At 49.8% G+C, this 576,716-nt stretch overlaps 3 protein-coding genes across 14 annotated transcripts; 2 read left to right on the top strand and 1 right to left on the bottom strand.

Annotated features, from left to right (window-relative positions):
• The first annotated feature begins 188,778 nt into the window (after window positions 1-188,778).
• Window positions 188,779-436,363, top strand: PLEKHA7 (pleckstrin homology domain containing A7). 10 transcript variants are annotated; one of them, XM_073550756.1, is made up of 29 exons: window positions 188,779-188,929; window positions 189,002-189,078; window positions 204,513-204,570; window positions 319,636-319,719; window positions 325,943-326,054; window positions 328,099-328,203; window positions 328,762-328,834; window positions 328,915-329,015; window positions 337,578-337,741; window positions 342,390-343,016; window positions 349,673-350,150; window positions 351,889-351,975; window positions 360,673-360,726; window positions 360,897-360,977; window positions 363,889-363,957; window positions 368,738-368,818; window positions 369,917-370,066; window positions 370,141-370,242; window positions 370,384-370,492; window positions 370,821-371,062; window positions 371,149-371,355; window positions 371,431-371,545; window positions 412,562-412,659; window positions 412,742-412,942; window positions 426,774-426,935; window positions 429,587-429,720; window positions 429,807-429,949; window positions 435,095-435,198; window positions 435,673-436,363. In XM_073550756.1, the coding sequence occupies exons 1-28, from the start codon at window positions 188,844-188,846 to the stop codon at window positions 435,175-435,177; spliced, it is 4,083 nt and encodes a 1,360-aa protein (XP_073406857.1). In that variant the 5' UTR covers window positions 188,779-188,843; the 3' UTR covers window positions 435,178-435,198; window positions 435,673-436,363. The 10 variants fall into 10 exon arrangements, with proteins under 10 accessions (XP_073406857.1, XP_073406860.1, XP_073406858.1 ...); XM_073550759.1 differs by lacking the exon at window positions 360,897-360,977; XM_073550757.1 differs by lacking the exon at window positions 435,095-435,198 and having other exon boundaries at window positions 435,977-436,363.
• Window positions 436,364-466,091: 29,728 nt separating this feature from the next.
• Window positions 466,092-488,317, top strand: LOC141053716 (pleckstrin homology domain-containing family A member 7-like). Of its 3 annotated transcripts, XM_073550753.1 has the most exons (7): window positions 466,092-466,268; window positions 466,351-466,551; window positions 480,011-480,172; window positions 482,646-482,779; window positions 482,866-483,008; window positions 487,049-487,152; window positions 487,627-488,317. In XM_073550753.1, the coding sequence occupies exons 1-6, from the start codon at window positions 466,107-466,109 to the stop codon at window positions 487,129-487,131; spliced, it is 885 nt and encodes a 294-aa protein (XP_073406854.1). In that variant the 5' UTR covers window positions 466,092-466,106; the 3' UTR covers window positions 487,132-487,152; window positions 487,627-488,317. The 3 variants fall into 3 exon arrangements, with proteins under 3 accessions (XP_073406854.1, XP_073406855.1, XP_073406856.1); XM_073550754.1 differs by lacking the exon at window positions 487,049-487,152 and having other exon boundaries at window positions 487,931-488,317; XM_073550755.1 differs by lacking the exon at window positions 487,049-487,152.
• A 51,719-nt stretch (window positions 488,318-540,036) lies between these two features.
• On the bottom strand, window positions 540,037-569,999 carry CUNH11orf58 (chromosome unknown C11orf58 homolog). Its single transcript, XM_073550752.1, has 5 exons — window positions 569,825-569,999; window positions 569,654-569,743; window positions 552,084-552,144; window positions 550,733-550,842; window positions 540,037-540,499 (listed from the first exon to the last, which is right to left on the bottom strand). The coding sequence occupies exons 1-5, from the start codon at window positions 569,897-569,899 to the stop codon at window positions 540,308-540,310; spliced, it is 528 nt and encodes a 175-aa protein (XP_073406853.1). The 5' UTR covers window positions 569,900-569,999; the 3' UTR covers window positions 540,037-540,307.
• Between the last annotated feature and the right edge of the window lie 6,717 nt (window positions 570,000-576,716).

The raw sequence follows: 576,716 nt of genomic DNA, 5'->3' as shown, positions 1-576,716 counted from the left end.
CACTTGGGGGTTCAAAGTGCTCACCATGCATCTAGATAAGTTCCTTTGGGGGTGTAGTCTCCAAAATGGGGTCAGTTGTGGGGGGTTTCAACAGGTTAGGCACATCAGAGGCTCTCCAAATGCGATATGACACCCGCAGATCATTCCATCAAAGTCTGCATTCCAAAACGTCACTACATCCCTTCTGTCACGCTCACCTCCCCGGCTCCGGCGCGTCCTGCGGCTTCTGTAGCCGCCGCTCGGACCGCTGCCGCTATAGCGCGTCCTGACCTTGCTCCTGCCACCGCCGCGCCGCCCGCCTCTGCTGCGTCCCCTGTGACGCCGTCGGTCTCCGCTCTCCCCCGTGGCTCCGCGCTGACCAAGCACTTCCGGTCACCTCGTACCACCTCCTCTGCTCCTCCCCAGGTATGCAGGCGCATGCCCCCCCCAGTCCAGGCGTCCTATCCCTCGGATCCTAGGCTCCGCCTCTCCCTAACCCGGCTCTCCGCCTCTCCCTAACCCGGAAGTCCACCTGCGTGCCCTATATCAGGCAGCCTCTCCCTAGGTTCCCTGCCTGATTATCAATTGTGCTTCGCGCTCTGATATCGGGTCCACGCTTCCTAGCGCTCTGTCTGTCTCTGTGCCTTGCACTCCTCCTGACTTCCCGCTAGTCTGCCTATTAGTTACCCTCTCGTGTTCCTTTCCAGGTCTGCTCCGTTCCTGTCCTGCTACCTGTTCCAGCATCCCTCCTGGTGGTCACCTCCATCCTCGCGGCAACAGCAGTCTCCCCTGTGGTCGTCTTCATTCCCCATCGGTTCTCCAGTCCTTCCCCTGCCTACGTCATCCTCCGGTTGTCCCCGGGCATCAGCTTCCGCGGCGATAGTCTCCCTTGGGTCTGCCCCTAACACTCCCTGTATAGGGGGTGGTCCACCTGGTCAGCTCGCCTAGGGGAGGTTTGTCATCGCGGTCCTGAGGGTTCAGCTTCCGGAGGTTTGCAGCCTCACAGCATAACAGTATAATCAGGCCATGGACCCCGCTGGTACCCCGACCCCGACTCAAAAGGAACTCCTGTTCCTACGAGAAAACCAGGCGAGGATAATGACCTTCCTCAAGTCCATGGAGTCCCGTCTGTCATCCATACAGACCTCTGATCCCACTAGCGCCCCTCAGATGGCGGGTCTTCAGCAGGAGCTCGCACAGCAGCGTGACACTCAGGCCCACATTTTAAACTACATGGCCTCAGTGGATAACCATCTTCTGGCTCTCCAGTCCGCAGCCTCCGCGCCACCCCAGGCAGCAGTTTCCCACCCACCACCCCGTCTAGCAAAGCCCCCACGCTATAATGGCGATCCCAAATTATGCAGAGGGTTCCTAAATCAATGTCAGCTACACTTTGAGCTGTCCCCTCTGCAGTATCCCACTGACCGGGCCAAGGTTGCTTTTGTCGTGTCCCACTTGGAGGGGGAGGACCTGGCTTGGGTAAACCCGCTCTGGGAACGAGATGATCCCATTGTCTCCCAGCTGTCTATTTTTCTGGACACCTTTCGGAAGGTGTTCGATGAACCAGGTCGTTTAGTCTCCACTACCGACGCGCTGTTTAATCTCCACCAGGGGGCACTCTCGGTAGGTCAGTACGCCATTCGGTTCCGTACCCTATCCTCTGAGTTGGGGTGGAACAATGAGGCCTTGGTGGGAGCCTTTTGGCGGGGACTCTCTGCCCGAATTAAAGACGAGTTAGCAGGACGTGATACTCCAGCCTCCCTGGAGGACTTGATCTCCCTGGCCACCCGCATCGACCTACGATTCCAGGAGCGATCCCGTGAGGCCGCTAGAGAGAGAAGACCTTGCGTCCTTCCGGTCGCTCGCAGCCCTCCCCGCTCCCGTCCTGCGTCGTCTTCTGCGGTTTCTGCACCGGAGCCCATGCAAGTCGATCGTTTAAAACCTTTAAAAGCTTAGGGCTGAGCAGGAGATAAGGAGAGGCTGGAGGCTCAGGCATTTGCACCTTTAGCAAAAACCCTGGGTTGAGGGTCAGACAGGGTTTTCCCTAGTTTGAGGGACTCCGCAGGGGCCCGGGTTTTGTCAGCCTCCTTTGACCTAAGCCTCGCATAACATTATAATCGGCCCAACATTTTTCCATGGATTCCATGACTTCCATAAACCGCCAGTTGGCGGCGCTGTCCGTACAGGTCACCGAGTTAAAGGGGGCAGTTCAGCAGCAGGGCCTGGTTGTAGCTAATGTGCAAGCGGCTTCTGCAGGTGCAGGTGCAGAGCCTAAGATTCCGCTGCCTGAACGATTTTCTGGGGAACGCAGCAAATTTGTCATCTTTCGGGAGGCCTGCAAGTTATACTTCCGCATGCGCCCGGTCTCCTCAGGAAATGAGCCTCAGCGGGTGGGTCTGGTGTTATCTTTACTGAGTGGGGACCCCCAAGCATGGGCGTTTTCCTTACCAGCCGACTCTGCTACGTTTCATTCGGTTGAGAATGTTTTTTCAGCACTCGGGCTCATTTATGATGACCCCGACAGATTGGCTTTGGCGGAATCTAAAATCCGCGCCCTCCGTCAGGGGGAACGTATGGCGGAAGACTATTGTTCAGAATTTCGCCGTTGGGCAGTAGACACACAGTGGAACGACCCAGCGCTGCGGAGTCAGTTTATTCATGGGGTCTCAGGAAGAGTTAAACAGGCCCTCCTGATGTATGAGACTCCGGCATCGTTAGAATCTGCCATGAGTTTGGTTATTCGTATTGATCGCCGTTTGCGTCAAGGGGCGCAGGAGACGCTGCCCCTGGGGGAAAGCAGGGGTGCCAGTGTGGTTGCTGCAGGTGACCCCACGGAACCTATGCAAATCGCGGGGGTATCACATGTGCAGCGTTCCTGGGTGTTCCTGGGTTCAGGAAGCAAGGAGCATGTTTTTACTGTGGTAAAAGAGATCATTATGTAAATGCTTGTCCTGTGCTACCAAAGAAAGTCGCACCGGCGGAAAACTGGTAAGCTCAGAGGGTATGGAGGAGGCCCAACTGAGCGTATGCATATCCTCCATGATGGTATCTCAATGTATGCTCCCTGCCAGGGTTATTATTGCGGGCAGAGAGCTACCAATATCAGTGTTTGTGGATAGCGGTTCAGCCACCAATCTCATGGATGAGGAGTTTGCACGCATGGCAGGTTTCAAGATCGAAAAACTCCCTCATCCTATTCGCGTGGTTACCATTAATGCCGCTCCCCTCCCACAGGGGGAGATTACTGAGTTTGTAGCTGAGGTTAAACTCCACATTGGGGTCCTACATTCTGAGTGGGTTACATGTAAGGTACTCAATAATCTCCCAGCACAAATAGTCCTGGGTTTCCCATGGTTGTCTAAGCACAACCCGGTGATTGACTGGAGAACCCAGGACATAGTCCAGTGGAGCAGTTTCTGCCAGGAGAATTGCTTGGCCACATGTGTGTCCGCCGTGAAGCCCAGCCTTCCGGAGGCATTGCTGGATTTTGCGGACGTATTCTCTGAGAGGGGTTGCTCAGAACTACCTCCACATCGAGCCTATGACTGTCAGATTAGGTTAAAACCCGGGGCTAAATTGCCAAAGGCGAGGATGTTTAGTATTTCAGGTCCGGAGAGACAAGCTCTTAAGGATTACATTGCGGAGAGTTTAAGTAAAGGGCACATCCGGCCTTCATCCTCACCTGTAGCAGCGGGGTTTTCCTTCATTAAGAAAAAAGATGGGGGGTTACGCCCGTGTCTGGATTTCCGGGAGTTAAACCAGATTACGGTCCGTGATCCCTACCCGATGCCTCAGATCCCTGATTTGTTCAACCAGGTGGCGGGTGCGAAGTGGTTTTCCAAACTTAACCTCAGGGGGGCATATAACCTCATAAGGGTCCGTCGGGGGGATGAGTGGAAGACGGCATTTAATACCCCTGAGGGTCATTTTGAAAGCCTAGTTATGCCATTTGGGTTGACAACCGCGCCGGCTGTGTTCCAACATTTCATAAATGATGTATTTGCTCATGTGCTGGGGAAATTTGTGATTGTGTACCTGGATGATATCCTCATTTATTCGAGCGACCAGGACACTCATTTAGAGCATGTCAGGCAGGTGTTACAGCTGCTCCGTGAGAATAAGCTCTATGCTAAGCTCGAAAAATGCATGTTTTTTGTTCAAGAGTTGCCTTTTTTGGGATATATTGTGTCCGCCGCAGGGTTTAAAATGGATGCTGCGAAGGTGCAAGCGGTGCTGCGATGGGAACGGCCTGGTAATCTAAAAGCGCTCCAGCGGTTCCTTGGGTTTGCTAACTATTATAGGAAGTTTATTAAGAATTTCTCTACTATAGCCAAACCGCTCACGGACATGACGAAAAAAGGTACCAATCTCGCTATCTGGTCTGAGGATGCGGTGCGTGCATTTGAGCTTCTGAAGAACCGTTTTGCTTCAGCCCCCATTCTGGTGCAACCGGACGTATCTAAACCTTTTACGGTGGAGGTCGATGCGTCTGAGGTGGGAGTGGGGGCAGTACTGTCACAGGGCTCGTCCTTGAGCAATTTGCGTCCATGCGCCTACTTCTCCAAGAAACTGTCGCCGGCCGAACGGAATTACGACATCGGCAACAGGGAGTTGTTGGCTATCAAATTGGCTTTTGAGGAATGGCGACACTTCTTGGAGGGGGCGGCCCACCAGGTCACAGTCATCACCGACCATAATAACCTGCTCTATCTGGAGTCAGCCAAGCGTCTGTCTCCCAGGCAGGCTCGCTGGGCATTGTTTTTTACACGTTTTAACTTTCTGGTGACTTACCGTCCTGGGGCGAAAAACACCAAGGCGGATGCCTTGTCCAGGTGTTTTCCGGGGGGAGAACCTCGGGAAGATCCGGTACCCATCCTCCAGGAAGGTGTAGTGGTTTCGGCTCTCACGACTGAGGTAGAGGCGGAGATTGCCGAGGCCCAGGAGGAGGTACCACCAGGACTTCCCACTAATAAGTCGTTCGTACCCCTTCATCTTCGTCTTAAGGTGTTGGGGGAACACCACGACTCGGTCCTGGCCGGTCATCCAGGGGTTAGGGGCACCTTGGAACTGGTATCGCGCCGCTTCTGGTGGCCAAAAATCCGTCAGGACGTGGTTTCGTACGTGACAGCTTGCATCACGTGCGCCAGGGCCAAGTCGCCCAGAACCCGTCCTGCTGGCACTCTACAGCCGCTGGGGATACCTAGTAGGCCATGGACAGAAATCTCCATGGACTTTATCACAGATTTGCCTGCCTCGGCGGGGAACACGGTCATCCTGGTGGTGGTTGATCGATTTTCGAAGATGGCGCATTTTGTGTCGTTGCCTTCCTTGCCCAACGCGAAGACGTTGGCTCAGGTCTTTGTGCAGGAGGTGGTCAGACTGCACGGAGTTCCGTCGGACATAGTGTCTGATAGGGGTACCCAGTTTGTGGCGAAGTTTTGGAAAGCTTTTTGCTCACGATTGGGGATCAAGTTGTCTCATTCGTCGGCGTTTCATCCGCAGTCAAATGGTCAAACTGAGCGCATGAACCAAAATCTGGAGCAGTATTTGCGATGTTTTGTGTCTGACAACCAAGAGGAGTGGTCGACGTTCCTTCCCTTGGCCGAGTTCGCATTAAATAATCACCGCCAAGAATCATCGGGAGAGTCTCCGTTCTTTGGTGTTTATGGGCACCATCCTCAATTTTGTACCTTGCGTCAGGGGGTCTCTGGGGGCGTCCCAGAGGAGGACCGGTTAGGAGTTCAACTATCATCGGTCTGGAGGAGTGTGAAACAGCGATTGCTGAGCATGAGTGCAAGATACAAACGTGTGGCTGACTCTAGACGCGTGCCAGGTCCGGACCTGTGTGTGGGTGATTGGGTGTGGTTAGCTACTAAAAACATAAAACTCAAAATTCCATCATTGAAATTGGGTCCAAGATTTATTGGCCCTTTTAAGATTGCTGCCATCATTAACCCGGTCGCTTATCGGTTGGAGCTTCCTGCGGTATACAAGATACACAACGTGTTTCACAGGTCTTTATTGAAAAAGGTGGTAGGCTCTGTGGACACGACGCCGATGCCACCTCCAGTCATGGTGGATGGCGATTTAGAGTTTGAAGTCTCCAAGGTGGTGGACTCTCAAGTACTGCGCCGTACTCTTCAGTATTTGGTGCACTGGCGGGGGTATGGTCCGGAGGAGAGGTCTTGGGTACCAGCCTCGGACATACACGCGGATCGACTGGTCAGTTCCTTTCACCGCCGCCATCCGGACAAGCCGGGTCCTATGAGTCTTGAGGGCCCTGGGGTTCCTCGTAGAAGACGGGGTACTGTCATGTCGGACGCTGTTCACACCACAGCGTCCGGCATTCAGCGGTATTTCCATCTCGGTCCACTATAGCCTCAGTGGCGCCGGCTTGATTTTACACAGGTTATCTGGGGTTAATCTAGCTGGAAATCAGGTGGGATGTTTGGTCACGCCCACGGTCTTTAAATAGTCGTGCTGGCCTGTGGGCGTCGCCGATTATAGCTTGTGTTTTGTGCCAAGTGGTTCCGGTCTGGAGAGGAGGTGTTGGAGAGAGAAATTCATATCTGGTGTCGTATGATCCGTTGTTACCTTTTCGCCTTCCTATATTTGTGCTTTGTTTTGCCCTGTTCACATTATAGTATTGTCCTGTGTGTATGCGGCGCGGTGTGGTTTGAGTTCTCCCTGTCTGTCATTACTGTGTGGGCTTTGGTGGTTTTACAACTCACTGGGTGGAGGGTGGAGGGTTCAGCTTAGGGCTGTGCAGGAGATAAGGAGAGGCTGGAGGCTCAGGCATTTGCACCTTTAGCAAAAACCCTGGGTTGAGGGTCAGACAGGGTTTTCCCTAGTTTGAGGGACTCCGCAGGGGCCCGGGTTTGTCAGCCTCCTTTGACCTAAGCCCCGCATAACAGATTCCTCTCTACCTTTGATTCTCTCCGTCCTTCTGCACATAGGCTCCAAACGTTTCTCTGAGTGGGCTTACCTTGATCCAGGCGCAGCGGGCAACTTTATTCAGTTCGAGGCTGTTAAGAGACTTCGGATCCCTGTGCGATCCCTGGAGACTCCTCGGCAGATTGCTTTGGTCGACGGCCGACCCTTGCGGATGTCCGTTACTCAGGTCACCAAAGAAGTGGAACTTCAGATTGGAGCCTTACACCGGGAGAAGATTGTCTTTTATGTACTGCACGCGCTATCCCATACCATCCTCTTGGGCCTACCCTGGTTGAGAACTCACGAGCCTACCTTGAACTGGCGCTCCGGGGACATCCTGCGCTGGGGACAGTCTTGTCAAGATAGATGTCTGTCTGCCGTTCTACCGAAGAACTTCACGCCTCTTACTGTAGCCTCCTCTGATCTTCCATCAGCCTATTGGGCTTTTTCGGACATCTTCGATAAGGAGGCGGAGGTTCTGCCCCCCGCATCGACCCTACGATTGCCCAATCGATCTGGTCCCTGGGTCGACTCCACCTCGAGGTCGGATCTATCCTTTATCCCCTCCCGAGACACTGGCCATGACCGAATATATCCAGGAAAACTTGGCCAGAGGCTTTATTCGCAAGTCGTCGTCACCTGCAGGAGCAGGGTTCTTTTTCGTCAAGAAAAAGGATGGATCTCTTCGTCCCTGCATTGATTATCTGGGTCTCAATAATATCACCATCAAAAACAAATACCCGCTGCCTCTCATTCCGGAGCTATTTGACCGTCTACGGGGAGCACGAGTCTTCACGAAATTGGATCTCCGAGGGGCCTATAATCTAGTCCGCATTCGCTCCGGAGACGAGTGGAAGACCGCTTTCAATACCCGAGACGGCCACTACGAGTATTTGGTTATGCCTTTTGGCCTGTGCAATGCTCCTGCAGTGTTTCAGGAGTTCGTCAACGACGTGTTTCGAGACCTTCTCTACTCTTGTGTGGTGGTGTATTTGGACGATATCCTTGTATTTTCCCCGGACCTGGCTGTCCACCGAAAAGACGTCCGTCAAGTCTTACTACGATTAAGAGAGCATCGTCTCTACGCCAAACTCGAGAAATGCGCCTTTGAGCAATCTTCTCTGCCGTACCTGGGTTATATCATTTCGGTCTCAGGCCTACGTATGGACCCGGGAAAAGTGTCCGCCGTGCTCAAATGGCCGCGTCCCCAGGGAATCAAGGCGATCCAATGTTTCCTTGGCTTTGCCAATTATTATCGGCAGTTTATTCCACACTTTTCAACCTTGACCGCTCCAATCTCCGCCCTAACCCGAAAGGGAGCCAATCCTCACCTCTGGTCCTCGGAAGCTGAGGATGCTTTTCAGGCCTTGAGACAAGCCTTCGCTACGGCTCCCATCCTCCATCGTCCTGAGGTCAACAAACCTTTTATTCTCGAAGTAGACGCATCAGCAATCGGAGCAGGGGCGGTTCTTTCCCAGAGATCTCCCTCCGGTCGTCTGCTCACCTGCAGTTTTTTCTCGAAGATGTTCTCCACCGTGGAGAGAAACTACGCCATTGGTGACAGAGAGTTGCTTGCCATCAAATTGGCCCTGGAGGAGTGGCGGTACCTTTTGGAGGGAGCTGTGCATCCGTTCAAAATCTACACCGACCACAAGAGCCTGGCATACATCCAGTCAGCACAAAGACTTAATCCCCGACAAGCCAGGTGGTCACTATTCTTTGCCCGCTTCGACTTTGAATTGCATTTCCATCCTGGGGACAAGAATCTCAAAGCAGATGCCTTATCCAGGTCCTTTCTGGTCTCGGATCATGAAGAGGAATCATCGCACATCATGGATCCCAGTAAGGTCATCACGGTCGCACCCGTTAGCTTGACTTCATTACCGTCGGGTAAGACCTTCGTGCAGGAAAGCGAGAGGAAACGAGTACTACGTTGGGGCCATGCCTCCAAACTAGCCGGCCATGTAGGCCTCAAGAAAACACTCCTTCTCATTTCTCGTTTTTATTGGTGGCCATCTCTTCGTCAAGATGTCCGAAACTTTATCGCCTCGTGCCCATCGTGTGCCAAAAACAAAGTCCCACGGCACCAACCCTCCGGACTCTTACACCCGCTTCCGATTCCTTCGGCCCCCTGGCAGCACGTCGCAATGGACTTTATTACTTATCTGCCCCAATCTTCTGGCCACACCGTCATCTTGGTCGTGGTGGATCGGTTTTCTAAGATGGCCCATTTTATTGCTCTGCCCGGCTTACCCTCCGCCCCTGAATTGGCGAAGATTTTCATCACCCATGTGTTCCACAATCACGGCTTCCCCAAACATATAGTTTCCGACAGAGGGGTTCAGTTCACTTCACGGTTTTGGAGGGCCCTGTGCAGCATGATGGAGGTAACGTTGGACTTCTCCTCTTCCTACCATCCCCAGACCAACGGCCAGGCTGAACGCACGAATCAAATCCTTGTATCTTATCTCCGGCATTTTTCCAACGCCCACCAGAATGATTGGTCCAACCTACTCCCTTGGGCTGAATTCACCTACAACAACCATACCAGTGAATCCTCCTCCAAATCACCCTTCTTCATTGTCTATGGACAACATCCAGGTGTTCCTCTGCCGGTACCTCCTGTCTCGGGTGTGCCGGCGGCCGATCTTCTGACCGAGGAGTTCTCCAGGGTCTGGCAGGAGACCAAAACCGCGCTTGATCAGGCTCAGGGTAGGATCAAGAAACATGCGGATAAAAGACGCCTGGATTCTCCACTGTACCAACCCGGAGATAAAGTATGGCTGTCTTCAAAATTTGTCCGTCTAAAACAACCCTCGGACAAACTGGGTCCTCGGTATATAGGTCCGTTTGAAGTCTTGGCTCGTATCAATGATGTGGCCTACAAGTTAAAACTTCCCGCCTCGCTGAGAATTCCTAATTCGTTCCATGCTTCTCTCTTGAAGCCTGTTATTTTGAACCTTTTTCACCCTTCCACTGGCCGCTCACCCCTGCCTGTGTCCGCACAGGATGTCTTTGAAGTTAAAGACATTCTTGCGATGAAAAGATCCAGAGGTAGGACCCTCTTCTTAATTGACTGGAAGGGATTCGGCCCCGAGGAGAGATCTTGGGAGCCCCGCAAGAATATTCAGGCTCCTCGTATCCTAGCCCGATTCCTTTCTGGCCTTAAGAGGAGGGGGCGTAAGGAGGGGGGTACTGTCACTCTCACCTCCCCGGCTCCGGCGCGTCCTGCGGCTTCTGTAGCCGCCGCTCGGACCGCTGCCGCCACAGCGCGTCCTGACCTTGCTCCTGCCACCGCCGCGCCGCCCGCCTCTGCTGCGTCCCCTGTCGCCATGACGCCGGCGGTCTCCGCTCTCCCCCGTGGCTCCACGCTGACCAAGCACTTCCGGTCACCTCGTCCCGCCTCCTCTGCTCCTCCCCAGGTACGCAGGCTCACGCCCCCCCAGTCCAGGCGTCCTATCCCTCGGATCCTAGGCTCCGCCTCTCCCTAACCCGGCTCTCCGCCTCTCCCTAACCCGGAAGTCCACCTGCGTGCCCTATATCAGGCAGCCTCTCCCTAGGTTCCCTGCCTGATTATCAATTGTGCTTCGCGCTCTGATATCGGGTCCACGCTTCCTAGCGCTCTGTCTGTCTCTGTGCCTTGCACTCCTCCTGACTTCCCGCTAGTCTGCCTATTAGTTACCCTCTCGTGTTCCTTTCCAGGTCTGCTCCGTTCCTGTCCTGCTACCTGTTCCAGCATCTCTCCTGGTGGTCACCTCCATTCTCGCGGCAACAGCAGTCTCCCCTGTGGTCGTCTTCATTCCCCATCGGTTCTCCAGTCCTTCCCCTGCCTACGTCATCCTCCGGTTTTCCCCGGGTATCAGCTTCCGTGGCGATAGTCTCCCTTGGGTCTGCCCCTAACACTCCCTGTATAGGGGGTGGTCCACCTGGTCAGCTCGCCTAGGGGAGGTTCGTCGTCGCGGTCCTGAGTGTTCAGCTTCCGGAGGTTTGCAGCCTCACAGCATAACACCTTCCAAGACCCGACGGGTACCCATACAGTAGTTTTCTCCCACATATGGGGTATAAGCCTCTTCGGGACAAATTGCACAACAACTTTTGGAGTTCAATTTCTCCTGTTACCCTAGGGAAAATAAAAAATTGGGGACAATTTGAGCGCCAAAGACAAGCCCCACACAGTGCCAAAGACAGGCCCCACACAGTGCCGAAGACAGGCCCCACACAGTGCCGAAGACAGGCCCCACACAGCGCCAAAGACAAGCCCCACACAGTACCAAAGACAAGCCCCACTCAGCGCCAAAGACAAGCCCCACACAGTGCCAAAGACAAGCCCCACACAGTGCCAAAGACAAGCCCCACACAGTGCCAAAGACAAGCCCCACACAGTGCCAAAGACAAGCCCCACACAGTGCCAAAGACAAGCCCCACACAGTGCCAAAGACAAGCCCCACACAGGGCCAAAGACAAGCCCCCACACAGTGCCAAAGTCAAGCCCCCACAGAGCGCCAAAGACAAGCCCCACACAGTGCCAAAGGCAAGTCCTACACAGTGCCAAAGACAAGCCCCACACAGCGCCAAAGATAAGCCCCCACACAGTGCCAAAGACAAACCCCCACATGGGTCACCCTCCCAGGGCAGTGGGGTGCTCGGTGCCGGGCCGGTATCAGCGGGATGTGTCACAGCAGCGGTGACCCAGACCGTGGCCCTGGGCGCCCATGTGAAATGGCATGTTTGGTGTTGATAGTTTATAGATATACAGTAGTTCGTGACGCCACCTGTGGTGTTCGGCAAGGTAGGTGTTAAGTCGACGCTGCATGCAGATCCGCTGGGACTGATGGTATGGTGCAGCAGAGATGTAAAAGCTTCCCACAGGTGAAGCTATAGTCCCAGGGAAGTGTAGATGTAGCTGGCACGGGGATGTAGCAGTGCCGGAAGGGTAGGAAGCAGACAAGACACAGCGGGTGCAATTTCATTACCTATACTTGATAACTGCAGTCCAGGGTCCTGATTACAGATGGTAACGGAGCAGGCTGGCCTGGAAGCAACTCAGGTATCTCTCTCAGCAGACGGGCTGTGCAGTCTCCTTTCCTAGCGCCTTAAGTGTGAAGTACTCCAGTCCTAAGTTGCTCTGAAGTTCCTCCTGTCAGTTGTTCCCGAGAACCTTACTTGCATGGCAGACAGCTGTAGCCTATCTCAGGGACTCCTCACTCCTGAGTCCCGGCTCTCTATCCAAGCTGCTGTTGTGCCCTCAAGTCTTAGCTGAGAGTAGGGCATTTACAGCCTCCTACTCCCCTGGTATCTGTTGCAGGATATTAAGAATCTGTACAACCATGGAGACCAGGCTTCAGTTCTTGCGCTCTAGCCGTGAGGGAGCTCTCCTTTTCCAGCTCAACCTCCACGCTTCTCTCTACATGTCTGCACACTTCACCCTCCGCAGACTAACTGACCACTCCTCTCACTAGGCCCTCAGGGAGCACCCCTCCCCTCAAATCCGGTTCAGAGTTCCCCCTGCTGGCCTGGCGTGGAACTGTGTTGCATGTATAGGTAAACTGCTGGAGAGACCCTTCATTGCCTCCAAGCCTGGCATTACCCTCCCCTGGAGGAAGGCAAAGCCAGTGTGGCGACCGTGCTCCTGGGGGTGCCACATTTCCCCCCTAGTGCAAGTCAGCACTCCTGAACAAAATATGAAACACATGAATGCAATATAAACACACAACAATAATAATAGTACAAGATTTGAAAAAGGGAAAAAATGTACAAAAACCAGACGGTGTCAGGTCCAGTATGGATTACACGTGATTGCACAAAGGTGAGAAAGGGTACCGTATCCCCGGATAACATGTATGGATAGCATAGTTTACACATTAAAAATATATGTCTATAGATCAGGAGGCAGGCTCAGACGGTGTCAGGCCCAGTATGTATTACACGTGATTAGTGTTGAGCGATACCACCCGATACTGAAAAATATCGTATCGGAATGGATCGGCCGATCTAAAAAAAGTATCGGGTATCGCCGATTCCGATCCCGGAAGTCCCATTCAAGTCAATGGAACAGAAATATCAGAATTAAAAAAAACCCTTTCTTTCCCTGTTGGTTAATTCTACATGGAGAAAAACAACTAATAATAATGTAGAATGTATTGTGGGAGATGTAGGAGACATTAAAGCCATAGAGGTTTAGCCCAATCAAATGGAATCGCAGGATTTTTTTTTTTTTTTTAAAGACGTTCATAGTTACAAAGATATTGACTATGTTAAAGTCTTTAATTTTTTGTCAGATATGTATGTTTCACTACTTCCATGCTCTTCACCTTCTTTTTTACTTCTCCCACACTTTCTCCTTCATCATCTTCAGCAGCAGTATCTTCTTCTTCTTCTTTTATTCTTCTTCTTTTATTCTTCTTCTTTTATTCTTCTTCATATTCTACTTCTTCATCTTCTTCCTATTCTTCTTCATCATATTCTTATTTGTGTCAGGCATTCCTGTAGTTGTTATCTATAAAAGTTTGAAGATTACACCTTACGTTGAGCCTGTCACAAAAGATTTACAACAGGATTTGTCTGTGTTCAGTTTGGCCTGCAGCAGCAGGCCTTTTCCAGGGGCACCATGAGGAGGAACGGACTCACCCCCATACACTGCTTAGTCTTCTTCTGCTTATAAATTAGATAATATCATTTGCTCTGATTGCTAGTCTTATGCTTCATGTTCTTCTGCTTTTGGTTTTTATGCTTCTTGGTCTTCTGTCTCTTGTTGTTCTGCATCTTGGTGGTTGTCTTCCTGTTCTTTGTCCTCTTGGTCATCTTCTTCAGGGTCATCTTTTAGGTATTCTTCTGTGTGGTCTTCAGGGTCGTCGTCTTCAGGGTCTTTGTCAGGGAGATCCAGAGTGAGAATCAAAAACCATTTCCACAAGCTTGAACTTGGAAAAGTAGCAGAAGGTACAAGAAGGCTGAGGAACTGCCAAGAACCAGCTGACGGTGCTGGAACCCGGATGGTAGCAGAAGGTACCCAGGAAAAAAACAAAGTTGCAAGGCCGTGAGCCGGCCGCAGTTACCGAAACCCACAGTCCTACAGGGGGTGCTTGTCCTATTGGCATTACGGAACCAGCCTTTATTACCAGAACCCGCAGCCCACATAGGAAGCACCGAAACTGCAGGCACCATAGACTTGGCTAACCCGACTGCAACACAACAGGACAACGTATCGGTGGCAAAGTGACGTTGACACTACCCAGAAACAGCAGGCGTGCTGGAACCAGGCTGGGCAGGAGGGAGTGCCCGTGCCAAAGACACTTCCGAGAACCAGCTGATGGTGCTGGAACCCGGATGGGTAGCATTAGCTACAAGAGTCAATGGAACTACCGAGAACCAGCTGACGGTGCTGGAACCCGGAGTGGCAGCAGAAAGAACAACAGCCAATGGCACAACCGTGGACCAGCTGACGGTGCTGGAACACGGTTACTAAGCAGGAGGTACCTGTGCTCCAAAGCACTACCAAGGACCAGCAGACGTTGCTGGAACTCGGATACCGAGAAGGAGGCACCTAGGCCAAAGGCTCTGCCGAGAGCCAGTTGACGGTCCTGGAACCCGGATGGGTAGCAGAAGCTGCAAGAGCAAATGACACTAGCGAGGACCAGTTGACGGTGCTGGAACCCGGAGGGGCAGCAGAAGGTACCCAGGAAGAAAACAAAGTTGCAAGGCCGTGAGCCGGCTGCAGTTACTGAAACCCACAGTCCTACAAGGGGTGCTTGTCCTATTGGCACTACGGAACCAGCCTTTATTACCAGAACCCGCAGCCCACATAGGAAGCACCGAAACTGCAGGCACCATAGACTCGGCTAACCCGACCGCAACACGACAGGACAACGTATCGGTGGCAAAGTGACGTTGACACTACCCGGAAACAGCAGGCGTGCTGGAACCAGGCTGGGCAGGAGGGAGTGCCCGTGCCAAAGACACTGCCGAGAACCAGCTGACGGTGCTGGAACCCGGGGGGAAGCAAAAGGAACAAGAGCCAATGGCACAACCGTGGACCAGCTGACGTTGCTGGAACACGGTTACTAAGCAGGAGGTACCTGTGCTAAAAATCACTACCAAGGACCAGCAGACGTTGCTGGAACTCGGATACCATGAAGGAGGCACCTTGGCCAAAGGCTCTGCCGAGAAACAGCTGACGTTGGTGGAACCCGGCTGGGCAGGAGGGAGTACCCGTGGCAAACACACTTCTGAGCAGCAACATGCGATGTTGAAGCCCAGGGGTCAATCAGGCAGCAGGCTGAGGCCAACTTGGAGTGAGTTTTATATTGGTTGGACACAACTACTGATTATAACCGTGATCCACTTTGGCCTCTGGCTCTACTATCTCTAGTGTTTCCCCTGGCCTCCAACCACGGCAGTTGCTGCTCTGCAGAGTTGTCTGCACAATCCACACTTGTTCCTGAGTTACTGGGGCTCAGTCACGTCAGTTGATCCCCTGATGTGTGTCCGGCAAGGTGTCCTGCTCTGTCCACATTCCCACAACTATTAATGGGAATGGGGACAGAGCAGGAGACATTGCCAGACACACCACAGGGGATCAACTGACGTGACTGAGCCCCAGTAACACAGGAACAAGTGTTGATTGTGCAGACGGCACATCAGAGCAGCGACTGGCGGGGTTGGAGGCCAGGGGAAATACTAAAGACAGTACAGCCAGAGGCCTAAGTGGACCACGGTTAAAAGTCAGTAGTAGCGTGATGTTGGAGGCAGCAGGAGACTTTGCCTTCCGCACAGCAGGGGAACAGCTGGCGTTATTGAACCCCACAGACACAGGAGCGAGTGTTTCTATCTGTGCGGACGGCACTTCCAAGCTACAACTGGCTGTGTTGAAGCCCAGGATCAATGCTCCGAGCAGGCTGAGGCCTACTTGGAGCAAGTGGAAAAAAACAAGTAGTGTGATGTTGGAGGCAGCAGGAGACTTTGCCATCCGCACAGCAGGGGAACAGCTGGCATTACTGAACCCCACTAACACAGGAGCTAGTGTGTGTTTCTCTGTTAAGACGGCACTTCTGAACACCAACTGCCATTGTTGGAGCCCAGGATGAGGCATGGAGTTGGCTGAGGCCAACTTGCAGCACGTTTTATAGAGGTTGTAGACTACTACTGATTGTAACCGTGCTCCACTTAGGCCTCTGGCTCCACTGTCTCTAGTATTTCCCCTGGCCTCCAACCCCGCCAGTGACAGCTCTGAAGTGGCGTCAGCACAATCCACGCTTGTTCCTGTGTTACTTGGCCTCAGTCCCGTCAGTTGATCCCCCGATGTGTGTCCGGCAAGGTCTCCTGCTCTGCCCTCATTCACACTACTAGTAATGTGAATGTGGACAGAGCAGGAGACCTTGCCGGACACACATCAGGGGATCAACTGATGTGACTGAGGCCAAGTAACACAGGAACAAGTGTGGATTGTGCTGAAGCCACTTCAGAGCTGTCACTGGTGGGGTTGGAGGCCAGGGGAAATACTAGAGACAGTGGAGCCAGAGGCCTAAGTGGAGCAGGGTTAAAATCAGTGGTAGTTTGAATGTGGATGGAGCAGAAGACTTTGCCATCCACACAGCAGGGGAGCAGCTGGCATTACTGAACCCCACTAACACAGGAGCGAGTGTTTCTATCTGTGCGGATGGCACTTCCAGGCTACAACTGGCTGTGTTGTAGCCCAGGATCAATGCTCCGAGCAGGCTGAGGCCTACTTGGAGCGAGGAGAAAAAGCGTTGTAGTGTGAGTTTGGAGGCAGCAGAAGACTTTGCCGTCCACACAGCAGGGGAACAGCTGGCGTTACTGAACCCCACTAACACAGGAGCGAGTGTTTCTATCTGTGCGGACAGCACTTCCAGGCTACAACTGGCTGTGTTGTAGCCCAGGATGAAGCATGCAGCAGGCGGAGGACAACTTGCAGCTGGTTTTATAGAGGTTGTGGACTACTACTGATTGTCACCGTGCTCCACTATGGCCTCCGGCTCCACTGTCTCTAGTATTTCCCCAGGCCAACAACCCCGCCAGTTACAGCTGTGAAGTGGCGTCTGCACAATCCACACTTGTTCCTGTGTAACTGTGGCTCAGTCCCGTCTGTTGATCCCCTGATGTGTGTCTGGCAAGCTCTCCTGCTCAGTCCTCATTCACACTACTAGTAATGTGAATGTGGACAGAGCAGGAGACCTTGCCGGACACACACCAGGGGATCAACTGACGGGACTGAGCCAGAGTAACTCAGGAACAAGTGTGGATTGTGCAGACGCCACTTCACAGCTGTAACTGGCGTGGTTGTTGGCCAGGGGAAATACTAGAGACAGTGGAGCCAGAGGCCTAAGTTGACCAAAGTTACAAATCTGTAGTAGTTTGCATGTGGAGGCAGCAGGAGACTTTGCCATCCACACAGCAGGGGAACAGCTGACGTTACTGAACCCCACTAACACAGGAGCTAGTGTGTTTTTCTCTGCGGAGACGGCACTTCTGAACACCAACTGGCGTTGTTGGACCCAGGATGAGGCATGGAGCAGGCTGAGGCCTGATGGTGTTGGCATGTGGAGGCAGCAGGAGACATTGCCGTCTACACAGCAGGGGAACAGCTGGTATTACTGAACCCCACTGACACAGGAGCTAGAGTGTTTTTCTCTGCGGAGACGGCACTTCTGAACACCAACTAGCGTTGTTGGAGCCCAGGTTGAGGCACGGAGCAGGCTGAGGCCTGATGTTGTTGGCATGTGGATGGAGCTGGAGACTTTGCCGTCTACAGAGCAGGGGAACAGCTGGTGTTACTGAACCCCACTAACACAGGAGCTAGTGTGTTTTTCTCTGTGAAGACGGCACTTCTGAACACCAACTGGCGTTGTTGGAGCCCAGGATGAGGCATGGAGCAGGCTGAGGCCTGCTGTTTTTTGAATGTGGAGGCAGCAGGAGACATTGCCGTCCACACAGCAGGGGTACAGCTGACATTACTGAACCCCACTAACACAGGAGCTAGTGTGTTTTTCTCTGCGGAGATGGCACTTCTGAACACCAACTGGGGTTGTTGGAGCCCAGGATGAGGCATGGAGCAGGCTGAGGCCTGATGGTGTTGGCATGTGGAGGCAGCAGGAGACATTGCCGTCTACACAGCAGGGGAACAGCTGGCATTACTGAACCCCACTGACACAGGAGCTAGAGTGTTTTTCTCTGCGGAGACGGCACTTCTGAACACCAACTGGCATTGTTGGAGCCCAGGATGAGGCATGGAGCAGGCTGAGGCCTGATGGTGTTGGCATGTGGAGGCAGCAGGAGACATTGCCGTCTACACAGCAGGGGAACAGCTGGCATTACTGAACCCCACTGACACAGGAGCTAGAGTGTTTTTCTCTGCGGAGACGGCACTTCTGAACACCAACTGGCATTGTTGGAGCCCAGGATGAGGCATGGAGCAGGCTGAGGCCTGATGGTGTTGGCATGTGGAGGCAGCAGGAGACATTGCCGTCTACACAGCAGGGGAACAGCTGGCATTACTGAACCCCACTGACACAGGAGCTAGAGTGTTTTTCTCTGCGGAGACGGCACTTCTGAACACCAACTGGCGTTGTTGGAGCCCAGGATGAGGCATGGAGCAGGCTGAGGCCTGATGTTGTTGGCATGTGGATGGAGCAGGAGACATTGCCGTCTACACAGCAAGGGAACAGCTGGCATTACTGAACCCCACTAACACAGGAGCTAGAGTGTTTTTCTCTGTGAAGACGGCACTTCTGAACACCAACTGACGTTGTTGGAGCCCAGGATGAGGCATGGAGCTGGCTGAGGCCAACTTGCAGCACGTTTTATAGAGGTTGTAGACTACTACTGATTGTAACCGTGCTCCGCTATGGCCTCCGGCTCCACTGTCTCTAGTATTTCCCCTGGCCTCCAACCCCGCCAGTAACAGCTCTGAAGTGGCGTCAGCACAATCCACACTTGTTCCTGTGTTACTTGGGCTCAGTCCCGTCAGTTGATCCCCTGATGTGTGTCCAACAAGGTCTCCTGCTCTGTCCTCATTCACACTACTAGTAATGGGAATGTGGACAGAGCAGGAGACCTTGCCGGACACACATCAGGGGATCAACTGATGTGACTGAGGCCAAGTAACACTGGAACAAGTGTGGATTATGCAGACGCCACTTAAGAGCTGTCACTGGCGGGGTTGGAGGCCAGGAGAAATACTAGAGACAGTGGAGCCAGAGGCCTAAGTGGAGCAGGGTTAAAAATCAGTAGTAGTTTGAATGTGGATGGAGCAGGAGACTTTGCCGTCCACACAGCAGGGGAGCAGCTGGCGTTACTGAACCCCACTAACACCGGAGCTAGTGTTTTTCTCTGTGCAGACGACACATCTGAGCAACAACTGGCTGTGTTGAAGCCCAGGGATTATAGTTCAGGTGGTAGAAACATGAACACAACAGGAGACCCGGATACAGTTGCCAACCAATTATTTAGTCGGGAAGAAGACTGGCAAATTCTGGGGAGATTCAGGCCTTGCTCATTTTCAGAAAAGTAAGCCGGTCGACGTTATCGGAAGAAAGTCGCGTGAGACGGTCTGTTAGTACACCACCTGCGGCACTAAAGACGTGTTCCGATAATACACTGGAAGCAGGGCAATCCAGCACCTCCAATGCATACTGGCTAAGCTCTGGCCATGTATCCAGCTTAGAGACCCAAAACTTGAAGGAGGAAGAGCCATCTGGGAGTACACTCACAGGGCAAGACATGTAGTCTGTCACCATCTGACGGAAACGTTGCCTCCTGCTGACTGGAGCCGTCAGTGATGGTGTAGACAATTGTGGCGGACACACAAAACTTTGCCACATTTGGGCCATAGTGGTCTTGCCTTGTGCTGAGGCGCTGCCTCTGCTCCCTCTTTGTGCCGAGTTTCCTCCACTGGGTCGACGCACAGAGGTGCTTTGTAAAGCACTAGCACCACTGCTGCCGGGTGGAATGGAAAACATGATGGCCTGCACCAGTGTGTCTTGGTACTCCCACAGTTTACGCTCCCAGTTCAACGTTGGTATGAGGGTTTGCAAGTTGTCCCGGTAGCGAGGATCTAGGAGGGTGTACACCCAATAATCAGCCGTGTAGAGAATGTGGGCGATGCGGCGGTCATTTCTCAGGCACTGCAGCATGAAGTCAACCATGTGCTGCAGACTCCCAACTGCCCAAGAACCGCTGTCCCCTCCTTGAGGCGTGATCTCTGCCTGCTCTGCATCACCCCAGCCTCGCTGTACATACTGACTAGAGCATTGTGTACCTCCCTCCTCTGGACAGATGTCTTCCTCCTCCATTGACTTCTCCTCATCCTCCTCACAAAGTGTCCGCTGCCTATGTTAAACACAGAATATATGGCACATGAAAATATACAAGAATCAAAACTGTACCACTATATAGACGCTTTGCTGAATATTAGGATCATGTTGCTTTAAGATACTTCTGATTTTCTGCTGAATTGTTTCTGTGTATGACCCACCTAGGCTTCATGTAATACCGCAATACTGGGTGGACTAGGGTGGATCGGGCTAAAGAACAATACTTGTGTACACGGTGATTGTGTAGCATATGGGAACAGTAAACAGTAACTTGGAAACGTACATAGTGATATGTAGCGACATGGGAACAGTAAATAGTAACTTAGAAATGTACCCATGATGTAACACGATGAGATGGCACAATCTCTGTATAAAAGCTGCTCACTTTGGATTAAAGACAGAGAAGAATCATACTGACATGATACACCTTGTCTTGTGTATTCTTTTCTCCGTGCACGTATAATCTCTACCAAAGATCCAATTTGGCCACAGACAATTAAGACGGGCCACACCCTAGTGTGGCATAATCCATAGAAATCAACAGTTGGAGCCCAACGTGGGGCCGAAGCCAGTAGCCCTGCTACCAAGGAAATTGCAATATTCACCCTTCATTTCATAATTTGTAATTATTTTTATCAAGTAATAGATGATACATGACTTGTGTGCTGTCAATGAAGTTATAGTACTGAACACATCTATGGTGTCAAACCCACACACTATGTTTTGTTTTTATCAATTCTATTTATTTTTCTATGGTTCACGGTGATTGACCTGGCCAATGCTTTCTTCAGTTTATTTCTACATGCTGCAAGCCAGTACCTGTTTGTTTTTACATATTGTGCCAGCAATATATTTGGACTTTGATGCCTCAAGGGGCACAGTATAGCCTCTCTATGTTCACCCGAGCCCTGACCACGGTCCTGGAGCCCTGGAAGAGGATACATTTACAATACATATGGATGACCTCTGACCCTGACTGAAGACAGCCAAGACAATACTGCTCTTCCACACATGCAACCTTTTTATAACTATTTTAAGGTTAACCAAAGAAGGCATCAATGCGTTTTATATGCTAAATTGCAATCACATTTTCACAGCACTAGGACTGCCAGGCTATACCGAACTGTTTTGTCTGTTTGTCATGAAGAAGCCTGACCATGCAACTGGAGTCCTAACACAGCTTCACGGAGGAAGACAATGCCCTCCTGGCTTCTCCTCTCCAAGACTTGACCAAGTGACTCGTGAAGTCCAAACCTGCATGAGAACCGTATTTGCAACCCACCTGTGCTGGACAAAGCTTCTGATATTTTTATGGGTCACCAGTTGAAGATCCTGGCCCAAAGCACCTGTCTGCAATGCCCTACTCTGCTCCCGGACAACGTCACCATCTCCAGATGTGCTGTCCATAATCCAGCTACTCTTCTTCCTCTGCCAAAGGGGGGAGGAAGATGGAGGATGAAAACCACATCTCTGACACATTAGTGGAAGAGGTAGTCGACTCTGAAATGGCTGAACGCGATTGTCTTGCTGTCATGAGGCAAGAGAACACCTGGAAGATCCGGACCTGATGCTCTTTGTGGATAGACCAAGGTATGCAGACCAAGAAGGCCGTTTGCACACTGGTATAGCAGTAGCCACAGAAGTAACTTGCTGCCAGCAAAACCACTGCCTACATCCAAAGGCAGGACTGCGGGCCTTAACAGAAGCATACGAGAGGTCCACTCAACATGAAGCTATCAAGATCAATCTGGAGGGAAAGAGACTTCATCACGGCTAACAGAACGCCGGTCAGACACCACAAAGCCATACAAGAATTAATGGAGTCCTTGTTGTTGGCAGGAAGAGTTGCGGTGGTAAAAGTAAAAGCACACACACTGGAGACACTTCAAGGGGAGCAGTGGGCAACAGGCTAGCTGAAGTAACAGCAAAAGAAGCAGCAGTATGTTAGCGCCGCTCCCGCTGCCATACTCACCGCTCCTGCTTCTGCCCCGACTCTCTCCTCTGACGCGTCCTGCGCGCGCGCCTCCGCTCTCCTTGCTTTCCGGCGGCCGGCGTCCCGACGTTCTCCTCCACTTCCCTCGGCCGCGCGCACTGTGCCTCTGCGCACGCGCCGGAGGGATAAGCCGCACGCTCCTACCGGCAGCCACCTGTCTGCCGTGACCTGACCCGGACCTGCCCCCCGACCTATCAGAGGCCACCACCAGGTATTTCAGGCCGCCCTCCCTTAGTGGAGGCGCCTGACTATTGAGTTGCCTCTCGGTTGTCTAGGCCGCGCTCCCTGCTGCTTGTTCCTTGCTAGCTGAGCTCTAGTTTATTCCTTTTGTCTTGTGCCTCCTGTTAGTTACTGTGTCTTCTGCCTGTGTCCTCAGTGTTCCTCTGTTCCTCCGGTCCGTTCCTCCTGCCTAACCCCTGTGTCTCCTTCCTTTTCAGTTCGCCTCTTCCTGGACCCCCGCCTTCCTCCGTCCTTCTTCCTCTTCCGCAGCCTCTGGACCCTGGTCACCCTGGTTCCTCTCTGGACCTTCCTCTGTTCCTCATCACTTGTTCACCCTCCTGAGCCGACCCCTGGTCCTGGCTGCCGTGGCGCTAGAACTTCCCGAGTCAGTTCCCTAACGGTCCCTGTATAGGGGTCGGTCCACTTGGTGCGCTCGCTCGGGGAGAGCTCGGCGCCACGGTCCAGTGGGTCCACTCTCGTCACCTGTGTCCACAGCGTAACAGTATAGTCAGGCCATGGACCCCGCCGGGGCCGCTACCCAAAAGGAGTTGGTTTTCCTTAGGGAGAACCAGACCCGTATTATGTCTTTCATGAAGACCATGGATTCCCGCTTGTCGGCCTTGCAGGCCGCTGATCCTGGTAACGCCTCCCAACTGGCCAGTCTCCAGCAGGAGCTGGTTCAACAACGGGACACCCAATCCCATATTCTTTCGTATATGGCTTCGGTCGACGATCGGCTGCTTTCCCTTCAATCGGCCGCCGAACGCGATTCGTCCCGCAGTCCAGATCCCGGACCCTCTCCGCCTCCCAGGCTTGGTAGACCGCCTCGGTATGGCGGCGACCCCAAGTTGTGCAGAGGCTTCTTGAATCAGTGCAGGTTGCACTTCGAACTCCTGCCCCAACAATACCCCACCGATCGGGCCAAGGTTGCCTTCATTGTCTCCCATTTGGAGGGAGAGGCACTCTCCTGGGTAAATCCCCTGTGGGAGCGGGACGATCTCGTGGTCTCCAGTCTCCAGACCTTCACTGACACATTCCGTAGGGTCTTTGACGAGCCCGGACGGTTGGCTTCCGCCACGGAGTCTCTTTTTTGCCTCTCCCAGGGCGCTCTTACGGTCGGACAATACGCCATCCGGTTCCGTACCTTGGCCTCCGAGGTGGGGTGGAATAACGAGGCTTTGGTTGGGGCCTTCTGGCGTGGCCTCTCAGGCAAAATTAAAGATGAGCTGGCAGGGCGAGACACCCCAACCTCCTTGGAGGATTTAATTTCGTTGGCCACATGCATCGACCTTCGGTTCCAGGAACGCGCTAGAGAGACTGCTAGGGACAGGAGACCGCTGAGACCATCTGCTTCTTTTCACAGGCCGTCCAGTCCACATCCGCCTGGGGCATCCTCCAGTCCGGCATCTGAGCCAATGCAGGTGGATCGGGTCAAGTTGGCAGAACGGCGCCGTAAGGAGAGAATGATGGAGGGTCTGTGCCTGTATTGCGGCAGCGCGTCTCACTTCCTACGCTTCTGTCCTGAGAGACCGGGAAACTCCTCCACCTAGGGCAGGTAAGAGAGGCCGATCTAGGTGTGTCTCACTCCTCTCACCCCCTTACCCTTTCAGTTCAGTTGGTTTTGGGTCAGAGACGTGGTTCGGAGGTGGCCTATGTGGACTCGGGCGCGGCAGGGAACTTCATTAGGTTGAAGGAGGTAAAGAAGTATCAGATTCCTGTGATCTCCCTGAAGACTCCACGTGTCATCGCCTCAGTAGATGGTAGACCCCTACGTGAATCCGTGTTCCTGGTAACAGAGGAGGTGTGTCTGCAAATTGGGGCCTTGCACCAGGAGCGGATCGCTTTCTACGTCCTTCCCAACCTTTCCCATGCTGTGCTGCTAGGTCTTCCGTGGCTTAGGACTCATGAACCTGTCTTGGATTGGCGTTCCGGTGAGGTCCTCCGCTGGGGGCATCCCTGCCAAGAGAAGTGTCTGGGGCCTGTCCGCCCGGCTAACCCTCCACCAGCCTCCTCGGGTCCCGAGGCTCTACCAGCCGCATACTGGGCATTCTCTGACGTATTTGACAAGAAGGAGGCAGAGGTTCTTCCCCCGCATCGCCCGTATGACTGCCCTATTGATCTGCGACCCGGGACCACTCCGCCCCGAGGGCGAATTTATCCCTTGTCCCCTGCAGAGACTACGGCCATGTCCGAGTATATTCGTGAGAATTTAGCTCGAGGGTTCATACGGAAATCTTCTTCCCCGGCCGGAGCCGGGTTTTTCTTTGTAAAGAAGAAAGACGGTTCTCTCCGTCCTTGTATTGATTTCCGGGGCCTGAACGACATTACTGTGAAGAACAAATATCCGTTGCCTCTCATTCCTGAACTCTTTGACCGGTTACGGGGAGCCCGCATTTTCTCTAAGTTGGATCTACGCGGGGCTTACAACCTCATCCGCATTCGCCCTGGTGACGAATGGAAGACCGCCTTTAACACCCGGGACGGGCATTACGAATACCTGGTTATGCCCTTCGGTCTCTGCAACGCTCCCGCGGTCTTTCAGGAGTTTGTCAATGATATCTTCCGAGACTTGTTGTACTCCTGCGTGGTGGTGTATCTGGACGACATCCTTATTTTTTCCCCGGATCTGGCGTCCCATAGGAGGAGTGTTCGTCTGGTCTTACAACGTCTGCGGGAGAATCGCCTCTACGCGAAGCTTGAGAAGTGTCTCTTTGAGCAGTCTTCCTTGCCTTTCTTGGGCTACATCGTTTCAGATTCTGGGCTGGAGATGGATCCTGAGAAACTGTCGGCTATTCTTCGATGGCCTCGCCCTGTGGGGGTCAAGGTGATTCAAAGGTTCCTCGGCTTCGCCAACTATTACCGTCAATTTGTGCCACATTTTTCGTCCATCATCAAACCCATCTCCAGTCTCACTCGCAAGAGCGTCAACTCCTCGTCCTGGCCTCCGGAGGCTGAAGAGGCCTTTTCCTGCCTGAAGCAAGCCTTCGCGACCGCACCTGTTCTACACCGACCCGAGGCTAGTAAGCCATTCATCCTGGAGGTAGACGCCTCTTCCACCGGAGCAGGTGCAGTGCTCTCACAGAGGTCCCCGTCCGGCCGCCTGATTACCTGCGGGTTCTTTTCAAAGGCTTTCTCGCCGGCTGAGTGTAACTACGCCATCGGGGATCGCGAGCTGTTGGCCATAAAGTTGGCGCTCGAGGAGTGGCGTTACCTCCTTGAGGGCTCGGTCCATCCGTTTACCATCTTTACCGACCACAAGAACCTTGCATATCTCCAGTCAGCCCAGAGACTTAACCCTCGGCAGGCCAGATGGTCCCTCTTCTTTGGTCGGTTCGATTTTGAATTGCGTTTCCGTCCCGGGCCAAAGAACATCAAGGCGGACGCATTGTCCCGGTCTCTGCAACCCTCTGATCTGATGGAGGAACCAACTCACATTATCGATCCCGCTAAGATCATCACTGTGGCCCCGGTGAGACTGATTACTCCTCCCCCCGGCAAGACCTACGTCCCTGATGCTGAAAGAGAAAAGGTACTGCATTGGGGACATTCCCCTAAAGTTTCCGGACATGTCGGAGTCAAGAAGACATTTGAGCTCATCGCTCGTTTTTACTGGTGGCCCTCACTCCGCCAGGATGTGACAGACTTCACGGCCTCCTGTCCCTCTTGCGCCAAGGTCAAGATTCCTAGGCGACCACCCGCCGGCCTTCTGCTTCCTCTCCCGATTCCTTCGGTTCCATGGCAACATATTGGTTTGGATTTCATCACGGATCTGCCTAAGTCTTCCGGATCTACGACTATCCTGGTAGCTGTTGACCGCTTCTCCAAGATGGCCCATTTTGTTCCTCTACCTGCGCTGCCCTCCGCTCCAGAGTTGGCGAAGATTTTTATCCAGCACATCTTCCGCCTCCACGGCTTTCCACAGCATATTGTTTCCGATCGAAGGGTACAGTTCACCTCTCGGTTTTGGAGGGCCTTGTGTAAACTTCTAGAGATAAAACTGGACTTTTCATCTGCATACCATCCCCAGTCCAATGGTCAGGTTGAACGCGTTAATCAGGCACTAGCGTCTTACTTACGGCAGTTCTCTAACGCTCATCAGGATAACTGGGTCCATCTACTTCCCTGGGCAGAGTTCTCCTACAATAACCATCCCAGCGAGTCATCAGCCAAGTCTCCATTTTTCGTAGTCTTTGGCATGCACCCTGGTGTTCCTCTACCTTTTTCCGGTTCCTCCGGTGTGCCTGCAGCCGACTCCCTGACCCAAGAGTTCTCTAGGATCTGGTCCGAAACTAAGGAGGCCCTCCGGAGGTCTGGGGAACGCATGAAGAGGCACGCTGACAAAAGACGCTTGGATGCTCCAAACTACCTCCCAGGTCAACAAGTTTGGTTGTCGGCCAAGTACATTAGGCTAAAGCTCCCTTCCTACAAGTTGGGACCGCGCTACATTGGGCCTTTCAAGATTCTCAAACGTCTGAACAACGTATCTTACAAACTGGAGTTGCCTGCGTCGCTTCGGGTTCCCAACTCCTTCCACGTCTCTCTCCTTAAACCGGTTGTCCTGAATCGGTTTCACCCGGCCCCGAACCTTTCTCCTCTTCCTGTTACGTCTGATGACGTCTTCGAGGTAAAAGACATCCTGGCCTCGAAAAAAGTTAGAGGTAAAACCTTTTTTTGATCGACTGGAAGGGTTTTGGTCCCGAGGAGAGATCCTGGGAGCCGCAGGAGAATATCAATGCTCCACGCATTCTTAAGAGGTTTTTAGCCAGACGCAGTGGAGGGGAGCGTAAGAGAGGGGGTACTGTTAGCGCCGCTCCCGCTGCCATACTCACCGCTCCTGCTTCTGCCCCGACTCTCTCCTCTGACGCGTCCTGCGCGCGCGCCTCCGCTCTCCTTGCTTTCCGGCGGCCGGCGTCCCGACGTTCTCCTCCACTTCCCTCGGCCGCGCGCACTGTGCCTCTGCGCACGCGCCGGAGGGATAAGCCGCACGCTCCTACCGGCAGCCACCTGTCTGCCGTGACCTGACCCGGACCGGCCCCCCGACCTATCAGAGGCCACCACCAGGTATTTCAGGCCGCCCTCCCTTAGTGGAGGCGCCTGACTATTGAGTTGCCTCTCGGTTGTCTAGGCCGCGCTCCCTGCTGCTTGTTCCTTGCTAGCTGAGCTCTAGTTTATTCCTTTTGTCTTGTGCCTCCTGTTAGTTACTGTGTCTTCTGCCTGTGTCCTCAGTGTTCCTCTGTTCCTCCGGTCCGTTCCTCCTGCCTAACCCCTGTGTCTCCTTCCTTTTCAGTTCGCCTCTTCCTGGACCCCCGCCTTCCTCCGTCCTTCTTCCTCTTCCGCAGCCTCTGGACCCTGGTCACCCTGGTTCCTCTCTGGACCTTCCTCTGTTCCTCATCACTTGTTCACCCTCCTGAGCCGACCCCTGGTCCTGGCTGCCGTGGCGCTAGAACTTCCCGAGTCTGTTCCCTAACGGTCCCTGTATAGGGGTCGGTCCACTTGGTGCGCTCGCTCGGGGAGAGCTCGGCGCCACGGTCCAGTGGGTCCACTCTCGTCACCTGTGTCCACAGCGTAACACAGTAATACCGGTTGATACGGAAACAGAGGAAAAGGAATAACACTCCAGAAACAAGTATCCAAGGAAGAAAAGAAGAAATGGACCTAAGATGAAGTTATACAGGATGAAATACGCCTAAGGATGAACAAGGAAAATTTAAGGCCTCGAACAAAACTCTACATACTTGATGCTATACAGGAAACAGGGAAGTCATAGCATAAGAGTTTAGTCTTTCCCTTGGGTCACATACACGCACAAGTACACACATAATAGCAGGTCCAACAAAACTAAGCCCTATAAGATCCTACTTGTAAATATTCACAGTTTAGGATTATATTTTGTTCTTTATAATTGCCTATATGTAGACTAAGTTTAAAAACATGTGACTAAAATGCCTTTTCGAGTCTTTTCATCCATCCCAGATCCTGAGGACATAGGAGCCCACCAGATCCTGCCCGGTGACTGAGTCCTCATCACCAAGAGGTTCAACAGACGTACCCTTGAACCTAGAGATGACAGCCTGTTCCAAGTCCTGTCAACTATCGCAGCAGTCAATGGGTCCTCGCTTCCCACTGCAAGGAGATGCCGGATCCAGAGTCCAGTAGCGGCTGCCACTCTTCATCCATCTGGCACTTATCCTTTTCCTAGCTCAAGGGGTAGTCAGTCACCAAGGGGTAGTCACTCATGAGAAGGGCATACTGACTTTCTGGTGTAATGTCTCCACCCCAAGAGTAACATATCAATTTGACTACTGTCTCACAATAAGAATGTCCAGGCCCCATGGTACAGTTTCATATCGGGTAAAATACACAATTCATCTGTGTCACTACTGCTGAAATAGGGGAAGGTTCAAACTGGGAGGATTAGTCTCTTGTTGGGTGGCACACTGGTGAAAGTGACTGGAGACATCAACCAGCCCAGGCCCTACAGCAAAGGGACAAATGGGGAATAAGCCTATTAAGTCGCTTGACCCTGTCCAAAGCCCATTTTGAGGGTCAGAGTGGCCTTCCAGATTCAATACTCCCCGTCACTGCCGCTCACTGCCCCAAGGAGGGATGCATAGTTCTGTACCTTACTATTGACAACCCTTCAGAGAATGAGCAAGGGTTATATGTACTAGGCTCAAGTACTAAACATGGGAGGGAAAATGGTGACACAAAAGGTAAATTTTGGCTAAGAAGCATAGATACCAGTGGGGGCACACAGGGAGCACTTGACAAATTCAAAGTCAAGAACGAGACAATAGTTGTGTTTAAACCACCATCCCCGTAAATAAGAATGCAAAGCGGATAAACTATTTATACAATAATCAACAACGGTTTATAAAATACACTGGGGATGCCATAAAGGCAATTATTGACCCATTAAGTTTGCAAAAGTTATTTTATGTCCTTTGATCATATTTTCTTTAATTCTATGCTGCACAGCTCCATGCCTTAAGAAAATGATGACGATGACCATGGAAACCACAGTGATGACCATGCATGCCATTTTTGAAGATCCCCTGTATGAAAGATGTCCTAATGAAAACATGCAAGCACCACCTCCGGAATATGTCTGCCTGAAGCAAACCGAGGGAAAGTCCAGGATCTGACTTCCTCCTGTGCAAAGTCCGTTAGGAGGGGGTCCATCTACTAGAGATGGGTCGTCTCGTATATACGGTGAAGATTAGTTAGCTAGGTTCCAGCATTGTTGAGAAAGGAAGGCCGGGAGGACAGATCGATAGGTTCGACGAGATTAGGATTTTGATTTTGCATATCTCCAAAGGAGGGACTGTTAAGGGGAGAATATATGGCACATGAAAATATACAAGAATCAAAACTGTACCACTATATAGACGCTTTGCTGAATATTAGGATCATGTTGCTTTAAGATACTTCTGATTTTCTGCTGAATTGTTTCTGTGTATGACCCACCTAGGCTTCATGTAATACCGCAATACTGGGTGGACTAGGGTGGATCGGGCAAAAGAACAATACTTGTGTACACGGTGATTGTGTAGCATATGGGAACAGTAAACAGTAACTTGGAAACGTACATAGTGATATGTAGCGACATGGGAACAGTAAATAGTAACTTAGAAATGTACCCATGATGTAACGTGATGAGATGGCACAATCTCTGTATAAAAGCTGCTCACTTTGGATTAAAGACAGAGAAGAATCATACTGACATGATACACCTTGTCTTGTGTATTCTTTTCTCCGTGCACGTATAATCTCTACCAAAGATCCAATTTGGCCACAGACAATTAAGACGGGCCACACCATAGTGTGGCATAATCCATAGAAATCAACACCTAGGCCTTTGTGAGGAAGCACGTAGCGCAGACTGTCCAGAAGCAGATGGCATTTGGGACTCCTCATCCTCCACCTCTTCCAAAACCTCATCCCTTAGTGCTTGCAGTGTTTTTTGAAGCATGCAGATAAGGGGGACAGTCATGCTGACTAGTGCATCATCTGCACTCGCCATTCGCGTGGAATCATCGAAGGCACGCAAAACGAAGCAGATGTCCTTCATAGAGGCCCACTCAGTGGTGCTGCAGTGTGACCGGCGCACAGTGCGATTGTTTGCGTCTGATGCACCTGGTACTCCATGACTGCTGCCTGCTGCTCACACAACCGCTCCAACATATGTAACGTTGAATTCCACCTGGTGGATAGGTCACATATGATGCGATGTTCCGAAAGGTGTAATCGGCGCTGCAGAGCAGCAAGGCGCGATCTTGCCGTGCTGGAACGCCGCAAGTGAGCGCACTCTATGCGGACCTTGTGCAGCAGTGCATCAAGATCCGGATAGTCCCTCAGAAAGCTCTGCACGACCAAGTTGAGCACATGTGCCAGACATGGGATGTGCGTGAGGTTGCCAAGGCCAAGTGCTGCCACCAGATTTCGGCCATTGTCACACACTACCAAGCCCGGCTGGAGATTTGCTGGCAGAAACCACACGTCGCTCTCCTGCTTGATGGCATTCCAGAGCTCCTGCGCTGTGTGGCTTCGATTCCCCAATGAAATTAATTTCAGTACGGCCTGTTGACGTTTGGCCACGGCTGTGCTCATATCGGTCGTAACAGGCTCCTGCTACGCTGTTTCAGAGGAACTGGAGTAGGAGGAGGAGTCAATGTGTACAGACTGGATTCCTGCAATCCGTGGAGTTGGCAGAACACGTAGAGCGCCACTCTCCAGATCTGTACCTGGCTCCACAACATTGACCCAATGGGCAGTGAGGGAAAGGTATTGTCCCTGTCCATGGTTACTGGTCCACACATCGGTGGTCAGGTGGACCTTGCTACTGACGGCGTTTAGTAGCGCATGTTTTATGTTTGCCTCCACATGTTTCTGCAGGGCAGGGACGGCTCGCCTGCTGAAATAAAAGCGGCTGGGCACGGTGTATTGTGGGACTGCCAATGCCATGAAGTCCCGGAAGGTGTCAGTCTCCACCAGCCTGAATGACAGCATTTCAAGGGCCAGTAGTTTGGCAATGCCAGCATTCAGAGCCTGTGATCGGGGATAGTTTGCCGAGTATGGCCGCCTTTTCTCCCATGCCCATGCTACCGATGGCTGCCGAGTGGCCTGGGAGTGTGAGGATGACTTGGAACGTGGTGCTGTGGGTGGAATGTCACAGGGTCTCCGGACAACAGTGCCAGAGGTTCTTCCTTGGCGATCCTGTGAGGAAGCCGAACCAGCTGTGTGTGAGCTGGAGGAAGAGGCCCCAACACAAGCTGAAGAGGTGGTAGGTGGTGCTGTACGTTGGCCTACGTCTTCAGTGTGTCTGTGTAACTCCAGCTCGTGCTTGGTCCGCACATGTTTCCACATATTAGTGGTATTGAGGTTGCTGACATTTTTCCCTCTTTTGACTCTCTGATGACACAGCTTGCATTTGACAAAGCAAATGTCATCTGCAACTGTGTCAAAAAAGGACCACGCACTGCAAGTCTTGGGAACGCCCTTTTTGCCTTTTGAAAGTGGAATGCTCCTAACGGGTGCCGAAGTGGAGGCTACAGGCAACCAAGTTTGCCCCCTCCCTCTCCCTCCGGTTTTGGCCGTTCGGGGAATCTCTTCCTCAGAGCTGCTCCCACCACCTTCCTGTTCCTCACGCCATGATGGGTCAAGGACCTCATCATCTACACTCCCCTCTTCAAACACCTGCTTCTCCTGGGTTGTCTCGCCAGCACTGTATGCACCAGAAAGTGGTAACTGAGTATCGTCATCATCTGATGCGTACTGAGGTGTGCTGACCATAGGCTCTGGCCCACCCGCCTCTTCAGATTCAGAGGGACAAAGAAGTTGCGCATCACTGCATACTCCCTCTTCTTCACATTCTGGAATGCTGCTTGGCAGGCCCCCTCTTTCCAAACCAACAGATTCCGAGAACAGAAGTAGAGACTGTGATGGCTCCTGTCCAGGGGTCTCTGACTGCCTGGGCACTTTGGCAGGTGGTGAAGAGACAGATGGTTGCTCTTCAGTGCTCTGGCCCTGAGAGGATGTGGAAGTAATTGAAGTCGATGCGTTAGCTGCCATCCATCCGACAACGGCTTCAATTTGTTCCTCCCACAGCAGTGGGGTACGGTGAGGTCCTACAAAGCTGCGCAAAAAGGACTGTTGCCTGCTAAAACTGGGGGATGCTGACTCACTGGTGCCAACAGCAGGCACAGAATCCCCACGTCCTCTCCCTGCAGAATCCCCACGTCCTCTCCCTGCAGAATCCCCACGTCCTCTCCCTGCTGAAACTCCACGCCCACGGCCACGTGCCTTACTCCCTGCCTTCTTCATCTTGCTAGACTGAGAAAGATAGGCAGAAAAGTACAAAGGGGGGCCTTAGTGTGCTTATTCCTGAACAGCTGGTTACAGGTATAAGAAACACTAATTTTATGAAGTGTGTGTGTCGACTACACTTTAATAGGAGATAATGTGGCCTACACAACTTTCAAATGTAGTGTTTGGTGAACTTTGTTGTTTTTTTTTTGGGGGAAAAAAAAACTATAAGGATGTGACCAAAGATTTGAAAGTGAGAGTATCACCAACTTTCTGGAGCTATTACAATGCAGGCAGGTAACCTACAATGCAAAAGATGAGGCTCCAAAAAAATTGGGTAATACTAATCTGGCTGCAGCTGAAGGGCACAAGCCAGAAAAAAGGCTCCTCTATCTACTCCTATATAGTGTTTGCAACTAACCAATGTAGATGGATATGGATGGATGCACACTAATAGGAGAAGAAAAAATGAGCTGCAATTAAAGAAATATATGTGTGAGGCAGTGACGCACGCTGAGCAGCCTACAATCAGACGTAGCTGTTGGACACACTATTCAGCGTGAGCTGCACTCACACACAGTCAGAGACCTCTCAGACAGCCGTGAACAGTGCAGCTAAGTGGGCACTAGCACTGACAGGCTGCAGAAAGGCTCCGCTGTGTACTCCTAGAGTGTTTGCAACCACCGTATATGGATACGGATGGATGCACACTAATAGGAGAAAAAATCAGCTGCAATAAAAGAAAAATGTGTGAGGCAGTGACACGCTGAGCGGCCTACAACCAGACGTAGCTGCAGTACACACTACTCAGCGTGAGCTGCACTCACACACAGTCAGAGACCTCTCAGACAGCCGTGAACAGTGCAGCTAAGCGGGCACTAGCACAGACAGGCTGCAGAAAGGCTCCGCTGTCTACTACTAGTGTTTGCAACCAACGTATATGGATACGGATGGAAGCACACTAGATAGAATTTTTTTAAAATAAGCAGCTCAAAAAGAAAAATATGTATGAGGCAGCAGTGCGGCACGCTGGGCGGCCTACAACCAGACGTGGCTGAAGGACCCACTCCACAGCGTGAGCTGCACTCACACAGCCCTTGCAGACAGCTGTGAACACTGCTGCTAGGGAAAAGCAAGCTACAGTGGTGGTTTATGTAGCCTGGGTAAAGCACAATATTGTTTTGAGAATCGCTATTTCTAACTGTCCCTCACAGTCTTCAACAGCAGCCTGTCCCTAACTGAATTCACAGCAGAGTGACCAGAAATGGCGGCGGCAGTGGCTTTTATAGTGCATCATGACATCATTTCAGCAGCCAATCACAGCCATGCCAATAGTTAACATGCCTACATGCCTAACAGGATGTGCCCACACTTCTGAGGAATCCCATTGGCTGAATCAAAGCGAGCGGGCTGATAGCATTATGGGAACTTCCGATTCCGGTATCCGATATGAAAAAAGTATCGGAAGTCAGTATCGGAATTCCGATACAGCTAATATCAGCCGATACCCGATACTTGCGGTATCGGAAAGCTCAACACTACACGTGATTGCACAAAGGTGAGAATGGGTACCGTATCACCGGATAACATGTATGGATAGCATAGTTTACACATTAAAAATATAAGTCTATAGATCAGGAGGCAGGCTCAGATGGTGTCAGGCCCAGTATGGATTTGACAGCCCAGACTACACAGTGGAGGAGCAGGGAGAGGTAAAGATTGCAAATGCTGGGGCGCTGCCCAAGCAAGGGGGGCCCACTCGTTGGCGTCGGTACTGGCACTGGGCCCCTCATAGTATGGCGGTGTGTCTGACGGCGGGTGTGCACCCCCACCATCAGAGACACTTGATTGCACTATGAGGGACCCTGTGCCAGTGCCCGCGCCCAAGAGTCGGCCTACCCACCTGTCCAGGGCAATGGCACTCACACGGTTGCGTGCGCTAGGTGGTGACCCCGGCCATGTGGGGGGGGGAGGCAGCCCAGTTAGGGAGCTTTACAAAGTGGCATATGTTGATGTTGGACATTCAGCTGATGCAAAAGGCAAAATTGGTCAAGTCCCAGGAAGAGGAGGACCAAAGCAAGCCATTTTTCTGTCAACCTATGTGTCATCAGGGGAAGGTGGGACAAAATCCTTGGAAACCCATGCATGGTTCATTTTAATGAAGGTTAGATCATCCACATTTTGGGTCAACAGACGGGTCCTTTTTTCTGTCAGGATTGATTGAATACTCTTTCCGATAGCACACTTGCAGCTGGGCAAGCGAGCTCCTGTAACGCATATTGTGCCAATTCAGGCCAGGTGTCCAGTTTAGCGGCCAAATAGTCAAAGGGGAATGACCTGTGAGGGAGAACATCGACATGGGAGGAAAAGTAGTTTGTAACCATAGTTGACAAGTGCTGTCTCCTGTCACTTTCCATCGATGCAGTATTACCAGTCGTGTGACTTGAAAAATCAGTACACAACATGGTCATGAAACCCCTGTCTCCAATGCCACTTCTGATGTGTGCACCACGAACACCTCTTCCAAGCTGCCCCCAGCCCCTACGGCTCGTGTGAGAACCATCACTGCTGCTGTGTGCTGGGAATGCCTCAACCAACCGGTTTACCAGAGTAGTTTGTTTGTTAGCCAATATTAGGTCAAGGTTCTCCTGTGGCATGATGTTTTGGAATTTGCCTTTATAGCGTGGATCCAGGATGTTGGCCAACCAGTAGTCATCATCGTTCATCATTTTGGCAATGCGGGGGTCCCTTTTTAGGATCTGCAAGGCATAATCTGACATGTGGGTCAATGTTCACGGTGTCAATGATGCACTGCGAGTGCTGGTTGGAGGAGCACTTTCAGGCAAATCCACATCCCTCCAGTCACGCACAAACCCAGTACCAGACCTTGCAAAGCCAACATTTTCTCTTGCCCCACGAGAAGCATCCTCCTCGCCTAAATAATCATCCCCATCATCATCTTCCTCCTCTTCCTCTTCTTCTTCCACCTCGTCCACGACAGTTCCCTGACCAGACAATGGCTGACTGTCATCAAGACTTCCCTCCTCCTCTTCCTCCTCATCAACCTCGGCTGCGTCTGCTCCTTAATGTGCGTCAAAGTTTGCATGAGCAGACGCATAAGTGGGATTACGGCCTGCCTTTGTTCGCACAGCCGTTCAACCATGTGCAGGGTGGAGTTCCACCTTGTTGCAACGTCGATAATTAGGCGGTGCTTGGGAAGGTGGAGCAATCGCTGCAGCTTATGCATACGACTGGAGTGTACCGGCGACCGGCGAATGTGTGAGCACAGTCTTCGAACCTTCTGGAGCAGGCCTGTTAACTCTGGATAATTAGTGAGGAAGCACTGCACCACCAGGTTCAAGGTGTGAGCCAAGCAAGGTATGTGTCTGAGTTTTGAAAGGGCTATGGGTGACACATAATTCCGGCCGTTATCACTAACTACCTTGCCTGCCTCAAGATGTAGACTGCCCAGCTATGACTCAGTTTGTCGCTGAAAGTAGTCGGCCAGTACCTCCACGGTGTGTCTGTCGCCCAAACACATTGTTACAGAACCACTCAGCACCCAGAATATGTTGTGCAGTTATATGTATATATAATAGGTTCCTTGTGAGATGCATGTCCAGTGTAACGAGGTCTTCCAAGCTGGGGTACCTCTTTCAGTACCAGCCCGTGTTTTCGGAGGTCCGCTCTGCGTTGGCTGGAGTCTGAATGAATGACGCTGGCTGGAATTCCTCTGAGTGCATGGGCGCATATAAAAGATCACTGCTTCTCCATGTATTTCCAGTCTGACAACACTTTACTCACAGGACACAGAATATATCACACAGATACAGAGGGCCGGCCAATAGACAAGCGTCAGGCCAGACATGCATTACAAAAGCCGCAGGTGGCCGGAACCTGCGGATGTTTACTGTGGGAATTACAAAGGTGGGAGGAGGGCGGACACTGCTGATACATTAGGGACATGCATCTCACAAGTAACCTATTATATATACATATAACTGCACAACATTTTCTGGGTGCTGAGTGGTTCTGTAACACGGCTCCACTTTTCAGCGACGCGATCGGCATACACAGTCTGATCATCAACGGATCGGTTTGGGGATGACCGAAGTTTATTGGGTTGGTACAAGTTCCGTTTGTCGACTTAGTCAATCGGCGTTACCGCTTTGTTTGCCGGGTCTGTAGTGAATGGTGAAGTCCAGAGGTTGTAGGGCTAAACTCCACCGCAGCAATCTGGCGTTGTCTCCGGAGACCCTATTAAGCCAGACTAGGGGATTATGGTCCGTTAGAAGGGAAAACTGTCGTCCATACAAATATGGTTGCAACTTCTTGAGTGCCCATACTACCGCCAGGCACTCCTTCTCGATGGCCGCATAGCTTACTTCATGGGGCAGTAGTTTCCGACTCAGGTAAGCTACCGGGTGTTCTTGGCCGTCCGGCCCGACTTGACTCAGTACTGCCCCCAATCCAAACATAGAAGCGTTCGTATGAACAAGGAAACGTTTAGTTGGATCGGGTGCGGCCAATACAGGGGTATTGGTGAGGGCGTCCTTTAGTTGGCGGAAGGCTTCCTCACACTCTCAGGTCCAGGTTACCTGGCGGGGTTGGTTCAAATCAGTGAGGGGCTTGGCTATGCTGCTGTAATTGGGAATGAATTTCCTGTAATACCCCGCTGTCCCTAGAAACGCCATGACCTGGGTTTTAGTGCGTGGGATGGGCCATTTGGCTATGGCCTCAATCTTGGCTGGTTCTGGTCGCTGTTTCCCACCTCCCACCCAATGCCCTAAATACTGAACCTCTGCTTTGCCCACGTGACACTTGTTTGGGTTCAGGGTGATTCCGGCCTGGTGGATCCTGTCCAATACTGTCTCTAGGTGATTTAGATGCTCTTCCCATGTCGCACTGTAGATGGCGCTGTCGTCCAGATAGGCACAAGCATAGTCCTGGAGACCATCCAGAAGCCGGTCAGCCAGCCTTTGGAAGGTCGCCGGGGCATTCTTCATCCCGAATGGCATAACTCGAAACTGGAATAAGCCGAACGGGGTGACTAATGCCGACTTGGGAATAGCGTCAGGACTAAGGGGAATCTGCCAGTAGCCTTTGCATAGATCGATGGTTGTCAAATATTTTGCCCCCGCCAGCCGGTCTAACAACTCATCCACACGCGGCATGGTATATGCATTTGTCACTGTTTTCTCTTTGAGCTTACGATAGTCTACACAAAACCGTGTAGTCCCATCCTTCTTGGGCACTAACACTACGGGGGATGCCCAGGGACTATCTGACTCTTCAATGACCCCTAAACGCAACATCTCTTGTATCTCTTGTCGCATCCCCTCTCGTACAGACTCAGGGACGCGGAAGGGGTTTTGTCGCAGGGGGGTCTGATCCTGGGTCTCAACCTTGTTTTGTGCCAGGCGAGTGTACCCCGGTCTCTCTGAAAACATCCTCTGTCGCAGCCTCAACAACGCCTCCGCCTGCTGTCTCTCCCGTGGGCCTAGGTCTTCACCCAAGTGTACCTGGTCCTATGTTTTAGACTGAGTCCTTTCCCCTAAGACATCCGGCAAGGGAAGTCCGGCAAAATCCGCTGCTTCAGGTGCACAGATGGCCACTACCTCTTCATGGCGCTCCCGGTAGGGCTTCAGCATATTCACGTGGAACATGCGGATAACCCTGGGGTCGTCACAATCGGCGACATTATAGGTTGTGTCGGCTATTTTCCCCACTACCTGGTAGGGCCCCTGCCATGCAGCTTGAAACTTATTCTGCTTAATGGGCTCTAACACCAGGACCTTCTGTCCTATTTCCATGGTGCGCTCTCTGGCCCTCCGATCGTACCATACGCACTGGGGCCGCTGGGCCACCTGCATGTTCCCACGTACAGCCTGGGTCAGCTCCTGTAGGCGGTCCCGGAATTCCAGCACATAGGGTACAATAGGTACCCCTTCTATGAGGCACTCCCCTTCCCAGTGTTCCAGCACTAAGTCTAGGGGTCCCCTTACCCATCTCCCGTATACCAGCTCGAGCAGGGGGTTGGACCAGATGGCCCAGGAGGTCCCTTCCAACTCTACCATTCTGATTCTATGATTCTATGAACGGGGAGAACCCCGTGGATTCTTGGGGCACCTCCCGATAGGCAAACAGGAGGTGTGGCAAGAATTTCTCCCAGTCCCTGTAGGTCCTGGTAAAAGTCCCAATGAGCTGTTTTATTGTCCCGTTAAAGCGTTCACACAACCCATCGGTTTGCGGGTGGTATGGGGCGCTTCTAATGGACTTTACGCCGCACAGCTTCCACAGTTGGTTGGTCACCTCTGCTGTAAACTGGGTACCCTGGTCCGAGATAATCTCCCGGGTAAATCCAACCTGTGAGAAAACCTGGAGCAGGGCGGTCGCCACCGTCTCTGCCAGTATGTTAGGCAACGCAACCGCCTCTGGATACCGTGTGGCATAATCTACCACTGTCAATATATACTTTTTCCCGGACGGACTGGGTTTGGCTAACGGCCCTATCAAATTGACCGCTACTCGGGTAAATGGTTCCTCCACAATGGGGAGGGGGCGTAATTTGGCCTTGCATCGATCCCCCCTCTTGCCAATGCGCTGACAACTGTCACAGGTCTGGCAGTACTGACGAACATCATAGGTTACCCCCGGCCAAAAGAAGTTTTGTGTCAGATGATGCCTGAGGCTTCACAAGGGTCAAAGTTGCTCCGGAATCTCTTAGTCCCTGCATACGTTTCCCATTAACCCACACGACCTGTCGATGCTGTTGTCGATTATCTGCCCGGGCTGCCTGCAAGGGGTCTACTTCATGCAGCACTTCCTCCATCTCTTCCACCCCTTGGTTAGTCGTAGCCCCCAATGCCGGGTCAGCTTCGCCTTGGTAGCAGTGTACAGCACCCCGGCTGAAGGTAACTGTTCCCGCCTTTGGCCACTGGGTATGCTGTGTCCGGTTGGGGCATTGTCTTTGCAGGTGGCCCAGCTGACGGTAGGTGTGGCATCGCGCCCCAGGGGGACTGTGGTAGGCCGGGTTTCTAGCTGATCCCCCTACAATGTTCGGTGGTTTGGGGCCCTCCAGGTCCATGGGTGGGCCCCTAGTGACCACCTTTGATCCGAAGAACTGCGGCCTCCTGGCATCATGATGTTCATCGGCCAGACGAGTGGCTTCCTCAAGAGTCGTTGGCCGCCTGTCCCGAAGCCATTCCTGTGTCTCGGGGTTTAGTCCATTAAAGAATCGTTCTAACAGGAAGAGCTGGAGGACGTCCTCCTTAGTGGTTGCTTGGCTCCCTTGTACCCACTGTAGTAGTGACCGCCATAATTTACAGGCCCATTCAGCATGGGTATCGGTTACGCATTTTATAAGTCCGCGGAACTTTTGGCGATAGGCCTCTGGTGTCAGCGCATACCGGGCCAAGATCACTTCTTTGATCCGCTCATAGTCCATACAGTCCTCATCAGGTATCGTGTGATAGGCGTCCGCTGCGCGGCCTGTCAGCTTGCTGGCCAGAATCTGAACCCATTCCTCCGGCTTTACTTGTTGAAGGGCACACTGTCACTCATAGTCCTGCAGAAAGCCATCAATGTCTTCCTCTGCCTCCCCCAACTGTCGGAAGGCATTGTACTGGATCTTTTTGTGGCTTACTGTTGAAGGTACCTGGTCGAAGGCCCAAGCTCCCCCTGCTCGCTGACTCTCCTCTCTCAGCTCTGCCATCTCCATCTTGGCCAGCTCCACTTTGGTCCGCTCTGCCATTTCCATCTTGGCTAGCTCTATCCTGGTCCGCTCGGCCATCTTTTCCTTCAGATCAGTACGCACATCAGCCATCACCTCTCGTAAGATCTCTACTGCAGGGTTTGGGCCATAGAACGCCAGTCTGTTCTTTACCTCCCTCTGGAATTCGGTCTCCACGTTCACATTGGGGGGCGCTGCACTGTCGTGTTCCATGATGGCTGCTATCAAATCCGCTTTTGTTTTGTTGCTGGCGATCAACCCTCGGGCTTCCACCAGATCTTTTAATGTAGTCCTCTTTAACTTCAGGTAGTTATTTTCCATTCATTCCTTTCCTCCTGTAGAAGGGGTATCAAATCCCGCTGTCTGCCACCAGTGTAACGAGGTCTTCCAAGCTGGGGTACCTCTTTCAGTACCACCCCGTGTTTTCGGAGGTCCGCTCTGCGTTGGCTGGAGTCTGAATGAATGACGCTGGCTGGAATTCCTCTGAGTGCATGGGCGCATATAAAAGATCACTGCTTCTCCATGTATTTCCAGTCTGACAACACTTTACTCACAGGACACAGAATATATCACACATATACAGAGGGCCGGCCAATAGACAAGCGTCAGGCCAGACATGCATTACAAAAGCCGCAGGTGGCCGGAGCCTGCGGATGTTTAGTGTGGGAATTACAAAGGTGGGGGAGGGCGAACACTGCTGATACATTAGGGACATGCATCTCACAAGGAACCTATTATATATACATATAACTGCACAACATATTCTGGGTGCTGAGTGGTTCTGTAACACGCATCATCTGCAACACAGCCTGCTGACGCTTTCCACTAGCTGATCGATAGGGGGACACCTCATTTGCAACACTGTCAGCTGCGAATGCAGTGCTCATGCGACTGCGCTCTGTGGACCAGCTTTCACTTCTGGAGGAGGAGGAGGAGGGTCGAAAGCCTACAGCCAACTGTTTCCTATACCATGGGCTAGGCAGCACTGTGCCACCACCGCTGTCCCCTGTGGACCCTGCATCCACCCCATTAACCCAGTGCGCAGTAATGGACATGTAACGGCCCTGGCCATGCCTACTGGACCATGCATCAGTTGTGAGGTGCACCTTTCCACTCACTGACTGCTTGAGTGCATGGACAATGCGGTCTTTCACATGAAGGTGGAGGGCTGGGATGGCTTTGCGAGAAAAGAAGTGGCGACTGGGTAGTTCATAGCGTGGTACTGCGTAGGGCATTAGTTCGCGGAAAACTGCACTTTCAACCAACTGATAGGGCATCATCTCTAACGAGATTAGTTTGGCAATGTGGGCGTTCAAACCCAGTGTATGCGGATGAGAGGATGAGTACTTTTTTGTCCTACTCATAGTTTCTGGTAGGGTGAGCTGGACTTGAGAGCTGCATATGGTGGAACTAGCGGTGGACATGGCAGACTGAGAGAGGGTTGATGATGGTGATGGAGTTGATGTTCTTTCTGATGGCCTAGATTCAGTCTTTCGTTGCAATAACAGTGTGATTCCCTGACTGATTTGCCCTTGCGATGACAACTCAACATTTGCTGCTGTTGGTGTGCTAACCGGTGGACTTACAGTGGGGGAAACAATGTTGCGTTGCTGACTACCTTCTTTGGGAGCAGTAGCACATGTGGTACATGAGTTTTGGTAGTCCGTCCACGCTTGCAAGTGCATGGTGGTTAAATGTCTTAGCATGCAACTGGCATTCAAATTTCTCAGATTTTTCCCTCGGCTAAAGGTCTTCGCGCACTTCTTACAGATAACCTTTGCCTGATCATTAGGATTTTGTTCAAAAAAGTGCCACACTGCACTCTTCCTACTAGGGAAGACAGTTTGAGGCCTTGCACGCTGTGCTATTTTGACCGACTGGCCAAGCTGTCCTGCAATTTTTTGGGTTTTTGTAACCTGTTTTTGGACTGCTCCGGGCCTGCCAGATAACAACTGTTGCGATGACGATGCCCGCTGCGAATGCTCCTCCTCCTCTTCTGAGCTATTGGCAGCGGCACACTCTACCCCTAATGGATGTCAATCTGGGTCAACAACTGGGTCATCCATCACCTCCTCTTCAATGTCATGTGCACCTTCCTCTGTGTCACCGTGTATGGTGGTATAGTGTGCGGGAAGGGGCACCTGAGTTTCATCTGGATCAGATTCTGGCTCAGTACACAGCGAGGACAATGTAGTGCTCTGAGTGAACGAACCAGCAGAATCATCTATCAGTGGCTGTGCATCAGTGCACTCCATGTCAGATTCATCTTTGCCTGGGTAATTCACGATTTGACTTGATAACCCAGGCATGGTATGTGAAAACAGCTCCATGGAGTAATCTGTAGTGTGACCTGCCACATCCTTCAATTTTGGTAGGGGTGAAGGACACAAGGAAAGGTGTGGTTCATGACCATGAGCCTACAATGACGACTCAGTGCTTTTATTTTTTAAAACTTCAGAAGAGGAGGCGATAGAGCTGGAGGCTGAGTCAGCAATGTAAGTCAAAACTTGTTCTTGAAGCTCCGGCTTTAGAAGCGGTTTACCTACTCCCAGAAAAGGGAGCCTTCGAGGCCTTGTGGAGCCAGACAATGATGCAGGCTCAACACCTCCTGCATTAGGTGCTATTTTGCTTTTGCCACTACCAGCAGATCCACCACCAACACCAAGACCATCATTACCAGCTGCCAACCCCTGCCCAACTTCCACGGACTCTTCCACCACACTTCCTCATTTTTTGGAAAAATGTACCCAAATTTCCACCAACTCCCTGGTACTTTAAAACAAGGTACAAGGTGTATAGAGGACTGTGGAGAATTGGAACCTCTCTACACTTCAGGACACTGTTGGATTCAGTCAAGCCCTGTTTATTTAACACCGCAATGTGACTGGCATAAATTGCCTAGTGTATGACAAACTACAAGGTGTATATAGAATTGGGCAGAACTGGAATCTCCCTAGAGTGTAGGTCTGTAAGAACGGAACAACTCCTTGACTTATCCTGACACAGTCACACACTTAGCTTCAATTTGGCCGTGATATAAGCCGTTACACGGTACTGAGAGAGGAGCGTGCACGTACACCGCTGTCCAGTGTATGTAAAATTGTCAAGCTCCGTGTTTTTGTATACGGACTGACACACGCTGTCTCTCTATAGTTTTGAATGTAATCAAACAGCAAATATACTAAATTGTTTGAAAACCAGACAAAACTATAAGGTGGAGGTCTGTAAGAACGGAACAACTCCTCGACTTATCCTTACAGAGTCACACACAGATAGCTTCACTGTGGCTGTGATAACAGCCGTTACACGGTACTGTGTGAGGAGCGTACACCGCTGTACGGTGTGTGAAAAATGAATGCTCAGTAACTCACAAGGACAAAACAATAAAATCTGGGTTGCTTTGAAAAAAGCAGTTTGCTCAGCAGTGTGCACACAGCAATGCAGCTACCACGTAGCCTTAAAAGGCAGCCTAATAACCAACAGAGCTGATGCACCAAAATATAGCCTCCCCTTGCACTGCACAGTGACTGGTGTGTTGTACAGGCAAAACCGCTAGCAGCAGAATCAGTTTTTGGTATCTTCCTCCCTGCCTAGCGTTCTCCCTACAGAATCAGCAGCAGCAGCAGCTCTCCCTATTCTGAGATCGGCATGAGTAACATGGCGGTCGGCGTCCCCGCCCTTTTATACCCCCTGTGACTCCCCACAAAGCAAGCCAATCACTTGCATGCCCTTCTCCAAGATGGTGGTGACCGCTGCCTATGTCATCACGTTGCCCACAGTGTCCGTTCTTCCTGATTGGCTGCAAAAAGGGCGCTCAAGCATCTTTTGAAACGCGACTAAGGTTGGGTTTCGTTTCATGAAACCCGACTTTGGCGAAAGTGGGTGACTTTTCAATTTTTTTTCGGTCCGTTTCGCTCAACTCTGGTGCAGAGTGTACATTAATGAGAAAAAAATGAACTTTTTTAAATTTGCCAAATGGCTGCAAAGAAACAAAGAGTGAAAAATATAAAGTGGTCTGAATAATTTCCGTACCCACTGTGTAGTACACCTACAGAACCCAGCAATTACCGTAGCAAAACTTTAAAGCAATTTCCCTAAAAAACAAAAACTCCACAAAAACAGTGTTGGATACCTCCTCCCGCGCTTCTTCCACTTACACTGCCACATCCATCTACACCTCTTCACTTTGGCATCTGCCTCCTTGTTCAAGATAATTATTATATTTTTTTATTCTCTGCAATTTTAAGTGAAATTGCTATCCACATTTGTTTGCAGAGCAGCTGTCCTGCTCCTAACCCAATTTTACTTCCTTTTGCAACCCCCAACCACTTTCAACCATCATTTTACAGCAAGAAAGTTCAGGCCTACACTGGCTTATACTGCAAGTGAACTGGTCTTATTATGCTGGGAAGGGCCCAATATCTATGGTGCTTCACATCCTATTAATTTCAGCTCACAGTTGTCTGCTTTGCCTTTTCTAGTTATTGCAAATAAGATCGGACCCTAAATAATAAGAACAGCTCACCTTCCGCCACCAAGGATGGTTGAAATGAAGACTGTCACCAACACTGATTGCAACACCTGTGACTCTTTTATAGCAGAGCTAGCAATCACACCTGCATTATAATCATGTGCACTAAACAAAAGAAGCTAGAGTGCAATGACGCTCACCACCACCGGGGGGAAAACTTAAAACAAACAACACACCGTGCAATAATCCTAATGGCCACCGGGGGCAAAAACACCTTAAGCACAGCCTACGGAAAAAAAAAAAGGTTACCTGTGCTTTATATCAGTCATGATCCAGCATGGATCATGACACCATGCACACGAAAACCGCACTTGATATCTGCATGTAAACATACTGGTTGATGACCGGATCATGCAGCTTTATATGAAAACCCCTATTTATTATAATGGCTGGACCTGAAATAACAAGTGCTTCTCACCTATGTGCCCCTCCCAATTCCTTGTAGATTGTAAGCTTGCGAGCAGGGCCCTCACTTCTCCTGTATTGATAATTAATGACATGATAGAGTATATGATAATACAGACCAAGTGAGCATGCCACAAATCCAACACGCGTTTCGCTTCCGCTTTGACAGGACGTGTGGTGGAGGGGTATCGGCTGGCTAATAAAGTGCGAATACAGCTGCTGCAAATGGGTCATCAGGGAAAACGTCACCTTATTGAGCGCTGCCGCGTGCGCATGGGCATGACATCTGCTGCCGGCCGGCAGCAAGAAGCGCGTCAATGAAGTGTAACAATATCACGGCTCATGATGTGGGACCAGCTAGTCAGTCAGGACAGTGCACAACAATCATGGCGCCATCTGTAACATTGGAGAAAGAGTTGGTGAAGATACTTTGTGATAATATGGCTGCTGATGACTATGAACAAAGGGGAATAGTGATATTTAATGGGAAGGGGAATTGGGAGAAAGATATTGTGGAAAAAAGGAGAAATGTGACTGTAAGTGATAATGATAGTGAAAAAACCTAGTAACAAGGTAGAAAGGAGAAAAGTTTCTATGTGAATATGAACCGTATGTGCAAATGAATAAAAATGCAATTAAAGTGGAAAACAAAATAATGAAAAGAAAAAGTGTGTAAAGAATGTTGTAAAAAGTCAGTGACTGAATGTGAGAATGATTATTCTCCCAAATGGGAACACATTTCTGTTGTATAAAAGGACATAAATTATAATAAATGTGAGTATGTGAAAAAAAAGTGTTCTTTCCTGTTTGAGTTATTTATTTTCCTTCTTTCCTTTTCTTTCGTTTGTATATTCTTATTATATACATTGGGAACGTTTAGTGGATGAGCCCCAATTGTGACATCACTCATGTGTAGCCCCGCCCCATGATGTCACTCATGTGTAGCCCCGCCCACCATGATGTCACTATTGGGTTCCAGCTGTGATGTCACGGAATGCTTGGTTCTAACCAGCGATGTTGCAGTCAGACCCTTTGTCTGGAGAAGCTGATTGTGCCGCACACAGTAAGCGATATTCCTCCAGGCTCCAATGCTGCTTAGACTACTTCTAGCTCTCAGCGTGCTATTAGCACCCGCGGAAGGTGCTCCCATCTTTATCCACAACCCTCGATCACTAGAGCAGATCAGGAGTAACGAAGGTAAGTGCATTACCAGATATACTCTGACTACGGGGTTAACCCCTTCCCTTCTGCAGCCAATTTTCGTTTTTGGGCTTTTTTTTCTCCTCTCCTTCCAAGAGCCATAACTTTCTTCCCTCCATATGGCCGTATGAGGACTTGTTCATCTTTTTGCGGGACGAGTTGTAGTTGTGAATTACATTCTTCATTTTACCATGTAATGTGGAATTGGGGAAAGAGGCCGTTTGGCTTCCAGGGTCACATAGAGGAGACGCCGAGCATTAATCCTGTTCTCTCCGGGCTGGAGGCTCCGACTACTACATGGAGCAGAAGGCGCCCACAAGAGACCGGCGATCAGCAGCTCAGAAATCAGATCTGTCCCTCACATGGAACCTTTCACCTCCGGCCCCAGACACTATTAGGCTCCATGATTAGGGCCCGGTGTATGAGCGTCAGGCTCCGGGTCATTAGGGGTTCTGTCACTTCTCTTCTGTGACTGGAGAGTTAGATGACGTCACATCATACATGGAATGGAGGATTCTTCATGTGTTACTTGTAATTACAGGTGTCGTCTCCCATCATGTGTTTGTTCCCTATTCCAGAAATATAAAGGAACAGATCTCTGTATTGTCCATTATATATTGATATGACATAAAAATAATCCACCATTTTCCACACTAAATCCCCCTCTGTTAATAGTCATACTTGGCTCCTCAGGCCGCCCGGTCCAGGGATTTGGTTTCCACTTCTGAACACATTCCAGCTCTGGTCACCTGATCACTTATGTTCTTTCTCTTTTTAGAGAATGTCACCGTGCCTCCAGAACCATCTGAGGATGCCGTCTATAGGATGGTTATACCTGCCGCCATTCTCTTCGCCCTCGCAGTATTCATGCGTCCCATTGCTCTCATCTATGGGTAAGTATAGTAAGTCATGATTTATGGGCTACACAGGAGTCTGTAGAGGAAATGTCACATCTTCAGGTTACTCCAGTAATGGGAATACTTTAGTGTAGGCCTCTTGTGGCTCACACACGTCACCCTGGAGCTGTGCCCTGCGGGTAACTGATGGGCATATATTAGACTTTGTAGGGGTTCACGCTCTCAGAGAGGCATTAGGTACCATTCACATAGTCAATGCTGTTTGGGTCAAACCGGTGCAGTTTTATTGCTTTCACAAAATTCCAAGGGATTCCAAACCAAAAACATCCTCTTCTAGGCACAAAGGTGTCACAGCAAATAATTCATATAGCAGGGCCCATATGTCAGTGCGAGCTCACCTGAACAGATTACAGTCCTTTCTCCAGAAGCAAACTTCATACATAGAAGAGGCACGATCCCACCAGTCTTGGTATCCCCTTCAGTACGAGTTCCAGCAGCCTCCAGTGCCAAACAGAAGTGTTCAACTCCTGGGCCCGGTTCATACTATACAGGCTGCAGCTGACGAACGGTTCTCTGCCGCTCCTGCACACAGACTGCTCAGCTTTCCTAGCTGACCCATGCTGTCTCCATTCACAGAGAGATCCCGGCACATCTTCCTCTCAGCTATAGCTCAAATGTTGGCTGAACACTCACTAGCTCCAGTACACTCGACTCTGCTTCATCTAGCAGACACAAATAGTGAACAGAGGTCCTGGCTGGAGTAAAAAAAAAAGCTAAGTGGGTGCATGTAATCAAATCCTGCAAAGCTCGGACTTAACCCTGTCCTACCTGGCTCTGCTGCAACTTGTATATACTTTATTAAAATAACTTGTTGATTGTCCTAGACACCACAATGACTGACTGGTGATCTCTCTACAGATAGGACTAGATAACAGGTTTCATTCTTACATTCTGCAGAATACAGACATGTTTTACTTTGTGATTTACATTGTGATTTTTATTTTTTCATTTTTATAGTTGTCTGAAAAAGAAGAAACCGATGAAAGATGTTGAAAGTCAAAATTGTGCCAACGGCTTTATAGAGAACAACACCAATCTAAATGGTAACTACAGCCGGATGAATCTGCAAAACTGAATCAGAGGGATAGAGGGCCAAAAAATTACAACAACTTACACTAAAAAAGACCCTCCTACTATATATAACATTTATATTCAAAATTATCATAATAGGGGGGACTTATAGATATAATAGAGTCACAGGAGGGAAGTGGGCCTGGCCCTAAAGCAGCCTAAAAAAATGCCCCTACCTTTCTGCGGAGGTTCACACCCTAATATTGCGATATGGCGCCCCCGCTCCTTGTCGGCTCTCCCTCCCAGACCCTATTATGCTCCAGAAAAGTGTGATGAGGGGACAGTAATAATGAAAACAGCAACAATGTCATTTTCACGTCACAAAAAAAAGAGGCCATTAATAAGATGGTTTTTGAGAATCAGCACAAAAAATTTGCATTTGGTCACGGTTACAAAAGAGGAGCAAGTTATCTCCAATAGATAAAAATCCTAAAGGGTCATAATCCCAAAAGATGGTGTTAGAATCCTTCCTGTTATAGCGATATATAGAGGAATACGGCTGATATTACTAGATAGTTTACATCTTCATGTAATACCCCGAGGATTGGGGCTATAAAGGGGACAGCGCAATGCAGGATCTAAGCGCAATATTCAAAAGAGCACAAAGAAAAGGGCAAAGCTGCTGCGCTCCCCAGATTTAGGATGAAGGAACAGCGTGTTGGCCCTGGAGGAATCCCAACCAAAGTCCTGGTGACTCGGTCTGCTGCTCGGCTTCTGGCCCATGAGGTCATCCTCAATCACCCGCAGGTGAAAGTAGAAAAGATGCAGAAAACCAGTCTGGTGCCGGTGCTCCCAAAAATTATATCACGGGTTAAAATGGCTTATTAAAAAAGTTTTTGTTCTACTTATACCAAGTATAATTACCTGATGAAGGCTTTTGCTCTTTTCAAGCCGAAACGCATTGTTTTTATACTTGGTATATGTAGAATAAAAAAACTTTCAAAAAGCCATATGAGCACATGATATAACTTTCGGGAGCGCCGAATATCATTTGTCTACATATAAATAAGCATTATACCTGATGTTTTTTCAGAACATGATAGACTGTAGCTTCCAACGTGTTTCCCCCTCTATTTCAAAGGTTTCATCAGGGGTAAAGGTTTCACATTAGTTGACCAAAACGATCAGAACATAGCTTTCCTCCACTGGATTCCACTGGAAATCAGTGTCACTTAATAGTCCAATAGACAGGCCCCGTGCTGAAGGACAGGTTTTTATGACAATTTTAGGTAAAAGTTTTGTATATACTAGGAGGTTCTTTTTTAGTGTAAGTTGTAGCTTAGCAAATCTGACATTACAGAAGCTTCCAGCTGCACATGTATTGTCTAATCCCTTCTAGAGATATCAGTAGTTTAGTGTACAGGTGAAAAAATACTATTTGCAATCTACTCTGTTTTCCAGCGCCATTCTAGTCGTCTTCTGAACCATATGACCGCAATTCAGTTTTGTCGGCTCACAAAATGTCTTATGTGTGGTTGTGGTAGTGGTTTCCTATGAGAGTCAGTGTGAGGTTCCATATACTTATAATGAGAAAGCAACTTCCAGTCCACACATAAGAAAGACATTGTGATAGCCCTAGACATAGAGTAAAACATGATGGAAGCTTTTATTTTAGAAATGTTGATTTCTATGTTCTGTGTTACAGGAAAACGTGAGGACTACATCACAATTACCATTAGTGATTCGCCTCATGGACCAGGGAATGAACAGAGAGCCATCCTCACAGGCAACAAGATCTCAGTGCCTGGACCCCCTGATGTAATAATCGATATGAGTCCATATGAGGATGAGGTCACCTCCTCTGACAGTAAGTTCTCAGGGCATTCACGAGAAACATGATGGAAGCTTTTATTTTAGAAATGTTGATTTCTATGTTCTGTGTTACAGGAAATCGTGAGGACTACAAACCAATTACCATTAGTGATTTGCTTCATGGACCCGGGAATGAACAGAGAGACGTCCTCACAGGCAACAAGATCTCAGTGCCTGGACCCCCTGATGTAATAATCGATATGAGTCCATATGAGGATGAGGTCACCTCCTCTGACAGTAAGTTCTCAGGACATTCACGAGAAACATGATGGAAGCTTTTATTTTAGAAATGTTGATTTCTATGTTCTGTGTTACAGGAAAACGTGAGGACTACATACCAATTACCATTGATGATTTGCTTCAAGGACCCGGGAATGAACAGAGAGCCATCCTCACAGGCAACAAGATCTCAGTGCCTGGACCCCCTGATGTAATAATCGATATGAGCCCATATGAGGATGAGGTCACCTCCTCTGACAGTAAGTTCTCAGGACATTCACGAGAAACATGATGGAAGCTTTCATTTTAGAAATGTTGATTTCTATGTTCTGTGTTACAGGAAAACGTGAGGACTACAAACCAATTACCATTAGTGATTTGCTTCATGGACCCGGGAATGAACAGAGAGACGTCCTCACAGGCAACAAGATCTCAGTGCCTGGACCCCCTGATGTAATAATCGATAACAGCCCAGATGAGGATGAGGTCACCTCCTCTGACAGTAAGTTCTCCAAGCATTCGTGAAATAGATTTAATAGAAAAACTACTTAATATATAAATTATAAAATGGTCTCCTATAGGAACTTGTCAGTGAACGAGCCGTTAATATATTGATAGCTATAGAGACTCCGCCCTTCTATTGTCAAAATTCAATGTATCATTCTAGGGGTGATAATATCAGATATCTGTAGAAAACATATTTTGCAGAGCTGACCAGTGACCACATGGAGAGACTTGACAAATCTGGTGCTGTCCCAAGCTGCCATCTCCTTGACTGACAGGTCTCTCCCATATCTTTCATTAGAGTAGACCTGTCCAGCAAGTGCAGCAGCGCAGGGGGAAGCCGACTGCGAGCCGCGTTGGGCCAGTCAGGTCTCACTTTAGTCCCGGGTGGCTCTTTAAGCTTTGCTTTCTCTGAATTGCTGGAGCTTTTCTCTGGGGATCGGGTCCCTCTTTTCTCCGTCTAATATACTATTTAGAAGTTATAATAACCTGTAAGTGTTAATAATCTTAATCACATAGAATTTTGTATTTTATTAAATCTGATTTCAATATTTTGTGTTACAGGAGAATCTGACATTTTCTGTGCATCTGGAGACATTACAATGCTGCACAAGGCCAGTATAGTGGAGGTGAAAGAGTCCAAGATTAATCCGGACTTAGATGGCTACAGACAGACACCTCCGTCTATTCTAAGAGGAAGAAATCCCATGAAAAACAAAAGCAAAGGGAGAAATGTTTCCTTTCGAGAATCGGAGGATCGATATGTTTATATCTATGATTCTGAGTCCTCACAACCTGGACGACAAATGAGATATTTCCGAAACAAAGAAGGATTCTATAAAAAGAAGTAAGTGTTTTACTATCTCAGCTCAAAGTTTATCAGAAGATCATCTTAGATTTATGTCAAAAGGATTTAGGGTCCCGATTTATCAGCTCATTTACCCCAGTATTCTGACATTACAAAGCTTTGAAATGTCACAACATTTTGGTGAAACTACAGGCTGCGCTAAAATATTGTGGCTTTTGGCATTCTCACGCCATTTTCGCCCAGTTCTGATAAAGTGCCAGAGCTTGGGCAGGTTGGGTGGCGTGGCAGCCTCAGCTCGTCACATTCATGATGATCGGCGGCATTTGTTAAGCCACGAAACATGTTCCCACCATTGTGATGGGAAAAGGTTCATTGATTAAAAGACTGGGGTCTTGGGTGAGGAATTATTACAGCCACTAATAGGGGAGATTTCATGGTATTTACGGTGCAGTGTACGTGTTCTGCAAATACTGCCTCTTGTTAAATGGCTGACGTGCAATGCTTCATCGCTGTATTCCAGCAGGCCGCAGGATCTAACTATTGCTGCCCTGTCCCATTATTTGGATGATTACACTTGATACAGTAATGAGTTTGTAATTTCTTCAGTGCTTTGTCTACAGTACTTAATTCTATTTTTTTTATTTTGAAAAGGAATCCAGCAGGAGGGGACAACTCCACTACAACTCCTTTACATGGTGGCTACCATGTGAGGATCAGGCAACCAGTGATGAAGCAAAACAGACACAGATTCCAGGATTGGTCTCTGCATTCACCCATGGATATGACACTTACCAGCGTTTCTGCAGCCAGACATGTTCACGGACAAGAGACTTACCTGCTGCACAACGGGGTAGATTCCGGGATCGGTCTCTACTCTCACCCAGGGATGTGACATTTACTGGACTTTCCGCAGTCAGGTGTGTTCACGGACAAGTGAATTACCTGCTGCATAAAGAGGCAGAATCCAGGCTTGGACTGCTCTCACCTATGGATATGACATTTACTGGACTTTCCACAGTCAGACATGTTCACAGAAGAGTGACTTACTTGCTGCATGAAGAGGCAGATTCCAGGCTTGGACTGCTCTCACCTAGGGATATGACACTTACCGGACTTTCCACAGTCAGACGTGTTCACAGACAAGTGACTTACTTGCTGCATGAAGAGGCAGATTCCAGGCTTGGACTGCTCTCAACTATTGATATGACACCAGACTTTCCACAGTCAGACGTGTTCACAGACAAGTGACCTACTTGCTGCATGAAGAGGCAGATTCCAGGCTTGGACTGCTCTCACCTATGGATATAACACTTACCGGACTTTCCACAGTCAGACGTGTTCACAGACAAGTGACTTACTTGCTGCATGAAGAGGCAGATTCCAGGCTTGGACTGCTCTCAACTATTGATATGACACCAGACTTTCCACAGTCAGACGTGTTCACAGACAAGTGACCTACTTGCTGCATGAAGAGGCAGATTCCAGGCTTGGACTGCTCTCACCTATTGATATGACACCGGACTTTCCACAGTCAGACGTGTTCACAGACAAGTGACTTACTTGCTGCATGAAGAGGCAGATTCCAGGCTTGGACTGCTCTCACCTATGGATATAACACTTACCGGACTTTCCACAGTCAGACGTGTTCACAGACAAGTGACTTACTTGCTACATGAAGAGGCAGATTCCAGGCTTGGACTGCTCTCACCTATTGATATGACATTTACTGGACTTTCCACAGTCAGACATGTTCACAGAAGAGTGACTTACTTGCTGCATGAAGAGGCAGATTCCAGGCTTGGACTGCTCTCACCTAGGGATATGACACTTACCGGACTTTCCACAGTCAGACGTGTTCACAGACAAGTGACTTACTTGCTGCATGAAGAGGCAGATTCCAGGCTTGGACTGCTCTCAACTATTGATATGACACCAGACTTTCCACAGTCAGACGTGTTCACAGACAAGTGACCTACTTGCTGCATGAAGAGGCAGATTCCAGGCTTGGACTGCTCTCACCTATGGATATAACACTTACCGGACTTTCCACAGTCAGACGTGTTCACAGACAAGTGACTTACTTGCTGCATGAAGAGGCAGATTCCAGGCTTGGACTGCTCTCAACTATTGATATGACACCAGACTTTCCACAGTCAGACGTGTTCACAGACAAGTGACCTACTTGCTGCATGAAGAGGCAGATTCCAGGCTTGGACTGCTCTCACCTATTGATATGACACCGGACTTTCCACAGTCAGACGTGTTCACAGACAAGTGACTTACTTGCTGCATGAAGAGGCAGATTCCAGGCTTGGACTGCTCTCACCTATGGATATAACACTTACCGGACTTTCCACAGTCAGACGTGTTCACAGACAAGTGACTTACTTGCTACATGAAGAGGCAGATTCCAGGCTTGGACTGCTCTCACCTATTGATATGACACCGGACTTTCCACAGTCAGACGTGTTCACAGACAAGTGACCTACTTGCTGCATGAAGAGGCAGATTCCAGGCTTGGACTGCTCTCACCTACGGATATAACACTTACCAGACTTTCCACAGTCAGACGTGTTCACAGGCAAGTGACTTACTTGCTGCATGAAGAGGCAGATTCCAGGCTTGGACTGCTCTCACCTATGGATATGACACTTACCGGACTTTCCACAGTCAGACGTGTTCACAGGCAAGTTACTTACTTGCTGCATGAAGAGTCAGATTCCAGGCTTGGACTGCTCTCACCTATTGATATGACACTTACCGGACTTTCCACAGTCAGATGTGTTCACAGACAAGTGACCTACTTGCTGCATGAAGAGGCAGATTTCAGGCTTGGACTGCTCTCACCTATGGATATAACACTTACCGGACTTTCCACAGTCAGGTGTGTTCACAGACAAGTGGCTTACTTGCTACATGAAGAGGCAGATTCCAGGCTTGGACTGCTCTCACCTATTGATATGACACCGGACTTTCCACAGTCAGATGTGTTCACAGACAAGTGACCTACTTGCTGCATGAAGAGGCAGATTCCAGGCTTGGACTCCTCTCACCTATTGATATAACACTTACTGGATTTTCCACAGTCAGACATGTTCACAGACAAGTGACTTACTTGCTGCATGAAGAGGCAGATTCCAGGCTTGGACTGCTCTCACCTATGGATATGACACTTACCGGACTTTCCACAGTCAGACGTGTTCACAGACAAGTTACTTACTTGCTGCATGAAGAGGCAGATTCCAGGCTTGGACTGCTCTCACCTATTGATATGACACTTACCGGACTTTCCACAGTCAGGCATGCTCACAGAAGAGTGACTTACTTGCTGCATGAAGAGGCAGATTCCAGGCTTGGACTGCTCTCATCCGTCATACGACATTTACCAGACTCAGCAGCCAAGTGTACCCACGACACAGATGAGGTACCGACTGTAAGAAGAGGCAGATTCCGGAATCGGTCTCTGTTCTCACCTATCCACAGCCCAAGGGAAGGGCACTCCTTTAACCTTGGTTCCCTAGAGGTTTCCTCCACTGGGGGTTTTTCCTCTCTTGTTAAAGGACGACTCTTCAGGAGTCAAGGACCCATCATCATCAGGGCCAAATTTAAGACTTCTGTCCTGACTTCTAATGGAAACTTCCACATTATCCAACTTGAATAAAGTAATTAATGAAGTCAGCGTATATCATGTATATTTGAGCTTTCTTTTATGGATCATTACAATACAGCAGAATATACATAGCACTGGACTACTTTGTATGGTCATTACCATTACACATGGCTGCTGATCATCCCTTTTTATTGCACCCATGTAAACTAGGGTACAAGTAGTGTTGTGCTTAAAAACAATATATCCCTTTCTTGACATGCAATCTACATGTATGTCACATGTCTAATGCACTTCTATGGAGAGAGTTCTGGAGCATAGCCCAATTCATATACTTTGGAATATAAAAGTTTGGGCACTCCTGGTCAAAATTACTGTTATAGGGAACAGTTAAGTAAGTTGAAGAGGAAATGATCTCTAAAAGGCCTAAAGTTACACATGACATATTTTCTTTGCATGTTAGGCAAAAAAATATATATTTTCATCATTTACATTTTAAAAATTACAAAATTCTTCCTCAGAAAATTCTTCCAGCTTTGTGAGATTTCTGGATCGTCTTGCATGCACTGCTATTTTGAGGTCTTGCCACAGATTTTCAATAATGTTCAGATCAGAGTGCTGTGAGGGTCATTGTAAACCTTTCAGCTTCTGCCTTCTGAGATAGTCTGTTTTGGATTTTGACATGTGTTTAGGATCATTATCCATTTGTAGAAGCCATCCCCTTTTAGCTTCATCCTTTTTACAGATGGTGTAATGTTTCCATTAAGAATTTGTTGAAATTTCATTGAATCCATTCATCCCTTTACTTGTAAAATCTTTCCCATGCCATTGGCTGCAACACAACCCCACAGCTTGATTGATCCACTCACATGCTTAACCCCTTCACCCCCAAGGGTGGTTTGCACGTTCATGACTGGGTCAATTTTTACAATTCTGACCACTGTCCCTCTATGAGGTAATAACTCTGGAGCTTCCATGGATCCCGGTGACTCTGACACTGTTTTCCCGTGACATATTGTCCTTCATGTTAGTGGTAAAATTTCATTCATATAACTTGCGTTTATTTGTGAAAAAACCAGAAATGTGGCAAAAATTTTGAAAATGTTACCATTTTCCAAATTTGAATTTGTATGCCCTTAAATCACAGAGATACGGCACACAAAAAACCTAATAAATAAAATTTCCACATGTTTACTTTACATCAGCACAATTTGGGAACCAAAATATTTTTGTTAGGAAGTTAAAAGGGTGAAAAGTTGACCAGCGATTTCTCATTTTTACACCATTTTATTTTTAGGGACCACATCACATTTGAAGTCACTTTGAGGGGTCTATATGATAAGAAATACCCCAAAGTGACACCATTCTGAAAACTGCACCCCTCAAGGTGCTCAAAACCACATTAAAGAAATTTATTAACCCTTGAAGTGCTTCACAGGAATTTTTTGAATGTTTAAAAAAAAATTGAACATTTAACTTTTTTTTCACAAAAAAATTACATCAGGTCCAATTTTTTTTATTTTACCAAAGGTAACAGAGAAATTGAACTGGAAACGTTATTGTGCAATTTGTCCTGAGTACGATAATACCTGATATGTGGGGGGAAACCACTGTTTCGGGGCATGACAGCGCTCAGAGAAGGGAAGGACTTTTTCAATGCAAAATTGGCTGGAATTCAGATCGGACGCCATGTCACTATTGGAGCGCCCCTGGTGGGCATAAACAGTGGAAACCCCCACAAGTGACCCATTTTGGAAACTAGACCCCCAAGGAACTTATCTAGATGTGTGGTGAGAACGTTAAACCCCCAAGGGCTTCACAGAAGTTTATATCATACAGCCGTAAAATTAAAAAATCATATTTTTTCCACAAACATGATCTTTTCACTCCCAATTTTAATTTTACCAAGGGTAAGCAGCGCCATTTGACTTTTTTGGCTGGAATTGAGATTGGACGCCATGTCGCGTTTGGAAAGCTCCAGATAAGCCTATCCAGTGGAAACCCTACAGAAATGACACCATTTTGGAAACTAGACCCCCTGAGGAACTTATCTAGATGTGTTGTGAGCACTTTGAACCGACAAGTGCTTCACAGAATTTTATAACGCCCGGGCGTGAAAATAAAAAAATTTTTTTTCCACAAAAATGATATTTTAGTCCCCAATATTTTTATTTTACCAAGAGTAACAGGAGAAATTGGACCCCAAAAGTTGTTGTGCAATTTGTCCTGAGTAGGCTGATACCCCATATGTGGGGGTAAAACACTGTTTGGGCGCATGGCAGAGCTTGGAAGGGAAGGAGCACCATTGGACTTTTTCAACGCAGAATTGGCTGCAATTGAGATCAGACGCAATGTTGCATTTGGAGAGCACCTGATGTGCCCAAACAGTGGAAACCCCCAATTCTAACTCCAACCCTAACCCCAACACACCCCTAACCCTAATCTCAGCCCTAACCCTAACCCTAACCCTAACCCTAACCCTAATCTCAGCCCTAACATAACCCTAAACCTATCCCTAACTCCAAACCTAGCCCAGACCCTAACCCTAATGGGAAAATGGTAGTAAATACTTTTTTTTATTTTATTATTTTCCCTAACTAAGGGGGTGATAACGGGGGGTTTGAATTACTATTTATGGCGGTTTTTATGTTTGGCGGCTGTCACACGCTAAAAGACGCTTTTTATTGTAAAAATAGTTTTTGCATCACCACATTTTGAGGGCTATAATTTTTCCGTATTTTGACCCACAGAGTCATGTGAGGTCTTATTTTTTGCGGGACGGGTTGATGTTTTTATTGGTGCCATTTTCGGGCACATTACATTTTTTGATCGCTTTTTATTCTGATTTTTGGGACGCAGAATGAACAAAAACCAGCATTTCAAGAATTTCTTTTGGGGGGTGCGTTTACACCGTTCCGTGTGTGGTAAAATTGATAACGCGGTTTTATTCTTCGGGTCGGTTTTTTTATGTTTTGGTGCTTTTATGTAATAAAAAGTATTTTATATAAAAAATAATTATGTTTGCATCACTTTATTCTGCGAGCTATAACTTTTTTATTTTTTCGCTGATGATGCTGTATGGCGGCTAATTTTTTGCGGGACAAGATGACGTTTTCAGCGGTTCCATGATTATTTATATGCGTCTTTTTGATCGCGCGTTATTGCACTTTTTGTTCGGCGATATGATGATAACGCATTGTTTTTTGCTTTGCTATTTATTTTTGTTAAGGGGTTCACTAAAGGGGTTAACTAGTGGGACAGTTTTATAGGACAGGTTGTTTGAGATGTGACGGTACTAATTATGTGTACTTTTGTTTGTTTTTTTTATTTCCAAAAAATGAATTTATTAGGGAATTTTTTTTTTTTTTTATTTAGGGATTTTTTTTATAAATTATTTTTCCACTTTTTTTTTCACTTTATTGTTTTGTCCCAGGGGGGACATTACTGTGAAGTGTCAGATCGCTGATCTGACATTTAGAACAGCGCTGTGTCAGATCAGCGATCTGACAGCCGCTGCACAGGCTTCCTCACTGCCTGCTTTCAGCAGCCACTGAGGAAGCCGCCTCCCTGAAGGCCATATTTGTGCAAGTGTCTTCAGCAATCCTATGAGCAGTTCTCACTCAAATATTGCTTGGTCTTCCTGGCCTTATCTTTACCTCCACTGCTCATATTAACTTTCATTTCTTAATTACATTTCAAACTGAGGAAAGGGCGACTTGAAAACGCTTTGTTATCTTCTTGCAGCCTCCTGCTTTGTGGCCTCCACTATTTTCATTTTCAGAGTGCTAGGCAGCTGCTTAGAAGAACCCACGGCTGCTGTTTTTTTGGGACAACGTTAGAGGAGGCAGGGTTTTTATAAAGCTGTGAAATTTGCATCACCCGGCCTTTCCTAATGATGATAGTGAGCGAGCAGCACTCTTACAGGCTAATTAATGTCCGAAACCTTGGTCAAAGTTATCTGAGCACACAAAGCTCCAAGGGTGCCCAAACTTTTGCATTTAACCATTTTCCTTTTTGTCATTTTAAAATGTAAAAAAGTGACAACTTTTTTTTGCCTAAAATACAAAGGAAATGTCACCTTTAACGTTTGACCTATTAAAGACCATTTCATCTTATAATAAATAATCTTTTTTTTCTATAGCGGTAACATATACCGCAGCGCTTTACAGTTTGCACACATTATCATCGCTGTCCTCGATGGGAATCACAATCTAGGTTCCCTATCAGTATGTCTTATGCACATACTTCTTCCAATGAAGTGAGTGCAATGCTATTTGGTTTCCCCCGCCATCCTCAGTAATTGGATCAGCTCCACATCTTGCTCCCTATAACAACTGCTGGATCCATTCACTCTCAGTTTGGAATCACTGTATTGCAATGACCAATGCAATATACCAGTCTAATAGTCTGATGTTACCTGAGAAATTATTCCGACCTTTCACAGCAATTTCCCTCCATTTTTACATGGAAATTGAGGCTGTTTCGGCCATAATGTAATGTAGAGACTCCAGTATGTGAATAGAAGTGGATTCCTGGAACTTGTCACCTTGTAAGTCCATCGGGAAATATACAATTAGATGGGAGAAAGTTACTAGCCGCAGAAAATACAGTATAAGGCTCATACTCACTTGTGAGAGACTCGCACCATTCTCGTGAGTCTCTCGCATGAAAACCTGGCACTGCCGCCAGCACTGGAGCGTGCGGCGGCACAGAAATACACGTAGCCGCACGCTCCAGTCCGAGTGCCGGTGGCAGTGCCAGGTTTTCATGCGAGATACTCGCAGGAGGATCGTACGAGTCTCTCACAAGTGAGTATGAGCCCTAAAGATGACAGTAATAGATATAAACCTGGGGCTGTAGAGGACACAGGGCAGGATTCTTGCACGATCTTTTCGAAAGTTCAATATTATTTTGTTGATTTAGACTTATATTACTCTCCTCTTTCTTTCCTCTGCTGCCTTTATAGGGATTCATAAAAGTGTGTTGTAATGGACCTTGTTCACTTAGTATGTTACAAATGCTATGTGTGATTTATCATCTAGAGAGGTGTGTGTATGTGTATATACAGCGCATGAAATAAGTATTGAATACATCACCATTTTCTAAGTAAACATATTTCTAAACACAAATTTGTCGTTAACAACCCATTGAACCCACAAAGGCAAAGAAATCAAACCACAGATGTCCATAAATTATGTGTAAGAATGTAAACATGACACAGAAAAAAATATTGAACACAGGAAAAAAGAGAGGTGCTAAAAGCCATGGAAAGGCACGACACCAGCTAAAATCTATCGGTAATTAAAAAGCAATCCTGCTAGTGAAAAATAATATCAGCTGGTTCAACTGATTGCCTAAAAGAAGATGTCTCATTACCAAGGTGCCACACAAGAAATAGCTCATAATGGGTAAAACAAGTCAGCTGTCTCAAGACCTTCACAACCTTATTGTTGCAAAACCTACTGATGGCATTGGTGACGGAAGACTTCCTAAACTACTGAATGCTCCAGTGAACACTTTTGGGGTCATAATCTGTAAATGGAAAGTAGATAATTTCACTATAAACCAGGTATGATCAGGTGCTCCTTGCAGGATTTCAGAGTAGTGGAAAGAATTATCAGAAGAGTTGTTCAAGACCAGTGGAAAGCTACAAAATGGACTTGAATCAGCAGATACAATTATTTCAAATAAAATAATAAGTAATGCACTGAACCTCCATGGCCTCTATGCACGCTCACCACACAAGACTCCATTGCTGAATAAAAAGCATGTTCAAGCATGTTTAAAGTTTCCTCAACTACATTTAGACAAGCCTGTGAAATACTGAGACAATATAGTCTGGCTACATGAGACCAAAATTGAACTCTTTGGATGCCATAATACACGCCATGTTTGGAGGTCTAAAGGCACTACATATCACCCCAAAATCACCATACCCACAGTGAAGTCTGGAGTTGGGAACATCATAGTATGGGGCTGCTGGGCTTTATTACATTCCACTATAGGGTTAGTAATGGGGGTTTCACCAGTTCCAACAGTAAAGTTCACTTTATTTTTATAAAATGGCTTTTTTTATAAAACATGTCGGCTCATATACACCTATGTAAAAACGTTTGGTGAGTACACAGACACAGGTCATTAAAAAGCTATGCCTAAAATGGAGACACTATTCTTTCAAGACCCAATAGAGGAAGCACTGACATAAATTGAAAAACTATGGTCCCGATTCAATATTGCATTTGCAACTATTTTTTATCTTGCTTTTAGTGTTATGTGCCTTTTTAATTGTTAGAATATTCATCTTTCCATTTGCGTCTTTTCTGTAAAGAAGTTCTCCCATTGACGTTTTTATCCTCATAATATATTGCAGTCGTCATATTATACAGTACTGTGCACTTACAATTGCTCATTTTGACTTTCTACTCAGCTAACTCTCCTCTTTTTCCATTAAGTCTAAGGCATCACATGATTAAAAACTGACTAGCAGAATCCGTCTAAGCTCTTTGTGGAAATAAGAAGTCAGATTTTCCTGCATAACTCATGAGTCACTTGTAAAAGTCCCTGGCAGGTAGGAGGAGGCAGCACCAGGGTCAGGAGTTGAAGAGATGAATGATTTCTACAGGGAAAAGATGCTTCCTGTCTCCACATAGAGCAGAGAAAAGAGAAGAATTAGCTGGGTAGAAAGACAAAATGAGCAATTGTAAGTATACAGTGCTATATGATGATTGCCATATATTAAGAGAATAAAAACTTTGGTGGGAGTACCTCTTTAAGTATATTTTATATTTATGTGCTGCCTTCTTTTTTTAAGTTTGCCACTGTGGTCAGAACTTTGGGTTTCTAGATGATTTCGCCTGATTAATCATATCTAAAATTTGTTTCATATGCACTCCAATCACCCCAGCTCAACCCTCTCCCTCGCCCCAAAGTGAAAAGTGTTTTTTTTTTTTATAAAAAGTTGCAAAAAAGTTCCAGACAAAAATAAAGACCATTTTTTACTTTCATGAGCTACATGCACCATTGTGAATGTCATCAAATACTGCAAGACAAAAAAACAGAAACGCAAATTTAAAAAATGCAAATGATGAATTCAGGCCTTTGTGCATAAAGTGAAGAAGAAAAAACTGTGCCTGATAACAGCAAGCAATGTAGGACCCACCGATATGGACTGATGAAGAGCCATATAAGTAAAGGGAACACTACCTAATGTAAGCGGAGGGGTAAAACATGCACTGCTGTAATAAAAAATATATATTTTATAAAAAATATCAATATATTGCAAAAAGAATATACTAAAGACATACGTATGCTCGATGAGATATAGAATGCATTGTAAGCGAAATGAGCATGCAACATAAAGCAATGTAGAAATTAATAGCACTATATCAGCGAATTAACCCCTTTCTGACATCAGATGTACTATCCCGTCCACGGTTCCCAGGCCCGTATGACCGAAGACGGGATAGTACGTCTAAGCGATTAGCGGCGCTCTTGGGGGGGCACCGCTGATTATCACAGCTGACACCCGGCACTATGTGTCAGGGGCAGTCACGGACCGCCCCCGACACGTTAACACCTGGCACACTGCGATCAAACATGATTGCAGTGTACCAGGGGATTAGGGAAGCATCGGCAGGGGGGGTGCTCCCTACATGCTTCCCTGAGACCCCCGGAGCAGTACGATGTGCTGCGCTGCTCCGAAGTTCTCCTTCCCTGCAGGCCCCCGGATGCAAGATGGCCACGAGGGCCTTCGGGGGCCTGCAGAGAGGCAGCTTCTTCAGTGCCTGCAGAGTGCAGGGCTGAGAAAGCCTGCAGCAGCGCCTATCAGATCGCTGATCTGACACAGCGCTGTTCTAAATGTCAGATCAGCGATCTGACACTTCACAGTAATGTCCCCCCTGGGACAAAGTAATAAAGTAAAAAAAAAAAGTGTAAAAATAATTTATAAAAAATCCCTAAAAAAATTATATATTCCCTAATAAATTCATTTTGTTGGAAATAAATAAAAAACAATAAAAGTACACATATTTAGTATTGCCACATCTGTAACGACCCGCCCTATAAAACTGTCAAACTATTTAACCCCTTTAGTGAACCCCTTAAAAAATAAAAAACAAAGCAAAAAACAATGCTTTATCATCATACTGCCGAACAAAAAGTGCAATAACCCACGATGAAAAAGACGTATATAAATAACCATGGTACCGCTGAAAACGTCATCTTGTCCCACAAAAAACGAACCACCATACAGCATCATCAGCGAAAAAATAAAAAATTTATAGCTCGCAGAATAAAGCAATGCAAAAATAATTATTTTTTACATAAAATTGTTTTCATTGCATAAAAGCGCCAAAACAAAAAAACGACATAAATGAGGTATCGCTGTAATCGTACTGATCTGAAGAATAAAACCGCTTTATAAATTTTGCCACACGCGGAACAATGTTAACGCACCCCCCAAAAAAAATAAATTAATGAAATGCTGGTTTTTGTTCATTCTGCCTCCCAAAAATCGGAATAAAAAGCGATCAAAAAATGTCATGTGTCCGAATATGGTACCAATAAAAACGTCAACTCGTCTTGAAAAAATTAGACCTCAATTGACTCTGTGGGTCAAAATATGGAAAATTTATAGCTCTCAATAGTGGTGATACAAAAACTATTTTTACAATAAAAAGTGTCTTTTAGCGTGTGACAGCTGCCAAACATAAAAACACGCTATAAATAGTGAACCAAACCCTCCCTTTGTCACCCCCTTAGTTAGGGAAAAATAATAAAATTAAAAAAAAGATGTATTTATTTCCTTTTTCCCATTAGGGTTAGGTGTTGTGAACACTTTTGACCTGGCTTCTGAGTTTTGGCTCCCTCTGGTGGTTGCTGCTGGTAATGGAGCTGGTCTGGTTGACAAAAGTCAATCACCTGAAGAGGATGATTGATGGTCAGGTGTTACAGACTGGGAAGATTTAAGTGAGCAACCTTCCCTCAGTTGTTGCTGGTGATTTGGTTTTCTTCCTGTGCAGTTTGGAAGTCTGATTGCCCCGTGCTTGGTCCTGCATCGTTTAGATAAGTTATTTGTTTGCTGGAATCTTTTTGCATTTGATCCAGTTTTTGCCTTTCTCTGATTTCTGCTTTGCTGGTGTGAGTTCAGCCCTGTTCCCTGCTGGGACCTGTGTTGGACCCCGTTCCATATGCCACAGCTCATGTCAGTCTGTTCAGTATTGCTAATCCCCTGTTATATCAGTATCTTTTGTTTTGCTTCCAGTTCACACCAGAATTCTGATCTAGTGGGGGAGAGGTCGTGTGGCCTCAGTATTTTTTCATATCAGACGTGTTGGATTTTTCTTAGGGTTTTTTGCGTGATTGTAGACAGTATCTTTCCTGTCCTGTTCTATCTAGACAGTTTGGGCCCCATCATTTGCTTACTCTATTTTCTGCCTGTGTTTTATGCCTCATCTTGTCTCATCGACAAAATATATGTTTGGGGTTATCTATTCCTTTGGGGTTCTACTCCAGGGCAGTTTAGCTTTCCCCTTTCTTGCTTTAGGCTTAGTTAATTCTGTGGCTGTGCCGAGGCGTCTAGGGCATTGTAGGTACGTCCCATGGCTAATTCTAGTTGTGTTGTCAGTTTTAGGGGTATGCAATCCGCTAAGTTACCAACCTTTCTGGTTATCTGGTTGCCTAGCCTATTCCCCGGTTATCCTCCTCGGTTACCTAATCATAACAGTTAGGGCTAGGGCTAGGGTAAGAGTTAGGGCTAAGGTTAGGGCTAAGGTTAGGGCTATGGTTAGGGCTGAGATTAGGGTTAGGGGTGTGTTGGGGTTAGGGTTGGAGTTAGAATTGGGGGGTTTCCACTGTTTAGGCACATAAGGTGCTCTCCAAACGCAACATGGCGTCTGATCTCAATTTCATCCAATTCTGCATAGAAAAAGTCAAACGGTGCTCCTACCCTTCCAAGCTCTGCCATGTGCCCAAACAGTGGTTTACCCCCATATATGGGGCATCAGCCTACTCAGGACAAATTGCATAACAATGCTTGGGGTCAAATATCTCCTGTTACCCTTGGGAAAATAAAAAATTGGGGGCAAAAATATCATTTTCGTGGAAAAAAATATGATTTTTTTTATTTTTATGGTTCTACATTATAAACTTCTGTGAAGCACTTGGGAGTTCAAAGAGCTCACCATACATCTGGATAAGTTCTTTAGGGGTCTAGTTTCCCAAATGGGGTCACTTGTGGGGTGTTTCAACAGTTTAGGCACATCAGAGGCTCTCCAAACACGACATGACACCTGCAGACCATTCCATCAAAGTCTGCATTCCAAAACGTCACTACTTCCCTTCCAAGCCCCGACGTGTGCCCATACAGTAGTTTTCTCCAACAAATGGAGCATCAGCGTACTCAGGACAAATTTGACAACAACTTTTGGGGTCCAATTTCTCCTGTTCCAATTGGGAAAATAAAAAAAATGGGGACTAAAAGATCATGCTTGTGGAAAAAATATAATTTTTTTATTTTCACGCCTGGGCGTTATAAACTTCTATGAAGCACTTGGGGGTTCAAAGTGCTCACCATGCATCTAGATAAGTTCCTTTGGGGGTGTAGTCTCCAAAATGGGGTCAGTTGTGGGGGGTTTCAACAGGTTAGGCACATCAGAGGCTCTCCAAATGCGATATGACACCCGCAGATCATTCCATCAAAGTCTGCATTCCAAAACGTCACTACATCCCTTCTGTCACGCTCACCTCCCCGGCTCCGGCGCGTCCTGCGGCTTCTGTAGCCGCCGCTCGGACCGCTGCCGCTATAGCGCATCCTGACCTTGCTCCTGCCACCGCCGCGCCGCCCGCCTCTGCTGCGTCCCCTGTGACGCCGTCGGTCTCCGCTCTCCCCCGTGGCTCCGCGCTGACCAAGCACTTCCGGTCACCTCGTACCGCCTCCTCTGCTGCTCCCCAGGTATGCAGGCGCGCGCCCCCCAGTCCAGGTGTCCTATCCCTCGGATCCTAGGCTCCGCCTCTCCCTAACCCGGCTCTCCGCCTCTCCCTAACCCGGAAGTCCACCTGCGTGCCCTATATCAGGCAGCCTCTCCCTAGGTTCCCTGCCTGATTATCAATTGTGCTTCGCGCTCTGATATCGGGTCCACGCTTCCTAGCGCTCTGTCTGTCTCTGTGCCTTGCACTCCTCCTGACTTCCCGCTAGTCTGCCTATTAGTTACCCTCTCGTGTTCCTTTCCAGGTCTGCTCCGTTCCTGTCCTGCTACCTGTTCCAGCATCCCTCCTGGTGGTCACCTCCATCCTCGCGGCAACAGCAGTCTCCCCTGTGGTCGTCTTCATTCCCCATCGGTTCTCCAGTCCTTCCCCTGCCTACGTCATCCTCCGGTTGTCCCCGGGTATCAGCTTCCGCGGCGATAGTCTCCCTTGGGTCTGCCCCTAACACTCCCTGTATAGGGGGTGGTCCACCTGGTCAGCTCGCCTAGGGGAGGTTTGTCGTCGCGGTCCTGAGGGTTCAGCTTCCGGAGGTTTGCAGCCTCACAGCATAACAGTATAATCAGGCCATGGACCCCGCTGGTACCCCGACCCCGACTCAAAAGGAACTCCTGTTCCTACGAGAAAACCAGGCGAGGATAATGTCCTTCCTCAAGTCCATGGAGTCCCGTCTGTCATCCATACAGACCTCTGATCCCACTAGCGCCCCTCAGATGGCGGGTCTTCAGCAGGAGCTCGCACAGCAGCGTGACACTCAGGCCCACATTTTAAACTACATGGCCTCAGTGGATAACCGTCTTCTGGCTCTCCAGTCCGCAGCCTCCGCGCCACCCCAGGCAGCAGTTTCCCACCCACCACCCCGTCTAGCAAAGCCCCCACGCTATAATGGCGATCCCAAATTATGCAGAGGGTTCCTAAATCAATGTCAGCTACACTTTGAGCTGTCCCCTCTGCAGTATCCCACTGACCGGGCCAAGGTTGCTTTTGTCGTGTCCCACTTGGAGGGGGAGGACCTGGCTTGGGTAAACCCGCTCTGGGAACGAGATGATCCCATTGTCTCCCAGCTGTCTATTTTTCTGGACACCTTTCGGAAGGTGTTCGATGAACCAGGTCGTTTAGTCTCCACTATCGACGCGCTGTTTAATCTCCACCAGGGGGCACTCTCGGTAGGTCAGTACGCCATTCGGTTCCGTACCCTATCCTCTGAGTTGGGGTGGAACAATGAGGCCTTGGTGGGAGCCTTTTGGCGGGGACTCTCTGCCCGAATTAAAGACGAGTTAGCAGGACGTGATACTCCAGCCTCCCTGGAGGACTTGATCTCCCTGGCCACCCGCATCGACCTACGATTCCAGGAGCGATCCCGTGAGGCCGCTAGAGAGAGAAGACCTTGCGTCCTTCCGGTCGCTCGCAGCCCTCCCCGCTCCCGTCCTGCGTCGTCTTCTGCGGTTTCTGCACCGGAGCCCATGCAAGTCGATCATTTAAAACCTGTGGAGGAGCGTCGGAGAGAGAGGATCGAACAGAGGCCCTGCTTCAATTATGGGAGTGCTTCCCACTTCCTCCGTTCCTGTCCTATTCGCCCGGGAAACGCCTCCGCCTAGGACAGGTAAGAGAGGCCTCCCTAGGTGATCATGATTCCTCTCTACCTTTGATTCTCTCCGTCCTTCTGCACATAGGCTCCAAACATTTCTCTGAGTGGGCTTACCTTGATTCAGGCGCAGCGGGCAACTTTATTCAGTTCGAGGCTGTTAAGAGACTTCGGATCCCTGTGCGATCCCTGGAGACTCCTCGGCAGATTGCTTCGGTCGACGGCCGACCCTTGCGGATGTCCGTTACTCAGGTCACCAAAGAAGTGGAACTTCAGATTGGAGCCTTACACCGGGAGAAGATTGTCTTTTATGTACTGCCCGCGCTATCCCATACCATTCTCTTGGGCCTACCCTGGTTGAGAACTCACGAGCCTACCTTGAACTGGCGCTCCGGGGACATCCTGCGCTGGGGACAGTCTTGTCAAGATAGATGTCTGTCTGCCGTTCTACCGAAGAACTTCACGCCTCTTACTGTAGCCTCCTCTGATCTTCCATCAGCCTATTGGGCTTTTTCGGACGTCTTCGATAAGGAGGCGGAGGTTCTGCCCCCCGCATCGACCCTACGATTGCCCAATCGATCTGGTCCCTGGGTCGACTCCACCTCGAGGTCTGATCTATCCTTTATCCCCTTCCGAGACACTGGCCATGACCGAATATATCCAGGAAAACTTGTCCAGAGGCTTTATTCGCAAGTCGTCGTCACCTGCAGGAGCAGGGTTCTTTTTCGTCAAGAAAAAGGATGGATCTCTTCGTCCCTGCATTGATTATCTGGGTCTCAAAAATATCACCATCAAAAACAAATACCCGCTGCCTCTCATTCCGGAGCTATTTGACCGTCTACGGGGAGCACGAGTCTTCACGAAATTGGATCTCCGAGGGGCCTATAATCTAGTCCGCATTCGCTCCGGAGACGAGTGGAAGACCGCTTTCAATACCCGAGACGGCCACTACGAGTATTTGGTTATGCCTTTTGGCCTGTGCAATGCTCCTGCAGTGTTTCAGGAGTTCGTCAACGATGTGTTTCGAGACCTTCTCTACTCTTGTGTGGTGGTGTATTTGGACGATATCCTTGTATTTTCCCCGGACCTGGCTGTCCACCGAAAAGACGTCCGTCAAGTCTTACTACAATTAAGAGAGCATCGTCTCTACGCCAAACTCGAGAAATGCGCCTTTGAGCAATCTTCTCTGCCGTACCTGGGTTATATCATTTCGGACTCAGGCCTACGTATGGACCCGGGAAAAGTGTCCGCCGTGCTCAAATGGCCGCGTCCCCAGGGAATCAAGGCGATCCAACGTTTCCTTGGCTTTGCCAATTATTATCGGCAGTTTATTCCACACTTTTCTACCTTGACCGCTCCAATCTCCGCCCTAACCCGAAAGGGAGCCAATCCTCACCTCTGGTCCTCGGAAGCTGAGGATGCTTTTCAGGCCTTGAGACAAGCCTTCGCTACGGCTCCCATCCTCTATCGTCCTGAGGTCAACAAACCTTTTATTCTCGAAGTAGACGCATCAGCAATCGGAGCAGGGGCGGTTCTTTCCCAGAGATCTCCCTCCGGTCGTCTGCTCACCTGCAGTTTTTTCTCGAAGATGTTCTCCACCGCGGAGAGAAACTACGCCATTGGTGACAGAGAGTTGCTTGCCATCAAATTGGCCCTGGAGGAGTGGCGGTACCTTTTGGAGGGAGCTGTGCATCCGTTCAAAATCTACACCGACCACAAGAACCTGGCATACATCCAGTCAGCACAAAGACTTAATCCCCGGCAAGCCAGGTGGTCACTATTCTTTGCCCGCTTCGACTTTGAATTGCATTTCCATCCTGGGGACAAGAATCTCAAAGCAGATGCCTTATCCAGGTCCTTTCTGGTCTTGGATCATGAAGAGGAATCATCGCACATCATGGATCCCAGTAAGGTCATCACGGTCGCACCCGTTAGCTTGACTTCATTACCGTCGGGTAAGACCTTTGTGCAGGAAAGCGAGAGGAAACGAGTACTACGTTGGGGCCATGCCTCCAAACTAGCCGGCCATGTAGGCCTCAAGAAAACACTCCTTCTCATTTCTCGTTTTTATTGGTGGCCATCTCTTCATCAAGATGTCCGAAACTTTATCGCCTCGTGCCCATCGTGTGCCAAAAACAAAGTCCCACGGCACCAACCCTCCGGACTCTTACACCCGCTTCCGATTCCTTCGGCCCCCTGGCAGCACGTCGCAATGGACTTTATTAATTATCTGCCCCGGTCTTCTGGCCACACCGTCATCTTGGTCGTGGTGGATCGGTTTTCTAAGATGGCCCATTTTATTGCTCTGCCCGGCTTACCCTCCGCCCCTGAATTGGCGAAGATTTTCATCACCCATGTGTTCCACAATCACGGCTTCCCCAAACATATCGTTTCCGACAGAGGGGTTCAGTTCACTTCACGGTTTTGGAGGGCCCTGTGCAGCATGATGGAGGTAACGTTGGACTTCTCCTCTTCCTACCATCCCCAGACCAATGGCCAGGCTGAACGCACGAATCAAATCCTTGTATCTTATCTCCGGCATTTTTCCAACGCCCACCAGAATGATTGGTCCAACCTACTCCCTTGGGCTGAATTCACCTACAACAACCATACCAGTGAATCCTCCTCCAAATCACCCTTCTTCATTGTCTATGGACAACATCCAGGTGTTCCTCTGCCGGTACCTCCTGTCTCGGGTGTGCCGGCGGCCGATCTTCTGACCGAGGAGTTCTCCAGGGTCTGGCAGGAGACCAAAACCGCGCTTGATCAGGCTCAGGGTAGGATCAAGAAACATGCGGATAAAAGACGCCTGGATTCTCCACTGTACCAACCCGGAGATAAAGTATGGCTGTCTTCAAAATTTGTCCGTCTAAAACAACCCTCGGACAAACTGGGTCCTCGGTATATAGGTCCGTTTGAAGTCTTGGCTCGTATCAATGATGTGGCCTACAAGTTAAAACTTCCCGCCTCGCTGAGAATTCCTAATTCGTTCCATGCTTCTCTCTTGAAGCCTGTTATTTTGAACCTTTTTCACCCTTCCACTGGCCGCTCACCCCTGCCTGTGTCCGCACAGGATGTCTTTGAAGTTAAAGACATTCTTGCGATGAAAAGATCCAGAGGTAGGACCCTCTTCTTAATTGACTGGAAGGGATTCGGCCCCGAGGAGAGATCTTGGGAGTCCCGCGAGAATATTCAGGCTCCTCGTATCCTAGCCCGATTCCTTTCTGGCCTTAAGAGGAGGGGGCGTAAGGAGGGGGGTACTGTCACTCTCACCTCCCCGGCTCCGGCGCGTCCTGCGGCTTCTGTAGCCGCCGCTCGGACCGCTGCCGCCACAGCGCGTCCTGACCTTGCTCCTGCCACCGCCGCACCGCCCGGCTCTGCTGCGTCCCCTGTCGCCATGACGCCGGCGGTCTCCGCTCTCCCCCGTGGCTCCACGCTGACCAAGCACTTCCGGTCACCTCGTCCCGCCTCCTCTGCTCCTCCCCAGGTACGCTCACGCCCCCCCAGTCCAGGCGTCCTATCCCTCGGATCCTAGGCTCCGCCTCTCCCTAACCCGGCTCTCCGCCTCTCCCTAACCCGGAAGTCCACCTGCGTGCCCAATATCAGGCAGCCTCTCCCTAGGTTCCCTGCCTGATTATCAATTGTGCTTCGCGCTCTGATATCGGGTCCACGCTTCCTAGCGCTCTGTCTGTCTCTGTGCCTTGCACTCCTCCTGACTTCCAGCTAGTCTGCCTATTAGTTACCCTCTCGTGTTCCTTTCCAGGTCTGCTCCGTTCCTGTCCTGCTACCTGTTCCAGCATCTCTCCTGGTGGTCACCTCCATTCTCGCGGCAACAGCAGTCTCCCCTGTGGTCGTCTTCATTCCCCATCGGTTCTCCAGTCCTTCCCCTGCCTACGTCATCCTCCGGTTTTCCCCGGGTATCAGCTTCCGCGGCGATAGTCTCCCTTGGGTCTGCCCCTAACACTCCCTGTATAGGGGGTGGTCCACCTGGTCAGCTCGCCTAGGGGAGGTTCGTCGTCGCGGTCCTGAGTGTTCAGCTTCCGGAGGTTTGCAGCCTCACAGCATAACACCTTCCAAGACCCGACGGGTACCCATACAGTAGTTTTCTCCCACATATGGGGTATAAGCCTCTTCGGGACAAATTGCACAACAACTTTTGGAGTTCAATTTCTCCTGTTACCCTAGGGAAAATAAAAAATTGGGGACAATTTGAGCGCCAAAGACAAGCCCCACACAGTGCCAAAGACAGGCCCCACACAGTGCCAAAGACAGGCCCCACACAGTGCCGAAGACAGGCCCCACACAGCGCCAAAGACAAGCCCCACACAGTACCAAAGACAAGCCCCACTCAGCGCCAAAGACAAGCCCCACACAGCACCAAAGACAAGCCCCACACAGCGCCAAAGACAAGCCCCACACAGTGCCAAAGACAAGCCCCACACAGTGCCAAAGACAAACCCCACACAGGGCCAAAGACAAGCCCCCACACAGGGCCAAAGACAAGCCCCCACACAGTGCCAAAGTCAAGCCCCCACAGAGCGCCAAAGACAAGCCCCACACAGCGCCAAAGACAAGTCCTACACAGCGCCAAAGACAAGCCCCACACAGCGCCAAAGATAAGCCCCCACACAGTGCCAAAGACAAACCCCCACATGGGTCACCCTCCCAGGGCAGTGGGGTGCTCGGTGCCGGGCCGGTATCAGCGGGATGTGTCACAGCAGCGGTGACCCAGACCGTGGCCCTGGGCGCCCATGTGAAATGGCGTGTTTGGTGTTGATAGTTTATAGATATACAGTAGTTCGTGATGCCACCTGTGGTGTTCGGCAAGGTAGGTGTTAAGTCGACGCTGCATGCAGATCCGCTGGGACTGATGGTATGGTGCAGCAGAGATGTAAAAGCTTCCCACAGGTGAAGCTATAGTCCCAGGGAAGTGTAGATGTAGTTGGCACGGGGATGTAGCAGTGCCGGAAGGGTAGGAAGCAGACAAGACACAGCGGGTGCAATTTCATTACCTATACTTGATAACTGCAGTCCAGGGTCCTGATTACAGATGGTAACGGAGCAGGCTAGCCTGGAAGCAACTCAGGTATCTCTCTCAGCAGACGGGCTGTGCAGTCTCCTTTCCTAGTGCCTTAAGTGTGAAGTACTCCAGTCCTAAGTTGCTCTGAAGTTCCACCTGTCAGTTGTTCCCGAGAACCTTACTTGCATGGCAGACAGCTGTAGCCTATCTCAGGGACTCCTCACTCCTGAGTCCCGGCTCTCTATCCAAGCTGCTGTTGTGCCCTCAAGTCTTAGCTGGGAGTAGGGCATTTACAGCCTCCTACTCCCCTGGTATCTGTTGCAGGATATTAAGAATCCGTACAACCATGGAGACCAGGCTTCAGTTCTTGCGCTCTAGCCGTGAGGGAGCTCTCCTTTTCCAGCTCAACCTCCACGCTTCTCTCTACATGTCTGCACACTTCACCCTCCGCAGACTAACTGACCACTCCTCTCACTAGGCCCTCAGGGAGCACCCCTCCCCTCAAATCCGGTTCAGAGTTCCCCGTGCTGGCCTGGCGTGGAACTGTGTTGCATGTATAGGTAAACTGCTGGAGAGACCCTTCATTGCCTCCAAGCCTGGCATTACCCTCCCCTGGAGGAAGGCAAAGCCAGTGTGGCGACCGTGCTCCTGGGGGTGCCACATTTCCCACCTAGTGCAAGTCAGCACTCCTGAACAAAATATGAAACACATGAATGCAATATAAACACACAACAATAATAATAGTACAAGATTTGAAAAAGGGAAAAAATGTACAAAAACCAGACGGTGTCAGGTCCAGTATGGATTACACGTGATTGCACAAAGGTGAGAAAGGGTACCGTATCCCCGGATAACATGTATGGATAGCATAGTTTACACATTAAAAATATATGTCTATAGATCAGGAGGCAGGCTCAGACGGTGTCAGGCCCAGTATGTATTACACGTGATTAGTGTTGAGCGATACCACCCGATACTGAAAAATATCGTATCAGAATGGATCGGCCGATCTAAAAAAAGTATCGGGTATCGCCGATTCCGATCCCGGAAGTCCCATTCAAGTCAATGGAACAGAAATATCGGAATTAAAAAAAACCCTTTCTTTCCCTGTTGGTTAATTCTACATGGAGAAAAACAACTAATAATAATGTAGAATGTATTGTGGGAGATGTAGGAGACATTAAAGCCATAGAGGTTTAGCCCAATCAAATGGAATCGCAGGATTTTTTTTTTTTTTTAAAGACGTTCATAGTTACAAAGATATTGACTATGTTAAAGTCTTTAATTTTTTGTCAGATATGTATGTTTCACTACTTCCATGCTCTTCACCTTCTTTTTTACTTCTCCCACACTTTCTCCTTCATCATCTTCAGCAGCAGTATCTTCTTCTTCTTCTTTTATTCTTCTTCTTTTATTCTTCTTCATATTCTACTTCTTCATCTTCTTCCTATTCTTCTTCATTATATTCTTATTTGTGTCAGGCATTCCTGTAGTTGTTATCTATAAAAGTTTGAAGATTACACCTTACGTTGAGCCTGTCACAAAAGATTTACAACAGGATTTGTCCGTGTTCAGTTTGGCCTGCAGGAGCAGGCCTTTTCCAGGGGCACCATGAGGAGGAACGGACTCACCCCCATACACTGCTTAGTCTTTTATAAATTAGATAATATCATTTGCTCTGTTTGCTAGTCTTATGCTTCATGTTCTTCTGCTTTTGGTTTTTATGCTTCTTGGTCTTCTGTCTCTTGTTGTTCTGCATCTTGGTGGTTGTCTTCCTGTTCTTTGTCCTCTTGGTCATCTTCTTCAGGGTCATCTTTTAGGTATTCTTCTGTGTGGTCTTCAGGGTCGTCGTCTTCAGGGTCTTTGTCAGGGAGATCCAGAGTGAGAATCAAAAACCATTTCCACAAGCTTGAACTTGGAAAAGTAGCAGAAGGTACAAGAAGGCTGAGGAACTGCCAAGAACCAGCTGACGGTGCTGGAACCCGGATGGGTAGCAGAAGGTACCCAGGAAAAAAACAAAGTTGCAAGGCCGTGAGCCGGCCGCAGTTACCGAAACCCACAGTCCTACAGGGGGTGCTTGTCCTATTGGCATTACGGAACCAGCCTTTATTACCAGAACCCGCAGCCCACATAGGAAGCACCGAAACTGCAGGCACCATAGACTTGGCTAACCCGACTGCAACACAACAGGACAACGTATCGGTGGCAAAGTGACGTTGACACTACCCAGAAACAGCAGGCGTGCTGGAACCAGGCTGGGCAGGAGGGAGTGCCCGTGCCAAAGACACTTCCGAGATCCAGCTGACGGTGCTGGAACCCGGATGGGTAGCATTAGCTACAAGAGTCAATGGAACTACCGAGAACCAGCTGACGGTGCTGGAACCCGGAGTGGCAGCAGAAAGAACAACAGCCAATGGCACAACCGTGGACCAGCTGACGGTGCTGGAACACGGTTACTAAGCAGGAGGTACCTGTGCTCCAAAGCACTACCAAGGACCAGCAGACGTTGCTGGAACTCGGATACCGAGAAGGAGGCACCTAGGCCAAAGGCTCTGCCGAGAGCCAGTTGACGGTCCTGGAACCCGGATGGGTAGCAGAAGCTGCAAGAGCAAATGACACTAGCGAGGACCAGTTGACGGTGCTGGAACCCGGAGGGGCAGCAGAAGGTACCCAGGAAGAAAACAAAGTTGCAAGGCCGTGAGCCGGCTGCAGTTACTGAAACCCACAGTCCTACAAGGGGTGCTTGTCCTATTGGCACTACGGAACCAGCCTTTATTACCAGAACCCGCAGCCCACATAGGAAGCACCGAAACTGCAGGCACCATAGACTCGGCTAACCCGACCGCAACACGACAGGACAACGTATCGGTGCAAAGTGACGTTGACACTACCCGGAAACAGCAGGCGTGCTGGAACCAGGCTGGGCAGGAGGGAGTGCCCGTGCCAAAGACACTGCCGAGAACCAGCTGACGGTGCTGGAACCCGGGGGGGGAAGCAAAAGGAACAAGAGCCAATGGCACAACCGTGGACCAGCTGACGTTGCTGGAACACGGTTACTAAGCAGGAGGTACCTGTGCTAAAAAGCACTACCAAGGACCAGCAGACGTTGCTGGAACTCGGATACCATGAAGGAGGCACCTAGGCCAAAGGCTCTGCCGAGAAACAGCTGACGTTGGTGGAACCCGGCTGGGCAGGAGGGAGTACCCGTGGCAAACACACTTCTGAGCAGCAACATGCGATGTTGAAGCCCAGGGGTCAATCAGGCAGCAGGCTGAGGCCAACTTGGAGTGAGTTTTATATTGGTTGTACACAACTACTGATTATAACCGTGATCCACTTTGGCCTCTGGCTCTACTGTCTCTAGTGTTTCCCCTGGCCTCCAACCACGGCAGTTGCTGCTCTGCAGAGTTGTCTGCACAATCCACACTTGTTCCTGAGTTACTGGGGCTCAGTCACGTCAGTTGATCCCCTGATGTGTGTCCGGCAAGGTGTCCTGCTCTGTCCACATTCCCACAACTATTAATGGGAATGGGGACAGAGCAGGAGACATTGCCGGACACACCACAGGGGATCAACTGACGTGACTGAGCCCCAGTAACACAGGAACAAGTGTGGATTGTGCAGACGGCACATCAGAGCAGCGACTGGCGGGGTTGGAGGCCAGGGGAAATACTAAAGACAGTACAGCCAGAGGCCTAAGTGGACCACGGTTAAAAGTCAGTAGTAGCGTGATGTTGGAGGCAGCAGGAGACTTTGCCTTCCGCACAGCAGGGGAACAGCCGGCGTTACTGAACCCCACAGACACAGGAGCGAGTGTTTCTATCTGTGCGGACGGCACTTCCAAGCTACAACTGGCTGTGTTGAAGCCCAGGATCAATGCTCCGAGCAGGCTGAGGCCTACTTGGAGCAAGTGGAAAAAAACATGTAGTGTGATGTTGGAGGCAACAGGAGACTTTGCCATCCGCACAGCAGGGGAACAGCTGGCATTACTGAACCCCACTAACACAGGAGCTAGTGTGTGTTTCTCTGTTAAGACGGCACTTCTGAACACCAACTGCCATTGTTGGAGCCCAGGATGAGGCATGGAGTTGGCTGAGGCCAACTTGCAGCACGTTTTATAGAGGTTGTAGACTACTACTGATTGTAACCGTGCTCCACTTAGGCCTCTGGCTCCACTGTCTCTAGTATTTCCCCTGGCCTCCAACCCCGCCAGTGACAGCTCTGAAGTGGCGTCAGCACTATCCACGCTTGTTCCTGTGTTACTTGGCCTCAGTCCCGTCAGTTGATCCCCCGATGTGTGTCCGGCAAGGTCTCCTGCTCTGCCCTCATTCACACTACTAGTAATGTGAATGTGGACAGAGCAGGAGACCTTGCCGGACACACATCAGGGGATCAACTGATGTGACTGAGGCCAAGTAACACAGGAACAAGTGTGGATTGTGCTGAAGCCACTTCAGAGCTGTCACTGGCGGGGTTGGAGGCCAGGGGAAATACTAGAGACAGTGGAGCCAGAGGCCTAAGTGGAGCAGGGTTAAAATCAGTGGTAGTTTGAATGTGGATGGAGCAGAAGACTTTGCCATCCACACAGCAGGGGAGCAGCTGGCATTACTGAACCCCACTAACACAGGAGCGAGTGTTTCTATCTGTGCGGATGGCACTTCCAGGCTACAACTGGCTGTGTTGTAGCCCAGGATCAATGCTCCGAGCAGGCTGAGGCCTACTTGGAGCGAGGAGAAAAAGCGTTGTAGTGTGAGTTTGGAGGCAGCAGAAGACTTTGCCGTCCACACAGCAGGGGAACAGCTGGCGTTACTGAACCCCACTAACACAGGAGCGAGTGTTTCTATCTGTGCGGACGGCACTTCCAGGCTACAACTGGCTGTGTTGTAGCCCAGGATGAAGCATGCAGCAGGCGGAGGACAACTTGCAGCTGGTTTTATAGAGGTTGTGGACTACTACTGATTGTCACCGTGCTCCACTATGGCCTCCGGCTCCACTGTCTCTAGTATTTCCCCAGGCCAACAACCCCGCCAGTTACAGCTGTGAAGTGGCGTCTGCACAATCCACACTTGTTCCTGTGTAACTGTGGCTCAGTCCCGTCTGTTGATCCCCTGATGTGTGTCTGGCAAGCTCTCCTGCTCAGTCCTCATTCACACTACTAGTAATGTGAATGTGGACAGAGCAGGAGACCTTGCCGGACACACACCAGGGGATCAACTGACGGGACTGAGCCAGAGTAACTCAGGAACAAGTGTGGATTGTGCAGACACCACTTCACAGCTGTAACTGGCGTGGTTGTTGGCCAGGGGAAATACTAGAGACAGTGGAGCCAGAGGCCTAAGTTGACCAAAGTTACAAATCTGTAGTAGTTTGCATGTGGAGGCAGCAGGAGACTTTGCCGTCCACACAGCAGGGGAACAGCTGACGTTACTGAACCCCACTAACACAGGAGCTAGTGTGTTTTTCTCTGCGGAGACGGCACTTCTGAACACCAACTGGCATTGTTGGACCCAGGATGAGGCATGGAGCAGGCTGAGGCCTGATGGTGTTGGCATGTGGAGGCAGCAGGAGACATTGCCATCTACACAGCAGGGGTACAGCTGGTATTACTGAACCCCACTGACACAGGAGCTAGAGTGTTTTTCTCTGCGGAGACGGCACTTCTGAACACCAACTAGCGTTGTTGGAGCCCAGGTTGAGGCACGGAGCAGGCTGAGGCCTGATGTTGTTGGCATGTGGATGGAGCTGGAGACTTTGCCGTCTACAGAGCAGGGGAACAGCTGGTGTTACTGAACCCCACTAACACAGGAGCTAGTGTGTTTTTCTCTGTGAAGACGGCACTTCTGAACACCAACTGGCGTTGTTGGAGCCCAGGATGAGGCATGGAGCAGGCTGAGGCCTGCTGTTTTTTCAATGTGTAGGCAGCAGGAGACATTGCCGTCCACACAGCAGGGGTACAGCTGACATTACTGAACCCCACTAACACAGGAGCTAGTGTGTTTTTCTCTGCGGAGATGGCACTTCTGAACACCAACTGGCGTTGTTGGAGCCCAGGATAAGGCATGGAGCAGGCTGAGGCCTGATGGTGTTGGCATGTGTATGGAGCAGGAGACATTGCCATCTACACAGCAGGGGAACAGCTGGCATTACTGAACCCCACTGACACAGGAGCTAGAGTGTTTTTCTCTGCGGAGACGGCACTTCTGAACACCAACTAGCGTTGTTGGAGCCCAGGATGAGGCATGGAGCAGGCTGAGGCCTGATGGTGTTGGCATGTGTAGGCAGCAGGAGACATTGCCGTCCACACAGCAGGGGTACAGCTGACATTACTGAACCCCACTAACACAGGAGCTAGTGTGTTTTTCTCTGTGGAGACGGCACTTCTGAACACCAACTGGCGTTGTTGGAGCCCAGGATGAGGCATGGAGCAGGCTGAGGCCTGATGGTGTTGGCATGTGGAGGCAGCAGGAGACATTGCCGTCTACACAGCAGGGGAACAGCTGGCATTACTGAACCCCACTGACACAGGAGCTAGAGTGTTTTTCTCTGCGGAGACGGCACTTCTGAACACCAACTGGCATTGTTGGAGCCCAGGATGAGGCATGGAGCAGGCTGAGGCCTGATGGTGTTGGCATGTGGAGGCAGCAGGAGACATTGCCGTCTACACAGCAGGGGAACAGCTGGCATTACTGAACCCCACTGACACAGGAGCTAGAGTGTTTTTCTCTGCGGAGACGGCACTTCTGAACACCAACTGGCATTGTTGGAGCCCAGGATGAGGCATGGAGCAGGCTGAGGCCTGATCGTGTTGGCATGTGGAGGCAGCAGGAGACATTGCCGTCTACACAGCAGGGGAACAGCTGGCATTACTGAACCCCACTGACACAGGAGCTAGAGTGTTTTTCTCTGCGGAGACGGCACTTCTGAACACCAACTGGCGTTGTTGGAGCCCAGGATAAGGCATGGAGCAGGCTGAGGCCTGATGTTGTTGGCATGTGGATGGAGCAGGAGACATTGCCGTCTACACAGCAAGGGAACAGCTGGCATTACTGAACCCCACTAACACAGGAGCTAGTGTGTTTTTCTCTGTGAAGACGGCACTTCTGAACACCAACTGCCATTGTTGGAGCCCAGGATGAGGCATGGAGCTGGCTGAGGCCAACTTGCAGCATGTTTTATAGAGGTTGTAGACTACTACTGATTGTAACCGTGCTCCACTATGGCCTCCGGCTCCACTGTCTCTAGTATTTCCCCTGGCCTCCAACCCCGCCAGTGACAGCTCTGAAGTGGCGTCAGCACAATCCACACTTGTTCCTGTGTTACTTGGGCTCAGTCCCGTCAGTTGATCCCCTGATGTGTGTCCGGCAAGGTCTCCTGCTCTGTCCTCATTCACACTACTAGTAATGGGAATGTGGACAGAGCAGGAGACCTTGCCGGACACACATCAGGGGATCAACTGATGTGACTGAGGCCAAGTAACACTGGAACAAGTGTGGATTATGCAGACGCCACTTAAGAGCTGTCACTGGCGGGTTTGGAGGCCAGGAGACATACTAGAGACAGTGGAGCCAGAGGCCTAAGTGGAGCAGGGTTAAAAATCAGTAGTAGTTTGAATGTGGATGGAGCAGGAGACTTTGCCGTCCACACAGCAGGGGAGCAGCTGGCGTTACTGAACCCCACTAACACAGGAGCTAGTGTTTTTCTCTGTGCAGACGACACATCTGAGCAACAACTGGCTGTGTTGAAGCCCAGGGATTATAGTTCAGGTAGTAGAAACATGAACACAACAGGAGACCCGGATACAGTTGCCAACCAATTATTTAGTCGGGAAGAAGACTGGCAAATTCTGGGGAGATCCAGGCCTTGCTCATTTTCAGAAAAGTAAGCCGGTCGACGTTATCGGAAGAAAGTCGCGTGAGACGGTCTGTTAGTACACCACCTGCGGCACTAAAGACGTGTTCCGATAATACACTGGAAGCAGGGCAATCCAGCACCTCCAATGCATACTGGCTAAGCTCTGGCCATGTATCCAGCTTAGAGACCCAAAACTTGAAGGAGGAAGAGCCATCTGGGAGTACACTCACAGGGCAAGACATGTAGTCTGTCACCATCTGACGGAAACATTGCCTCCTGCTGACTGGAGCCGTCAGTGATGGTGTAGACAATTGTGGCGGACACACAAAACTTTGCCACATTTGGGCCATAGTGGTCTTGCCTTGTGCTGAGGCGCTGCCTCTGCTCCCTCTTTGTGCCGAGTTTCCTCCACTGGGTCGACGCACAGAGGTGCTTTGTAAAGCACTAGCACCACTGCTGCCGGGTGGAATGGAAAACATGATGGCCTGCACCAGTGTGTCTTGGTACTCCCGCAGTTTATGCTCCCGGTTCAACGTTGGTATGAGGGTTTGCAAGTTGTCCCGGTAGCGAGGATCTAGGAGGGTGTACACCCAATAATCAGCCGTGTAGAGAATGTGGGCGATGCGGCGGTCGTTTCTCAGGCACTGCAGCATGAAGTCAACCATGTGCTGCAGACTCCCAACTGCCAAAGAACCGCTGTCCCCTGCTTGAGGCGTGATCTCTGCCTGCTCTGCATCACCCCAGCCTCGCTGTACATACTGACTAGAGCTTTGTGTACCTCCCTCCTCTGGACAGATGTCTTCCTCCTCCATTGACTTCTCCTCATCCTCCTCACAAAGTGTCCCCTGCCTATGTTAAACACAGAATATATGGCACATGAAAATATACAAGAATCAAAACTGTACCACTATATAGACGCTTTGCTGAATATTAGGATCATGTTGCTTTAAGATACTTCTGATTTTCTGCTGAATTGTTTCTGTGTATGACCCACCTAGGCTTCATGTAATACCGCAATACTGGGTGGACTAGGGTGGATCGGGCTAAAGAACAATACTTGTGTACACGGTGATTGTGTAGCATATGGGAACAGTAAACAGTAACTTGGAAACGTACATAGTGATATGTAGCGACATGGGAACAGTAAATAGTAACTTAGAAATGTACCCATGATGTAACACGATGAGATGGCACAATCTCTGTATAAAAGCTGCTCACTTTGGATTAAAGACAGAGAAGAATCATACTGACATGATACACCTTGTCTTGTGTATTCTTTTCTCCGTGCACATATAATCTCTACCAAAGATCCAATTTGGCCACAGACAATTAAGACGGGCCACACCATAGTGTGGCAGAATCCATAGAAATCAACAGTTGGCGCCCAACGTGGGGCCGAAGCCAGTTGCCCTGCTACCAAGGAAATTGCAATATTCACCCTTCATTTCATAATTTGTAATTATTTTTATCAAGTAATAGATGATACATGACTTGTGTGCTGTCAATGAAGTTATAGTACTGAACACATCTATGGTGCCAAACCCACACACTATGTTTTGTTTTTATCAATTCTATTTATTTTTCTATGGTTCACGGTGATTGACCTGGCCAATGCTTTCTTCAGTTTATTTCTACATGCTGCAAGCCAGTACCTGTTTGTTTTTACATATTGTGCCAGCAATATATTTGGACTATGATGCCTCAAGGGGCACAGTATAGCCTCTCTATGTTCACCCGAGCCATGACCACGGTCCTGGAGCCCTGGAAGAGGATACATCCCACAGCCACTTCGTTTTACAATACATATGGATGACCTCTGACCCTGACTGAAGACAGCCAAGACAATACTGCTCTTCCACACATGCAACCTTTTTATAACTATTTTAAGGTTAACCAAAGAAGGCATCAATGCGTTTTATATGCTAAATTGCAATCACATTTTCACAGCACTAGGACTGCCAGGCTATACCGAACTGTTTTGTCTGTTTGTCATGAAGAAGCCTGACCATGCAACTGGAGTCCTAACACAGCTTCACGGATGAAGACAATGCCCTCCTGGCTTCTCCTCTCCAAGACTTGACCAAGTGACTCGTGAAGTCCAAACCTGCATGAGAACCGTATTTGCAACCCACCTGTGCTGGACAAAGCTTCTGATATTTTTATGGGTCACCAGTTGAAGATCCTGGCCCAAAGCACCTGTCTGCAATGCCCTACTCTGCTCCCGGACAACGTCACCATCTCCAGATGTGCTGTCCATAATCCAGCTACTCTTCTTCCTCTGCCAAAGGGGGGAGGAAGATGGAGGATGAAAACCACATCTCTGACACATTAGTGGAAGAGGTAGTCGACTCTGAAATGGCTGAACGCGATTGTCTTGCTGTCATGAGGCAAGAGAACACCTGGAAGATCCGGACCTGATGCTCTTTGTGGATAGACCAAGGTATGCAGACCAAGAAGGCTGTTTGCACACTGGTATAGCAGTAGCCACAGAAGTAACTTGCTGCCAGCAAAACCACTGCCTACATCCAAAGGCAGGACTGCGGGCCTCAACAGAAGCATACGAGAGGTCCACTCAACATGAAGCTATCAAGATCAATCTGGAGGGAAAGAGACTTCATCACGGCTAAGGCCTGTTTCACACTTGCTTTTTTTTGCAGCGCGTTTTTCCCGCAAAAAAACGCATTGAAAAACGCATACAAAAGCATACAACTGCTGCGTTTTTTTCAAGCATTTTTATGAGCATGCATGAAAAAAACGCAGCGTTTTTATGCGTTTGTATGCGTTTTTAGTGCGTTTTTACCGCGTTTGCGTTTTTTTCCAACATTAGGTGGCCCCTCACACTAACCCAAACCATGACTTTACTAACCCTAACCCTGACCCTAACCCTAACCCTAACCCTGACCCTAACCCTAACCCTAACCCTTAACCAAACCATACTTAACCCTAACCCTGACCCTAACCCTTAACCAAACCATACTTAACCCTAACCCAAACCCTAACTAACCTTAACCCTAACCCTAACCCTGACCCTAACCCTAACCCTAACCCTAACCCTATCCCTAACCCTGACCCTAACCCTTAACCAAACCATACTTAACCCTAACCCTGACCCTAACTCTGACCCTAACCCTTAACCAAACCATACTTAACCCTAACCCTGACCCTAACCCTTAACCAAACCATACTTAACCCTAACCCAAACCCTAACTAACCTTAACCCTAACCCTAACCCTGACCCTAACCCTAACCCTAACCCTGACCCTAACCCTTAACCAAACCATACTTAACCTTAACCCTAACCCTAACCCTGACCCTAACCCTAACCTTAACCCTAACCCTAACCCTAACCCTGACCCTAACCCTAACCCTAACCCTAACCCTGACCCTAACCCTTAACCAAACCATACTTAACCCTAACCCTGACCCTAACCCTGACCCTAACCCTAACCCTAACCCTGACCCTAACCCTTAACCAAACCATACTTAACCCTAACCCTGACCCTAACCCTAACCCTAACCCTGACCCTAACCCTTAACCAAACCATACTTAACCCTAACCCTGACCCTAACCCTAACCCTAACCCTAACCCTGACCCTAACCCTAACCCTAAACCCCCTTAACTAACCCTAACTTTACCCAAACCCCTAAATTCCATTGTCTAAACTAATGGTAAAAAAAAAACGCATGTGCAAAAAAACGCATACATAAGCATGCCAATGCGCACATATGCTCACCATAGACTTATAATGGGTGTCTTGCTGTAAAAAAACGCATTGCGCGCGCATGCGTTTTTTTGAGGCAAATCGGACGCACAAAAAATGCAACAAGTTGCATTTTGTGCGCCCGAGCGCATACCGCAAAAAAACGCATGCGCGGTAAAACGCGTACAAACGCATGTGTATGCGCACATAAGCGCATCCCATGCAAAGTATAGGAAAAAAAAACGCATGCGCTATTTAGCGCTAAATTACCGCGAAAAAAAACGCAAATGTGAAACCAGCCTAACAGAACGCCGGTCAGACACCACAAAGCCATACAAGAATTAATGGAGTCCTTGTTGTTGGCAGGAAGAGTTGCGGTGGTAAAAGTAAAAGCACACACACTGGAGACACTTCAAGGGAAGCAGTGGGCAACAGGCTAGCTGAAGTAACAGCAAAAGAAGCAGCAGTAATACCGGTTGATACGGAAACAGAGGAAAAGGAATAACACTCCAGAAACAAGTATCCAAGGAAGAAAAGAAGAAATGGACCTAAGATGAAGTTATACAGGATGAAATACGCCTAAGGATGAACAAGGAAAATTTAAGGCCTCGAACAAAACTCTACATACTTGATGCTATACAGGAAACAGGGAAGTTATAGCATAAGAGTTTAGTCTTTCCCTTGGGTCACATACACGCACAAGTACACACATAATAGCAGGTCCAACAAAACTAAGCCCTATAAGATCCTACTTGTAAATATTCACAGTTTAGGATTATATTTTGTTCTTTATAATTGCCTATATGTAGACTAAGTTTAAAAACATGTGACTAAAATGCCTTTTCGAGTCTTTTCATCCATCCCAGATCCTGAGGACATAGGAGCCCACCAGATCCTGCCCGGTGACTGAGTCCTCATCACCAAGAGGTTCAACAGACGTACCCTTGAACCTAGAGATGACAGCCTGTTCCAAGTCCTGTCAACTATCGCAGCAGTCAATGGGTCCTCGCTTCCCACTGCAAGGAGATGCCGGATCCAGAGTCCAGTAGCGGCTGCCACTCTTCACCCATCTGGCACTTATCCTTTTCCTAGCTCAAGGGGTAGTCAGTCACCAAGGGGTAGTCACTCATGAGAAGGGCATACTGACTTTCTGGTGTAATGTCTCCACCCCAAGAGTAACATATCAATTTGACTACTGTCTCACAATAAGAATGTCCAGGCCCCATGGTACAGTTTCATATCGGGTTAAATACACAATTCATCTGTGTCACTACTGCTGAAATAGGGGAAGGGTCAAACTGTGAGGACTGGTCACTTGTTGGGTGGCACACTGGTGAAAGTGACTGGAGACATCAACCAGCCCAGGCCCTACAGCAAAGGGACAAATGGGGAATAAGCCTATTAAGTCGCATGACCCTGTCCAAAGCCCATTTTAAGGGTCAGAGTGGCCTTCCAGATTCAATACTCCCCGTCACTGCCGCTCACTGCCCCAAGGAGGGATGCATAGTTCTGTACCTTACTATTGACAACCCTTCAGAGAATGAGCAAGGGTTATATCTACTAGGCTCAAGTACTAAACTTGGGAGGGAAAATGGTGACACAAAAGGTAAATTTTGGCTAAGAAGCATAGATACCAGTGGGGGCACACAGGGAGCACTTGACAAATTCAAAGTCAAGAACGAGACAATAGTTGTGTTTAAACCACCATCCCCGTAAATAAGAATGCAAAGCGGATAAACTATTTATACAATAATCAACAACGGTTTATAAAATACACTGGGGATGCCATAAAGGCAATTATTGACCCATTAAGTTTGCAAAAGTTATTTTATGTCCTTTGATCATATTTTCTTTAATTCTATGCTGCACAGCTCCATGCCTTAAGAAAATGATGACGATGACCATGGAAACCACAGTGATGACCATGCATGCCATTTTTGAAGATCCCCTGTATGAAAGATGTCCTAATGAAAACATGCAAGCACCACCTCCGGAATATGTCTGCCTGAAGCAAACCGAGGGAAAGTCCAGGATCTGACTTCCTCCTGTGCAAAGTCCGTTAGGAGGGGGTCCACCTACTAGAGATGGGTCGTCTCGTATATACGGTGAAGATTAGTTAGCTAGGTTCCAGCATTGTTGAGAAAGGAAGGCCGGGAGGACAGATCGATAGGTTCGACGAGATTAGGATTTTGATTTTGCATATCTCCAAAGGAGGGACTGTTAAGGGGAGAATATATGGCACATGAAAATATACAAGAATCAAAACTGTACCACTATATAGACGCTTTGCTGAATATTAGGATCATGTTGCTTTAAGATACTTCTGATTTTCTGCTGAATTGTTTCTGTGTATGACCCACCTAGGCTTCATGTAATACCGCAATACTGGGTGGACTAGGGTGGATCGGGCAAAAGAACAATACTTGTGTACACGGTGATTGTGTAGCATATGGGAACAGTAAACAGTAACTTGGAAACATACATAGTGATATGTAGCGACATGGGAACAGTAAATAGTAACTTAGAAATGTACCCATGATGTAACGTGATGAGATGGCACAATCTCTGTATAAAAGCTGCTCACTTTGGATTAAAGACAGAGAAGAATCATACTGACATGATACACCTTGTCTTGTGTATTCTTTTCTCCGTGCACGTATAATCTCTACCAAAGATCCAATTTGGCCACAGACAATTAAGACGGGCCACACCCTAGTGTGGCACAATCCATAGAAATCAACACCTAGGCCTTTGTGAGGAAGCACGTAGCGCAGACTGTCCAGAAGCAGATGGCATTTGGGACTCCTCATCCTGCACTTCTTCCAAAACCTCCTCCCTTAGTGCTTGCAGTGTTTTTTGAAGCATGCAGATAAGGGGGACAGTCATGCTGACTAGTGCATCATCTGCACTCGCCATCCGCGTGGAATCATCGAAGGCACGCAAAACGAAGCAGATGTCCTTCATAGAGGCCCACTCAGTGGTGCTGCAGTGTGACCGGCGCACAGTGCGATTGTTTGCGTCTGATGCAGATGGTACTCCATGACTGCTGCCTGCTGCTCACACAACCGCTCCAACATATGTAACGTTGAATTCCACCTGGTGGATAGGTCACATATAATGTGATGTTCCGGAAAGTGTAATCGGCGCTGCAGAGCAGCAAGGTGCGATCTTGCCGTGCTGGAACGCCGCAAGTGAGCGCACTCTATGCGGACCTTGTGCAGCAGTGCATCAAGATCCGGATAGTCCCTCAGAAAGCTCTGCACGACCAAGTTGAGCACATGTGCCAGACATGGGATGTGAGTGAGGTTGCCAAGGCCAAGAGCTGCTACCAGATTTCGGCCATTGTCACACACTACCAAGCCCGGCTGGAGATTCGCTGGCAGTAACCACACGTCGCTCTCCTGCTTGATGGCATTCCAGAGCTCCTGCGCTGTGTGGCTTCGATTCCCCAATGAAATTAATTTCAGTACGGCCTGTTGACGTTTGGCCACGGCTGTGCTCATATCGGTCGTAACAGGCTCCTGCTACGCTGTTTCAGAGGAACTGGAGTAGGAGGAGGAGTCAATGTGTACAGACTGGATTCCTGCAATCCGTGGAGTTGGCAGAACACGTAGAGCGCCACTCTCCAGATCTGTACCCAGCTCCACAACATTGACCCAATGGGCAGTGAGGGAAAGGTATTGTCCCTGTCCATGGTTACTGGTCCACACATCGGTGGTCAGGTGGACCTTGCTACTGACGGCGTTTAGTAGCGCATGTTTTATGTTTGCCTCCACATGTTTCTGCAGGGCAGGGACGGCTCGCCTGCTGAAATAAAAGCGGCTGGGCATGGTGTATTGTGGGACTGCCAATGCCATGAAGTCCCAGAAGGTGTCAGTCTCCACCAGCCTGAATGACAGCATTTCAAGGGCCAGTAGTTTGGCAATGCCAGCATTCAGAGCCTGTGCTCGGGGATAGTTTGCCGAGTATGGCCGCCTTTTCTCCCATGCCCGTGCTACCGATGGCTGCCGAGTGGCCTGGGAGTGTGAGGATGACTTGGAACGTGGTGCTGTGGGTGGAATGTCACAGGGTCTCCGGACAACAGTGCCAGAGGTTCTTCCTTGGCGATCCTGTGAGGAAGCCGAACCAGCTGTGTGTGAGCTGGAGGAAGAGGCCCCAACACAAGCTGAAGAGGTGGTAGGTGGTGCTGTACGTTGGCCTACGTCTTCAGTGTGTCTGTGTAACTCCAGCTCGTGCTTGGTCCGCACATGTTTCCACATATTAGTGGTATTGAGGTTGCTGACATTTTTCCCTCTTTTGACTCTCTGATGACACAGCTTGCATTTGACAAAGCAAATGTCATCTGCAACTGTGTCAAAAAAGGACCACGCACTGCAAGTCTTGGGAACGCCCTTTTTGCCTTTTGAAAGTGGAATGCTCCTAACGGGTGCCGAAGTGGAGGCTATAGGCAACCAAGTCTGCCCCCTCCCTCTCGCTCCGGTTTTGGCCGTTCGGGGAATCTCTTCCTCAGAGCTGCTCCCACCACCTTCCTGTTCCTCACGCCATGATGGGTCAAGGACCTCATCATCTACACTCCCCTCTTCAAACACCTGCTTCTCCTGGGTTGTCTCGCCAGCACTGTATGCACCAGAAAGTGGTAACTGAGTATCGTCATCATCTGATGCGTACTGAGGTGTGCTGACCATAGGCTCTGGCCCACCCGCCTCTTCAGATTCAGAGGGACAAAGAAGTTGTGCATCACTGCATACTCCCTCTTCTTCACATTCTGGAATGCTGCTTGGCTGGCCCCCTCTTTCCAAACCAACAGATTCCGAGAACAGAAGTAGAGACTGTGATGGCTCCTGTCCAGGGGTCTCTGACTGCCTGGGCACTTTGGCAGGTGGTGAAGAGACAGATGGTTGCTCTTCGGTGCTCTGGCCCTGAGAGGATGTGGAAGTAATTGAAGTCGATGCGTTAGCTGCCATCCATCCGACAACGGCTTCAATTTGTTCCTCCCACAGCAGTGGGGTACGGTGAGGTCCTACAAAGCTGCGCAAAAAGGACTGTTGCCTGCTAAAACTGGGGGATGCTGACTCACTGGTGCCAACAGCAGGCACAGAATCCCCACGTCCTCTCCCTGCAGAATCCCCACGTCCTCTCCCTGCAGAATCCCCACGTCCTCTCCCTGCTGAAACTCCACGCCCACGGCCACATGCCTTACTCCCTGCCTTCTTCATCTTGCTAGACTGAGAAAGATAGGCAGAAAAGTACAAAGGGGGGCCTTAGTGTGCTTATTCCTGAACAGCTGGTTACAGGTATAAGAAACACTAATTTTATGAAATGTGTGTGTCGACTACACTTTAATAGGAGATAATGTGGCCTACACAACTTTCAAATGTAGTGTTTGGTGAACTTTGTTGTTTTTTTTGGGGGGAAAAAAAAAACTATAAGGATGTGACCAAAGATTTGAAAGTGAGAGTATCACCAACTTTCTGGAGCTATTACAATGCAGGCAGGTAACCTACAATGCAAAAGATGAGGCTCCAAAAAAATTGGGTAATACTAATCTGGCTGCAGCTGAAGGGCACAAGCCAGAAAAAAGGCTCCTCTATCTACTCCTATATAGTGTTTGCAACCAACCAATGTAGATGGATATGGATGGATGCACACTAATAGGAGAAGAAAAAATGAGCTGCAATTAAAGAAATATATGTGTGACGCAGTGACGCACGCTGAGCAGCCTACAATCAGACGTAGCTGTTGGACACACTACTCAGCGTGAGCTGCACTCACACACAGTCAGAGACCTCTCAGACAGCCGTGAACAGTGCAGCTAAATGGGCACTAGCACTGACAGGCTGCAGAAAGGCTCCGCTGTGTACTCCTAGAGTGTCTGCAACCACCGTATATGGATACGGATGGATGCACACTAATAGGAGAAAAAATCAGCTGCAATAAAAGAAAAATGTGTGAGGCAGTGACACGCTGAGCGGCCTACAACCAGACGTAGCTGCAGTACACACTACTCAGCGTGAGCTGCACTCACACACAGTCAGAGACCTCTCAGACAGCCGTGAACAGTGCAGCTAAGCGGGCACTAGCACAGACAGGCTGCAGAAAGGCTCCGCTGTCTACTACAAGTGTTTGCAACCAACGTATATGGATACACTTGATTGCACTATGAGGGACCCTGTGCCAGTGCCCGCGCCCAAGAGTCGGCCTACCCACCTGTCCAGGGCAATGGCACTCACACGGTTGCGTGCGCTAGGTGGTGACCCCGGCCATGTGGGGGGGGGGAGGCAGCCCAGTTAGGGAGCTTTACAAAGTGGCATATGTTGATGTTGGACATTCAGCTGATGCAAAAGGCAAAATTGGTCAAGTCCCAGGAAGAGGAGGACCAAAGCAAGCCATTTTTCTGTCAACCTATGTGTCATCAGGGGAAGGTGGGACAAAATCCTTGGAAACCCATGCATGGTTCATTTTAATGAAGGTTAGATCATCCACATTTTGGGTCAACAGACGGGTCCTTTTTTCTGTCAGGATTGATCCAGCTGCACTGAATACTCTTTCCGATAGCACACTTGCAGCTGGGCAAGCGAGCTCCTGTAACGCATATTGTGCCAATTCAGGCCAGGTGTCCAGTTTAGCGGCCAAATAGTCAAAGGGGAATGACCTGTGAGGGAGAACATCGACATGGGAGGAAAAGTAGTTTGTAACCATAGTTGACAAGTGCTGTCTCCTGTCACTTTCCATCGATGCAGTATTACCAGTCGTGTGACTTGAAAAATCAGTACACAACATGGTCATGAAACCCCTGTCTCCAATGCCACTTCTGATGTGTGCACCACGGACACCTCTTCCAAGCTGCCCCCAGCCCCTACGGCTCGTGTGAGAACCATCACTGCTGCTGTGTGCTGGGAATGCCTCAACCAACCGGTTTACCAGAGTAGTTTGTTTGTTAGCCAATATTAGGTCAAGGTTCTCCTGTGGCATGATGTTTTGGAATTTGCCTTTATAGCGTGGATCCAGGATGTTGGCCAACCAGTAGTCATCATCGTTCATCATTTTGGCAATGCGGGGGTCCCTTTTTAGGATCTGCAAGGCATAATCTGACATGTGGGTCAATGTTCACGGTGTCAATGATGCACTGCGAGTGCTGGGTGGAGGAACACTTTCAGGCAAATCCACATCCCTCCAGTCACGCACAAACCCAGTACCAGACCTTGCAAAGCCAACATTTTCTCTTGCCCCACGAGAAGCATCCTCCTCGCCTAAATAATCATCCCCATCATCATCTTCCTCCTCTTCCTCTTCTTCTTCCACCTCGTCCATGACAGTTCCCTGACCAGACAATGGCTGACTGTCATCAAGGATTCCCTCCTCCTCTTCCTCCTCATCAACCTCGGCTGCGTCTGCTCCTTAATGTGCGTCAAAGTTTGCATGAGCAGACGCATAAGTGGGATGCTCATGCTTATGATGGCGTCGTCTGCGCTTACCAGCCGTGTGCATTCCTCAAAACACTGAAGGACTTTACAGAGGTCTTTCAGCTTTGACCACTGCAAACCTGTCAACTCCATGTCTGGCCTCAAAGTACCTGCCCGTGTATCCTCCCACAAATGCATTATGGCCTGCCTCTGCTCGCACAGCCGTTCAACCATGTGCAGGGTGGAGTTCCACCTTGTTGCAACGTCGATAATTAGGCGGTGCTTGGGAAGGTGGAGCAATCGCTGCAGCTTATGCATACGACTGGAGTGTACCGGCGACCGGAGAATGTGTGAGCACAGTCTTCGAACCTTCTGGAGCAGGGTTGTTAACTCCGGATAATTAGTGAGGAAGCACTGCACCACCAGGTTCAAGGTGTGAGCCAAGCAAGGTATGTGTCTGAGTTTTGAAAGGGCTATGGGTGACACATAATTCCGGCCGTTATCACTAACTACCTTGCCTGCCTCAAGATGTAGACTGCCCAGCTATGACTCAGTTTGTCGCTGAAAGTAGTCGGCCAGTACCTCCGCGGTGTGTCTGTCGCCCAAACACATTGTTACAGAACCACTCAGCACCCAGAATATGTTGTGCAGTTATATGTATATATAATAGGTTCCTTGTGAGATGCATGTCCAGTGTAACGGGGTCTTCCAAGCTGGGGTACCTCTTTCAGTACCAGCCCGTGTTTTCGGAGGTCCGCTCTGCGTTGGCTGGAGTCTGAATGAATGACGCTGGCTGGAATTCCTCTGAGTGCATGGGCGCATATAAAAGATCACTGCTTCTCCATGTATTTCCAGTCTGACAACACTTTACTCACAGGACACAGAATATATCACACAGATACAGAGGGCCGGCCAATAGACAAGCGTCAGGCCAGACATGCATTACAAAAGCCGCAGGTGGCCGGAGCCTGCGGATGTTTACTGTGGGAATTACAAAGGTGGGAGGAGGGCGGACACTGCTGATACATTAGGGACATGCATCTCACAAGTAACCTATTATATATACATATAACTGCACAACATTTTCTGGGTGCTGAGTGGTTCTGTAACACGGCTCCACTTTTCAGCGACGCGATCGGCATACACAGTCTGATCATCAACGGATCGGTTTGGGGATGACCGAAGTTTATTGGGTTGGTACAAGTTCCGTTTGTCGACTTAGTCAATCAGCGTTACTGCTTTGTTTGCCGGGTCTGTAGTGAATGGTGAAGTCCAGAGGTTGTAGGGCTAAACTCCACCGCAGCAATCTGGCGTTGTCTCCGGAGACCCTATTAAGCCAGACTAGGGGATTATGGTCCATTAGAAGGGAAAACTGTCGTCCATACAAATATGGTTGCAACTTCTTGAGTGCCCATACTACCGCCAGGCACTCCTTCTCGATGGCCGCATAGCTTACTTCATGGGGCAGTAGTTTCCGACTCAGGTAAGCTACCGGGTGTTCTTGGCCGTCTGGCCCGACTTGACTCAGTACTGCCCCCAATTCAAACATAGAAGCGTTCGTATGAACAAGGAAACGTTTAGTTGGATCGGGTGCGGCCAATACAGGGGTATTGGTGAGGGCGTCCTTTAGTTGGCGGAAGGCTTCCTCACACTCTGAGGTCCAGGTTACCTGGCGGGGTTGGTTCAAATCAGTGAGGGGCTTGGCTATGCTGCTGTAATTGGGAATGAATTTCCTGTAATACCCCGCTGTCCCTAGAAACGCCATGACCTGGGTTTTAGTGCGTGGGATGGGCCATTTGGCTATGGCCTCAATCTTGGCTGGTTCTGGTCGCTGTTTCCCACCTCCCACCCAATGCCCTAAATACTGAACCTCTGCTTTGCCCACGTGACACTTGTTTGGGTTCAGGGTGATTCCGGCCTGGTGGATCCTGTCCAATACTGTCTCTAGGTGATTTAGATGCTCTTCCCATGTCGCACTGTAGATGGCGATGTCGTCCAGGTAGGCACAAGCATAGTCCTGGAGACCATCCAGAAGCCCGTCAACCAGCCTTTGGAAGGTCGCCGGGGCATTCTTCATCCCGAATGGCATAACTCGAAACTGGAATAAGCCGAACGGGGTGACTAATGCCGACTTGGGAATAGCGTCAGGACTAAGGGGAATCTGCCAGTAGCCTTTGCATAGATCGATTGTTGTCAAATATTTTGCCCCCGCCAGCCGGTCTAACAACTCATCCACACGCGGCATGGTATATGCATTTGTCACTGTTTTCTCATTGAGCTTACGATAGTCTACACAAAACCGTGTAGTCCCATCCTTCTTGGGCACTAACACTACGGGGGATGCCCAGGGACTATCTGACTCTTCAATGACCCCTAAACGCAACATCTCTTGTATCTCTTGTCGCATCCCCTCTCGTACAGACTCAGGGACGCGGAAGGGGTTTTGTCGCAGGGGGGTCTGATCCTGGGTCTCAACCTTGTTTTGTGCCAGGCGAGTGTACCCCGGTCTCTCTGAAAACATCCTCTGTCGCAGCCTCAACAACGCCTCCGCCTGCTGTCTCTCCCGGGGGCCTAGGTCTTCACCCAAGTGTACCTGGTCCTATGTTTTAGACTGAGTCCTTTCCCCTAAGACATCCGGCAAGGGAAGTCCGGCTAAATCCGCTGCTTCAGGTGCACAGATGGCCACTACCTCTTCATGGCGCTCCCGGTAGGGCTTCAGCATATTCACGTGGATAACCCTGGGGTCGTCACAATCGGCGACATTATAGGTTGTGTCGGCTATTTTCCCCACTACCTGGTAGGGCCCCTGCCATGCAGCTTGAAACTTATTCTGCTTAATGGGCTCTAACACCAGGACCTTCTGTCCTATTTCCATGGTGCGCTCTCTGGCCCTCCGATCGTACCATACGCACTGGGGCCGCTGGGCCACCTGCATGTTCCCACGTACAGCCTGGGTCAGCTCCTGTAGGCGGTCCCGGAATTCCAGCACATAGGGTACAATAGGTACCCCTTCTATGAGGCACTCCCCTTCCCAGTGTTCCAGCACTAAGTCTAGGGGTCCCCTTACCCGTCTCCCGTATACCAGCTCGAGCAGGGGGTTGGACCAGATGGCCCAGGAGATCCCTTCCAACTCTACCATTCTGATTCTATGATTCTATGAACGGGGAGAACCCCGTGGATTCTTGGGGCACCTCCCGATAGGCAAACAGGAGGTGTGGCAAGAATTTGTCCCTGTAGGTCCTGGTAAAAGTCCCAATGAGCTGTTTTATTGTCCCGTTAAAGCGTTCACACAACCCATCGGTTTGCGGGTGGTATGGGGCGCTTCTAATGGACTTTACGCCGCACAGCTTCCACAGTTGGTTGGTCACCTCTGCTGTAAACTGGGTACCCTGGTCCGAGATAATCTCCCGGGTAAATCCAACCTGTGAGAAAACCTGGAGCAGGGCGGTCGCCACCGTCTCTGCCAGTATGTTAGGCAACGCAACCGCCTCTGGATACCGTGTGGCATAATCTACCACTGTCAATATATACTTTTTCCCGGACGGACTGGGTTTGGCTAACGGCCCTATCAAATTGACCGCTACTTGGGTAAATGGTTCCTCCACAATGGGGAGGGGGCGTAATTTGGCCTTGCATCGATCCCCCCTCTTGCCAATGCGCTGACAACTGTCACAGGTCTGGCAGTACTGACGAACATCATAGGTTACCCCCGGCCAAAAGAAGTTTTGTGTCAGATGATGCCTGAGGCTTCACAAGGGTCAAAGTTGCTCCGGAATCTCTTAGTCCCTGCATACGTTTCCCATTAACCCACACGACCTGTCGATGCTGTTGTCGATTTTCTGCCCGGGCTGCCTGCAAGGGGTCTACTTCATGCAGCACTTCCTCCATCTCTTCCACCCCTTGGTTAGTCGTAGCCCCCAATGCCGGGTCAGCTTCGCCTTGGTAGCAGTGTACAGCACCCCGGCTGAAGGTAACTGTTCCCGCCTTTGGCCACTGGGTATGCTGTGTCCGGTTGGGGCATTGTCTTTGCAGGTGGCCCAGCTGACGGTAGGTGTGGCATCGCGCCCCAGGGGGACTGTGGTAGGCCGGGTTTCTAGCTGATCCCCCTACAATGTTCGGTGGTTTGGGGCCCTCCAGGTCCATGGGTGGGCCCCTAGTGACCACCTTTGATCCGGAGAACTGCGGCCTCCTGGCATCATGATGTTCATCGGCCAGACGAGTGGCTTCCTCAAGAGTCGTTGGCCGCCTGTCCCGAAGCCATTCCTGTGTCTCGGGGTTTAGTCCATTAAAGAATCGTTCTAACAGGAAGAGCTGGAGGACGTCCTCCTTAGTGGTTGCTTGGCTCCCTTGTACCCACTGTAGCAGTGACCGCCATAATTTACAGGCCCATTCAGCATGGGTATCGGTTACGCATTTTATAAGTCCGCGGAACTTTTGGCGATAGGCCTCTGGTGTCAGCGCATACCGGGCCAAGATCACTTCTTTGATCCGCTCATAGTCCATACAGTCCTCATCAGGTATCGTGTGATAGGCGTCCGCTGCGCGGCCTGTCAGCTTGCTGGCCAGAATCTGAACCCATTCCTCCGGCTTTACTTGTTGAAGGGCACACTGCCACTCATAGTCCTGCAGAAAGCCATCAATGTCTTCCTCTGCCTCCCCCAACTGTCGGAAGGCATTGTACTGGATCTTTTTGTGGCTTACTGTTGAAGGTACCTGGTCGAAGGCCCAAGCTCCCCCTGCTCGCTGACTCTCCTCTCTCAGCTCTGCCATCTCCATCTTGGCCAGCTCCACTTTGGTCCGCTCTGCCATTTCCATCTTGGCTAGCTCTATCCTGGTCTGCTCGGCCATCTTTTCCTTCAGATCAGTACGCACATCAGCCATCACCTCTCGTAAGATCTCTACTGCAGGGTTTGGGCCATAGAACGCCAGTCTGTTCTTTACCTCCCTCTGGAATTCGGTCTCCACGTTCACATTGGGGGGCGCTGCACTGTCGTGTTCCATGATGGCTGCTATCAAATCCGCTTTTGTTTTGTTGCTGGCGATCAACCCTCGGGCTTCCACCAGATCTTTTAATGTAGTCCTCTTTAACTTCTGGTAGTTATTTTCCATTCATTCCTTTCCTCCTGTAGAAGGGGTATCAAATCCCGCTGTCTGCCACCAGTGTAACGAGGTCTTCCAAGCTGGGGTACCTCTTTCAGTACCACCCCGTGTTTTCGGAGGTCCGCTCTGCGTTGGCTGGAGTCTGAATGAATGACGCTGGCTGGAATTCCTCTGAGTGCATGGGCGCATATAAAAGATCACTGCTTCTCCATGTATTTCCAGTCTGACAACACTTTACTCACAGGACACAGAATATATCACACATATACAGAGGGCCGGCCAATAGACAAGCGTCAGGCCAGACATGCATTACAAAAGCCGCAGGTGGCCGGAGCCTGCGGATGTTTAGTGTGGGAATTACAAAGGTGGGGGAGGGCGAACACTGCTGATACATTAGGGACATGCATCTCACAAGGAACCTATTATATATACATATAACTGCACAACATATTCTGGGTGCTGAGTGGTTCTGTAACACGCATCATCTGCAACACAGCCTGCTGACGCTTTCCACTAGCTGATCGATAGGGGGACACCTCATTTGCAACACTGTCAGCTGCGAATGCAGTGCTCATGCGACTGCGCTCTGTGGACCAGCTTTCGCTTCTGGAGGAGGAGGAGGAGGGTCGAAAGCCTACAGCCAACTGTTTCCTATACCATGGGCTAGGCAGCACTGTGCCACCACCGCTGTCCCCTGTGGACCCTGCATCCACCCCATTAACCCAGTGCGCAGTAATGGACATGTAACGGCCCTGGCCATGCCTACTGGACCATGCATCAGTTGTGAGGTGCACCTTTCCACTCACTGACTGCTTGAGTGCATGGACAATGCGGTCTTTCACATGAAGGTGGAGGGCTGGGATGGCTTTGCGAGAAAAGAAGTGGCGACTGGGTAGTTCATAGCGTGGTACTGCGTAGGGCATTAGTTCGCGGAAAACTGCACTTTCAACCAACTGATAGGGCATCATCTCTAACGAGATTAGTTTGGCAATGTGGGCGTTCAAACCCAGTGTACGCGGATGAGAGGATGAGTACTTTTTTGTCCTACTCATAGTTTCTGGTAGGGTGAGCTGGACTTGAGAGCTGCATATGGTGGAACTAGCGGTGGACATGGCGGACTGAGAGAGGGTTGATGATGGTGATGGAGTTGATGTTCTTTCTGATGGCCTAGATTCAGTCTTTCGTTGCAATAACAGTGTGATTCCCTGACTGATTTGCCCTTGCGATGACAACTCAACATTTGCTGCTGTTGGTGTGCTAACCGGTGGACTTACAGTGGGGGAAACAATGTTGCGTTGCTGACTACGTTCTTTGGGAGCAGTAGCACATGTGGTACATGAGTTTTGGTAGTCCGTCCACGCTTGCAAGTGCATGGTGGTTAAATGTCTTAGCATGCAACTGGCATTCAAATTTCTCAGATTTTTCCCTCGGCTAAAGGTCTTCGCGCACTTCTTACAGATAACCTTTGCCTGATCATTAGGATTTTGTTCAAAAAAGTGCCACACTGCACTCTTCCTACTAGGGAAGACAGTTTGAGGCCTTGCACGCTGTGCTATTTTGACCGACTGGCCAAGCTGTCCTGCAATTTTTGGGTTTTTGTAACCTGTTTTTGGACTGCTCCGGGCCTGCCAGATAACAACTGTTGCGATGACGATGCCCGCTGCGAATGCTCCTCCTCCTCTTCTGAGCTATTGGCAGCGGCACACTCTACCCCTAATGGATGTCAATCTGGGTCAACAACTGGGTCATCCATCACCTCCTCTTCAATGTCATGTGCACCTTCCTCTGTGTCACCGTGTAAGGTGGTATAGTGTGCGGGAAGGGGCACCTGAGTTTCATCTGGATCAGATTCTGGCTCAGTACACAGCGAGGACAATGTAGTGCTCTGAGTGAACGAACCAGCAGAATCATCTATCAGTGGCTGTGCATCAGTGCACTCCATGTCAGATTCATCTTTGCCTGGGTAATTCACGATTTGACTTGATAACCCAGGCATGGTATGTGAAAACAGCTCCATGGAGTAATCTGTAGTGTGACCTGCCACATCCTTCGATTTTGGTAGGGGTGAAGGACACAAGGAAAGGTGTGGTTCATGACCATGAGCCTACAATGACGACTCAGTGCTTTTATTTTTTAAAACTTCAGAAGAGGAGGCGATAGAGCTGGAGGCTGAGTCAGCAATGTAAGCCAAAACTTGTTCTTGAAGCTCCGACTTTAGAAGCGGTTTACCTACTCCCAGAAAAGGGAGCCTTCGAGGCCTTGTGGAGCCAGACAATGATGCAGGATCAACACCTCCTGCATTAGGTGCTATTTTGCTTTTGCCACTACCAGCAGATCCACCACACACACCAAGACCATCATTACCAGCTGCCAACCCCTGCCCAACTTCCACGGACTCTTCCACCACACTTCCTCATTTTTTGGAAAAATGTACCCAAATTTCCACCAACTCTCTGGTACTTTAAAACAAGGTACAAGGTGTATAGAGGACTGTGGAGAATTGGAACCTCTCTACACTTCAGGACACTGTTGGATTCAGTCAAGCCCTGTTTATTTAACACCGCAATGTGACTGGCATAAATTACCTAGTGTATGACAAACTACAAGGTGTATATAGAATTGGGCAGAACTGGAATCTCCCTAGAGTGTAGGTCTGTAAGAACGGAACAACTCCTTGACTTATCCTTACACAGTCACACACTTAGCTTCAATTTGGCCGTGATATAAGCCGTTACACGGTACTGAGAGAGGAGCGTGCACGTACACCGCTGTCCAGTGTATGTAAAATTGTCAAGCTCCGTGTTTTTGTATACGGACTGACACACGCTGTCTCTCTATAGTTTTGAATGTAATCAAACAGCAAATATACTAAATTGTTTGAAAACCAGACAAAACTATAAGGTGGAGGTCTGTAAGAACGGAACAACTCCTCGACTTATCCTTACAGAGTCACACACAGATAGCTTCACTGTGGCTGTGATAACAGCTGTTACACGGTACTGTGTGAGGAGCATACACCGCTGTACGGTGTGTGAAAAATGAACGCTCAGTAACTCACAAGGACAAAACAATAAAATCTGGGTTGCTTTGAAAAAAGCAGTTTGCTCAGCAGTGTGCACACAGCAATGCAGCTACCACGTAGCCTTAAAAGGCAGCCTAATAACCAACAGAGCTGATGCACCAAAATATAGCCTCCCCTTGCACTGCACAGTGACTGGTGTGTTGTACAGGCAAAACCGCTAGCAGCAGAATCAGTTTTTGGTATCTTCCTCCCTGCCTAGCGTTCTCCCTACAGAATCACCAGCAGCAGCTCTCCCTATTCTGAGATCGGCATGAGTAACATGGCGGTCGGCGTCCCCGCCCTTTTATACCCCCTGTGACTCCCCACAAAGCAAGCCAATCACTTGCATGCCCTTCTCCAAGATGGTGGGGACCGCTGCCTATGTCATCACGTTTCCCACAGTGTCCGTTCTTCCTGATTGGCTGCAAAAAGGGCGCTCAAGCATCTTTTGAAACGCGACTAAGGTTGGGTTTCGTTTCATGAAACCCGACTTTGGCGAAAGTCAGCGACTTTTCAATTTTTTCGACCCGTTTCGCTCAACTCTGGTGCAGAGTGTACATTAATGAGAAAAAAATGAACTTTTTTAAATTTGCCAAATGGCTGCAAAGAAACAAAGAGTGAAAAATATAAAGTGGTCTGAATAATTTCCGTACCCACTGTATAGTACACCTACAGAACCCAGCAATTACCGTTACAAAACTTTAAAGCAAATTCCCTAAGAAATAAAAACTCCACAAAAACAGTGTTGGATACCTCCTCCCGCGCTTCTTCCACTTACACTGCCACATCCATCTACACCTCTTCACTTTGGCATCTGCCTCCTGGTTCAAGATAATTATTATATTTTTTTATTCTCTGTAATTTTAAGTGAAATTGCTATCCACATTTGTTTGCAGAGCAGCTGTCCTGCTCCTAACCCAATTTTACTTCCTTTTGCAACCCCCAACCACTTTCAACTATCGTTTTACAGCAAAAAAGTTCAGGCCTACACAGGCTTATACTGCAAGTGAGCTGGTCTTATTATGCTGGGAAGGGCCCAATATCTATGGTGCTTCACATCCTATTAATTTCAGCTCACATTTGTCTGCTTTTGCCTTTTCTAGTTATTGCAAATAAGATCGGACCCTAAATAATAAGAACAGCTCACCTTCCTCCACCAAGGATGGTTGAAATGAAGACTGTCACCAACACTGATTGCAACACCTGTGACTCTTTTATAGCAGAGCCAGCAATCACACCTGCATTATAATCATGTGCACTAAACAAAAGAAGCTAGAGTGCAATGACGCTCACCACCACCGGGGGGAAAACTTAAAACAAACAACACACCGTGCAATAATCCTAATGGCCACCGGGGGCAAAAACACCTTAAGCACAGCCTACGGAAAAAAAAAAAGGTTACCTGTGCTTTATATCAGTCATGATCCAGCATGGATCATGACACCATGCACACGAAAACCGCACTTGATATCTGCATGTAAACATACTGGTTGATGACCGGATCATGCAGCTTTATATGAAAACCCCTATTTATTATAATGGCTGGACCTGAAATAACAAGTGCTTCTCCCCTATGTGCCCCTCCCAATTCCTTGTAGATTGTAAGCTTGCGAGCAGGGCCCTCACTTCTCCTGTATTGATAATTAATGACATGATAGAGTATATGATAATACAGACCAAGTGAGCATGCCACAAATCCAACACGCGTTTCGCTTCCGCTGTGACAGGACGTGTGGTGGAGGGGTATCGGCTGGCTAATAAAGTGCGAATACAGCTGCTGCAAATGGGTCATCAGGGAAAACGTCACCTTATTGAGCGCTGCCGCGTGCGCATGGGCATGACATCTGCTGCCGGCCGGCAGCAAGAAGCGCATCAATGAAGTGCAACAATATCACGGCTCATGATGTGGGACCAGCTAGCCAGTCAGGACAGCGCACAACAATCATGGCGCCATCTGTAACATTGGAGAAAGAGTTGGTGAAGATATTTGTGATAATATGGCTGCTGATGACTATGAACAAAGGGGAATAGTGATATTTAATGGGAAGGGGAATTGGGAGAAAGATATTGTGGAAAAAAGGAGAATGTGACTGTAAGTGATAATGATAGTGAAAAAACCTAGTAACAAGGTAGAAAGGAGAAAAGTTTCTATGTGAATATGAACCGTATGTGCAAATGAATAAAAATGCAATTAAAGTGAAAAACAAAATAATCAAAAGAAAAAGTGTGTAAAGAATGTTGTAAAAAGTCAGTGACTGAATGTGAGAATGATTATTCTCCCAAATGGGAACACATTTCTGTTGTATAAAAGGACATAAAATATAATAAATGTGAGTATGTGAAAAAAAAGTGTTCTTTCCTTTTTGAGTTATTTATTTTCCTTCTTTCCTTTTCTTTCTTTTGTGTATTCTTATTATATACATTGGGAACGTTTAGTGGATGAGCCCAATTGTGACATCACTCATGTGTAGCCCCGCCCCATGATATCACTCATGTGTAGCCCCGCCCACCATGATGTCACTATTGGGTTCCAGCTGTGATGTCACGGAATGCTTGGTTCTAACCAGCGATGTTGCAGTCAGACCCTTTGTCTGGAGAAGCTGATTGTGCCGCACACAGTAAGCGATATTCCTCCAGGCTCCAATGCTGCTTAGACTACTTCTAGTTCTCAGCGTGCTATTAGCACCCGCGGAAGGTGCTCCCATCTTTATCCACAACCCTCGATCACTAGAGCAGATCAGGAGTAACGAAGGTAAGTGCATTACCAGATATACTCTGACTACGGGGTTAACCCCTTCCCTTCTGCAGCCAATTTTCGTTTTTGGGCTTTTTTTTCTCCTCTCCTTCCAAGAGCCATAACTTTCTTCCCTCCATATGGCCGTATGACGACTTGTTCATCTTTTTGCGGGACGAGTTGTAGTTGTGAATTACATTCTTCATTTTACCATGTAATGTGAAATTGGGGAAAGAGGCCGTTTGGCTTCCAGGGTCACATAGAGGAGACGCCGAGCATTAATCCTGTTCTCTCCGGGCTGGAGGCACCGACTACTACATGTAGCAGAAGGCGCCCACAAGAGACCGGCGATCAGCAGCTCAGAAATCAGATCTGTCCCTCACATGGAACCTTTCACCTCAGGCCCCAGACACTATTAGGCTCCATGATTAGGGCCCGGTGTATGAGCGTCCGGCTCCGGGTCATTAGGGGTTCTGTCACTTCTCTTCTGTGACTGGAGAGTTAGATGACGTCACATCATACATGGAATGGAGGATTCTTCATGTGTTACTTGTAATTACAGGTGTCGTCTCCCATCATGTGTTTGTTCCCTATTCCAGAAATATAAAGGAACAGATCTCTGTATTGTCCATTATATATTGATATGACATAAAAATAATCCATCATTTTCCACACTAAATCCCCCTCTGTTAATAGTCATACTTGGCTCCTCAGGCCGCCCGGTCCAGGGATTTGGTTCCACTTCTGAACACATTCCAGCTCTGGTTACCTGATCACTTATGTTCTTTCTCTTTTTAGAGAATGTCACCGTGCCTCCAGAACCATCTGAGGATGCCGTCTATAGGATGGTTATACCTGCCGCCATTCTCTTCGCCCTCGCAGTATTCATGCGTCCCATTGCTCTCATCTATGGGTAAGTATAGTAAGTCATGATTTATGGGCTACACAGGAGTCTGTAGAGGAAATGTCACATCTTCAGGTTACTCCAGTAATGGGAATACTTTAGTGTAGGCCTCTTGTGGCTCACACACGTCACCCTGGAGCTGCCCTGCGGTAACTGATGGGCATATATTAGACTTTGTAGGGGTTCACGCTCTCAGAGAGGCATTAGGTACCATTCACATAGTCAATGCTGTTTGGGTCAAACCGGTGCAGTTTTATTGCTTTCACAAAATTCCAAGGGATTCCAAACCAAAAACATCCTCTTCTAGGCACAAAGGTGTCACAGCAAATAATTCATGTAGCAGGGCCCATATGTCAGTGCGAGCTCACCTGAACAGATTACAGTCCTTTCTCCAGAAGCAAACTTCATACATAGAAGAGGCACGATCCCACCAGTCTTGGTATCCCCTTCAGTACGAGTTCCAGCAGCCTCCAGTGCCAGACAGAAGTGTTCAACTCCTGGGCCCGGTTCATACTATACAGGCTGCAGCTGACGAACGGTTCTCTGCCGCTCCTGCACACAGACTGCTCAGCTTTCCTAGCTGACCCATGCTGTCTCCATTCACAGAGAGATCCCGGCACATCTTCCTCTCAGCTATAGCTCAAATGTTGGCTGAACACTCACTAGCTCCAGTACACTCGACTCTGCTTCATCTAGCAGACACAAATAGTGAACAGAGGTCCTGGCTGTAGTAAAATAAAAAAGCTAAGTGGGTGCATCTAATCAAATCCTGCAAAGCTCGGACTTAACCCTGTGCTACCTGGCTCTGCTACAACTTGTATGTACTTTATTAAAATAACTTGTTGATTGTCCTAGACACCACAATGACTGACTGGTGATCTCTCTACAGATAGGACTAGATAACAGGTCTCATTCTTACATTCTGCAGAATACAGACATGTTTTACTTTGTGATTTACATTGTGATTTTTATTTTTTCATTTTTATAGTTGTCTGAAAAAGAAGAAACCGATGAAAGATGTTGAAAGTCAAAATTGTGCCAACGACTTTAGAGAGAACAACACCAATCTAAATGGTAACTACAGCCGGATGAATCTGCAAAACTGAATCAGAGGGAGAGAGGGCCAAAAAATTACAGCAACTTACACTAAAAAAGACCCTCCTACTATATATAACATTTATATTCAAAATTATCATAAAAGGGGGGACTTATAGATATAATAGAGTCAAAGGAGGGAAGAGGGCCTGGCCCTAAAGCAGCCTAAAAAAATGCCCCTACCTTTCTGCGGAGGTTCACCCCCTAATATTGCGATATGGCGCCCCCGCTCCTTGTCGGCTCTCCCTCCCAGACCCTATTATGCACCAGAAAAGTGTGATGAGGGGACAGTAATAATGAAAACAGTAACAATGTCATTTTCACATCACAAAAAAAGAGGCCATTAATAAGATGGTTTTTGAGAATCAGCACAAAAAATTTGCATTTGGTCGCGGTTACAAAAGAGGAGCAAGTTATCTCCAATAGATAAAAATCCTAAAGGGCCATAATCCCAAAAGATGGTGTTAGAATCCTTCCTGTTATAGCGATATATAGAGGAATACGGCTGATATTACTGGATAGTTACATTTTCATGTAATACCCTGAGGATTGGGACTATAAAGGGGACAGCGCAATGCAGGATCTAAGCGCAATATTCAAAAGAGCACAAAGAAAAGGGCAAAGCTGCTGCGCTCCCCAGATTTAGGAAGAAGGAACAGCGTATTGGCCCTGGAGGAATCCCAACCAAAGTCCTGGTGACTCGGTCTGCTGCTCGGCTTCTGGCCCATGAGGTGATCCTCAATCGTCCGCAGGTGAAAGTAACAAAGATGCAGAAAACCAGTCTGGTGCCGGTGCTCCCGAAAATTATATCACGGGTTAAAATGGCTTATTAAAAAAGTTTTTGTTCTACTTATACCAAGTATAATTTACCTGATGAAGGCTTTTGCTCTTTTCAAGCCGAAACGCATTGTTTTTATACTTGGTATAAGTAGAATAAAAAACTTTCAAAAACCCATTTTAGCAGATGATATAACTTTCGGGAGCGCCGGCACCAGACTGGCTTTCTGCATCTTTTTTAGATAGTTTAAATGTCAGTGGTAAATCTGGTACAAACATCAAATAGACCACCTCAATCAGGTCAGATGGTCCCGATACATCCGATATATTCAGCCAGCAAAATACACTGTAACCAAAGGAGATTCCAGGACACAAAACAGGCAGAACACAGGATTTAGTGGATGTCGTATACTCCCACCTCCAATCTAAATATTAAGCCGGGAGTCACATGCACCATCACTTAGGATGTAATAGAAGTAAATCCGCTCCTCAGACACCGAACCATTATTAGTAAGTCTCCGGTGTGGAGGTTTGTACTCACTCGGCTGCGGTGGAGGTCGGCATAGGAAGCGGTATGGCTGAAATGTCCGGGCAGGTTTATTTAAACTGCATAAACCGCTGAGGATAGCAAAGCAAAAGAACGGCCTCTTCTGGCATAAAGTGAGAGCATAAAGTAAAAAGTCCACACATCATGTAGCGGGTCCGCCCGCTCAGGAGAGTGTCCGGTTATTGAGGCTTTAGCACAGCCCAACAAACAGGAGAGCCACACATCTCCGGCTCCAGACACTGAATGAGACACTCGGCCTCCATTTTATCTGCAAAACCACACCCCGGGGATGAGGATATGTGAGCGGTCATTCCCACCCATCTCTCATGACTGCTCCTAAATCCCGGCCCTGTAATAGCCTAAGAACTCTGGCAGCACTATATGTGCTGGAGCATGCTTCCGAGATCACATCACTGCGACTACGAGCCGCAATCAGATATATCTCCCCTCAAGGACCCGTCCGGCGGCCATTTACCACCAGATGCAAACACAAAGAGAGACAAAGGGATAAGATTCCCTAAACCTCAGATTAATGATCACTGGTTTTATGCAGATGAGTAATCAAAAAACAGTGGTGCATATATAGCATAATATAATATCATCTGTCTACATAGAAATAAGCATTATACCTGATGTTTTTTCAGAACATGATAAACTGTAGCTTCCAACGTGTTTCCCCCTCTATTTCAAGGGTTTCATCAGGGGTAAAGGTTTCACATTAGTTGACCAAAACGATCAGAACATAGCTTTCCCTCCACTGGATTCCACCGGAAATCAGTGTCACTTAATAGTCCAGTAGACAGGCCCCGTGCTGAAGGACAGGTTTTTATGACAATTTTATGTAAAAGTTTTGTATATACTAGGAGGTTCTTTTTTAGTGTAAGTTGTAGCTTAGCAAATCTGACATTACAGAAGCTCTCCAGCTGCACATGTATTGTCTAATCCCTTCTAGAGATATCAGTAGTTTACTGTACAGGTGATAAAATACTATCTGCAATCTACTCTGTTTTCCAGCGCCATTCTAGTCGTCTTCTGAACCATATGACCGCAATTCAGTTTTGTCGGCTCACAAAATGTCTTATGTGTGGTTGTGGTAGTGGTTTCCTATGAGACTCAGTGTGAGGTTCCATATACTTATAATGAGAAAGCAACTTCCAGTCCACACATAAGAAATACATTGTGATAGCCCTAGACATAGAGTAAAACATGATGGAAGCTTTTATTTTAGAAATGTTGATTTCTATGTTCTGTGTTACAGGAAAACGTGAGGACTACATCACAATTACCATTGATGATTCGCCTCATGGACCTGGGAATGAAAAGGGAGACGTCCTCACAGGCAACAAGATCTCAGTGCCTGGACCACCTGATGTAATAATCGATATGAGCCCATATGAGGATGAGGTCACCTCCTCTGACAGTAAGTTCTCAGGGCATTCACGAGAAACATGATGGAAGCTTTTATTTTAGAAATGTTGATTTCTATGTTCTGAGTTACAGGAAAACGTGAGGACTATAAACCGATTACCATTAGTGATTTGCTTCATGGACCTGGGAATGAACAGAGAGACGTCCTCACAGGCAACAAGATCTCAGTGCCTGGACCCCCTGATGTAATAATCGATATGAGCCCATATGAGGATGAGGTCACCTCCTCTGACAGTAAGTTCTCAGGGCATTCACGAGAAACATGATGGAAGCTTTTATTTTAGAAATGTTGATTTCTATGTTCTGTGTTACAGGAAAACGTGAGGACTACAAACCAATTACCAATAGTGATTTGCTTCATGGACCCGGGAATGAACAGAGAGACGTCCTCACAGGCAACAAGATCTCAGTGCCTGGACCCCCTGATGTAATAATCGATATGAGCCCATATGAGGATGAGGTCACCTCCTCTGACAGTAAGTTCTCAGGGCATTCACGAGAAACATGATGGAAGCTTTTATTTTAGAAATGTTGATTTCTATGTTCTGTGTTACAGGAAAACGTGAGGACTACAAACCAATTACCAATAGTGATTTGCTTCATGGACCTGGGAATGAACAGAGAGACGTCCTCACAGGCAACAAGATCTCAGTGCCTGGACCCCCTGATGTAATAATCGATGAGTCCATATGAGGATGAGGTCACCTCCTCTGACAGTAAGTTCTCAGGGCATTCACGAGAAACATGATGGAAGCTTTTATTTTAGAAATGTTGATTTCTATGTTCTGTGTTACAGGAAAACGTGAGGACTACAAACCAATTACCAATAGTGATTTGCTTCATGGACCTGGGAATGAACAGAGAGACGTCCTCACAGGCAACAAGATCTCAGTGCCTGGACCCCCTGATGTAATAATCGATGAGTCCATATGAGGATGAGGTCACCTCCTCTGACAGTAAGTTCTCAGGGCATTCACGAGAAACATGATGGAAGCTTTTATTTTAGAAATGTTGATTTCTATGTTCTGTGTTACAGGAAAACGTGAGGACTACAAACCGATTACCATTAGTGATTTGCTTCATGGACCCGGGAATGAACAGAGAGACGTCCTCACAGGCAACAAGATCTCAGTGCCTGGACCCCCTGATGTAATAATCGATAACAGCCCAGATGAGGATGAGGTCACCTCCTCTGACAGTAAGTTGTCAGGGCATTCGTGAAATAGATTTAATAGAAAAACTACCTAATATATAAATTATAAAATGGTCTTCTATAGGAACTTGTCAGTCAACGAGCCGTTAATATATTGATAGCTATAGAGACTCAGCCCTTCTGTTGTCATAATTCAATGTATCATTCTAGGGGTGATAATATCAGATATCTGTAGAAAACATATTTTGCAGAGCTGACCAGTGACCACATGGAGAGACTTGACAAATCTGGTGCTGTCCCAAACTGGCATCTCCTTGACTGACAGGTCTCTCCCATATCTTCCATTAGAGTAGACCTGTCCAGCAAGTGCAGCAGCGCAGGGGGAAGCCGACTGGGAGCAGCGTTGGGCCAGTCAGGTCTCACTTTAGTCCCGGGTGGCTCTTTAAGCTTTGCTTTCTCTGAATTGCTGGAGCTTTTCTCTGGGGATTGGGTCCCTCTTTTCTCCGTCTAATATACTATTTAGAAGTTATAATAACCTGTAAGTGTTAATAATCTTAATCACATAGAATTTTGTATTTTATTAAATCTGATTTCAATATTTTGCGTTACAGGAGAATCTGACATTTTCTGCACATCTGGAGACATTACAATGCTGCACAAGGCCAGTATAGTAGAGGTGAAAGAGTCAGAGATTAATCCGGACTTAGATGACTACAGACAGACACCTCCGTCTATTCTAAAAGGAAGAAATCCCATGAAAAACAAAAGCAAAGGGAGAAATGTTTCCTTTCAAGAATCGGAGGATCGATATGTTTATATCTATGATTCTGAGTCCTCACAACCTGGACGACAAATGAGATATTTCCAAAACAAAGAAGGATTCTATAAAAAGAAGTAAGTGTTTTACTATCTCAGCTCAAAGTTTATCAGAAGATCATCTTAGATTTATGTCAAAAGGATTTAGGGTCCCGATTTATCAGCTCATTTACCCCAGTATTCTGACATTACAAAGCTTTGAAATGTCACAACATTTTGGTGAAACTACAGGCTGCGCTAAAATATTGTGGCTTTTGGCATTCTCACGCCATTTTCACCCAGTTCTGATAAAGTGCCAGAGCTTGGGCAGGTTGGGTGGCGTGGCAGCCTCAGCCCGTCACATTCATGATGATCGGCGGCATTTGTGAAGCCACGAAACATGTTCCCACCATTGTGATGGGAATAGGTTCATTGATTAAAAGACTGGGGTCTTGGGTGAGGAATTATTACAGCCACTAATAGGGGAGATTTCATGGTATTTAAGGTGCAGTGTACGTGTTCTGCAAATACTGTCTCTTGTTAAATGGCTGACGTGCAATGCTTCATCGCTGTATTCCAGCAGGCCACAGGATTTAACTATTGCTGCCCTGTCCCATTATTTGGATGATTACACTTGATACAGTAATGAGTTTGTAATTTCTTCAGTGCTTTGTCTACAGTACTTAATTCTATTTTTTTATTTTGAAAAGGAATCCAGCAGGAGGGGACAACTCCACTACAACTCCTTTACATGGTGGCTACCATGTGAGGATCAGGCAACCAGTGATGAAGCAAAACAGACACAGATTCCAGGATTGGTCTCTGCATTCACCCATGGATATGACACTTACCAGCGTTTCTGCAGCCAGACATGTTCACGGACAAGAGACTTACCTGCTGCACAACGGGGTAGATTCCGGGATCGGTCTCTACTCTCACCCATGGATGTGACATTTACTGGACTTTCCGCAGTCAGGTGTGTTCACGGACAAGTGAATTACCTGCTGCATAAAGAGGCAGATTCCAGGCTTGGACTGCTCTCACCTATGGATATAACACTTACCGGACATTCCACAGTCAGGCATGCTCACAGATAAGTGACTTACCTGCTACATGAAGAGGCAGATTCCAGGCTTGGACTGCTCTCACCTATGGATATAACACTTACCGGACTTTCCACAGTCAGGCATGCTCACAGATAAGTGACTTACCTGCTACATGAAGAGGCAGATTCCAGGCTTGGACTGCTCTCACCTATGGATATAACACTTACCGGACTTTCCACAGTCAGGCATGCTCACAGATAAGTGACTTACCTGCTACATGAAGAGGCAGATTCCAGGCTTGGACTGCTCTCACCTATGGATATGACATTTACTGGACTTTCCACAGTCAGGCATGCTCACAGATAAGTGACTTACCTGCTACATGAAGAGGCAGATTCCAGGCTTGGACTGCTCTCACCTATGGATATAACACTTACCGGACTTTCCACAGTCAGACATGTTCACAGACAAGTGACTTACTTGCTGCATGAAGAGGCAGATTCCAGGCTTGGACTGCTCTCACCTATTGATATGACACTTACCGGACTTTCCACAGTCAGACGTGTTCACAGAGAAGTGACTTACTTGCTGCATGAAGAGGCAGATTCCAGGCTTGGACTGCTCTCACCTATGGATATAACACTTACCGGACTTTCCACAGTCAGACGTGTTCACAGAGAAGTGACTTACTTGCTGCATGAAGAGGCAGATTCCAGGCTTGGACTGCTCTCACCTATGGATATAACACTTACCGGACTTTCCACAGTCAGACGTGTTCACAGACAAGTGACTTACTTGCTACATGAAGAGGCAGATTCCAGGCTTGGACTGCTCTCACCTATTGATATGACCCTTACCGGACTTTCCACAGTCAGGAATGCTCACAGATAAGTGACTTACCTGCTACATGAAGAGGCAGATTCCAGGTTTGGACTGCTCTCACCTATTGATATGACACTTACTGGACTTTCCACATTCAGGCATGCTCACAGAAGAGTGACTTACTTGCTGCATGAAGAGGCAGATTCCAGGCTTGGACTGTTCTCACCTATGGATATGACCCTTACCGGACTTTCCACAGTTAGACGTGTTCACAGGCAAGGGACTTACTTGCTGCATGAAGAGGCAGATTCCAGGCTTGGACTGCTCTCATCCAGTCATATGACATTTACCAGACTTTCAGCAGCCAAGTGTATCCATGACACAGGTGAGGTACTGGCTGTAAGAAGAGGCAGACTCCGGGCTCGGTCTCTGTTCTCACCTATCCACAGCCCAAGGGAAGGGCATTCCTTTAACCTTGGTTCCCTAGAGGTTTCCTCCACTGGGGGTTTTTCCTCTCTTGTTAAAGGACGACTCTTCAGGAGTCAAGGACCCATCATCATCAGGGCCAAATTTAAGACTACTGTCCTGACTTCTAATGGAAACTTCCACATTATCCAACTTGAATAAAGAAATTAATGAAGTCAGCGTATATCACGTATATTTGAGCTTTCTTTTATGGATCATTACAATACAGCAGAATATACATAGCACTGGACTACTTTGTATAGTCATTACCATTACACATGGCTGCTGATCATCCCTTTTTATTGCACCCATGTAAACTAGGGTACAAGTAGTGTTGTACTTAAAAACAATATATCCCTTTCTTGACATGCAATCTACATGTATGTCACATGTCTAATGCACTTCTATGGAGAGAGTTCTGGAACATAGCCCAATTCATATACTTTGGAATATAAAAGTTTGGGCACTCCTGGTCAAAATTACTGTTATAGGGAACAGTTAAGTAAGTTGAAGAGGAAATGATCTCTAAAAGGTCGAAAGTTACACATGACATATTTTCTTTGCATGTTAGGCAAAAAAAATATATATTTTCATCATTTACATTTTAAAAATTACATAATTCTTCCTTGGAAAATTCTTCCAGCTTTGTGGGATTTCTGGATTGTCTTGCATGCACTGCTATTTTGAGATCTTGCCGCAGATTTTCAATAATGTTCAGATCAGAGTGCTGTGAGGGTCATTGTAAAACTTTCAGCTTCTGCCTTTTGAGATCGTCTATTTTGGATTTTGACATGTGTTTAGGATCATTATCCATTTGTAGAAGCCATCCCCTTTGAACTTCATCCTTTTTACAGATGGTGTAATGTTTCCATTAAGAATTTGTTGAAATTTCATTGAATCCATTCATCCCTTTACTTGTAAAATCTTTCCCATGCCATTGGCTGCAGCACAACCCCACAGCTTGATTGATCCACTCACATGCTTAACCCCTTTACCCCCAAGGGTGGTTTGCACGTTAATGACCGGGCCAATTTTCACCATTCTGACCACTGTCCCTCTATGAGGTAATAACTCTGGAGCGCTTCCATGGATCCCGGTGACTCTGACACTGTTTTCTCGTGACATATTGTCCTTCATGTTAGTGGTAAAATTTCATTCATATAACTTGTGTTTATTTGTGAAAAAAATAGAACTTTGGCAAAAATTTTGAAAATGTTGCCATTTTCCAAATTTGAATTTTTATGCCCTTAAATCACAGAGATACGGCACACAAAAAACCTAATAAATAAAATTTCCCACATGTTTACTTTACATCACCACAATTTGGGAAACAAAATATTTTTTGTTAGGAAGTTATAAGGGTTAAAAGTTGACCAGCGATTTCTCATTTTTACACCATTTTATTTTTAGGGACCACATCACATTTGAAGTCACTTTGAGGGGTCTATATGATAAGAAATACCCAAAAGTGACACCATTCTAAAAACTGCACCCCTCAAGGTGCTCAAAACCAGATTCAAGATATTTATTAACCCTTGAAGTGCTTCACAGGAATTTTTTCAATGTTTAAAAAAAAATTGAACATTTAACTTTTTTTTCACAAAAAAATTACTTCAGGTCCAATTTTTTTTATTTTACCAAAGGTAACAGAGAAACTGAACTGGAAACGTTATTGTGCAATTTGTTCTGAGTACGATAATACCGGATATGTGGGGGAAACCACTGTTTCGGGGCATGACAGCGCTCAGAGAAGGGAAGGACTTTTTCAATTGAAAATTGGCTGGAATTCAGGTCAGACGCCATGTCACTATTGGAGAGCCCCTGGTGTGCATAAACAGTGGAAACCCCCAAAAGTGACCCATTTTGGAAACTAGACCCCCAAGGAACTTATCTAGATGTGTGGTGAGAACGTTAAACCCCCAAGGGCTTCACAGAAGTTTATATGATACAGCCGTAAAATTAAAAAATCATATTTTTTCCACAAACATGATCTTTTCACTCCCAATTTTAATTTTACCAAAGGTAAGCAGCGCCATTTGACTTTTTTGGCTGAAATTGAGATTGGACGCCATATTGCGTTTGGAAAGACCCCATGTGCCTAACCAGTGGAAACCCCACAGAAATGACCCCATTTTGGAAACTAGACCCCCCAAGGAACTTATCTAGATGTGTGGTGAGCACATTGAACCCCCAAGGGCTTCACAGACGTTTATGACGCCTTAGCGTGAAAATAAAAAAAATCATATTTTTTCCACAAACATGATCTTTTAGTCCCCAATTTTTTTATTTTCCCAAGGGTATCAGGAGAAATTGGACCCCATACATTGTTGTTCAGTTTGTCCTGAGCACGGATACCCAATATGTGGGAGAAATCTACTGTATGGGCACACATAGAGGCTTGGAAGGGAAGTAGTGATGTTTGGAATGCAGGCTTTGATTGAATGGTCTGCGGCTGTCATGTCGCGTTTGGAGAGCCCCTGATAAGCCTAAAGTGTTGAAACCGCCCACAAATGACTCCATTTTGGAAACTAGGAACTTATCTTGATTTTTTGTGAGCACTTTGAACCAACAAGTGCTTCACAGAAGTTTATAACGCCCGGGCGTAAAAATAAAAAAATCATTTTTTCCACAAAAATGATATTTTAGTCCCCAATATTTTTATTTTCCCAAGGGTAACAGGAGAAATTGGTTCCCAAAAGTTGTTGTGCAATTTGTCCTGAGTAGGCTGATACCCCACATGTGGGGGTAAACCACTGTTTGGGCGCATGGCAGAGCTTGGAATGGAAGGAGCACCATTTTACTTTTTCAACGCAGATTTGGCTGCAATTGAGGTCAGATGCCATGTTGCGTTTTGAGACCACCTGATGTGCCCAAACAGTGGAAACCCCCAATTCTAACTCCAACCCTAACCCCAACGCACCCCTAACCCTAATCTCAGCCCTAACCCTAATCTCAGCCCTAACCATAACCCTAACCCTATCCCTAACTCCAAACCTAGCCCAGACCCTAACCCTAATGGGAAAATGGAAATAAATACATTTTTTTAATTTTATTATTTTTCCCTAAGGGGGTGATAACGGGGGGTTTGATTTACTATTTATGGCGGTTTTTATGTTTGGCGGCTGTCACACGCTAAAAGACGCTTTTTATTGTAAAAATAGTTTTTGCATCACCACATTTTGAGAGCTATAATTTTTCCATATTTTGACCCACAGAGTCATTTGAGGTCTTATTCTTTGCGGGACGAGTTGACGTTTTTATTGGTGCCATTTTCGGGCACGTGACATTTTTTGATCGCTTTTTATTCCGATTTTTGGGACACAGGATGAACAAAAACCATCATTTCAAGAATTTCTTTTGGGGGGTGCGTTTACACCGTTCCCCGTGTGGTAAAATTGATAAAGCGGTTTTATTCTTCGGGTCGGTAAGGTTACAGCGATACCTCATTTATGTCTTTTTTTATGTTTTGGTGCTTTTATGTAATGAAAAGTATTTTATATAAAAAATAATTATTTTTGCATCACTTTATTCTGCGAGCTATAACTTTTTTATTTTTTCGCTGATGATGCTGTATAGCGGCTAATTTTTTGCGGGACAAGATGACGTTTTCAGCGGTTCCATGATTATTTATATGCGTCTTTTTGATTGCGCGTTATTGCACTTTTTGTTCGGCGATATGATGATAACGCATTTTTTTTGCTTTGTTATTTATTTTTATTTTTTAAGGGGTTCACTAAAGGGGTTAACTAGTGGGACAGTTTTATAGGATGGGTTGTTTCAGACGTGACGATACTAATTATGTGTACTTTTGTTTGTTTGTTTTTTATTTCCAAAAAATGAATTTATTAGGGAATATTTTTTTTTTTTAATTTATTTAGGGATTTTTTTATAAATTATTTTTACACTTTTTTTTTACTTTATTGCTTTGCCCCAGGGGGGACATTACTGTGAAGTGTCAGATCGCTGATCTGACATTCAGAACAGCGCTGAGTCAGATCAGCGATCTGACAGCCGCTGCACAGGCTTCCTTACTGCCTGCTTTCAGCAGCCACTGAGGAAGCCGCCTCCCTGAAGGCCATATTTGTGCAAATGTCTTCAACAATCCTATGAGCAGTTCTCACTCAAATATTGCTTGGTCTTCCTGGCCTTATCTTTACCTCCACTGCTCATATTAACTTTCATTTCTTAATTACATTTCAAACTGATCACCACAAGTGCGGTGGGATAGTCTTTTAAGTCCCCATGTATACACAACACCCCAATTTTCCGACCCGTATACTCACTGGTTTGTATCCAGCTGGCTCGTACCAGGGTTACAAGACTCCCTGAGTCCAATAGGGCCACAGCCGGGGTGCCCTCCACCTCAACCTGACACAAATGTTCAATATTGGGACCTTTCAGGGTGTCTATTGCACACATCGGTTCGGCATAGTGAGACTGGTGGTACCCAAAGTTGGTGTCCATGGGCTTAGCCAGGTGGGGGCAATCAGCTCTCATATGCCCTGGATCCTGGCACCGGAAGCAGATTATGGGGCTCCTTACTTCCCCAGATAAGTCCTAAGCGGCCTTCCTGGGCTCCGCTCGCCGAACCAAGGGTGGAGACTTAGGGAACCTTCCTGTTACATTCCGAGGAGTCCTCCCTGTAGCTCTTTGGTAGCCCCACACCTTTCTATGAGATCTATCATCTGCATGGCATTAGTAGGGGATGCCTGTCTGACCCATGTCTGGAGGGAGGGGGGCAAAGCCCTCCAAAACTTATCAGTCACTAAGCGGTCCAGCATGGCCGTGGGGGACAACACCTCAGGCTGCAGCCACTTTCATAACAAGTGCATCAGGTCGTAATACTGGGGTCGAGCCGGCTTGGAGGGGGTAAACTCCCACTCGTTTACCCGCTGGGCCGAACTAGCACATTTACTCCAAGACGTGCCAGTATCTCACCTTTGACGACCATGTAGTCCGAACTTTGCTCCGTGGGTAGGTCCTGATACACTTTCAAAGGTCCTAGTGCCAGAAATGGAACAATGATTTCTGCCCACTGGTCCCAGGGTAGCTTCTCTCTGTCAGTGACTCCTTCGAACATCTCCAGATATGCCTCCACATCGTCTGACTTCCATTTTTGGAACTGCTGTATGAACCGCTTTCCGGAGATCATGGATTCCCTGGTTCGTTCCTTTTGTCTGTGCTGTTGTGATATGCTGTATCAACAACTGATTGGTTTCCTGCTGTTGCATAGCCTGCTGCTGCATAGAATGCTGTCGCATGGCCTCTATGAGTGTTTTGACCGTGGCCTCCATTTCTGGAAAGTTCCCCGCCTGGGTCTGTGCCACTTGTATCACTCAGGACATAGGCTGGGGTACAGATCAAAAATAAGCAAAAACAGCCTGGCCTCACTGCGTTCTCCACCAATTGTAGCGATCTACTTTGGTAGGTAATGGCAGGGCTGCAGTAAGGAGGCAACACACAGGTTTAAAGTCTAATTTCAGAGGTTTAATGTCACTTTGCAAACAGCAGGTTAACAGAAAATAAGGAAAAACATAAATATACTCCAGCTTGGAGAACCACTGGTCCCAGACTCACCCCTTGCACGGGACGGGCTTAACTAAGCGGCTGCCAGGTCCTGCGGCATCCGCCAGGTGCCATTCCCAGGGTTGTTGAGAGTCTTGCTGCTATAGTCCTGAAGCACGGGGATCCTGTATACAAGTTCAGGCTAAGTCCAACCAAGTTCCTGTAACTTCCAGACACACACTCACCATGTGCCAAATGCCAACCTCCATTACATAGCCCATAACCCCTCCCACCGGTGAGGTAGACATCACATGGGCTGATCACGTGACCGTGACATCATCGCAGGTCCTTTCTTTAGGTAAAAACCCTGCCAAACATTAATCTGCTGGGAGAAATGTATCTCCCATCCAGTTAAACATCCTTTACTGTACCACACTCCGTATTTATTTCCGGAGTCACACACAGACGCTCACTCAATATGAATTTGACCATAATACAAACAGCAGATATACGGTACTGTATTAGGAGCGTACAGCTGTATACGGGAAAATTTAAATCTCCATATTTATTTCCGGAGTCACACACAGATGCTTTCTCAGTATGGATTTCACCGTAATACAAACAGCAGATATACGGTACTGTATCAGAAGCGTACAGCTGTATACGGCGCAATGAAAAATTAAAATCTCCATATATATATTTCCTGAGTCACACATAGACTCTCACTCAGTTTGTATTTGACCGTTTTACAAACAGCAGATATACGGTTCTGTATGAGGAGCGTACAGCTGTATACGGTGTAGGGGAAAATTTAAATCTCCGTATTTATTTCCGGAGTCACACACAGCATGTATTTGTCCGTGATACCAGCCGATACACGGTAGTGTGTGAGGAGCGTACAGCTCTATACGGTGTGGGAAAAATGAACGGTCGGTAACTGTGCAGAAAAAAGAATAAAAGTATAAGTGCTGTGTAAAAATCAGTCGGCACAGCAGAGTACACACAGCAATGCAGCTATCAGGCAGCCTCTTAACCAGCACTGCTGCACACAAGAAAATCCTCCCCTGTCACTGCACACTAACTGTACCGCACAATTGCTATCAGCACAAGCACATAAGAACTTCTTATATCTTTACAGCCCTATCTCTCTCCCTACTGATAAACAGCAACCTCTCCCTACTGATAAGATCGGCAAAAGTAAAATGGAGGTCGTCGGTCAGGGCTTTTATAGACACTATGACGCCCCCCAAAGCAAGTCAATCACTGTAATGCCCTTCTCTACGATGGTGGCGGACACTGCACATGTCATCTCGTTGCCCACAGTGTACGTCCTTGCTCATTGGCTGAAAAAAAGGCACCTGCAAGCATTCTGGGAAATCCAACTTTGGTGATTGTTTTGCCTACCGCATGGCCGACTTCACGCTATGGTAGGGTTTTGGTTGGCGAAACCCGACTTTGGCATAAGTCGGCGACTTATGAATCTGGCCGACCTGTTTTGCTCATCTCTACTTATGACCATGTGATATTTCAGTTTTTCTTTTTTAATAAATTTGCAGAAATTTCTACATTGCAGGTTTTTTCAGTGAAGTTGGGGTGCAGAGTGCACATTAATGAGAAAAAAATGAACTTTTTTGAATTTGCCAAATGGCTGCAAAGAAACAAAGAGTGAAAAATATAAAGTGGTCTGAATAATTTCCATACCCACTGTATAGTACACCTACAGAACCCAGCAATTACCGTAACAAAACTTTAAAGCAAATTCCCTAAAAAACAAAAACTCCACAAAAAGTGTTGGATACCTCCTCCCGCGCTTCTTCCACTTACACTGCCACATCCATCTACACCTCTTCACTTTGGCATCTGCCTCCTGGTTCAAGATAATTATTATATATTTTTATTCTCTGTAATTTTAAGTGAAATTGCTATCCACATTTGTTTGCATACCACATTTGTTCACCACCACCGGCGGGAAAACTTAGAACAAACGACACACCGTGCAATAATCCTAATGGTCATCGGGGGCAAAAACACCTTAAGCACAGCGTACGGGAAAAAAGGTTACCTGTGCTTTATATCAGTCATGATCCAGCATGGATCATGACACCATGCACACGAAAACCGCACTTGATATCTGCATTTAAACATACTGGTTGATGACCGGATCATGCAGCTTTATATGAAAACCCCTATTTATTATAATGGCTGGACCTGAAATAACAAGTGCTTCTCACCTATGTGCCCCTCCCAATTCCTTGTAGATTGTAAGCTTGCGAGCAGGGCCCTCACTTCTCCTGTATTGATAATTAATGACATGATAGAGTATATGATAATACAGACCAAGTGAGCATGCCACAAATCCAACACGCGTTTCGCTTCCGCTGTGACAGGACGTGTGGTGGAGGGGTATCGGCTGGCTAATAAAGTGCGAATACAGCTGCTGCAAATGGGTCATCAGGGAAAACGTCACCTTATTGAGCGCTGCCGCGTGCGCATGGGCATGACATCTGCTGCCGGCCGGCAGCAAGAAGCGCGTCAATGAAGTGCAACAATATCACGGCTCATGATGTGGGACCAGCTAGTCAGTCAGGACAGTGCACAACAATCATGGCGCCATCTGTAACATTGGAAAAAGAGTTGGTGAAGATACTTTGTGATAATATGGCTGCTGATGACTATGAACAAAGGGGCATAGTGATATTTAATGGGAAGGGGAATTGGGAGAAAGATATTGTGGAAAAAAGAAAAATGTGACTGTAAGTGATAATGATAGTGAAACAACCTAGTAACAAGGTAGAAAGGAGAAAAGTTTCTATGTGAATATGAACCGTAAGTGCAAATGAATAAAAATGCAATTAAAGTGGAAAACAAAATAATGAAAAGAAAAAGTGTGTAAAGAATGTTGTAAAAAGTCACTGACTGAATGTGAGAATGATTATTCTCCCAAATGGGAACACATTTCTGTTGTATAAAAGGACATAAAATATAATAAATGTGAGTATGTGAAAAAAAGTGTTCTTTCCTGTTTGAGTTATTTATTTTTCTTCTTTCCTTTTCTTTCTTTTGTATATTCTTATTATATACATTGGGAACATTTAGTGGATGAGCCCAATTGTGACATCACTCATGTGTAGCCCCGCCCCATGATGTCACTCCTGTGTAGCCCCGCCCACCATGATGTCACTATTGGGTTCCAGCTGTGATGTCACGGAATGCTTGGTTCTAACCAGCGATGTTGCAGTCAGACCCTTTGTCTGGAGAAGCTGATTGTGCCGCACACAGTAAGCGATATTCCTCCAGGCTCCAATGCTGCTTAGACTACTTCTAGCTCTCAGCGTGCTATTAGCACCCGCGGAAGGTGCTCCCATCTTTATCCGCAACCCTCGATCACTAGAGCAGATCAGGATTAACGAAGGTAAGTGCATTACCAGATAGACTCTGACTACGGGGTTAACCCCTTCCCTTCTGCAGCCAATTTTCGTTTTTGGGCTTTTTTTTCTCCTCTCCTTCCAAGAGCCATAACTTTCTTCCCTCCATATGGCCGTATGAGGACTTGTTCATCTTTTTCGGGACGAGTTGTAGTTGTGAATTACATTCTTCATTTTACCATGTAATGTGAAATTGGGGAAAGAGGCCGTTTGGCTTCCAGGGTCACATAGAGGAGACGCCGAGCATTAATCCTGTTCTCTCCGGGCTGGAGGCACCGACTACTACATGTAGCAGAAGGCGCCCACAAGAGACCGGCGATCAGCAGCTCAGAAATCAGATCTGTCCCTCACATGGAACATTTCACCTCCGGCCCCAGACACTATTAGGCTCCATGATTAGGGCCCGGTGTATGAGCGTCAGGCTCCGGGTCATTAGGGGTTCTGTCACTTCTCTTCTGTGACTGGAGAGTTAGATGACGTCACATCATACATGGAATGGAGGATTCTTCATGTGTTACTTGTAATTACAGGTGTCGTCTCCCATCATGTGTCTGTTCCCTATTCCAGAAATATAAAGGAGCAGATCTCTGTATTGTCCATTATATATTGATATGACATAAAAATAATCCACCATTTTCCACACTAAATTCCCCTCTGTTAATAGTCATACTTGGCTCCTCAGGCCGCCCGGTCCAGGGATTTGGTTTCCACTTCTGAACACATTCCAGCTCTGGTCACCTGATCACTTATGTTCTTTGTCTTTTTAGAGAATGTCACCGTGCCTCCAGAACCATCTGAGGATGCCGTCTATAGGATGGTTATACCTGCCGCCATTCTCTTCGCCCTCGCAGTATTCATGCGTCCCATTGCTATCATCTATGGGTAAGTATAGTAAGTCATGATTTATGGGCTACACAGGAGTCTGTAGAGGAAATGTCACATCTTCAGGTTACTCCAGTAATGGGAATACTTTAGTGTAGGCCTCTTGTGGCTCACACACGTCACCCTGGAGCTGTGCCCTGCGGGTAACTGATGGGCATAGATTAGACTTTATAGTGATTCACGCTCTCAGGCATTAGGTGCCATTCACATAGTCAATGCTGTTTGGGTCAAACCGGTGCAGTTTTATTGCTTTCATAAAATTCCAAGAGATTCCAAACCAAGAACATCCTCTTCTAGGCACAAAGGTGTCACAGCAAATAATTCATGTAGCAGGGCCCATATGTCAGTGCGAGCTCACCTGAACAGATTACAGTCCTTTCTCCAGAAGCAAACTTCATACATAGAAGAGGCACGATCCCCCCAGTCTTGGTATCCCCTTCACTACGAGTTCCAGCAGCCTCCAGTGCCAGACAGAAGTGTTCAACTCCTGGGCCCGGTTCATACTATACAGGCTGCAGCTGACGAACGGTTCTCTGCCGCTCCTGCACACAGACTGCTCAGCTTTCCTAGCTGACCCATGCTGTCTCCATTCACAGAGAGATCCCGGCACATCTTCCTCTCAGCTATAGCTCAAATGTTGGCTGAACACTCACTAGCTCCAGTACACTCGACTCTGCTTCATCTAGCAGACACAAATAGTGAACAGAGGTCCTGGCTGTAGTAAAAAAAAAAAGCTAAGTGGGTGCATGTAATCAAATCCTGCAAAGCTCGGACTTAACCCTGTCCTACCTGGCTCTACTACAACTTGTATATACTTTATTAAAATAACTTGTTGATTGTCCTAGACACCACAATGACTGACTGGTGATCTCTCTACAGATAGGACTAGATAACAGGTCTCATTCTTACATTCTGCAGAATACAGACATGTTTTACTTTGTGATTTACATTGTGATTTTTATTTTTTCATTTTTATAGTTGTCTGAAAAAGAAGAAACCGATGAAAAATGTTGAAAGTCAAACTTGTGCCAACGACTTTAGAGAGAACAACACCAATCTAAATGGTAACTACAGCCGGATGAATCTGCAAAACTGAATCAGAGGGAGAGAGGGCCAAAAAATTACAACAACTTACACTAAAAAAGACCCTCCTACTATATATAACATTTATATTCAAAATTATCATAAAAGGGGGGACTTATAGATATAATAGAGTCACAGGAGGGAAGTGGGCCTGGCCCTAAAGCAGCCTAAAAAAATGCCCCTACCTTGCTGCAGAGGTTCACCCCCTAATATTGTGATATGGCGCCCCCGCTCCTTGCCGGCTCTCCCTCCCAGACCCTATTATGCACCAGAAAAGTGTGATGAGGGGACAGTAATAATGAAAACAGCAACAATGTCATTTTCACATCACAAAAAAAGAGGCCATTAATAAGATGGTTTTTGAGAATCAGCACAAAAAATTTGCATTTGGTCGCGGTTACAAAAGAGGAGCAAGTTATCTCCAATAGATAAAAATCCTAAAGGGCCATAATCCCAAAAGATGGTGTTAGAATCCTTCCTGTTATAGCGATATATAGAGGAATACGGCTGATATTACTGGATAGTTACATTTTCATGTAATCCCCTGAGGATTGGGACTATAAAGGGGACAGCGCAATGCAGGATCTAAGCGCAATATTCAAAAGAGCACAAAGAAAAGGGCAAAGCTGCTGCGCTCCCCAGATTTAGGATGAAGGAACAGCGTGTTGGCCCTGGAGGAATCCCAACCAAAGTCTTGGTGACTCGGTCTGCTGCTCGGCTTCTGGCCCATGAGGTGATCCTCAATCGTCCGCAGGTGAAAGTAAAAAAGATGCAGAAAACCAGTCTGGTGCCGGTGCTCCCGAAAATTATATCACGGGTTAAAATGGCTTATTAAAAAGTTTCTGTTCTACTTATACCAAGTATAATTTACCTGATGAAGGCTTTTGCTCTTTTCAAGCCGAAACGCATTGTTTTTATACTTGGTATATGTAGAATAAAAAACTTTCAAAAAGCCATTTTAGCAGATGATATAACTTTCGGGAGCGCCGAATATCATTTGTCTACATATAAATAAGCATTATACCTGATGTTTTTTCAGAACATGATAAACTGTAGCTTCCAACGTGTTTCCCCCTCTATTTCAAAGGTTTCATCAGGGGTAAAGGTTTCACATTAGTTGACCAAAACGATCAGGACATAGCTTTCCTCCACTGGATTCCACTGGAAATCAGTGTCACTTAATAGTCCAGTAGACAGGCCCCGTGCTGAAGGACAGGTTTTTATGACAATTTTATGTAAAAGTTTTGCATATTCTAGGAGGTTCTTTTTTAGTTTAAGTTGTAGCTTAGCAAATCTGACATTACAGAAGCTCTCCAGCTGCACATGTATTGTCTAATCCCTTCTAGAGATATCAGTAGTTTAGTGTACAGGTGATAAAATACTATTTGCAATCTACTCTGTTTTCCAGCGCCATTCTAGTCGTCTTCTGAACCATATGACCGCAATTCAGTTTTGTCAGCTCACAAAATGTCTTATGTGTGGTTGTGGTAGTGGTTTCCTATGAGACTCAGTGTGAGGTTCCATATACTTATAATGAGAAAGCAGCTTCCAGTCCACACATAAGAAAGACATTGTGATAGCCCTAGACATAGAGTAAAACATGATGGAAGCTTTTATTTTAGAAATGTTGATTTCTATGTTCTGTGTTACAGGAAAACGTGAGGACTACATACCAATTACCATTGATGATTTGCTTCAAGGACCCGGGAATGAACAGGGAGACGTCCTCACAGGCAACAAGATCTTAGTTCCTGGACCCCCTGATGTAATAATCGATATGAGCCCATATGAGGATGAGGTCACCTCCTCTGACAGTAAGTTCTCAGGGCATTCACGAGAAACATGATGGAAGCTTTTATTTTAGAAATGTTGATTTCTATGTTCTGTGTTACAGGAAAACGTGAGGACTACAAACCAATTACCATTAGTGATTTGCTTCATGGACCCGGGAATGAACAGAGAGACGTCCTCACAGGCAACAAGATCTCAGTGCCTGGACCCGCTGATGTAATAATCGATATGAGCCCATATGAGGATGAGGTCACCTCCTCTGACAGTAAGTTCTCAGGACATTCACGAGAAATATGATGGAAGCTTTTATTTTAGAAATGTTGATTTCTATGTTCTGTGTTACAGGAAAACGTGAGGACTACAAACCGATTACCATTAGTGATTTGCTTCATGGACCCGTGAATGAACAGAGAGATGTCTTCACAGGCAACAAGATCTCAGTGCCTGGACCCCCTGATGTAATAATCGATATGAGTGCATATGAGGATGAGGTCACCTCCTCTGACAGTAAGTTCTCAGGGCATTCACGAGAAACATGATGGAAGCTTTTATTTTAGAAATGTTGATTTCTATGTTCTGTGTTACAGGAAAACGTGAGGACTACAAACCGATTACCATTAGTGATTTGCTTCATGGACCAGGGAATGAACAGAGAGACGTCCTCACAGGCAACAAGATCTCAGTGCCTGGACCCCCTGATGTAATAATCGATAACAGCCCAGATGAGGATGAGGTCACCTCCTCTGACAGTAAGTTCACCGAGCATTCGTGAAATAGATTTAATAGAAAAACTACCTAATATATAAATTATAAAATGGTCTTCTATAGGAACTTGTGAGTGAACGAGCCGTTAATTTATTGATAGCTATAGAGACTCAGCCCTTCTGTTGTCATAATTCAATGTATCATTCTAGGGGTGATAATATCAGATATCTGTAGAAAACATATTTTGCAGAGCTGACCAGTGACCACATGGAGAGACTTGACAAATCTGGTGCTGTCCCAAGCTGGCATCTCCTTGACTGACAGGTCTCTCCCATATCTTTCATTAGAGTAGACCTGTCCAGCAAGTGCAGCAGCGCAGGGGGAAGCCGACTGGGAGCAGCGTTGGGCCAGTCAGGTCTCACTTTAGTCCCGGGTGGCTCTTTAAGCTTTGCTTTCTCTGAATTGCTGGAGCTTTTCTCTGGGGATCGGGTCCCTCTTTTCTCCGTCTAATATACTATTTAGAAGTTATAATAACCTGTAAGTGTTAATAATCTTAATCACATAGAATTTTGTATTTTATTAAATCTCATTTCAATATTTTGTGTTACAGGAGAATCTGACATTTTCTGCACATCTGGAGACATTACAATGCTGCACAAGGAGGTGGAGGTGAAAGAGTCAGAGATTAATCCGGACTTAGATGGCTACAGACAGACACCTCCGTCTATTCTAAAAGGAAGAAATCCCATGAAAAACAAAAGCAAAGGGAGAAATGTTTCCTTTCACGAATCGGAGGATCGATATGTTTATATCTATGATTCTGAGTCCTCACAACCTGGACGACAAATGAGATATTTCCGAAACAAAGAAGGATTCTATAAAAAGAAGTAAGTGTTTTACTATCTCAGCTCAACGTTTATCAGAAGATCATCTTAGATTTATTTCAAAAGGATTTAGGGTCCCGATTTATCAGCTCATTTACCCCAGTATTCTGCATTACAAAGCTTTGAAATGTCACAACATTTTGGTGAAACTACAGGCTGCGCTAAAATATTGTGGCTTTTGGCATTCTCACGCCATTTTCACCCAGTTCTGATAAAGTGCCAGAGCTTGGGCAGGTTGGGTGGCGTGGCAGCCTCAGCTCGTCACATTCATGATGATCGGCGGCATTTGTGAAGCCACGAAACATGTTCCCACCATTGTGATGGGAAAAGGTTCATTGATTAAAAGACTGGGGTCTTGGGTGAGGAATTATTACAGCCACTAATAGGGGAGATTTCATGGTATTTAAGGTGCAGTGTACGTGTTCTGCAAATACTGCCTCTTGTTAAATGGCTGACGTGCAATGCTTCATCGCTGTATTCCAGCAGGCCACAGGATCTAACTATTGCTGCCCTGTCCCATTATTTGGATGATTACACTTGATACAGTAAAGAAATGAGTTTGTAATTTCTTCAGTGCTTTGTCTACAGTACTTAATTCTATTTTTTTTATTTTGAAAAGGAATCCAGCAGGAGGGGACAACTCCACTACAACTCCTTTACATGGTGGCTACCATGTGAGGATCAGGCAACCAGTGATGAAGCAAAACAGACACAGATTCCAGGATTGGTCTCTGCATTCACCCATGGATATGACACTTACCAGCGTTTCTGCAGCCAGACATGTTCACGGACAAGAGACTTACCTGCTGCACAACGGGGTAGATTCCGGGATCGGTCTCTACTCTCACCCATGGATGTGACATTTACTGGACTTTCCGCAGTCAGGTGTGTTCACGGACAAGTGACTTACCTGCTGCATAAAGAGGCAGATTCCAGGCTTGGACTGCTCTCACCTATGGATATGACACTTACCGGACTTTCCACAGTCAGACGTGTTCACAGACAAGTGACTTACCTGCTGCATAAAGAGGCAGATTCCAGGCTTGGACTGCTCTCAACTATCGATATGACACCGGACTTTCCACAGTCAGACGTGTTCACAGACAAGTGACTTACTTGCTGCATGAAGAGGCAGATTCCAGGCTTGGACTGCTCTCACCTATTGATATGACACCGGACTTTCCACAGTCAGACGTGTTCACAGACAAGTGACCTACTTGCTGCATGAAGAGGCAGATTCCAGGCTTGGACTGCTCTCACCTATGGATATAACACTTACCAGACTTTCCACAGTCAGACGTGTTCACAGACAAGTGACTTACTTGCTGCATGAAGAGGCAGATTCCAGGCTTGGACTGCTCTCACCTATGGATATGACACTTACCGGACTTTCCACAGTCAGACGTGTTCACAGGCAAGTTACTTACTTGCTGCATGAAGAGGCAGATTCCAGGCTTGGACTGCTCTCACCTATTGATATGACACTTACCGGACTTTCCACAGTCAGACGTGTTCACAGACAAGTGACTTACTTGCTACATGAAGAGGCAGATTCCAGGCTTGGACTGCTCTCACCTATTGATATGACACCGGACTTTCCACAGTCAGACGTGTTCACAGATAAGTGACCTACTTGCTGCATGTTGAGGCAGATTCCAGGCTTGGACTCCTCTCACCTATTGATATAACACTTACTGGACTTTCCACAGTCAGACATGTTCACAGACAAGTGACTTACTTGCTGCATGAAGAGGCAGATTCCAGGCTTGGACTGCTCTCACCTATGGATATGACACTTACCGGACTTTCCACAGTCAGACGTGTTCACAGACAAGTTACTTACTTGCTGCATGAAGAGGCAGATTCCAGGCTTGGACTGCTCTCACCTATTGATATGACACTTACCGGACTTTCCACAGTCAGGCATGCTCACAGAAGAGTGACTTACTTGCTGCATGAAGAGGCAGATTCCAGGCTTGGACTGCTCTCACCTATTGATATGACACTTACCGGACTTTCCACAGTCAGGCATGCTCACAGAAGAGTGACTTACTTGCTGCATGAAGAGGCAGATTCCAGGCTTGGACTGCTCTCACCTATGGATATGACCCTTACCGGACTTTACACAGTCAGACGCGTTCACGGACAAGTGACTTACTTGCTGCATGAAGAGGCAGATTCCAGGCTTGGACTGCTCTCACCTATGGATATGACCCTTACCGGACTTTACACAGTCAGACGTGTTCACGGACAAGTGACTTACTTGCTGCATGAAGAGGCAGATTCCAGGCTTGGACTGCTCTCATCCGTCATACGACATTTACCAGACTCAGCAGCCAAGTGTACCCACGACACAGGTGAGGTACCGACTGTAAGAAGAGGCAGATTCCGGGATCGGTCTCTGTTCTCACCTATCCACAGCCCAAGGGAAGGGCACTCCTTTAACCTTGGTTCCCTAGAGGTTTCCTCCACTGGGGGTTTTTCCTCTCTTGTTAAAGGACGACTCTTCAGGAGTCAAGGACCCATCATCATCAGGGCCAAATTTAAGACTACTGTCCAGACTTCTAATGGAAACTTCAACATTATCTAACTTGAATAAAGTAATTAATGAAGTCAGCGTATATCATGTATATTTCAGCTTTCTTTTATGGATCATTATAATACAGCAGAATATACATAGCACTGGACTACTTTGTATGGTCATTACCATTACACATGGCTGCTGATTATCCCTTTTTATTGCACCCATGTAAACTAGGGTACAAGTAGTGTTGTGCTTAAAAACAATATATCCCTTTCTTGACATGCAATCTACATGTATGTCACATGTCTAATGCACTTCTATGGAGAGAGTTCTGGAGCATAGCCCAATTCATATACTTTGGAATATAAAAGTTTGGGCACTCCTGGTCAAAATTACTGTTATAGGGAACAGGTAAGTAAGTTGAAGAGGAAATGATCTCTAAAAGGTCTAAAGTTACACATGACATATTTTCTTTGCATGTTAGGCAAAAAATATATATTTCCATCATTTACATTTTAAAAATTACAAAATTCTTCCTCAGAAAATTCTTCCAGCTTTGTGAGATTTCTGGATCGTCTTGCATGCACTGCTATTTTGAGGTCTTGCCACAGATTTTCAATAATGTTCAGATCAGAGCGCTGTGAGGGTCATTGTAAACCTTTCAGCTTCTGCCTTCTGAGATAGTCTGTTTTGGATTTTGACATGTGTTTAGGATCATTATCCATTTGTAGAAGCCATCCCCTTTGAACTTCATCCTTTTTACAGATGGTGTAATGTTTCCATTAAGAATTTGTTGAAATTTCATTGAATCCATTCATCCCTTTACTTGTAAAATCTTTCCCATGCCATTGGCTGCAGCACAACCCCACAGCTTGATTGATCCACTCACATGCTTAACCCCTTCACCCCCAAGGGAGGTTTGCACGTTCATGACTGGGTCAATTTTTACAATTCTGACCACTGTCCCTCTATGAGGTCATAACTCCGGAGCTTCCATGGATCCCGGTGACTCTGACGCTGTTTTCTCGTGACATATTGTCCTTCATGTTAGTGGTAAAATTTCATTCATATAACTTGCGTTTATTTGTGAAAAAACAGAAATGTGGCAAAAATTTTGAAAATGTTACCATTTTCCAAATTTGAATTTTTATGCCCTTAAATCACAGAGATACAGCACACAAAAAACCTAATAAATAAAATTTCCCACATGTTTACTTTACATCACCACAATTTGGGAACCAAAATATTTTTGTTAGGAAGTTATAAGGGTGAAAAGTTGACCAGCGATTTCTCATTTTTACACCATTTTATTTTTAGGGACCACATCACATTTGAAGTCACTTTGAGGGGTCTATATGATAAGAAATGCCCAAAAGTGACACCATTCTGAAAACTGCACCCCTCAAGGTGCTCAAAACCACATTAAAGAAATTTATTAACCCTTGAAGTGCTTCACAGGAATTTTTTGAATGTTTAAAGAAAAATTGAACATTTAACTTTTTTTTCACAAAAAAATTACATCAGGTCCAATTTTTTTTATTTTACCAAAGGTAACAGGAGAAATTGAACTGCAAACGTTATTGTGCAATTTGTCCTGAGTACGATAATACCTGATATGTGGGGGGAAACCACTGTTTCGGGGCATGACAGCGCTCAGAGAAGGGAAGGACTTTTTCAATGCAAAATTGGCTGGAATTCAGATCGGACGCCATGTCACTATTGGAGAGCCCCTGGTGTGCATAAACAGTGGAAACCCCCACAAGTGACCCCATTTTGGAAACTAGACCCCCAAGGAACTTATCTAGATGTGTGGTGAGAACTTTGAACCCCCAAGGGCTTCACAGAAGTTTATATGATACAGCCGTAAAATTAAAAAATCATATTTTTTCCACAAACATGATCTTTTCACTCCCAATTTTAATTTTACCAAAGGTAAGCAGCGCCATTTGACTTTTTTGGCTGGAATTGAGATTGGACGCCATGTCGCGTTTGGAAAGCTCCTGATAAGCCTAACCAGTGGAAACCACCACAGAAATGACACCATTTTGGAAACTAGACGCCCTGAGGAACTTATCTAGATGTGTTGTGAGCACTTTGAACCGACAAGTGCTTCACAGAATTTTATAACGCCCGGGCGTGAAAATAAAAAATTTTTTTTTCCACAAAAATGATATTTTAGTCCCCAATATTTTTATTTTACCAAGAGTAACAGGAGAAATTGGACCCCAAAAGTTGTTGTGCAATTTGTCCTGAGTAGGCTGATACCCCATATGTGGGGGTAAAACACTGTTTGGGCGCATGGCAGAGCTTGGAAGGGAAGGAGCACCATTTGACTTTTTCAACGCAGAATTGGCTGCAATTGAGATCAGACGCAATGTTGCATTTGGAGAGCCCCTGATGTGCCCAAACAGTGGAAACCCCCAATTCTAACTCCAACCCTAACCCCAACACACCCCTAACCCTAATCTCAGCCCTAACCCTAACCCTAACCCTAATCTCAGCCCTAACATAACCCTAACCCTATCCCTAACTCCAAACCTAGCCCAGACCCTAACCCTAATGGGAAAATGGTAGTAAATACTTTTTTTAATTTTATTATTTTCCCTAACTAAGGGGGTGATAACGGGGGGTTTGAATTACTATTTATGGCGGTTTTTATGTTTGGCGGCTGTCATACGCTAAAAGACACTTTTTATTGTAAAAATAGTTTTTGCATCACCACATTTTGAGGGCTATAATTTTTCCATATTTTGACCCACAGAGTCATGTGAGGTCTTATTTTTTGCGGGACGGGTTGATGTTTTTATTGGTGCCATTTTCGGGCACGTTACATTTTTTGATCGCTTTTTATTCTGATTTTTGGGACGCAGAATGAACAAAAACCAGCATTTCAAGAATTTCTTTTGGGGGGTGCGTTTACACCGTTCCATGTGTGGTAAAATTGATAAAGCGGTTTTATTCTTCGGGTCGGTTTTTTTATGTTTTGGTGCTTTTATGTAATGAAAAGTATTTTATATAAAAAATAATTATGTTTGCATCACTTTATTCTGCGAGCTATAACTTTTTTATTTTTTCGCTGATGATGCTGTATGGCGGCTAATTTTTTGCGGGACAAGATGACGTTTTCAGCGGTTCCATGATTATTTATATGCGTCTTTTTGATCGCGCGTTATTGCACTTTTTGTTCGGCGATATGATGATAACGCATTGTTTTTTGCTTTGCTATTTATTTTTATTTGTTAAGGGGTTCACTAAAGGGGTTAACTAGTGGGACAGTTTTATAGGACAGGTTGTTTGAGACGTGACGGTACTAATTATGTGTACTTTTGTTTGTTTTTTTTATTTCCAAAAAATGAATTTATTAGGGAATATTTTTTTTTTTTTTATTTAGGGATCTTTTTTATAAATTATTTTTCCACTTTTTTTTTCACTTTATTGTTTTGTCCCAGGGGGGACATTACTGTGAAGTGTCAGATCGCTGATCTGACATTTAGAACAGCGCTGAGTCAGATCAGCGATCTGACAGCCGCTGCACAGGCTTCCTCACTGCCTGCTTTCAGCAGCCACTGAGGAAGCCGCCTCCCTGAAGGCCATATTTGTGCAAGTGTCTTCAGCAATCCTATGAGCAGTTCTCACTCAAATATTGCTTGGTCTTCCTGGCCTTATCTTTACCTCCACTGCTCATATTAACTTTCATTTCTTAATTACATTTCAAACTGAGGAAAGGGCGACTTGAAAACGCTTTGTTATCTTCTTGCAGCCTCCTGCTTTGTGGCCTCCACTATTTTCATTTTCAGAGTGCTAGGCAGCTGCTTAGAAGAACCCACGGCTGCTGTTTTTTTGGGACAACGTTAGAGGAGGCAGGGTTTTTATAAAGCCGTGAAATCTGCATCACCCGGCCTTTCCTAATGATGATAGTGAGCAAGCAGCACTCTTACAGGCTAATTAATGTCCGAAACCTTGGTCAAAGTTATCTGAGCACACAAAGCTCCAAGGGTGCCCAAACTTTTGCATTTAACCATTTTCCTTTTTGTCATTTTAAAATGTAAAAAAATGACAACTTTTTTTGCCTAAAATACAAAGGAAATGTCACCTTTAACGTTTGACCTATTAAAGACCATTTCATCTTATAATAAATAATCTTTATTTTTCTATAGCGGTAACATATACCGCAGCGCTTTACAGTTTGCACACATCATCATCGCTGTCCTCGATGGGAATCACAATCTAGGTTCCCTATCAGTATGTCTTATGAACATACTTCTTCCAATGAAGTGAGTGCAATGCTATTTGGTTTCCCCCCGCCATCCTCAGTAATTGGATCAGCTGCACATCTTGCTCCCTATAACAACTGCTGGATCCATTCACTCTCAGTTTGGAATCACTGTATTGCAATGACCAATGCAATATACCAGTCTAATAGTCTGATGTTACCTGAGAAATTATTCCCACCTTTCACAGCAATTTCCCTCCATTTTTACATGGAAATTGAGGCTGTTTCGGCCATAATGTAATGTAGAGACTCCAGTATGTGAAGAGAAGTGGATTCCTGGAACTTGTCACCTTGTAAGTCCATCGGGAAATATACAATTAGATGGGGAGAAAGTTACTAGCCGCAGAAAATACAGTATAAGGCTCATACTCACTTGTGAGAGACTCGCACCATTCTCGTGAGTCTCTCGCATGAAAACCTGGCACTGCCGCCAGCACTGGAGCGTGCGGCGGCACAGAAATACACGTAGCCGCACGCTCCAGTCCGAGTGCCGGTGGCAGTGCCAGGTTTTCATGCGAGATACTCGCAGGAGAATCGTACGAGTCTCTCACAAGTGAGTATGAGCCCTAAAGATGACAGTAATAGATATAAACCTGGGGCTGTAGAGGACACAGGGCAGGATTCTTGCACGATCTTTTCGAAAGTTCAATATTATTTTGTTGATTTAGACTTATATTACTCTCCTCTTTCTTTCCTCTGCTGCATTTATAGGGATTCATAAAAGTGTGTTGTAATGGACCTTGTTCACTTAGTATGTTACAAATGCTATGTGTGATTTATCATCTAAAGAGGTGTGTGTATGTGTGTAGGGTTCGAGCTGGTTCTCAGGATGTAGTGACGAGACACGAGACAGGGTTTGAATTGTATAATCAACTTTTATAGTTTGTAGCCGCTGGGCTATGCTGAACCAGAAAACGGATAACAACAATGTGTCCTCGCAGGGACTCAAAACAATATACCAATAAAACAATGCTTTTTTATTAACTGGGAGCAACCCGGCTAGTCCGGGTGACAAAGGCCACGTATGACCAAACTAAGGGTCCTTATTTTCTATAGCGCACTTAACCTTCCAGGCGTCGCTTGGGTTCGCAGATGCGACCGCTCAGGGATCGCTCATGTGGCTGCCTCGTAATCCTCAATATCCCGGGAGGATTTGGGCTCGACCGACCCTGAAGAATTGGTGCAAGTGGGGCACGACAGGCCCTGAAGGAACTGTGCCGGTGGGGTGCAACAGGCCCTGAAGAAACTGTGCCGGTGTTGCGCAACAGGCCCTGAAGAAACTGTGCCGGTGGGGCGCAACAGGCCCTGAAGAAACTGTGCCGGTGGGGCGCAACAGGCCCTGAAGAAACTGTGACGGTGGGACGCAACAGGCCCTGAAGAAACTGTGACGGTGGGGCGCAACAGGCCCTGAAGAAACTGTGACGGTGGGGCGAAACAGGCCCTGAAGAAACTCTGACGGTGGGGCGCAACAGGCCCTGAAGAAACTGTGACGGTGGGGCGCAACAGGCCCTGAAGAAACTGTGACGGTGGGGCAAAACAGGCCCTGAAGAAACTCTGACGGTGGGGCGCAACAGGCCCTGAAGAAACTGTGATGGTGGATCTCACAAGTGTCCTTTCAGAGGCTCTCATCCCTCAGCAGAGTCATGACGCAGTCCAAAAACATAACTGTTACCAGACTCTGCTCAGTGCCCCTCAGTAACCGGTGAAAAAACTTGGCACTCAAATGGCAAAATGAATGAGATCCTTCGTTTTATTTGCATCCAAATTGTGTTAAACGTTTTCGATCCAACAATGGATCTTCATCAGAACTTCTCTAAAAAGGCATATTTACAAAAATAGAAAACAAATCGATGTTATTGGGTATCACATTTAGAGGAGATAACATACATTACAATGCATACTATGAGAAGCGAGATTAAGCTTCTCATCAAAAATTACATAAATCCCGTCAAACAAAGTCTTGAAGGTGATTTCCAGACGTGAAGTGATCCGTGAGGTAAGGTATACAGATCTGTAAGGAAAACTCCGCCAACATCACTAAAAGAGTCTGCAGAATCTATATCATAGGTGAGAACATGGTTAAGGATATGAGGTTCTGGTAACAGGTGCCAACCAAAAGGTGAAAGGTGACAGAAATACACGTGTTGTGTAAACTATATCTTTCCTAAAAAAGAGAGAGCAAAGAGAAAATCACATATAAAGTGAGATCTTTTGTAATATATAAAGAACAATGGTAGTGGCGCAAGTGAGTGAGCGCAGGAACATTACAAAGGCAAATATAAATTGTAAATTGTACCTGAATTAATTATAAGGAGAGCGCTGGTGTGACAAAACTTGTCACTTATTTCATTGTGGCGCTGCAGATGATAAAATGAGAAAGGTTTGCTATGATGTACACCGCTCTTGGAGCGATGAGGAAAATGTTGTTTTGTTGTTACCTGACTCCTCTGGCTACCAGAGTCCTGCGGTGTGACCGCTGAAGTAGAGAGACTCGTCAGTGGAACCGCGGTATGCCCGCTGAAGTGAAGGACGCCCTGGTACTGGGCTCCACTTCCGGGTTTATATGTCCCGGCGGGGAAACTCCCCTAAGCGTCATCATGTTACGTGCAGCTGGGGGAGGACAAACCTGTCCACGTCATCGCGCCTGCGCACTGTAAGCACAGCGGTTACATCAGTGAATGGAGCGCGCCTGCGCACTGTAAGCACAGCGGTTACATCAGTGAATGGAGCGCGCCTGCGCTCTTACCCCTGTTTGTGATCCTCCACATCATCGCGCCTGCGCACTGTAAGCACAGCGGTTACATCAGTGAATGGAGCGCGCCTGCGCTCTTACCCCTGTTTGTGATCCTCCACATCATCGCGCCTGCGCACTATATGCCCAGCGATTATATTTGGCAATGGAGGAGCGCGCCTGCGCTCTTGGTCCCTGCTTGTGGCTATCAGGGCAGGTAAATGAAAGTTACTAGTATAAATCACCGGATGTATTGTACATTGCGCTCACTTTATATAAAACAACATAAAAAAAGCTCATTTTAAAGACTCACTGTGGCTGAGCAGTGAAATAAAAATTGTCTTATTGAAAAAATAAAAAATAAAATAAAGTAAAAAATACTATTATTGTAAAACTAAATGGACATATAGTGTCTATGTTTAACCTATAATTAAAGGCCCTTCAAGGGTAAGTAGTGGTATATAATAGGAATAAACTATGTTATGATGAGTCACCGAAGGAGGAAAAAACAAAATACCAGCTAAGTCCAGAAAAACCAGAGAGGTTGGCAGCTATCGGATTGCAGACCCCTGGACCTATCCACAACAACTAGCAGTAGCCGTGGGGGGTTCCCACGGTGCCCTAGACCCCTCAATCACAGCCGGAGAACTAGATAGCTTAAAGACAGAAAGGGGAAAAACTAAACTGCCCCAGAGCAGACCCCAAAGCAATAGGCAGCCCCCAACATATAATGACAGTGAAGCAAGATGAAAACACTAACACAGATAGAAAGATAGGTTGAGCAAATGATGGGCCCAAGCTAACTACATAGGACAGGATAGGCAAGCTGCTGTCTGCCATCCGCAAAAACCCTATCAAAATGAGCCAACCGACTGATAGGAAAAACAGGCCCTGAAGTCGCTAGGCTTCAAAAGACTATATCAGCACTCAGGTATATTCTGAAGACAGAGCAAAAGATCAACAGATCAGAGACAAAAATGGAATTCAGCTCACCCCCGGCCGGGGATGGCAGAACTCCCAAAAAACAAGGCAAGACAAAAACAAAACTGAAGAGTACAAAGCAGAGCAGAAAAACTTAGCTTTGAGAAGCAGGAATCAGACTGGTCTCCGAGAATCCAGCAGGAAAATCACCAGCCAGGAAGAAGGGCGTCGGCAGCCTTATATCCAGTCCTCAATTCCAGCCACCCAGTCATCATCTAGCTGCCCAGGTGATAATCAGCCTCACTACCTTCCTTCACCAGAGGAGGGAGTTCATCAGACCTCAATGGTGAAGGGAAAGATGAACTCACAACAAAACTATATGAACTTTAGTTTTGTTCTATAACTATGTAGACGTGGCGGAGAGTAAGATACTATACCAGGTGAAACAGTAGTGCTCGGTGAGGAAGTGGAGAGTCAATTCTAACGATTCTATATGAGAGAAGAAAAAATAATGGTCAAAATAGGTACTTTAAAATATAAAGCATTCGAGATATATACAGTATTTAGTCCAGCCATACTCCATATCACAGAAAACTCTGTGTGTCGTAGTCTCTATTGAGCCCTTTGGGTTCCAAGGTTTGTAAAGTGAAAATCCAATAGGCTTCTCTTTTTTTGTGCCTCTTTGTTCTATCGTACCCTCTTCTCTCAGCTTCAATTTGCTCCAATACTTGAAACTTTAATTGGGAAATATTATGTCCCTTCTCGAGAAAGTGATATGGGAGTGGGAGATGGGATTTTTTACATCTTATATTCGACTTATGTTGTGAAATTCTGTCTTTCACCATCTGTGTAGTCTCCCCCACATAAGCCAGGCCACATGGACATTTAATCAGGTACACAACGTATGTTGATTCACACGTAAAAACCCTTTGATAGGAATAGCCCTTCCCGTCTGTGGGTGAAAGATATGATCACCTTTTTGTATGTTATTGCACTGTAGGCAGGATAGGCATGGGAATGTGCCACATTTTTGTGTCTGGAGAAAAGTTTGTCTTGGTATCGGAGCCAATATCCGCTTTAACAAACTTATCCTTTAAATTTCTTGGTCTCTGGTAACAAGGGAGAAATGGTTTCTGAAATTCCTCTATCTCTGGGTAACTTTTTGATAATAGTCCCCAGTGGTATATAGTTTATTCCTATTATATACCACTACTTACCCTTGAAGGGCCTTTAATTATAGGTTAAACATAGACACTATATGTCCATTTAGTTTTACAATAATAGTATTTTTTTACTTTATTTTATTTTTTATTTTTATTTATTCAATAAGACAATTTTTATTTCACTGCTCAGCCACAGTGAGTCTTTAAAATGAGCTTTTTTTATGTTGTTTTATATAAAGTGAGCGCAATGTACAATACATCCGGTGATTTATACTAGTAACTTTCATTTACCTGCCCTGATAGCCACAAGCAGGGACCAAGAGCGCAGGCGCGCTCCTCCATTGCCACATATAATCGCTGGGCATATAGTGCGCAGGCGCGATGATGTGGAGGATCACAAACAGGGGTAAGAGCGCAGGCGCGCTCCATTCACTGATGTAACCGCTGTGCTTACAGTGCGCAGGCGCGATGACGTGGACAGGTTTGTCCTCCCCCAGCTGCACGTAACATGATGACGCTTAGGGGAGTTTCCCCGCCGGGACATATAAACCCGGAAGTGGAGCCCAGTACCAGGGCGTCCTTCACTTCAGCGGGCATACCGCGGTTCCACTGACGTGTCTCTCTACTTCAGCGGTCACACCGCAGGACTCTGGTAGCCAGAGGAGTCAGGTAACAACAAAACAACATTTTCCTCATCGCTCCAAGAGCGGTGTACATCATAGCAGCATCGCTTGGAAAGTGATTGACAGGTTGGTCACACATCATACATAGTGTTTGACAAGTGTGACCCGGTTTTTACTATTGAGGTGGCCTATGCGGCCTCAATAGTAAAAGATAGAATGTTAAAAATGATAAAAAAATAAAAAAAATCGGGGTATATTAACCTTACGGCGTCCCGCGCTGCCATCCCGGGCCTCAGCGTTCCCAGTAATGCCTTGCGAGACCTGTGATGACGGAGTCTCGCGTTACTATAGCGATCTCACGAGACTACGTCATCACCGGACCGTGCCGCAAGGCATTACTGGGAACGCTGAGGCCGGGAAGGCAGCGCGGGACGTCGGAAGGTAAATATACCCCGATTTTTTATTTTTTATTCTTTTTTTACAGGGGTATGGTGCCCAGGGCCTGGAGGACAGTCTCCTCTCCTCCACACCGTGGGTACCAACCACACATGAGACGCTTAACTTCGCGCACAGTGGGCATAGCCACATGCGGGAAGTAAGCGATTCTCATGCATTCCTATGGGTGCGGAATCACGGCAATTCTTTGCGATTCCGCACAAAAGAATGAGCATGCTGCGATTTTGTACGCGATGCGATTCTGCAGCGGAAAAAAGTGCAGCATTAGCACAGCATGTGCGGAATGCCATAGGAATGCATGGGGGGCGTTCTGTACACGATTTTTAAACGTTTTCGCTGCGTTTTTGCGCCAAAAATCGAGGCAGAAACGCTTAAAAATCGCTACGTGGGCACACAGCCTAAAGAATTTGTTTGACGGGATTTATGTAATTTTTGATGAGTAGCTTAATCTCGCTTCTCGTAGTATGCATTGTAATGTATGTTATCTCCTCTAAATGTGATACCCAATAACATAGATTTGTTTTCTATTTTTGTAAATATGCCTTTTTAGAGAAGTTCTGATGAAGATCCATTGTTGGATCGAAAACGTTTAACACAATTTGGATGCAAATAAAACAAAGGATCTAATACATTTTGCCATTTGAGTGCCAAGTTTTTTCCTAGTATTACGTGGGCTGGAGACCCTACTTGTGCACCTAGTACCATTTATTTGAAGAGTGCCTTGTTGTTTCTATTTCGTGAATCTTCTACCTCAGTAACCGGGCGGGGGCCTCTACTACCACCTATAGCGAGGTGGCGCCCCCTGAGGTCAGTGATGACAGGGCTGCAGCTGTGGGAGAGGGCAGGGGGGCAGTGTCCTGGCCTCTATACCGGAATCATGTCCCGTCGCAGCGGTCGCTTGAGGTCCCAGACCTGTCACACCACTGAGGGAATCAGCGGGCGTGGCCTTATCTGAACGTATGCGGGGAGGGGCCACCGATGAAAGTCTCTCCTGTGTCACTTGTCGGTGAGTGCATAGTTTTACCTTCACAGTCCCCTGCCTGTCTCTCCTCAACACCCCATCAGTTGCCTCAGTCCTCTTTCTCACACGGCTTCCTGTCTCCTCTCAGGCTCCCTGCCAACTGCCACTTCAGCGTGCCCCTTCCTCCTTTTATGTTGGCCCCGCCCCCTGTTTCCCTGACAACGTCAGTCGAATCTCTCCTTTTACTTTCCTCCCAGTATCGTTCCCTCAGGAACCCTGATGGCGGTCCCCCGGGTACCTGTCCATTCACTGTCTCGGAGTCCTCCTCCCCACACTCCCCCACCCTGTAAGCTCGCCAGTCCTCGGGCGAGGGCCTTAGTCTATTGAAATCGGCCTGTAGGGGTTTCAATGTTTGTTGCCATATGAATTGATCTTGCTCATATCGTTCAGGGGGTTTGCTGGCTGTTGACCGCTCGGAGCGTCTAAGTTCAACTGGGGTAGAGTCGTCTGGGGTGGTGGACATCAGCGGGCTGGTTGGTGCGGGCGGGCTAATCGTGTCAGATAATTCATTACTGAGTGGAGGGCCTCCGTGTCTGGGGAGACAATCTTTGTCGTCGTCCGGGTCCCAACATGCGGAAGACGGTTCGGATGTCGACGGGATAGTCTCCGGTTGCTTCGGGTTGGAGGAAGTACATGGGCGTAACATATTACGATGCACAACACGAGTGGGCAGTGTTTCATCCTCCTCAGGTCGTATTTCATACAAAGGTCCCTCTGGATGGATACAGCATAAGACCTGAAAAGGACTTTCTTCCCAACGTGGCTCCAGTTTGCTCTGGGGGCGTTGATCTAGTACAAGCACCCGGTCCCCACTTTGGAGGTGAGGAGGTGGGGTTGCATTCTACCATGGGTGCTCCCAGTCTCGGAGCTTGGTGTGTACAATTCGGTGAAGAGTTTGCAGCCTGTGGCGATGATTTCGGACCCAGGACGACACTCCGGTCCAGGGCTGAGGCTCTTCGGGGTCCAACTCCACCTCCGTGATCCCTTTACCTTCTCGTCCAAACAACAGGGAATAGGGGGTATAGCCAGTCACTCAATGGACCCTATTGTTATAGACCCAAACTAATTCGGAAACATATTCGGGCCAACGGGCCTTCTTGTCACTCTCCAGAGTGCGCAACATCTGAATCAATGTCCGATTTAAATCGTTCACAAGCCCCATTCCCTTGCGGATGATACAGTGTGGTCCGGGATTTGTCAATTCCATAAAGGTGATGTAGTTCTTCCTTGACTTCTCCCAAAAAACATGCTCCCTGATCAGAATGTATTCGTTGAGGACAGCCGTATACTTGTAAAAAGTTTCTACAAATGGCGGAGGCAGCTGACTCTGCGGTCTGATCCCGAGTGGGGGTGACCACAGCGAATTTGGTGAAATGATCTACCATAACGAGACAGTGTTCGTATCCCTGGAATGCGGGACCAATGGTCAGATAATCCACCGTCAGGAGCTCAAGGGGTGCTGAAGTCACAATTGTCTTTGTGGCGGCTCACTGAGCAGGCGGTTTGGCCAATTCACATAAGCGGCAAGTCCTGCAATCTTCATCCACAACAGCCGGCAAGCGTGGGTGATAAACTTTCTGTTGCAACCATTGCAAAGTCTTTTTAACTCCAAAGTGGGCCCCTTTTTCGTGAGCCTCTCGAGCCAGTTCATGTAGTTGAGCTCTGGGCGTAACCACCTGCCAAACCGTCATTGAGGTTGTTTGGGATGTTATTTTACGGTACAATAGTCCCTTTCGGATAACCAACCGCTCCCATTGTCGCAGCATCAGCGACAGGTCTTGGGTCAAAGTTTGTCGTTGAGTATCAGTGGTTAATTGGCCAGCGGCGACCCACGTCCGAAGTCCAACTTCCTCGTCTTCTTGTTATTGTTGTATCCACTTATCCCGAGATTGTTCCAGTATGCCTCTGGGGGTCTCTGGGGAAGATACTTTTGGATCCATTTCTCCCGTCCTATATAACATTTTTCACACCAGCCAAATTCAGCCTGTGATACAGCGGTGTCATATACACTGGGCCTGACACAATACATCAGTGTCCAGAAGTGGTAGGAGAATTAAATTCTCCCCTGTCCTATATACACCATGTACCTTGTTTTACAGTTCCATATAGTTGGTGGAATTTTGGTGGAAGAGGCCGAGATAGTGGGCAGGGGTTGCCAGCTGGTATTGATGGTGTTGGTGGTGGATCTGCTGGTAGTGGCAAAAGCAAAATAACACCTAATGCAGGAGGTGTTGAGGCTGCGTCATCGTCTGGCTCCACAAGGCCTTGAAGGCTCCCTTTTCTGGGAGTAGGTAAACCGTTTTTAAAGCCGGAGCTTGAAGAACAAGTTTTGGCTTACATTGCTGACTCGGCCTCCAGCTCTATCGCCTCCTCTTCTGAAGTTTTAAAAAATAAAAGCACTGAGTTGTCATTGGAGGCTTATGGTCATGAACCACACCTTTCTTTGTGTCCTTCACCCCAACCAAAATTGAAGAATGCGGCAGACCACACTACAGATTACTCCATGGAGCTGTTTTCACATACCATGCCTGGGTTATCAAGTGAAATGGTGAATTACCCAGGCCAAGATGAATCTGACATGGAGTGCACTGATGCACAGCCACTGATAGATGATTCTGCTGGTACATTCACTCAGAGCACTACATTGTCCTCGCAGTGTACTGAGCCAGATTCTGACCCTGATGAAACTCAGGTGCCCCTTCCCGCATACTATACCACCGTACACGGTGACGCAGAGGAAGGTGCACATGACATTGAAGAGGAGGTGATGGATGACCCAGTTGTTGACCCAGATTGGCATCCATTGGGGGAAGAGGGTGCTGCTTCCAATAGCTCAGAAGAGGAGGAGGGGCATCCGCAGCAGGCATCGACATCGCAACAGCTGTTATCTGGCAGGCACGGAGCAGTCCAAAAATGGGTTACAAAAAACCAAAGAGTTGCTGGACTGCTTGGCCAGATGGTCAAAATAGCACAGCGTGCAAGGACGCAAAATGTCTTCCATAGTAGGAAGAGTGCAGTGTGGCACTTTTTTGAACAAAATCCTAATGATCAGGCAAAGTTTATCTGTAAGAAGTGCGCGAAGACCTTAAGCCGAGGGAAAAATCTGAAAAATTTGAATACCAGATGCATGCTTAGACATTTAACCACTATGCACTTGCAAACGTGGACGGAACACCAAACCTCAAGTACCACATGTACAAATGCTCCCAAAGAAGGTAGTCAGCAACGCTACATTGTTTCCCCCACTGTAAGCCCACCGTTTAGCACAGCAGCAAATATTGAGGTGTCGTTGCAAGGCCAAAGCTGTCAGGGAATCACAATGTTATATCAACGAAAGACTGATTCTAGGCCATCAGAAAGAACACCAACTCCATCACCATCATCAACCCTCTCTCTTTCCGCCCTGTCCACCGCTACTTCCACCATAGGCAGCTCTCAAGTCCAGCTCACCCTGCCAGAGACTATGAGTAGGACAAGAAAGTACTCAGTCTCTCATCCGCGTACACTGGGTTTGAACGCCCACATTGCCAAACTAATCTCGTTAGAGATGATGCCCTATCGGTTGGTGGAAAGCGTAGCTTTCCGCGAACTAATGGCCTACGCAGTACCACGCTATGAACTACCAAGTCGCCACTTCTTTTCTCGCAAAGCCATCCCAGCCCTCCACCATCATGTGAAGGACCTTATTGTCCATGCACTCAAGCAGTCAGTGAGTGGAAAGGTGCACCTCACAACTGATGCATGGTCCAGTAGGCATGGCCAGGGCCGTTACGTGTCCATCACTGCGCACTGGGTTAATGTGGTGGATGCAGGGTAGTGGCACAGTGCTGCCTAGCCCATGGTATAGGAAACAGTTGGCTGTAGGCGTTCGACCCTCCTCCTCCTCCTCCTCCAGAAGCGAAAGCTGGTCCACAGAGCGCAGTCACACGAGCACTGCATCCGCAGCTGACAGTGTTGCAAACGAGTTGTCCCCCTATCGATCAGCTACTGGAAAGCGTCAGCAGGCTGTGTTGAAAATGATGTGTTTGGGCGACAGACACACCGCGGAGGTACTGGCCGAATACTTTCAGCGACAAACTGAGTCATGGCTGGGCAGTCTACATCTTGAGGCAGGCAAGGTAGTTAGTGATAACGGCCGGAATTTTGTGGCAGCCATAGCCCTTTCAAAACTCAGCCACATACCTTGCTTGGCTCACACCTTGAACCTGGTGGTGCAGTGCTTCCTCAACAATTATCCGGAGTTAACAGGCCTGCTCCAGAAGGTGCGAAGACTGTGCGCGCACATCCGCCGGTCGCCTGTACACTCCAGTTATATGCAGAAGCTGCAGCGATTGCTCCACCTTCCCAAGCACCGCCTAATTATCGACGTTGCAACAAGGTGGAACTCCACCCTGCACATGGTGGAGCGGCTGTGCGAACAAAGACAGGCCGTAATGCATTTGTGGGAGGATACACAGGCAGGCACTTTGAGGGCAGACATGGAGTTGACAGGTGTGCAGTGGTCGAAGCTGAAAGACCTTTGTAAAGTTCTTCAGTGTTTTGAGGAATGCACACGGCTGGTAAGCGCAGACGACGCCATCCTAAGCATGAGCATCCCACTTATGCGTCTGCTCATGCAAACTTTGACGCACATTAAGTAGCAGACGCAGCCGAGGTTGATGACGAGGAAGAGGAGGAGGGAAGCCTTGATGACATTCAGCCATTGTCTGGTCAGGGAACTGTCGTGGACGAGGTGGAGGAAGAAGAGGAAGAGGAGGAGGATGATGATGGGGATGATTATTTAGGGGAGGAGGATGCTTCTCGTGGGGCAAGAGAAAATGTTGGCGTGGCAAGGTCTGGTACAGGGTTTGTGCGTGACTGGAGGGATGTGGATTTGCCAGAAAGTGCTCCTCCACCCAGCACTCGCAGTGCATCATTGACACCGGGAACATTGGCCCACATGTCAGATTATGCCTTGCAGATCCTAAAAAGGGACCCCCGCATTGCCAAAATGATGAACGATGATGACTATTGGTTGGCCAACATCCTGGATCCACGCTATAAAGGTAAATTCCAAAACATCATGCCACAGGAGAACCTTGACCTAATATTGGCTAACAAACAAGCTACTCTGGTAAACAGGTTGGCTGAGGCATTCCCAGCACACAGCAGCGGTGATGGTTCTCACACGAGCCGTAGGGGCCGGGGTTGGTGGTGCACACATCAGAAGTGGCGTTGGAGACAGGGGTTTCATGACAATGTTGTGGACTGATTTTTCAAGTCCCGCTCACACGACTGGTAATACTGCATCGATGGAAAGTGACAGGAGACAGCACTTGTCAACTATGGTTACAAACTACTTTTCCTCCCATATCGATGTTCTCCCACACAGGTCATTCCCATTTGACTATTGGGCCGCTAAACTGGACACCTGGCCAGAATTGGCACAATATGCCTTACAGGAGCTCGCATGCCCAGCTGCAAGTGTGCTATCGGAAAGAGTCTTCAGTGCTGCTGGATCAAACCCTGACAGAAAAAAGGACCCGTCTGTCGACCCAAAATGTGGATGATCTAACCTTCATTAAAATGAACCATGCATGGGTTTCCAAGGATTTTGTCCCACCTTACCCTGATGACACATAGGTTGCCAGAAAAATTGTTTTCTTTGGTCCGCCTGTTCCTGGGACTTGACCAATTTCGCCTTTAGCAGCATGTGAATGTCCCACATCAACATATGGCATTTTGTAAACCTCCCTAACTGGGCTGCCTCCCCCCCCCATGGCGGGGTCACCACCTAGCGCATGCAACCGTGCGAGTGCCGTTGCCCTGGACAGGTGGGTGGGCCGACTCGTGGGCGCGGGCACTGGCACAGGGTCCCTCATAGTGCAATCAAGTGTCTCTGACGGTGGGGGTGCACACCCGCCGTCAGACACACCGCCGTACTATGAGGGGCCCAGTACCAGTGCCGACGCCCATGAGTGGGCCCCCCTTGCTTGGGCAGGGCCACAGAATTTGCAATGTTTTCCTCTCCCTGCTCCTCCGCTGTGTAGTCTGGGCCGTCAAATCCATACTGTGCCTGACACTTCAAATTTGGTGAACTGATAGAAGATGATGGTTAAGACGTAGCTATGCCCTCTCCCGCTGGCCGGGATCCAGCTTCAGATGATCAATGGCTTCCATTTCTTATGGACGTCGACTCGCAATGAGATGCAGTGGTGGTTTATCATCAGCTTTCACAGTTTTCCTACCCACAGACGTGTAACATTCCAGCGCACATTTTTAAATGTGCCCTCCCTCTCATGCCAATCCACTAGAATCGCCTACAGCCTGTGGCTTCTATGTTTTGCATTCCAAAGTTACGTGACAGATCATGATAGGCAGCGAGCACCATGTTTACATCTCTTCCTGTGATCAAAATTGGATGGATATGAGTAACGGCGATGGGATCAACGGTACTGCGATACAGCAACACTTTCTTCACAAAGAAAGGTTTTTGCTGTGTCCACACACTAATTAATTGAGGGTCAGCATCGCCTCTGAGAATTGTGACGGAAGTTGTTCCTGTGAATAATAAATCGTAGATTTCTACAATCACTAGACTTTAGGTAAATAATTGTATGCATTTCATTTCCTATTGTAGAGAGTCTGGGCTGTCTTACTGAGACAGAAATATAAAAGAAGATTTAAAAATAACACCAAAAGTGTATCATGGTGTACGCTTGAAATACATTTCCTTTTTTCTAGTATTTAGATTGTTGTGTAATCCATGCAGAGAACACGGAGATTTTAAAAGTTTAAACTATGCTATATATACCTGCTATCCAGTGATAATGTACCCTATCTCAACTTTGTACAATCTGGTCACATCCATACGGGCCTGAGACAGTCTGAGCCTGCCTCCTGATTGATACACATAGGTTTTTAATGTGTAAACTATGCTTCATATATACGTGTTATCCGGTGTAACTGTACCCTTTATCAACTTTCTAGAATCTTGTAGAAGCCATACTGGGCCTGAGAAAGACTGCAGAGCTGTTAAGAAAGCAGTTGACAGTTGAGGGCATGCTGGGGGCAGAAGTCCCTGGTGAAAGGTGAGAGCATGCTGGGAGCAGAAGTCTCAGGTGACAGGTGAGGGCATGCTGGGAGCAGAAGTCTCAGGTGACAGGTGAGAGCATGCTGGGAGCAGTAGTCTCAGGTGACAGATGAGGTCATTCTGGGAGCAGTAGTCTCAGGTGACAGGTGAGAGCATGCTGGGTGCAGTAGTCTCAGGTGATAGGTGATGGCATGCTGGAAGCAGTAGTCTCAGGGGAAAGGTGAGGGCATGCTGGGAGAAATAGTCCCCAATGACAGGTGAGGGCATGCTGGGAGCAGAAATCCCCGGTGACAGGTGTGGGCATGCTGAAAGCAGTAGTCTCAGGTGACAGGTGACAGCATGCTGGGAGCAGTAGACTCAGGTGACAAGTGAGGGCATGCTGGAAGCAGTAGTCTCAGGGGAAAGGTGAGGGCATGCTGGGAGAAATAGTCCCAAAACAGGTGAGGGCATGCTGGGAGCAGAAATCCCCGGTGACAGGTGTGGGCTTGCTGAAAGCAGTAGTCTCAGGTGACAGGTGAGGGCATGCGGGAAGCAGTAGTCCCCGCTAACAGGTGAGGCAAAGCTGGGAGCAGTAGTCCCCGATGAGAGGTGAGGGCATGCTGGGAGCAGTAGACTCAGGTGACAGGGGAGGGCATTCTGGGAGTAGTAGTCCCCGGTGAAAGGTGAGGGCATGCTGGGAGCAGTAGTCCCCGGTGAAAGGTGAGGGCATGCTGGGAGCAGTAGTCCCCGGTGAAAGGTGAGGGCATGCTGGGAGCAGTAGTCTCAGGTGACAGGTGAGGGCATGCTGGGAGCAGTAGTCTCAGATGATAGGTGAGGGCATGCTGGGAGCAGTAGTCCTCGGTAACAGGTGAGGGCATGCTGGGAGCAGTAGTCTCAGGTGACAGGTGAGGGCATGCTGGGAGCAGTAGTCTCAGGAGAAAGGTGAGGGCATGCTGGGAGCAGTAGTCTCAGATGATAGGTGAGGGCATGCTGGGAGCAGTAGTCCTCGGTAACAGGTGAGGGCATGCTGGGAGCAGTAGTCTCAGGTGACAGGTGAGGGCATGCTGGGAGCAGTAGTCTCAGTTGACAGGTGAGGGCATGCTGGGAGCAGTAGTCTCAGGTGACAGGTGAGGGCATGCTGGGAGCAGTTGTCCCCGGTGACAGGTGAGGGCATGCTGGGAGCAGTAGTCTCAGTTGACAGGTGAGGGCATGCTGGGAGCAGTAGTCTCAGTTGACTGGTGAGGGCATGCTGGGAGCAGTAGTCTCAGTTGACTGGTGAGGGCATGCTGGGAGCAGTAGTCTCAGGTGACAGGTGAGGGCATGCTGGGAGCAGTAGTCCCCGGTGACAGGAGAGGGCATGCTGGGAGCAGTAGTCTCAGTTGACAGGTGAGGGCATGCTGGGAGCAGAAGTTTAAGTTGACAGGTGAGGGCATGCTGGGAGCAGTAGTCCCCGTTGACAGGTGAGGGCATGCTGGGAGCAGTAGTCTCAGGTGACAGGTGCAAACATTCTGGGAGCAGTAGTCCCCGGTGACAGGTGCAGGCATGCTGGGAGCAGTAGTCTCAGGTGACAGGTGAGGGCATGCTGGGAGCAGTAGTCCCCGGAGAGAGGCGAGGGCATGCTGGGAGCAGTAGTCCCAGATGACAGGTGAGGGCATGCTGGGAGCATTAGTCCCCGGTGACAGGTGAGGGCATGCTGGGAGCAGTAGTCTCAGGTGACTGGTGCGTACATGCTGGGAGCAGTAGTCTCAGGTCACAGGTGAGGGCATGCTGGGAGCAGTAGTCTCCGGTGACAGGTGAGGGCATGCTGGGAGCAGTAGCAGTAGTCCCCGGTGACAGGTGTGGGCATGCTGGGAGCAGTAGTCCCTGGTGACAGGTGTGGGCATGCTGGGAGCAGTAGTCTCATGTGACAGGTGCGGACATGCTGGGAGCAGAAGTCTCAGGTGACAGGTGCAGTCATGCTGGGAGCAGTAGTCCCCGGTGACAGGTGAGGGCATGCTGGGAGCAGTAGTCCCTGGTGACAGGTGTGGGCATGCTGGGAGCAGTAGTCCCTGGTGACAGGTGTGGGCATGCTGAGAGCAGTAGTCTCATGTGACAGGTGCGGACTTGCTGGGAGCAAAAGTCTCAGGTGACAGGTGAGGGCATGCTGGGAGCAGTAGTCTCCTGTGACAGGTGAGGGCATGCTGGGAGCAGTAGTCTCCGGTGACAGGTGAGGGCATGCTGGGAGCAGTAGTCTCCTGTGACAGGTGAGGGCATGCTGGGAGCAGTAGTCTCCTGTGACAGGTGAGGGTATGCTGAGAGCAGTAGTCTCAAGTGACAGGTGCAGGCATGCTGGGAGCAGTAGTCCCCAGTGACAGGTGAGGGCATGCTGGGAGCAGTAGTCTCAGGGGATAGGTGACGGCATGCTGGGAGCAGTAGTCCCCGGTGACAGGTGAGGCCATGCTGGGAGCAGTAGTCTCACGTGACAGGTGCGGACATGCTGGGATCAGTAGTCCCCGGTGACAGGTGAGGGCATGCTGGGAGCTGTAGTCTCAGGTTACTGGTGAGGACATGCTGGGAGCAGTAGTCCCCGGTGAGAGGTGATGGCATGCTGGGAGCATTAGTCCCCGGTGACACGTGTGGACATGCTGGGAGCAGTAGTCTCAGGTGACAGGTGAGAGCATGCTGGGAGCAGCAGTCTCAGGTGACAGGTGAGGGCATGCTGGGAGCAGTAGTCCCTGGTGACAGCTCAGGGCATGCTGGGAGCAGTAGTCTCAGGTGAGAGGCGAGGGTATGCTGGGAGCAGTAGTCCCCGGTGAGAGGCGAGGGTATGCTGAGAGCAGTAGTCCCCGGTGAGAGGCGAGGGTATGCTGGGAGCAGTAGTCCCCGGTGACAGGTGAGGGTATGCTGGGAGCAGTAGTCCCCGGTGACAGGTGAGGCATGCTGGGAGCAGTAGTCTCAGGTGACTGGTGCCAACATGCTGGGAGCAGTAGTCCCCAGTGACAGGTGCGGGCATGCTGGGAGCATTAGTCCTTGATGACAGGTGAGGGCATGCTGGGAGCAGTAGTCTCAGGTGACAGGTGAGGGCATGCTGGGAGCATTAGTCCCCGGTGACAGGTGAGGGCATGCTGGGAGCAGTAGTCTCAGGTGACAGGTGCAGGCCATGCTGGGAGCAGTAGTCTCAGGTGACAGGTGAGGGTATGCTGGGAGCAGTAGTCCCCGGTGACAGGTGAGGCATGCTGGGAGCAGTAGTCTCAGGTGACTGGTGCCAACATGCTGGGAGCAGTAGTCCCCAGTGACAGGTGCGGGCATGCTGGGAGCATTAGTCCTTGATGACAGGTGAGGCATGCTGGGAGCAGTAGTCTCAGGTGACAGGTGAGGGCATGCTGGGAGCAGTAGTCTCAGGTGACAGGTGAGGGCATGCTGGGAGCAGTAGTCCCCGGTGACAGGTGAGGCATGCTGGGAGCAGTAGTCTCAGGTGACAGGTGAGGGCATGCTGGGAGCAGTAGTCTCAGGTGACAGGTGAGGGCATGCTGGGAGCAGTAGTCTCAGGTGACAGGTGCAGGCCATGCTGGGAGCAGTAGTCTCAGGTCACAGGTGAGGGCATGCTGGGAGCATTAGTCCCCGGTGACAGGTGAGGGCATGCTGGGAGCAGTAGTCTCAGGTGACAGGTGCAGACAAGCTGTGAGCAGTAGTCTCAGGTGACAGGTGAGGGCATGCTGGGAGCAGTAGTCTCCGGTGACAGGTGAGGGCATGCTGGGAGCTGTAGTCCCCAGTGACAGGTGTGGACATGCTGGGAGCAGTGGTCTCAGGTGAGAGGTGAGGGCATGCTGGGAGCAGTAGTCCCCAGTGACAGGTGTGGACATGCTGGGAGCAGTGGTCTCAGGTGACAGGTGCAGGAATGCTGGGAGCAGTAGTCTCAGGTGACAGGTGCGGACATGCTGGGAGCAGTGGTCTCAGGTGAGAGGTGAGGGCATGCTGGGAGCAGTAGTCCCCAGTGAGAGGTGAGGGCATGCTGGGAGCAGTAGTCCCCGGTGACAGGTGTGGACATGCTGGCAGCAGTGGTCTCAGGTGAGAGGTGAGGGCATGCTGGGAGCAGTAGTCCCCAGTGACAGGTGTGGACATGCTGGGAACAGTGGTCTCAGGTGAGAGGTGAGGGCATGCTGGGAGCAGTAGTCCCCAGTGAGAGGTGAGGGCATGCTGGGAGCAGTAGTCCCCAGTGACAGGTGTAGACATGCTGGGAGCAGTGGTCTCAGGTGAGAGGTGAGGGCATGCTGGGAGCAGTAGTCCCCGGTGACAGGTGAGGGCATGCTGGGAGCAGTAATCCCTGGTGACAGGTGAGGGCATTCTGGGAGCAGAAGTTCCGAGTGATAGGTTAGGGCATGCTGGGAGCAGTAGTCCCCGGTGACAGGTGAGTGCATGCTGGGAGCAGTGGTCTCCTGTGACAGGTGAGGGCATGCTGGGTGCAGTAGTTTCCAGTGACAGGTGAGGGCATGCTGGGTGCAGTAGTTCCCGGTGACAGGTGTGGACACGCTGGGAGCAATAGTCTCAGGTGACAGGTGAGGGCATGCTGGGAGCAGTAGTCCCCGGTGACAGGTGAGGGCATGCTGGGAGCAGTAGTCCCTGGTGACAGGTGAGGGCATGCTGGGTGCAGTAGTCTCCGGTGACAGGTGAGGGCATGCTGGGTGCAGTAGTCTCCGGTGACAGGTGTGGACACGCTGGGAGCAGTAGTCTAAGGTGACAGGTGAGGGCATGCTGGGAGCAGTAGTCCCCGGTGAGAGGTGAGGGCATGCTGGGAGCAGTAGTCTCCGATGACAGGTGAGGGCATGCTGGGAGCATTAGTCCCCGGTGACAAGTGAGGGCATGCTGGGAGCAGTAGTCTCATGTGACAGGTGCGGACATGCTAGGAGCAGTAGTCTCGGGTGACAGGTGCAGGCATGCCGGGAGCAGTAGTCTCCTGTGACAGGTGAGGGCATGCTGAGAGCAGTAGTCTCAAGTGACAGGTGCAGGCATGCCGGGAGCAGTAGTCCTCGGTGACAGGTGCAGGCATGCCGGGAGCAGTAGTCTCCTGTGACAGGTGAGGGCATGCTGAGAGCAGTAGTCTCAAGTGACAGGTGCAGGCATGCTGTGAGCAGTAGTCCCCAGTGACAGGTGAGGGCATGCTGGGAGCAGTAGTTCCCAGTGACAGGTGAGGGCATGCTGGGAGCAGTAGTCCCCAGTGACAGGTGTGGACATGCTGGGAGCAGTGGTCTCAGGGGATAGGTGACGGCATGCTGGGAGCAGTAGTTCCCGGTGACAGGTGAGGCCATGCTGGGAGCAGTAGTCCCCGGTGACAGGTGAGGCCATGATGGGAGCAGTAGTCTCACGTGACAGGTGCGGACATGCTGGGAGCAGTAGTCCCCGGTGACAGGTGAGGGCATGCTGGGAACTGTAGTCTCAGGTTACTGGTGAGGACATGCTGGGAGCAGTAGTCCCCGTTGACAGGTGCGGACATGCTGGGAGCAGTAGTCCCCGGTGAGAGGTGATGGCATGCTGGGAGCATTAGTCCCCGGTGACACGTGTGGACATGCTGGGAGCAGCAGTCTCAGGTGACAGGTGAGGGCATGCTGGGAACAGTAGTCCCTGGTGACAGGTGAGGGCATGCTGGGAGCAGTAGTCCCCGGTGAGAGGCGAGGGCATGCTGGGAGCATTAGTCCCAGATGACAGGTGAGGGTCTGCTGGGAGCATTAGTCCCCGGTGACAGGTGAGGGCATGCTGGGAGCAGTAGTCTCAGGTGACAGGTGCAGGCATGCTGGGAGCATAGTCCCCGGTGACAGGTGAGGGCATGCTGGGAGCAGTAGTCTCAGGTGACTGGTGCGTTCTTGCTGGGAGCAGTAGTCCCCAGTGACAGGTGTGGACATGCTGGGAGCAGTGGTCTCAGGTGAGAGGTGAGGGCATGCTGGGAGCAGTAGTCCCCGGTGAGAGGTGAGGGCATGCTGGGAGCAGTAGTCCCCAGTGACAGGTGTGGACATGCTGGGAGCAGTGGTCTCAGGTGAGAGATGAGGGCATGCTGCGAGCAGTAGTCCCCAGTGACAGGTGTGGACATGCTGGGAGCAGTAGTCCCCAGTGATAGCTGAGGGCATTCTGGGAGCAGTAGTCCCCGGTGACAGGTGAGGGCATGCTGGGAGCAGTAGTCCCCGGTGACAGGTGAGGGCATGCTGGGAGCAGTAGTCCCCGGTGACAGGTGAGGGCATGATGAGAGCAGTAGTCTCCGGTGACAGGTGAGGGCATGCTGGGAGCTGTAGTCTCAGGTTACTGGTGAGGGTATGCTGGGAGCAGTAGTCCCCAGTGAGAGATGCAGACATTCTGGGAGCAGTAGTCTCAGGTGACAGGTGAGGCCATGCTGGGAGCTGTAGTCTCAGGTGACAGGTGAGGGCATGCTGGGAGCAGTAGTCCCCGGTGAAAGGTGAGGGCATGCTGGGAGCAGTAGTCCCCGGTGACAGGTGAGGGCATACTGGGAGCAGTAGTCTCCAGTAATAGGTGAGGGCATGCTGGGAGCAGTAGTCTCCGGTGATAGGTGACGGCATGCTGGGAGCAGTAGTCTCCGGTGATAGGTGAGAGCATGCTGGGAGCAGTAGTCTCAGGGGATAGGTGACGGCATGCTGGGAGCAGTAGTCTCAGGTGACAGGTGAGGGCATGCTGGGAGCAGTAGTCTCAGGTGACAGGTGCGGGCATGCTGGGAGCAGTAGTTACCGGTGACAGGTGAGGGCATGCTGGGAGCAGTAGTCTCAGGTGACAGGTGCGGACATGCTGGTAGCAGTAGTCTCAGGTGACAGGTGAGGGCATGCTGGGAGCAGTAGTCCCCGGTGTCAGGTGAGGGCATGCTGGGAGCAGTAGTCCCCGGTGACAGGTGAGGGCATGCTGGGAGCAGTAGTCTCAGGTGACAGGTGCAGGCATGCTGGGAGCAGTAGTCCCCGGTGTCAGGTGAGGGCATGCTGGGAGCAGTAGTCTCAGGTGACAGGTGCAGGCATGCTGGGAGCAGTAGTCCCCGGTGTCAGGTGAGGGCATGCTGGGAGCAGTAGTCCCCGGTGACAGGTGAGGGCATGCTGGGAGCAGTAGTCTCAGGTGACAGGTGCGGACATACTGGGAGCAGTAGTCACCGGTGACAGGTGAGGGCATGCTGGGAGCAGTAGTCTCAGGGGATAGGTGAGGGCATGCTGGGAGCAGTAGTCCCCAGTGACAGGTGAGGGAATGCTGGGAGCAGTTGTCTCAGGTGACAGGTGCGGACATGCTGGGAGCAGTAGTCTCAGGTGACAGGTGCGGACATGCTGGGAGCAGTAGTCCCCAGTGATAGGTGAGGGCATGCTGGGAGCAGTAGTCCCCGGTGATAGGTGAGGGCATCCTGGGAACAGTAGTCTCAGGTGACAGGTGAGGGCATGCTGGGAGCAGTAGTCTCAAGTGACAGGTGTGGACATTCTGGGAGCAGTAGTCCCCAGTGATAGTTGAGGGCATGCTGGGAGCTGTAGTCTCAGGTGACACGTGAGGGCATCCTGGGAGCAGTAGTCTCAGGTGACAGGTGAGGGCATGCTGGGAGCAGTAGTCTCAGGTGACAGATGCGGACATGCTGGGAGCAGTAGTCTCAGGTGACAGGTTAGGGCATGCTGGTAGCAGTAGTCCCAGTTGACAGGTGAGGGCATGCTGGGAGCAGTAGTCTCAGGTGACAGGTGAGGGCATGCTGGGAGCAGTAGTCTCAGGTGACAGATGCGGACATGCTGGGAGCAGTAGTCTCAGGTGACAGGTGAGGGCATGCTGGGAGCAGTAGTCTCAGGTGACAGGTGTGGACATTCTGGGAGCAGTAGTCTCAGGTGACAGGTGAGGGCATGCTGGGAGCAGTAGTCTCAGGTGACAGATGCGGACATGCCGGGAGCAGTAGTCTCAGGTGACAGGTGAGGGCATGCTGGGAGCAGTAGTCTCAAGTGACAGGTGTGGACATTCTGGGAGCAGTAGTCTCAGGTGACAGGTTAGGGCATGCTGGTAGCAGTAGTCCCAGTTGACAGGTGAGGGCACGCTGGGAGCTGTAGTCTCAGGTGATAGGTGCGGACATGCTGGGAGCAGTAGTCTCAGGTGAGAGGTGAGGGCATGCTGGGAGCTTTAGTCCCCGGTGATAGGTGAGGGCATGATGGGAGCTGTAGTCTCAGGTGAAAGGTGAGGGCATGCTGGGCGCAGTAGTCTCAGGTGACAGGTGAGGGCACGCTGGGAGCTGTAGTCTCGGGTGACAGGTGAGGGCATGCTGGGCGCAGTAGTCTCAGGTGACAGGTGAGGGCACGCTGGGAGCTGTAGTCTCAGGTGAGAGGTGAGGGCATGCTGGGAGCAGTAGTCCCCGGTGACAGGTGAGGGCATGCTGGGAGCAGAAGTCCTCGGTGAGAGGTGAGGGCATGCTGGGAGCAGTAGTCCCCAGTGACAGGTGAGGGCATGCTGGGAGCTGTAGTCTCAGGTGAGAGGTGAGGGAATGCTGGGAGCAGTAGTCCCCGGTGACAGGTGAGGGCATGCTGGGAGCAGAAGTCCCCAGTGATAGGTGAGGGCATGCTGGGAGCAGTAGTCTCAGGTGACAGGTGCAGGCATGTTGGTAGCAGTAATCTCAGGTGAGAGGTGCGGGCATGCTGGGAGCATTAATCCTCGGTGACAGGTGCAGGCATGCTGGGAGCAGTAGTCCCCGGTGACAGATGCGGACAAGCTGGGAGCAGTAGTCTCAGGTGACAGGTGCAGGCATGCTGGGAGCAGTAGTCCCCGGTGACAGGTAAGGGCATGCTGGGAGCAGTAGTCTCAGGTGACAGGTGAGGGCTTGCTGGGAGCAGTAGTCCCCGGTGACAGGTTAGGGCATGCTGAGAGCAGTAGTCTCAGGTGACAGGTGCAGGCATGTTGGTAGCAGTAATCTCAGGTGAGAGGTGCGGGCATGCTGGGAGCATTAATCCTCGGTGACAGGTGCAGGCATGCTGGGAGCAGTAGTCCCCGGTGACAGGTGCGGACAAGCTGGGAGCAGTAGTCTCAGGTGACAGGTGAAGGCATGCTGGGAGCAGTAGTCCCCGGTGACAGGTAAGGGCATGCTGGGAGCAGTAGTCTCAGGTGACAGGTGAGGGCATGCTGGGAGCAGTAGTCCCCGGTGACAGGTGCAGGTTTGCTGGGAGCAGTAGTCCCCGGTGACAGGTGAGGGCATGCTGGGAGCAGTAGTCCCCGGTGAAAGGTGAGGGCATGCTGGGAGCAGTAGTCCCCGGTGATAGGTGAGGGAACGCTGGGAGCAGTAGTCCCCGGTGACAGGTGAGGGCATGCTGGGAGCAGTAGTCCCCGGTGAAAGGTGAGGGCATGCTGGGAGCAGTAGTCCCCGGTGATAGGTGAGGGAACGCTGGGAGCAGTAGTCTCAGGTGACAGGTGCAGGCATGCTGGGAGCAGTAGTCCCCGATGACAGGTGAGGGCATGCTGGGAGCAGTAGTCTCAGGTGACAGGTGCAGGCATGCTGGGAGCAGTAGTCTCAGGTGACAGGTGAGGGCATGCTGGGAGCAGTAGTTCCCGGTGACAGGTGAGGGCATGCGTGGAGAAGTAGTCTCAGGTGACAGATGTGGACATGCGGGGAGCAGTAGTCTCAGGTGACAGGTGCAGGCATGCTGGGAGCAGTAGTCCCCGGTGACAGTTGAGGGCATGCTGGGAGCAGTAATCTCAGGTGACAGGTGAGGGCATGCTGGGAGCAGTAGTCCCCATTGACAGGTGAGGGCATGCTGGGAGTAGTAGTCTCAGGTGACAGGTGAGGGCATGCTGGGAGCAGTAGTCCCCGGTGACAGGTGCGGACATGCGGGGAGCAGTAGTCTAAGGTGACAGGTGCAGGCATGCTGGGAGCAGTAGTCCCCGGTGACAGTTGAGGGAATGCTGCGAGCAGTAATCTCAGGTGACAGGTGAGAGCATGCTGGGAGCAGTAGTCCCCATTGACAGGTGAGGGCATGCTGGGAGTAGTAGTCTCAGGTGACAGGTGAGGGCATGCTGGGAGCAGTAGTCCCCAGAGATAGGTGCGGACATGCTGGGAGTAGTAGTCCCCGGTGACAGGTGTGGACATGCTGGGAGCAGTAGTCTCAGGTGACAGGTGAGGTTATGCTGGGAGCAGGAGTCTCAGGTGACAGGTGCAGGCATGCTGGGAGCAGTAGTCTCAGGTGACAGGTGCAGGCATGCTGGGAGCAATAGTCCACGGTGACAGGTGCGGACAAGCTGGGAGCAGTAGTCTCAGGTGACAGGTGCAGGCATGCTGGGAGCAGTAGTCCCCGGTGACAGGTAAGGGCATGCTGGGAGCAGTAGTCTCAGGTGACAGGTGAGGGCATGCTGGGAGCAGTAGTCCCCGGTGACAGGTGCAGGTTTGCTGGGAGCAGTAGTCCCCGGTGACAGGTGAGGGCATGCTGGGAGCAGTAGTCCCCGGTGACAGGTGAGGGCATGCTGGGAGCAGTAGTCCCCGGTGATAGGTGAGGGAATGCTGGGAGCAGTAGTCTCAGGTGACAGATGCGGACATGCTGGGAGCAGTAGACTCAGGTGACAGGTGAGGGCATGCTGGGAGCAGTAGTCCCCGGTGACAGGTGAGGGCATGCTGGGAGAAGTAGTCTCAGGTGACAGGTGAGGGCATGCTGGGAGCAGTAGTCCCCGGTGACAGGTGCGGACATGCGGGGAGCAGTAGTCTCAGGTGACAGTTGAGGGCATGCTGGGAGCAGTAGTCCCCGGTGACAGTTGAGGGCATGCTGGGAGCAGTAATCTCAGGTGACAGGTGACGGCATGCTGGGAGCAGTAGTCCCCATTGACAGGTGAGGGCATGCTGGGAGTAGTAGTCTCAGGTGACAGGTGAGGGCATGCTGGGAGCAGTAGTCCCCGGTGACAGATGCGGACATGCGGGGAGCAGTAGTCTCAGGTGACAGTTGAGGGCATGCTGGGAGCAGTAGTCCCCGGTGACAGTTGAGGGCATGCTGGGAGCAGTAATCTCAGGTGACAGGTGACGGCATGCTGGGAGCAGTAGTCCCCATTGACAGGTGAGGGCATGCTGGGAGTAGTAGTCTCAGGTGACAGGTGAGGGCATGCTGGGAGCAGTAGTCCCCGGTGACAGGTGCGGACATGCGGGGAGCAGTAGTCTCAGGTGACAGTTGAGGGCATGCTGGGAGCAGTAATCTCAGGTGACAGGTGAGAGCATGCTGGGAGCAGTAGTCCCCATTGACAGGTGAGGGCATGCTGGGAGTAGTAGTCTCAGGTGACAGGTGAGGGCATGCTGGGAGCAGTAGTCCCCAGAGATAGGTGCGGACATGCTGGGAGTAGTAGTCCCCGGTGACAGGTGTGGACATGCTGGGAGGAGTAGTCTCAGGTGACAGGTGAGGTTATGCTGGGAGCAGGAGTCTCAGGTGACAGGTGCAGGCATGCTGGGAGCTGTAGTCTCAGGTGACTGGTGCGGTCATGCTGGGAGCAGAAGTCTCAGGTAACAGGTGCAGGCATGCTGGGAGCAGTAGTTCCCGGTGACAGGTGAGGCCATGCTGGGAGCAGTAGTCTCAGGTGACAGGTGCAGGCATGCTGGGAGAAGTAGTCCCCGGTGACATGTGAGGGCATGCTGGGAGCAGTAGTCCCCGGTGATAGGTGTGGGCATGCTGGGAGTAGTAGTCTCAGGTGACAGGTGAGGGCATGCTGGGAGCAGTAGTCCCCGGTGACAGGTGCGGACATGCTGGGAGCAGTAGTCTCAGGTGTCAGGTGAGGGCATGCTGGGAGCAGTAGTCCCCGGTGAGGGCATGATGGGAGCAGTAGTCTCAGGTGACAGGTGAGGGCATGCTGGGAGAAGTAGTCTCCGGTGACAGGTGAGGGCATGCTGGGAGCAGTAGTCCCCGGTGACAGGTGAGGGCATGCTGGGAGCAATAGTCTCCGGTGACAGGTGAGGTTATGCTGGGAGCAGTAGTCCCATGTGACAGGTGAGGTTATGCTGGGAGCAGGAGTCTCAGGTGACAGGTGCAGGCATGCTGGGAGCTGTAGTCTCAGGTGACAGGTGCAGGCATGCTGGGAGCAGTAGTTCCCGGTGACAGGTGAGGCCATGCTGGGAGCAGTAGTCTCAGGTGACAGGTGCAGGCATGCTGGGAGCAGTAGTCTCAGGTGACAGGTGCAGGCATGCTGGGAGAAGTAGTCCCCGGTGACATGTGAGGGCATGCTGTGAGCAGTAGTCCCCGGTGATAGGTGAGGGCATGCTGGGAGTAGTAGTCTCAGGTGACAGGTGAGGGCATGCTGGGAGCAGTAGTCCCCGGTGACAGGTGCGGACATGCTGGGAGCAGTAGTCTCAGGTGACTGGCACATGCATGCTGGGAGCAATAGTCTCAGGTGTCAGGTGAGGGCATGCTGGGAGCAGTAGTCCCCGGTGACAGGTGAGGGCATGCTGGGAGCAATAGTCTCCGGTGACAGGTGAGGGCATGCTGGGAGCAGTAGTCCCCGGTGACAGGTGAGGGCATGCTGAGAGCAGTAGTCTCAAGTGACAGGTGTGGACATGCTGGGAGCAGTAATCTCAGGTGACAGGTGAGGGCATGCTGAGAGCAGTAGTCCCCAGTGACAGGTGAGGGCATGCTGGGAGGAGTAGTCTCCGGTGATAGGTGCGGACATGCTGGGAGCAGTAATCTCAGGTGACAGGTGCGGACATACTGGGAGCAGTAATCTCAGGTGACAGGTGAGGGCATGCTGGGAACAGTAGTCCCCAGAGACAGGTGAGGGCATGCTGAGAGCAGTAGTCTCAAGTGACAGGTGTGGACATGCTGGGAGCAGTAATCTCAGGTGACAGGTGAGGGCATGCTGGAAGCAGTAGTCCCCGGTGAGAGGTGAGAGCATGCTGGGAGCAGTAGTCCCCGGTGATAGGTGAGAGCATGCTGGAAGCAGTAGTCCCCGGTGAGAGGTGAGAGCATGCTTGGAGCAGTAGTCCCCAGTGACAGGTGAGGGCATGCTGGAAGCAGTTGTCCCCGGTGATAGGTGAGAGCATGCTGGGAGCAGTAGTCCCCGGTGTCAGGTGAGGGCATGATGGGAGTAGTAGTCTCAGGTGACAGGTGCGGACATACTGGGAGCAGTAGTCTCAGGTGACAGGTGAGGGCATGCTGGGACTAGTAGTCTCAGGTGACAGGTGTAGACACGCTGGGACCAGTTGTCTCAGGTGACAGGTGAGGGCATGCTGGGAGGAGTAGTCCCCGGTGACAGGTGAGGGCATGCTGGGAGCAGTGGTCCCCGTCGACAGGTGAGGGCATGCTGGGAGCAGCTGTCTCACGTGACAGGTGAGGGCATGCTGGGAGCAGTAGTCTCAAGTGACAGGTGCGGACATACTGGGAGCAGTAGTCTCAGGTGACAGGTGAGGGCATGCTGGGAGTAGTAGTCTCAGGTGACAGGTGAGGGCATGCTGGGAGCAGTAGTCTCAAGTGACAGGTGTGGACATGCTGGGAGCTGTAGTTTCAGGTGACTGGTGCAGGCATGCTGGGAGCAGTAGTCCCCAGTGATAGGTGAGGGCATGCTGGGAGCAGTAGTCTGAGGTGACAGGTGCAGGCATGCTGGGAGCAGTAGTCCCCGGCGACTGGTGAGGGCATTCTGGGAACAGTAGTCTCCGGTGACAGGTAAGGGCATGCTGGGAACAGTAGTCTCCGGTGACAGGTGAGGGCATGCTGGGAACAGTAGTCTCCGGTGACAGGTGAGGGCATGCTGGGAACAGTAGTCTCCGGTGACAGGTGAGGGCATGCTGGGAGGAGTAGTCCCCGGTGACAGGTGAGGGCATGCTGGGAACAGTAGTCTCCGGTGACAGGTGAGGGCATGCTGGGAGCAGTAGTCCCCGGTGAGGGCATGATGGGAGCAGTAGTCACAGGTGACAGGTGAGGGCATGCTGGGAGAAGTAGTACCCGATGACAGGTGAGGACATGCTGGGAGCAGTAGTCCCCGGTGACAGGTGAGGGCATGCTGGGAGCAGTAGTCCCCGGTGACAGGTGAGGGCATGATGAGAGCTGTAGTCTCCGGTGACAGGTAAAGACATGCTGGGAGCAGTAGTCCCCGGTGATAGGTGAGGGCATGCTGGGAGCTGTAGTCTCAGGAGACTGGTGCGGACATGCTGGGAGCAGTAGTCCTCGGTGAGAGGTGAGGGCATGCTGGGAGCTGTAGTCCCCGGTGAGAGGTGAGGGTATGCTGAGAGCAGTAGTCCCCAGTGAAATGTGAGGGCATGCTGGGAGCAGTAGTCCCCGGTGACAGGTGAGGGAATCCTGGGAAAAGTAGTCCCCGGTGACAGGTGAGGGCATGCTGGGAGCAGCTGTCTCAGGTGAGAGGTGAGAGCATGCTGGGAGCAGTAGTCCCCAGTGACAGGTGAGGGCATGCTGGGAGCAGTAGTCCCCTGTGATAGGTGAGGGCATGCTGGAAGCAGTATTTCCCGGTGGTAGGTGAGGGCATGCTGGGAGCAGTAGTCCCCGGTGTCAGGTGAGGGCATGCTGGGAGCAGTAGTCTCAGGTGACAGGTGCGGACATACTGGGAGCAGTAGTCCCCAGTGACAGGTGAGGGCATGCTCGGAGAAGTAGTCTCAGGTGACAGGTGAGGCCATGCTGGGAGCAGCAGTCTCAGGTGACAGGTGCGGACATGCTGGGAGCAGTAGTCTCAGGTGACAGGTGTAGACACGCTGGGAGCAGTAGTCTCAGGTGACAGGTGAGGGCATGCTGGGAGCAGTAGTCTCAGGTGACAGGTGCAGGCATGCTGGGAGCAGTAGTCTCCGGTGACAGGTGAGGGCATGCTGAGAGCAGTAATCTCAGGTGACAGGTGAGGTTATGCTGGGAGCAGTAGTCTCCAGTGATAGGTGAGGGCATGCTGGGAGCAGTAGTCTAAGGTGACAGGTGTAGACACGCTGGGAGCAGTAGTCTCAGGTGACAGGTGAGGGCATGCTGGGAGCAGTAGTCTCAGGTGACAGGTGCAGGCATGCTGGGAGCAGTAGTCTCAGGTGACAGGTGAGGACATACTGGGAGCAGTAGTCCCCAGTGACAGGTGTGGACATGCTGGGAGCTGCAATCTCAGGTGACAGGTGAGGGCATGATGGGTGCAGTAGTCCCCAGAGACAGGTGAGGGCATGCTGGAAGCAGTAGTCACTGGTGACAGGTGTAGACACGCTGGAAGCAGTAGTCTCAGGTTACAGGTGAGGGCATGCTGGGAGCAGTAGTCTCAGGGGATAGGTGAGGGCATGCTGGGAGCAGTAGTCCCCGGTGACAGGTGAGGGAATGCTGTGAGCAGTAGTCCCCGGTGACAGGTGCGGACATGCTGTGAGCAGTAGTCCCCGGTGACAGGTGAGGACATGCTGGGAGCAGTTGTCTCAGATGACAGGTGCGGACATGCTGGGAGAAGTAGTCTCCGGTGACAGGTGAGGGCATGCTGGGAGAAGTAGTCCCCGGTGATAGGTGAGGGCATGATGAGAGCAGTAGTCTCCAGTGACAGGTGAGGGCATGCTGGGAACAGTAGTCCCCAGAGACAGGTGAGGGCATGCTGGGAGCAATAGTCCCCGGTGTCAGGTGAGGGCATGATTGGAGTAGTAGTCTCAGGTGAGAGGTGCGGACATGCTGGGAGCATTAATCCTCGGTGACAGGTGCAGGCATGCTGGGAGCAGTAGTCCCCGGTGACAGATGCGGACAAGCTGGGAGCAGTAGTCTCAGGTGACAGGTGCAGGCATGCTGGGAGCAGTAGTCCCCGGTGACAGGTAAGGGCATGCTGGGAGCAGTAGTCTCAGGTGACAGGTGAGGGCTTGCTGGGAGCAGTAGTCCCCGGTGACAGGTGAGGGCATGCTGAGAGCAGTAGTCTCAGGTGACAGGTGCAGGCATGCTGGGAGCATTAATCCTCGGTGACAGGTGCAGGCATGCTGGGAGCAGTAGTCCCCGGTGACAGGTGCGGACAAGCTGGGAGCAGTAGTCTCAGGTGACAGGTGAAGGCATGCTGGGAGCAGTAGTCCCCGGTGACAGGTAAGGGCATGCTGGGAGCAGTAGTCTCAGGTGACAGGTGAGGGCATGCTGGGAGCAGTAGTCCCCGGTGACAGGTGCAGGTTTGCTGGGAGCAGTAGTCCCCGGTGACAGGTGAGGGCATGCTGGGAGCAGTAGTCCCCGGTGAAAGGTGAGGGCATGCTGGGAGCAGTAGTCCCCGGTGATAGGTGAGGGAACGCTGGGAGCAGTAGTCCCCGGTGACAGGTGAGGGCATGCTGGGAGCAGTAGTCCCCGGTGAAAGGTGAGGGCATGCTGGGAGCAGTAGTCCCCGGTGATAGGTGAGGGAACGCTGGGAGCAGTAGTCTCAGGTGACAGGTGCAGGCATGCTGGGAGCAGTAGTCCCCGATGACAGGTGAGGGCATGCTGGGAGCAGTAGTCTCAGGTGACAGGTGCAGGCATGCTGGGAGCAGTAGTCTCAGGTGACAGGTGAGGGCATGCTGGGAGCAGTAGTTCCCGGTGACAGGTGAGGGCATGCGTGGAGAAGTAGTCTCAGGTGACAGATGTGGACATGCGGGGAGCAGTAGTCTCAGGTGACAGGTGCAGGCATGCTGGGAGCAGTAGTCCCCGGTGACAGTTGAGGGCATGCTGGGAGCAGTAATCTCAGGTGACAGTTGAGGGCATGCTGGGAGCAGTAGTCCCCATTGACAGGTGAGGGCATGCTGGGAGTAGTAGTCTCAGGTGACAGGTGCGGACATGCTGGGAGCAGTAGTCCCCGGTGACAGGTGCGGACATGCGGGGAGCAGTAGTCTAAGGTGACAGGTGCAGGCATGCTGGGAGCAGTAGTCCCCGGTGACAGTTGAGGGAATGCTGCGAGCAGTAATCTCAGGTGACAGGTGAGAGCATGCTGGGAGCAGTAGTCCCCATTGACAGGTGAGGGCATGCTGGGAGTAGTAGTCTCAGGTGACAGGTGAGGGCATGCTGGGAGCAGTAGTCCCCAGAGATAGGTGCGGACATGCTGGGAGTAGTAGTCCCCGGTGACAGGTGTGGACATGCTGGGAGCAGGAGTCTCAGGTGACAGGTGCAGGCATGCTGGGAGCAGTAGTCTCAGGTGACAGGTGTGGACATGCTGGGAGCAGGAGTCTCAGGTGACAGGTGCAGGCATGCTGGGAGCAATAGTCCACGGTGACAGGTGCGGACAAGCTGGGAGCAGTAGTCTCAGGTGACAGGTGCAGGCATGCTGGGAGCAGTAGTCCCCGGTGACAGGTAAGGGCATGCTGGGAGCAGTAGTCTCAGGTGACAGGTGAGGGCATGCTGGGAGCAGTAGTCCCCGGTGACAGGTGCAGGTTTGCTGGGAGCAGTAGACCCCGGTGACAGGTGAGGGCATGCTGGGAGCAGTAGTCCCCGGTGACAGGTGAGGGCATGCTGGGAGCAGTAGTCCCCGGTGATAGGTGAGGGAATGCTGGGAGCAGTAGTCTCAGGTGACAGATGCGGACATGCTGGGAGCAGTAGACTCAGGTGACAGGTGAGGACATGCTGGGAGCAGTAGTCCCCGGTGACAGGTGAGGGCATGCTGGGAGAAGTAGTCTCAGGTGACAGGTGAGGGCATGCTGGGAGCAGTAGTCCCCGGTGACAGGTGCGGACATGCGGGGAGCAGTAGTCTCAGGTGACAGTTGAGGGCATGCTGGGAGCAGTAGTCCCCGGTGACAGTTGAGGGCATGCTGGGAGCAGTAATCTCAGGTGACAGGTGACGGCATGCTGGGAGCAGTAGTCCCCATTGACAGGTGAGGGCATGCTGGGAGCAGTAGTCCCCGGTGACAGATGCGGACATGCGGGGAGCAGTAGTCTCAGGTGACAGTTGAGGGCATGCTGGGAGCAGTAGTCCCCGGTGACAGTTGAGGGCATGCTGGGAGCAGTAATCTCAGGTGACAGGTGACGGCATGCTGGGAGCAGTAGTCCCCATTGACAGGTGAGGGCATGCTGGGAGTAGTAGTCTCAGGTGACAGGTGAGGGCATGCTGGGAGCAGTAGTCCCCGGTGACAGGTGCGGACATGCGGGGAGCAGTAATCTCAGGTGACAGGTGAGAGCATGCTGGGAGCAGTAGTCCCCATTGACAGGTGAGGGCATGCTGGGAGTAGTAGTCTCAGGTGACAGTTGAGGGCATGCTGGGAGCAGTAATCTCAGGTGACAGGTGAGAGCATGCTGGGAGCAGTAGTCCCCATTGACAGGTGAGGGCATGCTGGGAGTAGTAGTCTCAGGTGACAGGTGAGGGCATGCTGGGAGCAGTAGTCCCCAGAGATAGGTGCGGACATGCTGGGAGTAGTAGTCCCCGGTGACAGGTGTGGACATGCTGGGAGCAGTAGTCTCAGGTGACAGGTGAGGTTATGCTGGGAGCAGGAGGCTCAGGTGACAGGTAAGGGCATGCTGGGAGGAGTAGTCTCAGGTGACAGGTGAGGTTATGCTGGGAGCAGGAGTCTCAGGTGACAGGTGCAGGCATGCTGGGAGCTGTAGTCTCAGGTGACTGGTGCGGTCATGCTGGGAGCAGAAGTCTCAGGTAACAGGTGCAGGCATGCTGGGAGCAGTAGTTCCCGGTGACAGGTGAGGGCATGCTGGGAGCAGTAGTCCCCGGTGACAGATGCGGACATGCGGGGAGCAGTAGTCTCAGGTGACAGTTGAGGGCATGCTGGGAGCAGTAGTCCCTGGTGACAGTTGAGGGCATGCTGGGAGCAGTAATCTCAGGTGACAGGTGACGGCATGCTGGGAGCAGTAGTCCCCATTGACAGGTGAGGGCATGCTGGGAGTAGTAGTCTCAGGTGACAGGTGAGGGCATGCTGGGAGCAGTAGTCCCCGGTGACAGGTGCGGACATGCGGGGAGCAGTAATCTCAGGTGACAGGTGAGAGCATGCTGGGAGCAGTAGTCCCCATTGACAGGTGAGGGCATGCTGGGAGTAGTAGTCTCAGGTGACAGTTGAGGGCATGCTGGGAGCAGTAATCTCAGTTGACAGGTGAGAGCATGCTGGGAGCAGTAGTCCCCATTGACAGGTGAGGGCATGCTGGGAGTAGTAGTCTCAGGTGACAGGTGAGGGCATGCTGGGAGCAGTAGTCCCCAGAGATAGGTGCGGACATGCTGGGAGTAGTAGTCCCCGGTGACAGGTGTGGACATGCTGGGAGCAGTAGTCTCAGGTGACAGGTGAGGTTATGCTGGGAGCAGGAGGCTCAGGTGACAGGTAAGGGCATGCTGGGAGGAGTAGTCTCAGGTGACAGGTGAGGTTATGCTGGGAGCAGGAGTCTCAGGTGACAGGTGCAGGCATGCTGGGAGCTGTAGTCTCAGGTGACTGGTGCGGTCATGCTGGGAGCAGTAGTCTCAGGTGACAGGTGCAGGCATTCTGGGAGCAGTAGTCTCAGGTGACAGGTGCAGGCATGCTGGGAGAAGTAGTCCCCGGTGACATGTGAGGGCATGCTGGGAGCAGTAGTCCCCGGTGATAGGTGAGGGCATGCTGGGAGCAGTAGTCCCCGGTGACAGGTGCGGACATGCTGGGAGCAGTAGTCTCAGGTGTCAGGTGAGGGCATGCTGGGAGCAGTAGTCCCCGGTGAGGGCATGATGGGAGCAGTAGTCTCAGGTGACAGGTGAGGGCATGCTGGGAGAAGTAGTCTCCGGTGACAGGTGAGGGCATGCTGGGAGCAGTAGACCCCGGTGACAGGTGCGGACATGCGGGGAGCAGTAATCTCAGGTGACAGGTGAGAGCATGCTGGGAGCAGTAGTCCCCATTGACAGGTGAGGGCATGCTGGGAGTAGTAGTCTCAGGTGACAGTTGAGGGCATGCTGGGAGCAGTAATCTCAGGTGACAGGTGAGAGCATGCTGGGAGCAGTAGTCCCCATTGACAGGTGAGGGCATGCTGGGAGTAGTAGTCTCAGGTGACAGGTGAGGGCATGCTGGGAGCAGTAGTCCCCAGAGATAGGTGCGGACATGCTGGGAGTAGTAGTCCCCGGTGACAGGTGTGGACATGCTGGGAGCAGTAGTCTCAGGTGACAGGTGAGGTTATGCTGGGAGCAGGAGGCTCAGGTGACAGGTAAGGGCATGCTGGGAGGAGTAGTCTCAGGTGTCAGGTGAGGGCATGCTGGGAGCAGTAGTCCCCGGTGAGGGCATGATGGGAGCAGTAGTCTCAGGTGACAGGTGAGGGCATGCTGGGAGAAGTAGTCTCCGGTGACAGGTGAGGGCATGCTGGGAGCAGTAGACCCCGGTGACAGGTGAGGGCATGCTGGGAGCAATAGTCTCCGGTGACAGGTGAGGGCATGCTGGGAGCAGTAGTCCCCGGTGACAGGTGAGGTTATGCTGGGAGCAGTAGTCCCATGTGACAGGTAAGGGCATGCTGGGAGGAGTAGTCTCAGGTGACAGGTGAGGTTATGCTGGGAGCAGGAGTCTCAGGTGACAGGTGCAGGCATGCTGGGAGCTGTAGTCTCAGGTGACTGGTGCGGTCATGCTGGGAGCAGTAGTCTCAGGTAACAGGTGCAGGCATGCTGGGAGCAGTAGTTCCCGGTGACAGGTGAGGCCATGCTGGGAGCAGTAGTCTCAGGTGACAGGTGCAGGCATGCTGGGAGCAGTAGTCTCAGGTGACAGGTGCAGGCATGCTGGGAGAAGTAGTCCCCGGTGACATGTGAGGGCATGCTGGGAGCAGTAGTCCCCGGTGATAGGTGAGGGCATGCTGGGAGTAGTAGTCTCAGGTGACAGGTGAGGGCATGCTGGGAGCAGTAGTCCCCGGTGACAGGTGCGGACATGCTGGGAGCAGTAGTCTCAGGTGACTGGCACATGCATGCTGGGAGCAATAGTCTCAGGTGTCAGGTGAGGGCATGCTGGGAGCAGTAGTCCCCGGTGACAGGTGAGGGCATGCTGGGAGCAATAGTCTCCGGTGACAGGTGAGGGCATGCTGGGAGCAGTAGTCCCCGGTGACAGGTGAGGGCATGCTGAGAGCAGTAGTCTCAAGTGACAGGTGAGGGCATGCTGGGAGGAGTAGTCTCCGGTGATAGGTGCGGACATGCTGGGAGCAGTAATCTCAGGTGACAGGTGAGGGCATGCTGGGAGCAGTAGTCTCAGGTGACAGGTGCAGGCATGCTGGGAACAGTAGTCTCCGGTGACAGGTGAGGGCATGCTGGGAGCAGTAGTCTCAGGTGACAGGTGCAGGCATGCTGAGAGCAGTAATCTCAGGTGACAGGTGAGGTTATGCTGGGAGCAGGAGGCTCAGGTGACAGGTAAGGGCATGCTGGGAGGAGTAGTCTCAGGTGACAGGTGAGGTTATGCTGGGAGCAGGAGTCTCAGGTGACAGGTGTGGACATGCTGGGAGCAGTAGTCTCAGGTGACAGGTGAGGTTATGCTGGGAGCAGGAGGCTCAGGTGACAGGTAAGGGCATGCTGGGAGGAGTAGTCTCAGGTGACAGGTGAGGTTATGCTGGGAGCAGGAGTCTCAGGTGACAGGTGCAGGCATGCTGGGAGCTGTAGTCTCAGGTGACTGGTGCGGTCATGCTGGGAGCAGAAGTCTCAGGTAACAGGTGCAGGCATGCTGGGAGCAGTAGTTCCCGGTGACAGGTGAGGGCATGCTGGGAGCAGTAGTCCCCGGTGACAGATGCGGACATGCGGGGAGCAGTAGTCTCAGGTGACAGTTGAGGGCATGCTGGGAGCAGTAGTCCCCGGTGACAGTTGAGGGCATGCTGGGAGCAGTAATCTCAGGTGACAGGTGACGGCATGCTGGGAGCAGTAGTCCCCATTGACAGGTGAGGGCATGCTGGGAGTAGTAGTCTCAGGTGACAGGTGAGGGCATGCTGGGAGCAGTAGTCCCCGGTGACAGGTGCGGACATGCGGGGAGCAGTAATCTCAGGTGACAGGTGAGAGCATGCTGGGAGCAGTAGTCCCCATTGACAGGTGAGGGCATGCTGGGAGTAGTAGTCTCAGGTGACAGTTGAGGGCATGCTGGGAGCAGTAATCTCAGTTGACAGGTGAGAGCATGCTGGGAGCAGTAGTCCCCATTGACAGGTGAGGGCATGCTGGGAGTAGTAGTCTCAGGTGACAGGTGAGGGCATGCTGGGAGCAGTAGTCCCCAGAGATAGGTGCGGACATGCTGGGAGTAGTAGTCCCCGGTGACAGGTGTGGACATGCTGGGAGCAGTAGTCTCAGGTGACAGGTGAGGTTATGCTGGGAGCAGGAGGCTCAGGTGACAGGTAAGGGCATGCTGGGAGGAGTAGTCTCAGGTGACAGGTGAGGTTATGCTGGGAGCAGGAGTCTCAGGTGACAGGTGCAGGCATGCTGGGAGCTGTAGTCTCAGGTGACTGGTGCGGTCATGCTGGGAGCAGTAGTCTCAGGTGACAGGTGCAGGCATTCTGGGAGCAGTAGTCTCAGGTGACAGGTGCAGGCATGCTGGGAGAAGTAGTCCCCGGTGACATGTGAGGGCATGCTGGGAGCAGTAGTCTCAGGTGACAGGTGAGGGCATGCTGGGAGCAGTAGTCCCCGGTGACAGGTGCGGACATGCTGGGAGCAGTAGTCTCAGGTGTCAGGTGAGGGCATGCTGGGAGCAGTAGTCCCCGGTGAGGGCATGATGGGAGCAGTAGTCTCAGGTGACAGGTGAGGGCATGCTGGGAGAAGTAGTCTCCGGTGACAGGTGAGGGCATGCTGGGAGCAGTAGACCCCGGTGACAGGTGAGGGCATGCTGGGAGCAATAGTCTCCGGTGACAGGTGAGGGCATGCTGGGAGCAGTAGTCCCCGGTGACAGGTGAGGTTATGCTGGGAGCAGTAGTCCCATGTGACAGGTAAGGGCATGCTGGGAGGAGTAGTCTCAGGTGACAGGTGAGGTTATGCTGGGAGCAGGAGTCTCAGGTGACAGGTGCAGGCATGCTGGGAGCTGTAGTCTCAGGTGACTGGTGCGGTCATGCTGGGAGCAGTAGTCTCAGGTAACAGGTGCAGGCATGCTGGGAGCAGTAGTTCCCGGTGACAGGTGAGGCCATGCTGGGAGCAGTAGTCTCAGGTGACAGGTGCAGGCATGCTGGGAGCAGTAGTCTCAGGTGACAGGTGCAGGCATGCTGGGAGAAGTAGTCCCCGGTGACATGTGAGGGCATGCTGGGAGCAGTAGTCCCCGGTGATAGGTGAGGGCATGCTGGGAGTAGTAGTCTCAGGTGACAGGTGAGGGCATGCTGGGAGCAGTAGTCCCCGGTGACAGGTGCGGACATGCTGGGAGCAGTAGTCTCAGGTGACTGGCACATGCATGCTGGGAGCAATAGTCTCAGGTGTCAGGTGAGGGCATGCTGGGAGCAGTAGTCCCCGGTGACAGGTGAGGGCATGCTGGGAGCAATAGTCTCCGGTGACAGGTGAGGGCATGCTGGGAGCAGTAGTCCCCGGTGACAGGTGAGGGCATGCTGAGAGCAGTAGTCTCAAGTGACAGGTGAGGGCATGCTGGGAGGAGTAGTCTCCGGTGATAGGTGCGGACATGCTGGGAGCAGTAATCTCAGGTGACAGGTGCGGACATACTGGGAGCAGTAATCTCAGGTGACAGGTGAGGGCATGCTGGGAACAGTAGTCCCCAGAGACAGGTGAGGGCATGCTGAGAGCAGTAGTCTCAAGTGACAGGTGTGGACATGCTGGGAGCAGTAATCTCAGGTGACAGGTGAGGGCATGCTGGAAGCAGTAGTCCCCGGTGAGGGGTGAGAGCATGCTTGGAGCAGTAGTCCCCAGTGACAGGTGAGGGCATGCTGGAAGCAGTAGTCCCCGGTGATAGGTGAGAGCATGCTGGGAGCAGTAGTCCCCGGTGTCAGGTGAGGGCATGATGGGAGTAGTAGTCTCAGGTGACAGGTGCGGACATACTGGGAGCAGTAGTCTCAGGTGACAGGTGAGGGCATGCTGGGAGGAGTAGTCCCCGGTGACAGGTGAGGGCATGCTGGGAGCAGTGGTCCCCGTCGACAGGTGAGGGCATGCTGGGAGCAGCTGTCTCACGTGACAGGTGAGGGCATGCTGGGAGCAGTAGTCTCCATTGACAGGTGCGGACATACTGGGAGCAGTAGTCTCAGGTGACAGGTGAGGGCATGCTGGGAGTAGTAGTCTCAGGTGACAGGTGAGGGCATGCTGGGAGCAGTAGTCTCAAGTGACAGGTGTGGACATGCTGGGAGCTGTAGTTTCAGGTGACAGGTGAGGGCATGCTGGGAGCAGTAGTCTCAAGTGACAGGTGTGGACATGCTGGGAGCTGTAGTTTCAGGTGACTGGTGCAGGCATGCTGGGAGCAGTAGTCCCCAGTGATAGGTGAGGGCATGCTGGGAGCAGTAGTCTGAGGTGACAGGTGCAGGCATGCTGGGAGCAGTAGTCCCCGGCGACTGGTGAGGGCATTCTGGGAACAGTAGTCTCCGGTGACAGGTAAGGGCATGCTGGGAACAGTAGTCTCCGGTGACAGGTGAGGGCATGCTGGGAACAGTAGTCTCCGGTGACAGGTGAGGGCATGCTGGGAACAGTAGTCTCCGGTGACAGGTGAGGGCATGCTGGGAGGAGTAGTCCCCGGTGACAGGTGAGGGCATGCTGGGAACAGTAGTCTCCGGTGACAGGTGAGGGCATGCTGGGAGCAGTAGTCCCCGGTGAGGGCATGATGGGAGCAGTAGTCACAGGTGACAGGTGAGGGCATGCTGGGAGAAGTAGTCCCCGGTGACAGGTGAGGACATGCTGGGAGCAGTAGTCCCCGGTGACAGGTGAGGGCATGCTGGGAGCAGTAGTCCCCGGTGACAGGTGAGGGCATGATGAGAGCTGTAGTCTCCGGTGACAGGTAAAGACATGCTGGGAGCAGTAGTCCCCGGTGATAGGTGAGGGCATGCTGGGAGCTGTAGTCTCAGGAGACTGGTGCGGACATGCTGGGAGCAGTAGTCCTCGGTGAGAGGTGAGGGCATGCTGGGAGCTGTAGTCCCCGGTGAGAGGTGAGGGTATGCTGAGAGCAGTAGTCCCCAGTGAAAGGTGAGGGCATGCTGGGAGCAGTAGTCCCCGGTGACAGGTGAGGGAATCCTGGGAAAAGTAGTCCCCGGTGACAGGTGAGGGCATGCTGGGAGCAGCTGTCTCAGGTGAGAGGTGAGAGCATGCTGGGAGCAGTAGTCCCCAGTGACAGGTGAGGGCATGCTGGGAGCAGTAGTCCCCTGTGATAGGTGAGGGCATCCTGGAAGCAGTATTTCCCGGTGGTAGGTGAGGGCATGCTGGGAGCAGTAGTCCCCGGTGACAGGTGAGGGCATGCTCGGAGAAGTAGTCTCAGGTGACAGGTGAGGCCATGCTGGGAGCAGTAGTCTCAGGTGACAGGTGTAGACACGCTGGGAGCAGTAGTCTCAGGTGACAGGTGAGGGCATGCTGGGAGCAGTAGTCTCAGGTGACAGGTGCAGGCATGCTGGGAGCAGTAGTCTCCGGTGACAGGTGAGGGCATGCTGGGAGCAGTAGTCTCAGGTGACAGGTGCAGGCATGCTGAGAGCAGTAATCTCAGGTGACAGGTGCGGACATACTGGGAGCAGTAGTCTCCAGTGATAGGTGAGGGCATGCTGGGAGCAGTAGTCTAAGGTGACAGGTGAGGACATGCTGGGAGCTGTAATCTCAGGTGACAGGTGAGGGCATGATGGGTGCAGTAGTCCCCAGAGACAGGTGTGGACATGCTGTGAGCAGTAGTCCCCGGTGACAGGTGCGGACATGCTGTGAGCAGTAGTCCCCGGTGACAGGTGAGGACATGCTGGGAGCAGTTGTCTCAGGTGACAGGTGCGGACATGCTGGGAGAAGTAGTCTCCGGTGACAGGTGAGGGCATGCTGGGAGAAGTAGTCCCCGGTGATAGGTGAGGGCATGATGAGAGCAGTAGTCTCCAGTGACAGGTGAGGGCATGCTGGGAACAGTAGTCCCCAGAGACAGGTGAGGGCATGCTGGGAGCAATAGTCCCCGGTGTCAGGTGAGGGCATGATTGGAGTAGTAGTCTCAGGTGACAGGTGCGGACATACTGGGAGCAGTAGTCTCAGGTGACAGGTGAGGGCATGCTGGGAGTAGTAGTCTCAGGTGACAGGTGAGGGCATGCTGGGAGGAGTAGTCCCCGGTGACAGGTGAGGGCATGCTGGGAGCAGTGGTCCCCGTCGACAGGTGAGGGCATGCTGGGAGCTGTAGTTTCAGGTGACTGGTGAGGGCCTGCTGGGAGCAGTAGTCCCCAGTGATAGGTGAGGGCATGCTGGGAGCAGTAGTCTGAGGTGACAGGTGCAGGCATGCTGGGAGCAGTAGTCTCCGGTGACAGGTGCGGGCTTGCTGGGAGCAGTAGTCCCCGGCGACAGGTGAGGGCATGCTGGGAGCAGTAGTCCCCGGTGATAGGTGAGGGCATGCTGGGAGTAGTAGTCTCAGGTGACAGGTGAGGGCATGCTGGGTGAAGTAGTCTCCGGTGACAGGTGAGGGCATGCTGGGAGCAGTAGTCCCCGGTGATAGGTGAGGGCATGCTGGGAGCAGTAGTCTCAGGTGACAGGTGAGGGCATGCTGGGTGAAGTAGTCTCCGGTGACAGGTGAGGGCATGCTGGGAGCAGTAGTCCCCAGTGACAGGTGTGGACATGCTGGGAGCAGTGGTCTCAGGGGATAGGTGACGGCATGCTGGGAGCAGTAGTTCCCGGTGACAGGTGAGGCCATGCTGGGAGCAGTAGTCCCCGGTGACAGGTGAGGCCATGATGGGAGCAGTAGTCTCACGTGACAGGTGCGGACATGCTGGGAGCAGTAGTCCCCGGTGACAGGTGCGGACATGCTGGGAGCATTAGTCCCCGGTGACACGTGTGGACATGCTGGGAGCAGCAGTCTCAGGTGACAGGTGAGGGCATGCTGGGAGCAGTAGTCCCTGGTGACAGGTGAGGGCATGCTGGGAGCAGTAGTCCCCGGTGAGAGGCGAGGGCATGCTGAGAGCATTAGTCCCAGATGACAGGTGAGGGTCTGCTGGGAGCAGTAGTCCCCGGTGACAGGTGAGGCATGCTGGGAGCAGTAGTCTCAGGTGACTGGTGAGGACATGCTGGGAGCAGTAGTCTCAGGTGACAGGTGCAGGCATGCTGGGAGCATTAGTCCCCGGTGACAGGTGAGGGCATGCTGGGAGCAGTAGTCTCAGGTGACTGGTGCGTACTTGCTGGGAGCAGTAGTCCCCAGTGACAGGTGTGGACATGCTGGGAGCAGTGGTCTCAGGTGAGAGGTGAGGGCATGCTGGGAGCAGTAGTCCCCGGTGACAGGTGTGGACATGCTGGGTGCAGTGGTCTCAGGTGAGAGGTGAGGGCATGCTGCGAGCAGTAGTCCCCAGTGACAGGTGTGGACATGCTGGGAGCAGTAGTCCCCAGTGATAGCTGAGGGCATTCTGGGAGCAGTAGTCCCCGGTGACAGCTGAGGGCATGCTGGGAGCAGTAGTCCCCGGTGACAGGTGAGGGCATACTGGGAGCAGTAGTCTCCAGTAATAGGTGAGGGCATGCTGGGAGCAGTAGTCTCCGGTGATAGGTGAGGGCATGCTGGGAGCAGTAGTCTCAGGGGATAGGTGACGGCATGCTGGGAACAGTAGTCTCAGGTGACAGGTGCGGACATGCTGGTAGCAGTAGTCTCAGGTGACAGGTGAGGGCATGCTGGGAGCAGTAGTCCCCGGTGACAGGTGAGGGCATGCTGGGAGCAGTAGTCTCCAGTAATAGGTGAGGGCATGCTGGGAGCAGTAGTCTCAGGTGACAGGTGCGGACATGCTGGTAGCAGTAGTCTCAGGTGAAAGGTGAGGGCATGCTGGGAGCAGTAGTCTCAGGTGACAGGTGCGGACATGCTGGTAGCAGTAGTCTCAGGTGAAAGGTGCGGACATGCTGGTAGCAGTAGTCTCAGGTGAAAGGTGAGGGCATGCTGGGAGCAGTAGTCCCCGGTGACAGGTGAGGGCATACTGGGAGCAGTAGTCTCAGGTGACAGGTGCGGACATGCTGGTAGCAGTAGTCTCAGGTGAAAGGTGAGGGCATGCTGGGAACAGTAGTCTCAGGTGACAGGTGCGGACATGCTGGTAGCAGTAGTCTCAGGTGAAAGGTGAGGGCATGCTGGGAGCAGTAGTCCCCGGTGACAGGTGAGGGCATACTGGGAGCAGTAGTCTCCAGTAATAGGTGGGGGCATGCTGGGAGCAGTAGTCTCAGGGGATAGGTGACGGCATGCTGGGAGCAGTAGTCTCAGGTGACAGGTGAGGGCATGCTGGGAGCAGTAGTCTCAGGTGACAGGTGAGGGCATGCTGGGAGCAGTAGTCTCAGGTGTCAGGTGCGGGCATGCTGGGAGCAGTAGTCTCAGGTGACAGGTGCGGACATGCTGGTAGCAGTAGTCTCAGGTGACAGGTGAGGGCATGCTGGGAGCAGTAGTCTCAGGTGACAGGTGCAGGCATGCTGGGAGCAGTAGTCCCCGGTGTCAGGTGAGGGCATGCTGGGAGCAGTAGTCTCAGGTGACAGGTGAGGGCATGCTGGGAGCAGTAGTCTCAGGTGACAGGTGAGGGCATGCTGGGAGCAGTAGTCTCAGGTGACAGGTGAGGGCATGCTGGGAGCAGTAGTCTCAGGTGACAGGTGAGGGCATGCTGGGAGCAGTAGTCTCAGGTGACAGGTGCAGGCATGCTGGGAGCAGTAGTCCCCGGTGTCAGGTGAGGGCATGCTGGGAGCAGTAGTCTCAGGTGACAGGTGAGGGCATGCTGGGAGCAGTAGTCTCAGGTGACAGGTGAGGGCATGCTGGGAGCAGTAGTCTCAGGTGACAGGTGAGGGCATGATGGGAGCAGTAGTCTCAGGTGACAGGTGAGGGCATGCTGGGAGCAGTAGTCCCCGGTGAGAGGTGAGGGCATGCTGGAAACAGTAGTCCCCAGAGACAGGTGAGGGCATGCTGGGAGCAGTAGTCTCAGGGGATAGGTGAGGGCATGTTGGGAGCAGTAGTCCCCGGTGACAGGTGCAGGCATGTTGAGAGCTGTAGTCCCCGGTGACAGGTGAGGGCATGCTGGGAGCAGTAGTCTCCGGTGATAAGTGAGGGCATGCTGGGAGCAGTAGTCCCCAGTGACAGGTGAGGGAATGCTGGGAGCATTTGTCTCAGGTGACAGGTGCGGACATGCTGGGAGCAGTAGTCTCAGGTGACAGGTGCGGACATGCTGGGAGCAGTAGTCCCCAGTGATAGGTGAGGGCATGCTGGGAGCAGTAGTCCCCGGTGATAGGTGAGGGCATCCTGGGAACAGTAGTCTCAGGTGACAGGTGAGGGCATGCTGGGAGCAGTAGTCTCAAGTGACAGGTGTGGACATTCTGGGAGCAGTAGTCTCAGGTGACACGTGAGGGCATCCTGGGAGCAGTAGTCTCAGGTGACACGTGAGGGCATGCTGGGAGCAGTAGCCTCAGGTGACAGGTGAAGGCATGCTGGGAGCAGTAGTCTCAGGTGACAGGTGAGGACATGCTGGGAGCAGTAGTCTCAGGTGACAGATGCGGACATTCTGGGAGCAATAGTCCCCAGTGATAGGTGAGGGCATGCTGGGAGCTGTAGTCTCAGGTGACACGTGAGGGCATCCTGGGAGCAGTAGTCTCAGGTGACAGGTGAGGGCATGCTGGGAGCAGTAGTCTCAGGTGACAGATGCGGACATGCTGGGAGCAGTAGTCTCAGGTGACAGGTGAGGGCATGCTGGGAGCAGTAGTCTCAAGTGACAGGTGTGGACATTCTGGGAGCAGTAGTCCCCAGTGATAGGTGAGGGCATGCTGGGAGCTGTAGTCTCAGGTGACACGTGAGGGCATGCTGGGAGCAGTAGTTTCAGGTGACAGGTGAGGGCATGCTGGGAGCAGTAGTCCCAGTTGACAGGTGAGGGCATACTGGGAGCAGTAGTCTCAAGTGACAGGTGTGGACATTCTGGGAGCAGTAGTCCCCAGTGATAGGTGAGGGCATGCTGGGAGCAGTAGTCTCAGGTGACAGGTGAGGGCATGCTGGGAGCAGTAGTCTCAGGTGACAGATGCGGACATGCTGGGAGCAGTAGTCTCAGGTGACAGGTGAGGGCATGCTGGGAGCAGTAGTCTCAAGTGACAGGTGTGGACATTCTGGGAGCAGTAGTCCCCAGTGATAGGTGAGGGCATGCTGGGAGCTGTAGTCTCAGGTGACACGTGAGGGCATGCTGGGAGCAGTAGTTTCAGGTGACAGGTGAGGGCATGCTGGGAGCAGTAGTCCCAGTTGACAGGTGAGGGCATACTGGGAGCAGTAGTCTCAAGTGACAGGTGTGGACATTCTGGGAGCAGTAGTCCCCAGTGATAGGTGAGGGCATGCTGGGAGCTGTAGTCTCAGGTGACAGGTGAGGGCATGCTGGGAGCAGTAGTTTCAGGTGACTGGTTAGGGCATGCTGGTAGCAGTAGTCCCAGTTGACAGGTGAGGGCATGCTGGGAGCAGTAGTCTCAGGTGATAGGTGAGGGCATGCTGGGAGCAGAAGTCCCCGGTGAGAGGTTAGGGCATGCTGGGAGCTGTAGTCTCAGGTGACAGGTGAGGGCATGCTGGGAGCAGTAGTCCCAGTTGACAGGTGAGGGCATGCTGGGAGCTGTAGTCTCAGGTGACAGGTGAGGGCATGCTGGGAGCAGAAGTCCCCGGTGAGAGGTGAGGGCATGCTGGGAGCTGTAGTCCCCGGTGACAGGTGAGGGCATGCTGGGAGCAGAAGTCCCCGGTGACAGGTGAGGGCACGCTGGGAGCAGTAGTCCCCGGTGACAGGTGAGGGCATGCTGGGAGCTGTAGTCCCCGGTGACAGGTGAGGGCACGCTGGGAGCAGTAGTCCCCGGTGACAGGTGAGGGCATGCTGGGAGCAGAAGTCCCCGGTGAGAGGTGAGGGAATGCTGGGAGCAGTAGTCCCCGGTGACAGGTGAGGGCATGCTGGGAGCTGTAGTCCCCGGTGACAGGTGAGGGCATGCTGGGAGCAGAAGTCCCCGGTGAGAGGTGAGGGCATGCTGGGAGCAGTAGTCCCCAGTGACAGGTGAGGGCATGCTGGGAGCTGTAGTCTCAGGTGAGAGGTGAGGGAATGCTGGGAGCAGTAGTCCCCGGTGATAGGTGAGGGCATGCTGGGAGCAGTAGTCTCAGGTGACAGGTGCGGGCATGCTGGGAGCTGTAGTCCCCGGTGACAGGTAAGGGCATGCTGGGAGCATTAATCCTCGGTGACAGGTGCGGACAAGCTGGGAGCAGTAGTCTCAGGTGACAGGTGCAGGCATGCTGGGAGCAGTAGTCCCCGGTGACAGGTAAGGGCATGCTGGGAGCAGTAGTCTCAGGTGACAGGTGAGGGCATGCTGGAAGCAGTAGTCCCCGGTGACAGGTGAGGGCATGCTGGGAGCAGTAGTCTCAGGTGACAGGTGCGGACATACTGGGAGCAGTAGTCCCCGGTGACAGGTGAAGGCATGCTGGGAGCAGTAGTCTCAGGTGACAGGTGAGGGCATGCTGGAAGCAGTAGTCCCCGGTGACAGGTGAGGGCATGCTGGGAGCAGTAGTCTCAGGTGACAGGTGCGGACATACTGGGAGCAGTAGTCCCCGGTGACAGGTGCAGGCATGCTCGGAGAAGTAGTCCCCGGTGACAGGTGCAGGCATGCTGGGAGCAGCAGTCTTAGGTGACAGGTGAGGACATACTGGGAGCAGTAGTCCCCAGTGACAGGTGTGGACATGCTGGGAGCAGTAATCTCAGGTGACAGGTGAGGGCATGATGAGTGCAGTAGTCCCCGGTGAGAGGTGAGGGCATGCTGGGAACAGTAGTCCCCAGAGACAGGTGATGGCATGCTGGAAGCAGTAGTCACTGGTGACAGGTGTAGACACGCTGGAAGCAGTAGTCTCAGGTTACAGGTGAGGGCATGCTGGGAGCAGTAGTCTCAGGGGATAGGTGAGGGCATGCTGGGAGCAGTAGTCCCCGGTGACAGGTGAGGGAATGCTGTGAGCAGTAGTCCCCGGTGACAGGTGCGGACATGCTGTGAGCAGTAGTCCCCGGTGACAGGTGAGGGCAAGCTGGGAGCAGTTGTCTCAGGTGACAGGTGCGGACATGCTGGGAGCAGTAGTCTCAGGTGACAGGTGAGGGCATGCTGGGAGCAGTAGTCCCCAGTGACAGGTGAGGGCATGCTAGGAGCAGTAGTCTCCGGTGACAGGTGAGGGCATGCTGGGAGAAGTAGTCCCCGGTGATAGGTGAGGGCATGATGAGAGCAGTAGTCTCCAGTGACAGGTGAGGGCATGCTGGAAGCAGTAGTCACTGGTGACAGGTGAGGGCATGCTGGGAGCAATAGTCCCCGGTGTCAGGTGAGGGCATGATTGGAGTAGTAGTCTCAGGTGACAGGTGCGGACATACTGGGAGCAGTAGTCTCAGGTGACAGGTGAGGGCATGCTGGGAGTAGTAGTCTCAAGTGACAGGTGTGGACATGCTGGGAGCTGTAGTTTCAGGTGACTGGTGAGGGCCTGCTGGGAGCAGTAGTCCCCAGTGATAGGTGAGGGCATGCTGGGAGCAGTAGTCCCCGGTGACAGGTGCAGGCATGCTGGGAGCAGTAGTCTGAGGTGACAGGTGCAGGCATGCTGGGAGCAGTAGTCTCCGGTGACAGGTGCGGGCTTGCTGGGAGCAGTAGTCCCCGGCGACAGGTGAGGGCATGCTGGGAGCAGTAGTCCCCGGTGATAGGTGAGGGCATTCTGGGAGCAGTAGTCCCCGGTGACAGGTGAGGGCATGCTGGGAGCAGTATTTCCCGGTGATAGGTGAGGGAATGCTGTGAGCAGTAGTCCCCGGTGACAGGTGCAGGCATGTTGAGAGCAGTAGTCTCAAGTGACAGGTGAGGGCATGCTGGGAGCAGTAGTCTCAGGAGACTGGTGCGGACATGCTGGGAGCAGTAGTCCCCGGTGAGAGGTGAGGGCATGCTGGGAGCTGTAGTCCCCGGTGAGAGGTGAGGGCATGCTGGGAGCAGTAGTCCCCAGTGACAGGTGAGGGCATGCTGGGAGGAGTAGTCTCCGGTGATAGGTGCGGACATGCTGGGAGCAGTAATCTCAGGTGACAGGTGCGGACATACTGGGAGCAGTAATCTCAGGTGACAGGTGAGGGCATGCTGGGAACAGTAGTCCCCAGAGACAGGTGAGGGCATGCTGAGAGCAGCAGTCTCAAGTGACAGGTGCATGCATGCTGGAAGCAGTATTTCCCGGTGATAGGTGAGGGCATGCTCAGAGCAGTGGTCTCAGGTGACAGGTGCGGACATGCTGGGAGCAGTAGTCTCAAGTGACAGGTGCAGGCATGCTGGGAGCAGTAGTCTCGGGTGACAGGTGCAGGCATGCTCGGAGCAGTAGTCTCAAGTGACAGGTGTGGACATGCTGGGAGCAGTAGTCCCCGGTGAGAGGTGAGGGCATGCTGGGAACAGTAGTCCCCGGTGACAGGTGCGGACATGCTGGGAGCAGTAGTCCCCGGTGACAGGTGCAGGCATGTTGAGAGCAGTAGTCTCAAGTGACAGGTGAGGGCATGCTGGGAGCTGTAGTCTCAGGAGACTGGTGCGGACATGCTGGGAGCAGTAGTCCCCGGTGAGAGGTGAGGGTATGCTGGGAGCAGTAGTCCCCGGTGAAAGGTGAGGGCATGCTGGGAGCAGTAGTCCCCGGTGACAGGTGAGGGCATGCTGGGAGCAGTATTCCCCGGTGATAGGTGAGGGCATGATGGGAGCAGTAGTCCCCGGTGTCAGGTGAGGGCATACTGGGAGCAGTAGTCCCCAGTGACAGGTGAGGCCAAGCTGGGAGCAGCAGTCTCAGGTGACAGGTGAGGGCATGCTGGGAGCAGTGGTCCCCGGTGACAGGTGAGGGCATGCTGGGAGCAGTAGTCCCTGGTGAGAGGTGAGGGAATGCTGTGAGCAGTAGTCCCCGGTGACAGGTGTGGACATGCTGGAAGCAGTAGTCTCAGGTGACAGGTGAGGGCACACTGGGAGCAGTAGTCACCGGTGACAGGTGAGGGCATGCTGGGAGCAGTAGTCCCCGGTGACAGGTGAGGGAATGCTGTGAGCAGTAGTCCCCGGTGACAGGTGAGGGCATGTTGAGAGCAGTAGTCTCAAGTGACAGGTGAGGGTATGCTGGGAGCAGTAGTCTCAGGAGACTGGTGCGGACATGCTGGGAGCAGTAGTCCCCGGTGACAGGTGAATACATGCTGGGAGCTGTAGTCCCCGGTGAGAGGTGAGGGTATGCTGGAAGCAGTAGTCCCCGGTGAAAGGTGAGGGCATGCTGGGAGCAGTAGTCCCCAGTGACAGGTGAGGGCATGCTGGGAGGAGTAGTCTCGGGTGACAGGTGCAGGCATGCTCGGAGCAGTAGTCTCAAGTGACAGGTGCAGGCATGCTGGGAGCAGTAGTCCCCAGTGACAGGTGTGGACATGCTGGGAGCAGTAGTCCCCGGTGAGAGGTGAGGGCATGCTGGGAACAGTAGTCTCAGGTGACAGGTGTGGACATGCTGGGAGCAGTAGTCTCAGGGGATAGGTGAGGGCATGGTGGGAGCAGTAGTCATCGGTGACAGGTGCGGACATGCTGGGAGCAGTAGTCCCCGGTGACAGGTGAGGGCATGCTGGGAGCAGTAGTCTCAGGTGACAGGTGAGGGCATGCTGGGAGCAGTAGACTCAGGTGACAGGTGAGGGCATGCTGGGAGCAGTAGTCTCAGGTGACAGGTGAAGGCATGCTGGGAGCAGTAGTCTCAGGTGACAGGTGAAGGCATGCTGGGAGCAGTAGTCTCAGTTGACAGGTGAGGGGATGCTGGGAGCAGTAGTCTCAGGTGACAGGTGAGGGCATGCTGGGAGCAGTAGTCCCCGGTGACAGGTGAGGGCATGCTGGGAGCAGTAGTCCCCGGTGACAGGTGAGGGCATGATGGGAGTAGTAGTCTCAGGTGACAGGTGAGGGCATGATGGGAGCAGTAGTCTCAGGTGACAGGTGAGGGCATGCTGGGAGCAGTAGTCCCCGGTGACAGGTGAGGGCATGCTGGGAGCAGTAGTCCCCGGTGACAGGTGAGGGCATTCTGGGAGCAGTAGTCCCCAGTGACAGGTGAGGGCATGCTGGGAGCAGTAGTCTCAGGTGACAGGTGAGGGTATGCTGGGAGCTGTAGTCTCAGGTGACAGGTGAGGGCATGCTGAGAGCAGTAGTCCCCGGTGACAGGTGAGGGCATGATGGGAGTAGTAGTTCCCGGTGACAGGTGAGGGCATGCTGGGAGCAGTAGTCCCCGGTGACAGGTGAGGGCATGATGGGAGTAGTAGTCTCAGGTGACAGGTGAGGGCATGATGGGAGCAGTAGTCTCAGGTGACAGGTGAGGGCATGCTGGGAGCAGTAGTCCCCGGTGACAGGTGAGGGCATGCTGGGAGCAGTAGTCCCCGGTGACAGGTGAGGGCATTCTGGGAGCAGTAGTCCCCAGTGACAGGTGAGGGCATGCTGGGAGCAGTAGTCTCAGGTGAAAGGTGAGGGCATGCTGGGAGCTGTAGTCTCAGGTGACAGGTGAGGGCATGCTGAGAGCAGTAGTCCCCGGTGACAGGTGAGGGCATGATGGGAGTAGTAGTTCCCGGTGACAGGTGAGGGCATGCTGGGAGCAGTAGTCCCCGGTGACAGGTGAGGGCATGCTGGGAGCAGTAATCTCAGGTGACAGGTGAGGGCATGCTGGGAGCAGTAGTCTCAGGTGAAAGGTGAGGGCATGCTGGGAGCAGTAGTCTCAGGTGACAGGTGAGGGCATGCTGGGAGCAGTAGTCTCAGGTGAAAGGTGAGGGCATGCTGAGAGCAGTAGTCCCCGGTGACAGGTGAGGGCATGATCGGAGTAGTAGTCTCAGTTGACAGGTGAGGGCATGCTGGGAGCAGTAGTCCCCGGTGACAGGTGAGGGCATGATGGGAGTAGTAGTCTCAGGTGACAGGTGAGGGCATGCTGGGAGCAGTAGTCCCCGGTGACAGGTGAGGGCATGCTGGGAGCAGTAGTCCCCGGTGACAGGTGAGGGCATGCTGGGAGCAGTAGTCCCCGGTGACAGGTGAGGGCATGCTGGGAGCAGTAGTCCCCGGTGACAGGTGAGGGCATGCTGGGAGCAGTAGTCTCCAGTGACAGGTGAGGGCATGCTGGGAGCAGTAGTCTCAGGTGACAGGTGAGGGCATGCTGGGAGCAGAAGTCTCACGTGACAGGTGAGGGCATGATGGGAGTAGTAGTTCCCGGTGACAGGTGAGGGCATGCTGGGAGCAGTAGTCTCAGGTGAAAGGTGAGGGCATGCTGGGAGCAGTAGTCTCAGGTGACAGGTGAGGGCATGCTGAGAGCAGTAGTCCCCGGTGACAGGTGAGGGCATGATGGGAGTAGTAGTTCCCGGTGACAGGTGAGGGCATGCTGGGAGCAGTTGTCTCAGGTGAAAGGTGAGGGCATGCTGAGAGCAGTAGTCCCCGGTGACAGGTGAGGGCATGATGGGAGTAGTAGTCTCAGGTGACAGGTGAGGGCATGCTGGGAGCAGTAGTCCCCGGTGACAGGTGAGGGCATGCTGGGAGCAGTAGTCCCCGGTGACAGGTGAGGGCATGCTGGGAGCAGTAGTCCCCGGTGACAGGTGAGGGCATGCTGGGAGCAGTAGTCCCCGGTGGCAGGTGAGGGCATGCTGGGAGCAGTAGTCCCCGGTGACAGGTGAGGGCATGCTGGGAGCAGTAGTCCCCGGTGACAGGTGAGGGCATGCTGGGAGCAGTAGTCCCCAGTGACAGGTGAGGGCATGCTGGGAGCAGTAGTCTCAGGTGACAGGTGAGGGCATGCTGGGAGCAGTAGTCTCAGGTGACAGGTGAGGGCATGATGGGAGTAGTAGTTCCCGGTGACAGGTGAGGGCATGCTGGGAGCAGTAGTCCCCGGTGACAGGTGAGGGCATGCTGGGAGCAGTAGTCCCCAGTGACAGGTGAGGGCATGCTGGGAGCAGTAGTCCCCAGTGACAGGTGAGGGCATGCTGGGAGCAGTAGTCTCCGGTGACAGGTGAGGGCATGCTGGGAGCAGTAGTCTCAGGTGACTGGTGAGGGCATGCTGGGAGCAGTAGTCTCAGGTGACAGGTGAGGGCATGATGGGAGTAGTAGTTCCCGGTGACAGGTGAGGGCATGCTGGGAGCAGTAGTCCCCGGTGACAGGTGAGGGCATGCTGGGAGCAGTAGTCCCCGGTGACAGGTGAGGGCATGCTGGGAGCAGTAGTCCCCGGTGACAGGTGAGGGCATGCTGGGAGCAGTAGTCCCCAGTGACAGGTGAGGGCATGCTGGGAGCAGTAGTCTCAGGTGACAGGTGAGGGCATGCTGGGAGCAGTAGTCTCAGGTGACAGGTGAGGGCATGATGGGAGTAGTAGTTCCCGGTGATAGGTGAGGGCATGCTGGGAGCAGTAGTCTCAGGTGACAGGTGAGGACATGCTGGGAGCAGTAGTCTCAGGTGACAGGTGCGGACATGCTGGGAGCAGTAGTCCCCGGTGACAGGTGAGGGCATGATGGGAGTAGTAGTTCCCGGTGACAGGTGAGGGCATGCTGGGAGCTGTAGTCCCCGGTGACAGGTGAGGGCATGCTGGGAGCAGTAGTCTCAGGTGACAGGTGAGGGCATGCTGGGAGCAGTAGTCTCAGGTGACAGGTGCGGACATGCTGGGAGCAGTAGTCCCCGGTGACAGGTGAGGGCATGATGGGAGTAGTAGTTCCCGGTGACAGGTGAGGGCATGCTGGGAGCAGTAGTCCCCGGTGACAGGTGAAGGCATGCTGGGAGCAGTAGTCTGAGGTGACAGGTGAGGGCATGCTGGGAGCAGTAGTCCCCGGTGACAGGTGTGGACATGCTGGGAGCAGTAGTCCCCGGTGACAGGTGTGGACATGCTGGGAGCAGTAGTCCCCGGTGACAGGTGTGGACATGCTGGGAGCAGTAATCTCAGGTGACAGGTGAGGGCATGCTGAGAGCAGTAGTCCCCAGTGACAGGTGTGGACATGCTGGAAGCAGTAATCTCAGGTGACAGGTGAGGGCATGCTGGGAGCAGTAGTCCCCGGTGACAGGTGTGGACATGCTGGAAGCAGTAATCTCAGGTGACAGGTGAGAGCATGCTGGGAGCAGTATTCCCCAGTGACAGGTGTGGACATGCTGGAAGCAGTAATCTCAGGTGACAGGTGAGGGCATGCTGAGAGCAGTAGTCCCCAGTGACAGGTGTGGACATGCTGGAAGCAGTAATCTCAGGTGACAGGTGAGGGCATGCTGGGAGCAGTAGTCCCCGGTGACAGGTGTGGACATGCTGGAAGCAGTAATCTCAGGTGACAGGTGAGGGCATGCTGAGAGCAGTAGTCCCCAGTGACAGGTGTGGACATGCTGGAAGCAGTAATCTCAGGTGACAGGTGAGGGCATGCTGGGAGCAGTAGTCCCCGGTGACAGGTGTGGACATGCTGGAAGCAGTAATCTCAGGTGACAGGTGAGAGCATGCTAGGAGCAGTAGTCCCCAGTGACAGGTGAGGGCATGCTGGGAGCAGTAATCTCAGGTGACAGGTGCGGACATACTGGGAGCAGTAGTCCCCGGTGAAAGGTGAGGGCATGCTGGGAGCAGTAGTCCCCGGTGACAGGTGAGGGAATCCTGGGAAAAGTAGTCCCCGGTGACAGGTGAGGGAATCCTGGGAAAAGTAGTCCCCGGTGACAGGTGAGGGAATCCTGGGAAAAGTAGTCTCAGGTGAGAGTGAGAGCATGCTGGGAGCAGTATTTCCCGGTGATAGGTGAGGGCATGCTGGGAGCAGCTGTCTCAGGTGAGAGGTGAGAGCATGTTAGGAGCAGTAGTCCCCAGTGACAGGTGAGGCCAAGCTGGGAGCAGCAGTCTCAGGTGACAGGTGAGGGCATGATGGGAGTAGTAGTTCCCGGTGACAGGTGAGGGCATGCTGGGAGCAGTAGTCCCCGGTGACAGGTGAGGGCATGCTGGGAGCAGTAGTCCCCGGTGACAGGTGAGGGCATGCTGGGAGCAGTAGTCCCCGGTGACAGGTGAGGGCATGCTGGGAGCAGTAGTCCCCGGTGACAGGTGAGGGCATGCTGGGAGCAGTAGTCTCAGGTGACAGGTGAGGGCATGCTGGGAGCAGTAGTCTCAGGTGACAGGTGAGGGCATGATGGGAGTAGTAGTTCCCGGTGATAGGTGAGGGCATGCTGGGAGCAGTAGTCTCAGGTGACAGGTGAGGACATGCTGGGAGCAGTAGTCTCAGGTGACAGGTGCGGACATGCTGGGAGCAGTAGTCCCCGGTGACAGGTGAGGGCATGATGGGAGTAGTAGTTCCCGGTGACAGGTGAGGGCATGCTGGGAGCTGTAGTCCCCGGTGACAGGTGAGGGCATGCTGGGAGCAGTAGTCTCAGGTGACAGGTGAGGGCATGCTGGGAGCAGTAGTCTCAGGTGACAGGTGCGGACATGCTGGGAGCAGTAGTCCCCGGTGACAGGTGAGGGCATGATGGGAGTAGTAGTTCCCGGTGACAGGTGAGGGCATGCTGGGAGCAGTAGTCCCCGGTGACAGGTGAAGGCATGCTGGGAGCAGTAGTCTGAGGTGACAGGTGAGGGCATGCTGGGAGCAGTAGTCCCCGGTGACAGGTGTGGACATGCTGGGAGCAGTAGTCCCCGGTGACAGGTGTGGACATGCTGGGAGCAGTAGTCCCCGGTGACAGGTGTGGACATGCTGGGAGCAGTAATCTCAGGTGACAGGTGAGGGCATGCTGAGAGCAGTAGTCCCCGGTGACAGGTGTGGACATGCTGGAAGCAGTAATCTCAGGTGACAGGTGAGAGCATGCTAGGAGCAGTAGTCCCCAGTGACAGGTAAGGGCATGCTGGGAGCAGTAATCTCAGGTGACAGGTGCGGACATACTGGGAGCAGTAGTCCCCGGTGAAAGGTGAGGGCATGCTGGGAGCAGTAGTCCCCGGTGACAGGTGAGGGAATCCTGGGAAAAGTAGTCCCCGGTGACAGGTGAGGGAATCCTGGGAAAAGTAGTCTCAGGTGAGAGTGAGAGCATGCTGGGAGCAGTATTTCCCGGTGATAGGTGAGGGCATGCTGGGAGCAGTAGTCCCCGGTGACAGGTGAGGGCATGCTGGGAGCAGTAGTCCCCGGTGACAGGTGAGGGCATGCTGGGAGCAGTAGTCCCCAGTGACAGGTGAGGCCAAGCTGGGAGCAGTAGTCCCCGGTGACAGGTGAGGGCATGCTGGGAGCAGTATTTCCCGGTGATAGGTGAGGCCAAGCTGGGAGCAGTAGTCCCCAGTGACAGGTGAGGCCAAGCTGGGAGCAGCAGTCTCAGGTGACAGGTGAGGGCATGCTGGGAGCAGTAGTCCCCTGTGACAGGTGAGGGCATGCTGGGAGCAGTAGTCTCAGGTGACAGGTGAGGGCATGCTGGGAGCAGTAGTCTCCGGTGACAGGTGAGGGCATGCTGGGAGCAGTAGTCCCCGGTGACAGGTGAGGGCATGCTGGGAGCTGTAGTCCCCGGTGACAGGTGAGGGCATGCTGGGAGCAGTAGTCCCCGGTGACAGGTGTGGACATGCTGGGAGCAGTAGTCCCCGGTGACAGGTGTGGACATGCTGGGAGCAGTAGTCTCAGGTGACAGGTGAAGGCATGCTGGGAGCAGTAGTCCCCGGTGACAGGTGTGGACATGCTGGGAGCAGTAGTCCCCGGTGACAGGTGTGGACATGCTGGAAGCAGTAATCTCAGGTGACAGGTGAGGGCATGCTGGGAGCAGTAGTCCCCGGTGACAGGTGTGGACATGCTGGGAGCAGTAGTCCCCGGTGACAGGTGTGGACATGCTGGGAGCAGTAGTCCCCGGTGACAGGTGTGGACATGCTGGGAGCAGTAGTCCCCGGTGACAGGTGTGGACATGCTGGGAGCAGTAGTCCCCGGTGACAGGTGTGGACATGCTGGGAGCAGTAGTCCCCAGTGACAGGTGAAGGCATGCTGGGAGCAGTAGTCTCAGGTGACAGGTGAAGGCATGCTGGGAGCAGTAGTCCCCGGTGACAGGTGTGGACATGCTGGGAGCAGTAGTCCCCGGTGACAGGTGAGGACATGCTGGGAGCAGTAGTCTCCGGTGACAGGTGAGGGCATGCTGGGAGCAGTAGTCCCCGGTGACAGGTGTGGACATGCTGGGAGCAGTAGTCCCCGGTGACAGGTGTGGACATGCTGGGAGCAGTAGTCCCCGGTGACAGGTGTGGACATGCTGGGAGCAGTAGTCCCCGGTGACAGGTGTGGACATGCTGGGAGCAGTAGTCCCCGGTGACAGGTGTGGACATGCTGGGAGCAGTAGTCCCCGGTGACAGGTGTGGACATGCTGGGAGCAGTAGTCCCCGGTGACAGGTGAGGGCATGCTGGGAGCAGTAGTCCCCGGTGACAGGTGAGGGCATGCTGGGAGCTGTAGTCCCCGGTGACAGGTGAGGGCATGCTGGGAGCAGTAGTCCCCGGTGACAGGTGAGGGCATGCTGGGAGCTGTAGTCCCCGGTGACAGGTGAGGGCATGCTGGGAGCAGTAGTCTCAGGTGACAGGTGAAGGCATGCTGGGAGCAGTAGTCCCCGGTGACAGGTGTGGACATGCTGGGAGCAGTAGTCCCCGGTGACAGGTGAGGGCATGCTGGGAGCTGTAGTCCCCGGTGACAGGTGAGGGCATGCTGGGAGCAGTAGTCTCAGGTGACAGGTGAAGGCATGCTGGGAGCAGTAGTCCCCGGTGACAGGTGTGGACATGCTGGGAGCAGTAGTCCCCGGTGACAGGTGAGGGCATGCTGGGAGCAGTAGTCCCCGGTGACAGGTGAGGGCATGCTGGGAGCAGTAGTCCCCAGTGACAGGTGTGGACATGCTGGGAGCAGTAGTCCTCGGTGACAGGTGAGGGCGGTCACGCGCAGCTCCAGCACTCTGTCGCCTCAGTGTCGGGGGCGCGCTCAGTCTCGGGTCACGCGCTGCTCCGGGTCCCGGGCGGGGGGTGAAGATGGCGGCCGATGTCGGCGGGCGGGAGACTTTGCCCGAGGACTGGTCTTACGGGGTGTGCGCGGACGGACGGGTGTTCTTCATCGAGTAAGGCGGGAGAGTGAGCGCTTAGTCGGGAGCGGAGCCCGGGGCAGAACTAACGTGTCCTCTCTCCCGCAGTGACCGGAGCCGGAGCACGAGCTGGCTGCACCCGCGCACCGGAGAGCCGGTCAACTCCGGCCACATGATCCGCTCAGGTACCGGCGCCGAGCAACGGAGACCCCGACCGTGGGGTGTTAGTGTCAGGACAGGACCCTCCACCTGTGGGGTGTTAGTGTCAGGACAGGACCCTCCACCTGTGGGGTGTTAGTGTCAGGACAGGACCCTCCACCTGTGGGGTGTTAGTGTCAGCACAGGACCCCCCACCTGTGGGGTGTTAGTGTCAGGACAGGACCCTCCACCTGTGGGGTATTAGTGTCAGGACAGGACCCTCCACCTGTGGGGTATTAGTGTCAGGACAGGACCCCCCACCTGTGGGGTATTAGTGTCAGGACAGGACCCCCCACCTGTGGGGTATTAGTGTCAGGACAGGACCCCCCACCTGTGGGGTATTAGTGTCAGGACAGGACCCCCCACCTGTGGGGTGTTAGTGTCAGGACAGGACCCCCCACCTGTGGGGTATTAGTGACAGGACAGGACCCTCCACCTGTGGGGTATTAGTGTCAGGACAGGACCCTCCACCTGTGGGGTGTTAGTGTCAGGACAGGACCCCCCACCTGTGGGGTATTAGTGTCAGGACAGGACCCTCCACCTGTGGGGTATTAGTGTCAGGACAGGACCCTCCACCTGTGGGGTATTAGTGACAGGACAGGACCCCCCACCTGTGGGGTATTAGTGTCAGGACAGGACCCCCCACCTGTGGGGTATTAGTGTCAGGACAGGACCCTCCACCTGTGGGGTATTAGTGTCAGGACAGGACCCCCCACCTGTGGGGTATTAGTGACAGGACAGGACCCTCCACCTGTGGGGTGTTAGTGTCAGGACAGGACCCTCCACCTGTGGGGTGTTAGTGTCAGGACAGGACCCTCCACCTGTGGGGTATTAGTGTCAGGACAGGACCCCCCACCTGTGGGGTATTAGTGTCAGGACAGGACCCTCCACCTGTGGGGTATTAGTGTCAGGACAGGACCCCCCACCTGTGGGGTATTAGTGACAGGACAGGACCCTCCACCTGTGGGGTGTTAGTGTCAGGACAGGACCCTCCACCTGTGGGGTGTTAGTGTCAGGACAGGACCCTCCACCTGTGGGGTATTAGTGTCAGGACAGGACCCTCCACCTGTGGGGTATTAGTGACAGGACAGGACCCTCCACCTGTGCGGTGTTAGTGTCAGGACAGGACCCTCCACCTGTGGGGTGTTAGTGTCAGGACAGGACCCTCCACCTGTGGGGTATTAGTGACAGGACAGGACCCTCCACCTGTGGGGTATTAGTGTCAGGACAGGACCCCCCACCTGTGGGGTATTAGTGACAGGACAGGACCCTCCACCTGTGGGGTGTTAGTGTCAGGACAGGACCCTCCACCTGTGGGGTGTTAGTGTCAGGACAGGACCCTCCACCTGTGGGGTATTAGTGTCAGGACAGGACCCTCCACCTGTGGGGTGTTAGTGTCAGGACAGGACCCCCCACCTGTGGGGTGTTAGTGTCAGGACAGGACCCCCCACCTGTGGGGTGTTAGTGTCAGGACAGGACCCTCCACCTGTGGGGTGTTAGTGTCAGGACAGGACCCTCCACCTGTGGGGTGTTAGTGTCAGGACAGGACCCTCCACCTGTGGGGTGTTAGTGTCAGGACAGGACCCTCCACCTGTGGGGTGTTAGTGTCAGGACAGGACCCTCCACCTGTGGGGTGTTAGTGTCAGGACAGGACCCTCCACCTGTGGGGTGTTAGTGTCAGGACAGGACCCCCCACCTGTGGGGTGTTAGTGTCAGGACAGGACCCTCCACCTGTGGGGTATTAGTGTCAGGACAGGACCCCCCACCTGTGGGGTATTAGTGTCAGGACAGGACTCCCCACCTGTGGGGTGTTAGTGTCAGGACAGGACCCTCCACCTGTGGGGTGTTAGTGTCAGGACAGGACCCTCCACCTGTGGGGTGTTAGTGTCAGGACAGGACCCTCCACCTGTGGGGTGTTAGTGTCAGGACAGGACCCTCCACCTGTGGGGTATTAGTGTCAGGACAGGACCCCCCACCTGTGGGGTGTTAGTGACAGGACAGGACCCTCCACCTGTGGGGTGTTAGTGACAGGACAGGACCCTCCACCTGTGGGGTATTAGTGTCAGGACAGGACTCCCCACCTGTGGGGTGTCAGGACAGGACTCCCCACCTGTGGGGTGTCAGGACAGGACCCTCCACCTGTGGGGTGTCAGTGTCAGGACCCTCCACCTGTGGGGTGTCAGTGTCAGGACCCTCCACCTGTGGGGTGTCAGTGTCAGGACCCTCCACCTGTGGGGTGTCAGTGTCAGGACCCCCCACCTGTGGGGTATTAGTGTCAGGACAGGACCCCCCACCTGTGGGGTATTAGTGTCAGGACAGGACCCTCCACCTGTGGGGTGTTAGTGTCAGGACAGGACCCCCCACCTGTGGGGTATTAGTGACAGGACAGGACCCTCCACCTGTGGGGTATTAGTGTCAGGACAGGACCCTCCACCTGTGGGGTGTTAGTGTCAGGACAGGACCCCCCACCTGTGGGGTATTAGTGTCAGGACAGGACCCTCCACCTGTGGGGTATTAGTGTCAGGACAGGACCCTCCACCTGTGGGGTATTAGTGACAGGACAGGACCCCCCACCTGTGGGGTATTAGTGACAGGACAGGACCCTCCACCTGTGGGGTATTAGTGTCAGGACAGGACCCTCCACCTGTGGGGTGTTAGTGTCAGGACAGGACCCTCCACCTGTGGGGTGTTAGTGTCAGGACAGGACCCCCCACCTGTGGGGTGTTAGTGACAGGACAGGACCCTCCACCTGTGGGGTGTTAGTGTCAGGACAGGACCCCCCACCTGTGGGGTGTTAGTGTCAGGACAGGACCCTCCACCTGTGGGGTGTTAGTGTCAGGACAGGACCCTCCACCTGTGGGGTGTTAGTGTCAGGACAGGACCCCCCACCTGTGGGGTGTTAGTGTCAGGACAGGACCCCCCACCTGTGGGGTGTTAGTGTCAGGACAGGACCCTCCACCTGTGGGGTGTTAGTGTCAGGACAGGACCCTCCACCTGTGGGGTGTTAGTGTCAGGACAGGACCCTCCACCTGTGGGGTGTTAGTGTCAGGACAGGACCCTCCACCTGTGGGGTGTTAGTGTCAGGACAGGACCCTCCACCTGTGGGGTGTTAGTGTCAGGACAGGACCCTCCACCTGTGGGGTGTTAGTGTCAGGACAGGACCCTCCACCTGTGGGGTGTTAGTGTCAGGACAGGACCCCCCACCTGTGGGGTGTTAGTGTCAGGACAGGACCCTCCACCTGTGGGGTGTTAGTGTCAGGACAGGACCCTCCACCTGTGGGGTGTTAGTGTCAGGACAGGACCCTCCACCTGTGGGGTGTTAGTGTCAGGACAGGACCCCCCACCTGTGGGGTGTTAGTGTCAGGACAGGACCCCCCACCTGTGGGGTGTTAGTGTCAGGACAGGACCCCCCACCTGTGGGGTGTTAGTGTCAGGACAGGACCCCCCACCTGTGGGGTGTTAGTGTCAGGACAGGACCCCCCACCTGTGGGGTGTTAGTGTCAGGACAGGACCCTTCATCTGTGGGGTATTAGTGTCAGGACAGGACTCCCCACCTGTGGGGTGTCAGGACAGGACTCCCCACCTGTGGGGTGTCAGGACAGGACTCCCCACCTGTGGGGTGTCAGGACAGGACTCCCCACCTGTGGGGTGTCAGTGTCAGGACCCTCCACCTGTGGGGTGTCAGTGTCAGGACCCTCCACCTGTGGGGTGTCAGTGTCAGGACCCTCCACCTGTGGGGTGTCAGTGTCAGGACCCTCCACCTGTGGGGTGTCAGTGTCAGGACCCTCCACCTGTGGGGTGTCAGTGTCAGGACCCTCCACCTGTGGGGTGTCAGTGTCAGGACCGGACCCCCCCCCCCCCAACCTGTGGGGTGTCAGTGTCAGGACCGGACCCCCACCTGTGAGGTATTAGTGTCAGGACCCCCCCACCCTGTGGGTTATTGGTGCCAGGACAGGACCCCCCTACCTGTGGGGTATTATATTGGGACAGGACCGGGGCTGTGGAGTCCCATTTCCTGTATTCGGTATAAAATGGAGCGACTCCTAACACCTATAATACATTGGGTTCAGTGCAGGATCTGCTGTAAATGTTTTCATAATGGTTTGGGATTGTTCTGCTATGTCTTATAGATGTCTGTTCTTTTACATTAGTGATCCTGAGTTACATCCTGTATTATACTCCAGAGCTGCACTCACTATTCTGCTGGTGCAGTCACTGTGTACATACATTACATTACTGATCCTGAGTTACATCCTGTATTATACTCCAGAGCTGCACTCACTAGTCTGCTGGTGCAGTCACTGTGTACATACATTACATTACTGATCCTGAGTTACATCCTGTATTATACTCCAGAGCTGCACTCACTAGTCTGCTGGTGCAGTCACTGTGTACATACATTACATTACTGATCCTGAGTTACGTCCTGTATTATACTCCAGAGCTGCACTCACTATTCTGCTGGTGCAGTCACTGTGTACATACATTACATTACTGATCCTGAGTTACATCCTGTATTATACTCCAGAGCTGCACTCACTATTCTGCTGGTGCAGTCACTGTGTACATACATTACATTACTGATCCTGAGTTACCTCCTGTATTATACTCCAGAGCTGCACTCACTAGTCTGCTGGTGCAGTCACTGTGTACATACATTACATTACTGATCCTGAGTTACATCCTGTATTATACTCCAGAGCTGCACTCACTATTCTGCTGGTGCAGTCACTGTGTACATACATTACATTACTGATCCTGAGTCACATCCTGTATTATACTCCAGAGCTGCACTCACTATTCTGCTGGTGCAGTCACTGTGTACATACATTACATTACTGATCCTGAGTTACATCCTGTATTATACTCCAGAGCTGCACTCACTATTCTGCTGGTGCAGTCACTGTGTACATACATTACTGATCCTGAGTTACATCCTGTATTATACCCCAGAGCTGCACTCACTATTCTGCTGGTGCAGTCACTGTGTACATACATTACTGATCCTGAGTTACATCCTGTATTATACCCCAGAGCTGCATTCACTATTCTGCTGGTGCAGTCACTGTTAGGCGTCGGGTTACTGCCACTGCATAGCGAGAATCCCTAGCCTTACTTCCAGCAGTCTCCCATTCTTCTTCGGCCACAGTGGAGCCTGCTCAGCAGATTCGTCGGTCCCGGCGCTCTGCCCAGACCAGCTCCGTGGGTTTGCTTGCTGCTGCCACCTCTGGCGCAGCTATGACAATACATGCTGCTCAGCAGCGAGATTCTCTAGGGACTAAGTCTCCATGTTGGGCCACTGAGCATGCCTGTGGAGTGATCTCCCATTGGAGATCGAAGGTCATGTGCTCAGGTCCTGTTCTGATTGGCCCATCCGAGAAGCCAGGAAGGTCCCAGACGCTCGCGGCTATAAAAGGTTTGCATTGCCGCTCGGCTGTGCGCTAAGACTGTATTTACAGACTATGTGGAGTGAGTGATGAATGCACGTATGAATGTCTCTGGTGAATGACATATTAAGAAACCCCAACCCTTGGTACGCATGTGTTGAGCAGCCTAGCCTGCTAGTGCCCAGGCGTAGGTAGGACAGAGGTTGTCAGGCATCAGTCCTCACCAGGGACGCGGCACGCCTCCGTGCACGTGCTCCACTTCATAGCCAGCGTCTATAGCGGCGTTCGCGGTAGCGACGCCGCGCGTTCAGTGGACCTAGAAGGACTCTAGCCCCGTGTCCTTGAGGTAGAGTTCTGTGGCCGTACACTGTGTGCTCTATTGGTCGGGCTCTGTGATCTAAACAGGCTCCGGCATTTACGTTCAGCGTTTGTGTGACTCTATGCATTAACCGAGTTCGCACCTGTTCACATTGGGTGACGTAACCCACGTGTGACTGTTTTTTCACCGCTCTACTCTTCCGCCATTACTTAGCAGCAGTGTACCACCTCTGCACGGTGGACCCCGGACTGCGAACGCACCTACTATTATTTTATAATTTGGTGTGTTCCGCCAGCCCTAACATTATCCTAGCGCCAGGGTCTGGCTAGTAATGGTGGACTAACAGCTACTGCTGCAGTACTTCCGGCAGCTGCAGGGCAGGTTGGCGGTTCTCGAGTGTCCAGCCTCAGCTGCGGATGTTACTGCGGTCGCTGTTCAGGCATCCACAGAGGCTGTCTCCCGTGTGACCACTGCCATCCCTGCCCTGACTTTGTCCCGCCTCCCACTGCCCGAGAAGTTCTCGGGTGATAGTGCCTCTTGTAGGGGTTTCGTGAGCCAGTGCTCGATACAGCTGGAGCTGCTGGCAGCACGATTCCCCTCCGAGCGGGCCGAAGTGGGATTTATTATTTCCCTCTTGTCTGGCAGGGCTTTGGAGTGGGCCACACCGCAGTGGGAGCGTGGTGATCATGTGGTGCAGAGTGCTTCTCGGTTCCTGGACACTCTGAAGCATGTCTTCCTGGGACCACGAGTCACCCATGACACCGCGCTCCGGCTGCTGGCATTGTCACAGGGTTCGTCCATGGTCAGCCACTTTGCCATCCAGTTCCGGACGCTGGCCTCGGAATTAGAGTGGCGAGGTAAGGTCCTCATTCCGGCATTCTGGAGAGGTTTGGCTGGCCATGTGAAGGACGCTCTGGCCACCTGGGAGATTCCTGCTACACTGGAGGAGCTTATCACCATCTCCACCCGTATAGACCTTCGCTTTGCCGAGCGAAGGTTGGAGCTGACCCAGTGTAGGCAGAGGTTTAGGCTGGCACCCAGTTTTGTTAAACCTCTGGAATCTCCCGATCGGGCGTCCCAGCGTCAGGGGGCTTCCCGCGAGGGATCCAGGCACCGGCCCGCTTGAGCCCCAGTGATCTGTCATGGTTGCCGGCAGTCCAGTCACTTTGCCAACCAGTGCCCACAGCGGCTGGGAAGACGCTCGCCCCTAGTGGCCGTAGGAGGCGGCTCACTAGAATCCACGGCGTTTTCCTCCAAGTTGTCCTTTAAGGGGACACTTGGGTTTGGTTCTTCCACTCTGGCGGTGGAGGTTTGCGTGGATTCCGGAACGGAGGGCAATTTTAAGTCATCTGCCTTCGCTCAACGGCACGCTATACCCCTGGTTATGATGTCTACACAAGTCACCGTCAGAGTAGTGAATGGCACGACTCTGCCCTCACAGATTACCCACCAAACCGCTCCACTGTTACTCTCGGTGTCTCCATCTCAGGAGACGATATCCCTCCTCGTCATGCCCGAGGGTATCGACCAGGTCCTTCTAGGGGTCCCCTGGTTGCGGTATCACTCTCCCCATATAGAGTGGTCCTCGGGGAGAATTCTTGGTTGGAGTAAGTCATATGAGGGTAAATGTCTGATGGAATGCATCCAGGTTGCCTCCACCGAGGTCCCCGCAGATCTTTCCTTGCTTCCCAAACACTATCGACAATATGCGGACGTGTTCTCCAAAAAGGTGGCGGAGACCCTTCCACCGCTTCGCCCCTATGACTGTCCTATTGACCTCTTGCCTGGTGCTGAGCCTTCTCGGGGTCGAGTCTATCCCCTCTCTCTCCCGGAGACAGAGGCCATGTCTCAATACATCAGGGAGAATCCGGCAAGAGGATTCATTAGGAAGTCAGTGGCACCAGCAGTCCAGAAGAAGAGTGGGGAACTACGTCCTTGCATCGATTACAGGGGTCTTAACGCCATCACTGTTAAGAATAAGTATCCTCTACCCCTGATATCGGAGCTGTTTGATAGGCTACGGGGAGCGAGAGTGTTTACCAAACTTGATCTGCGGGGGGCTTACAACCTGATTCGCATCCGTGATGGGGACGAATGCAAGATAGCATTTAACACCAGAGACGGGCACTATGAATATCTGGTGATGCCCTTCGGGCTCTGTAATGCCCCAGCCGTCTTCCAAGACTTTGTGAACGATATCTTCCGGGATAGACTACTACCGAGGTGGTAAGCATATCTGGATGATATTCTCATCTACTCCAGATATTGACTCCCACCGGAGAGATGTTTGCAAAGTTTTCGACCTCCTGCGGGCAAACTCCCTCTATGCCAAGTTTGAGAAGTGTGTGTTTGAGCAGGAGTCCTTGCCTTTCTTGGGCTATATCATCTAAGCCCAAGGTTTGGCCATGGATCCTGCCAAGCTATAGGCGGTGATGGATTGGCAGGAACCCCATTCTCTCAAAGCGGTGCAGCGCTTTATGGGGTTCATAAATTACTATCGCCAAGTCATTCCTCACTTCTAAACTTTGGTAGCGCCCTTGGTAGCCCTCACCAAGAAGGGTGAAAACCCCAAGTTGTGGTCAGAATCTGTCTCCAAGGCCTTCTCTATTAAATCCCATTTCGCTAGCGCTCCCATTCTACATCGCCCCGATGTTGATAAACCCTTCATTCTGGAGGTGGATGCCTCTTCCGTCGGAGCTGGAGCGGTCCTGTTCCAGAAGGATTCGCAAGGTCGGAAGCACCCATGCTTCTTCTCCAAGACCTTCACACCGGCGGAGAGGAATTATTCCATCGGGGACCGGGAGTTACTAGCAATGAAGTTGGCCTTTTCAGAGTGGAGACACCTGGAGGTTGCTCGCCACCCTTTCCAGGTGTTCACCGACCACAAGAATTTGGTCTATTTACAAACAGCCCAGCGGCTGAATTCTCGCCAGGCCAGATGGTCCTTGTTCTTCTCCCGTTTCCACTTCACCCTGCATTTTCTCTCCGGGGAGAAGAACGTCCGGGCCGATGCTCTCTCCCGCTCCGTGGTGTCATCGGAGGAGGATCCTCGGTTGATAGTCCCGTCTGAGGACCGTGGCTCCGGTCGCCCTCGAGTCTGTACCTCCGGGCAAGACTTTTGTCCCAGCCCATCTGCGACCGGAGGTCCTCTCTTGGGCTCATTCGTCCAGGCTGGGTGGACATTGTGGGACCAAACGGACCTCTGATCTTTTGGCGAGGATGTACTGGTAACCGCATATGGCCCGTGACGTCAGGGACTATATACGGGCATGCGTCTCTTGCGCCCAGAATCAGCCCCCTCGGCAGCGGCCCGCTGGGTTACTCTACCCTCTGCCGGTTGCTGACAGGCCCTGGGAAATGGTCGGTATGGACTTTGTGGTGGGTCTGCCCAAGTCCAGTGACAGCACAGTCATTTGGGTGGTCACCGATCATTTCTCCAAGATGGTGCATCTGGTACCACTCTCTCGGCTACATTCGGCATGGGGCCTGGCAGCGTTTTATTAAACATGTTTTCCGCCTGCACGGCTTACCAGATGATTGTCAGCGACCGGGGTCCTCAGTTTGCGTTTCTGTTCTGAAGAGAGCTCTGTTCTCTGCTCAGCATAGAGCTAAATCTCTCCTTGGCCTATCATCCTGAGACGAATGGGTTGGTGGAGAGAGCCAACCAGACCCTGGTGACATATCTGCGACATTTTCTTGGCCAGGCAGGATGATTAGGTACCCTTGCTGCCGTGGGTGGAGTTCGCCTTGAACAACGCTGTGGCCGACTCCACCGGTCAGACCCCATTCCTCTTAAATTACGGCCAGCATCCCCACGTTCCCATGCCCGTGTCGTCTACCGACTCTAGGGTGGCAGACTGGGTGGTGGAGGCACGTGACATTTGGGATCGCACGCAGGATGCTATCCTGGCCTCCAAGGACAGAATGAGGACCTCCGCTGATGCACACCGGCGCCCTGCTCCGACTTTTGCCCCTGGCGACTTGGTGTGGCTCTCCGCCCAAAACATCAGGCTGCGGGTAGAGTCCGCTAAGTTCGCACCGTGCTACATTGGCCCCTTCAAGGTCCTCGAGCAGATCAGCTCTGTGGTCTACCGTCTGGCCCTTCCACCACACTTGGATATCTCTGATACATTCCACATGTCCCTCCTTAAGCCTGTTCACTTGTCCCGGTTCTCCGAGTCATCTGCTGGGACATCAGACTTGACTTCGGACGAGTTTGAGGTCAATGCCATCATGGGATGCAAGGTGATGCGGGGCAAAAAGTTTTATTTGGTGGATTGGAAGGGTCATGGTCCAGAGGCTCGGACCTGGGAGCCAGTGGAGAACATCCACGCTCCACTCCTCATTGCGGCGTTTGAGCGTAGTGGGTTTGCTTGCTGCTGCCACCTCTGGCGCAGCTATGACAATACATGCTGCTCAGCAGCAAGATTCTCCAGGAACTAAGATAATCCTTTAATCGTCCCACCATGGGGAAATTCAGAAGTCCCTAACTAAGTCCCCATGTTGGGCCACTGAGCATGCCCATGGAGTGATCTCTCATTGGAGATCGAAGGTCACATGCTCAGGTCCTGCTCCTGTTCGGATTGACCCATCCGAGAAGCCAGGAAGGTCCCAGACGCTCGCGACTATAAAAGGTTTGCATGGCCCGCTTAGCCATGCGCTAGCATAAGACTGTATTTACAGGCTATGTAGAGTGAGTGATGTATGAATGTCTCTGGTGAATGACTCATTAAGAAACCCCAACCCTTGGTACGCATGTGTTGTGCAGCCTAGCCTGCTAGTGCCCAGGCTAAGGCGTAGGTAGGTCTGAGGTTGAGTCAGGCATCAGGCCTCACCAGGGACTCAGCAGGCCTCAGTGCATGTGGTCCACTTCATAGCCAGTGTCTATAGCGGCGCTCGCGGCAGCGACGCCGCGCGCTCAGTGGGCCTAGAGGGACTCTAACCCCGTGTCCTTGGGGTAGAGTTCTGTGGCCGTACACTGTGCTCTCTATTAGCTGGGCTCTGTGAGCTAAACAGTCTCCGGCATTTACGTTCAGCGGTTGTGCGACTCTGTGCATTAACCGAGTTCGCACCTGTTCACATTGGGTGACGTAACCCACGTGTGACTGTTTTTTCACCGCTCTATTCTTCCGCCATTACTTAGCAGCAGTCAACCACCTCTGCACGGTGGACCCTGGGCTGCGAACGCACCTACTATTTTATAATTTGGTGCGTTCCGCCAGCCCTAACAGTCACTGTGTACATACATTACATTACTGATCCTAAGTTACCTCCTGTATTATACCCCAGAGCTGCACTCACTATTCTGCTGGTGCAGTCACTGTGTACATACATTACATTACTGATCCTGAGTTACATCCTGTGTTATACTCCTGAGCTGCACTCACTATTCTGCTGGTGCAGTCACTGTGTACATACATTACTGATCCTGAGTTACATCCTGTATTATACCCCAGAGCTGCACTCACTATTATGCTGGTGCAGTCACTGTGTACATACATTACATTACTGATCCTGAGTTACATCCTGTATTATACCCCAGAGCTGCACACACTATTCTGCTGGTGCAGTCACTGTGTACATACATTACATTACTGATCCTGAGTTACATCCTGTTTTATACTCCAGAGCTGCACACACTATTCTGCTGGTGCAGTCACTGTGTACATACATTACATTACTGATCCTGAGTTACATCCTGTATTATACTCCAGAGCTGCACACACTATTCTGCTGGTGCAGTCACTGTGTACATACATTACATTACTGATCCTGAGTTACATCTTGTATTATACCCCAGAGCTGCACTCACTATTCTGCTGGTGCAGTCACTGTGTACATACATTACATTACTGATCCTGAGTTACATCCTGTATTATACTCCAGAGCTGCACACACTATTCTGCTGGTGCAGTCACTGTGTACATACATTACATTACTGATCCTGAGTTACATCCTGTATTATACTCCAGAACTGCACTCACTATTCTGCTGGTGCAGTCACTGTGTACATACATTACATTACTGATCCTGAGTTACATCCTGTATTATACCCCAGAGCTGCACTCACTATTATGCTGGTGCAGTCACTGTGTACATACATTACATTACTGATCCTGAGTTACATCCTGTATTATACCCCAGAGCTGCACTCACTATTCTGCTGGTGCAGTCACTGTGTACATACATTACATTACTGATCCTGAGTTACATCCTGTATTATACTCCAGAGCTGCACTCACTATTCTGCTGGTGCAGTCACTGTGTACATACATTACATTACTGATCCTGAGTTACATCCTGTATTATACCCCAGAGCTGCACTCACTATTCTGCTGGTGCAGTCACTGTGTACATATATTACATTACTGATCCTGAGTTACCTCCTGTATTATACCCCAGAGCTGCACTCACTATTCTGCTGGTGCAGTCACTGTGTACACACATTACATTACTGATCCTGAGTTACATCCTGTATTATACTCCAGAGCTGCACTCACTATTCTGCTGGTGCAGTCACTGTGTACACACATTACATTACTGATCCTGAGTTACATCCTGTATTATACTCCAGAGCTGCACTCACTATTCTGCTGGTGCAGTCACTGTGTACATACATTACATTACTGATCCTGAGTTACATCCTGTATTATACACCAGAGCTGCACTCACTATTCTGCTGGTGCAGTCACTGTGTACATACATTACATTACTGATCCTGAGTTACATCCTGTATTATACTCCAGAGCTGCACTCACTATTCTGCTGGTGCAGTCACTGTGTACATACATTACATTACTGATCCTGAGTTACATCCTGTATTATACACCAGAGCTGCACTCACTATTCTGCTGGTGCAGTCACTGTGTACATACATTACATTACTGATCCTGAGTTACATCCTGTATTATACTCCAGAGCTGCACTCACTATTCTGCTGGTGCAGTCACTGTGTACCATCATTACATTACTGATCCTGAGTTACCTCCTGCATTATACTCCATGTAACAACCCTGCTGGCATCACTGCATTGCCTCCCATCCCCCGCACATCAACTTACTCACTGCTCCGGGTCATGCTGTGAATTCTGTCTGTTGCCAGTCCTGTGCTCTGTGCCTCTGCTCTCCTGTATGTTTCCCGGCTATGTGTGTATAGGGGGGCGGCGCCAGAACTCTCTGGTTCTTATGCAGTCAGGGTGCATCTGTCTAATCTGTCCCTGACCAATCCCCTAGAGCAGGGGTGAGGAACCTCAGGCCCCAGGGCCATTTATGGCCCTCGATGACCTTTTATACGGCCCCCGGGCAGATTCTCAGGGACCACAGTGCTTTGGCAGGGAGTTATATTTTGTTTGCCACCAGCTCATAAATTTCTTCTTGCTCTGTGAGCAGACACATGCAGTGTTCACTACTGAACACTGAAGGGCATGCAATGAAAGATTACGTCCTGAAACCAGTGCCAGAGTCAGGATCTACTTTGTGGGCGGAGTTTGTACGGCCCCCGAAGGATGGTATAAATATCCAAATGGCCCTTGGCAGAAAAAAGATTCCCCACCCCTGACCTAGAGCCCTTGACTATTTAGCTCCGCCACACCCACTGAAACATGGCCTGTGCAATGTCTATACTCAGTTGGTATCTTGCTGCTGAGGAAGCCAGGCCCTGTTCTGTGTATCTCCTTCTCTGGAGGAATACTCTTAACCTTGCTTTGTACCTTGTCCGCCTGCCAGGGGGCAGAATATCCTGGCCCTTGAGTCTTGGTCCCAGTACCTTGTCTGTACTCTGTCCTACCTTAGTCTCCCTTTCTCCTTGTCTGTGGCTTCCTTCCCTGCTGTGTCTTTCCTCGTGTCCTCCCTGTCTGTGCATCTGCACCCTGGCCGCTCTGTCTGTGCATCTGCACCCTGGCCGCTCTGTCTGTGCATCTGCACCCTGGCCGCTCTGTCTGTGCATCTGCACCCTGGCCGCTCTGTCTGTGCATCTGCACCCTGGCCGCTCTGTCTGTGCATCTGCACCCTGGCCGCTCTGTCTGTGCATCTGCACCCTGGCCGCTCTGTCTGTGCATCTGCACCCTGGCCGCTCTGTCTGTGCATCGGCACCCTGGCCGCTCTGTCTGTGCATCGGCACCCTGGCCGCTCTGTCTGTGCATCGGCACCCTGGCCGCTCTGTCTGTGCATCGGCACCCTGGCCGCTCTGTCTGTGCATCGGCACCCTGGCCGCTCTGTCTGTGCATCGGCACCCTGGCCGCTCTGTCTGTGCATCGGCACCCTGGCCGCTCTGTCTGTGCATCGGCACCCTGGCCGCTCTGTCTGTGCATCGGCACCCTGGCCGCTCTGTCTGTGCATCGGCACCCTGGCCGCTCTGTCTGTGCATCGGCACCCTGGCCGCTCTGTCTGTGCATCGGCACCCTGGCCGCTCTGTCTGTGCATCGGCACCCTGGCCGCCCAGCCTACTCCACACTCCTCCACATTTCTGCAGCTCAGTTCCTAACCTGTTCCAACATATTCCACTCCTTCCTGCCTGTATCCATACCTGCACCTCCTGTGTGAACAGGTCCAAACCTGTTCCTTCATACACCACACCTGCTTGCCCTGTGTCTCCAAGCCGTGCCCGCTTGCCCCGTGTCTCCAAGCCGTGCCCGCTTGCCCTGTGTCTCCAAGCCACGTCTGCTTGCCCAGTTTCTCAGCCGTGCCTGTCGTGTCTACCTGCCTGCCTATAGCTTCTGTCAAAGTGACTTGTCCCCGAGTGGGACCAGCAGCCACAGCCAGACACCACCCTGGAGTGGCACCCGACAGCTATCTGCCGCACAAGCCTGACCTCACCATCAGAGGCTCCAGTGAAGACCGAGGTAGCTGTTGTAGTCACACCCCTTCCAGGGTAGTCTGGTTTGTGGCCCAGTGGGGCCACAAACCCCCGGCTCGCGCCATTCAGGCAAGGCGCGAGCGTGACACTCCAGAGCTGCACTCACTATTCTGCTGGTGCAGTCACTGTGTACCATCAATACATTACTGATCTTTAGTTACATCCTGTTTTATACTCCAGAGCTGCACTCACTATTCTGCTGGTGCAGACACTGTGTACATACATTACTGATCCTGAGTTACCTCCTGTATTATACTCCAGAGCTGCACTCACTATTCTGCTGGTGCAGTCACTGTGTACACACATTACATTACTGATCCTGAGTTACATCCTGTATTATACCCCAGAGCTGCACTCACTATTCTGCTGGTGCAGTCACTGTGTACATACATTACATTACTGATCCTGAGTTACATCCTGTATTATACCCCAGAGCTGCATTCACTATTCTGCTGGTGCAGTCACTGTGTACATACATTACATTACTGATTCTTAGTTACATCCTGTATTATACTCCAGAGCTGCACTCACTATTCTGCTGGTACAGTCACTGTGTACATACATTACATTACTGATCCTGAGTTACATTATACTCCAGAGCTGCACACATTATTCCGCAGTTGTTTTGTGATTGGTTAAGGAACTTGTGCACTATAGAGGGAATTGTGGAGCTCAGCTCTGGGTTACGTTGTTCTGTGGAGTAGTGTGTGCACATCCTGAGCAGCTGCCGTGTTGTGGTTGGTGACACTCCACCTATGCAGGGCAGAGGGTGCTGGTTGATGCTTTGGGGAGCTCCTGTATGGGGGGGTGTGTGGTCCCGGGGTCCCGCCTTCGTCCCCTCATGTCGTCTTTCTCTCTGCAGATCTGCCTCGCGGCTGGGAGGAAGGATTCACGATGGAGGGCGCCAGTTTCTTCATAGAGTGAGTAGATTGTGCCCCAGGATGAAGGTGGGGTCACCGGTGCTGTGACCTGGTGAACGCTGCCCTCTGGTGGCTGCCGTCATGTGATTGGATGTAGCTACCTCGTTGATCTAACGGCTGACTCCTGCTGGCGCGCAGAGCTCGCTGATTGGCCTGATGTCCGATATCCCGTCGTGGTATATGTTGGCAGGTTACAGTGGCGCTACAGCCTGGGGTGGAGCCATGGAGGACGCCGACCTCTTATCCCGCCATTGTTGTGCATTATAGCTGCATTTTATCACAACCAAGTTGTACAATAGTTATCACATCTCAATCGTCTGGCAAATCCCACCCTGCCCCTAACGAGGAGCCATCGTATCGCCAATATTTGACGGGGCCACAAGGGGATAGGGCCAGGCGAGAGGGCGTAGGTGAGCCGGGTTAGCATGGGGCGGAGTCGGCACCGGGGGTTTAGGTGGGGCTGCAAGCTATTTTAGTTAATGTTATCTTGAGTCGGATGGGACCGGGGGGAGGAGAGGTAGGCTGGACATAGGACTGGCGATGGGGGGTAGGTGAGACCTCAAGCTGGGCAGGGTCGTGCATGGTGAGCTAGGCGAGACCTCGAAGTGGGTGAAGGGGGGGTAGGTGAGACCTTGAGCTGTGTGGTGTTGGGCAAGGTGGGGTAGGTTAAACCTCTTAGTTGGTTCGGGATGGGCATGTTTCAGTAGGCGGGACCTCGAGTTGGGTGGAAAGGGGCGGGTTAGGCGGGACTCGAGTTGGGTGGAAAGGGCGGGTTAGGCGGGACCTCGAGTTGGGTGGAAAGGGCGGGTTAGGCGGGACCTCGAGTTGGGTGGAAAGGGCGGGTTAGGCGGGACCTCGAGTTGGGTGGAAAGGGCGGGTTAGGCGGGACCTCGAGTTGGGTGGAAAGGGGGGATCAGGCGGGACCTCGAGTTGGGTGGAAATGGGGGGTCAGGCGGGACCTCGAGTTGGGTGGAGAGGGGGGGGTTAGGCTGGACCCCAAGTTGGGTGGGAAGGGGGAGTTAGGCTGGACCTCGAGTTGGGTGGGAAGGGGGGGTTAGGCCGGACCTCGAGTTGGGTGGGAATGAGAAGGGGGGTTAGGCCGGACCTCGAGTTGGGTGGGAATGGGAGGGGGGAGTTAGGCCGGACCTTGCGTTGAGTGGGAAGGGGTGTTGGGCAGGACCTCGAGTTAGGTGGGAAGGGGGGTTAGGCGGGACCTCGAGTTGGGTGGGAAGGGGGAGTTAGGCTGGACCTCGAGTTGGGTGGGAAGGGGGGGTTTAGGCTGAGGACCTTGAGTTGGGTGGGAAGGGGAGTTAGGCGGGACCTTGAGTTGGGAGGGAAGGGGAGTTAGGTGGGACCTCGAGTTGGGTGGGAAAGGGGGGGTTAGGCGGGACCTCGAGTTGGGTGGGAAAGGGGGGGGTTAGGCGGGACCTCGAGTTGGGTGGGAAGGAGGGGGGGTTAGGCGGGACCTCGAGTTGGATGGGGAGTTAGGCCGGACCTCGGGCGAGGGTTGGGGTAGACTGTATCTTGAGTTTGGCGGGGCAGTGGATGTTTGGCGGGACCTCGGATCGGGCGGGGATAGTTGAGGGGTGTAGTCAGGACTCCCTAGCCATTGAGGGTGGCTCCATAACTCCAGGAGTGGGGGCTGCGACTTTCCTGGCTGCTCGGTCGCTGTGTAATATTTGGGCGCAGCCTGCAGTTTACAGCATGGAGGTTTATCATGGATGTCATGGTTACATGGTAATAGCGCACTTGTGGTCATCTGTAGGTGACGCTCTCCCTTGCTGCAGTGGACGGGGTGATTGTAGAGGAGTCAGGGCCTGGTGTGGGATTTTGGGTGGGGATGATGCCTGGTTCTGTCATGTGGGGAGGGTGCACGCTCCCCTGCTGTTCGGGGTGTGGTCGCTATGGTGACTGGTGGGGACTGTTATCAGTGAACGCACCCTGTGCACACAGGCAGAGGTGGAAGAGTTAATGATGTGTGACCTGGTAGGAATGCTACATTCTGTGCCCAGGGTCAGGAGGGGCCAGGCTCCTGGGGGCCACCATAGCAGGAGCTCCCCGCTCTCCTGGCTCCTGAGCTGAGGTTCTGTTTCCGTGGGTCGGAGAGGTTCCGGTCCGGCCCCTGTACTGGATATGGGGTGATGTCGGCGGTCAGCGCAGTTCTGCTGTGCTGATGGCAGCAAGTGCGCTACCATAGTGATCCCGCAGGGGCGGTAGGCAGCGCGCGGGCAGCGACTATAGCCGTGGTGCTGTGTGCATGCTCGGCGATACGCCGCACCCCGGATGTATGCACGATGGTCGCAGCCGATGGTCGTGGTTGAGGGGGCTGCCATTGTCTCTGGTAATCCTCTGCTCCCGTCTCACGGGGCGCGGCACGGCCGGGGGTGTTAGGTGGGGATCTATAATCCTCATTGTGAAGACTGTGATCTCCGCATGCGTCACTTAATCATCCGGACCGCGACGCTCTGCAGACCGACCCTGCAGTGAGTGTGTGCGACCATGTAATGCAGGAGAGTGACGGGGCCTGATACACTGTAACAGCCAAGCAGCGGTGCGGAGAAATGTGTGCTGCTCTGCTAACAGCCCAGATGTAGGGAGGCTGAAGGCTTTTGTCACTGCCTATTACATGGGACTGACAGCGGCCGGTCTCCCCCCAGTACATGCTCACGTTCCCAGTAATGCAGGGGGCAGTGGTCGGACCCCTCGGGGCGACTTCCCCTGCTGCCCCTCTCCGCACAGTGCCGGAGCGGTGTACACGAGATCACGTTCAAGTGACCTTAAGTTGCTAAGAGACGTGGAGGGTTCCCGAAATGAAGTCCTCGGCATCCATTATTCACGGCGGCAGGAGGCTCCATTACTGATCCCTGAGAGATCCTGCCCGCGACGCCCCTCGGAGTTCTGTCGGTGTATATAGTCTGCAGGTCCATTACTGACCGAGACACGAGTGGCGGATTATGGAGTGGCCGCCACGTGGAATATCGCGTTGTCTCCGCAGCGGTCGCTGTGCTTTTTGGCGCAGATATCTGTGCCCGTCACCCGTGTATCAATCTCACTTTCTGTCCGCTGCAATAATCACCATGAAGGTGTCGCTGTCACCAATTTATAGACCTGAAGTACAACTAGCCGGTGTCGCTCCCATAGTCCAATGTGGCAACTGGAAGCTGCGCCGCGCCGTTCTGCCTCATCTCTCATTCCTCTTGTTGTTGATGGTGACGGCCAAGAGCACTGCCAGCTTACATTAGTTTAGCATGGTGGGGTCACTGGGCTCGGGCTGAGCGTCCCGCGATGTGGGGTCACCGGGCTCGGGCTTAGCGTCCCTTGTTGTGGGGTCACTGGGCTCGAGCTGAGCGTCCCGCGATGTGGGGTCACCGGGCTCGGGCTTAGCGTCCCGTGTTGTGGGGTCACTGGGCTCGAGCTGAGCGTCCCGCGATGTGGGGTCACCGGGCTCGGGCTTAGCGTCCCGTGTTGTGGGGTCACTGGGCTCGGGCTGAGCGTCCCGCGTTGTGGGGTCACTGGGCTCGGGCTGAGTGTTGCGGGGTCACCGGGCTCGGGCTGAGCGTCCCGCGTTGTGGGGTCACCGGGCTCGGGCTGAGTGTTGCGGGGTCACCGGGCTCGGGCTGAGCGTCCCGCGTTGTGGGGTCACCGGGCTCAAGCTGTGCTTCATGCAGTTTTTCTGGGTGACCTGTTGAGCCTCAGGTTTGGGGAATGTTGCTCTGCTGCCCATGTGTCGGGGCCTCTGCAGTCTTTTCCTCCATTCCCGCCGCTCGGTGCACTCGGGGGTCTATTCATTGCAGTCATCCTTCTCTTCTGAGATGTCTTTTGGGGGCACCAGACGTTGGGGAGATTTATGGACGGTCGGTGAAATGTCTGTGTTGGTGGATTAGCAGCTGTGGGGGCCGTGTCTCCAGCACATTAATTCCTGAGAGCCATCTGCTGAGTGATGGCAGCACCCCGCCGCTGGGTGACTGCTCCCGGTCTGTGCTGCCGGGTAGGGGCATACTCTGGGCTCCACACTGACTTCACATTTCACTTGGGTTTTGTTTTTTTGTTGTGGATCTGAGAAATGATCTGAATGTGGGGTAAGACTAATGTGGGACCCTCCATACTAACCTCGTCAGCCTATTGTGCTGGTGCGAGGCCAGGCTGGCATTCCCCAAGCTCCCGCCCCACATACCAGGGTGATGACGGCAGGCACACAATGATGGCACTGTCTGCAGCCTCCGCATCTTCATTCTGTGCTCATCAGCATCGTCTCCACAGACCACCAGCGCCCACCATCTGTAGACCCCGGCAGTGTGTGAGCATTGTGGCCAGCGTGGGGCGCTCCTCAGCCTTTATTGTCCAGACATGAACCCCTGGCTGCTCAGGAGTTAATGGAGATCCTTACAGCCACCTCCACCCGCACAGTCTCCCCATAGTCTCCTTAGGGTTAAGGTACTGTCACACTTAGCGATGTACCAGCGATCCCGACCAGCGATATGACGCGGTCAGGAGGCGATCCTGACGTCCTCCCGCCCGCGTCCACGCTCGTCTCTCCACAGGAAGCGCCGCAGTAAGCTGACGACGAGAAGCGGTCCTGGACGTAATCGCGCGATCAGCGATAACCAGCGGGGGAGCGGTCGGAGGTAAGTATCAGACACAGCGATATCGCTAGCAATATCGCTTAGTGTGACAGGCCCTTTAGGGTTATCATTTTCTATGTTGTCACATTCATCGCCAATCCTTCCTGCCAAAGTGCACTTCCACTCACTAGAGATCAGAGGTGACATCACTGAGAATGCCTCCTATCCATCACCAGAGATCAGAGGTGACATCACTGAGAATGTCTCCTATCCATCACTGAGAATGTCTCCTATCCATCACTAGAGATCAGCGGTGACATCACTGAGAATACCTCCTATCCGTCACCAGAGATCAGCGGTGACATCACTGAGAATACCTCCTATCCGTCACCAGAGATCAGCGGTGACATCACTGAGAATGTCTCCTATCCATCACTAGAGATCAGCGGTGACATCACTGAGAATGCCTCCTATCCGTCACCAGAGATCAGCGGTGACATCACTGAGAATGTCTCCTATCCATCACTAGAGATCAGAGGTGACATCACTGAGAATGCCTCCTATCCATCACCAGAGATCAGCGGTGACATCACTGAGAATGTCTCCTATCCATCACTGAGAATGTCTCCTATCCATCACTAGAGATCAGCGGTGACATCACTGAGAATACCTCCTATCCGTCACCAGAGATCAGCGGTGACATCACTGAGAATACCTCCTATCCGTCACCAGAGATCAGCGGTGACATCACTGAGAATGTCTCCTATCCATCACTAGAGATCAGCGGTGACATCACTGAGAATGCCTCCTATCCGTCACCAGAGATCAGCGGTGACATCACTGAGAATGTCTCCTATCCATCACCAGAGATCAGCGGTGACATCACTGAGAATGCCTCCTATCCATCACCAGAGATCAGCGGTGACATCACTGAGAATGTCTCCTATCCATCACTAGAGATCAGCGGTGACATCACTGAGAATGCCTCCTATCCGTCACCAGAGATCAGCGGTGACATCGCTGAGAATATCTCCTATCCATCACTAGAGATCAGAGGTGACATCACTGAGAATGCCTCCTATCCATCACTAGAGATCAGAGGTGACATCACTGAGAATGTCTCCTATCCATCACTAGAGATCAGAGGTGACATCACTGAGAATGTCTCCTGTCCATCACTAGAGATCAGTGGTGACATCACTGAGAATGCCTCCTATCACCAGAGATCAGCGGTGACATCACTGAGAATATCTCCTATCCATCACTAGAGATCAGAGGTGACATCACTGAGAATGTCTCCTATCACCAGAGATCAGCGGTGACATCACTGAGAATATCTCCTATCCATCACTAGAGATCAGAGGTGACATCACTGAGAATGTCTCCTATCACCAGAGATCAGCGGTGACATCACTGAGAATATCTCCTATCCATCACTGGAGATCAGCGGTGACATCACTGAGAATGTCTCCTATCACCAGAGATCAGCGGTGACATCACTGAGAATATCTCCTATCCATCACCAGAGATCAGAGGTGACATCACTGAGAATGCCTCCTATCCATCACCAGAGATCAGAGGTGACATCACTGAGAATGTCTCCTATCCATCACTAGAGATCAGCGGTGACATCACTGAGAATACCTCCTATCCATCACTGGAGATCAGAGGTGACATCACTGAGAATGTCTCCTATCCATCACTAGAGATCAGAGGTGACATCACTGAGAATGCCTCCTATCCATCACCAGAGATCAGAGGTGACATCACTGAGAATGCCTCCTATCCATCACTAGAGATCAGCGGTGACATCACTGAGAATACCTCCTATCCATCACTGGAGATCAGAGGTGACATCACTGAGAATGTCTCCTATCCATCACCGGAGATCAGAGGTGACATCACTGAGAATGTCTCCTGTCCATCACTAGAGATCAGAGGTGACATCACTGAGAATGCCTCCTATCCATCACTAGAGATCAGTGGTGACATCACTGAGAATGCCTCCTATCCATCACTAGAGATCAGAGGTGACATCACTGAGAATGTCTCCTGTCCATCACTAGAGATCAGAGGTGACATCACTGAGAATGCCTCCTATCCATCACTAGAGATCAGAGGTGACATCAGTGAGAATGTCTCCTATCCATCACTAGAGATCAGTGGTGACATCACTGAGAATGCCTCCTATCCATCACTAGAGATCAGTGGTGACATCACTGAGAATGCCTCCTATCCATCACTAGAGATCAGAGGTGACATCACTGAGAATGCCTCCTATCCATCACTAGAGATCAGTGGTGACATCACTGAGAATGCCTCCTATCCATCACTAGAGATCAGTGGTGACATCACTGAGAATGCCTCCTATCCATCACTAGAGATCAGAGGTGACATCAGTGAGAATGTCTCCTGTCCATCACTAGAGATCAGAGGTGACATCACTGAGAATGTCTCCTGTCCATCACTAGAGATCAGAGGTGACATCACTGAGAATGCCTCCTATCCATCACTAGAGATCAGAGGTGACATCAGTGAGAATGTCTCCTATCCATCACTAGAGATCAGCGGTGACATCACTGAGAATGCCTCCTATCCATCACCAGAGATCAGAGGTGACATCACTGAGAATGTCTCCTATCCATCACTAGAGATCAGCGGTGACATCACTGAGAATGTCTCCTATCCATCACTAGAGATCAGCGGTGACATCACTGAGAATGTCTCCTATCCATCACTAGAGATCAGCGGTGACATCACTGAGAATGCCTCCTATCCATCACTAGAGATCAGCGGTTACATCACTGAGAATGCCTCCTATCCGTCACCAGAGATAAGCGGTGACATCACTGAGAATGTCTCCTATCACCAGAGATCAGCGGTGACATCACTGAGAATGTCTCCTATCCATCACTAGAGATCAGAGGTGACATCACTGAGAATGTCTCCTATCCATCACTAGAGATCAGAGGTGACATCACTGAGAATGTCTCCTATCCGTCACTAGAGATCAGAGGTGACATCACTGAGAATGTCTCCTATCCATCACTAGAGATCAGAGGTGACATCACTGAGAATGCCTCCTATCCATCACTAGAGATCAGAGGTGACATCACTGAGAGTGCCTCCTATCCATCACTAGAGATCAGAGGTGACATCACTGAGAATGCCTCCTATCCATCACTAGAGATCAGCGGTGACATCACTGAGAATGCCTCCTATCCATCACCAGAGATCAGAGGTGACATCACTGAGAATGTCTCCTATCCATCACTAGAGATCAGAGGTGACATCACTGAGAATGCCTCCTATCCATCACGAGAGATCAGAGGTGACATCACTGAGAATGACTCCTATCCATCACTAGAGATCAGCGGTGACATCACTGAGAATGCCTCCTATCCGTTACTAGAGATCAGCGGTGACATCACTAGAGATCAGAGAATGTTGAGGGGACATTTACTGATGTCTGCCTGGGAATTGGGGGTACATTGGCCTTTCTCTGCAGGGGATTTGGGGGGCATTGGACAATCTCTTCCAGGGTTTTGGTGGGATGTTGAACGATAACAGCCTCCCAACCCCCCTCGCAGGTATTCTCCTTTCTGTGGTCCTTTTTCAGCCGAGCGCAGTGGTGAGTGGCTGTCACCCAGCTTTCTGAGGAGGTGTATGTAGGATGGGCTGTTGATGTCGGAGTGTCGCGCCTGTGAGAAGGCTACTTTGTTATAAAGTCTTATTGTGCCTTATGTTGATGCTGCGTCTTGGTGGGCGGCCATTCCTTATGCCGCATCCATTACTGCCACATTCCGGGCTGACCATGGGGCCGTGCTGCAGCTGTGACCGACTGAAGGCAAAATCCAGAGCTGAAGAAAGAGAGGGGCGCAGAGGACCGGCAAGGTTCGGACCTCCATCCACCCGCAGGTACCACCCTCTACACAACCCCTCATTGCTAACAGTCACGCTCCTGATTAAACTCTGTCACCTCCAGAGCTGCATTCACTATTCTGATGTTACCTCGTGTCTTATTCTCCAGTTACCTCTAGAGCTGCAGTCACTATTCTGCTGTTACATTGGCTATTATTCTCCAGTCACCTCCAGAGCTTCACTCTATTCTACTGTTACATACTGTCTTATCGTCCAGTCACCTCCAGAGCTGCAGTCCCAATTCTGGTGTTACATCGTGCTCTATCCTCCAGTTACCTCCAGAGCTGCAGGCACTATTCTGCTGTTACATCGGCTATTATTCTCCAGTCACCTCCAGAGCTTCACTCTATTCTACTGTTACATACTGTCTTATCGTCCAGTCACCTCCAGAGCTGCAGTCCCAATTCTGGTGTTACATCGTGCTCTATCCACCAGTTACCTCCAGAGCTGCAGGCACTATTCTGTTGTGTCTTGTACTCATGAATGGTTGGATCTGCACAGTTGTAGTAACCATTCTGCTGCTAATATATGGTCTTCTGGCTGCAGATTTGGGTGCTACTAGAGTATACATCTAGAGATCAGTGGCATTCATGATGCGTTTGCTGAGGTTTTTGTGCTCGTCTAGTTATTTTGGAAGGATTTTGAGAGGCGTCATCTGCAGACTGTACCTGGCCATGTTGGGCAGTGGCTGGATGGAGGGTGAGCTGAGGAGGCGGCTGGATTGAGGAGGGTGAGTTGAGGAGGCGGCTGGATGGAGGAGGGTGAGTTGAGGAGGCGGCTGGATGGAGGAGGGTGAGTTGAGGAGGCGGCTGGATGGAGGAGGGTGAGTTGAGGAGGCGGCTGGATGGAGGAGGGTGAGTTGAGGAGGCGGCTGGATGGAGGAGGGTGAGTTGAGGAGGCGGCTGGATGGAGGAGGGTGAGTTGAGGAGGCGGCTGGATGGAGGAGGGTGAGTTGAGGAGGCGGCTGGATGGAGGAGGGTGAGTTGAGGAGGCGGCTGGATGGAGGAGGGTGAGTTGAGGAGGCGGCTGGATGGAGGAGGGTGAGTTGAGGAGGCGGCTGGATGGAGGAGGGTGAGTTGAGGCGGCTGGATGGAGGAGGGTGAGTTGAGGAGGCGGCTGGATGGAGGAGGGTGAGTTGAGGAGGCGGCTGGATGGAGGAGGGTGAGTTGGTGGGGCGGCTGGATGGAGGGTGAGTTGGGGGGGCGGCTGGATTGGGGCTGGTGAGTTGGAGGAGCGGCTGGTTTGGGGCTGGTGAGTTGGAGGAGAGGGCGAGTTGAAGGGGCGGCTGGATGGGGGAAGGTGAGTGGGGGGGCGGCTGGATGGGGGAGGGTGAGTTGGGGGGGCGGCTGTATGGGGTAGGGTGAGTGGGGGGGCGGCTGTATGGGGTAGGGTGAGTGGGGGGGGGGCGGATGGTGTGAAGATGTGCGCCCCCTGCGCCATTGTGGTGCAGGTCCCCGTGATGTGCATTGTTCCGGCCGTCACTCCGGATGCTGGAGGTGCAGTCGCCGCCATTCAGTGGTGGGCGTATAATAGGCTGGCAGGAGCTGGCACGGTGTGTGGGAGGAAGACCACAGTGTTTGTCAGGATTGTCGCTTCATGTATTTTTCTTTCTCTATTTTACTTTCTCATCTGAGAGGAGAAGCATCGAGGAAGAGCGGCGGTGGTGTGTCCAGCACTCTGGACTCCAGCTCCGTGTGTTGTGGGGTAGTGGTGTACTCCGGGGGCTCAGTGTCCGCGCAGCAGCAAAATAAGGGAGTTATGCCAATCCGCTGGATCTGGCAGGTGGCAAGGCCATTACGTGACCGATCCAACACCACCGACCGCTTCACCATACCGCCATGCGCGAGAAACCATAACTGCGAGGGCAGCTGTGAACACAGCGCACACCGCACTCTGCGGCAGCTGCTGCTTCTCCGCTGGTTTAATTAGTGTAGGGTCTTGCTTTCTCACTGCACCCCCCAAATTTCCCTGCCTTAGCCCCTACACCTCCGCTCTCTGCTTTACTCACTGCACCCCCACTCTCTGCCTTACTCTCTACACCCTCCTCTCTTTGCCTTACTCCCTACACCCCCCTTCTCTGCCTTACTCACTGTACCCCCATTCTCCCTGCTTAGTCTTTGGACCCCCACTCTCTGCCTTACTCACTGCACCCCCACTCTCCCTTAGTTTTGGACCCCCACTCTCCCTGCCTTTGTTTTGGACCCCCACTCCACCTGCCTTAGTCTGTGGACCCCTCACTCTCGCTGCCTTAGTCTCTGCACCCCCAACTCTTGCAGCTTTGGTCTCTGCACCCCCCACTCTCCCTGCCTTAGTCTCTGGACTCCTCACTCTCGCTGCCTTAGTCTCTGCACCTACCACTCTTACTGCTTTAGTCTCTGCACCCCCAACTCTTGCAGCTGTAGTCTCTGCACCCCCCACTCTCCCTGCCTTAGTCTCTGGACCCCACACTCTCACTTCCTTATTCTTTGGATCCCCACTCTCACTGCCTCAGTCTCTGCACCCCCACTCTCCCTGCCTTAGCCTCTGGACCCCCCACTCTCACTTCCTTATTCTTTGGACCCCCAGTCTCCCTGCCTTAGTCTCTGGACCCCCACTCTCACTGCCTTAGTCTCTGGACCCCCCACTCTCACTGCCTTAGTCTCTGGACCCCCCACTCTCACTGCCTTAGTCTCTGGACCCCCCACTCTCATTGCCTTATTCTCTGGACCCCCAACTCTCACTGCCTTAGTCTCTGCACCCTCCACTCTCACTGCCATATTCTATGGACCCCCCCCCCACTCTCACTTCCTTATTCTTTGGACCCCCACTCTCCCTGCCTTAGTCTCTGGACCCCCCACTCTCACTTCCTTATTCTTTGAACCCCCACTCTCCCTGCCTTATTCTCTGGACCCCCCACTCTCACTTCCTTATTCTTTGGACCCCCACTCTCCCTGCCTTATTCTCTGGACCCCCCACTCTCACTGCTTTATTCTCTGGACCCCCCACTCTAACTTCCTTATTCTTTGGACCTCCCACTCTCACTTCCTTATTCTTTGGACCCCCACTCTCCCTGCCTTAGTTTCTTCACCCCCCACTCTCGCTGCCTTCCTCGCTTTTCCCTGATCTCTTACTCACTGCCCCATCTCTGCTCTTTATTGCTGTCAGATTGCAGCGTGGTGTCATTCCCACACAGAACGGGTCAGGTCCGTGCTGCTGCTCTGTGCCCAGATGGCAGTCCCTACCCGCTGATTTCATACCATGAGCTCTTATGAGGATTTAATCTTAATGTGTAGTGGATATAGCGGGGTGCAGCCTCCATGCTGACTGTCACCCCCAGGGCAGCAGCAGATGTTCTCCTCCAGTGCTCTTCACAATCACTTAAAACAAATGTCTTGTTCCTTCTGTGAACGTCTGAACGTTCACTGCGCTCCCCCCATCACTAATGCCGTCTGATGCCAGCGGCCGCCCTTTATTCGCCCTGTGCAATTGGCTGGTAACCGAGAACACACTGTAGTATGGGGGAACGTAGGACATGGCCCCTCTGCATGGCCACAAGTGTTCTCTGCCTCTACGTGTTTTTTGTTCCGCTTTTTGGTGCTGTGGAATGTGACCGCAATCTGGCAGTGACCCACCGAATGTCATGAAGGGATTAGCTCCTTGCTGGCGCCGTGAGAATAAACGTTGTGCGTTTCCTTATTGTCTCTCTGTTGTATTCACCTGCTAATCTTCGTCACGTTCCTCAGATCTTCTGTAGTTTTCTGGCATTGACTTTACATCGGCGTCCTATGTAGCATAGATCAGCGCGTGATGTTTATAGTGGGCGCCATGTAGACGGCGCTCTGAGGATCTGTAGCTGCATCCCCATGATCTCGAAAATGTTAGAGGAAGCAGGTGGATGGGGAGTGGTGGTGTGAGGACACGGGCAAATAGATGAGGAGGGGTGGTGTGAGGGCGTGGTCGGATGAGGAGGGGTGCATGAGGAGGGGTGGTGTGAGGGCGTGGGCGGAGGGGTGGTATACGGACACATGGGTGGGGTGGTGTGAGGACACAGGCGAATGGATGGGGAGGGATGGTGTGAGGATGCGGGCAGATGGATGAAGAGGGGTGGTGCGAGGACGCTGGCGAATGAGGGGTGGTGTGAAGGCGCGGGCGGATGGACGTGAAGGAGTGGTGTGAGGGCGCGGTTGGATGGGTTGGGGTGGTGTGAGGACTTGGGTGGATGGGTTGGGGTGGTGTGAGGACTTGGGTGGATGGACGGGAAGGGGTGGTGTGAAGGCGCAGGTGGATGGGTTGGGGTGGTGTGAGGACTTGGGCGGATGGATGGGGAAGGTATGAGTGAGGACTTGGGCAGATGGATGGGGAGGGTATGAGTGAGGACTTGGGCAGATGGATGGGGAGGGTATGAGTGAGGACTTGGGTAGATGGATGGAGAGGGGTGGAGTGAGGACTTGGGCAGATGGATGGCGAGGGGTGGAATGAGGACTTGGGCGGATGGATGGCGAGGGATGGAGTAAGGACTTGGGCGGATGGGTGGAGACGGGTGGAGTGAGGACTTGGGTGGATAGATGGCGAGTTGTGGAGTGAGGACTTGGGCGGAGGGGTGGAGAAGGGTGGAGTGAGGACTCGGGCGGATGGATGGCGAGGGGTGGAGTGAGGACTCGGGCGGATGGGTGGCGAGGGGTGGAGTGAGGACTCGGACGGATGGGTGGTGAGGGGTGGAGTGAGGACTTGGGCGGATGGATGGCGAGGAGTGGAGTGAGGACTTGAGCGGAGGGGTGGAGTGAGGACTTGGGCTGATGGCTGGCGAGGGATGGAGTAAGGACTTGGGCGGATGGGTGGAGTGAGGACTTGGGTGGATAGATGGCGAGTTGTGGAGTGAGGACTTGGGCGGAGGGGTGGAGAAGGGTGGAGTGAGGACTTGGGCGGATGGATGGCGAGGGATGGAGTAAGGACTTGGGCGGATGGGTGGAGTGAGGACTTGGGTGGATAGATGGCGAGTTGTGGAGTGAGGACTTGGGCGGAGGGGTGGAGAAGGGTGGAGTGAGGACTCGGGCGGATGGATGGCGAGGGGTGGAGTGAGGACTCGGGCGGATGGGTGGCGAGGGGTGAAGTGAGGACTCGGACGGATGGGTGGTGAGGGGTGGAGTGAGGACTTGGGCGGATGGATGGCGAGGGGTGGAGTGAGGACTTGAGCGGAGGGGTGGAGTGAGGACTTGGGCTGATGGCTGGCGAGGGGTGGAGTGAGGACTTGGGCGGATGAGTGGAGAGGGGTGGAGTGAGGACTTGGGCGGATGGATGGCGAAGGGTGGAATGAGAATTTGGGCGGATGGATGGCAAAGGGTGGTGTGATGGTGCTGGAGGATGGCAGACAGTGGTGTGAGGATGCGGACAAAGAGGGGTGGTGTGAGGACGTGGGACGATGGCAGACAGTGTGGGGACGTGGGCGGATGGGGAGGAGGGAAGTGAGGATGTGGGTGGATGGACAGGGAGGGATGGTGTGAGAACTTGGGCGGATGGATGGAGAGTGGTTGTGTGAGGATTCGGGAGGATGGCACAGGGTGCTGTGGGGACCCGGGCGGATGGGAAAGGTGGTGTGAGAGTGTGGGCGGGCAGATGGATAGGGAGGGGTGGTGTGAAGGTGTGGGCGGATGGGGAGGGGTGGTGTGAGGATGCAGGTGGATGGGGAGGGGTGGTGTGAGGATGCAGGTGGATGGAGAGGGTTGGTGTGAGGATGCAGGTGGATGGAGAGGGTTGGTGTGAGGATGCAGGTGGATGGAGAGGGGTGGTGTGAGGGTGCAGATGGATGGATGTCGAGGGGTGGTGTGAGGGCGCGGATGGATGGATGGATGTCGAGGGGTGGTGTGAGGACTCGGGCAGATGGATGGGGAGGGGTGGTGTGACGGCGCGGACGGAGGAATGGGGAAGTGTGTTGTGATGGCGCTGGCAGATGTCAGACAGTAGTGTGGGGTCATGGGCGGACAGAGGGGTGGTGTGGGGACGTGGGCGGAGATAGGTAGCATTGCGGTGAAGATGTGGGCGGATGAATGGGGAAAGATGGTGTAAGGGCGGATGGAGAGGGGTAGTGTGATGCGGGAGGATGGAAGACGGTGGTGGGCAGATTGGGAGGGGTGATGTGAGGATGCGGGCAGATGGGGAGGAGTGGTGTGGGGACTCGGGCGGATGGATGGGGAGGAGTGGTGTGAGGATGTGGTGTGTGGTTGCTTGAGGATGAGGTTGGATGGTGGTGTGAGGGTGCAGAGGAAAGGCGGACGGTGGTGTGAGGATGCGGGCGGGTTACTGAGGATGTTGTGAGGATGGGGGCAAATGGTGGACAGTGGTGTGAGGGTGCGGACGGATGGCTGAGGATGTTGTGAGGACACGGGCAAGTGGCAGATAGTGATGTGAGGGTGCGTACAGTGTGAGCACGGGGGTGATGGTGTGAACTCAAGTGAGCACGGGATGGATGGTCTGAGGTCGCGGGCGGATGGCAGAGGATGTAGGGGCAATGGTGTGAGGACTGGGCGATGCTGTGAACACGTGTGAGGATGGGGGTGATGCTGTGGGGGCGATGGTGTGCCGATCTTTTTTGTGGGTGTCTTGATTTGCCCATGAAGGGCGCCGTACAATGACATAAATGATCGGCTCTCCATTGTGAATATTTTTACATTCAGTAATTGGGAATTCTCTGCTCGTTTTCTCTGCAGTTTTCATTCGTGTGGATGGATTTGATCAGCAAACGAGTGGCTCGCCGTCCTTCATTCTGTGTTTCTGACGTTCACTTTACTTGCTCGGTACACAACGTACATTGGGCTTTCTGGGGTCATGCCTTACAATTGGCTTGGATGCTGTGCGCCGACCCCCGTGTACTGTGCTGTGCGTCTGCCCCCCCGTGTACTGTGCTGTGCGTCTGCCCCCCCATGTACAGTGCTGTGTGCCGCCCCCCCATATACAGTGCTGTGCGCCGTCCCCATACACACATGTATGTTGTAGAGCCTGCCGGTGTCATCACAGCTCTCTGCACAATTACTCCCTGGCCCGATAATCAGGGCAGCGGCTGCAGGGAGGACATGAATGCTTTCCCTCTGCAGCTGCAGTCAGCCGGATGCGATGTGCTGCTGCCTGCAGACTTCCCCCTATATGCACCCTGCTTCTCACACGCCTCAATAACATACACTTGTCCTGTGCACACAGTATCACTTATGTGCCGTTATGGGTACACAGCTCCCACTGCTTGCACCGGCTCCATGATTGCAGGCTGCCATCCCTGTGCAGTCACCCTGCAGTTCTGTGTTCTCCCCTCCTGGCTTTGTGGAATCCTCGGCTGTCCATTCATTCCCCCATACACTCCGGCCTCACCCAATCTCCAAGGGAAACTGCCCATTGTAACCAATCACAGTGCAGCTTTCATGTCACCACAGCAGGTACACGCTTGAAAGCTGGGCTATGATTGGTTGTTCTAGGCCACTGTTCTCTGGAGAGGAGCTGTGATTGGTTGTTCTGAGCCAGTGTTCTCTGGAGCTGACCTGTGATTGGTTGTTCTGGACCAGTGTTCTCTGGAGATGAGCTGAGCAGTGATTGCTTGTTCTGGGCCACTGTTCTCTGGAGATGAGCTGAGCTGTGATCGGTTGTTCTGGGCCACTGTTCTCTGAAGATGAGCTGAGCTGTGATCGGTTGTTCTGGGCCACTGTTCTGTGGAGATGAGCTGAGCAGTGATTGGTTGTTCTGGGCCACTGTTGACTGGAGATGAGCTGAGCTGTGATTGGTTGTTGTGGGCCAGTGTTCTCTGGAGATGAGCTGTGATTGGTTGTTTTGGGCCTCTGTTCTCTGGAGCTGAGTTGTGATTGCTTGTTCTGGGCCACTGTTCTCTGGAGATGAGATGAACTGTGATTGGTTGTTGTGGGCCACTGTTCTCTGGAGATGAGCTGAGCTGTGATTGGTTGTTGTGGGCCACTGTTCTCTGGAGATGAGCTGAGCTGTGATTGGTTGTTCTGGGCCACTGTTTTCTGAAGATGAGCTGTGATTGGTTGTTCTGGGCCACTGTTCTTTGGAGATGAGCTGAGCAGTGATTGGTTGTTCTTGGCCACTGTTCTCTGGAGATGAGCTGAGCTGTGATTGCTTGTTCTGGGCCACTGTTCTCTGGAGATGAGCTGAGCTGTGATTGCTTGTTCTGGGCCACTGTTCTCTGGAGATGAGCTGAGCTGTGATTGGTTGTTCTGGGACACTGTTCTTTGGAGATGAGCTGAGCAGTGATTGGTTGTTCTTGGCCACTGTTCTCTGGAGATGAGCTGAGCAGTGATTGGTTGTTCTGGGCCACTGTTCTCTGGAGATGAGCTGTGATTGGTTGTTGTGGACCACTGTTCTCTGGAGATGAGCTGAGCTGTGATTGCTTGTTCTGGGCCACTGTTCTCTGGAGATGAGCTGAGCTGTGATTGGTTGTTCTGGGGGCCACTGTTCTTTGGAGATGAGCTGAGCAGTGATTGGTTGTTCTTGGCCACTGTTCTCTGGAGATGAGCTGAGCAGTGATTGGTTGTTCTGGGCCACTGTTCTCTGGAGATGAGCTGAGCAGTGATTGATTATTCTGGGCCACTGTTCTCTGGAGATGAGCTGAGCTGTGATTGGTTGTTTTGGGCCAGTGTTCTCTGGAGCTGAGTTGTGATTGCTTGTTCTGGGCCGCTGTTCTCTGGAGATGAGCTGTGATTGGTTGTTGTGGGCCACTGTTCTCTGAAGTTGAGCTGAGCTGTGATTGGTTGTTCTGGGCCACTGTTCTCTGGAGATGAGCTGAACAGTGATTGGTTGTTCTGGGCCACTGTTCTCTGGAGATGAGCTGAGCAGTGATCGTTTGTTCTGGGCCACTGTTCTCTGGAGATGAGCTGAGCAGTGATTGGTTGTTCTGGGCCACTGTTCTCTGGAGATGAGCTGAGCAGTGATTGGTTGTTCTGGGACACTGTTCTCTGGAGATGAGCTGAGCAGTGATTGGTTGTTCTGGGACACTGTTCTCTGGAGATGAGCTGAGCTGTGATCGTTTGTTCTTGGCCACTGTTCTCTGGAGATGAGCTGAGCAGTGATTGGTTGTTCTGGGCCACTGTTCTCTGGAGATGAGCTGAGCTGTGATTGGTTGTTCTGGGCCACTGTTCTCTGGAGATGAGCTGAGCAGTGATTGGTTGTTCTGGGCCACTGTTCTCTGGAGATGAGCTGAGCTGTGATTGGTTGTTCTGGGCCAGTGTTCTCTGGAGATGAGCTGAGCTGTGATTGCTTGTTCTGGGCCACTGTTCTCTGGAGCTGAGCTGTGATTGGTTGCTGTGAGAACCCAGGCCAGATCCCCATCTAGAGCGGTGACGAGTGGGGTCCTTGTGCGGTGATCTCTGCTTTCTGTGAGTGGGTAGCGGTAGGTTATTAGCTGATCTATAGGCGCTGAGACTCTAGTCGTGTTCTCACAGTGGAGGGTTTGTCACATTGTGTTGGTGTAGACGACCTATCTGCCTGTGGTAGGCTGAGTTCTTTCAGATCCCAGTAATAATGTGGTGATTATCAGGCTATAATGGCTCAGCCAGGCTTATCTCTTATCTGCAGACGTGGAGGATATTTTTGGCCCTGCACAGTGTGAGCAGAGACAGTGCCGCGACTGGTGAGTGCGGAGCCCTGAGGATGGAGCGCACTGACTCTGCTGGCGCCACTGCACACAGCAGGTGGTGATGGTACCCCGACACCCCTCAGATCCTCTGTCTGGGCAGCACGGCTGCCATGTTATGCGCCCAGCAACTGGTAATGTGGATTGTCACATTGTGTCCCACCATACAAAGGGGTCCGGGTAGACAGGGGCATGCACACAAATCACATACAAAGGGGTCCATGTAGACGGGAGCGTGCACACAAATCACATACAGAGGGGTCCGTGTAGACAGGGGCGTGCACACAAATCACATACAGAGGGGTCCGTGTAGACAGGGGCGTGCACACAAATCACATACAGAGGGGTCCGTGTAGACAGGGGCGTGCACACAAATCACATACAGAGGGGTCCGTGTAGACAGGGGCGTGCACACAAATCACATACAGAGGGGTCCGTGTAGACAGGGGCATGCACACAAATCACATACAGAGGGGTCCGTGTAGACAGGGGCATGCACACAAATCACATACAGAGGGGTCCGTGTAGACAGGGGCATGCACACAAATCACATACAGAGGGGTCTGTGTAGACAGGGGCGTGCACACAAATCACATACAGAGGGGTCTGTGTAGACAGGGGCGTGCACACAAATCACATACAGAGGGGTCTGTGTAGACAGGGGCGTGCACACAAATCACATACAGAGGGGTCCGTGTAGACAGGGGCGTGCACACAAATCACATACAGAGGGGTCTGTGTAGACAGGGGCGTGCACACAAATCACATACAGAGGGGTCCGTGTAGACAGGGGCGTACACACAAATCACATACAGAGGGGTCCGTGTAGACAGGGGCGTGCACACAAATCACATACAGAGGGGTCCGTGTAGACAGGGGCGTGCACACAAATCACATACAGAGGGGTCCGTGTAGACAGGGGCATGCACACAAATCACATACAGAGGGGTCCGTGTAGACAGGGGCATGCACACAAATCACATACAGAGGGGTCCGTGTAGACAGGGGCATGCACACAAATCACATACAGAGGGGTCCGTGTAGACAGGAGCGTGCACACAAATCACATACAGAGGGGTCCGTGTAGACAGGGGCGTGCACACAAATCACATACAGAGGGGTCCGTGTAGACAGGGGCGTACACACAAATCACATACAGAGGGGTCCGTGTAGACAGGGGCGTACACACAAATCACATACAGAGGGGTCCGTGTAGACAGGGGCGTGCACACAAATCACATACAGAGGGGTCCGTGTAGACAGGGGCGTGCACACAAATCACATACAGAGGGGTCCGTGTAGACAGGGGCGTGCACACAAATCACATACAGAGGGGTCCGTGTAGACAGGGGCGTGCACACAAATCACATACAGAGGGGTCCGTGTAGACAGGAGCGTGCACACAAATCACATACAGAGGGGTCCGTGTAGACAGGGGCGTGCACACAAATCACATACAGAGGGGTCCGTGTAGACAGGGGCGTGCACACAAATCACATACAGAGGGGTCCGTGTAGACAGGGGCATGCACACAAATCACATACAGAGGGGTCCGTGTAGACAGGGGCATGCACACAAATCACATACAGAGGGGTCCGTGTAGACAGGGGCATGCACACAAATCACATACAGAGGGGTCTGTGTAGACAGGGGCGTGCACACAAATCACATACAGAGGGGTCTGTGTAGACAGGGGCGTGCACACAAATCACATACAGAGGGGTCTGTGTAGACAGGGGCATGCACACAAATCACATACAGAGGGGTCTGTGTAGACAGGGGCGTGCACACAAATCACATACAGAGGGGTCTGTGTAGACAGGGGCGTGCACACAAATCACATACAGAGGGGTCCGTGTAGACAGGGGCGTGCACACAATTCACATACAGAGGGGTCCGTGTAGCCAGGGGCGTGCACACAAATCACATACAGAGGGGTCCGTGTAGACAGGGGCGTACACACAAATCACATACAGAGGGGTCTGTGAAGACAGGGGCATGCACACAATTCACATACAAAGGGGTCCGTGTAGACAGGGGCGTACACACAAATCACATACAAAGGGGTCTGTGTAAACAGGGGCGCGCACACAAAGAGATCTCCTTGGTTTTCATGGTGGTGTTTGGAGATCTCCATGGTCTTCATGGTGTTGTTTGGAGATCTCCTTGGTTTTCATGGTGGTGTTTGGAGTTCTCCTTGGTGTTCATGGTGTTTGGAGTTCTCCATTATCTTCTTGGTGTTTGGAGTTCTCCATTATCTTCATGGTGTTGTATGGAGATCTCCTTGGTCTTCATGGTGTTGTATGGAGATCTCCTTGGTTTTCATGGTGGTGTTTGGAGATGTCCTTGGTCTTCATGGTGTTGTTTGGAGATGTCCTTGGTCTTCATGGTGTTGTTTGGAGATGTCCTTGGTCTTCATGGTGTTGTTTGGAAATCTCCTTGGTCTTCATGGTGTTGTTTGGAGATCTCCTTGGTCTTCATGGTGTTGTATGGAGATCTCCTTGGTTTTCATGGTGGTGGTTGGAGATGTCTTTGGTCTTCATGGTGGTGTTTGTAGATGTCCTTGGTCTTCATGGTGTTGTTTGGAGATGTCCTTGGTCTTCATGGTGTTGTTTGGAGATCTCCTTGGTCTTCATGGTGTTGTTTGGAGATCTCCTTGGTCTTCATGGTGTTGTTTGGAGATCTCCTTGGTCTTCATGGTGTTGTATGGAGATCTCCTTGGTCTTCATGGTGTTGTATGGAGATCTCCTTGGTTTTCATGGTGGTGGTTGGAGATGTCTTTGGTCTTCATGGTGGTGTTTGTAGATGTCCTTGGTCTTCATGGTGTTGTTTGGAGATGTCCTTGGTCTTCATGGTGTTGTTTGGAGATCTCCTTGGTCTTCATGGTGTTGTTTGGAGATCTCCTTGGTCTTCATGGTGTTGTTTGGAGATCTCCTTGGTCTTCATGGTGTTGTTTGGAGATCTCCTTGGTCTTCATGGTGTTGTTTGGAGATCTCCTTGGTCTTCATGGTGTTGTATGGAGATCTCCTTGGTTTTCATGGTGGTGGTTGGGGATGTCTTTGGTCTTCATGGTGGTGTTAGGAGATGTCCTTGGTCTTCATGGTGTTGTTTGGCGATCTCCTTGGTTTTGATGGTGGTGTTTGGAGATCTCCGTGGCGCCTCTTGTTAATGGTGTTGCAGCCTCTGTGGCCTTTCAGAAAAGATAGTGTATGTACTGACAGACCTATTACGCAGAGACGTCCTGTTACTAAGCATGTGACTTATGAAGGGAATTGCTTGCATCAGAAATTTTTAGGGGCCTCATCGCAAAAGGGGTGAAAGCACATGCCAATTTTTAGTTATTTGTTTCCATAAATTGAATTTGTTCCTTTTATTTTTTTTAACTTCACCAACTTAGATTATTTATTGCTGACAAATCACACACAAATCTGATTACAAAAATATTTACTCACAGGTTTTAATGTAACAAAATGGGTAAAAGCCAAAGGGGTGAATACTTTTTCAAGCCACTGCATAACACTGAAAACCTACTGCCAGGGAGTTATGGTAGAACCACACACAGAAATGGCAGTATTGGGTTTGGGAAGGTTAGTAAAGGGGAAAACTCAACATTCAATTTTATACAGAGGGAGGACATGTCAGAGACAGGATAGACAATCACTGGTATCTGTATGTGGGGATGATATCAGGAGTATAATTGGGAGTCATCAGTATAAAGATGATACTAAAAACTAAATTTGCTGATGGTTTGTCCAATAGGGAATGTGTATTGAGGAGGGGGACTAAGACTGAACCCTGAGAAACCCTGTGTAAGTGATTTATTGTTCCATCCCACTCTCTGTTCCGGTTCAGAAGTTGCAGCTCTCTGGCACCCCCCTTACCCTCAGGTCAGTCAGGGAACGACACCTAGTATAAGTAGTCGCCAGAACGTCTTCCTGGCCGTGTACTGGCTATTAGGCACTCTGCAGTGAGGGCGGTATGTACCGTATATCCACAGTCTCAGCCGGAAATACACACACAAACCTCCGTTCCATCACTGCCAGGGTCTCCCATATTGCCCAGAACACTTTGCTGCCACCAGCTCCTCGTTTGACACTTAAAACCAATATCTGGTTAGGAGTTTACCCACAAGATAACATAGTTTAGCGCGGAGGATGTGACGGTTCGTTCATAGAGCAAGAAAAACGAAACTAGTAAATTTTATAGATTTACTCCAGAAAATATAGGCAGTGTTTCCAAAACTACAAAAGATGTTACAAAAGAGACAAAATACAGTATGTACAACAGTTACAAATAAGAGGATAAAAATAAGATCTTACTACATCTCAGTCACTGATATGACGTGATGAGGGGAGGGGAGACCGCTAGGACAAAGATTCAGTCCACAGCATAACCTCACTTGCTGACCTCACTTGGTGGGCTGGGTACGCCTCTTTTGGAAAGTTATTAAAAACTTCTAGTTGCCATATCTCCGGCTGGGGAGCTCGCAGAGTGACAACAGGGGTTTCGTGTTCGGTTGCAAATTTTTCTTTTTTTAGATATCAAACATCATATAAATTTCATGGTCCTTTTTTCTTATGGGCAACAGGTCACTTCGGTACTAAATTTAAACGTATTTCGCGATGGTAGGTACTATACGAAAATGAAGTGAAAGAGGTCAAGAAGGTAAATTAAAATTATTATTTTTATTAACATTAAAATATTAAACAATTAAAAAGACAGGGTGATTAGCCTCCTAATAGGAGGAGGATGTTCCGTGGCGGAGAATGAATTATATATTACAAATGCAGTTGAGTTGCATGTGAACCTTGAAAAGATATAAAATATAGGAGAGATTTTGTCCACACTTAGGCTGGAGTCACACTGCCGAATTTCTCATGCGATAATCGCATCGCATAGCACGGACTGGTCGACACCTCTCCTGACCTGAGCATGACAGCGTGATGGATTACTATGCAGCTGTCAAGCTCAGGTCAGGAGAGCCGACAGCCAGGGCAAGTTTTACGTTCCGATTCTCGGACGAAAAATACGCCAGTGTGCCTCTGCCCTTACACTAGAATCAGCTATCCAAAGGATAAAGCGGCTGCTTGGTGAAGAAAATAATATGTAATTGTTTTCTACTACCAAGTTTTGTAAAAACAATATTATATGCTGTTCAGTAAAAATGGGGAGACAATATGTAAAGTATCATGAAATACTAGTAGTACACAGGCTCATGTAAGTGTATTGGTGTATTTGAAGAGACTCACAGGTGTGTACCGTATATACTTGTGTATAAGCCGACCCGAGTATAAACCAACCCCCCCCCCCCCATAATTTTGCCACAAAAAACTGGGAAAACTTGACTCGCGTATAAGCCTAGGGTGGAAAATGTAGCAGCTACTGGTAAATTTAAAAAAATAAAAATAGATACCAATAAAAGTAAAATTAATTGCGACATCAGTAGGTTAAATGTTTTTGAATATCCATATTGAATCAGGAGCCCCATATATATATATATATATATATATATATATATATATATATCTCCATATACAGTTCATGATGGCCCCATAAGATTCTCCATACAAAATACACCCCATATAATGCTGCACAAAGGTTAATGATGGCCCCATTAGATGCTCCATAGAATAATATGCCCTGGCCCCATAAGATGCTCCATAGATTATGCACCCATAAGATGCTCCATAGATTATGCCCCCATATGCTGCCCCCATAAGATGCTCCATAGATTATGCCCCCATAAGATGCTCCATATATTATGACCCAATAAGATGCTCCATATATTAGGCCCCCATAAGATGCTCCATATTGCAGAGCTGGAGCCCTCAGGAAAGCTAGAAGAAGGCGCTATAGATCTGCTCTTCCCTCCGACATTATGGGCAATGTGAGGTCACTCGGGAATAAGATGGACGAACTGTCGGCGCTAACCAGACATCATCGGGAATTAAGGGAGTGCAGTATGTTGCTGTTTAGAGACCTGGCTCACCGAAGGTACTCCGGACACTGTTGTCTCGTTGGATGGCTTTAAACTCATTCGTGCAGACAGGACAAGGGAGAGCGGTAAGAGGAAAGGCGGAGGGCTGGCAATATTTGTGAATGATAGATGGTGTGACTCTAGGCACATCGTGGTCAAAGAGCAAACATGCTGTAAGGACATTGAGCTATTAGCTGTGGGCATGAGACCTTTTTATTTACCGAGGGAACTATCGCATGTAATCATGATAGCTGCATATGTCCCCCCTTCTGCGAAAGCTGATGCCGCCACTGAGGTCCTACAATCCACAGTGAGCATGATGCAGTCCCTTTACCTCCAAGCACTCCTTCTGGTTTCGGGAGACTTCAATCATGTGTCTCCAGCATCCATACTACCCGGTTGCACACAGTATGTTACCTGCCTCACTAGAGACAACAAAATATTGGACTTGTTCCTTGCCAGTGTGAGAGGGGGCATATGCCTCGTCAGCCCTAACGCCCCTTGGAAGATCGGATCACAACCTAGTGCACCTCCAACCTGTGTACAAGCCACTTGTACAGAGGGAACCTGCTGTCACTCGCACAGTGAGGATATGGACTGAGGAGAGTGATGATGCTCTGAGAGACTGCTTTGAAACAACCACTTGGGATGTGCTGCAAGATTCCTATGGTGATGACATGGATGGTCTCACACACTGTATAACGGACTACATTTAATTTCTGTGTAGACAACACAGTACCCACAAAAGTAGTGAGGTGCTTCCCTAACAATAAACCATGGATCAGCCCCGGAATATAGGCTCTTCTCAAAGAGAAGAAGTTGGCCTTCAGATCAGGTGACAAGGGCAGGCTGAGAGAGGTGCAGAAAGATCTGAAGAATCTAATCAGGCAGGGAAAGGCTAATTATAAGAGAAAGATTGAACTGAAATTGTCACAGAAAAGGATTCATGAAGTCTGGGAGGGTCTAAAGTCTATATCTGGGCATAGACAGACTGTCTCCAGGATGGTTGTAGATAAAGAGGGGCTTAATGAGCTTAATCTATTCTTTAACAGATTTAATCACACACTGGCTGCTCCTGCCCCTGCATACCATTCACACCTCTCTGCTACAATAACCTCACCCCCTGCTGCAACTTGTCAACTGAGCCAAGATCTGTTCTTTACAAGTACCCAGGTTGCAAAAGAACTGGATAAGATCAAAGTTTTGAAGGCTGCAGGTCCTGAGGCATCAGTTAAAGGCTAATCAAAACCTGCGGGCACCAGCTGAGTGAGATCATTACATATCTGTTCAATATGAGCCTGAGAATAGGTATAGTACCACAACTGTGGAAATTATCGTGTGTGGTACCAGTTCCAAAGAAACCTTATCCGAAAGACCTTAATGACTATAGACCTGTAGCATTGACATCACACCTGATGAAGGTACTAGAGAGATTGGTTCTCACACGTCTCTGTCCTCTAGTGAGCTCGGATATGGACCCTGTCCAGTTTGCCTACAGGCCGGGAATTGGTGTGGATGATGCCATTATCCACCTTCTAGATAGGACTCTCTCTCACCTGGAGAAACCTGGGAACACTGTGAGAATAATGTTCTTCAATTTCTCTAGTGCTTTTAATACCATACAGCCAGGTCTACTGAGAGACAAGCTGGGCCTTGTTGGCGTGACCTCCAACTCTCCACCTGGATCCTTAACTACCTCACGAACCGACCTCAGTTTGTAAAGGTTCAGGACAGTGTGTCAGACACGGTGATCTGCAATACAGGGGCACCTCAAGGTACAGTTCTTGCCCCTTTTCTCTTCACACTGTACACTGCGGATTTTAAGTGCAACTCATCTAGCTGCTACTTGCAGAAGTATTCTGATGACTCTGCAATAGTAGGCCTCATCACAGGAGGAGATGAAAGAGAGTACAGAGATACTAACCAAGCTTTTGTGGAGTGGTGTCAGAGGAACCACCTTAGGATTAATTCCGGGAAGACCAAGGAATTGGTGGTGGACTTTCGCAAGGGAAAAAATCCACCAGTAGTGGTGAACATTCAGGGAAATGACATTGAGATAGTCGACACCTATAAGTACCTTGGTGTGATCCTCAATAATAAGCTTGACTGGGCCCATCACTTGGATGCAGTGTACAGGAAGGGCCACAGTAGGCTTTATCTGCTCAGAAGGCTGAGAGCCTTCGGAGTTAGGGGGGCACTCCTTGCATCCTTCTTCAACTCTGTTGTGGCATCTGTCATCTTCTTTGGTGTGGTGTGCTGGAGTAGTGGCATATCAACCAGGGACAGGAATAGGCTGGACAAACTGATTAGAAGGGCCAGCTCTGTCCTGGGATGCCCCCTTGATCCAGTTCAGGAAGTAGGCGACAGGAGGATACTGGCCAAGGTGAGCTACATGGTACAGAATGATTCCCATCCCATGCATGAGACTGTGACAAAGATGTGCAGTACGGTCAGTGACCGGCTACTTCATCCTAAATGTGAGAGGGAGCGCTATCGAAAGTCCTTCCTTCCTTCTGCAGTTAGGCTGTATAACCAGCACTGTCCAAAACGGAGAACGACCCAAACAGTGAACTGATAGATCCAAAGTTTTGATAGTCCGGTTATATCCTTTTTTTTTTCGTATATGTACCTACATACTGTCAATGTAATGCCTTTATGCATCTGTATCTGTACTTGTTCCTGCCTTGCTGCTGTAATGCTCTGAATTTCCCCATGGTGGGACGATTATAGGATAATCTTATCTTATATATTATGCCCCCATATGCTGCTCCATATATTATGCCCCCATATGCTACCCCCATACGATGCTCCATATATTATGCCCCCATATGCTGCCGATGCTGCTGCAAATAAAAAAAAAAAATGATATACTCACCTCTCGTCGCTGGGGGCCAGGTGTTGGATGCTGAGCAGGCGGGGACACCGGTGCGCTATGGCGGACAGGTGTTGCCGCTGGCTCAGGACCTGGCACCTGAGATATTCACCTGTCCCCGTTCCATCGCTGCTCGCCGCTGTCTGCCGCATCATCTGTCAGTGACGTTCAGGCAGCAGAGGGAGCGGTGTGCACGTCATCGCTCCCTCTGCTGGCTGAATGTCACTGACAGAGGATGCGGCAGACAGCGGCAAGCAGCGATGGAACGGGGACAGGTGAATACTGCATATACTTACCCCCTCCTGGCGCGGTCTCTGCAGCCCCGCCGCATCTCCCTTCCTTCCTTCAGCGGTCACGTGGTATCGCTCATTAAACTCATGAATATGCGCATATTCATGAGTTTAATGAGCGGTACCACATGACCGCTGAAGGGAGACCGTGAGACAAGCAGGGGGGCTGCAGAGACGCGCCGGGGGGGTCAGTATGATCTGACACCCCCGCTGACCCCCTGGCGTATATAACTCGCATATAAGCTGAGGGGGACTTTCAGCCCCCTCAAAAATGGGCTGAAAATCTTGGCGTATATACGGTAATTACAATTAGATATGAAGGTTTTACCTGCTGGTGGATGGATACTCCAGAGTGCTGAGACTGTCATATACAGAGTTAGATGCCACGGAGCATTCCCCCATGCTGGGTTCCAAAGCTTTTGCATTGGCCCATTTACTCTTTAGTAAATTTTAAAATGTAAAAGATGAAAATATGTAAGTTTCCCTCATTCACTCGGCCACGTGAAATCTTGAGTATCCATCCACCAGCAGGTAAAACCTTCATATCTAATTGTATTTACACACCTGTTGGTCTCTTCAAATACATTTGCATACTAGTATTTCATGATACTTTACATATTGTCTCCCCAGTTTTCACAGGAACTGAAGCAGGAGTCACGGGTTTACCGCAATAGAGAGAAGCCTGAAGACTGCAGCTTCTGATTTCTCCTACTCCTGCACTGATTAGCACTTCACCTTCATATTAAACGGAGCAGGTTTCTTCTAGCAGTGCAGGGGTTAATCTGCTCAGTTGAGAGCTCCTGGAAGCTTTCTTGCATTAAGACTCTCAGCTGTGCACTGTTGGCTCCTCCCATCTCCTATGTAATCTGGGACCTAGATAGCACTCATTGTCAGAGCAAGCTTATGCTTCATGGCTGGAGGTTTTTGGTGGTTGTTATTGGAGAAGGTGTTTGGATTTATCTGCTGCTAGGTTTTTGGTGTGTGCTAATTCGCCGCCTTCTACTTTGGTTTAACCCCCTTTAACCTCTGTTTGTGTGAGTATATTTGTATGATTGGTGTTTTCCTTTTTCTCTGTTTGTATTACCTTGTTAGTCTGGTTGTTGTATTACAGTACAGAAGTAATCTGGGAAACAGGGTGCGCTATGGTGCCCCCTAGTGTTGGAGACAGGGCCCGAGACACCCGACAGGAGTTGTGACAGCAGGAGTGACTAAATCATCCCAGACAGATGTCTGTCCAGCCTCTGTTTGAAGACTTCCATTGAAGGAGAACTCACCACCTCTCGTGGCCGCCTGTTCCACTCATTGATCACCCTCACTGTCAAAAAGTTTTCTCTAATATCTAATCTGTCTCCTCCCATTCAGTTTCATCCCATTGATTCTCGTGTTTCCATGTACAAATGAGAATAAAGATGATCCTTCTACAATGTGACAGTCCTTGAGATATTTGTAGACAGCTATTAAGTCTCCTCTCAGTCTTCTCTTTTGCAAGCTAAACATTCCCAAAACCTGTAACTGTTCCTCTTAAGACAGGGTTTGCAGACCGGTCACCATTCTGGTCGCTCTTTTCTGAACTTGCTCCAGTTTGTTGATGTCTTTTTTAAAATGTGGTGCCCAAAACTGGACACAATATTCCAGATGAGGTCTGACCAAAGAGGAGTAGAGGGAAATAATGACTTCACGTGACTGTATGCTTCTGTTAATACATCCTAGAATTGTATTTGAGAAGAGAGGAAAAAACGCAGACGGCACCGCTGTTACCATTTAGCTTCTAGTGGCGTGCGGTATCCGGAGCTCTCAGTGCTGGCAGCTGCGGGTGCTGTTTTCCCTCTCCTGTTATCACTCCCCCGGCCGACATGTATAACGTGTGCCAATAAATCCTACACTATTTCCACCAGCTCCAGGAGTGCGGTCTTCTTTTCTTCTTGGATATAACTAGAATTGTATTTGCCTTTTTTTCTGCTGCATCACACTGTTGACTCATGTTGAAGCTGTGATCTATTAGTATATCCAAGTCTTTTTCACATGTGCTGTTGCTTAGCTCTATTCCTCCCATTCTGTATATGCTTTTTTCATTTTTATTGCCCATGTTGTCAGTAGTTTATTGAATAAAAGAGCAATTTACTCAAATATACCTATAAAAAGAAAAATCAGACAAACTGAACATTTTGCAGTGGTCTCAATTTTTGCCAGATGTATAATATATAATTCCCTCTTCCTTCTCACCCCCCACTGTGGGTGGTCTTTGTTGTCTTTCCTCATTCTCGGGTCCTCTACCAGAGTCCTGGGAGTTTGAAGGTTCTGCGCTGGATCTTAGTTGTTCCCAGTATTATGCTGTTGTGGAGATATATATTCACTATACTGCCGAGATCTGTGAAAATTTCAAATACTTTTTTTTTTTTACATTTACGTTTGGTTCTTATTTAACAGAGACAAATCCGCACTGTGACTTCTTATACTCAGGATTCTTCACCTTCTGGACGGACGACACCGTAACCATCAGTAATAACTTATCAGAGACCCTGATAATGATTCTGCACATGGAGTATGGGGGGACGTTGTGGATGGGATTTGTATTATACCTGCTTCTGTGTCAGATACACCTAGACATAGTTACATAGGTTGAAAAATGACCTGGTTCCATCAAGTTCAACCGTTCTCTACCAATTGTATGAGTGGGGATGCGCATTATCTGGATTATGTCCTTAGTGTGACCTTACCGCATATCCAGAACAATGACGATCCGGAAAGTATTTTATCAGGAATGTGTGAGATTACTTTGTGCAGGGAGCAATTCTTAATATTGACAGCCCGTCCTCGAGACTGTGATATTCTCAGCACGTCACTGTCACTTCAGCCAGAGAGATAGAATAGAGACACTAGTAATGTGATGACATGGGGAATGAGCGCTGCTCCTGGTGACTGTACACTGCGAGGCCATGCTCACATGTGGTAAATACACATTCGAGAAATATTACGTTTATGTGCTCTGTAGTCTGGGTTGTGTTGTGGGTTTACAAGAGTTGAACTGTCTCCAGTCTGCACACGTACTGGCACCATTTGATTCTCATACAAATGCCGAACATCCTTGGAGACCTGATTGATGGCTCCTGTTGCATTGCTGCCTAACTAGGCAGAGTCTAGGAGAACTGGTGATCAGAAAGAGCTATGCTGGCACTCACATAACTGCCATAACAATACAAATCAAAACCTTGCCTATGAGCCTAACCATATACCTATCAACACCCAAAATCATAGCTGTACCTGTCACCGTACTTATGAGACAAACCATAACCCCATCATGTCGTAAACCACAACCCTACTTATAAGACAAACTGAACATGGACAAAACAGAATCCATCATCTTTTCCTCCATCTCACTCTACCCCTCCACCAGACCTATCCATCAATGTCAATGGCTGCTCACTTTCCCCAGTCCCGCATGCTCGGTGCCTCCGGGGTGATCCTCCACTCTGCTCTCTCGTTAAGCCACATATCCAAGCCCTCGCCTCCTCCTGCCGACTCCAACTATATTTCCCGAATCCGTACATTCCTTGACCAAGAAACTGCAAAAACGCTTGTGCATGCCCTCATCATCTCCCGCCTCGACTATTGCAACCTCCTCCTTTCTGGTCTCCCCTCTTGCATCACTCCAATCTATCCTAAACTCTGCTGCCCGACTAATCCACCTGTCTCCCCGCTATTCCCCGGCCTCTCCTTTCTGCCAAGTCCTTCACTGGCTTCCTATTATCCAGAGGCTCCAAATCAAAACCCTAAGTATGACATTCAAAGCCATCCACAACCTGAGTCCTCCATACATCTGTGACATGGTCTCCCTGTACTTACCTACACGCAACTTTCGATCCTCTCACGATCTCCTTCTCTACTCCCCTCTTATCTCTTCTTCCAACAACTGCATATAAGATTTCTCCCGTGCTTCCCCCATAGTCTGGAACGCTCTACCCCAACATATCAGACTCTCGCCTACCATGGAAACCTTCAAAAGGAACCTGAAGACTGACCTCTTCCGACAAGCCTACAACCTGCAGTGATTCTCAGTCTACTGAACCGCCGCATGACCCGCTCTACCCTCTCCTAGTGTATCCTCACCCATCCCTGTAGACTGTGAGCCCTTGCGGGCAGGGTCCTCTCTCTTCTGTACTTGCATGTGCCTTGTATTGTTCATGTTTATTGTACTTGTTTATGTATGCCCCTTTCACATGTAAAGCGCCATGGAATAAATGGCGCTATAATAATAATACAAACCATAACCTCATCATTTCGTAAACCACAACCCTACTGGTGACCCTACTTATAAGACCAACCATAACATGTCGTTAACCACAACCCTACTTATACGACCAACCATAACATGGCGTTAACCACAACCCTACTTCTGACCCTACTTATAATACAAACCATAACCCCATCATGTTGTAAACCACAACCCTACTAGTGACCCTACTTATAAAACAAACCATAACCCCATCATGTTGTAAACCACAACCCTACTGGTGACCCTACTTATAAGACCAACCATAACATCATGTCGTTAACCACAACCCTACTGGTGACCCTATTTATAATACAAACCATAACATCATGTCGTAATCTACAACCCTACTGGTGACCCTACTTATAAGACCAACCATAACATCATGTCGTTAACCACAACCCTACTGGTGACCCTACTTATAATACAAACCATAACATCATGTCGTAATCCACAACCCTACTGGTGACCCTACTTATAAGACCAACCATAACATCATGTCGTAGTCCACAACCCTACTGGTGACCCTACTTATAAGACCAACCATAACATCATGTCGTAAACCACAACCCTACTGGTGACTCTACTTATAATACAAACCATAACCCCATCATGTTGTAAACCACAACCCTACTGGTGACCCTACTTATAATACAAACCGTAACCCCATCATGTTGTAAACCACAACCCTACTGGTGACCCTACTTATAAGATCAACCATAACATCATGTCGTTAACAACAACCCTACTGGTGACCCTACTTATAATAAAAACCATAACATCATGTCGTTAACCATAACCCTACTGGTGACCCTACTTATAAGACCAACCATAACATGTTGTAAACCGTGACCCTACTTATAAGAACAATCATAACATCATGTCGTAATCCACCACCCTACTGGTGGTGCTAACAGAACCATACCTATTACCCAAATTGTAAGCCTCTACCAGTGAATATCCCCACTTCTGAGCTATCTGTAATATATACCATGACCATGCTGTCTTTGTGGTGGAGCGTCTCTCATGGAAGTCTAGGAAGGAGATATAGTGGATGTGTAGTAGTCCATGATGGTGACTGTTTAAATACTGGACCATCCAAAACCTGTTAATATCTGACCAATTTATATCATCCATGTTTTTCCATCTGTAGAACATTCTAAAACTAGAAACTCCATGTATGGAACTGCTCCCCCCATTATCCTGGAGTGGCCCCTGAGGGCCTCTTCTGTTCTGAGTGGGTTCTTGCTTCCACTCTGCAAAAGATCTCTCTCCCTGTAATTGAGGATGGTTGCAGCATCATTTCACACCGAGATGGTATGAATAGCACATAATTTGCACGTTCCGCTTCGTAACAACTATCATCAGTAGTAATACGGCTGCAGGACAATGACCCCATAATCCCCCCCGATCATGAAGTCACTCAAGCAGCTACACAGCCATTGTAACATAGTTAGCAAGGCCGAAAAAAGCCATGTGTCCATCCAGTCCAGCCTATATTCCATCAGAATAAATCCCCAGATCTACGTCCTTCTAAAGAACCTAATTCCAAAATCAATGCATTAATAACAATACTCATAAAAGGATGCCTCAGGTCAAAAAAGAGACAGGTATAATTCTGCTACCCCCCCAATAATTGATTCATCAAAGCCCAGCACAAAAAGGTTTTCAAATATAAAAGATTTTCCCAAAGATTTTTTGCAGCTGCACTTGGATGTACCTAAGCTGCCAGTATATGTCAAAAAATGCAGGTCCTTAATAAAGTGCTATAGTGCAAGCAAGGTATACGACAAGTGAGAACACATATAAATAATGTGCTACAAAAAGTCTCTGAAGGTGTCTCAGTGCATGTAAATAGAGAATATTCCCAAATGGGATTCAAACAAATATGCTCAATGGCCACAAGACTAAGAAACCCTATAAAGTGCCTTAGTGCATAGAACTAATCTTGCAAAAATTAAATGGGTATGAAAATGCATGAAACGAGGTGCATATACATTACTGTATTTGTCTTTTCCTTGGTGGAGAGTAGAACTGCCCTGTCTCTCACCCCAACGCGCGTTTCAACTTAGTCTTCTTGGGTCCAAATCCTGACTTCCCCAAATGTATCCACATGTGTTTAAAGTAGTGATGGTCTATAGAACAGATCTGTATTCTTTCATCCGGGGCCATGGTCCCCTAAGCTGGCATCCTGTAGAATGTCAAATCTGTGTCCCTGATGATGGAGCCATGATGTCCTGGGTACTGTCTTGTGGAGTGTTCCTGGCTGTGGTTTGGTAGAGTCTCTGGATCTCCAATGTCTTGTTAGGCTAGGTTCACATTAGCGTTTGAGTCCGCAGCATATCATCCGCATGCAAAAGACATGTTTCCGCAGCATTTTTTATGTGCATCTTACGCATGACAGAAAAATGCTGCCTGTGCATGCATTTGTATGCGTCTTTGCATGCGTTTGCGTTGTGTATGCGCATGTGTTTGATATGACACCAGACAAAAATGGGTGTGTCGCATGGGATTTCTATTTACATTTTGAAGAACGCATGCGTACGCATGTCCTTGCGTACCATGCGTTCCCATAGACAGTAATGCATTTTTTACGCACTCATGCGCATATTTGATGGATTTTTGAAGCCTCTAAAAATTGCAACATGTTGCGTTTGCCGGACACCACCGCACACCGCGAAACGACGCATGCGTACGCAAAAGCATGCTAACGCATGTCCCTGCGTACACCATGTTAAATATATGTACGCATGCCGAATGCAGATCTATGCGGATCAAATGCTGCACACACAAACGCTAATGTGAAACCAGCCTTACATAGGCATATCCCCCTTATATAGTTTACAACTGTTGCTCTTCAAGCCATTATCCAGAGGTCAAGAGGAAGATATGATGCGAAAGGGAACAGCCCCAACTTCACCGAGGAAGCCAACGCGAAACGCGCGTTGGGGCTGTTCCCTTTCGCCTGTCCACATTGAGGTTACAATGGGTGAGAGATTGCCTGTTTATTTGTGTCCACTTATGCTAGGTCTCAATCTGTGAGTGTCCTTATGTAACAATATGGTCATTTGTGACTGCCTGCCCCATTACTTATATGTACTTGACTTATTGAGCTGACATCACTTCATTTTGCTTTCAAACCTCTTTCACATTTATTAATATTTGGGTCCTCGCTATCTACCAATATCTTGTTATGTTTGGGACTTACAGTTTATTTGTATCCTGTATCCCATACCCATAACCTGTTTTATGTGGATATGCGAATATTTTTCACATCAGGCGCCATTGCCATATATTTTTTATGACGAAATTTGGTGTTACCTATTTGTATTTTGTAATAAAATTGTCTTTATATTTTATTATATTTTGGACTGTATACTCCATGTCTCTTGTAGGATATATGCTCTAGCGGAGTGTCCGTCTTTATGCTAATCAATTTTTGGTCCGAGACTTGATATAGGATGACTTTTTTGTCACTATATCATATTTTGTTTGGATGATACTGACAGTATATTAGTAAACATCTATTGTTCAATTTCCCTATATTTTTATGCCTCAAAGATAGCAAACAATGAGCTTGCAGCAAACAGCAACTCCAGAGTCAAATTCAGGCTAGAGTGAACAATAGTCTGTGTTTCTTGACCAACCAAAGAATAAACACAAATTCAAAAGTCAACATAAAGATAAGAGTCTATGCCTCCTGGCTTACTGAAGATAGATGTCTGGATAATTCAGAATAAATGCTGTGTCGTCACACCCTCCCTGCCTGATCGTCCTCACAACCCACTCCCTGTCCAATTTCCCTACCCGTCTAATCGCCCTCTCTGCCTGATTTTCCTCACCACCCACTCCTAATCGTTACCTCCACCCATTGTTTGCCAGGTTGTGCTCCCTTGCCGGATTTCTCTTTTGCACCCCCTTGCATGACCATTCTCTTTGCGCTTTCCATTTGTTGGGCAGAGCCCTGCAGCCCCCCAATGTGTTGTGCAGAAACCTGGCGCTCCATCCCTTTACCCATGAGTGTTGTGCAGAGACTTTAAGTCTCCTATTCACCAGTCTGTTGTGCAGAGCCCAGGAATCTCCCTATATCAGCCGTTTAGAAGATGTGGCTCACATAGGTGCACAGATGTCATGGTGGTAAAGCGTGATGAACTGCAAAGCCTCTGTCCCTGCAGGGCACACCATTTACTACAGGTGGGGCCAATGTTCCATTAATGGGGGTATTAGTGCTCAATTGTGACTGTCAGATCTCAACTACAGAGATTTGTATCTGAATCATCTGTGACATGACACCTGGAGGCGTCAGAATAAAGGAACGCTCTACATACAGACATAAACCCGAGAATCTGCATCCTGGAGCCGACGCCATAAGAGCTGCCATTAGAGTAATCACACGTTATAGCTCTTGGTTATAGGCTCAGCCACTGCAATGTCCCCGGCTTGGCCATTCGTTCCTTGTCGCCCTCTCAGCCATTCGCTCCTTGCTACTGTTACACCGCTCCGCCATACTCACCCGACCTCCGCTCCGACGCCGCAGTCAGCCTCCGCTCCCATGCCGCAGCCTCTCTCCACCCGACGGCCGCGGCGGTCACCTGAGACAGGCTCGCGACCGATGCCTTCCCTGCATGCTATGCGCCATAGGCCGCGGCCGCGCCTCCTTCCTGCTTCTTATGCTCCGGCTGTGCCCTGACCCGGAAGCACCTTTGGACCAATGGCTGGCCAGACGGGGCCATATCAGGCCGCTTCCCCCTGAGGGGGGCGCCTGATCGTTGTGTTTCCTAGCACTCTGGCCTCGCTTCATCGTGTGCTCTCTGCTCCTGCAGTTCCGTTCTCGGCTGCTCCCTGCAGCAGCCTCTCAGTTCTGCTACCTGTGTTCCTTGTTCTCGTCCGCAGTCCAGTCTCCAGTGTTCCTGCCATCCTACTCCAGTCCTGTCTCCAGTGTTCCTGCCGTCCTACTCCAGTCCTGTCTCCAGTATTCCTGTCGTCCTACTCCAGTCCTGCCTCCAGTGCTCCTGCCGTCCTGCTCCAGTCCAGCTTCCAGTATTCCTGCTGTCCTACTCCAGTCCTTCCTTCAGTGTCCTTGCCGTCCTACTCCAGTCCAGTCTCCAATGTTCCTACTCCTGTCATTCCTCCTCGCTCCAGTCTTCTGTCTCTCTTCATTCCAGCCTCCTGGTTCCAGTCTTGTTTTTCCGTTATTCTTTACTTCAGTCTTACTCCAGTCCATCCTGAGCCGCCCCTCTCGGTACCGGCTACCGTGGTACTCGAACCCCTGGGCCTGCTCCTAACGGTCCCTGTATAGGGGTCGGTTCCATCTGGCAGCTCGCCCGGGGCCCCTCGGTGCCACGGTCCAGAGGGTCCACTCCCGGAGGTTCCTTCTCCAGACCACCCACGCTAACAGTACGATCAGGCCATGGACTCCGCCGGTACTACGGCTGCTACCCAGAAAGAGTTGCTATTCCTACAGGAGAATCAGGGTCGCATTATGTCAGTCATGAAGTCGATGGACACCCGTTTGTCAGCCTTACAGGTGGCCGATCCTGGAAATGCCACTCAGCTGGCCAGCCTCCAACAGGATCTGGGTCAGCAGCAAGATACTCAAGCCCACATTTTTGTCCTACATGGCCTCCTTTGATAGTCACTTGTCGGCCCTCCAGGCTGCCACTGCAGTGCCGACTCCTCCTCCCGCGTCTACTGCTCTCCCGACGCCCCGCCTTGCCAAGCCGCCTCGTTTCACCGGGGATCCCAAGCTCTGTAGGGGGTTCTTAAATGAGTGTAGCCTCCACTTTGAATGGCTGCTGCAGCAATATCCCTCGGATCGGGCCAAAGTGGCCTTCATCATGTCCCATCTGGAGGGAGATGCCCTGTCATGGGTAAACCCTCTCTGTGAACGTCACAACCCGGTCATCTCGAGCCTACCGGTTTTCCTGGATGCGTTTCGTAAGGTTTTCGATGAGCCGGGTCGGTTAGCCTCTCTCACGTAGTCACTCTTTAACTAAAGGCCCTTTTACATTTAGCGATGCACCAGCGATCCAACCAGCGATCCGACCCGGTCAGGATCGCTGGTGCATCGCTAAATGATCGCTAGTGAGCTTTCATACAGAAAGATCTCACAGCGATGCAGCAGCGACGCAGCGCACGATACTCACCTTTCACACACAGCGATCCTGCGTCCTCCCGCCCGCCTCCACGCGTCGCTGGACGTCACAGCAGGAAGTCTCAGCAGGAAGCGCCCGACGAGAAATGGAGCCGGACATTCTCGCGCGATCAGCGATGAGCAGCGGGGGAGCCGGTCGCTGGTAAGTATCACACATAGCGATATCGCTATAACGTCACAAAACCAGTGACGTTTTAGCGATATTGCTAGCGATATTGCTTAGTGTAAAACCCCCTTTACACCAGGGCTCTCTCACGGTCAGACAGTACGCTATTTGCTTTTGCACTATCTCCTCCGAGCTCGGCTGGAATAACGCGGCTTTGGTGGGGGCATTCTGGCGTGGTCTTTCTAGTAGAATAAAGGATGAACTCGCAGGTCGAGATACCCCGTCCACCTTAGAGGACCTTATCTCGCTGGCTACCCGCATTGACCTGCGCTTCCTGGAGCGCGCTCGGGAGTCAGCGAGAGACAGGCGGTCCTCCAGGTCAGTTTCTCCTTTCACCCGGTCTGCCAGCTCCCGTTCGGTCAGGTCCTCTTCCCTCTCTTCGGGTGAGCCCATGCAGATAGACCGTCTCATGTTGGCCGAGTTGCGTCAGAGGGAGACGGGCACAGGGTCTGTGCCTCTATTGCGGTGATTCGTCACACTATGTCCGTACCTGTCCTAAGAGACAGGGAAACGACTCCACCTAGGTCAGGTAAGAGGCCTTCCTAGGTGATGATCACTCTCAACCTCTTACGATTTCTGTGCTTTTGGTTTCAGGAGGGAGGCGTGGTTCCGAGGTGGCCTACGTGGATTCGGGCTCAGCGGGTAACTTCATTCGGCCGGAAGAGGTGGATAAATACCAAATTCCTGTAGTCACTCTAACCCAATTCAGATTGCCACCGTGGATGGCAAACCGCTACAGGTGACAGTCACCTTGGCCACTGAAGAGGTGGAGTTGCAAGTCGGAGCCTTACATCGAGAGAAGATAGCCTTTTACGTTTTGCCTAAGCTCTCTCACCCCATTCTACTCGGTCTTCCTTGGTTAAGGACTCACCAGCCTGTTCTCGACTGGTCTTCTGGGGAGATACTCCGCTGGGGGCACCCGTGCCAAGCTCGCTGTCTGACTCCTGTCTGCCTGGTGGCCACTCCTCGGTCATCTCCAGACCTCCCGGGTCTTCCTCCAGCCTACAGCTCGTACGCCAATGTTTTTGATAAGAAGGAAGCGGAGGTCCTCCCTCCACACCGGCCATTTGACTGCCCAATTGAACTTGTTACCGGTTCAACCCCTCCAAGGGGCAGAATCTACCCTCTGTCTCCCGCAGAGACCACCACCATGTCCGAGTACGTCCGAGAGAACCTCGCCAAAGGCTTTATGCGGAAATCCTCTTCGCCCGCGGGAGCCGGGTTCTTCTTCGTCAAAAAGAAGGACGCAACTCTACGGCCGTGCATTGACTATAGGGGCTTGAATGAGATTACCATCAAGAACAGGTACCCTCTTCCACTCATTCCGGAGCTGTTTGACCGTCTCAGAGGGGCTCGGGTCTTTTCCAAGCTGGACCGCAGAGGAGCCTACAATCTGGTCCGTATCCGTGCAGGTGACGAGTGGAAGACAGCTTTCAACACTCGAGATGGCCATTACGAGTACCTGGTCATGCCCTTCGGTCTTTGCAATGCTCCTGCAGTCTTTCAAGAGTTTGTCAATGAGATCTTCCGGGATCTCTTCTACTCCTGTGTGGTCGTGTACTTAGACGACATCCTCGTCTTCTCGCCGGACCTCTCGTCCCACAGAAAGAGTGTCCGCCTGGTGCTTCAGCATCTTCGGGAGAAGCGCCTGTATGCGAAGATCGAGAAATATGTCTTCGAACAGACCTCTCTGCCGTTTCTGGGATACATTATCTCCGACGCTGGTCTAAGGATGGATCCCGAGAAGTTGTCTGCCATCCTCAAATGGCCTCGCCCCGTCGGATTAAAGGCGATACAACGATTCCTCGGGTTCGCCTACTATTACCAGCAATTTGTCTCCCACTTCTCCGCGATCACAATACCCATTTCTGCGCTCACCCGTAAAGGGTCTACTTCCAAGGATTGGTCTCCTGAGGCAGAGGAGGCCTTTCTGACCCTAAAACGGGCTTTCTCCACGGCTCTGGTCCTGTATCGCCCTGAGAGCGATCGACCTTTTGTACTCGAGGTGGACGCTTCCTCGACGGGAGCCGGGGCGGTACTGTCCCAGAGAACCGCCTCCGGTCGCCTGCACCCTTGTGGCTTCTTCTCGAAGGCCTTTTCTCCATCCGAGTGTAACTACTTGATCGGCGACCGGGAACTTTTGGCCATCAAGTTGGTCTTGGAGGAATGGCGCCACCTCCTGGAAGGAGCTGTCCATCTTTTTGTCATCTTCTCCGACCACAAGAATCTGGCCTATCTCCAGTCTGCCCAGAGACTTAACCCTCGCCAGGCCAGATGGTCCTTATTTTTCGCCCAATTTGATTTTGAGCTACGATTCCATCCTAGCAACAAGAATTCCAAAGCCCACGCCCGGTCCAGGGTCTTCCAGCCACACGAATCCACGGAGGAACCTTCGCATATCATTGATCCCACTAGGATCATCACCGTGGCTCCGGTGAACTGGCTTACTCCCCCACCTGGCAAGACGCTTGTGCTAGAGAATCTCAAGTGAAAGGTTCTTCTATGGGGGCACTCCTCCAAACTGGCCGGCCATGCCGGAACTAAGAAGACCCTTGACCTCATCACGCGTCACTACTGGTGGCCCACGCTTCGCCAAGATGTACTCGACTTTGTGGCTTCTTGTCCATCCTGTGCAAAAAAACAAAGTGCCACGGAGACCTCCGTCCGGCTTGTTGCTTCCGTTGCCCGTCCCTACGGTTCGTTGGGAGAACATCGCCATGGATTTCATCACCAACCTACCCTGCTCTGCGGGCTGCACAGTCATCCTGGTGGTGGTGGATCGTTTTTCCAAGATGGCTCACTTCGTCCCTCTGCCCGGTCTTCCCTCAGCGCCGGAGCTGGCCAAAATCTTCATTCGTCAAATCTTCAGACTTCACGGACTACCTCGACGCATTGTGTTTGACCGAGGGGTTCAGTTTACCTCCAAGTTCTGGCGTTCGCTTTGTAAGCTCATGAACGTTTCCCTCGACTTCTCGGCCTACCATCCACAGTCCAACGGACAGGTAGAGCGTACCAACCAGACGCTTACGGGGTACTTACGTCACTTCTCCAACGCCCACCAGAACGATTCGGTCAACTTACTCCCCTGGGCAGAGTTCGCTTATAACAACCATGCTGGTGAGTCTTCGGCCAAGTCTCCGTTTTTCATTGTTTTTGGCAGACATCCTGGTGTTGTTCTTCCGATAACTCCTGCCTCCGAGGTACCCGCGGCCAACGCCTTGTCCTCTGAATTTTCTAAGATTTGGGCTGAGACCAACAGATCACTCAAGAGATCCGCTGATCAGATGAAGAACTATGCGGACAAAAAGAGGTTGGATCCTCCTCCGTATCGTGTTGGGGACAAGGTCTGCCCTCCTACAAATTGGGTCCACGCTACATCGGTCCGTTTGAAATTCTGGGACGTATTAATGAAGTCGCCTACAAATTGAGGTTGCCTGCTTCGCCCCGGATCCCGAACACCTTTCACGTCTCTCTCCTGAAGCCTGTGGTGCTGAATCGCTTCCATTCCTCGCTTGATCCTGGTCCTCAGCCGGTGGGTGCCGATGATGTCTTTGAAGTGCAGGACATTCTCGCTGTGAAGGGGGTTAGAGGTAGGACTTTCTTTCTTGTTGATTGGAAGGGCTTTGGTCCTGAGGAGAGATCCTGGGAGCCTCGGGAGAATATTAATGCTCCCCGTATCCTCAAGAGGTTTCTTGCTAACCTCCGGGGGGGTGGCTTGGGGGGGTACTGTTACACCGCTCCGCCATACTCACCCGACCTCCGCTCCCACGCCGCAGCCTCTCTCCACCCGACGGCCGCGGCGGTCACCTGAGACGGGCTCGCGACCGATGCCTTCCCTACATGCTTTGCGCATGCACCCTAGGCCACGCCTCCTGCCTGCTTCTTATGCTCCGGCTGTGCCCTGACCCGGAAGCACCTTTGGACCAATGGCTGACCAGACGGGGCCATATCAGGCCGCTTTCCCCTGAGGGTGGCGCCTGATCGTTGTGTTTCCTAGCACTCTGGCCTCGCTTCTTCGTGTGCTCTCTGCTCCTGCAGTTCCGTTCTCGGCTGCTCTCCGCAGCAGCCTCTCAGTTCTGCTACATGTGTTCCTTGTTCTCGTCTGCAGTCCAGTCTCCAGTGTTCCTGCCATCCTACTCCAGTCCTGTCTCCAGTGTTCCTGCCGTCCTACTCCAGTCCTGTCTCCAGTGTTCCTGCCATCCTACTCCAGTCCTGTCTCCAGTGTTCCTGTCGTCCTACTCCAGTCCTGCCTCCAGTGCTCCTGCCGTCCTCCTCCAGTCCAGTCTCCAATGTTCCTACTCCTGTCATTCCTCCTCGTTCCAGTCTTCTGTCTCTCTTCATTCCAGCCTCCTTGTTCCAGTCTTGTTCTGTTATTCTTTACTCCTGTCTCAGTCTTACTCCGGTCCATCCTGAGCCGCCCCTCTCGGTACCGGCTACCGTGGTACTCGAACCCCTGGGCCTGCTCCTAACGGTCCCTGTATAGGGATCGGTTCCGTCGGGCAGCTCGCCCGGGGCCCCTCGGTGCCACGGTCCAGAGGGTCCACTCCCTGAGGTTCCTTCTCCAGACCACCCATGCTAACAGCTATCTCGACTATTTTCTCCTTGTCACCCTCTCGGCCATTTGTTCCTTGTTGCCCTCTCGCCCATCGCTCCTTGTCATCGGCTTGGCTATTTGGTTCTTGTCATTGGCTTGAACGTCGCTCTCGGACCTTGTGCCTTGCAGTCAATTCACCCCTTGCTTCAGGTCCATGGCTTGCTCCGTGCCGTCAGATTGCCTCTCGCTCTTTGTTGTCGGGTTGCTGCTCCCTGACGTCGGCTCGTGCCATTGCTCCTGGTCGTCGACATGACCCTCGCTCCTGACTCCATTCCCTCGGCTTGCCCCATGTCGTCAATTTGCTCTGTGACATTGTCTCACCCCTTGCTTTGTGTCCTTGGCTTGCACTCTGTCATTGGATCTCTGTTGTTGGGTTGCCCCATTGTCATGATACTAGTGCTGGGTGACCGGCACTGCTGGGGTTAATGTTCTGACCTCAGTGCAGACTCTCACTTGCACACCTGGGACCTATTATGGTGGCCTCTCATTGGTTCTGGGGAGGCTTCTTATAGCCTCAGGAAGCTCCCATCCCCCATCAGTTATACTTTCACCCTTGGCGTTGTGTGGTGACCCCTGAGTGTGTTAGTGCTGTGTTCTGGTTGCTTGATTCTCTGTGTCTGACTCGGTCTGTTCTCTGGATATCGCTTTGTATTCTGCTTGGTACCTTCTACATCTGTTTGGTTTTGATCTCTGCTTGGCCCTGACTATCCGTTCTGTCTCACCCCTGCTACTGTATTGATATCTTGTGTATGACCTTTGGCTTTGTCTGACCTCCCGTCTGTTTATCCCTCCTGTACCTCGCTTGCCTGTATTGTGCTTGACCTCTGCTTTGCCTGACTCTGAGTTTTCTACCTTTTCTGAAAGCAGGACGCTAAGCCCCGCCCCCTTGCAGTCACATGACCGTTCACATGACCATAGGTCCTGTGCCGGCTTGCTAAACTTCTACATTCAGGTCCTGTGAATCTTTATTTTCCGGCTGTTCTTGTCTCCACGAGTCCCTACAGTGCGGGTGAGTCCCTGCTTAGCGGAGGCTGTACGGCCGGCGCTGTCAGGACCCTGACATTATAACTGACCATTAAGTTTTTGGGGGGGTTTTTTATGCAGAGAGTTATGGATCCCATACAGTCGCTGGCTGACCGAATGAAAAGTCTGAGTCAGATGTTTCAGGGTTTATCTCTGGAGCAGAAAGCTCTGGCTCGTTCTCAGCAGCAGGTTTCTGAGACAGTGCGGGGAGCTCTAGCTGCTGGGTCTCTGGGGGCTGGGGCGAGTGATGTTGTTTCAGTGTCCCCAGAACCACCTGTTAAACTGCCTGACTTTTTTTCTGGAAACAAAAAGGAGTTCAGGGTCTTCATGGAGGGGTGCAAACTTTTTTTTAGTTTGAGACCATGTTCCCCTGGGGACGAAAGCCAGAAGGTAGGGGTCATTATGTCTCTGTTAACAGGGTCCCCACAAGCTTGGGCTTTCTCCCTTTCTCCCACTGCCCCTGAGAGAGTGTCTGTGAATGCATTCTTTGAGGCCCTGGGCACATTTATGATGAGCCTGACCGAGTGCGATTGGCAGAGGACATGGTGATGAGCGTCTGTCAGGGGAAACACTCAGCTGAGTGGTTTTGTACTGAATTCCGCCGCTGGGCCGCAGAGGTCTCTTGGAACGACGCCGCACTCTGAGGACTCTTTCACAGAGGCTTGTCCGAGCGGCTGCAGGATGCCTTGGCGTTACATCCCCCACCTAACTCTCTCGAGGACGCTATGACCCAGGCCGTCCGCATGGACCGCAGGCTGCGGGTCAGAGGGGCGATGCAGGTGGAGACTCCATTGTTCCCCAGTGGAAAAGAGACTGCCCCTGAGCTCATGATTGTAGGCTCCCTCTCCCTGAAGGATACGGAGAGGAAACGCCGGAAGGACAAGCAGTTATGCTTTTACTGCGGTAAAACGGGTCAATGGAAAAGGGAGTGTCCTGATTGCCCGTCTTCAACCCGGTCGGCGGGAAACGACTAGGTCTGGGTAGTCATCGGGGAGACTACTCAGACCCCCAGGTACCCTTTTCCTCGTTTTCTAAAGTGTTACTGCCAGTGGAACTGTTTGTGGACGGTAGTTCTTTTCCCTCTACAGCCTTCGTGTACTGCGGGTCATCAATTAATCTCATTGACTCCCAATTGGTCACACGCTGCAAGATAGGGACAGTTAGGCTCAAGGTTCCGATCAAGGTGATGGCCATTGACTCCTCTCCCCTCACTAAGGAGGGAATTCTCTTTATGACTGACTTGTTTTCGCTCAGAGTGGGCGCTACTCATGTGGAAAACCTAAGTTGTTTTGTGCTGGACAATCTACCTGCAGGGTTGGTGTTGGGCATGCCCTGGTTACAACGCCATAACCCAGTTATTAACTGGAAAACGGTGGAGATTGTCCAATGGGGGTTTAATGATTTTAAGTTATGTGATAAATCTGCACTGCTGGTTGAACCTGTTAAATCTGTGTCTGTATCATCTGTCGAACTGGAAGTTATTCCGGAATGCCTGAAGGACTTCGAAGATGTATTCTCCGAAAGCGAGGCCGAGACGTTACCGCCACATAGACCCTTTGACTGCGCTATTGAGCTGGTCCCGGGGGCTAAATTACCTAAAGCCTGTCTGTTTAATTTGTCCGGTCCTGAGTGCTTGGCTATGAAGGAGTACATTGCTGAAAGTCTGCGCAAAGGACACATACGTCCTTCAGTCTCACCTGTGGCAGCAGGCTTCTTTTTTGTAAAGAAAAAAGATGGCGGGTTACGTCCCTGTCTCAGATTACTGTACGGAATACGTACTCCCTTCCGTTGATTCCCGATTTATGTAACCAACTATCGGGCAAAGTGGTTTTCTAAACTGGATCTTCGGGGGCATATAATTTGATAAGGGTCCGAGAGGGGGATGAATGGAAAACCGTGTTTCTCACGACCGAGGGACTATTTGAAAATTTAGTCATGCCGTTTGGTCTTACCAACGCCCCCGCCATATTTCAGAATTTCATCAACGTGGTATTCTCGGATCTCATTGGTCGTTTTGTCGTTATCTACTTAGATGATATTTTGATATATTCCCCCGACAAGCATTCTCATTTGGAACATGTACGAACTGTTCTCCAAAGACTGAGAGAAAATCATCTGTATGCCAAATTGGAGAAATGTGTATTCTGTGTGCAAGAATTGTCTTTTTTGGGATTAATTGTATCCGGTGAGGGTTTTCGCATGGACCCCAAGAAGGTGCAGGCCATTGCAGATTGGGTGCAACCCCAAGATCTTAAGGGTCTTCAGCGCTTCTTGGGGTTCGCCAAATATTACAGCAAATTTATCCGGGGGTTTTCGCAAGTGGTCAAACCTCTCACGGATCTAACATGCAAAGGTGCGGATGTGAGAAATTGGTCCTCACTCGCAAAAGAGGCCTTTGCGACGCTGAAAAAATGTTTTATGTCTGCTCCTGTCTTGGTACAGCCAGATCCTTCCAAACCATTTGTGGTGGAGGTGGACGCCTCCGACGTGGGGGTGGGGGCGGTGTTGTCCCAAGGGCCTGCCACTCTAACCAAACTCAGGCCATGTGCCTTCTTTTCCAGGAAGTTCTCTGCTGCTGAAAGAAATTATGATGTTGGCAATAGAGAGCTTATTGCGGTCAAGTTGGCGTTTGAGGAATGGAGGCACTTTTTGGAGGGGGCAAGTCACCCGGTTACTGTGATCACTGATCACAAAAATTTGTCATACATTGAGTCTGCTAAAAGATTAACGCCCAGACTGGCCCGTTGGTCACTTTTTTTTTTCTCGTTTCCAGTTTACTATTACATTCCGGCCAGGGTCAAAGAATGTCAAGGCTAACGCCTTATCTCGTAGTTTTCATCCTGTGTCTGCCCCTGAGCCACCGTCCTCCATTCTGCACCCTGGGGTGGTGTTAGCAGGGATCTTGTCTGAATTGGAACGGGAAATTGAGTTGGCCCAGTCTCTGGCTCCTGCTGCCAAGGCAAGGGGCAAGTTGTTTGTCCCAGAGCAACTTTGCCTTAAACTCTTGCAAGAGTTCCACGAATCCAAGTTGTGTGCTCACCCTGGTATATCAGCCACGCGACTGGCGGTGGCTAGGATCTTCTGGTGGCCTACTCTGGGTTCTGATATAAAGAAATTAATTTCTGGTCATGGGGTCTGCACTCGTTCTAAAAGCTCCCATAGCCGGCCGGCGGGGGAGCTGATGCCCTTGGAAGTTCCCAAAAGACCGTGGACCCATCTGTCCATGGATTTTATTACCAATCTTCCCTCTTCCAGGGGTAATACGGTGGTATGGGTAGTGGTGGACAGATTTTCAAAGCAGGCTCATTTTGTACCCCTGTCCGAATTACCTTCTGCTGAGACCTTATCCAGATTGTTTGTGCAGCATGTGGTCCGCTTGCATGGGGTACCCCTGAATGTGGTGTCTGATCGTGGCGTGCAGTTTGTGGCTAAGTTTTGGCGTGCTTTCTGCAAAAAATTAGGGATATCTCTGTCCTTTTCGTCTGCATACCATCCCGAGAGTAATGGTCAGACGGAATGCACTAATCAGTCTCTGGAACAGATGTCTGACTTCTGCTAGACAGAATGACTGGTGTGATACACTGCCGTTGGCTGAATTTGCCTTCAATAGTCGGGTGAGTCAATCCACTGGTATGTCCCCTTTCTTGATCAACTATGAGTTCAGTCCTCATTTTGGTGAGTTTTCTCGTCTGGATTCGGGGTGCCCCAGGGCTGAGGACTCTGTGCAGCGGTTAAAAGATACATGGGCAGAAGTCCAGCGGCGTATATCTAGGTCTCAAGGCAGGTATAAGTTTTTCGCGGACAGGAAACGAACACCTGGTCCCATGTTTCAGGTGGGAGAGAAAGTTTGGCTCTCCATGCGAAACATTAAGTTACAGATTCCGTCAGCCAAGTTGGGCCCCAAATTCATTGGCCCGTACAAGATTGTGGAAAAAATCAACCCGGTAGCGTACAGGCTGTGCCTTCCACCCTCTTTCAAGATCCCTAACGTCTTCCATAGATCTCTACTGAAGCCGTTTGAAGCAGTCCGGGGAGAATCCGAGTCCGCTGCTCCTCCGGTTTCGGTTGAGGGACATGTGGAATATGAGATTGGTCACATCGTAGATTCTAGGTTGGTACGGCGGTCAGTACAGTACCTAGATCATTGGAAGGGGTATGGGCCGGAGGACAGGTCCTGGGTGCCGGCCCGGTTGATGCATGCGGATCGCCTGGTTCGGGCTTTCCATGCTAGGTACCCGGGCAAGCCTGGGGGTCCAGAGGCCCCCCGTTGAGAGGGGGGTACTGTCATGATACCAGTGCTGGGTGACCGGCACTGCTGGGGTTAATGTTCTGACCTCAGTGCAGACTCTCACCTGCACACCTGGGACCTATTATGGTGGCCGCGCATTGGTTCTGGGAAAGCTTCTTATAGCCTCAGGAAGCTCTCATCCCCGTCAGTTATACTTTCGCCCTTGGCATTGTGTGGTGACCTCTGAGTGTGTTAGTGCTGTGTTCTGGTTGCTTGATTCTCTGTGTATGACTCGGTCTGTTCTCTGGATATCGCTTTGGATTCTGCCTGGTACCTTCTATGTCCGTTTGGTTTTGATCTCTGCTTGGCCCTAACTATCCGTTCTGTCTCATCCCTGGTACTGTATTGATATCTTGTGTATGACCTTTGGCTTTGTCTGACCTTCCGTCTGTTTATCCCTCCTGTACCTCGCTTGCCTGTATTGTGCTTGACCTCTGCTTTGCCTGACTCTGACTTTTCTACCTTCTCTGAAAGCAGGACACTAAGCCCCGCCCCCTTTCAGTCACATGACCGTTCACATGACCATAGGTCCTATGCCGGCTTGCTAAACTTCTACATTCAGGTCCTGTGCATCTTTATTTTCCGGCTGTTCTTGTCCCCAGGGGTCCCTACCGTGCGGGTGAGTCCCTGCTTAGCGGAGGCTGTGCGCCGGCGCTGTCCGGACCCTGACACCCATGTTGCTGCTACCTGTCATCGGCTCGTGCTTTTGATCCCGGGTGTCGACTTGACCCTCTCTCCGTGCCATCGGCTCGCTCCTCGCTCCCTGTTGTCAACTCGGCCCGAGCTCCCTGTCGTCGGCCCACCCTATTTTGTTGGCTCTCCCCTCGACCCGTGTTGTTGCACTCCCCTTGCACTATTTCTTCATCTTACCCCACATTGTTGGCTCGCCCCTCTCTCCATGTTTTTATCTTGCCCACAAGATGTCAGCTTGCCCCTTTCTCCATGTCATCGTTTTGTCTCCCTTCTTTGACTCACTCTTCGTAGGCTTGCCACTCATTGGTTCATCCCTTGTCGTTGGATTGACCTTTGCCCATAGTCTGTTTTTCCCGAATCATTGGCTTACCCCTCTCTCCGCATTGTCTGCTCATCCTTAATGCCCCCTGTTGTCTGCTCATCTCATGTCATCGGCTCGCCGTCTGCTCATCCTGAGCCACTGGCTTACCCCTTGCCTTCGGCTCGACGATCGCCCCACGAATTCGGTTCAGCTCTCTTCTGCTCGCGCCGCTTAATCGGATTGACTCTTTCCTCAGGTCATCAGCTCGCCCGCGGCGTCGGATCGACCCTCGACCCACATTGTCAGATCGACACTTGCCCCGTGTCATATGCTTGAGCCTTGTTGGATCGACCCTCGTTCTGTGTCTGATCACCTTGGTGTCATCAGCTTGCCCCTTGTCGTTTGCTCGACCCTCGCCCCCTGTCGTCGGCTCGACCCCTGTCGTCTGCTCAGACCTCGCCCCCTGTCGTCGGCTCGCCCGCTCCTCATTGTCGGCTGGCCCTGTCGTCTGCTCGGGCCTCGCCCCCTGTTGTCAGCTCGCCCCTTGTCGGCTCACCCCTAGTCGTCGACTCGCCCCTCGACCTCGGCTCGCCCCTCCCTCTCTGTCGTTGACTCGCCCCCCCGTCGTCAGTGTGCACCTACCCCGTCCTCGGCATGCCCCTCCCTCTCTGTCTGCTCAACCTCGACTTCAGCTCACCCCTTGTCATCGGCTCGCTGCCCTTTCCCCCGTCCTCGTCTCACCCCTTGTCGTCGGCTCCCCCCTCGTCCTCAGCTCGCCCCTCCCTCTCTGTCGTTGGCTCGCCCCCCCGTCCTCGGCGTGCCCCTCGTCGTCGGCGTGCCCCTCCCCCGTCCTCGGCGTGCCCCTCCCTCTCTGTCTGCTCACCCCCCGACTTCAACTCACCCCTTGTCGGCTCGCTGCCCTTTCCCCCGTCCTCGTCTCACCCCTTGTCGTTGGCTCGCCCCTCGTCCTCAGCTCGCCCCCCCGTCCTCGGCTCACCCCTCGCCCTCGGCTCACCCCTCGCCCTCAGCTCGCCCCCCGTCCTCGGCTCACCCCTTGTTGTCGGCTCGACTCCCGTCCTCGGCTCCAGGGCTGTGGAGTCGGAGTCGTGGAGTCGGAGCTCATTTTGGTGGAGTCGGAGTTGGAGTCGGTATAAAATGGACCGACTCCCACTCCTAAAATATATAATAAATTGGATACAGTAATTCAATGCAGGATGTGCTGAATATTTTTTTATAGGAGTTTGGGAAAGTTATGAAATGTCCTATAAATGGCTGTTATATTCCTGATCTAAGGCTACATTCACACACAGCGTTTTTCCTGTGTTTTTTGAGGATACGTTTTTCAGCTGCAAAAGCTGATCATCTTTTTAAAAAACCGCATCACCTGAAAGGTTTTTGAGCTCATAGATAATGTTTTCAATAGCAAAAGCAGATTAGAAATCTGCTCTATCTATCCATTTATCCATATCTGTCTATCCATATCGTATCTGTACCAAAAAGAATGAAAACTGGGTAGTACACCAATATATATTCTGTTCTATATAAATATCTTGATTATTGGATCATAAAAATGATTAAATGTCTGAGGTTCACATTGTACTACAATACATTTTTCACTTAAATATAAGCAATATGTGTGGGAGTCGGAGTCGTGGAGTCGGAGTTGGAGTCGGAGTCGGTGTAAGGGAAATTGAGGAGTCGGAGTCGCAGGTTTGGCTTACCGACTCCACAGCCCTGCTCGGCTCGCCCCCCGTCCTCGGCTCACCCCTTGTTGTCGGATCGCCCCTCATTCCTCTGCTCGCCCCCCCCGTCTCACCCCTTGTCGTCAGCTCGCCCCCCCCCCGCCCTCGGCTCACTCCTTGTTGTCGGCTCGCCCCCCGTCCTCGGCTCACCCCTTGTTGTCGGCTCGCCCCTCATTCCTCTGCTCGCCCCCCCCTTCTCACCCCTTGTCGTCAGCTCGCCCCCCCGTCCTCGGCTCACTCCTTGTTGTCGGCTCACCCCTTGTCGTCGGCTCGCCCCCCGTCCTCGGCTCACCCCTTGTTGTCGGCTCGCCCCTCATTCCTCTGCTCGCCCCCCCCCCGTCTCACCCCTTGTCGTCAGCTCGCCCCCCCCGTCCTCGGCTCACTCTTTGTTGTCGGCTCACCCCCCGTCCTCGGCTCACCCCTTGTTGTCGGCTCGCCCCCCCGTCCTCGGCTCACCCCTTGTCGTCGGCTCACCTCTTGTTGTCGGCTCGCCCCCCCGTCCTCAGCTCACCCCTTGTTGTCGGCTCGCCCCCCGTCGTCGGCTCGCCCCCCGTCCTCGGCTCACCCCTTGTTGTCGGCTCGCCCCCCCATCCTCGGCTCACCCCTTGTCGTCGGCTCACCTCTTGTTGTCGGCTCGCCCCCCCGTCCTCGGATCACCCCTTGTTGTCGGCTCGCCCCCCGTCCTCGGCTCACCCCTTGTCGTCAGCTCGCCCCCCCGTCCTCGGCTCACCCCTTGTCGTCGGCTCGCCCCCCCGTCGGCTCACCTCTTGTTGTCGGCTCGCCCCCCCGTCCTCGGCTCACCCCTTGTCCTCGGCTCGCCCCCCCGTCCTCGGCTCACCCCTTGTCGTCGGCTCACCTCTTGTTGTCGGCTCGCCCCCCCGTCCTCGGCTCACCCCTTGTTGTCGGCTCGCCCCCCGTCGTCGGCTCACCCCTTGTTGTCGGCTCTCCCCCCCCCGTCCTCGGCTCACCCCTTGTCGTCGGCTCACCTCTTGTTGTCGGCTCGCCCCCCCGTCCTCGGCTCACCCCTTGTTGTCGGCTCGCCCCCCCGTCGTCGGCTCGCCCCCCGTCCTCGGCTCACCCCTTGTTGTTGGCTCGCCCCCCCGTCCTCGGCTCACCCCTTGTTGTCGGCTCGCCCCCCCCGTCCTCGGCTCACCCCTTGTCGTCGGCTCACCTCTTGTTGTCGGCTCGCCCCCCCATCCTCGGCTCACCCCTTGTCGTCAGCTCGCCCCCCCGTCCTCGGCTCACCCCTTGTCGTCGGCTCGCCCCCCCCGTCCTCGGCTCACCCCTTGTCGTCGGCTCACCTCTTGTTGTCGGCTTGCCCCCCCGTCCTCGGCTCACCCCTTGTTGTCGGCTCGCCCCCCGTCCTCGGCTCACCCCTTGTCGTCGGCTCGCCCCCCTGTCCTCGGCTCACCCCTTGTCGTCGGCTCACCCCTTGTTGTCGGCTCGCCCCCCCGTCCTCGGCTCACCCCTTGTCGTCAGCTCGCCCCCCCGTCCTCGGCTCACCCCTTGTCGTCGGCTCGCCCCCCCGTCCTCGGCTCACCCCTTGTCGTCGGCTCACCTCTTGTTGTCGGCTCGCCCCCCTGTCCTCGGCTCACCCCTTGTTGTCGGCTCGCCCCCCGTCCTCAGCTCACCCCTTGTCGTCGGCTCGCCCCCCCGTCCTCGGCTCACCCCTTGTCGTCGGCTCACCCCTTGTTGTCGGCTCGCCCCCCCCGTCCTCGGCTCACCCCTTGTCGTCAGCTCGCCCCCCCGTCCTCGGCTCGCCCCCCCGTCCTCGGCTCACCCCTTGTCGTCGGCTCACCTCTTGTTGTCGGCTCGCCCCCCGTCCTCGGCTCACCCCTTGTTGTCGGCTCGCCCCCCGTCCTCGGCTCACCCCTTGTCGTCGGCTCGCCCCCCCGTCCTCGGCTCACCCCTTGTCGTCGGCTCACCCCTTGTTGTCGGCTCGCCCCCCCGTCCTCGGCTCACCCCTTGTCAGCTCGCCCCCCCGTCCTCGGCTCACCCCTTGTCGTCGGCTCGCCCCCCCGTCCTCGGCTCACCCCTTGTCGTCGGCTCACCCCTTGTTGTCGGCTCGCCCCCCCGTCCTCGGCTCACCCCTTGTCGTCAGCTCGCCCCCCCGTCCTCGGCTCACCCCTTGTCGTCGGCTCACCTCTTGTTGTCGGCTCGCCCCCCCCGTCCTCGGCTCACCCCTTGTTGTCGGCTCGCCCCCCGTCCTCGGCTCACCCCTTGTCGTCGGCTCACCCACCGTCCTCGGCTCACCCCTTGTCGTCGGCTCGCCCCCCCGTCCTCGGCTCACCCCTTGTCGTCGGCTCGCCCCCCCCGTCCTCGGCTCACCCCTTGTCGTCGGCTCGCCCCCCCGTCCTCGGCTCACCCCTTGTCGTCGGCTCGCCCCCCCGTCCTCGGCTCACCCCTTGTCGTCGGCTCGCCCCCCCGTCCTCGGCTCACCCCTTGTCGTCGGCTCGCCCCCCCGTCCTCGGCTCACCCCTTGTCGTCGGCTCGCCCCCCGCCCCTTGCTGTCGGCTCTCCCCCTCTCTGTAGTCGGCTGCATGCGCTCCTTGTGGTACTAGATGTGTGCGCATCTGATTATTGTGGTTGCCGGGTCCCGTGCTGCAGGATGAGTGCGGCCCCCTCTCTGGGCAGTGACACAAGCAGACACCTGCCGGCTGTGCTCCTGCCATTGTCTCCCTGTAATCCCCCCGCACGTCGTGGAGGTGAGCGGCGGAGAGATGGAGAGACGCCAGCTGTGAGTGCAGGAGGCGGCATCGTCCTCCAAGGTCACCGATCAGCGGAGGCGTCCTCATAGCTGCCGGTGACAGAGGGCACAGAGCCTCCTCCCGTGTCCCCGGCCATGTCTGATGTCACCTGGGTGTTGGCTGCTGGAGGTGACACCGTGAAGTGCTGCCTGCAGCCTGAGCGCACGGACTAGACCAGAAGCATGACCCCGGCGTGGACCTAGAGACTGGAGACAATGTGGAGACCCCTGTACTCCAACACCCCACCACAGGAAGGGTATCCAGTGTACCAGCTGCCATACAGGTGTGTGCCCCCTCTATATGCTGTCATACAGGTGTGTGCCCCTCTATATGCTGTTATACATGTGTGTGCCCCTCTATATGCTGTCATACAGGTGTGTGCCCCTCTATATGCTGTTATACAGGTGTGTGCCCCCTCTATATGCTGTCATACAGGTGTGTGCCCCTCTATATGCTGTTATACATGTGTGTGCCCCTCTATATGCTGTCATACAGGTGTGTGCCCCTCTATATGCTGTCATACAGGTGTGTGCCCCTCTATATGCTGTCATACAGGTGTGTGCCCCTCTATATGCTGTTATACAGGTGTGAGCCCCTCTATATGCTGTCATACAGGTGTGTGCCCCTCTATATGCTGTCATACAGGTGTGTGCCCCTCTATATGCTGTCATACAGGTGTGAGCCCCTCTATATGCTGTCATACAGGTGTGTGCCCCTCTATATGCTGTCATACAGGTGTGTGCCCCCTCTATATGCTGCCATACAGGTGTGAGCCCCTCTATATGCTGTCATACAGGTGTGTGCCCCTCTATATGCTGCCATACAGGTGTGTGCCCCTCTATATGCTGTCATACAGGTGTGAGCCCCTCTATATGCTGTCATACAGGTGTGTGCCCCTCTATATGCTGTCATACAGGTGTGTGCCCCTCTATATGCTGTCATACAGGTGTGTGCCCCCTCTATATGCTGCCATACAGGTGTGAGCCCCTCTATATGCTGTCATACAGGTGTGTGCCCCTCTATATGCTGTCATACAGGTGTGTGCCCCTCTATATGCTGCCATACAGGTGTGTGCCCCTCTATATGCTGTCATACAGGTGTGAGCCCCTCTATATGCTGTCATACAGGTGTGTGCCCCTCTATATGCTGTCATACAGGTGTGTGCCCCTCTATATGCTGCCATACAGGTGTGTGCCCCTCTATATGCTGTCATACAGGTGTGAGCCCCTCTATATGCTGTCATACAGGTGTGTGCCCCTCTATATGCTGTCATACAGGTGTGTGCCCCTCTATATGCTGCCATACAGGTGTGTGCCCCCTCTATATGCTGTCATACAGGTGTGAGCCCCTCTATATGCTGTCATACAGGTGTGTGCCCCTCTATATGCTGTCATACAGGTGTGTGCCCCTCTATATGCTGCCATACAGGTGTGTGCCCCCTCTATATGCTGTCATACAGGTGTGAGCCCCTCTATATGCTGTCATACAGGTGTGTGCCCCTCTATATGCTGCCATACAGGTGTGTGCCCCCTCTATATGCTGTCATACAGGTGTGAGCCCCTCTATATGCTGTCATACAGGTGTGTGCCCCTCTATATGCTGTCATACAGGTGTGTGCCCCTCTATATGCTGCCATACAGGTGTGTGCCCCTCTATATGCTGTCATACAGGTGTGAGCCCCTCTATATGCTGCCATACAGGTTTGTGCCCCTCTATATGCTGCCATACAGGTGTGTGCCCCCTCTATATGCGGTCATACAGGTGTGTGCCCCTCTATATGCTGCCATACAGGCGTGTGCCCCTCTATATGCTGTCATACAGGTGTGAGCCCCTCTATATGCTGCCATACAGGTGTGTGCCCCCTCTATATGCGGTCATACAGGTGTGAGCCCCTCTATATGCTGCCATACAGGTGTGTGCCCCTCTATATGCTGCCATACAGGTTTATGCCCCTCTATATGCTGCCATACAGGTGTGTGCCCCCTCTATATGCGGTCATACAGGTGTGAGCCCCTCTATATGCGGTCATACAGGTGTGTGCCCCTCTATATGCGGTCATACAGGTGTGTGCCCCCTCTATATGCGGTCATACAGGTGTGAGCCCCTCTATATGCTGTCATACAGGTGTGAGCCCCTCTATATGCTGCCATACAGGTGTGTGCCCCCTCTATATGCTGCCATACAGGTGTGAGCCCCTCTATATGCTGCCATACAGGTGTGAGCCCCTCTATATGCTGTCATACAGGTGTGAGCCCCTCTATATGCTGCCATACAGGTGTGTGCCCCCTCTATATGCGGTCATACAGGTGTGAGCCCCTCTATATGCGGTCATACAGGTGTGTGCCCCCTCTATATGCGGTCATACAGGTGTGAGCCCCTCTATATGCTGTCATACAGGTGTGAGCCCCTCTATATGCTGCCATACAGGTGTGTGCCCCCTCTATATGCTGCCATACAGGTGTGTGCCCCCTCTATATGCTGCCATACAGGTGTGTGCCCCCTCTATATGCGGTCATACAGGTTTGTGCCCCTCTATATGCTGTCATATAGGTGTGAGCCCCTCTATATGCTGCCATACAGGTGTGTGCCCCTCTATATGCTGCCATACAGGTGTGTGCCCCCTCTATATGCTGTCATACCGGTGTGTGCCCCTCTATATGCTGTAAATCAGGTGGGTGCCCCTCTATATGCTGCCATACAGGCTTGTGCCCCTCTATATGCTGCCATACAGGTGTGAGCCCCTCTGTATGCTGCCATACAGGTGTGTGCCCCCTCTATATGCTGCCATACAGGTGTGAGCCCCTCTATATGCTGCCATACAGGTGTGTGCCCCCTCTATATGCTGCCATACAGGTGTGAGCCCCTCTATATGCTGCCATACAGGTGTGAGCCCCTCTATATGCTGTCATACAAGTTTATGCCCCTCTATATGCTGCCATACAGGTGTGTGTTCCCCTCTATATGCTGCCATACAGGTGTGTGCCCCTCTTTATGCTGCCATACAGGTGTGTGCCCCCCTCTATATGCTGCCATACAGGTGTGTGCCCTCTCTATATGCGGTCATACAGGTGTGTGCCCCTCTATATGCGGTCATACAGGTGTGAGCCCCTCTATATGCTGTCATACAGGTGTGTGCCCCTCTTTATGTTGCCATACAGGTGTGTGCCCCCTCTATATGCGGTCATACAGGTGTGAGCCCCTCTATATGCTGTCATACAGGTTTGTGCCCCTCTATATGCTGCCATACAGTTGTGTGCCCCCTCTATATGCTGCCAAACAGGTGTGAGCCCCTCTATATGCTGTCATACAGGTTTGTGCCCCTCTATATGCTGTCATACCGGTGTGTGCCCCTCTATATGCTGTATATCAGGTGGGTGCACCTCTATATGCTGCCATACAGGTGTGAGCCCCTCTGTATGCTGCCATACAGGTGTGTGCCCCCTCTATATGCTGTCATACAGGTGTGAGCCCCTCTATATGCTGTCATACAAGTTTATGCCCCTCTTTATGCTGCCATACAGGTGTGTGCCCCTCTATATGCTGCCATACAGGTGTGTGCCCCTCGTTATGTTGCCATACAGGTGTGTGCCCCCTCTATATGCTGTCATACAGGTGTGAGCCCCTCTATATGCTGTCATACAGGTTTGTGCCCCTCTATATGCTGTCATACCGGTGTGTTCCCCTCTATATGCTGCCATACAGGTGTGTGCCCCTCTATTTGCTGTATATCAGGTGTGTGCCCCTCTATATGCTGCCATACAGGCTTGTGCCCCTCTATATGCTGCCATACAGGCTTGTGCCCCTCTATAGGCTGCCATACAGGCGTGTGCCCCTCTGTATGCTGCCATACAGGTGTGTGCCCCTCTATATGCTGCCATACAGGTGTGTGCCCCTCTATATGCTGTCATACAGGTGTGTGCTCTTCTATATGCTGCCATACAGGCGTGTGCCTCTCTATATGCGGTCGTACAGGTGTGTGCCCCTCTATATGCAGTCATACAGGTGTGTACCTCTATATGCTGCCATACAGGTGTGTGCCTCTCTATGTGCTGCCATACAGGTGTGTGCCCCTCTGCTGCCATACAGGTGTGTGCCCCTCTTTATGCTGCCATACAGGTGTTTGCCCATCTATATGCTGCCATACCGGTGTGTGCCCTCTCTATATGCTGTATATCAGGTTTGTGCCCCTCTATATTCTGCCATACAGGTGTGTGCCCCTCTATATGCTGCCATACAAGTGTGTGCCCCTCTATATGCTGTGTATCAGGTGTGTGCCCCTCTATATGCTGCCATACAGGTGTGTGCCCCTCTTTATGCTGCCATACAGGTGTGTGCCCCTCTTTATGCTGCCATACAGGTGTGTGCCCCTCTTTATGCTGCCATACAGGTGTGTGCCCCTCTTTATGCTGCCATACAGGTGTGTGCCCCCTCTATATGCTGTCATACAGGTGTGAGCCCCTCTATATGCTGTCATACAGGTTTGTGCCCCTCTATATGCTGTCATACCGGTGTGTTCCCCTCTATATGCTGCCATACAGGTGTGTGCCCCTCTATATGCTGTATATCAGGTGTGTGCCCCTCTATATGCTGCCATACAGGCGTGTGCCCCTCTATATGCTGCCATACAGGCGTGTGCCCATCTGTATGCTGCCATACAGGTGTGTGCCCCTTTATATGCTGCCATACAGGTTTGTGCCCCTCTATATGCTGCCATACAGGTGTGTGCCCCTCTATATGCTTTCATACAGGTGTGTGCTCTTCTATATGCTGCCATACAGGCGTGTGCCCCTCTATATGCGGTCATACAGGTGTGTGCCCCTCTATATGCTTTCATACAGGTGTGTGCTCTTCTATATGCTGCCATACAGGTGTGTGCCCCTCTATATGCTTTCATACAGGTGTGTGCTCTTCTATATGCTGCCATACAGGTGTGTGCCCCTCTATATGCGGTCATACAGGTGTGTGCCTCTCTATATGCTGCCATACAGGTGTGTGCCTCTCTATATGCTGCCATACAGGTGTGTGCCCCCTCTATATGCTGTCATACAGGTGTGTGCCCCTCTATATGCTGCCATACAGGTGTGTGCCCTCTCTATATGCTGCCATACAGGTGTGTGCCCCTCTATATGCTGCCATACAGGTGTGTGCCCCTCTATATGCCGTCATACAGGTGTTTGCCCCTCTATATGCTGCCATACAGGTGTGTCCCGCTCTCTATATGCTGCCATACAGGTGTGTGCCCCCTCTCTATATGCTGCCAAACAGGTGTGTGCCCCTCTCTATATGCTGCCATGCAGGTGTGTGCCCCCTCTATATGCTGCCATACAGGTGTGTGCCCCCTCTATATGCTGTCATACAGGCGTGTGCCCCTCTATATGCAGTCATACAGGTGTGTGCCCCTCTATATGCTGCCATACATGTGTGCCCCTCTATGCTGCCATACAGGTGTGTGCCCCTCTATATGCTGCCATACAGGTGTGTGCCCCCTCTATATACTGCCATACAGGTGTGTGCCCCCTCTATATGCTGCCATACAGGTGTGTGCCCCTCTATATGCTGCCATACAGGTGTTTGCCCTATATGCTGCTGTCACGCCCGCTGCCGATGCTCACCTGTAGGGTCCTGTGCGCACCTCCCGGCGCGTCCCTGCTCCCCGGCGCGTCCCCCGCTCCTGACCTCCGGCCTCCCCGACCTCGGTCCTACACTCCTACGGCCGGCAATCTGATTACACCATGTGACGCGCTGGCTCCGCCCCCAACATGGCGGCGCCCATCCTCTATTTCTGCCTGGCGTCTTCCCAGGTAAGACGCCTGTGTATCGTTCTGATCCGCTGTCCCTTTGGTCAGCGCTCTCTACGCTCCCAGGCCCTGTACCTTCTCCTTGTGGCTCCTTGTCTGTATCTTGTTGTTTGGTCTCTGTGTTCGCTATCCCTGCTTTCCTGACCTCTCCTCTCCTCTGCTGCTCTCTCCTGCCTTCTTCCCTACTGTACTGTGAGTCGCCTGCACTGTGGTCCTTGTCCGTTTAGCCTCTCATCTCTCCCTCTCTCTTGCAGCCTCCAGCATTCGCCAGCTAGGAACCCTCCACGTCCGTCTCTCTCTCTGGCTCCTTATTCGTTGTCCTCTGTACCGCTGCTCCACTGACTCTTCACCCTAGTACCCCCTGGTGCTCACCCAGTCGCCCCTTTGGCTCCGGCTGTCACGGTTCCATCCCTTGTGGGTCTGCCCCAAACACTCCCTGTATAGGGGGTGGCCCCACCTGGTCAGCTCGCCCGTAGGGGCTCTGGAGCCGTGACCCAGAGGGTCCACTCCGGGTTATTGTCTTTATCTGCCATCTAAAGCACAAACCGTAACAGATACACAGGCCATGGACCCCGCTGGAGTCACGGCTACTCAGAAGGAGTTAATTTTTTTACGAGAGAACCAAACGCGCATAATGTCCTGGTAATGCGGCCCAGCTGGCCGGCTTGCAGCAAGAGTTAGCGCAGCAGCGGGACGCACAGAATCACATCCTCAGCTACATGGCCTCGGTTGACGGCCACTTACTCTCGCTCCAGGCGGCCTCGGCTGCTCCTCCTCCAGTTGCTAGTCCCCATCCCCTACCGCGGTTGGCCAAACCACCCCGCTATAACGGTGACGCTAAACTGTGCCGAGGGTTCCTGAACCAATGTCGCCTCCACTTCGAATTGCAGCCTCAGGCATACTCCACGGACCGGTCTAAAGTGGCCTTCATAATGTCCCATCTTGAGGGGGACGCTTTGGCATGGGTAAACCCCCTCTGGGAGCGTGATGACCCCCTAGTTGCCCACTTGTCAGATTTTTTGGACACGTTTCGTCGCTTATTCGAAGAGCCAGGCCGTCTCGCCTCCACTACTGAGTCTTTGTTCAGCTTATGCCAAGGATCCCTAACCGTGGGGCAATATGCCATTCAATTTCGGACTCTGTCGTCCGATTTGGGCTGGAACAATGAGGCATTGGTGGGAGCATTTTGGAGGGGGCTTTCGGGTCGTATAAAGGACGAGCTATCGGGCCGCGACACTCCCACGGCTCTTGAGGATCTAATCTCTTTGGAGACCCGAATCGATCTGCGGTTTCAAGAACGGGCCCGTGAGTGAAGACTCGCGCGCCCGCTGCCATCTCCTCGCAGACTTCTCAACCCTCGTTCTAGGGCTTTTCCCTCTGCGTCAGTACCCGAGCCTATGCAGGTGGATCGCTTGAAGCTCTCCGAACAGCGTTGCAAGCAGGGCTGTGGAGGTGGAGTCGGAGTTAGTTTTGGTTGGAGTCGGAGTCGGTAGAAATGTACCGACTCCGACTCCAGCTTTAAAAAAAATGTATTAATATTTCATAATTGAAGTTTCATATGAATTTTATAAATGTTACTCAAATATATATGTTCTATCAAACTATGAACAACAGTGATAAGCAGTTCTGCTGGAGATAGAGACATTTCTTACTTCTTGTGTGTCACTGTTCTCCACTGCCCTTATCTAATCTTATACTTGGTTAACCTCATGCTGCCCCAACCCCCCTACTTACAATGTATGAAACTGAAAGTGAAAATGTGTTGCAAATTCTTAGTAGTAAAGCTCCTCCTCTAGACTAGATCATACTAGGTGTGCGTCTTCCAAGCATCTCACAGCTGCCTGCTACTCAGAAGAGGAAGACTGTAAGAAGTATTATCCTTTCAACAAACTTTGCATCAGTTAACTGTGAGTACATGAGGAATAATAACAGTATTACTGACCACTATATCAGTTGTACGACCTGGCAATAATTTTGTACAATTGTTTTTAGGAAAAACAATTGTCATTTGGATTGTGAATGCAGAACTAAAAACCTGAGAATGTCAAAGAAGCATCACATTAAATCAGCTGTATCTGAACATTTCACCATCACTCAAGATAGAAAACATTATGTCTGTCAGTGTATGACAAATGATCCAGACGAAAACAAATGCTGTGAAGCCAAGATGAGTGCATATTCAGGCAAAGATAAAAATGCTCCTACCAGAGCTTCTAATCTAAAGAGACATTTACAGCGCTTTCATCCAGAAGTACTGAAAGCAGTGGATGAGAAAGACTGCATCCAAACCAATGAACCAGTGCCCAGCTCTTCCAGCCAAACAAAGGAGCAGAGAACTTTGCAGCCATCAGTTGCAAGATATTTTGTCAGTGACAAAGTTACTGTGACAATGACAGTAGATACATTTAAAAAACAGATCATAGAGCTTGTTGTAAAGGATAGTGTGCCTATTTCATTATTTTCACGACCAGCTTTTATGTGTCTGAATGGGGAAATGGCCCGCAAGCTTGATGTTTCTCTGGAGAGAGAGAGTATTAGAAAATTAGTAATCGAAGAAGCTTTTAAACAAAAGGAAGAACTTAAAAAAACTCTCAAGGGACGCTTTCTGTTTCTTAAAATGGATGCCTGCACAAGTCACAGAGTGAACTATTTTGCCATCAATGTCCGATTTTTTTGTGACAAAAATGAAATAGTTACCAAGACATTGGCAGTAAAAGACACCAAAGCTCATCACACCAGTGAGTTTCTCCAGGTCTTGGTGGAAAAGGTTCTGCAAGACTATGAACTTAAAAAAGAGCAAGTTCTTTCTGTCGTAACTGACAATGCTTCAAATATGATAAGTACTATTAAGCTAATGAATGAGAGTAATGATGGTGACCAGCAGCTAGAAGAACATTCTGGGTCCACAGACACAGAAATGTTTGAAATAGAGGAACACAGTATTGTAACTGAGGAGCAAACTGAAGTTGCTTCAGATGAACAGCAACATGATAGTTTAGATGATCTTGTTGAAACTGTGTCAATATGTTCTTTCATTCATCACATGCGCTGTGTTGTGCATACGCTACAGCTGGCTATAAGAGACAGTCTGCAAGAAGGACATGCTGCTGCACTGATTGACAAGGTGAGAAAATTGGCTACTGTTGCCAGAACCCCTAAAGTTGACTCAATTTTGAAGAGACGTGCTGGAAAAGGGGCAATTATTGATCAAGCCACACGATGGGGCAGTACTTACTTAATGATTCAGCGCTTGGTTGAACTGAAAACCTTTCTTGTAGACATGGCTAACCCTCAACTGACGCTAAATGAAAGTCAGTGGAATCAGGTGACTGAGCTGGAAAAATTGCTAGAGCACCCATTTACAGTGACTAAAAAATTACAAGCAGAGGACTTAACTCCAGGTATTCTCTTAAAGGAGTGGAAGAACCTGATGTTTCGCCTGTCCCAAAGAGGAGGGTTAATTGCAAGTGGCATTGCTACATCAATGAAACGGAGAGAGGAGCTACTATTACAAAATAACATTCTTTTGGCAGCTGTTTATGTAGACCCAATGCATCGGATTCTTCTAGATGATCAACAGCTAAGTAAAGGAAAAGAAGCTCTGTTTGAAATAGCAGTAAGGATGAAAGGGTTGCAGAACAGTCAGGAGGAACAAGAAGAATTTGGTCGTCCTGCCACATCTTCACCCTCATCATCAACTGATGAAGAATTTAATTTCGAAAAATATTTGGATCACAAGGACCGTGCAAAGCGTTCCCGCATAGAAGAAGAGTCATCCCCATCAAGGAACACAACCAGTACATTTCAGCAGAATTTTTCATGTGCACTAAAAGAAATTTGACCGTTCATCAAAAATAACAGTGCAACAAGCGATTCCTCCGTATCCTGACATTGTCAGAGATGTTGCCCGAGTGGTTACTGCTTTGCCACCAACACAAGTTAGTGTAGAGAGGTTGTTCTCTGGTCTCAAAATAATTAGATCAGATTTGAGGGCATCCATGAAGGAGGATCTGACAGAGGCAATACTTTTTCTGAGGACAAATTTATAGATTTCTTCTTATTAACTGCATAAAAGTGTTTATTGCATATTTACTTACAGTTTAGAAAAGTTTATAAAAGTTATTTGCTATATTCTAATTGTATTCTAATAAATGTAGTTTTTGCTCTAAGTGGTCTGATTACTTATATGATGGTGAGAAACTGAATAAGCACGATGTTTAATATTTTACAACAGTAAATTTGTTGTTATGAATTGGCCATTTATGAAGGAGTCGGAGCCGGAGTCGGAGCCTGATAAAATCCAGGAGTCGGAGTCGCAACTGTGGCTTACCGACTCCACAGCCCTGGTCGCAAGGAGAGAAGTTCTCACGGCCTATGTTTTTATTGTGGCAGTGGGTCTCATTTGGTCCGAACCTGTCTGGAACGTCCGGAAAACTTCTCCGCCTAGGTCAGGTAAGAGAGGCCTCCCTAGGTGTGCATGATTCCTCTCAACCCCTTTCTCTGTCTGTCCTATTACATGTGGGTGACAAGCGAGTTTCCTTGGCAGCCTACGTGGATTCGGGCGCCACTGGGAATTTTATTAGGCTCGATATAGTCTCCAAATTTTCGGTCCCTGTAAAGCCCCATCTGTAGACGGTAATCCCTTGCGAGAGTCCGTTAAGCTAGTTACGCATGAGATCGAGCTCCAGGTTGGCGCCTTGCACAAGGAGAGAAACTCATTTTTTGTTTTAGCCTGCGTCTCCCATCCTGTTCTCCTAGGTCTTTCCTGGTTGCAACTTCATGAGCCCACCCTGGATTGGCGAAACGGCAATGTTTTGTGCTGGGGGGAGTCTTGTCGGTCTCGGTGTCTGCAGCCGGTGCATCCCGTGGGTGTTCCCTGTCTCCTCCCTGGTCCCTCTAGTTTGCCGCCCGCATATAGGGCCTACGCAGATGTCTTCGACAAGAGAGAAGCTGAGGTTCTTCCACCCCACCGACCTTATGACTGCCCTATCGAGCTCATTCCTGGTGCCACTCCTCCCCGTGGGAGAATTTTTCCTCTCTCTTTAGCCGAAACGCAAGCTATGTCGGAGTACATTCAAGAGAACTTAGCCAAAGGCTTCATTCGGAAATCATCCTCGCCTGCGGGAGCAGGTTTCTTTTTTGTGAAGAAGAAGGACGGGTCTCTTCGTCCGTGTATTGATTATCGGGGCCTTAACCGCATCACGGTGAAGAACAAGTACCCGCTTCCATTAATTCCTGAACTCTTCGATCGCTTGAGAGGAGCACGAGTCTTCATCAAGCTAGACCTGCGAGGAGCCTACAATCTGGTTCGTATACGGTCCGGGGATGAATGGAGGACCGCATTCAACACACGGGACGGGCATTACGAGTACTTAGTAATGCCATTTGGACTCTGCAACGCCCCTGCAGTATTCCAAGAACTCGTCAATGACATCTTTCGAGATCTCTATGTCTGTGTAGTGGTCTATTTGGACGACATCTTGATCTTCTCCCCCGACTTGTCTACTCACCGCTGAGATGTCCTTCAAGTTCTACATCGTCTCAGGGAGAATTTCCTATTTGCCAAATTGGAGAAATGCCTCTTTGAGCAGGCCTCCCTGCCGTTCCTTGGCTACATCGTTTCGAGTACTGGCTTGGAGATGGATCCTGAAAAGGTCTCTGCCGTTCTCAAATGGCCGCGTCCCCAAGGAGTGAAGGCAATCCAGCGTTTTTTGGGCTTCGCCAATTTCTACAGGCAATTTATCCCGCATTTTTCCTCCCTGGCCAAGCCTATCTCGGCTCTCACTCTCAAAGGGGTTAATCCCCACACTTGGCCGTTGGAGCCCGAAGTCGCCTTTAAGAATTTAAAACAGGAATTCGCTAAGTCTCCGGTACTCCACCGTCCAGATGCCAATAGGCCATTCCTCCTCGAGGTTGATGCTTCGTCTGTGGGAGCAGGAGCTGTCCTTCTGCAAAAAACCTCCTCAGGACGCGTGGTCACATGTGGGTTCTTCTCCAAGGCTTTCTTCCCCCCCAGAACGAAATTACTCCATCGGAGACAGAGAATTACTGGCCATTAAACTCGCTCTCGAGGAGTGGCACCATCTTCTTGAAGGAGCTGTCCATCCGTTCATCATATTCACGGATCATAAGAATTTGGCTTATGTTCAGGCCGCCCAAAGACTCAACCCACGTCAAGCTAGATGGTCTCTGTTCTTCGGGCGCTTTGATTTTCTCCTCCACTTCCGGCCAGGGAATAAGAACGTCAAGGCTGACGCCCTGTCTCGTTCCTTTTCGCCTGTGGACAATGAGGATGGTCCAGCCCACATCATCAATCCGGCTAAGATTATCACTGTGGCTCCCCTAAGAGTGCTTTCTACACCACCTGGTAAGACCTTCGTTCAAGACGGGGACAAGGCTAGGGTCCTACGTTGGGGGCACTCATCTAAATTTTCTGGACACACTGGAGTGTGAGAGACTCTCTATCTCGTCTCTCGTCACTATTGGTGGCCATCACTTTGCCAAGATGTCTTGGACTTCATCGCTTCCTGTCCTTCGTGTGCCAAGAACAAGGTCCCTCGACGCCGGCCCTATGGGCTCCTGCATCCATTACCCATACCTACGACTCCATGGACCCACATAGCTATGGACTTCATCACCGATCTGCCACTGTCCTCAAGATGTACGGTTATCCTAGTGGTCGTGGATCGGTTTTCTAAGATGGCTCACTTTGTTCCATTGTCTGGTCTGCCTTCTGCCCCTGAGTTGGCGAAGATTTTCTTGCTCCACGTCTTCCGTCTCCATGGCTTTCTCCAGCACATCGTCTCGGACAGAGGAGTCCAATTTACCTCTCGATTTTGGCAAGTTCTCTGCGGCTTGATGAAGATAACTCTGGATTTTTCCTCAGCCTATCACCCACAGTCTAACGGACAAGTAGAACGGGTCAATCAGGTCCTAACTTCCTACCTCCGGCATTTTTCCAACGCTCACCAAGATGACTGGGTTTCTCTTCTTCCGTGGGCTGAATTCGCGTACAATAATCATCCCAGTGAAGCTTCTGCCAAGTCTCCCTTTTTTGTGGTTTTTGGACAACATCCCGGCATTCCCCTTCCCGTGTCCCCCACCTCGGGTGTACCGGCGGCGGACTCTGTGTCGGTAGATTTCTCCCAGATTTGGAGGGACACCAGGGAGGCCCATGAGAGAGCCAGTCACATAATGAAGGATTATGCCGATAAGAGACGTTTAGACGCTCCTCCGTACTCCCCCGGGGAGAGGCTCTGGCTATCCACACGGTATATCAGACTAAAAGTCCCTTCTTATAAGTTGGGTCCACGTTTCATTGGTCCTTTTGAAATCCTAAAGCGTGTCAATGACGTGGCCTACAAATTAAAATTGCCTGCCTCGCTAAGAATTCCTAATGTTTTTCATGCATCCCTCCTCAAACCTGCGGTATTTAATCACTTCCACTCAACTGCTTCGCAAAATTTCCAACCCAGCAGTTCTGATAATACCTTTGAGGTTAAAGAGATACTTTCCACAAAAACAGTTAGAGGTCGAACTTTGTTTTTGGTCGATTGGAAAGGTTTCGGTCCCGAGGAGAGGTCCTGGGAACCTCGAGAAAACATTAATGCACCTCTGATCATGAAACGATTTTTTGACAACCTTAGGAGGGGAGGGAGTAGAGGGGGGGGTACTGTCACGCCCGCCACTGATGCTCACCTGCAGGGTCCTGTGCGCACCTCCCGGCGCGCACCCGCTCCCCGGCATGTCCCCGCTCCTGACCTCCTGCCTCCCCGACCTCGGTCCTACACTCCTGCGGCCGGCACTCTGATTACACCATGTGACGCGCTGGCTCCGCCCCCAACATGGCGGCGCCCATCCTCTATTTCTGCCCGGCGTCTTCCCAGGTAAGACGCCTGTGTATCGTTCTGATACGCTGTCCCTTTGGTCAGCGCTCTCTACGCTCTCAGGCCCTGTGCCTTCTCCTTGTGGCTCCTTGTCTGTATCTTGTTGTTTTGCCTCTGTGTTCGCTATCCCTGCGTTCCTGACCTCTCCTCTCCTCTGCTGCTCTCTCCTGCCTTCTTCCCTACTGTACTGTGAGTCGCCTGCCCTGTGGTCCTTGTCCGTTTAGCCTCTCACCTCTCCCTCTCTCTTGCAGCCTCCAGCATTCGCCAGCTCGGAACCCTCCACGTCCGTCTCTCTCTCTGGCTCCTTATTCGTTGTCCTCCGTACCGCTGCTCCACTGACTCTTCACCCTAGTACCCCCTGGTGCTCACCCAGTCGCCCCTTTGGCTCCGGCTGTCACGGTTCCATCCCTTGTGGGTCTGCCCCAAACACTCCCTGTATAGGGGGTGGCCCCACCTGGTCAGCTCGCCCGCAGGGGCTCTGGAGCCGTGACCCAGAGGGTCCACTCCGGGTTATTGTCTTTATCTGCCATCTAAAGCAAAAACCGTAACAGCTGCCATACAGGTGTTTGCCCTATATGCTGCCATACAGGTATGTGCCCCTCTATATGCTGCCATACAGGTGTGTGCCCCTCTATATGCTGCCATACAGGTGTGTGCCCCTCTATATGCTGCCATACAGGTGTGTGCCCTCTATATGCTGCCACACAGGTGTGTGCCCCTCTATATGCTGCCATACAGGTGTGTGCCCCCTCTATATGCTGTCATACAGGTGTGAGCCCCTCTATATGCTGTCATACAGGTTTGTGCCCCTCTATATGCTGCCATACAGGTGTGTGCCCCTCTATATGCTGCCATACAGGTGTGTGCCCCTCTATATGCTGCCATACAGGTGTGTGTCCCTCTATATGCTGCCATACAGGTGTGTGCCCCTCTATATGCTGCCATACAGGTGTGTGCCCCCTCTATATGCTGCCATACATGTGTGTGCCCCTCTATATGCTGCCATACAGGTGTGTGCCCTTCTATATGCTGCCATACAGATGTGTGCCCTTCTATATGCTGCCATACAGATGTGTGCCTCTCTATATGCAGCCATACAGGTGTGTTCCCCTCTATATGCCGTCATATAGGTGTGTGCCCCCTCTATATGCTGCCATACAGTTGTGCCCCTCTATATGCTGCCATACAGGTGTGTGCCCCCTCTATATGCTGCCATACAGGTGTGTGCCCCTCTATATGCTGCCATACAGGTGTGTGCCCCTCTATATGCTACCATACAGGTGTGTGCCCCCTCTATATGCTGCCATACAGGTGTGTGCCCCTCTATATGCTGCCATACAGGCGTGTGCCCATCTGTATGCTGCCATACAGGTGTGTCCCCTCTATATGCTGCCATACAGGTGTGTGCCCCCTCTATATGCTGCCATACAGGCGTGTGCCCCTCTATATGCTGCCATACAGGTGTGTGCCCCCTCTATATGCTGCCATACAGGTGTGTGCCCCTCTATATGCTGCCATACAGGTGTGTCCCCTCTATATGCTGTCATACAGGTGTGTGCCCCCTCTATATGCTGCCATACAGGCGTGTGCCCCTCTATATGCTGCCATACAGGTGTGTGCCCCCTCTATATGCTGCCATACAGGTGTGTGCCCCTCTATATGCTGCCATACAGGTGTGTCCCCTCTATATGCTGTCATACAGGTGTGTGCCACTCTATATGCTGCCATACAGGTGTGCCCTTCTATATGCTGCCATACAGGTGTGTGCCCTTCTATATGCTGCCATACAGGTGTGCCCCCTCTATATGCTGCCATACAGGTGTGTGCCTCTTTCTCTACCAAATATCAAGTCTCTGTCATCCTATGTGCTGTAGGTTAGGCGAGTGCCTCCTATGTGCCATAGGTCAGGAGGGTGCCCCCCTATGTGCCATAGGTCAGGAGGGTGCCCCCCTATGTGCCATGCGTCAGGCGGGTGCCCCCCTATGTTGAGTACGTCAGGCGGGTGCCCCCTATGTTTTGTAGGCCAGGTGGGTGTCCTACTATGTGCCGTGCGTCAGGCGGGTGCCCCCATATGTCCCATGCGTCAGGCTGGTGCCCCCCTTTGTTGCGTATGTCAGGCTGGTGCCCCCCTATGTTGAGTACGTCAGGCGGGCGCCCCCCTATGTGCCGCACGTCAAGTGTGCCCGTCCTCCTTTGCAGTTTGTGCCAGGTCTGTCTGTTGTGCATTGTGCTCTTAACCCTTTCCTCTCCAGATGTGGGGTTGTGCAGGTGACTTGCCAGCAGTGCACCGCCTCTTGGCTTTGTGTGCACGGAGTGATCTGTCACCGTCACGTTGGTATCCGATGTGTGGTACGCCTTGGAATGTGAACACCGCAAAGAGTGGACAAGGAGCATTCTGCACACATTACTCACCCGCCCTGGTTAATGATTGGCCGCCTCCTCCGCCTGTGCCACAGTCTGGTTACCACCGTCTCTTTACTTCTCTCCTGTTTTGGAAATCTGTTTGTAGCTGAATTTACCAGCGATATCATAATAGCGGCCTGTAGAATTACAGATGCCCCGAATGTATCTCACACACTTGTGACGTAACTCATGTTTATAGCTAAGGACCCCCATGTCCTTCACACCTGTATATACAGTTGTGGCCAAAAGTATTGACACCCCTGCAATTCTGTCAGATAATACTCAGTTTCTTCCTGAAAATGATTGCAAACACAAATTCTTTGGTATTATTATCTTCATTTAATTTGTCTTAAATGAAAAAACACAAAAGAGAATGAAGCAAAAAGCAAAACATTGATCATTTCACACAAAACTCCAAAAATGGGCCAGACAAAAGTATTGGCACCCTCAGCCTAACACTTGGTTGCACAACCTTTAGCCAAAATAACTGAGACCAACCGCTTCCGGTAACCATCAATGAGTTTCTTACAATGCTCTGCTGGGATTTTAGACCATTCTTCTTTGGCAAACTACTCCAGGTCCCTGATATTTGAAGGGTGCCTTCTCCAAACTGCCATTTTTAGATCTCTCCACAGGTGTTCTATGGGATTCAGGTCTGGGCTCATTGCTGGCCACCTTAGAAGTCTCCAGTGCTTTTTCTCAAACCATTTTCTAGTGCTTTTTGAAGTGTGTTTTGGGTCATTGTCCTGCTGGAAGACCCATGACCTTTGAGGGAGACCCAGCTTTCTCACACTGGGCCCTACAGTATGCTGCAAAATTTGTTGGTAGTCTTCAGACTTCATAATGCCATGCACACGGTCAAGCAGTCCAGTGCCAGAGGCAGCAAAGCAACCCCAAAACATCAGGGAACCTCCGCCATGTTTGACTGTAGGGACCATGTTTTTTTCTTTGAATGCCTCTTTTTTTCTCCTGTAAACTCTATGTTGATGCCTTTGCCCAAAAAGCTCTACTTTTGTCTCATCTGACCAGAGAACATTCTTCCAAAACGTTTTAGGCTTTTTCAGGTAAGTTTTGGCAAACTCCAGCCTGGCTTTTTTATGTCTCTGGGTAAGAAGTGGGGTCTTCCTGGGTCTCCTACCATACAGTACCTTTTCATTCAGACGCTGACGGATAGTACGGGTTGACACTGTTGCACCCTCGGACTGCAGGGCAGCTTGAACTTGTTTGGATGTTAGTCGAGGTTCTTTATCCAACATCCGCACAATCTTGCTTTGAAATCTCTTGTCAATTTTTCTTTTCCGTCCACATCTAGGGAGGTCAGCCACAGTGCCATGGGCTTTACACTTCCTGATGACACTGTGCACGGTAGACACAGGAACATTCAGGCCTTTGGAGTTGGACTTGTAGCCTTGAGATTGCTCATGCTTCCTCACAATTTGGTTTCTCAAGTCCTCAGACAGTTCTTTGGTCTTCTTTCTTTTCTCCGTGCTCAATGTGGTACACACAAGGACACAGGACAGAGGTTGAGTCAACTTTAATCCATGTCAGCTGGCTGCAAGTGTGATTTAGTTATTGCCAACACCTGTTAGGTGCCACAGGTAAGTTACAGGTGCTGCTAATTACACAAATTAGAGAAGCATCACATGATTTTTCGAGCAGTGCCAATACTTTTGTCCACCCTCTTTTTTATGTTTGGTGTGGAATTATATCCAATTTGGCTTTAGGACAATTCTTTTTGTGTTTTTTCATTTAAGACAAATTAAATGAAGATAATAATACCAAAGAATTTGTGTTTGTAATCATTTTCAGGAAGAAACTGAGTATTATCTGACAGAATTGCAGGGGTGTCAATACTTTTGGCCACAACTGTACCTGAGGACCGCCATATACCTCTCACCTGTATTTACCTGAGGACCCCCATATCCCTCACACCTGTATATATCTGAGGACCCCCATATCCTTCTCACCTGTATATACCTGAGGACCCCCATATCCCTCAAGCCTGTAAATACCTGAGGACCTCCATATCCTTCTCACCTGTATATACCTGAGGATCCCCATATCCCTCACACCTGTATATACCTGAGGATCCCCATATCCCTCACACCTGTATATACCTGAGGATCCCCATATCCCTCACACCTGTATATATCTGAGGACCCCCATATCCCTCACACCTGTATATATCTGAGGACCCCCATATCCTTCTCACCTGTATATACCTGAGGACCTCCATATCCCTCACACCTGTATATACCTGAGGATCCCCATATCCCTCACACCTGTATATACCTGAGGACCCCTATATCTCTCACGCCTGTATATACTGAGGACCTCCATATCCCTCTCACCTGTATATACAGTACCTGAGGACCCCCATATCCCTCACACCTGTATATACAGAGGACCCCCATATACCTCTCACCTGTATATACTGAGGACCCCCATGTCCTTCACACTTGTGTATACCTGAGGACCCCCATATCCCTCTCACCTGTATATACCTGAGGACCCCCATATCTCTCTCACCTGTATATACTGAGGACGCCCATATTCCTCACACCTGTATATACCTGAGTACCCCCATATCCCTCTCACCTGTATATACCTGAGGACCCCCATATCCCTCACACTTGCATATGCTGAGAACCCCCATATCCCTCACACCTGTATATACCTGAGGACCCCCATATCTCTCACCTGTATATACTGAGCACCCCCATATCCCTCACACCTGTATATACCTGAGGACCCCCATATCTCTCACCTGTATATACTGAGGACCCCCATATCCCTCTCCCCTGTATATACTGAGGACGCCCATATCCCTCACACCTGTTTATACCTGAGGACCCCCATATCCCTATCACCTGTATATACTGAGGACGCCCATATTCCTCACACCTGTATATACCTGAGGACCCCCATATCCCTCTCACCTGTATATACTGAGGACCCCCATGTCCTTCACACCTGTGTATACCTGAGGACCCCCATATCCCTCACACTTGCATATGCTGAGGACCCCCATATCCCTCACACCTGTATATACTGAGGACCCCCATGTCCTTCTCACCTGTGTATACCTGAGAACCTCCATATCCCTCACACCTGTATATACTGAAGAACCCCATATGCCTCACACCTGTATATACTGAGGACCCCCCATATCCCTCACACCTGTATATACTGAGGACCCCCCATATCCCTCACACCTGTATATACCTGAGGACCCCCATATCCCTCTCACCTGTATATACCTGAGGACCCCCATATCCCTCACACTTGCATATGCTAAAGACCCCCATATCCCTCTCACCTGTATATACCTGAAGACCCCCATATACAGGGGCTTCTCACAAAATTAGAATATCATCAGAAAGTGAATTTATTTCAGCTCTTCAATACAGACAGTGACCCTCCTCTATTCTATAGAGTCATTACACACAGAGTGATCTATGTCACGGGTTTATTTCTGGTAATGTTGATGATTATGGCTTACAGCCAATGAGAACCCAAAAGTCATTATCTCAGGAAATTAGAATAATTCACAATAAAACACTGTACAGGCTCATAAGTGTTTATAAAGGTCCTTAGTCTGTTTCAGTAGCTCCACAATCATGGGGAAGACTGCTGACCTGACAGATGTCCTGAAGGCAGTCAATGACACACTCCACTAGGAGGGGAAGCCACAAAAGGTCATTGGTAAAGAAGCCGGCTGTTCACACAGTGCTGTATCCAAGAATATTAATGGAAAGTGGAATGGAAGGAAAAAGTGTGGTAGAAAAAGGTGCACAAGCCACCGGGATAACGGCAGCCTGGAAAGGATTGTTAAGAGAAGACCATTCAGTAATGTGGGGGAGATTCACAAGGAGCGGACTGCTGCTGGAGTGATTGCTTCACACCACACACAGACGTATCCAGGACATGGGCTACAAGTGTCACATTCCTTGTGTCAGCCACTCATGACCAATAGGCAACGCCAGAAGCGTCTTCCCTGGGCCAAGGAGAAGAAGAGCCGGACTGTTGTCAGTGGTCCCAGAGTCTGGAGGAAGAGTGGAGAGGCCACAATCCAAGCTGCTGGAGGTCTAGTGTGAAGTGTCCACCATCAGTGATGGATTGGGGAGCCATGTCATCTGCTGGTGTAGGTCCACTGGGTCAAGACCAAAGTCAGCGCAGCCGTCTACCAGGACATTCTAGAGCTCTTCATGCTTCCCTCTGCCGACAAGCTTTATGGAGATGGAAATGTCATTCTCCAGCAGGACTTGGCCCCTGTCCACACGGCCAAAAATACCAATACCTGGTGTACACACAACAGTATCACTGTGCTTGATTGGCAGCAAACTCGCCTGACCTTAACCCCATAGAGAATCTATGGAGTATTGTCAGGAGGAAGATGAGAGACATCAGACCCAACAATGCAGACGAGCTGAAGGCTGCGATCAAAGCAACCTGGGCTTCCATAACCCCTCAGCAGTGCCACAGGCTGATCGCCTCCACGCCACGCCGCATTGATGCAGTAATTAATGCAGAAGGAGCCTGACCAAGTATTGAGGACATTTACTGATCAGACATTTCAGGACGACGACATTTCAGATTTTACAATTATTTTTTCAAGCTGGTGTTATAAAGTATTCTAATTTCCTCTAAGATAATGACTTCTGGGTTCTCATTGGCTGTAAGCCATAATCACCAACATTACCAGAAATGAACCCGTGAGATAGATCACTCTGTGTGTAATGACTCTACAGAATAGAGGAGGGTCACTGTCTGTATTGGAGAACTGAAATAAATTAACTTTCTGATGATATCCTCATTGTATGAGAAGCTCCTGTCTATATATACTCAAGTATACCCACATCCCTCACACCTGTATATACTGAGGGTCCCCATATCCCTCACATCTGTATGTTCCTAAGACCCCTATATCCCTCCTCTGTATTTACCTGAGAAAGCTGATATCTCACACGTGTGTGTGTGTGTGTGTGTGTGTCTATATATATATATATATATATATATATATATATATATATATGAGAATACGAGGGATTGGGGTCACATTGCATCCCCCAGGGTACTGCGACCACCACAAGCGCATTTTCTGTAGAATAGCCTAAATGTACAACTGTTTCTAATAGTTTTGAGAAATTCTGGACTGAAACCTTCAAATGCTAGAATGGCCTCGCTGTAGGATCTGTACCCGTATCCTGCTCGTTCTCCGGAGGTTGAGGCCCCTTACATGGAGGTGACTGTGAGGTTAGGACGGCCTCGCTGCAGGATCTGTACCTGTCTCCCGCTCGCTCTCCGCAGGTTGAGGCCCCTCCATGGAGGTGACTGTGAGGTTAGGACGGCCTCGCTGCAGGATCTGTACCCGTCTCCCGCTCGCTCTCCGCAGGTTGAGGCCCCTCCATGGAGGTGACTGTGAGGTTAGGACGGCCTCGCTGCAGGATCTGTAACCGTCTCCCGCTCGCTCTCCGCAGGTTGAGGCCGCTCCATGGAGGTGACTGTGAGGTTAGGACGGCCTCGCTGCAGGATCTGTACCCGTCTCCTGCTCACTCTCCGCAGGTTGAGGCCCCTCCGTGGAGGTGACTGTGAGGTTAGGACGGCCTCGCTGTAGGATCTGTACCCGTCTCCTGCTCGCTCTCCGCAGGATGAGGCCCCTCCGTGGAGGTGACTGTGAGGTTAGGACAGCCTCGCTGCAGGATCTGTACCCGTCTCCTGCTCACTCTCCGCAGGTTGAGGCCCCTCCGTGGAGGTGACTGTGAGGTTAGGACGGCCTCGCTGCAGGATCTGTACCTGTCTCCTGCTCACTCTCCGCAGGTTGAGGCCGCTCCATGGAGGTGACTGTGAGGTTAGGACGGCCTCGCTGCAGGATCTGTACCTGTCTCCTGCTCACTCTCCGCAGGTTGAGGCCCCTCCATGGAGGTGACTGTGAGGTTAGGACGGCCTCGCTGCAGGATCTGTACCCGTCTCCTGCTCACTCTCCGCAGGTTGAAGCCCCTCCATGGAGGTGACTGTGAGGTTAGGATGGCCTCGCTGCAGGATCTGTACCCGTCTCCTGATCGATCTCCGCAGGTTGAGGCCCCTCCATGGAGGTGACTGTGAGGTTAGGACGGCCTCGCTGCAGGATCTGTACCCGTCTCCTGCTCACTCTCCGCAGGTTGAGGCCCCTCCATGGAGGTGACTGTGAGGTTAGGACGGCCTCGCTGCAGGATCTGTACCCGTCTCCTGATCGCTCTCCGCAGGTTGAGGCCCCTCCATGGAGGTGACTGTGAGGTTAGGACGGCCTCGCTGTAGGATCTGTACCTGTCTCCTGCTCACACTCCGCAGGTTGAGGCCCCTCCATGGAGGTGACTGTGAGGTTAGGACGGCCTCGCTGCAGGATCTGTACCTGTCTCCTGCTCACTCTACGCAGGTTGAGGCCCCTCCATGGAGGTGACTGTGAGGTTAGGACGGCCTCGCTGCAGAATCAGTACATGTCTCCTGCTCACTCTCCGCAGGTTGAGGCCCCTCCATGGAGGTGACTGTGAGGTTAGGACGGCCTCGCTGCAGGATCTGTACCCGTCTCCTGCTCACTCTCCGCAGGTTGACGCCCCTCCATGGAGGTGACTGTGAGGTTAGGACGGCCTCGCTGCAGGATCTGTACCCGTCTCCTGATCGCTCTTCGCAGGTTGAGGCCCCTCCATAGAGGTGACTGTGAGGTTAGGACGGCCTTGCTGCAGGATCTGTACCCGTCTCCTGCTCACTCTCCACAGGTTGAGGCCCCTCCGTGGAGGTGACTGTGAGGTTAGGACGGCCTCGCTGCAGGATCTGTACCCGTCTCCTGCTCACTCTCCGCAGGTTGAGGCCCCTCCGTGGAGGTGACTGAGGTTAGGACGGCCTCGCTGTAGGATCTGTACCTGTCTCCTGATCGCTCTCCGCAGGTTGAGGCCCCTCCGTGGAGGTGACTGAGGTTAGGACGGCCTCGCTGCAGGATCTGTACCCGTCTCCTGCTCACTCTCCGCAGGTTGAGGCCCCTCCGTGGAGGTGACTGTGAGGTTAGGACGGCCTCGCTGCAGGATCTGTACATGTCTCCTGCTCGCTCTCCGCAGGTTGAGGCCCCTCCATGGAGGTGACTGTGAGGTTAGGACGGCCTCGCTGTAGGATCTGTACCCGTCTCCTGCTCGCTCTCCGCAGGTTGAGGCCCCTCCATGGAGGTGACTGTGAGGTTAGGACGGCCTCGCTGCAGGATCTGTACCCGTCTCCTGTTCGCTCTCCGCAGGTTGAGGCCCCTCCATGGAGGTGACTGTGAAGTTAGGAAGGCCTCGCAGCAGGATCTGTACCCGTCTCCTGCTCGCTCTCCGCAGGTTGAGGCCCCTCCATGGAGGTGACTGTAAGGTTAGGACGGCCTCGCTGTAGGATCTGTACCCGTCTCCTGCTCGCTCTCCGCAGGTTGAGGCCCCTCCATGGAGGTGACTGTGAGGTTAGGACGGCCTCGCTGTAGGATCTGTACCCGTCTCCTGCTCGCTCTCCGCAGGTTGAGGCCCCTCCGTGGAGGTGACTGTGAGGTTAGGACGGCCTCGCTGTAGGATCTGTACCTGTCTCCTGTTCGCTCTCCGCAGGTTGAGGCCCCTCCATGGAGGTGACTGTGAGGCTAGGACGGCCTCGCTGTAGGATCTGTACCCGTCTCCTGCTCGCTCTCCGCAGGTTGAGGCCCCTCCATGGAGGTGACTGTGAGGTTAGGACGGCCTCGCTGTTGGATCTGTACCTGTCTCCTGTTCGCTCTCCGCAGGTTGAGGCCGCTCCATGGAGGTGACTGTGAGGTTAGGACGGCCTCGCTGTAGGATCTGTACCCGTCTCCTGCTTACTCTCCGCAGGTTGAGGCCCCTCCATGGAGGTGACTGTGAGGTTAGGATGGCCTCGCTGTAGGATCTGTACCCGTCTCCTGCTCGCTCTCCGCAGGTTGAGGCCCCTCCATGGAGGTGACTGTGAGGTTAGGATGGCCTCGCTGTAGGATCTGTACCTGTCTCCTGCTCGCTCTCCGCAGGTTGAGGCCCCTCCATGGAGGTGACGGTGAGGTTAGGACGGCCTCGCTGTAGGATCTGTACCTGTCTCCTGTTCGCTCTCCGCAGGTTGAGGCCCCTCCATGGAGGTGACTGTGAGGTTAGGACGGCCTCGCTGTAGGATCTGTACCCGTCTCCTGCTCGCTCTCCGCAGGTTGAGGCCCCTCCATGGAGGTGACGGTGAGGTTAGGACGGCCTCGCTGCAGGATCTGTACCTGTCTCCTGTTCGCTCTCCGCAGGTTGAGGCCCCTCCATGGAGGTGACGGTGTGGTTAGGACGGCCTCGCTGCAGGATCTGTACCCGTCTCCTGCTCGCTCTCCGCAGGTTGAGGCCGCTCCATGGAGGTGACGGTGAGGTTAGGACGGCCTCGCTGCAGGATCTGTACCTGTCTCCTGTTCGCTCTCCGCAGGTTGAGGCCCCTCCATGGAGGTGATGGTGTGGTTAGGACGGCCTCGCTGCAGGATCTGTACCCGTCTCCTGCTCGCTCTCCGCAGGTTGACTCCCCTCCATAGATGTGTCCTCAGGGGTGGCTCTTCTCTCACATAAGTCATTATCATAAATGAGGCGCTGATGTGCAGTTACTTTACTTAGAATGCCCTGTATGATGGAACGAGACGCTCTAATGTGCCGCCTTCATGTACTACTTGACTGATTTTATGGATTACTAATTTTTGCACCGAGAGCCATGAGCCGCAGCAGCGAGAATCAGACATCAGTTGTGCTCCGTCTGTAATACTGACTGCGACCAGGAGACTGGGATGCCAGAGGCTTCCGCTCAAAAATGCAGAGAGCTGGTGCTGTCATATTGTAGTATAGTATCATGTGGGCCCTGTATGGCGGTGTTATGTGGACGCTACATACAGCATTATATGGCATTATTTGCTGATATTAATTGTACACTGAATGGCATTGTTATGTGAGTAATATACTGTAGTGTTATGTGGGCACTATATAGCAGTTTTATCAGGATAGTATATGGTGGTATTGTTTCAGGTACTATCTCTCGCTTATGTCTGTCTATACTTGTGTGCGTTTATCAGTCTGATCGGGATCTCTGTCGCTGATCTCACGCTCTGTCTGTGAGCGGTTATTATTCTGATCGGGATCTCTGTCGCTGATGTCACGCTCTGTCTGTGAGCGGTTATTATTCTGATCGGGATCTCTGTCGCTGATGTCACGCTCTGTCTGTGAGCGGTTATTATTCTGATCGGGATCTCTGTCGCTGACCTCGCACTCTATGGCTGTGAGCGGTTATCATTCTGATCGGGATCTCTGTCGCTGACCTCGTGCTCTGTCTGTGAGCGGTTATTATTCTGATCGGGATCTCTGTCGCTGATGTCACGCTCTGTCTGTGAGCGGTTATTATTCTGATCGGGATCTCTGTCGCTGACCTCGCACTCTATGGCTGTGAGCGGTTATCATTCTGATCGGGATCTCTGTCGCTGACCTCGCACTCTATGGCTGTGAGCGGTTATTATTCTGATCGGGATCTCTGTCGCTGATGTCACGCTCTGTCTGTGAGCGGTTATTATTCTGATCGGGATCTCTGTCGCTGATGTCACGCTCTGTCTGAGCGGTTATTATTCTGATCGGGATCTCTGTCGCTGACCTCGCACTCTATGGCTGTGAGCGGTTATCAGTCTGATCAGGATCTCTGTCGCTGACTTCACGCTCTGTCTGTGAGCGGTTATCAGTCTGATCGGGATCTCTGTCGCTGACCTCGCACTCTATGGCTGTGAGCGGTTATCAGTCTGATCGGGATCTCTGTCGCTGATCTCACGCTCTGTCCGTGAGCGGTTATCATTCTGATCAGGATCTCTGTCGCTGACCTCGCACTCTATGGCTGTGAGCGGTTATCAGTCTGATCGGGATCTCTGTCGCTGACCTCGCACTCTATGGCTGTGAGCGGTTATTATTCTGATCGGGATCTCTGTCGCTGACCTCGCACTCTATGGCTGTGAGCGGTTATCAGTCTGATCGGGATCTCTGTCGCTGATCTCACGCTCTGTCCGTGAGCGGTTATCATTCTGATCAGGATCTCTGTCGCTAACCTCGTGCTCTGTCTGTGAGCGGTTATCAGTCTGATCGGGATCTCTGTCGCTGACCTCGCACTCTATGGCTGTGAGCGGTTATTATTCTGATCGGGATCTCTGTCGCTGATCTCACGCTCTGTCCGTGAGCGGTTATCATTCTGATCAGGATCTCTGTCGCTAACCTCGTGCTCTGTCTGTGAGCGGTTATTATTCTGATCGGGATCTCTGTCGCTGACCTCGCACTCTATGGCTGTGAGCGGTTATTATTCTGATCGGGATCTCTGTCGCTGATCTCACGCTCTGTCTGTGAGCGGTTATCATTCTAATCGGGATCTCTGTCGCTGACCTCATGCTCTGTCTGTGAGCGGTTATTATTCTGATCGGGATCTCTGTCGCTGACCTCGCACTCTATGGCTGTGAGCGGTTATCATTCTGATCGGGATCTCTGTCGCTGATCTCGCGCTCTGTCTGTGAGCGGTTATCAGTCTGATCGGGATCTCTGTCGCTGACCTCGCGCTCTGTCTGTGAGCGGTTATCAGTCTGATCGGGATCTCTGTCGCTGACCTCGCGCTCTGTCTGTGAGCGGTTATCATTCTGATCGGGATCTCTGTCGCTGACCTCGCACTCTATGGCTGTGAGCGGTTATCAGTCTGATCGGGATCTCTGTCGCTGATCTCACGCTCTGTCCGTGAGCGGTTATCATTCTGATTGGGATCTCTGTCGCTGACCTCGCACTCTATGGCTGTGAGCGGTTGTCAGTCTGATCGGGATCTCTGTCGCTGACCTCGTGCTCTGTCTGTGAGCGGTTATCATTCTGATCAGGATCTCTGTCGCTGATCTCATGCTCTGTCTGTGAGCGGTTATCAGTCTGATCGGGATCTCTGTCGCTGACCTCGCACTCTATGGCTGTGAGCGGTTATCAGTCTGATCGGGATCTCTGTCGCTGATCTCGTGCTCTGTCTGTGAGCGGTTATTATTCTGATCGGGATCTCTGTCGCTGACCTCGTGCTCTGTCTGTGAGCGGTTATCAGTCTGATCGGGATCCCCGTCGCTGACCTCGTGCTCTGTCCGTGAGCGGTTATCAGTCTGATCAGGATCTCTGTCGCTGATGTCACTCTCTGTCTGTGAGCGGTTATCAGTCTGATCGGGATCTCTGTCGCTGACCTCGCGCTCTGTCTGTGAGCGGTTATCAGTCTGATCGGGATCTCTGTCGCTGATCTCGTGCTCTGTGAGCGGTTATTATTCTGATCGGGATCTCTCTCGCTGACCTCGCACTCTGTGAGCGGTTGTCAGTCTGATCGGGATCTCTGTCGCTGATCTCGCGCTCTGTCTGTGAGCGGTTATCAGTCTGATCGGGATCTCTGTCGCTGACCTCGCGCTCTGTCTGTGAGCGGTTATCAGTCTGATCGGGATCTCTGTCGCTGCCCTCGCGCTCTGTCTGTGAGCGGTTGTCAGTCTGATCGGGATCTCTGTCGCTGATCTCGTGCTCTGTGAGCGGTTATCAGTCTGATCGGGATCTCTGTCGCTGATCTCATGCTCTGTCTGTGAGCGGTTATCAGTCTGATCGGGATCTCTGTCGCTAATCTCGCGCTCTGTCTGTGAGCGGTTATCAGTCTGATCGGGATCTCTGTCGCTGATCTCGTGCTCTGTCTGTGAGCGGTTATTATTCTGATCGGGATCTCTGTCGCTGACCTCGTGCTCTGTCTGTGAGCGGTTATCAGTCTGATCGGGATCCCCGTCGCTGACCTCGTGCTCTGTCCGTGAGCGGTTATCAGTCTGATCAGGATCTCTGTCGCTGATGTCACTCTCTGTCTGTGAGCGGTTATCAGTCTGATCGGGATCTCTGTCGCTGACCTCGCGCTCTGTCTGTGAGCGGTTATCAGTCTGATCGGGATCTCTGTCGCTGATCTCGTGCTCTGTGAGCGGTTATTATTCTGATCGGGATCTCTCTCGCTGACCTCGCACTCTGTGAGCGGTTGTCAGTCTGATCGGGATCTCTGTCGCTGATCTCGCGCTCTGTCTGTGAGCGGTTATCAGTCTGATCGGGATCTCTGTCGCTGACCTCGCGCTCTGTCTGTGAGCGGTTATCAGTCTGATCGGGATCTCTGTCGCTGCCCTCGCGCTCTGTCTGTGAGCGGTTGTCAGTCTGATCGGGATCTCTGTCGCTGATCTCGTGCTCTGTGAGCGGTTATCAGTCTGATCGGGATCTCTGTCGCTGATCTCATGCTCTGTCTGTGAGCGGTTATCAGTCTGATCGGGATCTCTGTCGCTAATCTCGCGCTCTGTCTGTGAGCGGTTATCAGTCTGATCGGGATCTCTGTCGCTGACTTCGCGCTCTGTCTGTGAGCGGTTATCATTCTGATTGGGATCTCTGTCGCTGATCTCGTGCTCTGTCTGTGAGCGGTTATCAGTCTGATCGGGATCTCTGTCGCTGACCTCGCGCTCTGTCTGTGAGCGGTTATCAGTCTGATCGGGATCTCTGTCGCTAATCTCGCGCTCTGTCTGTGAGCGGTTATCATTCTGATCGGGATCTCTGTCGCTGACTTCGCGCTCTGTCTGTGAGCGGTTGTCAGTCTGATCGGGATCTCTGTCGCTGACCTCGCGCTCTGTCTGTGAGCGGTTATCAGTCTGATCGGGATCTCTGTCGCTGATCTCGCGCTCTGTCTGTGAGCGGTTATCAGTCTGATCGGGATCTCTGTCGCTGACCTCGCGCTCTGTCTGTGAGCGGTTATCAGTCTGATCGGGATCTCTGTCGCTAATCTCGCCCTCTGTCTGTGAGCGGTTATCATTCTGATCGGGATCTCTGTCGCTGACCTCGCGCTCTGTCTGTGAGCGGTTATCAGTCTGATCGGGATCTCTGTCGCTGACCTCGCGCTCTGTCTGTGAGCGGTTGTCAGTCTGATCGGGATCTCTATCGCTAATCTCGCGCTCTGTCTGTGAGCGGTTATCATTCTGATCGGGATCTCTGTCGCTGACCTCGCGCTCTGTCTGTGAGCGGTTGTCAGTCTGATCGGGATCTCTGTCGCTGCCCTCGCGCTCTGTCTGTGAGCGGTTATCAGTCTGATCGGGATCTCTGTCGCTGATCTCGCGCTCTGTCTGTGAGCGGTTATCAGTCTGATCGGGATCTCTGTCGCTAATCTCGCGCTCTGTCTGTGAGCGGTTATCATTCTGATCGGGATCTCTGTCGCTGACCTCGCGCTCTGTCTGTGAGCGGTTATCAGTCTGATCGGGATCTCTGTCGCTAATCTCGCGCTCTGTCTGTGAGCGGTTATCATTCTGATCGGGATCTCTGTCGCTGATCTCGCGCTCTGTCTGTGAGCGGTTGTCAGTCTGGGCTGGATCTGTCCCCGTCGGAGTGACACCCTTGGTGCAGCATGCAGATAAACCGGTTCTGTTTCTGCAGGTCGGGGCGACGCTGACTCTTGTTGACCCTCCCTAGAGGGGGACATATACCGTAATGTGTATGATCTGTTCAGCTGAGACGTCTCGTTCACAAGGGTGAGGATTCTTCATGTAAGTAAAGATATTGCTTTTCCCTTATTAATTGTGTCGTGTGAGGTTATATCAGTACTGGAGCGTTATAAGAGGGGCTGATATCAGTCACATATGGTGTAATGTCTGGGGGTTATATCAGTACTGGAGCGTTATAAGAGAGGCTGATATCAGTCACATATGGTGTAATGTCTGGAGGTTATATCAGTACTGGAGCGTTATAAGAGGGGCTGATATCAGTCATATATGGTGTAATGTCTGGAGGTTATATCAGTACTGGAGCGTTATAAGAGAGGCTGATATCAGTCACATATGGTGTAATGTCTGGGGGTTATATCAGTACTGGAGCGTTATAAGAGGGGATGATATCAGTCACATATGGTGTAATGTCTGGAGGTTATATCAGTACTGGAGCGTTATAAGAGAGGCTGATATCAGTCACATATGGTGTAATGTCTGGGGGTTATATCAGTACTGGAGCGTTATAAGAGGGGATGATATCAGTCACATATGGTGTAATGTCTGGAGGTTATATCAGTACTGGAGCGTTATAAGAGGGGATGATATCAGTCACATATGGTGTAATGTCTGGGGGTTATATCAGTACTGGAGCGTTATAAGAGGGGCTGATATCAGTCACATATGGTGTAATGTCTGGAGGTTATATCAGTACTGGAGCGTTATAAGAGGGGCTGATATCAGTCATATATGGTGTAATGTCTGGAGGTTATATCAGTACTGGAGCGTTATAAGAGAGGCTGATATCAGTCACATATGGTGTAATGTCTGGGGGTTATATCAGTACTGGAGCGTTATAAGAGGGGATGATATCAGTCACATATGGTGTAATGTCTGGAGGTTATATCAGTACTGGAGCGTTATAAGAGAGGCTGATATCAGTCACATATGGTGTAATGTCTGGGGGTTATATCAGTACTGGAGCGTTATAAGAGGGGATGATATCAGTCACATATGGTGTAATGTCTGGAGGTTATATCAGTACTGGAGCGTTATAAGAGGGGCTGATATCAGTCACATATGGTGTAATGTCGGGGTTATATCAGTACTGGAGCGTTATAAGAGGGGCTGATATCAGTCACATATGGTATAATGTCTGGAGGTTATATCAGTACTGGAGCGTTATAGGAGGGGCTGATATCAGTCACATATGATGTAATGTCTGGAGGTTATATCAGTACTGGAGCGTTATAAGAGGGGCTGATATCAGTCACATGGTGTAATGTCTGGAGGTTATATCAGTACTGGAGCATTATAAGAGGGGCTGATATCAGTCACATATGGTGTAATGTCTGGGGGTTATATCAGTAATGGAGCGTTATAAGAGGGGCTGATATCAGTCACATGTGGTGTAATGTCTGGGGGTTATATCAGTACTGGAGCGTTAGAAGAGGGCCTGATATAAGTCACATATGATGTAATGTCTGGAGGTTATATCAGTACTGGAGCCTTATAAGAGGGGCAGATATCAGTCACATATGATGTAATGTCTGGAGGTTATATCAGTACTGGAGCGTTATAAGAGGGGCTGATATCAGTCACATATGGTGTAATGTCTGGGGGGTTATATCAGTACTGGAGCGCTATAAGAGGGGCTGATATCAGTCACATATGGTGTAATGTCTGGGGGTTATATCAGTACTGGAGTGCTATAAGAGGGGCTGATATCAGTCACATATGGTGTAATATCAAGCTTATATCTGGTAACCAGCTTTTCCAATCTCTGCTCTGAATCCATTCCTGTGTCTCCATTCAATGTCAGCAAGCAGTTAATCCTGAATGCTATCTCTGTGTTTTCAACTCTGCAAGATTATATCTGGTATATAGTTTTTTCAACTTACTCTGCTTGTCCCCTTATGTTGTGAGGTCAAGAAACTTTTCAAAGTGCTTTATGATCCATGTAGTGCTGGACATGTGTTTATTTGACCACAACATTTTATTGGGTCCTGGTGTCTCAATTTAGTGTGATTGATTAACGAGAAGAGAGAGCCCAAAAAAAAACAAAACTTAGCCTTAACCTCCTATATATTCATACCTAGCTAGGGGGAGCATTTATGCACATGTAATCGAAGTACATGTATCAAAGTACTACTGGCAGTTATAACATGGCAGACAGGGCAGGAGACAGGTAAGACATTTATATACATCTACTCCCTGTACATTAGGAGTACAACAAATATATACCATATGCATTTGTGTAATTTTAATCCTGGCCACTGCATTCACACACATCCACCGCCCTGGCATTAACTCTCTACACTCCATCCAAATCGGCCCCTCGCTCCTTTCCTCTACTATGCATAGCACTCACGCTCTTTTCACGTTGTTAAATTGCACAGATCCAGTCAGTCCCACCATTCAACATCAGAGACGCTCTCACAAATCACTTAACCATCTGCTCACTCTTTCTATCCTCCTTCTCCTAGTCGCAGGAGACATTGCTCCCAACCCTGGTCCCCCATGTTATAGAAAGTCAAACCTCCCGACTGCTACACTCAGAAACCCCTCTAATCTTATTAATATTCCCTGCCTGCCATCTGTCTCTCTTAGTTGTGCATTTTGGAATTCTCGCTCAGTGTGTAACAAACTCTCCTTCATCCATGACTTCTTCTTTTCTAATTCTCTTAACCTCCTGGCTCTTACTGAAACCTGGATCCAGCAGTCAGACACTACCGCTGCTGCTGCTCTTTCATACGGGGGGCTACACTTCTCTCATACCCCAAGATCAGACAATAGAGCTGGTGGAGGAGTTGGTCTGCTCCTATCACCAAAATGTACCTTTCAGGTTATCCCTCAAGTACCCTCACTTGTCTTCCCTTCTTTTGAGGTCCATGCCGTCAGACTCTACACCCCCTTCTCCATGCGAGTGGCGGTGGTGTATCGTCCTCCCGGCCCCTCCCATCAGTTCCTGGATCATTTTGCCACTTGGCTTCCACATTTTCTCTCCTGTGACATCCCTACCCTCATCATGGGAGATTTCAACATCCCCACTGCTCTTCCACTCTCCCCATCTGCTACTCACCTTTTATCGCTAACCTCCTCGTTTGGCCTTTCGCAGCTTACTAATTCTCCAACGCATGAAGACGGAAACTCCCTCGACTTGGTCTTCTCTCGGCTTTGTGCAGTGGATGATATTGCAAACTCCCCTCTCCCGCTCTCTGACCACAATCTTCTTTCATTCTCTATAAAGAACTGCCAGGCTGCTCAGGTCACCCCCACTGTCCAGACTTATAGAAACACACAGGCCATTAACACCCAGAAACTTATGAAGAACTTGCAGTCTTCATTGGCCCCTATCTCCTCCCTCTCATGTCCGGATTCTGCACTGAAGCATTACAATGAAACACTTCAAACTGCCCTGGATGAATTTGCACCCCCTATAAATAGAACACCACAACACAGATGGTGACAACCCTGGCACACGGTGCAAACACATTTCCTGCAGCGCTGCTCCAGGTGCGCCGAACGTCTGTGGAGAAAATCCAATCTACACGAAGATTTCATCCATTTTAAGTTTATGCTTAGAACATACAACACTGCCCTTCACCTCTCCAAACAAACCTATTTCAACACCCTCATCACCTCACTGTCCAATAACCCGAAACGTCTCTTTGACACTTTTCATTCTCTACTCAATCCAAGAGTACAGGCCCCAACCACGGAGCTCTGAGCTGACGATCTGGCCTATTACTTCAAAGAAAAAAATGACCAGATTCGACAGGAAATTATCTCCCAATCCCCTCATACCATGCACTGTCCTCCCTCCCCCACTGCATCTAACTCACTCTCTGATTTTGAACCAGTCACAGAAGAAGTAAGCAGGCTCCTTGCATCTTCTCGCCCAACTACTTGCACCAGTGACCCATTTCCGTCACATCTCCTCCAGTCCCTTTCCCCTGCTGTCACCCCTCACCTATCTAAAATATTTAACCTCTCTCTCTCTTCTGGTATTTTTCCCTCATTTAAGCATGCCATCGTACATCCACTACTTAAAAAACCATCCCTCGACCAAAACTGCCGCTAACTATAGACCTGTCTCTAATCTTCCCTTCATCTCTAATCTTCCCTTCATCTCTAAACTCCTGGAACGCCTGGTCCACTCCCGTCTTATCCGCTATCTCTCAGAAAACTCTGTTCTCGACCCTCTCCAATCCGGTTTCCGCTCTTTACACTCCACTGAAACTGCCCTCACTAAAGTCTCTAATGATCTGCTAACAGCTAAATCAAATGGTCACTACTCCATGCTAATTCTCTTGGATCTCTCTGCAGCATTCGACACTGTGGATCATCAGATCCTCCTCACTATGCTCCGCTCCATCGGCCTCAAGGACACCGTTCTCTCCTGGTTCTCCTCCTATCTCTCTGACCGCTCCTTTACTGTATCTTTTGCCGCTTCCTCCTCCTCTCACCTTCCCCTTACTGTTGGGGTCTCCCAAGGATCGGTTCTAGGACCCCTCCTCTTCTCCTTGTACACTGCCCCTATTGGTCAAACAATCAGTAGATTTGGTTTCCAGTACCATCTCTATGCTGATGACACCCAATTATACGCTTCTTCTCCTGACATCACGTCAACTTTTCTAGAAAACACCGGCGATTGTCTAAACGCTGTGTCTAACATCATGTCCTCACTATATCTGAAACTGAACCTGTCAAAGACTGAACTCCTGGTGTTTCCTCCCGCTACTAATGTACCTACACCCGACATTGCCATTTCCGTCTGTGGTTCCACTATTACTCCCCAGCAACATGCCCGCTGTCTTGGGGTCATACTTGATTCCAAGCTTTCCTTTGCCCCCCACATTCGATCACTGGCTCGCTCTTGTCATCTGCACCTCAAAAACATTTCTAGAATTCGACATTTTCTTACTTTTGACTCTGCAAAAACTCTTACTGTTTCTCTTATTCATTCTCGTCTCGACTATTGTAACTCTCTTCTAATCGGTCTCCCTCTTACCAAACTCTCCCCTCTCCAATCTCTCTTGAATGCTGCAGCCAGGATCATATTCCTCACCAATCGTTACACCGATGCCTCTACCTTGTGCCAGTCATTACACTGGCTACCCATCCACTCCAGAATTCAGTATAAACTTATTACCCTCACCCACAAAGCACTCCATGGCTCAGCACCACCCTACATCTCCTCCCTTGTTTCAGTATACCACCCTACCCGCGCCCTCCGTTCTGCTGATGACCTGAGGTTAGCATCCTCAATAGTCAGAACCTCCCACTCTCGTCTCCAAGACTTTACACGTGCCGCGCCAATTCTTTGGAATGCACTTCCCAGGTCAATATGATTAGTCCCCAATCCCCACAATTTTAAGCGTGCCCTAAAAACGCATTTATTCAGACTGGCCTACCACCCCAACACATTAACCTAATCTATCCCTGTGTGGCACAGCCAAAAGTTTTACCATAACCAGGTTCCCGGCATCATGTTCCCACATGTTTTATGCATCCATTAGCCCTCTGTGTCTGTACTGTTACACACTTAACATTATGACTGGTCCATACAATCAGGGCAACTGTTACCACCCACCTTTCGTGTCTCCCTCTTTCCTCATAGACTGTAAGCTTGCGAGCAGGGCCCTCACTCCTCTTGGTATCTGTTATAGTCTGTATGTGATTATTGTTATGCTGTAATGTCTATTGTCTGTACAAATCCCCTCTGAAATGTAAAGTGCTGCGGAATATGTCGGCGCTATAGAAATAAAATTTATTATTATTATTATTATTATTATTATTATTATGTCTGGAGGTTATATCAGTACTGGAGCGTTATAAGAGGGGCTGATATCAGTCACATATGGTGTAATGTCTGGGGGTTATATCAGTACTGGAGCATTATAAGAGAGGCTGATATCAGTCACATATGGTGTAATGTCTGGGGGTTATATCAGTACTGGAGCGTTATATGAGGGGCTGATATCAGTCACATATGGTGTAATGTCTGGAGGTTATATCAGTACTGGAGCGTTATATGAGGGGCTGATATCAGTCACATATAGTGTAATGTCTGGGGGTTATATCAGTACTGGAGCGTTGTAAGAGGGGCTGATATCAGTCACATATGGTGTAATGTCTGGAGGTTATATCAGTGCTGGAGTGTTATAAGAGGGGCTGATATCAGTCACATATGGTGTAATGTCTGGAGGTTATATCAGTACTGGAGCATTATAAGAGAGGCTGATATCAGTCACATATGGTGTAATGTCTGGGGGTTATATCAGTACTGGAGCGTTATAAGAGGGGCTGATATCAGTCACATATGGTGTAATGTCTGGAGGTTATACCAGTACTGGAGCGTTATATGAGGGGCTGATATCAGTCACATATAGTGTAATGTCTGGGGGTTATATCAGTACTGGAGCGTTGTAAGAGAGGCTGATATCAGTCACATATGGTGTAATGTCTGGAGGTTATATCAGTGCTGGAGTGTTATAAGAGGGGCTGATATCAGTCACATATGGTGTAATGTCTGGAGGTTATATCAGTACTGGAGCATTATAAGAGGGGCTGATATCAGTCACATATGGTGTAATGTCTGGAGGTTATACCAGTACTGGAGCGTTATATGAGGGGCTGATATCAGTCACATATAGTGTAATGTCTGGGGGTTATATCAGTACTGGAGCGTTGTAAGAGAGGCTGATATCAGTCACATATGGTGTAATGTCTGGAGGTTATATCAGTATTGGAGCGTTATAAGAGGGGCTGATATCAGACACATATGGTGTAATGTCTGGAGGTTATATCAGTATTGGAGCGTTATAAGAGGGGCTGATATCAGACACATATGGTGTAATGTCTGGAGGTTATATCAGTACTGGAGTGTTATAAGAGGGGCTGATATCAGACACATATGGTGTAATGTCTGGGGGTTATATCAGTACTGGAGCGTTATAAGAGGGGCTGATATCAGTCACATATGGTGTAATGTCTGGAGGTTATATCAGTACTGGAGCGTTATAAGAGGGGCTGATATCAGTCACATATGGTGTAATGTCTGGAGGTTATATCAGTACTGGAGCATTATAAGAGGAGCTGATATCAGTCACATATGGTGTAATGTCTGGAGGTTATACCAGTACTGGAGCGTTATATGAGGGGCTGATATCAGTCACATATGGTGTAATGTCTGGAGGTTATATCAGTACTGGAGCGTTATCAGAGGGGCTGATATCAGTCACATGGTGTAATGTCTGGAGGTTATATCAGTACTGGAGCATTATAAGAGGAGCTGATATCAGTCACATATGGTGTAATGTCTGGAGGTTATACCAGTACTGGAGCGTTATATGAGGGGCTGATATCAGTCACATATGGTGTAATGTCTGGGGGTCATTTCAGTACTGGAGCGTTATAAGAGAGGCTGATATCAGTCACATATGGTGTAATGTCTGGAGGTTATATCACTACTGGAGCGTTATAAGAGGGGCTGATATCAGTCACATATAGTGTAATGTCTTGGGGTTATATCAGTACTGGAGCGTTATAAGAGGGGCTGATATCAGTCACATATAGTGTAATGTCTTGGGGTTATATCAGTACTGGAGCGTTATATGAGGGGCTGATATCAGTCACATATAGTGTAATGTCTGGGGGTCATTTCAGTACTGGAGCGTTATAAGAGAGGCTGATATCAGTCACATATGGTGTAATGTCTGGAGGTTATATCACTACTGGAGCGTTATAAGAGGGGCTGATATCAGTCACATATGGTGTATTGTCTGGGGGTTATATCAGTACTGGAGCGTTATAAGAGGGGCTGATATCAGTCACATATGGTGTAATGTCTGGGGGTTATATCAGTACTGGAGCGTTATAAGAGGGGCTGATATCAGTCACATATGGTGTAATGTCTGGAGGTTATATCAGTACTGGAGCGTTATAAGAGGGGCTGATATCACTCACATATGGTGTAATGTCTGGAGGTTATATCAGTACTGGAGCGTTATAAGAGGGGCTGATATCAGTCACATATGATGTAATGTCGGGGTTATATCAGTACTGGAGCGTTATAAGAGGGGCTGATATCAGTCACATATGGTGTAATGTCTGGAGGTTATATCAGTACTGGAGCGTTATAATAGGGGCTGATATCAGTCACATATGATGTAATGTCTGGGGGTTATATCAGTACTGGATCGTTATAAGAGGGGCTGATATCAGTCACATATGGTGTAATGTCTGGAGGTTATATCAGTACTGGAGCGTTATAAGAGGGGCTGATATCAGTCACATATGGTGTAATGTCTGGGGGTTATATCAGTACTGGAGCGTTATAAGAGGGGCTGATATCAGTCACATATGGTGTAATGTCTGGGGGTTATATCAGTACTGGAGCGTTATAAGAGGGCTGATATCAGTCACATATGGTGTAATGTCTGGGGGTTATATCAGTATTGGAGCGTTATAAGAGGGGTTGATATCAGTCACATATGGTGTAATGTCTGGAGGTTATATCAGTACTGGAGCGTTATAAGAGGGGCTGATATCAGTCACATATGGTGTAATGTCTGGAGGTTATATCAGTACTGGAGCGTTATAAGAGGGGCTGATATCAGTCACATATGATGTAATGTCTGGGGGTTATATCAGTACTGGAGCGTTATAAGAGGGGTTGATATCAGTCACATATGGTGTAATGTCTGGAGGTTATATCAGTACTGGAGCGTTATAAGAGGGGCTGATATCAATCACATATGATGTAATGTCTGGAGGTTATATCAGTACTGGAGCGTTATAAGAGGGGCTGATATCAGTCACATATGGTGTAATGTCTGGAGGTTATATCAGTACTGGAGCGTTATAATAGGGGCTGATATCAGTCACATATGATGTAATGTCTGGGGGTTATATCAGTACTGGATCGTTATAAGAGGGGCTGATATCAGTCACATATGGTGTAATGTCTGGGGGTTATATCAGTACTGGAGCGTTATAAGAGGGGTTGATATCAGTCACATATGGTGTAATGTCTGGAGGTTATATCAGTACTGGAGCGTTATAAGAGGGGCTGATATCAGTCACATATGGTGTAATGTCTGGGGGTTATATCAGTACTGGAGCGTTGTAAGAGGGGCTGATATCAGTCACATATGGTGTAATGTCTGGGGGTTATATCAGTACTGGAGCGTAATAAGAGGGGCTGATATCAGTCACATATGGTGTAATGTCTGGAGGTTATATCAGTACTGGAGCGTTATAAGAGGGGCTGATATCAGTCACATATGATGTAATGTCTGAGGGTTATATCAGTACTGGAGCGTTATAAGAGGGGCTGATATCAGTCACATATGATGTAATGTCTGGAGGTTATATCAGTACTGGAGCGTTATAAGAGGGGCTGATATCAGTCACATATGATGTAATGTCTGGAGGTTATATCAGTACTGGAGCGTTATAAGAGGGGCTGATATCAGTCACATATGATGTAATGTCTGAGGGTTATATCAGTACTGGAGCGTTATAAGAGGGGCTGATATCAGTCACATATGGTGTAATGTCTGGAGGTTATATCAGTACTGGAGCGTTATAAGAGGGGCTGATATCAGTCACATATGATGTAATGTCTGGAGGTTATATCAGTACTGGAGCGTTATAAGAGGGGCTGATATCAGTCACATATGATGTAATGTCTGGAGGTTATATCAGTACTGGAGCGTTATAAGAGGGGCTGATATCAGTCACATATGATGTAATGTCTGGAGGTTATATCAGTACTGGAGCGTTATAAGAGGGGCTGATATCAGTCACATATGGTGTAATGTCTGGAGGTTATATCAGTACTGGAGCGTTATAAGAGGGGCTGATATCAGTCACATATGATGTAATGTCTGGAGGTTATATCAGTACTGGAGCGTTATAAGAGGGGCTGATATCAGTCACATATGATGTAATGTCTGAGGGTTATATCAGTACTGGAGCGTTGTAAGAGGGGCTGATATCAGTCACATATGATGTAATGTCTGAGGGTTATATCAGTACTGGAGCGTTGTAAGAGGGGCTGATATCAGTCACATATGGTGTAATGTCTGGAGGTTATATCAGTACTGGAGCGTTGTAAGAGGGGCTGATATCAGTCACATATGGTGTAATGTCTGGAGGTTATATCAGTACTGGAGCGTTGTAAGAGAGGCTGATATCAGTCACATATGGTGTAATGTCTGAGGGTTATATCAGTACTGGAGCGTTGTAAGAGTGACTTATGTGCTATGTGTGATATTTTTTGGTTGCTTCTTTTTAATCATTTGACATTTATTTATTTGATTTATTTTATATAGCGCCATTAATTCCACAGCGCTGTGCAGACAATATCATCATCACTGTACGCGATGAGGCTCACAATATACAGTCCCAATCAAATTCAAATAGGCATTATTGGCAGGACCAAAATACATTTAGTGTTGCCAAAGCAAGAAAATAGATGTGATAGGGGAGGGGATTGGGGATTATGGGAAAAGGGTGATGGGGCACAGTTTGGGAAATAATAGTCCATTTGGGGGTGTAGCGAAATATGCATATATATGTATGTATGACGGGCAGTAAATTAGCATATGTTCTAGGCTGCAGCTCTTCACACAGGTCATGACCTATGTTATCCTGAGAAAGACAGTCTTCCTGGTCTCAACCCCAGGGGGATTTCCTGAGAACACAAAGTGGAAACATTTTGCACCTTCTGGTGTCTTTGCTGGAGAGACGCCAATTGCAGCCTGACACTATTTACTATGAGAAAGGTCGCGCAAATAGTGTTCAAAGAAAAAAATAATGTATTCATGGGTAAAATAGCTAGGATCCAGTCACAACCAAAGATTAGAATATTAATATGAAATGCTGGTCTAGAAATCTGATCTCCAGGTTAATCTATAAATTAGGCCTGTACACATAGAAACCTGTTCACATGTGAGGGCAGCTGATGTGATCCATTCATATTTCCCCCTCCCTCAGGGACAGAGTATCAATTTGCAAAGTTCTATGTTTCTGTAAGTTTTCTCCCTTTTTTTTCTGCCTGTTTTTGCATATTTGTATGTCTCTTTTTATTTCCATTTTTATATCCTTTTTATTGGAAGCGCTGCACCTTTTATATTAAAGCTTAAAACTTTAATAAGTCTGAGCCTTGTTGCTGTAAAGAATCCATAGCCTTAGAGCGTGCGCTCCTGGTGATTGGCGGACAGTAGTAGTATTTCCAGGACTCATCTCCTGTGTATTCGGTGAGTGGTGGTAGCATGTATGGAGCGGGGTACATGGTCTGTGTCGGGGTGTGATTTATGCTCCCACTGCAGCATAGGACAGAGGGTGAATGCTGGACTGAGTGAGAGGAGATAGATTAACCCTTGCAGGTGCAACCCCAAGTCACTTGCTGAGAAGCGGGTACGTGACAAATTGGTGGCAGCGGTGGTGTAATGTTTTAGGAGAAACTACGTCAGAGAGTGGACCCTCTGGATCGTGGATCCGGAGCCCCTGGGCCGAGCACGCCAGGTGAAGACCGACCCCTATACAGGTATCGTTTGGGGCAGGACCACAGAGGACGGAGGCGCGACAGCCGGAACCAAGAGGGACGGCTCCACGGACAAAAGGGGCTGGGGAGGCAGAGGGCTGAGATACGAGCAGGGACCGGTAGCACAGGGGAAGACACAATACATGGGAATGGCAAGAGGACGGACCAGGGCTGACCGGAGACAGAGGGAAGGCACAGAGGATAGGAAGGAAGCAGCGCCTGGACAGACTGGGGAGGGCGAGGGAGACGAGACCGAGGACGGCAGGGAGGACAAGGCAGAGGAAGGCAGAGCTACAGGAGAACTGTAGAGGCCAGAGGGTGCAGAATACTACACAATCATCAGGCGTCCTCCTAACAGCGAGGACGCCTGAAATACACCAACCCCCGGAAGTGCGTCCCCCAGTCCAGCCCCTCAACGCCGCCCACCGCTGGTGAGAGAGAGCGGGAGGGGGCGTGCGCGAGTCAGGGGGCGGGTGCCAGGAGCCGCCGTGAGGGCGAATGGGCGACGGGCGCGCGCCCGGACGGGGGCGCGCAGGTAAGGGAACGCTGCGGCGCGCGCTGCTGCAGGAGGGGCATCGGCGGGCATAGCCGCCGATGTCACAGTATCCCTCTCCTTACGTCCTCCCCTACTGTGATTGGCCAAAAACTTTTTCAGAATCCGGGGAGCGTTGATATTTTCCCGAGGTTCCCAGGACCTTTCCTCGGGACCAAAACCCACCCAATCGATAAGAAAAAGGGTCTTACCCCTGACTCTTTTCATAGCCAAGATGTCCTTGACCTCGAAGACGTTGTCCGAGATAACAGGTGAAGGAGGGACGATGGAAACTGGTTGGAACCGATTCAGGACTACGGGTTTCAAGAGCGAGACATGGAAAGCGTTAGGAACCCGGAGCGAAGCAGGCAACCTCAGTTTGTAAGCCACTTCATTAATGCGTCCAATCACTTCAAACGGCCCAATGTACCGAGGACTCAGCTTATAAGAGGGAACTCTCAGACGGATATGTCGAGTTGAAAGCCAGACTTTGTCACCTGGATGGTACGGAGGCACGTCCTTCCGTCTTTTGTCTGCATGTTTCTTGATTCGGTTGTTGGCACCCTTGAGCGCGTCCCTGGTCTCTCTCCAAATCTGCGAGAATTCCTTAGCGAGAGAATCGGCTGCGGGTACTCCTGTAGACGTGGAGAAAGGTAACGGAATACCTGGGTTTTGACCGGTTACCACAAAAAATGGTGACTTGGTGGTAGATTCGCTGGGATGGTTATTGTGCGAGAATTCAGCCCAAGGTAAGAGCGCGACCCAATTGTCCTGATGGGCGTTGGAGAAGTGACGTAGGAAGGTGGTTAACACCTGATTAATTCGCTCCACTTGCCCGTTGGTCTGAGGATGGTATGCGGAGGAGAAGTCGAGAGATGTACCCATAAGCCGGCAGAGAGCCCTCCAGAAGCGGGAGGTGAACTGGACCCCCCGATCCGACACAATCCGCTGAGGAAGACCATGCAGCCTGAAGACCTGGTGGATGAAGATCTCGGCCAACTTCGGGGCGGACGGCAGTCCCGGTAAGGGAATGAAGTGGGCCATCTTGGAAAAACGATCTGCTACGACTAAGATGGTGGTACATCCAGCTGAGTGGGGTAAATCAGTCACAAAATCCATGGCGATCTGCTGCCAGGGGACCTCAGGAACTGGCAATGGGTGAAGAAGACCGGCGGGCAAAGTCCTAGCCACCTTGTTCTGGGCACAGATTGTGCACGAGGCAACATAGTCCATCACATCCTGGCGAAGCGTGGGCCACCAGTAATACCGGGACAGCAGCAAGAGAGTCTTTTTAGTCCCAACGTGACCAGCAATTTTGGAGGAATGCCCCCAGCCCAACACCTCTGTACGTCTGCTTTGAGGGACGAAAGTCTTACCAGGCGGAGGAATAGCAAAATTCACAGGGGCCACGGTGATCATCTTAGTAGGCTCGATAATATAGGATGGGACTTCATCCCTCTCCGATGACTGTAACGACCTGGAAAGGGCATCGGCCTTGATGTTCCTATTACCAGGTCGAAAGTGAAGTTGAAAGTCAAAGCGGGAGAAATACAGGGCCCACCTGGCTTGCCGGGCATTGAGTCTTTGGGCAGACTGCAGGTAAGCCAGGTTCTTGTGGTCCGTGAGGATGGTGAAGGGATGTACAGCCCCCTCGAGTAAATACCGCCATTCAGCCAAGGCCATCTTAATGGCCAGTAATTCTCGGTCTCCAATGGAGTAGTTGCACTCCGCAGGTGAAAAGGCTTTAGAAAAGAAGCCGCAAGGGACCAGCCGTCCGGATGAAGCCTGCTGGGACAGGACCGCCCCCGCTCCAGTGGAGGAGGCATCCACTTCCAGGACAAAGGGCCTGCTGGTCACAGGCCGATGCAAAATGGGTGCTGACGCAAAAGAACGTTTCAGAGCCTGGAAGGCGTTTTCAGCTTCGGGGGACCAGCTGTTGGGCTTCGTTCCCTTACGGGTCAAGGCCGTGATGGGTTTGGTAACCGTAGAAAAATGAGGCACGAACTGACGGTAATAATTTGCGAACCCAAGAAACCGCTGGATGGCCTTAATCCCCACTGGACGGGGCCACTTGAGTACCGCACTGAGTTTTTCGGGATCCATCTTTAGACCGGAATCGGTGACGACATATCCCAAGAAGGGCAGTGACGTCTGCTCAAAAAGGCATTTCTCAATCTTGGCGTAGAGTTGGTTCTCTCGAAGGCGGTGCAAGACCAAGCGTACGCTTTTGCGATGGGAGGACAGATCGGGCGAGAAAACGAGAATGTCGTCTAGATAGATGACCACACAGGAATAGAGTAGATCCCGGAACACCTCGTTGATAAATTCTTGAAACACAGCGGGGGCATTGCAAAGGCCGAATGGCATGACTAGGTATTCATAATGCCCGTCACGGGTATTGAAGGCCGTTTTCCACTCATCCCCAGCACGGATCCGGACCAAATTGTAGGCTCCCCGCAGATCTAACTTCGTGAAGATCCGAGCTCCTCTCAGCCGGTCAAAGAGCTCCGGAATCAACGGAAGGGGGTAACGATTTTTAACAGTGATATTGTTTAGGCCCCGGTAATCAATGCAAGGCCGCAGTGATCCGTCTTTCTTCCGGACGAAGAAGAAACCTGCGCCCGCAGGAGAGGAGGACTTCCGGATAAACCCCTTGGACAGATTTTCATGAATATATTCCGTCATGGCAGAGGTCTCGGCAGGAGAAAGAGGGTATGTTCTACCTCTGGGAGGAACCGCTCCAGGAATCAGGTCGATGGGGCAGTCATAGGACCGGTGCGGGGGCAGGGAGTCCGCCTCCCTCTTGCAGAAAACATCAGCGTAGGCGTGGTATGGAACAGGAAGGCCCGGGAGATCCGTTGGCCTAGGCTGAGAATGGGAACGAACCAGGGTACGTAAACAGCTTGCATGGCAGGTGTGCCCCCAGCGCAAGATCTCCCCGGAGCGCCAGTCGACAACTGGCTCATGCCGCCTAAGCCAAGGTAGTCCCAAGAGAATGGCGTGGGATAATAGAGGTAGAACATAAAAGGAAATCTTCTCAGAATGAAGTGCGCCAATTTGTAGTTTTACTTCAGTGGTAACCGTGGTGATGAGCCCAGGTAGAGGTTTGCCATCGACGGAGGTGATTGCTCGGGGGTTACTTAAGACGACCACGGGAATCTGGAGTTTGTCAACCTCCTCCTGGCTGATGAAGTTGCCTGCTGCGCCCGAGTCCACATACGCCTCCACGGAGCCACGCCCCCGACCTGTAATGAGCAGAGCTGAAAGAGTAAGTGGGAGAGAGGGGGTCTGATCACCTAGGGGGCCCTCTCCTACCTGGCCTAGGCGGATGCGTTTCCCGGTCTCTCAGGACAAGTGCGTACGAAGTGATTGGCCCCTCCACAATATAGACAGAGTCCCTTAGTCATCCTCTCCTTACGCCGTTGTTCGGACAGCTTGATGCGATCCACCTGCATAGGCTCGGGAGCAGTGTTACTAGGGAGAGCAACGGCGCGCGGAATGGGAGCTTGGTATAATCTAAAGGGCCTCTTCTCCCTGGCTGACTCTCTAGCGCGTTCCTGAAAACGCAGGTCAATACGAGTAGCCAGAGAGATGAGATCTTCCAGGGTGGTTGGAAGGTCACGCCCGGCCAACTCGTCCTTGATTTTACTAGAAAGGCCTCTCCAAAAGGCACCAACCAGGGCTTCATTATTCCACCCCAGCTCCGAGGACAAGGTCCGGAAACGGATGGCGTATTGCCCTACCGTAAGGGACCCCTGGCAGAGGTTAAAAAGGGCCTCTGTAGAGGAAGCAAGGCGTCCGGGTTCATCAAAAACCTTACGGAATGTTTCCAAAAAATTCTGGATGTTAGTCACCACCGGGTCATCCCTCTCCCACAACGGATTCACCCAAGCCAACGCCTCCCCCTCTAGATGGGAGATTATAAAGGCCACCTTAGCACGGTCCGTGGGATATTGTTGGGGCAGAAGATCAAAGTGCAGTCTGCACTGGTTTAAAAATCCCCTACACAACTTTGGGTCCCCACAGTACCTTGGCGGCTTACCAAGACGGGGAGGAGGGAAAGAGACAGCGTCCCGGGCTTGGGTAGAAGCGGCCGCAGAGGACTGCAAAGAAAGCAGCCGATCATCCACGGACGCCATATACCCCAAAATGTGAGATTGCGCATCGCGCTGCTGTGCGAGCTCCTGCTGGAGGCTGACTTAAGAGAGGTGCATGCGCTGGGTCAGCGGTTTGCAGGGCGGAGAGCCGGGTGTCCATGGACTTCATGAATGACATGTTACGGGTCTGATTCTCTCTTAAGAAAAGCAGTTCCTTTTGAGTGGCAGCCGCGGCACCGGCGGGGTCCATGGCCTGATGATACTGTAATGTTTTAGGAGAAACTACGTCAGAGAGTGGACCCTCTGGATCGCGGATCCGGAGCCCCTGGGCCGAGCACGCCAGGTGAAGACCGACCCCTATACAGGGATCGTTTGGGGCAGGACCACAGAGGACGGAGGCGCGACAGCCGGAACCAAGAGGGACGGCTCCACGGACAAAAGGGGCTGGGGAGGCAGAGGGCTGAGATACGAGCAGGGACCGGTAGCACAGGGGAAGACACAATACGGGGAATGGCAAGAGGACGGACCAGGGCTGACCGGAGACAGAGGGAAGGCACAGAGGATAGGAAGGAAGCAGCGCCTGGACAGACTGGGGAGGGCAAGGGAGACGAGACCGAGGACGGCAGGGAGGACAAGGCAGAGGAAGGCAGAGCTACAGGGGAACTGTAGAGGCCAGAGGGTGCAGAATACTACACAATCATCAGGCGTCCTCCTAACAGCGAGGACGCCTGAAATACACCAACCCCCGGAAGTGCGTCCCCCAGTCCAGCCCCTCAACGCCGCCCACCGCTGGTGAGAGAGAGTGGGAGGGGGCGTGCGCGAGACAGGGGGCGGGTGCCAGGAGCCGCCGTGAGGGCGAATGGGCGACGGGCGCGCGCCCTGACGGGGGCGCGCAGTTAAGGGAACGCTGCGGCGCGCGCTGCTGCAGGAGGGGCATCGGCGGGTATAGCCGCCGATGTCACAGGTGGGCTATACGAATATATCTTCCTTGGTAATTCCTGACAGGGAGTTTTAAGTTCCTCTCAGCTTATGACATATGATGACGCATTGGGTGGCGATATCCACTGTTGATTCCTCTTCCCCCAGTAGGATGCAGAGTTTCCTCTCCTCGTCCATAGATGGGAATTAACATAGTAACATAGTTAGCAAGGCCGAAGAAAGCCCTGTGTCCATCCAGTTCAGCCTATATTCCCGTCAGAATAAATCCCCAGAGCTACGTCCTTCTAAAGAACCTAATCACCGTAAGATACAATATTGTTACGCTCCAGGAAGACATCCAGGCCTCTCTTGAACCCCTCAACTGAGTTCGCCATCACCACCTCCTCTGGCAAGAAATTCCAGATTCTCACTGCCCTAACAGTAAAGAATCCTCTTCTATGTTGGACGGTCACAAGGGTGCCCCCTTGTGACCGTCACCTTCGTTGGTATAAACAGATCCCGGAGAGATATTTGTATTGTCCCCTTATATACTTATACATGGTCATTATATCTCCCCTCAGTCGTCTTTTTTTCTAAATAATCCTAGTTTTTCTAGTCTCTCTGGGTATTGTAGTTCCCCCATCCCCTTTATTAGTTTTGTTGCCCTCCTTTGTACCCGCTCTAGTTCCATTATATCTTTCCTGAGCACCGGTGCCCAAAACCGCACACAGTACTCCATGTGCGGTGTAACCAGGGATTTGTACAGAGGCAGTATAATGCTCTCATCATGTGTATCCAGACCTCTTGTAATGCACCCCATGATCCTGTTTGCCTTGGCAGCCGCTGCCTGGCACTGGCTGCTCCAGGTAAGTTTATCATTAACTAGGATCCCCAAGTCCTTCTCCATGTCAGATTTACCCAGTGGTTTCCCGTTCAGTGTGTAATGGTGATATTGATTCCTTCTTCCCATGTGTATAACCTTACATTTATCATGGTTATACCCCATCTGCCACCTTTCGGCCCAAGTTTCCACCTTATCTAGATCCAACTGTACTATCTTCTCTTGTATTGACTGCTTTACATAGTTTTGTATCATCTGCAAATATCGATGTTTTACGGTGTAAACCTTCTACCAGATCGTTAATAAATATGTTGAAGAGAAGAGGTCCCAACACCGACCCCTGCGGTCCCCACTGGTCACAGCGACCCAGTTAAAGAATATACCATTTATAACCCCCCTCTGCTTTCTATCACTCAGCCAGTTACTTACCCATTTACACGCATTTTCCCCCAGACCCGGCATTCTCATTTTGTGCACCAACCTCTTGTGTGGCACGAGATCAAACGCTTTGTTCTTTCTTTTTTTCTTTCGTTCTTTCTCTCTCTCTGTTCTTTCTTTCTCTCTCTGTTCTTTCTTTCTCTCTCTGTTCTTTCTTTCTTTCTCTCCTTTCTTTCTTATTCTTTCTTTCTCTCTGTTTTCTTTTTTCTCTCTTTTCCTCAGTACCAGTCTGTGTCCACAGTACCAGCCACTGTGATCAACAGTGCTAAATGGGTGCGGTTCGGGCGTGGACATGGTTGTATCTAGTTTTAAATTGGGTGTGTTCAGGGCGTGGCCTAAAATCTGCTGCAACGCGCTGCAGCCTTTGTCCCTCTTTACCTTCTTAAAAAGTTGGGAGATTTAATGGTGTGCCCCAAGAATGATTTTTCTCTGGTGGGCCCAAGGTACTGCAGTCCGACGCTGTTGGTGACCCTTAATATCGGGTTTTCTTTGTCTCTTGGCATTTCATTTTCCACCGTGAATACCGTGGAGAAGAAGGTGTGTAATATATTCGCTTTTTCCTCGTCATCTACAACCATTCCTTCCTCAGTTTTATAAGGCGCCTACACTGTCACTTATGATTCTGTTACTATTGATATAGGTGAAGAGCAGCTTGGGATTAGTGTTACTCTCCTTTGTGCTCCTCTGTTTCCTTTTTGGCAGCTGTAATTAGTTTTTTAGATAAAGTATTTTTCTCCTTGTAGTTGTTAGATCCTCAGCGGGGCCGTCCTGCTTTAGTTGTAAATGCTTTCTTGTTACTGGTAATCGCCCCTCTTACTTCTGTGTTTAGCCACATTGGGTTTTTCCTATTTCTTCTCCTTTTATTCCCACAAGGTATAAACCGCTTACAGCGCCTATTAAGGATGTTCTTACACATTTCCCATTTATTATCTGTATTCTTATTTCTGAGGACATTGTCCCAGTCACCAGATTAAGGGCATCTCTAAGCTGGTCAGACTTTACCTTCCTAAAGTTCAGTGTTTCTGTGACCCCCTGACATGCCCCCCTAGCGAAACACAAGTGACACTGTACAATATTGTGGTCGCTATTTCCTGCAGATCTGTTATTCTGTCCGGTCTGTTAGATAGTATTAGGTGTAAAGTGCTGCTCCTCTGGTCGGATTCTGCAGCAATTGTGAGAGATAATGTTTCTTGGTTATTAGCAGAAACCTGTCGCCATTATGGGTTTCGCAGGTCTCTGTTTCCCAGTTAATATCCGGGTAAAGTCCCCATCACAAGGCCCTCGTTATGGGTTGCAGCTTCATCTATCAGCCTTAGTAGTAGACTCTCCATGATTTCTGTTATATTTGGGGGGTGTAACAGACCTGATGAGAATTTTGTTTCTATTTTTCCCTCCATGTATTTCGACCCATATGGACTCGACATCCTCATTCCCTTCCCTAATATCCTCCCTTACAGTGGACTTTAGACAAGACTTTACATAAAGACAAACCCCTCCTCCTCCTCTCCGATTTTTACGATCCTTTCTAAACCGACTGTAACCCTGTAAGGTAACTGCCCGGTCACAGCTTTCATCTCACCATGTCTCGGTTATTCCCACTAGGTCATAGTTACCTGTAGATGTTTCTGCTTCTAGTTCTTCCATCTTGTGTGTCAGGATTCTGGCGTTTGCGAGCATGCATGGGTCTTTGCTGCACCCCTAGACACCATACTTGGCTGAATGGAGAGTCTCTGGAAGTGGGAGGCCCTCACTGCTGAGTATTTGGTGCAGTGAAGCAGGCAGTGCCCCTCGTCCTCCAGCGCCCCCTGCTAGCAGTGCTGGTACAGTCTGTCCTCCCGTGGCTTGTATGTCTGTCGATGCTGCCCTGTTTCCACCTCTAGCCTGTGGGCACTCAGTCTGTATAGGCTCAGGGTCTGCCTGTCTTTGGGGTGATGTAACCTCTCCAGATATGGGGCCAGAGTATAGCCTCTTCGCAGTGACCGTAGACAGTGAGTTTCTGGGAGTTCTCTAATTCACTCTGCCAACCCTCTATATATTGCATCTTGTGGCTCTCTGAAATCTTCTTTATTTCGGCTTTTGTCGGGGTTTGTTGCTGACTTTGGTGGGACTGGCTGCTGGCGTTCATAGCTTGCCCTGGGCTTTATGATGGTAGGAGCTGGGGTTGCTGTTCTGTATCTGCGTCTGGTGTGATAGCGCCCTCTTGTTTATAGTTAGCCATAAGGGGAATCAGCCCAACTCTTCCCGACAGGCTATGTTTGAGGTGCTGTGATGTACTTGGAGGAGATATTTGCAGAACTCCAGGTGGAAGACTTTGGTTGGGCTGGTATCCCACTTTTTGTGGTCTGGGTAAGTCACTGGGCCCCAAACCTCGCTACCATACAGCAGTATAAGAGTGATGACGCTATTGAATATCTTAAGCCAAACTCTCACCGGTGGTTTGGGGTGGTACAGTTGTCTTCTGATAGCATAGAAGGTTCTGCACGCTTTTCCTTTCAGGGCCTCTGCTGCTTGCTTGAGGCTCTCATTTTGGCTTATCTCCAGACCGAGGTAGGTATAGCTGTGGGTCTTCTCCAGTGTGGAGCTATTTAATGGGAGGGATTAAGTGGGAGTTTTTTTCTGGTTCCTCTTCTGAAACACCATGACTTCGGTCTTCTTTTGGTTGATGGGCAGCGCTAAGGTGGTGCTGAATGTTTCCACCACTGCCAGGCTGTCTTGGAGGTCTCTCTTGGTTGGGGAGAGGAGCAGGAGGTCATCTGTGTACAGCAGGAACTTCACCTCTCAGTCGTCCAGACTGAGGCCTGGGGTGGAGGAGGATTCCAGGGCTGCTGCCAGTTATTCATGTAGATGTTGAAAAGAGCTGGGCTCAGGATGCAGCCCTGTCTGACCCCGCAGCCCTGCCAGAAGAAAGCTGTCCTCTTCTCGTTAACCTTCACGCTGCAACGGTTCTCAGTGTTTGAGCTCTTGATGACGTCATAGGTTCTGACACCTATTCCGCTTTCCAGGAGTTTCAGATACAGGCTGGGGTGCCACCACTAAGTCAAAGGCCTTCTTGAAGTCTAGGAAGCATGCAAATATTTTCCCCTGTTTTTGCTGTGGACGTGGGTCTTGATGAGGCTGTGCAGGTGTAGATGTGATCGGTAGTGTTATGGTTTGGCATGAACCCAGCTTGGCTTCTGCTGAGGATGTCACGCAGGATGAGGTTGGTGATGATCCTTTTATTAATGATGCTGTTAAACAGTTTTCCCGGAATGCTGTTGACACAAATCCCTCTGTAGTTTGCTGGATTGTATCGGTCTCCATTCTTGTAGATGGGGGCAATGAGACCTTGATTCCAGCATTGCAGGAAGTAGCCGGTGCTTAGGACGTGGATGAAAAGTTTTGCCAGTGCTGCCTTTATTTCTGGGGAGCTATATTTGATCATCTCTGGCAAGATGCCATCACTGCCCCCGGCCTTCTTCATTTCAACCGTCTGATTCTATCCTTTATTTCCAGCACACTGATTGGTGTGTCCAGAGGGTTTTGGAAGTCCTTGACTGTTTCCTCCTTGTCCCTCAGTTTATTGGTTAGTTGTTGCTGTTCTGGGGTTAGGTCTTCTTCTGGTATGTTCCTGTAGAGGCTCTCAATGTAATTGTGCCAGATGTTGCCATTCTGGATGTGGAGGGTGTTCTGCTTGGGCTTTGTGCCGATATGACTCCAGGTCTCCTAGAATGAGTTGTCCTGGAGGGAGTCTTCAAGCTGCCGTAGTTTCTGGGACATGTGCCTCTGTTTTTTCTCCTTGAGGATGCACTTTTATTGCCTCTGTAGGGTGTCATGGGCCTCTCTTAGGTCCCTGTTTTTGGGGATCTCTGTCTTTTTCGCTTGAGGCCATCCTTATGGAGTTGCGTAGTGCCTTAAATTCTTTGTCAAACCATTTTTGGCATTGTTTTTTTGTAGGTCTCTTGGGGTTGGTCTTTCTGAGGCCTGCTAGTTTTGCCATGGTAAATAGGAGCTTGTTAAAATAATTCACTGCCAGGTTGGCCCCTTTCTGGTTTGATGTGTAGCTACTTGTGTTAAAATGTACAAGTAGCTCTTGGATCTCGGTTCTGTTGCTCATTTTGATGTATTCAGTGCCTAACTGTTTAGGGCACTTGAAGGAAGGTGCTAGGTTGTGGAGACCGGTCAGATGGGGCTTTTCTGTGGGTGGTTTGTCCGTGGATCTCATATACAGCAGTATCTGTTGTGGTCTGTCAGGTGGGTTTCAGGGGTGACTATGAAGGCATTATGTTTGCTGGGTCCATGTCTGTTATGGCATAATCCACCACACTACTGCCCACGTGGGAGTTTAGTGTAAATCTCCCTAATGAGTCCCCCCTGAGGCGTCCATTCAGTATATACAGCCCCAGGCTCCGGCACAGGTTCAGCAGTGTTCTGCCGCTTTTGTTCACTACTGTGTCATAGCTGTCTGTACTGAGTTACTGTAGAAGGACTCATTTCCCAGCACGTGTGTGTTTCCGTCTGGTGACAGTCCTTTTCTGTACCCATCCTGGCATTGAGGTCTCCTCAGAGGAGAACCTTACCTCGGCATGGAATTAGGATGCCTCCGTGTAGGACCTCGTAGATGTCTGGCCTAAAGTATGTGGATTCTGATGGAGGGATGTAAGCCAGGGCTGTGGAGTCTGAGTCATGTAAATTGAGGAGTTGTCTCAGTTTTGGCTTACTGACTCCACAGCCCTGAATTGTAAGCTGCACAGAGGTAGATGTCCTGCTGAGAGGTGAGGATGGAGCTGCTTGTCTTTATCCAGATATGGCTGTCTCCTCTTTTCATTGCTGTGATCTGCTCTTTGATCTCCTCCTTGTACCATATTAGTATGCCCCCTGAGCAGCAGCCCTGTTTGGTGTTCTTGTTTTTCTTGGTGGAGACACATAATTCCCAGTATCCCAGAGGTGCCAGGGATTCCTCCTCTGCTAGGGCCCATGTCTTCAGGAGGATCTGGATGTCCATCTTCTCATCTTCTTTAGCCTTTCTTTGAAGCCTGGGTCGTTTATCTTGGACCCAAAAGCTGATGCATTCAATCCTTGAATGTTCCAGCTGCTGATAACTTAGGATGTAACTTATAATGGATATAATTATAATCCAACAGTTCGAGTGGTGGATTTAGGTGGCATGGTTTAGGGGTGTCCCATGGGTTTGCTGCACAATGTGTTGAGCAATGTCCTTATTTCTGCCGTGTTACGCCCCTCTGTTATTTTGTGCTGCCATTGTGGGGCTTGTGGTCTCCAGTACCTCTGTCCTCTCTGTGGGCTCTCACTGCAGGTCGCTGTGCGTTGCCATCTGTTTGGTGGGCGTCTTGCTTGTGGTCTCGGAGGTCTGTTTGGAACGCAGTTTGGAACGCAGTCTAGCTCTCTGGCCGGATGGCTGACCCCTTGTTTATTGAGGTGCTTGTCATCATATAGGTGATGGAGCGTTATTTCAGGGTGTCTTGCCAGTTTTATGTTTGGAGCTTAAGGCGATACTGGCGGCCGGCTCAGAGTTGATTTGCTGGGTTACATGGTGGTCTATGTCTTTCCTTGGAAGCAGGGCAGACAGGATTGTTTTGGATCTGGGACATTTTTGCTGGGCAGATAGTGCGAGTTTTTCTAGGCCTTTGGGTGGTTGTCTCTTGGTGAATATCGTTTCGGCCGGTGTGTGGGCTCTGTGGCGCATGGGTTATTGATCACCTTCTCTGCTCGTGGGATTGTTGGACAGTGGATTTTTGTGACCTGTGCCCCCAGGAACCGTCTCTTAGTGTCCACGTATTTCCCATGTGAGTTTCCTATTCGGACGATGTCAGGGCCCGGTGTTGTATTTGGGCTGTTTGTTTTTCGTGGGTCTTTGGCTGTTGGTTGCCCTGGGTTGCTGTGAAGATGAGGATGTATATTCGTTGCTGGGAATCGGGGTAGGATTTTCCTTTGCAGGGTTGGGTTCGGGGGTGTTGGTTGCCCTGATTTGCTGTGTGGATGGGGCTGTACTTTTATTGCTGTGGTTGTGTGTAGTGTCCTTCTGGCTGGGGCTGCCGCTGGTGTGTGATGTGTCAGGCACCGAGATGGTTGGCGCAGGCCTTGGATTTAGGGGACTGCTTGTACATTGAGGTGCCCTCTCTGGCTTTTCTTGCAGGTTGGATGGTTTTAGCTGTGTTATTTCTTTCTTTGAGGTATGCATTTTCTTCCTGCAGTCTTTGAAGTGACCTTTGCATTTCACACTGGTCTCTTTTCAGCCTTAATAATTCCTCCTTCAGTCGGTCATTTGCATTTTTCTCTCCTTGGCTTCTTTGAAATTCCTCTTTGAATTGAGAAGACCAGTTCTCATTTCAATGCCAGAACACCCCCCGCCCCACCTTGGACGTTCTGCTCAGAAGCAAGAGAGTGATATCTAGAAAACCCTGCAAACTGGTGACAGAAGGTAAATTACTTATTGTCACCATTCTGCAGCCCAGATATGTACTGAGATTATGTGAAAAGCCCGGACAACTACTTTAAGGGAACCTGTCACCCCCCCAGGGCATTTTTAAGTAAAAGCCACCTTCAGCAGCACTAACTTTGCATTCTGTGAAGGTGGCTCTTCTGTTTCTGAGCCCTAGTAACGTTGAAATATTGACTTTAATAACTAGGTCCCCATACCTGTATTGCGTCCCATAGATATGGTGTGTCCCCCTGTGTCAGCCACCGCCCAGCCGTCCATCATGCCCGTGTCTAGCATCTGGGCGCCGCCTCCCAGCCGTCCATCATGCCCCTGTGCTCCGCCTCCTCCTGTGTTGTATGCCTGCACTGTGACAACAGTTCTCGGGCATGCGCAGTGCGTGCTGCCTGGGAACGGACATCAGGCTATCAAGCCTGTGTGTATTGGAGTCCCCTGATCCCGCCCTGCAGTGTGTTATGATGTATTCACACTGCGGGGCTGAGAATCGGGGGACTCCATAACACGCAGGCTTGAAAGCCTGATGTCAGTTCCCAGGCAGCACGCACTGCGCATGCCCGAGAACTGTTGTCACAGCGCAGGCGCCGGCATACAACACGGGAGGAGGCGGCGGCGCAAAGGGGCATGATGGACAACTGGGAGGCGGCGCCCAGATGCAAGACAGGTGCATGATGGATGGCTGGTAGGCGGCGCCCAGATGCAAGATGACAGGGGTGATGATGGATGGCTGGGCGGCAGCACCCCGACGCAAGACAGGGGCATGATGGATGGCTTGGAGGCGGTGCCCAAATGCAAGAAGGGGGCATGATGGACAGGCTGGGAGGCGGCGCACAGACGCAAGACAGGGGCATGATGGATGGCTGGGAGGCGGCACCCAGATGCAAGACGGGGATGATGGACAGGCTGGGAGGCGGCGCACAGAAGCAAGACAGGGGCATGATGGATGGCTGGGAGGCGGCACCCAGATGCAAGACGGGGATGATGGACGGCTGGGAGGCGGCGCCCAGATGCAAGACGGGGATGATGGACGGCTGGGAGGCGGCGCCCAGACGCAAGACAGGGGCATGATGGACAGGCTGGGAGGCGGCGCCCAGACACAAGACAGGGGCATGATGGACGGCTGGGAGGTGGCGCCCAGATGCAAGACAGGGGCATGATGGATGGCTGGGAGGTGGCGCCCAGATGCAAGACGGGGATGATGGACGGCTGGGAGGCGGCTGATTCAGGGGGACTCACCATACCTATGGGACGCAATACAGGTATGGGGACCTAGTTATAAAAGTCAATATTTCGGCGTTACAAGGGGTCAGAAACAGAAGAGCCACCTTCACAGAATGCAGCCTTAGTGCTGCTGCAGGGGGCTCTTCTAAATGCTCTGGGGGGGTGACAGGTTCCCTTTAATGTGCTGGAATTGTTGTTGAAATTCCTCCATCTTGGGTTCTGTTCCTTGTACCATGATAGTTCCATTTTTATAAATGTTTATGGAAAGATTACAGGACCCGGGGTCCTCCTCATCCTGTGCCCGGATTTGTGCCATTCTTAATGCCCTGCGTTTTGACGTTCTTTAAATATTTGGTGGTCCCGAGCTTGGTGGTGGTCCCTGAGCAGAATAACACATTAGTTTTTCCCTTTTTGGTGAAGTCTATCATTAGGCTCTCTGGGTGTTCCTGTATCTTGGCCAGGTTTCTGTCCTTCACAGGGAAGGTTATCACTAATGTGACGCCCCTGCTGGCTCCAGGTCACCCTCCTGGCTTACAGTTCAATCATTGTTTCATTTTAAAGGTCTTTTCTTCTATATTTTCTATTGCACAATATCCAGTCTATTGTTATCTTGGCAGTGTATCGGCATGGAGCCCTTGCCTTGGCGGTGCCTTGTGTTGGGGTTTGAGGTTGGCCCTTTGCTGGCTTTTCACTAGGTAATCTTGACCTGTTTTTGCTTCTTTGTTTCTTGTTTTTCTTGTGAATCTTTCTTGATTAGCTTCAAATCCTGAAACTCTTTGTCCGGAGTGTTTAGTATTTTGTCACATCTGTAGATTTCCGAGACATGTCCTCCGGTCTTCTCATTTTAAGGTATGAACTGAAGTTTGCTCAGGAGCTCCTCTGTCCTATCCAGCATGCTTCTAGAACGGGGCGATATCCTGCAGTTGATGAATTGAAGCTGAAGTTCGGAGCCGAGAGACCCGCCATTAATCAGACAACAGTCTGAGAGACAGTTCTGGAGAACTCACAGCAGTAATAAGTCAGTACACCCTGGCTGGGATGCTGAGCTGCCACTTCACATGAGGGCATAGTAATCCCATCACATGTCTGCGGAATACTGCTGCTATAAGCTGTGTGTATGAGAATATTACCGCCATATCGTGTGCGCAGGTTCTGCTTCATATTCTAATAATAGAAAACAAAAAACACAAATATCCTAAAATAAAAAAGTAAAAAATAAACTGCAAATAATGCATAAAAGTAATAATAATGATAAGGGTATTTAGTAAACATAATTTTGATCAAAATAATGTACAAGCCATCCCGCCACGTCACGGCAACCCCTATGGGACAGTCCCTACTCTAGTATTTAAAACCTTTTCACTTGCCAAGTGACGTGAATGTGAGCAAGGATCGAGCGACTTAGGCCAGACAGGATGGTTTTCCCAGCTCACAAGGAGGGCGTAATAATAATATTAGAGAACAAATAATAATATTCTGTCCAGATTTCTATCATGTCTGTGCGATAATGCTGTGATGTAAATGTCGCGGGCATGCTGTCCCTTTCCAAGATGTGGAGTGCCGAGGCGCTCATCATTCACACGTCACTAGGAAAAATGAGGAGTACGGTGGTTCAGAATCCGCGCTGCCCGAGGAACAGTCACACACAAAAGGGAAGCAGGAATGCCGTTTAGTAGGTCAACACATTTCATGGTTTTCAAACCTCTTCATCAGGACCGAAGAGCAACGAAAGATACAGCTCAGAAGTGCGGGACTATATGGACAATGTATTCACAAAAGAACAAACCCTTTGCACAAGGAAAGACTAGAAGCAATGGGACGAATCTGAATGGGAGGAGACACAGATTAGATATTAGAAAAAACTTTTTGACAGTTAGTGATCAATGAGTGTAACAGGCTGCCACGAGAAGTGGTGAGTTCCCTTCAATGGAAGTCTTCAAACAGAGGCTGGACAGACATCTGTCTGGGATGATTTAGCGAATCCTGCTTTGAGCAGGGGGTTGGACCAGATGGCCCAGGAGGACCCTTCCAACTCTACGATTCTATGATTAAACTCTTGCCGTCAGAGGATTCAACGTCTTTATAGCAGATACAGTGTTAGAAAACGAAGTTTACAATAGTAACAATAATAAATAAAAGTGCATGTAATTGAGAAAGATACATGGGATGAAAAACTTAATATATCTATGTAGCATTTTTCAAAAAGATAAATAAAGAAAAAAAAGGTCTTGCTGTTGTGTGAAGAAGAGGGGGATTGAAATAATTCATACAAAGCTGGAATATTCGGTGTATTTGTTAACTGCGCTAGTGGTGTGATCCACTAGAGACAGAGCTCCAGAGTAAAAGAGAGAGAATAGTAGAAAGGCGAGATGTAGGGAGCAGTGCAAGAACAATGGGGAAAGGGGAGAGGATGTAAGGAGTAGTAAAGAACAATGGGGAATGGGGAGAGGATGTAGGGAGCAGTGCAACAACAATGGGGAAAGGGGAGCGGATGTAGAGAGTAGTACAAGAAAAATGGGGAAAGAGGAGAGGATGTAGAGAGTAGTACAAGAACAATGAGGAAAGGGAAGATGATGGGGAGAGTAGTACAAGAACAGTGGGGAAAGAGGAGAGGATGTAGAGAGTAGTGCAAGAACAATGGGGAAAGAGGAGAGGATGTAGAGAGTAGTGCAAGAACAATGGGGAAAGAGGAGAGGATGTAGAGAGTAGTGCAAGAACAATGAGGAAAGGGAGAGGATGCAGAGAGTAGTGCAAGAACAATGGGGAAAGAGGAGAGGATGTAGAGAGTAGTGCAAGAACAATGAGGAAAGGGAGAGGATGTAGAGAGTAATGCAAAAACAATGGGGAAAGGGAGAGGATGTAGAGAGTAGCGCAAGAACAATGGGGAAAGAGGAGAGGATGTAGAGAGTAGTGCAAGAACAATGAGGAAAGGGAGAGGATGTAGAGAGTAGCGCAAGGACAATGGGGAAAGGGGAGAGGATGTAGAGAGTAGCGCAAGAAGAATGGGGAAAGAGGAGAGAATGTAGAGAGTAGTGCAACAACAATGGGAAAAGAGGAGAGGATGTAGAGAGTAGAGCAAGAACAATGGGGAAAGAGGAGAGGATGTAGAGAGTAGCGCAAGAAGAATGGGGAAAGAGGAGAGGATGTAGAGAGTAGTGCAACAACAATGGGGAAGAGGAGAGGATGTAGAGAGTAGCGCAAGAACAATGGGGAAAGAGGAGAGGATGTAGAGAGTAGCGCAAGAAGAATGGGGAAAGAGGAGAGGATGTAGGGAGCAGTGCAACAACAATGGGGAAAGAGGAGAGGATGTAGAGAGTAGTGCAAGAACAATGAGGAAAGGGAGAGGATGTAGAGAGTAGTGCAAGAACAATGGGGAAAGGGGAGAGGATGTAGAGAATAGCGCAAGAACAATGGGGAAAGAGGAGAGGATGTAGAGAGTAGCGCAAGAAGAATGGGGAAAGAGGAGAGGATGTAGAGAGTAGTTCAACAACAATGGGGAAAGAGGAGAGGATGTAGAGTAGTGCAAGAACAATGAGGAAAGGGAGAGGATGTAGAGAGTAGTGCAAGAACAATGAGGAAAGGGAGAGGATGCAGAGAGTAGCGCAAGAACAATGGGGAAAGGGAAGATGATGGGGAGAGTAGTACAAGAACAATTGGGAAAGAGGAGAGGATGTAGAGAGTAGTGCAAGAAGAATGGGGAAAGAGGAGAGGATGTAGAGAGTAGTTTAAGAACAATGGGGAAAGGGGAGAGGATGTAGAGAGTAGTGCAAGAACAATGGGGAAAGAGGAGAGGATGTAGAGAGTAGTGCAAGAACAATGGGTAAAGGGGAGAGGATGTAGAGAGTAGTGCAAGAACAATGGGGAAAGGGGAGAGGATATAGAGAGTAGTGCAAGAAGAATAGGGAAAGAGGAGAGGATGTAGAGAGTAGTGCAACAACAATGGGGAAAGGGGAGAGGATGTAGAGAGTAGTACAAGAACAATGAGGAAAGGGAAGATGATGGGGAGAGTAGTACAAGAACAATGGGGAAAGAGGAGAGGATGTAGAGAGTAGTGCAAGAACAATGAGGAAAGGGAGAGGATGTAGAGAGTAGTGCAAGAACAATGGGGAAAGGGGAGAGGATGTAGAGAGTAGCGCAAGAACAATGAGGAGAGGATGTAGAGAGTAGTGCAACAACAATGGGGAAAGAGGAGAGGATGTAGAGAGTAGCGCAAGAACAATGGGGAAAGAGGAGAGGATGTAGAGAGTAGCGCAAGAAGAATGGGGAAAGAGGAGAGGATGTAGAGAGTAGTGCAACAACAATGGGGAAAGAGGAGAGGATGTAGAGAGTAGTGCAAGAACAATGAGGAAAGGGAGAGGGTGCAGAGAGTAGCGCAAGAACAATGGGGAAAGGGAAGATGATGGGGAGAGTAGTACAAGAACAATGGGGAAAGAGGAGAGGATGTAGAGAGTAGTGCAAGAACAATGGGGAAAGAGGAGAGGATGTAGAGAGTAGTGCAAGAACAATGGGGAAAGAGGAGAGGATGTAGAGAGTAGCGCAAGAAGAATGGGGAAAGAGGAGAGGATGTAGAGAGTAGTGCAACAACAATGGGAAAAGGAGAGGATGTAGAGAGTAGTGCAAGAACAATGAGGAAAGGGAGAGGATGTAGAGAGTAGCGCAAGAACAATGGGGAAACGGAAGATGATGGGGAGAGTAGTACAAGAACAATGGGGAAAGAGGAGAGGATGTAGAGAGTAGTGCAAGAACAATGGGGAAAGGGGAGAGGATGTAGAGAGTAGTGCAAGAACAATGGGGAAAGAGGAGAGGATGTAGAGAGTAGTGCAAGAACAATGGGGAAAGGGGAGAGGATGTAGAGAGTAGTGCAAGAACAATGGGGAAAGGGGAGAGGATATAGAGAGTAGTGCAAGAAGAATAGGGAAAGAGGAGAGGATGTAGAGAGTAGTGCAACAACAATGGGGAAAGGGGAGAGGATGTAGAGAGTAGCGCAAGAAGAATGGGGAAAGAGGAGAGGATGTAGAGAGTAGTGCAACAAGAATGGGGAAAGAGGAGAGGATGTAGAGAGTAGTGCAAGAACAATGAGGAAAGGGAGAGGATGTAGAGAGTAGTGCAAGAACAATGAGGAAAGGGAGAGGATGCAGAGAGTAGCGCAAGAACAATGGGGAAAGGGAAGATGATGGGGAGAGTAGTACAAGAACAGTGGGGAAAGAGGAGAGGATGTAGAGAGTAGTGCAAGAACAATGGGGAAAGAGGAGAGGATGTAGAGAGCGCAAGAACAATGGGGAAAGAGGAGAGGATGTAGAGAGTAGTGCAAGAACAATGGGGAAAGGGGAGAGGATGTAGAGAGTAGTGCAAGAAGAATAGGGAAAGAGGAGAGGATGTAGAGAGTAGTGCAAGACGAATAGGGAAAATGGAGAGGATGTAGAGAGTAGTGCAAGAACAATTGGGAAAGAGGAGAGGATGTAGAGAGTAGCGCAAGAACAATGGAGAAAGAGGAGAGGATGTAGAGAGTAGTGCAAGAACAATGGGGAAAGGGGAGAGGATGTAGAGAGTAGCGCAAGAACAATGGAGAAAGAGGAGAGGATGTAGAGAGTAGTGCAAGAACAATGGGGAAAGAGGAGAGGATGTAGAGAGTAGTGCAAGAACAATGGAGAAAGAGGAGAGGATGTAGAGAGTAGCACAAGAACAATGGAGAAAGAGGAGAGGATGTAGAGAGTAGCGCAAGAACAATGGAGAAAGAGGAGAGGATGTAGAGAGTAGCGCAAGAACAATGGAGAAAGAGGAGAGGATGTAGAGAGTAGCGCAAGAACAATGGGGAAAGGGAAGATGATGGGGAGAGTAGTGCAAGAACAATGGGGAAAGGGGAGAGGATGTAGAGAGTAGCGCAAGAACAATGGAGAAAGAGGAGAGGATGTAGAGAGAAGTGCAAGAACAATGGGGAAAGGGGAGAGGATGTAGAGAGTAGCGCAAGAACAATGGAGAAAGAGGAGAGGATGTAGAGAGTAGGGCAAGAACAATGGAGAAAGAGGAGAGGATGTAGAGAGTAGCGCAAAAACAATGGAGAAAGAGGAGAGGATGTAGAGAGTAGCACAAGAACAATGGAGAAAGAGGAGAGGATGTAGAGAGTAACGCAAGAACAATGGGAAGAGAAGAGGTAAAGAAACTTATAGAATAATTTTTTTTTGTCTTTTTTTCCCACTTTTCCTTTGCAGCCACAACCAGCAAACGACGTCATTCAGGCACCCAGAATCGGGCGAGGTTTCTCCAGAGAATGCAGAGTTTATTCTACGTGACAAGTGAGTAACTCCTACTGTGGGTCATTTTCATGTTTCTCTGGGACCTCAAAGAAAGATCTGGAGGATAAGACCGGATGTAAGAACAGAATAGTGACTACAGCTCTGGAGGTGACTGGAGGATTAGACACAACGTAACAGCAGAATAGTGACTGCACCTCTGGAGGTGACTGGTGAATAAGACAAGATATAACAGCAGAATAGTGCGTGCAGCTCTGGAGGATAAGACACAATGTAACAGCAGAATAATGACTGCAGCTCTGGAGGTGACTGGGGGATAAGGCACGATGCAACAGAATAGTGACTGCAGCTCTGGAGGTGACTGGTGAATAGGACAAGATATAACAGCAGAATAGTGCGTGCAGCTATGGAGGATAAGACACAATATAACAGCAGAATAGTGACTGCAGCTCTGGAGGTGACTGGGGGATAAGGCACGATGCAACAGCAGAATAGTGACTGCAGCTCTGGAGGTGACTGGAGGATGAGACAATATAACAGCTGAATAGTGACTGCAGCTCTGGAGGATAAGACACAATATAACAGCAGAATAGTGACTGCAGCTCTGGAGGTGACTTGTGAATGGGACAAGATATAACAGCAGAATAGTGCGTGCAGCTCTGGAGGATAAGACACAATGTAACAGCAGAATAATGACTGCAGCTCTGGAGGTGACTGGGGGATAAGGCACGATGCAACAGTAGAATAGTGACTGCAGCTCTGGAGGTGACTGGTGAATAAGACAAGATATAACAGCAGAATAGTGCGTGCAGCTATGGAGGATAAGACACAATATAACAGCAGAATAGTGACTGAAGCTCTGGAGGTGACTGGTGAATAAGACAAGATATGACAGCAGAATAGTGCGTGCAGCTCTGGAGGATAAGACACAATGTAACAGCAGAATAATGACTGCAGCTCTGGAGGTGACTGGGGGATAAGGCACGATGCAACAGCAGAATAGTGACTGCAGCTCTGGAGGTGACTGGAGGATGAGACACAATATAACAGCTGAATAGTGACTGCAGCTCTGGAGGATAAGACACAATATAACAGCAGAATAGTGACTGCAGCTCTAGAGGTGACTGAAGGATAAGACACAATGTAACAGCAGAATAGTGAGTGCTGCTCTGGAGGATGAGACACAATATAACAGCTGAATAGTGACTGCAGCTCTGGAGGATAAGACACAATATAACAGCAGAATAGTGACTGCAGCTCTGGAGGTAACTGAAGGATAAGATACAATGTAACAGCAGAATAAAGACTGCAGCTCTGGAGGTGACTGGGGGATAAGGCACGATGCACCAGCAGAATAGTGACTACAGCTCTGGAGGGACTGGAGGATGAGACACAATATAACAGCTGAATAGTGACTGCAGCTCTGGAGGATAAGACACAATATAACAGCAGAATAGTGACTGCAGCTCTGGAGGTAACTGAAGGATAAGACACAATGTAACAGCAGAATAATGACTGCAGCTCTGGAGGTGACTGGGGGGGGATAAGGCACGATGCAACAGCAGAATAGTGACTACAGCTCTGGAGGGACTGGAGGATGAGACACAATATAACAGATGAATAGTGACTGCAGCTCTGGAGGATAAGACACAATATAACAGCAGAATAGCGACTGCAGCTCTGGAGGTGACTGAAGGATAAGAGACAATGTAACAGCAGAATAGTGAGTGCTGCTCTGGAGGTGACTGAAAGATAAGACGATGTAACAGCAGAATAGTGATTGCAGCTCTGGAGGATAAGACATTATGTAACATCAGAATAGTGAGTGCAGCTCTGGAGGTCACTGGAGGATAAGACCTGATGTAACAGCAGAATAGTGTGTACAGGTGGTGACTGGATGTTACAGGAGGGGTTTACATGTCATGACCATGTGCCCGTTGTAAGTGAAGGCTATAGGAGTCATTCAGTCTCATGTAAGTGAAGGCTATAAGTCATTCAGTCCCATGTAAGTGAAGGCTATAAGAGTCATTCGCTGCTATGTAAGTAAAGGCTATAAGAGTCATTCAGTCCCATGTAAGTGAAGGCTATAGGAGTCATTCAGTCCCATGTAAGTGAAGGCTATAAGAGTCATTCAGTCCCATATAAGGGAAGGCTATCAGTCATTCAGTCCCATGTAAGTGAAGGCTATAGGAGTCATTCAGTCCCATGTAAGTGAAGGCTATAAGAGTAATTCAGTCCCATATAAGGGAAGGCTATCAGTCATTTAGTCCCATGTAAGTGAACGCTATATGAGTCCTTCAGTCCCATGTAAGTGAAGGCTGCCAGGTGCTGGTCAGTGGTGACCTCGCTGACGGTATCCAGGGTTTTTCTTGCTTCTTGTGGTTGATTTACCCCAGTGATTTGTGACGCTGCAGAGACGGATTCAGTGTGAAATCTGTGCCCATAATGAGTGGTAGAAGAATCTGCTGCCCTCACTGCAGACATTCTCCGGGCAGAGCACGGTGCCCTCACTGCAGACATTCTCCCTGGCAGAGCACGGTGCCCTCACTGCAGACATTCTCCCTGGCAGAGCACGGTGCCCTCACTGCAGACATTCTCCGGGCAGAGCACGGTGCCCTCACTGCAGACATTCTCCCTGGCAGAGCACGGTGCCCTCACTGCAGACATTCTCCCTGGCAGAGCACGGTGCCCTCACTGCAGACATTCTCCCTGGCAGAGCACGGTGCCCTCACTGCAGACATTCTCCCTGGCAGAGCACGGTGCCCTCACTGCAGACATTCTCCCTGGCAGAGCACGGTGCCCTCACTGCAGACATTCTCCCTGGCAGAGCACGGTGCCCTCACTGCAGACATTCTCCCTGGCAGAGCACGGTGCCCTCACTGCAGACATTCTCCCTGGCAGAGCACGGTGCCCTCACTGCAGACATTCTCCGGGCAGAGCACGGTGCCCTCACTGCAGACATTCTCCCTGGCAGAGCACGGTGCCCTCACTGCAGACATTCTCCCTGGCAGAGCACGGTGCCCTCACTGCAGACATTCTCCCTGGCAGAGCACGGTGCCCTCACTGCAGACATTCTCCCTGGCAGAGCACGGTGCCCTCACTGCAGACATTCTCCCTGGCAGAGCACGGTGCCCTCACTGCAGACATTCTCCCTGGCAGAGCACGGTGCCCTCACTGCAGACATTCTCCCTGGCAGAGCACGGTGCCCTCACTGCAGACATTCTCCCTGGCAGAGCACGGTGCCCTCACTGCAGACATTCTCCCTGGCAGAGCACGGTGCCCTCACTGCAGACATTCTCCCTGGCAGAGCACGGTGCCCTCACTGCAGACATTCTCCCTGGCAGAGCACGGTGCCCTCACTGCAGACATTCTCCGGGCAGAGCACGGTGCCCTCACTGCAGACATTCTCCCTGGCAGAGCACGGTGCCCTCACTGCAGACATTCTCCCTGGCAGAGCACGGTGCCCTCACTGCAGACATTCTCCCTGGCAGAGCACGGTGCCCTCACTGCAGACATTCTCCCTGGCAGAGCACGGTGCCCTCACTGCAGACATTCTCCCTGGCAGAGCACGGTGCCCTCACTGCAGACATTCTCCGGGCAGAGCACGGTGCCCTCACTGCAGACATTCTCCCTGGCAGAGCACGGTGCCCTCACTGCAGACATTCTCCCTGGCAGAGCACGGTGCCCTCACTGCAGACATTCTCCCTGGCAGAGCACGGTGCCCTCACTGCAGACATTCTCCCTGGCAGAGCACGGTGCCCTCACTGCAGACGTTCTCCCTGGCAGAGCACGGTGCCCTCACTGCAGACGTTCTCCCTGGCAGAGCACGGTGCCCTCACTGCAGACGTTCTCCCTGGCAGAGCACGGTGCCCTCACTGCAGACATTCTCCCTGGCAGAGCACGGTGCCCTCACTGCAGACATTCTCCCTGGCAGAGCACGGTGCCCTCACTGCAGACATTCTCCCTGGCAGAGCACGGTGCCCTCACTGCAGACATTCTCCCTGGCAGAGCACGGTGCCCTCACTGCAGACGTTCTCCCTGGCAGAGCACGGTGCCCTCACTGCAGACATTCTCCCTGGCAGAGCACGGTGCCCTCACTGCAGACATTCTCCCTGGCAGAGCACGGTGCCCTCACTGCAGACATTCTCCGGGCAGAGCACGGTGCCCTCACTGCAGACATTCTCCCTGGCAGAGCACGGTGCCCTCACTGCAGACATTCTCCCTGGCAGAGCACGGTGCCCTCACTGCAGACATTCTCCCTGGCAGAGCACGGTGCCCTCACTGCAGACGTTCTCCCTGGCAGAGCACGGTGCCCTCACTGCAGACGTTCTCCCTGGCAGAGCACGGTGCCCTCACTGCAGACGTTCTCCCTGGCAGAGCACGTTGCCCTCACTGCAGACATTCTCCCTGGCAGAGCACGGTGCCCTCACTGCAGACATTCTCCCTGGCAGAGCACGGTGCCCTCACTGCAGACATTCTCCCTGGCAGAGCACGGTGCCCTCACTGCAGACGTTCTCCCTGGCAGAGCACGGTGCCCTCACTGCAGACGTTCTCCCTGGCAGAGCACGGTGCCCTCACTGCAGACGTTCTCCCTGGCAGAGCACGGTGCCCTCACTGCAGACATTCTCCCTGGCAGAGCACGGTGCCCTCACTGCAGACATTCTCCCTGGCAGAGCACGGTGCCCTCACTGCAGACATTCTCCCTGGCAGAGCACGGTGCCCTCACTGCAGACATTCTCCCTGGCAGAGCACGGTGCCCTCACTGCAGACATTCTCCCTGGCAGAGCACGGTGCCCTCACTGCAGACATTCTCCCTGGCAGAGCACGGTGCCCTCACTGCAGACATTCTCCCTGGCAGAACACGGTGCCCTCACTGCAGACATTCTCCCTGGCAGAGCACGGTGCCCTCACTGCAGACATTCTCCGGGCAGTGCACGGTGTCCTCACTGCAGACATTCTCCCTGGCAGAACACGGTGCCCACACTGTAGACATTCTCCCTGGCAGAGTATGGTGCCCTCACTGCAGACGTTCTCCCTGGCAGAGTATGGTGCCCTCACTGCAGACGTTCTCCCTGGCAGACATTCTCCGGGCACAGCACGGTGTCCTCACTGCAGACACTTCCTCTGGCAGAGCACGGTGCCCTCACTGCTGACACTTTCTCTGGCAGAGCACGGTGCCCTCACTCCAGTCACTTTTCTCTGGCAGAGCACGGTGCCCTCACTGCAGTCACTTTCTCTGGCATAGCACGGTGCCCTCACTGCAGTCACTTTCTCTGGCAGAGCACGGTGCTCTCACTGCAGTCACTTTCTCTGGCAGAGCACGGTACCCTCACTGCAGTCACTTTCTCTGGCAGAGCACGGTGCTCTCACTGCAGTCACTTTCTCTGGCAGAGCACGGTGCTCTCACTGCAGTCACTTTCTCTGGCAGAGCACGGTGCTCTCACTGCAGTCACTTTCTCTGGCAGAGCACGGTGCCCTCACTGCAGTCACTTTCTCTGGCAGAGCACGGTGCCCTCACTGCAGTCACTTTCTCTGGCAGAGCACGGTGCTCTCACTGCAGTCACTTTCTCTGGCAGAGCATGGTGCTCTCACTGCAGTCACTTTCTCTGGCAGAGCACGGTGCTCTCACTGCAGTCACTTTCTCTGGCAGAGCACGGTGCCCTCACTGCAGTCACTTTCTCTGGCAGAGCACGGTGCCCTCACTGCAGTCACTTTCTCTGGCAGAGCACGGTGCCCTCACTGCAGTCACTTTCTCTGGCAGAGCACGGTGCTCTCACTGCAGTCACTTTCTCTGGCAGAGCACGGTGCCCTCACTGCAGTCACTTTCTCTGGCAGAGCACGGTGCTCTCACTGCAGTCACTTTCTCTGGCAGAGCACGGTGCTCTCACTGCAGTCACTTTCTCTGGCAGAGCACGGTGCTCTCACTGCAGTCACTTTCTCTGGCAGAGTACGGTGCTCTCACTGCAGTCACTTTCTCTGGCAGAGCACGGTGCCCTCACTGCAGTCACTTTCTCTGGCAGAGCACGGTGCTCTCACTGCAGTCACTTTCTCTGGCAGAGCACGGTGCCCTCACTGCAGTCACTTTCTCTGGCAGAGCACGGTGCTCTCACTGCAGTCACTTTCTCTGGCAGAGCACGGTGCCCTCACTGCAGTCACTTTCTCTGGCAGAGCTGCTGCAGTGATACATGAAGACGCTTCCTGCGCTGATGTGATGAGACTCCCGTCTCTGCTGCATCGTCCTCACTCTGTCATTTGCCTTCTCCAGGGACGGCTCCATCATGTCTCCTCAGCAGATGAACCAAAGACCCTACAGCATGGTGAGCGAGGGGTCCACAGCTGTGACCACGTCCACTGCAGAGTCCAGGCCCCCCCCTAAGGTAAGTCCTTTCCTCATCTCTACGTGCCCGTTGGGGATCATTAGCCTGCGCATAACGGTACAGGAGGGTGTATGTATGTGTATATATATATATATACAGCAAGGGGGAAGTTTGTGCTTGAAGCTTAAGAGCCCAAGACTGTGCGCTTGTGAGATCTGAAGTCTCGAGCTGCAGTGCACAGCTGCGGTTCTGTTACATTGCATCCTATGCAGAACACCAGGGAGCACAGCCCCTGCGTCCCACCATTGTGTACCCGGCAGCATAGATTCTCCCCTTTCCCCATCCCGTCCGGTGCTGTTGGTCCGCAGACATGGAAATCCCACTGAACCAATTCCATGGGACCCCAAAGAGATGTACAAGTTAGGAGCCAAGTGCGGGAGATCTGGGGAAGCGAGCGGGTATACGGCGTGCGCTGTATAGGGGGTGTGTATATATAATGTATATACATACCATGTGCACCCCATCATCTATGTATATCTATACAGGACATGCCCTATACCCGCTCACTTCCCCAGATCTCCCGCACTTGTCTCCTGACTTATGTGTGCATATAGAACTGTTGTGTGTGTGTGTGTGTATATATATATATATGTGTGTGAGTATGTGTGTATATATATATATATATATATATATATGTGTGTGTGTATGTGTGTATATATATATATATGTGTGTGTGTATGTGTGTATATATATATATGTGTGTGTGTGTATGTGTGTATATATATATATATGTGTGTGTGTGTGTATATATATATATATACATACATACAGGCACACACATTTGCACACCCTACATCCTGGATGTCTGGATGTACAGTGTACACCCCCCCTAAACATGGGCTGGTCGCACGTTGTCTGAGTTCTCAGATTTATTGTTTATGTTAATATGTGCCGCCATCTTTACTACTTAGGGTCAGAATGTAATCCACCATACATTATGTAAACCTATATGTGACAGGGCGGTTAGTGTCAGGATGGTCAGCACAGTCTGTGATAGGGCGGTTGGTGACAGGGCATTCAGCGTCGGCGGTTGGTGACAGAGTGCTCAGCGTCAGGGCGGTTGGTGACAGGGCGTTCAGCGTCGGGGGCGGTTGGTGTCAGGGCGGTTGGTGACAGGGCCGTTCAGTGTCAGGGCGGTTGGTGACAGGGCGTTCAGCGTCAAGGCGGTTGGTGACAGGGCGTTAAGCGTCAGGGCGGCTGGTGACAGGGCGTTCAGCGTCAGGGCGTTCAGCGTCAGGGCGGATGGTGACAGGGTGTTCAGCGTCAGAGCGGTTGGTGACAGTGCGGTCAGCGTCAGGGCATTCAGCGTCAAGGCGGTTGGTGAGAGGGCGTTCAGCATCAGGGCGGTCAGCGTCAGGGTGGTTGGTGACAGTGTTCAGCGTCGGTGGTTGGTGACAGGGCGTTCAGCGTCAGGGCGGTTGGTGACAGGGCGTTCAGCGTCGGGGGCGGTTGGTGACAGGGCGTTCAGCGTCAGGGCGGATGGTGACAGGGCCATTCAGCGTCAAGGCGGTTGGTGAGAGGGCGTTCAGCGTCAGGGCGGTCAGCGTCAGGGTGGTTGGTGACAGTGTTCAGCGTCGGTGGTTGGTGACAGGGCGTTCAGCGTCAGGGCGGTTGGTGACAGAGCGCTCAGCGTCAGGGCGGTTGGTGACAGGGCGTTCAGCGTCGGGGCGGTTGGTGACAGGGCGTTCAGTGTCAGGGCGGTTGGTGACAGGGCATTCAGCGTCAAGGCGGTTGGTGACAGGGCGTTCAGCATCAGGGCGGTTGGTGACAGGGTGTTCAGCGTCAGGGCGGTTGGTGACAGGGCGTTCAGCGACAGGGCGTTCAGCGTCAAGGCAGTTGGTGACAGGGCGTTCAGCGTCGGGGCGGTTGGTGACAGGGCGTTCAGCGTCGGGGCGGTTGGTGACAGGGCGTTCAGCGTCAGGGTGGTTGGTGCCATCTCTTCTATGTCCTCGATCCCGTCCACCACAGTTCTTGCCGTCTGGTTCAGGCTTTGGATGCTGTTTGTCGACTCCTTCATTGTTTTATTCTCTCGCTGTCATTTCAGGCATTTAAATCTGTGGGGAAGGTGTACAGCTTCGGCAAGAGAGACCGGTCTGTAAAGAGGAATCCGAGTGTGCCGGTGCTGGTGCGGGGATGGCTGTACAAGCAGGTGGGTGGAGGACGCCTCCTTTGTGTCTTGTATGCGCTTGTGGAGGACGCACCTGGTGAGCTCTTGTGGGCTCTCGTGGAGGACACTCATGGTGGGCTCTTGTGGAGGACGCTCATAGTGGGCTCTTGTGGACTCTCGTGGTGGAGGGTGCTCGTGGGTTCTCGTGGTGGGCTGTGGTGGAGGACGTTCTTGATGGGCTCTCGTGGAGAGCACTCGTGATGGACTCTCGTGGTGGAGGGTGCTCGTGGAGGGCACTCGTGGTGGGCTCTCATGGCGGAGGGCGCTCGTGGAGGGCATGCGTGATGGACTCTCATGGAGGGCGCTTTGTGGAGGGCTCTCATGGTGGAGGGCGCTTGTGGTGGGCTCTCATGGAGGGCGCTTGTGGAGGGCTCTCATGGCGGAGGGCGCTCGTGAAGGGCTCTCATGGTGGAGGGCTCTCGTGGTGGGCGTTCGTGGTGGAGGGTGCTCGTGGTAGGCTCTCATGGAGGGCGCTCGTGGAGGGCGCTTGTGGCGGGTGCTGCTGTCCCTCATGTTCACCGTGTCTTGTGCCCACTCCAGGACAGCTCAGGGATGAAGCTGTGGAAGAGGCGATGGTTCCTGCTCTCGGATTATTGTCTTTTCTACTATAAAGGTGAGAGGTTACACTGGAGCTTCAGTGCGGGGACTAATGATATAATCGTGCCCCTGTGACCGGCCTCTGCCATCTCTCAGACAGCAGGGAGGAAGCCGTCCTGGGCAGCATCCCGCTTCCGAGCTACATCATCTCCGTCACCGGGCCCGAGGATCGGATAAACCGCAGATATTCCTTTAAGGTAACATTGTGCATTTGTAGAGGGTGCAGGCCCCAGGAAGACGGCGGCGGCTGTGTCCAGGGCGCGGCATTCAGCTTCCCATAGTGGTCCCCAGCCGCCTGTCTCCGCCAGCAGCAATCACACCGTTACCTGCTGTAACGGGGTCTTCCTATCTCGGGTACCTCTTTCAGTACCACCCCGTGTTTTCGGAGGTCCACTCTGCGTTGGCTGGAGTCTGAATGAATGACGCTGGCTGGAATTCCTTGTTTACATGGGCGCATATAAAAGATCACTGCTTCTCCATGTATTTCCAGTCTGACAGCACTTTACTCACAAGACACAGAATATATCACACAGATACAGAAGGCAGGCCAATAGAAAAGCGGCAGGCCAGACATACATTACAAAAGCCGCAGGTGGCCGGAGCCTGCCGATGTTAACTGTGGAAATTACAAAGGTGGGGGGAGGGCGGACAAAAGGGGAATGCTGATGCATTAGGGACATGCATCTCACATAGAACCTATTATACATCCATATAACTGCACAACATATTCTGGGTGCTGAGTGGTTCTGTAACACGGCTCCCCCTTTTCAGCGACGCGATCGGCATACACAGTCTGATCCTCAACGGATCAGTTTGGGGAAGACCGAAGTTTATGGGGTTGGTACAAGTTCCGTTTGTCGACTTAGTCCATCGGCGTTACCGTTTTGTTTGCCGGGTCTGTGGTGGATGGTGAAGTCCAGAGGTTGTAGGGCTAAACTCCACCGCAGCAATCTGGCGTTGTCTCCGGAGACCCAATTAAGCCAGACTAGGGGATTATGGTCCGTTAGAAGGGAAAACTGTCGTCCATACAAATATGGATGCAACTTCTTGAGGGCCCATACTACCGCCAGGCACTCCTTCTCGTTGGCCGCATAGCTTACTTCACGGGGCAGTAGTTTCCGACTCAGGTAAGCTACCGGGTGTTCTTGGCCGTCCGGCCCGACTTGGCTCAGTACTGCCCCCGATCCAAACATAGAAGCGTCTGTGTGAACAAGGAAACGTGTAGTTGGATCGGGTGCGGCCAATACAGGGGTATTGGTGAGGGCGTCCTTTAGTTGGCGGAAGGCTTCCTCACACTCTGGGGCCCAGGTTACCTGGCGGGGTTGGTTCTTACGGGTCAAATCAGTGAGGAGCCTGGCTACGCTGCTGTAATTGGGAACGAATTTCCTGTAATACCCCGCTGTCCCTAGAAACGCCATGACCTGGGTTTTAGTGCGTGGGATGGGCCATTTGGGCCAATCTTGGCTGGTTCTGGTCGCTGTTTCCCACTTCCCACCCAATGCCCTAAATACTGAACCTCTGCTTTGCCCACATGACACTTGTTTGGGTTCAGGGTGATTCCGGCCTGGTGGATCCTGCCCAATACTGTCTCTAGGTGATTTAAATGCTATTCCCATGTTGCACTGTAGATGGCGATGTCGTCCAGGTAGGCACAAGCATAGTCCTGGAGACCATCCAGAAGCCGGTCAGCCAGCCTTTAGAAGGTCGCCGGGGCATTCTTCATCCCGAATGGCATAACTCGAAACTGGAATAAGCCGAACGGGGTGACAAATGCCGACTTGGGAATAGCGTCAGGACTAAGGGGAATCTGCCAGTAGCCTTTGCATAGATCGATGGTGGTCAAATACTTTGCCCCCGCCAGCCGGTCTAACAACTCACCCACACGCGGCATGGGGTATGCATCCATCACTGTTTTCTCATTGAGCTTACTATAGTCTACACAAAACCGTGTAGACCCATCCTTCTTGGGCACTAACACTACGGGGGATGCCCAGGGACTATCTGACTCTTCAATGACCCCTAAACGCAACATCTCTTGTATCTCTTGTCGCATCCCCTCTCGTACAGACTCAGGGACGCGGAAGGGGTTTTGTCGCAAGGGGGTCTCAACCTTGTGTTGTGCCAGGCGAGTGTACCCCAGTCTCTCTGAAAACATCCTCTGTCGCAGCCTCAACAACGCCTCCGCCTGCTGTCTCTCCCGGGGGCCTAGGTCTTCACCCAAGTGTACCTGGTCCCATGTTTTAGACTGAGTCCTTTCCCCTAAGACATCCGGCAAGGGAAGTCCGGCTAAATCCTCTGCTTCAGGTGCACAGATGGCCACTACCTCTTCAGGGCACTCCCGGTAGGGCTTCAGCACATTCACGTGGAACATGCGGATAACCCTGGGGTCGTCACAATCGGCGACATTGTAGGTTGTGTCGGCTATTTTCACCACTACCTGGTAGGGCCCCTGCCATGCAGCTTGGAACTTGTTCTGCTTAGTGGGCTCTAACACCAGGACCTTCTGTCCTATTTCCAAAGTGCGCTCTCTGGCCCTCCGATCGTACCATACGCGCTGGCGCCGCTGGGTCGCCTGCATGTTCTCACGTACAGCCTGGGTCAGCTCCTGTAGGCGGTCCCGGAATTCCAGCACATAGGGTACAATAGGTACCCCTTCTATGAGGCCCTCCCCATCCCTGTGTTCCAGCACTAAGTCTAGGGGTCCCCTTACCCGTCTCCTGTATACCAGCTCGAACGGGGAGAACCCCGTGGATTCTTGGGGCACCTCCCGATAGGCAAACAGGAGGTGTGGCAAGAATTTTTCCCAGTCCCTGTAGGTCCTGGTAAAAGTCTCAATGAGCTGTTTTAATGTCTCGTTAAAGCGTTCACACAACCCATTGGTTTGCGGGTGGTACGGGGCGCTTCTAATGGACTTTACACCGCACAGCTTCCACAGTTGGTTGGTCACCTCTGCTGTAAACTGGGTACCCTGGTCCGAGATAATCTCCCGGGGAAATCCAACCTGTGAGAAAACCTGGAGCAGGGCGGCCGCCACTGTCTCTGCCACAGTATGTTAGGTAACGCAACCACCTCTGGATACCGTGTGAAAAATGAGGATGAATGAACTCATGGAGATCAACATCCAACACAGCGGAGACACCATCACATGTTTCTCAACGCAGTGATGCTAGAGCATTGCCCCCATCCCTTATGGGAAATATGCAAAAACATGTAAATCAAGAGCCGCGGAGACACCATCACATGTTTCTCAACGCAAGCAATGACTAGCCAGGTCTTTCCCCGGGAAGGAACAAGCACGGGAAGGGCAGTCTCCAATGAAGGAAACCACCTATGCCAAAACATGGTATCCATCCACAGACAGCTGTTTCGGGGTATTGCCCCTCATCAGTGTGGAGTAGGAAACTGGCCAGTAGGTTGGTCACTTCTGCTGTAAACTGGGTAGAAAATAGGGGGGGAAGCCAGCACTGCTTAAGGTTAGAACGCATAAATTGGAGTGCATATGCACATAATGTCTAGCTGTATTCAAAAATGAGATATTTAGCAAAAAAATTGATCAATTCAATTGAGCCACCCCGCCGCGCCAAGGCAATCTCATATCAGGGGTCCTACTCTATATATCTTTAATAAATGCTGTGCCATTACGGCCTCCTAAATACATTTAGAGCATGACCACATCAAGTGCAATCTGTACCTGAACATTGCTGGATCGCTCCCATGAAGCCAGATGAAGCAAGTGCAGATGAAGGCCAACCAGGTCTGAACACAGACATGTCAGGAATGGCCTCCACACATTGCCTGACCAGCAAACATTGATGACCCCCCATATGAGATTGCCTTGGCGCGGCGGGGTGGCTCAATTGAATTGATCAATTTTTTTGCTAAATATCTCATTTTTGAATACAGCTAGACATTATGTGCATATGCACTCTAATTTATGCATTCTAACCTTAAGCAGTGCTGGCTTCCCCCCCTATTTTCTTGTTGTAAACTGGGTACCCTGGTCCGAGATAATCTCTCGGGGAAATCCAACCCGTGAGAAAACCTGGAGCAGGGCGGCCGCCACCGTCTCTAACAGTATGTTAGGTAATGCAACCGCCTCTGGATACCGTGTGGCATAATCTACCACTGTCAATATATACTTTTTCCCGGACGGACTGGGTTTGGCTAACGGCCCTATCAGATCGACCGCTACTCGGCTAAATGGTTCCTCCACAATGGGGTGGGGGCGTAATTTGGCCTTGCATCGATCCCCCCTCTTACCAATGCGCTGACAACTGTCACGGGTCTGGCAGTACTGACGAACATCATAGGTTACCCCCGGCCAAAAGAAGTTTTGTGTCAGACGATGCCTGGTGCGACTGACGCCGAAGTGCCCGGCCAAGGATATATCATGAGAGATTCGCAGTAGCTCCTGCCTATACTATTTGGGAACTACCAGCTGTTGTTTTATAGTGGGGCTCGTCCCTGTGTGGTGCTGCTCTGTGATCCGGTAGAGGAGTCCCTGCTTCCATATAAACTGTTCCCCTTCCAGTACTCCTCTTCCCTCCTGTGCCTTCCCACGATATCCCTCTAATGAAGGATCCTCAAGTAACTCCCTCTTAAATTCATCTGGGGTGGCCCAAGAAATGTGTCTGGCTATGGGAATACGTGCAGGGCTGGGATGTCTTACCTGGGCCTCCTCTGAGTGTGATTCCGCCTCCGCAGCTCGAGCTTGTCTCCGGGTGGTCACAGGATAGGTCTCAGCCAGAGGGGCCACCGAGAATGCAGACAACATGGGCCCCAAGTCATTTCCCAGCAAGACGTCTGCAGGCAAATCCTCCATCAAGCCGACCACAACAAGGCCATCCCCGACTCCCCAGTTCAGGTGAATCCTGGCAGTGGGTAGTCAATGTATAGCTCCCCCTGCTACACGAACTGCCACTGTCCGGTTCGTCTTTTCTTGGTCCCTGACGAGATGAGGCTTCACAAGGGTCAAAGTTTCCCCGGAATCTCTTAGTCCCTGCATACGTTTCCCATTAACCCACACGACCTGTCGATGCTGTTGTCGATTATCTGCCCGGGCTGCCTGCACGGGGTCTACTTCATGCAGCACTTCCTCCATCTCTTCCACCCCTTGGTTAGTCGTAGCCCCCAATGCCAGGTCAGCTTCGCCTTGGTAGCAGTGTACAGCAGCCCGGCTGAAGGTAGCTGTTCCCGCCTTTGGCCACTGGGTATGCTGAGTCCGGTTGGGGCATTGTCTTTGCAGGTGGCCCAGCTGACGGCAGGTGTGGCATCGCGCCCCAGGGGGACTGTGGTAGGCCGGGTTTCTAGCTGGTCCCCCTACAATCTTCGGTGGTTTTGGGCCCTCCAGGTCCATGGGCGGGCCCCTAGTGACCACCTTTGATCCGTAGAACTGCGGCCTCCTGGCATCATGATGTTCATCGGCCAGACGAGCGGCTTCCTCAAGAGTCGTTGGCCGCCTGTCCCGAAGCCATTCCTGTGTCTCGGGGGTTAGTCCATTAAAGAATCGTTCTAACAGGAAGAGCTGGAGGACGTCCTCCTTAGTGGTTGCTTGGCTCCCTTGTACCCACTGTAGCAGTGACCGCCGTAATTTACAGGCCCATTCAGCGTGGGTATCGGTTACGCGTTTTATAAGTCCGCGGAACTTTTGGAGGTATGCCTCTGGTGTCAGCGCATACCGGGCCAAGATCATTTCTTTGATCCGCTCATAGTCCATACAGTCCTCACCAGGTACCGTGCGATAGGCGTCCGCTGCCCGGCCTGTCAGCTTGCTGGCCAGAATCTGAACCCGTTCCTCCGGCTTTACTTGATGAAGGGCACACTGCCGCTCAAAGTCCTGCAGAAAGCCATCAATGTCTTCCTCTGCCTCCCCCCAACTGTCGGAAGGCATTATACTGGATCTTTTTGTGGCTTACTGTTGAAGGTACCTGGTCGAAGGCCAGAGCTCCCCCTGCTCGCTGACTCTCCTCTCTCCGCTCTGCCATCTCCATCTTGGCCAGCTCCACTTTGGTCCGCTCTGCCATTTCCATCTTGGCTAGCTCTATCCTGATCCGCTCGGCCATCTTTTCCTTCAGATCAGTACGCACATCAGCCATCACCTCTCGTATGATCTCTACTGCAGGGTTTGGGCCATAGAACGCCAGTCTGTTCTTTACCTCCCTCTGGAATTCGGTCTCCTCCACATTCACATTGGGGGGCGCTGCACTGTCGTGTTCCATGATGGCTGCTATCAAATCCGCTTTTGTTTTGTTGCTGGCGATCAACCCTCGGGCTTCCACCAGATCTTTTAATTTAGTCCTCTTTAACTTCTGGTAGTTATTTTCCATTCACTCCTTTCCTCCTGTAGAAGGGGTATCATATCCCGCTGGCTGCCACCAGTGTAACGGGGTCTTCCGATCTCGGGTACCTCTTTCAGTACCACCCCGTGTTTTCGGAGGTCCGCTCTGCGTTGGCTGGAGTCTGAATGAATGACGCTGGCTGGAATTCCTTGGTTACATGGGCGCATATAAAAGATTACTGCTTCTCCATGTATTTCCAGTCTGACAACACTTTACTCACAGGACACAGAATATATCACACAGATACAGAGAGCAGGCCAATAGAAAAGCGGCAGGCCAGACATGCATTACAAAAGCCGCAGGTGGCCAGAGCCTGCCGATGTTTACTGTGGGAATTACAAAGGTGGGAGGAAGGCGGACAAAAGGAGAATATCGTGTCCCCTCTGCCCAGGGGCGCAGCCTGTGGGCTGATGCATTAGGGACATGCATCTCACATAGAACCTATTATATAACTGCACAACATATTCTGGGTGCTAAGTGGTTCTGTAACACGTAACACCTGCCATGTAAACACTAGATGCAGGCGTCAGAGCCGGTCATCGCTTATCCTTCATTGTCCATGGTATCCCAGCAAATATTACCCCCCCCAGTATAGGAGGCCCGCCGATCCCCCCGTATAGGAGGACCCCCCGGTATAGGAGACACGCCACCCCCCAGTATAGGAGGCCCGCCGCCACCCCAGTATAGGAGGCACGCCACCCCCCCAGTATAGGAGGCCCGCCGCCCCCCCTTCAGTATAGGAGGCCTGTTGCCCCCCAGAATAGGAGGCACGCCACCCCCCAGTATAGGAGGCCCCCTCCAGTATAGGAGGCCTGCCGCTCCCCCAGTATAGGAGGCCCGCCGCTCCCCCAGTATAGGAGGCCCGCCGCTCCCCCAGTATAGGAGGCCCGCCGCTCCCCCAGTATAGGAGACCCGCCGCCCCCCAGTATAGGAGCCCCCCCCTCCAGTATAGGGGGCCTGCCGCTCCCCCAGTATAGGAGGCCCGCCGCCCCCCAGTATAGGAGACCCGCCGCCCCCCAGTATAGGAGGCCCGCCGCTCCCCAGAATAGGAGGCACGCTGTCCCCCAGTATAGGAGCCCCCCCAGTATAGGAGGCCTGCCGCCCCCCCCCAGAATAGGAGGCACGCCACCCCCCAGTATAGGAGGCCCCCTCCAGTATAGGAGGCCCCCCTCCAGTATTGGAGGCCTGCCGCTCCCCCCAGTATAGGAGACCCGCTGCCCCCCAGTATAGGAGCCCCCCCAGTATAGGAGGCCTGCCGCCCCCCCAGAATAGGAGGCCCGCCGCCCCCCCAGTATAGGAGGCCCGCCGCCCCCCCAGTATAGGAGGCCCGCCGCTCCCCCAGTATAGGAGACCCGCCGCCCCCCAGTATAGGAGCCCCCCCAGTATAGGAGGCCTGCCGCCCCCCCAGAATAGGAGGCACGCCGCTCCCCCAGTATAGGAGGCCTGCCACCTCCCAGTATAGGAGGCCCGCCACCCCCCAGTATAGGAGGCCCGCAGCTCCCCCAGTATAGGAGCTCCCCCAGTATAGGAGGCCCACCACCCCCCCCAGTATAGCAGGCACACCCTCCCCCAGTATAGGAGGCCTGCCGCCCCCCCAGTATAGGAGGCACACCCCCCCCAGCATAGGAGGCCCGTCGCTCCCCCAGTATAGGAGCTCCCCCCAGTATAGGAAGCCCACCACCACCCCCAGTATAGCAGGCACACCGTCCCCCAGTATAGGAGGCCCTCCGCCCCCCAGAATAGGAGGCACGCCGTCCCACAGTATAGGAGGCCCCCCCCCCAACCAGTATAGGAGGCCCGCTGCCACCCAGTATAGGAGGCACGCCGTCCCCCAGACCGGGTGAGGCCTCAGTCCCCTGCCCGTTGATCACACCGGCCTTCATAACTTCATTCCTCACTAATTGCCGCCACATTCCTGGCCTCTGATGGACAAACCCTTCCTCATGAATGACCCCGAGCCTCCGCCGCTCATGGACGGCCTGAAGCCATCTAAAGTGAAATGATGGAAACGTTTGCTGACAAAGTCGGTGACAGACGGTAAACGTGCAGCTCGTGGCGGATCTCCTGGTTGTGGCGTCCCCAGATTGTGTCGCCCGCACCCATGAGGACTCGGCTCCTACTATGTCTCGTGGGTCCGGTCATCATGGCTGCACTGCATTGCTTGCACGCTGTGGCCGGGTACACAGATCCAGAAGTGCTGATCCCGGAGCGCTGCACTCGCTGCCTGTCACTGTGTGTTAGTGATGAGCCATCACCCTGTAGAGGGGACGGGGCTGTGGGGTGGGACGCTCTCCCCTGGTAGTCTGGGGATGCTGAGAGTCTCTTGTCCGCTGGGAGTTGTTGGCTGTATCCACAATCAGGAGCCATGTTCCAGCGCTGCGCTCGCCATGAGCAGCCGGTGATGGCATCTTTCTATTGCAGGCTGTGCATGCTGGGATGCGGGCGTACATCCAACAAGACTCTCTCCGGGATCACCCCAGCGTGAGGACATACTACTTCAGTGCTGATACACAGGAGGACATGAACGGCTGGATACGAGTGATGAACCAAGCAGCGCTTGTCCAGAACGCCCCGGACAGCAGGAGGTAAGTGGTCTAAGTGCCATTTTGAGCCACAGGAAGCTGTACAGCCCCCCGTGACTGGGGTGTCAGTCTTTACTGCCCCGTCACACCTGTAGGAATCTGTGCAGCCCCCTGTGACTGGGGTGTCAGTCTTTACTGCCCCGTCACACCTGCAGGAAGCTGTGCAGCCCCCCGTGACTGGGGTGTCAGTCTTTACTGCCCCGTCACACCTGTAGGAAGCTGTGCAGCCCCCCCCCCCCGTGACTGGGGTGTCAGTCTTTACTGCCCCGTCACACCTGCAGAAATCTGTGCAGCCCTCCCGTGACTGGGGTGTCAGTCTTTACTGCCCCGTCACACCTGTAGGAATCTGTGCAGCCCCCTGTGACTGGGGTGTCAGTCTTTACTGCCCCGTCACACCTGTAGGAATCTGTGCAGCCCCCTGTGACTGGGGTGTCAGTCTTTACTGCCCCATCACACCTGCAGGAAGCTGTGCAGCCCCCTGTGACTGGGGTGTCAGTCTTTACTACCCCGTCACACCTGTAGGAAGCTGTGCAGCTCCCCGTGACTGGGGTGTCAGTCTTTACTGCCCCGTCACACCTGCAGGAATCTGTGCAGCTCCCCGTGACTGGAGTGTCAGTCTTTACTGCCCCATCACACCTGCAGGAAGCTGTGCAGCCCCCTGTGACTGGGGTGTCAGTCTTTACTACCCCGTCACACCTGTAGGAAGCTGTGCAGCTCCCCGTGACTGGGGTGTCAGTCTTTACTACCCCGCCACACCTGCAGGAAGCTGTGCAGCTCCCCGTGACTGGAGTGTCAGTCTTTACTGCCCCCTCACACCTGTAGGAAGCTATGCAGCCCCCCGTGACTGGGGTGTCAGTCTTTACTGCCCCGTCACACCTGCAGGAAGCTGTGCAGCCCCCCGTGACTGGGGTGTCAGTCTTTACTGCCCCGTCACACCTGCAGGAAGCTGTGCAGCCCCCTGTGACTGGGGTGTCAGTCTTTACTGCCCCGTCACACCTGTAGGAAGCTGTGCAGCCCCCGTGACTGGGGTGTCAGTCTTTACTGCTCCGTCACACCTGCAGGAAGCTGTGCAGCCCCCTGTGACTGGGGTGTCAGTCTTTACTGCCCCGTCACACCTGTAGGAAGCTGTGCAGCCCCCTGTGACTGGGGTGTCAGTCTTTACTGCCCCGTCACACCTGTAGGAAGCTGTGCAGCCCCCTGTGACTGGGGTGTCAGTCTTTACTGCCCCGTCACACCTGCAGGAAGCTGTGCAGCCCCCTGTGACTGGGGTGTCAGTCTTTACTGCCCCGTCACACCTGCAGGAAGCTGTGCAGCCCCCGTGACTGGGGTGTCAGTCTTTACTGCTCCATCACACCTGCAGGAAGCTGTGCAGCCCCCCGTGACTGGGGTGTCAGTCTTTAATGCTCCGTCACACCTGTAGGAAGCTGTGCAGCCCCCCGTGACTGGGGTGTCAGTCTTTACTGCTCCGTCACACCTGTAGGAAGCTGTGCAGCCCCCCGTGACTGGGGTGTCAGTCTTTACTGCTCCGTCACACCTGCAGGAAGCTGTGCAGCCCACTGTGACTGGGGTGTCAGTCTTTACTACCCCCTCACACCTGTAGGAAGCTGTGCAGCTGCCGTGACTGGAGTGTCAGTCTTTACTACCCCCTCACACCTGTAGGAAGCTGTGCAGCCCCCCTGTGACTGGGGTGTCAGTCTTTACTGCCCCGTCACACCTGTAGGAAGCTGTGCAGCTGCCGTGACTGGAGTGTCAGTCTTTACTACCCCCTCACACCTGTAGGAAGCTGTGCAGCTGCCGTGACTGGGGTGTCAGTCTTTACTACCCCCTCACACCTGCAGGAAGCTGTGCAGCTGCCGTGACTGGAGTGTCAGTCTTTACTACCCCCTCACACCTGTAGGAAGCTGTGCAGCCCCCCTGTGACTGGGGTGTCAGTCTTTACTGCCCCGTCACACCTGTAGGAAGCTGTGCAGCCCCCTGTGACTGGAGTGTCAGTCTTTACTGCCCCCTCACACCTGTAGGAAGCTATGCAGCCCCCCTGTGACTGGGGTGTCAGTCTTTACTGCCCCGTCACACCTGCAGGAAGCTGTGCAGCCCCCTGTGACTGGGGTGTCAGTCTTTACTGCCCCGTCACACCTGTAGGAATCTGTGCAGCCCCCTGTGACTGGGGTGTCAGTCTTTACTACCCCGTCACACCTGTAGGAAGCTGTGCAGCCCCCTGTGACTGGGGTGTGAGTCTGTACTGCCCCGTCACACCTGTAGGAAGCTATGCAGCCCCCCTGTGACTGGGGTGTCAGTCTGTACTGCCCCGTCACACCTGCAGGAAGCTGTGCAGCCCCCGTGACTGGGGTGTCAGTCTTTTCTGCCCCGTCACACCTGCAGGAAGCTGTGCAGCCCCCCCCCGTGACTGGGGTGTCAGTCTTTACTACCCCGCCACACCTGCAGGAAGCTGTGCAGCTCCCCGTGACTGGGGTGTCAGTCTTTACTGCCCCGTCACACCTGCAGGAAGCTGTGCAGCCCCCCGTGACTGGGGTGTCAGTCTTTACTGCCCCGTCACACCTGCAGGAAGCTGTGCAGCCCCCCGTGACTGGGTGTCAGTCTTTACTGCCCCGTCACACCTGCAGGAAGCTGTGCAGCCCCCCGTGACTGGGGTGTCAGTCTTTACTGCCCCGTCACACCTGCAGGAAGCTGTGCAGCCCCCGTGACTGGGGTGTCAGTCTTTACTGCCCCGTCACACCTGTAGGAAGCTGTGCAGCCCCCCGTGACTGGGGTGTCAGTCTTTACTGCCCCGTCACACCTGCAGGAATCTGTGCAGCCCCCCGTGACTGGGGTGTCAGTCTTTACTGCCCCCTCACACCTGTAGGAAGCTGTGCAGCCCCCTGTGACTGGGGTGTCAGTCTTTACTGCCCCGTCACACCTGCAGGAAGCTGTGCAGCCCCCCGTGACTGGGGTGTCAGTCTTTACTGCCCCGTCACACCTGTAGGAAGCTGTGCAGCCCCCGTGACTGGGGTGTCAGTCTTTACTGCCCCGTCACACCTGCAGGAAGCTGTGCAGCCCCCGTGACTGGGGTGTCAGTCTTTACTGCCCCGTCACACCTGTAGGAAGCTGTGCAGCCCCCCGTGACTGGGGTGTCAGTCTTTACTGCCCCGTCACACCTGCAGGAAGCTGTGCAGCCCCCCGTGACTGGGGTGTCAGTCTTTACTGCCCCCTCACACCTGTAGGAAGCTGTGCAGCCCCCTGTGACTGGGGTGTCAGTCTTTACTGCCCCGTCACACCTGCAGGAAGCTGTGCAGCCCCCCGTGACTGGGGTGTCAGTCTTTACTGCCCCGTCACACCTGTAGGAAGCTGTGCAGCCCCCGTGACTGGGGTGTCAGTCTTTACTGCCCCGTCACACCTGTAGGAAGCTGTGCAGCCCCCGTGACTGGGGTGTCAGTCTTTACTGCCCCGTCACACCTGTAGGAAGCTGTGCAGCCCCCGTGACTGGGGTGTCAGTCTTTACTGCCCCGTCACACCTGCAGGAAGCTGTGCAGCCCCCCGTGACTGGGTGTCAGTCTTTACTGCCCCGTCACACCTGCAGGAAGCTGTGCAGCCCCCCCGTGACTGGGGTGTCAGTCTTTACTGCCCCGTCACACCTGCAGGAAGCTGTGCAGCCCCCCCGTGACTGGGGTGTCAGTCTTTACTGCCCCGTCACACCTGCAGGAAGCTGTGCAGCCCCCCCGTGACTGGGGTGTCAGTCTTTACTGCCCCGTCACACCTGCAGGAAGCTGTGCAGCCCCCCCGTGACTGGGGTGTCAGTCTTTACTGCCCCGTCACACCTGTAGGAATCTGTGCAGCTGCCGTGACTGGGGTGTCAGTCTTTACTGCCCCCTCACACCTGTAGGAAGCTGTGCAGCCCCCCGTGACTGGGGTGTCAGTCTTTACTGCCCCGTCACACCTGTAGGAAGCTGTGCAGCCCCCGTGACTGGGGTGTCAGTCTTTACTGCTCCGTCACACCTGTAGGAATCTGTGCAGCCCCCGTGACTGGGGTGTCAGTCTTTACTGCCCCGTCACACCTGTAGGAAGCTGTGCAGCCCCCCGTGACTGGGGTGTCAGTCTTTACTGCCCCGTCACACCTGTAGGAATCTGTGCAGCCCCCGTGACTGGGGTGTCAGTCTTTACTGCCCCGTCACACCTGTAGGAAGCTGTGCAGCCCCCCGTGACTGGGGTGTCAGTCTTTACTGCCCCGTCACACCTGTAGGAATCTGTGCAGCCCCCGTGACTGGGGTGTCAGTCTTTACTGCCCCGTCACACCTGCAGGAAGCTGTGCAGACCCCCGTTGTCAGTGTGTACCGTCTGCTGTTTGTTGACTCCCCACCCCCAGACTTTTTTTTCGGTCTGCGCGTTACTGTCTATTGGCTGCTTGCTGTCACCTGCTCTCCACCCTCCGCAGTCACGGACGCTTCCATAGATTGTCTGGGCACTGGAAGCCCTGAGCTCAGCAGTAATGAGGCTGCCGATGTGTCAGGACGCTGATTGCCTGCAGTCCCCGGCCAGCCGGGAGTGTCCCTGTGTGTAACCTTCCCCCCCGCCGCACACCGCTGCCCCTCCGCCATGCCAACCATAGGCCATGGGGCACGCCAGTGCCATCAGCTTCATTCTTAGCTGTTTCTTGCAGGAAGCTTGTGGACATGGAGTGGCCGCCATCACCGGAGAACGACCACATCGAATCTTTCACAGACTATGCAAAATCCGAAGAAATCCAGGCACGAAGCGGATATCAGCAGCCAGCGGAGCCAAGGCGAAGCTTTGCAGAGGAGGCTCCGCAGAGAGACATGGGGAGCAAGGGGCGCTGCCGGGATACAAGTGAGAGGGGCAAGGCGCGGAACATGGGGGACCAGCACCAAGGTCTGCTAGAGAAGCAGAGATCCCAAGAACCCAGGTCCCGAGAGAGCACTCGAGAGAGCACCCAAGAGACCTATGTCGCCCAACAGAACACCCTCAATTCTAATGGAGGAAAAATCACAACCTCCCTCCTGTCCAATGGCCGGCCCTCAGCTTTCACAGACTTCTCCAAGTCCTACAGACCCCAAGTGTCCCAGACGCCTCAGCCCCATATCATTGAGAGAAATGGGACCCTCCCCCCCTCCTTCCGGGTGAGCACCGGAGCCCACGAGCAAAACGGCACCGACACCTATAAAAGAAGCTTTCCTGCAGCCGCAAATCCTGAGCAACAAGTGCAGATGAAGAGTGTGATGGGCCAGGTGGAGCAGTGGGTAAAGGTCCAGAAGGGAGAGGGGAAAAGGTAAGCAGATCCCGGCTCGCTCTGCACACAGGGGCTTAGTGCTCCTGCACACTTCTCACATAGTATAATCCATGCAGACCCCCGTGGAGGCATTAGAGGGGCTGCGACACCCCACCCTGCACTCCGCTCATCACTGCGTGTGTGACAGTGGATCTGTACAGGTGACATCCAGGGAATTAATAGATGCGGGGCCGTCACAGAAGTACAGGGGCCAGTGTACCACTCACAGTCGCTTCTGCCCCCTACACCCAGCGATTGTGGGGGTCCGCTGCTCTACCCCACCCATCACAACTTGGGACCAATCAGAACGTCACTGAAACTACAGGATCACGTTCTAGAATCGGCACAAAAAGTGGGATTTATAGGACAATGGCGCCTCCTACTGTTCACACCGCGTCAGTGCAGGACATGAAATCGATCGACATGTAGTGAGGAAAGAACTGGTCCTGTGTTCATAGAATCCGAGCCAGGAGACATCGGGAACGGGTCCAGTGTAGGAAAGGGAAGTTCATAGCCCCGTATTATCCAGGGGATGATCCAAAGACTCTACCAGCCCTTAATGTCTGACAACTCCACCTATCATTGCTGACAATAGGGCCGGCTCCAGGTTTTTGAGGGCCCCGGGCGAAAGAGTCTCAGTGGGCCCCCCCTTTAACACATACCAAGATTCATGCCGTGTGGCATCCGTGGTGCTGCCCAAAAAACGGACTTGTCTCCGTGTGGATCACTCGGACACACGCTCTGTGGCAAAACACGTTCATGTGAAGGAGGCTATTGATTAATAGTGTACGTATGAAGGAAAGATGATAAAGAAAGAAAACAGAAAAAAAGGGAAAGAAAGAACAGAGAAAGAGAGTAAGAACACAGAGAAAGAAAGGAAGAACAGAGAGAGAAAAAAAAGGAGAGAGAGAAATAAAGAAAGATTAGAGAGAAAGAAAGAGTGGACAGAAAAAAAGAACAGAGAGAAAGAAAGAACAGAGGTAGAGAGAAAGAAAGAGAAAGAAACAGAAATAAAGAGGGGAAAGAAAAAAAGAACAGAGAGAAAGAAAGAAATAAAAGAGAGAGAGAGAAAGAGAGGAAAGAAAGAACAGAGAGAGAGAAAAAGAACAGAGAAAGAAAGAAAGAGGGGAAAGAAAGAGAAAGAACAGAGAGAAAGAAAGAGGGGAAAGAAAGAACAGAGAGAGGAAGAAAGAGGGGAAAGAAAGAACAGAGAGAGAGAGGAAAAGAACAGAGAGAAAGAAAGCGTGGACAGAAAAAAAGAACAGAGAGAAAGAGGGGAAAAAAGAAAAGAGAGGGAGAGAGAAAGAAAGGGGAAAGAAAGAACAAAGAGGGGAAAGAAAAAACAAAGAGGGAGAAAGAAAGAACAGAGAGAGAAAGAAAGATGGCAAAGAAAGAACAGAGAGAGAGAAAAAGAAAGAACAGAGAGGAAAGAAAGAGATAAAGAAAGGGGGGAAAGAAAGAGAACAGAGAGAGAAAGAAAGAACAAAGAGAAATAAAGAGGGGAAAGAAAGAGAACAGAGAGAGAGAAAGAGAAAAAAGATTAGAGAGAAAGAAACAGAGAAATATTCTATAAAGATACTATAGCAGCCCGGCTCCCATTGTAGTGCCCACCTGAGCCTCCCGATGCAGGACATATCATGATCCGCTCACATGGCCGACATCCAAGGCGATCCCGCTGTTCACGCGGTCGGAGGACACGATGATGGATCTGAAACATTTCCTGAAGTGCCTCCATGGTTCCGTCACAATCTCCTCCCAAAATTACCTAATTTCCGGTCAGTTTCCAGCACGACACTTCTGGTAGAAAGTCACATGCGAGTTTTAAAGTGCTCCTCGGGGCTCCGCCGTGTACTCCTGTGTCCGTGGGAAACGTAAACTCCCGGCTGGTGCAGTCTCTCAAAATCGGGACTGTCCGGCTGGACCTGGGACGGTTGAGAGGTATGAATGCTCCCCACCATACACCTCGTACACGCACGGCTCCGCTCAGTAGACTTCCGGCTCTGCTCCCCACACCTTTTACACACGCAGCTCCGCTCCGTACACCTCGTACACACGCGGCTCCGCTCCCCACACCTCTTACACACGCGGCTCTGCTCCGTACTCCTCGTACACACGCGGCTCCGCTCCGTACACACGCTGCTCTGCTCCCCACACCTCGTACACACGCACGTTGCTCCGCTCCCCACATCTCGTACACACGCGGCTCCGCTCTGTACACCTCGGACACACGCGGCTCCGCTCCCCACACCTCGTACTCATGCGGCTCCGCTCCCCACATCTCGTACACACGCGACTCCGCTCCCCACACCTCGTACACACTGCTCCGCTCCGTACACCTCGGACACACGCGGCTCTGCTCCCCACACCTCGTACTCATGCAGCTCCGCTCCCTACATCTCGTACACACGCGGCTCTGCTCTGTACACCTCGGACACATGCGGCTCCGCTCCCCACACCTCGTACACACGCGGCTCCGCTCCGTACACCTCGTACACACGCGGCTCCGCTCCGTACACCTCGTACACACACGGCTCCGCTCCCCACACCTCGTACTCATGCGGCTCCGCTCCGTACACCTCGTACACACGCGGCTCCGCTCCGTACACCTCGTACACACGCGGCTCCGCTCCGTACACCTCGTACACACGCGGCTCCGCTTCGTACACCTCGTACACACGCGGCTCCGCTCCGTACACCTCGTACACACGCGGCTCCGCTCCGTACACCTCGTACACACGCGGCTCCGCTCCGTACACCTCGTACACACGCGGCTCCGCTCCGTACACCTCGTACACACGCGGCTCCGCTCCGTACACCTCGTACATACGCGGCTCCGCTCCGTACACCTCGTACACACGCGGCTCCGCTCCGTACACCTCGTACACACGCGGCTCCGCTCCGTACACCTCGTACACACGCGGCTCCGCTCCGTACACCTCGTACACACGCGGCTCCGCTCCGTACACCTCGTACACACGCGGCTTCGCTCCGTACACCTCGCACACACGCGGCTCCGCTCCGTACACCTCGTACACACGCGGCTCCGCTCTGTACACCTCGGACACACGCGGCTCCGCTCCCCACACCTCGTACTCATGCGGCTCCGCTCCCCACACCTCGTACACACACGGCTCCGCTCCGTACACCTCGTACACACACGGCTCCGCTCCGTACACCTCGTACACACACGGCTCCGCTTCGTACACACGCGGCTCCGCTCCGTACACCTCGTACACACGCGGCTCCGCTCCGTACACCTCGTACACACGCGGCTCCGCTCTGTACACCTCGTACACACGCGGCTCCGCTCCGTACACCTCGTACACACACGGCTCCGCTCCGTACACCTCGTACACACACGGCTCCGCTCCGTACACCTCGTACACACACGGCTCCGCTTCGTACACACGCGGCTCCGCTCCGTACACCTCGTACACACGCTGCTCTGCTCCCCACACCTCGTACTCATGCGGCTCCGCTCCCCACATCTCGTACACACGCGACTCCGCTCCCCACACCTCGTACACACTGCTCCGCTCCGTACACCTCGGACACACGCGGCTCTGCTCCCCACACCTCGTACTCATGCAGCTCCGCTCCCTACATCTCGTACACACGCGGCTCTGCTCTGTACACCTCGGACACATGCGGCTCCGCTCCCCACACCTCGTACACACGCGGCTCCGCTCCGTACACCTCGTACACACGCGGCTCCGCTCCGTACACCTCGTACACACGCGGCTCCGCTCCGTACACCTCGTACACACGCGGCTCCGCTCCGTACACCTCGTACACACGCGGCTCCGCTCCGTACACCTCGTACACACGCGGCTCCGCTCCGTACACCTCGTACACACGCGGCTCCGCTCCGTACACCTCGTACACACGCGGCTCCGCTCCGTACACCTCGTACACACGCGGCTCCGCTCCGTACACCTCGTACACACGCGGCTCCGCTCCGTACACCTCGTACACACGCGGCTCCGCTCCGTACACCTCGTACACACGCGGCTCCGCTCCGTACACCTCGTACACACGCGGCTCCGCTCCGTACACCTCGTACACACGCGGCTCCGCTCCGTACACCTCGGACACACGCGGCTCCGCTCCGTACACCTCGGACACACGCGGCTCCGCTCTGTACACCTCGGACACACGCGGCTCCGCTCCCCACACCTCCTACTCATGCGGCTCCGCTCCCCACACCTCGTACACACACGGCTCCGCTCCGTACACCTCGTACACACACGGCTCCGCTCCGTACACCTCGTACACACACGGCTCCGCTTCGTACACACGCGGCTCCGCTCCGTACACCTCGTACACACGCGGCTCCGCTCCGTACACCTTGTACACACACGGCTCCGCTCCGTACACCTCGTACACACGCACCTCCGCTCTACACCTCGTACACACGCGGCTCCGCTCCGTACACCTCGGACACAAGCGGCTCCGCTCTGTACACCTCGTACACACGCAGCTCCGCTCTACACCTCGTACACACGCGGCTCCGCTCCGTACACCTCGGACACAAGCGGCTCCGCTCCCCACATCTCGTACACACGCGGCTCCGCTCCGTACACCTCGTACACACACTGCTCCGCTCCGTACACCTCGTACACACGCGGCTCAGCTCCGTACACCTCGTACACACGCGGCTCCGTACACCTCGTACACACGCGGCTCCGCTCCGTACACCTCGTACACACGCGGCTCCGCTCCGTACACCTCGTACACACGCGGCTCCGCTCCCCACACCTCGTACACACGCGGCTCCGCTCCGTACACCTCGTACACACACGGCTCCGCTCCGTACACCTCGTACACACGCGGCTCCGCTCCGTACACCTCGTACACACGCACGTTGCTCCGCTCCCCACACCTCGTACACACACGGCTCCGCTCCGTACACCTCGGACACACGCGGCTCCGCTCCCCACACCTCGTACTCATGCGGCTCCGCTCCCCACACCTCGTACTCATGCGGCTCCGCTCCCCACACCTCGTACACACGCGGCTCCGCTCCGTACACCTCGTACACACGCGGCTCCGCTCCGTACACCTCGTACACACACGGCTCCACTCCCCACACCTCGTACACACGCGGCTCCGCTCCGTACACCTCGTACACACGCGGCTCCGCTCCGTACACCTCGTACACACACGCCTCCGCTCCGTACACCTCGTACACACACGGCTCCGCTCCCCACACCTCCGCTGCCCAGTCCTCGTATACACACAGCTCTGCTCCGCACACACACAGCTCTGCTACATCCCCCCTGTAAACCCCACCTGACCCCACACATAATAAACTTGACCTCATCCAGCAGCATGACAACCGGCACAGCCGAGTACTGCATACACTGAGGGCCCTGATCATGTGACCCAACTCTTCCCCTCCTGTGATCTCATCGCAGGTCCTGTGCATGCAGAGAAGCCCAGCAGGAGCGTTGTCATTGCTGGGATTTATCAGGGCTGCGGTGCGGTGGGGTCTCTGGCAGGGTGAGGATGGGGTCGGTACATGGGGGGCGTGGCGGCGGCTGCGGGTATCGATTCCCAGACAGCGTGAGTGGGCCCCCTCATCTCACCAGGCCCCGACATTTGCCCAGGTGCGCCAGGTGCTGACGCCGGCCCTGTCTGACAACCTGCCTGTATACGTGTGAGAGGTTATCAGCCCCACCCCCGGTGATATCACTGATCTAATGATGAGACCACACCCCTTATACCCCGCCCCCGGTGATGACATCACTGATATAATGATGAGACCACACCCCTTATACTCCAGCCCCGCCCCGGTGATGACATCACTGATATAATGATGAGACCACATCCCTTGTACTCCAGCCCCGCCCCGGTGATGACATCACTGATATAATGATGAGACCACACCCCTTATACTCCAGCCCCGCCCCGGTGATGACATCACTGATATAATGATGAGACCACACACCCCTTATACTCCAGCCCCGCCCCGGTGATGACATCACTGATATAATAATGAGTCCACACCTCTTATACTCCAGCCCCGCCCCGGCGATGACATCACTTATATAATGATGAGACCACACCCCTTATACTCCAGCCCCGCCCCGGTGATGACATCACTGATATAATGATGAGACCACACCCCTTATACTCCAGCCCTGCCCCCGGTGATAACATCACTGGTATGATGAGGCCACACCACTTATACTCCAGCCCCGCCCCGGTGATGACATCACTGATATAATGATGACACCACACCCTTATACTCCAGCCCCGCCCCAGTGATGACATCACTAATATAATGATGACACCACACCCCTTATACTCCAGCCCCGCCCCGGTGATGACATCACTGATATAATGATGAGACCACACCCCTTATACTCCAGCCCCGCCCCAGTGATGACATCACTAATATAATGATGAGAACACACCCCTTATACTCCAGCCCCGCCCCAGTGATGACATCACTGATATAATGATGAGACCACACCCCTTATACTCCAGCCCCGCCCCAGTGATGACATCACTAATATAATGATGAGAACACACCCCTTATACTCCAGTCCCGCCCTGGTGATGACATCACTGATATAATGATGAGACCACACCCCTTCTCCAGCCCCACCCCCTATGATGATGTCACTGACTCTGGCTCTTTTCCCCCCCAGTGTCGGGGCTGAGCTCCCCCGCTCAGAGCGGTACCAGACGTTGCCTAAGACCAGCAGGCAGTACTCGGGCGCGTCGCCTCCTCCTGGACGAAACTTGCCATGTGACTATAAATATGCCCAGGACCGGGTCAGCCACCTGAAGATGACCAGCCAGGAGCGTCAGGCCACCAAGGAGGGCATGGTGTGGCAGCTGTATGAGTGGCAGCAGAGGCAGCAGTTCAAACATGGCAGCCCGACCGGACAGATGTACGTGGGCCCCTTGGAGGAGCGATCCCGAGCCAAGAGCTTGTTAGACGTCCCACGATCTGTGTCTGTCCCTCCTTCTCCATCCGATCTCCCACCACCGGCTCCTCCAAAGTTCTTTCCTCCACGGAGACCCCACACTCCAGCAGAAAGGCTCACGGTGCGGCCGGAGGAGGGTCCAGCCGACGTCCCCTTCATCGGGTCTCCTCAGAAGATGCCGGTCCATTCTGTAAAGGTAATGGCCTCTAGATGTCCCTGTGCTGGGGCCCATCCTGTGTGGTGACCCCGCTGTGCGGCCCTGCACTGGTACTGGGATCCATCCTGTGCAGTGACCCCGCTGTGCGGCCCTGCACTGGTACTGGGGCCCATCCTGTGTGGTGACCCCGCTGTGCGGCCCTGCACTGGTACTGGGATCCATCCTGTGCAGTGACCCCGCTGTGCGGCCCTGCACTGGTACTGGGATCCATCCTGTGCAGTGACCCCGCTGTGCGGCCCTGCACTGGTACTGGGATCCATCCTGTGCAGTGACCCCGCTGTGCGGCCCTGCACTGGTACTGGGGCTCATCCTGTGCGGTGACCCCGCTGTGCGGCCCTGCACTGGTACTGGGATCCTTCCTGTGCAGTGACCCCGCTGTGCAGCCCTGCACTGGTACTGGGATCCATCTTGTGCAGTGACCCCGCTGTGCGGCCCTGCACTGGTACTGGGGCTCATCCTGTGCGGTGACCCCGCTGTGCGGCCCTGCACTAGTACTGGGGCTCATCCTGTGCGGTGACCCCGCTGTGCAGCCCTGCACTGGTACTGGGATCCTTCCTGTGCAGTGACCCCGCTGTGCGGCCCTGCACTGGTACTGGGATCCATCCTGTGCGGTGACCCTGCTGTGCGGTCCTGCACTGGTACTGGGGCTCATCCTGTGCAGTGACCCCGCTGTGCGGCATTGCACTGGTACTGGGATCCATCCTGTGCGGTGACCCCGCTGTGCGACCCTGCACTGATACTGGTATCCATCCTGTGCGGTGACCCCGCTGTGCGGCCCTGCACTGGTACTGGGATCCATCTTGTGCAGTGACCCCGCTGTGCGGCCATACGCTGGTACTGGAATCCATCCTGTGCGGTGACCCCGCTGTGCGACCCTGCACTGATACTGGTATCCATCCTGTGCGGTGACCCCGCTGTGCGGTCCTGCACTGGTACTGGGATCCATCCTGTGCAGTGACCCCGCTGTGCGGCCCTGCACACTGGTACTGGGATCCATCCTGTGCGGTGACCCCGCTGTGCGGCCCTACACTGGAACTGGGATCCATCCTGTGCGGTGACCCCGCTGTGCAGCCCTGCACTGGTACTGGGATCCATCTTGTGTGGTGACCCCGCTGTGCGGCCCTGCACTGGTACTGGAATCCATCCTGTGCGGTGACCCCGCTGTGCGGCCCTGCACTGGTACTGGAATCCATCCTGTGTGGTGACCCCGCTGTGCGGCCCTGCACTGGTACTGGGATCCATCCTGTGCAGTGACCCCGCTGTGCGGCCCTGCACTGGTACTGGGATCCATCCTGTGCGGTGACCCCGCTGTGCGGTCCTGCACTGGTACTGGGGACCATCCTGTGCAGTGACCTTGCTGTGCGGCCCTGCATTGGTGCTGGGGCCCATCCTGTGCAGTGACCCCGCTGTGCGGCCCTGCACTGGTACTGGGATCCATCCTGTGCGGTGACCCCGCTGTGCGGCCCTGCACTGGTACTGGGGACCATCCTGTGCAGTGACCTTGCTGTGCGGCCCTGCATTGGTGCTGGGGCCCATCCTGTGCAGTGACCCCACTGTGCGGCCCTGCACTGATACTGGGGTGCCCCCCCCTGTGCAGCTATGAGGGTCCCTGCATCAGGCGCTGTGCAGGTGTCCTATCTGCCCCCAGTGTGGGGGATACGTGCGGCTCTGCACTGTTACTCAGGTAGGTGCTGATTCTGGCTTTTCTTCCTTCCAGTCCTCGGCCCAAGCGGACCGCCGCTCTGTGCCCTCCATGGGGTACATGACGCACACTGTAAGTGCCCCCAGTTTACATGGCCAGTCGGTAAGAACTTTTCCTCATCATCTTATTTAGCCATTTTGTATTTTCTGTTGAAAACAAGGGATAAAAAGAACAATGTAAAACATGACGGTGCCGCCGTCCCTGCAGGGACCCTGAGCGCCACGTCCTCCACTAATGAGAGCTCAAGGGCCTGGCCTGTGCTCCAGCAGACGTGTGGACTCACGTGTGCCACCAACACCTGACATTACACTATGGCCAAAATAATGCCGCCATTGCATGCTCGCTCTGCAGCACAGCCTCCGTGGTCTGCAGCACAGCCTCCGTGGTCTGCGGCTGGGCCTCCGTGGTCTGCGGCATGACCTCTGTGGTATGTGGAGCGGCCTCCGTGGTCTGCGGCGCGGCCTCCGTGGTCTGCGGCTGGGCCTCCGTGGTCTGCGGCATGACCTCTGTGGTATGTGGCGCGGCGTCCGTGGTCTGCGGCTGGGCCTCCGTGGTCTGCGGCGCGGCCTCCGTGGTCTGCGGCTCGGCCTCCGTGGTCTGCGGCGCGGCCTCCGTGGTCTGCGGCGCGGCCTCCGTGGTCTGCGGCACGGCTTCCGTGGTCTGCGGCTCTGCCTCCGTGGTCTGCGGCGCGGCCTCCGTGGTCTGTGGCGCGGCCTCTGGTCAGTGGCGCGGCCTCTGGTCTGCGGCGCGGCCTCTGTGGTCTGCGGCGCGGCCTCTGTGGTCTGCGGCGCGGCCTCTGTGGTCTGCGGCGCGGCCTCTGTGGTCTGAGGCGCGGCCTCTGTGGTCTGCGGCGCGGCCTCTGTGGTCTGCGGCGCGGCCTCTGTGGTCTGCGGCGCGGCCTCTGTGGTCTGCGGCGCGGCCTCTGTGGTCTGCAGCGCGGCCTCTGTGCTCTGTGGCGCAGCCTCTGTGGTCTGCGGCGCAGCCTCCGTGGTCAGAGCTCTCCCCACCTCATTACTGGGCATGTAGCTGCCATCCCTGGGGGCGATGCTGGTAATCAGCCAGACATGCAGTCACCTCTCTCCCGGTGACGCTTTGTATCCTCACATGAACCAGCGACGCCGCTCATCTCCTCATCGCTTACTCCGCAGCTTTCTGTGCCAGCCCTGCAGTCAGGGGTGAAACGCTCCGCCATACTGCTCACCTGCCGGCTCCGGATGGAGGCGTGCTGCCTGACAGGGAATGCGCCACTGGCTTTGCTGACATTTTCTGTATTGACAAGCTCAACATCAGCTGCATGCCGCCACGTTCACGTGTGAATGGAGTACGCATGACTGACGCCTGCAGCACGTTACTGAGGGGTTAACAGTAATCATAATGGTGTGGACTTATAGGTGTGCACTGTGCGGGTTACTACTGGGGACCTATAGGTGTGCGCTGTGCGGGTTACTACCGGGGACCTATAGGTGTGCACTGTGCGGGTTACTACTGGGGACCTATAGGTGTGCGCTGTGCAGGTTACTACTGGGGTCCTATAGGTGTGCGCTGTGCAGGTTACTACCAGGGGTCCTATAGGTGTGCGCTGTGCGGGTTACTACTGGGGACCTATAGATGTGCGCTGTGCAGATTACTACCGGGGTCCTATGGGTGTGCGCTGTGCAGGTTACTACCGGGGTCCTATAGGTGTGCGCTGTGCGGGTTACTACTGGGGACCTATAGGTGTGCGCTGTGCAGATTACTACCGGGGTCCTATGGGTGTGCGCTGTGCAGATTACTACCGGGGTCCTATAGGTGTGCGCTGTGCGGGTTACTACTGGGGACCTATAGGTGTGCGCTGTGCAGGTTACTACTGGGGTCCTATAGGTGTGCGCTGTGCAGGTTACTACTGGGGACCTATAGGTGTGCGCTGTGCGGGTTACTACTGGGGACCTATAGATGTGCGCTGTGCAGATTACTACCGGGGTCCTATGGGTGTGCGCTGTGCAGATTACTACCAGGGGTCCTATAGGTGTGCGCTGTGCAGGTTACTACCGGGGTCCTATAGGTGTGCGCTGTGCAGGTTACTACCAGGGGTCCTATAGGTGTGCGTTGTGCAGATTACTACCGGGGTCCTATAGGTGTGCGCTGTGCAGATTACTACCAGGGTCCTATGGGTGTGCGCTGTGCAGGTTACTACCGGGGACCTATAGGTGTGCGCTGTGCGGGTTACTACCGGGGACTTATAGGTGTGCACTGTGCAGGTTACTACCGGTGTCCTATAGGTGTGCGCTGTGCAGGTTACTACCGGGGTCCTATAGGTGTGCGCTGTGCGGGTTACTACCGGGGTCCTATAGGTGTGCGCTGTGCAGATTACTACTGGGGTCCTATATGTGTGCGCTGTGCGGGTTACTACTGGGGTCCTATAGGTGTGCGCTGTGCAGAGTACTACCGGGGTCCTATAGGTGTGCGCTGTGCAGATTACTACCGGGGACCTATAGGTGTGCGCTGTGCATGTTACTACTGGGGTCCTATAGGTGTGCGCTGTGCAGAGTACTACCGGGGTCCTATAGGTGTGCGCTGTGCAGATTACTACTGGGGACCTATAGGTGTGCGCTGTGCATGTTACTACCAGGGGACCTATAGGTGTGCGCTGTGCAGGTTACTACCGGGGTCCTATAGGTGTGCGCTGTGCAGGTTACTACCGGGGTCCTATAGGTGTGCGCTGTGCGGGTTACTACCGGAGTCCTATAGGTGTGCGCTGTGCGGGTTACTACTGGGGACCTATAGGTGTGCGCTGTGCATGTTACTACTGGGGTCCTATAGGTGTGCGCTGTGCGGGTTACTACTGGGGTCCTATAGGTGTGCGCTGTGCAGAGTACTACCGGGGTCCTATAGGTGTGCGCTGTGCAGATTACTACTGGGGACCTATAGGTGTGCGCTGTGCATGTTACTACCAGGGGACCTATAGGTGTGCGCTGTGCATGTTACTACCGGGGTCCTATAGGTGTGCGCTGTGCGGGTTACTACCGGGGTCCTATAGGTGTGCGCTGTGCGGGTTACTACCGGGGTCCTATAGGTGTGCGCTGTGCAGATTACTACTGGGGTCCTATAGGTGTGCGCTGTGCGGGTTACTACCGGGGTCCTATAGGTGTGCGCTGTGCGGGTTACTACCGGGGTCCTATAGGTGTGCGCTGTGCAGATTACTACTGGGGTCCTATAGGTGTGCGCTGTGCGGGTTACTACCGGGGTCCTATAGGTGTGCGCTGTGCAGATTACTACCGGGGTCCTATAGGTGTGCGCTGTGCATGTTACTACCGGGGTCCTATAGGTGTGCGCTGTGCGGGTTACTACCGGGGTCCTATAGGTGTGCGCTGTGCAGATTACTACTGGGGTCCTATAGGTGTGCGCTGTGCGGGTTACTACCGGGGTCCTATAGGTGTGCGCTGTGCAGATTACTACCGGGGACCTATAGGTGTGCGCTGTGCGGGTTACTACCGGGGTCCTATAGGTGTGTGCTGTGCGGGTTACTACCGGGGTCCTATAGGTGTGCACTGTGCAGATTACTACCGGGGTCCTATAGGTGTGCGCTGTGCAGGTTACTACCGGGGTCCTATAGGTGTGCACTGTGCAGGTTACTACCGGGGTCCTATAGGTGTGCGCTGTGCAGATTACTACTGGGGTCCTATAGGTGTGCACTGTGCGGGTTACTACCGGGGTCCTATAGGTGTGCGCTGTGCATATTACTACTGGGGACCTATAGGTGTGCGCTGTGCGGGTTACTACCGGGGACCTATAGGTGTGCGCTGTGCATATTACTACTGGGGACCTATAGGTGTGCGCTGTGCGGGTTACTACTGGGGTCCTATAGGTGTGCACTGTGCAGGTTACTACCGGGGACCTATAGGTGTGCGCTGTGCAGATTACTACTGGGGACCTATAGGTGTGCGCTGTGCGGGTTACTACCGGGGACCTATAGGTGTGCGCTGTGCGGGTTACTACCGGGGACCTATAGGTGTGCGCTGTGCGGGTTACTACCGGGGTCCTATAGGTGTGCGCTGTGCAGGTTACTACCGGGGTCCTACAGGTGTGCGCTGTGCAGGTTACTACCGGGGTCCTATAGGTGTGCGCTGTGCGGGTTACTACCGGGGTCCTATAGGTGTGCGCTGTGCAGGTTACTACCGGGGTCCTATAGGTGTGCGCTGTGCAGGTTACTACCGGGGTCCTATAGGTGTGCGCTGTGCGGGTTACTACCGGGGTCCTATAGGTGTGCACTGTGCAGGTTACTACCGGGGTCCTATAGGTGTGCGCTGTGCAGGTTACTACTGGGGTCCTATAGGTGTGCGCTGTGCAGGTTACTACCGGGGACCTATAGGTGTGCGCTGTGCAGGTTACTACCGGGGACCTATAGGTGTGCGCTGTGCGGGTTACTACCGGGGTCCTATAGGTGTGCGCTGTGCAGGTTACTACCGGGGTCCTATAGGTGTGCGCTGTGCAGGTTACTACTGGGGACCTATAGGTGTGCGCTGTGCGGGTTACTACCGGGGACCTATAGGTGTGCGCTGGGCGGGTTACTACCGGGGTCCTATAGGTGTGCGCTGTGCAGGTTACTACCGGGGTCCTATAGGTGTGCGCTGTGCAGGTTACTACCGGGGTCCTATAGGTGTGCGCTGTGCAGGTTACTACCGGGGTCCTATAGGTGTGCGCTGTGCAGGTTACTACTGGGGTCCTATAGGTGTGCGCTGTGCAGGTTACTACCGGGGACCTATAGGTGTGCGCTGTGCAGGTTACTACCGGGGTCCTATAGGTGTGCGCTGTGCAGGTTACTACCGGGGTCCTATAGGTGTGCGCTGTGCAGGTTACTACTGGGGACCTATAGGTGTGCGCTGTGCGGGTTACTACCGGGGACCTATAGGTGTGCGCTGTGCAGGTTACTACTGGGGTCCTATAGGTGTGCGCTGTGCAGGTTACTACTGGGGTCCTATAGGTGTGCGCTGTGCAGGTTACTACTGGGGTCCTATAGGTGTGCGCTGTGCGGGTTACTACCGGGGTCCTATAGGTGTGCGCTGTGCAGGTTACTACCGGGGTCCTATAGGTGTGCGCTGTGCAGGTTACTACCGGGGACCTATAGGTGTGCACTGTGCAGGTTACTACCGGGGTCCTATAGGTGTGCGCTGTGCAGGTTACTACCGGGGTCCTATAGGTGTGCGCTGGGCGGGTTACTACCGGGGTCCTATAGGTGTGCGCTGTGCAGGTTACTACTGGGGTCCTATAGGTGTGCGCTGGGCGGGTTACTACCGGGGTCCTATAGATGTGCGCTGTGCGGGTTACTACCGGGGTCTTATAGGTGTGCGCTGTGCAGGTTACTACCAGGGGTCCTATAGATGTGCGCTGTGCAGGTTACTATCGGGGTCCTATAGGTGTGCGCTGTGCGGGTTACTACCGGGGTCCTATAGGTGTGCGGTTATTGCTGGGGACCTATAGATGTGAGGGTTATTGCCGGGTGTAAGGAAAACCACACGCGCACACGAGAGGGGGGATACAGATATCCCACCTTCATCACCAATCTGTGACAGAGATTACAGTTACAGCTCTCTGGCGCCCCTCACCCTTAGGTCAGTCAGGGAACTGCACCTAGGATAAGTAGATTCCGGAGAGACTGCCCTGTCCTGTACTGGTTATCAGGGCACTCCGCGGTGAGGGCGGTGTATATATCACCAGTCCCAGGCTGGAAATATATATATATATATAAACCTCCAGTCCGTCACTGCCAGGATCCCCCAGTAACACCAGGACGGTATGCTGCCGCCAGTTCCTCGTTAGGCCTGTTTCACACTTCCGTTTTTGACCATCAGTCAAAATCCGCCGTTTTTGCAAAAAAAGGATCCGCCATTTTTTTTTGGGGCGGATCCGTTTTTTTCCCCATTGATTTGCATTACCGGCGGATCTTGACGGATGGCCATCCGTTGGATCCGTTTTTTTGCGGATCCGTCAATTTTTTTTTCGTCCGCCGAGAAGCCTGGACGGACCCTGTAACGTTTTTTGTGCTGCATGATCCGCATTTTATAGTGCGCATGCCCGGAGGAATGAAGTCAGCCGGAAATTTAACCCTGAAATCATTTCTGGTGGACAGAAAAAATTTTCTCTCTCTCTCTTTATCTCGCTCTCTTTTTTTTCTCTCTCTCTCTCTCTCTCTCTCTCTCTCTCTCTTTCTTTCTTTCTCTCTCTTTCTTTCTTTCTTTCTTTCTCTCTCTTTCTTTCTTTTTCTCTCTTTCTTTCTTTTTCTCTCTTTCTTTCTTTCTTTTTCTCTCTCTCTCTCTTTCTTTCTTTTTCTCTCTTTCTTTCTTTCTTTCTTTTTCTCTCTCTTTCTTTTTCTCTCTTTCTTTCTTTCTTTCTTTCTTTCTTTCTTTCTTTTTCTCTCTTTCTTTCTCTCTTTCTTTCTTTCGTTCTTTCCTTCCTTCCTTCCTTCCTTCCTGGGCAGCGGGTCCTTTAAAATTCTTCATTTGGTGGATCCGTCAAAAAAACGGTCCGGTGGAATCCGTTCACTTCAGTTAACAACGGATCCGCTTTCCGCCATTTTGGCGGATTTTAACTGGCACAAAAAAACTGATGTGTGAAACAGGCCTTAGATATAAACCTCCGGTCCGTCAGTGCCAGGATCCCCCAGTAACACCAGGACGGTATGCTGCCGCCAGTTCCTCGTTAGATATAAGCCCGGGCCGTCACCAAGCTTATACCGGGTCAGACACCAACCCCAGGTAGCGTATAAGTACTAGCCGGACTCACGGACGTGGGGAATCGGGTTTCGAGATAAAGGAGCAGCCCAGAATTAATTGATATTTTAATTGGTGAAAGGCGCACTAGATAATACAAATATATATACAGATATTACAGCCAGAGGCACAGATACAGGGAGGGTACGGGTCTGGAATAGCAGTCAGCTGTATGTGTCACGTTACTGGTCCTTATAGCATGTGGGCCCACGGAAGTGCTCCAGGCCACAGGTACTTTCTTAGTTTCTGGTCCGTCTCCACACGTGACAATGACACTGGCTAAAGCTTTTAACCCCTAGCTCACCCCCTCCCATATTTGCCACCGCCCCTCTGGGTTGGACTGAATTCTCCTACCTTGACATCCTAGCTGAAATAATTCCCAATATCTAGGATGGGTCGTAACTTCCTAATGGGAGGTCCAAACGGGACGACTGACGTCTCAATGGGTTTGTTGGGGCTGGACTGATCTGGAAAATCCAAACTTGGGTTGGCTAAGTGGCTCTGGAGAGCCGGTCTCGACAGCTCAGTATCTGGGACAGCTAGAGAACGATGAGACCCAGGTATGTGTGCGGAGGGCTCCCAGGGTTCTGGTGGTATATTGGACTCAACCCTGAGATGCACAGTGCTCTCATAATTCATCTCTAGGTGTCGGTGCCAAAGAGTCCAGAGTTGTCACTTGAAGTAAGCAGACTGGTACAAAAGACAGCAGGGGGTCCCAGCTCTGCTCCCCCATGCCTCATGAGCACATGGCCTCTAATTCTCTGGCCATTTGGCAAAGGTTCTGTTCTTTGGGGATTGTGTACTTCTCCCAAGGGTGGGGGCCACATTCCAGGAGTGGAGGGAGATCCGTCGTCCCTCACACTGGGGATGTATAGATGTGAGGGTTATTGCCGGGGACGTATAGATGTGCGGGTGATTGCTGGGGACCTATAGATGTGCGGGAGATTGTCGGGGACCTATAGATGTGTGGGTGATTGCCAGGACCTATAGATGTGTAGGCGATTGGCGGGTACCTATATATGTGCGGGTGATTGCCAGGGCTATAGATGTGTGGGTGATTGCCAGGGCTATAGATGTGCGGGTGATTGCCAGGGCTATAGGTGTGCGGGTGATTGCGGGAGACCTATAGATGTGAAGGTTATTGCCAGTGCTATAGATGTGCAGGTGATTGCCAGGGCTATAGATGTGCACGTGATTGCCAGGGACCTATAGATGTGAGGGTGATTGCAGGGGACCTATAGATGTGCGGGTGATTGCCGGGGACCTATAGATGTGAGGGTGATTGTCGGGGACCTATAGATGTGCAGGGGACCTATTGATGTGCGGGGTGATTGCTGGGGACCTATAGATGTGCAGGTTATTATCGGGGACCTATAGATGTGTGGGTGATTGCTGGGAACCTATAGATGTGCGAGTGATTGCTGGGGACCTATAGATGTGAGGGTGATTGTCGGGACCTATAGATGTGCAGGTGATTGCAGGGGACCTATTGATGTGCGGATGATTGCTGGGGACCTATAGATGTGCAGGTTATTATCGGGGACCTATAGATGTGTGGGTGATTGCTGGGAACCTATAGATGTGCAGGTGATTGCTGGGGACCTATAGATGCACAGGTTATTATCGGGGACCTATAGATGTGCGGGTGATTGCCGGAGACCTATAGATGTGTGGGTGATTGCCGGGAACCTATAGATGTGCGGGTGATTGCAGGGGAACTATAGATGTACAGGTGATTGCTGGGAACTATAGATGTGCGGGTGATTGCCGGGAACCTATATATGTGCGGGTGATTGTCGGGGACCTATAGACGTGCGGGTGATTGTCGGGGACCTATAAATGTGCGGGTGATTGCCCGGGACCAATAGATGTGCGGGCGATTGCCAGGAACCTATAGATGTGAGGGCTATTGCCGGGACCTATAGATGTGCGGGTGAGTGCTGGAGACCTATAGATGTGTGGGTTATTATTGAGGACCTATATAGCAGCTGGCGGCATATAGGGGCCGCACGCTCACCCGCCCCCTTCTAACCTCTCTCTCTTCTCTCTGGAGGCCGATGACACCTATATACAGCTGAAGAAGGAGCTGGAGTACCTGGACCTGAAGGTAACATCACCTTTACCTTGAGCGCCTGTTATGGTGAGGGTGGTAGTGGGGTGAAGTGTAAGGCCACCATAGCCATCAGGTCCATGAGGACGGGGTTTTCTGGCAGTGAAGACAGCGCCTCCTGCTGGTTTCTGAGGGTTTCACTCCGGCTCTCTTTTGATTTGGCGCAGATAAAGTATAATGAGCCTCTGATCAACTTGGTTCACAGTGTTCTCCGGAACTCCACACCGGGGTACCGCACGAGCATCAACGTAAGCGCCTCTCGCTCTGCGCACATCTCATGGCTTTGCGCGTGCAGCAGTAGTCACATAGCTGCTTCTTCACAGGTTTCTTTGTCATTGTTGGGTTTTGCTTGCTGATGCTTGTAGTCCACCTGCTGATGGTTTGATTACAGCTCTGTGTCCAGCATGGAGACGCAGCCGTGCTGCGCGGGCGCATGCGTCTTGTGTCTCCGCGGTCACTGGAGGCCTCTTCTGCTTTTATTTTTTACTGTTTCCTTTGTAAATTTCTAATAGTTTTCCTTTAAATTCAGCAGCAAAAAACTGTATAAAGTCGAGACCCCGTGCCCTGGCCTGCTTTCAGGGTCTCTGCCCCGGCACAGGCCTGCTCTCAGGGTCTCTGCCCCGGCGCAGGCCTGCTCTCAGGGTCTCTGCCCCAGCGCCGGCCTGCTCTCGGGGTCTCTGCCCTGGCACCGACCTGCTCTCGGGGTCTCTGCCCCGGCGCAGGCCTGCTCTCAGGATCTCTGCCCCGGCGCAGGCCTGCTCTCGGGGTCTCTGCCCTGGCACCGGCCTGCTCTCGGGGTTTCTGCTCTGACGCCGGCCTGCCTTCGGGTCTCTGCCCCAGCGCGGGCCTGCTCTCGGGATCTCTGGCCCGGCGCTGGCCTGCTCTCGAGTCTCTGCCCCAGCGCCGGCCTGCTCTCGGGGTCTCTGCCCTGGCACCGACCTGCTCTTGGGGTCTCTGCCCCGGCGCAGGCCTGCTCTCAGGATCTCTGCCCCGGCGCAGGCCTGCTCTCAGGGTCTCTGCCCTGGCACCGGCCTGCTCTCGGGGTTTCTCCCCCGGTGCAGGCCTGCTCTCGGGGTCTCTGCTCTGGCGCCGGCCTGCCTTCGGGGTCTCTGCCCCAGCGCGGGCCTGCTCTCGGGATCTCTGGCCCGGCGCCGGCCTGCTCTCGGGGTCTCTGCTTTGGCGCTGGCCTGCTCTCGGGTCTCTGCCCCAGCGCCGGCCTGATCTCGGGGTCTCTAGCCCGGAGCCAGCCTACTCTCGGGGTCTCTGCTCCGGCGCCAGCCTGCCTTCGGGGTCTCTGCCCCAGCACTGGCCTGCTCTTGGGGTCTCTAGCCCGGAGCCAGCCTACTCTCGGGGTCTCTGCTCCGACGCCGGCCTGCCTTCGGGGTCTCTGCCCCAGCGCCGTCCTGCTTTCGGGTCTCTGCTCTCGGGGTCTCTGCTCAGACGCCGGCCTGCCTTCGGGATCTCTGCCCCAGTGCTGGCCTGCTCTCAGGGTCTCTGCCCCAGCGCCGACCTGCTCTCGGAGTCTCTGCTCCGGCGCCAGCCTGCCATCGGGGTCTCTGCCCCAGCGCCGGCCTGCTCTTGGGGTCTCTGCCCCAGCGCCGGCTTGCTCTTGGGGTCTCTGGCCCGGAGCCGGCCTGCTCTCGGGGTCTCTGCTCCGACGCCGGCCTGCCTTCGGGGTCCCTGCCCCAGCGCCGTCCTGCTCTCGGGTCTCTGCCCCAGCGCCGTCCTGCTCTCGGGTCTCTGCCCCAGCGCCGTCCTGCTCTCGGTGTCTGCTCCGATGCCGGCCTGCTTTTGGGGTCCCTGCCCCAGCTCCGTCCTGCTCTCAGGTGTCTGCCCCAGCGCCGGCCTGCTCTCGGGATCTGCTCCGATGCCAGCCTGCCTTCGGAGTCTCTGCCCCAGCGCCGGCCTGCTCTTGGGGTCTCTGCCCCAGCGCCGGCCTGCTCTCGGGGTCTCTGCCCCAGCGCCGGCCTGCTCTCGGGGTCTCTGCCCCAGCGCCGACCTGCTCTCGGGGTCTCTGCCCCAGCCCCGAGCTGCTCTCGGGGTCTCTGCCTCAGCACTGGCCTGCTCTCAGATGGGATAGCAAAAATCTGGGGAAAGAATGCCCTTAAAGGGATTGTACAGAGTTATGGCCACGTCCCCACAAATGGTGTCAATGTAGTCCTCTGCAGCAAGCTTTCACAACATTCTGGGGGTTATGGTTAGACAGCAGCTGCAGAGCCGTCATTACTGATCGTTGAGGTTTTCCGGTCAGACGTTGCTTTGCTTGTGTCAGCACAGACATCCGGCAGCTCCGGTGTCATGTTGTGATCTAGAAATCCTATATACGAGAATATGGCGGTACATTTCTATGTGAGCAGCGGAATCCTGCTCCTCACATTGTGACACTTCACGTTCAACTGAAATGTGAAAAACTTTAGAAATGTTCACAGTTGGGAAACGGTAGCGACGCGGTCCTCGTTGTCTGCACGTAGTCGTTAGGCTGTCCCCGTTCACTGCGTGTAGGCATTACACGGTCCATTCCCTATGTGTAGGCATTACACTGTCCCCGTTCCGCACGTGTAGAGATTACGCGCTCCCCGTTCCCTGCGTGCGGGCATTATGCACTGCCCATTCCCTGTATGTGGGCATTGCACTCTCCCCGTTCCCTGTGTGAAGGCTTAACGCCCTCCCCGTTCCCTGCGTGCAGACATAACGCCCTCCCCGTTCCCTGCGTGCGGGTATAACACGCTCCCCGTTCCCTGCGTGCAGGCATTACACGCTCCCCGTTCCCTGCGTGCAGGTGTTACGAGCTCCCCGTTCCCTGCGTGCAGGTGTTACGAGCTCCCCGTTCCCTGCGTGCAGGTGTTACGAGCTCCCCGTTCCCTGCGTGCAGGTGTTACGAGCTCCCCGTTCCCTGCGTGCAGGCGTTACACGCTCCCCGTTCCCTGCGTGCAGGTGTTACGAGCTCCCCGTTCCCTGCGTGCAGGTGTTACGAGCTCCCCGTTCCCTGCGTGCAGGCGTTACGCGCTCCCCGTTTCCTCCGTGTAGGCATTACGCAGTCCCCGTTGTTTCTGTGTTTGTACCATCCCACGCTGTACACTGCATGCACCAGTGGCTTCTTTGTAGCTCGTCCGTCCTCATTTGTCATCTCTCTTACACGCTGTGTTTCCCGGCCACCAGGTGACTGGGCGAGAATCCTACAAGGAACGATCCACAAAACCAGTGAAAATTGCTGAAAGTGACGTTGATGTAAGTTAAGTGCTACAGAATAACAGAGTGTGGCGTCCAGCAACCCCGAGTGTCAGTGACGACCATCACATGGGGGAGGGAAAGCAAAATGGACAATGAATTCAAATGCTGCAAAATGTATCAGACATGTGATTGGTGTTACCTGATCATCCATTATTGTGCATCGAGGCAAGTGAGCAATACACGAGGAACATGGGGCATGGCGGCTCCTAAACGCTCCTAGGGCCCTTATCCCCAGTACAACCCATATTTCCCCACTGCCTCTTAGCGCTCTTATGTGTATTTCCCATTTTTCCCCGACCTATCTCATATCGTTCACCCTCTCTGGCCTACCTCCGGGTTCTCGCACTCTCTCACTTCACTTTCTCGCCTATTTTCCGTCACTCGTTTCCTATGTCTTGGCACTTTCGCGTTCTCTCTTACCTCCTATCTCTCACACTCTATCGCCTGCCTCCCGTCACTCGCTCTTTCACCTACCCCTCGTCGCTCGCTCTTTCACCTACCTCAAGTCGTCCGCTCTATCGCCTGCCTCCCATCGCTCTCTCTATCGCCTGCCTCCCGTCGCTCGCTCTTTCACCTACCTCAAGTCGTCCGCTCTATCGCCTGCCTCCCATCGCTCGCTCTATCGCCTGCCTCCCGTCACTGGCTCTTTCACCTACCTCAAGTCGTCCTCTCTATCGCCTGCCTCCCATCGCTCGCTCTATTGCCTGCCTCCCATCGCTCGCTCTTTCACCTACCTCAAGTCATCCTCTCTATTGCCTGCCTCCCGTCGCTCGCTCTATCGCCTGCCTCCCATCGCTCGCTCTATCGCCTGCCTCCCGTCACTCACTCTATCGCCTGCCTCCCATCGCTCACTCTATCGCCTGCCTCCCATCGCTCGCTCTTTCACCTACCTCAAGTCGTCCTCTCTATCGCCTGCCTCCCGTCACTCACTCTATCGCCTGCCTCCCATCGCTCGCTCTTTCACCTACCTCAAGTCGTCCTCTCTATCTCCTGCCTCCTGTCACTCGCTCTATCGCCTGCCTCCCGTCACTCGCTCTATCGCCTGCCTCCCGTCACTCGCTCTATCGCCTGCCTCCCATCGCTCGCTCTTTCACCTACCTCAAGTCATCCTCTCTATTGCCTGCCTCGCGTCGCTCGCTCTATCGCCTGCCTCCCATCGCTCGCTCTATCGCCTGCCTCCCGTCGCTCACTCTATCGCCTGCCTCCCGTCGCTCACTCTATCGCCTGCCTCCCATCGCTCACTCTATCGCCTGCCTCCCATCGCTCGCTCTTTCACCTACCTCAAGTCGTCCTCTCTATCGCCTGCCTCCCGTCGCTCACTCTATCGCCTGCCTCCCATCGCTCACTCTATCGCCTGCCTCCCATCGCTCGCTCTTTCACCTACCTCAAGTCGTCCTCTCTATCGCCTGCCTCCCGTCACTCACTCTATCGCCTGCCTCCCATCGCTCGCTCTTTCACCTACCTCAAGTCGTCCTCTCTATCTCCTGCCTCCCGTCACTCGCTCTATCGCCTGCCTCCCGTCACTCGCTCTATCGCCTGCCTCCCATCGCTCGCTCTTTCACCTACCTCAAGTCGTCCTCTCTATCGCCTGCCTCCCGTCACTCACTCTATCGCCTGCCTCCCATCGCTCGCTCTTTCACCTACCTCAAGTCGTCCTCTCTATCTCCTGCCTCCCGTCACTCACTCTATCGCCTGCCTCCCATCGCTCACTCTATCGCCTGCCTCCCATCGCTCGCTCTTTCACCTACCTCAAGTCGTCCTCTCTATCGCCTGCCTCCCGTCACTCACTCTATCGCCTGCCTCCCGTCGCCCGCTCTGTCGCCTGCCTCCCGTCGCCCGCTCTGTCGCCTGCCTCCCGTCGCCCGCTGTGTCGCCTGCCTCCCGTCGCCCGCTGTGTCGCCTGCCTCCCGTCGCCCGCTGTGTCGCCTGCCTCCCGTCGCCCGCTGTGTCGCCTGCCTCCCGTCGCCCGCTGTGTCGCCTGCCTCCCGTCGCCCGCTCTGTCGCCTGCCTCCCGTCGCCCGCTTTTTCGCCTGCCTCCCGTCGCCCGCTTTTTCGCCTGCCTCCCGTCGCCCGCTCTTTCGCCTGCCTCCCGTCGCCCGCTCTTTCGCCTGCCTCCCGTCGCCCGCTCTTTCGCCTGCCTCCCGTCGCCCGCTCTGTCGCCTGCCTCCCGTCGCCCGCTGTGTCGCCTGCCTCCCGTCGCCCGCTGTGTCGCCTGCCTCCCGTCGCCCGCTGTGTCGCCTGCCTCCCGTCGCCCGCTGTGTCGCCTGCCTCCCGTCGCCCGCTGTGTCGCCTGCCTCCCGTCGCCCGCTGTGTCGCCTGCCTCCCGTCGCCCGCTGTGTCGCCTGCCTCCCGTCGCCCGCTCTCTCGCCTGCCTCCCGTCGCCCGCTCTGTCGCCTGCCTCCCGTCGCCCGCTCTGTCGCCTGCCTCCCGTCGCCCGCTCTGTCGCCTGCCTCCCGTCGCCCGCTCTGTCGCCTGCCTCCCGTCGCCCGCTCTGTCGCCTGCCTCCCGTCGCCCGCTCTGTCGCCTGCCTCCCGTCGCCCGCTCTGTCGCCTGCCTCCCGTCGCCCGCTCTGTCGCCTGCCTCCCGTCGCCCGCTCTGTCGCCTGCCTCCCGTCGCCCGCTCTGTCGCCTGCCTCCCGTCGCCCGCTGTGTCGCCTGCCTCCCGTCGCCCGCTGTGTCGCCTGCCTCCCGTCGCCCGCTGTGTCGCCTGCCTCCCGTCGCCCGCTCTGTCGCCTGCCTCCCGTCGCCCGCTCTGTCGCCTGCCTCCCGTCGCCCGCTCTGTCGCCTGCCTCCCGTCGCCCGCTCTGTCGCCTGCCTCCCGTCGCCCGCTTTTTCGCCTGCCTCCCGTCGCCCGCTCTTTCGCCTGCCTCCCGTCGCCCGCTCTTTCGCCTGCCTCCCGTCGCCCGCTCTTTCGCCTGCCTCCCGTCGCCCGCTCTGTCGCCTGCCTCCCGTCGCCCGCTGTGTCGCCTGCCTCCCGTCGCCCGCTGTGTCGCCTGCCTCCCGTCGCCCGCTGTGTCGCCTGCCTCCCGTCGCCCGCTGTGTCGCCTGCCTCCCGTCGCCCGCTGTGTCGCCTGCCTCCCGTCGCCCGCTGTGTCGCCTGCCTCCCGTCGCCCGCTCTCTCGCCTGCCTCCCGTCGCCCGCTGTGTCGCCTGCCTCCCGTCGCCCGCTGTGTCGCCTGCCTCCCGTCGCCCGCTGTGTCGCCTGCCTCCCGTCGCCCGCTGTGTCGCCTGCCTCCCGTCGCCCGCTGTGTCGCCTGCCTCCCGTCGCCCGCTGTGTCGCCTGCCTCCCGTCGCCCGCTGTGTCGCCTGCCTCCCGTCGCCCGCTCTCTCGCCTGCCTCCCGTCGCCCGCTCTCTCGCCTGCCTCCCGTCGCCCGCTCTGTCGCCTGCCTCCCGTCGCCCGCTCTGTCGCCTGCCTCCCGTCGCCCGCTCTGTCGCCTGCCTCCCGTCGCCCGCTCTGTCGCCTGCCTCCCGTCGCCCGCTCTGTCGCCTGCCTCCCGTCGCCCGCTCTGTCGCCTGCCTCCCGTCGCCCGCTCTGTCGCCTGCCTCCCGTCGCCCGCTCTGTCGCCTGCCTCCCGTCGCCCGCTCTGTCGCCTGCCTCCCGTCGCCCGCTCTGTCGCCTGCCTCCCGTCGCCCGCTCTGTCGCCTGCCTCCCGTCGCCCGCTGTGTCGCCTGCCTCCCGTCGCCCGCTGTGTCGCCTGCCTCCCGTCGCCCGCTCTGTCGCCTGCCTCCCGTCGCCCGCTCTGTCGCCTGCCTCCCGTCGCCCGCTTTTTCGCCTGCCTCCCGTCGCCCGCTCTTTCGCCTGCCTCCCGTCGCCCGCTCTTTCGCCTGCCTCCCGTCGCCCGCTCTGTCGCCTGCCTCCCGTCGCCCGCTGTGTCGCCTGCCTCCCGTCGCCCGCTCTGTCGCCTGCCTCCCGTCGCCCGCTGTGTCGCCTGCCTCCCGTCGCCCGCTGTGTCGCCTGCCTCCCGTCGCCCGCTGTGTCGCCTGCCTCCCGTCGCCCGCTGTGTCGCCTGCCTCCCGTCGCCCGCTCTCTCGCCTGCCTCCCGTCGCCCGCTCTGTCGCCTGCCTCCCGTCGCCCGCTCTGTCGCCTGCCTCCCGTCGCCCGCTGTGTCGCCTGCCTCCCGTCGCCCGCTGTGTCGCCTGCCTCCCGTCGCCCGCTGTGTCGCCTGCCTCCCGTCGCCCGCTGTGTCGCCTGCCTCCCGTCGCCCGCTGTGTCGCCTGCCTCCCGTCGCCCGCTGTGTCGCCTGCCTCCCGTCGCCCGCTCTCTCGCCTGCCTCCCGTCGCCCGCTCTGTCGCCTGCCTCCCGTCGCCCGCTCTGTCGCCTGCCTCCCGTCGCCCGCTCTGTCGCCTGCCTCCCGTCGCCCGCTCTGTCGCCTGCCTCCCGTCGCCCGCTCTGTCGCCTGCCTCCCGTCGCCCGCTCTGTCGCCTGCCTCCCGTCGCCCGCTCTGTCGCCTGCCTCCCGTCGCCCGCTCTGTCGCCTGCCTCCCGTCGCCCGCTCTGTCGCCTGCCTCCCGTCGCCCGCTCTGTCGCCTGCCTCCCGTCGCCCGCTCTGTCGCCTGCCTCCCGTCGCCCGCTCTTTCGCCTTCCTCCCGTCGCCCGCTCTTTCGCCTGCCTCCCGTCGCCCGCTCTGTCGCCTGCCTCCCGTCGCTCGCTCTGTCGCCTGCCTCCCGTCGCTCGCTCTGTCGCCTGCCTCCCGTCGCTCTCTCCTTTTGACACCTCTCCGGTTCCTTCTCTCTCTTGTATGCTTCAGTTGCTGTCATATGTTTGCTGGTCTCTTGCAGGCGAAGCTTAGTGTCCTGTGTGAACAAGATCGGATTCTGCAGGACCTGGAAGACAAGATCCGTGCTCTGAAGGATAATAAGGTCAGTGCCTGCCGCTCATTGCTTTGTTTCTGCAGTAAATGGCTGGTCATCAAGGGCTGCGGCTTCTGTCATAATTTTATCCTGAGAAATAAGCGCAAAATAGAGTCTTATCCGATGGATATTCAAGATACATATTTCACCTGGTGCTGCTTTCATCGAGGCCTGAAAATACAGACAGATCATCAGCTGCAGCAGATCCCCGGGCCGACAAATGACTGAACCAGGAACCATAAATATGGAAACTTGTGGATACAATCCGGCTGCTGAATAAAATAGGAATCCAGACGTTTAACATATGGATGATGGTGGTTCCTTCTCAACGCGTTTCAAAGTTTCTACAACTTCTTCCTCACGAGACATTACATGTGGTTGTTTTCTGAGGAAGAAGTTGTATAAACTGTGAAACCTGCTGAGAATAAACCTCCGTCATCCATATGTTAAACGCCTGGATTCCTCTTTTGTTCAGCAGCCGGATTATATCCACAAGTTTCCATATTTATCGCTCCTAGTTTGTATCCTGGACAGATCCTCTGTTTGGCTCTCTGACCAGGGTAGGATGTCTGTTTTTATCCTGGACATCAGGGTAGGGGAGCTTCAGTTTTTATCTGGGACCTCTCCGGAAGGAAGAGGTTTCTGTATTTACCCGGGACCTTGGTGGAACGTCTGACTTTATCCCGGACATCTTTGGGGACACTGGACCTCTGGGCCTTTTTTCTTCATCCCTCACCGCAGGGGGCTTCTTTCTTCATGCTTGACCTCAGGGGGCTTCTGTCATGATCCGCGATCTGAACGGGGCTTCTATTAATGAGGGGCACATCTGAAATTTAGTACGAATAACTAATTTTTCAAGTATTGCCAAAAACCTGTGCTGGGCAAAAACCATATTTGTCAGATGTCCATGTCTGGCCAGGGAGAACACTACTGACGGCAGTCGTTGGCAGGAATGTGCCAATCTCCAGGAATGGCCTGAACTCATTGGATCACAGATCTCGCGTTGCTTTTTCTTCATTCTTGTTATTCGGGGAGAGGCGCATCAGGTGACCCCTGATCGCCGGAGATATTCTCTGAGCCGACACTGATCTTAGTCTTATTTTACAGGACAAGCTTGAAACCGTCCTGGAGGTTTTGCACAGACAGATGGATCAGTACAAGGATCAGCCGCAGCACACGGAGAAAATTTCCTACCAGCAGCGTCTCCTGCAGGAGGACTTAGTCCAGATCCGAGCTGAAATGTCCAAAGTCTCCACGGTGCGTGATCTTCTGTAAATGCCCATGATATGGACCCCAGAGGTAGCAATGACTTGTGTTGTGCCTGTGCGCAGGATATGGAGAACTCTTGGAACGAGTATTTGCGGCTGGAGACAGATGTAAGTCATTTGAGACAGTGGTTGCAGGAACAGATGAAGCGCTCACCATCTTCTCAGGTAATGAGACCTGGTTGTTTTCCGTATTTCTGAGGTCTGGCATCATTGTGTGAGCGGAGGCTGCCCTGGCCGGGTGTAGTTGTCAGCCTGAGCGCTCACGGATTGTGCGCTGATCTTATTATTTGTTATTTCTTGGATCAGGACCGGACTCAGCTGCAGAAGGATCTGTGGAGAATTGAGGATGTAACGGCCGGACTCAGCTCCAATAAATTCAATTTCAAAATGTTGGTCGAATCGTTCAAGAATCCAGGTAACTTTCCATGGGGGTTAATAGGACAGCCGAGGTATGTTCCTGTCAGGCGAGGTTGATTAGTGATGGTGGTCACGGTCAGGATATGTTCATATGAGCTGCTATAAAGCGGTGTTCTCCGGGCACTCGTGGCACGGCGGTGCGCTCCGGGCACTCTTGGTACGGCGGTGTTCTCCGGGCACTCGTGGCACGGCGGTGCGCTCCGGGCAGTCGTGGCACGGCGGTGCGCTCCGGGCACTCGTGGCACGGCGGTGCGCTCCGGGCAGTCGTGGCACGGCGGTGCGCTCCTGAACATCTCTATTTTCTATGCAAAACTTATTCATTTTAGAAAGGAAATCTGTGCCTTTGGTCCCCTCCACATTTGTGCCTTCTGGAACTACAGCGTTTACATCCGTTGGTAGTAAATCGTCATCGCCTCATAACCCACCGAGTCTTGTGAAGCCGACATTAGAGGTGGGATTGTATCCTCAACCATACTTCCAGGGAAGATCCCACTCCCAGCCGCAGCTGCTGCAGAAACCAGAGCCACGTCTGCCATCACCAGCCAGGGCACCATCGCCACCAAAGTTTGTGAGTAGTGCCAAAAACAAATAGATGTGGGGGAGGGGACACCTACAGGCGCGTCATTCACATGTCTCCCTCCTCTCTGTCATTAGGAGGATGGTGCCCCTCCACGCCCACCGCTGCCTGACATATACAGTCCTGAAGATGCAGACCTTTCCCCTGATATTCCACATCCACCTGCGCTGCCTCCGCCACCGAGAGAATCCTCGGTCATCAGGCACACATCCGTACGTGGCTTGAAGAGGCAGTCTGATGAGAGGAAGAGAGACCGGGAACTGGGCGGAAATGGAGACTACAGGGTAACGTCGCCGCTGTCATGTGACCTGCCTTTAGACATAGGCAGCCATTGTATTATGTCTCTATTCTGGTTACAGGTGGAGCTGCGATCCTACGTCAGCGATCCGGAACTTGCTAATCTGAACGATGCCAACACCTCAACCTCTGCCTTCCTGGGCTCAGATCCCGGCTACCAGACATTGCCCACCAGAAGTAAGTGCTTCAGACAATAGCAGACCATTAGTCGTGCCTCCTTACACCCCCTTTGTGGTCACAGTCGCCTCTAAAATTGTCCCCCTATCCTCCTCAGTAACTGTTATATATAAGGCAGGAGCCGGTGAATTAATAGCAGTGCTGCACATGTGTCCCCCGTACCTGCCGAGTCTGTGACTATAACCCTACAGTGTGAGGTGGGTGGTCCGCTAATGTCTGAGCTTGTGCCCCTCAGCAGTGCTGCACATGTGCCCCCGTACCTGCCGAGTCTGTGACTATAACCCTACAGTGTGAGGTGGGTGGTCCACTAATGTCTGAGCTTATGCCCCTCAACAGTGCTGCACATGTGCCCCCCGTACCTGCCGAGTCTGTGACTATAACCCCACAGTGTGAGGTGGGTGGTCCGCTAATGTCTGAGCTTGTGCCCCTCAGCAGTGCTGCACATGTGCCCCCCGTACCTGCCGAGTCTGTGACTATAACCCTACAGTGTGAGGTGGGTGGTCCGCTAGTGTCTCAGCTTGTGCCCCTCAGCAGTGCTGCACATGTGCCCCCCGTACCTGCCGAGTCTGTGACTATAACCCTACAGTGTGAGGTGGGTGGTCCGCTAATGTCTGAGCTTGTGCCCCTCAGCAGTGCTGCACATGTGCCCCCGTACCTGCCGAGTCTGTGACTATAACCCTACAGTGTGAGGTGGGTGGTCCACTAATGTCTGAGCTTATGCCCCTCAACAGTGCTGCACATGTGCCCCCCGTACCTGCCGAGTCTGTGACTATAACCCCACAGTGTGAGGTGGGTGGTCCGCTAATGTCTGAGCTTGTGCCCCTCAGCAGTGCTGCACATGTGCCCCCCGTACCTGCCGAGTCTGTGACTATAACCCTACAGTGTGAGGTGGGTGGTCCGCTAGTGTCTCAGCTTGTGCCCCTCAGCAGTGCTGCACATGTGCCCCCCGTACCTGCCGAGTCTGTGACTATAACCCCACAGTGTGAGGTGGGTGTTCCGCTAATGTCTCAGCTTGTGCCCCTCAGCAGTTCTGCACATGTGCCCCCCCGTACCTGCCGAGTCTGTGAATATAACCCCACAGTGTGAGGTGGGTGGTCCGCTAATGTCTGAGCTTGTGTCCCTCAGCAGTGCTGCACATGTGCCCCCCGTACCTGCCGAGTCTGTGATTATAACCCCACAGTGTGAGGTGGGTGGTCCGCTAGTGTCTCAGCTTGTGCCGCTCAGCAGTGCTGCACATGTGCCCCCCGTACCTGCCGAGTCTGTGACTATAACCCTACAGTGTGAGGTGGGTGGTCCGATAATGTCTGAGCTTGTGCCCCTCAGCAGTGCTGCACATGTGCCCCCCGTACCTGCCGAGTCTGTGACTATAACCCCACAGTGTGAGGTGGGTGGTCCGCTAATGTCTCAGCTTGTGCCCCTCAGCAGTGTTGCACATGTGCCCCCCCGTACCTGCCGAGTCTGTGAATATAACCCCACAGTGTGAGGTGGGTGGTCCGCTAATGTCTCAGCTTGTGCCCCTCAGCAGTGCTGCACATGTGCCCCCCGTACCTGCCGAGTCTGTGACTATAACCCTACAGTGTGAGGTGGGTGGTCCGCTAATGTCTGAGCTTGTGCCCCTCAGCAGTGCTGCACATGTGCCCCCCGTACCTGCCGAGTCTGTGACTATAACCCTACAGTGTGAGGTGGGTGGTCCGCTAATGTCTGAGCTTGTGCCCCTCAGCAGTGCTGCACATGTGCCCCCCGTACCTGCCGAGTCTGTGACTATAACCCTACAGTGTGAGGTGGGTGGTCCGCTAATGTCTCAGCTTGTGCCCCTCAGCAGTGCTGCACATGTGCCCCCCGTACCTGCCGAGTCTGTGACTATAACCCTACAGTGTGAGGTGGGTGGTCCGCTAATGTCTGAGCTTGTGCCCCTCAGCAGTGCTGCACATGTGCCCCCGTACCTGCCGAGTCTGTGACTATAACCCTACAGTGTGAGGTGGGTGGTCCGCTAATGTCTGAGCTTGTGCCCCTCAGCAGTGCTGCACATGTGCCCCCCGTACCTGCCGAGTCTGTGACTATAACCCTACAGTGTGAGGTGGGTGGTCCGCTAGTGTCTCAGCTTGTGCCCCTCAGCAGTGCTGCACATGTGCCCCCGTACCTGCCGAGTCTGTGAATATAACCCTACAGTGTGAGGTGGGTGGTCCGCTAATGTCTGAGCTTGTGCCCCTCAGCAGTGCTGCACATGTGCCCCCGTACCTGCCGAGTCTGTGACTATAACCCTACAGTGTGAGGTGGGTGGTCCGCTAATGTCTGAGCTTGTGCCCCTCAGCAGTGCTGCACATGTGCCCCTGTACCTGCCGAGTCTGTGACTATAACCCTACAGTGTGAGGTGGGTGGTCCGCTAATGTGTGAGCTTGTGCCCCTCAGCAGTGCTGCACATGTGCCCCCCTACCTGCCGAGTCTGTGACTATAACCCTACAGTGTGAGGTGGGTGGTCCGCTAGTGTCTCAGCTTGTGCCCCTCAGCAGTGCTGCACATGTGCCCCCGTACCTGCCGAGTCTGTGACTATAACCCTACAGTGTGAGGTGGGTGGTCCGCTAATGTCTGAGCTTGTGCCCCTCAGCAGTGCTGCACATGTGCCCCCGTACCTGCCGAGTCTGTGACTATAACCCTACAGTGTGAGGTGGGTGGTCCGCTAATGTCTGAGCTTGTGCCCCTCAGCAGTGCTGCACATGTGCCCCTGTACCTGCCGAGTCTGTGACTATAACCCTACAGTGTGAGGTGGGTGGTCCGCTAATGTGTGAGCTTGTGCCCCTCAGCAGTGCTGCACATGTGCCCCCCTACCTGCCGAGTCTGTGACTATAACCCTACAGTGTGAGGTGGGTGGTCCGCTAATGTCTGAGCTTGTGCCCCTCAGCAGTGCTGCACATGTGCCCCCGTACCTGCCGAGTCTGTGACTATAACCCTACAGTGTGATGTGGGTGGTCCGCTAATGTCTGAGCTTGTGCCCCTCAGCAGTGCTGCACATGTGCCCCCCGTACCTGCCGAGTCTGTGACTATAACCCTACAGTGTGAGGTGGGTGGTCCGCTAGTGTCTGAGCTTGTGCCCCTCAGCAGTGCTGCACATGTGCCCCCCGTACCTGCCGAGTCTGTGACTATAACCCCACAGTGTGAGGTGGGTGGTCCGCTAGTGTCTCAGCTTGTGCCCCTCAGCAGTGCTGCACATGTGCCCCCCGTACCTGCCGAGTCTGTGACTATAACCCTACAGTGTGAGGTGGGTGGTCCGCTAGTGTCTCAGCTTGTGCCCCTCAGCAGTGCTGCACATGTGCCCCCCGTACCTGCCGAGTCTGTGACTATAACCCCACAGTGTGAGGTGGGTGGTCCGCTAATGTCTCAGCTTGTGCCCCTCAGCAGTGCTGCACATGTGCCCCCGTACCTGCCGAGTCTGTGACTATAACCCCACAGTGTGAGGTGGTTGGTCCGCTAATGTCTCAGCTTGTGCCCCTCAGCAGTGCTGCACATGTGCCCCCCGTACCTGCCGAGTCTGTGATTATAACCCCACAGTGTGAGGTGGGTGGTCCGCTAATGTCTGAGCTTGTGCCCCTCAGCAGTGCTGCACATGTTCCCCCCATACCTGCCGAGTCTGTGACTATAACCCTACAGTGTGAGGTGGGTGGTCCGCTAGTGTCTCAGCTTGTGCCCCTCAGCAGTGCTGCACATGTGCCCCCCGTACCTGCCGAGTCTGTGACTATAACCCCACAGTGTGAGGTGGGTGGTCCGCTAGTGTCTCAGCTTGTGCCCCTCAGCAGTGCTGCACATGTGCCCCCCGTACCTGCCGAGTCTGTGACTATAACCCCACAGTGTGAGGTGGGTGGTCCGCTAGTGTCTCAGGTTGTGCCCCTCAGCAGTGCTGCACATGTGCCCCCGTACCTGCCGAGTCTGTGACTATAACCCTACAGTGTGAGGTGGGTGGTCCGCTAGTGTCTCAGCTTGTGCCCCTCAGCAGTGCTGCACATGTGCCCCCCGTACCTGCCGAGTCTGTGACTATAACCCCACAGTGTGAGGTGGGTGGTCCGATAATGTCTGAGCTTGTGCCCCTCAGCAGTGCTGCACATGTGCCCCCCGTACCTGCCGAGTCTGTGACTATAACCCTACAGTGTGAGGTGGGTGGTCCGATAATGTCTGAGCTTGTGCCCCTCAGCAGTGCTGCACATGTGCCCCCCGTACCTGCCGAGTCTGTGACTATAACCCTACAGTGTGAGGTGGGTGGTCCGCTAGTGTCTCAGCTTGTGCCCCTCAGCAGTGCTGCACATGTGCCCCCCGTACCTGCCGAGTCTGTGACTATAACCCTACAGTGTGAGGTGGGTGGTCCGCTAATGTCTGAGCTTGTGCCCCTCAGCAGTGCTGCACATGTTCCCCCGTACCTGCCGAGTCTGTGACTATAACCCTACAGTGTGAGGTGGGTGGTCCACTAATGTCTGAGCTTATGCCCCTCAACAGTGCTGCACATGTGCCCCCCGTACCTGCCGAGTCTGTGACTATAACCCCACAGTGTGAGGTGGGTGGTCCGCTAATGTCTGAGCTTGTGCCCCTCAGCAGTGCTGCACATGTGCCCCCCGTACCTGCCGAGTCTGTGACTATAACCCTACAGTGTGAGGTGGGTGGTCCGCTAGTGTCTCAGCTTGTGCCCCTCAGCAGTGCTGCACATGTGCCCCCCGTACCTGCCGAGTCTGTGACTATAACCCCACAGTGTGAGGTGGGTGTTCCGCTAATGTCTCAGCTTGTGCCCCTCAGCAGTTCTGCACATGTGCCCCCCCGTACCTGCCGAGTCTGTGAATATAACCCCACAGTGTGAGGTGGGTGGTCCGCTAATGTCTGAGCTTGTGCCCCTCAGCAGTGCTGCACATGTACCCCCCGTACCTGCCGAGTCTGTGATTATAACCCCACAGTGTGAGGTGGGTGGTCCGCTAGTGTCTCAGCTTGTGCCGCTCAGCAGTGCTGCACATGTGCCCCCCGTACCTGCCGAGTCTGTGACTATAACCCTACAGTGTGAGGTGGGTGGTCCGATAATGTCTGAGCTTGTGCCCCTCAGCAGTGCTGCACATGTGCCCCCCGTACCTGCCGAGTCTGTGACTATAACCCCACAGTGTGAGGTGGGTGGTCCGCTAATGTCTCAGCTTGTGCCCCTCAGCAGTGCTGCACATGTGCCCCCCGTACCTGCCGAGTCTGTGAATATAACCCCACAGTGTGAGGTGGGTGGTCCGCTAATGTCTCAGCTTGTGCCCCTCAGCAGTGCTGCACATGTGCCCCCCGTACCTGCCGAGTCTGTGAATATAACCCTACAGTGTGAGGTGGGTGGTCCGATAATGTCTGAGCTTGTGCCCCTCAGCAGTGCTGCACATGTGCCCCCGTACCTGCCGAGTCTGTGACTATAACCCTACAGTGTGAGGTGGGTGGTCCGCTAATGTCTGAGCTTGTGCCCCTCAGCAGTGCTGCACATGTGCCCCCCGTACCTGCCGAGTCTGTGACTATAACCCTACAGTGTGAGGTGGGTGGTCCGCTAATGTCTGAGCTTGTGCCCCTCAGCAGTGCTGCACATGTGCCCCCCGTACCTGCCGAGTCTGTGACTATAACCCTACAGTGTGAGGTGGGTGGTCCGCTAATGTCTGAGCTTGTGCCCCTCAGCAGTGCTGCACATGTGCCCCCGTACCTGCCGAGTCTGTGATTATAACCCCACAGTGTGAGGTGGGTGGTCCGCTAGTGTCTCAGCTTGTGCCGCTCAGCAGTGCTGCACATGTGCCCCCCGTACCTGCCGAGTCTGTGACTATAACCCTACAGTGTGAGGTGGGTGGTCCGCTAGTGTCTCAGCTTGTGCCCCTCAGCAGTGCTGCACATGTGCCCCCGTACCTGCCGAGTCTGTGAATATAACCCTACAGTGTGAGGTGGGTGGTCCGCTAATGTCTGAGCTTGTGCCCCTCAGCAGTGCTGCACATGTGCCCCCGTACCTGCCGAGTCTGTGACTATAACCCTACAGTGTGAGGTGGGTGGTCCGCTAATGTCTGAGCTTGTGCCCCTCAGCAGTGCTGCACATGTGCCCCTGTACCTGCCGAGTCTGTGACTATAACCCTACAGTGTGAGGTGGGTGGTCCGCTAATGTGTGAGCTTGTGCCCCTCAGCAGTGCTGCACATGTGCCCCCCTACCTGCCGAGTCTGTGACTATAACCCTACAGTGTGAGGTGGGTGGTCCGATAATGTCTGAGCTTGTGCCCCTCAGCAGTGCTGCACATGTGCCCCCGTACCTGCCGAGTCTGTGACTATAACCCTACAGTGTGAGGTGGGTGGTCCGCTAATGTCTGAGCTTGTGCCCCTCAGCAGTGCTGCACATGTGCCCCCCGTACCTGCCGAGTCTGTGACTATAACCCTACAGTGTGAGGTGGGTGGTCCGCTAGTGTCTCAGCTTGTGCCCCTCAGCAGTGCTGCACATGTGCCCCCCGTACCTGCCGAGTCTGTGACTATAACCCCACAGTGTGAGGTGGGTGGTCCGCTAGTGTCTCAGCTTGTGCCCCTCAGCAGTGCTGCACATGTGCCCCCCGTACCTGCCGAGTCTGTGACTATAACCCTACAGTGTGAGGTGGGTGGTCCGCTAGTGTCTCAGGTTGTGCCCCTCAGCAGTGCTGCACATGTGCCCCCCGTACCTGCCGAGTCTGTGACTATAACCCTACAGTGTGAGGTGGGTGGTCCGCTAGTGTCTCAGCTTGTGCCCCTCAGCAGTGCTGCACATGTGCCCCCCGTACCTGCCGAGTCTGTGACTATAACCCCACAGTGTGAGGTGGGTGGTCCGCTAATGTCTCAGCTTGTGCCCCTCAGCAGTGCTGCACATGTGCCCCCGTACCTGCCGAGTCTGTGACTATAACCCCACAGTGTGAGGTGGGTGGTCCGCTAATGTCTCAGCTTGTGCCCCTCAGCAGGGCTGCACATGTGCCCCCCGTACCTGCCGAGTCTGTGACTATAACCCTACAGTGTGAGGTCGGTGGTCCGCTTGTGTCTGAGCTTGTGCCCCTCAGCAGTGCTGCACATGTGCCCCCCGTACCTGCCGAGTCTGTGACTATAACCCTACAGTGTGAGGTGGGTGGTCCGATAATGTCTGAGCTTGTGCCCCTCAGCAGTGCTGCACATGTGCCCCCCGTACCTGCCGAGTCTGTGACTATAACCCTACAGTGTGAGGTGGGTGGTCCGATAATGTCTGAACTTGTGCCCCTCAGCAGTGCTACACATGTGCCCCCCGTACCTGCCGAGTCTGTGACTATAACCCTACAGTGTGAGGTGGGTGGTCCGCTAATGTCTGAACTTGTGCCCCTCAGCAGTGCTACACATGTGCCCCCCGTACCTGCCGAGTCTGTGACTATAACCCTACAGTGTGAGGTGGGTGGTCCGCTAATGTCTGAACTTGTGCCCCTCAGCAGTGCTACACATGTGCCCCCCGTACCTGCCGAGTCTGTGACTATAACCCTACAGTGTGAGGTGGGTGGTCCGCTAATGTCTGAGCTTGTGCCCCCTTACCTGCCAAGTCTGTTACTATAACCCCACTGTGACGGATCACCCAGGGGAAGGGGGGCGTCGACTTCGCTCACCTCTGGGGAGGAGAGGAAATGACCCAGCAGGGATCGGCTCTCTGGCGCCACCACTTACCCCTGGTCAGTCAGGAAACTGCACTGAGGGCAAATAGTCGCCGGAGAGGCTTCCCTTATAGGTAGGAGTTAGGGAGGCGCTCCCAGTGAGGGGGGATATATATCACCAGTCCAGGCTGGGGATATATATATATACATATACAGTATAAACCTCCCGGCCGTCACTGCCACACCTCCTCACTAAGACTATACGGTATTCTGCCCCCAGTTCCTCGTTTGATATAAGCCCCTTTCTGACAACAGGCTTATATCGGGTCACAAACCAACCCGGGTAGCGTATAATAACCAACGGAGCGTGCAGATGTGGGAATTCGTGTATCGAGATAAGAGCAGCCCAAGATTAATTTTATATTTAATCGCCGAAAAGGCGCGCGAGAAATATACAGGTATATATTTACAGAACAGTATACAGGTATATATCTACAGAGCAATGAGAAAAACTTTGTCCAGCTCCACGATGTAGTGAAAAATATTCTTCACTCAATAGAAATGAGGTTTAAAAACCAGCATGAGTTACAAGGCATGCGATTGATCTCCGCGTTTTGAGTGGCTAAGCACTCTTAATCATGAGGTATCATGATTAAGAGTGCTTAGCCACTCGAAACGCGGAGATCAATCGCATGCCTTGTAACTCATGCTGGCTTTTAAACCTCATTTCTATTGAGTGAATAAAGAATATTTTTCACTACATCGTGGAGCTGGACAAAGTTTTTCTCATTGCCTTGGATTGTGCGCTTTGACACAGCGGTCTCGTGCTCCGATGTTGGAATGCTATGTCTGGTGAGCTGGATTTGTATCCTGTATATTTACAGAACAGTGCACAGGTGTATATTTACAGAAAAGTATACAGGTGTATATTTACAGAAAAGTATACAGGTGTATATTTACAGAACAGTGTACAGGTGTATATTTACAGAACAGTGTACAGGTGTATATTTACAGGACAGTGTACAGGTGTATATTTACAGAAAAGTATACAGGTGTATATTTACAGAACAGTGTACAGGTGTATATTTACAGAACAGTGTACAGGTGTATATTTACAGGACAGTGTACAGGTGTATATTTACAGAACAGTATACAGGTGTATATATATACAGAACAGTATACAGGTGTATATTTACAGAACAGTGTACAGGTGTATATTTACAGAACAGTGTACAGGTGTATATTTACAGAACAGTGTACAGGTGTATATTTACAGGACAGTGTACAGGTGTATATTTACAGAACAGTATACAGGTGTATATATATACAGAACAGTGTACAGGTGTATATTTACAGGACAGTGTACAGGTGTATATATATACAGAACAGTATACAGGTGTATATATATACAGGACAGTGTACAGGTGTATATATATACAGAACAGTATACAGGTGTATATATATACAGAACAGTATACAGGTGTATATTTACAGAACAGTGTACAGGTGTATATTTACAGAACAGTGTACAGGTGTATATTTACAGGACAGTGTACAGGTGTATATATATACAGAACAGTATACAGGTGTATATATATACAGAACAGTATACAGGTGTATATATATACAGAACAGTATACAGGTGTATATTTACAGAACAGTCTACAGGTGTATATTTACAGAACAGTGTACAGGTGTATATTTACAGGACAGTGTACAGGTGTATATTTACAGAACAGTGTACAGGTGTATATTTACAGAACAGTATACAGGTGTATATATATACAGAACAGTATACAGGTGTATATATATACAGAACAGTATACAGGTGTATATATATACAGAACAGTATACAGGTGTATATTTACAGAACAGTGTACAGGTGTATATTTACAGGACAGTGTACAGGTGTATATATACAGAACAGTGTACAGGTGTATATTTACAGAACAGTATACAGGTGTATATATATACAGAACAGTATACAGGTGTATATTTACAGAACAGTGTACAGGTGTATATTTACAGAACAGTGTACAGGTGTATATTTACAGGACAGTGTACAGGTGTATATTTACAGAACAGTGTACAGGTGTATATTTACAGAACAGTATACAGGTGTATATATATACAGAACAGTATACAGGTGTATATATATACAGAACAGTATACAGGTGTATATATATACAGAACAGTATACAGGTGTATATTTACAGAACAGTGTACAGGTGTATATTTACAGGACAGTGTACAGGTGTATATTTACAGAACAGTGTACAGGTGTATATTTACAGAACAGTATACAGGTGTATATATATACAGAACAGTATACAGGTGTATATATATACAGAACAGTATACAGGTGTATATATATACAGAACAGTATACAGGTGTATATATATACAGAACAGTATACAGGTGTATATTTACAGAACAGTGTACAGGTGTATATTTACAGGACAGTGTACAGGTGTATATTTACAGAACAGTATACAGGTGTATATTTACAGAACAGTGTACAGGTGTATATTTACAGAACAGTATACAGGTGTATATATATACAGAACAGTATACAGGTGTATATATATACAGAACAGTATACAGGTGTATATATATACAGAACAGTATACAGGTGTATATATATACAGAACAGTATACAGGTGTATATTTACAGAACAGTGTACAGGTGTATATTTACAGGACAGTGTACAGGTGTATATTTACAGAACAGTGTACAGGTGTATATTTACAGAACAGTATACAGGTGTATATATATACAGAACAGTATACAGGTGTATATATATACAGAACAGTATACAGGTGTATATATATACAGAACAGTATACAGGTGTATATTTACAGAACAGTGTACAGGTGTATATTTACAGGACAGTGTACAGGTGTATATATATACAGAACAGTATACAGGTGTATATATATACAGAACAGTATACAGGTGTATATATATACAGAACAGTATACAGGTGTATATTTACAGAACAGTGTACAGGTGTATATTTACAGAACAGTGTACAGGTGTATATATACAGAACAGTGTACAGGTGTATATTTACAGGACAGTGTACAGGTGTATATATATACAGAACAGTATACAGGTGTATATTTACAGAACAGTGTACAGGTGTATATTTACAGAACAGTGTACAGGTGTATATTTACAGGACAGTGTACAGGTGTATATTTACAGAACAGTGTACAGGTGTATATATACAGAACAGTGTACAGGTGTATATTTACAGGACAGTGTACAGGTGTATATATATACAGAACAGTATACAGGTGTATATTTACAGAACAGTGTACAGGTGTATATTTACAGGACAGTGTACAGGTGTATATTTACAGGACAGTGTACAGGTGTATATATATACAGAACAGTGTACAGGTGTATATTTACAGAACAGTGTACAGGTGTATATTTACAGGACAGTATACAGGTGTATATTTACAGAACAGTGTACAGGTGTATATTTACAGGACAGTGTACAGGTGTATATTTACAGAACAGTATACAGGTGTATATTTACAGAACAGTATACAGGTGTATATTTACAGAACAGTGTACAGGTGTATATTTACAGAACAGTGTACAGGTGTATATATACAGAACAGTGTACAGGTGTATATTTACAGGACAGTGTACAGGTGTATATTTATAGGACAGTGTACAGGTGTATATTTACAGAACAGTGTACAGGTGTATATATACAGAACAGTATACAGGTGTATATTTACAGGACAGTATACAGGTGTATATTTACAGAACAGTGTACAGGTGTATATTTACAGGACAGTGTACAGGTGTATATTTACAGAACAGTATACAGGTGTATATTTACAGAACAGTATACAGGTGTATATTTACAGAACAGTGTACAGGTGTATATTTACAGAACAGTGTACAGGTGTATATATACAGAACAGTGTACAGGTGTATATTTACAGGACAGTGTACAGGTGTATATTTATAGGACAGTGTACAGGTGTATATTTACAGAACAGTGTACAGGTGTATATATACAGAACAGTATACAGGTGTATATTTACAGGACAGTGTACAGGTGTATATTTACAGGACAGTGTACAGGTGTATATTTACAGGACAGTGTACAGGTGTATATTTACAGAACAGTGTACAGGTGTATATTTACAGAACAGTGTACAGGTGTATATTTACAGGACAGTGTACAGGTGTATATTTACAGAACAGTATACAGGTGTATATTTACAGAACAGTGTACAGGTGTATATTTACAGGACAGTGTACAGGTGTATATTTACAGAACAGTATACAGGTGTATATTTACAGAACAGTGTACAGGTGTATATTTACAGGACAGTGTACAGGTGTATATTTACAGAACAGTATACAGGTGTATATTTACAGAACAGTATACAGGTGTATATTTACAGGACAGTGTACAGGTGTATATTTACAGAACAGTGTACAGGTGTATATTTACAGAACAGTGTACAGGTGTATATTTACAGAACAGTGTACAGGTGTATATATACAGAACAGTATACAGGTGTATATTTACAGAACAGTGTACAGGTGTATATTTACAGAACAGTATACAGGTGTATATTTACAGAACAGTGTACAGGTGTATATTTACAGAACAGTGTACAGGTGTATATTTACAGAACAGTGTACAGGTGTATATTTACAGAACAGTGTACAGGTGTATATATACAGAACAGTGTACAGGTGTATATTTACAGAACAGTGTACAGGTGTATATTTACAGAACAGTATACAGGTGTATATTTACAGAACAGTGTACAGGTGTATATTTACAGAACAGTGTACAGGTGTATATTTACAGAACAGTGTACAGGTGTATATTTACAGAACAGTATACAGGTGTATATATACAGAACAGTGTACAGGTGTATATTTACAGGACAGTGTACAGGTGTATATATACAGAACAGTGTACAGGTGTATATTTACAGAACAGTGTACAGGTGTATATTTACAGAACAGTGTACAGGTGTATATTTACAGAACAGTGTACAAGTGTATATTTACAGAACAGTGTACAGGTGTATATTTACAGGACAGTGTACAGGTGTATATTTACAGAACAGTGTACAGGTGTATATTTACAGAACAGTGTACAGGTGTATATTTACAGAACAGTGTACAGGTGTATATATACAGAACAGTGTACAGGTGTATATTTACAGGACAGTGTACAGGTGTATATTTACAGGACAGTGTACAGGTGTATATTTACAGAACAGTGTACAGGTGTATATTTACAGAACAGTGTACAGGTGTATATATACAGAACAGTATACAGGTGTATATTTACAGGACAGTGTACAGGTGTATATTTACAGGACAGTGTACAGGTGTATATTTACAGGACAGTGTACAGGTGTATATATACAGAACAGTATACAGGTGTATATTTACAAAACAGTGTACAGGTGTATATTTACAGGACAGTGTACAGGTGTATATTTACAGAACAGTGTACAGGTGTATATATACAGAACAGTGTACAGGTGTATATATACAGAACAGTGTACAGGTGTATATATACAGAACAGTGTACAGGTGTATATTTACAGAACAGTGTACAGGTGTATATTTACAGAACAGTATACAGGTGTATATTTACAGGACAGTGTACAGGTGTATATTTACAGAACAGTGTACAGGTGTATATATACAGAACAGTGTACAGGTGTATATATACAGAACAGTATACAGGTGTATATTTACAGAACAGTGTACAGGTGTATATTTACAGAACAGTGTACAGGTGTATATATACAGAACAGTGTACAGGTGTATATTTACAGGACAGTGTACAGGTGTATATTTATAGGACAGTGTACAGGTGTATATTTACAGAACAGTGTACAGGTGTATATATACAGAACAGTATACAGGTGTATATTTACAGGACAGTATACAGGTGTATATTTACAGAACAGTGTACAGGTGTATATTTACAGGACAGTGTACAGGTGTATATTTACAGAACAGTATACAGGTGTATATTTACAGAACAGTATACAGGTGTATATTTACAGAACAGTGTACAGGTGTATATTTACAGAACAGTGTACAGGTGTATATATACAGAACAGTGTACAGGTGTATATTTACAGGACAGTGTACAGGTGTATATTTATAGGACAGTGTACAGGTGTATATTTACAGAACAGTGTACAGGTGTATATATACAGAACAGTATACAGGTGTATATTTACAGGACAGTGTACAGGTGTATATTTACAGGACAGTGTACAGGTGTATATTTACAGGACAGTGTACAGGTGTATATTTACAGAACAGTGTACAGGTGTATATTTACAGAACAGTGTACAGGTGTATATTTACAGGACAGTGTACAGGTGTATATTTACAGAACAGTATACAGGTGTATATTTACAGAACAGTGTACAGGTGTATATTTACAGGACAGTGTACAGGTGTATATTTACAGAACAGTATACAGGTGTATATTTACAGAACAGTGTACAGGTGTATATTTACAGGACAGTGTACAGGTGTATATTTACAGAACAGTATACAGGTGTATATTTACAGAACAGTATACAGGTGTATATTTACAGGACAGTGTACAGGTGTATATTTACAGAACAGTGTACAGGTGTATATTTACAGAACAGTGTACAGGTGTATATATACAGAACAGTATACAGGTGTATATTTACAGAACAGTGTACAGGTGTATATTTACAGAACAGTATACAGGTGTATATTTACAGAACAGTATACAGGTGTATATTTACAGAACAGTGTACAGGTGTATATTTACAGAACAGTGTACAGGTGTATATTTACAGAACAGTATACAGGTGTATATTTACAGAACAGTATACAGGTGTATATATACAGAACAGTGTACAGGTGTATATTTACAGGACAGTGTACAGGTGTATATATACAGAACAGTGTACAGGTGTATATTTACAGAACAGTGTACAGGTGTATATTTACAGAACAGTGTACAGGTGTATATTTACAGAACAGTGTACAAGTGTATATTTACAGAACAGTGTACAGGTGTATATTTACAGGACAGTGTACAGGTGTATATTTACAGAACAGTGTACAGGTGTATATTTACAGAACAGTGTACAGGTGTATATTTACAGAACAGTATACAGGTGTATATATACAGAACAGTGTACAGGTGTATATTTACAGGACAGTGTACAGGTGTATATTTACAGGACAGTGTACAGGTGTATATTTACAGAACAGTGTACAGGTGTATATTTACAGAACAGTGTACAGGTGTATATATACAGAACAGTATACAGGTGTATATTTACAGGACAGTGTACAGGTGTATATTTACAGGACAGTGTACAGGTGTATATTTACAGGACAGTGTACAGGTGTATATATACAGAACAGTATACAGGTGTATATTTACAAAACAGTGTACAGGTGTATATTTACAGGACAGTGTACAGGTGTATATTTACAGAACAGTGTACAGGTGTATATATACAGAACAGTGTACAGGTGTATATATACAGAACAGTGTACAGGTGTATATATACAGAACAGTGTACAGGTGTATATTTACAGAACAGTGTACAGGTGTATATTTACAGAACAGTATACAGGTGTATATTTACAGGACAGTGTACAGGTGTATATTTACAGGACAGTGTACAGGTGTATATATACAGAACAGTATACAGGTGTATATATACAGAACAGTATACAGGTGTATATATACAGAACAGTGTACAGGTGTATATATACAGAACAGTATACAGGTGTATATTTACAGAACAGTGTACAGGTGTATATTTACAGGACAGTGTACAGGTGTATATATACAGAACAGTATACAGGTGTATATTTACAGAACAGTGTACAGGTGTATATATACAGAACAGTGTACAGGTGTATATTTACAGGACAGTGTACAGGTGTATATTTACAGAACAGTGTACAGGTGTATATTTACAGGACAGTGTACAGGTGTATATTTACAGAACAGTATACAGGTGTATATTTACAGGACAGTGTACAGGTGTATATTTACAGGACAGTGTACAGGTGTATATATACAGAACAGTATACAGGTGTATATTTACAGGACAGTGTACAGGTGTATATTTACAGGACAGTGTACAGGTGTATATTTACAGGACAGTGTACAGGTGTATATTTACAGGACAGTGTACAGGTGTATATATACAGAACAGTATACAGGTGTATATTTACAGAACAGTATACAGGTGTATATATACAGAACAGTGTACAGGTGTATATTTACAGGACAGTGTACAGGTGTATATTTACAGAACAGTGTACAGGTGTATATTTACAGAACAGTGTACAGGTGTATATTTACAGAACAGTGTACAGGTGTATATATACAGAACAGTATACAGGTGTATATTTACAGGACAGTGTACAGGTGTATATTTACAGGACAGTGTACAGGTGTATATTTACAGGACAGTGTACAGGTGTATATATACAGAACAGTATACAGGTGTATATTTACAGAACAGTGTACAGGTGTATATTTACAGGACAGTGTACAGGTGTATATTTACAGAACAGTGTACAGGTGTATATATACAGAACAGTGTACAGGTGTATATATACAGAACAGTGTACAGGTGTATATATACAGAACAGTGTACAGGTGTATATTTACAGAACAGTGTACAGGTGTATATTTACAGGACAGTGTACAGGTGTATATTTACAGGACAGTGTACAGGTGTATATATACAGAACAGTATACAGGTGTATATTTACAGAACAGTGTACAGGTATATATTTACAGGACAGTGTACAGGTGTATATATACAGAACAGTGTACAGGTGTATATTTACAGGACAGTGTACAGGTGTATATTTACAGGACAGTGTACAGGTGTATATATACAGAACAGTGTACAGGTGTATATTTACAGGACAGTGTACAGGTGTATATTTACAGGACAGTGTACAGGTGTATATTTACAGGACAGTGTACAGGTGTATATATATACAGAACAGTATACAGGTGTATATATATACAGAACAGTATACAGGTGTATATATATACAGAACAGTATACAGGTGTATATATATACAGAACAGTATACAGGTGTATATATACAGAACAGTGTACAGGTGTATATTTACAGAACAGTGTACAGGTATATATTTACAGGACAGTGTACAGGTGTATATATACAGAACAGTGTACAGGTATATATTTACAGGACAGTGTACAGGTGTATATTTACAGGACAGTGTACAGGTGTATATATACAGAACAGTGTACAGGTGTATATTTACAGAACAGTGTACAGGTGTATATTTACAGAACAGTGTACAGGTGTATATATACAGAACAGTATACAGGTGTATATTTACAGAACAGTGTACAGGTGTATATTTACAGAACAGTGTACAGGTGTATATTTACAGGACAGTGTACAGGTGTATATTTACAGGACAGTGTACAGGTGTATATTTACAGAACAGTGTACAGGTGTATATTTACAGAACAGTATACAGGTGTATATTTACAGAACAGTGTACAGGTGTATATTTACAGGACAGTGTACAGGTGTATATATACAGAACAGTGTACAGGTGTATATTTACAGAACAGTGTACAGGTGTATATTTACAGAACAGTATACAGGTGTATATTTACAGAACAGTGTACAGGTGTATATTTACAGGACAGTGTACAGGTGTATATATACAGAACAGTGTACAGGTGTATATTTACAGGACAGTGTACAGGTGTATATTTACAGGACAGTGTACAGGTGTATATATACAGAACAGTGTACAGGTGTATATTTACAGAACAGTGTACAGGTGTATATTTACAGGACAGTGTACAGGTGTATATTTACAGGACAGTGTACAGGTGTATATATACAGAACAGTGTACAGGTGTATATTTACAGGACAGTGTACAGGTGTATATATACAGAACAGTGTACAGGTGTGTATATATACAGAACAGTGTACAGGTGTATATTTACAGGACAGTGTACAGGTGTATATTTACAGGACAGTGTACAGGTGTATATTTACAGGACAGTGTACAGGTGTATATATACAGAACAGTGTACAGGTGTATATATACAGAACAGTGTACAGGTGTATATTTACAGAACAGTGTACAGGTGTATATATACAGAACAGTGTACAGGTGTATATTTACAGAACAGTGTACAGGTGTATATTTACAGGACAGTATACAGGTGTATATTTACAGGACAGTGTACAGGTGAGGGGCGTGGCCTGGAGCTCCGTGCTGGAGGACGTGTGCGCTCTGAGCTCCCATGACGCTGTTTGGGAAAAGCGACAGATAAAGCTTTATAGAGTGCCTGTTGTCAGAAGACCCTCTGAGCTGTATTGCTGCCACCACCAGGATCATTCTGAGACCCTTTTTGAAGATTTCTGACGGATATTAATGAGTATACGGCTCCTGGAAGCCAGCGGTGAGGAGTAATGCAGGCAGTGAGAGTGGGGAAGCCCCGGGAGGAACTGTGGCCGCCTGATCTCGGTCCTGCTCCGCTGGTGGTGAGAAATGATTGCTAAGAAGAAAGTGCTGCAGGATCCGACAGCAGTGGGAGCGTGTGGAGCTGAGGAGCGCCGGAGGAGCGGAGCAGAGCGGACGGCTGGTGGTGTTTGCAGGAAGCGTTCCTTACAGCCACAGGTTGCTGCGGGGTCAGTCTCGCCCAATATTATCCACATTGCTGGTTTGTTCTAACATATAGCATCTTATGTGAGCATTGTACGCTGTCTGTTGTGTAACTGAATATTTGCCACTGACATTATCTGATACCTGCACTGGCTAGTTCTTAGCAGTGACATGACCGAACACTCGGTATCTCGTCATAACTGATCTGAAAAGAGATTATATCTATTATTTGCATTGACTAATATGGAAGAATGGATTGCAGAGGATTGGAATGAATGACTTTGCTGCCACCTACTGGCTCCTTTAGGCATAACTTGAGGAATCCACTTTCAAGCTATGTGCCCACGTTGCGTGTTAAAACGTGCACTGAAAACCGGACTCCTTCCCAGAAATCGCGCGTTTTTTTCCGCGCGATTTCACCTCGATTCTGTTCGCGATTTTGCCGCGATTTTCTCAAGCACTTTCCAACGATTTGAAGCATCGCTTGGAAAGTGATTGACAGGTTGGTCACACTCTATGTGACTCAATAGTAAAAGATAAAATGTTAAAAATGATTAAAAAAATAAAAAATCGGGGTATATTTACCTTCCGACGTCCCGCGCTGCCATCCCAGGCCTCAGCGTTCCCAGTAATGCCTTGCGAGACCTGTGATGACGTAGTCTCGCGTTGCTATAGCAATCTCGCGAGACCACGACATCACAGGACCTTGCCGCAAGGCATTACTGGGAACGCTGAGGCCGGGAATGCAGCGCGGGACGCCGGAAGGTAAATATACCCCGATTTTTTTATTCTTTTTTTAACAGGGGTATGGTACCCAGGACCTGGAGGACAGTCTCCTCTCCTCCACACCGTGGGTACCAACCGCACATGAGACGCTTAACTTCCCGCATGGTGGGCATAGCCACATGCGGGAAGTAAGCGATTCTCATACATTCCTATGGGTGCGGAATCGCGGCAATTCTTTGTGATTCCGCACAAAAGAATGAGCATGCTGCGATTTTTTCCGCGATGCGATTCTGCTGCGGAAAAAAGCGCAGCATTAGCACAGCATGTGCGGAATGCCATAGGAATGCATGGGGGGCGTTCTGTACACGATTTTTAAACATTTTCGCAGCGTTTTCGTGCCGAAAATCGCAGCAAAAACGCTTAAAAATCGCATCGTGGGCACACAGCCTCAATGTAAATTACCTCTCTATGACCAGTTGCCTATGAAACTATGGATAATTTCTAAATGACTTGATTTTGCCATTCTCCCTGATTGAGTTACATTTAAACCAGATTTATAAAATGGGTAAATCTACTAAAATGCAAACTGAAGAGGCCGCCAAATCCACTAAAACCCCCAAGAAGGGTCAAGAGAAAGAGAGATCTAGAAAACAACTCTCTCTGGATATCCAATCCAGTAAATCAAACTCTGCAAATAAGCAAAGCTCCTCTTCTCTGGCGCAATGGTCTGATAGCGACCATGAGGAAGAGGATTCTACACTTGAAGAGACAAGCCGTAAAGATTATATTAAAACCCTACCTACTACAGAATGCATAAGGAATCTCTTTAAAGACTTTACCCCAACCATTAAAGAAGAAATAGCGGATCTTAAAAAAGATGTCCGGCAGGTTTACACAAGAGTGCAGAACTTGGAGGAAACTTGTGATCAGATCTCCACACACTCCGAACGGGTTACCGAAATTTTAATTGATAATCAAAAGGAGAGCTTCCTACAAAAATCCATATAGATGACCTAGAGAACAGGTCAAGAAGGAACAATCTGAGAATCAGAGAGCTTCCTACAAAAATCCATATAGATGACCTAGAGAACAGGTCAAGAAGGAACAATCTGAGAATCAGAGAGCTTCCTACAAAAATCCATATACAGTGGGGCAAAAAAAGTATTTAGTCAGTCAGCAATAGTGCAAGTTCCACCACTTAAAAAGATGAGAGGCGTCTGTAATTTACATCATAGGTAGACCTCAACTATGGGAGACAAACTGAGAAAAAAAAATCCAGAAAATCACATTGTCTGTTTTTTTTTCATTTTATTTGCATATTATGGTGGAAAATAAGTATTTGGTCAGAAACAAAATTTCATCTCAATACTTTGTGATATATCCTTTGTTGGCAATGACAGAGGTCAAACGTTTTCTGTAAGTCTTCACAAGGTTGCCACACACTGTTGTTGGTATGTTGGCCCATTCCTCCATGCAGATCTCCTCTAGAGCAGTGATGTTTTTGGCTTTTCGCTTGGCAACACGGACTTTCAACTCCCTCCAAAGGTTTTCTATAGGGTTGAGATCTGGAGACTGGCTAGGCCACTCCAGGACCTTGAAATGCTTCTTACGAAGCCACTCCTTCGTTGCCCTGGCGGTGTGCTTTGGATCATTGTCATGTTGAAAGACCCAGCCACGTTTCATCTTCAATGCCCTTGCTGATGGAAGGAGGTTTGCACTCAAAATCTCACGATACATGGCCCCATTCATTCTTTCATGTACCCAGATGATCAGTCGTCCTGGCCCCTTTGCAGAGAAACAGCCCCAAAGCATGATGTTTCCACCACCATGCTTTACAGTAGGTATGGTGTTTGATGGATGCAACTCAGTATTCTTTTTCCTCCAAACACGACAAGTTGTGTTTCTACCAAACAGTTCCAGTTTGGTTTCATCAGACCATAGGACATTCTCCCAAAACTCCTCTGGATCATCCAAATGCTCTCTAGCAAACTTCAGACGGGCCCGGACATGTACAGGCTTAAGCAGTGGGACACGTCTGGCACTGCAGGATCTGAGTCCATGGTGGCGTAGTGTGTTACTTATGGTAGGCCTTGTTACATTGGTCCCAGCTCTCTGCAGTTCATTCACTAGGTCCCCCCGCGTGGTTCTGGGATTTTTGCTCACCGTTCTTGTGATCATTCTGACCCCACGGGGTGGGATTTTGCGTGGAGCACCAGATCGAGGGAGATTATCAGTGGTCTTGTATGTCTTCCATTTTCTAATTATTGCTCCCACAGTTGATTTCTTCACTCCAAGCTGGTTGGCTATTGCAGATTCAGTCTTCCCAGCCTGGTGCAGGGCTACAATTTTGTTTCTGGTGTCCTTTGACAGCTCTTTGGTCTTCACCATAGTGGAGTTTGGAGTCAGACTGTTTGAGGGTGTGCACAGGTGTCTTTTTATACTGATAACAAGTTTAAACAGGTGCCATTACTACAGGTAATGAGTGGAGGAAAGAGGAGACTCTTAAAGAAGAAGTTACAGGTCTGTGAGAGCCAGAAATCTTGATTGCTTGTTTCTGACCAAATACTTATTTTCCACCATAATATGCAAATAAAATGAAAAAAAAAAACAGACAATGTGATTTTCTGTATTTTTTTTTTCTCAGTTTGTCTCCCATAGTTGAGGTCTACCTATGATGTAAATTACAGACGCCTCTCATCTTTTTAAGTGGTGGAACTTGCACTATTGCTGACTGACTAAATACTTTTTTGCCCCACTGTAGATGACCTAGAGAACAGGTCAAGAAGGAACAATCTGAGAATCAGAGAGCTTCCTACAAAAATCCATATAGATGACCTGGAGAACAGGTCAAGAAGGAACAATCGGAGAATCAGAGAGCTTCCTACAAAAATCCATATAGATGACCTAGAGAACAGGTCAAGAAGGAACAATCTGAGAATCAGAGAGCTTCCTACAAAAATCCATATAGATGACCTGGAGAACAGGTCAAGAAGGAACAATCGGAGAATCAGAGAGCTTCCTACAAAAATCCATATAGATGACCTGGAGAACAGGTCAAGAAGGAACAATCGGAGAATCAGAGAGCTTCCTACAAAAATCCATATAGATGACCTAGAGAACAGGTCAAGAAGGAACAATCTGAGAATCAGAGGGCTTTCTACAAAAATCCATATAGATGACCTGGAGAACAGGTCAAGAAGGAACAATCGGAGAATCAGAGAGCTTCCTACAAAAATCCATATAGATGACCTGGAGAACAGGTCAAGAAGGAACAATCGGAGAATCAGAGAGCTTCCTACAAAAATCCATATAGATGACCTAGAGAACAGGTCAAGAAGGAACAATATGAGAATCAGAGAGCTTCCTACAAAAATCCATATAGATGACCTGGAGAACAGGTCAAGAAGGAACAATCGGAGAATCAGAGAGCTTCCTACAAAAATCCATATAGATGACCTGGAGAACAGGTCAAGAAGGAACAATCTGAGAATCAGAGGGCTTCCTACAAAAATCCATATAGATGACCTAGGAAACAGGTCAAGAAGGAACAATCGGAGAATCAGAGAGCTTCCTACAAAAATCCATATAGATGACCTGGAGAACAGGTCAAGAAGGAACAATCTGAGAATCAGAGGGCTTTCTACAATAATCCATATAGATGACCTAGAGAACAGGTCAAGAAGGAACAATCGGAGAATCAGAGAGCTTCCTACAAAAATCCATATAGATGACCTGGAGAACAGGTCAAGAAGGAACAATCTGAGAATCAGAGAGCTTCCTACAAAAATCCATATAGATGACCTGGAGAACAGGTCAAGAAGGAACAATCTGAGAATCAGAGAGCTTCCTACAATAATCCATATAGATGACCTAGAGAACAGGTCAAGAAGGAACAATCTGAGAATCAGAGAGCTTCCTACAAAAATCCATATAGATGACCTAGAGAACAGGTCAAGAAGGAACAATCTGAGAATCAGAGCTTCCTACAAAAATCCATATAGATGACCTAGAGAACAGGTCAAGAAGGAACAATCTGAGAATCAGAGAGCTTTCTACAATAATCCATATAGATGACCTAGAGAACAGGTCAAGAAGGAACAATCTGAGAATCAGAGAGCTTTCTACAATAATCCATATAGATGACCTAGAGAACAGGTCAAGAAGGAACAATCTGAGAATCAGAGAGCTTTCTACAATAATCCATATAGATGACCTAGAGAACAGGTCAAGAAGGAAAATCGGAGAATCAGAGAGCTTCCTACAATAATCCATATAGATGACCTAGAGAACAGGCCAAGAAGAAACAATCTGAGAATCACAGGGCTTCCTGACAAAATTTTGGATAAGGACATTTCATCTACTCTTATCAACATATTCAAGGACTTGCTGGGCAATGATGACGCCAATACTATATGCATTGAAAGGACCCATAGAGTCTATAGGCCCAAAAATTTAAGCCCAGACAAGCCTAGGGGTGTACTCTGTTGTATACAAAGCTTTAAAATTAAAGATGAAATCTATCACAGCTCAAGGCAAGCAGCTAACATTGAATATGAGGACAATGAGATCCAAATTTTTCAAGATCTTTCAAAACTCACTTTAGACCTCAGAAGACAATTTCAGCCCCTGACTAGGACCCTCAGAGACAGAAACAGCCTATAGATGGATGTTTCCATTCTCCCTGGACAATGAAACCCCGATTATAAGAACACCGGAGGATCGACCTTATGTCCTGAACAAGCTGCACCTCTCCCAACTTCAGCTACCAGACTGGACCACTGCAGGAGAATTTCTCAAATTCCCGCCGTTACCAGTACATGAAAAATGGTCTAATACCACGGCAACTAACCTACGAAAATCAGAAGGTTGAATGCGGACACTAACAAAATGCCCAATGGAAGCAACAAGGATGGTGAAGGGTGAAACACTCCGAATCCAGAAGGACTGGCCTGGCTCTCGGAGTCACCAACTCTTCACCAGCTCTAAATAATGTGTCTCTAGGTGTAATGCCTTTTTGCTTATTTAAAATTCCTTGTGTTTAATAACATAAGCTAGTTAACAGAAAAAGTGTAAGGCTGTGTGCCCACGTAGTGTTTTATTCCGGACACTAAAAACCGGACTCCTTCCCAGAAATTGCGCCGTTTTTTCAGCGCGATTTCACCGCAATTATGTTCGCGATTTTCGCGTGCGATATTCAAGCACTTTCCTACGATTTGAAGCATCGCTTGGAAAGTGATTGACAGGTTGGTCACACATCATACATAGCGTTTGACAAGTGTGACCCGGTTTTTACTATTGAGGCCGCCTATGCAGCATCAATAGTAAAAGATAGAATGTTAAAAATCATAAAAAAAATAAAAAAAATTGGGGTATATTTACCTTCCAGCGTCCCGTGCTGCCATCCCGGCCTCAGCGTTCCCAGTAATGCTTTGCGAGACCTGTGATGACGTAGTCTCGCGTTACTATAGCAATCTCGTGAGACCACGTCATCACCGGACTTGCCGCAAGGCATTACTGGGAACGCTGAGGCCGGGAATGCAGCGCGGGACGTCGGAAGGTAAATATACCCCGATTTTTTATTTTTTATTTTTTTTTTACAGGGGTATGGTGCCCAGGGCCTGGAGGACAGTCTCCTCTCCTCCACACCGTGGGTACCAACCGCACATGAGACGCTTAATTTTGCAGGAAGTAAGCGATTCTCATGCATTCCTATGGGTGCGGAATTACGGCAATTCTTTGCGATTACGAACAAAAGAATGAGCATGCTGCGATTTTTTTCTGCGATGCGATTCTGTGCAGCATTAGCACAGCATGTGCGGAATGCCATAGGAATGCATGGGGGGCGTCATGTACAAGATTTTTAACCGTTTTCTCAGCGTTTTCACGCCAAAATCGTGGCACAAACGCTTAAAAATCGCATCGTGGGCACACAGCCTAATACTTGATATATTCTGGTTTTAGTCCTTTTATCATGCAGGACTCAGTCAGGATTGGCACTCGCATCTTCTTTCTCTTCCTCTAATACGTTCTTCTCTTGTCTTTTGCCCTGTTTTTTCCTTCTCTTTTTCCCTCTACCCTTCAGGGCTGCTTCTCCCTTAGACCTTTGATCGACAGGTCCACGCCCCCACAGATCTGGCGATCTTTATTTGCTATGTTTTCTGGCTGGATACCAACGGATACTTATCCAACCAGTAGCAAACTGTGAATTGAAGACGGATCCGCTATCCGTCCCGATTTTTTTTGGTTAACACGTTTTCTTCAAACACGTTAATAACTGTTACCCCCAGTTGTAAGTTTCCCCCTTAGGTCCTGTTGGTAGCCTCTTATACAATGTCTCCAACTACAAACCTTACATGTGGCCAATCTAAACATCGCAGCCTTCAATGTTACAGGCATCAATGTCCTGCAGAAAAGATCACAAATACTGAGACATTTAGAGAAGGATAAAGTGGACGTCATCTTTTTTCAGGAAACCCACTTCAAGAGAACATACTCTCCCATAACCAAAAACAAAACATACACTAAGTGTTACAACCCCACCTCTCCAAATAAAGAAACAAAGGGGTTTCCATTGTTACTACCAAGACTCTCCCTTTACTTGATGGAGGCGGGAGATATCTTTTTCTGAAATGAATGATCTACAGCAAGACTTACACTTTAATATACATGCCCTGAATGTGAATCACCTTCACTTTTTCAAAAAAATATTTCGGCTTTTGAATACTTTTGTTGAAGGCGTACCAATTCTGGGAGGCGATTTCAACATTCCCTACACCCCCCTCTCGGCACCTCTAATGGGCAATCATCCATACCACATAAAACAACTAGATACATATAAAAGCACTGACGGATCTTCTCCTGCTGGATATATCGAAAATAATACACCCCTCAACGAGGGATTATTCGTTCTTCTCGTCAGTACATAAAAAATACTCCAGAATCGACCACATGACCTCATAAGCTCGGTGAAGAAGACCTCTTACGATAATATACTCGGACCACGCCCCATTGTTCACCAACATCATCCTAAGTAACACAAAAAGACGCGCCTTTAATTGGAAACTTAATAATTAATATACGATACTGAGTCTCAAGAATCCATAAGGAAGAATATTAAACCGTTTGTTCTGGAGAACAGTAGTAGCGACATCTCTGACTGTAATGTTTGGGAGGCACACGAAGCGCTGCTCAGGGGTCGTCTTTTAGAACTGGGCTCTAGGAAAAAAACGAAAAAGAGATACTCACATCCTCACTGCTATCCCAAATAGAAGTATGAGAGGAGAACCATGAAACCTCTCCAGAAGCCTCCTTAGAAAAGGATCTTTTTAGACTCAGAGCAGAACTCAGAGAACTGTTGAGACAAGAATCTGAAAAATACTTGCAATACTCAAGATTTAAAATGTACACCAAGGCGAATAAGTGCGGTAAGAATCTGGCGAACTTGGTTAAAAAGAAAATTAATTCAGCCTATATACAAAAGAGTAAAGATTCGCGAGATCAATACATCGCAAAACGGAGGAAAGAGCAGATATTTTTAGCTTATTTTATTCAAACCTTTACAATCTAAAAACAAAACATTCCGCAGATCCGAAAAGGAAATCTGAACTCCTGAATAAATACCTACAAACAATAGACCTACCGAAACTAACACCCCAGCAAGTACCCTCTCTAGATAACCCAATCACGATGGACGAACTTGAATCTGTCATCCAAACAAGCCCCAAAGGGAAAAGTCCAGGCCCAGATGGGGGCTCTACGGAGTATTATAACATTTTCAGAGAGGAACTCTCCCCATAGTTATTGAAATACTTTAATAATATAACTAGAACTCAAAACGGCAGCACTCTCAGCCCCTATTGCTCTTATCCCCAGAGAGGGTGAGGACCCAACCCCCTCTGGCAGCCGTCGACCGATCTCGTTGACTAACCAGGATATCAAGTTGTATGCAAGGATTTTGGCCAGGAGGGTACAGAACCTCTTGTCGGATTTGATCATCCTCGACCAGGTGGGCTTTGTAGGGGGTAGAGGACAAAGATGATAATATTATTAAAACCCTGCACATAATTCACTTTACAAAATGTAAAAATATTCAAACCGCTCTTCTTTCAACTGATGCCGAAAAGGCTTTGGATCGAATTGATTGGGAGTATATGGAAAAAACATTACTGAAGTTTGGCTTTCCTGATTCCTTCATAGGAAACATCCTTGCTCTATATTCCCACCCAACAGCCCGACTGAAAATCAATAATGATCTTTCCCCTAGCTTCGGGATAAAGAACGGGACAAGACAGGGGTGCCCTCTGTCCCCACTCCGATATGTACTGGTGATGGATAGACAAAATCCAAGGTGTAAGATGTGGTGACAAAGAACATGAAATAGCCGCATTTGTGGACGATGTTCTTTTTTACTTAAAAGACCCCTTCAATCTATCAAAGCACGAACTGAAGAAATACGGGAATTTGGACTAGTATCAAACTTCAAGTCCGAAATGTTAAACATTAATGTCAGCCAGGAAGATTGGAGCCTCGTATCTAATCTCCATTCAGAAATAATTGCTCTCATATCACATATTTAGGGACCGAGATAAACATCTCCATTTCCTCCTTATATAATCTGAATTTTACACCTCTAATTCGTCGCCTGGAGCGAGACGTTTCCACATGGAGGGATCTGCCGATCTCCTGGTATGGCAGAATTAATATCCTGAAAATGATCACTCTACCCAAAATACTTCACTTCCTCCGTTACCTATCGATATTCTACAATCCTTTTTTCAAAAAATTAAAACCCTAGTCTCCAAATTTATTTGGCAAAACAAAAGTAGTAGGATCAAACACTCAACGCTAATATAAAGGAAATGCAACGGAGGGCTGGGAGCACCGGACTTTGAGAAATATAGACACGCCGCCCAGAATAAGGGAAACAAGGATTTATCCCCTAGGAAATGATGGGTCGACATCGAACTTAATCTATTAAATAAGATTATTGACCATTATCTTTGGTCAACACCATATAATAAATTTAAATATTGTGAGATCGAGAACCCTTCATCTAAACTCTCAATATCTATTTGGAACAGAACTAATAAAAAATACAATTTTGTTCCTAGTATTTGCACATATACGCCATTATCACACTTGATCCCGAATAGATACAGAGCCATTAAAAATAAAATCAAAAACCTCGAGACTCTCCCTTATATACATATTGGCCACTTTATTCAAAAAAAGTATCGTTTCTACAAGTGAGCGCAGGACCATATCCAGAGGAGTTGTGATGTCAGAGTTTGTAATAAGAGAAACAATTAGAACTCAGACACCGAACACCTCCAATAACTCCACCGATAAACACACTCAAGATTTCTTTATGGACTTCAAAACAAATAAAAAAATTATATCTAAAATTTACAAATTACTCTGACACAACAGAACCTCCTAACTTCATTAGCAAATGGGAGAAAGAATGAAATATATCATTATATTGTTAGAAAAGAAGCGGGCGGCACCGCTGTACCGTGCTTGGATCCGTGGCTTGCAGCAGGCAGTAAGCTCACATCCAGGACTCCCGGGTGCTTGACCTCGTAGCAATCAACTTGTGTATTCCAGGTAGAAAAGGGTCGCACTCTACGGGGTAGTTGTGAATCTTTATTGACACATAATTACATGTCACATCGGGGATGTGATAGCAAGAGTGCCAAAAGGCTGACAACGGCCGTTTCGCGCTACTCGAGTAGCGCGAAACGGCCGTTGTCAGCCTTTTGGCACTCTTGCTATCACATCCCCGACTTGACATGTAATTATGTGTCAATAAAGATTCACAACTACCCCGTAGAGTGCGACCCTTTTCTACCTGGAATACATTAAATATATCATTATCAGCAGAGGAGATCTCCAGACTCTGGAAAGAGATTCACTCCAAAAAGAGACAAGGAGCTAAATGATCAGATTATTTCTCGTTGGTATAACACCCCAGATCCCCTCTCACGGCTTGACAGATCTCACTCTTCTTATTAATGCCGGTACGCCTGCCCATGTATGGTATGAATGCACCGAAATTATACCCTTCTGGGAACTGATATAAGGTCACATAACGAAGGTCTTTCGAACAATACCCCCTCTGACATCTAAACAGGTCCTCTTGAAGGTCCGTCCTGGGCTCAAATGTGTAAGTGACTATATTGTGAGCTCTCACTTAACGCAGCTAAAGTCCTCATCGCTAGACGTTGGAAGGATACTAACCCACCGTCCTTATCAGAATGGGTAGACGAGGCTAACAATACATATTCCCTTCAAAAAATTCGACTGGCTCACCGCAAACAAGACAATTTAAATGGAAGATGGCACCAATGGTTTATATATCAAAACAATATTAAGCTCTAACGGAAGGAATTATAATGCAGTGTACTATTTATGCTTTATATGACTATATATACTGTGGTGTAGTAACCACTGTGCCCGCTAGGGGGCGCTGTGTGGAGGTCCCAGGAGAAGGGATGAATGACAGAGTGTTGTGGCCGTTATGTATCGCAAAGTGGGTGGCTTTGAGATGGAGACTTATGTGTGTGTGATCAGCAAGGACATTGCTGAGGTGCTGCCTTAATATGTGAGGGAGAAGTCTCCAGGTAACTAGAGAGTTTGGGGGGCCTGGTTACCTACAAACCCACCCAGGGGGTGTGTAAAGCACGGTTGTAAAGAGTGTGAAAATGCCTGAAGGACCTGTGATGAGGTCAGAGTCATGTGACCCAGTGGGCATGGCCATGAACGATATAATGTGGCCGGGGTGAGTCACAAGGGGTGAATGCAGGGACCTGGTTGGTCCAGAGCCGAAGGTCCCGTGAGGAGAGTTGTCTCCTGGCTAACAGCCTGTGTGTGGCTGGGTGTAATGGCTGCCGGCGTCTGAGAGTCCCAGAGGAGAGAGTGGATGTCTGCAGCGTGGAGCAACAGCCATGAGAACCCTGACGTGGGTGAGATAATGATGAGGCTGAAGAGCCTGTGTATGCTGGACATGGCTACCAGAGGGAAACTCTGTAATGGACGCTATGCTGGTGAAATGAGCTGTGTGTTATTGGTCACGGTTTATGCTGCACAATAAACCGCATGGACTGCTATGTTTTGATGGAAAATCCGTGCCGGATGTGGTTTTGTTGGCTGCCTAGCGAGAATCCCCTAACTAAATGACAGCACTACCTCACATTTGGTGGAGAATTGCAAAGGGCAATATTGTAGCTTTGTTGCTAGGGGCAACGGAAAAGGACTGCAAAGTCGGTTGCTAAGGGCAACGTTGAGCCAGGAGGACTGACGGTATGGAAAGCCGTGTGATATGCTGACTGGAGTCAGTGGAAAAGACTTATAGGATACCTCTGCGGTAGAGGGGCCCGAGAACCTGAGCGGCCAGCAGGTGACGGTCGTGAAACCGTGTTGTACTGACCGGGGTCAGTGAGAAAGAGACTGTGGATTGCTGTAGGGTGCCTCTGCGGATAAGAGGTAACCGAAGACCTGTGGGGCCAACACAGGTAACGGACTGGTGTTCGTGTGGTACTGACCTGGGTCAATGGGAAAGACTTTGTTCCTGGAGGGTTCAGTGAGCAAGTGTCACGGGGGCTAAGTTCAACTAAGGCTGCAAGACCCGGGGCCCCTGTGGTGTCCCTTTACTAGGGGAAACCCTGTCTGACCCTCAACCCAGGGTTTTTGCTGAAGGTGCAAATGCCTGAGCCTCCGACCTTTCCTTATCTCCTGCTCAGCCCTGCACTTAACCCTCCACCCTCCACCCAGTGAGAAGTCACCACCAAAGCTCCCACACAAATAATGACAGACAGGGAGAACTTAAACTGCACTGCGCCGCACACACACAGGAATAAACAGTAATGTGAACAGGGCACAACTAAACACAAATATGGGAAGGAGAAAGGATAACGACGGATCATACGACACCAGATATGAATCTCTCTCTCTTGAACACCTCCACTCCAGACCGGAACCACTTGGTATGAAACACAAGCTATAATCGGCGACGCCCATAGGCCAGCATGACTATTTAAAGACCGTGGGCGTGACTAACCATCCAACCTGGTCTCCAGCAGGATTAACCCCCGAGAGCCTGAAGATCAGGCCGGCGCCACTGAGGCTATAGTGGCTGGAGGTGGAACTACCTCTGCCTGCCGGATGCTGTGGTGTGAACAGCGTCCGACATGACAGTACCCCGTCTTCTACGAGGGACCCCAGGGCCCTCAAGACTCATAGGACCCGGCTTGTCCGGATGACGACGGTGAAAAGAACTGACCAGCCGATCCGCATGTATGTCTGAGGCTGGAACCCAAGACCTCTCCTCTGGACCATACCCCCGCCAGTGCACCAAATACTGAAGAGTACGGCGTACTACTCGAGAGTCCACTACCTTGGCGACCTCGAACTCTAACTCGCCATCCACCATGACTGGAGGTGGCATCGGCGTTGTGTCCACAGAGCCTACCACCTTTTTCAATAAAGCCCTGTGAAACACGTTGTGTATCTTGTACACTGCGGGAAGTTCCAACCGATAAGCCACTGGGTTAATGATGGCAGAAATCCTAAAAGGCCCAATAAACCTTGGACCCAGTTTTAAAGAAGGGATTTTGAGTTTTATGTTCTTCGTAGCTAACCACACCCATTCACCCACACACAGGTCCGGACCTGGCACGCGTCTACTGTCAGCCACCCGTTTGTACCTGGCACTCATGCTCAACAAACGCTGTTTCACCCGCCTCCAGACTGATGACAATTGGGCTCCTAGCTGATCCTCCTCCGGGACACCCCCGGAGTCACCCTGACGTAAGGTACAAAACTGAGGATGTTGACCGTACACACAAAAGAATGGAGACTCTCCTGATGACTCTTGGCGGTGATTATTTAATGCGAATTCGGCCAGAGGAAGGAAAGTAGACCACTCCTCCTGGTTGTCGGACACAAAGCATCGTAAATACTGTTCAAGATTTTGGTTCATGCGCTCAGTTTGTCCATTAGACTGTGGATGAAACGCCGATGAATGTGACAACTTGATCCCCAACCTTGAGCAAAAAGCTTTCCAAAACCTCGCCACAAATTGCGTACCCCTATCAGATACTATGTCAGACGGTATTCCGTGGAGTCTGACCACCTCCTTCACAAATACCTGAGCCAACGTCTTAGCATTGGGCAAAGAGGACAACGCCACAAAATGCGCCATCTTTGAAAAACGGTCAACCACCACCAGGATGACCGTGTTCCCTGCCGAGGCTGGCAAGTCAGTGATAAAATCCATGGAGATTTCTGTCCATGGCCTATTGGGTACCCCCAGAGGCTGTAGCGTGCCAGCAGGACGGGTTCGGGGTGACTTAGCCCTAGCGCACGTGATGCAAGCTGCCACGTACGAGACCACGTCCTGCCGGATTTTGGGCCACCAGAAACGACGCGATACCAGCTCTAAGGTGCCCTTCACCCCTGGGTGACCAGCCAGTACCGAATCGTGGTGTTCCTTCAACACCTTAGGCCGAAGATGCAGGGGTACAAATGATTTGTTGGCGGGAAGTCCTGGTGGTACCTCCTCTTGGGCCTCGGCAATCTCCGCCTCTACCTCAGTCGTGAGAGCCGAGACCACTACCCCTTTCTGGAGGATGGGTACCGGCTCTTCCCGAGGTTCTCCCCCCGGAAAACACCTAGACAAAGCATCCGCCTTGGTGTTTTTAGCCCCGGGACGGTACGTCACAAGAAAATTGAAACGAGTAAAAAACAATGCCCAGCGAGCCTGCCTAGGAGACAGACGCTTGGCCGACTCCAGGTAGAGCAGATTCTTATGGTCGGTGATAACTGTGACCTGGTGAGCCGCCCCCTCCAAGAAGTGTCGCCATTCCTCAAAAGCCAGTTTGATGGCCAACAACTCCCTGTTGCCGATATCATAATTCCGTTCGGCCGGCGACAACTTCTTGGAGAAGTAGGCGCATGGATGCATCTCGCTCAAGGACGAGCCTTGAGACAGTACTGCCCCCACTCCCACCTCCGACGCATCAACCTCTACCACAAAAGGTTTAGACACGTCTGGTTGCACCAGAATGGGGGCTGAAGCAAAACTATTCTTCAGACGCTCAAATGCACGTATAGCCACCTCAGGCCAGTTCGCCAGATCGGCACCCTTTTTTGTCATGTCCGTGAGCGGTTTGGCGACAGTCGAAAAGTGTTTTATAAATTTCCTATAATAATTCGCAAACCCCAGGAACCGCTGGAGTGCTTTCAGACTCTCCGGCCTCTCCCATTGCAACACCGCTTGCACCTTAGCGGTGTCCATTTTAAAACCAGCTGCGGACACAATATATCCCAAAAAGGGCAACTCCTGGACAAAAAATAAACATTTTTCCAGCTTAGCATAGAGCTGGTTCTCCCGGAGCAACTGTAACACCTGCCTAACATGCTGCAAATGAGTGTCCCGATCGCTAGAATAAATGAGGATATCATCCAGGTATACAATCACAAATCTCCCCAGGACATGAGCAAAGACATCATTAATAAAATGTTGGAAAACGGCAGGCGCGGTGGTCAACCCAAACGGCATAACCAGACTCTCAAAATGACCCTCAGGAGTGTTAAACGCCGTCTTCCACTCATCCCCCTGACGGACCCTTATGAGGTTATACGCCCCCCTGAGGTCCAGCTTGGAAAACCATTTTGCCCCCGCTACCTGGTTGAACAAATCCGGGATCAACGGCATTGGGTAGGGATCACGGATAGTAATCTGGTTTAACTCTCGGAAATCCAGACACGGGCGTAACCCCCCATCTTTCTTCTTAATGAAGAAAAACCCCGCGGCTACAGGCGAGGACGAAGGCCGGATGTGACCTTTGCTCAGACTCTCCGCGATGTAGTCTTTCAGAGCTTGTCTCTCAGGACCAGAAATATTAAACATCCTGGCCTTAGGTAATTTGGCCCCGGGTTTTAGCCTAATAGCACAGTCATAGGCTCTATGTGGAGGCAGTTCTGAGCAACCCTTCTCAGAGAAAACATCCGCGAAATCCTGCAAAGCCTCCGGCAGGCTGGGCGTCACGGCGGACACACATGTGGCCAAGCAATTGTCTTGGCAGAAACCACTCCATTGTACTATGTCCTGAGTTTTCCAATCAATTACCGGGTTGTGCCTGGACAGCCATGGAAAACCCAGGACCATTTGAGCTGGGAGATTACGGAGGACCCTACATGTAACCGACTCAGAATGTAGGACCCCAATGTGGAGTTTCACCTCTGCCACAAACTCAGTAATCTCCCCTTGAGGGAGGGGAACAGCATTAATGGTCACCACCTGTATGGGGTGAGGAAGTTTTTCAATCTTAAACCCGGCGGTGTGTGCAAACTCCTCATCTATGAGATTGGTGGCGGAACCGCTATCCACAAACACTGATATAGGTAGCTCTCTGCCGGCGACAATAACCTTGGCAGGGAGCATACATTGAGATACCATCATGGAGGATATGCATACGCTCAGTTGGGTCTCCTCCATACCCTCTGAGCTTAACAGTTTTCCGCCGGTGTGACCCTCTTAGGTAGTACCGGGCAAACGTTAACATAATGACCACCTTTACCACAGTAGAAACATGCTCCGGACTTCCGGACTCCCGGAGCGCGAGGCCGAACCTGTGCCACGCCAGCAATCTGCATAGGTTCAGGGGACTCATCTACTTCAACCACACCTGCACCTCTGTTTTCCCCCAGAGGTAGCGTCTCCTGTGCCCCCTGACGAAAACGGCGATCAATACGTATCACCAAACTCATGGCAGACTCCAATGATGCCGGAGTCTCATACATCAGGAGGGCTTGTTTCACCCTCCCTGATACCCCATGAATAAACTGGCTCCGCAGTGCTGGGTCATTCCACTGTGTGTCTACAGCCCAGCGGCGAAATTCCGAACAATAGTCTTCTGCCAAGCGCTCCCCCTGGCGGAGGGCGCGGATTTTAGATTCCGCTAGAGCCAGTCGGTCAGGGTCATCGTAAATGAGCCCGAGGGCAGAAAAAACATTATCGACCGAATGAAATGTAGCAGAGTCAGGTGGTAAGGAAAATGCCCATGCTTGGGGGTCACCACTCAGTAATGACAACACCAGCCCTACTCGCTGGGCCTCATTACCTGAGGATATTGGCCGCATGCGGAAGTATAATTTGCAGGCCTCCCGAAATACGACAAATTTGCTGCGATCGCCTGAAAATCGTTCTGGCAGCGGAAACTTCGGCTCTGCACCGATACCTGCAGATGCCGTTTGCACCTTTGCTACTACCAGGCCCTGCTGCTGAACTGCCCCATTCAACTCGGAGACCTGTATGGACAGCGCCGCCAACTGGCGGGTTATGGAATCTAATGGATCCATGGACTCCTGAAAAATGTGGGCCGATTATAATGTCACGGGGGCTAAGTTCAACTAAGGCTGCAAGACCCGGGGCCCCTGTGGTGTCCCTTTACTAGGGGAAACCCTGTCTGACCCTCAACCCAGGGTTTTTGCTGAAGGTGCAAATGCCTGAGCCTCCGACCTTTCCTTATCTCCTGCTCAGCCCTGCACTTAACCCTCCACCCTCCACCCAGTGAGAAGTCACCACCAAAGCTCCCACACAAATAATGACAGACAGGGAGAACTTAAACTGCACTGCGCCGCACACACACAGGAATAAACAGTAATGTGAACAGGGCACAACTAAACACAAATATGGGAAGGAGAAAGGATAACGACGGATCATACGACACCAGATATGAATCTCTCTCTCTTGAACACCTCCACTCCAGACCGGAACCACTTGGTATGAAACACAAGCTATAATCGGCGACGCCCATAGGCCAGCATGACTATTTAAAGACCGTGGGCGTGACTAACCATCCAACCTGGTCTCCAGCAGGATTAACCCCCGAGAGCCTGAAGATCAGGCCGGCGCCACTGAGGCTATAGTGGCTGGAGGTGGAACTACCTCTGCCTGCCGGATGCTGTGGTGTGAACAGCGTCCGACATGACAGCAAGGTCCTGGAGGGTCAGTGTTGGGAGGATCCCTGGAGCACGTGGTACGACCTTGGACCTGGTGAGGCGAGTGTTGGGCAGTCTCAGGTGGAGACGGATGTCCTGAATAGCACCCACTGAGCCCCTGGACCTGGTGAGGCCAGTGTGTTGAGAAACCCTGGGAGTAGGGCGCTCCTTGAATAGCACCCGGTGCGCCCTGTGTGTTGGACGGTCTCAGGTGGAGACGGTACGTCCTGAATAGCACACAGACAGGACACGTGAGTTTTTTTGTGTGGTGTTTTTTTTTTTCTTCTTTTCTCAACTCAGCCTGCGGTGGCTCAGTGGGAGTCAAGAAGGTGAGAAGCGAAGCGGCTTCCGGTAACTTGGCGGGGTTACAAAGGGGACAAGCGGCTTCCGGTGGATCGGCGGGTCCACGAGGATGGCGCAGCAGGAGCTGTGGCAGCACCAGAAGGAACTGGTGTGGTGTCGGTGATCGGTGACAGCAGGAGCTGTGGTGGTGCCAGCAAGGACTTGTGTGGTATCGTTAAAAGAGACAAACTGTGTTGTGTGAACTGTGGTGTGAGAAGACCGGTATAACGGACATGGGGAAATCTCGAAAGGGGGCGGTGGCCCAAATCGGGGTGGTAGCCCAAAAGGGGGTGGAGTCCCGGGATGGGGCGGTGACCCAAATTGGGGTGGTTCAGAAAATGACAGCACTGGTTGGCTCAGTGGGTATGTCTGGGAAACCGCAGTGTGTCTGTATGAGTTTTGAGGAGTGTGGAATATTCTTTCCGGATGATGACGGGCCACAGGTGTGTTCTGTAATGCTGCACCGAGAAGGAGTCTCGGGTCGGCTGGGCTCAAAGAGTCAGGTGACTCTGACAGGAACGCCTCTCGTTTTCTCTCTGACCGAGAAAAATGTCAGGATTCGCAGTAAACACGGGGTCACGGTGAACTATGCCGTAAACAGGGTAATGTTTGAGGGGCCCGTGGGTGGTGAGTGCCAAGGGGGCGGGATACCACGTGACTTAATCTATGCCTTGGAGAGGGGCCGGGACTTTGTCGCATTTGATGACATATGGCAGGAGGTTGGAGACGTTTCTACTGTTGGGTTAAAAGATATTGAAACGGTGACTTCTCCTGACGTGGACAGGTCAGAGGTAGAACTGTCCGGAAGAAGAAATACATCTGCCCAACTGACGGACCTGACGTGTCGTGACAAGACAGATGGTGGGCTCGGAAGATGAGGTGACTGGAGTGGACACACGGTCAGAGGGTAACTGGAGGGTTGACTCGGATGATCGGCGTGACCCAGACTCTGGGGGTGACTGTGGCTCTGAGAGGGAAAGAGAGCACAGAATAGAAGGGCTAGAGAAGGAAGTCTCTGAGCTCAGAGGTCACCTGTCAACGTGGCAAAACGTGAACAAGACGCTCAGGGAAGAGATGGAAGAACATGTGAAACGAGAAAGAGTCCTGAGACAACGGGCCGACCACTGGGTTGAGGAGCACGAGAAAGAGGTCTTAGAGCTCAAAGAAACTGTAAGTGGTCTTCTGCGGGAGAAGAACTTGGACAGTGATGAACAGAGGCCGGGTCCGACTGGTGGTGGAACGGAGCTGCCGGTGCCCGTCTTGGCAGACGGTCGGGAAGAGATAAGATCTCGTGAAGTTGAGGAACGGAGAACTGAAGAAGACAGTCACCCGGTAAGGGCAACTGTAGTGAGGGAAGTGTCTGTGGTAAAGCCAGAGCCTCCTGGTCAGGAAGAAAGCAAGACCACGACCTTCCAGTCTGTGATTGAGGTACCCGAAGACATGCAAGAAGCCTGTGCAGAGGAAGGTGTGCATGAGGCTTTCAAAGAGGCGGTCAAAGCGTGTGAGGTGCACTGGGCACCTGAGACTCGGCAGTTGGTGGTAATATCAGCCAGAGAAGATACATCAAACCGAGTGGCTGTCCTGAAAGAAATGCATTTACAATGTCTCCACGCCAAACAGCTGGTCAGGCGGAGTAATGTGAAGGCTGCTCGACGCCTAGAGTTAGCAAGGGAGGCTATGGATCGGCTGGGTTTGCGGAAAGATGTGGTTCCGGTACCCAAACCAAAGCTCTGATGAGAATCATTGGAAGATCCGGGAAGGTAATGCAAGACCTTGTGAATATCTCCGGTGTGGTGAGGGTGAGGATCCCTCCTGATGATGAAGCCAAGATATCCAGTGAAGTGGGTAGGATTCCCATCATGGTGGTTGACTCCGTGAAGAGCCTGAGAGACTTTCGAATGCTCGTGGAGTATCGAGTGGAGTACCTACAAGAAATTGAGCAGTTGAGGCTGGACCGTCGGCGAATTAATAAAGAAATACGGGATACCAGGTGGCGACCGCCTCCATCCCAAGATGTAAGGACCCGAACGGTTCCTCCAAGAAGTGACATGGTAGATGGCCGAAGACTGTCAGCAAGGGGTAGTTCGACAGGCAGGATGACGTTGAAAGACCATAGTTCCTGTGAGACACTGAATGGGTCAAACTTAGGCCAGACAGTAGGCCCGATTAAGACTGATGACCGTACCAACCTGGAGAGCCGGTCAGTGAGAGAAAAGTCAGGTGACTAAGCGCACTATAAGAGTGTAGTGCCTAAACAGTGTCTGATGACGCAGACAAACCGTGACTGGAGGGTCAAAGACAATGACCGGTATTCTGACCGCTGGGGGCGGGGGAGGCCTAACGTAGAGATGAGACCGTATGATAGATGGAGACGGTTCTCTCGACCTGTGGGGCAAAGTGTAATGAGTGCCCGGTCTTGAGAGCCTGATGTAATGTGTGTTCAACCCCACAAGTTTGAACAGAGGGGGGAGGTATGTGGAGTAGTAACCACTGTGCCCGCTAGGGGGCGCTGTACGGAGGTCCCAGGAGAAGGGATGAATGGCAGAGTGTTGTGGCCGTTATGTATCTCAAAGTGGGTGGCTTTGAGATGGAGACTTATGTATGTGTGATCAGCAAGGACATTGCTGAGGTGCTGCGTTAATATGTGAGGGAGAAGTCTCCAGGTAACTAGAGAGTTGGGGGGCCTGGTTACCTACAAACCCACCCAGGGGGTGTGTTTAAAGCACGGTTGTAAAGAGTGTGAAAATGCCTGAAGGACCTGTGATGAGGTCAGAGTCATGTGACCCAGTGGGCGTGGCCAGGAACGATATAATGTGGCCGGAGTGAGTCACGTGGTGAATGCAGGGACCTGTTTGGTCCAGAGCGGAAGGTCCCGTGGGAGAGTTGTCTCCTGGCTAACAGCCTGTGTGTGGCTGGGTGTAATGGCTGCCGGCGTCTGAGAGTCCCAGAGGAGAGAGTGGATGTCTGCAGCGTGGAGCAACAGCCATGAGGAAACCCTGACGTGGGTGAGATAATGATGAGGCTGAAAAGCCTGTGTATGCTGGACATTGCTAACAGAGGGAAACTCTTTAATGGATGCTATGCTGGTGAAATGAACTGTGTGTTATTGGTCACGGTTTATGCTGCATAATAAACCGCATGGACTGCTATGTTTTGATGGAAAATCCATGCCAGATTTGGTTTTGTTGGCTGCCTAGCGAGAATCCCCTAACTAAATGACAGCACTACCTCACAATACTTTGTTTTCTACAACTGTGAGTCTAAAGATAGAGGCTTTCATCTAATGGGACTACCATCCCCACCCCTTCCATTCTTTCCCAACTTTACCTGAATCCATGTTTCCCCTTTCCACCTCTTTTCCCATTCCCTTCCTGAATCCCTTCATTAAGAAAATTTGAATGTTGATTATACTGACTTGTATTTTGATAATAATTCTGTAACAACATTCTTAAATAAAGAGTTTGTAAAAAAAAAAAAACAATATACAGGTATACAGTCACAAGTGTAGTACAAGGATAGGGTATAGATTGGTTGCAATTACCGTGTTATGTAGCATGTGACCACAGGGAGCGCTTTGTTACGTAATTCTCTGGCCGGGTCAGATAACGGGACTCCTACCAGTAGAAAAACTGATTGCAAAATGAGGAGCTGCCTATTATCCCCTAGGTTGCTCCCTCCCACACGTTGCGCCAGCCCCTGGGCTGAGCAGCCTCTCTCCTATATCTGAGTTTGGTTTTCCAGGCAGAACCGTGGATGCCCATAACTTTCCCCCGAAGCTCTAAATGGGACGGAAGTGGCGCCACTGGGTTCAGCTGGATTTTCTCTGTGCAGGGAGACCAAATAAGGCTACTGTGTTTAGTTCCTGGTAGCTATGCTTTATAACTCAGTAATACAGAGTTCCAGAGCTGGCTGCATGGTTTGTGGGGAACGGAATGCAGATTCCAATTATGTGTTCAGCTAGGTTCAGAGATACTGCGTTTTGTTATTATAGGTCATTTTCAATATCTGGGCCTTGTGCTGGGAACCTGGGAACTGTGGTACCACAATGTCTGCATGGCAGCCTGAGTCAAACAAAGGAAGCCAGATGGCTGGAAACTGCACAAGAGTTCACAACCCTGTGATAATTTCTGGGGACACAGGGTCTATGCCCCCCCTACCCTGGGGTAGAGTTTCAAAGGCCTATTTGCTCGAGCTAATTTAAAAAAAAACATTGGCCTAGGGGAATGCCAAGGGTGGGGGCTGAGTTTGCGAGCAAGTATTTTGGCCCAAACTGTATCTGATAGAGAATTCCATCAGATATCAATTAGATATCATTTTCCCATATCTCACACCAACAATGTGAGGTGAGTGGTCTGCTGGTGTCTCAGCTTGTGCCCCTCAGCAGTGCTGCACATGTGCCCCCATACCTGCCGAGTCTGACTATAACCCCACAATGTGAGGTGGGTGGTCCGCTAGTGTCTCAGCTTGAGCCCCTCAGCAGTGCTGCACATGTGCCCCCCATACCTGCCGAGTCTGACTATAACCCCACAATGTGAGGTGGGTGGTCCGCTAGTGTCTCAGCTTGAGCCCATCAGCAGTGCTGCACATGTGCCCCCCACTCCTTTCATCAGCTGTCTCCATAGCCCAGGGTCACATTCTGTTTTCCTCAGGTTTGTCGGGGTCGACGTCCAGGCTGGCTCAATCGTCATCGTCCGTGGCATCGTACGTCACGTTGAGGAGGGGGTCCACCACCACCGACGGTTCTAAGGTACCTGGGGAAGAGATGGCCTCTGCTCCCCTGCTGCCCCGGGGTCTTTTCTCGTGCAGTGACCCTCTGTTTTCTATAACAGGACAGACCACGCAGTGCCTTTGAGCGTCTTTACTCCGTCGACTACCAAAGTGGTAAAATGAGCGCAGAGGAGCAGCTGCAGCGCATGAAGCGGCACCAAAAGGCCTTAGTCCGCGAGCGCAAGAGAACACTCAGCCAAGGAGAGAAGTCGGCGGTGACGGTCAGACCGCCCTCCCGGCCCCTGTCTGCGGACCTCAGCTCAGTATGTTAGCGGCAGGAGCATCCTGTGACTTGTAGTCTTTACGCGGCGCTGTGTGCATGGTACACCAGGTTATGGCTCCTCTCCAGATAGAATCATTGCTTCCTTAGCTGCAGGGATTAATGGCTGCCGCTCTCGAGCACCGTGTAACCTCATAGTCTAGACGTCTGCGGAGCCTCATGGTAGAAGTGTCTCCACTCATTTGCTCCTAGGTAACAAGCACAAGACCCCGAGGCCTCTGCACGCTCCTAGACTCGTACTATATAGGTTAGCGCCTCTCGCTTCAGCACAACCGGACGACACAGGCAATCAGGGGCTCGTATTCCCAGGCTGCTGTGCAGGACCCCAACTCTGATCTGTCATCGCTGCCTCTAACCCATCACCCGCTGTTCCAGCGCCATTCATCATCTTGCTGCCTCTGTTACATTGAACGCATTAATCTTTCTGCAGACCCGACTAACCGCCATACTCATCTCCGCCAGGCTGCGGCTCCGCACCAATCACATGCGCCTCATCAGCTGCTTGTCTTGTCGAAAAGTCCCATCTACCATCCAGCTGTGGCCCCAGGACAGGGGGCAACTATATCAATAAAAGCCGCTAGTCTGGGCACCTACCCCTGCCGCAACACAGACGAGGGGAAAACACCGACCGCTTCCAAAAATTGGCCTCAAGGGTGCTGGTGCCGCTAATCTCTAGAGATGGATAGGAGGCATTCTCAGTGATGTCACCTCTGATCTCTAGTGATGTATAGGAGGCATTCTCAGTGATGTCACCGCTGATCTCTAGTGATGGATAGGAGGCATTCTCAGTGATGACACCTCTGATCTCTAGTGATGTATAGGAGGCATTCTCAGTGATGTCACCGCTGATCTCTAGTGATGGATAGGAGGCATTCTCAGTGATGACACCTCTGATCTCTAGTGATGTATAGGAGGCATTCTCAGTGATGTCACCGCTGATCTCTAGTGATGGATAGGAGGCATTCTCAGTGATGTCACCTCTGATCTCTGGTGATGAATAGGAGGCATTCTCAGTGATGACACCTCTGATCTCTAATGATGGATAGGAGACATTCTCAGTGATGTCACCTCTGATCTCTAGTGATGTATAGGAGGCATTCTCAGTGATCTCACCTCTGATCTCTGGTGATGTATTGGAGGCATTCTCAGTGATCTCACCTCTGATCTCTGGTGATGAATAGGAGGCATTCTCAGTGATGACACCTCTGATCTCTAATGATGGATAGGAGACATTCTCAGTGATGTCACCTCTGATCTCTAGTGATGGATAGGAGGCATTCTCAGTGATCTCACCTCTGATCTCTGGTGATGAATAGGAGGCATTCTCAGTGATGTCACCTCTGATCTCTAATGATGGATAGGAGACATTCTCAGTGATGTCACCTCTGATCTCTAATGATGGATAGGAGGCATTCTCAGTGATGTCACCTCTGATCTCTAATGATGGATAGGAGACATTCTCAGTGATGTCACCGCTGATCTCTGGTGATGGATAGGAGACATTCTCAGTGATGTCATCTCTGATCTCTAGTGATGGATAGGAGGCATTCTCAGTGATCTCACCTCTGATCTCTGCTGATGAATAGGAGGCATTCTCAGTGATGTCACTGCTGATCTCTAGTGATGGATAGGAGGCATTCTCAGTGATGTCACCTCTGATCTCTAGTGATGGATAGGAGGCATTCTCAGTGATGTCACCTCTGATCTCTAATGATGGATAGGAGACATTCTCAGTGATGTCACCTCTGATCTCTAATGATGGATAGGAGGCATTCTCAGTGATGTCACCTCTGATCTCTAATGATGGATAGGAGACATTCTCAGTGATGTCACCGCTGATCTCTGGTGATGGATAGGAGACATTCTCAGTGATGTCATCTCTGATCTCTTGTGATGGATAGGAGGCATTCTCAGTGATGTCACCGCTGATCTCTAGTGATGGATAGGAGGCATTCTCAGTGATGTCACCTCTGATCTCTGGTGATGAATAGGAGGCATTCTCAGTGATGACACCTCTGATCTCTAATGATGGATAGGAGACATTCTCAGTGATGTCACCTCTGATCTCTAGTGATGTATAGGAGGCATTCTCAGTGATCTCACCTCTGATCTCTGGTGATGTATTGGAGGCATTCTCAGTGATCTCACCTCTGATCTCTGGTGATGAATAGGAGGCATTCTCAGTGATGACACCTCTGATCTCTAATGATGGATAGGAGACATTCTCAGTGATGTCACCTCTGATCTCTAGTGATGGATAGGAGGCATTCTCAGTGATCTCACCTCTGATCTCTGGTGATGAATAGGAGGCATTCTCAGTGATGTCACCTCTGATCTCTAATGATGGATAGGAGACATTCTCAGTGATGTCACCTCTGATCTCTAATGATGGATAGGAGGCATTCTCAGTGATGTCACCTCTGATCTCTAATGATGGATAGGAGACATTCTCAGTGATGTCACCGCTGATCTCTGGTGATGGATAGGAGACATTCTCAGTGATGTCATCTCTGATCTCTAGTGATGGATAGGAGGCATTCTCAGTGATCTCACCTCTGATCTCTGCTGATGAATAGGAGGCATTCTCAGTGATGTCACTGCTGATCTCTAGTGATGGATAGGAGGCATTCTCAGTGATGTCACCTCTGATCTCTAGTGATGGATAGGAGGCATTCTCAGTGATGTCACCTCTGATCTCTAATGATGGATAGGAGACATTCTCAGTGATGTCACCTCTGATCTCTAATGATGGATAGGAGGCATTCTCAGTGATGTCACCTCTGATCTCTAATGATGGATAGGAGACATTCTCAGTGATGTCACCGCTGATCTCTGGTGATGGATAGGAGACATTCTCAGTGATGTCATCTCTGATCTCTTGTGATGGATAGGAGGCATTCTCAGTGATGTCACCGCTGATCTCTAGTGATGGATAGGAGGCATTCTCAGTGATGTCACCTCTGATCTCTAATGATGTATAGGAGGCATTCTCAGTGATCTCACCTCTGATCTCTGGTGATGAATAGGAGGCATTCTCAGTGATGTCACCTCTGATCTCTAATGATGGATAGGAGACATTCTCAGTGATGTCACCTCTGATCTCTGGTGATGGATAGGAGGCATTCTCAGTGATGTCACCTCTGATCTCTAATGATGGATAGGAGACATTCTCACTGATGTCACCGCTGATCTCTAGTGATGGATAGGAGACATTCTCAGTGATGTCACCGCTGATCTCTGGTGATGAATAGGAGACATTCTCAGTGATGTCACCTCTGATCTCTAATGATGGATAGGAGGCATTCTCAGTGATGTCACCGCTGATCTGTAGTGATGGATAGGAGACATTCTCAGTGATGTCACCTCTGATCTCTAGTGATGGATAGGAGGCATTCTCGGTGATGTCACCTCTGATCTCTGGTGATGGATAGGAGACATTCTCGGTGATGTCACCTCTGATCTCTAGTGATGGATAGGAGACATTCTCAGTGATGTCACCTCTGATCTCTAGTGATGGATAGGAGACATTCTCAGTGATGTCACCTCTGATCTCTAGTGATGGATAGGAGGCATTCTCAGTGATGTCACCTCTGATCTCTAGTGATGGATAGGAGGCATTCTCAGTGATGTCACCTCTGATCTCTAGTGATGGATAGGAGGCATTCTCAGTGATGTCACCTCTGATCTCTAGTGATGGATAGGAGGCATTCTCAGTGATGTCACCTCTGATCTCTAGTGATGGATAGGAGGCATTCTCAGTGATGTCACCTCTGATCTCTAGTGATGGATAGGAGGCATTCTCAGTGATGTCACCGCTGATCTCTGGTGATGGATAGGAGGCATTCTCAGTGATGTCACCTCTGATCTCTAGTGATGGATAGGAGACATTCTCAGTGATGTCACCTCTGATCTCTAGTGATGGATAGGAGACATTCTCAGTGATGTCACCTCTGATCTCTGGTGATGGATAGGAGACATTCTTAGTGATGTCACCTCTGATCTGTAGTGATGGATAGGAGGCATTCTCAGTGATGTCACCTCTGATCTCTAGTGATGGATAGGAGGCATTCTCAGTGATGTCACCTCTGATCTCTAGTGATGGATAGGAGGCATTCTCAGTGATGTCACCTCTGATCTCTAGTGATGGATAGGAGACATTCTCAGTGATGTCACCTCTGATCTCTAGTGATGGATAGGAGGCATTCTCAGTGATGTCACCTCTGATCTCTAGTGATGGATAGGAGGCATTCTCAGTGATGTCACCTCTGATCTCTAGTGATGGATAGGAGGCATTCTCAGTGATGTCACCGCTGATCTCTGGTGATGGATAGGAGGCATTCTCAGTGATGTCACCTCTGATCTCTAGTGATGGATAGGAGACATTCTCAGTGATGTCACCGCTGATCTCTGGTGATGGATAGGAGACATTCTCAGTGATGTCACCGCTGATCTCTGGTGATGGATAGGAGACATTCTCAGTGATGTCACCTCTGATCTCTGGTGATGGATAGGAGGCATTCTCAGTGATGTCACCTCTGATCTCTAGTGATGGATATGAGGCATTCTCAGTGATGTCACCTCTGATCTCTAGTGATGGATAGGAGGCATTCTCAGTGATGGCACCTCTGATCTCTGGTGATGGATAGCAGACATTCTCAGTGATGTCACCTCTGATCTGTAGTGATGGATAGGAGGCATTCTCAGTGATGTCATCTCTGGTGATGGATAGGAGACATTCTCAGTGATGTCACCTCTGATCTCTGGTGATGGATAGGAGACATTCTCAGTGATGTCACCTCTGATCTCTAGTGATGGATAGGAGGCATTCTCAGTGATGTCACCGCTGTTCTCTGGTGATGGATAGGAGGCATTCTCAGTTATGTCACCTCTGATCTCTGATGATGGATAGGAGACATTCTCAGTGATGTCACCGCTGATCTCTAGTGATGGATAGGAGACATTCTCAGTGATGTCACCTCTGATCTCTAGTGATGGATAGGAGGCATTCTCAGTGATATCACTGCTGATCTCTGGTGATGGATAGGAGGCATTCTCAGTGATGTCACCGCTGATCTCTGATGATGGATAGGAGACATTCTCAGTGATGTCACCTCTGATCTCTGGTGATGGATAGGAGGCATTCTCAGTGATATCACTGCTGATCTCTGGTGATGGATAGGAGGCATTCTCAGTGATGTCACCGCTGATCTCTGGTGATGGATAGGAGGCATTGTCAGTGATGTCACCAACTCCTTTAATTAAATGTAAATCTGTCAGCATTTTTGTAAGGAATGTGACCGCAGCATAATTGTAGGGGCAGAGTCCCTGATTCCAGTGATTTGTATGACTGGGCTGCCTGCTGTCGTTTTGAAACATTCACTGCTTTCTCTGCTGTCGATGCAGCAGTGCTTAATTGCAGAGATGTGCAGAATCCCTCTCACACCACTGATTGGCAGCTTTCTTTGTCGGGGTTACACAGAGCAGGAGGACCAGGAGGCACGAGACATCTAGTCCTGTAGTGATAATATCCTGCTGATAAAAGACTTTTTTTATTGAAACAGCTGCACACAGCCCAGTAAGTGACATATGGCTGGAGTCATGGACTCTGCCCCTCCCTTATGCTGATGTCAGATTAAATAGCCAAGTCCTGCGGACAGATTCCCTATAATACTGATAATAATTGATGTGAAGTCTGAAAAGACATAGTAAGAATGTCTTGGATGTAAGGGTGCGGTGCAGCGGTTGTAGCGCTCTCTGCAGTCTCATTCTTCTTCATTCCACTCTCGCTCCAGAGCAATAACTCCCATCCTCCATTCTATGATGTGGGCAGCACTTCCGGATACTGTAACCTTTTTTATTCTTCTGTATCTTTGCTACTTGTCTTTAACGTTCTCGGATCCTTTTGGAGACGATGTTAATATGAGCTTGGTGCTTTTTACTGTATGTCTACAAGAGAACACAATAAACTGGAAACCTCAGACGCTTCTTACAATCTTTTCTGTTGGCTCAGAATGCAGCCTGGTGCCAGGAGTATGGCGGGAGGTGGCGATCGCTGCCAGGAGGCGCAAACTGATGAATGATGGGACCTGGAAGGGAACAATCTGTGCCTAAGGGGAACCTGCCATTAGATGCAGGGAGGCTGAGAGCGCGACGTCAGCCATGTACGACATCCCTGAAACACGCTCTAGACTCTCCGATGCGGCCTGGCCGGCTCCTCCCAGCACAGCTGATTGACAGGTCGCTCCCTGTGTACACACTACATGTACATGCAGACTGCACTTGTACATGCACATGCAGCGGGTGAAATAAGGATTGGACTCGTCACCAATGTTCTCAGTACATCTATTGGTAAAGGTGCTATCGTCATGAAATTCTCCCCAGATGTCGGGGACGACCCGTCCAATCCACACAGGACAGAAATCACCATGATGTCCATAAATTATGTGGAATAATGAGAGATGGTGCAGGGTAAAGTACTGAACACGTTACTGCAATGTAGTATTTGATACAAAAGCCTTTGTTGTTGACAATGAAGCTTCCAGACTCTTCCTGTATGGAGAAACTAGTCGCAGGCATTGCTCAGGAGGGATGTTGGCTCATTCTTCCACATAAACACTCGTCACATCCTGAATCTTTCGTGGCTCCTTCTATGATCTCTGAGCTTTAGTTCCTTCCATACATTTTCTCTTGGACTCGGGTCCGGTGATCGGCTGGCCCGTTCTAGCAGATTTCTTTTCTTTCTCTGAATCCACCCAAGAGTTTACTTGGCCGTGTTGGGATCATCATCTGGCTTACATGACCTCCCTCGTTTCATGTTCATCAATCTGGTAGATGACAGATTATCAAGAATAGCTCGTACATTTGACATTCATCCTTCCATCAATTATATGAAGTTTACCAATGTCATATGCTGAAAACCATCCACACACCATGATGTTCCCATCTCCACACCTCACTGTTGTGCGGTGTTGTTGGAGAGATATGCTGTGCCTTTTGGCCTCCAAACATGGTGTGTATATTATGGCATCCAAAGAGTTCAATCTTCATTTCATCTGACCAGACTATATGCTCCCAGTATTTCTCAGGCTTGTCTAAATGGCTTGAACATAGTTTTTTTTTGTTCAATTAAGTCTTGCATGGTCAGCATGCATATAGGCCATGGAGGTTGTGTGGTGAGCGTGCATACAGGCTATGGAGGTTGTGTGGTGAGCATGCATACAGGCTATGGAGGTTTGGTGGTGAGCGTGCATACAGGCCATGGAGGTTGTGTGGTGAGCGTGCATACAGGCCGTGGAGGTTGTGTGGTGAGCGTGCATACAGGCTATGGAGGTTGGGTGGTGAGCATGCATACAGGTTATGGAGGTTGTGTGGTGAGCATGCATACAGGCCATGGAGGTTGTGTGGTGAGCGTGCATACAGGCCATGGAGGTTGTGATCGTGCATACAGGCTATGGAGGTTGTGTGATGAGCGTGCCTACAGGCCATGGAAGTTGTGTGGTGAGCGTGCATACAGGCCATGGAGGTTGCATGGTGAGCATGCATACAGGCCATGGAGGTTGCATGGTGAGCATGCATACAGACCATCAAGGTTGCGTGGTGATCGTGCATACAGGCCATGGAGGTTGTGTGGCGAGCGTGCATACAGGCTATGGAGGCTGTGTGGTGATCGTGCATACAGGCTATTGAGATTGTGTGGTGAGCATGTATACAGGCCATGGAGGTTGTGTGGTGAGCGTGCATACAGGCTATGGAGGTTGTGTGGTGAGCGTGCATACAGGCCATGGAGGTTGTGTGGTCAGCATGCATACAGGCCATGGAGGTTGTGTGGTGATCGTGCATACAGGCCATGGAGGTTGTGTGGTGATCGTGCATACAGGCTATGGAGATTGTGTGAGCATGCATACAGGCCATGGAGGTTGTGTGGTGAGAGTGCATACAGGCCATGGAGGTTGTGTGGTGATCGTGCATACAGGCCATGGAGGTTGTGTGGTCAGCGTGCATACAGGCCACGGAGGTTGTGTGGTCAGCGTGCATACAGGCTATGGAGGTTGTGTGGTGAGCGTGCATACAGGCTATTGAGATTGTGTGGTGAGCATGCATACAGGCCATGGAGGTTGTGTGGTGAGCGTGCATACAGGCTATGGAGGTTGTGTGGTGAGCGTGCATACAGGCCATGGAGGTTGTGTGGTGATCGTGCATACAGGCCATGGAGGTTGTGTGGTGATCGTGCATACAGGCTATGGAGATTGTGTGAGCATGCATACAGGCCATGGAGGTTGTGTGGTGAGAGTGCATACAGGCCATGGAGGTTGTGTGGTGAGCGTGCATACAGGCTATGGAGGTTTGGTGGTCAGCGTGCATACATGCCATGGAGGTTGTGTGGTGAGCGTGCATACAGGCCATGGAGGTTGTGTGGTGAGCGTGCATACAGGCTATGGAGGTTGGGTGGTGAGCGTGCATACAGGTTATGGAGGTTGTGTGGTGAGCATGCATACAGGCCATGGAGGTTGTGTGGTGAGCGTGCATACAGGCTATGGAGATTGTGTGAGCATGCATACAGGCCATGGAGGTTGTGTGGTGAGAGTGCATACAGGCCATGGAGGTTGTGTGGTGAGCGTGCATACAGGCTATGGAGGTTTGGTGGTGAGCGTGCATACATGCCATGGAGGTTGTGTGGTGAGCATGCATACAGGCCATGGAGGTTGTGTGGTGAGCGTGCATAGAGGCTATGGAGATTGTGTGAGCATGCATACAGGCCATGGAGGTTGTGTGGTGAGTGCATACATGCCATGGAGGTTGTGTGGTGAGCGTGCATACAGGCTATGGAGGTTTGTTGGTGAGCGTGCATACATGCCATGGAGGTTGTGTGGTGAGCGTGCATACAGGCCATGGAGGTTGTGTGGTGAGCGTGCATACAGGCTATGGAGGTTGGGTGGTGAGCGTGCATACAGGTTATGGAGGTTGTGTGGTGAGCATGCATACAGGCCATGGAGGTTGTGTGGTGAGCGTGCATACAGGCCATGGAGGTTGTGATCGTGCATACAGGCCATGGAGGTTGTGATCGTGCATACAGGCCATGGAGGTTGTGTGATGAGCATGCCTATAGGCCATGGAAGTTGTGTGGTGAGCGTGCATACAGGCCATGGAGGTTGCATGGTGAGCATGCATACAGACCATCGAGGTTGCGTGGTGAGCGTGCATATGTTCCATGGAGATTGTGTGTTTTACTTATCAGTTTTTGTTCCTGCTGATTTCAGGTCTTTCTGTAGCTCTCCACACGAGGTCCTTGGCTCTTGGACAACTCCTCTGATAATTATTTTAACTTATCTGTCTGAAACCTTGTGGGGAGCACCTGGTCCTGGCCAGTTTATGGTGAAATCTTTGCGGGGAGCACCTAGTCAAAGTTGGTTTATGGTGATATCTTTGTGGGGAGCACCTGGTTCTAGCCAGTTTGTGGTGAAATCTTTGCGGGGAGCACCTGGTCAAGGCTGGTTTATGGTGAAATCTTTGTGAGGAGCACCTGGTTCTAGCCAGTTTATGGTGAAATCTTTGCGGGGAGCACATGGTCAAGGCTGGTTTATGGTGAAATCTTTGTGGGGAGCACCTGGTTCTAGCCAGTTTATGGTGAAATCTTTGCGGGGAGCACCTGGTCAAGACTGGTTTATGGTGAAATCTTTGTGGGGAGCACCTGGTCAAGGCTGGTTTATGGTGAAATGTTGCGGGGAGCATCTGGTCATGACCTGTTTATGATGCAGTCTTGGGGGGAGCACCTGGTTCTGGCCAGTTTATGGTGAAATCTTTGCGGGGAGCACCTGGTTAAGGCTGGTTTATGGTGAAATGTTGCAGGGAGCACCTGGTTCTAGCCAGTTTATGGTGAAATCTTTGCGGGGAGCACCTGGTCAAGGCTGCTTTATGGTGAAATCTTTGCGGGGAGCACCTGGTCAAGGCTGGTTTATGGTGAAATCTTTGCGGGGAGCACCTGGTCAAGGCTGGTTTATGGTGAAATGTTGCCGGGAGCACCTGGTTCTAGCCAGTTTGTGGTGAAATCTTTGCGGGGAGCACCTGGTCAAGGCTGGTTTATGGTGAAATCTTTGTGAGGAGCACCTGGTTCTAGCCAGTTTATGGTGAAATCTTTGCAGGGAGCACCTGGTCAAGGCTGGTTTATGGTGAAATCTTTGTGAGGAGCACCTGGTTCTAGCCAGTTTATGGTGAAATCTTTGCAGGGAGCACCTGGTCAAGGCTGGTTTATGGTGAAATCTTTGTGAGGAGCACCTGGTTCTAGCCAATTTATGGTGAAATCTTTGCGGCGAGCACCTGGTCAAGGCTGGTTTATGGTGAAATCTTTGTGGGGAGCACCTGGTCAAGGCTGGTTTATGGTGAAATGTTGCGGGGAGCACCTGGTTCTAGCCAGTTTGTGGTGAAATCTTTGCGGGGAGCACCTGGTCAAGGCTGGTTTATGGTGAAATCTTTGTGAGGAGCACCTGGTTCTAGCCAGTTTATGGTGAAATCTTTGCGGGGAGCACCTGGTCAAGGCTGGTTTATGGTGAAATCTTTGTGGGGAGCACCTGGTCAAGGCTGGTTTATGGTGAAATGTTGCTGGGAGCATCTGGTCATGACCTGTTTGATGCAGTCTTGGGGGGAGCACCTGGTTCTGGCCAGTTTATGGTGAAATCTTTGCGGGGAGCACCTGGTCAAGGCTGTTTTATGGTGAAATCTTTGTGGGGAGCACCTGGTTCTAGCCAGTTTATGGTGAAATCTTTGTGGGGAGCACCTGGTTAAGGCTGGTTTATGGTGAAATCTTTGTGAGGAGCACCTGGTTCTAGCCAGTTTATAGTGAAATCTTTGCAGGGAGCACCTGGTCAAGGCTGGTTTATGGTGAAATCTTTGTGAGGAGCACCTGGTTCTAGCCAGTTTATGGTGAAATCTTTGCGGGGAGCACCTGGTCAAGGCTGGTTTATGGTGAAATCTTTGTGGGGAGCACCTGGTCAAGGCTGGTTTATGGTGAAATGTTGCGGGGAGCTCCTGATCTTGGCCGGGTTATGGTGAAATGTTGCGGGGAGCTCCTGATCTTGGCCGGGTTATGGTGAAATGTTGCGGGGAGCACCTGGTCATGACCTGTTTATGGTGAAATTATGTTCTTTCCAATTTTGTGATCATGGCCCCAGCCGCGCTCACTGGAGACTTCAATAGTTTTGAAATTCCTCTGTAACCAATGCCATCAGGATGTTTTGCAGCAATAAGGTTGTGAAGGTCTTGAGACCACTCACTGGTTTTCCACATCACGAGTGTGGCACCTTGGTTATGAGACCCCTTTTTATCGGCATCGGGTTACCCAGCTGATATTATTGGTCACTAAGTGGCAGGATTGCTTCCTAATCACTGATAGATCTCGGCCGGTGTCAGGACTTTCCAGGGCTTTGTGCTCCTCTCTTTCTTCATATGTTCAGTACTTTACCCTGCGTCATCTCTCATTATTCCATATAATTTATGGATTTTCTGGTGATTTCTGTCCTGTGTGGATTGGACGGGTCATTCCCAACATTTGGGGAGAATTTCATGTCAATAGCATCTTTACCAATAGATTTACTGAGGACATTGGTGGCGAGTCCAATCCTTATTTCACCTGCTGTATGTTATACACCCTACACACAGACATAAATATAGATAGATATACGCACACACTGTATATAGACACACATACTGTATAAACGCACACTATATACATACAGACTATACACACACCTACTGTATACACACACTACACACACTGTATAGATACAATCACACGATACATATGCACACACTGTATACACGTACACTACACACTGTATACATACAGTTGTGGCCAATAGTATTGACACCCCTGTAATTCTGTCAGATAATACTCAGTTATTCCTGAAAATGATTGCAAACACAAATTCTTTGGTATTATTCTCTTCATTTAATTTGTCTTAAATGAAAAAACACAAAAGAGAATGAAGGAAAAAGCAAAACATTGATCATTTCACACAAAACTCCAAAAATGGGCCAGACAAAAGTATTGGCACCCTCAGCCTAATACTTGGTTGCACAACCTTTAGCCAAAATAACTGCGACCAACCGCTTCCGGTAACCATCAACGAGTTTCTTACAATGCTCTGCTGGAATTTTAGACCATTCTTCTTTGGCAAACTGCTCCAGGTCCCTGATATTAGAAGGGTGCCTTCTCCAAACTGCCATTTTTAGATCTCTCCACAGGTGTTCTATGGGATTCAGGTCTGGACTCATTGCTGGCCACCTTAGAAGTCTCCAGTGCTTTCTCTCAAACCATTTTCTAGTGCTTTTTGAAGTGTGTTTTGGGTCATTGTCCTGCTGGAAGACCCATTGTCCAAAAAGCTCTACTTTTGTCTCATCTGACCAGAGAACATTCTTCCAAAACGTTTTAGGCTTTTTCAGGTAAGTTTTGGCAAACTCCAGCCTGGCTTTTTTATGTCTCGGGGTAAGAAGTGGGGTCTTCCTGGGTCTCCTACCATACCGTCCCTTTTCGTTCAGATGCCGACGGATAGTACGGGTTGACACTGTTGTACCCTCGGACTGCAGGGCAGCTTGAACTTGTTTGGATGTTAGTCGAGGTTCTTTATCCAACATCCGCACAATCTTGCGTTGAAATCTCTTGTCAATTTTTCTTTTCCGTCCACATCTAGGGAGGTCAGCCACAGTGCCATGGGCTTTACACTTCTTGATGACACTGCGCACGGTAGACACAGGAACATTCAGGTCTTTGGAGATGGACTTGTAGCCTTGAGATTGCTCATGCTTCCTCACAATTTGGTTTCTCAAGTCCTCTGACAGTTCTTTGGTCTTCTTTCTTTTCTCCATGCTCAATGTGGTACACACAAGGACACAGGACAGAGGTTGAGTCAACTTTAATCCATGTCAACTGGCTGCAAGTGTGATTTAGTGATTGCCAACACCTGTTAGGTGCCACAGGTAAGTTACAGGTGCTGCTAATTACACAAATTAGAGAAGCATCACATGATTTTTCCAACAGTGCCAATACTTTTGTCCACCCTCTTTTTTATGTTTGGTGTGGAATTATATCCAATTTGGCTTTAGGACAATTCTTTGTGTTTTTTCATTTAAGACAAATTAAATGAAGATAATAATACCAAAGAATTTGTGTTTGCAATCATTTTCAGGAAGAAACTGAGTATTATCTGACAGAATTGCAGGGGTGTCAATACTTTTGGCCACAACTGTACATACAAACTGTATACATATACACAGACACGTGTCCACAATGCAATACCGTTGGGTTTGGTACCCTTCCCCCATTATCTGCCCCCTCAGGATTGCTGTCTTTACCCCTTCGCTCGATGGGATTTTATAATTTTGTTAGGATTTGGAAAATAATTTCCTGACTTTCATTTCCTTATCTTTAAAAAAAAAAATATATATATTCTCTAACTGATTAGAGGCCAAGACGAGGAGGGAGAAGGTTGGAGGGAGGCTGCAGCGTGCCGGAGGACGGTATGGGATCTCTAGCCCGGTGCTGCATCCCCCGGATCCGGTGCTGTCGCCCTCTTCCCTCGAGACATTTTGGAGTTCTGTCTCTCTCCCAGGCCGGTTTCCATAGGAGTTGTCAGCGTCCATCTGCGCCCCCCATGGCTGTACCCCTTACTGGTACATGCAGCAGAGATGAGTGACAACCCCACTGACCGCTCTGCAGGCGCTGACTGCTCGGTCGGAGGTGTCCTGCGGACGTGCGGTGCTGGTGACTGCAGATGGCTGTTCAGAACGGGCAGATGATTAACGCGTTTTCTGTCCGTTATCAGTGGAAACGAGAGCAGGACTTTGATTTCCAGCTACTAGAGAAGGCAGCGCGTGACGTGGAGGACCGAGAGAAGGAAGATCAAGAATGGGTGCACGCTAGGGCCATTCACGTCACCGAGCTGGACCTGGAGCCCCAGGACTACGATCTGGACATCAGCAAAGAGGTAAGTGATCCCCCTAGCTGCGGAGGACGGGGGGAGGTCTGGAGTGCAGGATTCTGCCCTTCCTCTGCTGCACCGTCTGATGGTGCACAGTGTTCTGCACAGGACTGATGGCTGTCCCATCCGCAGGAAAATATCGCCATCCAGTGGTTGTTTCCCAGGACAACATGCGACCCCTCACCTCATTGCAATTGTCATCTTTTTCCTGGTAAAAAAAAAATCAGACCGGTGACGTGTAGGTGACATGCGAGTGGCACGGGCGGGCATCATACAAGTGGCGCAGGCATCATGCGAGTGGCACGGGCGGGCATCATACAAGTGGCGCAGGCATCATGCGAGTGGCAAGGGCGGGCATCATACAAGTGGCGCAGGCATCATGCGAGTGGCACGGGCGGGCATCATACAAGTGGCGCAGGCATCATGCGAGTGGCACGGGCGGGCATCATACAAGTGGCGCAGGCATCATGCGAGTGGCATGGGTGGGCATCATACAAGTGGCGCAGGCGGGTGTCTTGCGAGTGGCATGGGGGGGCATCATACCAGTGGTGCAGACGGGTGTCTTGTGAGTGGCACGGGCGGGCATCATACAAGTGGCGCAGGCATCATGCGAGTGGCATGGGTGGGCATCATGCGAGTGGCATGGGTGGGCATCATGCGAGTGGCATGGGTGGGCATCATGCGAGTGGCGCAGGCGGGTCTCATACAAGTGGCATGGGTGGGTATCATACAAGTGGCGCAGGCGGGTGTCATACGAGTGGCATGGGTGGGCATCATACAAGTGGCGCAGGCATCATGCGAGTGGCATGGGGGGCATCATGCAAGTGGCGCAGGCGGGTGTCATGCGAGTGGCATGGGTGGGCATCATACAAGTGGCGCAGGCATCATGCGAGTGGCATGGGGGGCATCATGCAAGTGGCGCAGGCGGGTGTCATACGAGTGGCATGGGTGGGCATCATACAAGTGGCGCAGGCATCATGCGAGTGGCATGGGGGGCATCATGCAAGTGGCGCAGGCGGGTGTCATGCGAGTGGCATGGGTGGGCATCATACAAGTGGCGCAGGCATCATGCGAGTGGCATGGGGGGCATCATGCAAGTGGCGCAGGCGGGTGTCATACGAGTGGCATGGGTGGGCATCATACAAGTGGCGCAGGCATCATGCGAGTGGCATGGGTGGGCATCATGCGAGTGGCATGGGTGGGCATCATGCGAGTGGCATGGGTGGGCATCATGCGAGTGGCGCAGGCGGGTCTCATACGAGTGGCATGGGTGGGCATCATACAAGTGGCGCAGGTGGGTGTCATACGAGTGGCATGGGTGGGCAACAAGTGGCGAAGGCATCATGCGAGTGGCATGGGGGGCATCATGCAAGTGGCGCAGGCGGGTGGCATGGGTGGGCATCATACAAGTGGCGCAGGCATCATGCGAGTGGCATGGGTGGGCATCATGCAAGTGGCGCAGGTGGGTGTCTTGTGAGTGGCACGCAGCTGACGCCTGAATGCCGAGAGTGCTGATCTAGCTGCCATGCTCGCTAAACAAGGCAACTGTTAGGTGGATTCATAACTGGCTTAGTGATCGGACCCAAAGAGTGGTCGTAAATGGCTGCACATCCAGTTGGAAGAATGTCTCAAGTGGGGTACCACAGGGCTCTGTCCTGGGCCCTGTATTGTTCAACATCTTTATCAACGATTTAGATGAAGGAATTGAGGGTAAACTGATTAAATTTGCTGATGACACAAAGCTAGGAGGGATAGCTAATACTAGAGAAGAGAGAGAGAGGATTCAAAAAGATATAAATAAACTGGAGAAGTGGGCAGCAACTAACAGAATGGTTTTTAACAGGGAGAAATGAAAAGTACTACATCTGGGCAATAAAAATGGAAAAAGCATATATAGAATGGGAGGAATAGGGCTAAGTGACAGCACATGTGAAAAAGACTTGGGTATACTAATAGATCACAGACTGAATATGAGTCAACAGTGTGATGCAGCAGCAAAAAAGGCAAATGCAATTCTAGGATGTACTAACAGAAGCATACAATCTAGATCACATGAAGTCATTATTTCCCTCTACTCCTCTTTGGTCAGACCTCATCTGGAATATTGTGTCCAGTTTTGGGCACCACATTTTAAAAAAGACATCAACAAACTGGAGGAAGTTCAGAAAAGAGCGACCAGAATGGTGACCGGTCTGCAAACCCTGTCTTAAGAGGAAAGGTTGCAGGATTTGGGAATGTTTAGTTTGCAAAAGAGAAGACTGAGAGGAGACTTAATAGCTGTCTACAAATATCTAAAGGGCTGTCACATTGTAGAAGGATCAACTTTATTCTCATTTGCACAAGGAAAGACTAGAAGCAATGGGATGAAACTGAATGGGAGGAGACACAGATTAGATATTAGAAAAAACTTTTTGACAGTTAGAGTGATCAATGAGTGGAACAGGCTGCCACGAGAAGTGGCGAGTTCTCCTTCAATGGAAGTCTTCAAACAGAGGCTGGACAGACATCTGACTGGGATGATTTAGCGAATCCTGCTCTGAGCAGGGAGTTGGGCCAGATGGCCCAGGAGGTCCCTTCCAACTCTACGATTCTATGATTCTATGATTCTAAAAGCTTTGTGTCACCAGACGATGCATTCGTCCTTTTCTCGTTCACAGTTGTCGACGCCAAACAAGGTGGAAATTCCAGAGAGATACGTAGACTTAGATCCAGAGGAGCCGATGAGCAGAGAGGAGCAGGAGGCAAGATGCCGGAGGGCGGAGAAAATCAAGAACATCCTGACCCGCTCCAGGTCATTGTCACAAGACTTCCTTACATTTCCTTACTTCTCGTGATTAGTCCATGCTCCTTCCATCTGATATGTCTCATCCTCCCCAGTGTCCACAACCTACAGCCGGTGGGACTTCTAGAAGAATTGGCTCCATCAGACCTCGACCTACAGATGCAAGAGCAGAAGAGGATGATCACCATTTCATATGCCCTCGCTTCTGAGGCCTCACAGCGCAGCAAACAAGTAGCAGGTAAAATACTGCAGAGCTGCACTCACTATTCTGCTGGTGCAGTCACTGTGTACATACATTACATTACTGCTCCTGAGTTACATCCTGTGTTATACTCCAGAGCTGCACTCACTATTCTGCTGGTGCAGTCACTGTGTACATACATTACATTACTGCTCCTGAGTTACATCCTATATTATACTCCAGAGCTGCACTCACTATTTTGCTGGTGCAGTCACTGTGTACACACATTACATTACTGATCCTGAGTTACATCCTTTATTATACCCCAGAGCTGCACTCACTATTCTGCTGGTGCAGTCACTGTGTACATACATTACTGATCCTGAGTTACATCCTGTATTATACCCCAGAGCTGCACTCGCTATTCTGCTGGTGCAGTCACTGTGTACACACATTATATTACTGATCCTGAGTTACCTCCTGTATTATACTCCAGAGCTGCACTCACTATTCTGCTGGTGCAGTCACTGTGTACATACATTACATTACTGCTCCTGAGTTACATCCTATATTATACTCCAGAGCTGCACTCACTATTTTGCTGGTGCAGTCACTGTGTACATACATTACATTACTGATCCTGAGTTACATCCTGTATTATACCCCAGAGCTGTACTCACTATTCTTCTGGTGCAGTCACTGTGTACATACATTACATTACTGATCCTAAGTTACCTCCTGTATTATACTCCAGAGCTGCACTCACTATTCTGCTGGTGCAGTCACTGTGTACACACATTACATTACTGATCCTGAGTTACATCCTTTATTATACCCCAGAGCTGCACTCACTATTCTGCTGGTGCAGTCACTGTGTACATACATTACTGATCCTGAGTTACATCCTGTATTATACTCCAGAGCTGCACACACTATTCTGCTGGTGCAGTCTCTGTGTACATACATTACATTACTGATCCTGAGTTACCTCCTGTATTATACTCCAGAGCTGCACTCACTATTCTGCTGGTGCAGTCACTGTGTACATACATTACATTACTGATCCTGGGTTACATCCTGTATTATACCCCAGAGCTGCACTCACTATTCTGCTGGTGCAGTCACTGTGTACATACATTACATTACTGATCCTGAGTTACATCCTGTATTATACTCCAGAGCTGCACTCACTATTCTGCTGGTGCAGTCACTGTGTACATACATTACATTACTGATCCTGGGTTACATCCTGTATTATACTCCAGAGCTGCACTCAGTACTCTGCTGGTGCAGTCACTGTGTACATACATTACATTACTGATCCTGAGTTACATCCTGTATTATACTCCAGAGCTGCACTCACTATTCTGCAGGTGCAGTCACTGTGTACATACATTACATTACTGATCCTGAGTTACATCCTGTATTATACTCCAGAGCTGCACTCACTATTCTGCTGGTGCATTCACTGCGTAGATACATTTCATTACTGATCCTAAGTTACATCCTGTATTATACCCCAGAGCTGCACTCACTATTCTGCTGGTGCAGTCACTGTGTACATACATTACATTACTGATCCAGAGTTACCTCCTGTATTATACTCCAGAGCTGCACTCACTATTCTGCTGGTGCAGTCACTGTGTACATACATTACATTACTGATCCTGAGTTACATCCTGTATTATACCCCAGAGCAGCACTCACTATTCTGCTGGTGCAGTCACTGTGTACATACATTACATTACTGATCCTGAGTTACATCCTGTATTATACTCCAGAGCTGCACTCACTATTCTGCTGGTGCAGTCACTGTGTACATACATTACATTACTGATCCAGAGTTACCTCCTGTATTATACTGCAGAGCTGCACTCACTATTCTGCTGGTGCAGTCACTGTGTACATACATTACATTACTGATCCTGGGTTACATCCTGTATTATACCCCAGAGCTGCACTCACTATTCTGCTGGTGCAGTCACTGTGTACATACATTACATTACTGATCCTGGGTTACATCCTGTATTATACTCCAGAGCTGCACTCAGTACTCTGCTGGTGCAGTCACTGTGTACATACATTACATTACTGATCCTGAGTTACATCCTGTATTATACTCCAGAGCTGCACTCACTATTCTGCAGGTGCAGTCACTGTGTACATACATTACATTACTGATCCTGAGTTACATCCTGTATTATACTCCAGAGCTGCACTCACTATTCTGCTGGTGCATTCACTGCGTAGATACATTTCATTACTGATCCTAAGTTACATCCTGTATTATACCCCAGAGCTGCACTCACTATTCTGCTGGTGCAGTCACTGTGTACATACATTACATTACTGATCCAGAGTTACCTCCTGTATTATACTCCAGAGCTGCACTCACTATTCTGCTGGTGCAGTCACTGTGTACATACATTACATTACTGATCCTGAGTTACATCCTGTATTATACCCCAGAGCAGCACTCACTATTCTGCTGGTGCAGTCACTGTGTACATACATTACATTACTGATCCTGAGTTACATCCTGTATTATACTCCAGAGCTGCACTCACTATTCTGCTGGTGCAGTCACTGTGTACATACATTACATTACTGATCCAGAGTTACCTCCTGTATTATACTCCAGAGCTGCACTTACTATTCTGCTGGTGCAGTCACTGTGTACATACATTACATTACTGATCCTGGGTTACATCCTGTATTATACCCCAGAGCTGCACTCACTATTCTGCTGGTGCAGTCACTGTGTACATACATTACTGATCCTGAGTTACATCCTGTATTATACCCCAGAGCTGCACTCACTATTCTGCTGGTGCAGTCACTGTGTACATACATTACATTACTGATCCTGAGTTACATCCTGTATTATACCCCAGAGCTGCACTCACTATTCTGCTGGTGCAGTCACTGTGTACATACATTACATTACTGATCCTGAGTTACATCCTGTATTATACCCCAGAGCTGCACTCACTATTCTGCTGGTGCAGTCGCTGTGTACATACATTACTGATCCTGAGTTACATCCTGTATTATACCCCAGAGCTGCACTCGCTATTCTGCTGGTGCAGTCACTGTGTACACACATTACATTACTGATCCTGAGTTACATCCTGTATTATACCCCAGAGCTGCACTCACTATTCTGCTGGTGCAGTCACTGTGTACATACATTACTGATCCTGAGTTACATCCTGTATTAAACTGCAGAGCTGCACTCACTATTCTGCTGGTGCAGTCACTGTGTACACACATTACATTACTGATCCTGAGTTACATCCTGTATTATACCCCAGAACTGCACTCACTATTCTGCAGGTGCAGTCACTGTGTACATACATTACTGATCCTGAGTTACATCCTGTATTAAACTCCAGAGCTGCACTCACTATTCTGCTGGTGCAGTCACTGTGTACATACATTACATTACTGATCCTGAGTTACATCCTGTATTATACCCCAGAGCTGCACTCACTATTCTGCTGGTGCAGTCACTGTGTACATACATTACATTACTGATCCTGAGTTACATCCTGTATTATACCCCAGAGCTGCACTCACTATTCTGCTGGTGCAGTCACTGTGTACACACATTACATTACTGATCCTGAGATACATTCTGCATTATACTCCAGAGCTGCACTTACTATTCTGCTGGTGCAGTCACTGTGTACATACATTACATTACTGATCCTGGGTTACATCCTGTATTATACCCCAGAGCTGCACTCACTATTCTGCTGGTGCAGTCACTGTGTACATACATTACTGATCCTGAGTTACATCCTGTATTATACCCCAGAGCTGCACTCACTATTCTGCTGGTGCAGTCACTGTGTACATACATTACATTACTGATCCTGAGTTACATCCTGTATTATACCCCAGAGCTGCACTCACTATTCTGCTGGTGCAGTCACTGTGTACATACATTACATTACTGATCCTGAGTTACATCCTGTATTATACCCCAGAGCTGCACTCACTATTCTGCTGGTGCAGTCGCTGTGTACATACATTACTGATCCTGAGTTACATCCTGTATTATACCCCAGAGCTGCACTCGCTATTCTGCTGGTGCAGTCACTGTGTACACACATTACATTACTGATCCTGAGTTACATCCTGTATTATACCCCAGAGCTGCACTCACTATTCTGCTGGTGCAGTCACTGTGTACATACATTACTGATCCTGAGTTACATCCTGTATTAAACTGCAGAGCTGCACTCACTATTCTGCTGGTGCAGTCACTGTGTACACACATTACATTACTGATCCTGAGTTACATCCTGTATTATACCCCAGAACTGCACTCACTATTCTGCAGGTGCAGTCACTGTGTACATACATTACTGATCCTGAGTTACATCCTGTATTAAACTCCAGAGCTGCACTCACTATTCTGCTGGTGCAGTCACTGTGTACATACATTACATTACTGATCCTGATTTACATCCTGTATTATACCCCAGAGCTGCACTCACTATTCTGCTGGTGCAGTCACTGTGTACATACATTACATTACTGATCCTGAGTTACATCCTGTATTATACCCCAGAGCTGCACTCACTATTCTGCTGGTGCAGTCACTGTGTACACACATTACATTACTGATCCTGAGTTACATTCTGCATTATACTCCAGAGCTGCACTCACTATTCTGCTGGTGCAGTCACTGTGTACATACATTACATTACTGATCCTGAGTTACATCCTGTATTATACTCCAGAGCTGCACTCACTATTCTGCTGGTGCAGTCACTGTGTACATACATTACATTACTGATCCTGAGTTACCTCCTGTATTATACCCCAGAGCTGCACTCACTATTCTGCTGGTGCAGTCACTGTGTACATACATTACATTACTGATCCTGAGTTACATCCTGTATTATACCCCAGAGCTGCACTCACTATTCTGCTGGTGCAGTCACTGTGTACACACATTACATTACTGATCCTGAGTTACATCCTGCATTATACTCCAGAGCTGCGCTCACTATTCTGCTGGTGTATGATAGAACCAGTTCAGTGCTGTGTATTTACTTGTCCCTGACCTTCATGCATCAGAGAACAGATGGGTGTAGTTTTGGGTGGGGGTCTTGTGTTCAAATCCTCCAGATTCTCGCCCGTCGTTCTCCATGAAACTCTGACTGTCTAATTCTGTGTGGGTCTTTGCAGCCGGACCACTGGTCTTGGGGTACGTCTCCCACCGGCCGCCCGCTCCCCTCCTGCACAGTCGGATGTACTACACCATTGTGTGACCAGCACGGACGTACGATGAGGTGTGGCGCATGCTGCACAATGTGTGTGATGTAGAGAGGAATCAGCGAGCGCCAGCGCCGTCCGAACCCCAGCACCACCCATCCTGCACCAGACGGTGGTGCCATCCGCCCGCTGTGAGAGGCGCTGACCCTGTAAGGTCTGCACTCCGTGACCGTGAGAGGCACCGACCCCGTGACGTTCCTGGAGCCGCTGCCTCCTCTCAGACGTGATCGGTGTTTTCCCGCATGGACATGTTGTGATGTGTATGTAGATGGCGCGGCACACACGGCTGTGCTGAGAGGCGAGCATGAGGCCTGCCTGGGAAGGGGCTGTGTGGGGAGGGACAGGGTATTTTCATAATGTATAGCTTTTCCTTTCTGGACTTCCCCTTTAATCCGCACATTAGACGGGTTGCATGGAGCGCTGCGCTGCCGTCGTGCTGCAGGGGGCGTCTCGCCTCTGGTCACTGACTGTGTCCCTTGCTCTGTTTTCAGCTCACGCAGCGTACGACCATTGAGCAGTTGCCAGCTGTACCGGTGTTCGCCCTGCTCCGAGCTGACGTCTGTTTCCACCGCTCTCCCGCCGCCTGTCCCACCACTGCTTCCTCCTGTCCGTGCGCATTACACTGGGGTTGTCAGAGGGGAAGCGCACATCCACCGGGGCGTGGGGTCCTCTGGACTTGAGCACAGCAAGTGCCTTAACACAGCGGCAGGCGGCGCGGCTCCAGCGCAGTGGCGGCAGGCGGCACAGAGCTCCTCCAGCACTTGTTACATTGGATGATCTTTCTACTCCTGACAGTTCCTGCGTTCTTCCACATGACATCATGATGGAATCATAACCCTGGAGCCCCCGCGATCACACCACAAGTCCCAGCATACCGTGTGTCCTGCGTGTCATCACCCAGGGCTGCTCCCTCCCCGGAGGCTCCGGACGCCGCCGTTTGCTGTGGTTTGAAGTTTCTCACTGAGGATTTTCGTAGAGATTTGTATTTTCAGTGTCCGGAGATGGATGTGTAAGACCCGGCTCCGGCTCTAGAGGGCGCCGTCCTCGCCACTTTTATTACATTTTGCCAAATTAGAATCTTTATTTTTGAATTTATAAATATATATATATATTGACATGAATAAAGAAAATGCAATAAAGCTTCTCGTCTGCCAGTCACGAGCTGTCGGCTGACACCCACCACTCAGTTTGTATCCGTACTTCTCTCTGCAGACCCCTCTATGGGATCCGGCCAGTGCCCCTCACTGCCCACTGGCATACACTGCATTACCTTCACCTGCCCCATAAGAATAAAGGGGAGGAGGGGTCTGCCCATCACTTCCGGGAGTCACCATTGGGGTGGGTGCAACGTGAGCCTGACGTCAGCACCAGCACCGCCCCCCACCCTCCAGGTGTTGCCAACCAAAAAAAACCTCCATTCTTTACACTGCAGCAACAGAACTGGAGGCCGGTTATCTGCAGCAAAGGGTCCCCTACTGCCCAGGAGAGAAGCCTTGGATGTGGTAGTGTGGGCGTGGCATTTTGCACTTGCCCAACTGTGGGCAAAGCCAAAAAACAGGAGTGTCATGTGCTGACACACGTACTGCCGGCTCATGTGCTGGAACTACGTTTGACAGCGCATGCGCACTTCTGTTTTTTAGCTTTGCCCATAGTTGGGCAATGCATACTGTGCAGGTGCGAAACGCAATATTTCTGACCAGGCACAAGATGTCTCATGGCGATTTAAAAACCTTGTAAAAACTTAGTTTTTATGAAGAGGTAAGCTATAGACTGGACCAAGGTGAGTCATTGGATGCGGTAGATCTTGATTTTCCCAAAGTGTTTGATCCCGTGCCACACAAGAGGTTGGTACACAAAATGAGAATGCCGGGTCTGGGGGAAATGTGTGTAAATGGGTCAGTAACTGGCTGAGTGATAGAAAACAGAGGGGGGTTATAAATGGTATATTCTCTAACTGGGGCGCTGTGACCAGTGGGGACCGCAGGGGTCGGTGCTGGGACCTCTTCTCTTCAACATATTCATTACCGATCTGGTAGAAGGTTTACACAGTAAAATATCGATATTTGCACATGATACAAAACTATGTAAAGCAGTCAATACAAGAGAAGATAGTATTCTGCAACAGATGGATCTGGATAAGTTGGAAACTTGGGCCGAAAGGTGGCAATGATAAATGTAAGGCTATACACATGGGAAGAAGGAATCAATATCACCATTACACACTGAACGGGAAACCACTGGGTAAATCTGACATGGAGAAGGACTTGGGGATCCTAGTTAATGATAAACTTACCTGGAGCAGCCAGTGCCAGGCAGCGGCTGCCAAGGCAAACAGGATCATGGGGTGAATTACAAGAGGTCTGGATACACATGATGAGAGCATTATACTGCCTCTGTACAAATCCCTGGTTACACCGCACATGGAGGACTGTGTACAGTTTTGGGCACCGGTGCTCAGGAAGGATGTAATGGGACTAGAGCAAGTACAAAGGAGGGCAACAAAATTAATAAAGGGGATGGGGGAACTACAATACACAGAGAGACTAGAAAAACTAGGATTATTTAGTCCAGAAAAAAGACGACTGAGGGGCGATCTAATAACCATGTATAAATATATAAGGGGACAATACAACTATCTCTCCGAGGATCTGTTTATACCAAGGAAGGTGACGGTCACAAGGGGGCATTCTCTGCGTCTGGAGGAGAGAAGGTTTCTCCACCAACATAGAAGAGGATTCTTTCCTGTTAGGGCAGTGAGAATCTGGAATTCCTTGCCTGAGGAGGTGGTGATGGCGAACTCAGCCGAGGGGTTCAGGAGAGGCCTGGATGTCTTCCTGGAGCGTAACAATATTGTATCTTACAGCGATTAGGTTCTTTAGAAGGACGTAGATCTGGGGATTTATTCTGACGGGAATATAGGCTGAGCTGGACGGACACAGGGCTTTTTTTGGCCTTACTGACTATGTTATCATTGCCAACAAAGGATATATAACAAAATATTGAGAGGAACTTTGGTTAATGACCAAATACTTATTTTCCACCATAATCTGCAAAATAAATCTTCCCAAATCAGACAAGGAGTTTTCCTGGATTTGTTTTCTCATTGTGACTCTCATAGTTGTGGTCGACCTATGATGTCAATTACAGGCCGCTCTCATCTTTATAAGGGGGAGAACTTGTACAATTGGTGGCGACTAAATACTTTATTCCCCACTGTACCGACACTGTGTGTGACCCATCTATTCTATGTGTGTATACGCTGTGTGTGACCCATCTATTCTATGTGTGTATATACTGTGTGTAACCCATCTATTCTATGTGTATATACTGTGTGTAACCCATCTATTCTATGTGTATACACTGTGTGTAACCCATCTATTCTATGTGTATATACACTGTGTGTAACCCATCTATTCTATGTGTATATACACTGTGTGTAACCCATCTATTCTATGTGTATATACTGTGTGTAACCCATCTATTCTATGTGTATATACACTGTGTGTAACCCATCTATTCTATGTGTATATACTGTGTGTAACCCATCTATTCTATGTGTGTATACTGTGTGTAACCCATCTATTCTATGTGTATATACGCTGTGTGTAACCCATCTATTCTATGTGTATATACGCTGTGTGTAACCCATCTATTCTATGTGTATATACACTGTGTGTAACCCATCTATTCTATGTGTATATACTGTGTGTAACCCATCTATTCTATGTGTGTATACTGTGTGTAACCCATCTATTCTATGTCTATATACGCTGTGTGTGACCCATCTATTCTATGTGTATATACACTGTGTGTAACCCATCTATTCTATGTGTATATACTGTGTGTAACCCATCTATTCTGTGTATATACGCTGTGTGTAACCCATCTATTCTATGTGTATATACACTGTGTGTAACCCATCTATTCTATGTGTATATACACTGTGTGTAACCCCCTCTATTCTATGTGTATATACTGTGTGTGACCCATCTATTCTATGTGTGTATACACTGTGTGTAACCCATCTATTCTATGTGTATATACACTGTGTGTAACCCCCTCTATTCTATGTGTATATACTGTGTGTGACCCATCTATTCTATGTGTGTATACACTGTGTGTAACCCATCTATTCTATGTGTATATACTGTGTGTAACCCATCTATTCTATGTGTATATACGCTGTGTGTAACCCATCTATTCTATGTGTATATACACTGTGTGTAACCCATCTATTCTATGTGTATATACACTGTGTGTAACCCCCTCTATTCTATGTGTATATACTGTGTGTGACCCATCTATTCTATGTGTATATACGCTGTGTGTAACCCATCTATTCTATGTGTATATACGCTGTGTGTGACCCATCTATTCTATGTGTATATACGCTGTGTGTGACCCATCTATTCTATGTGTATATACACTGTGTGTAACCCATCTATTCTATGTGTATATACGCTGTGTGTAACCCATCTATTCTATGTGTATATACACTGTGTGTAACCCATCTATTCTATGTGTATATACGCTGTGTGTAACCCATCTATTCTATGTGTATATACACTGTGTGTAACCCATCTATTCTATGTGTGTATACTGTGTGTAACCCATCTATTCTATGTGTGTATACGCTGTGTGTGACCCATCTATTCTATGTGTATATACACTGTGTGTAACCCATCTATTCTATGTGTATATACTGTGTGTAACCCATCTATTCTATGTGTATATACGCTGTGTGTGACCCATCTATTCTATGTGTGTATACGCTGTGTGTGACCCATCTATTCTATGTGTGTATACTGTGTGTAACCCATCTATTCTATGTGTATATACACTGTGTGTAACCCATCTATTCTATGTGTATATACGCTGTGTGTAACCCATCTATTCTATGTGTATATACTGTGTGTAACCCATCTATTCTATGTGTGTATACTGTGTGTAACCCATCTATTCTATGTGTATATACACTGTGTGTAACCCATCTATTCTATGTGTATATACACTGTGTGTAACCCATCTATTCTATGTGTATATACTGTGTGTAACCCATCTATTCTATGTGTATATACTGTGTGTAACCCATCTATTCTATGTGTATATACGCTGTGTGTGACCCATCTATTCTATGTGTGTATACGCTGTGTGTGACCCATCTATTCTATGTGTGTATACTGTGTGTAACCCATCTATTCTATGTGTATATACACTGTGTGTAACCCATCTATTCTATGTGTATATACGCTGTGTGTGACCCATCTATTCTATGTGTATATACTGTGTGTAACCCATCTATTCTATGTGTGTATACTGTGTGTAACCCATCTATTCTATGTGTATATACACTGTGTGTAACCCATCTATTCTATGTGTATATACACTGTGTGTAACCCATCTATTCTATGTGTATATACACTGTGTGTAACCCATCTATTCTATGTGTATATACACTGTGTGTGACCCATCTATTCTATGTGTATATACGCTGTGTGTAACCCATCTATTCTATGTGTATATACACTGTGTGTGACCCATCTATTCTATGTGTATATACACTGTGTGTAACCCATCTATTCTATGTGTATATACACTGTGTGTAACCCATCTATTCTATGTGTATATACACTGTGTGTGACCCATCTATTCTATGTGTATATACGCTGTGTGTAACCCATCTATTCTATGTGTATATACACTGTGTGTGACCCATCTATTCTATGTGTATATACACTGTGTGTAACCCATCTATTCTATGTGTATATACTGTGTGTAACCCATCTATTCTATGTGTATATACGCTGTGTGTAACCCATCTATTCTATGTGTATATACGCTGTGTGTAACCCTTCTATTCTATGTGTATATACACTGTGTGTGACCCATCTATTCTATGTGTATATACGCTGTGTGTAACCCATCTATTCTATGTGTATATACACTGTGTGTGACCCATCTATTCTATGTGTATATACGCTGTGTGTAACCCATCTATTCTATGTGTATATACACTGTGTGTAACCCATCTATTCTATGTGTATATACACTGTGTGTAACCCATCTATTCTATGTGTATATACACTGTGTGTAACCCATCTATTCTATGTGTATATACACTGTGTGTAACCCATCTATTCTATGTGTATATACGCTGTGTGTAACCCATCTATTCTATGTGTATATACGCTGTGTGTAACCCTTCTATTCTATGTGTATATACGCTGTGTGTAACCCATCTATTCTATGTGTATATACGCTGTGTGTAACCCATCTATTCTATGTGTATATACACTGTGTGTAACCCATCTATTCTATGTGTATATACACTGTGTGTAACCCATCTATTCTATGTGTATATACACTGTGTGTAACCCATCTATTCTATGTGTATATACTGTGTGTGTAACCCATCTATTCTATGTGTATATACACTGTGTGTAACCCATCTATTCTATGTGTATATACTGTGTGTAACCCATCTATTCTATGTGTATATACACTGTGTGTAACCCATCTATTCTATGTGTATATACTGTGTGTAACCCATCTATTCTATGTGTATATACACTGTGTGTAACCCATCTATTCTATGTGTATATACACTGTGTGTAACCCATCTATTCTATGTGTATATACACTGTGTGTAACCCATCTATTCTATGTGTATATACACTGTGTGTAACCCATCTATTCTATGTGTATATACACTGTGTGTAACCCATCTATTCTATGTGTATATACACTGTGTGTAACCCATCTATTCTATGTGTATATACACTGTGTGTAACCCATCTATTCTATGTGTATATACACTGTGTGTAACCCATCTATTCTATGTGTATATACACTGTGTGTAACCCATCTATTCTATGTGTATATACACTGTGTGTAACCCTTCTATTCTATGTGTATATACGCTGTGTGTAACCCCCTCTATTCTATGTGTATATACGCTGTGTGTAACCCATCTATTCTATGTGTATATACTCTGTGTGTAACCCATCTATTCTATGTGTGTATACACTGTGTGTAACCCATCTATTCTATGTGTATATACACTGTGTGTAATCCATCTATTCTATGTGTATATACTGTGTGTAACCCATCTATTCTATGTGTATATACACTGTGTGTAACCCATCTATTCTATGTGTATATACACTGTGTGTAATCCATCTATTCTATGTGTATATACTGTGTGTAACCCATCTATTCTATGTGTATATACACTGTGTGTAACCCATCTATTCTATGTGTATATACACTGTGTGTAATCCATCTATTCTATGTGTATATACTGTGTGTAACCCATCTATTCTATGTGTATATACACTGTGTGTAACCCATCTATTCTATGTGTATATACACTGTGTGTAATCCATCTATTCTATGTGTATATACTGTGTGTAACCCATCTATTCTATGTGTATATACACTGTGTGTAACCCATCTATTCTATGTGTATATACTGTGTGTAACCCATCTATTCTATGTGGATATACTGTGTGTAACCCATCTATTCTATGTGTATATACACTGTGTAACCCTTCTATTCTATGTGTATATACGCTGTGTGTAACCCCCTCTATTCTATGTGTATATACGCTGTGTGTAACCCATCTATTCTATGTGTATATACACTGTGTGTAACCCATCTATTCTATGTGTGTATACACTGTGTGTAACCCATCTATTCTATGTGTATATACACTGTGTGTAATCCATCTATTCTATGTGTATATACTGTGTGTAACCCATCTATTCTATGTGTATATACACTGTGTGTAACCCATCTATTCTATGTGTATATACGCTGTGTGTAACCCATCTATTCTGTGTATATACTGTGTGTAACCCATCTATTCTATGTGTATATACTGTGTGTAACCCATCTATTCTATGTGTATATACGCTGTGTGTAACCCAGTATATACACATAGAATAGATGGGTTACACACAGTATATACACAGAATAGATGGGTTACACACAGCGTATATACACATAGAATAGATGGGTTACACACAGCGTATATACACATAGAATAGATGAGTTACACACAGTGTATATACACATAGAATAGATGGGTTACACACAGTATATACACATAGAATAGATGGGTTACACACAGTATATACACAGAATAGATGGGTTACACACAGTGTATATACACATAGAATAGATGAGTTACACACAGTGTATATACACATAGAATAGATGGGTTACACACAGTATATACACATAGAATAGATGGGTTACACACAGTATATACACATAGAATAGATGGGTTACACACAGCGTATACACACATAGAATAGATGGGTCACACACAGCGTATATACACATAGAATAGATGGGTTACACACAGTGTATATACACATAGAATAGATGGGTTACACACAGTATATACACATAGAATAGATGGGTTACACACAGCGTATATACACATAGAATAGATGGGTTACACACAGTGTATATACACATAGAATAGATGGGTTACACACAGTGTATATACACATAGAATAGATGGGTTACACACAGTATATACACATAGAATAGATGGGTCACACACAGCGTATACACACATAGAATAGATGGGTTACACACAGCGTATATACACATAGAATAGATGGGTTACACACAGTATATACACATAGAATAGATGGGTTACACACAGTATATACACATAGAATAGATGGGTTACACACAGTATATACACATAGAATAGATGGGTTACACACAGCGTATATACACATAGAATAGATGGGTTACACACAGCGTATATACACATAGAATAGAGGGGGTTACACACAGCGTATATACACATAGAATAGATGGGTTACACACAGCGTATATACACATAGAATAGATGGGTTACACACAGTGTATATACACATAGAATAGATGGGTTACACACAGTGTATATACACATAGAATAGATGGGTTACACACAGTGTATATACACATAGAATAGATGGGTTACACACAGCGTATATACACATAGAATAGATGGGTTACACACAGTATATACACATAGAATAGATGGGTTACACACAGTGTATATACACATAGAATAGATGGGTTACACACAGTATATACACATAGAATAGATGGGTTACACACAGTGTATATACACATAGAATAGATGGGTTACACACAGTATATACACATAGAATAGATGGGTTACACAGTGTATATACACATAGAATAGATGGGTTACACAGTGTATATACACATAGAATACATATTCTATGTGTATATACACTGTGTGTAACCCATCTATTCTATGTGTATATACGCTGTGTGTAACCCATCTATTCTATGTGTATATACACTGTGTGTAACCCATCTATTCTATGTGTATATACGCTGTGTAACCCATCTATTCTATGTGTATATACTGTGTGTAACCCATCTATTCTATGTGTATATACACTGTGTGTGACCCATCTATTCTATGTGTATATACACTGTGTGTAACCCATCTATTCTATGTGTATATACTGTGTGTAACCCATCTATTCTATGTGTATATACACTGTGTGTAACCCATCTATTCTATGTGTATATACTGTGTGTAACCCATCTATTCTATGTGTATATACGCTGTGTGTAACCCATCTATTCTATGTGTATATACGTTGTGTAACCCATCTATTCTATGTGTATATACGCTGTGTGTAACCCATCTATTCTATGTGTATATACGCTGTGTGTAACCCATCTATTCTATGTGTATATACGCTGTGTGTAACCCATCTATTCTATGTGTATATACGCTGTGTGTAACCCATCTATTCTATGTGTATATACACTGTGTGTAACCCATCTATTCTATGTGTATATACACTGTGTGTAACCCATCTATTCTATGTGTATATACACTGTGTGTAACCCATCTATTCTATGTGTATATACACTGTGTGTAACCCATCTATTCTATGTGTATATACTGTGTGTAACCCATCTATTCTATGTGTATATACTGTGTGTAACCCATCTATTCTATGTGTATATACTGTGTGTAACCCATCTATTCTATGTGTATATACACTGTGTGTGACCCATCTATTCTATGTGTGTATACGCTGTGTGTACAGGTGTATATTTACAGAACAGTGTACAGGTGTATATTTACAGGACAGTGTACAGGTGTATATTTACAGGACAGTGTACAGGTGTATATATACAGAACAGTATACAGGTGTATATTTACAGAACAGTGTACAGGTATATATTTACAGGACAGTGTACAGGTGTATATATACAGAACAGTGTACAGGTGTATATTTACAGGACAGTGTACAGGTGTATATTTACAGGACAGTGTACAGGTGTATATTTACAGAACAGTGTACAGGTGTATATTTACAGAACAGTGTACAGGTGTATATATACAGAACAGTATACAGGTGTATATTTACAGGACAGTGTACAGGTGTATATTTACAGGACAGTGTACAGGTGTATATTTACAGGACAGTGTACAGGTGTATATATACAGAACAGTATACAGGTGTATATTTACAAAACAGTGTACAGGTGTATATTTACAGGACAGTGTACAGGTGTATATTTACAGAACAGTGTACAGGTGTATATATACAGAACAGTGTACAGGTGTATATATACAGAACAGTGTACAGGTGTATATTTACAGAACAGTGTACAGGTGTATATATACAGAACAGTGTACAGGTGTATATATACAGAACAGTGTACAGGTGTATATATACAGAACAGTATACAGGTGTATATTTACAGGACAGTGTACAGGTGTATATTTACAGGACAGTGTACAGGTGTATATATACAGAACAGTATACAGGTGTATATATACAGAACAGTATACAGGTGTATATATACAGAACAGTGTACAGGTGTATATATACAGAACAGTATACAGGTGTATATTTACAGAACAGTGTACAGGTGTATATTTACAGGACAGTGTACAGGTGTATATATACAGAACAGTATACAGGTGTATATTTACAGAACAGTGTACAGGTGTATATATACAGAACAGTGTACAGGTGTATATTTACAGGACAGTGTACAGGTGTATATTTACAGAACAGTGTACAGGTGTATATTTACAGGACAGTGTACAGGTGTATATTTACAGAACAGTGTACAGGTGTATATTTACAGAACAGTGTACAGGTGTATATTTACAGAACAGTGTACAGGTGTATATATACAGAACAGTATACAGGTGTATATTTACAGGACAGTGTACAGGTGTATATTTACAGGACAGTGTACAGGTGTATATTTACAGGACAGTGTACAGGTGTATATATACAGAACAGTATACAGGTGTATATTTACAGAACAGTATACAGGTGTATATATACAGGACAGTGTACAGGTGTATATTTACAGGACAGTGTACAGGTGTATATTTACAGAACAGTGTACAGGTGTATATTTACAGAACAGTGTACAGGTGTATATTTACAGAACAGTGTACAGGTGTATATATACAGAACAGTATACAGGTGTATATTTACAGGACAGTGTACAGGTGTATATTTACAGGACAGTGTACAGGTGTATATATACAGAACAGTATACAGGTGTATATTTACAGAACAGTGTACAGGTGTATATTTACAGGACAGTGTACAGGTGTATATTTACAGAACAGTGTACAGGTGTATATATACAGAACAGTGTACAGGTGTATATATACAGAACAGTGTACAGGTGTATATATACAGAACAGTGTACAGGTGTATATTTACAGAACAGTGTACAGGTGTATATTTACAGGACAGTGTACAGGTGTATATTTACAGGACAGTGTACAGGTGTATATATACAGAACAGTATACAGGTGTATATTTACAGAACAGTGTACAGGTATATATTTACAGGACAGTGTACAGGTGTATATATACAGAACAGTGTACAGGTGTATATTTACAGGACAGTGTACAGGTGTATATTTACAGGACAGTGTACAGGTGTATATATACAGAACAGTGTACAGGTGTATATTTACAGGACAGTGTACAGGTGTATATTTACAGGACAGTGTACAGGTGTATATTTACAGGACAGTGTACAGGTGTATATATATACAGAACAGTATACAGGTGTATATATATACAGAACAGTATACAGGTGTATATATATACAGAACAGTATACAGGTGTATATATACAGAACAGTGTACAGGTGTATATTTACAGAACAGTGTACAGGTATATATTTACAGGACAGTGTACAGGTGTATATATACAGAACAGTGTACAGGTATATATTTACAGGACAGTGTACAGGTGTATATTTACAGGACAGTGTACAGGTGTATATATACAGAACAGTGTACAGGTGTATATTTACAGAACAGTGTACAGGTGTATATTTACAGAACAGTGTACAGGTGTATATATACAGAACAGTATACAGGTGTATATTTACAGAACAGTGTACAGGTGTATATTTACAGAACAGTGTACAGGTGTATATTTACAGGACAGTGTACAGGTGTATATTTACAGGACAGTGTACAGGTGTATATTTACAGAACAGTGTACAGGTGTATATTTACAGAACAGTATACAGGTGTATATTTACAGAACAGTGTACAGGTGTATATTTACAGGACAGTGTACAGGTGTATATATACAGGACAGTGTACAGGTGTATATATACAGAACAGTGTACAGGTGTATATTTACAGAACAGTGTACAGGTGTATATTTACAGAACAGTGTACAGGTGTATATTTACAGAACAGTATACAGGTGTATATTTACAGAACAGTGTACAGGTGTATATTTACAGGACAGTGTACAGGTGTATATATACAGAACAGTGTACAGGTGTATATTTACAGGACAGTGTACAGGTGTATATTTACAGGACAGTGTACAGGTGTATATATACAGAACAGTGTACAGGTGTATATTTACAGAACAGTGTACAGGTGTATATTTACAGGACAGTGTACAGGTGTATATTTACAGGACAGTGTACAGGTGTATATATACAGAACAGTGTACAGGTGTATATTTACAGGACAGTGTACAGGTGTATATATACAGAACAGTGTACAGGTGTGTATATATACAGAACAGTGTACAGGTGTATATTTACAGGACAGTGTACAGGTGTATATTTACAGGACAGTGTACAGGTGTATATTTACAGGACAGTGTACAGGTGTATATATACAGAACAGTGTACAGGTGTATATATACAGAACAGTGTACAGGTGTATATTTACAGAACAGTGTACAGGTGTATATATACAGAACAGTGTACAGGTGTATATTTACAGAACAGTGTACAGGTGTATATTTACAGGACAGTATACAGGTGTATATTTACAGGACAGTGTACAGGTGAGGGGCGTGGCCTGGAGCTCCGTGCTGGAGGACGTGTGCGCTCTGAGCTCCCATGACGCTGTTTGGGAAAAGCGACAGATAAAGCTTTATAGAGTGCCTGTTGTCAGAAGACCCTCTGAGCTGTATTGCTGCCACCACCAGGATCATTCTGAGACCCTTTTTGAAGATTTCTGACGGATATTAATGAGTATACGGCTCCTGGAAGCCAGCGGTGAGGAGTAATGCAGGCAGTGAGAGTGGGGAAGCCCCGGGAGGAACTGTGGCCGCCTGATCTCGGTCCTGCTCCGCTGGTGGTGAGAAATGATTGCTAAGAAGAAAGTGCTGCAGGATCCGACAGCAGTGGGAGCGTGTGGAGCTGAGGAGCGCCGGAGGAGCGGAGCAGAGCGGACGGCTGGTGGTGTTTGCAGGAAGCGTTCCTTACAGCCACAGGTTGCTGCGGGGTCAGTCTCGCCCAATATTATCCACATTGCTGGTTTGTTCTAACATATAGCATCTTATGTGAGCATTGTACGCTGTCTGTTGTGTAACTGAATATTTGCCACTGACATTATCTGATACCTGCACTGGCTAGTTCTTAGCAGTGACATGACCGAACACTCGGTATCTCGTCATAACTGATCTGAAAAGAGATTATATCTATTATTTGCATTGACTAATATGGAAGAATGGATTGCAGAGGATTGGAATGAATGACTTTGCTGCCACCTACTGGCTCCTTTAGGCATAACTTGAGGAATCCACTTTCAAGCTATGTGCCCACGTTGCGTGTTAAAACGTGCACTGAAAACCGGACTCCTTCCCAGAAATCGCGCGTTTTTTTCCGCGCGATTTCACCTCGATTCTGTTCGCGATTTTGCCGCGATTTTCTCAAGCACTTTCCAACGATTTGAAGCATCGCTTGGAAAGTGATTGACAGGTTGGTCACACTCTATGTGACTCAATAGTAAAAGATAAAATGTTAAAAATGATTAAAAAAATAAAAAATCGGGGTATATTTACCTTCCGACGTCCCGCGCTGCCATCCCAGGCCTCAGCGTTCCCAGTAATGCCTTGCGAGACCTGTGATGACGTAGTCTCGCGTTGCTATAGCAATCTCGCGAGACCACGACATCACAGGACCTTGCCGCAAGGCATTACTGGGAACGCTGAGGCCGGGAATGCAGCGCGGGACGCCGGAAGGTAAATATACCCCGATTTTTTTATTCTTTTTTTAACAGGGGTATGGTACCCAGGACCTGGAGGACAGTCTCCTCTCCTCCACACCGTGGGTACCAACCGCACATGAGACGCTTAACTTCCCGCATGGTGGGCATAGCCACATGCGGGAAGTAAGCGATTCTCATACATTCCTATGGGTGCGGAATCACGGCAATTCTTTGTGATTCCGCACAAAAGAATGAGCATGCTGCGATTTTTTCCGCGATGCGATTCTGCTGCGGAAAAAAGCGCAGCATTAGCACAGCATGTGCGGAATGCCATAGGAATGCATGGGGGGCGTTCTGTACACGATTTTTAAACATTTTCGCAGCGTTTTCGTGCCGAAAATCGCAGCAAAAACGCTTAAAAATCGCATCGTGGGCACACAGCCTCAATGTAAATTACCTCTCTATGACCAGTTGCCTATGAAACTATGGATAATTTCTAAATGACTTGATTTTGCCATTCTCCCTGATTGAGTTACATTTAAACCAGATTTATAAAATGGGTAAATCTACTAAAATGCAAACTGAAGAGGCCGCCAAATCCACTAAAACCCCCAAAAAGGGTCAAGAGAAAGAGAGATCTAGAAAACAACTCTCTCTGGATATCCAATCCAGTAAATCAAACTCTGCAAATAAGCAAAGCTCCTCTTCTCTGGCGCAATGGTCTGATAGCGACCATGAGGAAGAGGATTCTACACTTGAAGAGACAAGCCGTAAAGATTATATTAAAACCCTACCTACTACAGAATGCATAAGGAATCTCTTTAAAGACTTTACCCCAACCATTAAAGAAGAAATAGCGGATCTTAAAAAAGATGTCCGGCAGGTTTACACAAGAGTGCAGAACTTGGAGGAAACTTGTGATCAGATCTCCACACACTCCGAACGGGTTACCGAAATTTTAATTGATAATCAAAAGGAGAGCTTCCTACAAAAATCCATATAGATGACCTAGAGAACAGGTCAAGAAGGAACAATCTGAGAATCAGAGAGCTTCCTACAAAAATCCATATAGATGACCTAGAGAACAGGTCAAGAAGGAACAATCTGAGAATCAGAGAGCTTCCTACAAAAATCCATATACAGTGGGGCAAAAAAAGTATTTAGTCAGTCAGCAATAGTGCAAGTTCCACCACTTAAAAAGATGAGAGGCGTCTGTAATTTACATCATAGGTAGACCTCAACTATGGGAGACAAACTGAGAAAAAAAAATCCAGAAAATCACATTGTCTGTTTTTTTTTCATTTTATTTGCATATTATGGTGGAAAATAAGTATTTGGTCAGAAACAAAATTTCATCTCAATACTTTGTGATATATCCTTTGTTGGCAATGACAGAGGTCAAACGTTTTCTGTAAGTCTTCACAAGGTTGCCACACACTGTTGTTGGTATGTTGGCCCATTCCTCCATGCAGATCTCCTCTAGAGCAGTGATGTTTTTGGCTTTTCGCTTGGCAACACGGACTTTCAACTCCCTCCAAAGGTTTTCTATAGGGTTGAGATCTGGAGACTGGCTAGGCCACTCCAGGACCTTGAAATGCTTCTTACGAAGCCACTCCTTCGTTGCCCTGGCGGTGTGCTTTGGATCATTGTCATGTTGAAAGACCCAGCCACGTTTCATCTTCAATGCCCTTGCTGATGGAAGGAGGTTTGCACTCAAAATCTCACGATACATGGCCCCATTCATTCTTTCATGTACCCAGATGATCAGTCGTCCTGGCCCCTTTGCAGAGAAACAGCCCCAAAGCATGATGTTTCCACCACCATGCTTTACAGTAGGTATGGTGTTTGATGGATGCAACTCAGTATTCTTTTTCCTCCAAACACGACAAGTTGTGTTTCTACCAAACAGTTCCAGTTTGGTTTCATCAGACCATAGGACATTCTCCCAAAACTCCTCTGGATCATCCAAATGCTCTCTAGCAAACTTCAGACGGGCCCGGACATGTACAGGCTTAAGCAGTGGGACACGTCTGGCACTGCAGGATCTGAGTCCATGGTGGCGTAGTGTGTTACTTATGGTAGGCCTTGTTACATTGGTCCCAGCTCTCTGCAGTTCATTCACTAGGTCCCCCCGCGTGGTTCTGGGATTTTTGCTCACCGTTCTTGTGATCATTCTGACCCCACGGGGTGGGATTTTGCGTGGAGCACCAGATCGAGGGAGATTATCAGTGGTCTTGTATGTCTTCCATTTTCTAATTATTGCTCCCACAGTTGATTTCTTCACTCCAAGCTGGTTGGCTATTGCAGATTCAGTCTTCCCAGCCTGGTGCAGGGCTACAATTTTGTTTCTGGTGTCCTTTGACAGCTCTTTGGTCTTCACCATAGTGGAGTTTGGAGTCAGACTGTTTGAGGGTGTGCACAGGTGTCTTTTTATACTGATAACAAGTTTAAACAGGTGCCATTACTACAGGTAATGAGTGGAGGAAAGAGGAGACTCTTAAAGAAGAAGTTACAGGTCTGTGAGAGCCAGAAATCTTGATTGCTTGTTTCTGACCAAATACTTATTTTCCACCATAATATGCAAATAAAATGAAAAAAAAAAACAGACAATGTGATTTTCTGTATTTTTTTTTTCTCAGTTTGTCTCCCATAGTTGAGGTCTACCTATGATGTAAATTACAGACGCCTCTCATCTTTTTAAGTGGTGGAACTTGCACTATTGCTGACTGACTAAATACTTTTTTGCCCCACTGTAGATGACCTAGAGAACAGGTCAAGAAGGAACAATCTGAGAATCAGAGAGCTTCCTACAAAAATCCATATAGATGACCTGGAGAACAGGTCAAGAAGGAACAATCGGAGAATCAGAGAGCTTCCTACAAAAATCCATATAGATGACCTAGAGAACAGGTCAAGAAGGAACAATCTGAGAATCAGAGAGCTTCCTACAAAAATCCATATAGATGACCTGGAGAACAGGTCAAGAAGGAACAATCGGAGAATCAGAGAGCTTCCTACAAAAATCCATATAGATGACCTGGAGAACAGGTCAAGAAGGAACAATCGGAGAATCAGAGAGCTTCCTACAAAAATCCATATAGATGACCTAGAGAACAGGTCAAGAAGGAACAATCTGAGAATCAGAGGGCTTTCTACAAAAATCCATATAGATGACCTGGAGAACAGGTCAAGAAGGAACAATCGGAGAATCAGAGAGCTTCCTACAAAAATCCATATAGATGACCTGGAGAACAGGTCAAGAAGGAACAATCGGAGAATCAGAGAGCTTCCTACAAAAATCCATATAGATGACCTAGAGAACAGGTCAAGAAGGAACAATATGAGAATCAGAGAGCTTCCTACAAAAATCCATATAGATGACCTGGAGAACAGGTCAAGAAGGAACAATCGGAGAATCAGAGAGCTTCCTACAAAAATCCATATAGATGACCTGGAGAACAGGTCAAGAAGGAACAATCTGAGAATCAGAGGGCTTCCTACAAAAATCCATATAGATGACCTAGGAAACAGGTCAAGAAGGAACAATCGGAGAATCAGAGAGCTTCCTACAAAAATCCATATAGATGACCTGGAGAACAGGTCAAGAAGGAACAATCTGAGAATCAGAGGGCTTTCTACAATAATCCATATAGATGACCTAGAGAACAGGTCAAGAAGGAACAATCGGAGAATCAGAGAGCTTCCTACAAAAATCCATATAGATGACCTGGAGAACAGGTCAAGAAGGAACAATCTGAGAATCAGAGAGCTTCCTACAAAAATCCATATAGATGACCTGGAGAACAGGTCAAGAAGGAACAATCTGAGAATCAGAGAGCTTCCTACAATAATCCATATAGATGACCTAGAGAACAGGTCAAGAAGGAACAATCTGAGAATCAGAGAGCTTCCTACAAAAATCCATATAGATGACCTAGAGAACAGGTCAAGAAGGAACAATCTGAGAATCAGAGCTTCCTACAAAAATCCATATAGATGACCTAGAGAACAGGTCAAGAAGGAACAATCTGAGAATCAGAGAGCTTTCTACAATAATCCATATAGATGACCTAGAGAACAGGTCAAGAAGGAACAATCTGAGAATCAGAGAGCTTTCTACAATAATCCATATAGATGACCTAGAGAACAGGTCAAGAAGGAACAATCTGAGAATCAGAGAGCTTTCTACAATAATCCATATAGATGACCTAGAGAACAGGTCAAGAAGGAAAATCGGAGAATCAGAGAGCTTCCTACAATAATCCATATAGATGACCTAGAGAACAGGCCAAGAAGAAACAATCTGAGAATCACAGGGCTTCCTGACAAAATTTTGGATAAGGACATTTCATCTACTCTTATCAACATATTCAAGGACTTGCTGGGCAATGATGACGCCAATACTATATGCATTGAAAGGACCCATAGAGTCTATAGGCCCAAAAATTTAAGCCCAGACAAGCCTAGGGGTGTACTCTGTTGTATACAAAGCTTTAAAATTAAAGATGAAATCTATCACAGCTCAAGGCAAGCAGCTAACATTGAATATGAGGACAATGAGATCCAAATTTTTCAAGATCTTTCAAAACTCACTTTAGACCTCAGAAGACAATTTCAGCCCCTGACTAGGACCCTCAGAGACAGAAACAGCCTATAGATGGATGTTTCCATTCTCCCTGGACAATGAAACCCCGATTATAAGAACACCGGAGGATCGACCTTATGTCCTGAACAAGCTGCACCTCTCCCAACTTCAGCTACCAGACTGGACCACTGCAGGAGAATTTCTCAAATTCCCGCCGTTACCAGTACATGAAAAATGGTCTAATACCACGGCAACTAACCTACGAAAATCAGAAGGTTGAATGCGGACACTAACAAAATGCCCAATGGAAGCAACAAGGATGGTGAAGGGTGAAACACTCCGAATCCAGAAGGACTGGCCTGGCTCTCGGAGTCACCAACTCTTCACCAGCTCTAAATAATGTGTCTCTAGGTGTAATGCCTTTTTGCTTATTTAAAATTCCTTGTGTTTAATAACATAAGCTAGTTAACAGAAAAAGTGTAAGGCTGTGTGCCCACGTAGTGTTTTATTCCGGACACTAAAAACCGGACTCCTTCCCAGAAATTGCGCCGTTTTTTCAGCGCGATTTCACCGCAATTATGTTCGCGATTTTCGCGTGCGATATTCAAGCACTTTCCTACGATTTGAAGCATCGCTTGGAAAGTGATTGACAGGTTGGTCACACATCATACATAGCGTTTGACAAGTGTGACCCGGTTTTTACTATTGAGGCCGCCTATGCAGCATCAATAGTAAAAGATAGAATGTTAAAAATCATAAAAAAAATAAAAAAAATTGGGGTATATTTACCTTCCAGCGTCCCGTGCTGCCATCCCGGCCTCAGCGTTCCCAGTAATGCTTTGCGAGACCTGTGATGACGTAGTCTCGCGTTACTATAGCAATCTCGTGAGACCACGTCATCACCGGACTTGCCGCAAGGCATTACTGGGAACGCTGAGGCCGGGAATGCAGCGCGGGACGTCGGAAGGTAAATATACCCCGATTTTTTATTTTTTATTTTTTTTTTACAGGGGTATGGTGCCCAGGGCCTGGAGGACAGTCTCCTCTCCTCCACACCGTGGGTACCAACCGCACATGAGACGCTTAATTTTGCAGGAAGTAAGCGATTCTCATGCATTCCTATGGGTGCGGAATTACGGCAATTCTTTGCGATTACGAACAAAAGAATGAGCATGCTGCGATTTTTTTCTGCGATGCGATTCTGTGCAGCATTAGCACAGCATGTGCGGAATGCCATAGGAATGCATGGGGGGCGTCATGTACAAGATTTTTAACCGTTTTCTCAGCGTTTTCACGCCAAAATCGTGGCACAAACGCTTAAAAATCGCATCGTGGGCACACAGCCTAATACTTGATATATTCTGGTTTTAGTCCTTTTATCATGCAGGACTCAGTCAGGATTGGCACTCGCATCTTCTTTCTCTTCCTCTAATACGTTCTTCTCTTGTCTTTTGCCCTGTTTTTTCCTTCTCTTTTTCCCTCTACCCTTCAGGGCTGCTTCTCCCTTAGACCTTTGATCGACAGGTCCACGCCCCCACAGATCTGGCGATCTTTATTTGCTATGTTTTCTGGCTGGATACCAACGGATACTTATCCAACCAGTAGCAAACTGTGAATTGAAGACGGATCCGCTATCCGTCCCGATTTTTTTTGGTTAACACGTTTTCTTCAAACACGTTAATAACTGTTACCCCCAGTTGTAAGTTTCCCCCTTAGGTCCTGTTGGTAGCCTCTTATACAATGTCTCCAACTACAAACCTTACATGTGGCCAATCTAAACATCGCAGCCTTCAATGTTACAGGCATCAATGTCCTGCAGAAAAGATCACAAATACTGAGACATTTAGAGAAGGATAAAGTGGACGTCATCTTTTTTCAGGAAACCCACTTCAAGAGAACATACTCTCCCATAACCAAAAACAAAACATACACTAAGTGTTACAACCCCACCTCTCCAAATAAAGAAACAAAGGGGTTTCCATTGTTACTACCAAGACTCTCCCTTTACTTGATGGAGGCGGGAGATATCTTTTTCTGAAATGAATGATCTACAGCAAGACTTACACTTTAATATACATGCCCTGAATGTGAATCACCTTCACTTTTTCAAAAAAATATTTCGGCTTTTGAATACTTTTGTTGAAGGCGTACCAATTCTGGGAGGCGATTTCAACATTCCCTACACCCCCCTCTCGGCACCTCTAATGGGCAATCATCCATACCACATAAAACAACTAGATACATATAAAAGCACTGACGGATCTTCTCCTGCTGGATATATCGAAAATAATACACCCCTCAACGAGGGATTATTCGTTCTTCTCGTCAGTACATAAAAAATACTCCAGAATCGACCACATGACCTCATAAGCTCGGTGAAGAAGACCTCTTACGATAATATACTCGGACCACGCCCCATTGTTCACCAACATCATCCTAAGTAACACAAAAAGACGCGCCTTTAATTGGAAACTTAATAATTAATATACGATACTGAGTCTCAAGAATCCATAAGGAAGAATATTAAACCGTTTGTTCTGGAGAACAGTAGTAGCGACATCTCTGACTGTAATGTTTGGGAGGCACACGAAGCGCTGCTCAGGGGTCGTCTTTTAGAACTGGGCTCTAGGAAAAAAACGAAAAAGAGATACTCACATCCTCACTGCTATCCCAAATAGAAGTATGAGAGGAGAACCATGAAACCTCTCCAGAAGCCTCCTTAGAAAAGGATCTTTTTAGACTCAGAGCAGAACTCAGAGAACTGTTGAGACAAGAATCTGAAAAATACTTGCAATACTCAAGATTTAAAATGTACACCAAGGCGAATAAGTGCGGTAAGAATCTGGCGAACTTGGTTAAAAAGAAAATTAATTCAGCCTATATACAAAAGAGTAAAGATTCGCGAGATCAATACATCGCAAAACGGAGGAAAGAGCAGATATTTTTAGCTTATTTTATTCAAACCTTTACAATCTAAAAACAAAACATTCCGCAGATCCGAAAAGGAAATCTGAACTCCTGAATAAATACCTACAAACAATAGACCTACCGAAACTAACACCCCAGCAAGTACCCTCTCTAGATAACCCAATCACGATGGACGAACTTGAATCTGTCATCCAAACAAGCCCCAAAGGGAAAAGTCCAGGCCCAGATGGGGGCTCTACGGAGTATTATAACATTTTCAGAGAGGAACTCTCCCCATAGTTATTGAAATACTTTAATAATATAACTAGAACTCAAAACGGCAGCACTCTCAGCCCCTATTGCTCTTATCCCCAGAGAGGGTGAGGACCCAACCCCCTCTGGCAGCCGTCGACCGATCTCGTTGACTAACCAGGATATCAAGTTGTATGCAAGGATTTTGGCCAGGAGGGTACAGAACCTCTTGTCGGATTTGATCATCCTCGACCAGGTGGGCTTTGTAGGGGGTAGAGGACAAAGATGATAATATTATTAAAACCCTGCACATAATTCACTTTACAAAATGTAAAAATATTCAAACCGCTCTTCTTTCAACTGATGCCGAAAAGGCTTTGGATCGAATTGATTGGGAGTATATGGAAAAAACATTACTGAAGTTTGGCTTTCCTGATTCCTTCATAGGAAACATCCTTGCTCTATATTCCCACCCAACAGCCCGACTGAAAATCAATAATGATCTTTCCCCTAGCTTCGGGATAAAGAACGGGACAAGACAGGGGTGCCCTCTGTCCCCACTCCGATATGTACTGGTGATGGATAGACAAAATCCAAGGTGTAAGATGTGGTGACAAAGAACATGAAATAGCCGCATTTGTGGACGATGTTCTTTTTTACTTAAAAGACCCCTTCAATCTATCAAAGCACGAACTGAAGAAATACGGGAATTTGGACTAGTATCAAACTTCAAGTCCGAAATGTTAAACATTAATGTCAGCCAGGAAGATTGGAGCCTCGTATCTAATCTCCATTCAGAAATAATTGCTCTCATATCACATATTTAGGGACCGAGATAAACATCTCCATTTCCTCCTTATATAATCTGAATTTTACACCTCTAATTCGTCGCCTGGAGCGAGACGTTTCCACATGGAGGGATCTGCCGATCTCCTGGTATGGCAGAATTAATATCCTGAAAATGATCACTCTACCCAAAATACTTCACTTCCTCCGTTACCTATCGATATTCTACAATCCTTTTTTCAAAAAATTAAAACCCTAGTCTCCAAATTTATTTGGCAAAACAAAAGTAGTAGGATCAAACACTCAACGCTAATATAAAGGAAATGCAACGGAGGGCTGGGAGCACCGGACTTTGAGAAATATAGACACGCCGCCCAGAATAAGGGAAACAAGGATTTATCCCCTAGGAAATGATGGGTCGACATCGAACTTAATCTATTAAATAAGATTATTGACCATTATCTTTGGTCAACACCATATAATAAATTTAAATATTGTGAGATCGAGAACCCTTCATCTAAACTCTCAATATCTATTTGGAACAGAACTAATAAAAAATACAATTTTGTTCCTAGTATTTGCACATATACGCCATTATCACACTTGATCCCGAATAGATACAGAGCCATTAAAAATAAAATCAAAAACCTCGAGACTCTCCCTTATATACATATTGGCCACTTTATTCAAAAAAAGTATCGTTTCTACAAGTGAGCGCAGGACCATATCCAGAGGAGTTGTGATGTCAGAGTTTGTAATAAGAGAAACAATTAGAACTCAGACACCGAACACCTCCAATAACTCCACCGATAAACACACTCAAGATTTCTTTATGGACTTCAAAACAAATAAAAAAATTATATCTAAAATTTACAAATTACTCTGACACAACAGAACCTCCTAACTTCATTAGCAAATGGGAGAAAGAATGAAATATATCATTATATTGTTAGAAAAGAAGCGGGCGGCACCGCTGTACCGTGCTTGGATCCGTGGCTTGCAGCAGGCAGTAAGCTCACATCCAGGACTCCCGGGTGCTTGACCTCGTAGCAATCAACTTGTGTATTCCAGGTAGAAAAGGGTCGCACTCTACGGGGTAGTTGTGAATCTTTATTGACACATAATTACATGTCACATCGGGGATGTGATAGCAAGAGTGCCAAAAGGCTGACAACGGCCGTTTCGCGCTACTCGAGTAGCGCGAAACGGCCGTTGTCAGCCTTTTGGCACTCTTGCTATCACATCCCCGACTTGACATGTAATTATGTGTCAATAAAGATTCACAACTACCCCGTAGAGTGCGACCCTTTTCTACCTGGAATACATTAAATATATCATTATCAGCAGAGGAGATCTCCAGACTCTGGAAAGAGATTCACTCCAAAAAGAGACAAGGAGCTAAATGATCAGATTATTTCTCGTTGGTATAACACCCCAGATCCCCTCTCACGGCTTGACAGATCTCACTCTTCTTATTAATGCCGGTACGCCTGCCCATGTATGGTATGAATGCACCGAAATTATACCCTTCTGGGAACTGATATAAGGTCACATAACGAAGGTCTTTCGAACAATACCCCCTCTGACATCTAAACAGGTCCTCTTGAAGGTCCGTCCTGGGCTCAAATGTGTAAGTGACTATATTGTGAGCTCTCACTTAACGCAGCTAAAGTCCTCATCGCTAGACGTTGGAAGGATACTAACCCACCGTCCTTATCAGAATGGGTAGACGAGGCTAACAATACATATTCCCTTCAAAAAATTCGACTGGCTCACCGCAAACAAGACAATTTAAATGGAAGATGGCACCAATGGTTTATATATCAAAACAATATTAAGCTCTAACGGAAGGAATTATAATGCAGTGTACTATTTATGCTTTATATGACTATATATACTGTGGTGTAGTAACCACTGTGCCCGCTAGGGGGCGCTGTGTGGAGGTCCCAGGAGAAGGGATGAATGACAGAGTGTTGTGGCCGTTATGTATCGCAAAGTGGGTGGCTTTGAGATGGAGACTTATGTGTGTGTGATCAGCAAGGACATTGCTGAGGTGCTGCCTTAATATGTGAGGGAGAAGTCTCCAGGTAACTAGAGAGTTTGGGGGGCCTGGTTACCTACAAAACCCACCCAGGGGGTGTGTAAAGCACGGTTGTAAAGAGTGTGAAAATGCCTGAAGGACCTGTGATGAGGTCAGAGTCATGTGACCCAGTGGGCGTGGCCATGAACGATATAATGTGGCCGGGGTGAGTCACAAGGGGTGAATGCAGGGACCTGGTTGGTCCAGAGCCGAAGGTCCCGTGAGGAGAGTTGTCTCCTGGCTAACAGCCTGTGTGTGGCTGGGTGTAATGGCTGCCGGCGTCTGAGAGTCCCAGAGGAGAGAGTGGATGTCTGCAGCGTGGAGCAACAGCCATGAGAACCCTGACGTGGGTGAGATAATGATGAGGCTGAAGAGCCTGTGTATGCTGGACATGGCTACCAGAGGGAAACTCTGTAATGGACGCTATGCTGGTGAAATGAGCTGTGTGTTATTGGTCACGGTTTATGCTGCACAATAAACCGCATGGACTGCTATGTTTTGATGGAAAATCCGTGCCGGATGTGGTTTTGTTGGCTGCCTAGCGAGAATCCCCTAACTAAATGACAGCACTACCTCACATTTGGTGGAGAATTGCAAAGGGCAATATTGTAGCTTTGTTGCTAGGGGCAACGGAAAAGGACTGCAAAGTCGGTTGCTAAGGGCAACGTTGAGCCAGGAGGACTGACGGTATGGAAAGCCGTGTGATATGCTGACTGGAGTCAGTGGAAAAGACTTATAGGATACCTCTGCGGTAGAGGGGCCCGAGAACCTGAGCGGCCAGCAGGTGACGGTCGTGAAACCGTGTTGTACTGACCGGGGTCAGTGAGAAAGAGACTGTGGATTGCTGTAGGGTGCCTCTGCGGATAAGAGGTAACCGAAGACCTGTGGGGCCAACACAGGTAACGGACTGGTGTTCGTGTGGTACTGACCTGGGTCAATGGGAAAGACTTTGTTCCTGGAGGGTTCAGTGAGCAAGGTCCTGGAGGGTCAGTGTTGGGAGGATCCCTGGAGCACGTGGTACGACCTTGGACCTGGTGAGGCGAGTGTTGGGCAGTCTCAGGTGGAGACGGATGTCCTGAATAGCACCCACTGAGCCCCTGGACCTGGTGAGGCCAGTGTGTTGAGAAACCCTGGGAGTAGGGCGCTCCTTGAATAGCACCCGGTGCGCCCTGTGTGTTGGACGGTCTCAGGTGGAGACGGTACGTCCTGAATAGCACACAGACAGGACACGTGAGTTTTTTTGTGTGGTGTTTTTTTTTTTCTTCTTTTCTCAACTCAGCCTGCGGTGGCTCAGTGGGAGTCAAGAAGGTGAGAAGCGAAGCGGCTTCCGGTAACTTGGCGGGGTTACGAAGGGGACAAGCGGCTTCCGGTGGATCGGCGGGTCCACGAGGATGGCGCAGCAGGAGCTGTGGCAGCACCAGAAGGAACTGGTGTGTCGGTGATCGGTGACAGCAGGAGCTGTGGTGGTGCCAGCAAGGACTTGTGTGGTATCGTTAAAAGAGACAAACTGTGTTGTGTGAACTGTGGTGTGAGAAGACCGGTATAACGGACATGGGGAAATCTCGAAAGGGGGCGGTGGCCCAAATCGGGGTGGTAGCCCAAAAGGGGGTGGAGTCCCGGGATGGGGCGGTGACCCAAATTGGGGTGGTTCAGAAAATGACAGCACTGGTTGGCTCAGTGGGTATGTCTGGGAAACCGCAGTGTGTCTGTATGAGTTTTGAGGAGTGTGGAATATTCTTTCCGGATGATGACGGGCCACAGGTGTGTTCTGTAATGCTGCACCGAGAAGGAGTCTCGGGTCGGCTGGGCTCAAAGAGTCAGGTGACTCTGACAGGAACGCCTCTCGTTTTCTCTCTGACCGAGAAAAATGTCAGGATTCGCAGTAAACACGGGGTCACGGTGAACTATGCCGTAAACAGGGTAATGTTTGAGGGGCCCGTGGGTGGTGAGTGCCAAGGGGGCGGGATACCACGTGACTTAATCTATGCCTTGGAGAGGGGCCGGGACTTTGTCGCATTTGATGACATATGGCAGGAGGTTGGAGACGTTTCTACTGTTGGGTTAAAAGATATTGAAACGGTGACTTCTCCTGACGTGGACAGGTCAGAGGTAGAACTGTCCGGAAGAAGAAATACATCTGCCCAACTGACGGACCTGACGTGTCGTGACAAGACAGATGGTGGGCTCGGAAGATGAGGTGACTGGAGTGGACACACGGTCAGAGGGTAACTGGAGGGTTGACTCGGATGATCGGCGTGACCCAGACTCTGGGGGTGACTGTGGCTCTGAGAGGGAAAGAGAGCACAGAATAGAAGGGCTAGAGAAGGAAGTCTCTGAGCTCAGAGGTCACCTGTCAACGTGGCAAAACGTGAACAAGACGCTCAGGGAAGAGATGGAAGAACATGTGAAACGAGAAAGAGTCCTGAGACAACGGGCCGACCACTGGGTTGAGGAGCACGAGAAAGAGGTCTTAGAGCTCAAAGAAACTGTAAGTGGTCTTCTGCGGGAGAAGAACTTGGACAGTGATGAACAGAGGCCGGGTCCGACTGGTGGTGGAACGGAGCTGCCGGTGCCCGTCTTGGCAGACGGTCGGGAAGAGATAAGATCTCGTGAAGTTGAGGAACGGAGAACTGAAGAAGACAGTCACCCGGTAAGGGCAACTGTAGTGAGGGAAGTGTCTGTGGTAAAGCCAGAGCCTCCTGGTCAGGAAGAAAGCAAGACCACGACCTTCCAGTCTGTGATTGAGGTACCCGAAGACATGCAAGAAGCCTGTGCAGAGGAAGGTGTGCATGAGGCTTTCAAAGAGGCGGTCAAAGCGTGTGAGGTGCACTGGGCACCTGAGACTCGGCAGTTGGTGGTAATATCAGCCAGAGAAGATACATCAAACCGAGTGGCTGTCCTGAAAGAAATGCATTTACAATGTCTCCACGCCAAACAGCTGGTCAGGCGGAGTAATGTGAAGGCTGCTCGACGCCTAGAGTTAGCAAGGGAGGCTATGGATCGGCTGGGTTTGCGGAAAGATGTGGTTCCGGTACCCAAACCAAAGCTCTGATGAGAATCATTGGAAGATCCGGGAAGGTAATGCAAGACCTTGTGAATATCTCCGGTGTGGTGAGGGTGAGGATCCCTCCTGATGATGAAGCCAAGATATCCAGTGAAGTGGGTAGGATTCCCATCATGGTGGTTGACTCCGTGAAGAGCCTGAGAGACTTTCGAATGCTCGTGGAGTATCGAGTGGAGTACCTACAAGAAATTGAGCAGTTGAGGCTGGACCATCGGCGAATTAATAAAGAAATACGGGATACCAGGTGGCGGCCGCCTCCATCCCAAGATGTAAGGACCCGAACGGTTCCTCCAAGAAGTGACATGGTAGATGGCCGAAGACTGTCAGCAAGGGGTAGTTCGACAGGCAGGATGACGTTGAAAGACCATAGTTCCTGTGAGACACTGAATGGGTCAAACTTAGGCCAGACAGTAGGCCCGATTAAGACTGATGACCGTACCAACCTGGAGAGCCGGTCAGTGAGAGAAAAGTCAGGTGACTAAGCGCACTATAAGAGTGTAGTGCCTAAACAGTGTCTGATGACGCAGACAAACCATGACTGGAGGGTCAAAGACAATGACCGGTATTCTGACCGCTGGGGGCGGGGGAGGCCTAACGTAGAGATGAGACCGTATGATAGATGGAGACGGTTCTCTCGACCTGTGGGGCAAAGTGTAATGAGTGCCCGGTCTTGAGAGCCTGATGTAATGTGTGTTCAACCCCACAAGTTTGAACAGAGGGGGGAGGTATGTGGTGTAGTAACCACTGTGCCCGCTAGGGGGCGCTGTACAGAGGTCCCAGGAGAAGGGATGAATGGCAGAGTGTTGTGGCCGTTATGTATCTCAAAGTGGGTGGCTTTGAGATGGAGACTTATGTATGTGTGATCAGCAAGGACATTGCTGAGGTGCTGCGTTAATATGTGAGGGAGAAGTCTCCAGGTAACTAGAGAGTTGGGGGGCCTGGTTACCTACAAACCCACCCAGGGGGTGTGTTTAAAGCACGGTTGTAAAGAGTGTGAAAATGCCTGAAGGACCTGTGATGAGGTCAGAGTCATGTGACCCAGTGGGCGTGGCCAGGAACGATATAATGTGGCCGGAGTGAGTCACGTGGTGAATGCAGGGAACCTGTTTGGTCCAGAGCGGAAGGTCCCGTGGGAGAGTTGTCTCCTGGCTAACAGCCTGTGTGTGGCTGGGTGTAATGGCTGCCGGCGTCTGAGAGTCCCAGAGGAGAGAGTGGATGTCTGCAGCGTGGAGCAACAGCCATGAGGAAACCCTGACGTGGGTGAGATAATGATGAGGCTGAAGAGCCTGTGTATGCTGGACATTGCTAACAGAGGGAAACTCTTTAATGGATGCTATGCTGGTGAAATGAACTGTGTGTTATTGGTCACGGTTTATGCTGCATAATAAACCGCATGGACTGCTATGTTTTGATGGAAAATCCATGCCAGATTTGGTTTTGTTGGCTGCCTAGCGAGAATCCCCTAACTAAATGACAGCACTACCTCACAATACTTTGTTTTCTACAACTGTGAGTCTAAAGATAGAGGCTTTCATCTAATGGGACTACCATCCCCACCCCTTCCATTCTTTCCCAACTTTACCTGAATCCATGTTTCCCCTTTCCACCTCTTTTCCCATTCCCTTCCTGAATCCCTTCATTAAGAAAATTTGAATGTTGATTATACTGACTTGTATTTTGATAATAATTCTGTAACAACATTCTTAAATAAAGAGTTTGTAAAAAAAAAAAACAATATACAGGTATACAGTCACAAGTGTAGTACAAGGATAGGGTATAGATTGGTTGCAATTACCGTGTTATGTAGCATGTGACCACAGGGAGCGCTTTGTTACGTAATTCTCTGGCCGGGTCAGATAACGGGACTCCTACCAGTAGAAAAACTGATTGCAAAATGAGGAGCTGCCTATTATCCCCTAGGTTGCTCCCTCCCACACGTTGCGCCAGCCCCTGGGCTGAGCAGCCTCTCTCCTATATCTGAGAGTTTGGTTTTCCAGGCAGAACCGTGGATGCCCATAACTTTACCCCGAAGCTCTAAATGGGACGGAAGTGGCGCCACTGGGTTCAGCTGGATTTTCTCTGTGCAGGGAGACCAAATAAGGCTACTGTGTTTAGTTCCTGGTAGCTATGCTTTATAACTCAGTAATACAGAGTTCCAGAGCTGGCTGCATGGTTTGTGGGGAACGGAATGCAGATTCCAATTATGTGCTCAGCTAGGTTCAGAGATACTGCGTTTTGTTATTATAGGTCATTTTCAATATCTGGGCCTTGTGCTGGGAACCTGGGAACTGTGGTACCACAATGTCTGCATGGCAGCCTGAGTCAAACAAAGGAAGCCAGATGGCTGGAAACTGCACAAGAGTTCACAACCCTGTGATAATTTCTGGGGACACAGAGTCTATGCCCCCCCTACCCTGGGGTAGAGTTTCAAAGGCCTATTTGCTCGAGCTAATTTAAAAAAAAACATTGGCCTAGGGGAATGCCAAGGGTGGGGGCTGAGTTTGCGAGCAAGTATTTTGGCCCAAACTGTATCTGATAGAGAATTCCATCAGATATCAATTAGATATCATTTTCCCATATCTCACACCAACAATGTGAGGTGAGTGGTCTGCTGGTGTCTCAGCTTGTGCCCCTCAGCAGTGCTGCACATGTGCCCCCATACCTGCCGAGTCTGACTATAACCCCACAATGTGAGGTGGGTGGTCCGCTAGTGTCTCAGCTTGAGCCCATCAGCAGTGCTGCACATGTGCCCCCCACTCCTTTCATCAGCTGTCTCCATAGCCCAGGGTCACATTCTGTTTTCCTCAGGTTTGTCGGGGTCGACGTCCAGGCTGGCTCAATCGTCATCGTCCGTGGCATCGTACGTCACGTTGAGGAGGGGGTCCACCACCACCGACGGTTCTAAGGTACCTGGGGAAGAGATGGCCTCTGCTCCCCTGCTGCCCCGGGGTCTTTTCTCGTGCAGTGACCCTCTGTTTTCTATAACAGGACAGACCACGCAGTGCCTTTGAGCGTCTTTACTCCGTCGACTACCAAAGTGGTAAAATGAGCGCAGAGGAGCAGCTGCAGCGCATGAAGCGGCACCAAAAGGCCTTAGTCCGCGAGCGCAAGAGAACACTCAGCCAAGGAGAGAAGTCGGCGGTGACGGTCAGACCGCCCTCCCGGCCCCTGTCTGCGGACCTCAGCTCAGTATGTTAGCGGCAGGAGCATCCTGTGACTTGTAGTCTTTACGCGGCGCTGTGTGCATGGTACACCAGGTTATGGCTCCTCTCCAGGTAGAATCATTGCTTCCTTAGCTGCAGGGATTAATGGCTGCCGCTCTCGAGCACCGTGTAACCTCATAGTCTAGACGTCTGCGGAGCCTCATGGTAGAAGTGTCTCCACTCATTTGCTCCTAGGTAACAAGCACAAGACCCCGAGGCCTCTGCACGCTCCTAGACTCGTACTATATAGGTTAGCGCCTCTCGCTTCAGCACAACCGGACGACACAGGCAATCAGGGGCTCGTATTCCCAGGCTGCTGTGCAGGACCCCAACTCTGATCTGTCATCGCTGCCTCTAACCCATCACCCGCTGTTCCAGCGCCATTCATCATCTTGCTGCCTCTGTTACATTGAACGCATTAATCTTTCTGCAGACCCGACTAACCGCCATACTCATCTCCGCCAGGCTGCGGCTCCGCACCAATCACATGCGCCTCATCAGCTGCTTGTCTTGTCGAAAAGTCCCATCTACCATCCAGCTGTGGCCCCAGGACAGGGGGCAACTATATCAATAAAAGCCGCTAGTCTGGGCACCTACCCCTGCCGCAACACAGACGAGGGGAAAACACCGACCGCTTCCAAAAATTGGCCTCAAGGGTGCTGGTGCCGCTAATCTCTAGAGATGGATAGGAGGCATTCTCAGTGATGTCACCTCTGATCTCTAGTGATGTATAGGAGGCATTCTCAGTGATGTCACCGCTGATCTCTAGTGATGGATAGGAGGCATTCTCAGTGATCTCACCTCTGATCTCTGGTGATGAATAGGAGGCATTCTCAGTGATGACACCTCTGATCTCTAATGATGGATAGGAGACATTCTCAGTGATGTCACCTCTGATCTCTAGTGATGTATAGGAGGCATTCTCAGTGATCTCACCTCTGATCTCTGGTGATGAATAGGAGGCATTCTCAGTGATGTCACCTCTGATCTCTGGTGATGAATAGGAGGCATTCTCAGTGATGACACCTCTGATCTCTAATGATGGATAGGAGACATTCTCAGTGATGTCACCTCTGATCTCTAGTGATGTATAGGAGGCATTCTCAGTGATCTCACCTCTGATCTCTGGTGATGTATTGGAGGCATTCTCAGTGATGTCACCTCTGATCTCTGGTGATGAATAGGAGACATTCTCAGTGATCTCACCTCTGATCTCTGGTGATGGATAGGAGACATTCTCAGTGATCTCACCTCTGATCTCTGGTGATGAATAGGAGGCATTCTCAGTGATGACACCTCTGATCTCTAATGATGGATAGGAGACATTCTCAGTGATGTCACCTCTGATCTCTAGTGATGGATAGGAGGCATTCTCAGTGATCTCACCTCTGATCTCTGGTGATGAATAGGAGGCATTCTCAGTGATGTCACCTCTGATCTCTGGTGATGAATAGGAGACATTCTCAGTGATCTCACCTCTGATCTCTGGTGATGGATAGGAGACATTCTCAGTGATCTCACCTCTGATCTCTGGTGATGAATAGGAGGCATTCTCAGTGATGACACCTCTGATCTCTAATGATGGATAGGAGACATTCTCAGTGATGTCACCTCTGATCTCTAGTGATGGATAGGAGGCATTCTCAGTGATCTCACCTCTGATCTCTGGTGATGAATAGGAGACATTCTCAGTGATGTCACCTCTGATCTCTAATGATGGATAGGAGACATTCTCAGTGATGTCACCTCTGATCTCTAATGATGGATAGGAGGCATTCTCAGTGATGTCACCTCTGATCTCTAATGATGGATAGGAGACATTCTCAGTGATGTCATCTCTGATCTCTAGTGATGGATAGGAGGCATTCTCAGTGATCTCACCTCTGATCTCTGGTGATGAATAGGAGGCATTCTCAGTGATGTCACTGCTGATCTCTAGTGATGGATAGGAGGCATTCTCAGTGATGTCACCTCTGATCTCTAGTGATGGATAGGAGGCATTCTCAGTGATGTCACCTCTGATCTCTAATGATGGATAGGAGACATTCTCAGTGATGTCACCTCTGATCTCTAATGATGGATAGGAGGCATTCTCAGTGATGTCACCTCTGATCTCTAATGATGGATAGGAGACATTCTCAGTGATGTCACCGCTGATCTCTGGTGATGGATAGGAGACATTCTCAGTGATGTCATCTCTGATCTCTTGTGATGGATAGGAGGCATTCTCAGTGATGTCACCGCTGATCTCTAGTGATGGATAGGAGGCATTCTCAGTGATGTCACCTCTGATCTCTAGTGATGTATAGGAGGCATTCTCAGTGATCTCACCTCTGATCTCTGGTGATGAATAGGAGGCATTCTCAGTGATGTCACCTCTGATCTCTAATGATGGATAGGAGACATTCTCAGTGATGTCACCTCTGATCTCTGGTGATGGATAGGAGGCATTCTCAGTGATGTCACCTCTGATCTCTAATGATGGATAGGAGACATTCTCACTGATGTCACCGCTGATCTCTAGTGATGGATAGGAGACATTCTCAGTGATGTCACCGCTGATCTCTGGTGATGAATAGGAGACATTCTCAGTGATGTCACCTCTGATCTCTAATGATGGATAGGAGGCATTCTCAGTGATGTCACCGCTGATCTGTAGTGATGGATAGGAGACATTCTCAGTGATGTCACCTCTGATCTCTAGTGATGGATAGGAGGCATTCTCGGTGATGTCACCTCTGATCTCTGGTGATGGATAGGAGACATTCTCGGTGATGTCACCTCTGATCTCTGGTGATGGATAGGAGGCATTCTCGGTGATGTCACCTCTGATCTCTGGTGATGGATAGGAGGTATTCTCGGTGATGTCACCTCTGATCTCTAGTGATGGATAGGAGGTATTCTCGGTGATGTCACCTCTGATCTCTAGTGATGGATAGGAGGCATTCTCAGTGATGTCACCTCTGATCTCTAGTGATGGATAGGAGGCATTCTCAGTGATGTCACCTCTGATCTCTAGTGATGGATAGGAGGCATTCTCAGTGATCTCACCTCTGATCTCTGGTGATGAATAGGAGACATTCTCAGTGATGTCACCTCTGATCTCTAGTGATGGATAGGAGGCATTCTCAGTTATGTCACCTCTGATCTCTAGTGATGGATAGGAGGCATTCTCAGTGATGTCACCTCTGATCTCTGGTGATGGATAGGAGACATTCTCAGTGATGTCACCTCTGATCTCTAGTGATGGATAGGAGGCATTCTCAGTGATGTCACCGCTGATCTCTAGTGATCGATAGGAGGCATTCTCAGTGATGTCACCGCTGATCTCTAGTGATCGATAGGAGACATTCTCAGTGATGTCACCTCTGACCTCTAGTGATGGATAGGAGGCATTCTCAGTGATGTCACCGCTGATCTCTAGTGATGGATAGGAGGCATTCTCAGTGATGTCACCGCTGATCTCTAGTGATGGATAGGAGACATTCTCAGTGATGTCACCTCTGATCTCTGGTGATGGATAGGAGGCATTCTCAGTGATGTCACCTCTGATCTCTGGTGATGGATAGGAGGCATTCTCAGTGATGTCACCGCTGATCTCTAGTGATGGATAGGAGACATTCTCAGTGATGTCACCTCTGATCTCTAGTGATGGATAGGAGGCATTCTCAGTGATGTCACCTCTGATCTCTGGTGATGGATAGGAGACATTCTCAGTGATGTCACCTCTGATCTCTAGTGATGGATAGGAGACATTCTCAGTGATGTCACCTCTGATCTCTAGTGATGGATAGGAGACATTCTCAGTGATGTCACCTCTGATCTCTAGTGATGGATAGGAGGCATTCTCAGTGATGTCACCTCTGATCTCTAGTGATGGATAGGAGGCATTCTCAGTGATGTCACCTCTGATCTCTAGTGATGGATAGGAGGCATTCTCAGTGATGTCACCGCTGATCTCTGGTGATGGATAGGAGGCATTCTCAGTGATGTCACCTCTGATCTCTAGTGATGGATAGGAGACATTCTCAGTGATGTCACCTCTGATCTCTAGTGATGGATAGGAGACATTCTCAGTGATGTCACCTCTGATCTCTGGTGATGGATAGGAGACATTCTTAGTGATGTCACCTCTGATCTGTAGTGATGGATAGGAGGCATTCTCAGTGATGTCACCTCTGATCTCTAGTGATGGATAGGAGGCATTCTCAGTGATGTCACCTCTGATCTCTAGTGATGGATAGGAGACATTCTCAGTGATGTCACCTCTGATCTCTAGTGATGGATAGGAGGCATTCTCAGTGATGTCACCTCTGATCTCTAGTGATGGATAGGAGGCATTCTCAGTGATGTCACCTCTGATCTCTAGTGATGGATAGGAGGCATTCTCAGTGATGTCACCGCTGATCTCTGGTGATGGGTAGGAGGCATTCTCAGTGATGTCACCTCTGATCTCTAGTGATGGATAGGAGACATTCTCAGTGATGTCACCGCTGATCTCTGGTGATGGATAGGAGACATTCTCAGTGATGTCACCGCTGATCTCTGGTGATGGATAGGAGACATTCTCAGTGATGTCACCTCTGATCTCTGGTGATGGATAGGAGGCATTCTCAGTGATGTCACCTCTGATCTCTAGTGATGGATATGAGGCATTCTCAGTGATGTCACCTCTGATCTCTAGTGATGGATAGGAGGCATTCTCAGTGATGGCACCTCTGATCTCTGGTGATGGATAGCAGACATTCTCAGTGATGTCACCTCTGATCTGTAGTGATGGATAGGAGGCATTCTCAGTGATGTCATCTCTGGTGATGGATAGGAGACATTCTCAGTGATGTCACCTCTGATCTCTGGTGATGGATAGGAGACATTCTCAGTGATGTCACCTCTGATCTCTAGTGATGGATAGGAGGCATTCTCAGTGATGTCACCGCTGTTCTCTGGTGATGGATAGGAGGCATTCTCAGTTATGTCACCTCTGATCTCTGATGATGGATAGGAGGCATTCTCAGTTATGTCACCTCTGATCTCTGATGATGGATAGCAGACATTCTCAGTGATGTCACCTCTGATCTGTAGTGATGGATAGGAGGCATTCTCAGTGATGTCATCTCTGGTGATGGATAGGAGACATTCTCAGTGATGTCACCTCTGATCTCTGGTGATGGATAGGAGACATTCTCAGTGATGTCACCTCTGATCTCTGGTGATGGATAGGAGGCATTCTCAGTTATGTCACCTCTGATCTCTGATGATGGATAGGAGACATTCTCAGTGATGTCACCTCTGATCTCTGGTGATGGATAGGAGGCATTCTCAGTGATATCACTGCTGATCTCTGGTGATGGATAGGAGACATTCTCAGTGATGTCACCTCTGATCTCTAGTGATGGATAGGAGGCATTCTCAGTGATATCACTGCTGATCTCTGGTGATGGATAGGAGGCATTCTCAGTGATGTCACCGCTGATCTCTGGTGATGGATAGGAGACATTCTCAGTGATGTCACCTCTGATCTCTGGTGATGGATAGGAGGCATTCTCAGTGATATCACTGCTGATCTCTGGTGATGGATAGGAGGCATTCTCAGTGATGTCACCGCTGATCTCTGGTGATGGATAGGAGGCATTGTCAGTGATGTCACCAACTCCTTTAATTAAATGTAAATCTGTCAGCATTTTTGTAAGGAATGTGACCGCAGCATAATTGTAGGGGCAGAGTCCCTGATTCCAGTGATTTGTATGACTGGGCTGCCTGCTGTCGTTTTGAAACATTCACTGCTTTCTCTGCTGTCGATGCAGCAGTGCTTAATTGCAGAGATGTGCAGAATCCCTCTCACACCACTGATTGGCAGCTTTCTTTGTCGGGGTTACACAGAGCAGGAGGACCAGGAGGCACGAGACATCTAGTCCTGTAGTGATAATCTCCTGCTGATAAAAGACTTTTTTTATTGAAACAGCTGCACACAGCCCAGTAAGTGACATATGGCTGGAGTCATGGACTCTGCCCCTCCCTTATGCTGATGTCAGATTAAATAGCCAAGTCCTGCGGACAGATTCCCTATAATACTGATAATAATTGATGTGAAGTCTGAAAAGACATAGTAAGAATGTCTTGGATGTAAGGGTGCGGTGCAGCGGTTGTAGCGCTCTCTGCAGTCTCATTCTTCTTCATTCCACTCTCGCTCCAGAGCAATAACTCCCATCCTCCATTCTATGATGTGGGCAGCACTTCCGGATACTGTAACCTTTTTTATTCTTCTGTATCTTTGCTACTTGTCTTTAACGTTCTCGGATCCTTTTGGAGACGATGTTAATATGAGCTTGGTGCTTTTTACTGTATGTCTACAAGAGAACACAATAAACTGGAAACCTCAGACGCTTCTTACAATCTTTTCTGTTGGCTCAGAATGCAGCCTGGTGCCAGGAGTATGGCGGGAGGTGGCGATCGCTGCCAGGAGGCGCAAACTGATGAATGATGGGACCTGGAAGGGAACAATCTGTGCCTAAGGGGAACCTGCCATTAGATGCAGGGAGGCTGAGAGCGCGACGGCAGCCATGTACGACATCCCTGAAACACGCTCTAGACTCTCCGATGCGGCCTGGCCGGCTCCTCCCAGCACAGCTGATTGACAGGTCGCTCCCTGTGTACACACTACATGTACATGCAGACTGCACTTGTACATGCACATGCAGCGGGTGAAATAAGGATTGGACTCGTCACCAATGTTCTCAGTACATCTATTGGTAAAGGTGCTATCGTCATGAAATTCTCCCCAGATGTCGGGGACGACCCGTCCAATCCACACAGGACAGAAATCACCATGATGTCCATAAATGATGTGGAATAATGAGAGATGGTGCAGGGTAAAGTACTGAACACGTTACTGCAATGTAGTATTTGATACAAAAGCCTTTGTTGTTGACAATGAAGCTTCCAGACTCTTCCTGTATGGAGAAACTAGTCGCAGGCATTGCTCAGGAGGGATGTTGGCTCATTCTTCCACATAAACACTCGTCACATCCTGAATCTTTCGTGGCTCCTTCTATGATCTCTGAGCTTTAGTTCCTTCCATACATTTTCTCTTGGACTCGGGTCCGGTGATCGGCTGGCCCGTTCTAGCAGATTTCTTTTCTTTCTCTGAATCCACACAAGAGTTTACTTGGCCGTGTTGGGATCATCATCTGGCTTACATGACCTCCCTCGTTTCATGTTCATCAATCTGGTAGATGACAGATTATCAAGAATAGCTCGTACATTTGACATTCATCCTTCCATCAATTATATGAAGTTTACCAATGTCATATGCTGAAAACCATCCACACACCATGATGTTCCCATCTCCACACCTCACTGTTGTGCGGTGTTGTTGGAGAGATATGCTGTGCCTTTTGGCCTCCAAACATGGTGTGTATATTATGGCATCCAAAGAGTTCAATCTTCATTTCATCTGACCAGACTATATGCTCCCAGTATTTCTCAGGCTTGTCTAAATGGCTTGAACATAGTTTTTTTTTGTTCAATTAAGTCTTGCATGGTCAGCATGCATACAGGCCATGGAGGTTGTGTGGTGAGCGTGCATACAGGCTATGGAGATTGTGTGAGCATGCATACAGGCCATGGAGGTTGTGTGGTGAGAGTGCATACAGGCCATGGAGGTTGTGTGGTGATCGTGCATACAGGCCATGGAGGTTGTGTGGTCAGCGTGCATACAGGCCACGGAGGTTGTGTGGTCAGCGTGCATACAGGCTATGGAGGTTGTGTGGTGAGCGTGCATACAGGCTATTGAGATTGTGTGGTGAGCATGCATACAGGCCATGGAGGTTGTGTGGTGAGCGTGCATACAGGCTATGGAGGTTGTGTGGTGAGCGTGCATACAGGCCATGGAGGTTGTGTGGTGATCGTGCATACAGGCCATGGAGGTTGTGTGGTGATCGTGCATACAGGCTATGGAGATTGTGTGAGCATGCATACAGGCCATGGAGGTTGTGTGGTGAGAGTGCATACAGGCCATGGAGGTTGTGTGGTGAGCGTGCATACAGGCTATGGAGGTTTGGTGGTGAGCGTGCATACATGCCATGGAGGTTGTGTGGTGAGCGTGCATACAGGCCATGGAGGTTGTGTGGTGAGCGTGCATACAGGCTATGGAGGTTGGGTGGTGAGCGTGCATACAGGTTATGGAGGTTGTGTGGTGAGCATGCATACAGGCCATGGAGGTTGTGTGGTGAGCGTGCATACAGGCTATGGAGATTGTGTGAGCATGCATACAGGCCATGGAGGTTGTGTGGTGAGAGTGCATACAGGCCATGGAGGTTGTGTGGTGAGCGTGCATACAGGCTATGGAGGTTTGGTGGTGAGCGTGCATACATGCCATGGAGGTTGTGTGGTGAGCATGCATACAGGCCATGGAGGTTGTGTGGTGAGCGTGCATAGAGGCTATGGAGATTGTGTGAGCATGCATACAGGCCATGGAGGTTGTGTGGTGAGTGCATACAGGCCATGGAGGTTGTGTGGTGAGCGTGCATACAGGCTATGGAGGTTTGTTGGTGAGCGTGCATACATGCCATGGAGGTTGTGTGGTGAGCGTGCATACAGGCCATGGAGGTTGTGTGGTGAGCGTGCATACAGGCTATGGAGGTTGGGTGGTGAGCGTGCATACAGGTTATGGAGGTTGTGTGGTGAGCATGCATACAGGCCATGGAGGTTGTGTGGTGAGCGTGCATACAGGCCATGGAGGTTGTGATCGTGCATACAGGCCATGGAGGTTGTGTGATGAGCATGCCTATAGGCCATGGAAGTTGTGTGGTGAGCGTGCATACAGGCCATGGAGGTTGCATGGTGAGCATGCATACAGACCATCGAGGTTGCGTGGTGAGCATGCATACAGGCTATGGAGGTTGCGTGGTGAGCGTGCATATGTTCCATGGAGATTGTGTGTTTTACTTATCAGTTTTTGTTCCTGCTGATTTCAGGTCTTTCTGTAGCTCTCCACACGAGGTCCTTGGCTCTTGGACAACTCCTCTGATAATTATTTTAACTTATCTGTCTGAAACCTTGTGGGGAGCACCTGGTCCTGGCCAGTTTATGGTGAAATCTTTGCGGGGAGCACCTAGTCAAAGTTGGTTTATGGTGATATCTTTGTGGGGAGCACCTGGTTCTAGCCAGTTTGTGGTGAAATCTTTGCGGGGAGCACCTGGTCAAGGCTGGTTTATGGTGAAATCTTTGTGAGGAGCACCTGGTTCTAGCCAGTTTATGGTGAAATCTTTGCGGGGAGCACATGGTCAAGGCTGGTTTATGGTGAAATCTTTGTGGGGAGCACCTGGTTCTAGCCAGTTTATGGTGAAATCTTTGCGGGGAGCACCTGGTCAAGACTGGTTTATGGTGAAATCTTTGTGGGGAGCACCTGGTCAAGGCTGGTTTATGGTGAAATGTTGCGGGGAGCATCTGGTCATGACCTGTTTATGATGCAGTCTTGGGGGGAGCACCTGGTTCTGGCCAGTTTATGGTGAAATCTTTGCGGGGAGCACCTGGTTAAGGCTGGTTTATGGTGAAATGTTGCAGGGAGCACCTGGTTCTAGCCAGTTTATGGTGAAATCTTTGCGGGGAGCACCTGGTCAAGGCTGCTTTATGGTGAAATCTTTGCGGGGAGCACCTGGTCAAGGCTGGTTTATGGTGAAATCTTTGCGGGGAGCACCTGGTCAAGGCTGGTTTATGGTGAAATGTTGCCGGGAGCACCTGGTTCTAGCCAGTTTGTGGTGAAATCTTTGCGGGGAGCACCTGGTCAAGGCTGGTTTATGGTGAAATCTTTGTGAGGAGCACCTGGTTCTAGCCAGTTTATGGTGAAATCTTTGCAGGGAGCACCTGGTCAAGGCTGGTTTATGGTGAAATCTTTGTGAGGAGCACCTGGTTCTAGCCAATTTATGGTGAAATCTTTGCGGCGAGCACCTGGTCAAGGCTGGTTTATGGTGAAATCTTTGTGGGGAGCACCTGGTCAAGGCTGGTTTATGGTGAAATGTTGCGGGGAGCACCTGGTTCTAGCCAGTTTGTGGTGAAATCTTTGCGGGGAGCACCTGGTCAAGGCTGGTTTATGGTGAAATCTTTGTGAGGAGCACCTGGTTCTAGCCAGTTTATGGTGAAATCTTTGCGGGGAGCACCTGGTCAAGGCTGGTTTATGGTGAAATCTTTGTGGGGAGCACCTGGTCAAGGCTGGTTTATGGTGAAATGTTGCTGGGAGCATCTGGTCATGACCTGTTTGATGCAGTCTTGGGGGGAGCACCTGGTTCTGGCCAGTTTATGGTGAAATCTTTGCGGGGAGCACCTGGTCAAGGCTGGTTTATGGTGAAATCTTTGTGGGGAGCACCTGGTTCTAGCCAGTTTATGGTGAAATCTTTGTGGGGAGCACCTGGTTAAGGCTGGTTTATGGTGAAATCTTTGTGAGGAGCACCTGGTTCTAGCCAGTTTATAGTGAAATCTTTGCAGGGAGCACCTGGTCAAGGCTGGTTTATGGTGAAATCTTTGTGAGGAGCACCTGGTTCTAGCCAGTTTATGGTGAAATCTTTGCGGGGAGCACCTGGTCAAGGCTGGTTTATGGTGAAATCTTTGTGGGGAGCACCTGGTCAAGGCTGGTTTATGGTGAAATGTTGCGGGGAGCTCCTGATCTTGGCCGGGTTATGGTGAAATGTTGCGGGGAGCTCCTGATCTTGACCGGGTTATGGTGAAATGTTGCGGGGAGCACCTGGTCATGACCTGTTTATGGTGAAATTATGTTCTTTCCAATTTTGTGATCATGGCCCCAGCCGCGCTCACTGGAGACTTCAATAGTTTTGAAATTCCTCTGTAACCAATGCCATCAGGATGTTTTGCAGCAATAAGGTTGTGAAGGTCTTGAGACCACTCACTGGTTTTCCACATCACGAGTGTGGCACCTTGGTTATGAGACCCCTTTTTATCGGCATCGGGTTACCCAGCTGATATTATTGGTCACTAAGTGGCAGGATTGCTTCCTAATCACTGATAGATCTCGGCCGGTGTCAGGACTTTCCAGGGCTTTGTGCTCCTCTCTTTCTTCATATGTTCAGTACTTTACCCTGCGTCATCTCTCATTATTCCATATAATTTATGGATTTTCTGGTGATTTCTGTCCTGTGTGGATTGGACGGGTCATTCCCAACATTTGGGGAGAATTTCATGTCAATAGCATCTTTACCAATAGATTTACTGAGGACATTGGTGGCGAGTCCAATCCTTATTTCACCTGCTGTATGTTATACACCCTACACACAGACATAAATATAGATAGATATACGCACACACTGTATATAGACACACATACTGTATAAACGCACACTATATACATACAGACTATACACACACCTACTGTATACACACACTACACACACTGTATAGATACAATCACACGATACATATGCACACACTGTATACACGTACACTACACACTGTATACATACAGTTGTGGCCAATAGTATTGACACCCCTGCAATTCTGTCAGATAATACTCAGTTATTCCTGAAAATGATTGCAAACACAAATTCTTTGGTATTATTCTCTTCATTTAATTTGTCTTAAATGAAAAAACACAAAAGAGAATGAAGGAAAAAGCAAAACATTGATCATTTCACACAAAACTCCAAAAATGGGCCAGACAAAAGTATTGGCACCCTCAGCCTAATACTTGGTTGCACAACCTTTAGCCAAAATAACTGCGACCAACCGCTTCCGGTAACCATCAATGAGTTTCTTACAATGCTCTGCTGGAATTTTAGACCATTCTTCTTTGGCAAACTGCTCCAGGTCCCTGATATTAGAAGGGTGCCTTCTCCAAACTGCCATTTTTAGATCTCTCCACAGGTGTTCTATGGGATTCAGGTCTGGACTCATTGCTGGCCACCTTAGAAGTCTCCAGTGCTTTCTCTCAAACCATTTTCTAGTGCTTTTTGAAGTGTGTTTTGGGTCATTGTCCTGCTGGAAGACCCATTGTCCAAAAAGCTCTACTTTTGTCTCATCTGACCAGAGAACATTCTTCCAAAACGTTTTAGGCTTTTTCAGGTAAGTTTTGGCAAACTCCAGCCTGGCTTTTTTATGTCTCGGGGTAAGAAGTAGGGTCTTCCTGGGTCTCCTACAATACAGTCCCTTTTCATTCAGACGCCGACGGATAGTACGGGTTGACCTTGTTGTACCCTCGGACTGCAGGGCAGCTTGAACTTGTTTGGATGTTAGTCGAGGTTCTTTATCCAACATCTGCACAATCTTGCGTTGAAATCTCTTGTCAATTTTTCTTTTCCGTCCACATCTAGGGAGGTTAGCCACAGTGCCATGGGCTTTACACTTCTTGGTGACACTGCGCACGGTAGACACAGGAACATTCAGGTCTTTGGAGATGGACTTGTAGCCTTGAGATTGCTCATGCTTCCTCACAATTTGGTTTCTCAAGTCCTCAGACAGTTCTTTGGTCTTCTTTCTTTTCTCCGTGCTCAATGTGGTACACACAAGGACACAGGACAGAGGTTGAGTCAACTTTAATCCATGTCAACTGGCTGCAAGTGTGATTTAGTTATTGCCAACACCTGTTAGGTGCCACAGGTAAGTTATAGGTGCTGTTAATTACACAAATTAGAGAAGCATCACATGATTTTTCCAACAGTGCCAATACTTTTGTCCACCCTCTTTTTTATGTTTGGTGTGGAATTATATCCAATTTGGCTTTAGGACAATTCTTTGTGTTTTTTCATTTAAGACAAATTAAATGAAGATAATAACAAAGAATTTGTGTTTGCAATCATTTTCAGGAAGAAACTGAGTATTATCTGACAGAATTGCAGGGGTGTCAATACTTTTGGCCACAACTGTACATACAAACTGTATACATATACACAGACACGTGTCCACAATGCAATACCGTTGGGTTTGGTACCCTTCCCCCATTATCTGCCCCCTCAGGATTGCTGTCTTTACCCCTTCGCTCGATGGGATTTTATAATTTTGTTAGGATTTGGAAAATAATTTCCTGACTTTCATTTCCTTATCTTTAAAAAAAAAAATATATATATTCTCTAACTGATTAGAGGCCAAGACGAGGAGGGAGAAGGTTGGAGGGAGGCTGCAGCGTGCCGGAGGACGGTATGGGATCTCTAGCCCGGTGCTGCATCCCCCGGATCCGGTGCTGTCGCCCTCTTCCCTCGAGACATTTTGGAGTTCTGTCTCTCTCCCAGGCCGGTTTCCATAGGAGTTGTCAGCGTCCATCTGCGCCCCCCATGGCTGTACCCCTTACTGGTACATGCAGCAGAGATGAGTGACAACCCCACTGACCGCTCTGCAGGCGCTGACTGCTCGGTCGGAGGTGTCCTGCGGACGTGCGGTGCTGGTGACTGCAGATGGCTGTTCAGAACGGGCAGATGATTAACGCGTTTTCTGTCCGTTATCAGTGGAAACGAGAGCAGGACTTTGATTTCCAGCTACTAGAGAAGGCAGCGCGTGACGTGGAGGACCGAGAGAAGGAAGATCAAGAATGGGTGCACGCTAGGGCCATTCACGTCACCGAGCTGGACCTGGAGCCCCAGGACTACGATCTGGACATCAGCAAAGAGGTAAGTGATCCCCCTAGCTGCGGAGGACGGGGGGAGGTCTGGAGTGCAGGATTCTGCCCTTCCTCTGCTGCACCGTCTGATGGTGCACAGTGTTCTGCACAGGACTGATGGCTGTCCCATCCGCAGGAAAATATCGCCATCCAGTGGTTGTTTCCCAGGACAACATGCGACCCCTCACCTCATTGCAATAGTCATCTTTTTCCTGGTAAAAAAAAAATCAGACCGGTGACGTGTAGGTGACATGCGAGTGGCACGGGCGGGCATCATACAAGTGGCGCAGGCATCATGCGAGTGGCACGGGCGGGCATCATACAAGTGGCGCAGGCATCATGCGAGTGGCAAGGGCGGGCATCATACAAGTGGCGCAGGCATCATGCGAGTGGCACGGGCGGGCATCATACAAGTGGCGCAGGCATCATGCGAGTGGCACGGGCGGGCATCATACAAGTGGCGCAGGCATCATGCGAGTGGCATGGGTGGGCATCATACAAGTGGCGCAGGCGGGTGTCTTGCGAGTGGCATGGGGGGGCATCATACCAGTGGTGCAGACGGGTGTCTTGTGAGTGGCACGGGCGGGCATCATACAAGTGGCGCAGGCATCATGCGAGTGGCATGGGTGGGCATCATGCGAGTGGCATGGGTGGGCATCATGCGAGTGGCATGGGTGGGCATCATGCGAGTGGCGCAGGCGGGTCTCATACAAGTGGCATGGGTGGGTATCATACAAGTGGCGCAGGCGGGTGTCATACGAGTGGCATGGGTGGGCATCATACAAGTGGCGCAGGCATCATGCGAGTGGCATGGGGGGCATCATGCAAGTGGCGCAGGCGGGTGTCATGCGAGTGGCATGGGTGGGCATCATACAAGTGGCGCAGGCATCATGCGAGTGGCATGGGGGGCATCATGCAAGTGGCGCAGGCGGGTGTCATACGAGTGGCATGGGTGGGCATCATACAAGTGGCGCAGGCATCATGCGAGTGGCATGGGTGGGCATCATGCGAGTGGCATGGGTGGGCATCATGCGAGTGGCATGGGTGGGCATCATGCGAGTGGCGCAGGCGGGTCTCATACGAGTGGCATGGGTGGGCATCATACAAGTGGCGCAGGTGGGTGTCATACGAGTGGCATGGGTGGGCATCATACAAGTGGCGAAGGCATCATGCGAGTGGCATGGGGGGCATCATGCAAGTGGCGCAGGCGGGTGGCATGGGTGGGCATCATACAAGTGGCGCAGGCATCATGCGAGTGGCATGGGTGGGCATCATGCAAGTGGCGCAGGTGGGTGTCTTGTGAGTGGCACGCAGCTGACGCCTGAATGCCGAGAGTGCTGATCTAGCTGCCATGCTCGCTAAACAAGGCAACTGTTAGGTGGATTCATAACTGGCTTAGTGATCGGACCCAAAGAGTGGTCGTAAATGGCTGCACATCCAGTTGGAAGAATGTCTCAAGTGGGGTACCACAGGGCTCTGTCCTGGGCCCTGTATTGTTCAACATCTTTATCAACGATTTAGATGAAGGAATTGAGGGTAAACTGATTAAATTTGCTGATGACACAAAGCTAGGAGGGATAGCTAATACTAGAGAAGAGAGAGAGAGGATTCAAAAAGATATAAATAAACTGGAGAAGTGGGCAGCAACTAACAGAATGGTTTTTAACAGGGAGAAATGAAAAGTACTACATCTGGGCAATAAAAATGGAAAAAACATATACAGAATGGGAGGAATAGGGCTAAGTGACAGCACATGTGAAAAAGACTTGGGTATACTAATAGATCACAGACTGAATATGAGTCAACAGTGTGATGCAGCAGCAAAAAAGGCAAATGCAATTCTAGGATGTACTAACAGAAGCATACAATCTAGATCACATGAAGTCATTATTGCCCTCTACTCCTCTTTGGTCAGACCTCATCTGGAATATTGTGTCCAGTTTTGGGCACCACATTTTAAAAAAGACATCAACAAACTGGAGGAAGTTCAGAAAAGAGCGACCAGAATGATGACCGGTCTGCAAACCCTGTCTTAAGAGGAAAGGTTGCAGGATTTGGGAATGTTTAGTTTGCAAAAGAGAAGACTGAGAGGAGACTTAATAGCTGTCTACAAATATCTAAAGGGCTGTCACATTGTAGAAGGATCAACTTTATTCTCATTTGCACAAGGAAAGACTAGAAGCAATGGGATGAAACTGAATGGGAGGAGACACAGATTAGATATTAGAAAAAACTTTTTGACAGTTAGAGTGATCAATGAGTGGAACAGGCTGCCACGAGAAGTGGCGAGTTCTCCTTCAATGGAAGTCTTCAAACAGAGGCTGGACAGACATCTGACTGGGATGATTTAGCGAATCCTGCTCTGAGCAGGGGGTTGGGCCAGATGGCCCAGGAGGTCCCTTCCAACTCTACGATTCTATGATTCTATGATTCTAAAAGCTTTGTGTCACCAGACGATGCATTCGTCCTTTTCTCGTTCACAGTTGTCGACGCCAAACAAGGTGGAAATTCCAGAGAGATACGTAGACTTAGATCCAGAGGAGCCGATGAGCAGAGAGGAGCAGGAGGCAAGATGCCGGAGGGCGGAGAAAATCAAGAACATCCTGACCCGCTCCAGGTCATTGTCACAAGACTTCCTTACATTTCCTTACTTCTCGTGATTAGTCCATGCTCCTTCCATCTGATATGTCTCATCCTCCCCAGTGTCCACAACCTACAGCCGGTGGGACTTCTAGAAGAATTGGCTCCATCAGACCTCGACCTACAGATGCAAGAGCAGAAGAGGATGATCACCATTTCATATGCCCTCGCTTCTGAGGCCTCACAGCGCAGCAAACAAGTAGCAGGTAAAATACTGCAGAGCTGCACTCACTATTCTGCTGGTGCAGTCACTGTGTACATACATTACATTACTGCTCCTGAGTTACATCCTGTGTTATACTCCAGAGCTGCACTCACTATTCTGCTGGTGCAGTCACTGTGTACATACATTACATTACTGCTCCTGAGTTACATCCTATATTATACTCCAGAGCTGCACTCACTATTTTGCTGGTGCAGTCACTGTGTACACACATTACATTACTGATCCTGAGTTACATCCTTTATTATACCCCAGAGCTGCACTCACTATTCTGCTGGTGCAGTCACTGTGTACATACATTACTGATCCTGAGTTACATCCTGTATTATACCCCAGAGCTGCACTCGCTATTCTGCTGGTGCAGTCACTGTGTACACACATTATATTACTGATCCTGAGTTACCTCCTGTATTATACTCCAGAGCTGCACTCACTATTCTGCTGGTGCAGTCACTGTGTACACACATTACATTACTGATCCTGAGTTACATCCTGTATTATACCCCAGAGCTGCACTCACTATTCTGCTGGTGCAGTCACTGTGTACACACATTACATTACTGATCCTGAGTTATATCCTGTATTATACTCCTGAGCTGCACTCACTATTCTGCTGGTGCAGTCACTGTGTACATACATTACTGATCCTGAGTTACATTCTGTATTATACTCCAGAGCTGCACTCACTATTCTGCTGGTGCAGTCACTGTGTACATACATTACATTACTGCTCCTGAGTTACATCCTGTATTATACCCGAGCTGCACTCACTATTTTGCTGGTGCAGTCACTGTGTACATACATTACATTACTGATCCTGAGTTACATCCTGTATTATACCCCAGAGCTGCACTCACTATTCTGCTGGTGCAGTCACTGTGTACACACATTACATTACTGATCCTGAGTTACATCCTGTATTATACTCCAGAGCTGCACTCACTATTCTGCTGGTGCAGTCACTGTGTACATACATTACATTACTGATCCAGAGTTACCTCCTGTATTATACTCCAGAGCTGCACTCACTATTCTGCTGGTGCAGTCACTGTGTACATACATTACATTACTGATCCTGGGTTACATCCTGTATTATACCCCAGAGCTGCACTCACTATTCTGCTGGTGCAGTCACTGTGTACATACATTACATTACTGATCCTGAGTTACATCCTGTATTATACTCCAGAGCTGCACTCACTATTCTGCTGGTGCAGTCACTGTGTACATACATTACATTACTGATCCTGGGTTACATCCTGTATTATACTCCAGAGCTGCACTCAGTACTCTGCTGGTGCAGTCACTGTGTACATACATTACATTACTGATCCTGAGTTACATCCTGTATTATACTCCAGAGCTGCACTCACTATTCTGCAGGTGCAGTCACTGTGTACATACATTACATTACTGATCCTGAGTTACATCCTGTATTATACTCCAGAGCTGCACTCACTATTCTGCTGGTGCATTCACTGCGTAGATACATTTCATTACTCATCCTAAGTTACATCCTGTATTATACCCCAGAGCTGCACTCACTATTCTGCTGGTGCAGTCACTGTGTACATACATTACATTACTGATCCAGAGTTACCTCCTGTATTATACTCCAGAGCTGCACTCACTATTCTGCTGGTGCAGTCACTGTGTACATACATTACATTACTGATCCTGAGTTACATCCTGTATTATACCCCAGAGCAGCACTCACTATTCTGCTGGTGCAGTCACTGTGTACATACATTACATTACTGATCCTGAGTTACATCCTGTATTATACTCCAGAGCTGCACTCACTATTCTGCTGGTGCAGTCACTGTGTACATACATTACATTACTGATCCAGAGTTACCTCCTGTATTATACTGCAGAGCTGCACTCACTATTCTGCTGGTGCAGTCACTGTGTACATACATTACATTACTGATCCTGGGTTACATCCTGTATTATACCCCAGAGCTGCACTCACTATTCTGCTGGTGCAGTCACTGTGTACATACATTACATTACTGATCCTGGGTTACATCCTGTATTATACTCCAGAGCTGCACTCAGTACTCTGCTGGTGCAGTCACTGTGTACATACATTACATTACTGATCCTGAGTTACATCCTGTATTATACTCCAGAGCTGCACTCACTATTCTGCAGGTGCAGTCACTGTGTACATACATTACATTACTGATCCTGAGTTACATCCTGTATTATACTCCAGAGCTGCACTCACTATTCTGCTGGTGCATTCACTGCGTAGATACATTTCATTACTGATCCTAAGTTACATCCTGTATTATACCCCAGAGCTGCACTCACTATTCTGCTGGTGCAGTCACTGTGTACATACATTACATTACTGATCCAGAGTTACCTCCTGTATTATACTCCAGAGCTGCACTCACTATTCTGCTGGTGCAGTCACTGTGTACATACATTACATTACTGATCCTGAGTTACATCCTGTATTATACCCCAGAGCAGCACTCACTATTCTGCTGGTGCAGTCACTGTGTACATACATTACATTACTGATCCTGAGTTACATCCTGTATTATACTCCAGAGCTGCACTCACTATTCTGCTGGTGCAGTCACTGTGTACATACATTACATTACTGATCCAGAGTTACCTCCTGTATTATACTCCAGAGCTGCACTTACTATTCTGCTGGTGCAGTCACTGTGTACATACATTACATTACTGATCCTGGGTTACATCCTGTATTATACCCCAGAGCTGCACTCACTATTCTGCTGGTGCAGTCACTGTGTACATACATTACTGATCCTGAGTTACATCCTGTATTATACCCCAGAGCTGCACTCACTATTCTGCTGGTGCAGTCACTGTGTACATACATTACATTACTGATCCTGAGTTACATCCTGTATTATACCCCAGAGCTGCACTCACTATTCTGCTCGTGCAGTCACTGTGTACATACATTACATTACTGATCCTGAGTTACATCCTGTATTATACCCCAGAGCTGCACTCACTATTCTGCTGGTGCAGTCGCTGTGTACATACATTACTGATCCTGAGTTACATCCTGTATTATACCCCAGAGCTGCACTCGCTATTCTGCTGGTGCAGTCACTGTGTACACACATTACATTACTGATCCTGAGTTACATCCTGTATTATACCCCAGAGCTGCACTCACTATTCTGCTGGTGCAGTCACTGTGTACATACATTACTGATCCTGAGTTACATCCTGTATTAAACTGCAGAGCTGCACTCACTATTCTGCTGGTGCAGTCACTGTGTACACACATTACATTACTGATCCTGAGTTACATCCTGTATTATACCCCAGAACTGCACTCACTATTCTGCAGGTGCAGTCACTGTGTACATACATTACTGATCCTGAGTTACATCCTGTATTAAACTCCAGAGCTGCACTCACTATTCTGCTGGTGCAGTCACTGTGTACATACATTACATTACTGATCCTGAGTTACATCCTGTATTATACCCCAGAGCTGCACTCACTATTCTGCTGGTGCAGTCACTGTGTACATACATTACATTACTGATCCTGAGTTACATCCTGTATTATACCCCAGAGCTGCACTCACTATTCTGCTGGTGCAGTCACTGTGTACACACATTACATTACTGATCCTGAGTTACATTCTGCATTATACTCCAGAGCTGCACTTACTATTCTGCTGGTGCAGTCACTGTGTACATACATTACATTACTGATCCTGGGTTACATCCTGTATTATACCCCAGAGCTGCACTCACTATTCTGCTGGTGCAGTCACTGTGTACATACATTACTGATCCTGAGTTACATCCTGCATTATACTCCAGAGCTGCGCTCACTATTCTGCTGGTGTATGATAGAACCAGTTCAGTGCTGTGTATTTACTTGTCCCTGACCTTCATGCATCAGAGAACAGATGGGTGTAGTTTTGGGTGGGGGTCTTGTGTTCAAATCCTCCAGATTCTCGCCCGTCGTTCTCCATGAAACTCTGACTGTCTAATTCTGTGTGGGTCTTTGCAGCCGGACCACTGGTCTTGGGGTACGTCTCCCACCGGCCTCCCGCTCCCCTCCTGCACAGTCGGATGTACTACACCATTGTGTGACCAGCACGGACGTACGATGAGGTGTGGCGCATGCTGCACAATGTGTGTGATGTAGAGAGGAATCAGCGAGCGCCAGCGCCGTCCGAACCCCAGCACCACCCATCCTGCACCAGACGGTGGTGCCATCCGCCCGCTGTGAGAGGCGCTGACCCTGTAAGGTCTGCACTCCGTGACCGTGAGAGGCACCGACCCCGTGACGTTCCTGGAGCTGCTGCCTCCTCTCAGACGTGATCGGTGTTTTCCCGCATGGACATGTTGTGATGTGTATGTAGATGGCGCGGCACACACGGCTGTGCTGAGAGGCGAGCATGAGGCCTGCCTGGGAAGGGGCTGTGTGGGGAGGGACAGGGTATTTTCATAATGTATAGCTTTTCCTTTCTGGACTTCCCCTTTAATCCGCACATTAGACGGGTTGCATGGAGCGCTGCGCTGCCGTCGTGCTGCAGGGGGCGTCTCGCCTCTGGTCACTGACTGTGTCCCTTGCTCTGTTTTCAGCTCACGCAGCGTACGACCATTGAGCAGTTGCCAGCTGTACCGGTGTTCGCCCTGCTCCGAGCTGACGTCTGTTTCCACCGCTCTCCCGCCGCCTGTCCCACCACTGCTTCCTCCTGTCCGTGCGCATTACACTGGGGTTGTCAGAGGGGAAGCGCACATCCACCGGGGCGTGGGGTCCTCTGGACTTGAGCACAGCAAGTGCCTTAACACAGCGGCAGGCGGCGCGGCTCCAGCGCAGTGGCGGCAGGCGGCACAGAGCTCCTCCAGCACTTGTTACATTGGATGATCTTTCTACTCCTGACAGTTCCTGCGTTCTTCCACATGACATCATGATGGAATCATAACCCTGGAGCCCCCGCGATCACACCACAAGTCCCAGCATACCGTGTGTCCTGCGTGTCATCACCCAGGGCTGCTCCCTCCCCGGAGGCTCCGGACGCCGCCGTTTGCTGTGGTTTGAAGTTTCTCACTGAGGATTTTCGTAGAGATTTGTATTTTCAGTGTCCGGAGATGGATGTGTAAGACCCGGCTCCGGCTCTAGAGGGCGCCGTCCTCGCCACTTTTATTACATTTTGCCAAATTAGATTCTTTATTTTTGAATTTATAAATATATATATATATTGACATGAATAAAGAAAATGCAATAAAGCTTCTCGTCTGCCAGTCACGAGCTGTCGGCTGACACCCACCACTCAGTTTGTATCCGTACTTCTCTCTGCAGACCCCTCTATGGGATCCGGCCAGTGCCCCTCACTGCCCACTGGCATACACTGCATTACCTTCACCTGCCCCATAAGAATAAAGGGGAGGAGGGGTCTGCCCATCACTTCCGGGAGTCACCATTGGGGTGGGTGCAACGTGAGCCTGACGTCAGCACCAGCACCGCCCCCCACCCTCCAGGTGTTGCCAACCAAAAAAAACCTCCATTCTTTACACTGCAGCAACAGAACTGGAGGCCGGTTATCTGCAGCAAAGGGTCCCCTACTGCCCAGGAGAGAAGCCTTGGATGTGGTAGTGTGGGCGTGGCATTTTGCACTTGCCCAACTGTGGGCAAAGCCGAAAAACAGGAGTGTCATGTGCTGACACACGTACTGCCGGCTCATGTGCTGGAACTACGTTTGACAGCGCATGCGCACTTCTGTTTTTTAGCTTTGCCCATAGTTGGGCAATGCATACTGTGCAGGTGCGAAACGCAATATTTCTGACCAGGCACAAGATGTCTCATGGCGATTTAAAAACCTTGTAAAAACTTAGTTTTTATGAAGAGGTAAGCTATAGACTGGACCAAGGTGAGTCATTGGATGCGGTAGATCTTGATTTTCCCAAAGTGTTTGATCCCGTGCCACACAAGAGGTTGGTACACAAAATGAGAATGCCGGGTCTGGGGGAAATGTGTGTAAATGGGTCAGTAACTGGCTGAGTGATAGAAAACAGAGGGGGGTTATAAATGGTATATTCTCTAACTGGGGCGCTGTGACCAGTGGGGACCGCAGGGGTCGGTGCTGGGACCTCTTCTCTTCAACATATTCATTACCGATCTGGTAGAAGGTTTACACAGTAAAATATCGATATTTGCACATGATACAAAACTATGTAAAGCAGTCAATACAAGAGAAGATAGTATTCTGCAACAGATGGATCTGGATAAGTTGGAAACTTGGGCCGAAAGGTGGCAATGATAAATGTAAGGTTATACACATGGGAAGAAGGAATCAATATCACCATTACACACTGAACGGGAAACCACTGGGTAAATCTGACATGGAGAAGGACTTGGGGATCCTAGTTAATGATAAACTTACCTGGAGCAGCCAGTGCCAGGCAGCGGCTGCCAAGGCAAACAGGATCATGGGGTGAATTACAAGAGGTCTGGATACACATGATGAGAGCATTATACTGCCTCTGTACAAATCCCTGGTTACACCGCACATGGAGGACTGTGTACAGTTTTGGGCACCGGTGCTCAGGAAGGATATAATGGGACTAGAGCAGGTACAAAGGAGGTCAACAAAATTAATAAAGGGGATGGGGGAACTACAATACACAGAGAGACTAGAAAAACTAGGATTATTTAGTCCAGAAAAAAGACGACTGAGGGGCGATCTAATAACCATGTATAAGTATATAAGGGGACAATACAACTATCTCTCCGAGGATCTGTTTATACCAAGGAAGGTGACGGTCACAAGGAGGCATTCTCTGCGTCTGGAGGAGAGAAGGTTTCTCCACCAACATAGAAGAGGATTCTTTCCTGTTAGGGCAGTGAGAATCTGGAATTCCTTGCCTGAGGAGGTGGTGATGGCGAACTCAGCCGAGGGGTTCAGGAGAGGCCTGGATGTCTTCCTGGAGCGTAACAATATTGTATCTTACAGCGATTAGGTTCTTTAGAAGGACGTAGATCTGGAGATTTATTCTGACGGGAATATAGGCTGAGCTGGACGGACACAGGGCTTTTTTTGGCCTTACTGACTATGTTATCATTGCCAACAAAGGATATATAACAAAATATTGAGAGGAACTTTGGTTAATGACCAAATACTTATTTTCCACCATAATCTGCAAAATAAATCTTCCCAAATCAGACAAGGGGTTTTCCTGGATTTGTTTTCTCATTGTGACTCTCATAGTTGTGGTCGACCTATGATGTCAATTACAGGCCGCTCTCATCTTTATAAGGGGGAGAACTTGTACAATTGGTGGCGACTAAATACTTTATTCCCCACTGTACCGACACTATGTGTGACCCATCTATTCTATGTGTGTATACGCTGTGTGTGACCCATCTATTCTATGTGTGTATACGCTGTGTGTGACCCATCTATTCTATGTGTGTATACGCTGTGTGTGACCCATCTATTCTATGTGTATATACACTGTGTGTAACCCATCTATTCTATGTGTATATACTGTGTGTAACCCATCTATTCTATGTGTATATACTGTGTGTAACCCATCTATTCTATGTGTATATACTGTGTGTAACCCATCTATTCTATGTGTATATACTGTGTGTAACCCATCTATTCTATGTGTGTATACTGTGTGTAACCCATCTATTCTATGTGTATATACTGTGTGTAACCCATCTATTCTATGTGTATATACTGTGTGTAACCCATCTATTCTATGTGTATATACGCTGTGTGTAACCCATCTATTCTATGTGTATATACTGTGTGTAACCCATCTATTCTATGTGTATATACTGTGTGTAACCCATCTATTCTATGTGTATATACACTGTGTGTAACCCATCTATTCTATGTGTATATACTGTGTGTAACCCATCTATTCTATGTGTATATACTGTGTGTAACCCATCTATTCTATGTGTATATACTGTGTGTAACCCATCTATTCTATGTGTATATACTGTGTGTAACCCATCTATTCTATGTGTATATACACTGTGTGTAACCCATCTATTCTATGTGTATATACTGTGTGTAACCCATCTATTCTATGTGTATACACTGTGTGTAACCCATCTATTCTGTGTATATACACTGTGTGTAACCCATCTATTCTATGTGTATATACACTGTGTGTAACCCATCTATTCTATGTGTATACACTGTGTGTAACCCATCTATTCTATGTGTATATACTGTGTGTAACCCATCTATTCTATGTGTATATACTGTGTGTAACCCATCTATTCTATGTGTATATACTGTGTGTAACCCATCTATTCTATGTGTATATACACTGTGTGTAACCCATCTATTCTATGTGTATACACTGTGTGTAACCCATCTATTCTGTGTGTATACACTGTGTGTAACCCATCTATTCTATGTGTATATACACTGTGTGTAACCCATCTATTCTATGTGTATATACACTGTGTGTAACCCATCTATTCTATGTGTATACACTGTGTGTAACCCATCTATTCTGTGTATATACACTGTGTGTAACCCATCTATTCTATGTGTATATACACTGTGTGTAACCCATCTATTCTATGTGTATATACACTGTGTGTAACCCATCTATTCTATGTGTATATACTGTGTGTAACCCATCTATTCTATGTGTATATACTGTGTGTAACCCATCTATTCTATGTGTATATACTGTGTGTAACCCATCTATTCTATGTGTGTATACTGTGTGTAACCCATCTATTCTATGTGTATATACTGTGTGTAACCCATCTATTCTATGTGTATATACTGTGTGTAACCCATCTATTCTATGTGTATATACTGTGTGTAACCCATCTATTCTATGTGTATATACACTGTGTGTAACCCATCTATTCTATGTGTATATACACTGTGTGTAACCCATCTATTCTATGTGTATATACGCTGTGTGTAACCCATCTATTCTATGTGTATATACGCTGTGTGTAACCCATCTATTCTATGTGTATACACTGTGTGTAACCCATCTATTCTGTGTATATACACTGTGTGTAACCCATCTATTCTATGTGTATATACACTGTGTGTAACCCATCTATTCTATGTGTGTATACGCTGTGTGTGACCCATCTATTCTATGTGTGTATACGCTGTGTGTGACCCATCTATTCTATGTGTGTATACGCTGTGTGTGACCCATCTATTCTATGTGTATATACGCTGTGTAACCCATCTATTCTATGTGTATATACTGTGTGTAACCCATCTATTCTATGTGTATATACTGTGTGTAACCCATCTATTCTATGTGTATATACTGTGTGTAACCCATCTATTCTATGTGTATATACTGTGTGTAACCCATCTATTCTATGTGTATACACTGTGTGTAACCCATCTATTCTGTGTATATACACTGTGTGTAACCCATCTATTCTATGTGTATATACACTGTGTGTAACCCATCTATTCTATGTGTATACACTGTGTGTAACCCATCTATTCTATGTGTATATACTGTGTGTAACCCATCTATTCTATGTGTGTATACTGTGTGTAACCCATCTATTCTATGTGTATATACTGTGTGTAACCCATCTATTCTATGTGTATATACTGTGTGTAACCCATCTATTCTATGTGTATATACTGTGTGTAACCCATCTATTCTATGTGTATATACTGTGTGTAACCCATCTATTCTATGTGTATACACTGTGTGTAACCCATCTATTCTGTGTATATACACTGTGTGTAACCCATCTATTCTATGTGTATATACACTGTGTGTAACCCATCTATTCTATGTGTATACACTGTGTGTAACCCATCTATTCTATGTGTATATACTGTGTGTAACCCATCTATTCTATGTGTATATACTGTGTGTAACCCATCTATTCTATGTGTATATACACTGTGTAACCCATCTATTCTATGTGTATATACTGTGTGTAACCCATCTATTCTATGTGTATATACTGTGTGTAACCCATCTATTCTATGTGTATATACTGTGTGTAACCCATCTATTCTATGTGTATATACTGTGTGTAACCCATCTATTCTATGTGTATATACTGTGTGTAACCCATCTATTCTATGTGTATATACACTGTGTGTAACCCATCTATTCTATGTGTATACACTGTGTGTAACCCATCTATTCTATGTGTATATACTGTGTGTAACCCATCTATTCTATGTGTATATACTGTGTGTAACCCATCTATTCTATGTGTATATACACTGTGTGTAACCCATCTATTCTATGTGTATATACACTGTGTGTAACCCATCTATTCTATGTGTATATACACTGTGTGTAACCCATCTATTCTATGTGTATATACTGTGTGTAACCCATCTATTCTATGTGTATATACTGTGTGTAACCCATCTATTCTATGTGTATATACACTGTGTGTAACCCATCTATTCTATGTGTATATACACTGTGTGTAACCCATCTATTCTATGTGTATATACACTGTGTGTAACCCTTCTACTCTGTGTATATACACTGTGTGTAACCCATCTATTCTATGTGTGTATACTGTGTGTAACCCATCTATTCTATGTGTATATACTGTGTGTAACCCATCTATTCTATGTGTATATACACTGTGTGTAACCCATCTATTCTATGTGTATATACACTGTGTGTAACCCATCTATTCTATGTGTGTATACTGTGTGTAACCCATCTATTCTATGTGTATATACGCTGTGTGTAACCCATCTATTCTATGTGTATATACACTGTGTGTAACCCATCTATTCTATGTGTGTATACTGTGTGTAACCCATCTATTCTATGTGTATATACACTGTGTGTAACCCATCTATTCTATGTGTATATACACTGTGTGTAACCCATCTATTCTATGTGTATATACTGTGTGTAACCCATCTATTCTATGTGTATACACTGTGTGTAACCCATCTATTCTATGTGTGTATACTGTGTGTAACCCATCTATTCTATGTGTATATACACTGTGTGTAACCCATCTATTCTATGTGTATATACACTGTGTGTAACCCATCTATTCTATGTGTATATACGCTGTGTGTAACCCATCTATTCTATGTGTATATACACTGTGTAACCCATCTATTCTATGTGTATATACACTGTGTGTAACCCATCTATTCTATGTGTATATACGCTGTGTGTAACCCATCTATTCTATGTGTGTATACTGTGTGTAACCCATCTATTCTATGTGTATATACTGTGTGTAACCCATCTATTCTATGTGTATATACACTGTGTGTAACCCATCTATTCTATGTGTATATACGCTGTGTGTAACCCATCTATTCTATGTGTATATACGCTGTGTGTAACCCATCTATTCTATGTGTATATACGCTGTGTGTAACCCATCTATTCTATGTGTATATACACTGTGTGTAACCCATCTATTCTATGTGTATATACTGTGTGTAACCCATCTATTCTATGTGTATATACTGTGTGTAACCCATCTATTCTATGTGTATATACTGTGTGTAACCCATCTATTCTATGTGTATATACTGTGTGTAACCCATCTATTCTATGTGTATATACTGTGTGTAACCCATCTATTCTATGTGTATATACTGTGTGTAACCCATCTATTCTGTGTATATACACTGTGTGTAACCCATCTATTCTATGTGTATATACACTGTGTGTAACCCATCTATTCTATGTGTATATACACTGTGTGTAACCCATCTATTCTATGTGTATATACGCTGTGTGTAACCCATCTATTCTATGTGTATATACACTGTGTGTAACCCATCTATTCTATGTGTATATACTGTGTGTAACCCATCTATTCTATGTGTATATACTGTGTGTAACCCATCTATTCTATGTGTATATACTGTGTGTAACCCATCTATTCTATGTGTATATACTGTGTGTAACCCATCTATTCTATGTGTATATACTGTGTGTAACCCATCTATTCTATGTGTATATACTGTGTGTAACCCATCTATTCTGTGTATATACACTGTGTGTAACCCATCTATTCTATGTGTATATACACTGTGTGTAACCCATCTATTCTATGTGTATACACTGTGTGTAACCCATCTATTCTATGTGTATATACTGTGTGTAACCCATCTATTCTATGTGTATATACTGTGTGTAACCCATCTATTCTATGTGTATATACACTGTGTAACCCATCTATTCTATGTGTATATACTGTGTGTAACCCATCTATTCTATGTGTATATACTGTGTGTAACCCATCTATTCTATGTGTATATACTGTGTGTAACCCATCTATTCTATGTGTATATACTGTGTGTAACCCATCTATTCTATGTGTATATACTGTGTGTAACCCATCTATTCTATGTGTATATACTGTGTGTAACCCATCTATTCTATGTGTATATACTGTGTGTAACCCATCTATTCTATGTGTATATACTGTGTGTAACCCATCTATTCTATGTGTATATACGCTGTGTGTAACCCATCTATTCTATGTGTATATACGCTGTGTGTAACCCATCTATTCTATGTGTATATACTGTGTGTAACCCATCTATTCTATGTGTATATACACTGTGTGTAACCCATCTATTCTATGTGTATATACACTGTGTGTAACCCATCTATTCTATGTGTATATACACTGTGTGTAACCCATCTATTCTATGTGTATACACTGTGTGTAACCCATCTATTCTATGTGTATATACTGTGTGTAACCCATCTATTCTATGTGTATATACTGTGTGTAACCCATCTATTCTATGTGTATATACACTGTGTGTAACCCATCTATTCTATGTGTATATACACTGTGTGTAACCCATCTATTCTATGTGTATATACACTGTGTGTAACCCTTCTATTCTGTGTATATACACTGTGTGTAACCCATCTATTCTATGTGTGTATACTGTGTGTAACCCATCTATTCTATGTGTATACACTGTGTGTAACCCATCTATTCTATGTGTATATACTGTGTGTAACCCATCTATTCTATGTGTATATACTGTGTGTAACCCATCTATTCTATGTGTATATACACTGTGTGTAACCCATCTATTCTATGTGTATATACACTGTGTGTAACCCATCTATTCTATGTGTATATACACTGTGTGTAACCCTTCTATTCTGTGTATATACACTGTGTGTAACCCATCTATTCTATGTGTGTATACTGTGTGTAACCCATCTATTCTATGTGTATATACACTGTGTGTAACCCATCTATTCTATGTGTATATACACTGTGTGTAACCCATCTATTCTATGTGTGTATACTGTGTGTAACCCATCTATTCTATGTGTATATACACTGTGTGTAACCCATCTATTCTATGTGTATATACACTGTGTGTAACCCTTCTATTCTGTGTATATACACTGTGTGTAACCCATCTATTCTATGTGTGTATACTGTGTGTAACCCATCTATTCTATGTGTATACACTGTGTGTAACCCATCTATTCTATGTGTATATACTGTGTGTAACCCATCTATTCTATGTGTATATACACTGTGTGTAACCCATCTATTCTATGTGTATATACACTGTGTGTAACCCTTCTATTCTGTGTATATACACTGTGTGTAACCCATCTATTCTATGTGTGTATACTGTGTGTAACCCATCTATTCTATGTGTATATACACTGTGTGTAACCCATCTATTCTATGTGTATATACACTGTGTGTAACCCATCTATTCTATGTGTATATACTGTGTGTAACCCATCTATTCTATGTGTATATACGCTGTGTGTAACCCATCTATTCTATGTGTATATACACTGTGTAACCCATCTATTCTATGTGTATATACACTGTGTGTAACCCATCTATTCTATGTGTATATACGCTGTGTGTAACCCATCTATTCTATGTGTGTATACTGTGTGTAACCCATCTATTCTATGTGTATATACGCTGTGTGTAACCCATCTATTCTATGTGTATATACACTGTGTGTAACCCATCTATTCTATGTGTATATACACTGTGTGTAACCCATCTATTCTATGTGTATATACGCTGTGTGTAACCCATCTATTCTATGTGTATATACACTGTGTGTAACCCTTCTATTCTATGTGTATATACGCTGTGTGTAACCCCCTCTATTCTATGTGTGTATACACTGTGTGTAACCCATCTATTCTATGTGTATATACACTGTGTGTAACCCATCTATTCTATGTGTATATACTGTGTGTAACCCATCTATTCTATGTGTATATACTGTGTGTAACCCATCTATTCTATGTGTATATACTGTGTGTAACCCATCTATTCTATGTGTATATACACTGTGTGTGACCCATCTATTCTATGTGTGTATACGCTGTGTGTAACCCATCTATTCTGTGTATATACTGTGTGTAACCCATCTATTCTATGTGTATATACACTGTGTGTAACCCATCTATTCTATGTGTATATACGCTGTGTGTAACCCATCTATTCTATGTGTGTATACACTGTGTGTAACCCATCTATTCTATGTGTATATACACTGTGTGTAACCCATCTATTCTATGTGTGTATACACTGTGTGTAACCCATCTATTCTATGTGTATATACACTGTGTGTAACCCATCTATTCTATGTGTATATACTGTGTGTAACCCATCTATTCTATGTGTATATACTGTGTGTAACCCATCTATTCTATGTGTATATACACTGTGTAACCCATCTATTCTATGTGTATATACACTGTGTGTAACCCATCTATTCTATGTGTATATACTGTGTGTAACCCATCTATTCTATGTGTATATACACTGTGTGTAACCCATCTAATCTATGTGTATATACACTGTGTGTAACCCCCTCTATTCTATGTGTATATACTGTGTGTAACCCATCTATTCTATGTGTATATACACTGTGTGTAACCCATCTATTCTATGTGTATATACACTGTGTGTAACCCATCTATTCTATGTGTATATACACTGTGTGTGACCCATCTATTCTATGTGTATATACTGTGTGTGACCCATCTATTCTATGTGTATATACACTGTGTGTAACCCATCTATTCTATGTGTATATACACTGTGTGTAACCCATCTATTCTATGTGTATATACACTGTGTGTAACCCATCTATTCTATGTGTATATACACTGTGTGTAACCCATCTATTCTATGTGTATATACACTGTGTGTAACCCATCTATTCTATGTGTATATACACTGTGTGTAACCCATCTATTCTATGTGTATATACGCTGTGTGTAACCCATCTATTCTATGTGTGTATACGCTGTGTGTAACCCATCTATTCTATGTGTGTATACGCTGTGTGTAACCCATCTATTCTATGTGTGTATACGCTGTGTGTAACCCATCTATTCTATGTGTATATACGCTGTGTGTAACCCATCTATTCTATGTGTATATACGCTGTGTGTAACCCATCTATTCTATGTGTATAAACGCTGTGTGTAACCCATCTATTCTATGTGTATATACGCTGTGTGTAACCCATCTATTCTATGTGTATATACGCTGTGTGTAACCCATCTATTCTATGTGTATATACGCTGAGTGTAACCCATCTATTCTATGTGTATATACGCTGTGTGTAACCCATCTATTCTATGTGTATATACTGTGTGTAACCCATCTATTCTATGTGTATATACACTGTGTGTAACCCATCTATTCTATGTGTATATACACTGTGTGTAACCCATCTATTCTATGTGTATATACGCTGTGTGTAACCCATCTATTCTATGTGTATATACGCTGTGTGTAACCCATCTATTCTATGTGTATATACGCTGTGTGTAACCCATCTATTCTATGTGTATATACTGTGTGTAACCCATCTATTCTATGTGTATATACTGTGTGTAACCCATCTATTCTATGTGTATATACTGTGTGTAACCCATCTATTCTATGTGTGTATACGCTGTGTGTAACCCATCTATTCTATGTGTATATACTGTGTGTAACCCATCTATTCTATGTGTATATACACTGTGTGTAACCCATCTATTCTATGTGTATATACGCTGTGTGTAACCCATCTATTCTATGTGTATATACGCTGTGTGTAACCCATCTATTCTATGTGTATATACGCTGTGTGTAACCCATCTATTCTATGTGTATATACTGTGTGTAACCCATCTATTCTATGTGTATATACACTGTGTGTGACCCATCTATTCTATGTGTGTATACGCTGTGTGTAACCCATCTATTCTGTGTATATACTGTGTGTAACCCATCTATTCTATGTGTATATACACTGTGTGTAACCCATCTATTCTATGTGTATATACGCTGTGTGTAACCCATCTATTCTATGTGTATATACACTGTGTGTAACCCATCTATTCTATGTGTATATACACTGTGTGTAACCCATCTATTCTATGTGTATATACTGTGTGTAACCCATCTATTCTATGTGTATATACACTGTGTGTAACCCATCTATTCTATGTGTGTATACGCTGTGTGTAACCCATCTATTCTATGTGTATATACTGTGTGTAACCCATCTATTCTATGTGTATATACTGTGTGTAACTCATCTATTCTATGTGTATATACTGTGTGTAACCCATCTATTCTATGTGTATATACACTGTGTGTAACCCATCTATTCTATGTGTATATACGCTGTGTGTAACCCATCTATTCTATGTGTATATACACTGTGTGTAACCCATCTATTCTATGTGTATATACACTGTGTGTAACCCATCTATTCTATGTGTATATACGCTGTGTGTAACCCATCTATTCTATGTGTATATACACTGTGTGTGACCCATCTATTCTATGTGTGTATACGCTGTGTGTAACCCATCTATTCTATGTGTATATACTGTGTGTAACCCATCTATTCTATGTGTATATACGCTGTGTGTGACCCATCTATTCTATGTGTATATACTGTGTGTAACCCATCTATTCTATGTGTATATACGCTGTGTGTAACCCATCTATTCTATGTGTATATACGCTGTGTGTAACCCATCTATTCTATGTGTATATACGCTGTGTGTAACCCATCTATTCTATGTGTATATACTGTGTGTAACCCATCTATTCTATGTGTGTATACGCTGTGTGTAACCCATCTATTCTATGTGTGTATACGCTGTGTGTAACCTATCTATTCTATGTGTATATACGCTGTGTGTAACCCATCTATTCTATGTGTATATACGCTGTGTGTAACCCATCTATTCTATGTGTATATACGCTGTGTGTAACCCATCTATTCTATGTGTATATACGCTGTGTGTAACCCATCTATTCTATGTGTATATACTGTGTGTAACCCATCTATTCTATGTGTATATACGCTGTGTGTAACCCTTCTATTCTATGTGTATATACGCTGTGTGTAACCCATCTATTCTATGTGTGTATACTGTGTGTAACCCATCTATTCTATGTGTATATACGCTGTGTGTAACCCATCTATTCTATGTGTATATACTGTGTGTAACCCATCTATTCTATGTGTATATACACTGTGTGTAACCCATCTATTCTATGTGTATATACTGTGTGTAACCCTTCTATTCTATGTGTATATACGCTGTGTGTAACCCATCTATTCTATGTGTATATACTGTGTGTAACCCTTCTATTCTATGTGTATATACTGTGTGTAACCCATCTATTCTATGTGTATATACACTGTGTGTAACCCATCTATTCTATGTGTATATACTGTGTGTAACCCTTCTATTCTATGTGTATATACGCTGTGTGTAACCCATCTATTCTATGTGTATATACTGTGTGTAACCCTTCTATTCTATGTGTATATACGCTGTGTGTAACCCATCTATTCTATGTGTATATACTGTGTGTAACCCATCTATTCTATGTGTATATACACTGTGTGTAACCCATCTATTCTATGTGTATATACGCTGTGTGTAACCCATCTATTCTATGTGTATATACGCTGTGTGTAACCCATCTATTCTATGTGTGTATACTGTGTGTAACCCATCTATTCTATGTGTATATACACTGTGTGTAACCCATCTATTCTATGTGTATATACTGTGTGTAACCCATCTATTCTATGTGTATATACTGTGTGTAACCCATCTATTCTATGTGTGTATACTGTGTGTAACCCATCTATTCTATGTGTATATACACTGTGTGTAACCCATCTATTCTATGTGTATATACTGTGTGTAACCCATCTATTCTATGTGTATATACGCTGTGTGTAACCCATCTATTCTATGTGTATATACTGTGTGTAACCCATCTATTCTATGTGTATATACACTGTGTGTAACCCATCTATTCTATGTGTATATACGCTGTGTGTAACCCATCTATTCTATGTGTATATACGCTGTGTGTAACCCATCTATTCTATGTGTATATACGCTGTGTGTAACCCATCTATTCTATGTGTATATACTGTGTGTAACCCATCTATTCTATGTGTATATACACTGTGTGTAACCCATCTATTCTATGTGTATATACGCTGTGTGTAACCCATCTATTCTATGTGTATATACGCTGTGTGTAACCCATCTATTCTATGTGTGTATACTGTGTGTAACCCATCTATTCTATGTGTATATACACTGTGTGTAACCCATCTATTCTATGTGTATATACTGTGTGTAACCCATCTATTCTATGTGTATATACGCTGTGTGTAACCCATCTATTCTATGTGTATATACTGTGTGTAACCCTTCTATTCTATGTGTATATACGCTGTGTGTAACCCATCTATTCTATGTGTATATACTGTGTGTAACCCATCTATTCTATGTGTATATATACACTGTGTGTAACCCATCTATTCTATGTGTATATACTGTGTGTAACCCATCTATTCTATGTGTATATACACTATGTGTAACCCATCTATTCTGTGTATATACTGTGTGTAACCCATCTATTCTATGTGTATATACACTGTGTGTAACCCATCTATTCTATGTGTATATACTGTGTGTAACCCATCTATTCTATGTGTATATACACTGTGTGTAACCCATCTATTCTATGTGTATATACACTGTGTGTAACCCATCTATTCTATGTGTATATACACTGTGTGTAACCCATCTATTCTATGTGTATATACACTATGTGTAACCCATCTATTCTGTGTATATACTGTGTGTAACCCATCTATTCTATGTGTATATACACTGTGTGTAACCCATCTATTCTATGTGTATATACTGTGTGTAACCCATCTATTCTATGTGTATATACACTGTGTGTAACCCATCTATTCTATGTGTATATACACTGTGTGTAACCCATCTATTCTATGTGTATATACTGTGTGTAACCCATCTATTCTATGTGTATACACTGTGTGTAACCCATCTATTCTATGTGTATATACACTGTGTGTAACCCATCTATTCTATGTGTATATACACTGTGTGTAACCCATCTATTCTATGTGTATATACGCTGTGTGTAACCCATCTATTCTATGTGTAAATACTGTGTGTAACCCATCTATTCTATGTGTATATACACTGTGTGTAACCCATCTATTCTATGTGTATATACCCTGTGTGTAACCCATCTATTCTATGTGTATATACTGTGTGTAACCCATCTATTCTATGTGTATATACGCTGTGTGTAACCCATCTATTCTATGTGTATATACTGTGTGTAACCCATCTATTCTATGTGTATATATACACTGTGTGTAACCCATCTATTCTATGTGTATATACGCTGTGTGTAACCCATCTATTCTATGTGTATATACTGTGTGTAACCCATCTATTCTATGTGTATATATACACTGTGTGTAACCCATCTATTCTATGTGTATATACTGTGTGTAACCCATCTATTCTATGTGTATATATACACTGTGTGTAACCCATCTATTCTATGTGTATATACTGTGTGTAACCCATCTATTCTATGTGTATATATACACTGTGTGTAACCCATCTATTCTATGTGTATATATACACTGTGTGTAACCCATCTATTCTATGTGTATATACCCTGTGTGTAACCCATCTATTCTATGTGTATATACTGTGTGTAACCCATCTATTCTATGTGTATATACGCTGTGTGTAACCCATCTATTCTATGTGTATATACTGTGTGTAACCCATCTATTCTATGTGTATATATACACTGTGTGTAACCCATCTATTCTATGTGTATATACGCTGTGTGTAACCCATCTATTCTATGTGTATATATACACTGTGTGTAACCCATCTATTCTATGTGTATATACCCTGTGTGTAACCCATCTATTCTATGTGTATATACTGTGTGTAACCCATCTATTCTATGTGTATATACGCTGTGTGTAACCCATCTATTCTATGTGTATATACTGTGTGTAACCCATCTATTCTATGTGTATATATACACTGTGTGTAACCCATCTATTCTATGTGTATATACTGTGTGTAACCCATCTATTCTATGTGTATATATACACTGTGTGTAACCCATCTATTCTATGTGTATATACTGTGTGTAACCCATCTATTCTATGTGTATATATACACTGTGTGTAACCCATCTATTCTATGTGTATATATACACTGTGTGTAACCCATCTATTCTATGTGTATATACCCTGTGTGTAACCCATCTATTCTATGTGTATATACTGTGTGTAACCCATCTATTCTATGTGTATATACCCTGTGTGTAACCCATCTATTCTATGTGTATATACGCTGTGTGTAACCCATCTATTCTATGTGTATATATACACTGTGTGTAACCCATCTATTCTATGTGTATATACCCTGTGTGTAACCCATCTATTCTATGTGTATATACTGTGTGTAACCCATCTATTCTATGTGTATATACGCTGTGTGTAACCCATCTATTCTATGTGTATATACTGTGTGTAACCCATCTATTCTATGTGTATATATACACTGTGTGTAACCCATCTATTCTATGTGTATATACTGTGTGTAACCCATCTATTCTATGTGTATATATACACTGTGTGTAACCCATCTATTCTATGTGTATATACTGTGTGTAACCCATCTATTCTATGTGTATATATACACTGTGTGTAACCCATCTATTCTATGTGTATATATACACTGTGTGTAACCCATCTATTCTATGTGTATATACCCTGTGTGTAACCCATCTATTCTATGTGTATATACTGTGTGTAACCCATCTATTCTATGTGTATATACGCTGTGTGTAACCCATCTATTCTATGTGTATATACTGTGTGTAACCCATCTATTCTATGTGTATATATACACTGTGTGTAACCCATCTATTCTATGTGTATATACGCTGTGTGTAACCCATCTATTCTATGTGTATATATACACTGTGTGTAACCCATCTATTCTATGTGTATATACCCTGTGTGTAACCCATCTATTCTATGTGTATATACTGTGTGTAACCCATCTATTCTATGTGTATATACGCTGTGTGTAACCCATCTATTCTATGTGTATATACTGTGTGTAACCCATCTATTCTATGTGTATATATACACTGTGTGTAACCCATCTATTCTATGTGTATATACGCTGTGTGTAACCCATCTATTCTATGTGTATATACTGTGTGTAACCCATCTATTCTATGTGTATATATACGCTGTGTGTAACCCATCTATTCTATGTGTATATACTGTGTGTAACCCATCTATTCTATGTGTATATACCCTGTGTGTAACCCATCTATTCTATGTGTATATACTGTGTGTAACCCATCTATTCTATGTGTATATATACACTGTGTGTAACCCATCTATTCTATGTGTATATATACACTGTGTGTAACCCATCTATTCTATGTGTATATACGCTGTGTGTAACCCATCTATTCTATGTGTATATACTGTGTGTAACCCATCTATTCTATGTGTATATACTGTGTGTAACCCATCTATTCTATGTGTATATACACTATGTGTAACCCATCTATTCTATGTGTATATACTGTGTGTAACCCATCTATTCTATGTGTATATACTGTGTGTAACCCATCTATTCTATGTGTATATACACTGTGTGTAACCTATCTATTCTATGTGTATATACACTGTGTGTGACCCATCTATTCTATGTGTATATACTGTGTGTAACCCATCTATTCTATGTGTATATACGCTGTGTGTAACCCATCTATTCTATGTGTATATACGCTGTGTGTAACCCATCTATTCTATGTGTATATACGCTGTGTGTAACCCATCTATTCTATGTGTATATACTGTGTGTAACCCATCTATTCTATGTGTATATACTGTGTGTAACCCATCTATTCTATGTGTATATACACTATGTGTAACCCATCTATTCTATGTGTATATACACTGTGTGTGACCCATCTATTCTATGTGTATATACTGTGTGTAACCCATCTATTCTATGTGTATATACGCTGTGTGTAACCCATCTATTCTATGTGTATATACGCTGTGTGTAACCCATCTATTCTATTTGTATATACGCTGTGTGTAACCCATCTATTCTATGTGTATATACTGTGTGTAACCCATCTATTCTATGTGTATATACTGTGTGTAACCCATCTATTCTATGTGTATATACTGTGTGTAACCCATCTATTCTATGTGTATATACACTATGTGTAACCCATCTATTCTATGTGTATATACTGTGTGTAACCCATCTATTCTATGTGTATATACACTGTGTGTAACCCATCTATTCTATGTGTATATATACACTGTGTGTAACCCATCTATTCTATGTGTATATACTGTGTGTAACCCATCTATTCTATGTGTATATACACTGTGTGTAACCCATCTATTCTATGTGTATATACTGTGTGTAACCCATCTATTCTATGTGTATATACCCTGTGTGTAACCCATCTATTCTATGTGTATATACACTGTGTGTAACCCATCTATTCTATGTGTATATACACTGTGTGTAACCCATCTATTCTATGTGTATATACACTGTGTGTAACCCATCTATTCTATGTGTATATACACTGTGTGTAACCCATCTATTCTATGTGTATATACACTGTGTAACCCATCTATTCTATGTGTATATACGCTGTGTGTAACCCATCTATTCTATGTGTATATACGCTGTGTGTAACCCATCTATTCTATGTGTATATACGCTGTGTGTAACCCATCTATTCTATGTGTATATACGCTGTGTGTAACCCATCTATTCTATGTGTATATACGCTGTGTGTAACCCATCTATTCTATGTGTATATACGCTGTGTGTAACCCATCTATTCTATGTGTATATACGCTGTGTGTAACCCATCTATTCTATGTGTATATACGCTGTGTGTAACCCATCTATTCTATGTGTATATACGCTGTGTGTAACCCATCTATTCTATGTGTATATACTGTGTGTAACCCATCTATTCTATGTGTATATACGCTGTGTGTAACCCATCTATTCTATGTGTATATACTGTGTGTAACCCATCTATTCTATGTGTATATACGCTGTGTGTAACCCATCTATTCTATGTGTATATACTGTGTGTGACCCATCTATTCTATGTGTATATACGCTGTGTGTAACCCATCTATTCTATGTGTATATACGCTGTGTGTAACCCATCTATTCTATGTGTATATACGCTGTGTGTAACCCATCTATTCTATGTGTATATACGCTGTGTGTAACCCATCTATTCTATGTGTATATACGCTGTGTGTAACCCATCTATTCTATGTGTATATACGCTGTGTGTAACCCATCTATTCTATGTGTATATACACTGTGTGTAACCCATCTATTCTATGTGTATATACACTGTGTGTAACCCATCTATTCTATGTGTATATACACTGTGTGTAACCCATCTATTCTATGTGTATATACACTGTGTGTAACCCATCTATTCTATGTGTATATACACTGTGTGTAACCCATCTATTCTATGTGTATATACACTGTGTGTAACCCATCTATTCTATGTGTATATACGCTGTGTGTAACCCATCTATTCTATGTGTATATACGCTGTGTGTAACCCATCTATTCTATGTGTATATACGCTGTGTGTAACCCATCTATTCTATGTGTATATACGCTGTGTGTAACCCATCTATTCTATGTGTATATACGCTGTGTGTAACCCATCTATTCTATGTGTATATACACTGTGTGTAACCCATCTATTCTATGTGTATATACGCTGTGTGTAACCCATCTATTCTATGTGTATATACACTGTGTGTAACCCATCTATTCTATGTGTATATACGCTGTGTGTAACCCATCTATTCTATGTGTATATACGCTGTGTGTAACCCATCTATTCTATGTGTATATACACTGTGTGTAACCCATCTATTCTATGTGTATATACACTGTGTGTAACCCATCTATTCTATGTGTATATACACTGTGTGTAACCCATCTATTCTATGTGTATATACACTGTGTGTAACCCATCTATTCTATGTGTATATACACTGTGTGTAACCCATCTATTCTATGTGTATATACACTGTGTGTAACCCATCTATTCTATGTGTATATACACTGTGTGACCCATCTATTCTATGTGTATATACGCTGTGTGTAACCCATCTATTCTATGTGTATATTCATGTTACAGTCGGATGTAAATTGGATGCTAGGTGTGAATAATCGGATTGTACTGGCATGACTCTTGCATTACTCTGGTGCGACTCTTAGCAGGGAGACTCAGACCGATTTTTCATACGTTTAGTGTGACTCTGGCCTAAATGTCATTGCATACACTCTAAGCTAAATCAGAACAGCTCTATCCCTCATGTCCTAAGGTCGTGAAACTTCAATTACTCCCCGTCCATCTGTCTTAGATTTTAACCCTTGATGGTGGAGTTTCCCCATAGTCACATGTGATGTGGTCTCTTTATATCCCTGCATTCACCGCCATCTGAACAAATATAGTGCAACCATTACACATTTTCTTAAAATGGGGGGGCAGCTTTTGTCATCGTCTAGCTAATGAATATATGTCCAGAAGAGAGTTCTTTGTTCACAGATAACTCATTTTCATGCCAATCAGGCGCTACAGTCGCTACGTAGACGATCTCCTGATATGGGATGGAGGAAATGCTTAGTTACTTACCGGTAATGGTGTTTTTCAGCGCCCATGACAGCAGCACGAGAGAGGGGAACCATCCTTCAGGGTCAGGAAACCTACAGACATAAAAGGGTGGCACCTCTCTTCCGCATCAGTTGGATTACAGAGCACAAGAGGACCTCCTAGATTAGTAGCAATATACATACGATTCCTTACACAAAATAACTTTTCACATGTGACTATGCCAAAGCAAAAGAAGTGCTCACCAACACGTGACGGAAGGGAATATAAGGGTGCTGTCAGGAGCTCCGAAAAAAGAGTAACTAAGCATTTATTCGGTCTCCCATGACAGCACCACGAGAATTACAGAGGTAAGGAAACTAGGGAGGGACCACAGCCTGAAGCACACTTCTCCTAAGTGTGAGATTAGAGGAGACACCCATTTCAAGCCTATAATGTTTTAAAAACATGGAGAAGACCATATAGCTGCCTCACATATCTCCTCAATCGATACTTCCAATCTCTGCCCAGGAAGTTGCCACGGCTCGTGTGGCGTGAACTTTCAGACCCTCTGGAACTGCTTTACCACTTGCTGTATAGGCCAAAGAAATTGCTTCCCCAATCCACCTAGCTCCCTGAAAGGAGACCAAAAGAATTTTCTTTCTTCCAAGGGTCAGTTATTGAGATATATCTAAGTAGGCATCTCCTAACATCTAGTGAATGGAGCTCCTCTTCCTCTTGATTCTCGGGATTGGCATAGAAGGAAGGAAGAACTATCTCCTGCAGTCTGTGAAACTTAGAGGCGACCTTTGGTATATATGAGGGATCCCGCTTCAAAATGACCCTATCCTCCCAAAACTGGATATATGGTGGAATTCTGGACAGGGCTTGAATGTCACTAACACTACAGGCTGATGTTAATGCAACGAGAAGGGCCATTTTAAGGAAAAAAAAATCTTTATTGGGGCTACCTCAATGGGCTCAAAGGGAGACTATCAATGCTGTTAGAACTAGGTTCAAGTCCCAAGGCATTAACATCTGTCTAAAGATGGGCCTACACCTAGCCGATGCCCTAATAAACCTAGCCACCCAATAATTGCCCGCAAGATCACAATTATATAGGGCTTCCATTGCCGATACCTAGACTTTGATGGTGTTTGTGGATAGTCCTAGCTCTAGGCCCTTTTGTAGGAATTCCAAAACTTGGCCTATCTGAACCTTTCCTCCGACCTCCGCGCCTGAGGTTGGTAGAAATTTGTTCCAAGTTCTAGCGTATAGCCTTGTTGTGGATGCTTTTCTACTCTTAAGTAAAGTGGTTACTAGGTTATGAGAAAACCCTTTCCTTATCAATAGCGCCATCTCAATTTCCTTATTTTCAGATGTAAACTGGACACTCGGGGATTCAAGATTGGTCCCTGGGAGAGGAGGTCTGGGAGCTAGGGATGAATCCATGGGTTGGTGATGGACATCCTCCTCAGCCAGGAAACCACAGGCTCTTGGGCCAAAACGGAGCGATTAGGATAACAAGTGCCCTGTCCTCCCAAATCTTCCTCAACACTAACGAAATTAGGGTTATTAGGGTAAAGGCACATGCCAGATTGAAGTCCCATGGGACCAACAGGGCATCCACACATTAATCCACAGCATTGTCCCATCTCTGTACAGCTACCCCACCACACATAGACCCCCAGCATCGCCCCTTCCCTGTACAACCCCCAACACACAAAGACCCCAGCATCACCCCTTTCCTGTACTGCCCCCACCACACATCCCCAACATCACCCCTTCCCTGTATAACCCCCACCACACACAAACCCCCAGCATCGCCCCATCCCTGTACAGCCACCCACCACAGACCCCCAGCACTGCCCCATCCCTGTACAGCCACCCACCACACACAGACCCCCAGCATCGCCCCTTCCCTATACAGCTCCTGAACACATAGATCCCCAACATTGCCCCATCCCTGTACAGCCCCCCACCACACATAGACCCCCAGCATCATCCCCTTCTCTGTACGGCCCCCACCACACAGACTCCCAGCATCATCCCCTTCCCTGTACAGCCCCCACCACACACAGACCCCCAGCATCATCCCCTTCTCTGTACAGCCCCCAACACACACAGACCCCCAGCATCGCCCCATCCCTGTACAGCCCCCACCACACACAGACCCCCAGCATCACCCCACCCCTGTACAGCCCCCCACCACATACAGATCCCCAGCATCGCCCCTTTCCTGTACAACCCCCACCACATACAGATCCCCAGCATTGCCCCTTCCCTATACAGCTCCTCAACACACAGATCCACAACATTGCCCCATCCCTGTACAGACCCCCACCACACAGACCCCCAGCATCACCCCTTCTCTGTACGGCCCCCAACACACACAGACCCCCAGCATCGCCCCTTGCCTGTACAACCCCCAACACACAAAGACCCCAGCATCAACCCTTTCCTGTACAGCCCCCACCACACACAGACCCCCAGCATCACCCCTTCCCTGTACAGCCCCCCACCACACAGATCCCCAACATCACCCCTTCCCTGTATAACCCCCCACCACACACAAACCCCCAGCATCGCCCCATCCCTGTACAGCGCCCACCACACAGACCCCTAGCACTGCCCCTTTCCTGTCCGGCCCCCTCCACATACAGATCCCCAACATCACCCCCTTCCCTGTATAACCCCCCACCACACACAAACCCCCAGCATCGCCCCATCCCTGTACAGCGCCCACCACACAGACCCCCAGCACTGCCCCTTTCCTGTCCGGCCCCCTCCACATACAGATCCCCAACATCACCCCCTTCCCTGTATAACCCCCCACCACACACAAACCCCCAGCATCGCCCCATCCCTGTACAGCCACCCACCACACAGACCCCCAGCATCGCCCCTTTCCTGTCCGGCCCCCTCCACATACAGATCCCCAGCATCGCCCCTTTCCTGTACAGCTCCTCAACACATAGATCCCCAACATTGCCCCATCCCTGTACAGCCCCCCACCACACACAGACCCCCAGCATCATCCCCATCTCTGTACAGCCCCCACCACACACAGACCCCCACATCGCCTCTTATCTGTACAGCCCCCACCACAGACCTCCAGCATTGCCACTTCCCTTTACAGTACCTCCACCACACACAGAACCCCAGCATCGATCCCTTCATTGCATAGCCACCTAGACCCCCAACATCACCCTTTCCTGTACAGTCCCCCACCACAGAGACCACCATTGCCCCCCTTCCTTGTAGATTCCACAACACAGAGACAGATCCAAGCATCACCTCCTTCCCTGTAGAACCCCCCCATACACAGACCCCCACAGGTAACACTACACCTCCCTGTACCCTGCGCCTGCAGCACAGCACAAGTGACATCACACTAACCTGTGCAGCCCCATGTAACATCTCCGCTCCTTCCCCACAGTCCCGCTGTTCCCTGTGCAACCCCCATACATGAACATGCACTGCTCTCCGCCCCCTCAGCTCCTCCATCCCCTTTGCTCCTCTGTTCGCTCCTCCAGCTCTCGCCGTCCCCTCAGCTCTTCCGTCCTCTCCGCCATCTCAGTTCTTCTCGCCCTCTGCTCTAACATCCCCTCCTCCTGTGGAAATATGTATTTGTAGGCGATGTATGGCCGGCAGTTAAATAGCATCTGTCCTTAGGCGGCAGCTCTCACAAAGGTGATAGCATATGTTATCCTGCGAAAAGGCAGTTTTAGACCCCAGGGGGCCTTCCTGAGAGCACACAGACCTGGAGACATTTCACCCCTTCTGGTGCCTGTGAAGGGAGATGCCAAACTACAGCCTGACACTACTATGAGAAAGAAAAGTTACACAAAGTGTTCTGAGGAAAATAATGTATTCATTGGTAGAGTCACCGTGATCCAGTCACAAACCAGCAATTAGAATATTAACATGAGAGGCCGGTCCAGAAATCTGATCTCCAGGCTAAACCTATAAATTAGGCCTTTACACAAAGAAAGTTGTGCACAGACTGAAGGACAGCCAAGCTGGTGTGATCCATTTTATATCCCCCACCCTCAGGGAGCAGGACACCAGGCTGCTAGGTTTAGATATTTCTGTAAGTTTCTCTCTTTTATAACTGTTTTGCATATTTGTATGTCACTTTTTATTTCCATATTCTTATATCCTTTTATTGTAAGCGCTGCACCTTTTCTATTAAAGCTTAAAACTTTAATAAGTCTGAGCCTTGTTGCTGTAAAGAATCCATAGCCTTAGAGTGTGCGCTCCTGGTGAGTGGCGGACAGTAGTATCTCCGGGACTCATCGCCCGTGTGTTCGGTGAGTGGTGGCAGCGTGTATGAGCGGGGTGCGTGGTCTGTGTCGGGGTGTGATTTATGCTCCCACTGCAGCATAGGACAGAGGGTGAATGCTGGACTGAGTGAGAGGAGATAGATTAACCCTTGCCCGCACAACCCCAAGTCACGTGCTGAGAAGCGGGTACGTGACAAACTGGTGGCAGCGGTGATAAATTGTCACGTACCCGCTTCTCCGCACGTGACTTTAGGCTGCAGCAGCAAGGGTTAATCTATCTCCTCTCACTCAGTCCAGCATTCACCCTCTGTGTAGGAAACCACGGTATTGTTTTCATGTGCGTTTATGATGCCCGTAGTAGAAAAGTTTACATTACTGTGTTGAGGTGCACCCCCCGGGGAAATGTTTGTCAGCCCCCACACTTAGTGTATGGGCATTACAAGTATAGGAGAGCAGCTCCTTTGTAAGGGGAAAAAAAATTTATGAGGTCGTTTTCTACATTTCTTTCAAGGAAGATTGGGGTGCGTGCAAATTTGGAGAAGACCTTGCATTCACTGCATAGCCAAACAGTATGGGAGACCCAGTTCATAACAATGGGAACTGTAGGGGTTGCTTCAACAATGCAATTCTCAACTTTTGGGTCTTCATCCTCAACACTGAGATTCCGCCTTGCAGGTTATTCAGCTTCAACGCTGAGATTCTCCACTGCTGGCTCTTCAGGCTTAACACTGCATAGTCAACCAGTATGGTAGCACCAGCTTCCTAGTAATGGCAACTTTGGTTTCATGTGGCCATCCCCTATGTCAGTTCAAAGGGTTATTGGGGTGCGTGTAACTTTGGGGCATGGCGGGCCTTGCATTCAATGCATAAGCAAACAGTATGGGAGACCCACTTTCTTATAATGGGAACATTTTGTCATGAAGCCCTCCTGTATGTCTCGTCAAAGGGGTATAGGAGACCCACTGTTTAATAATGGGAACATCACAGCATTAGCCGGCTGACGGCCCTTTAAGAATATTAATGCCACCTGATGCCCCTATAAAAATACACTTTGTGACTTTCAGAGTCCCTCCTTCATAAATGAAACAGGATGTGTCTGATGATGTGTCACACACCACGTGGCCAAAGAAGGTTGTAAAATGTTACAATGACACTTCCCAGGGAATGCATGTCTTGGTTGAAAGCAATGCTAAAGTTGAAAAACACATCAAAAACGCTACGCGTGAACATAGCCCAAGTGGTGGAAGAACATTTTTGTTTTGGGTTATTTATTTTGCCTTATATACAAGTCATTAACCTGGAAAGGATGTGCCTTAACATATTTCCCAGGAAAATCCATTTTAGTTTTGTTTTTGTATGTTTTATTGTGAGTCTGTAAAAGTGGTGTAAGACTCTGACAACATTGTGACCTGGGAGACAGAAATGTTTCCAGGGATCTTCCCCATGATGTTCCCGTGTCATTTGAGCAGTGTTCCCATCGATTTCTGACGCTTTTAGACCCTAAAAGGACCCCCGGGGGGATCGCGGCAAAAATGCTCAGGTTTCCCATAGACTTACATTGGGCTTTTTGCTCAGGTCGAGCACCCGAGCATTCCAATTTGCTCGACACAAGCACCCGAGCACTTTAGTGCTTGCTCATCACTACTCACATCCTATCAGTATGTCTTGGAAGTGGAGCTGCTCATACTCTGCTCCATTTATTGTTTATGGGACTGTTGGAGAAAGGAGAGCTCCATTATTTCCAGACAGTCCCGTAGACAATGAATGCAGTGGAGGATAAGCCCACGCACCTCAGCTCCATTCATTGTTTATGGGACCATCTGGGAAAGCAGAGCTCCATTATTTACAGACAGTCCCATAGACAATGAATACAGTGGAGGATAAGCCCGCGCACCTCTGCTTCATTCAAGAATGGGATGGATCTAGGACACTTGTGCACCGAGCTCTGGAGACCGTGTCATGGAGATTATTACGTGATGTCTTCTAGTACGTGGATGTGTCAGAAATGTCCCACAGTGAACGGCCGCCCTCGCCGGTCTCTTGTCTGAGAACTCAGAGACTAAAAGCCTTTTGTTCCCAGCCCATAGATCGGTGCACAGCCTGCTGGTGGTGAAGCTCCCATGGGGCAGCATGGTGACACTGGGACTTTCAGCTCTGACCAAGAACAATGAGATTCCTCCTCTCGGACACATATCAGAAAATGAAATCAGTGACCACAAGGGAACCTGCTCTTCCTTCTCATGACCTGTCGGTGGGCACTGATAGACAGATTGATGACCTGGCCAGCAGGTGACGCTATGGTGGCTCAGTGGTTAGCTCCCTTACCTTTCACTGCTTGGGTCCTTAGTTCTACTCTGACTGAGGTCGGAGTAATTCCTCCTCTCAGGTCTTCTTTAGAAATTGCACATGGAGCTGCTCTACTTTTTCCTGATCTTCCCATTGGTGCTGGTAGTAATATCAATGACTTTACCAGAGGTTATCTTCCGAGCAGCACGGTGGCTCAGGGGAAAGTACTGGTGCTCTGCAGCATGGGAGTCCAGGGTTCAAATCCCACCATGGACGACATCTGCAAGGACTTTGTATGTTCTCCCTGCACCCATGCTCCATAGACATACAGGGGCCAGTGATGGTAGTGCTGTGTGCTGGTGTTACCTGCTATGTTGTGTAGGGTTGGAAGAATATTTGGATGTAAGGAAATGAGGGGACAAAATTTTACTAAGTCCAAAAACAACTTTTCACAGCTCAGTCGCAACTGAGCCGCATATATACAGACAACTTCTTGCTACTTGTATCAGGACATTCATCCAATAAGGACTGACACCACTCAGGGTACTTGCCCAATGAAGGGGACAGGCAAGCAGCCCTCCCGGATGCCACACAAGTAGGTTACCACAGCACTTCCATCACTGGAGAACATACAAAGTCCTTGCAGATGTCATCCATGGTGGGATTTGAACCCTGGACTCCCATGCTGCAGAGCACCAGTACTTTCCCCTGAGCCACCGTGCTGCTCGGAAGATAACCTCTGGTAAAGTCATTGATATTATTACCAGCACCAATGAGAAGATCATCTCCCTTGGGATGATTTAGCGAATCCTGCTTTGAGCAGGGGGTTGGACCAGATGGCCCAGGAGGTCCCTTCCAACTCTACGATTCTATGATTCTATGATTCTAAAAACTAGAGCAGCTCCATGTGCAATTTCTAAAGAAGACCTGAGAGGAGGAATTACTCCGACCTCAGTCAGAGTAGAACTAAGGACCCAAGCGATGAAAGGTAATTGAGCTAACCACTGAGCCACCGTGCTGCCTGAGCATTACCTGATGGCTAGGTAATCAGGTAATGCTCAGGCAGCACGGTGGCTCAGGGGAAAGTACTGGTGCTCTGCAGCATGGGAGTCCAGGATTCAAATCCCACCATGGATGACATCTGCAAGGACTTTGTATGTTCTCCAGTGATGGAAGTGCTGTGGTAACCTACTTGTGTGGCATCCAGGAGGGCTGCTTGCCTGTCCCCTTCATTGGGCAAGTATCCTGAGTGGTGTCAGTCCTTATTGGATGAATGTCCTGATACAAGTATATATGTGGCTCAGCTGTAAAATTTTGTCCCCTCATTTTCTTACATCCAAATATTCTTCCTACCTCCACAACATAGCAGGTAACACCATCATGCAGCACTTCCATCACTGCCCCTACCTGTATGGGTTGCAGTCCACCTGAGCACAAGGAGAACATACAAAGTCCTTGCAGATGTCGTCCATGGTGGGATTTGATCCCTGGACTCCCATGCTGCAGAGCACCAGTACTTTCCCCTGAGCCACCGTGCTGCTCGGAAGATAGCCTCTGGTAAAGTCATTGATATTACTACCAGCACCAATGGGAAGATCAGGAAAAAGTAGAGCAGCTCCATGTGCAATTTCTAAAGAAGACCTGAGAGGAGGAATTACTCCGACCTCCGTCAGAGTAGAACTAAGGACCCAAGGATTGAAAGGTAAGGGAGCTAACCACTGAGCCACCATAGCATCACCTGATGGCCAGGTCATCAATCTGTCTATCAGTGCCTATGAAAAGGAAGAGCAGGTTTCATTTGAGGTCTCCTATTTCATTTTCTGAGAGGAGAAATCTCATTGACCTCAGTCAGAGATGAACTAAGGACCCAAGTGTAGGACAGCAATGGAGGTAACCACTGAGCCACTGTGCTGCCAGAGAGTTTATTTCTGGCCAGATCATCAATAGGACTCTCAGAAAAATCTAGAGCAGGTCCCATTACAATCACTGACTCCAATTTCTAAAATATACCTGAGAGGAGGAATCTCATCATCCTCAGGCAGAGTTGAACTCAGGGCACCAGCAGTGGACAGCAGCCGTGCTAACCACTGGGCCATCATGCCACCTGATCATTACCCTCTGGGTAAGTCATCTATATGACTCCCAGCACCTATGGGAAGGTCAGGAAAAACTAGAGCAGGTCCCATTTGCAGTCACTGATTACTATTTCTAAAATACACCTGAGAGGAGGAATCTCATTGTGCTCAGTCAGCGTTGAACCCAGGACACCAGCAGTGGACAGCAGCAGTGCTAACCACTGGGCCATCACGCTGCCTGAGCAATAAACTTTGGGTAAGTCATCAATATGACTTCTGGCACCTATGAGGTCAAGAAAAATAGACATAGTTGCCCAACACATCTAACCAATCTGTTCATTGATTTCAATTTCTAAAGTGAGGTGGAAAACAGGGCCGGACTGGCCATCTGGCAAATGCCAGAAGGGCCTGTCTGGTCGTGGGCTGCCTTGTCTGCTACTTTGTTAATAGAATCGATGTTCTCAGAGGCTTTGCTCACTGGAGACGGATTGGCGTATGGTGGGTGTCGCAGTTGGTGGAGGGAGGGGTCTTTAAGACTTTTGAGCAATTGGGACGGGAATTTCCCTCCAACGCTCTGTTTTATCAATATTTGCAGCTGCGTCACGCATATATGGTACAGAGCAAAAAAGTTGACCTAACCGTGCACCACGACGTCATTGTCCATAGGCTTGGTATGCATGGGTCCACCAGGGGACTGATTTCGATGGTGTATGGTGGCTTACTTGGACAGGTCCTGTCAAGGCATCCTATTGGTGCACTGACAAAGTGGGAACAACAGCTGGGTACGATATCAGCGGAACAGTGGGACTCGATTCTACAGATGATTCCCAGATTATCTCTTAGTGAGCCTGGACGCCTGTCTCAGCTATATATCCTCTATAGGACATACAGGTCTCCCGAATGGTTGTTCAGTAGAGGGTTGCGGTTGGATTCGAGGTGCCCCAAGTGCACGATGGATAATGCGGACATTTTACATATGATGTGGACATGCTCTTGCCTGCAAATATTCTGGATCGTGGTCCTTGGCTTTATACACTTGGTCACGGGACAGGATATTCCCAGGGACCCTACGGTTTGTGTTCTGGGTTATGTTGATGAGGTGGGAGGGGATCAATACCTTAAAATTGCTGTGGCCAGAATGTTATTTGTGGCCCGAAAGCTGATAGCTTATCACTGGATTTCTGCCAAAATCCCCTCAAGAAAAGAATACATTAATAGGTTGAACCAAATATTATATAGGGAAAAATTTGTGTACCTCAGGAGGGGTGTGCCGCATATTTTTGGGAAAATTTGGGAGGGATGGTTGAGGGTTCCCGGCCTGGCTGCCTCGAATCTCCTAGATTAATGGGTGGGCCCTGGAGGTGGTCTCCTGTCGGTTGCTAATCGTCATTTCTCCTATGATATGGTTGTGTGATGGAATTGGGTTTATTCGATATGCACCAGTTCATATGCCATTGGACAAAGGGAGGGGGGGTGTTATGGGGGAAGGGAATGTTTGACAACATGTTGTAAGTTGTACATGCCTGTCATTTCTAAAACTTTTAATAAAAACTATCTGATTTAAAAAAAAAAAAAGAATCGATGTTCTCAAGCAATCCATACTGTTAAGAGTTTTAATGAAGCACAAAGTCGCTGACTCCATCACTTACCCCAGCAGGCCACGGGTATCATTAGAAATATTGGTCTTGTAGTAAATCTTCCTTTCCTCCATCCAGGGTAATATTAGTAATATATCTCATATGGTTCATGGGCCTGTGTGATTTCAAATGCCAGGACTGCATTTCAGCCCCAGTCTGTACCTGCTTTCCTGTGTAATGACTTGTACATAATGCAAAATAAAAAAAAAAAGTTTAAAAAAAAAAAAAAAGCCTCCACCATCTACTAATAGCAGGGCCATTTCTCCCCTATCTCCCTTTTATTTTTCTCAAATAATTCTTAAAAATGGGGGGCTAAGGTAAAGCAGACAGCTGCAGACTGATATCGGGCTGGTGGGATGACACAGAGAAACTAAAAAGTCAGCATAAAGATAATTACATGTGTGTTTTTGTTTCGTTGGTCAAGAAACAGACTATTGTTCGTAGGAGCGTTTAATGTTGACTTTTGAGTTGATGTTTGTTGTAATTTATTGTCTGTTATCTTGAAGGACAGGAACGCAGGGTAATTGAACAATGATGTTTGTTAATTACACATTGTTGTACCAGGAGAGCTAGTTTGCTGACCTGCAAACCAGAGAAGGATGAAGCATGCATATTAATCAAATACTCCAACAATGAGCGTTAAACTCATCCCACCTCCCCCCTGACCAGTGGATGATGACCAGAGCCACAGATGTGGGTATAAAAAGGGATTTTCTCCATGGAGATGTTGAGAGAAGTCAGATAGTGACCATCCGGTCACCTGGCCACATGCCTCAATGGACTGTGAGGTTCCTAAGCTTGTCTTTACTAGAGTTGAGCGAATATCTTCGGTTCCCAGCTTATTCAGCAAGCCATAGCGCTTGTTGAATAAACTACTGCATGGAGAGCCCAACACACAGGCTACATCCATGCATGTGCTGTGACAGTGACACAGCCGCGACACAGGCGGCGATCAGCTGTTCAACTGGCGTGATCCAGGAAGCCAGGTTCCTGCTGTAGCTTATTCAGCAAGCGGGGAACCACTGGTGGGGGTAGTCAGCTCTAGCAGCCCCAGAGTCGCAGCTGCTCTAACCCCTGCGAGTCAGCGGAAGGGTGAAACGCTGTAATTTGCACCATCTTGGATATAATGCTGGGACTGGTCTGCATGTTACTGTCTATTTTGTAGTACAATAAAGTATTGCCACGCTGTGTTGTCTGAGTGGTATTCTGTCCATGTTAAAAAAGAGAGCAAATATTCAGTGGGATGAGCCCTGATCCACACGTTCTCAAGCCAGCGGACTAGAGCACTCACTGACCCTCTGTGTCTACATAGCTGGTAAGGCTGGGGTCACACTACGTTATGGAAGTTCATTAACGCCACCATAGACCCCCATTATGTGGCGCGACGCATGCCATAAAGCAGCACGCGTTCGCGACGTGCCGTCATTCACTGATGGAGCCTCGGACGTGGGCTGCAGCATCTGAGGCTCAGTCACCGCTAGCGCAGATGAAGCATCAGTGCTAGCGGTACAGCATGAAGCATACCACGTTATGCTATAGCGTTAACGCAGCCCGTCAACGCTATGCGTTGAACGGGCTATGTGAGCCTGGCCTAAGGGCCATGGTTATTGGCCCCTTCCCAGCTTAAAATACCAGCCCGCAGTCACCTCAGAACTGGCACATCACATTAGGTGCCCCAATTCTGGTGCCCTGTCTCATCTCCTCCCAATTGCCTGGAGCGGTGGCACTCGGAGTAGTGGCACTCGGAGTAGTGGGAGTTGGGGTTGATTACAGCTGTGATTTAACCACTCTGCTTAGTAATGGAGAGGTGTCTGTCAGACACCCCCATTACTAACCCAGTAAGAAAAAAAAACAAAGATCCTTTATTCACAAAACACTCTCCAACAATTGGCCTCGTTCTCCCATTTATAGAAAAAACAAAGTTCCAAAAGTAGTGCAACAATCCCACGTCACCTGAAGCGTATGGAGCGTTGTAACGACACTCCATAGACTTTAGCAGCTGCCACTGCTGGGCTCGCTGTTCCACGAGACCGGCTGGCTATGAACTGAATGTCACCTCAGTGAAGTTACATAAGTTCACAACCCCCTGGGTCTCGCGGAGCACAGTGACTGGCAGTCCGGCAATCTGCATAACCTGGCGGAATCGCTTGAGTACATTGGACAGCGCTGCTGCCAGGTCATGCAGACTGCGCTCTGGGTGACCCAATGACTGAAGCCCAGTAAGCTTAAGGGAGACTTTAAGGTTACCAGAGTTCACAGCCTCCAGGTGGTTCCAGTAGCTGGGAACTCCAGCATCCTTAAAGTCTCCCGGCTGTGTGCACACGTTTCATTTTTGCCGCATTTTTTAATGTTTTTTCACCTGTGTTTTTGTACAGCAATGAATTGTTTAAAGGGAACCTGTGATCAGGATTTTGCTCAGTAACTACAGACGGTGTCAGTTCCGCGGCATTACACTGATACCTAGTGATCCTGAACACAGGACAATTTAAAGCTAGTTGAAAAAAAAAAAAAAGGCTTAAAGAGAGAGGGATGAATATAGATAAAAGATAGATACAGAGATAGAGAAATAGTTGACAGATATCCGGCAGCCTTCTAGGAATAAGTAAATAATAATTCCCTCCCCCCATTTTTAATAACCAGCGCAGGTAAAACAGACAGCTGCAGACTTACATTATCAGGCTGGGAAGGTTCATGGTTATTGGCTCTGCTTCAGCCTAAAAATACCAGCTTGAAGCCACTCCAGAAGAGGCGCATCATATTTGATGCACCAATTCTAGCGCTTAGCCACGGCTCTTTGCAATTGCACGGATATGGGGGCAATCGAGGTAATGATATCAGGGGTTAATGTCAGCAGCTGGCGCTGACACCAGGACCTGGGGTTTGTAATGGAGAGACGTCAGTTGGACACCCCCATTACTAAGTAAAAATCAGTAAACACACACAGAAAAGTCCTTTATTTAAATTTAAAAATAAGTCCCTCTTACACCAGTCCCTCTGTTGTTTTTTTTCATTTAAGATGGGGGGCAGAGTGTACAGTAATGAGAAAAAAAATGAACTTTTTTGAATTTAAGAAATGGCTGCAATGAAAGAGTGAAACATTTAAAGGGGTCTGAATAATTTCGTGTGTGTGTCTCTGCTTGGGGCACTGGACTGTGAATATTTCATGTGGTCGGTGTCAGGTTCTCTCTTCTCTTGTTACATTTCCCTGTGATTATGTCAAAGATCAAGGCCAGGAGATTTACACTGAACCACCGGCTGTTATCTTTTTGTCGCAGACAGCTCTCTGCTGCCCCCTAGCATCTGGACAATTACGCAATTGACATCCGATTAACGGAGGAGGCTGCAGCTATTTCCACTAATAGGCTGGTTATTGGAAAAGTAACAGTGAACGTATGGTACATACAGCTCCGACTACAACACATGGAATATACACACTTTTTGCGTCCCATACGGGGGGGTGAGATCTGGTGACTGCGCTGGCCACTCCATCACAGATAGAATACCAGCTGCCGGCTTCTGCCCTAAATAGTTCTTGCATAATTTGGAGGTGTGCTTTGGGTCATTGTCCTGTTGTAGGATGAAATTGGCTCCAATCAAACGCTGTCCACAGGGTCTGGCGTGGCATTGCAAAATGGAGTGATAGCCTTCGTTACTCAAAATCCCTTTTACCTTATACAAATCTCCCACTTTACCAGCCCCAAAGCAACCCCAGACCATCACATTGCCCCCACCATGCTTGACAGATGGCGTCAGGCTCTCTTCCAGCATCTTTTCAGTTGTTCTGTGTCTCACAAATGTTATTCTGTGTGATCCAAACACCTCACACTTGGATTCGTCTGTCCAGAACACTTTTTTCCAATCTTCCGCTGTACAATGTCTGTGTTCCTATTGCCCATATTAATCTTCCACGGTCAGTAAACGCTGCAGATTGGACGCTGCGTACAGCCACAGCATCCAATCCGCAGCGTGCAAATGTTACAGCATAGTGGATGAGATTTTATGAAATCCCATCTCCACTATACGTGTAGAGACGCCTCCAGCTTCCCTGCGTACACACACATGCGGCATGTCTTTCTAGATCACAGCATGTCTCTTTATCTTGTGGAGACGCTCAGTCTATGTATAGGATGCGGTGATTCCCCATGGTTCAATGAACACATGCAGAATCACCACCCGTACAAAAGCTGGCAGCGCTTTAAACAGAGCGGACATGTGCTGCGTCCAAAGCGCTGCTGGTTTGTGGTGTTGGAAACATACCCTTACTGATCCAGCCAGACCATTAATGACCTGGCTATAGAGGTGGCTGCCACCACCGGTCTAAGGGACCCCGTCAACATCTTCCAGGTGCCCTTCAGAAGGGTATCTGCCTTCTTATCTAGTGGGTCCTTTAGATTTTTCATGTCCCCAAACGGTAGCGAGGTTTTCCTGGATGTCTTAGCAACCGCTGCATCCAGCTTCAGGGCTTTATCCCACGAGGACAAGGCACACTCCTTGAATGGGTACCTCCTTTTGCAGGCCGGAAGTAGAGAGCTTTTCCTTTCTGGTCTCTTCCATTCCCGTAAAATCAGAGAGCGGATTTTATCGTTCAACAGAAAGGCTGTGAGCTCTCTGATCCAGACCCCCGAACATCACATCCCACATGGAATTTTCAGGCCGGGGCTCAACAATCCCCATGGTATTAACAACCGCCCCTTACCAGCTAATTCACCCGGACAACCGGGAAGTAGGAACGGCTTGACCGGGCATCCGAAGATGATTAAGTTGATGCAGACGAGGCCGAGAAAAGTCTCTCCTGGGTCACTATCACTGTCCAACACTGGGGATCTGGGCTTCCTTATCTTTTCCTTATGGACACCTTCCTGGGAAAGGGATCTCACTGATTCCTCAATGATCTCCCTCAAGCTAGACGCAAAGTATGGTGTCTCCTTCGCTACCGTTTGTTGAATGCATGGCTGGTACAGTCTCTTCCCATAGGAATCTGGTAGTACAGCCCTTCAAATAGCACACTATTTATGCTTGGCCTTAGAGGTACACTTCTTCCCCTAGCAGAAATTAGGGAGAGATAAAAGGAAGATTACATCACCGAGCGAACTTTGACGAAGATCACTTACCAGTGAACCCAGCGTACCCCAGCCGCGTCACCAGACCACGCCCCGACCGCTGGCACCCGGGCGTGCCCAGCTGCCGGAGGCACCACCGCCGTGGGCCAGGACCACAGCACCAGAGAACACACACCGCCGCCAGCCCCGGGCTTACTTACCTGCACCTGAGCATCGGACCACGACCAAGACAGTCATCCTACCAGAACGCCGCTTGCCTGCTGCAGCTCACTATTGTACAGTCCCCATGGACCCACTGTGGCACTGCCAGGGCACTGAACCGGCCGAGGCCAGGGACCCCCGCTACCTGAGCCGACCAGCCAGGCCTGGGAATAACTATCTTCTACCTTCCTTCACACGTGTGTCTGAAGAAGTTTACCTCTCAGGGACAGGAAACCAACTGATGCGGGAGGTGCCGCCCTTTTATGTCTGTAGGTTTCCTGTCCCTGAAGGGCAAATCCCCTCTCTCGTGGTGCTGTCATGGGAGACCGAATAAACTATTGAATTTGCCTTGTATATCAACAATAATTTGAAGTTGATGTTCACTTCTAATTTGAAGTTGATGTTTGATGACAATGACCCAAAACACACTTCAAAAAGCACTAGAAAATGGATTGAGAAAACACTGGAGACTTCTAAGGTGGCCAGCAATGAGTCAAGACCTGAATCCCATAGAACACCTGTGGAGAGATCTAAAAATGGCAGTTTGGAGAAGGCCCCCTTCTAATATCAGGGACCTGGAGCAGTTTGCCAAAGAAGAATGGTCTAAAATTCCAGCAGAGCATTGTAAGAAACTCATTGATGGTTACCGGAAGCGGTTGGTCGCAGTCATTTTGGCTAAAGGTTGTGCAACCAAGTATTAGGCTGAGGGTGCCAATACTTTTGTCTGGCCCATTTTTGGAGTTTTGTGTGAAATGATCAATGTTTTGCTTTTTGCTTCATTCTCATTTGTGTTTTTTCATTTAAGACAAATTTATTGAAGATAATAATACCAAAGAATTTGTGTTTGCAATCATTTTCAGGAAGAAACTGAGTATTATCTGACAGAATTGCTGGGGTGTCAATACTTTTGGCCACAACTGTATGTGCATCGCTGCGTTCGTAGTCTGAGCACATGCACTGCATGCAGCCTGCATTCTGTGGGTGCACGACCTGCACCGTACACTGAAGGCAAATTCTGACAAGTTCTGCTGCTTCAAAACACTTCATTGACCGCAAGAGTAATATCGGCACACTTCAACTTGTAGCCATTGAAAACGTCCATAGACGTGCTCGTGGCAGCGGTTACAAAAGGAAATCTATTAACAGGGAGTCATGGTGGATATACGGGGTAAGAGCACGAGTATCGTGCGTCACGACCTTATACACCATCATGCGTGTCGTATATATCTAACTCTGATGGACCATTCTCTCGTAAAGCTTTATATCATGTATTTGTAGGTTTTATTGCATCTTGCTGTATATAGTCATGTCCTTATCTGATGCTGATTGCAGTAGTTTCACATTGAAGAGATTGTGACTATAGCCCCCGTCTCATAGCAAGATCGATGAAGCGTCACAGATTTTGTGATGCAACAGCGACCTCGCCAGTGATCTCGCTACATGTGACACAGCGGCGACCGCCCCCCCACCCCCACTGGATATCGCTGATCGTGCTCGAATGTCCTGGGCCATTTTTTCATCGTCAGTGTCCCGCTGGCCAGCGCGCATCGCTGTGTTTGACGCCGACAAGCAACCTCATTGGTGACGCAGAACTCAGGGACGCAGGTGGGAATCGTCAGAATCGCTGCTGTGTGACAAGGTACCCTCGACCACAGAGGTCGTTATACGGATCGCCGCCAAAGAGATCTGCCTGTGTGGCAGCTCACTAGCGACCACGTAGCGACGCACCAGTGATCCTTACCAGGTCGTATCGTCGGGATCGCTGGTGCGTCGCTAAGTGAAACGGGACCCTAAGGGGAAACTTCAACAAGGGTTAAAATCTAAGATAGAAGGTGGGAGAGTAATTAGAGATTCACCCCCCTCAGGATATGTTGTGTATAGTCAGTCTGGTTTAGTTTAGACTCTGCAATGACTAAGGATCGTAAAGGATTTGCAATAAATAAGAACTTAAGGATCCCTCGCTGGACGCAACTTCCTTTCCTCTTCATTACTCTCTTGCCATACTTCAAGACCTTCCGTGCAGAGAAGACCCTTGGCCTGTGGGTGGAGATCAGGCTACCACAAGGATTCCCATGACTTAACAGAGGGAGGGGGGGGCAGGTGGAGTAGGGAGAAGTAGAGGAACGGAGGGAAGGGGCATGGTGGAGGAGGGGCTGGTGAACAGAGGGGGTGTGGAGAAAAGGGTGGTTGGATAGGGTGGGTGAGGCATTGGAGGGGCATGCAGACGGGATTCGGTGGAAGAGGAGGTGGGCTGACGGGCACAGCGCATGATGGGGTGGGTAGACGGGGCGTGGTGGAGGAAAAGGCTAGCAGGAGTGGACATGGACGAGTGGACAGGACAGAGGTGGCGTGGCAGAGAAGGGGTCATGGCGGAGGATGGGGTGGGTGGAAAAATATATAATAAATTAGGTACAGTAGTTCAATGCAGTTTGTGGGGAATATTTTTTTCACAAGCATTTGGGAACGTTATGAAATGTCCTATAAATGTCTGTCCTATTCCTGATCTAAGGTGTACCCTTTTAGCGGAGATGAATCTGGGCTGCAGTTTATATTCATGATAAGTAGTTAAGCTCCTCTACAGATAAGGGGAAAAAAAATAACACACACACACACAGGGAAGGAATGCCTGCATTCATCTCAGAACTTCTGGAATGAACAGGAAAGCAGGATTAAGGAAGGTAAGTACTTCTTAAAGCATATCTAAACTTTCAATAAACTGTGCATAAATCAATAGTCCAGTACATGCTGTCTCTGTATGCTTGATGTTTTAGTTTGTTTTTCCTCTTAGCTCATGTTTGGAGAAATTAGCTGCTCTGATGACATATACACTATACATAGAATATAAAGGGGAAAACTGTTTTCTAACATCTCAAATTCAGAAAAAAATCAACAGGACCGATGAGGACGTCTATATTTGTGTTCTGGAATATGATTCAGCACACACATGCTCCCTTCCTCCCCTCTTCATAGACTGTGAAGACATATGATGTGAAGCATTTAGTGAGCTGTACCCTGAGACAAGCCTGATATTGAAATTTCAGACTAAAGCTATCTAACAACATATTTTACAAACTTTATACTTATCGTCCTATTGATTTATGCAAAGATTGTTTTATTTCTATCCTAAAAATTATACAGTGCATGATTCCCTATTCTTGCAAGAATTTCAATATTCCTTATTTTTTTACAGGACTAAAGTAATTTTAGAGTGAATTTACATAATTACAAAATTTCTCAGAAGCATCTTATGAAATCAGCTGTATTTGAGCACTTCACAGTGATTCAAGATAAAAAACATTGTGTGTCAGTGTATAAGTGACCCAGATGAAAACAAATGCTGTGATGCCAATATCAGTGCATACTCAGGCAGTGATAAAAATGCTCCTTCAAGAGCTTCCAATCTAAAAAGACATTTACAACGCAGCCACCCAGACGTTTACAAAGCTGTGATTGAAAAAAGATCACAGCAGCACCAAGAAACCAGAGGCCAGCACTTCCTGCCAGGCAAAGAGGAGGAAAGAGCGTCTCAAACACCAGTTACATGATATTTTGTAAGTGACAGTTATTGTAAAAATGACAGCAGATGTGTTTATAAGACAGCTGATTGAGATTGTTGTGAAAGACAGTGTACCATTATCATTATTTGTGTTTAAATCTTTATTACACTGCTAATTCCTTTGCAATGCCATAGATCTCCTGTTAAAAAAAAAAAAAAAAATACAAACTTTAAAATAATAAAACAACAATATACATTACCTGTCCGGCGCTCAGTCACGTCCTACGGCGTAAATCCATCTCAGGGGTTAAAACGTTTACAGGCGGAGACTGGGGAATGAATGGAAGGGTAGCGCAGACTCAGTGATGAGTGGTCACGTCACAGTTCGTCACTGAGCATGCGCCATCTGCTTCCATTCATTCTACTGTAGTTTACAGTCGGGAACGGCTGTGTTTGCAGCTCTCCGCGTGTAAACGTATTCACCCCCCCCCCGAGATGGATTTATGCTGTGGGACGTGACGGAGCGTCAGACAGGTAATGTATATTGTGGCTTTAATATTTTCACCTTTTTTACAGATCGAGGGAGTCGCAAAGGAATTAGCAGTGTAATATTTAAAAAATGTATGTGTTGTATTCTTTCATTAAAACACTTTATTCTTATTGTGTGTTTATTATCAGGGCTGTGGAGTCGGTAAGCCAAACCTGCGACTCCGACTCCTCAATTTCCTACACCGACTCAGACTCCACGACTCCGACTCCCACACATATTGCTTATATTTAAGTGAAAAATGTATTGTAGTACAATGTGAACCTCAGACATTTAATCATTTTTATGATCCAATAATCAAGATATTTAGATAGAACAGAATATATATTGGTGTACTACCCGGTTTTCATTCTTTTTGGTACAGATACGATTTGGATAGACAGATATGGATAAATGGATAGATAGAGCAGATTTCTAATCTGCTTTTGCTATTGAGTAACATTATCTATGAGCTCAAAAACCTTTCAGGTGATGCAGTTTTTTAAAAAAGATGATCAACTTTTGCAGCTGAAAAACGTATCCTCAAAAAACACAGGAAAAGCGCTGTGTGTGAATGTAGCCTTAGATCAGGAATAGAACAGCCATTTATAGGACATTTCATAACTTTCCCAAATTCCTATGAAAAAATATTCAGCACATTCTGCATTGAATTACTGTACCCAATTTATTATATATTTTAGGAGTCGGAGTCGGTCCAGTTTATACCGACTCCAACTCCGACTCCACCAAAATGAGCACCGACTCCGACTCCACAGCCCTGGTTTATTTAACCCTTTCTTTACTCTAGGATTAATAATGGATTGGTGTCTTATTGACACCGCTCCATTACTAATCCGGGATTATTGTCACCTTACAATAGAAAGGTGGCATTAACCCCTTACTACCCCACTTGCCACCGCTACAGGGCAGTGGGAAGACCAGGCAAAGCTACAGATTAGGCGCATCTAATAAACGCTAATTTTAGGCTGTGGGGGGGCCAAGATCAATGGCCCCTTACCAGCCTGAGAATATCACCCCTCAACTGTCAGCTTTAGTCAGGTTGGTTGTCAAAAATAGGGGGGACCCCAAGCCGTTTTTTATTATTTAAAAAAAAAAAAAAAAAAAAAAATATTCTCGAGAACCAACCTTGATGAAGCTGACAGCTGAGGGCTGCAGCCCCCAGCTGTAAGTTTTGTCTAGTTGGTTCACAAACAGAGGGGGACCCCACGTCGGGTTTTCATTAATTTTCTGCTCTCCTGCTCGGTTGCCAGCAGAGCAGGAGAGCAGAATGACTGCGGCGTTCAGCACCAGCCGCCGGGAACAGCGCTTACAGTAGTGCTTTTTCCTGGCTGCCGTCCGTGAGCACGAAGGACTGTTCTCTGTGTGCTAGTGTTGCAGCCCGTGTGTCCGTGTTAAAACGGATATGTCTCCGTGTTTTGCACACGGACACACAGTCTGTGAAAACACGCTGACATGTGCATAGATCCATTCATTTGAATGGGTCTACGTGTGTCAGTGTCTCCGGTACTTGAGAAAACTGTCACTATATGTACTGGAGACACGGACGTGTGAAAGAGGCCTTACTCGGTATGGTTTTGTTGAAACATGGATTTTTGTGAGTACTCACCGTAAAATCCTTTTCTCTGAGACGCTCAATGGGGGACACAGGTACTGTGAGTGTATGCTACCGCCATCTGGAGGCTAACACTAGGCAAACAACACAAGGTTAGCTCCTCCCCGCCATATACACCCTCGCCCTGATTGCGGGCGGACACCAGTTTAGCGCAAAAGCAGTAGAAGAACAATAACAATCAGCCTTAATGCAGAAAACAATATGTCTGGCAAAGAAAAACACCACCCTGACATTCACAAAAGAGATACACATTAATTAAACTAGAGCCAACTTGGCTATCAGGGTGGGTGCTGTATCCCCCAATGAGCGTCTCGGAGAAAAGGATTTTACAGAGAGTACTCAGAAAAATCCATGCTTCTCCTTCGTCTCATTGGGGGATACAGGTACTGTAGGACGTCCTAAAGCAGTCCCTGGGTGGGAGATTGACTCACCGATCCAAGCTACATGCACCTCTTGTTTAAAGGTGCGCTACTGCTGCTTGGAGAATTCTTCTACCCAGGCTCGTATCCGCTGAAGCCCGAGTATGGATGTTATAATGCTTGGCAAATGTGTGCAGGCTGGACTAGGTCGCTGCTTTGCATACCTGTTCCGCCGAGGCCTGATGCCGAAGCGCCCAAGAGGCGCCCATTGCCCGAGTAGAGTGCGCTTTGATCCCTGATGGAACCGGCGCACCTCTGATGTGATAGGACACCTGAATAGTCAACCGAATCCACCTGGCTAAGGTCGCTTTTGAGGCAGCGAGTCCCTTCCTGCGCCCCTCAGGGAGCACGAACAGCGTATCCGTCCGTCGAAAGGGTGCCGTCCGCGACACGTACCTCCTGAGTGCTCTCACCAGGTCTAACATGTGAAGAGCTTTTTCCACACGATGCACAGGTGCCGGACAGAACGAGGGCAAGACGATATCCTCATTGATGTGGAAAGAGGACATCACCTTCGGAAGAAAGGGGGGGAGCTGGTCTAAGCTCCACCTTATCCTTGTGGAAAGCGAGAAAAGGTGCTCGGCAAGACAGAGCCGCCAACTCCGACACTCGCCTCACGGAGGTAATGGCTACCAAAAACACCACCTTCCAAGAGAGGAACGATAAAGAAATATCCTGCAGTGGCTCAAAAGGAGCTTCTTGCAGGACACTCAGGACCAGGCTAAGGTCCCAGGAGCCCACTGGCGCCCTATAGGGAGGTACTAAATGAGAGACTCCCTGGATGAAAGTCTTCACCTGCATATTAGTAGCAATCTTCCGCTGTCTCCTAAGGGAGCTCGGGGCCAATCCCGCGTCTAGGCCTGGTTGGAGAAAAGCCAAGATGTTGGGAACAGAGAATGTCAGGGGCAAAAACCCCCTCTCTCGGCACCAAGCGAAGAAAACCTTCCAGGTGTGATGGTAGACTCTTGCCGAGGTAGATTTCCTGGCACTAACCATTGTAGTGACCACTTCGCGCTCGAACCCCGCCAGGGTTAGAATCCAAGATTCAACGGCCATGCCGTCAAACACAGGGCCCCTAAGTTCGGGTGGAAGATCAGTCCCTGGGACAGTAGATCTGGACGCTCTGGTAGTCGCCATGGGACGTCGGTGAGCAGCTGCACAAGATCTGCGGACCACGCCCGCCGGGGCCAATCTGGTGCCAGCAGAATTGCTGGAACCCCTTCCATTTTGATCTTCCTGACGACCCTCGGGAGCAATGGCAACGGGGGAAACAAGTATGGAAGGCGAAACTGGTTCCACGGTAGAACCAACGCATCCACCTCGAACGCTCGTGGGTCCCGTGACCGAGCGACGTACACGGGCACCTTGGCGTTCCTTCTGGACGCCATCAGATCCACGTCCGGAGTTCCCCATTGTTGGCAAATCTGCTGGAAGACCTCGGGGTGCAGGGCCCATTCCCCAGCCACGACCTCCTGTCGGCTGAGAAAGTCTGCTGCCCAATTTTCTAAGCCTGGAATGTGGACTGCCAATAATACCGACTGGTTCCTCTCGGCCCACTGAAGCACGTGTCCTATCTCGCGCATGGCTGCCCTGCTGCGCGTGCCCCCTTGGTGATTTACATAAGCCACCGCTGTGGCGTTGTCCGACTGAATCCGAATGGGCCGTCCTGCTAGGAAGTGCTGAAAATGCAGCGCCCGCCGGACCGCTCGTACTTCCAACAAGTTGATCGGGAGGCGTGCCTCCTGTTGCGACCATTGGCCCAGAGCCGTGTGGTGGCGAAAAACTGCTCCCCAGCCCAGGAGGCTGGCATCGATCGAGACCACAAGCCAGTGCCCTGGGGGAAAAGGTTTTACCCCTGAAGATGGGAGGATCTGATCATCCACCACTCCAGTGACTGCCTGACCTGAAAGGACAGCCGGCACTGCTGATCGAGCGAAAACGGGTTCCTGTCCCAAGCTGCCAAGATGGTGTGCTGTAGAGGGCGAAGATGAAACTGGGCAAATGGAATTGCTTCCATTGCTGCCACCATCTTCCCTAGTATCCTCATCCCAAAACGAATGGTGTGAGGGACTGGCTGCTGGAGCTTCCGGACTCCTTGCTGGAGCGCTAGGGCTTTGTCCTGAGGGAGAATTACCAACCCTCGGGAGGTGTCAAAGATCATCCCTAGAAAGGAAATCCTCTGGGCTGGGACAAGGGATGACTTTTTCCTGTTGATCAACCACCCTAAGCGGGAGAGTGTATCCAGCGTAATGCCGACATTCTCCTCGCATGCCCGAAATAAGGGACCCTTCACCAAGAGGTCGTCTAAGTAAGGCAAAGACGACTATGCCCCGAGAGTGTAAGACGGCCATCGCGACTGCCATTACCTTCGTGAACACTCTGAGGGTGGTGGCTAGCCCGAAGGGCAGCGCTGCAAACTGGAAGTGTTGGCCATTGATGACGAATCGAAGGAACCTTTGATGCGGCGGAAAAATGGGGGCGTGTAGGTAGGCATCCTGGATGTTGACCGAGGCTAAATACTCTCCCTGTACCATGGCCGATATAACTGAACAGAGAGACTCCATCCTGAAATGTTTGTCCCTGACCAGTATGTTCAGGAGTTCCAAAACCGGCCTGACAGTCCCATCCTATTTGGGGACTGCAAACAGGTTGGAATAAAAACCCCGAGCCCTCTCGTACTCTGGTACGGGAACTATGACCCCGTTGTACTGGAGTGAATTGATGGCCCCCAGCAGTGTCTCCGCCCGGGACTTCACTTTGGGAAGTTGGGACAGAAAAAAACCATCTTGGGGGGTACCTGATAAACTCTATCTTGAAGACATCAGCTCCGCCACCCATGAGTCGTGTGCTACGTCGACCCAGACATGGCGAAAGAAGAGCAGGCAGCCGCCTACCCTGCTGATGTCGCCTACAACGTGCCCCGAGTCATTTGGCTGAGGATTTCTGAGGCCTGGTCCCTCTCGACCTGGGCTGACGCGCGTGCATCCTCCCCAATGGATTGGGTCTATATGGGACCTGTCGCTCCCTATCCTGGTTGGAGCGACTTGGGCCAGCCGAACCAGCGGCCGTCGTCCATCCGGTGTTGCGAAAGGCCCGAAACCGTGCCGGGACCTGGCGAAAAGGCTGTTTAATTTTCTGCTGTGGGAGGAAGCTGCTTTTTCCCCATCACGTCAGAGATGAGCTGATCCAACTTCTCCCCGAACAGGCGAGACTTCTTGGAGATAGAATCAGCTTGCCAAGGTCTTAACCAAAGGGCTCTCTTAATGGCCACCGCGTTAGCCGCACAATTGGCCGCATCCAAGGAAGCATTAAGTAGTCTCCAGCCATAGCAATCTGATTTGCGACCTCTGACACCTCCGCAGGCAGGTCTCTATCCTGCAAGGCCTTACTCAATGATTCCAATCATGACATCATGGCCTTGGCCACCCACGTCGCAGCGAACGAGGGAACGAGCGCTGACACTGACGCCTCAAAAACTGATCGAGCCAAGCTCTCTATGCCTATCAGTGGGGTCCTTAATGGACGAGCCACGGCACCGACAATAGAGATATCTTGCCTCTATAGTCTTTTGGCCCGAAAAGCACCTATCTGGGCGTTCTCTGTGACGCTGCACTATGTCCTCAAATTCTGGGTGAGTACCAAACACTCTGTGGGGCCGTAAGGCCTGCTTAAAGGCCACTTTATGGCTCAAAGCCAAAGTAACCTCATCCTCCACCCCCAGGGTCTGATTGACTGCTTCAATGAGGCTGTCCACTGTCTCTTGACACCCCGGGGTATCTAGGTCCAGTGGACCGTCTGAGTCACAATCCGAACTCTGCCCGCTCCCGACCATTGGTGAGGGAGAGCGAGATGCTGAACTACCAGATGCTGAGGCGCCGGATAGCCCGGGAGACCTCGTGTGGGTCCGTTTCCTCTGCACTTGCCTGAAATGAGAGCGGCCCCTGCAGGCCGAAGGTTCTTGTGAGGTGGAGGACCCCTCCCCGACAAGCGAGCCACTATCCCTACCCCCATTCGGGGCGCGAAGAGACTCGATCGCCCTTGTAAGCGATGCTATAGATTGGGATAATGAGAGAGCCCATTCCGGCGGATTTTGCTCCCCGGACTCCGCTGCCGGCGGGGCCTCCTGGGCACGTTCGGAGTCGCAGGCCTCGCACAACTTGCTGCTCTGTGCTCGCGGGAACGCAGCCCTACAGGAGATGCATGCAGCGTAGAGGAAAGTGAGCGTCTTCCCTTTCCCGGCCATATTGCATCTGCCAGGCGTTTTGTCTGTTTTTTTTTTTCTGTAGAGGGGGGGGGCACCCCTTGGTCTCCAACGTGCTCCCGCAGACGTGGCTGCACTTACCCGCCCTGGGTCCCCCTCACGTGCTACGCTCCTCTGTGTGGCAGGCCGACCACTTCACTGGTCACGGCCTACCCCAATTTGAAGCCGGGGGCTCAATTTATCCGGTGCCCGCCCAGACTCCCGGGGGGGGGGTCGGCGGCGCTGCAATGGTGGTCCTTTGCTGCTACTCCCCATCCAGCGCTACCCAGGGAAAAAAAAAAAGGGAACGGGGGGTGGATTTGAAAGCTGCACGCTCAGCGAGTCTGCTCTCTTCTCCCCTTGCTGCCCAGGAGCCCTCACCACGACCTAGCAGCTGCGCTGCAGTGCGCCGAGCCCACCCACGCCCTGTACCTTCATCCGTGATCGCCAACAGGTATGAAAACCACCGGGGAGGCGGGGGTGGTGGGGGGATCCAGGCCGGTGCAGGCACCCTAACTCCATCCAGCTTCCAGGGCCGAGGAGAGGGACCGTCCGCTGCCTTGCAGCACCTCCGTCTAGCGTTGGTGGAGCAGTGGGGGCCGCTCAGACCGTCTTGTGCCACTGTACAGCCCATGATTTCCATACCTAGGGGTGGTCAGGGCTAGGTCCAGCATAATGTCCCACGTCGCGGGAGAGGATACGTGGAGGGACACTCGCACATGCTCGCCCGTTGATGGTTTGGGGAAATCGGACCCTTTCAATAGGATCCATTGCCCCTGTCTAATCTTCATGGGAAAAAAAAGTCTGGATAAAAAAAAGACCAGACGTGTGCCTCCATAGACACTAAGCAAAAAACTGGTGTCCGCCCACAATCAGGGCGAGGGTGTATACGGCGGGGAGGAGCTAACCTTGTGTTGTTTGCCTAGTGTCAGCCTCCAGATGGCGGTAGCATACACCCACAGTACCTGTGTCCCCCAATGAGACGAAGGAGAAAACTGTTTTTTCCCCACTTACTGCATAGTGTATAATAAATTGTAAATATGCAAAAGGTTTTTAGTTCTAAAGTTTTATTCCAATAAATATATTTTATGTTCTATCTAAATGGCTTCATTATTGTATCATAATAATGATTAGAAGCCTGATGTCACCATTTTACCGCAGGAAATGTATCACTTAAACATGAGCCATGTATGAGGGAGTCGGAGTCAGTGGTTTGGCTTACCGACTCCACAGCTCTGGGACAGAGGGGAGGCGTGGCAGTGAAGGGAACACGGCGGAGGATGGGGTGGGTGGACAGATGAAAGTGTGGCAGAGAAGGGAACACGTCGGAGGATGGGGTGGGTGGACAGATGAAAGTGTGGCAGAGAAGGGAACACGGCGGAGGATGGGGTGGGTGGACAGATGAAAGTGTGGCAGAGAAGGGGCATGGCAGAGGATGGGGTGGGTGGACAGATGAAAGTGTGGCAGAAGGGGCATGGCAGAGGATGGGGTGGGTGGACAGAGCAAGGTGAAGGAGGGGGTGGATGGACATAGGGGTACGTGGCAGAGAAGGGGCACTGCAGAGGATGGGGTGGGTGGACACAGGGGACAAGGTGGAATATGGGGTGGGTGAACAGAGGGGGGCGTGGCAGAGAAGGGGGAACGGGGGAAGTTGGGGTGGGTGGACAGAGGGCGAGGTGGAGGAGGGGGTGGGTGGGTGGAAATATGGGGGCATGGCAGAGAGGGGGTGTGAGGACAGAGGGGGCAAGGTGGAGGATGGGGTGGGTGGACAGAGGGGGCAAGGTGGAGGATGGAGTGGGTGGACAGAGGGGGGCACGACAGAGGAGGGGGTGGCTGACAGGAGTGTGTCTGTAAGAAGCAAAGGCAGAAGAGCACGACATGGACTAAACGGGGCCGGAAGGAGAAACTGAGGGGCTGGATTGGAGCAGAGTAGTAGGGGAAGCAGGGAGGAACATGGTACTTTAAGGTGGGGGGGGGGGCGGGCAAACAGGCGTATTAGGGGGGGCTAGATGGGTGTGGTGGATGAATTTCAGGGATAAACAGAGGGGTGTATCAGGAAATAGGGGGCAGAGGAATCTGGGGTAGGGGCCAGCAGATTTTGCCAGCAGCTCACCAACCTGAAGTCGTGGCTCCTGTGTGGGAAGACAGACGCTCTATGGGGAGGGCGGTTTTCTTGCTTGGTGATACACTCCCATTCACACCATGTATCTGAAAATTGTAGAATTAAAATGGGCAAAATGAGGTTTTCAAAACACGTTCTAGGAGGATTTTCCTTCTTCCCTGGATGTAGCCTGCAGTGTAATGAAAGGAGATTTTCATGGACACGTGAGGTTCACAAATCATAAAGATAAAGAAACAAAACTACAGCTGATCTAAACATTTAAAGCAGTGACAGAATGAACCACCATGCTTTACACTGCAGGTTGTACCAGTTTTGAAGTAAATAATTTCATGGATAAAGGTTCCCCTCCGTATTTTGATAGATGACCCCCTCGATGTTCATGTTCTATAGAGAGCCCCAACAAACAGGACTGGATCCCTTCAGCGGGAAGCGAAAACAGAAGACAAGATGGCCAGATGCCGTTATTAACACTAGATGTGCCCCCCGCACTGGTAAGCGCAGCCTCGTCGGGGGAGCACTCGGCATAGAAGCCGCAATAATTATTTTGTTGGCGCTGTTACTGACTGATTTGCAGACGAGAAGAAAGCGTCTTCATATTGGCAGAGTACAAAGCGGCAGAAAGTGAGCGCACATCACAGCGGCCGCCATTCTGTTTGAACCGGCATATTGATCGGCTCTGACCCGTCTGCAGTTCTCACTATTATCCGCGCTGCTGAACTAAATCGACTGAGATGAACTTTCCACGGAAACTTCTTCACTTATTTTTTTAGTTCAAAGCCAAAAATCTAGTAAAGGGCATATTTAATAGTGTGTTATAGAGGCGATCTGTGTGATAACGGGTGCGAATGCAAAACTGCAGGCAGAAAACAAGATGTAAGAGCGGGAAAGCGCTCGCCAGATCCGGCGCTGGGGAGGGGTCATAGGCCGACGAGGCATCACACATCCACAGCACAGCTCGCCCATCTGTGGCTCTGCAAGGACCAGCACCCATCAAAGAGCCCCCGAGACACTGCCCTCAGGCAACCCTCCGGCACCCATCGCTCAAAGAGCCCCCCCAAGTCACGGCCCTCGAGCGACCCTCCGTCTCCAGGACTACCCTCCGGCACCCATCGTTCAAAGAGCCCTGAGTCACGGCCCTCGAGCGACCCTCCGTCTCCAGGACTACCCTCCGGCACCCATCGTTCAAAGAGCCCTGAGTCACAGCCCTCGAGCGACCCTCCGTCTCCAGGACTACCCTCCGGCACCCATCGTTCAAAGAGCCCTGAGTCACAGCCCTCAAGCGACCCTCCGTCTCCAGGACTACCCTCCGGCACCCATCGTTCAAAGAGGCCTGAGTCACGGCGCTAGGGCGACCCTCCGTCTCCAAGGCGACCCTCCGTCTCCAGGACTACCCTCCGGCACCCATCGCTCAAAGAGCCCTGAGGAGTCACGGCCCTTGGGCTACCTTCTGGCATCCAGCGATTCTAGAGTCCTGAATCACAGCCCTCAGGCGACCCTCCGGCACCCATCATTCAAAGAGCCCCAAGTCACAGCCCTTAGACAACCCTCTGGCATCCAGCGATCCTAAAATCCTAAGTCACGGCCCTCGATTGACCCTCTCGCCCCCAGGAATACCTTCCAGTACCCAGCAATTTTAGAGTCCCGAGTCATGGCCCTAGAGCAACCGTCCGGCTCCAGGGCGACCCTCCGGCACCCATCATTCAAAAAGCCCCGAGTCACGGCCTCGGGCAAACCTCTGGCATCCAGCAATCCTAAAATCCCGTGTCAAGGCCTCCGAGCGACCCACTGGCCCCCAGGGAAACCCTCCACCACCCAGTGATTCCAGAGTCCCATGTCACAGCCTTCGGGCGACCCTTTGGCCCCTAGAGATACCCGCCAGCGCCCAATGATTCTTGAGTCCTGTGTCACAGCCCCGGGTGATTCTCCAGCACCCATTGATCCTAGAGTCCTGTGTCATGGCCCCAAGCTGACCCACTGGTATCGTCATAGCCCTCGGGTTACCCTCTGACACCCAGCGCTCCTAGAGTGCCGAGTCAGGCACAAATCTGCCATTCCCGTGTCAGGCCCCTGGGAGATCCTCTTTAGAGTCCTGCATTATCTGCCGCCAGCTTCCCTGCTGCCCTGAGACAGCAGAGACTGAGTTTTGTCTGACACGTGGTACATTTGGCACATTACAGGACGCGGCTCGGCAGCCATTGCTAATGGCGGTAAGGCTACACCATGATGTCTTACCTGCAAATCAGCAGAAGTGGCGGCAGATTTCAGTCACGATGATGCCCCTGGGCTCAGTCTCCTGACCCTGGGAGAGGCTCAGACGCCGCACTGCCATGGCCAAAGCGCCAGGTTCATTAACCCCTTCCTGACGCAGCCAGTCTTCATGTTTGCACTACTGGGAGCCAGCGCCTTTTGAGGTTTGCGTCGCCGTCCCGAGTCGCTTCTTGTGGAGAGAGCTGGAGTTTAGATTTTACTGTATATAATACAGCAGAAAGGGGAAAAAAATTCCAAATGGTTTTAGACAAAACAAGTTGCGACTCCTCTGTGATTTTCCGTTAATTGGCAGCAGGATTTGCTTTAAATTTTTCGGGGAGGTGCAACAAAAAACAGAAATTTTACTGTGCGGTTAAGTTTTACAAGATGATTGGACTTTTACCAACAAGACGATGACAAATGTAGATTTTGGTTTTGTTTTTCATGGTGAAAGTGCCCCGCAGGAACTAGAATTATTTTTTTTCTAGGAGACTTGAACCTGCAATCGTCTGTTCTCTGTATGACAGCAGTATACAGCGAAGCCCAGCCTGTGCCTCACTGGAGTAAAAAAAAAAAAAAAAAATGGCTGCCGCGGGACCTTTGGGAGACCCCTGGTTGCTATGACAATATCGGCACCACCCAATCGTATTGCGCAGGTGAGGGTACCAATGTGCACCACAATTGCGCGTGCCTTAAATGCCGCTGTCTGAGATTGGTGCCCGCTCCAGACACCACAGGACGGGGTTTCTGCCATTTTCTTACATGTGTTTGGACACGTCACAAAGACGACCTGAATACATCCGGACGGTGACACCCTGCCGGTCGCTAACCTTCTCGTCCCCATACACAATTGGCACTGCCAAGTGGCTCCTGCCCACCTCCTCTGACAGCATCTTCTTTACACACATGGCGGCAGGTTCAGAAAACAAATCATCTCACCACTATGCTGAAACACTCTGTGCTGCAGACAATCCTCTGAGTTCAGCTAGCTTGCTCCTGTTTCAAATATTCTGTCCAATAAACATTGCAATATTCCTGCAGAACCCCAGAGCATACAGCACTCCAACCACAAGAGGATATACTGCGCCCCACATTCACCACCTCTCAAAACAATCAAGATGGAGGAGATGGACTGGCGGACAGAAATGGCACGGCCTATGGTAAAACCTACAAGCCCTCACGGCACAGGGGGAAAACGCTGCATGAAACTGACAGCTACGACAATCAGTGTCAGCTGTCAGCTGACAATCAGTGACAGCAGTGTCAGCTGATAAGTGTCCCCACACAAGTCCCCTCCAGACAGATTAAAGGGTCTGTGTCTGGAAGAGCGGGGCAACGATCACCAATCCAACCCAAAAACAACACGTATGTGTAGGTTACTGATGCCCAGATGCCGCACTCCGCTGCTTCCTCTGCGCCTGTCATGGGAGCGAGGAGTAAAGTCTCGGCCACGTCTCCCTAACCTCATCAGTGCTGGGAACAGAGGCGCCCCATGTGACTGCAGAGGCCATTTTGGACACAGACGAAGGGCCACGTGTTTGGGAGCTGAGGCAGCAGGGATTGGGTCTGTGTATTAGTAACATTGATGGACATTTTGTATCAATGCTAAAGGGTCATTTTAAGAATACTAGAAAAGATCAGATCCACGGCGGAGGTCACCGGAATGCGAAGGACCCGACAAGAGAGACGACTGCAAGCCGGGCCTTGTTCCACATCTGGCGCAGACACCACCACGATTCAGCCTCATTCCAAATTTATTCCACCACAAAGTTCTCCAGATGAACAAGACGTCATAATCACAGAAGAATGTATAAAATGTCCTAAATGCTTCCCTGCCGCAGGGAGCGGATCTCCAAGGCCAAGCAGTGCCACCACCATTTTTCAGTGACGCCGGAGTGTGGGGGCCGGTGGGTGGATAGTGGGGTCCGGCCCCAGGGCGTCCAGTGTTGTTCACAGATGTGCACGTTATTACCTTCTAATGTCTCAGCTGCGCCCAGATAAATGGGGTCAGAATCCACTGGACTTGACAAACTGCATTTTGTAGTTGCTCTTGGGCGCCTTCTCGTTGGCGCTCTGGTCGGTAGTCTCCGCTACTCCAGTCTCTGGATCACTGGCGCTGTCACTGGAACTTAAATCCGGCTGTTTCTCTTCCTTATGGGGGTTTTCTGGAGAAGTCGGCTTTTCTTCACAACTGGGGGGCTACAGAGATAAAATAATGACCAATCACATGAAAAGAAAAATGTAAGAACATTTACAAACTGAGGGAAAGGCCACAGCAACCGATGACCAGACCCCAGAACAGCGGATATGTAGGATTAAAAGGTGGAACCCCCCTCCCTGGCTTCGGCTCACACCGGCAGGACTCCCAGACATTGACGACCCCACCTGGACGAGCCAGGAAATCCTTGGTGTATTTGCAGATTACCTGGAATTTGTGTCCAACACAGGCTGGAAACAGACCCCCTGCACCACAAAAACCACGGCAGAGGCAACATCACCAAAGTCACTGTGTGAACGTCCAAGGGTGTGAGGGCCCTTTATAAGAGACTATGTGTGAGTCGTACTGGTATCACCAGTTCCTGTACGGCGGTCCCTGGGGATCACGTACGAGTGTGCCCATGACATCACCAGTTCCTGTATGATGGTCCCCAAGGATCATGTATGAGTGTGCCGATGACATCACCAGTTCCTGTATGATGGTCCCCAAGGATCATGTATGAGTGTGCCCATGACATCACCAGTTCCTGTACGGCAGTCCCAGGGATCATGTATGATGGTGCCAATGATATCACCAGTTCCTGTATGGCGGTCCCCGGGAATCATGTACAAGTGTGCCAATGACATCATCAGTTCCTGTACGGCGGTCCCGGGAATCATGCAGGAGTGTGCCGACGATCATGCAGGAGTGTGCCGACGATCATGCAGGAGTGTGCCGATGACATCACCAGTTCCTGTACGGCGGTCCCCGGGGATCACGTATGAGTGCGCCGATGACATCACCAGTTCCTGTACAGCTGTCCCCGGGGATCAGGTAGGAGTGTGCCGATGACATCACCAGTTCCTGTACGGCGGTCCCCGGGGATCACGTAGGAGTGTGCCGATGACATCACCAGTTCCTGTACGGCGGTCCCCGGGGATCACGTAGGAGTGTGCCGATGACATCACCAGTTCCTGTACGGCGGTCCCCGGGGATCATGTAGGAGTGTGCCGATGACATCACCAGTTCCTGTACAGCGGTCCCCAGGGATCATGTCATCGGCACAATCGTACATCACCAGTTCCTGTACGGCAGTCCCCAGGGATCATGGAATCATGTACGAGTGTGCATATGACATCAACAGTTCCTGTACGGCGGTCCCCAGGGATCATGTATGAGTGTGCCGATGACATCACCAGTTCCTGTACGGCGGTCCCCGGGGATCATGTATGATTGTGCCGATGACATCACCAGTTCCTGTACGGCAGTCCCCGGGGATCATGTATGATTGTGCTGATGACATCACCAGTTCCTGTACAGCGGTCCCCAGGGATCATGTCATCGGCACAATCGTACATCACCAGTTCCTGTACGGCAGTCCCCAGGGATCATGGAATCATGTACGAGTGTGCATATGACATCACCAGTTCCTGTACGGCGGTCCCCGGGGATCATGTATGAGTGTGCCAATGACATCACCAGTTCCTGTACAGCGGTCCCCAGGGATCATGTCATCGGCACAATCGTACATCACCAGTTCCTGTACGGCAGTCCCCAGGGATCATGGAATCATGTACGAGTGTGCATATGACATCAACAGTTCCTGTACGGTGGTCCCCAGGGATCATGTATGAGTGTGCCGATGACATCACCAGTTCCTGTATGATAGTCCCCGGGAATCATGTACGAGTGTATACTTGACATCACCAGTTCCTGTATGGTGGTCCCCAAGGATCATGTACGATTGTGCCGATGACATCACCAGTTCCTGTATGGCGGTCCCCAGGGATCATGGAATCATGTACGAGTCTGCATATGACATCAACAGTTCCAGTACGGTGGTCCCCAGGGATCACGTATGAGTGTGCCGATGACATCAACAGTTCCTGTACAGCGGTCCCAGGGATCATGTATGATGGTGCCAATGACCTCACCAGTTCCTGTATGGCGGTCCCCGGGAATCATGTACGAGTGTGCCAATGACATCATCAGTTCCTGTACGGCAGTCCCGGGAATCATGCAGGAGTGTGCCGACGATCATGCAGGAGTGTGCCGACGATCATGCAAGAGTGTGCCGACGATCATGCAAGAGTGTGCCGACGATCATGCAAGAGTGTGCCGACGATCATGCAAGAGTGTGCCGACGATCATGCAAGAGTGTGCCGACGATCATGCAAGAGTGTGCCGACGATCATGCAAGAGTGTGCCGACGATCATGCAAGAGTGTGCCGACGATCATGCAAGAGTGTGCCGACGATCATGCAAGAGTGTGCCGACGATCATGCAAGAGTGTGCCGACGATCATGCAAGAGTGTGCCGACGATCATGCAAGAGTGTGCCGACGATCATGCAAGAGTGTGCCGACGATCATGCAAGAGTGTGCCGACGATCATGCAAGAGTGTGCCGACGATCATGCAAGAGTGTGCCGACGATCATGCAAGAGTGTGCCGACGATCATGCAAGAGTGTGCCGACGATCATGCAAGAGTGTGCCGACGATCATGCAAGAGTGTGCCGACGATCATGCAAGAGTGTGCCGACGATCATGCAAGAGTGTGCCGACGATCATGCAAGAGTGTGCCGACGATCATGCAAGAGTGTGCCGACGATCATGCAAGAGTGTGCCGACGATCATGCAAGAGTGTGCCGACGATCATGCAAGAGTGTGCCGACGATCATGCAAGAGTGTGCCGACGATCATGCAAGAGTGTGCCGACGATCATGCAAGAGTGTGCCGACGATCATGCAAGAGTGTGCCGACGATCATGCAAGAGTGTGCCGACGATCATGCAAGAGTGTGCCGACGATCATGCAAGAGTGTGCCGACGATCATGCAAGAGTGTGCCGACGATCATGCAAGAGTGTGCCGACGATCATGCAAGAGTGTGCCGACGATCATGCAAGAGTGTGCCGACGATCATGCAAGAGTGTGCCGACGATCATGCAAGAGTGTGCCGACGATCATGCAAGAGTGTGCCGACGATCATGCAAGAGTGTGCCGACGATCATGCAAGAGTGTGCCGACGATCATGCAAGAGTGTGCCGACGATCATGCAAGAGTGTGCCGACGATCATGCAAGAGTGTGCCGACGATCATGCAAGAGTGTGCCGACGATCATGCAAGAGTGTGCCGACGATCATGCAAGAGTGTGCCGACGATCATGCAAGAGTGTGCCGACGATCATGCAAGAGTGTGCCGACGATCATGCAAGAGTGTGCCGACGATCATGCAAGAGTGTGCCGACGATCATGCAAGAGTGTGCCGACGATCATGCAAGAGTGTGCCGACGATCATGCAAGAGTGTGCCGACGATCATGCAAGAGTGTGCCGACGATCATGCAAGAGTGTGCCGACGATCATGCAAGAGTGTGCCGACGATCATGCAAGAGTGTGCCGACGATCATGCAAGAGTGTGCCGACGATCATGCAAGAGTGTGCCGACGATCATGCAAGAGTGTGCCGACGATCATGCAAGAGTGTGCCGACGATCATGCAGGAGTGTGCCGACGATCATGCAGGAGTGTGCCGACGATCATGCAGGAGTGTGCCGACGATCATGCAGGAGTGTGCCGACGATCATGCAGGAGTGTGCCGACGATCATGCAGGAGTGTGCCGACGATCATGCAGGAGTGTGCCGACGATCATGCAGGAGTGTGCCGACGATCATGCAGGAGTGTGCCGACGATCATGTAGGAGTGTGCCGATGACATCAACAGTTCCTGTACGGCGGTCCCCGGGGATCACGTAGGAGTGTGCCGATGACATCACCAGTTCCTGTACAGCGGTCCCCAGGGATCATGGAATCATGTACGAGTGTGCATATGACATCACCAGTTCCTGTACGGCAGTCCCCAGGGATCATGGAATCATGTACGAGTGTGCATATGACATCAACAGTTCCAGTACGGTGGTCCCCAGGGATCACGTATGAGTGTGCCGATGACATTAACAGTTCCTGTACGGTGGTCCCCAGGCATCATGTATGAGTGTGCCGATGACATCACCAGTTCCTGTACAGCGGTCCCCAGGGATCATGTATGATTGTGCGGATGACATCACCAGTTCCTGTACAGCGGTCCCCAGGGATCATGTACGAGTGTGCAGATGACATCACCAGTTCCTGTATGGTAGTCCCCAAGGATCATGTACAAGTGTGCCGATGACATCATCAGTTCCTGTATGGCAGTCCCGGGAATCATGCAGGAGTGTGCCGACGATCATGCAGGAGTGTGCCGACGATCATGCAGGAGTGTGCCGACGATCATGCAAGAGTGTGCCGACGATCATGCAAGAGTGTGCCGACGATCATGCAAGAGTGTGCCGACGATCATGCAAGAGTGTGCCGACGATCATGCAAGAGTGTGCCGACGATCATGCAAGAGTGTGCCGACGATCATGCAAGAGTGTGCCGACGATCATGCAAGAGTGTGCCGACGATCATGCAAGAGTGTGCCGACGATCATGCAAGAGTGTGCCGACGATCATGCAAGAGTGTGCCGACGATCATGCAAGAGTGTGCCGACGATCATGCAGGAGTGTGCCGACGATCATGCAGGAGTGTGCCGACGATCATGCAGGAGTGTGCCGACGATCATGCAGGAGTGTGCCGACGATCATGCAGGAGTGTGCCGACGATCATGCAGGAGTGTGCCGACGATCATGCAGGAGTGTGCCGACGATCATGCAGGAGTGTGCCGACGATCATGCAGGAGTGTGCCGACGATCATGCAGGAGTGTGCCGACGATCATGCAGGAGTGTGCCGACGATCATGCAGGAGTGTGCCGACGATCATGCAGGAGTGTGCCGACGATCATGCAGGAGTGTGCCGACGATCATGCAGGAGTGTGCCGACGATCATGCAGGAGTGTGCCGACGATCATGCAGGAGTGTGCCGACGATCATGCAGGAGTGTGCCGACGATCATGCAGGAGTGTGCCGACGATCATGCAGGAGTGTGCCGACGATCATGCAGGAGTGTGCCGACGATCATGCAGGAGTGTGCCGACGATCATGCAGGAGTGTGCCGACGATCATGCAGGAGTGTGCCGACGATCATGTAGGAGTGTGCCAATGATCATGTAGGAGTGTGCCGATGACATCAACAGTTCCTGTACGGCGGTCCCCGGGGATCACGTAGGAGTGTGCCGATGACATCACCAGTTCCTGTACAGCGGTCCCCAGGGATCATGGAATCATGTACGAGTGTGCATATGACATCACCAGTTCCTGTACGGTGGTCCCCAGGGATCATGTATGAGTGTGCCGATGACATCACCAGTTCCTGTACGGCAGTCCCCAGGGATCATGGAATCATGTACGAGTGTGCATATGACATCAACAGTTCCAGTACGGTGGTCCCCAGGGATCACGTATGAGTGTGCCGATGACATCACCAGTTCCTGTACAGCGGTCCCAGGGATCATGTATGATGGTGCCAATGACCTCACCAGTTCCTGTATGGCGGTCCCCGGGAATCATGTACGAGTGTGCCAATGACATCATCAGTTCCTGTACAGCAGTCCCGGGAATCACGCAGGAGTGTGCCGACGATCACGCAGGAGTGTGCCGACGATCACGCAGGAGTGTGCCGACGATCACGCAGGAGTGTGCCGACGATCACGCAGGAGTGGGCCGACGATCACGCAGGAGTGGGCCGACGATCACGCAGGAGTGGGCCGACGATCACGCAGGAGTGGGCCGACGATCACGCAGGAGTGGGCCGACGATCACGCAGGAGTGGGCCGACGATCACGCAGGAGTGGGCCGACGATCACGCAGGAGTGGGCCGACGATCACGCAGGAGTGGGACGACGATCACGCAGGAGTGGGACGACGATCACGCAGGAGTGGGACGACGATCACGCAGGAGTGGGACGACGATCACGCAGGAGTGGGACGACGATCACGCAGGAGTGGGACGACGATCACGCAGGAGTGGGACGACGATCACGCAGGAGTGTGCCGACGATCATGCAGGAGTGTGCCGACGATCATGCAGGAGTGTGCCGACGATCATGCAGGAGTGTGCCGACGATCATGCAGGAGTGGGCCGACGATCATGCAGGAGTGTGCCGACGATCATGCAGGAGTGTGCCGACGATCATGCAGGAGTGTGCCGACGATCATGCAGGAGTGTGCCGACGATCATGCAGGAGTGTGCCGACGATCATGCAGGAGTGTGCCGACGATCATGCAGGAGTGTGCTGATGACATCAACAGTTCCTGTACGGCGGTCCCCGGGGATCACGTAGGAGTGTGCCGATGACATCACCAGTTCCTGTACAGCGGTCCCCAGGGATCATGGAATCATGTACGAGTGTGCATATGACATCACCAGTTCCTGTACGGTGGTCCCCAGGGATCATGTATGAGTGTGCCGATGACATCACCAGTTCCTGTACGGCAGTCCCCAGGGATCATGGAATCATGTACGAGTGTGCATATGACATCAACAGTTCCAGTACGGTGGTCCCCAGGGATCACGTATGAGTGTGCCGATGACATTAACAGTTCCTGTACGGTGGTCCCCAGGCATCATGTATGAGTGTGCCGATGACATCACCAGTTCCTGTACAGCGGTCCCCAGGGATCATGTATGATTGTGCGGATGACATCACGAGTTCCTGTACAGCGGTCCCCAGGGATCATGTACGAGTGTGCCGATGACATCACCAGTTCCTGTATGGTAGTCCCCAGGGATCATGTACAAGTGTGCCGATGACATCACCAGTTCCTGTATGGTAGTCCCCAGGGATCACGTACGAGTGTACCGATGACATCACCAGTTCCTGTATGGTAGTCCCCAGGAATCATGTAAGAGTGTACCGATGACATCACCAGTTCCTGTATGGTGGTCCCCAGGGATCACGTACGAGTGTGCCGATGACATCACCAGTTCCTGTATGGTAGTCCCCGGGAATCATGTATGAATGTGCCGATGACATCACCAGTTCCTGTATGGTAGTCCCCGGGAATCATGTATGAGTGTGCCGATGACATCACCAGTTCCTGTATGGTAGTCCCCAGGAATCATGTAAGAGTGTACCGATGACATCACCAGTTCCTGTATGGTAGTGCCCAGGGATCATGGAATCATGTACGAGTGTGGATATGACAACAGTTCCTGTACAGCGGTCCCCAGGAATCATGTATGAGTGTGCCGATGACATCACCAGTTCCTGTACAGCGGTCCCCAGGGATCATGTACGAGTGTGCCGATGACATCACCAGTTCCTGTATGGTAGTCCCCAGGAATCATGTAAGAGTGTGCCGATGACATCACCAGTTCCTGTATGGTAGTCCCCAGGGATCACGTACGAGTGTGCCGATGACATCACCAGTTCCTGTATGGTAGTCCCCGGGAATCATGTATGAATGTGCCGATGACATCACCAGTTCCTGTATGGTAGTCCCCGGGAATCATGTATGAGTGTGCCGATGACATCACCAGTTCCTGTATGGTGGTCCCCAGGAATCATTTACGAGTGTGCCGGTGACATCACCAGTTCCTGTATGGTAGTCCCCAGGGATCATGTACGAGTGTGCCGATGACATCACCAGTTCCTGTATGGTAGTCCCCGGGAATCATGTATGAGTGTGCCGATGACATCACCAGTTCCTGTATGGTAGTCCCCGGGAATCATGTATGAGTGTGCCGATGACATCACCAGTTTCTGTATGGTAGTCCCCAGGGATCATGTACGAGTGTGCCGATGACATCACCAGTTCCTGTATGGTGGTCCCCAGGAATCATTTACGAGTGTGCCGATGACATCACCAGTTCCTGTATGGTAGTCCCCGGGAATCATGTATGAGTGTGCCGATGATATCGATGGTGAGCAGGTGCCTAAGGCTTCTTTTACACTTCCCATGTTTTTTGCGGGCCGTATTGCCATAGTTTTCACGGTGTGCTGCAAAAATGGGCCGCAAAAATATTCTCGGATCGCCGTTTTTCCTGGTATTGACAAGTTGTGGGAAAAAATACGGCGTTCTGCAAATACGGTGTACCTCAAATACAAGCTTCCGTTGTTTTTGTGGCACCATTGATTTCAAAGGGGTCCGTGTCAGCAAGCTCGATATTTTTTCACAGCCGTAAATAGGGCCCTCACTGCCATATGGCACATGACACTGACAAATTTTTGCGGGCTGTTTTTGTGGCCCTATAGAAATCTATTGGGGCAGCAAAAACGGCCAGCAAAAAACACGCAAGTGTAAAAGAACCCAAATAGTCTGTACTAACCAGGAACTCCCCCCTGTAAATCTATGATGTAATCAGATGGACATCCCTTAATTACACGGCATCGTCCATCAGCAGAAAAACGGCAGGAACAATTTTAAAGAGGAAGTGATTGGTGCGGATTAGAAGGCCTGTGCAGTTCTGATGGGCAGGGGAAATCATCTCTTTTGCTCTCGTTTATGTTCTAGACCAGGGGAGGAAAACCTCAGGCCCACAGGCCATTTAGTGCCCACGATGACTTTTCTCCAGGCCACGGGCAGAATCCTCGAAGCCACAGTGCTCGGGCTAGCAAGTGCATCTTGACGGCTGCTGGCTCTTTAATTTCTTTTTACTCTGCAAGCATGTGCAGGCAGCGCTCACTACTGAAAGTTACTGCGCGTGCCCGCGGTCAGGTCCTACAGAGGAGGACTGCAGTGCCAGCATCTGCTGTGAGCCCCAGCCCCATGTGTCCTATGTGATGTATATACAGCAGTCGCTGGACTCCCACGTGATGTCTACAATTGGGGAAACTAAGTATTTGATACTCTGCCGATTTTGCCAATTTTACCATCTACACAGAAGGGAGAGGTCTGTAATTTTTATTGTAGGTACACTTCACCTGTGAGAGACAGAATCTAAAGACAAAATCCAGAAAATCACATTGTACGATTGTTACATATTTTCATTTTATTGTATGAAGTATTTGATCACTGACCAACCAGCGAGAATTCTATCTCTCACAGACCTGATAGTTGTTCTGTAAGAAGCCTCCTACTCTGCACTCATTACCAGTATAAATTACATCTGTTCACACACTGACTCGCACTCTAACATCTCCACCATGGCCAAGACCAAAGAGACTGCTAAGGACGCCAGGGACAAATGTAGACCTGCACAAGGCTGGGAAGGGCTACAGGACAACAGGCAAGCAGTTTGGTGAGAAGGCAACAACGGTTGGCATAATTATTATAAAATGGAAGAAACACAAGATGACTGTCAATCTTCCTCGGTCTGGGGCTCCATGCAAGATCTCACCTCCCTGGGTAAGGATGATTCTGAGAAAGGTCAGGAATCAGCCCAGGACTACACGGAAGGATCTGGTCAATGACCTGAAGAGAGCTGGGATCACAGTCTCAAACATTACCGTTAGTATCATAATACACAGTCATGGATTAAAATCTTCTTGGGCACAAAAGGACCCTCCTGCTCACACCAGCACATGTCCATGCTGGTTTGAAGTTCACCAATGGCTATTTGGATGATCTAGAGGAGGTATGGGAAAAGGTAATGTTGGTCAGATGAGACCAAAATAGAGCGTTTTGGTATCAACGCCTCTTGTCGTGTTTGGAGAAAAAATTTATACAACCCCATGAACACTTTCCCAACTGTGAAGCATGGTGGGAGAAACATCAGATTTTAGGGGGGGGGGGTTCTTTTCTGCATGCAAAGGGGGCAGGACAACTGCACTGTATTGAAGGGAGGATAGATGGGTCATGTATCACAAGATTTTAGACAACAATCTCCTTCCCTCAGCAAGAGAATTGAAGATGGGTCATGGCTGAGTCTTCCAGCACAACAATGACGAGAAACACAACCAGGGAGCGGCTCCGTAAAAAGCATTTCAAGGTCCTGGAGTGGCCTAGCCAATATCCGACCTGAGCCCAAAGGAAAATCTTTGGAGGAGCTGAAACTCAATGTTACCCAGCGACAGCCCCGAAACCTGAAAGACCTGGAGAAGATCTGTATGGAGGAGGGGGCCAAAATCCCTGCTGCAGTGTGAAAACCTGGTCAAGAGCTGCAGGAAACGTCTGACCTCTGTAACGGCAAACAAAGGTTTCTGCACCAAATATTAAGTTCTGTTTCTCTATTTTATCAAATATTTCTTGCAATAAAATGCAAATTATGTAACAATCCTACAATGTGATTTTCTGGAATCTGTCACACCTGGTGGAGGGGCAGACACACGGGCTTTTCACTGCAGATTTGCTATTAGACTGTACAGACTGCAGGCTCTTACCTCACTGAACCCGAGGCCGCAGTGCCGCCGGTTTCTCCCCGACGTTGTGCTGTCCATGCTCTGCTGGAACTGATGCTCCAGTTCATCGTTCATTTTGCGATCCTCATCTCCTGTGGGAATAGAAGACAGTGGAGACATTGACACCGGATAGTCAGAATTCCAAGGAAAACTCGCCTCTGTATGTGTACCGTAAAAAAGCTTAAAGGTCAAGTGAAGTTGTGTAGAATTCACCGTTTTCGGCAGCACATCGCCCTGTGTAACCGACATGTGCTGGCGAGAACAGCTGACAGTCTACCGCTTAACCTAGACCACACAGGTTATTAAACCAACACTGATCGGCAGTTTAAAGGGAGTGTGTCAGTGATCGTCCTGAGCCGCCTACATGCCCACACTCCATCGGAAGCGGAATAAAATGACAACTTGATATCTGCGATCCGATGACTTATTCCAGAAACATCCACTTTTCTTATATGTAAATGAGCTGTTAAGATCTATGGGTGGGACACAGAGGTCCTTGAGACTCCGCCTACAAAGCTTATTGTAAATGACGGGTAGTTACAAGAGTGATGTGTGATGGCCGCTCTCGGCTCTCCTGATCTCACTGCAGAGGTGTGTGTGATTATACCAATCTCACAGGACAATACAGCAGAGCTGTGAGAGCTGCAGCAAAAGTGTTTGTAAGAGACAAAGGTCACTTCTGCTGTACCCTGTCATTTACAATCAGCTGTGGAGACGGAGTCTTGGAAGATCTATGCCCCACCCATAGCCTGGAACAGTTCTTTTACATATAAAAAAAAAAAAAAAAATGTGGATTTCTCTGGAATGAGCTTCCTTTAATCTGCAGCCATACAGACCGCTCAGGAGAGACGATCACAGATTCCCTTTAAGGCCTTGGGTCAGCAGATGTCAATGCACCACAGCACAAATCCCTGATGAAGGAGGGAGAAGAGGACACCACCAGCTCTGCAGGAAGCGGCAGAACCATCGAGGCTGCACAACCATCGAGGCTGCACAGAGGGCGCTCTAAGGACATGTCAACGAGATGAAGAAGGGTCTGTCCATTTCATACATGCGAGTGTGGTCTGCACAATACCTGCCCCAGCTGCAGATGCTCATCCAAGAGCGAGAGGAGGTGTTCACAGAAAGGTCGGCAGCAAATGTGCTGTGAGACACCCGGGAACACAAAGACAAGGCGCCTGGAGGATCCCAAACATTATAATATCAAGTTCTGGAACTTTCCAACAGACACAGAAGAAGGTTCAAGTACAATGGACGAGACCCCGCCCTTGTAAGCCGGCGATCTGTGCAGCGGGGACGTCAGGCCAGAAATCGCCCCTTCGCAACTCCTTACCTGACCGGAAGTGTGACGTGGATTTGTGGTCTCCGATCACGAGACGCCCCGTGTGTTCTTTCTAAAAAAACAAAAACAAACAAAAAAAAAAAACCAATGTAAAATAATGACCAAGAAACATCAGGCCCTCTGTCGGAGACCCCTGCGTCTGTCCGAGGCCCCCGTCTTCCCAGAGAGGGGCTATTTACAGGGTTTTAACGTAGGAGCATTCACTCTCTGTGCCGTCTCCACTCCTCAGGATTCTCCCATCCTAAAACAGGCTTTAACCCCTTCATGACCAAGCCTATTTTGACCTTAATGACCTGGCCATTTTTTGCAATTCTGACCAGTGTCCCTTTATGAGGTAATAACTCAGGAACGCTTCAACGGATCCTAGCGATTCTGAGATTGTTTTTTCGTGATATATTGGGCTTCATGTTAGTGGTAAATTTAGGTTGATAATTTTTGCGTTTATTTGTCAAAAAATCAGAAATTTGGTGAAAATTTAGAAAATTTTGAATTTTTATTCTGTTAAACCAGAGAGTTATGTGACACAAAATAGTTAATAAATAACATTTCCCACATGTCTACTTTACATCAGCACAATTTTGGAAACAAAATATTTTTTTGTTAGGAAGTTATAAGGGTTAAAAGTTGACCAGCGATTTCTCATTTTTACAATAAAATTTACAAAACCATTTTTTTTTAGGGACCACCTCACATTTGAAGTCACTTTGAGGGGTCTATATGGCAGAAAATACCCAAAAGTTACACCATTCTAAAAACTGCACCCCTCAAGCTACTCAAAACTACATTCAAGAAGATTATTAACCCTTCAGGTGTTTCACAGGAACTAAAGCAATGTGGAAAGAAAAAATGGACATTTTAATTTTTCCAACAAAAGTTTTCTTTTAGCATCAATTTTTTCATTTTCACATGGGCAACAGGATAAAATGGATCCTAAAATTTGTTGGGCAATTTCTCCTGAGTACAACGATACCTCATATGTGGTCATAAACCACTGTTTGGGCGCACGGCACGGCTCAGAAGGGAAGGAGCACCATTTGACTTTTTGAATGGAAAATATGCTGGAATATTTAGCGGTTGCCATGTCGCGTTTGGAGAGCCCCTGTGGGCATAAACATTGGAGGCTCCCCCACAAGTGACCCCCATTTTGGAAACTAGACCCCCCAAGGAACTTATCTAGATGCATAGTGATCACTTTGAACCCCCAGCTACTTCACAAATTGATCTGTAAAAAAAAAAAAAAAAAAATACTTTTTTTTCACAAAAATTTTCTTTTAGCCTCAGTTTTTTCATTTTCACATGGGCAACAGGATAAAATGGATCCTAAAATTTGTTGGGCAATTTCTCCTGAGTGCACTGATACCTCATATGTGGTCATAGACCACTGTTTGGGCGCACGGCAGGGCCCGGAAGGCAAGGAGCACCATTTGACTTTTTGAATGGAAAATTAGCTCCAATCGTTATCGGACACCATGTCGCATTTGGAGATCCCCTGTGCACCTAAACATTGGAGCTCCCCCACAAGTGACCCCATTTTGGAAACTAGACCCCCCAAGGAACTTATCTAGATGTGTGGTGAGCACTTTGAACCCCCAAGTGCTTCACAAAAGTTTATAACACAGAGCAGTGAAAATAAAAAATAATTTTTTTTCCTCAAAAATGATTTTTAGCACACTATTTTTAATTTTCACAAGGGTAACAGGAGAAATTGGACCACAAATCTTGTTGTCCAGATTGTCCTGAGTACGCTGGTACCCCATATGTGGGGGGGAACCACTGTTTGGGCACACGGCAGGGCTCAGAAGGGAAGGAGCGCCATTTGACTTTTTGAAATGCAAATTACTTCCAATCGTTAGCGGACACCATATCGTGTTTGGAGAGCCCCTGTGTGCCTAAACATTGGAGCTCCCCCACAAATGACCCCATTTTGGAAACTAGACCCCCTAAGGAACTTATCTAGATGTGTAGTGAGCACCTTGAACCCTCACGTGCTTCACAAAAGTTTATGACGCAGAGCCGTGAAAATAAAAAAAAAAAATTTTTCCCCTCAAAAAATTATTTTTTAGTGCGCAATTTTTTATTTTCACAAGGGTACCAGGATAAATTAGACCCCAAAATTTGTTGTCCAGTTTGTCCTGAGTACGCTGGTGCCCCATATGTGGGGGGGAACCACTGTTTGGGCACACGTCGGGGCTCGGAAGGGAAGTAGTGACATTTTGAAATGCTGACTTTGATGGAATGGTCTGCGGGTGTCATGTTACATTTGCAGAGACCCTGATGTACCTAAACTGTGGAACCCCCCCCACAAGTGACCCCATTTTGGAGACTAGACCCCCCCAAGGAACTTATCTAGATGTGTGGTGAGCACCTTGAACCCCCAAGCGCTTCACAGAAGTTTATAACGCAGAGCCGTGAAAATAAAAAATATTTTTTTTTCCACAAAAAAAAAATGATTTTTAGCTACCAATTTTTTTTTTCACAAGGGTAGCAGGATAAATTGGACCCCAAAAGTTGTTGTACAGTTTGTCCTGAGTACGCTGGTGCCCCATATATGGGGGGGAACTATTGTTTGGGCACACGTAAGGGCTCGGAATGGAAGTAGTGGCGTTTTGAAATGCAGACTTTGATGGAATGGTCTGCGGTCGTCATTACGTTTGCAGAGCCCCTGATGTGCCTAAACAATAGAAACCCCCCACAAGTGACCCCATTTTGGAAACTAGACCTCCCAAGTAACTTATCTAGATGCCTGGTGAGCACTTTGGACCCCCAAGTGCTTCACAGAAGTTTATAACGCAGAGACGTGAAAATTAAAAAAAAAATTTTTTCCACGAAAATATTTTTTTAGCCCCCAATTTTTTATTTTCCCAAGGGTACCAGGAGAAATTAGACCCCCAAAGTTGTGCAATTTTTCATGAGTACGCTGATACCCCATATGTTGGGGTAAACCACTGTTTGGGCACACGTCGGGGCTTGGAAGGGAGGAAGCACCGTTTAACTTTTTGAACGCAAAATTGGCTGGAATCAATGGTTGCACCATGTCGCGTTTGGTGACCCCCTGATGTGCCTAAACAGTGGAAACCCCTCAATTCTAACTCCAGCCCTAACCCCAACATACCCCTAACCCCAACACATCCCTAACCCTAATTCCAACCCTAACCATAACCCTAACCCCAACAGACCCCGAACCCTAATTCCAACCCTAACCCTAATTCCAACCCTAATTCCAACCCTAACCCTCCTTCCAACCCTAACCCTCCTTCCAACCCTAACCCTCCTTCCAACCCTAACCCTCCTTCCAACCCTAACCCTCCTTCCAACCCTAACCCTCCTTCCAACCCTAACCCTCCTTCCAACCCTAACCCTCCTTCCAACCCTAACCCTCCTTCCAACCCTAACCCTCCTTCCAACCCTAACCCTCCTTCCAACCCTAACCCTCCTTCCAACCCTAACCCTCCTTCCAACCTTAACCCTCCTTCCAACCCTAACCCTCTTTTCAACCCTAACCCTCTTTTCAACCCTAACCCTCTTTTCAACCCTAACCCTCTTTTCAACCCTAACCCTAATGGAAAAATAAAAATAAAAATATTTTCTTTTTTTTATTAGTTCTGCCTACCTATGGGGGTGATAATCGGGGGATTTACTTTTTCTTTCATTTTGATCACTGTGAGAGTGATCAAAATGAAAGAATGGAATCTGCAGCCGGCAGATTCGGGCGGGCGCACTGCGCATGCGCCCGCCATTTTCAAAGATGGCGGCGCCCATCATCCGGACCCGAGGGACACCGGGAGGGACGGGGGGACTCAGGAGGTACCGGGGGGGGGGAATCGGAGGCTGGCGGGGAGCAGAGGGAATGGGAGGGGGGCAGATGATGACAGCGGCGGCAGATCGCCGCTGTCATTCAGTTGCGGGGGGGCGATCGCCGGTGGGGGGGGTGTGTGGAATCGGTGTCTTCAGCCATGTCCGATGCTACAGCAGCGTCGGACATGGCTGGATTGTAATATTTCATCAATTTTCATTGATGAAATATTGCTATCGCTCTGATTGGCTGTTTCACTTTTAACAGCCAATCAGAGCGATCGTAGCCACGTGGGGGCGAAGCCACGCCCCCTGTGGTGAATTACAAAGCCCCCTGTATCTGCGGGTCGGGTGACCTTTCAGTGACCCCGGTCACCCGACCCGCAGGGGGGCTTTAAAGTCATGACGCCACATAGGCGTCACTGGTCAGATTTGAACCAGGTTTCATGACGCCTATGTGGCGTCATTGGTCGTGAAGGGGTTAATACTCTTAAGAATGCAAAACCCCCTTAAGATCCTCAGCCGCAGACCCTCGGGAATCTGGTCTGGAAAAATCCCACTCTGCTGCACTGTGAATAATGATCTCCCACTTTTTTTCCCTCCAGAGTACGAGTGACAGGAGTCAGACCTGGACCTTCTCTTCTCTCCCGGACCCCATCCATCAGTGCTGGAGGAAACCTCAGCAGACCAGAGGCAGCGAATCTCCAACTGACCCCCTCCAAGTGCTGTAGCTGAGCCCAGCGCCGGCCCGGCCCAGCGACAGCCCCGCAGCAGAGGTGACTCTTGGTCTTCCTTTCCTGGGGCAGTCCTCATGTGAGCCAGTTTCTTTGTAGCACTTGATGGTTTTTGCCACTGCACTTGGGGACACTTTCAAAGTTTTCCTAATTTTTCGGACTGACTGACCTTCATTTCTTAAAGTAATGATGGCCACTCGTTTTTCTTTACTCAGCTGCTTTTTTCTTGCCATAATACAAATTCTAACAGTCTATTCAGTAGGACTATCACCTGTGTATCCACCAGACTTCTGCACAACACAACTGATGGTCCCAACCCCATTTACAAGGCAAGAAATCCCACTTATTAAACCTGTCAGGGCACACCTGTGAAGTGAAGACCATTTCCGGTGACTACCTCTTGAAGCTCATCAAGAGAATGCCAAGAGTGTGCAAAGCAGTAATCAAAGCAAAAGGTGGCTACTCTGAAGAACCTAGAATATAAGACATATTTTCAGTTGTTTCACACTTTTTTTGTTAATTATATAATTCCACATGTGGTAATTCATAGTTTTGATGCCTTCAGAGTGAATCTACAATTTTCATAGTCATGAAAATAAAGAAAACGCTTTGAATAAGAAGGTGTGTCCAAACTTTTGGTCTGTACTGTACATATTTGGTATCGACCAGACCTATAAAACTGTCCCACTAGTTAATCCATTTAGTGAATCCCATAAAAAAAGGCTAAAAACAATGCTTTATCATCATGACGCCGAACAAAAAGTGGACTAAAAAGCGATCAAAAAGACGGCTATAAATAAACGTGGTACCGCTGAAAACGTCATCTTGTCCCGCAAAAAAACAAGCTGACATACAGCGTCAAGAGCAGAAAACAAAAAAAGTTATAGCTGCCAGTATAAAGCGAGGCAAAAACAATTATTTTTTTCTATAAAATAGTTTTTATTGTACAAAAGCGCCAAAACATTAAAAAAACAAATGAGGAATTGCTGTAATGTGACTCGAAGAATAAAACCGCCTTATCAATTTTACCACTCATCGGAAAAAAAAAGCAATTCCTGAATTGCTGTCTTTTGTTCTTTCGGCCTCCAAAAAAATCAGAATAGAAAGTGATCAAAAAATGTCATGTGCCCAATAATGGTACCAATAAAAACGTCAGCTCCTCCCGCAAAAAACAAGACTTTTTTGCATGACTATCGATTGAAATATGGAAAGATTATAGCTCTCAAAATGTGATGATGGAAAAACTATTTTTTGCAATAAAGAGTGTCTTTTAGTGTGTGACAGCTGCCAAACATAAAAATCCCATATAAATCTGGTATCGCTGTAATCGCACCAACCCGAAGAATAAAGTGGTCATATCACTTATACCGCATGAGAAACGGCCTAAAAAAAAAAAAAAAAAAAAATTAACCTGCTGTTGATTTGTTCATTCTGACTCCCAAAGATTGCAGTAAGCTTGGCACACATTTATCCTGCACTCTGCGCTGAGCGCTTACATCAGGGTTTATGTGATTCAGAAGGAACCCACGGAAGAGTCCCAATAATGAGGCAGATGGAGGCACTGTAGACGCCATAGCACCTTTGATCTGGCGGTGTCCATCTTTTCAGGATTGCATAAAAGTGCCATCGGCCGCAGTTTTGTGCACTTCTGAAAAGGACACCGCTGAACCACCGCCAGACGGAGTCCAGAGTAACTGCAGCCTCATTATAGTGAATGAGTCAATTGAGGGTTTCATCTGAATCACGTCACTCAGAGATTTAGATGGAAACGCCGATGTAAGTGCTCAGCGTAGAGCGCAGGATGTGACCCCTAACATGATGTAAAATGTATGTTCCCAATACAAGCTTTAACTCAATCCACAAAAAAAGCAAGTCCCCACTCAGTTCTGTCATCTGTTAACGGTAATTGAAGGGGCTTTCACGTTACTGGTAGAACAAAGGCTCTGGAAAAGCTAAATGGCTCCTCGCTCACAGTAAGGAAACACACGAGAGGGAGCCAGGGGATACGGATATCCCCCCGCCGTCACCAATCCATGACGGAGCTTAGACAGTCGGGCCCCCCCCCCTTACCCTCAGGTCAGTCAGGGAACTGCACCTAGGATAAGTAGTCACCGGAGAGGCTGCCCTGTCACAAACTAGTTATCTGGGCACTCTGTAGTAAGGACGGTATATATGACACCAGTCCCAGGCTGGAAATATATTTATAAACCTCCAATCTGTCAGTGCCAGGATCCCCTAATAACACCAGGACTGTATGCTGCCACCATTTCCTTGTTAGATATAAGCCCGGTATCGGGTCAGAAACCCACATCAGGTAGCATATAAGTACTAGCCGGACTCACAGACGTGGGGAATCGGGATTCGAGATAGAAGAGCAGCCCAGAATTGATATTTAAATTGGTGAAAGACGCACTAGATTATACAAATATATGCAGAGTAATATACAGAGGTTACAGCCAGATACAGGGAGGGCACAGGAGGGAACCTCTCGTATCCACAGGCACCTTCTAAGTTTCTGGTCCGTCTCCACGAGTGATGTGACGCGGCTTCCGTGGCAGAACAAAGACAAAGGCTAAAGGTGTGTGGCTAGCTTTTAACCCCTAGCTCACCCCCTCCCATATTTGCCACCACCCCTCTGGGTTGGACTGAATTCTCCTACCTTGACATCCTAGCTGAAATAATTCCCAATATCTAGGATGGGTCATAATTTCCTAATGGGAGGTCCAAACGGGACGACTGACGTCTTAATGGGTTTGTTGGGGCTGGACCGATATATGGAGAGTCCAAACTCGGGTCAGCCAAGTGGTCCTGGAGAGCCATTATCATCTGCTCAGTATCTGGGTCAGCTAGAGAACGATGAGACGCAGGGGTGTGCGGAGGGCTCCCAGGGTTCTGGTGGTACACTGGACTTAGCCCGGAGATGCACAGTACTTTCATAATTCATCTCCAGATGTCGGTGACGCTCGGTCTAGAGCGTTCCCTTGATATGGGCCGCCTTGCACAAAAGACAGCAGGGGGTCCCAGCTCTGCTCCTCTCTGCCTTATTTAACACGTGGCCTCTAATTCTCTGGCCCAATGGCAAAGTTATGTTCTTTTGGGGATTTGTGTACTTATCCCAAGGGTGGGGGCCACTTCTGGAGTGGAGAGAGATCTCTGGACAATACATACATTGAGCCTGAATTAATGAATCCAAAATGGAGTCTCCCTCGTACCTCACACTCCCCAAAAGAAATTCAGCAAATTCTCTGCTTCCAAATCCAAATGCCCCCCTCCCTTCTGAGCCCCAGTGTGCCTGAACCATATAAAGCGCCCACGTTTGGCATTTCTGAAGAGATGAGAGCCCATCTATCTTATGGGTGCGTGTCCCCAGAAGCACGGGCTGGTAACTACAGCGCGCCCGCCAACTACAGCGCGCCCGCCAACTACAGCGCGCCCGCCAACTACAGCGCGCCCGCCAACTACAGCGCGCCCGCCAACTACAGCGCGCCCGCCAACTACAGCGCGCCCGCCAACTACAGCGCGCCCGCCAACTACAGCGCGCCCGCCAACTACAGCGCGCCCGCCAACTACAGCGCGCCCGCCAACTACAGCGGGCTGCTAAGTACAGCGCGCCCGCCAACTACAGCGCGCCCGCCAACTACAGCGCGCCCGCCAACTACAGCGCGCCCGCCAACTACAGCGGGCTGCTAAGTACAGCGCGCCCGCCAACTACAGCGCGCCCGCCAACTACAGCGGGCTGCTAAGTACAGCGCGCCCGCCAACTACAGCGCGCCCGCCAACTACAGCGCGCCCGCCAACTACAGCGCGCCCGCCAACTACAGCGGGCTGCTAAGTACAGCGCGCCCGCCAACTACAGCGCGCCCGCCAACTACAGCCGCAGTTTGTAATTTTCACTCAACATCCACTGCTGCCTATTTCTGGAAAATGCCCATGGAGTCAAAATCAGCGCTACACCAGTAGATAAATTCCCAAAGGGGTATCAGTTCCAAAATGGGGTCACTTAAGGGGGATTCTACTCTTCTCGCGCTTAGAGGCTCTGTATATGGAAACCGCAAACTATTATAGGAAAATCTGCGCTCCAAGAGGCAAATAGCGCTCTGTCGATCCCGAGTCTCTCCGTATGGCTAAGTGGAACTGTACAGCCACACATGGGGTATCGGCATGCTCAGGAGAAATTACAACAAATTTTGGGGGGTCCATTTTTTCCTGCTACCCTTGTAAAAATTTAAAATATTGGATCTGAAGTCATTTTTTGTGAGAAAAAAGTTAAAATGTTAATTTTATTTTATTTTTTTGAAAAATCCCTGTGAAGCCCCTGAAGGGTTAATAAACTTCTTGAATGTGGTTTTGAGCACCTTGAGGGGTGCAGTTTTTAGAATGTTGTCACTTTTGGGTATCTTCTATCATATAGAATCATAGAATGGTAGAGTTGGAAGGGACCTCCTGGGCCATCTGGTCCAACCCCCTGCTCAAAGCAGGATTCGCTAAATCAGCCCAGTCAGATGTCTGTCCAGCCTCTGTGTGAAGACTTCCATTGAAGGAGAACTCACCACTTCTCGTGGCAGCTTGTGACTTCAAATGTGATGTGGTCCCGAAAAATAAAATGGTGTTGTAAAAACGAGAAATCATTGGTCAACTTTTAACCCTTATAACTTCCTAATAAAAAAAAGTGTCAAAAATTGTGCTGATGTAAAGTAGAGATGTGGGAAATGTTATTCATTGGCTACTTAGTGCGACACGACTCTGATTAAGCTATGTGCACACTCTGCGGATTCACCAGCGGATTTTCCGTGCGGATTGACACCTGGACAATAGAATAGGTGGCAAACTGCAGCGGAATCCGCAGAAAGAGGTGACATGTCATTTATTTCTGCGGATTCAAAACCACAGCTTTTCCACAGTGAAAAAACCGCAGCATGTGCACAGCGGATCGTAAATCACAGCGTTACATGGTACTGTACACTGTCTGCAGAACTGCTGCACATCCGCAGCGGCCAAATCCGCAGCAAATCTGCAGCAGAATCTGCAGCGTGTGCACAGAGCCTCAGGCCAGTTTCACACTTCAGTTGTTTGACGTCAGTTAAAATCCACAGTTTTTAGAAAAAAACGGATCCGCCTTTTTTTGGCGGAATCCGGTTTTTTCCCATTGACTTACCATTAGCGGCGGATTTTGACGGATGTGTCATAGTTGTGGCGTCCGCTGTCTGGAGTGGACGGACAATGAAACGTTTTTTGCCTGCGTTGAAATGGCGGATAGCAACGGATCCGTCGCTGTTCGCCATGTGCTATAATGGACCCGTTGCAAACCATTAATTGACGGAATCCACCAACGGATTCCAATTTTTTATACTGAGCATGTCAGAAGAGCTTCATTGCATGTAATTTAACCCCTTCATGACCAAGCCTATTTTGACCTTAATGACCAGGCCATTTTTTGCAATTCTGACCAGTGTCCCTTTATGAGGTAATAACTCAGGAACGCTTCAACGGATCCTAGCGATTCTGAGATTGTTTTTTCGTGACATATTGGGCTTCATGTTAGTGGTAAATTTAGGTTGATAATTTTTGCGTTTGTCAAAGAATCTGAAATTTGGCGAAAATTTAGAAAATTTTGCAATTTTCAAATTTTGAATTTTTATTCTGTTAAACCAGAGTTATGTGACACAAAATAGTTACTAAATAAGATATCCCACATGTCTACTTTACATCAGCGCAATTTTGGAAACAAAATATTTTTTTGTTAGGAAGTTATAAGGGTTAAAAGTTGACCAGCGATTTCTCATTTTTACAATAAAATTTACAAAACCATTTTTTTTTTAGGGACCACCTCACATTTGAAGTCACTTTGAGGGGTCTATATGGCAGAAAATACCCAAAAGTGACACCATTCTAAAAACTGCACCCCTCAAGCTACTCAAAACTACATTCAAGATTATTAACCCTTCAGGTGTTTCACAGGAACTAAAGCAATGTGGAAAGAAAAAATGGACATTTTAATTTTTCCAACAAAAATTTTCTTTTAGCATCAATTTTTTCATTTTCACATGGGCAACAGGATAAAATGGATCCTAAAAATTGTTGGGCAATTTCTCCTGAGTACAACGATACCTCATATGTGGTCATAAACCACTGTTTGGGCGCACGGCACGGCTCAGAAGGGAAGGAGCGCCATTTGACTTTTTGAATGGAAAATATGCTGGAATATTTAGTGGTTGCCATGTCACGTTTGGAGAGCCCCTGTGGGCATAAACATTGGAGCTCCCCCACAAGTGACCCCCATTTTGGAAACTAGACACCCCAAGGAACTTATCTAGATGCATAGTGATCACTTTGAACCCCCAGGTGCTTCACAATTTGATCTGAAAAAAAAAAAAAAAAAAAACTTTTTTTTTCACAAAAATTTTCTTTTACCATCAGTTTTTTCATTTTCACATGGGCAACAGGATAAAATGGATCCTGAAATTTGTTGGGCAATTTCTCCTGAGTACACCGATACCTCATATGTGGTCATAAACCACTGTTTGGGCGCACGGCAGGGCCCGGAAGGCAAGGAGCACCATTTGACTTTTTGAATGGAAAATTCGCTCCAATCGTTATCGGACACCATGTCGCATTTGGAGATCCCCTGTGCACCTAAACATTGGAACTCCCCCACAAGTGACCCCATTTTGGAAACTAGACCCCTTAAGGAACTTATCTAGATGTGTAGGGAGCACTTTGAACCCCCAAGTGCTTCACAAAAGTTTATAACAAAGAGCAGTGAAAATAAAAAATATTTTTTTTTCCTCAAAAATGATTTTTAGCACGCTATTTTTAATTTTCACAAGGCTAACAGGAGAAATTGGACCACAAATCTTGTTGTCCAGATTGTCCTGAGTACGCTGGTACCCCATATGTGGGGGGTGAACCACTGTTTGGGCACACGGCAGGGCTCAGAAGGGAAGGAGCGCCATTTGACTTTTTGAAATGCAAATTACTTCCAATCGTTAGCGGACACCATGTCGTGTTTGGAGAGCCCCTGTGTGCCTAAACATTGGAGCTCCCCCACAAGTGACCCCATTTTGGAGACTAGACCCCCCAAGGAACTTATCTAGATGTGTGGTGAGCACCTTGAACCCTCAAGTGCTTCACAAAAGTTTATGATGCAGAGCCGTGAAAATAAAAAAAAAATTTTTTCCCTCAAAAAATTATTTTTTATTGCGCAATTTTTTATTTTCACAAGGGTACCAGGATAAATTAGACCCCAAAATTTGTTGTCCAGTTTGTCCTGAGTACGCTGGTGCCACATATGTGGGGGGGAACCACTGTTTGGGCACACGTCGGGGCTCGGAAGGGAAGTAGTGACATTTTGAAATGCTGACTTTGATGGAATGGTCTGCGGGTGTCATGTTACATTTGCAGAGCCCCTGATGTACCTAAAATGTGGAACCCCCCCACAAGTGACCCCATTTTGGAGACTAGACCCCCCCAAGGAACTTATCTAGATGTGTGGTGAGCACCTTGAACCCCCAAGTGCTTCACATTAGTTTATAACGCAGAGACGTGAAAATAAAAAATATTTTTTTTTCCTCAAAAAAATGATTTTTAGCCAGCAATTTTTTTTTCCACAGGGGTAGCAGGATAAATTGGACCCCAAAAGTTGTTGTACAGTTTGTCCTGAGTACGCTGGTGCCCCATATATGGGGGGGAACAATTGTTTGGCACATGTAAGAGCTCGGAATGGAAGTAGTGGCGTTTTGAAATGCAGACTTTGATGGAATGGTCTGCGGTCGTCATTACGTTTGCAGAGCCCCTGATGTGCCTAAACAATAGAAACCCCCCACAAGTGACACCATTTTGGAAACTAGACCTCCCAAGTAACTTATCTAGATGCCTGGTGAGCACTTTGGACCCCCAAGTGCTTCACAGAAGTTTATAACGCAGAGACGTGAAAATTAAAAAAAAAAAATTTTTTCCACGAAAATAGTTTTTTTAGCCCCCAATTTTTTATTTTCCCAAGGGTACCAGGAGAAATTAGACCCCCAAAGTTGTTGTGCAATTTTTCCTGAGTACGCTGATACCCCATATGTGGGGGTAAAACACTGTTTGGGCACATGTCGGGGCTTGGAAGGGAGGAAGCACCGTTTAACTTTTTGAACGCAAAATTGGCTGGAATCAATGGTTGCACCATGTCGCGTTTGGTGACCCCCTGATGTGCCTAAACAGTGGAAACCCCTCAATTCTAACTCCAGCCCTAACCCCAACACACCCCTAACCACAGCCCTAACCCCAACACATCCCTAACCCTAATTCCAACCCTAACTCCAACCCTAACCCCAACCCTAACCCTAACCCCAACACTAACCCTAATTCCAACCCCAACCCTAATTCCAACCCCAACCCTAATTCCAACCCCAACCCTAATTCCAACCCCAACCCTAATTCCAACCCTAACCCTAATTCCAACCCTAACCCTAATTCCAACCCTAACCCTAATTCCAACCCTAACCCTAATTCCAACCCTAATTCCAACCCTAACCCTAATTCCAACCCTAACCCTAATTCCAACCCTAACCCTAATTCCAACCCTAACCCTAATTCCAACCCTAACCCTAATTCCAACCCTAACCCTAATTCCAACCCTAACCCTAATTCCAACCCTAACCCTAATTCCAACCCTAACCCTAATTCCAACCCTAACCCTAATTCCAACCCTAACCCTCTTTCCAACCCTAACCCTCTTTCCAACCCTAACCCTAATTCAAACCTAACCCTCTTTCCAACCCTAACCTTAGCCCTCTTTTTAACCCTAACCCTAATGGAAAAATAAAAATAAAAATATTTTCTTTATTTTATTAGTTCTGCCTACCTATGGGGGTGATAATCGGGGGGTTTATTTACTTTTTCTTTCATTTTGATCACTGTGAGAGTGATCAAAATGAAAGAATGGAATCTGCAGCCGGTAGATTCGGGCGGGCGCACTGCGCATGCGCCCGCCATTTTCAAAGATCAGGAGGGGGGGGGGGGGACTCTGGAGGTACCGGGGGGGGGGACTCTGGAGGTACCGGGGGGGGGGACTCTGGAGGTACCGGGGGGGGGGACTCTGGAGGTACCGGGGGGGGGGGACTCTGGAGGTACCGGGGGGGGGGGACTCTGGAGGTACCGGGGGGGGGGAATCTGGAAGTACCGGGGGGGGGGGACTCTGGAGGTACCGGGGGGGGGGGACTCTGGAGGTACCGGGGGGGGGGGACTCTGGAGGTACCGGGGGGGGGGGACTCTGGAGGTACCGGGGGGGGGGACTCTGGAGGTACCGGGGGGGGGGACTCTGGAGGTACCGGGGGGGGGGGACTCTGGAGGTACCGGGGGGGGGGGACTCTGGAGGTACCGGGGGGGGGGACTCTGGAGGTACCGGGGGGGGGGACTCAGGAGGTACCGGGGGGGGGGACTCAGGAGGTACCGGGGGGGGGGACTCAGGAGGTACCGGGGGGGGGGACTCAGGAGGTACCGGGGGGGGGGATTCAGGAGGTACCGGGGGGGGGGACTCAGGAGGTACCGGGGGGGGGGACTCAGGAGGTACCGGGGGGGGGGACTCAGGAGGTACCGGGGGGGGGGACTCAGGAGGTACCGGGGGGGGGGACTCAGGAGGTACCGGGGGGGGGGACTCAGGAGGTACCGGGGGGGGGGACTCAGGAGGTACCGGGGGGGGGGACTCAGGAGGTACCGGGGGGGGGGACTCAGGAGGTACCGGGGGGGGGGACTCAGGAGGTACCGGGGGGGGGGACTCAGGAGGTACCGGGGGGGGGGACTCAGGAGGTACCGGGGGGGGGGACTCAGGAGGTACCGGGGGGGGGGACTCAGGAGGTACCGGGGGGGGGGACTCAGGAGGTACCGGGGGGGGGGACTCAGGAGGTACCGGGGGGGGGGACTCAGGAGGTACCGGGGGGGGGGACTCAGGAGGTACCGGGGGGGGGGACTCAGGAGGTACCGGGGGGGGGGACTCAGGAGGTACCGGGGGGGGGGACTCAGGAGGTACCGGGGGGGGGGACTCAGGAGGTACCGGGGGGGGGGACTCAGGAGGTACCGGGGGGGGGGACTCAGGAGGTACCGGGGGGGGGGACTCAGGAGGTACCGGGGGGGGGGACTCAGGAGGTACCGGGGGGGGGGACTCAGGAGGTACCGGGGGGGGGGGACTCAGGAGGTACCGGGGGGGGGGGACTCAGGAGGTACCGGGGGGGGGGACTCAGGAGGTACCGGGGGGGGGGACTCAGGAGGTACCGGGGGGGGGGGACTCAGGAGGTACCGGGGGGGGGGACTCAGGAGGTACCGGGGGGGGGACTCAGGAGGTACCGGGGGGGGGGGACTCAGGAGGTACCGGGGGGGGGGACTCAGGAGGTACCGGGGGGGGGGACTCAGGAGGTACCGGGGGGGGGGACTCAGGAGGTACCGGGGGGGGGGACTCAGGAGGTACCGGGGGGGGGGACTCAGGAGGTACCGGGGGGGGGGACTCAGGAGGTACCGGGGGGGGGGACTCAGGAGGTACCGGGGGGGGGGACTCAGGAGGTACCGGGGGGGGGGACTCAGGAGGTACCGGGGGGGGGGACTCAGGAGGTACCGGGGGGGGGGACTCAGGAGGTACCGGGGGGGGGGACTCAGGAGGTACCGGGGGGGGGGACTCAGGAGGTACCGGGGGGGGGACTCAGGAGGTACCGGGGGGGTGATGGGGGGATTGGAGGCTGGCGGGGAGCAGAGGGAATGGGAGGGGGGCAGATGATGACAGCGGCGGCAGATCGCCGCTGTCATTCAGTTGCGGGGGGGCGATCGCCGGTGGGGGGGGTGGAATCGGTGTCTCCAGCCATGTCCGATGCTACAGCAGCGTCGGACATGGCTGGATTGTAATATTTCATCAATTTTCATAGGTGAAATATTATTATCGCTCTGATTGGCTGTTTCACTTTTAACAGCCAATCAGAGCGATCGTAGCCACGTGGGGGCAAAGCCACGCCCCCTGTGGTGAATTACAAAGCCCCCCGTCTCTGCGGGTCGGGTGACCTTTCAGTGACCCCGGTCACCCGACCCGCAGGGGGGCTTTGAAGTCATGACGCCACATAGGCGTCACTGGTCAGATTTGAACCAGGTTTCATGACGCCTATGTGGCGTCATTGGTCGTGAAGGGGTTAACCCCAAATGCCGTTCTGGCACTGAAAAAAAATCTCTCGCCGTGCCGGGGCCCCCCCACACACTCTCACTCTCTCGCCGTGCCGGGGCCCCCCCACACTCTCTCGCCGTGACGGGGGCCCCCCACTCTCTCTCTCTCGCCGTGACGGGGGCCCCCCACTCTCTCTCTCTCGCCGTGACGGGGGCCCCCCACTCTCTCTCTCTCGCCGTGACGGGGGCCCCCCACTCTCTCTCTCTCGCCGTGACGGGGGCCCCCCACTCTCTCTCTCTCGCCGTGACGGGGGCCCCCCACTCTCTCTCTCTCGCCGTGACGGGGGCCCCCCACTCTCTCTCTCTCGCCGTGACGGGGGCCCCCCACTCTCTCTCTCTCGCCGTGACGGGGGCCCCCCACTCTCTCTCTCTCGCCGTGACGGGGGCCCCCCACTCTCTCTCTCTCGCCGTGACGGGGGCCCCCCACTCTCTCTCTCTCGCCGTGACGGGGGCCCCCCACTCTCTCTCTCTCGCCGTGACGGGGGCCCCCCACTCTCTCTCTCTCGCCGTGACGGGGGCCCCCCACTCTCTCTCTCTCGCCGTGACGGGGGCCCCCCACTCTCTCTCTCTCGCCGTGACGGGGGCCCCCCACTCTCTCTCTCTCGCCGTGACGGGGGCCCCCCACTCTCTCTCTCTCGCCGTGACGGGGGCCCCCCACTCTCTCTCTCTCGCCGTGACGGGGGCCCCCCACTCTCTCTCTCTCGCCGTGACGGGGGCCCCCCACTCTCTCTCTCTCGCCGTGACGGGGGCCCCCCACTCTCTCTCTCTCGCCGTGACGGGGGCCCCCCACTCTCTCTCTCTCGCCGTGACGGGGGCCCCCCACTCTCTCTCTCTCGCCGTGACGGGGGCCCCCCACTCTCTCTCTCTCGCCGTGACGGGGGCCCCCCACTCTCTCTCTCTCGCCGTGACGGGGGCCCCCCACTCTCTCTCTCTCGCCGTGACGGGGGCCCCCCACTCTCTCTCTCTCGCCGTGACGGGGGCCCCCCACTCTCTCTCTCTCGCCGTGACGGGGGCCCCCCACTCTCTCTCTCTCGCCGTGACGGGGGCCCCCCACTCTCTCTCTCTCGCCGTGACGGGGCCCCCCACTCTCTCTCTCTCGCCGTGACGGGGCCCCCCACTCTCTCTCTCGCCGTGACGGGGCCCCCCACTCTCTCTCTCGCCGTGACGGGGCCCCCCACTCTCTCTCTCGCCGTGACGGGGCCCCCCACTCTCTCTCTCGCCGTGACGGGGCCCCCCACTCTCTCTCTCGCCGTGACGGGGCCCCCCACTCTCTCTCTCGCCGTGACGGGGCCCCCCACTCTCTCTCTCGCCGTGACGGGGCCCCCCACACTCTCTCTCGCCGTGACGGGGCCCCCCACACTCTCTCTCGCCGTGACGGGGCCCCCCACACTCTCTCTCGCCGTGCCGGGGGCCCCCACTCTCTCTCTCGCCGTGACGGGGCCCCCCACTCTCTCTCTCGCCGTGCCGGGCCCCCACTCTCTCTCTCGCCGTGACGGGGCCCCCCACTCTCTCTCTCGCCGTGCCGGGCCCCCACTCTCTCTCTCGCCGTGACGGGGCCCCCCACTCTCTCTCTCGCCGTGCCGGGCCCCCACTCTCTCTCTCGCCGTGACGGGGCCCCCCACACTCTCTCTCGCCGTGCCGGGGCCCCCCACTCTCTCTCTCGCCGTGACGGGCCCCCACTCTCTCTCTCGCCGTGACGGGGCCCCCCACTCTCTCTCTCGCCGTGCCGGGCCCCCACTCTCTCTCTCGCCGTGACGGGGCCCCCCACTCTCTCTCTCGCCGTCACGGGGGCCCCCACTCTCTCTCTCGCCGTGCCGGGCCCCTCTGCCATTTCCCTCCCCGCCATCTCACCTTTCCGGCCCCCATGAGCCGCAGGAATTTCTGCTTTCGTTCCTCGTTGCCGAGATCCGCCTCCTCCCAGCTGCTGCTGCCGCCACCGGCCTGGAAATAAGGAAACCAGAACTGAGCCCGAGCACCGCGGACGGGCGGCGGAGCTGTGTGTGCCGCGCCCCCGGCCCTCACCTCGCTGTCCGGGCTCTGCTGCCCCCTCTTGTGGCCGCGCCGGCGGGGATCTTCTCCTTTCCCTTGGCGGCTCATCGCGGCGGAAGATGCAGTTTCCGTATACACGCAAAGGACGCTGGGATTGAGCGCTACAACTACAGGTCACGTGCTTCCTGTCACTGCCTCATACTACATCTCCCATCATCCTTCACTGCGCGCATGTGCAGTTATTCCACAGACTGAGCTAGCTGATTACAGACGAAAGAGCAATGTCCAGTCCCCCTGGTGCCCCCCAATCAATATCCAGTCTTCCAGGTGCTGCCTATCAATGTATGTCCAGTCCTCCAGGTGCCCCCAATGTACAGTATGTCCAGTCCTCCAGATGCCACCAATGTATGTCCAGTCCTCCAGATGCCACCAATGTATGTCCAGTCCTCCAGGTGACCCCAATGTATGTCAAGTCATTCAGGTGCCCCCCCCCCGAAGTATGTCCAGTCCTCCAGATGTCACCAATGTATGTCCAGTCATCCAGATGTCACCAATGTATGTCTAGTCCTCCAGGTGCCCCCCAATGTATGTCCAGTCCTCCAGGTGCCCCCAATGTACAGTATGTCCAGTCCTCCAGATGCCACCAATGTACACTCACTGGCCACTTTATTAGGTACACCATGCTAGTAAGGGGTTGGACCCCCTTTTGCCTTCAGAACTGCCTCAATTCTTCGTGGCAGAGATTCAACAAGGTGCTGGAAGCATTCCTCAGAGATTTTGGACCATATTGACATGATGGCATCACACAGTTGGCGCAGATTTGTTGGCTGCACATCCCTGATGCGAATCTCCCGTTCCACCACATCCCAAAGATGCTCTATTGGATTGAGATCTGGTGACTGAGGAGGCCATTTGAGTACAGTGAACTCATTGTCATGTTCAAGAAACCAATCTGAGATGGTTCGAGCTTTATGACATGGCGCATTATCCTGCTGAAAGTAGCCATCAGATGTTGGGTACATTGTGGTCATAAAGGGATGGACATGGTCAGCAACAATACTCAGGTAGGCTGTGGCGTTGCAACGATGCTCAATTGGTACCAAGGGGCCCAGAGAGTGCCCAGAAAAAATTCCCCACACCATGACACCACCACCACCAGCCTGAACCGTTGATACAAGGCAGGATGGATCCATGCTTTCATGTTCTTTACGCCAAATTCTGACCCTACCATCCGAATGTCGCAGCAGAAATCAAGACTCATCAGACCAGGCAACGTTTTTCCAATCTTCTACTGTCCAATTTCGATGAGCTTGTGCAAATTGTAGCCTCAGTTTCCTGTTCTTAGCTGAGAGGAGTGGTACCCAGTGTGGTCTTCTGCTGCTGTAGCCCATCTGCCTCAAAGTTCGACGCACTGTGCGTTCAGAGATGCTCTTCTGCCTACCTTGGTTGTAACGGGTGGCAATTTGAGTCACTGTTGCCTTTCTATCAGCTCGAACCAGTCTGCCCATTCTCCTCTGACCTCTGGCATCAACAAGGCATTTCCGGCCACAGAACTGCCGCTCACTGGATTTTTTTTCTTTTTCGGACCATTCTCTGTAAACCCTAGAGATGGTTGTGCGTAAAAATCCCAGTAGATCAGCAGTTTCTGAAATTCTCAGACCAGCCCTTCTGGCACCAACAATCATGCCACGTTCAAAGGCACTCAAATCACCTTTCTTCCCCATACTGATGCTCGGTTTGAACTGCAGGAGATTGTCTTGACCATGTCTACATGCCTAAATGCACTGAGTTGCCGCCATGTGATTGGCTGATTAGAAATTAAGTCTTAACACACAGTTGGACAGGTGTACCTAATAAAGTGGCCAGTGAGTGTATGTCCAGTCCTCCAGATGCTACCAATGTATGTCCAGTCCTCCAGGTGACCCCAATGTATGTCAAGTCATTCAGGTGCCCCTCCGAAGTATGTCCAGTCCTCCAGATGCCCCCCGATGTATGTCCAGTCCTCCAGATGTCACCAATGTATGTCCAGTCATCCAGATGTCACCAATGTATGTCAAGTTATCCAGGTGCCCCCAATTTATATCCAGTCCTCCAAGTACCCCCCAATGTATGTCCAGTCATCCAGATGCCCCACAATGTATATCTTGTCATTCAGGTGCCCTCCAATGTATGTCCAGTTCCCCAGGTGACCCCAATGTATGTCAAGTCCTCCAGGTGCCCCCCCAATGTATATCCAGTGCTCCAGTTGCCCCCAATGTATATCCAGTCCTCCAGATGCCCTCAATGTATGTCCAGTCCTCCAGATGCCCCCAATGTATGTCCAGTTGGGGGGCACCTGTAGGACTGGACATACATTGGGGGCACTTGGAGGACTGGATATACATTAGGGGGCATATACAATAGTATGTCCAGTCCTGCAGATGCTCTCAATGTATATCCAGTCCTCCAGGTACCCCCCAATGTATGTCCAATCCTCCAGGTATCCCCCAATATATGTCGAGTCCTCCAGGTGCCCCCCAATGTATGTCCAGTCATTCAAGTGCCCCCAATGTATGTCCAGTCCTCCAGGTGCCCCCAATGTATGTCCAGTCATTCAAGTGCCCCCAATGTATGTCCAGTCCTCCAGGTGCCCCCAATGTATGTCCAGTCATTCAAGTGCCCCCAATGTATGTCCAGTCGCCCAGGTGACCCCAATGTATGTCCAGTCCTCCAGGTGACCCCCAATTTATATGCAGTCCTCCAGCTCAATGCCATAACGACCTCCGATGCACACCCAGTGCCACGCATCGATGCCGTCCGCTATCTATCCATTATGGATCTGAGCCGGGGATATTGGCAGAATTCCCTGAGCCCCGAGGCACAGGAGAAGTCCACCTTCATCACCCCCTTCAGACTGTACGAGTCCACGGTTAGGCTTTTTGGCATGAAGAATGCCTCTGCCACTTTCCAGCGGATGGTCAACCACCTGCTCCAGGGACTGGAGAGATGCGCGGTGGCGTACGTGGATGACACTGCCATCTTCAGTTCCACCTGGGAGGATCACCTCGAGCATATACAGCAGGTGCTCGGATGCATTCACCAAGCCGGCCTGACCATCAAGCCTGGAAACTGCCAGATGGGCATGAGCAAACTCCACAACCTGGGGCACCGGGTACACGGGTGTACTATGAGGCCAGAGCCTGGGAAAGTGGAAGCTATCACATCTTGGCCCACCCCCATGACCAAGAAGCAGGTGATTTCCTTCCAGGGTACTATAGGTGTTTTGTACAAAAATATAGTACCCTTGCAAAGCCCTGGACAGACCTCAGCAAGAAGAACCTACCCCATACAGTTGATTGAACAAACGACTGTGAGGTGGCCTTTCGGGCTTTGTAGACAGCCCTGAGCAGCTCTCCTGTGCTAAGGGCAGTCGACAGCAGTTGGTTGTCCTTAGTACAGACTGACGCCAGCGAGTTTGGCCTCGGTGCTGTGCTCAGCCAGGTTGACTCGGGGAACCAAGAACACCCCGTGTTGTAACTGAACCGGAAGCTCCTGCCGAGGGAAGTGGCCTATTCCACCATAGAGAAGGATTGCCTGGACATGGTTTGGCCCTGCAAAGTTTGCAGCCCTACCTGTACGGGAGCACCTTCATCATTATGTCTGACCACAACCCACTGCGTTGGCTGCACACCATGTCTGGTACCAACGGAAGGCTGTTACGCTGGAGCCTTGCCCTCCAGCAGTACGACTTTACAGTTAAACACAAAAAGGGCAGCAAGCATGGAAATGCAGATGGGTTATCCAGGCTGGGCGAGGCTGCAGAGGTGTGCATGGAGGAGTACCAAGAGGTCCTGCCTCCGCAGCGCAGTCCAAAGGGGGAGGTGTCAGGAAAAATATTAGTTATTTCCTAATATCCTAGGTACACATCCAGAGCTGAATTACTGCCCTTCAGCCATTGGTTTGTGAAAGACCAACTTCACAAGCGATCCCCCTCACAGCTTCCAGCCCCCTCACTCTGCTCCTGTGAAATTCCATCCATTCCCCCCTCCCTTTAGCAAATGGTCACTTTTATTGCATCTGACCAGTTAAGTGTATTTTTTTTTCCTCTTTCACATCAAGATTTCCTTTGTCTTAATCCTAAAATGCTAAAACTCAAATTTAATAACTTCCATTAAACCTAGAAACAGGAGTAGTAAATTTCCAGGATCAGGATGATTTAGGCTATACATGAAAACGTTTTGCAACCTGTACGGCTATCAGAAGCCTGGGAAATGAATTCCACCCCCCCCCAGTAACACGCAGACATGTCTTGTTCGGTCTCAAAAGAAAGATAAATTCTTAGGGGAAAATATAATGCCTCCGTCGTCACCCTCTGAGCTTCCCAGCCACAGATATGGCAAGGAGAAAGTTTTAATAACTTTTTAAAATAGGAGGTCCTCCCGGGAACAGCCCGTATGTGAGGTCAACACAGGTGGGAGTTGCTAAGTTTATGGGCAATCTATAAACCAGAAACAACCATTTTGAGAGTCGCTCAGACCTGGGGAAGACAGCTAACATCCATGCTGTGGACACAATCTTTTCTTTGGTAACTCCCCTCCCCTTTATCGACACGTCATACCAGAGACTGAGATATAGAAAGTTTCTTATTGTAATCCCTTTTATTTCTAACTGTTTGTACATACAGCTCTTGCAAACATTAAGAGACCACTGCACAGTGTTCAGTTTGTCTGACTTTTCTCTTTATATTTTTGAGTAAAATGTAAATTGTTCTTTTATTCTATAAACTGCTGACCACATGTCTCCGAATTTCCAAGCAATACATTTTGCATTTATTTTCGGAAAATGAGAAATGGTCAAAATAACAAAACAATATAGTGCTTGCAGACCTCAAATAATGCAAAGAAAACAAGTCCATAATCATTTAGAAACAACAATACCAATGTTTTACCTCAGGAAGAGTTCAGAGATCAATATTCTGTGGAATCCCCATGATTGTTAACCCCAGCTTTCCTGCGTCTTGGCTGCTTTCCTCCAGTCTCTCACACGGCTTCTGGGTGACCTTATGCCGCTCCTGGTACACACATGTCAGCAGTTCTTCTTTGTCTGTTGGCTTGTGACTCTTCATCTTCCTCTTGATTACATTCCAGAGGTTTTCAATGGGGTTCAGGTCTGGAGATTGGGCTGCCCATAACAGTTATTGCATGTGGTGGTCTCTTAATTTTTGCCAGAGCTGTATTGTATCTTTTCTCCTTTTGTAATATCTTTTGTATTTTTGTAAACACTACCAATATTTTATGAAGTAAACTTAGAAATTTACTAGTTTCGTTCTTTTTGCTCTATGATCGAACCGACAAATCACTTTAACTGTGGGTTGATTCCTAACCCGATATAGGCTTTAGTATCAAACGAGGAACTGGTGGCAGCGAAGCGTCCTGGTGGTATTGGAGAACATTGGCAGTGACGGATCGGAGGTTTATGTGTATATTCCCGGCCTGGGACTGGTGATATACACACCGCCCTCACTGCAGAGTGCCTGATAGTCAGTACGCGACAAGGCAGCCCTTCTGGAGACAACTTATCCTAGGTACAATTCACTGACTGACCTGAGGGTAAGGGGGGCGCCAGAGAGCTGCAAGTTCCTAACTGGAACTGAAAGTGGAAACAAAAGTTGTTCGAGTTATATACTCATGACACCCATCACCTCCATAATCATTATCTTGTTACCACCAAACGCCTCCATCATCAGTATCTGGTGACCGCCCATCGCCTCCATCATCAGTATCTTGTGACCGTCCATCACCTCCATCATCAGTATCTGGTGACCTCCCGTCTCCTCCATCATCAGCATCTGGTGACAGCCCTTCACCTCCACCATTAGTATCTTGTGACCACCCATCGCCTCCTTCATCAGTATCTTGTGACCGCTCATCACATCCATCATCAGTATCTGGTGACCGCCCGTCCCCTCCATCATCAGTATCTGGTGACCGCCCATCGCCTCCTTCATCAGTATCTTGTGACCGCTCATCACATCCATCATCAGTATCTGGTGACCGCCTGTCGCCTTCATCATCAGTATCTGGTGACCGTCCATCACCTTCATCATCAGTATCTTCTTACCACCCATCTCCATCATCAGTATCTGGTGACCGCCCTTAACCTTCATCATCAGTGTTTTGTGACCGCCCTTCACCTCCATCATCAGTATCTTGTGACCGCCAGTCGCCTCCATCATTAGTATCTTGTGACCGCCCGTCGCCTCCATCATCAGTATCTTGTGACCACCCGTCTCCTCCATCATCAGTATCTTGTGACCGCCCGTCTCCTCCATCATCAGTATCTTGTGACCGCCCATCACCTCCTTCATCAGTATCTTGTGACCACTCATCACATCCATCATCAGTATCTGGTGACGCCTGTCGCCTTCATCATCAGTATCTGGTGACCGTCCATCACCTTCATCATCAGTATCTTCTTACCACCCATCTCCTCCATCATCAGTATCTGGTGACCGCCCTTAACCTTCATCATCAGTGTTTTGTGACGGCCCTTCACCTCCATCATCAGTATCTGGTGACCGCCCGTCGCCTCCATCATTAGTATCTTGTGACCGCCCGTCGCCTCCATCATCAGTATCTTGTGACCACCAGTCTCCTCCATCATCAGTATCTTGTGACCGCCCGTCTCCTCCATCATCAGTATCTTGTGACCGCCCATCACCTCCATCATCAGTATCTTGTGACCGCTCATCACATCCATCATCAGTATCTGGTGACGCCTGTCGCCTTCATCATCAGTATCTGGTGACCGTCCATCAACTTCATCATCAGTATCTTCTTACCACCCATCTCCTCCATCATAAGTATCTGGTGACCGCCCTTAACCTTCATCATCAGTGTTTTGTGACCGCCCTTCACCTCCATCATCAGTATCTGGTGACCGCCCG

This window comes from Dendrobates tinctorius, unplaced genomic scaffold, assembly GCF_039654945.1.
Source record: "Dendrobates tinctorius isolate UK_male_01 unplaced genomic scaffold, ASM3965494v1 ptg000168l, whole genome shotgun sequence".
NCBI classification, from domain to species: domain Eukaryota; kingdom Metazoa; phylum Chordata; class Amphibia; order Anura; family Dendrobatidae; genus Dendrobates; species Dendrobates tinctorius.
This window is presented reverse-complemented; position numbering and strand designations above follow the sequence as displayed.

Bases quoted from the DNA above. Each gene is read 5' to 3' on its own strand.
- PLEKHA7 (XM_073550756.1), top strand. From the start codon at position 188,844: ATGGCGGCCGATGTCGGCGGGCGGGAGACTTTGCCCGAGGACTGGTCT. The intron at 319,720-325,942 runs GTGAGTAACTCC...TGCCTTCTCCAG, and splicing joins GAGTTTATTCTACGTGACAA to GGACGGCTCCATCATGTCTC. The intron at 412,660-412,741 runs GTACCTGGGGAA...TTTCTATAACAG, and splicing joins CCACCACCGACGGTTCTAAG to GACAGACCACGCAGTGCCTT.
- LOC141053716 (XM_073550753.1), top strand. From the start codon at position 466,107: ATGTGCCCCCCACTCCTTTCATCAGCTGTCTCCATAGCCCAGGGTCAC. The intron at 466,552-480,010 runs GTATGTTAGCGG...GTCCGTTATCAG, and splicing joins TGTCTGCGGACCTCAGCTCA to TGGAAACGAGAGCAGGACTT. The intron at 480,173-482,645 runs GTAAGTGATCCC...TCTCGTTCACAG, and splicing joins ATCTGGACATCAGCAAAGAG to TTGTCGACGCCAAACAAGGT.
- CUNH11orf58 (XM_073550752.1), bottom strand. From the start codon at position 569,899: ATGAGCCGCCAAGGGAAAGGAGAAGATCCCCGCCGGCGCGGCCACAAG. The intron at 569,744-569,824 runs GTGAGGGCCGGG...CCTTATTTCCAG, and splicing joins AGCAGAGCCCGGACAGCGAG to GCCGGTGGCGGCAGCAGCAG. The intron at 550,843-552,083 runs GTAAGGAGTTGC...CTATTCCCACAG, and splicing joins CACGTCACACTTCCGGTCAG to GAGATGAGGATCGCAAAATG.